General features: G+C 37.3%; 1 protein-coding gene, 2 long non-coding RNA genes and 3 pseudogenes across 37 annotated transcripts, besides 9 other annotated features; 2 read left to right on the top strand and 4 right to left on the bottom strand.

Annotated features, from left to right (window-relative positions):
* Positions 1 to 6,778: 6,778 nt before the first annotated feature.
* Positions 6,779 to 66,554, bottom strand: LOC124902059 (uncharacterized). Its single transcript, XR_007061172.1, has 2 exons — positions 66,298 to 66,554; positions 6,779 to 6,983 (listed from the first exon to the last, which is right to left on the bottom strand). It is a non-coding gene; the product is annotated as an uncharacterized LOC124902059 (long non-coding RNA).
* Positions 38,694 to 473,597, top strand: TUSC3 (tumor suppressor candidate 3). Of its 35 annotated transcripts, none has more exons than NR_182196.1 (12): positions 161,769 to 162,074; positions 244,586 to 244,755; positions 272,203 to 272,320; positions 281,013 to 281,153; positions 283,662 to 283,802; positions 295,253 to 295,342; positions 352,172 to 352,235; positions 365,044 to 365,118; positions 369,881 to 369,971; positions 373,503 to 373,632; positions 379,297 to 379,361; positions 385,709 to 389,058. NR_182196.1 is itself a non-coding variant. In NM_001413670.1 (11 exons), exons 2-11 carry the CDS (start codon positions 44,349 to 44,351, stop codon positions 385,722 to 385,724), a joined length of 984 nt encoding a protein of 327 aa, NP_001400599.1. In that variant the 5' UTR covers positions 38,694 to 38,811; positions 44,334 to 44,348; the 3' UTR covers positions 385,725 to 389,058. The 35 variants fall into 35 exon arrangements, 30 of the variants coding, with proteins under 30 accessions (NP_001400599.1, NP_001400601.1, NP_001400600.1 ...); NR_182199.1 differs by lacking the exon at positions 373,503 to 373,632 and adding an exon at positions 381,662 to 381,714; NM_001413670.1 differs by lacking the exons at positions 161,769 to 162,074; positions 373,503 to 373,632; positions 379,297 to 379,361 and adding exons at positions 38,694 to 38,811; positions 44,334 to 44,426.
* LOC124902060 (uncharacterized) lies at positions 95,162 to 128,135 on the bottom strand. Its single transcript, XR_007061173.1, has 3 exons — positions 128,050 to 128,135; positions 101,192 to 101,308; positions 95,162 to 96,010 (listed from the first exon to the last, which is right to left on the bottom strand). It is a non-coding gene; the product is annotated as an uncharacterized LOC124902060 (long non-coding RNA).
* Positions 105,222 to 105,413: a silencer, noted in NCBI's record as "fragment chr8:15341225-15341416 (GRCh37/hg19 assembly coordinates)". NCBI's record gives its function as "represses an EF-1alpha promoter that drives an FKBP-Casp9 reporter gene in an ReSE screen in K562 erythroleukemia cells {active_cell/tissue: K562}" and the evidence as "EXISTENCE:reporter gene assay evidence [ECO:0000049][PMID:32094911]".
* Positions 155,283 to 155,496: a silencer, noted in NCBI's record as "fragment chr8:15391286-15391499 (GRCh37/hg19 assembly coordinates)". NCBI's record gives its function as "represses an EF-1alpha promoter that drives an FKBP-Casp9 reporter gene in an ReSE screen in HepG2 liver carcinoma cells {active_cell/tissue: HepG2}" and the evidence as "EXISTENCE:reporter gene assay evidence [ECO:0000049][PMID:32094911]".
* Positions 183,293 to 183,880: an enhancer, noted in NCBI's record as "H3K27ac-H3K4me1 hESC enhancer chr8:15419296-15419883 (GRCh37/hg19 assembly coordinates)". NCBI's record gives its function as "activates a minimal SCP1, AML or CMV promoter by ChIP-STARR-seq in naive H9 embryonic stem cells {active_cell/tissue: H9 hESC(naive)}" and the evidence as "EXISTENCE:reporter gene assay evidence [ECO:0000049][PMID:30033119]".
* Positions 191,978 to 192,520: an enhancer, noted in NCBI's record as "NANOG hESC enhancer chr8:15427981-15428523 (GRCh37/hg19 assembly coordinates)". NCBI's record gives its function as "activates a minimal SCP1, AML or CMV promoter by ChIP-STARR-seq in naive H9 embryonic stem cells {active_cell/tissue: H9 hESC(naive)}" and the evidence as "EXISTENCE:reporter gene assay evidence [ECO:0000049][PMID:30033119]".
* Positions 237,837 to 238,337: an enhancer, noted in NCBI's record as "H3K4me1 hESC enhancer chr8:15473840-15474340 (GRCh37/hg19 assembly coordinates)". NCBI's record gives its function as "activates a minimal SCP1, AML or CMV promoter by ChIP-STARR-seq in primed H9 embryonic stem cells {active_cell/tissue: H9 hESC(primed)}" and the evidence as "EXISTENCE:reporter gene assay evidence [ECO:0000049][PMID:30033119]".
* Positions 247,784 to 248,469: an enhancer, noted in NCBI's record as "H3K27ac-H3K4me1 hESC enhancer chr8:15483787-15484472 (GRCh37/hg19 assembly coordinates)". NCBI's record gives its function as "activates a minimal SCP1, AML or CMV promoter by ChIP-STARR-seq in primed H9 embryonic stem cells {active_cell/tissue: H9 hESC(primed)}" and the evidence as "EXISTENCE:reporter gene assay evidence [ECO:0000049][PMID:30033119]".
* Positions 248,631 to 249,194: an enhancer, noted in NCBI's record as "H3K27ac-H3K4me1 hESC enhancer chr8:15484634-15485197 (GRCh37/hg19 assembly coordinates)". NCBI's record gives its function as "activates a minimal SCP1, AML or CMV promoter by ChIP-STARR-seq in naive H9 embryonic stem cells {active_cell/tissue: H9 hESC(naive)}" and the evidence as "EXISTENCE:reporter gene assay evidence [ECO:0000049][PMID:30033119]".
* Positions 310,139 to 311,144, bottom strand: LOC100431174 (clathrin light chain A pseudogene; annotated as a pseudogene).
* PPM1AP1 (protein phosphatase, Mg2+/Mn2+ dependent 1A pseudogene 1) lies at positions 427,843 to 428,837 on the bottom strand (annotated as a pseudogene).
* Positions 478,772 to 478,988: a silencer, noted in NCBI's record as "fragment chr8:15714775-15714991 (GRCh37/hg19 assembly coordinates)". NCBI's record gives its function as "represses an EF-1alpha promoter that drives an FKBP-Casp9 reporter gene in an ReSE screen in K562 erythroleukemia cells {active_cell/tissue: K562}" and the evidence as "EXISTENCE:reporter gene assay evidence [ECO:0000049][PMID:32094911]".
* Positions 510,613 to 510,813: a silencer, noted in NCBI's record as "peak6918 fragment used in MPRA reporter construct". NCBI's record gives its function as "represses an SCP1 promoter by STARR-seq MPRAs in K562 erythroleukemia cells {active_cell/tissue: K562}" and the evidence as "EXISTENCE:reporter gene assay evidence [ECO:0000049][PMID:32103011]".
* On the top strand, positions 564,574 to 565,038 carry RPL32P19 (ribosomal protein L32 pseudogene 19; annotated as a pseudogene).

Genomic DNA, 576,716 nt, shown 5'->3' on the forward strand with positions numbered 1-576,716 from the left:
AGGACCACAAGCGAACAGCTTAGCTTAAGTGGAAAGAAAAAAAGCAAGAATTAATTTCAAAATACTAAATGTGTTAAATAAATTTCATAACTTTAATATTTTATGTTAAATTACTAAATGTTATTTTTCAAAAATTCTATTACAATGGTCATTTTAGCAGGAAAAAAATATGGTACTTTTCACAAAAGCGGGCCTACACCATTCCCTATTTTGCTTGTTTTTCAGTTACCAGAAGGGGGCGCCCAGCATAGTTTCTGAAACAGTAAATACAACAGTCAAAAAGTATTTGTTGAATGATTGAATGAATGAATGGGAGCCACCACACCCAAGAAGATATTAATTGAAATATTTTTTATGTCACAAGATTATTTATTTAGGGCACAATTTGAATACAAAACATTGACTAATTGGTTAATTTCTACTATTACAGTGGTCCATAGACTCATTTGAAGCAAATTCATGAAAGGAATATTGCCGTAAATTCGATGGGATTTCATCAATATCTTAAAACTGTACAATACTTTGGAATGATTACAAGATTTTTATGCAATAAAAATGGTGGAAATTTGTGAAATTATATGATTACGGTGTCAATTTAAATATGTACGTGCCCAAACACCTTTAGACAGAATACTGTTGACTCCATTATAAACTTATGAATTTAAGATTACTATAAACTATGGCAGAAATCGAAAACTATCTGGCATAAGTGAATCTAGACCTTTAAAAAAAAATAAATGGTAAGGCTGGTTCTTCGAATAAGAACAAGATCAATAATTCTTCTTGAAGCACCACAAATTTGTAACCCTGGCTCCTAACATAGGGCCTAGCGTAGCGCAGACGCTCAAGTAGATATTGAGCTATTTGAATTTACTTTAGATATTATAAGTGAATGTTTAATATAAGTAATATGTGGAAAAATATTTGTATGCCCTTTCCCCCAATAGAATATGAAAGCTTACTGAAAGCAAATATATATATATATATTAGTTTGTTTTATATACATAGCCATCTGTTTAGTGCTAGTAAACAATAGGCATTTAATAATGATTATAATTTACAGTTGATGAATGGAGATGACAAAATATTTTAAGAAGTAAATATAAAGACTGCCATTAATATGGGTCTAGAGGAAATAATAAACTTGCTTTTGGATATAGAATACTGTCATTTTTCTAGAAATTTATCACTTCTCGTAAAGGTGTGATAAATGAAGACTGAGACTTTGTTTGATCAAGGTCATGTGACCAGGGAGACTCCAGACTCAGGCCCACATCTGCCTGTAATCCTCCCTCCTCTTCATCTCTGGTCTGTATCCCACACAACACAGTCCCCAGTGACACCTCTATACAGCAGTTGTAGCCTGCACTAAATTCCACAAGTTCACCTTCTTATACGAATATCTGTTTTCATCTTCCTAGCTTCTCTTAGAAAGCAAATATGTGCTGGAAAGAACTGGTAAACTTTAGGATAGGTATTGTATGGGCAAGCCTTGCAGCAATAAGTCACAGTAAACTTTCTTATTTTATAAATAAAGAATTTCGGCCGGACACGGTGGCTCATGCCTGTCATCCCAGCACTTAGGGAGGCCGAGGTGGGTGGATCACGAGGTCAAGAGATCAAGACCATCCTGGCCAAGATGGTGAAACCCCATCTCCAATAGCAATACAAGAATTAGCTGGGTGTGGTGGCACGTGCCTGTAATCCCAGCTACTCCGGAGGCTGAGGCAGGAGAATAGCTTGAACTCTGGAGGCGGAAGTTTTGGTGAGCCAAGATCATGCCACTGCCCTCCAGTCTGGTTACAGAGCAATACTCCATCTCAAAAATAAATAAATAAATGAATAAATAATTTCATCTCCTTTTCTACAAACTACAATGTAAAGTCGCAATGTATTGTTTTAAAAGTGCCTAGAAAAGACAATAGATGTACTAGTCAATTCAAACAACTAGAGTTCTGGACCAAACTGTGTCTCCCCCAAAATTAATTTGTTCAAGTCCTAACCCCTAACACCTCAGCATGGAGATAGGGCCTTTAAATGCGGTCTAAAGGGTGAGACCCTAATCCAATATGACTGGTGTCCCTATAGGAAGGCAAAAGACACATGATATACTTTTGCACAGAGGAAAGGCCATGAAGGACACAGCCAGAAGGTGTCCATCTGCAAGCTAAGGATAGAGGTCTTAAGAGAAACCAAACCTGCTTAAACCTTAACCTTGGACTTCCAGCCTCCAGAATTGTGAGAAAATAGATGTACTTAAGCCTCCCCTCCCAGCCTGTAGTATTTATTATGGCAGCTTTAGCAAACTTATCCCACAAGGGAAATTATGATTTCAGCAGAATCTGTGGCTTTTGGTTATACAAGTGAAGCAAAGTGTGTGTGTGTGTGTGTGTGTGTGTGTGTGTGTGTGTGTGTGTGTGTGTACGCATCTGGTGGCATGTGGTGTTGATTGGGTGGTTGGTTGGTTGTTTTATTTCTATTGAGTCTTTAGAAAAATACTGATATGGTTAGTATTGATTTCCATGATTTGCTTGTCCTTTACTTATTAAAAAATCTGAGAATAACTCACATTAATTTTATTACAGCTTGCTATAAATGAAACCCTTAAAGATTCAGGAATGTTTTTACAAAACTGTCATCAACTGTGAGGTATATGACGGTTTCATAAAATGTATCTGCTAGTGATTTGTTGGTCTGTTTCTTGGCAACTGAATGGCTTCTGGGATATCAAATTATTAGGTAGAAGAAAAATAAGGTTTTATTAAACTGCAATGCGAGCTGAATCTGTATTATGGGAAAATATGCATTTATAATTTCTTATTTAGAAGCTCCAGACAAAATTCTGCCAACCTAGGTCATGCTACAAAACTTAACCTCTCCCTTTTGAGCACCAGCACATCATTTGAAATGCTTTGGTTGAAATTTTATATTTTAAGAACTTTTCATACAGATTCTTGTATGTCAGTATGCTTGAGGTGAGCTGCAGGTCTCTAGGCCAAGATAAGACTGTCTTCCCCTAAACTCAATCACCTTCTCGCTCCCAGTGTATATTATAATTCTGTGCACACTGCAGATTCTTAGTAAATACTGGAGGCATTTGCGTGATGAAAGTGTTTTGAAATTAAACTTCAGTTATGTAGACAAGTCCTATGGATTTAGATAAAATGGGCTGAGAAAATTAAGCAATTTTCAAATAAAATGATAAAGGAAGTGTGACAGGGGACATCAGGTGGGGAGAAATCAAGTTTTCTTGGAAAAGTAGAGTCTTGGAGCTTTCATGACCTACACTGAGGTAGGGGAAAGTCCCCTTAATTCCAGCATGTATACAAAGCTTAAAAACTGTAAAAACGTACACTAGATTGATGGTTTTCTTTTTGCATCCTGATGCAAATGTGCTCATTCCCGTATTACAATTGGTGTGAAGGGCATACACTGTAACTACTGTCATTGGATGAAAGTGGAAAATAATTAATATGATTCACAAACGGTATCCTGGCATTCACCAAGAGTGGGTAGGAAATTGTTTTTAGCTTAAGCCCCAAGTAAAAATTGGTCTTCCTGTTCAAATGGAGCCAAAGAAAACCTCCTTTTTTGGAAAAAAAGAAAAAAGAACAAAAGAACTAGAATAAGCAGCAAACTATCAAAATGTAGCAGATAAAATATAGAGAGAAATTAAGTACTCAGATTAGAAAGTGCTGCAGAGTCAAACAAAAATAAAAGGGCAATAGGTAGAGCAAGCAGCAAGCATCTTTGCTGAGCATTGCTGGAAGAGAACTGGTTGATTTAAACTCAGAACCAGTTTTCATTGCATCCACCAGTGGTTGTTATATTCCCAGAATAAACTACAAAAGACTAGCTAGAATGCTTTATTAATAATATGACAAGCCCCAATGTCGTTTAAATAGTATTGCTCTGGCGAAAATATTATGCAAACTTTAACCTGAGGTGCATCTCCTCTTGTGACGTATTTTTATGTAAGTGTCTTTGTAAATTGGGGGTTTTCTCAGATGAAGGATTACCTGCAGTAGCTCCTCTGGCTTGTCTTAGAACACTGTTTCCCTCACCTACCCCTTAACAGCTGCCTTTTAATAGTATCCCATTGAGAGTTCTATGCTGCTGTTGCTTTTATACTAACTACGCTACCAAGAAATAGTTACAAGTTCAGCAATGCCCTTGGTCAAGTTCTACCTCGCCATTTCAACACAGCCAGGCTTTCAAAAAAAGAATTTTTTTTTCTGGGACAGACTGGAGTTGTCACGCTTCAGAGGCAAAACCTCAATGTGTTGCATTCTTTTGAAGTAGTTCTCTCCCTGAGATCTCTCTGATACACGTGTCTAAAGTCAGAGTCCACTTCTCTTTTGATCCGCTAACACTAGTGCGAGCTGTAGAAGTCTTTCTCCAAGCTGCCCTTTATCATATCAAAGGTTCATGGTGAGTTTATTCTGCCTGGCTGGGGTCAAATCAGTCATTCATTCAACCAGCATCTGAGAGCTCACTATCTGCAGAACACCCCAGTGAGAAACATACGAAGATGATATCTTATACATTTGGAATTTGGGATTTAAAATTTAGAATTTAGAGACACCCCAGTAAGTGGTTAATTCTGCCTGCAGAATCCAAGTCATGCTTTGTGGAGTGCTTGATTCTTACTCTGGGTCTTAACAGATGAAAGAGATGTTTAAAGCTAATTCTGGCTTTTAAACTAATGAGGAGGATGAAGTGGGGTGAAGGAGCAACTGGTGTCATGGAAGCAATGGCTTGTTGTATATTCATTGGAATTAGGCTCAGCTGTGAATAATAGACTCCAAGAAACAGGACTAAAATGGATGTGCAGTCCTGGGCTGGTGAAGCAATTTGGTCCTTCACAGTCCTCAGGGACTTGGGCTTGGTCTGTCAGTTGCTTTGCTTTAAACAGATGCCATTACCAAGGTCACCTCAAGGTCCAACCAAGATGGATCTTTCAAACCCAGAAATATGTTCACATTCCAGCTAGAAGAAGGGGCATTTTCAATATATGCCCTTCACTTTCTTGAACTGCCCCGTTCCAGTAACCACATCCTTCCTTCTTCCCCAAACACTCATTCACACACTGATGCTCATACTCAGGACCTTGTCATTACAGATACGTGCGACCACTCCATAATCTCAGTGGCATCCCACCCGCTGGCCTCCACTGCCTCCCTCCTCCCCCTCATGCATCACCAGTACTTCCAGCCCTCTAATCTCACCAGTTACCTCAATTCTCCCAAGTCCCCATTAAGCTCCTGACTCAGCTCAAAATTCACTCTCAGACATTATAATCACCCCTTGCATATATAGTGTGAGTATCCCGTATCCAAAATGCTTGGGACTAGGTGTGTTTCAGATTTTGTATTTTGTATTTTTTATTTTGGAGTATTTGCATACTCATAATGAGGTATCCTGGAGATGGGACCCAAGTCTAAACACAAAATTCATTTATGTTTCATGTACACCCTATACACATAGCCTGAAGGAAATTTCATAAACTGCTTTAAATAATTTTGTGCATTAAAGTTCTGACTGTGTTTTGATGGCAACCTATCACATGAGGTCAGGTTTGGGATTTTCCATTAGTGACAGCATGTTGGCACTCAAAAAGTTTTTCATTTTGGAGCATTTCAGATTTCAGCTTCTGGGATTAGGGATGCTTGACTTACACTCCCAGCTGGCTTACCTCTTTCTCAATTTATCATACTTCCTTAGCATAACCACAACCTTGGTTAAATTCAACTTTCTGCCTTCTCTGTGCCTGTGCCTATAGAATTGAATATAATTGAAGAAAACAACTATATCAGCTCTCCTTATTTGCAATAAATAACACATTGGAAGCAGGCCTCGCAGAGCCCAACAGTTACACTGGAGGTCCCTATCTCATTTCTTCCCCCCATATCCTAGATGTATTTTACACCTTGTTTTATGTCTTTGAGCCTCCAACACTTCCTGATCCATCCTCTCTCTCCACTGGTGGCCGATTGCTGCTCATCTGTTTCTGCACCTGTGCACTGTGTTGGCATTCCTGACTGTTCCATCTCCTAGGACTGGTCCTTATCAACTAGGCCCCATTGCTCCCTTTCCTCTATCTCCTATGTCATCAGTTTTTCCTTTTACCCTGGTTCATCCCCAAAAGTACTTTCCTGATCCCAGTTTTCCCATGAGCTACTGATTTTATCTCTCTGCTACTCCATAAAAATCCCTGCCTCCCTCATGCTCCTTGCATATAGTAGGCATGATTCTACATTGATATTGGCTTGTTACTCTGTCTGAAATTCTCCACCTGCAGGTATCTTCCTACTAACTCCTTCATCTCCTTTAAGGGTTTGTTTAATCACCCTGTAAGAGAAGCCCTTTCTAACTGCCCTGTTTCAAGAAGGGAAGCCCTTTCTAACTGCCCTGTTTCAACTTGTTTTCAGAACTCGTTCCCACTCTGCCTCCATGGTTTCTTGTCTCCTTATTCTGCTCAAAAATTTTCCTTAGCATTTATCACCTTGTAAGATACATTAGAATTTACTTATTATGATTTTGTCTTATTGGCTCTCTGTCCCAGCTAAAATGTAGGTTTCAAAAGGACAGAGATTTATTTTTTCTCATCCCATCTACCTAGGGATACTGCCTGGAACGTATTTGAAGCTCACTAATATTTGTTAAACACAGTGTATTTACTTTCAATTTCCCAAAGCCTTGTGTTCAGATAGAATAATGTGTTTATGCCAAGCAGGACTCTTGATTTTAAATGACAGAAGCCCACTTCCAACCAACATGAGTAAGAATGTTCTGTTTATTTATTCTGTTGTGGTTTCCTTCTAGTTTGGTCTAGATTTATGTTAGAAGATAACCCAGGATTTGCACTTTTCTTCAACCACAGTTGAATGCAGGTACCCCCAGATGGCCAACAAAACTTGATCTCTAGCTCTTGACTCTGTTCTCCTCCCTTCTGGCTTGGTTCTCCAGGAGGATCTCTCCACCTGGAAGAGGCATGAACACAAGCAACTTTAGGTTAATATGATCTTTAAGTTCCAGAGATCACAGAGGCACCTCAAAAGCTCCAGACGGGACTCTGTGTGACTCTATTAATGAAGCAGGGAGGTGGGAAGGTATGTCACTCTGTTTAAGCCAGGTTTAGATCACAGTTGCCTCCCTCAGAGCCAGGGTGGGAGTGAGGCACAACTGAACGCTGAAGTCCTGTGGACTGCACAGGCTAGCTCTAGAAAGGGCAAGAGGTGGTTTCCCTAAAATGGAATCCTGGACAGACAAATTTATATCTACTCTATAACTAAAGAAGACCTTAGTAACTTACATTTTTTATTTTTTTACTTTTTAGTGTTTTGTTTGTTTTGGCAGGCGGAAGGGGGAGCTGACATGACATTCAATCCCTGGAAAATCTAACATTTTTTTTTTTTTTTTTGTGACGGAGTCTCGCTCTATCGCGCAGGCTGGAGTGCAGTGGCACGATCTCGGCTCACTGCAAGCTCCGCCTCCCGGGTTCACGCCATTCTCCTGCCTCAGCCTCCTGAGTAGCTGGGACTACAGGCGCCCGCCACCATGCCTGGCTAATTTTTTTGCATTTTTAGTAGAGACGGGGTTTCACCGTGTTAGCCAGGATGGTCTCGATCTCCTGACGTGATCCGCCAGCCTTGGCTTCCCAAAGTGCTAGGATTACAGGCGTGAGCCACCGCGTCTGGCGGAAAATCTAACATTTTTAAAAACTATTCTTATGTGAGTAATACCATTTTCAAATTGGCAACATGCCCATCAGAAACATTTCCAAAATTTCTTAAACCAAAAAATAATATTTTAAAATACATTTTCTTTCAGTTTTAGGGGGTAAAAAAAGCTAAGCATAGACACATATTAAGCAAAAGATGTAGTTTTTTTCGTGGAAAGCAAATTTAACAAAATCACATCTAAATTTTTAGTAACATTCCATTATTATAAAATGTAATTAGCTTTGCGTATGACTTAGTATGATATCAAGTCCTAGATATGCTAGCGGTATTTTTCACTTCCATATGTTTTCTTGTCTGCATGTAATGTAGTTTGGATATTTGTTCCCTCCAAATCTCATGTTGAAATTTGATTCCCAACATTGGAGGTGGGGTCTGGTGGGAGGTGTTTCGTCAAGGGAGGTGAATCCCTCCTGATGGGGGCTTGGTGCTGTCCTTGCAGTGATAAGTGAGGTCTTGCCCTGTTGGTTTTAGCCAAAGCCAATTGTTGAAAACAACCTGGCACTTCCCTTCCCTCTCCTTTCCTTCCTTTCCATGTGATGTCGTCTCCTCTTCACCTTCTGCCATGAGTAGAAACTTCCTGAGGCCCTTACCAGGAGCAGATGCCAGCGCACTGCTTCTTATACGGTCTGCAGAACCATGAGCCAAATAAACCTCTTTTCTTTATAAATTATCCAGCCTCAGGTATTCTTTTATAAGAACATAAATAGGGTAGGACAGCATGTAAGTAGCTAAAATTTAAGGAAGCACATTACTAAATAAGATAATGTTTTGGAGAGCTCAAAAATAATGATTCGGTTTAAAATTACTTAAAATGTGTCTGAATTTCAACAAGTTTTAAAATCAGTTACTCTTTGTATATAATCATTATATGATATAGACAGTACCATCATAATTTTTTAAAATAGTACATAATCCAAAGAATCACAGTTTATCTTCTTATTAGGAATCATAAATGTGTATAATTATTTACATAGCATCACATTATTAAACACATTCAAAAGCACTAATTACTTGTATGTACGTGAATTTTATCACTAATTAATCAAAATATTTATTTTAAACACTTTCAAATTCATTATTTCCGAACATATATAACCACTATAACATAGTAAAAACCATAATTTACTTTGTGTAGGGTTAGCCTACTGATTAATATTTTACGGCAAAAATATAATTATAACTTCAGAATAACTAAATAAGTTTATGTGCCGTAAAGGCTAAATACAAATTATAATTGAATGTAAGTAAAATGATTATGGGAAGAAATCTAATATTATGTAGATATACCTCACTCTGTGCAACAAGTACTTTCCTGGAAAGTTGTATGTTAGTTTAACTATATTTGAACTATATTTTAAAAGATATTTAAGGAATACTGCCAATTGCTATCTTTATAAAATGATTTCTTTAAGTTTGCAGTGTCTTAGAAGAATGAAGAAGTCTTAATTTCTTCTTTTAAATGTCTGAATTTTCTTTTTAAAAGACGCATATGAAGTAGTCTCCTCTCTAAATCACTGAGCTCACAGACTGAAGTTGTATACACCAAGCTCAAAGAGAACAGATGGATTAATCCTGCCTAGGAGATGTGGTTGGCATTTGTAAGTAAGTAGCATGATATTGTCAGATTCTAAAAGAATTACCGATCCACCACACTCCTGATATTTTCAGGTCACTTGTCTAGCTGTCCCTAATATGTGATAACTTGGAAGACCATCCTTAGCATACAGATTTCTGTAAAAATTGACTATAAAGATATGGCATAAGATTCCACATATTTTTTACTATATTTATCTCTTCAACAAAATATGTACTTATCCTCTTCTAACATAGAAATGACATTATTGTAATGGAACAACATGAAGATTATTATGTTGAAATTTCTAAAATTTCTAATTCAAATTAATGAGTTTCATACAGTTAATTCTTAAAGTATACATGTAAGCTTATTAACACTAATTTGTACTCCATGTAATCTTTCTTAATATTTCACCCATTTAAACTGAAACTGCTCTTTAGAAATTCTTGATTTGGATTAAATATATATTTGGATATCTGTAATGTAAATTGTAATGTTACTAATTTTTAAAAGTCAATTTAAATAATTAATTATAAAAATATAAGATTTGGCTGTGTGTGCTGGCTCACATCTGTAATTCTAGCACTTTTGGGAGGCCAAGACAGGCATATCACTTGAGGTCAGGAGTTTGAGACCAGCCTGGCCAACATGGTGAAACCCCATCTCTACTAAAAATACAAAAATTAGCTGGGTATGGTGGCACGGGCCTGTAATTCCAGCTACTCAAGAGGCTGAGGCAGGAGAATAGCTTGAACCCAGGAGGTGGAGGTTGCAGTGAGCCGAGATTTGGCCACTGCACTCCAGCCTGGGTGACAGTGAGAAAAAAAAAAATACAAGATTTACCATTAACACCCTTTTACTTCAAAGAGTTGCCTATTAGCTATGTGATAATTTTTTTTGTCTTTTTTTTGAGATGGAGTCTCGCTCTGTCGCCCAGGCTGGAGTGCAGTGGCGCAATCTCGGCTCACTGCAAGCTCTGCCTCCCGGGTTCCCGCCATTCTCCTGCCTCAGCCTCCCCAGTAGCTGGGACTACAGGCGCCCACCACCTGAAAATAAGAGTCTTGTGATCATTTATGGTTTTGGGATAAAACTGTTCCACCTCAGATCATCAGGCATTAGTTAGATTCTCATAAGGAACGCGCAGCCTAGATTATTTGCATGCATAGTTTACAGTGGGGTTCATGCTCCTATGGGAATCTAATGCCGCTGTGGATCTGACTGGAGGTGGAGCTCAGGCGGTCATGCTGGCTGCCTGTAGCTCACCTCCTACTGTGCGGCCCTTTTCTAACAGGCCAAGGACCCCTGTCAGTCTGCAGCCTGAGGGCTGGGGGAGTCTTGTGCTATGCAGAAGCTCCAAAAGAGTGATAAAGAAAAGTTCCCAACATTGATTGCTAAGAATTTCTTCTTTCTTATTTTTTGTTTTTGTTTTTGTTTTTACGTGTTTGAAAAATACTTGTGGACCTATGTTTCTCCAAATGATCTTTAGGGAAGGGATCATGGCCTGTAATAGCAACATTTTGGCTCAGTAAAATTTCACTGTCTAACACACCAGAAAGGGTACAGCAAGATTCCAGAGAACCCCACTGCCTCCAGCAGCAACCTGCAGACTGTTTTCAGATAGTGCTTGATTTTGATGCAGGAACTACTTAACTATTCTTAAAATTTGGATCCCTTGATTCTGCCCTTCTTTTGGAATTTTTCTCCTCATTTTTGTACGATTGGATGTAATAGTGCCTGGTATATGGTATAGGGTAAAGAGATACTTGCTTAATGAATAACCTTAGTTTGAGTCTCAATCAGGTACTTACCATGTATGTGGTCTTGGACACTTTGTCTAATCCCTTTAAATCTCAGATTATTCATATGTATAATGAAAAGACTAATAGTACTTCGAGGTCTGCTAGCAGCTGCCCCAACAAAATAAGTCTGCAATAATTGCCATAATGAAATACCACAGACTGGGTGGCTTCAAAAACAGAAATTTATTTTTTCACAGATTTGGGATCTCAACATCCAAGATCAAAGTGTCGGCAGGTAAAGAGTTTTTGCACAGCAAAAGGAGATTTCAACAGGGTAAACAGACAACATGCAGGATGACAGAAAATATTTACAAACTATGCATCCAACAAAGGCCTAACATCCTGAGTCTATAAGGAACTTATCAAGTCAACAAGCAAAAAAATAGTAATGGCCGGGCATGGTGGCTCACGCCTGTAATCCCAGCACTTCAGGAGGCTGAGGCGGGCGGATCATGAGGTCAGAAGATTGAAACCATCCTGGCTAACACGGTGAAACCCCGTCTCCACTAAAAATACAAAAAAATTAGCCAAGCCTGGTGGCAGACGCCTGTAGTCCCCGCTACTGGGGAGGCTGAGGCAGGAGAATGGCCTGAACCCGGGAGGTGGAGCTTGCAGTGAGCCGGAGAGCACGCCACTGCACTCCAGCCTGGGTGACAGAGCGAGACTCTGTCTCAAAAAAAAAAGCGAAAAGAAAAAAAAAGAAAAAAATAGTAATAATGATAACCCCATTAAAAAATCAACAAAGGACATGAACAGACACTTCTCAAAAGAAGACATGCAAGAGTCCAACGAATATATGAAAAATTGCACAAAATCACTAATCATCAGAGAAATGCAAATCAAAACCACAATGAGATACCATCTCACACCAGTCAGGATAGTTAACATTAAAAAGTCAAAAAATGACAGGTTGGCAAAACTGAGGAGGAAAGGGAATGCTTATGTACGGTTGGTGGGAATATAAATTAGTTCAGCCATTGTGGAAAGCAGTTGGGAGATTTCTCAAAGAACTAAAATAGAACTACCGTTCAACCTAGCAATCTCATTACTGCATATATACCCAGAGGAAATAAACTGTTCCACCAAAAAGTCAGCTGCACTTGTATGTTTACCACAACACTATTCGCAATAGAAAAGACGTGGAATCAGTGTTGGTGCCCATTAACAGTGGACTGGATTAAAAAAAAAAGTTGTATATATACACCATGGAATACTATACAGCCATAAAAAATGAATCATGTCCTTTGCAGCAACATGGATGCAGCTGGAGGCTATTATCCTAAGAGAATTAACACAGAAACAGAGAACCAAATACCATATGTTCTCGCTTGTAATTTGGAGCTAAACTTTGGGTAAATATGGACATAAAAATGGGAGTAATATATACTAGGGACTCCAAAAAGAGGGAGGGAAGGGGGCAAGGGTTGAAAAACTTCTTATTAGTTACTATGTTCACTATCTGGGTTGACAGGACAATAGAAGGCCAAACCTCAGTGTCATACAATGTCATATAGTACACCCTTGTAACCTGTACATGTACCCCCGAATCTAAAATTAAAATTTTTTTGAAGTGTCAGCAGGTTGGTTTCATTATGAGGCCTCTCTGCTTGGCTTGTGATAGCTATATTTTCCCTTTCTCTTCAAATGGTCATCTTTCTGTCTGTGTGTGTGTCTGTGTTTTAATTTCTTCTTCTTATAAGGACACCCATCATATTGGATTAGGATTCACCCATGAGACCTCATTTTTCCTTAATTCTCTGTTTAAAAGCTCTATCTCTAAATAGAGTCACATTCTGAGGTACTGGGTGTCAGGACTCCAAAATATGCTTTGGTAGGACACACGATTCAACCTGTGAAAGTGGCAGACACCAGAATGAAGTCACTCTTGTCAGACGCAGATAAAATTGGTTAAGAAAAGCATAAGGGAGGAGGTTCATACTTGTATCTCTGAGATAAGAACTGTTTCCAAGAACTTTCTAAAACCCCACAAGAAATCCCTTCATATCATTCATGCATCTCCTGCTTTGCAAGACTTTCACGTTTCATACCCATATATGCATTTCTATGAGAAGGTTTTTTGATTTTTTTTTCCTGAGACAGAGTCTCACTGTGTTGCCCAGGCTGGAGTGCGGTGGCACGATCTCAGCTCACTGCAACCTCTACCTCTCAGGTTCAAGCGATTCTCCTGCCTCAGCTTCCCAAGTAGCTGACATTACAGGCATGCACCACCACTCCCAGCTAATTTTTTGTATTTTTAGTAGAGACGGGGTTTCACCATGTTGGCCAAGCTGGTCTCCAACTTCTGACCTCAAATGATCCACCCACCTCAGCCTCCCAAAGTGCTGGGATTACAGCCATTAGCCACCACTCCTGGCTAAGAAGGTTTATCACTAGACACTCTTTAGCACCACAGTAATTCAGAATAAGATGCTTTGGAAACAACACTTGCCCAGTAATAGTACCTTCACCAATGAACTGTTGTCAGCTCTAGCTCTGAGCCACCAGAACCAATGAACTCTGTTTCCAAGCAGCTTACATTGACTTCTCCTTTTTTGCCAATAAAGCTTCTACTTACTCTTCCCTTACCAGATACATGTGTGGCTTGCCATAATTCATTCTGGATTATAACCCTCTTTTCCTGTTCCCCAATAAATTCAAAATATTTGGAGATAATTTTCTCCACTATCTTTGTTTTTTGGTTGATAAATCCATAGCAAGTTTCTACCTCATTGGCTTGCCACGTAGATTAAATAACACTTGCACAAATTTTAGCACAAGGTCCAGAATGTAGCAAGGACATATTAAAGGTTAATGAGTTTTATTTCTACTGACCTGGAATGTCTCTATCTGAAAATGTAATGTTCTAAGATTTTCAAGTCAAATTCAAGTATCTGGGAAAATAAACTGTAGAAAAACATAAGAAATAATACAATTTTGACCCTGAAGAGATAGATATTGAGAAAAAAAAAATCACAAGCTTACCAAATTGGCAATCTTGAGGTTATACAGAAAAATCACATTCACTTTTATATTTTAGCTACAGCATATTCTTATAAGCAATTTGTAAAAGGTGCAGTGTCTAAACACAGTAGATAGTATAATCTGTATACAAAAGTCATTTTGGGTGGATAATCACTGGAATTATATGCTCATTTTGGCCCACATTCTTCCAGCTTTCAGTCTCCTATTATAATCAATGGAAGCATCCAACAAAACAAGAGATTCAACTAACAAAATCAGGATCTTTGAAAAGCAGGTAGTGAATTTACTCTCTGAATGTTAATATCACTTTAAGTGGAAAAGTGTAAATACCAACGAATAAAGAGAAATTTTTTAAGATACAGAAAGAAAGTTGAAGCAGATCCAGTAGCAAGAGGTGAAAGGTGAATGAGCATAAACTGAAGATGTCAAACTTTTAACCTAAAAACATAGAATTTGTCATTCTACTTAGAAATGGGCTAATCACAGTTTAAGTTTTACCAGTTTCAAACACTTTTATGTTTCTATGGCTTCCAATTTCATAACAGGTGGTGACTAAGTTGTATATTTAGCCACAGAGAAATAAATATTTGTTAACAAGACAAAACAACAAGTCCACCAAGAGCCAAGAGACAGGGCTGCCCTCGAAAACAGGTTTTATTCATACCAGCAATAGCTGCCAACCAGACAAATTAATTTCTAAAACAGATGTAAAGAACAACTATACCCATACTCAGATGAATAACAACAGAATCTATATTTTTAATTTGAATACAAACAATTACATATTGTGATTAATTAAACTGGTAAGGCAGAATCAATGTCCATTTCCCAGTTCACAATGGGCTGGTCATTACTACTCACAGGCTCTAACGCAAGTCTATATTCTCCAGTCATTTAAGCCCAAAATCCATTCTCCCACCACCTAGCTGCCTGATGTTTGCTAACCACAGTGCTTGGTCCTCTTGCGTATCCTGTGGTTCTAAGGTACATCCAACAGGCCCTCTTAGTCTTTTCTATTTGTTTTGCTCTGCACAGCTGTATAATTCCCACAATTCAGGATGTGAGATCAAATAGGATCAGAGATGGGCTACTGAAAGTTTAACAACCGACTGTTGGAGAAGATACTGATTTGTAGATTTGCAAATCTCTGTGGTATATTCTGGCCGATTTCTAGCTATTACCATGGTGTCAATTGGCCCTCTAAACTGCTGGAGATTTAATAATTCACTCTCACCAGTTTGTGTGAGCTGGCTCTGCTATCTTACCAATAAAGGGCAAAATTAGACTTTCCCCCATTTCTCTAGCTGAAATTATTGAGGTACTAAAGAATATTCTAGAAGCTTAGAACTAAAAGGGTCTTTGAAGGTCACTGCCCTACATCTCTTATTTTACAGGTGAAGAAACTGCTGTCCACAGGGGTTAATTGTTACCTTTCCTTAACCTGTATTTTTATGACTGCTGCCTTTGTGGCAATGTGACATAACAGACTGGAGTGGGTCAAATGTTCATTCTTCACAAGACTGGATTAAAGATCAGCCTTTGATTTGCAGCTACTGACACTGTTTGCTGAGTTTTTGCTGTTTATCACTTAAAATAATAAAATTATAAAGTCTTACGCCCTCTTAGGTATGTAATCACTTCATTACTAAGTGACCCTAACTCTAAAAAAGTTATTTTGAAATAGAAGACAGGTAGTGATAACCCAATTTTATAAAAGAGATAGCAGAGGAGAATTCAATAAGCCTAAGTCCAAAAAAAAAAAAAAAAGCCAGTAATATAACTAGAATTAGAACCCTGAATATAAATCTAAGCCTGTAATCTTTTTCCTCCACCATGTAATACCTCATTCTTTCTGCATATGATTTGGCAAAGGTAAGGCAGGAATTGTGCTGTGTAGATTGATTCTACAAAATTGATAACGTTTTTAAAGTACAAGGCAGTTTTCTAGCCACTTTTTTGTTTGTTTGTTTGTTTGGTTAACTGCAATATGCCAACAGAAACCTATCTAGGTGCCATGCAACACCTAGGTAAAAGGGCTCTTCAAGAATTTACAATCTGTTTGGAGAAATGACAAATATATATGAAAAGATAATGATGGCAAAAGACTATAAATAATAAATGTCTATGAATAATACAGATGCAAATGTTAGTGGAGGTCCAAGGAAAAAAAATGATCTTGAGCTTGATGGATGACAAAAGAGCCCAGAAGGTTTGGAATTAGACCCTTGGCAATCTGATCTCCACCTGATTTTCCAGAAAATGATGGGTTTTTTTTTTACCTTCCTCCACAAATAGCTTGAACCAAAGTTATTATCACATTGAAATACCTGGCATTCTCCTTCCTCTGGGTGCATGCTTACTCCATTTCTAACTCTAGAAATGCATTTCCTACTATTCTGCACTGTGGCTATCCTAGCAATTTTCAAAGCTCAGTTTTATCCCTATCTCCTTATAGTTACCCTCCTTATTTAACCATACCAGGGGAAGTCACCTCCAAACCTCTGAAATGCTATGGCTTCATAAGCTTTTCAGGATAATTTTCTTTTCAACGAAACATCAACATTTGCATATGCAAATGTGTACTTTTCTTCAAAGTAAAACCTAGGGAGTATCTACATGTTTATTGCAATGAGGTTACCATTGCTTAAAACTTTATTTTTAATTTTACTTTGAAATTGCCCTCAAAGCAAGTTTTAAAATCTAAAACAAAAGATTACACCTTATTATTTTACCATGAATTGTCATTTGGTTTTTGGTTGTTTCTTAATCCATCATTATTTATGCTTCTATCATTACTTTAGGACTACAGTAGACTACAGTCTTACTGGATTTAACTTTATAATTTCAACTATTGTGGGTAACATAATTTGTGAGTTATATGATATGCAATTTTTCTAAGGCAAAAATTTGAGTAGTAGATGATGTGAGATTATGGCGTGGAAGCAAATTACCCACCTAACTGCCCCACATCCATAGGTCAATGCAGATTTTTGTTATTCCTTGCTCATCACCCTATATATATAAACTCCTGTGAAGTGACTTTTTTTAAATGATTATGAAAATAAACCCAATTATTTATGCTAGCGTAACCAGAATATAGACCTTTGGATTTTTTAATGGAATGCTGAAATTGATGTGAGTCAAATCAGTGACATGAATGAGTATACCATCTATTTTGTATGGAACCAGAAAAGACTTGTGAATCTGTTACAGTCAATGCTCCAACTAGAACAGAATCTATGCAACAAATGACAAATAAAACTTGAAAGAAAGTTGAAATGGTGAGCTATTTCACTTGGACATAGTATTATTCAATAGAAAATTCTAATATTAGTTATTTAGATTTATTTAGATTCATAGTTACATATTCACTGAGGGAAGGAAAAGTCATTTTCTATATTTTATCAAAGAAATTATATATCCATTTCAGTAGTTCTCAACTCCTTTGAGGTAAAGAAAACTTTGGAGAATTGATGAAAGAGGGTTCATACAAGAAAAATATGTCTATATACAGAAAAATCTTAGCATACAATTTTAGGGATTTTATAGATTCGTAAGGATCACTCCAGGACCCCGGATAAATGCACCAGTTATCTCTAAGTTTGGACTTTATATAGAACACAGAGGAAATGCATCAGAAATATCAGCGGGTACTTTATCGTTCCCATCATGGTTAGCACATTGTTTTGTATACCATTATCTGTGTTCAGGAAAACTAACAATTTTCAACCACAATATCTTCTGTATCTAATCAACAAAGATCTACAGGTAATTTTCAGTAAATATTATTCTTTATATTTAGCTAACATACAAAGTGTGATTCTATTAAATTTGATCATTATCCACATAATTACAAGTGGGTAATCCATTATTTCCTTCTCTTTCAAATGCTGATAACCTCTAACCTGAATTCATGACTGTAAGATTAAGTCAGACAGACCCCATAAGAGGTGATTAGCAGCATGCTGTTGTATATTAAATGGTCTTCATCGTTGTTTTATCTACTTGACATGCAGCAACAACACATCAAAGTTATTAAGATTAATGGCCTAATGATGAAAGCTAGAATACACAATTCAGCCTGTGAAGAACACTGCAGTGAAGCATGTGGAAAATATCTGAAACATAAATTCACTAGTGTAGCACTGACCCTCCTGAAAAGATATCTAGTACAAAGTTAATATACATGTGAGATCATGTATATGAAAGTAATGTACACTGTAACTTGCAATGTTAAATTAGGGATTTTTGTCATTGCTTTCTTGCCAATTTAGGAGTTTGTGCTAAATCGTGTGAGTGACAAAATGGAATTCAAACAAGGTGAAATAAATTCTTTAAGTATGAAATGGAACAGGTTCATTTAGGAGCTAACTTCAACAATATTACTCTGCTATACAAACGAAAATATGATCTGGTTAGAAGCCCACGATGATAGTAAATTACAGGTCCTGGTCTGTAGATAGCTTTCCCATTATAGTTGTCAGGTAAAGATAGAATCAGAGAACAAACATGTAACACTTGCTCAGCTGGTAAGTGTTATTAGAAAGTTCTTTCATGTCTCATCTATAAAAATTCTTCAGAGAGAAAATGACTAAGTTTTAAATTCTACAGGAATTTATTTTAATCCACAAAGTATTAGTAATCATGCCCGTTGGTCTTCTGAAACAGTTGAAGTTATAGCATCACGTCACACCCAGGTCAAAAAGCTCGGATATAGATTAAGATAAATTGGTAAGAAACCACTTTAAAACATGGAGGCCATGAAACAGATTTACATTTCTCTCCAAATAGTCTGGAAAGAATAATTGGAATTCACTAAGGGAGACTGTATCACTAGCAAACCCAAAGTCCAAATGTATCTTTGCATTGTAAATATTTCACTGGCTTAAGGATGAAGTAAGCTTCCTTCTGAAAAAAACACAAGGTAACAATGAAATAACCTTTCCTATAACTGCTGTCTTAAGTCTCATAATCAGTAATGAGATCCTGGCAGTATGCTTTTATCATTCTCAATCTGTATAGGATAGACATTTTAACTTGGCATTAGAGTGAATATGATTTTTTAAAAAAGAAATTAGAAGTGGTAAAAACTGTATTTATATTCTTATGTAAGTACACTCTAAAAGACCTATGCCTAGATAAGCCTCTCAACCCTTTCTTTTATTTGAAACAGGAAATCATTTGAGGTTTATCCCTGTAGGCTTGAGGATAACTTTTACCTTGAAGAACTCATCTAAACTCACAGATCTTTTTGAAGACAGTTATTCAGTTACTGCTGCTGATGGAATACAAAAGAAAAGTAAGAGCTCTGAGTAACAGGCTTTCTATATAAAAATAAATAACTCACCTCCAAAAATATTACAGACATATTCTTGATTAATATTCTACACTATTCATATTTCTGCAATTGGAAGGAGATTAAGAGAAAGCAAATTTTCCATTGTTGTAAATACCAGTGCCCTCTGAGAAACCTACTAAATATCCACTGTACAGTAACTGATGGTAATTTGAGTTTCTCATCCTGAAGCTGTTTTGGGATGAAGGGACTGAGGCCAGCTCACAGTGGGCATAAACCCTTCATCTGAGTTCCAGTTCAGTAGCTTCAAGTGCCCACTGAGTCTTCATTTCCTGGCATGAACTATCAACCCCATATCAACACTATCAACCCCATATCATTATTTCTAAAAAAAAACGCAGTCATCTTTCAAGAAGCAACAGTGGGCTGGGCATGGTAACTCACACCTGTAATCCCAGCACTTTGGAAGGCCGAGGCAGGCAGATCACTTGAGGTCAGGAGTTCAAGACCAACCTGGCCACAGCAAAACCCCATCTCTATTAAGAATACAAGAATTAGCTGGGTGTGGTGGCACATGCCTGTAATCCTAGCTGCTGAAGAGGCTGAGGCAGGAGAACTGCTCGAACTGAGGAGGTGGAGGAGGTTGCAGTGAGCTGAGACTGTGCCAATGGACTCCAGCCTTAGCAGCAGAGTGAGACTCTGTCTCAAAAAAAAAAAAAAAAAAAAAAAAAAAAAAAGCACCAGCAGAAGCGACATCTTACCCAGGGAGCTTTTACTGCCCCTACTATCCAGTTTGATTTAATAACTCACTTGTTACGTATCCTATAGTCATTATAAAACCATTTTGCCATTATTTGCTAAAATTTTTGTTTCTTTTATATAACCATGAACTTCTTGAGAATGGCTAATATATCTTACTCAAGGTACTCAAGTTCTTATTTTAGTACCTGTTAGAGCACTTCAAAAACATTGGTTAAAAGAATGAATTGAGTAAATAAGTTGTTGAATGAGGGAGGAGGTGAGGATGACAGTAAGCCAGTGAATGACTTGTCAGTATTTGAAATAATATCTTACCAAAATATCCACTGCAGATTTTATTTTATGGGATTTCAATTGAACAATGATATAGTTTGGCTTTTTCCCCACCCAAACCTCATCTTTAATTGTAACTCCTGAAGTTCCCATGTGTTGTGGGAGGAGTTCGGTGGGAGGCGATTGAATTATGGGGGTGGGTCTTTCCCATGCTGTTCTCCTGATACTGAATGAGTCTCACGAGATCTGATGGTTTTAAAAATTAATGTTTCCCTGCACAAGCTCTCTCTTTGCCTGCTGCCATCCCCGTAAGATGTGACTTGCTCCTCCTTGCCTTCCACCATGATTGTGAGGCCTCCCCAGCCATGCGGAACTACAAGTCAAATAAACCTCTTTTATAAATTGTCCATTGTCGGGTATATCTTTATCAACAATGAGAAAATGGACTAATACAAATTGTAAATATCCCCTTAATTCAGGACTATTAAGCTCACAATTCTGTCTTCATTCTCTCCCCAGTTTTTTTCTCCCATCTGCCAGTCTGGCATAATTACAGTTTCTACCTCAGGGTAGTGAAAATTAATTGGCTTGTAAATAATGATAAATTAGTCAATGTTCATAAATTGCTCTCAAGATGAAAAGCACTCCATCACCTCTAAGCATTTTTATTTATTAGAAAATAAATTGATGCATTATCGGTATCTGGACCATACTTGTGATTTATGCTATAAACATAATTAAGCTTTTTCTCTAGTTCTGAAATCTAGTTCTGCCTTTCATTCTGGGATGTAGACCCTTATATCACTGTCAATGTGCTAAGATGGATGATGAAATTCAATGCCACATACTAAGCCTGAATCAATGTTGTGGATTTTAGAATTTAGAGCAGTTGGCATAGCCAGGGTCTCATTCTGACAGTCTGGTCTAAGTTTTACCCTCTATCTTGGAAGGCCTAGTGCTGATTGAGCTAAGGCAGAGTTTTGTTGAAGGCTGGTTCTGGAAGTATGTTACTTTGAGCTCAGGATGCCTCTGGAGATATTCATATCCAAGGATCTTGCAAAACCAAAACATCATGCCCAGAAGCAAATGCAGGATTTGCAGAAGGTCCTTTATCTAAGGGGGATCAGACACCTGTTTCAAAGGAGACCACATCTAAAGGATATATAACAATATAAAGCTAGATGTGGAGACATATGCCAGAGAGTGAGAGATGTATAAAGTTCCCAATTTTTTCCTTGATAAATGCAGTTGTATATTCTATGTGTTTGATGATAAACTGTAATTTCTCTCATGGAATTGAGGCACTAGATAAACTTACTTGGCAAACCTTTGTTGCTTTCCCTCCTCCCATTATTTTGTGTTATTTTAGTGATTCACTAAATCTCGAAGTCTTGGGAAACAACACAATACTTCATCTGATATTCACAACTATGATTCTGTCCACTTTGCGGATGAAGAAACAATCTTTGAGAGACTTTTAAAGATCTATGTCAAAATGGAGGCATTTAGTCCATAGCAGAGCTGGGTCTGAAAACCATGAATGGCTTAAATCAATATTCCTGCTCATAACTACTATGTTACATAACTACTATGTATCTCTTTATGACAGTAATAAAAGGCCAGGCATAATAAGCATCAAAGGCCAAGATTGAGTGGAACAGGGATTCTCAATACAACTTATAAAAATCTTTAAACATGTTCCTACTCCAGTTTCCTTAAACTCATTTTGGAGTTATAAAGAGACTGCAATTAAAGAGATTAAAAATGTGGACTCTACATCAGTGGTCTAGCATTGGTAAAGCAGCTTTCGTAGCTTCTGGGGGGGTACTTTGTAGACAGACATCAGCTACCTAGCAGATCCCATGTGGTCAACACAAACAGAAGCAGTAATGGAGCCACCTTTAATGAGCACCAGCCGAAGCAATATTGTCTTTGCAGGGCATCTTTGAAGTGTGGCTTCAAAGCAACCTCTTTGGGCTCCAAGATGAGACTGGAGATAAGGGGGAAATGTCTAACACTATGGCAAAGCCAAGAGGACTTTTTCACAAAATATATATGAGGTAAACCCTAAAATTACTTGACAAGAATTTTTTTTGGATATCAGTGTTCTCATAAAATGAATTATTATGTCTGAGCTAGGAAATTATGACATTTGTGTCATGACTGTAGTTACTACAACTATTCTAGTTTTTATTATTTTTAAAGTTTCTTCCAGATCTTATACTCTGCAATTTTTGGATATAATATTTTATATTATTAGTTCCTTCTACTCAAAATAATCACATTGAGTTGGAATCTCCAAGTCAAGAAAAGCAGACATCATGACAATGTTAGTGTACAAGGAGTTCAAAAAATAAAGGAATAACCACGTTTGAATTTTTTTAAGTACTGATACTAAACAATAAACTGAAACGTGAGTTACCAACAGCTTCTTGTTGTTTTCCACTCTGAAAGACTAAGAAACTTTAGAATGCTTAATTGCTTCCTATGTATTAAAAGTTATGTAATTTCACATCTAGAATCATTCTATGTGAAGTCTAAGATGATCAAGAATAGGTATTAAAGCCATTTGATGACCCAACCAGCCCATGATTTTATCATTTTTTTCTCAAGAAGTGTGATGTATGCAGCTCTGTGTGGCTTCTAAGGGCAAGCTGATACCCAAAAGAAAATTACCTTTGCTGATCCTATGTCTTTCAACCACTTTTAAACCAATTTTATCATTGGCTTATAGCCAGTAAAATTAATCATCTTCATTATAACCCCGTATATAAAATGCAACTCTCTAAGCCTTTCCACTTGATGCACTTGATCCTACTCTTTCATTCCTGCTCAGTTCCTATATCAGCCTGCTTTTACAGATCAGTTCTTCCAGGCAAAAGAGTCTGAGGTGGCGAATTGCATGCAGGAGGTTTATAAGGTGGAGCTCTTCAGAGAAAGGTGAAAGAGAAGCAGAATGGAGTGGAGGGAGAGGTTGAACTATAGTACTGTTGCAATGGAGTTCTCAGCAGATCTTATTGGGATCTATGGAATTAGAAGGGCTCTTCAGAGTTGTCCTGAATCAAAGTAAGGGGTCTGTAATCTTGTACCCTGCATTGACTAGTCATTGGGTGCAAGGGTGCTACCATACTAAAGCAGCATCCTTCAGTGAGGACAATTTCAGGAGAGAAATTCAGCTCTGAGTAGTCAGTAGACAACACTCCTGGAAGCTGGGGAAATAAGAGGCCTGGTCCTGAAGGGGAACCCTGGACAGCACATCACAGCATCCCCTACAACCTGGCTTCTAAGCTTCCTGCCTTTGTGTCCAGTGGTCAAGCCTCTCCTTCTTCTTGGTTTCCTCATTGCGATCTGATGTACTGTCTTAGACACTGCTTTGGTCTCATCCTCTGGTTCTTCTTTTTCTTCTTTTTTTTTTTTTTTTTTTTTGTTGCTATTCTAGATTGCAGAATGTACCTGCTATATTCAAAGATAAGCTAGAACAATATGACTGGGGCTTAAAAAGTTAAGGCAGAGTTGCCAATCCTCCTGCAGAGTAATTCCTCTACATTCCACTTCAAGGATTATGCATAATTAAATTGAAGGCGTTTGACTTTTCTGCCTTTATGTAACTGCCTTTCTACCTCCCTTCACTACCTCTTTACTGCAACGAAAGAAGCATTTCTGCCTCCAGGTCTTGGCTCAAGTTTTTACTTTCACGGTGATGTCCTTGTCCTATATTTTTGTCTAAGTATATTGCCACAGTTGAGACATTCCTCTGCCTTTAACATTTCTCCAACTTTCTTGCCTCCTTCAGACTCTTTTAGCACACAACATCTCTGTCACTCATTACACATTTAATAATATACCTTTGACTTTACCTTTTTATGCTAACTGTTCTTCATGTTAATAGCCATGAATTTCTTACGCTTAAAAAAAAGTACTCAATGCCAAACACAGCATCTTTCCTATTGCAGGTTTTAGTGGGGGCTGTTCATCTCTCACTTTATTTAGTTTCCTTGACTCTTATTTATATTTTTGCTCAAATATTACCTTTCATAAAGAGACATTCTCTGACCACCTAATGAAAGTAATTCCAATCATACTCTGCTGTTCCACCATAACTCTCTACCTCCTTATGATGACACCTTTTTCTTCATAGCCTCTCGTCTCCTCACTATAGTCCTCCCAGTGCCAAGAAGTATACATAGTATGAGATAAATGCAATAAATATTTATTAATGAAATCACTTATTAACTGATATTTATTAACTACTCTGTGTGTGACACAGTGTTTACTAAGTGAAAAGTAAAGAGTACAATAGTTATGTTTCCTGCCCTCAGGTAGGATATAGTCCAGTTATTGAAACAAGCATTAATCAAAAAATAGTTTATATTTTCAAGTAACTAGAAGAGAGGATATCGAATGTTCCCAACACAAAGAAATGATAAATGTTTGAGGTGATGGATATGCTAATTACCCAGCTCTGATTACTGTACTGTTTATGTACAGAAACATTACTGTGCACCCCATAAGTATGTATAATCATTATGTATCAATTCAAAAATAAATTTTAAAGTCACACAAATAAATATATAAAGCCAATACTTTATTTTGGATGTTCCAACCGACATCTAGATGATACTTCTGTGCAACCCTTCAGATTCCTGGTGGAACACGATCCAACTCCAATGAGTCCAAAGACTTTAAAGCAAAGAATACTTCCAGAGGCATGGAAAGTGCTAAGGTAATATACAAAGAACTTGAGATGCTTGGAGACCACCAAGAGCAGAAAGCCATTGCTACCCTTAAGGGTAAAGGGTTAAGGGGAAGAAATAGCATTATTGGAACCCTCTGAGTACTCAAGCCATGGCAAAGGGCCACACAGCAGGTGCAGTAATCAAGAAGAGATGGTGGCCACTGCAACAAAACAGCTGAACAGGAAGTCAGGAAGATGTTTCTCAGCCTCCCTCTCTTACCCTCCTCCGTTCTACTGCTAGGGCATCCCACTGGTCAAATCCAACTGGAACCCAGGTGGCATGAGAGTATGGATAATTATCTTAGTCTGTTCAGCTACTATAACACAATTCCATAGACTGGGTAATTTATAAACAACAGAAATTTCTCACAGTTCTAGAGGCTGGGAAGTTCAAGATCAAGGCGCCAGCAGGTTCTGTGTCTGCGAAGAACCTGTTTCTCTTTACAGCACCTTCTTGCTATGTCTTCACATGGTGGAAGGGGAAGCAAGCCCCCTCCAACCCCTTTTAAAAGGGTGCTAATCCCATTCATAAGAACAGAGTTCTCATTACCTAATCACCTCCCAAAGGCCCACCTCTTAATACTATTGTATTGAGGATTAAGTTTCAACATATGAATTTGGGGGGGACACCATTATTCAGACCATAGCAGTGATGAAGTCCCTAGGTGTCCATGTCCTAGGATGCACAACAGGGTACAGGAAGGTGGAGATTGGATTTGAGTGTGTGTGTGGAATGGTGGGGGGGTGGGAGGAGGCCTGGAACAGAAAATATCCAGGAAGACTTGGAAGGGCTGAAAAATATAGTACTAGAAATTGATATGCCCCCCTCCCAATCCTATCACTCAGGAGTACAATGTTAGCACCTTGACAAATACCCTATAAAAGACAAACTCGAGTCACTTGTTTCACACAGTTTTAATGTTTAATTGCGTAAGTTTTATTCTCATAATTTGAGTACTTATTCATGATCCTGAAATGTTCTACTAATAAGCGTTTTCTGACCAGAAGGAAAAGGTTTTTGTTTGTTTGTTTGTTTGATTTTTTTTTTTTTTTTTTTTTTTTGAAATAGAGTCTTGCTCTGTCACCCAGGCTAGAGTGCAGTGGCACGATCAAGGCTCCCTGCGACCTCCGCCTCCCAGGTTGAAGCAATTCTCCTGTCTTGGGTTTCCAAGTAGCTGGGATAACAGGCACATGCCACCACGCCCAGTTAATTTTTTTTTTTTAATTTTTAGTAGAGATAGGGTTTCACCATATTGGCCAGGCTGATCTCAAACTCCTGACTTCAGATGATCCACTCACCTCGGCCTCCCAAAGTGCTGGGATTACAGGTGTGAGCCACCACATCTGGGTGTATTTTCTCTTAAATCTAGAAAATTCTTTTTCCCCCAGAGAATTTCATGGTGAAATAATTGACTGATTATGATTCTGTGGAAAGAATAAAAAACTAGTCCCAAAATAATCATTATGTAGAAACTTCTATGTTAAAAACAGCAAATATTAAAGGTGATATTGTACTGAATAATTTAAATAAGGGTTATTATGTTACATATATTTTTCCAAGTCTCTGTGTTATTTCTGACAGTTTATTGGAACAGGAGGTTTCATTCTTCCTCTAAGTCCCTGTGTCAGTTATTAAGCCATTGTCTCTGAGCTCTGTACCTACCCATTTGTATTCTGCTTTGCAATGCTCAGGCTGGAAATTCTTCAAGCTACACTTTTTCTTTAAAGTTGTTAAACTCTGCCATTAGGATGAAGATGAAAAGGCAGATAAAGGGAGAGAGACCCATTAGCGCTTCCTGTCTCTATCAGCATCATCCCAGCAGTCACAGATCATTCCAGTAGCAGTCGGTTCCAGTTTTCACCCTTTTGCTCACTCCAAGACCAGCATCCTTGTAACTCTTAAGAGATACCAGCACCAATCAAACAGCATAATCTCCCTGGAGAGGTGAGTCTCAGATTCAGAAAGCCCCTCCTCTAAGCTTCTAGATTCCAGTAACTCCAACTTCTTCCCTCTGTTTCCAACCCTGAGAATGGCAGTTGCCACCCGTATTTGCTATTGCTATGGTTTGAAATGTTTGTTTTTCTTTCTTTTTTTTTTTTTTTTGAGACAGAGTCTCACTCTGCCACCCAGGCTGGAGTGCAATGCAGTGGCACCATCTCGGCTCACTGCAAGCTCCGCCTCCTGGGTTCACGCCATTCTCCTGCCTCAGCCTCCCGGGTAGCTGGGACTACAGGCATCCGCCACCACGCCCGGCTAGTTTTTTGTATTTTTAGTAGAGACGGGGTTTCACCGTGTTAGCCAGGATGATCTGCATCTCCTGACCTCGTGATCCGCCCACCTCGGCCTCCCAAAGTGCTGGGATTACAGGCGTGAGCCACTGCGCCGGGCCTGAAATGTTTGTTTTTCAGTGCCGTAAAGAAATAGCACTTGAACATTAATTTATTTAGTAAGGCCATTTTTACTTCCTGCAGAAAGGGTACACTTGCCAGCAGTTTTGCCAGCAGACTACACGGAACAAAGGAGACAGGGTCATTTATAACCTGACGCGTCCACCCTGTGCTGTGTCCGGTTTCCATTGGCTGGAATGGGACCTCACATTCTGTATTTGTCCCTATTGGCTAGCAACTTAGAACTTTTTAAAAGAGGCAAAGGTAGAGGAGAACAAAGGAAGGAGGAAGTAACTTGTGGAATGCTGAGAGAGGTAAAAACACTTTTAAATAAGGAAGAGGAACAGGCTATGATCTAATGCTTCCTTGGATCAGTATAAGCAAATATTTAGGCTAAATTGTGGGAGCTAAGAACATAAAGTATATTGATTTCTTTATTACGGCTAGCACATATTTAAGAATGTTAGCACAGGTCTTTGAATAAATTTTGCTTCTAAGAGAAGTTACTATTTATTCCTAATTAGACAGGAAGGAAAGTCTTTGAAGAGGAACCTCTACTTTACTTTTTACACTATGCTACCTTATTGCTCCCTTTTCACTTCTTCAGTTCCTCATAGATGGTTAACCAATTCCCTGTATTAAATCCTTTCTTAAAATAACTTGTGTGATTTGTGTTTTCCTAACTGGACTTAACTAGACAGATGTGTGAAAGGAAAATATTTGGCGTTCCCCAAAATCACTAAGCTAAATGGAAAATTCAAGCTGGGAACTGCTCAGGGCAAATCTGTCTCCTATTGTATTCAAAGTCATCCCTCTGCTCAATGAGATGGATGCATATTCTGATTGCCTCCTTTGGAAAGGTGTATCAGAAGGTCAAGAGAATGCAACCATTTGTCTCTCACCCACCTGTGACCTGGAAGCCCCCTCCCTGCTTTGAGTTGTAATTCTTATAGCTATTGATTGAAGTCTCATGTCTCCCTAAAATATATAAAACCAAGCTGTGCCCCAACCACCTCGGGCACATGTCATCAGGACTTCCTCATGCTGTGTCACGGGCGTGTCCTTAACCTTGGCAAAATAAACTTTCTAAATTAACTGAGACCTGTCTCAAATTTTGGGGGTTCACAGATGCAATCGTCACTGTGCCATTACCCTCATCTCCCTTCCCTAACTCAACCCAACCCATATTTTTTAAGACGGGAGCAGTAATTGTTATAGCTATAAATGTACCATTTCATATAGCTTGAGAATCCCAAAGAAATCCAGAAACCAAGTTTATTTGTGCATTGTCTATGTGTCAGGTGTTGTCCTCAGTGTGATAGGAAGTATCTGTGTCATCACAAACCCACAATCTTGTAGGGAAGGCAAATTTTAAAAGTGTTGTGGGGGTGTGGAATAAGCTACCATGAAATGCAAAGTCACGTATATCCATGACATGTGATATTGAAGAAAGAAGTGCTTCATGCAGGAGGCAGGGCTTGACCTTTCTCAATGGATGCAAGAAGGTAATCAAAAGATTGAAAAACCAGAGGGTATTATGAGCAGAAGAACAATTTGAGACAAAAGGTGGAAGCAATACTTAAAATGGAAATAACATTTTTATTAATTCATTTGCTCCATTGATTCATCTACTCATTTATCTCACACATTTTTATGTACCTTTTCTATGCGAGGCCTCTGAGATTAATGCGAGGCCCTGAGATACACTGGTGAACCAAAACAGATATACCTCTGCCCCTGTGAGGTTCATATTCCAGTAGGAGAAACAAAGTTAATCAAATAATCATGTTCACAAACGTGTAATTGTCATTGTGCTGTGTCCCATAAAGAAAGGTTTATAGAGATATGGGAAGTTGGAATTGATGTAATGAAGCAAAAAGGAGAGGGAATAGTCTTCCAGGTCAAGCACTTGGCATGTGTGAAGAGGCATGGGGAGAAGGAGAAGCAGCTACAAGAGCCTGGAAGAGAAGCTGATGCCTGGATGGAGTGGGGAGCAGGGATCCTTAGGTGCTATGGAATGACTTCCATTGTTATCTTACTATGCTCATATTGCAGTTTTGCCATTTAAAGTAATTGCAAAAGCTGCAATTACTTTTGCGCCAACCTAATAATTGGAAGCACTGGAACTCAATGGATACAGGAAACCAATGAAAAACAGGAAGTAGCCCTTGGTCAGGGTTTCAGCCCCAGAAAATAATATTCCAGGCCACAAGCTGAGAAAGCAGAGAAGATGACTCCCAACCCCTGTGTGCTATGGGGGAATGTTGCTCACTAATGATTCCACAGGGGAGAAAGAAACAGAAGCAGAATTTGCTGTGGAAAGGAGGGACTACCTCTCTCCAGCAGGACTTTTTAATTTCACGCACAGAGTAAAGCCATGCTCGACTCCTTTGCTGACGTATCCTGTTGGATTCCAAAATACATGAATTTATGAAGTAAATTCATATAACAGATGAGTTAGTTATAGAAAATGGTTTGAGCATTTGGCATAATTAGTGTAAATATTGCATGCAATATAAAAATAATCTTATACCTTCTTTATTTAAAACAGGTTTAATTAATGTCAAGTGCTGTAACAAGTGGTAATCTCTGCTCCTTGCTTCTCTCCTCACACTGTGTGGAAATGCTCCCTGCTGTCTTGTTTACCTGCAGACTTTAGAGTCTAAATGCACAGGAGGGAGTTTATATTTTATTTCAAAACCTTTCTCTTTTCTTTCCTTCAGAGATGGCTTATTTCTTTCAGCAAGAGAAACTATTCCCAAAGCCCCTTGAAAATTCCTTTCTTGTAGACAAGTTCTGCGTCTTGCACTCCTTGCAATGACCTACACGGACCCACTCCAGGTTGACGGGCCTAACCATCAGGAGCAGGAATGTAGGTCATCTTTCTTGGCCACTACTTAACAACTGGACTCCTTTCTCCTCTCATTCTGCCTTTAGATTGACTCCACAGGGATCCTAAACAAGATAAGAAACTGGTCGGGGTGTCAAAAGCAAATGTCAAGAAAACAGAGAGAATTGTATTAGGCTTACAAAATAGCCAGGAGGGATTCTTCTGTGAGCTGCCTGCCTTCCTTCTGAATGAAAAGGCATACCTATTTGGCATCCTCAGCTTTACATGGGCAAAGGGGCTAAAATTATGGAGGAAAGTGTCTCTCTGTCTGTTAAACATTGATATCATATTTTATATTTTCTAAAACAGTACATTCATTTTCTTAGTGATCTGCAATACAGTATTTTAAGACAGATAATGGAGAAGTTTTCAGAGTCGCTCTTCAAATAAAATTCACTTTATCTCTTGGCTGGTGGTTGAATACCGTCACAGAAAGTAATGTGTTATATTCCAGTTTCTTGTAGTATTCAGGAAAATAGTTAACGTATTTACCAGGTAATAGGGCATTAACAGCATGAATGATTGACTGGGAAAGGCCAGTTACTTAACATTGCCGTACCAAAGATTTAGAGAAGTGTTATCTGCCTGGTTTTTCTATCTTGTTTAACAGTTTTGTTAAATGAAAAATTTAGGACAAATTAAATTTAACAGCATTTAATTGATCAAAGAACAATTCACAAATACACCAGCCCCTAGAACCAAAATAGGTTCAGGGCAACTCCAGGGCTGCCACATGGTCAGATAATAGTTACAGACAGAAAAAGGAAAGTCATATACAGAAAATAGAAGTAAGGTACAGAAACAGCTGGGTTGGTTACAGCACACCATTTGTCTTATTTTAACTCGGTTGGAACAGTTAGCTGCCTGTGATTGGACAAAACTCTGTGATTGGCACAAGAGTAGGTTACAGTCGGCTTCTACCTCCAGTTAACTCACAATTCACTATGTTTGCAGAAATCTTTAGGCCAAATCTAAAATATTTAACAAGGCATCTTTAGGCTAAAGTTAATTTAACAGTTTCAAACTACAGTCTTCACAAATCAGAAAGATCCAGACAAACACGAAAATCCGTTTAGATCAGAGAATTTCAATTCCAGGGTCCTTAATTTTATGAGATTATTTCTGAGCGTTATAAATCTGAAATGACTGGATGGTTTCTTTGGGAGTAATGTTAGTACTTCAAGGGTTACCTGCTGTTTCAAAAATCTATTTTCCTTTTTATTTAAACATGAAGAAAAATATTGGCATCAAAAAGTACTTTTCTTATAGTGAAGTTTCATGTTAGTACAAAATACTTTGATTTGCTTAAAAATCATTTAATAATTCCAAATTAAAATATATTCATAATTTATGGGGACTTTTTTTAACTTACACACTGCAGCTAATCCTGATTTGTCCTAAATATAATTTATGGACATTTAGACTTTAAAATGTGTATTTGGGGTTGTGAAATTTGCTTACTATTTTTATAGAGAACTCAAGTGTCTGATTTAAAACCAAAATACTGCAAAGGAGTGAATCAAAGCTGAAGATGCTTTTAATTGCTTCTATGAAAAGCTCCCTGGGCTCGGTTAAAAAAAAAAAAAAGATAATAAAAAATGCATTCATGGTTAATTCTCTGTAACGTTAAAGCTTTCACAAATGAAGCAGGAATCCAGATGTCTGTGCCCTGAAACTACAGGGAACCACAGCAGGGAAAAGGAATGGTCCTTACTGTGGACACCTCAATTCTCCCACCATGTGTCAGCCTTAGGAAACTGGAAAATTTTGGGCTGGCCACAGTGGCTCACGCCTGTAATCCCAGCACTTTGGGAGGCCAGGTGGGTGGACCACCGGAGGTCAGGAGTTGGAGACCAGCCTGACCAACATAGTGAAACCCCCTCTTTACTAAAAATACAAAATTAGACAGGCATGGTGGTGGGTTCCTGTAATCCCAGCTACTAGGGAGGCTAAGGCAATAGAATCCTTTGAACCCAGGGGGCAGAGATTTCAGTGAGCCAAGATCGCGCCATTGCACTCCACCCTAGGCGCAAGAGCAAAACTCCGTTAAAAAAAAAAAGGCAATATGTTCCCTATAGCTTCTCCTTTTACCTTTTGGCTTTTGCTATCTTCCTGCTGATTAACCGCCATCCACTCCTGAGGCCCCCACAATGCCTTCAGTCATTCAAAGACTACCTTCTGAAGCAAAGGGAGTTTTTTGTTTGTTTGTTTACTCGATAACTACTTCATGATTGGAACTTCACTTCCTCACCTTCTGTTCCGTCTGGGCTGTATACTACTGAAGCAATGAATGAATACTCACACAATAGCATTTCTCCTGTGGTAGTTTGCCAATCTTTTAGGTCACCCATTTACCAGTTAAAATTCGGTATCTCTCAAAACTCATTAAGTGACACTAATGCTAACCATTCCAGGCCCTTTGGTAGACTTCTGGGACAGATAGTCCTTGGACCACAGAGGCAGCTACCTTGCCAGCTCTGTGTAATGCATTTTCCCTCCCTTTTATATACCTTTCCCCACCGCAACACCACCACCTATGAACAAACCTACAGAGAATTTTCTCCACAGATTTATGACAAGCCCTTCTCTGATGAAAAGGTCAAGAATCAGTTAATCAGCAAGTTAACAGCACCAATATGTTCCCTAAAATGTACTAGGCACCTTGGGGATATTAAAAAAAAGTGAAACTATGGTTATAGGCAAGAATCCTAATCCCCTTTGGTAGCTAGAGAATAAGCTGACAGCAGGCTCTCGTGGGGGCACTTGTAATAAATGTTGAAGGAGTTAGAAGAGAGAAGAGGCTGCAGATGTATATGTATTCTATAGTGGCTTCAGTGCTTGCCCGAATGTCAGAGGAGATGCGACTTGCTCAAAGCCTCAAAAGGTGAAATTATTTGGATGGATAGTTAGTAAGTGGCCACACCAGAAGGTGCATAGACATGAAATGTGTGATTTTTTTTTAAGCCAGTGAAGTAGCCAAAAACAGTCACAGTAAAAATACTGTGAGCCAGTCATTCTGGAATCACTGATGTTGGCACTCCTTGGAAGCACAGGTGCACAGTGAATAAAAACTCCAATAGTCCTGGGAGAATGGTCTAAATAAGACGTGGGTTTTGAGAATTTTTTAAAAGCTGTGCCGTACTTAGAGAGGTGGTCACACAGAAAAAAAGATCAAATGGTGTCTCTAGTTCTGGCGGGCTTCAGACATTGCTACCATGCCCAGGACAGCTCTCCTGGGGCTAGTCCCACCCATTACTCAATTCTAAACCCACCTCCACAAACTGGATGGCTTAAAACAACAGAAATTTATTCTGTCACAATTCTGGAGGGTAGAAATCTGAAATTAAAGTGTCCACAGGGCCGGTTCCTTCTGAGGGATCTAAGGGATAATCTGTTATATGCCTCTTTCCTAGTAGGATTTTGGCAGCAATCTTTGGCGTTCCCTGGCTTGTAGATGAAACAGTCCAATCTCTGCCTCTGCCATCTCATGGTCATCTTCTCCCTGCATTTCTGTATGTCTTCACGTCGCATTCTCCTGTGTCTATCTCTTCTTATAAGGACATCATTTGCCTTAGTTCAGGCTGCTGTAACAAAAATACCAGTGACTGGGTGGCTTAAACAGCAAATATTTATTTCTCGTAGTTCTGAAAGTGGAAAGTGTGAGATCAGGGTGCCAATATGGTTGGGTTCTTGGTGAAGTCCCTCTTACTGGTTCTGGTTTACAGAGCTCTCTTTTTGTATCCCAACATAATGGAGCGAGCAAGCGAGCGAGCGAGAATATATTCTCCCATGTCTCCTCTTAATAAGGGCACTATCCCATTCATGAGGACTCTACCCTTATGATCAAATCACCTCCCAAAGGCCCCACCCCCTAATATCATTACATTGGAGGTTGGGATTTTAACATATGAGCGGAGGACCATTCAGTCTATAGCTCCAGTCATATTGAATTAAGTTTCCACCATACTACAGTATTACCTCTTCTTAACTAACAGCATCTGTAATGACCCTATTTTCAAATAAGGCCACATTCTGGGCTACTGAGGGCTGGCACTTCAATATATCTTTTGAGGTACGCAAGACCCATAACCGTCTGCCCTCTCTGTCCCTGCACCCCAAATTCCTGTCCTTCTTGGAAGCAAAATACATTCACTTCCATCCCAACATCTTCAAAAGCCTTAACCTATTCCAGCATCAATTCTAAGTCCAAAACCTCATCTAAATATAGCCAACTAAAAAAGTACTAGCTCTCATGATCTAAATCATCCAAACTCTACCCATATACAAGTCAGATTCTAGATAGGCTCCATCTTGTGGCAAAATTCCTCTCTCCATCTGTGGACCCGTGAAACCAAACAAGTTATGTGCTTCCAAAATGCAATGGTGGAACAGCCATAGAATAGATATTCCCATTCCAAAAGGGAGAAATTGGAAGGAATAAAGGAGTCACCAGTCTAAGGCAAGTTTGCAACCCCGCAGGACAAATTCCATTGGGTTCCGAGGCGTAAGACTAATTTACTGAGGCTTGATGTTCTGTCTTCTGGGACCACTAGGGCAGCACCATCCCCTCAGCTCTGGGTGGCAGCCGCATTTTCTGGAATTAAGGAGGCAGGAGCCCTGTCCCCTGGTACTCTTTCTGGCCTCTGCATTCATAGCTGTGCCCCCTGAGTCATTCTTCCTTCATTTTATTCCATCTCTGTCCCTTTCAGTCCAGGCTGGCTGTGTTTCTGCTAGTATAAAAATCTCAAAAATTTGGTCTTTGACCCTATTGGTTGTTCTCCTGTAGATGTTGGTGTCATAAGAGATCCACACCATTAGATACAAAGACTCTCCACAGATATTTCCTGGATAACAGCATCTCTGTTCCTAGCATCTGCTGAGATGGTTGATTGGATACAAGAGTCACACACCTAATCTCTGTAGCAAACTTTTGTCTAGGCACATCCTTGACCGTTAATAGAATACGCTACCTGGATACACTAAAGTTTTTTCCAAAATATCAAGTTCTGGCTCCTTTTTGCTTACCACTTAATTCTACAATGTATCCATTTCTTCTAGTAGTTTATAATAGGCACCAAAGACAAACCAGGCTTCACCTTCCATATTTTTCTTGGAAATCTCCCCAGCTAAATATCCAAGTTCATTACTTGCACATTCTACTTCTCACTGCTGAACAGCAGAACACAATTCAGCCAAGTTCTCGGCCACTTAATAACAAGAGCTGTGTTTCCTCCATTTTACAAAAACATGCTCCTCAGATCTGCTTGCAACCTCACCAGAGGCAGCTTTACCCTTCCTATTTTTAGTAACATTCTGTTTGTGTATTCTCTAAGATGATAGGAGCTTTCTCTGCAGCCCTCCTCACTTCTTTTTGAGCCCCAGAACTGCCTTTAATGTTCATATTTCTGCCAAGAGTCTCTTCAAGGCAATCTAGGCTTTTCTATCATGCACCTCAAAATTCAGCCTCTATCCATTGCCCAAGTTCAAAGCCACTTGCACAGTTTTAGGTATTTGTTACAGCAACACCCCTCTTCTTGGAACAAAAATCTGTATCAGTTTCCTAAGGCTGCTATAACAAAGTACCACAAACTGGTGCCTGAAGACAAGAGAAACTCATTGTCTCACAGTTCCAGAGTCTAGAAACCTGAAGTCAAGGTGTTGGCAGGGTTAGTTGTTTTTTTTTTTTTTTTTTTTTTTGAGGGTTCTAAGGGAGAATCTGTTCCATGCATCTCTTCCAGCTGCTGACATTTATCAGCAATCCTTAGCATTCCTTGGCTTGTAGACACATCACTCCAATCTCTGCCTCTGTCATTTGATGGTCTTCTTTCCCCGCATTTCTCTGCTCCTTCAGATTCTTCTCTCCACGTGTTTCTCTCCTCTTATAAGGATGCCAGTCACGTTGAGTTTCTTCCTACTCCCTTGTGACTTCATCATAACCAATTTCATTTGCAACTCATTTTCAAATAAGATCACATGCTGAAGTACTGAGGGTTAGTACTTCCACAGATCTTTTGGAGGGACACAATTCAACTCACAATAGTGTGTAACTTGAAAAATGCAATAACTCAGAACTCCTGGGTATGATGTCCCCTCAATTAAGCATGATAATGGTAAATTACCTTTCCAAAAAGAACCAGATAAAGGCGGCAGCTGGCACAGAGAAATGTCTGTATACCTATAGTTCACACATGAGGTTCAGGGACAGATCCATGATATGGCAAGGGGTGGGAGATTCTTCATACCCCTGTAACCCTCATCTTTACCCAGAAAGACTTAATTGTTAATAGGGATGCTCATGTGTTATTAGTGGGCCTCTGGTCATCTCCATTAGATCATCATCTGCTTAATCAGAATTAGTCCAACCTCCGTTACCTTCTGTATTTAAAGTGGTAGTAACTGAAAAAAATCTTTAACATAAAGGTGCTAGTCACTTTGACTTGGAACCTAACTCTCAGTGATTAGCGACTCTAGTGTGGCATATTGATTCTATTAGTGGACCAAATTTCTCATGTCTTTCTGTATCTATGCCCTTTGGTATACACTCTGATTCTGAGCTTGGCCAAGCCATTCGCTTTGGCCAATGGAATAGTAGTAACTTTGATTCAAGCAAAGGCTGCTTGAAAAATCCCTTGCATATTTCTGCTCTTCCTCTCTCCATTTTTCTCCTCTGCCTTTGACTTGAGAACATGCCAGTATGGCCAGGCTAGATGACTGGAAGATGAGACACAATATGCACAGTCTAGGCAGGTATCCCAGGTGAAACCCTAGACACCTGAGCATGCCCTGCCAGTGTCAGCAAAGCCACCTAGTCAATCCACAGCTAACCACAGCCACAAGAGTAAGCCCCACCATGCCCAGCTCAGCAGAACCAACTTGCCTATTAGTTTGAGAGAAATAGTCAGTAGGTTTTTTTAATCTACTAAGATTTTAGGGTATTTTCTATGTACTAGTATTATGGTAACAGATTACTGAATCATACAACAACCAATGCCATTCTATCACCCATATTTCTACTGCAGCAACAGAATATGGCCAACATGTGTGCTTCAAATAAAACTCAGGACAGTTTGACGCAAGTGTTCATAACAGAAAGAGTACATTTTGTGAGGGGATAGATTGTATTTCTGCATTTCTTATGGAGAGCAGTCTTCTTCCTGTAACTCAAGCCCATTGCCAAGTCCCTAAAACAAATCAGATTCTTAATAAATATTTTTAAATTAATGAATGAATGATTTTTTCATGAAGCATCTCATAAGTAAATGGAAACTGCAAAAAAAAATGATGTGTTACACTTCTTATATTTCCCAATTTTGTAATTACAGTGCTGACCGTGTAGTAAGAACTCAATAAACAGTACTTGCTAATTTGTTAATTGATTGATGAGACTCAGCCACTATCAATTACCACTGAGGAATGAACCAAGAAGCAGAATTAAACTTCATTAAGAAAGATTTCATTAGGCTCATAAGACTTTTGTGACTTTCAATGTTCCTAACTACCAGAAAAGGATATTTTATTGCCTGTCTGGGGAACTAAAGCCTCTTATATGTTTTGCAAAGTAAACTTTCATATGGGATGTGTAATGTCTTCCACAGTCATGTCATGGATTAATTATTGTTCATTTTTTTTATTCTATGTTCATTCTATGCTCACATGTCAACTACAAGTTCTTATATAAGACAAAAAGGGTGCCTTAAATTATGTGCTATTTTGGTCCATAAAATATTTAAAGAAAAAATTTATTTCAGATATGAGAGTAGTATTTTATGAAATAATATCAAAATGAAAACACTGGCAAGAGCTACACATTCATTAAGTATTGATGGAACATCCACAATGTACAAGGCAAAATGTTTGGGGCTGGACAAGGTACAAACTCTAATTTCCACCCCTGAGGAAGAAGAAACGGGCAAATAACTGACTATGACAATTATGATGTTATCGGGGCATATATATGGTAAGAGGAAATAATTAACTGCGTGGAAAAAAGGGAAAGATTTCATGAGGGCTTCAAGATGTGAGCTGAAAATAAGCGAAAATTAGCCAAGTAGAAAAGGAGAGGAAGACTGATATGGTTTGAATGTGTGTTCCCTCCGATATCTCATGTAGAATTGTAATTTCCAGTTTGGAGAAAAGGCCTGGTGGGAGGTGAATTGGTCACGGGGGCAGATTTCCCCTTGCTGTTCTCAGGATAGTGAGTGCGTTCTCGCGAGATCTGTTTGTTTAAAAGTGTGTAGCACCTCCCTCTTCACTATCTTCCTCCTGCTCTGGCTGTGTGAAGATCTGCCTCCTTCCTCTTCGGCTTCATGCATGATCGTAAGTTTCCTGAGGCCTCCTCAGCCATGCTTCCTGCATAGCCTGCAGAAATGTGAGTCAATTAAACCTCTTTTCTTTATAAATTACACAGTCTCAGGTATTTCTTTATAAAAGCACAAGAACAGACTGATACAGAGAATATCTAGGCAAAGATAAACTCTGCAAAGTCACAGTGAGTAGCTCAGTCTGATGATTCATGGACTAAATGAGATCAGGTGTCAAGAGAGGAGGCTGGAGCATAGACTTGGATCCTGACCTGTAAAACCACAGATGTCCAGCTAAGAGGTCATATGACGGCAAGTCACTGAAGGCTTTCAATTTCATTTGCAATTTAAACGCTTACTCTAGGGAACGTTGTAAAGAAGGAGTTAGGGTAAATATATACTAGAGAGAAAATATTGCTGCATATTCACATGTGAAGATGCTGAGCACTCATCACTGGCAGGCTGTGCTTCAGGACTTCAAAGAGATAGTATGCACAGCTGGTAGGATATTCTGTGGCTAGCCAGCTGTAATCATTTACAGTTAATGTTCCTGATTGGCGTTGGCTTATGGTTAAGCTGTTGTGCTGTTGAATAAGACTGCGGCCTTTCTCTTTCACTCTCAGTATGGAGCTGTCTTAATTAAGTCAAGGAAAGGAAGGAAGGTACAGGAGCCTGCCGATATTAATGAGATGTGGGAAAGTTCTTTGCAACATTACAGAAACAATTATTAAAACTCTACATGCCTGGGAAACTCTGACACTTTATAACACTTGAAAACAAAAGCTTCCCAGGTTCCGTTAGATAGACAGTTACGAGAATTTCATACTCAATAAAAAAGGAGAAAACTACTATTTTATGTCAAGGAAACCAAGAATTAGTAACAAGCACAATAAATCAGCTCATCAACAACAGTCATTGAGCACCTACTATGTAATTCATCATTAAATGTGTTTGGGGCTTTTGTGGGTTGGTCAGCTCCTATAGTAGCCTATTAGTAAAATGCACAGTTTATCTGCCCTGTTATAACAATAGGTGGTATTCGTAACTGCACACAATGAGTAACGTAAACAAAAGGTCCTTTTTAAAATATATGTTTTCCCAACATAGATGACGCATTTTTTTTCAAACAAAATCATTTTTTATCTGCCAGAAACTCTGAAAGTTTTAGGTCTTTACAAGTATTTACTTCAAACAGTATTTCTCAAACTACTGCTACTTGTGAAACGTTTATTTTACAAAACTGTCATTAATCCCACAGGGCTGTCAAGAAAAACTATTAATAGCTAGAGAGCGAAAAAATTAGAAGTTGAAAGATTTTATATCAGAAAACAAAAGTTATAAAATCGGCAGCAAAAGACAAGGAGGAAGAATGTGAAATAGGAGGAGAGTAATCGGTCAGATGAAATTGAAGTCAACAAGGTTAAGACGAAGAGCTCAATGCTGTTTTTGTCAATACCTAAGAGTTAAAATTAAGAATTAAAGATTAGGCCAGGCACAGTGGCTCATGCCTGTAACCTCAGCATTTTGGGAGGCCAAGGCAGGAGGATTGCTTGAAGTCAGCAGTTCAAGACCAGCCTGGGCAACATAGCCACACCTTATCTTTACAAAAAATTTAAAACTTAGCTGGGCATGGTGGCACATGCCTGTAGTCCTAGCTACTTCAGAAGCTGAGATAGGAGGATCACATGAGCCCTGGAGGTTGAGGCTGCAGTGAGCCATGATCAAACACTGCACTCCAGCCTGAGCAACAGTGCAAGACCCTCTCTCTTAAGGAAAAAAGAAAAAAAGAATTAAAGGTTAAAAGTATCTTGCAGCCAAATTTCATGTGGGCACCATATTACAATGATACATTTCCCTCTCTCCAAGTAACCCCTTTGACCTTGCTGTGTAAAGAAGTCCATTTTGTCTCATCTCTGCGAATAAAGAACCTGAATGTAACTGTGAGAAGGGAGAAAAAAGTCTTCTGTTCCACGATAAAAGATTTGGCAAGAATAGAGATTAAAAATACTTTCACCAATTGTCAAGTGTCACAGTGTTTTAATTAGAGAGAAAAACAGGTGACAGGAAAGAATGAGCTATTGCAGTACTTCAGCTGTTGCATAACTTTCCGTGCAATCAATGTCTAGAAAGACATTTGAGTTCAGTATATCTTATTGCTGAAGTCAGTTATCTTCTGATTTTTAGTCTTTGCTTCTTTGAGGCGCCAGCAATCATAATATTTTAGAATGTTTATTCATAAATTTAGCAAACATTTGTGGAACACATGTGCCAAATTTGATGTGGCAAGTTTAAGAAAAACAGCAATAAAATTCCTCCTTTTAAAAAGTTTTCAGTCTACGGTTATACGTGTGTGAAAAAAACACTAAGCAAGCAGTGAATTCAATTAAATAATGCAAACACAAATGTCAAAGGTGTTCATCCCTTACATTTAAAATTTAACTGAGAGTTTTAGAAAGAAGACAAGAGTATCTCTATGACTTTATACAGCTTGTCTTTGGCATAAACTAAGTCTCAGTTTCCTAATTTGTAAAATAAGGGTAGGTGTTTAATATTAGCTATTTCTCAGCCCATTGTATGGTAAGAACAGTGGGGGTAAAGATTACTTCATACAATGCATTATAAACATATTGAGAACATCTGTATTTTTCTGAGTATTTGAATTGTCTTTTATAAATCTTTATTCTTAGATTCCCCAAAGCATTCCACATATTTAATTGAAATCAGTGAGTAAAGGACAATATATTTCAATGAATTCATTCATTGAATGAATTTTTGATCCCATTATATGTATCTGTGGATAGCAGGAAATAAATATATTATTTTTGATGTAATGATGCCAAAAACACTATAACAAAGCTTATGCATACACACTTTATGGAGTATTGTGGTGGCCTTTGAGAATTCACCTTTAGAGAGTTATATTTTGGTGACATATCATTGGCTTTTATAAAGGTCACATTAAATAAGAGTTCTATGTGGCCAGGTACGATGGTTCATGCCTGTAATCCCAGCACTTTGGGAGGCCAAGGCAGGCAGATCACTTGAGGTCAGAAGCTGGAGACCAGCCTGGCCAACATGGGGAAACCTCGTCTCTACTAAAAATAAAAAAAAATTAGCCGGGCATGGTGGCAGGCACCTGTAGTCTCAGCTACTTGGAGGCTGAGGCAGGAAAATCACTTGAACCTGGGAAGTGGAGGTTACAGTGAGCCGAGATCATGCCACTGCACTCCAGCCTGGGTGACAGAGTGAGACTCTGTCTCATAAAGAAAAAAAAAAAGTTGTGTGGAATCTGCTTCTGTATGAAACAAAACTTGTGAAGTCATTTCCCCTAACAGTACCATTTTTGTCTGCCTCCAGTTTCTGCAAAAATTCCTCTGAAGATTATTATTTTCCTCTTTACCTGAATTCCTCCCTTCTCTCTCAAACCATCTTTAATCATGATTCTCTTTCCCACTCCTACAAAGTACCTCTCTGGAGGTTACCAGCAGCTTCTTGTAACGGCACAGTTTCACAGTGGTGTTCCCTGTCTCTTCAGTGATGCACTTTCTTCACTTGGCCTCACCCCACGCTCCTTTGTCTTAGCTCATAGGTCACTTGTTCTCAGTCTTTTATGTTGATTCGCTTCTCCCTAGACTCCTAACTTTAAAGTGACCTGTCTCAGTCTTTAATCTTCTACTCTTTAACAACACACAATTCCTTGGTGATTTAATCTAGTGTCTTTGATTTAACACCCTTTATATGCAAGTGACACTAATTTTTTATCTCTTCCCAAGACTTCTGTCTTGAACTCTGCACTTATATATCCAACTGCCTACTCACTACCTCTGCTAGAATGTAACATAGTCATGTCCAAATTAATACATCCAAAACTGAGCTACTGATTCTGCAGTTCTTCCCCAGAGTATTCCATTCATATTCTTCCTTATAGTTAACTTCCTTATAGTTAACTTCCTTAAAGTTAGATCTTGTAACCCCTCTGCCCCTGCAACATCCCCCTCATCTCATTCAAAGTAAAAGCCAAACTCCTCACCATGGCCTACCAGGCCCTATCACATCCGACTCTATTACCTTTCTAATTGAATTTCTACTACTCTGAATTTATTCTGCCAAGAACACAGGAGACACTACCTTTGAGCCCTTACGGTAGTAACTCTCTCTTGCTGCAACACTCCTTCAGACACCTTCATTTGCCAACCTCTTCACTCATCAAGTCTTTGTTCAAAAAGGCAACACCATCTTATTAAAGACACTAAACTGCATTCCTAGTCTAGTCCCCTTTGCCCCATTCTACCTTTTTATCACTTATTGCCATCTGAAACACTGTAAAATTTATTTGTTTTAGTTATTTGTTATTGTCTCTATTTCCCAGCTAGAATGAAAGCCCCAAACAGAAGGGAATTTTTGCGTTTTGTCCACTAATGGGACAGTGGGAAAAAATATATAACAGATACTGAATGTTAAAGGTGCCTATTCATGCATGAATGAAATAGAGCTGAAAGAGAAAGAAAATGAGGTCTCCACGTCATCTGAGACCCTGGATCATAGACCTAATGTGGCATATATGGTATAGGATGACACGTGCCTAGTCATGTTGTAAAAAAATTCAATTTAAACTAGTCTGATTTTATGTTTTCTTAAAATGGAATGTAATAATTATTTGTTGAATGCATCTTGAATTCAATTGTTTTCTTTTAAAAAATCACTGCCACTGTCTTCTCTAGGAGCCAGTGTCTTCTCTGGGAGCATCATAATGTACTAATTATACTTATTGTTCCTTTCCTTTCTTGAGTTCCAAACTACATTGCACTTTAACTGTCTCTAGATTCTTTTCTTTACCCATCTTTCTGATACTCTTATACCCCCACTCTGCCCAAAATAGCTCTTTTCTAAATTTTGCAAATAAATTCAAATTATAATCAATGAAAAGTTTACAGATACTATGGTTTTTTATGTACTGACTAAATTAATCTCATGTTACTATTCTTGTGTGAGTTTATGATATGAAGTAGTAAGTAAACAAATTTCTCAGCACTTCTGTTGGTTTATTCTGTTTTATCCTATTCTATTACATTATGTTCCATTCTGTTGTTTAACCTAATACCACATGGTATCCATTTCTATCACTTTATAACACGTCTTCTTACCTACTAGAGAGATTACTCCTTGTTCTTCAAGAATGGGGACCGGCAGAGTAGGTGGCAGGGTAATGGAAGAGATGGTCAAAGGATGCAAAATATTAGTTAGAAGATATAAGTTCAAGAGCTCTAGTGTACAATAAGGTGACTATAGTTGATAACAATGTGTTATATTCATAACATTTGCTAAGACGGTAGATTTTAACTGCCTTCACCACAAAAACAACAATAAAAAAGTATAGTAATGCATCTAGTTTTTGGTTGATTGGTTGATTGGTTGGTTGGTTGGTTGATTTTGTGACAGGGTCTCACTCTGTCACCCAGGCTGGGGTACAGTGATATGATCAAAGGTCACTGTAGCTTCAATTCCCCCAGGCGCCCCACCTCAGCCTCCCAGGTAATTAAGACTACAGGCACCCACCACCAAACCCAGCTAATTTTTGTATTTTTTGTAGAGATGGGGTTTTGCCATGTTGTACAGGCTGGTCACAAACTCCTGGGCTCTAGTGATCCACCCAACTCGGCCTCCCAAAGTGCTGGGATTACAGGTATGAGCCACTGCGTCCACCCAGTATTAATTCACTTAATTTACCTATGCCACAGTGTATTTATATTTCAAAACTGCATGTTGTAAATGATAAATATATACAATTTTTATTTCTTGACTTAGTAAATATATAGAAATTTCTATCAAAACATGAGGTGGAAATGTTAAAAGTTTTTTTTAAGAAAAAAGTGTTTCTTAGTTTCTTATAATGTTGGACCTTTCCATTTTCACTACATTTTAGAATCTGTTCATTTGCACATGTACAAGCACAGGTTCAGTGCATACATGGTACAGACACACATAGATCCATATGCGGGATTTGATTTGCTAATATTTCTGCATCTATGATAATGAGAGCTGTTTCTCTGTATCCTTTTTTGAAGTGTCTTTGTAGGATTTGGTTTGATCAATTTAAAGTGAGTTGGACTATGTACCCTCATTCTGAATGTCAAGGTCAACCTTACTTTTCGGATACTGTCTCCTAGATTTTTCTACCTAGTGCGTTCCATAAGTCTGTCGTAAGTTCAGCCTCTTTGGGAATCAGGAAATGCACCCAGGGGAACAGCATCTTTAAGTTCAAAATTGTATTCTTTCGATTTCCGTCTTCTGGATTTGGCCCAGTAATTTTTCAATTTCTTGTTAGCTGCCAGTTTGATTTAATTCTTACTCGATTTTTCTAGTTGTCCTTAGCAGATGAGGAGGTTTGAAATACCTGCTCACCATTACTAGAAGTGCACATCCTTGCCCTGGTTCTCTCTTGATCCTCCTAAAGCGGGGAGAGTGGGCTTTCTCCAAGTGAAGGACAAGTCAGAGGTTTACCTTTACTCTCATTCTGAAGAAGTAAGTCTGAGGTAAATGGAAATTGTCCTGATATCCATAAACCTGTCTCGCTGTCTGGAGCCCTCATAATACAGGAAGGACTAGAAGGCTCAGTTTGTTTCTCTATTGAGAGAAGGCGGGATTACCCCTGTTGTGTGGGGCTTATTGACCAGGATGTTTCCAGGAAAGTCTTCGTTTTTTCTCTTACAGCATTCATACTGTTTTGCTTTGTTTTTTTTTTTTTTTTTTTTTTTTTTTTTTTTTTTTTTGAGAAGGAGTTTTGCTCTTGTTGCCCATGCTGGAGTGCACTGGTGCTATCTTGGCTCACTGCAACCTCTACCTCCTGGGTTCAAACGATTCTCCTGCCTCAGCCTTCCAAGTAGCTGGGACTACAGGCACACGCCACCACTCAGCAAAGTTTTGTATTTTTAGTATAGAGGGGGTTTCACCATGTTAGCCAGGATAGTGTCTATCTCTTGACCTTGTGATCTGCCCCCTTGGCCTCCCAAAGTGGCATTCATACTTTATACAATCAGAGAAGGTGGTCCCTGGCTGTCTCAGGAGTGTATCACCGCCCCTCAGCAACTCTAGAACAACCTGGAGCGTTGTTATTCCCCTCCCAGTATTTATCCATCTCAAAATAGGACATGACTAACAAAATCTGGACTATGTCTAGAGGGAGGGAGGAAAAAATAGGACACACTGACTAATAACTCACAAAACTAATAGGAAAAGGGATAGATGTGGTTTCTGAGATTAACGTTTCTGGGCAAACAAAAATGACATCTGCCCACCGCAGCAGACCCAGAACTACCATCATGAGCCTTACGGATGTTAAAGTTGATTAAAAAATCGTTAGTGGCTGGATGCGGTGGCTTACGCCTGTAATCCCAGCACTCTGGGAGGCCGAGGTGGATGGATCACGAGGTCAGGAGATCGAGACTATCCTGGCTAACACGGTGAAACCCCGTCTCTACTAAAAATACAAAAAATTAGCCAGGCGTGGTGGCACATGCCTGTGGGCCCGGCTACTTGGGAGGCTGAGGGAGAAGAATCACTTGAACCGGGAGGCAGAGGTTGCAGTGAGCCGAGGTAGCACCACTGTATTCCAGCCTGGGTGACAGAGCGAGACTCTGTCTCAAAAAAAAAAAAAGAAAACTCGTTAGTGCCCTCCACAATTGCTAGCATTAGGGAATGGGCAGACATGTACAAAAGAATTATATCGGTGATGGCATTGTATATTACAAAGGTCTTTAAAATGTGCTATTTGCATAAGGATGGAAGTGCTCAACTCTGCTTATGAAGGTCAGGAAGAATCCTAGGAATGAGATAAAAACTGACATCTCTTTAGGATTGAGTAAGCTTTGCAGAGGTAGGCAAAGGAAAAGTGTGATTACAATGAAAGGTAATGTCTTGCAAGCAAGGGGATGGGAGATTAAATGAAGTAGTCAAGTTTTCCATTTTCAATAAGAAATGTTAAAAGGAAACAGTGGAAAAAATGACAAAGCACTATTCAGGGCCCAGTTGAAGTTGGAAACTATAAATTGGTTGTGTTGCCAACCTCCACAGTTGTGTGATTCTTTTTCGCCCTTAAGAATGCTTTGGCAGACTGTTTCGTATTGATAGAGACAGATGGATATGCAACAAAGTGACATTTCCTCCTGAAAGAAGTGCCATAATCCTATGATGAAAATTAAGGGAAGACTTCTGGACCGAGAGAGAGAAAGATTTCTTTATTGGGGTATAAGAAGATGCAGAAGGCAAGAGAGATGGTTTTTCAAGTACAATATGTATGTTGCCTGAAAAACCCTTTGTTCTGGCACTGTGGGAAAGCTTTGGGAAACAGAAGTTTGTATGTAAGTTCAAAGTGTGGCCGAGTCTGAGCCACCAGGGCATGAAGTTAGAGAGGCAGTATGCCGAGGACCAATGGACCAGAGCCAAAGATTATATTATTCTCTACGTTTTATTAACAAATCTCTCATGGCTTTGATCTCATGGCTAGAAATTTCTGCACTAGTTAACCATCCCTGTGAAAAACAGGGGTTATTCCAAGCGGCCTGATGACTTAGACCCTACCACAAATATAATCAATGTATCCTATGTCAAACTCATAATTAAAATAGAAAAATAGGACAAGTGTGGTAGCTCATGCCTATAATCTCAACACTTTGGGAGGCCAAGGTGAGAGGATCGCTTGAGCCCAGGAGTTCAAGGCTGCAGTGAGCCATTATTGTGCCATTGTACTCAAGCCTGGACAACAGATTGAGGCTCTGCCTCTAAAAAATAATAAAATGAAAATAAAAGATCAAATAAAATAGTAAAATATATTCCTTTATTTTTAACAGCTGTATTTAGGTGTAATTGACAGAGAGCTGCATATATTTAAAGTGTACATTTGATGAGTTTGATATGCAAACATTTGTTATCCCATCATCACAATCAAGGTAACAGTCATGTCCACAACCTCTCAGTTTCCTTGTATTCGTTTGTTTTTGTTCTTGTTTCTCTGTGAAAAGAACACCTAACATAAAATCTACCCTCTTAACAAATTTTGAAGTCCAAAATACCATATTGTTAACTATAGGCACTACGTTAGACAGCTGATTTCTAGAACTTATTCATCTAGCATAAGTGAAACTTGATGCCCATTAAAAATTCCCCAGTTTCCCCAAATCCCATTATTGTATTCTTTATTGTATTCTTTGCTTCCATGAGTTTGACTGTTATAGATACCTCATGTAAGTGGAAGTCTACTATATTTGTCCTTCTGTGACTGGCTTATTTCACTAAGCATAATGTCCTCCAGGTTCATACACCTTGTCACAAAGGACAGGATTTCTTTCTTTTTCAAGACTGAATAATAAATACTGCATTATATGTTATTTCCCCATTCTTCTGTCAATGGACACTTGGGTTGTTTCCATAACTTAGCTTCATGAATGTTGTAATGAACATGGGTGAAGCTATCTCTCCAAGATCCTGATTTTAATTCTTTTGGACATATACTCAGAAGTGGGATTGCTAGATAATAAGGTAGTTCTATTTTATTTTTACCTTTTGAGGAACTTCTGTACTGTATGCCATAGCTACTACACCATCATATATTCCCACCAGCATTGTACAAGGGTTCCACATTTTCTACATCCTTTCAAATACACTATTAGCCATCCTAACAGGTGTGAGGGAAAAGATAATTGTAGCTTTCATTTGCATTTCCCTGAGCATTAGTGATGTTGAGGGTATTTTCATATACCTGGTTGGCATTTGTACGTCTACATTGAAGAAATGTTTAAGTCTTTTACCCATTTTTAAATTAGTTTTTGTTTGTTGTTTGGTGTTTGTTTTTTTTTTGCCATTGATTTGTAAGAGTTTCTTACATACTTTGGAAATTAACCCCTTATGAGATACATAGTTTACAAATACTTTATTTCATTCTACAGATTATATTTTCATTCTGTTGAATATTGTCTAACGGTGCAGAAGGTTTTTCCTTTTTTTTTTTTTTAGTTTAGTTTAATATAATCCTGTTACAGGAGGTAGCTGGTCAGGTATGAGCAGGGCAGGAGAGGGCTCCCACACACGCACACACCAGGAGTGTCAGGCAGCCATCAGGTGATGGACAAGCAGCTGTTAACTGCCTCTCTAGAATAATAAATGGTCATAGCTGGCACCAGGGAAAGGCAGTCTCCAATAGAAAACACCAGAAACTGGTAATGAGCAGCATCCCAGTAAGATCTCAGGGGTGTAGAGAGCTAACACCAGATGCCAGAAGTATGCCAACGTATAAAACCCCAACTTGACAGGTCAAGCCACGCACTTGGTCTCTCAAGTCGCCTGGTTGGCCTTCTTCCAAATGTACTTTCCTTCCTTTCATTCCCGCTGTAAAGATTTTTAATAAACTTTCACTTCTTCTCTAAAACTTGCCTTGGTCTCACCTTATGCCCCTCAGTCAAATTCTTTGTTCTGAGGAGGCAAGAATTGAGGTTGCTGCAGCCTCATATGGGTAACTACCACTGCTAACAGCCACACTTGTGTATTGTTACTTTTGTTGCCTGTGCTTTGTTGTCATACTCAAAAAATCTTTGACAACACCAATGTCAAGAAGCTTTTCCCCTGTTTTCTTCTGGTAGTTGTACAGTTTCAAGTTTTCCATTTAAGTCTTTATTCCATTGTGAGTTGATTTTTGCATACAGTATGAGATAAGGATGCAATTTTATTCTTTTTTTAAATTTTTTTTTTATTATTATACTTTTAAGTTTTAGGGTACATGTGCACAACGTGCTGGTTTGTTACATATGTATACATGTGCCATGTTGGTGTGCTGCACCCATTAACTCGTCATTTAGCATTAGGTATATCCCCTAATGCTATCCCGCCCCCCTCCCCCCACCCCACAACAGTCGCCAGTGTGTGATCGTCCCCTTCCTGTGTCCATGTGTTCTCATTGTTCAATTCCCACCTATGAGTGAGAACATGTGGTGTTTGGTTTTTTGTCCTCACGATACTTCGCTGAGAATGATGGGTTCCAGCTTCATCGATGTCCCTACAAAGGACATGAACTCATCCTTTTTTATGGCTGCATAGTATTCCATGGTGCATATGTGCCACATTTTCTTAATCCAGTCTATCATTGTTGGACATTTGGGTTGGTTCCAAGTCTTTGCTATTGTGAATAGTGCCGCAATAAACATACGTGTGCATGTGTCTTTATAGCAGCATGATTTATAGTCCTTTGGGTATATACCCAGTAATGGGATGGCTGGGTCAAATGGTATTTCTAGTTCTAGATCCCTGAGGAATCGCCACACCGACTTCCACAATGGCTGAACTAGTTTACAATCCCACCAACAGTGTAAAAGTGTTCCTATTTCTCCACATCATCTCCAGCACCTGTTGTTTCCTGACTTTGTAATGATCGCCATTCTAACTGGTGTGAGATGATATCTCATTGTGGTTTTGATTTGCATTTCTGTGATGGCCAGTGATGATGAGCATTTTTTCATGTGTCTTTTGGCTGCATAAATGTCGTCTTTTGAGAAGTGTCTGTTCATATCCTTTGCCCACTTTTTGATGGGGTTGTTTGTTTTTTTCTTGTAAATTTGTTTGAGTTCATTGTAGATTCTGGATATTAGCCCTTTGTCAGATGAGTAGGTTGCAAAAAATTTCTCCCATTCTGTAGGTTGCCTGTTCACTCTGATGGTGGTTGCTTTTGCTGTGCAGAAGCTCTTTAGTTTAATTACATCCCATTTGTCAATTTTGACTTCTGTTGCCATTGCTTTGGTGTTGTAGACATGAAGTCCTTGCCCATGCCTATGTCCTGAATGGTAATGCCTAGGTTTTCTTCTAGGGTTTTTATGGCTTTAGGTCTAACATGTAAGTCTTTAATCCATGTTGAATTAATTTTTGTATAAGGTGTAAGGAAGGGATCCAGTTTCAGCTTTCTACATATGGCTAGCCAGTTTTCCCAGCACCATTTATTAAATAGGGAATCCTTTCCCCATTTCTTCTTTTTGTCAGGTGTGTCAAAGATCAGATAGTTGCAGATATGCAGCATTATTTCTGAGGGCTCTGTTCTGTTCCATTGATCTATATCTCTGTTTTGGTACCAGTACCATGCTGTTTTGGTTACTGTAGCCTTGTAGTATAGTTTGAAGTCAGGTAATGTGATGCCTCCAGCTTTGTTCTTTTGGCTTAGGATTGACTTGGCAATGCGGGCTCTTTTTTGGTTCCATATGAACTTCAAAGTAGTTTTTTCCAATTCTGTGAAGAAAGTCACTGGTAGCTTGATGGGGATGGCATTGAATCTATAAATTACCTTGTGCAGTATGGCCATTTTTTTTTCATGATATTGATTCTTCCTACCCATGAACATGGACTGTTCTTCCATTTGTTTGTATCCTCTTTTATTTCATTGAGCAGTGGTTTGTAGTTCTCCTTGAAGAGGTCCTTCACATCCCTTGTAAGGTGGATTCTTAGGTATTTTATTCTCTTTGAAGGAATTGTGAATGGGAGAAAAGAGAGAAGAATCAAATAGATGCAATAAAAAATGACAAAGGGGATATCACCACCGATCCCACAGAAATACAAACTACCATCAGAGAATACTATAAACACCTCTATGCAAATAAACTAGAAAATCTAGAAGAAATGGATAAATTCCTGGACACATACACCGTCCCAAGACTAAACCAGGAAGAAGTTGAATCTCTGAATAGACCAATAACAGCCTCTGAAATTGAGGCAATAATAGCCCACCAACCAAAAAAAATCCAGGACCAGATGGATTCACAGCCGAATTCTACTGGAGGTACAAGGAGGAGCTGGTACCTTTCCTTCTGAAACTATTCCAATCAATAGAAAAAGAGGGAATCCTCCCTAATTCATTTTATGAGGCCAGCATCATCCTGGTACCAAAGCCTGGCAGAGACACAACAAAAAAAAGAGAATTTTAGACCAATACCCTTGATGAACATTGATGCAAAAATCCTCAATAAAATACTGGCAAACGGAATCCAGCAGCACATCAAAAAGCTTATCCACCATGATCAAGTGGGCTTCATCCCTGAGAGGCAAGGCTGGTTCAACATAAACAAATCAATAAACGTAATCCAGCGTATAAACAGAACCAAAGACAAAAACTACATGATTATCTCAATAGATGCAGAAAAGGCCTTTGACAAAGTTCAACAACCCTTCATGTTAAAAACTCTCAATAAATTAAGTATTGATGGGATGTATCTCAAAATAATAAGAGCTGTCTATGACAGACCCACAGCCAATATCGTACTGAATGGGCAAAAACTGGAAGCATTCCCTTTGCAAACTGGCACAAGACAGGGATGCCCTCTCTCACCACTCCTATTCAACATAGTGTTGGAAGTTCTGGCCAGGGCAATCAGGCAGGAGAAGGAAATAAAGGGCATTCAATTAGGAAAAGAGGCAGTCAAATTGTCCCTGTTTGCAGATGACATGCTTGTATATCTAGAAAACCCCATTGTCTCAGCCCAAAATCTCCTTAAGCTGATAAGCAACTTCAGCAAAATCTCAGGCTACAAAACCAATGTGCAAAAATCACAAGCATTCTTATACACCAATAACAGACAAACAGAGAGCCAATTTTATTCTTTTTGCATCTGATTATCCAGATTTTTGTACACCAGTTACTAAAGAGACTGTCCTTTCCCCATTGTAATTATTGTTGACTGTCCTTTCCCCATTGTAATTATTGTAATCTTTGGTTAAAGGTGAAGTGATACATGTCTAAGAATATTTCTGGGCTCTTTATTTTACTCCACTGGTATATGTATCAGTCTTTGTGCCAGAACCGTATTGTTTTAATTACTGTGGCTTTGTAATATATTTTTGAAATCAGGATGTGTGATGGCTCCAGATTTGTTTATTTCTCAAGATCACTTTGGCTATTCTTGGTCTATTGTGGTTCCCTATGAATTTTGGAATTGTTTTTTCTATTTCTTTTTTTAATCACATTTTTTAAGTCATTAGAATTTGATAGGGATAGCATTGTCTCTATAGATCACTTTGATTAGTATGGATATTTTACCTATATTCTTCCAATCCATGAACACATATATCTATCTATTTGTGTCTTCAATTTATTTGATCATTGTTCTTTAGTTTTCATTGTACAAGTCTCACTTCCGTGTTTAAATTTATTTTTATTTTATTCTTTCGAATGCTCTTTAAATGGCGTTGTTTTCATAATTTCCTTTACAAATTGTTTGTTGTTAGTGTATAGAAACACATCTGATTTTCATATATTGGTTGTGTATCCTGCAGTTTTGCTAAAGTCATGGATTAGATTTAACAGTGCTTGGCAAACTCTTTAGAGGTTTCTATATATAGGATTATGTCTTGTACAAACAGAAATAACTTTGCTTCTTCCTTTCTGATTTGGATTCCATTTTTTCTTGACTAATTTCTCTGGCAAGGACTTCCAGTATGTTGAATAGAACTGGTAAGACTGGGCAACTTTGTCTTCCTCCTAATATTACAGGAAATGATTTCAGTTTTTTACCATTGACTATTATGTTAGCTGTGGGCTTGTCATATATGGACCTTATTATGTTGAGGTACTTGCCTTCTCTACCTATTATGTTCAGCCACTGTTAAGAAAGTCTTGAATTTTGTTCAAATGCCATTTCTGTGTCTATTAGAAATTACATTATCACATTTATTTATGTTGCACTATCTTTGCATTCCAGGCATGAATCTCACTTAATTGTGGCGTGTGATTCTTTTAATGTTCAATGGCATTTGATTTGCTAGTGTTGAGGATTTTTGTATCTGTGTTCATCAGGGATATTGGCTTGTAATTTTCTTACATTGTTCTTGTCTGGCTTTGGTATCAGAGTAAAACTGGTCTCATAAAATGAGTATGGAAGTGTTCCTCCTCCTCAATCATCTGGAAGAGTTGAGAAAGTGTGGCATTCATTCTTCTATAACTGTTTGGTAGAATTCACCAGGAAGCCATCTGGTTTTAGGCTTTTTGTTGTTGTTGTTGAGAGGTTTTTGATTACTGATTCAATCTCCTTACTCCTTATTCATCTGTGTATATTTTCCATGTCTTCATGTTTTTTATCTGTAGCATTTATTTTTTGCTACTTTCTTAAAATGTCCATTTCCTTGCTTACTTACATTTCCCATCTGTTTTCACATTCTGTCTACTTTATCCATTAGAGCACTTATATTATTCATAGTTGTCTTAATTTTAAGTGTCATAATTTCAGCATTCTCTGCCAAGTCTGGTTCTGATGCTTGCTCTCTCTGTTCTCAAACTGTTTTTTGCCTTTCAAAATGTCTTATAATTTTTTCTTGATAATGAGACATGGTGTACTGATAAAAGAAAGTGCTATAAAGAAGCCTTTATTATCATGGTGGTAAGGTCAGGGAGAGGGACTGCTCTGTAGTGCTATGGTTATGTCTCAATCTTTTAATGAGTATGCACCTCCGAACTGTGAACTTAATGTGCATCTCGGATCCCCTCACCCCGCCCCCACACCCCACTTAGGTGAGGCAGGATAGCTAGAGCGGGTTAAAGTTCTGTTTTTTGCTTCCCCCACATGGAAAACTACAGAAGGCTGCTTTTGTGTATTTCCTCTCTCCCAGGTCAGTTAGGGGCTGATAAAACCCCGGTAGGTTAGCCTCTGGCTAAATCGTTCTCCTAAGGGCAGACCTTGTTAAGAAGAACAGAATGCTTTGCTATATTTCAAAATGGTTTCTTTTTCCCTTCCCCTGCCAGGAGTACAAGGGGATTCTTCTGCAATTCCCTTAGAAACTGAAGGGAGTTGATAGGGGAATCCAGTCTCATGACCCAATCTCCAAATAAACAAATTTTACTCTGTCCCTGCATTTGCTAGTCCTTTTTGCATTTATATTGTTTCAGATTTTTATTATAATTTTTTAAAGATGATATTTTGGTACCCAAGTAACTTCTTTCATTCTGGAGAAAAGTTCTTTTCCATTGTGGAAATGTATTCCCCCATATATTTAAAAAAACAACATAGTTCACGTGTAGACTGGAACATGGTCAGATTGAGGCCACACCAATGAAGTCAAATTTGGTGTCAGTGAGTGTCAATATGTCTCTTAATTTTTTAAAAATTTTTCTTCTTAAAATAATGTTTCAGATATAACTTACATAAAATGGAACACAGACCTTTTATTAGTTTGAGTTTTGACAAATGTATGTCATGGATAACCACTCAACCAAACTATAGAAAATTGCCATTATTCCTCAAATTTCCCTTTATTCCTGTTCTCATTCAAAATAGCTCCCCACTCCCCCACCCATATAACAGCCCCTTCACACGTATACACACACATACACACACCACCACCGCCACCACCACATGCCAGGGCTTAAGCGTTCCTCTGATCTTTACTCTGCCACTCTAGATTAATTTGTCACTTGCAGAATTTAACTAAATGGAGCCATACAGCACATACTCACTTTGCCTGCCTTTGTTTGCTTGAGTGTTTTTGATGTTAATTCACGTTGTGTGTTTTAGTTATTTATTCCTTTTTATTGGCTGAGTAGAAATATACGTTATATGGATACATCAACACATACTCTGTATTTGGATTTTTTCCAGTTGGGGGTCATTATTACAGAAATCAAGCTATAAATATTTTATATACACATAAAAACATAAAGCTAGGAATATTTTGTACAGAGCTTTCTGTGGATATGTGTTTTTATTTTTGGACGGTAAACAAATAAAAGTGTAATTACTGTGTCATATACTAAGTATATATTTAACTTCATGAGAAACTAAACAGTTCCTCAAGGTGACCTTTCCGTTTTGTAGTCTCAATAGCAACGTGAGAGAATTCCATTTGCTCCATATCTTTGCTAATCCTTAGTATTATCAAACTTAAACTTTAGCCATTCTAGTGGTGTGTAATGGTACTTCATGGTAGCTGTAATTTTTATTACCCTAATTAATAATAATCATTTTATGTATTTGCCATTTGTACACTGTTTTTTTGTGAAGTGTCTGTTAAAGCCTTTGACTGGTATTAACTGGCTGTTTGTCTTTTCATTATTTGAGCAGTAAAACTTCTTTAAGTAGTTTGGATACAAATTCTTTGTCAGATACATGTGTTCTGAATATTTTCTTGCAACGCAAATTGTACTTCTTCAAAATCTTCCAGATTGTGACTTTTCTTTTTTTTAGTAATGTCTTTCAAAGATGAAATCTTGTTTAATGGGACTAGTTGTTTTATTCACTAACCTGAAATATTCTATGTGCTCAAATTATAAAGCCATTCCTTTTTTTTTTTTTTTTATACTTTAAGTTTTAGGGTACCTGTGCACAACATGGTGGTTTGTTACATATGTATACATGTGCCATGCTGGTGTGCTGCACCCATTAACTCGTCATTTAGCATTAGGTATATCTCCTAATGCTATCCCTCCCCCACGACTTCCCCCACCCCACAACAGGCCCCGGTGTGTGATATTCCCCTTGCTGTGTCCGTGTGTTCTCATTGTTCAGTTCCCACCTGTGAGTGAGAACATGTGGTGTTTGGTTTTTTGTGCTTGCAATAGTTTGCTGAGAATAATGGTTTCCAACTTCATCCATGTCCCTACAAAGGACATGAACTCATCATTTTTTATGGCTGCATAGTATTCCATGGTGTATATGTGCCACATTTTCTTAATCCAGTCTATCATTGTTGAACATTTGGGTTGGTTCCAAGTCTTTGCTGTTGTGAATAGTGCCGCAGTAAACATACGTGTGCATGTGTCTTTATAGCAGCATGATTTATAATCCTTTGGGTATATACCCAGTAATGGGATGGCTGGGTCAAATGGTATTTCTAGTTCTAGATCCCTGAGGAATCGCCACACCGACTTCCACAATGGTTGAACTAGTTTACAGTCCCACCAACATTGTAAAAGTGTTCCTATTTCTCCACATCCTCTCCAGCACCTGTTGTTTCCTGACTTTTTAATGATCGCCATTCTAACTGGTGTGAGATGGTATCTCATTGTGGTTTTGATTTGCATTTCTCTGGTGGCCAGTGATGATGAGCATTTTTTCATGTGTCTTTTGGCTGCATAAATGCAACAAGTGGGCGAAGGATATGAACAGACACTTCTCAAAACTCATTCCTTATATATTAATGGAAAGGGCTTGAAAATTTTTTTGATTTTAATACATAAACTTAAGGAATATAGTGAAGTACTCAAATGTCTACAGAAAATATTTCAATAACATTGATGATGCATGCATATTTCAAATAGCATATTATATAAAACAAAATACTAATATAGAAGTACTGGACTGTTTCCAATTTCCAACATCATGAAACAATTATATTGAAACTCTTTAGAGGTACCTGGTGCCTAAAACATATGCAAGATTTTATTAAAATGTATGTATAAATTGACTCCCTCTTTTTAGCAGGTTGACTTAGAGGAATAAAAATCTCACCTTACATTTGAGCATATAAAGTGAGAAATAAGGATTTTTAAGGAATTTAACTTGGCCTACATTGCTCTTGGAATCTGGATAGGCATAGCGTTGCAATTTCCATATAGAGTTTAATGAACAACTTGAACAATGGTTCTTTTTTTTCTTAATGTATTTTCTATCTTTGTAACAGATTACCTCCAAAGCTTAGTGGCTTAAACAGTATTTTTATTTCACATTGCTTCTGTTGGTTAGGGTTTTGGAGAAGCTTTGTCTGGGGAGTCTTTTCTGAAGCAGAATCTCTGATGCCATCACAGACGTATGTTGACTGGGGCTGCAGTTATCTGAAGCCTTGACTGAGGCTGGAATACCCTTTTTCAAGATCGCTCATTCACATACCTGGTACTTTGAAGTTAGCCATGGACTGGGGTCCTCAGTTCTTCTCATAGGGTTTCCTGACTATCCTCATGGAATGCTGGCTTCCCTCAAAGAGAGTGGTCTGAGAGACAGAACATGGCAGAAGCCACGTTGCCTAAGAATGTAGCCATAGAAGTCATACAGTCACATCTGCTGCCTGGTATTGGTTTTGACGGTTATCAAAAGGAAAGGAAGTAGATCCCTGCCTCGTGGACTTACATCAATGGCAGTTTGTAATGAGAGCATGTGGGATGGAATGTCTATTGGCCAGTTATCTTTTTAAATGTAACCTGCCATAGTTCTAAATTTTAGATTCGACCAACAGTGAGGATCTACCATGTTAGACCTCCGCTTTGCTGTTTTGTTTAGACTAACTTGATCTTCAGCATAACCTTGTGAGCTAGTTTGTACTTTTTCATTTTATGCCGAAGAAATAGAGGTTAAGAACAACTAATGTTTCTGAAGTCTTCATATAAACCGTATGGAGTACAGAGCATGATTTTTTATGTTAATCATGGGTTCAGATTGTGATTGCATTACTTATTGACTATGTATATAAAAGAACAATAAGTAATTACCTGCAAAAAACCCAGAACTTTCACAAAAAAAATACACATTTCATAAGAAAATGACCAATTTCTATAGGTGTTTCATAGTGTGCAAGTGTCACTCACCTCATTCACAGCTGTAAGACTGTCTTACAGATTAAAAATACAGAGGTTAACTCATAAGCCTGTGTATAGGAAGAGGCACAGTCTGAAGTATAACCCAGGTATTTTGACTTTTAGGGCAGTGCATATTTTTTATTGTTTACATCTTGTTGATAATTCAGATCAATCTTTTCCTATTAAGCAAATTAGAATTTATAGCGATTCTCACAATAGTACACAACTGGCTATTTAAAATTGATGCATGAACACAGGAAATGGGAACAATTTTCTCAAAAATTGTTTTCCATTACTTAAAAGTTTAAAGGAAATTAGTCTTTTGAGTCAAATTAAGATATCTCTAAAACTGCAGAGACCTGAAAAGTTCTGTTTCCCCTAAAATATAACTAATCATGCACTAATCATTAGTCCCATAGTAATTGTATTAATTGTATTACATGAACAAAGAATAGGAGATAATTGCAAAGTTTAATGGGCAAAACTTTTCCAGCAATTCACATGTACCATTTATTTCATCAGATAAAAGCAAAAGGGGTTATAAACTTGAGGCTGTTTAGTCTAGACCTACATATCTCTGTTTACTACATTTCTAAGCAGCTTTTATTTTTCCTAATGTTTCTGAAATGTTTCTTAATTTTTTATGGCTTATGTCATCCAGAAAGAGATTCGTGATTTTATTCTGTGGCTGTTATAAGTGCTTAGAGCTTCTACTATTAATATTTGGTTTGAATTTGAAGGATGCAGCAATGAAAAGAATTTTTAACTTTCTCTTGTACTATTTTAGAACTTCAAAAGCATTAAGAAACTGTAGTGCAGATGAGATACATTAAGACAATCATCTCCTATTAAGATCTGAAGCTTTGCCTAAGTTATAAAAAGGTATATGTATAACTAAAAGTAGGACTCGCTTTGAAATAACAGAGGCAACACTTGGCCCTGTATCCTTCCAGCTGCACCCTTTGGAAGCACTGGAAAGTAGAAATATTGTTTGCTCATGGAAACCAGGATCTATACCTCGAGTTTCAGATTTTCTCCTACAGTCATGCCTTAAGGACTCAGAACACCTGCACTGAGATACTCATCTATTAAATTCACCTCTGCTCGTGTATAAAATGAATGCACCCTGTTGAGATAACAGGATAACTCCAACTTGAAAACATTATCCCAAAGTGGTCGTATGAGAAGCAGGCAGAATAAAAGCTTTGGAACTGTACAGACATTTGTTATAAGGTCTTTCTACTTCTTACCAGCAGGTTGTTAAATATTTCTGAATATCAGTTTCCTCACCTGTGAAATGAGGTTGTTGTGTTTTTTTAGCTTTGTTGTCGATGTGTGTTTTGTTGGGTTTTTTGAGACGGAGTTTCACTCGTTACCCAGGCTGGAGTGCAATGGCACAGTCTCGGCTCCCTGCAATCTCCGTCTCCTGGGTTCAACTGAATCTCCTGCCTCAGCCTCCCAAGCAGCTAGGATTACAGGCATGCGCCACCACGCCCAGCTAATTTTTGTACTTTTTAGTAGAGACAGGGTTTCTCCATGTTGGTCAGGCTAGTCTCAAACTCCAGACCTCAGGTGGTCCGCCTGCCTCGGCCCCCCAAAGTGCTGGGATTACAGGCGTGAGCCACCGCGCCCAGCCAGGGGTTGTTGTGTTATAGGAGATGCTGCATATAAAGTATGTGCATGGTGCCTGGTATAGTCCTGGAACCTTAATAATTGGAGGTGTTATTGTTTCTGCTGAGAATTTCAGAAACTTGAGGTAGACTCGTGGGTGAGAGATTTTTGGTGCTCCTGTGAAACACTGAAAGGCCAATCTACTAATACTATTCATGGGACCACCTTTGCTCAGCAAAGATGGTTTCATCTGTAATACACTCAGTAAATTGAATACTTTACATCAGCAAACTGAATGCTGACCTTGTGCCAGGCATAATGTTCTGTAGAATAACAGTCCTTGCTCTTATATAGGACTTCATTTAGTGCAATTCTCAAATTGCACTGAAAAATATATTGGGTAAATTTCTCCTGACAATCCTAGGAGCTAGGCAGAGCAGATATTATCCCCATCTCAAAGATGATGAGTGAATATGCAGAGCCCTGGTGGGAAACACACAGTACATTCAATTTAGGTAATTTGAGGAGAGTTTAATAAGCACCCAATTTAAAATGGTGTGGTCGCAAGGAGAGGAATCTACAAAACACAGTGCAGTAGCCAATTGCTGTTACTCAGGCGTTGGTCGAGGCAATCTATACCCTCTGACCGGAAGGAGCAAGGATTGAACCCAGAGAGAGAGGGCTATTTGACGGCACTGTGACCTTAGTCTGGGAATGCAACTCGTCCATATACATCCATCAGGGATGAAGCCAGGAGAAGAAGGGCTGACCTTCACCCATTTCCCTCTGACCTATCACAATTGCTTTCACAAACCAGACTGAAGTGGTAGCCAGCGACCCAGGAAACCCAGTGATGCAGTCCATAGTAATCAGCCAACTAAATTACAGAGCAAGATGGTGAAGGACAAAAAAATGCCAGGCACAGTGGCTCATGCTTGTAATCCCAGCACTTTAGGAAGCTGAGGTGGGAGGATTGTTTGAGCCCAGGAGTTTGAGACCAGCCTGGGCAACACAGTGAGTCCTTATTTCTACAAACAATAGCTGAGTGTTGTAGGATGTTCCTGTAGTTCCAGCTACTCAGGAGGCTGAGATGGGAGGATCACTTGAGCCTAGGAGGTTGAGGCTGAAGTGAACCGTGGTTACACCACTGCCCTCCAGCCTGGGTGACAGAGCAAGACCCTGTCTCAAAATGAAAACAAAAACAAAAACAGAAAAACATGAAAGGGCAAATGGAAGTCATACACAACACTGTGTTTTAACAAAGTTAGATTCTTTTGTTTATACAAATTTGGGAGTGAGGACTAGATCTCAAGTGCTTTAAATTACAGAGTAGTTCTTTTTTATTTTTTAGACATACTGTGTTATCTCTTTTATCTTAATAAGTATTTCCCTCCAGTGTTTGATCCTTCTATATAGTCTTTATTCATTTCTGCCTTGCACTAGTCTGTCACCATACAAATCTGTCTACTCCAAGTACATTCAGTCTCTTGGTTCATTAGTAACAAAAATCTTCCTTTTGAATCATTGCATCATTTTGCTTCTTACAAGTAATGCAACAGATACTAGTTAAATTATTTCATCCATTCATTTAACAATTATATAGTGAGTGTCCACTCTATACCAGGCACAGGGATAAGTAAAGGCAAACCTGGCCCCTACTCTCATGGCATTTTGAGATAGGCTTTCATCAAATTATCCCACTTACGCATGTGTAACTACAAGCTGAGATAATTGCCCTGAAAGAAGGAACATTTCTATGATTTTGGGCTGGGATTTAAACTGCTTCCCGAGGAAATGAGGCTTCAGCTGAGGGCTGAAAGGTGAACAGAAGTTAACAAACCAAAGAGAGGAGTAGAGCTGAGAACTTTACGGGCAGTGGAAACAACACATGCAAAGTCCCTGTGGCCATTGGGAGTATGACAGATCCAACAAATAAAGCCAATATGGGATGGGCTTGGAGAAAGGGAAGGAGAGGTGGGAGGTGGGCCCAAGTAGAAACCCAGAATGATTAGACAGTGTCTTGAGGATCTATGCAGAATTTTGGTATTTTTCACAAGAGCAATGGGAAACGATTGAAGGATTTAAAGCAGAGAATAACAGAACTAATTTTTATTGTAACAAATCTCACTGATGTTGCCGTGTGAAGGATGAGTTGGGAGGGGCCAGAGGAGAATCAAACAGACTAGTTAGAAGTCTGTTAAAGAAATTGAGGCATAGCATCTTACAGGATGGAATATTAGAATTGACTTAAGCATTCTTTTATTGATTGCATTTTTCCTCTATTTTAAACAATGCTACAAAAAATATATTTCCATGTGCGAGCTGGTTTGTGCATGTCAGTGTGAACTTCTCTAGAATAGACACTATGATATTCTTCAGGAAACTATGTCTTCTTCATTCCAAAGATTGTTCAGGAACTACTGGGAAGAGAGAGACTACTTTTGATAGGGATGTTAATACATACCAGCTTTAGGTTGGAGATGCTAGCAACTGCCTCCCCAGATAGAGAGCTTGCTTGAGGATAACTCTAACAAAGAGGAAACCATTGCCAAGTTATGTTGATGGACCAATTTCTAGTAAGTTTTGCGGGTTCATAGATGTAGAGGTGCTGGAGGCAAGTACTATTTCTGGAATTGCATTGCCTAATAGATTCTCCATTTTTGTTTAAGCTAATTTAAGTTTGGTTTCTTTCATTTGCAACTAAAACTGCCCTAATAATTAAATTAATACTAAATTAAAAATCAAGTAAGTGATGGCCAGGCACAGTGGCTCACGCCTGTAATCCCAGCACTTTGGGAGGCTGAGACAGGTGGATCGCCACAGGTCAGAAGTTCAAAACCAGTCTTGTCAACATGACGAAACCCCGTCTCTACTGAAAATACAAAAATTAGTCGGGCATGGTGGCACGTGGCTGTAATCCCAGCTACTCAGGAGGCTGAGGCAGGAGAATTGCTTGAGCCCAGGAGGTGGAGTTTTCAGTGAGCCGAGATCGCGTCACTGCACTCCAGGCTGGGTGAGACAGCGAGACTCTCTCAAAAAAATTAAGTAAGTAAATGAGATCTGTCATTATATTCCTATAAAAATAATATTTATTAAATTCAAAAAGATTGTTTAGCCCCAAACAATATCAGTGATATTCTTGGAACATAGATACTTGAATGGAAAGAAAATATGCTCATAGACATGGAGAATTGTTAGAATGCATAATAGGCTATGCTGAGAATTAACAAAAGGACAACTGTTCTCTTATCAATATTAGGGACATTTCTCATTCCTTAATAAGCACGTCTACCAACAGAAATTATTCAATTATTCAGTTGTGAAGAAGTGTAAAAAATACTTGAATATTATTACAGAGAACAGGGGGTATGTATTGAAGCAGTGATGAAAGCTGACATGAGGTGTCCTGAGTGTTCCAGACTGGATGACCCAGCAGGTGGGATGATATAGAGCTTTTTGATTATGCTTCTCTAAGCACAATGTCAACCAAACAAGTGATTTTACTAGATACCAGCTATATGAATGGATCTTGTATTCATTTTAATGATCTGAAAGCAAGTCCCCAGGAGAAACTCCTATCCGGTCTCATTCCCCCAAAATAGCTATTTGTTTCCCGATAAGTTGGTTTGTTCTTATCATATAGGGACTCTTAAATCATATAACTGACTGGGCTTCCTTTTTTTAAATGGCTTTCAGAAAACATTTAGTATTAACACTGACTCCAAACTATTAGGATTTGAATGTGTTTAACTCTTTTATGGATTTAGGGATTTTTTTTCTTCATTCTTATTACTTCTTTGTCAAATATAGTATATATACGATTTTTGTCAATTACCTGTTGCAATTTATACTACCTATACTATTCATACCAATCATGTATTTTATTTATAATTTTAAGTTACATTATTTCTCTAAGAAAGTAATCTGAAAAATCTCTAAAAGTGACTTGAGGAAGTATTTTTTTTAAAGGTAAAGGTTTTATTTATTTGATAAATAATAGGAAAGAATAAAGAGTAGAAAAAAGGTAAAGTTATTAGAAGGGCTAATTTTAAATCCCCATGAAAGAAAGTGCTCATTTGTTGCTTTCTAACAAAACTAATAAAGTTTTATTTAAAAAGGTGATCTGATTAGCTGTTCCCAGTGGATTGTTTACTTTCTTACTAAAATACACATAAAAACATGGTACAGGAGGAACATGCACAATATTAAAAAGTAAGACTGATAAATGCCTTACTCCTGATGTTTCTCTTAGTAATTTTCCATCCACAGACACCTCCCCCAACCCCTTTGTTATTAATGACATTCATTCCTTCTAGATTCTGTCATCAGGATAGGAAGACAGAATCATCCTGATGAAAGAATATAGGAGGAATGAATGTCATTGATAACAAAGACTTCCTCCTTGACCAAACTTTAGTCAGGCTCCTCTGAGTCCTCTTCCCTACTAGACCTCAGCCTTGGTCTTCTGTATCCATGGTGCATGGAGCCCAGTTGTAGACAAGAATCTTCCCACCCTTCATATCTGATCAAGTTTCTCTCCCCCGACTCTTATTATCTAACTCCTCAATCTGCCTTTAGTTGGTTAAGCTAGTTATGCAAGAATCCTCTTTAAGCTTGATGTTTCCCTTTTATAATTTTCTGTCCAGTAACCCCTTCACTCCACTGTGGGCTATAAATCCTCAGCTGTTTTTGCTATCTTCAGAGTTCAGCTCAGTTGTATACTGAAGTCTCTCTCCCCTACTGTAGTAGTTTAAATAAAATCTGACATTTTTTTCTTTTTTCTTCCTTCCTTCCTTCCTTCCTTTCTTTTTTTTAGAAGGCATCTCACACTGTCACCCAGGCTGGAGTGCTGGAGTGCAGTGGTGTGATCACAGCTCACTGCAGTCTCGAGCTCCTGGACTGATCCTTCCACCTCAGCCTATGAAATAGCTGGGACTACAGGTATACAACACCACACCCACCTAATTGTGTGTGTGTGTGTGTGTGTGTGTGTGTGTGTGTGTGTGTGTGTAAAGATGGGGTTTCACCATGTTGCCTAGGGTGGTCTTGAACTTCTGGGCTCGAGTGATCTGCCTGCCTCAGCTTCCCAAAGTGCTAGGATTACAAGAGTGGTGAAACCACCTTTGAAAATTATGACTGAGACAGTGAAAGAGATCTAAATTAACCGAATCCATCTTGCTTCTAACCTTTAAGCTGTTCTTATTCCTTCCTGGGTGTAGGCTGAACTAGCTTTGGGAGGAACTTAATTTATAGTTTAAAACAAAGATGATAACAGCCCTTTCCCAAAACAAAGCTGCTTCTTGCCTGGAGACTAGACTGCCTTTGTAGGACTAACAAACTAGCCACAAGATGAGAAATTATGGTTTAGGAGTCACGCAGCTGGGCGCTACAAGATTCTCACCCTCCCTAAGCTGCTCCAGGATTAGTGCTTAAGATACTTTGCAGACCCTGCAGTTGATGGATTAGCTGGCACCACCCAGACGGATAAACTGGCTCACCTGATCTTGTGGCCCCCACCCGGGAACTGACTCAGCCCAAGAGGACAACTTCAATTCTGCCTAACCAATCAGCACTCCTGGCTCACTGGCTTCCCCCACCCCACCAAGCTGTCCTTAAAAACTCTGACCCCTGAATGCTCGGGGAAACTGATTTAAGTAGTAATAAAACCCTGGTCTCCCACAGAACCAGTTCTGTATGAATTACTCCTTCTCTATTGCGATTCCCCTGTCTAGTGTCCAGTGCTAATTTTTGTATTATATTCATAAGCAATTAATTGACACAAACATAAAGTACTCCAGCTGCAGTATATGACACACTGCATCTTTGCTTCATGAAATAGACTACCTGAAAAGTAAGACGAGCCTTCATGCTGTTAAAGACAAGACTCTTCATGACACTTGTTGAAGCAGACTCTATTCAAGGAGACGGTCATGATAGGTGTAGGGACTACTGCAATGAGCTTTTGCAGTAGGGGTTACAGACTGGACTCAACTTCAATACAAGGAAAAGTGGGAATTTATAGCCAAGGAGTGAGTCAGGGGAGATAGCAGTAGATGGAAAATAACTAAGAGGAAATATCAGGCATAAGGTTAAAGCAACCTAACAGGATTCTTGCTGTAGGCAGACCAGGGTAATGAGACATTACCTGGGGATGGTGGAAGATGACGAACCTGATCAGATAGGGAGAGTGGGGAATTATGGCTAAATTGACTTAGCAAGATTCTTGCTTAAAATTAGACAAATGCAGAGATGAACACAGAAGCCCCAAATCAGAGCCCATTTTAGAAGAGTGTACAGCAGAGGCTGACTAGAATTTGGTCAAGGAGAGAATCTTTGTCAGTATCTCCCAAGTATCGGTTCTCTAACTCAGAAATGTAGCATTTCTTATATGTATAGAAAAAAAAATAAAATGTCTTCTTACCCTCTTAAAATGGTGACCAGTGAGGCAAGTGGATACTATTTCTTCTTTCCCTCATCTTTCCATTTGTTGGTTTTCTTCATCCTGGGAGAAATGTCAAAGTCCCGGCAAACTCCTGGAAGGGAGGTAAGAGCAGAGCGCTGGTGCTGTGCACTCTACGAACTTCAGATGCAGGAGAAGGACAAGCTGGGAAACTCATTTTTCCTGTGCTATGTCAGTTTAGGTACCAGAGAACTAGGCAATGGAGGAAAAAAAGCAGATTAATGGAGAAAATTCTTATTAGAAACAAAAAATTTGACAGGAAGCTGTGAACATAGCCCTTCAACTGCAAATACATGGGTAGAAAGCAGGAAAAAGGAAAATTCAATGACCGTGGGTCTGGATGGGATCTCCTTGGATTAGGGATGACTAAGAATGACAGCCAAGTTTAGGCTATTCAATAGTTTGAGAATAAGGAGAAAACTATCATCTCTTCTGGGTCTCCAGGAAAAAGTAAAACTCTAAAACTGATCTATCCCAGGATTTTATTTTTTTTTTTTTTAGTATTTATTGATCATTATTGGGTGTTTCTCAGAGAGGGGGATTTGGCAGGGTCATAGGACAATAGTGGTGGGAAGGTTAGCAGATAAACATGTGAACAAGGATCTCTGGTTTTCCTAGGCAGAGGACCCTGCGGCCTTCCGCAGTGTTTGTGTCCCTGGGTACTTGAGATTAGGGAGTGGTGATGACTCTTAACGAGCATGCTGCCTTCAAGCATCTGTTTAACAAAGCACATCTTGCACCGCCCTTAATCCATTTAACCCTGAGTGGACACAGCACATGTTTCAGAGAGCACTGGGTTGGGGGTAAGGTTATAGATTAACAGCATCCCAAGGCAGAGGAATTTTTCTTAGTACAAAACAAAATGGAGTCTCCTATGTCTACTTCTTTCTACACAGACACAGTAACAATCTGATCTCTGTTTCTTTTTACCACATTTCCCCCTTTTCTATTCGACAAAACCACCATCGTCATCATGGCCTGTTCTCAATGAGCTGTTGGGTACACCTCCCAGATGGTAGACGGGGTGGCGGCCGGGCAGAGGGGCTCCTCACTTCCCAGACGGGGCGGCCGGGCGGAGGCGCCCCCCACCTTCCGGACGGGGCGGCTGGCCGGACGGGGGCTGCCCCCCACCTCGCGGATGGGGCAGCTGCCCGGCGGAGACGCTCCTCACTTCCCAGACGGGCCGGCTGCCGGGCGGAGGGGCTCCTCACTTCTCAGAAGGGGTGGTGGGGCAGAGACGCTCCTCACCTCCCAGACGGGGTGGCGGTTGGGCAGAGACACTCCTCAGATCCCAGACGGGGTCGCGGCCGGGCAGAGGCGCTCCTCACATCCCAGACGGGGCATCGGGGCAGAGGCGCTCCCCACATCTCAGACGTTGGGTGGCCGGGCAGAGAGGCTCCTCACTTCCTAGATGGGATGGCGGCCGGGAAGAGGCGCTCCTCACTTCCCAGACTGGGCAGCCAGGCAGAGATGCTCCTTACTTCCCAGACGGGGTGGCGGCCGGGCAGAGGCTGCAATCTCGGCACTTTGGGAGGCCAAGGCAGGTGGCTGGGAGGTGGAGGTTGTAGCGAGTCGAGATCACGCCACTGCACTCCAGCCTGGGCAACATTGAGCACTGAGTGAGCGAGACTCCGTCTGCAATCCCGGCACCTCAGGAGGCCCAGGCGGGCAGATCACTCATGGTCAGGAGCTGGAGACCAGCCCGGCCAACACGGCGAAACCCCGTCTCCACCAAAAAATACAAAAACGAGTCAGGCGTGGCGGCGGGCGCCTGCAATCCCAGGCGCTCGGCAGGCTGAGGCAGGAGAATCAGGCAGGGAGGTTGCAGTGAGCCGAGATGGTGGCAGTCTAGTCCAGCCTCGGCTCGGCATCAGAGGGAGACCGTGGAAAGTGGGAGACAGGAGAGGGGGAGGGAGGGGGGAGGGGGAGGGAGAGCTATTTTTTTTTAACTCTTTAAGAATAATTTACAGATTAAATAAAGACATGGCCTCTTTAAAGGAGAGGCAGAAGTTCATGTGGAGAGAAAAAAAATGGAGATGAAAGTGAACAAAAAGGATGAGTAGGTAACAGAAAAAAAAACAAAGGAGGTAAAATTAATACAGACTTAAAAATGCAATATTAAAATGGAAATTCACACACCCAATGAAGAATGGAAAAGCTTTTGAAGAATAATCAAATGTTGACATGGAGAGTAACTTCAATACTGTTTCCCAAATGCAGAAGAAAAAAAAAATAGGATAAGATAATGAGAAAAGATGACAAGATGACAATATAGGATGTTCATATGCATAATAAGTATACCTAAATTTAGCTAAAGACAAATTATAAAGAAAAATATCAAGAATAGTTATTCAGGAAAACCAGGTTTCCAAAAATCCCAGAAACAACTACTATCATATTTGAATAAAGCAACCTCAAAATCCAGAAGTCAGTCGAGCAAGATCTAAGGAGTTTTGAAGGGAAAAACGTTATAACTCAATTAATTTATATGCATGTTAGTACTTCAGCTGTCAGAAAACTAAAGACAAAAATTAAAAATAAATGAAAGCACATGAATGAGGAAGATGTGACATTAATGGAGATTAAAGACACAAGTTTAAATTACTTCATTATGAAACTAAAAATGAATGTTAAAAAGTTTCCTAGGAAGAAATTTTAAATGTCATCAAATATTTCTAAATGGAAACACTCAAAACCGAAAACGTTGGCTATGAAGCAATGAAAAAAGCAATAAAAATGTACAAATTCATGTTTAAAATAGATTTGACACAAAGATTCTGTCACTTTTGACTTTCTTGATACTAACATGTTTCAGAACTATAGGCTAATGATTACCTTTGAAAAGCATGAACATAATTATGTCTTTTTTTTTTTTTTACTTACTTTTATTTTTCTTATTTAGGGAAGGTTACCGCCACCTCTCTGTAGGAAATCAAGTGTACATGATGTAAAATGTCAGAAAACTATTACAAATAAATGAGATGGTAAGTGATACCATGCGAGAACCCATAAAAACAGAGACTCCCTCATCGTATTTATATATCACAACGTATTGTCAAAAAAATTAAAGGATATAAAGTTACATTGTTCAACATGGTAGCTACATGTGGGTATGTACATTACAGTTAATTTAAATGAAAAGTTCAGTTCTACAGTCACACTAGCAATATTTTAAGTAATCAATAGCCAGGCATAATTAGTGGCTACCGTATCACACAGCACAGATATAAAGCATTCCTGTCAGGGCAGAAAATTCAACTGTATGGTAGTGTATATACATATATATATATTTATTTATTTATTTTTTAGATGGAGTCTTGCTCTGTCATCCAGGCTAGAGTGCAGTGGCACGATCTCAGCTCACTGCAACCTCTGCCTCCTGGGTTCAAGCAATTCTCATGCCTCACCCTCTCAAGTAGCTGAGATCACAGATGTGTGCAACCACACCCTGCTATTTTTTGTATTTTTAGTAGAGATGAGGTTTCACCACATTGGCAAGGCTGGTCTCAAACTCCCAGCCTCAGGCAATCCACCCGCCTTGGCCTCCCAAAGTGCTGGGATTACAGACATGTGCCACCATGCCCAGCCTAAAGTATAAATTTATACTGATAAAAGGTGAAATGCATGTATCAGCATAACTTTTGGAGATTTTACCCTTTCACAGATGTCCCTCCCAACTCCCTAGTCTTTCAAATGTTCTACTCTTAAGAAAATAGTAGAGCAGATGTAAAAAGTGTATGATGTAGAAGATTATTATATTAATAGTGTTTATAATATTGAGGTGTTAGAAGCAATGTTTTAGCCAATAATATTGCAGGATTGGCTAAATAAATAATGTGTCTAACACGTAAATTATTAGACAAGTGTTAAAATTTGGATTATGAAACTAAAAATGTTTTAATTGCAGCAAAAAGATATTTATGCATTGTAAACAAAAAAGAGTACTGCTAAAATAGGTATGGGACACAGCTTTCCATACAGTTATGCATTTTGGTCAACAGACTCTATATATGATGGTGATCTCATAAGATCATAGTAGAGGTGAAAAATTTCTATCACCTAGTGACGTAGCCATTATAACATCATAGTGCTTTTACTTTATTTTTTTTAATAAATTTAGCATAGACTAATTGTAGAGTGTTTAGAAAATGTATAGTAGTGTCTAGTAATGTCCCAGGCCTTCACATTCATTTACCACTGTTAACTGAAGAATGAGGACATCTATAAATTTAGAAAGGAGAGCTTTATTTCTCATAAAGCGTTGTAGCCTGTATATGGTCATTCTGACAAGCTGGGAAGTGAAGCCTCTGGCCAGAAGCTGAAAACAGGTATTTCCAGAGTGGGAAGAATAGGACAGGGATTTATGCTGAAGGAAGCGGCCAAATATACATATTCAGTAAGCTATAGGAGGAATCATGAATATTTATGAAAGAAGGAATGGGCACATGTGCAATTAAGCTTCATGCCTTTTCTTCGGTCTCATGTTCAAAAAATGGCCGTGTTAGCATGGCTCAAGCGTGGAGTTTTTTGACCCTCTGATGTCAAAAGGTGAAGCAGAGGACACGGAAATGTTAACTGCACATCCTCCATAGAGTGGTCAGAACCACCCCGCCATGGCTGGTGGTCTCTTACCAGGAAGGAATGCTGGTCAGATACTGCCTCAAGTTAGCAAAAGGGAGGGGCAGCTTCAGGCAGTTGGTTAAAATCAGTGGTGGAGGACTTTTGAAACTGCTGGTTTCTCTTTAGCCCTTAGGGGAAAAAGCCTAATGGAGGTTATTGAGGGAGGGAGTATAATGAGGCGTCTTACCTCCCATCCCACAGGAATTCAGCCTCCACCTTTTCTCTGGTGTCCCTTTGATCGCAAGGAGTCCTTTCAGTCTGCTGGGGGCTTAGAAATTAATTTTTATTTTTCATCACTCACTCACTGACTTAGGCAGAGCAGCTTTCAGTCCTGCAAATTCCATTCATGGTAAGTGCCCTATGTAGGTGACCGTTTTTTTAATCTCTTACACTTTATTTTTTTACTGTACCTTTTTTATGTCTAGATACATAAATATCTACCATTGTGTTACGATTGCCTGTGGTATTCAGTGTAGTCATGCTGTACAGCTTTGTAGCCTAGGAGCGATAGGCTAGGCTATACCACATAGCCTAGGTGTGCAGGAGGCTATCCCTCTAGGTTTTTCTAAGTTCCCTCTGTGATCTTAGCACAACAACAAAATTGCCTAACAATGCATTTCTCAGAACGTATTCTTGTCATTGAGTGACACATGACGACTGTATGTTTATCTTTATAAACATGTATAAAAAAAGTGTGAGAGGCTTTACTACTAACATTATTTGTTTCTGGATACATTTTAAAGTATATGTGTGTTTATCTGTTTATCATTTTTCTTTTCTTTTTTCTTTTAGAAGAATCAGGTTTTACTTGTATAACAAGCTTTAAAAAGTATTAATAAATAATGATTCAGAAAACTGCCCCTTTATACATATTTGGTGCAAACATTTTTTGGTAAATTGAGTTTTTAGGGCTGACTTTTCCCACTCAAGGTGCTATTTAAAAGTATACAGTTGGCTGGGCGTGGCGGCTAACACCTGTAATCCCAGCACTTGGGGAGACCAAGGCAGGCAGATCACAAGGTCAGGAGTTCAAGCCCAGCCTGACCAAGATGGTGAAACCCCATCTCTAGTAAAAATACAAAAATTCACCCCACCTGTAATCCTAGCTTTTCAGGAGGCTGAGGCAGGAGAATAGCTTGAACCCGGGCGGCAGAGGTTACGGTGAGCCAAGATTGCAACATTGCATTCCAGTCTGGGAGACAGAGTGAGACTCGGTCTCAAAAATAAATAAGTAAAAATAATAAAAGTATACAGTTAACACAGGCTTTTGGAGAAAGCCTTAGTAACACAGAAGTTCTACTAATCAGAGATCTGAATTGAATGTAAACAGAAACAGATGTTGGCTTACTGTTTTCAGCAGAAAAGAAACTTATTAAAAGGGGAATTCATAGAACCTCCAGAGGACTTGAGAAGTAGGCTTAAAACCTCCACAGGCAGAAACAATGCCTGAAACATGCCGCTGCTGAGTTCTGGTCTGAGCAGCTTGCCTAGCTGACCCTTCTGGCAGTGAACTTGACCCCATGACTAACACCATGGTCAATCCTGCCTGAGAACTGCAGCTTCCAGAAAGGAAACTTCACAAACCTTTTTCCTGAACATCACTAGCTTTGGGTTCAAAATCTAATCCATAATGCTGGGTCATGACCCTGCATCCTAGCTACAGAGGGAAGCTAGAGGATCAAGTATGTGGTTGTGATATCATGATATAATAAGATATAAGACACATATATATGTCTTATTTCTTGTATCACAGTATAATGTTACTTATATCTATATTTGGTCTTTCTCTTAGTTTCCTGGCATACAGCTCCTGAAACCCTGGAATCCCTTTAGTAATAAGTGTGTTTCTGTATGCTAATGAGGTGATTGTGGCTGGGGCCTCCTGGGTAGCTCAGATCAACCAAGCAATTAGAGAGTTGGAACTTTCAGCCCCCTGACCTTCTCAGAGGGGAGAGGGGCTGAAGGGCGAGTTGATCACCAATGGCCAATGATTTAACCAATCATGGCTACATAATGAAGCCTCCATAAAAAGCCAAAAGGATAGGATTGGAGACTCTGCAGGTTGCTTAACACTTGGAGGTGCTGGGACAGTGGCACAGCGGGAGAGTGCATAGAAGCTCCACACCCCTTTCCCTATACCTTGCCAAATGCATCTCTTCCATCTAGTTGTTCCTTAGTTGTATCCTCTTAGAATAAAAGAGTAATAGTAATTGAACCTGAGGAAGGGATAGTGGGAACCTTTAGGACAAAAGCACAGGTGAGAACCTGGGCTTGCAATCGATGGGGGCAATATTGTGTGACTGAGTCCTTCACCTGTGGGGTCTGATGCTCTCTCCAGAAAGATAGTGTCTGAGTTGAGTTAAATGGTAGGATGGTGTCTAAGGAAAGTAGAAAATTGCTTTGTGTGGGGGAAAAAAATCCCCACACATTTTGGTGACCAGAAGTGTTGTGAGAGTATAGAAGAGGAAAAACAGTTTTTTTGCTATACAGTAGCATTTTCAGTTTTTATAATGTGAGGCCTTTCCACATAAAAGGCAGCCAAAAGAGTGATGATGTCTTACAAGAGTAATTAAAGTAAAACATGAAACCACTCAGCACCATCCCCACTGCCTGGCTCCCTCCAACTCCTTCATGTGACTCTAGCAACTGAATTTAATGGTAATAGTGTTTTACATGACGTTAACCGTGAAGTTATTGAGTGTTATGTGTGAGAAAAACATGTTAAAGTGCTTTAACTATAATTTCACATTTAATTTCTACAAACAACCATATTCTTAAGTTATGAAAAATTTTCGCTGACTTTCTTCTCACTTCCTCCTCTTTCTAAACCTGTTGAATGTGTTGAGTTCTAGGTATAAATGCTGAATTTCTCAAGATCAAACACAAAATTTGGATGAATTTGTAAATTAAATAGCAAAAGATCAAATGAGGGCAAAGAACAACTGATTACTCACGCCTTTAATTAAATTCATATGGAATTTACCTTTTTTCTTCCAGAATAACAATTTATCAGTTATAGATGATATCTCCTTAGTTTCTGCAACTTTCTCAAACTTTAAAAGGTAAAACATATTAGTACTGTGGAGCCCTAATTAGGGAAGAGGAGCCAAGCTAGTGGGAGGAGGGGAAAGCAAAAAGAGAAAGCAGATAAGCTATAAGGCAGACTTACGTCTGCCTTGCTTTGTAGTCCAGGACACGTAGCTCTCCTGCACAAATAGTCTTTGCTTTGTGTGTCACAATCTTCCTGTCCCCAGCTATCACCAGACCCTGGGCTGATAAATTCAAGTTGGCTCACTGCAGCCTTGACATTACCAGTACTGCATGTAGCACTCTGCAGCCCAAGAACCATCCTATAAAATCTCCAGGAAGCTTTTGTTTCCTTACAGTAAGCTCCTCTTGTGCTGGTCTGCCCATTGCCTTCTTGCAATATAATTTCATACTTTTTTTTAATACATCTGCCTTTCTTTACCTACAATTGTCTTGGTAAGTTCTTTTATCCCTGCACCACCAGACCAGATAGCGACCACTCCCCCGTCACAAGTACCACTTTTAATAAGAGGACTCTAGTACCCTGAGGAACTGCATAACTAGAAACAGTATCTAGGATTAAACGCAATATATAGATAGGTTTGAGATTTTGGTATCTAGACTTGAGAGCTAGTTTCATCCATGGTGCTTTTTGTAAAGGCCAACACACAGCTTATACATGTGATTGCTCAGAAACTGCCAACTGGGAGTGTTTCTGAAGAATGTCTGTCCATATGACTTCACATTAGCGTGGTAATGATTATTACTTGCCATAATTATTTTCAAATTTTAACCATGTCTGCAAACCATGAAAGCAATAAACTCTTCTTCCTAAATTACTAAATAAAATGAATAAGTATATATACTTATTCAATGTTCATTTACTGTAGATGGCATTGCCTGCTTACTTTTATGGCACCACTAAAAAAGCAAGTAGCTCCTAGCCCCTTTTCTTGTCAGCATCTTTAAATAAAAAACGGTGATTTCTCTATCAGGCTTTTGAGTCTTGTCAACTTGTGCAAATTGACTTAATGCAACTGCTATGAAGCATTTATCAAATCACTTTCTTCTCCCATCTAGCTGCAGTTTCATTAGCGATGACTGCCTCATTTTCAACAAATGCATAAATGCATGAATTTGCTGACTAGCCAAGACACAGACAAACACAACTTAAATATATTTATGGAATATTTTACTTACATTAATCACTTGGGACTTAGTATAATTACACAGAGAATTATTCTTGTTACAGTGGGCAGGTAGTCAGACAGAGCAGGGCGGGAGAGGGCTCCCCCTACCCACAACCAGGAATGTCAGGCGACCACTAGGTGGTGTCATGTGGTTAACTGTCTCTCTAAAATAATTGGTTGCAACCAGCACCAGGGAAAGGCAGTCTCTCTATAGATAGAAACACCTGAAACTGGTGATCACCAGCTTCCCATTAAGATCTCAGGAGTTGGGCAAGTGGGCTCAAGCATGTACACTAAGAGGCAAAATGGCAGAGATTAACTGGTATATTACCTCCTAGGGACATTTGATTGGTAAGGGAGGAATGCCTCAAATTAGCATGTGTACACCTCCAGTAAATGCACTATGCATGCTCCCCTCCCAAGTGCTGGCAGGCCACTGCACATGTGGACAGCCCACCCCAAGGGAAGAATCAAGGGAGAAGGGACACAAGACCCCGGAAGCATGACAGCATATAAAATCCCAAGTCAAAAAGTCAAACCACACACTTGATCTCTCAAGTCACCCCCTTGGCCCTCTTCCAAGTGTACTTTACTCCATTTTATTCCTGATCTAAAGCTTCTTAATAAACTTTCACTCCTACTGTAAAACCTGCCCTGCTTCAGCCTTATGCCCCTCAGTTGAATTCTTTCCTTTGAGGAGGCAAGCATCGAGGTTGCTGCAGAAGTGTATAAATTTGCTGCCACCAACATTCTCAGGAATAGAGTGACTGTTAACAGACGTAGACCAATAGGTTATGCACAGATTTGATTTAGCTAAAGGAATCTATTTTGCTTTGCCAGGGTTTCTGTCACGTATTAATGTTCCAACTAGTTTCCAGCTCGCTATTTGTTTCAATTCTGTCTTCCATCAGGAACAGAAGTTTCTCTGGCTAGCTGCTGCTCATTTTCTATTTTATAGTTCCCCTTGACTTGTGAAATCCGTCAAATATTACTGACTCAGATGGAGCCCTTACTATGTAGGTATTATGTAACTGAAATCATTTTAATCAGGACCTAATAAACTGGACTGCACAAGTCTTGCAGCAAAGTAGGTAAAGTGTGGAAGCTTATATAGTAAACTTGCTGGGATATGATTTAATCAATGATTTATATAAACATGTCCATTTCCTTGCATGTATATTTTATTCTGAATATTACCTTTTGAGGCATAATTTCCAAGTTCACGTAAAGTATATCAGTTTAAAATTTTATAATACATATCTAGCAGATGTAACAGGCTCTCCCCTCCAAAATGAATTCTAGAGGAATTAGAGGCAAAAGACCAAGAAAACCATGGGGAATCTTAGGGGTTGGAGGGTACAAGATGTTTTGAGATCTTTGGGGAAGATGATGACTTTGACCTGGGCCAGGAGCCAGCCTCAAAGGGCAGGATAGTAGCAAAGGCACTATTAAAGTTTGCTTATCCCTACCATTGCATTGAGTAGACACTTGGGTATGGAGATCCTAGAAAAGTAAACACATACCAAGTGACCTCTGGCATTTGTCCTCCTATTCCTCCTCCCCCAAAACCCCAGGACTGGTGGATCATAATCTAGGAAGCTTCTAATGTGGTTTTGTTTCGGGAGGCAAGAGAAAAGCCCTAACATGTAGATTGGTTTTATAGATTGAGGAGCTATGGTTGGTTTTCTGGTGCTCCATCATGTATATGTATGTATATGTGTGTGTATATTTATGTATATATACACATACACACCTATGTATACACGTATATGTATACACACCTATGTATACACACCTATGTATACATGTATATATGTGTACATACCTATAGACATGTATATATGTGTATATACATAACATACAGAGGCACACATATATATGCATTTGTGTATATGTATACATATACTTTTTTTTAACTATTTGCAATGTAAAAACCATTCTTAGCCTCTGGCTATAAAAAATAGGCTTCTAGCCAATGAGACCACCTTTGCAAAAATTCTATCAGTGAGAAAATTACATCAGTTTAGGAGATCTGATCCAGCCAAACCCTCTCTTGCTTTTGGCCTTCAAGCTGCCCTTAATTATTCCTGGCCTTAGGCCAAGGTAACTACGGGAGATACTTACGTTTTAAATGATAAAAGCCCTTCCCCAAAACTCAGCCATTTTCATAAAGCTAATGAGAGACCACCAGGCTAGGAGGATAGAGGAGACTGAATTCTGCTAAAGTGTAGCTTCCCCATTTATTCCTGCAGATAACATCCACTACTGTAGAAGATAACACTGACCTTCTGAAAGACCTTTGCAGATTTTTTGCTTGTCTAATGACCAATGACTCCACCAGGACCTACCAACCACTCCGGTGGCCCTACCCAGAATAATTCAATGTGTAGGAGGATCATTTCCCACACCCCATGATTGTACCCCCAACCAATCAGCAGCAAGCAGCAATCATTGCCTAGCCATCCTCACTCCTTTCCTCACACTAGCTTTGAAAAACCTCTAACTTCACAGCCTTCAATGAGATTGATTTGAGTAATAAATCTGTATCCCTCCTGGCATGACTGGCCTCATGTGACTTAAACCCTTTCTTTACTGCAATGCTGTGGTCTCTGTGAATTGATTTTGTTTGTGCAATGGGCAGGCGGAACCTGTTGAGAAAGTTTTACACCAATTTGGCCTTTAGTTTCTGAACCTCTTGACTGGAAGGAAAAATAAAAGCAAATTAAATAGAAAAAATAAAAGACCAATTTAAAATGTATTTGGAAACGTAAAGAGATAATAATAGCCAAGACACTATGGAAGAATAAGAAAAGAGAGGAGGGCTTCCACGATCAGTGACTAGGAGCTGTTACGAAGTTAAACTAATTAATAAAGAGTGATATTAGGGTAGAAAAAAAATTATTCGTGAGCTAGAAAGCCTAGAAATATTCATTCACTTATGGAACTTTGATGTAGACAGAGGTAGGGAAAAAAGGACTTTTTATTAAATGAAAATTCAATAAATGAAAAAGAGTAGTCATTCATATGGATAAAGACAAAATCAGATTCCTATCCCACCACATTAAAAATAATTTTGGATGGATTAGATTAAGACAAATTCAAACAGAGAAGGAGAAGAGGAGGAGGAAAAAAACTCAACGACAACTTGAAAACGCTTTAAAACATTTTGTTGTATATAGTTCAGATCTTGTAATAGAGAACTATTTCTTAAATAAAATACCAAAAGCATTGACTTGAATAAAAAAATATTAAGAACACTTATTCATCAAAGGGCACCTTTATGAAAATAAAGACAATTCCAAGTGTACAGAAGATACTCATGTTACAGAAACTAGCAAATGAACTCTATAAATTATCAAGAAAAGCAGAAACCATCATTCTCAGCAAACTATCGCAAGGATAAAAAACCAAACACTGCGTGTTCTCACTCATAGGTGGGAATTGAACAATGAGAACACATGGACACAGGAAGGGGAAGATCACACACTGGGGCCTGTTGTGAGGTGGGGGGAGGGGGGAGGGTTAGCATTAGGAGATACACCTAAAGTAAATGACGAGTTAATGGGTGCAGCACACCAACATGGCACGTGTATACATATGTAACAAACCTGAACGTTGTGCACAAGTACCCTAGAACTTAAAGTATAATAAAAATATATATATATTTAAAAAAACAAAAACAAATAGAAAAGTAGACTTTTCTGAAGAGAAAAACATATGGCCAATAATCATATGTGATTGGTAAAATACAAATCAAGACCATGATGCAAAACTATTTCATAACACTTTCATAGTGAAAAGTTAAAAAGTCATAACCATACCAAGTTTTGGAAATAGTATGGATTCACATTTATATACTGTATGAACCAGTAATTACGCAATCATGAGAACTTTTCTGCACATACGCTACGAGAAAAATGTATTACAGTGTTCATAGCAGTGTTCATAATAGCAAAAACCTGGTAATAATTCAAAAGCCTATCCATAGGAAAATTAATATATAAACAGCATTGCATTCACAAAATAAAATAATTTATTAGATAAATAATAATCTAATAAAATAAAATATCTAATAATTTAAAATAAAATAGATAAATTAGATAATCTAATAAATTAGATTATCTAATCTAAAATAAAATAATTTATTAGATAATTAATTATTAATAAATTAGATTAATTATCTAATAATTATCTAATAAATTAATTAGATAATTACTAATTAATTAATTAGATAATTACTAATTGAATAATAATTAGTACTCCAATGATGAATGAATCTTAATACAATATTGAATATTTTTAAAGTTTCAGATAAACACATGCAACATAATGTACTTTGTATAAAGTTAAAAAGGCCAAATAATTCAAAACATACTCTTTAGGAACACATCTAGATGCGTTAACATTATATCAACAGGAAAGCAATGAAATGAGGAAATGAAGGAATTTAGGATGATGGTTATGTCTAGTGAGAGGAAGGAAGGTGACGAGATGGGTTAAAGTCATATAAGAAAATGTAGGTTAAAGGTCAAGGCCCTAACTTTAGTTTATAAAGTGCTTACATATGCTTCTTTCTTTTTTTTCTTTTTAAGACAAGGTCTTACTCTGTGGCCCATGCTGAGGTACAGTGACGTGCTCACAGCTCACTGCACCCTCGACCTCTCAGGCTCAAACAATCCTCCCACCTCAGTCTCCCGAATAGCTGCGACTACAGGAGCATGCTACCACACTTGGATAATTGTTGTACTTTTTGTAGAGATGAGGTTTCACCATGTTGCGCAGGCTGGTCTCAAACTCCTGAGCTCAAGTGATCCACCCACCTCGGCCTCCCAAAGTGCTGGCCATACAGGTGGAAGCCACTGAGCCCAGCCAGTGCTTATTTCATTATTATAAAAAACGTGTTAAATAAAAGCAGGCTATGTATGGACCAACGATGAATGTGTTATGTACCAATGATTAAGATGAATCTATAATCTGATTCTTCCACCTGAGATCCAATTTTAAAAGTTCGAGTGCATGCTCCTCCTCCCGACTTTTCAAGATAAATGAACTAATTTTTCATAGAGTTCAGAATGATGAGTAACTGGGGACTAAAAACCAATCTTCACTAGGGAAGAACCATCAGTTTATCTTTGCAAGGACAAAAGGCCAGTTCTTTCTAAGTTATATTGAAAAAGCTGTCTTGGATTTTAGCTTTACAGGTGGCAAAGTATTAATATGTAAGCTCCTCTACTTTTGAAAGGCCATTCTAAATCCACTAGTTCCCTAAGACCAAGAAGACTAAAAGAGGTTTAAGTTAATCTTTTCACCAAATAGACCAGGTTCATTTTTATTAAAGACCTGTTGAGATAGTTAACCCCCTTTTATGATCTCCCCAAATGTTCTGAATTTGACAGTCCTTTAGCAGTTAAAGTATCTATACTCCTAGCCTTATGACCCAAGTTTATGCCTTGATTTTTTTAAAGTCCTGCAAATATGACAAAAGTGACATGACAAAGCTTCATCACTATGATATTTACTGGACTTAGCATTAAACTATCAACAAATTTTTCACTGAATTAATATTAGTTTATATCCAATAATGGTGTTGACTGTCTAGTTCAGGAAGTTTTTGTCTTCTAAAGTGACAATAGAAGTTGTTTTGGATGCTTTCATTCCTGTTCATAACTGTCAGTATTCTTGCTTAACTGTGATTTGAAGAAACTCTTCTTTTTTTTTGACATTAATTTTTTTTACACTTTAACCAATAAAATAAAGCAATAATTAGAAAAATAAAGCAAGAATCCTGCTTTATTTGATAATATTTTTTATTTTTCCGTAGGTTATTAGGGTACAGGTGGTGTTTGGTTATGTGAGTACATTCTTTAGTGGTGATTTGTGAGATTTTGGTGCAGCCATCGCCCAAGCAGTATACACTGCACCCTATTTGTAGTCTTTTTTTCCTCGCCACCCTCCCACCCTTCTCTGCGAGTCTCCAAAATCCATTGTATCATTTTTATGTCTTTGGTGTCCTCATAGTTTAGCTTTCACATATCAGTGAGAAGATATGATGTTTGATTTTTCCATTCCTAAATTACCTCACTTAGAATAATAATCTCCAATCTCATCCCGGTCAATGCGAGTGCCATTAATTCATTCCCTTTTATGGCTAAGTAGTATTCCATTTGTGTGTGTGTGTGTGTGTGTGTATGTGTGTGTGTGTGTGTGTATACATACATACATACATACATACATACACACATACCACAGTTTCTTTATCCACTCATTGATTGATGGGCATTTGGGTTGGTTCCAGAATTTTGCAATTGCTAATTGTGCAGCTATAAACATGCATGTGCAAGTATCTTTTTCATGTAATAACTTATTTTCCTCTGAGTAGATACCCATTAGTGGGACTGCTGGATCAAATGGTAGTTCTACTTTTAGGTCTTTAAGGAATCTCCACACTGTTTTCCACAGTGGCTGTACTAGTTTACATTCCCAACAGGAGTGTAGAAGTGTTCCCTGATCTCTGCATCCACACCAACATCTACTGCTTTTTGATTTTTTTGATTATGGCCATTCTTGTGGAGTAAGTTGGTATCGCATTGTCGTTTTGATTTGCAGTTCCCTGATTGTTAGTGATGTTGAGCATTTTTTTCGTATATTTGTTGGCCATTTGTAAATCTTCTTTTGAGAATTACCTATTCATGTTATTAGCCCAGTTTTCTATGGGATTGCTTGTTTTTTTATCGCTGATTTAAGTTTGTTGTAGATTCTGGACATGGTCCTTTGTCATATGTATAGATTGTGAAGATTTTCTCCCACTCTGTGGGTTGTCTGTCTACTCTGCTGACTGTTCCTTTTGCCGTGCAAAACTCTTTAATTATGTCCCAGCTATTTATCTCTGGTTTTATTCCATTTGCTTTTGGGTTCTTGGTCATAAAATCCTTGACTAAGCCAATGTCTAGAAGGGTTTTTCCAATATTATTTTCTAGAGTTGTTATAGCTTCAGGTCTTAGATTTAAGTCCGTAATCCATCTTGAGTTGATTTTTGTGTAAGATGAGAGATGAGGATCCAGTTTCATTCTCCTACATGTGGTTAGACAATTATCCCAGCACCATTTGTTGAAAAGGGTGTCGTTTCCCCCACTTTGTTTTTGTTTGCTTTGTCAAAGATCAGTTGGCTGTAAGTATTTGGGTTTATTTCTGGGTTCTCTATTCTGTTCCATTGGTCTATGTGCCTGTTTTTATACCAGCATCACCCTGTTTTGGTGAGTATGGCCTTATAGTATAGTTTGAAATCAGGTAGTGTGATGCCTCCAGATTTATTCTTTTTGCTTAGTTTTGCTTTGGCTGTGCAGGATCTTTTTAACTTCCATATGAATTTTAGAATTGTGTTTTCTAATTCTGTGAAGAATGATGGTGGTATTTTGATGGGGATTGCATTGAATGTGTAGATTGCCTTTGGCAGTATGGTCATTTTCACAGTACTGACTCTACCCATCCGTGAGCATGGGATGTGTTTCCCTTTGTGTTGTCTGTGATTTCTTTCAGCATTGTTTTGTAGTTTTTCTTGTAGAGGTCTTTCGCCTCCTTGTTTAGGTATATTCCTAAGTGTTTTGTTTGTTTGTTTGTTTGTTTTTGCAGCTATTGTAAAAATGGTTAAGTTCTTGACTTGATTCTCTGCTTGGTCACTGTTGGTGTATAGGAGAGTTAATTTGTGTACATTAATTTTGTATCCAGAAACTTTACTGAATTCTTTTATCAGTTCTAGGGGCTTTCTGGTGGAGTCTTTAGGTTTTTGAAGTGAGCGATCATATCATCAGCAAACAGTGAGGGTTTGACTTCCTCTTAAACAATTTGGATGCCTTTTATTTCTTTGTCTTGTCTGATTTCTCCGGCTAGGACTTCCAGTACTATATTAAAGAGGAGTGGTGAGAGTGGGCATCCTTGTCTTTTTCCAGTCCTCAGAGGGAATACGTTCTACTTTTCCCCATTCAGTATTACGTTAGCTGTGAGTTTGTCATAGATGGCTTTTATTACATTGAGTTACGTCCCTTGTGTGCCAATTTTGCTAAGAGTTTTAATCATAAAGGAAAAAAAAAGAAAAAAAAGAAAAAATGAAGACATTCAATGTATATCAAATTAAAAGATAGCAAAAATAAAAGATTTGTATATATAATCAAATTAAAACATTAAAATAATATACAATTTTATTTTAAAATTTACTAAACTACGTATAAAAAAATACTGTATGAAACTATAGTATGGATATGTGGTGATTATAGCAAAGTTGTGAAGATGAAAAATAAGTGCTTCTGGTGATGGAACAGGCATCACATCTTATAATTGTTTTCTTTCTTTACTTACTTTTGAGCAAGTCATAAGACCCCTGGATTCTGTGAAATATCAATCATTCTTTAATGGACAAAAATTGTTTAGCAGCCAGGAGAGAAGCATTTAATAGCTTTTAGGTTGCTAAGAGAACCTGGTCCAAGCTTCATAATAATAACTTTAGCATGTACCATATACCAAGCCTACTTCTGAGCACTTTGCAGGTCATAAATCATGTAATCATCACCATTCTATGTGGCAGAGAATTTTGACGAATTATTTGACGAGTGACTTTTATCTAGAATATATAAACAACTATTACAACTCAATAATAAAGAAACAGATAACTATAAAAATTGGGCAAAGTATCTGAAAAGACATTTCTCCAAAGAATATATACAAATGGCCAACTGCTATTTTCATTGCAGAGATAGGTAAACTGACACTCATAGACTAAAGGAATTGCCCATGGTGGCAGAGTCAGGTTTTGAAACTATGCAGACTAGATCATAGCCTCTACACAACGACTGCCTGTTAATGTTATCTCCCTACGATATTAAATTCATTTTCAGAATTTGGGAAGCTTTCCTGCCTTAAAGTGCACTATTTTGCAAAGAAGCTAACTCTATGTTTAAACCAAGATGGTAGATCTTGTATAGACATGGCAAAAAGTTGGTTCGCAGGCATTTAATTCTTAAAATTTAGTCTATTATACTCCTATGTGGTGGTACTGATATCTGTTTTCCAGTCTGACAATTTACTTTTGCACCAGTACAGAGCTGTTAAAGCTTTTGCTTCAGAAATAACTTCCAACAGTGAGCAGAAAGGATGCTATTCTCTTAATAATAATTCTGAGCCACCAATTCCCTTGGCCAGAGAAGCCAAGGGAAAGAGAATTTACTCTTTTATAGCAAGTGTAGAACAAGTTCAAAACCAATTTTTCAGGTGTAAACTGTTAGTAAAGGGAGAAAATAAAAAGAATGTATTTGGGCAATGGCTTCAATTCTTTATTTTGTTCTCTTCTCTTTATTTTCTGTTTCTCCTCCTCCTCATCTTCCTCCCCTTTTCCTCTTCCTCTACCTTCTCCTTTTTTTCTTCTTTTGCCTCTCTGTGTCTCTCTCTCTGTTTTTCTGGTTTACAGACATTTAGAAGACTCCTGTTTTGATCCGTAAAAACATAAGTTTGCAACTGAGTAATTGCAGAGTAAAATTTTCCATCAGGAGACTGATTTACTACAAATTACTTAGCATGAATTTTAAATAACTTTATACGTATTGGGAAGAATAAAAATATATGCTGTTATTTTAGCTAGGCTAAATTAGAGGAGTCCGTCATCACTATGAATCACATCATAAATTAAAATCAGAGGAATTTTTTCTAGTGGCATAGAATAGTCTCAACATAAACATGGGAAAATTATTATGTTGTGGTCAAAATTATTTTTAAAAGATAATGTTTATTACCGGTGTCATAATTGGACCTAATAAACTCACCTGATTGTGCAGTTTATGCTATTCTCATTTTATGTGCTCTTAATGAGAAAGCATCTGGCAAATGAATACCTGAGTGGCAGGAAGGTAATAGAATGGTCTAGTGGCTCTTCATATTGTTTAATGGGCTGTACTGAAACAACTTTTTCAGATCATGAAGCCTTTTGATTATTACCAAATAATTAGTGCTGCAAGGCACCATTAAGTTAAATTATCTTTTTCATTCACCTGCATTAAAGAGAATATAAAGGGAAAACTCATACAGCTTGGCTTACCTTCTGTCATCAGTTCGTCGCTTCTCTACAACCAGGATGATTACACTACTATAGCCAAGCAATTTATACTCATTTCTGAGTACCCCAGAATATGCTGTAACATCACATCTTTCCAAAACCATACATATAATGTTCTTATTTCCTTCCCATAGAGGTTTACTTGCCTATTTGATCATTAGTGCGCTTGCACATTTCTTTAGCAGCATTCCTTGACTACAGTTTTACAGATGAAGAAACTTTTGGACTTAGGAAAAAGATTCCTAAAGTGCCTGTAAGATGTTATTTAGTAAGAGTCTATCAAACTGTACTCTAACAGCCTCAGACTTAATCAAGCCATAGTGAGTCTAGTCAACTGGAGCATGGCAAATTAGCCAAAATGGTTTACTGGTTACCATGATAACTGATTCTTCCAGGTAAGATCCAGAGTCTGTTTAACTAGAGTGTGTTTCAATAGAGCAAATAGCGAGTGACTAATGACTGCCAGCTGGATGGTTCTGCTTACTGGTTGGTAGTCTTATTAAATTACTCCAAGAATGAAACAAGGATGAATCCAAGCCCTGAGCACTTGATAATTCAGGAATAACCATATGGTTATACACATATAAATAGCTGTGCATGACTGGATGCAACTCCATTCATTCATGGATTCAACAAATATTTCTTGGATCCCTATTATGTGCCAAGCAATGTTGTGAATCTAGGCATAATAGGAAACAGTGCAGAGAAAAACCTTTGCTTTCATGATGCTTTCTATCTAGTGATCTGTTTGACACCTGAAACAAATATATGTGTTAAAATAAAGTTATTCAATATTTAGATATGTTGTATCATCCTAATATATCAGTCTTTTATATCTAATAAACTTTAAGTTACCTCAGTATATCAGTTAGCTTTAATTTTTCAGTTGGAGATATGGGACTTTAATTTTTAACCAAAATGTATGATACTGTTAAAACTTTTACTGTCTGTAAAGCAAATTGATGTATCATTTATTTACAGCCAGTGTCTAATGCCTGAGAGACCACACCTTTGTGAGGCACATAATGGCTCTTCTTTCCTGTCCAAAACATGGTCATGACTGATAACTTCTTGGAATCCTTGAAGACTTTTTTTTTGTTTGAGATGGAGTCTTGCTCTGTCTCCCAGGCTGGAGTGCAATGGTGTGATCTTGGCTCACTGCAACCTCTTCCTCCCAGGTTCAAGCGATTCTCTTGCCTCAGCCTCCCAAGTAGGTGGGATTACAGGCACCTGCCACCATGCCCAGCTAATTTTTGTATTTTTAGTAGAGACAGAGTTTCACTATGTTGGCCAGGATGGTCTTGAACTCCTGACCTCGTGATCCACCTGCCTTGGCTCCCAAATTGCTGGGATTACAGGCATGAGCCACTGTGCCTGGTCAAAGACTTCTAATACAAATGTCTGCTTTAGAGAGAATTTAAGAAATTTTCCATTGCCAAATGTATCATTATTTTGTGTAACTCTCTAAAAGCAAAAATGCCCAACATGGGACACAATAAGACTACACTCTTAGTGTAAGGATAGAAGTAAATGTAACTGCCATGTGGAAAACAGCAGGGAAACTTACATGTCTCAAATTTAGCACAAAGTAGGGAGAGGTTAAAAAAGATTTTGAACCACCAGCAGATTTGTATTCTGAATTCAAACCACCAATGTGGTCCACAATCTCATGAAGAAATTTTCACTTAAAATGATCTCAGTCTATACCAACAATGATCAACAAACATTATTGATTTTAAAAAATGCAAATTGATTTGAGATGTTAAAATGCTTTTTAAAAATACACCTTATATTTAATAAAATGTGATCAAAGTTTTGCTCCATAAAACTGCATTTACTATTTCCCATACTGAATTATAAAAGGCTTAATTTTCAGATGAGGAAGACAAGTTCCTGTAAAACTTTTATCTGCAAACACCTTTCATCAAAAGATGCTTAAAATAACCCATAGCATTTTGGAATTAAACATCAAACATAAAGGTACTTTATGAATTAGTTACTTCTCTGCAGTGCAACCCTATCTTTTTCTCTTAAATGACTTAGTTGCTGACTTGGTTGATTTTTCTCTCGAGTCTACTTTAGGTTCAAGGTGTCTTCAAAGTCAACAGGCATTTCCTCATTTTCTGTCACAATCAACTTAGCGGTCCCTAGTTCATCGTGATATACTCAGGGAATAAACATTGAAATTAATTTAATCCAAGTGTTTGAAACTCAAATTCAAATGTTAAAACTCAAATTCAACATTTTTGTCTGAGGGAACTTCCGAATTTTTAAACTCAATATATCCCGCTTTTTCTTCCTGGGAACAATGCTTTATGTTATAAGTAGTCAGATTGTGCTAGATTATTTTTACTGAAACAAACTGTAATGACCTCACTATTATTTTGAAACATGTATGTTAAAGGTTGTTTTTCTCCTAAAGGCAGCATCTTTTCTGCCAGGGCCTAACTGTAGCAGACACATTTCTTTGGAACAATTTCAATACATCTAAGAATTCTACATCAAGAGGAAATCACTGGAAAATTACCTTGTGAATTTCTTTGGCACTGAAGCAGTTATTTTTTAATTATTGCACAGAACCTTAATACTCAAAGCAATTACATGACTTTCTATACCTTAGAACCTAATGTAAGTTAATCTGGTATTTTGAAATTGTAAAAACCTAATTTTAAAGTCAAAGATGAGTGCCCAATGTAGGAAAAAAATGCTTATATAAAATTAGAAATAGTTCTTAGCTTATTTTTAAAGTTAAATTTAATAAAGCATTTATAATTAAGCTTGTAAGGATCTTAAAATGGTTTTTATCCTTAATATTTGAGTTAGGAGACATTCAGTCTTGTCTTAAGTCATATAGTAGCTATCCAACTTAGAGAATGTCTCAAATAATCTTTTGCATTTGTCTGAACAGTAGATTAAGGAAAAGGTTCTTTGAGATTTTCTTTAATTCCTGTTTTTGTTGTTGCTATTGTTTTGCTTTTAAAAATCAAGTCATCTTAGTATAATTCAGTTTTTTCTTTTTCTGATTTTCCTCCATGGGCATGTACATCTCCATGTTGTGATGGAGAGTATGATTGTCAGTTGTTCCACTGTTAATTGCTCACTCAGAGGGCCATTGATAATTGAATATTGTTTCTTTCGTCCTTTTATGTAAAAGATTTCTTTCCTTTAGCATAATGGAATTAGTTCCTGAGTACAGTATTTAAATTCATGACTTTACCCTTCTTTTGATGTCATTTCACTGATATTTGAGAGTTGATCTCATTGCATATAGCTAAGGACAAATCGAGATAAGTGTACAGTCTTCGCTTACAGTTTAAGAGCTTGGCCTATTTGGGAAGGATTCAGAAAGGAGGCATAAATGTTATTAAAATTACTAAAACCTGTGATTAAAAGACAACACTGTTAGGGTGTTTTAAGGGTAGTCAACAAGTACGTGCACTACGGTGCTATTCTACTTGGGGTTCATTATCTACTGTCATTCAGTGGTATTAAATAGGAAAGTTCTTTAGCCAAAAAAAAAAAAAAAAAAAGTGTGTCTGAGCTTTTCTCTATCTTCTCTCACAATAATCCTCCTACATCTTGAACTCACTAAGTCAAAAACTATATCTGAAACATGGTGTGTGGGAATTTGAGTGAAAAGATTATAAACAGAATCAATTGCAGTAAATTATACATACTGCCTTAGAGTATAATTCTGCTGTGGGCTAGGACACTTCTAATTTCTAAGCCTTGTGATTGTAGTTATTTGCACTAATTGATCTTATTCTGAACTGCCAGTTTCATTGGGAGATGACAATAATATTAGTCCTGAAAGAGTAAAGCCTTTTCTCATTTGCGCCTTGGGAAAACACTGATTTGGTTTCTATTGGAAACTGCTGTCCATGTGGCAAACTCCACCAAAATCAGTAAGTGACTTTTTGCCTTTGAATGTATTCCTTCTTAAAGTCTTTGACCATCTAATGTTCTTGGATATGTAATCAGTCATCTTGAATTACGTTTGTTCTCTGTCTTTCTTTTTATTTATCTCTCTGCTTTTAAGGACACAATATCTTTTCTACGTATGCTTCTAACCTAAAGTTTTTTATCCACAATACCTTTCTCTAATATTCTACTTAGAATTCAACAATATAACTCTCCCATAAAATAAGCATTTAACTTTATGTTATACAAATTTTAAAAACTAGTTAAAATCTGGATTTATTGGCAAGATGGTAGTGTCAGCAAAGGAATGTACTATGAAATAGAAAACAATATATAAATAGGTAAAATACTGATTAGTAATTAAAAAGAGAATGAGTATCAGGTACATCTTAGAGCTCTAAAGTATTTCTGCTAAATGTATTCTTGATGAGTCTCTCCTGAAAAGCAGAATTGAAGAGTATCATATAATTATCATCCTGAGAGAAACGGAATTTCGTTTGGTTGGTTGGTTTTGGTTTTTTCCTGAAGCAAAGAGGACAGATGCCCTGGTGGAATCCCACAGACAGCTGCTTAATGTGAGAGGAAAAAATTGCGTTTTCTAAGAAATAGAAGCCCACTGGGTGTTGAACGGCTAGTCAAGAGTGTTCATTTCACTACTCCAGTCCTCTTTGGACAAGAACACTGAGGCAGATGGATGAAGTGTGAATGGCTTCATGATGGACACATTCAACATAGCCATGAGCCTCTCCCTAAGGGTACCATCTCTGCTTATGCAGAGACATGATTCCTGATCATGGGTCTACCAGTGATTAGATGTCTGTTTCCCTCTTCACTCTGTCAAATTAGCATGAGTTATACATTACTAGATATTCTTTGTTTTTTACCCTTAAATTTAGATCTGATGCCCCCCTCTAATAAACATTTGGGGCTTTAGTAATAATCATCTTGGTTTTAACTCATTCAATTCTTGCCAGACTATAAAACCTTTCTAGGCCAGGCTAGAGACTTCTAGAAAGGAATACAGAAGCAGAGAAAAATCACAACAGATATGAAAACATTCTTTATATTAGAAGTGATGCTTTCAGGAGATTCAAGGGATTCCTCTCTGTCTTGAATATATAAATTAAGAAATATTTACCAAATATCTTTCTGTTTTAGAAATATATTAAAATATTTTCCATGAGACTCTAATAAAAAGGAATAATCTGAGTTAAGAGTGCAGACAGATTAAAAAAAAAAACCCAGGTGCTGACTTAAAAATAATGAGGGAGGCAGATGAAGAGAAGATTTGACCCTGAAGAGAATTAATGAAGGTAAAGGCATGCCACACAAATTCTCTCAGAACGCAGAGGGGAAAGTCAGAATAAAAACGAGAAGGCTGGTAATAAAATTCCCTGGAGATAATGAGCTTCTCAAGCGATAATGAAGCAATTTGAACCACCAAAGCATGATTTATGAAAGAAATCATTGATAAGCTGGATTTCATTAAAATTAAACTTCTTCTCTGTGAAAGACACTGTCTAGAGAATGAGAAGACAAGTCACTGACTAGGAAAAATATTTGCAAAAGACACATCTGATAAAGGACTGTTATCCAAAATATACAAAGAACTCTTTAATTTCAACAATAAGAAATCAAATCCATTAAAAATGGGCCGAAGATCTGAATGGACACATCACCGAAGATATACAGATGGCAAATAAACGTATGAAAATAGGTTCTATATCACATGTCATCATGAAAAATGCAAATTAAGACAAAAGATGCCACTGCAAAGCCATTAGAATGGCCAAAATCCAAATCACTAACACTAAATGCTGGAGAGTATGGAACAACAGAAGTTCTTTCATTGCTGGTGGGAATACAAAAATGGTGCAGGTAATTTGGAGAACTGTTTGGCAGTTTCTTTTAAAATTAAACATATTCTTACCATGTGATTCAACAGTTATGCTCCTTGGTATTTACCCAAATGAATTGAAAACTTACGTCCATAGAAAAACCTGCACACAGATGTTTATAGCAACTGTATTCACAATTTCCAATACTTGGAAGAACCAAGATGTCCTTCAGTGGATGAATGGATAAACTGTGGTACATCCAGATAATGGAATATTTCACAGTGTTAAAAATAAATGAGCTATGAAGCCATGAAAAGACAGGGAAGAAACATAAGTGTATGTTACTAAGTGAAAGAAGCCAGTCTGAAAAGACTCTACACTATATGATTCCAACTATATGACATTCTAGAAAAGGAAAAATTATGAAGACAGTAAAGAGATCAGTGGAGGCTGGGTGAGGTGGCTTACGCCTGTAATCCCAGTACTTTGGAAGGCTAAGGAAGGAAGATCGCTTGAGCCCAGCAGTTCAAGACCAGCCTGGGAAACATAGGAAAACCTCGTCCCTACAAAAAAAATTAACAAAAAAAAAAAGCTAAAAATTAGCCTAGGCATGGTAGTGCGTGCCTGTAGTCCCAGTTACTTGGGAATCTGAGGTGAAAAGATTGCTTGAGCCCAGGAGGCAGAGGTTGCACCACTACACTCCAGCCTGGGCAACAGAGAAAGACCCTGTCTCAAAAAAAAAAAAAAAAAGCATTGGTTGCCAAGGGTTCAAGGAGGGAAAGATGAATAGGTGGAACAAAGAGGTTTTTAGGGCAATACAACTAACGTTCATGATATAATAGTGGATGCCTTCCTTATACATTGTCATTAAGTCCATTAAAAATGTGGGTTAGTAATGTAACCCTAATATAAATTATGGGCTTTGGTTGATAATGACATGTCAATGTAGGCTCATGGATTATAACATATGTACCATTCTGATGTGTGATGTTGATAGTAGAGAAGTTTGAGTATGTGTCGGGACAGGAGGTATATGGGAATTCTTGTACTTTCTGCCCAATTTTTCTATAAACCATGAAGAATAAAGTGTATTTTAAAAGTAGTACACAGCAGGTCCCCAAATAAATTCCTTCCATTCAAAGTCCTTTCATTAAAACAGATGAGAAAAACAATCCCTTCCTGCCAAAGCCACTGTCTCAGTGGAGTTGGCATTTTCTCCCACTGTCTAGGTGGATTTTCTCCAGTTCCTCTGGTTTTCTGTCATGTCCCAAAGATTCAGGAAATTGCTGTGTCTACATGGTCCCAGTGAGTGTGGGTGTGAGTGGCTCTGTGATAGGACGGTGGCCTGGCCAGGGCTGGTTCCTGCCTTGTGCCCTGAGCTGAGGGGACAGGCTGCAGCCACCCTCAACCCTGCAATAAGTGAGTGGGAAAATGAATGAATGAATGAATGAATGAATAAAAATTATGGTCAAAATTTCATCAAGTAGATGATAATCATAAAAATGCAAGACAATAAAGGATGCAGTAAAAAAGTGCTCTGCAAACTCCCTTCTTTGTAATTACCTGTTTACTAACTGTGTGGTCAGAGGAGGTGCAAACATTTCTTTGATTTAATTCCCCAGCACTACAACCTCTGCTCATTGATTCACCAAAACTTGGTAAATCATCGTCTTACTTCCTTTGATTTATCTTTCTTAAATGTCTGTATAGCTCATGTTTATTTCAGTGTTTAGTAGTGGAAGTGATTTCATCTTAAGAAATTTGGTGATGTTCTTGTGACCAGAAATATGCCTTAGAAACTTCACTCTTGTTAATATAAATTATTTTTTGTAAAATTGGTTTTGTTATACATCTTTTCACTTAGAGCTGCAGTCTCCAAGGACCTATTGAGGATGTTAAGTGAAGATTTATTCTATTAATTGTTCTTGGAAGAAGTAAATATCTTAATACTAATAAAACTTTTTCTTCATCTCTAAAATGAGATTTCTTAAATTAACTTAAATTTTTAGGAAGAGAATGAACATTCACATGAAAGACTTTATGAATCATAGTGTTATAAATTTACTTATAACGGAAATTTCTTTCCAGTTCTGATTTTTTTTTTTTTTTGAGATGGAGTTTCGCTGTTTTCACCCAGGCTGGAGAACAATCGTGTGATCTCAGCTCACTGCAACCTCCGCCCTCCAGGTTAAAGCTATTCTCCCGCCTCACCCTCCCAAGTAGCTGGGATTGCAGGTGCTCACCAACACGTCCAGCTAATTTTTGTATTTTAAGTAGAGACAGGGTTTTGCCACGTTGGCCAGGCTGGTCTCGAACTCCTGACCTCAGGTGATCCACCGACCCCTGCCTCCCAAAGTGCTAGGATTACAGGCATGAGCTGCCACACCTGGCCCCCAGTTCTAATGATTTAACATCATAGTTGAATAACATAATTGATGAATTTCAGTGCTTCACCTGGTTATGTGCACAAGAAAAAAAATGATTAAAATAGGCTAAACTGTGTAAGTAACATAACCAAAATATTTCTAATTTTTCAAAAATATATGTGACATAAATAATCCTTAGCTTTGAGAAAACTTTTTAGGTATATTTTGTAATGGGAATATCTGACAGGAATTTTCCAACCTGGAATTGACCTGTTTCAAATATATAGAGAAAGTAAAATACAAGTCTTAACTTAATGCCTAAAACTTAATAAATTTCCCTTTCTATGGTGAGCTTCCAAAATGTCTGTCTCAAATAATTTCTGTAATTTAAAAGCCTGAGAGATTCTGGCAGACTTTCAGACTAGACAGTGGACCACAGAAATGAACATAAAAGAAATTTCTGAAACTTTTCTATCTAGAAAGTTAAAGTAAAATTTCTATATTATAATTAGATAATTTATGCCATTGCTATAAGTAAATCATTTTGCAGGTGACTTTTGAAGGTCTGAGTTTTATCTCTGGCCGTTTCTTCCATTAGAGGGAAAATTATGTTCAAAGCAGTTTAAAAACCTCTCTGGTCACCTCAATTTCTTCTGTAAGTATTCACCAAATCCAAGCTTTTAGTTCAGAGTGGGACATCAAAGTGGGTAAGTTTTTCTTCTGAAACACAGCTCATTTCACTATGTTGAGGATGGTATTAGGGCCATTATAAGAACATAGTTTGCCCAAGACTCCCCAGTCTTGCACTAGAAACCAGGTTAATTATAAATGTTTTATTTCATATGGTGCCGATAATTTACATTTTACTTGTGACAAGATCAAATCCATTATGGTGTAGAAATATTTTCAAATATTTTATGCCATTAAATGGCAAATGCTTTGTGGACATAAAGAGAATGACTATGTTTATGGTGGAATATACTGACTGATCATCTCCACAGCTCCACATACAGAAGTTGATAATATCTTGGTCATTTTACAGCTAAGTAAATAGACTCTCAGTGAGGTTATGCACCCTGCCTAAAGTTTTCTAACCAGCAAATTATAGAAGTAGGATTCAAAGCCTAACCCAGAATCCTTAACAATATATGCTGCCTTCATGAAGTTGGATGGAAAATATCTCAACTTGGGCCTGTGTTTCTCATTCTTTTTAGTTTCCCCAAATAAGTGCTAATATAGTATGTGCTCAGCAAAAGAATATTAACTTATTTCTGACTTAGCACCCATTTTCACCATGGTGAGTTGTCAATATTATATTTGGAAGATGTGGTATTTGCAAGCTTTCTAGCATAACTGGTAAATAATTAAAGTATTATATGATTATTATAAGGGGTACAACCTTGTGTGTTTACAACACTGCAACAAAAAAATTTCAATTCTTCTGAAAGGAAATGTTTCATCCCATACCCTGTCCTTGCTAGTAGAATACATGTCACTTTCCTATGAAATACTATAGAAAAAACTTGGCTTTATCTGAATTTGCTCTTCAACTTGAAGTCTTGTTCCATTGTCACTCAAAGCATTGGTTTGCAGTTACATGTTCATAAAGTATTGGGGGAACCCACCCCCACTATTTCAACGTAGGTTCTATTTTCCATAAGTGTCGGCTGGCTGAGAAATGAAGAGAAAGAGTACAAAGAGAGGAATTTTACAGCTGGGACTCCGGGGGTGACATCATATATCGGCAGGACCGTGCTACCCACCTGAGCCGCAAAACCAGCAAGTTTTATTAAGGACTTCAAAATGGGAGGGGGTGCAAGTACAGGGAGTGGGTCACAAGATCACATGCTTCAAAGGGCAAAAAGCAGAACAAAGATCACATGCTTCTGAGGAAACAGGACAAGGCAAAACAGAACTACTGATAAGGGTCTGTGTTCAGCTGTGCACATATTGTCTTGATAAACATCTTAAACAACAGAAAACAGGGTTTGAGAGCAGAGAACCAATCTGATGTCAAATTTACCAGGGCGAGGTTTTTCTCCAACCTAGTAAGCCTGAGGGTACTGCAGGAGACCAGGGCGTATTTTGGTCCTTATCTCAACCACTTAAGACCGGCACTCCCAGAGCAACTGTTTATAGACCTCCCGCCAGGAATGCATTCTTCCCCACGGTATTAATTATTAATACTCCTTGCTAGGAAAAGAATTTATCAATATCTTCCCTACTTACACGTCCATTTATAGGCTGTCTGCACGAAGAAAAATATGGCTCTGTTTTGCCCGACCTCACAGGCAGTCAGACCTTATGGTTGTCTTCCCTTGTTCCCTGAAAATCGCTGTTATTCTGTTCTTTTTCAAGGTGAACTGATTTCATATTGTTCAAACACACATGTTTTACAATCAATTTGTACAGTTAACACAATTATCACAGTGGTCCTGAGGTGATGTACATCCTCAGCTTACAAAGATAACAGGATTAAGAGATTAAATTAAGACAGGTGTAAGAAATTATAAGAGTATTATTTGGAAACTGGTGAATGTCCATGAAATCTTCACAATTTATGTTCCTCTGCTGCAGCTCCAGTTGGTCCCTCCGTTCAGAGTCCCTGACTTCCTGCAACAATAAAGTAGATTGCTGACACAGTAATTAAATCTCACTAGGTGTAGCAAATGGAATGGGTATAAGAAAAGCCACATGCATCCTGGAATTTACATTATTGAGAAAATTCAGTAAAGACAATGCATCATTTTACAGTTGGGGGATTTGGATCACACTTTTTAACAAGTTAATACGTATATTTGTTTTCTCTTAAAAAAACTTAAATTTGAATGTCCAAAGAAATAAAAGAATACATTACAAAAATAAGTGAAATAGCCAGGAAATATTGAAAGTTTAGAAGTTGGTGTTTATTTCACAGTCCCACTTCTCACATTGCTCCTTCATATCCACACACAACCCATCCCAACCCTGACCGTCTGTACTAGCCTCCTAACAACCAGCATTATCATAGTATTTAAATTACTTGGCTAATTAAAGCAATTTCTTATTTATATTGAAGTCATGTCCCTTCTGTGACACTTGCAGATGAAAAGATTCATTTCCTTTTTTTTGATATTACCTTTCCAAATGTTTTGACGATGGCCAATTGCTATAATTCAACTACAATATTTATAGGCGCCCCCTTTATACACAGTTTGCTGCTACATGATAATAACAGCTAATATTATTGAGCAGTTATTATGCTCTGAGGCACCATGCTACACCTAAAGTCTTAAACTATCCTATTTAGTCGTCAACATTCCAAAGAGGTATATATGGTTATTAAATCCATTTTTTTGATGATCCTAGAGACATAGAGAAACTTGCCTGAAGTTATAGAAGTGGCAAAGGACAGAGATAACACCAGAGCCCAAATTAGCCTGTCTCAGGGATAGTGTTAATTTTCTACACTGCATCCCTATCCCCTTTGTGTGATGCTTATACAGTTAGGGCAGTATTAGAGATCTTTTTAAGTAGTCTCATTTTTAGATCCAGCTAATTATTACCAGTATTATTCTTCCCATCTTTCAGTTTTCTGTTTATCTCTCAGTCTCTTAGCCAAATTTCCAAAGAGATTTTTAAATTCCCCTAGATAAACATTGAGATCAGAAATTGTTTAACCCTGTACAGATGCTGTCACTTCTATAGAGTTGAAAGAAAAAGTATAAGTAAATCAACTGGAAAACTGGAGCTCTAGAATAGTTTGGGATATATGCCATTACAGTAGCTGTTTTTTACATAATCATTTTGGTTTTACATGAAGATTATTGGCTTAAGTGTGTTGTTGTCTTAGTTTAAATTGTACACATTAACATAAATACAGAGTAAAGGGAAGGAACTAGTTTGCATTTTATAAAAGTACTTGGCATTAATAGGATGTAGGCACTCTGAAAGTCTAGATGATATAGTTGCACTAATTCTCTTCCTCTGATAGATTTAAGTGATTCCAGAATATATTTCTTTCAAATTAGATTGTTCCAACAAGAATAACTCAGTATGATGTACATTTAGAGCTCAATAGAACAGGACTTCTGGAATTTTAACAACATAATGAGGGTCTTCTTTTTGGCTTTCTGTACATCAAGCTTTGAAAGATATCTTTAAAATTATTCCTTGTTTGCTCCTACTTAGAAATTTCATTCTGAATAACGTGAACTTTTTTAACCAATAAAGTGCAGCCTGTACCCAAAGAATAACTAATTGTGTAATATTTTCAAATAGGTTTTATGCTGTTATGTAAGAGAAGAATCCGTTTAAAGAATTTTTAAAACCAAGTAATGTCTAATCCAATGTGAACCCTGAGTAGGATGAAAAAATAGCTACACGAATTCATCATAAATACATTTAATCACCCAGTATGTATGTCTTTTTTCTTAATGTGTTCTATTCCTCTGCGTTCTATTATACTTTATCCTTTTTGTATAGTTCAGAGGTTTAAAGGATGTGCTGACTTTAACATACTTTTGGTCTTTTTATTTATCAACTAATGTAATTTTTTCTAAGAACATAGTAGCTACATTACCAAAGTCAGTAAATTCTCAGATATTAAGGTTTAAGAGAGGGCTCACTTATATTTCTTAAACGTGATTTACAAAGGAATTTATTCTACATCGTGCTCAAGAATTAGAATATTTCAATTCTGTTACCAGGGGTGGGTGTCCAGCTTCTTGGTGTTTTGAACAAAGAATTGGACCAAATGCACAAACAAAGCTGGGAAAGAATGAAGCAACAAAAGCAGAGATTTATTGAAAACAAAAGTACCCTCCACAGGGTGGGAGCAGGCCCGAGCATAGGGGCTCAAGAGCCTGGTTACAGAATTTTCTGGGGTTTAAATACCCTCTAGAGGTTTCCTATTGGCCACTTGGTGTACACCCCATGCAAATGAAGTAGTGGCCCACCATCAGTCTGATTGTTGGCAGAAAGTTTTTCACAACCAATGACAGGCTGAAGTGAAGTTACAAAGGTTACACCCTATGCAAACATCTGATTTGTTGTGGAAGGCAGCCAATCAGAGGCTAAAGTGAAGTTACAAAGTTACACTTCTATGCACACGAAGAGTTGGATTGCAATCAATGTGATTGGTTGTGGAAAGCAACCCATCAGAGGTACTTACGATTTTCCATCTGACACTCATCAAAAGAAAGGGTGGGTTGCAAAGGAAGTAGTCTTCAGTCCTTTTGTTACTTAGGTGTGGAAAGTTGGGGAGTTTCTTTTGATTTAGTTCTGGGAAGTCAGCATGAATCGACCTTAGGTTCCCTGACTCCAGACCCTATTCTCCTGCCTCAATTCCATTGACCAAATTCCATTTAGTTGTCTATGAGGTTAAATGGTGTACCTTTATGTCCATTTCTTTTTTACAGTTTTCTAGGATAGAGTCTCAAGAAACTTTGCCTATAACCTAATATCAAACACTTAGTGTAGAGATAGTTAATACTGCTAATAATTACTTGCAATCAACTAACTAGGATAATTGCCTCACTTTTCACATTGTACAGGTATAGGTTATAAAATATAATTATAGTGTGCTCACGCCTGTAATCCCAGCACTTTGGGAGGCTGAGGCAGGCAGATCACGAGGTCAGGAGATTGAGACCATCCTGGCTAACATGGTGAAATCCCGTCTCTACTAAAAATACAAAAAATTAGCCAAGTGAGGTGGCGGGTGGCTGTAGTCCCAGCTACTTGGGAGGCTGAGGTAGGAGAATGGCGTGAACCAGGGAGGCAGAGCTTTCAGTGAGCCAAGATTGTGTACTGCACTCCAGCCTGGGCAACAGAGTGAGACTCTGTCTCAAAAAACAAATAATAATAATTATAGTGAGAAATATATTTGTGTATACACATATAGTGTTTTCATATAAGCTGTCAAAGAATTCTACATGTGATGGTATTGAATAGATTATGTCCTTGCTTTCCTGCTGTTTTTTTCTTGCTTTCCTCTTTCTTGACTATTTTCCAACTAGGCTCCATAACACTACACAAACCAGTAAAAGATCTATAGAAATTTTCTTTTTTAAAAATTTAATTTAATTAAGTAATTTTATGTTTTTGACACAGTCTCGTTCTGTTGCCCAGGCTAGAGTGCAGTGGCACGATCTTGGCTCACTGCAAACTCTGCCTCCCAGGTTCAAGCGATTCTCCTGCCTCAGCCTCTTGATTAGCTGGATTACAGACATGCACCACCATGCCCAGCTAACTTTTGTATTTTTAGTAGAGACGGGGTTTCTACTAAAAGACCATGTGGGCCAGGCTGGTCTCAAAGTCCGGGCCTCAAGTCATACACCTGCCTCAGCCTCCCAAAGTGCTGGGATGACAGGGGTGAGTTACCATGCCTGGCCTTTTTAAAATTTTATTCTTTTTTAAGTTCTGGGATACATGTACAGGATGTGCAGGGTTTTTACATAAGTATACGTGTGCCATGGTAGTTTGCTGCCCCATCAGCCCATCATCTAGCTACTAAGGCTCACATGCATTAGCTATTTATCCTGGTGCTCTCTCTCCCCCAACTCCCGCCAAGAGGCCCCAATGTGTGTTGTTCGCCTCTGTGTGTTCATGTGTTCTCATTGTTGAACTCCCACTCATAAGTGAGAACATGCAATGTTTGGTTTTCTGTTCCTGTGTTAGTTTGCTGAGGACAATGGCTTCCAGCACCATCCATGTCCCTGAAAAGGACATGATCTCATTCCTTTTTATGGCTGCATAGTATTCCATGATATATATATCCCTACCACATTTTCTTTATCCAGGCTATTACAGATGGGTATTTGTGTTGGTTCTATGTCTTTGCTATTGTGAATAGTGCTGCAAAGAACATATGTGTGCATGTATCTTTATAACAGAATGATTTATACTCCTTTGGGTATATACCTAGTAATGGGATTCATGGGTAAAATGGTATTTCTGTTTCTAGGTCTTTGAGGAATTGCCACACTGTCTTCCACAGTGGTAGAACTAATTTACATTCCCACCGATAGTGTAAAAGCATTCCTATTTCTCCACAGCCTCGCCAGCAACTGTTGTTTCTTGACTTTTTAATAACCATCATTGTGACTGGCATGAGATGCTATCTCATTTTGGTTTTGATTTGCATTTCTCTAATAATTAGTGATGTTGAACTTTTGTTCATATGTTTGTTGGCCTCATAAATGTCTTCTTCTGAGAAGTATGTGTTCATGTCCTTTGCCTGCTTTTTAATGGGGTTGTTTGATTTTTTTCTTGTATATTTGTTTAAGTTCTTTGTAGATTTTGGGTATTAGACCTTTGTCAGATGGGTAGATTGCAAAAATTTTCTCCCATTCTGTAGGTTGTCTGTTTACTCTGATGATAGTTTCTTTTGCTGTGAAGAAGCTCTCTAGTTTAATTAGATCCCATTTGTCAATTTTTGCTTTTGTTGTAATTGCTTTTGATGTTTTTGTCATGATATTTTTGCCCGTGCCTATGTTCCAAATGGTATTGCCTAGATTTTCTTCTAGGGTTTTTATAGTTTTGGGTTTTACATTTCAGCTTTTAATCCATCTTGAGTTAATTTTTGTGTAAGATGAAAGGAAGGGTTTGAGTTTCAATTTTCTGTATATGGCTAGCCAGTTTTCACAGCACCATATATTAGTTAAGGAATCCTTTTCCCGTTGCTTATTTTTGTAAGGTTTGTCAAAGATCAGATGGTTGTAGATATGTGTTCTTATTTCTCAGATGTCTATTCTGTTCCATTGGTCTCTGTGTCTGTTTTGTACCAGTACCATGCTGTTTTGGTTACTATACCTTGTAGTATAATTTGAAGTCAGACAGCATAATGCCTCCAGCTTTGTTCTTTTTGCTTAGGATCATCTTGGCTATATTGGCTCTTTTTCAACATAGTTTTGGAAGTTCTGGCCAGGCCTATCATGCAAGAGAAAGAAATAAAGCGTATTCAAATAAGAAGAGAGGAAGTCAAACTGTCTCTGTTTGCAGATGATATGGTCCTATATGTGGAAAACACCATAGTCTCAGCCTAAAAGCTTCTAAAGCTGATGAGCAACTTCAGCAAAGTCTCAGGATACAAAATCAGTGCCCAGAAATCACAAGCATTCCATACACTAGCAATAGACAAGCAGAGAGCCAAATCATGAATGAATGCCCATTTACAATTGCTACAAAGAGAATACAATACCTAGGAATACAGCTAACAAGGAAAGTGAAGGACCTCTTCAAAGAGAACTAGGAAAGTAAAGGACCTATTCAAGGAGAACTACACGCCACTGCTCAAGGAAATAGAAGAGGACACAAAGAAATAGAAAAACTTGCCATGCTCAAGGATAGGAAGAATCAACAACATAAAAATGCCCATATTGCCCAAAGTAATTTGTAGATCATATGCTATTCCCATTTAACTACCACTGACATTCTTCACATAATTAGAAAAACCTACTCTGAAATCCACATGGAACCATAAACATTTTCATGAACATATGCTATACTTGACTTTTCCTGGTTGGCTAGGATTGCCATGAAAAAATACCATAGATTTAGTGGTTTAAACAACAGATATGTACTTTCTCACAGGCCAGAAGTCCTACATCAAGTACAACTTCTAGTTGAGTAGAAATGTTAATAGCAGGAACTCTTGCCTCATGTCTGATTTGATTCTTTCTTAATTTGTGATTTTTTATTGTAAAAATTATATAGCCATGCCATGGACATGTGAAATAAAATTTCTACTTGAGGCTTCCCTCCTTGGCTTGCAGATGGCTGCCTCTTGTTTCCTCTTCACAGTCCCTCCCTGCACCTGCATCCTTGGTGTCTCTCTGAATGTCCTAACCTCCTCCTCTTAAAAGGACACTGGTCAGATCAGATGAGAGCTATTAATATAACCTCATTTAACCTATTACCTATTTAAGTCTCTATCTCCAAATATAATTACATTCTAAGGTACTGGGAGCTAAGACTTCAATATACGAATTTTGAGGTGATACAATTCAGTCTATGGTATGATTGGAATGTGTTCCCCAAATAGCATGGATTGGAAACTTAATCACCTTTGCAACAGTATTAAGAAGTGGGGCCTTCAGGCAAGGTGGCTCACGCCTGTAATTCCAGCACTTTGGGAGGCCAAGGTGGGCAGATCATTTGAGGTCAGGAGTTCGAGACCAGCCTGACCAACGTGGAGAAACCCTGTCTCTACTAAAAAATACAAAAATATCCCAGTGTGGTGGTGCATGACTGTAATCCCAGCTACTTGGGAGGCTGAGGCAGGAGAACTGCTTGAACCTGGAAGCAGAGGCTGTGGTGAGCCGAGATGGCACCATTGCACTACAACCTGAGCAGCAAGAGTGAAACTCCATCTCAAAAAAAAAAAAAAAAAAAAAGTGGGGTCTTTAAGAGGTGATTAGGCCATGAAGGCTCTGCCGTCATCAATGGATTAATGCCATTATTGAGGAGGTGGATTCATTATTGAGGTAGCAGCTTCCTTATTAAAGGACAAGTTCAGACCCCTCTTGTTCCCTCTTTTGCTCTTTCTTGGCTTTTCCTTCATGGGATGATGTGTCACAAGAAGGCCCTCACCAAATGCCAGTTCCTCAATCTTGCACCTCTCAGCCTCAAGAACCATGATCCAATAAATTTCTGTTCATTTTCTCAGCATTCCACAGAGGTATTGCAGGTTTTGTTCCAGACCACCGCAATAAAGCAGGTATCACAGTAAAGCAGGTCACATGAAGCTTTTGGTTTCCAGTGCATAAAAAAGTTAAGTTACAATGTACTTTAGTCTGTTAAGTGTGCAATAGCATTATGGCTGAAAAACAATGTACATACCTTAATTTTAAAACACTTTATTACTAAAAAAAAATGCTAACAATTACGTGAGCCTTCAGCAAATCATAATCTTTTTGCCGGCGGAGGGTCTGGCCTTGATGTTAATGGATGCTGACTGATCAGGGTAGTGGTTGCTAAAACTTGGGGTGGCTGTGGCAAATTCTGAAAATGACACAACAATGAAGTTTGCTCCATTGATTGACTCTCATGAAAGACTTCTCCACAGCATGTGATGCTATTTGATACCATTTTACCACTTTGAAAATCGGAGTCAATCTTCTCCAATCCAGCTGCTTCTTTATTAACTAAGTTTATGTATACTTGAAATCATTTGTTGTCATCTCAACAATGTTCATAGCTTCTTCACCAGGAGTATATTCCATCTTAAGAAATCACTTTCTTTGTTCATCCCTCGGAAACAACTCCTTATCTGTTTAAGTTTTACCATGAGATTGCAGCAACTCAGTCACATCTCAGGCTCCACTTCTAGTTCTAGTTTTCTTGCTATTTCCACCACAATTCCAGTTAAACTTCCTCCACTGAAGTCTTGAGCCCCTCAATGTCATGTGTGAGGGTTGGAATCAACTTCTTTCAAACTCCTGTTAATACTATTGTGATTTCCTTTCATGAATCACAAAGTTCTCGTGGCAGAGAATGGTGAGTCTCTCCTAGAAGGTTTTCAATATACTTTGCTCAGATCCATCAAGGCAGCTATAGCGTTATGAATGATAGCACACCTGTTTAAAGTATGGTTTACTGAATATTTTAAGGTCACTGTTGAGACCTGCTGCTTAGAAAAGAAAGATTCCTTTCAAAATGTTAATGCTCATTGACAATGTACTCAATCATATAAAAGCTCTGATGAAGATGTATAAGAAGATTAATGTTGTTTTCATGCCTGCAAACACAACATCCATTCTGCAGGCCATAGATCAAAGAGTAATTTCAAAGTTCAAGTCTTACTGTGTTAGAAATACATACATGAAATAAATGCTATGGTAAAGGAAAACATGATTAAAAATGTATGTACAGAATAATAGCAAATCTGTATATACAGAAATTCCTATGAATGGGAAAAAATAGGAAAAATCCAGTAAACATACAATATTAATTGCAAGGTCTTTGTATGATAGAATACATGACTTTCTTCACCTTTTTACATTTTCTCATGTGTCCCAGAATTAGTATATTTATTACACATTACTTTAAGCGGTGTGTTTTAATAAATTAAAATAAGACCTGTATAAAACACTGGTAATTAAGCTGTAGAAAAATATCAAGTCAAAAGAATGATAATTTAACAGTCACAGACTAAAAGCCAACTTTAATATTTGCAGAACATCATAGAAAATATTCCTCTATTCATACACATTGAACAGGAAAAGAGAAACGGGAAGAAAAGAATAATTTGAGAGGAAAGTGTTAACAGCATATAAGCTCTTTTAAGTTAAATTCTATTAAATTTTTTATATTTTGCAAAAGAAAAAGAAATGGGAGTAAATAGGAATATACTTCTAATTTTCAGGCAAATATTCTTAAGCAACATGGGTTATTAGTTTTTTTAAAAATCCTCTAAGATGAAGAATAAAGAAAAAGCACTGTTTTTGTTGTTGTTGTTGTTGTTTTGTTTTGTTTTGTTTTTTTGAGACGGAGTTTCACTGTCATTGCCCAGGCTGGAGTACAATGGCACCATCTCGACTCACCACAACCTCTGCCTCCCGGGTTCAAGCGAGTCTCCTGCCTCAGTCTCCCAAGTAGCTGGGATTACAGGTATGCACCACCACACCCGGCTAATTTTGTATTTTCAGTAGAGACGGTGTTTCTCCACGTTGATCAGGCTGTCTTGAACTCCCGGCCTCAGGTGATCTGCCCACCTTGGCCTCCCAAAGTGCTGGGATTACAGGCGTGAGCCGTCGTGCCCAGCCTAGCACTGTGATTTTTTTTTTTTTTTTTTTTTTTTGAGACTAAGTTTCGCTCTGTTGCCCATGCTGGAGTGCAGTGGTGCCATCTCGGCTCACTGCAAACTCCGCCTCCCGAGTTCATGCCATTCTCCTGCCTCAGCCTCCCGAGTAGCTGGGACTACAGGCGCCAGCCACAATGCCCGGCTAATTTTTTTTGTATTTTTAGTAGAGACGGGGTTTCACTGTGTTAGCCAGGGTGGTCTCGATCTCCTGACCTCGTGATCCACCCACCTTGGCCTCCCAAAGTGCTGGGATTACAGGCGTGAGCCACCGCGCCTGGCCTGTGATTTTTAACTATGTTGACTGGCCCTCTCTATAAATGTTGAGGTAATTGACATTGCTATGTGTTCTCTTTTTCTCTCCCACCGTATTAGTATGTATGTTATATTAGGTCTATTTGTAGTGAGATTTTTAATATTTACATGCACTTATGCAACCATAAATTTTCTAATTGTTTTCTAAATCCTTCTCATGATTCACCTCTTAAATTAGGTCTATTTTTAGTGAGATTTTTAATATTTACATGCACTTATGCAACCATAAATTTGCTAATTGTTTTCTAAATCCTTCTCATGATTCATCTCTTAACTCAAATGTCCACTCTGCTCTAGCACAATTTCCCAGGAAGCCTTGTGTTATCACATTAATCTCTCCTTATCAGAAATGAATATAATATAGTACTTAATTGTTTTCTAGTTGCTTCATTTGTGCTCATTTCGATTTATGGTTATTTTTATAAAGGTACTGAAGTAAATAAACGCTTTTGTTTTCTTTACATGTGCCAGCACAGTGTAGGACATAGAGCAAGTACGAAATAATCCCATAAAAAATATTTTTGTGAGATACATCTAAGTATTCAGAAAATTATCCAACATGTCTATCTCTTTCTCATTCCGGTGTAGGGCATAGATAAAAAGTAAAATTAATCTTGAGTACCTTGCTCTTCACAAAATACAATTTGGCAATATGTTGTATTATTCTAGGTACACAGAAATCAGATTAACATAGGCAATTCTTGCTTTGCACAGTGGCGCAGAGTCAGAAAACTGAATTTAAGCTGAAACTGCGCAAAGCAATTTTAATATTCAGAGGGGACAAATGTGACAGTTCCATCACTTTTAAAATGTTCATCCAAATAGTAAAAATTCTTACTATCATTTAAAATATATAGAGAAATGGAAAACTTCATAAGACTACTATGTATTTTTACATTCTCATTTAAAACAGGAAATTGAGAAAACTATTTCTTTGTAAAAACTTATTGAGTAACTTGAACTTTGGTTATTTTCTTCTCACAGTATGGCGTATGGTATGGTGTGAGCATCTTTTCTATGTATCAGTGAATTGTCATCCTCTGCCCTAAGTGTGTCTCAGGTCATTCATTTTTCATTTGCACTTTCAGTCAAGAAATATTTCTGAGTTCCTTGAAAGTGAAGTTTTTTTGCCAGCATTGATTCCTCTAGGACACCATTATCTTTTTTGTCATAGCCATATTCCTCATTTGTATCTATAAGGACACCCTCACCAAGTTCCTCTGGCTGCACTTCTAGTTTTTCAGACATCGGCAGTGCAGCATTCTCATTATCAGCTACTTCTTCTATAATTCCACCTGTGTTCTATTAGAATTTCACTTCCAGGGTTCATCACCAGGTTTTGTTTCTTTGCTGCATTTTTATCTTTATTGGCCATTGACTATTTTTGATCACGTGTTTTTGTAAAATATGACATGGGTTTTGTAAAATATAACATGGGTTTATCACAGGGAAGCAATGTCATTATACTCTGTTGTCTTTTTTTTTTTGTTTTTTGTGACACAGAGTTCTTGTCACCCAGGCTGGAGTGCAGGGCCACTTGCATTCTCTGCTCCTCCTCATTGGGCCTACAAACACGAGCTAAACAAAGAGACAGATACCTAATCATGGGTACTTTCCCAAGGAGAAATTTCTCTCTTCTATCTCTACTCCAAAACCACATGCGTCAGTGCAGGGAAGAGTATGTGTTGGGAATGAAGAGTAGGAGGGGAAAGAAGAGAGCAGACCAAGGACAGAGCTTTGCTTTGTATTTTATTGTTTATTTATTTGAGAACTTTGCTTTGAATATGAGTTTGAGTTTTTTGTTTGTTTGTTTGTTTTTTTGAGGCAGAGTTTCACTCTTGTTGCCCAGGCTGGAGTGCAATGGTGCGATGTCACCTCACTGCAACCTCTGCCTCCTGGGTTCAAGTGATTCCTGCCTCAGCCTCCTGAGCAGCTGGGATTACAGGTGCCCACCACCAAGCCCGGCTTATTTTTTTTGTATATTTAGTAGAGTCGGGGTTTCGCCATGTTGGGCAGGCTGGTCTCAAACTCCTGACCTTAAGTGATCCATCCACCTTGGCCTCCCATGGTGCCTGATTACAGACATGAGCCACCTTGCCCAGCTTACTCTGTTGTCTTTAAGTGAATTGAATAACAGATGCACAGTGACCAATTAGCTACAGACTTTGAAAGAAGTGACGTGATTGGTCATTGCTCATGGTGTGTTTGTTATTTATGCAGCTATTTGTCAACTGTAAAGCCGGCTATAATAAGTCTGTACTTTAGGCAGTTATTCACAGTTAATATAGAGTAATCATTAAGACTTGAAGCATGGTTTTCAGGGATAAGTGGTAATTAAAATGTGGTAACTGAAATTTGTGCATATCTGGACTATGCAAAATGACTGCTGGTACTTGGTTTTAATATTATTTTGGTTTGATCATTCTATAATTCTCAAGAATAATCTCTTTACTCTCCTACAATTTTCTTCTTTTTCCATGGAGTCTTGCCCTTTTGCCCAGGTTGGAGTACAGTGGTGCTGTCTCGCCTCACTGCAACCTCCGCCTCCCAGGTTCAAATGATTATTCTGCCTCAGCCTCCCAAGTAGCTGGGATTACAGGCGCCCGCCACCATGCCCTGCTAATTTTTGTATTTTTAGTAGAGATGGGGTTTCACCATCTTGGCCAGGCTGGTTTTGAGCTCCTGACCTCGTGATTCACCTGCCTCCGCCTCCCAAAGTGCTGGGATTACAGGCACAAGCCACCGCGCCTGGCCTCCTCTCCCACAATTTTCTAAGGTAAGCCTATATTTTCCTTTTACTGGTGTTCAGGAATGTATTCTATATTCCTTTCTCATTGAAGCTAGTAGCACTGCAAATATATCTTTAGGTCCATAAATAAGCCTGCATATGCAGTAATAGCAATATATCCAGGGACTGTATTTATTTTTCTAATCACTTAAATCTTGCATCTTTTTAATATAACCGTTAGTTGATTCAGCCAGTCATCTAACACACTATCTTATTTGAAGAAGCAGAAATGTGTGCACTGAAAAGCTTCAGTTTTTATACCAGCATATATTATTAGCTTCCCTTCTTCTATGACAAACCGATAAAATACTATCTAGTCATTCTTCATTGCCTATTAAATTTGAGGAATATTTTCCTGTTTGTTTGTTTAGTTTTATTGTGTTTTAATGATTTTAGTTCTTTATATTTTTCTTCTTTCAATGATCTGACCGTATTTCTACTACTTTGAATTTTTTCTCTACTTAATCTGAAAATATTAACTTTAAACATGCCATGGTGTTGGGTTTTCAAAGCTTCTGAGTATCTTGAGAGCAAGATTTGTCTCGTGATTTATTTCCTCCTTCTGCTGTGTTCATCAGTGTTCATATTAAAGTCTAAATACCTGATTATTTTCTGCCTCAATCAGTTTCTTTTCTAGCATCCAATTCCGTAGCCACAGTCACTGACAGTGGCCAAAGTCTATCTTAAAAGTTTTTAGATGAGTTGAACAAAGCACAATTAATTTATCCATTTGTATTATTATAAGGGCTAGTTTATCCTGGTAGGCTTATGTCTTGTTACTGAGATACTAAACATTTAGAGAAAATATTGATACACAAGATAACACCAGGTCTGTTTTTAGATTCTCAATCTTTCTTTTAGCTGAGCATTCAAATTATAAGTGCTGTACCACCTAATCTGTTACTCCAATATCAGCACATCTTTCTTTATATGCTAAAGTATTTATTTGCAAACGAAACATCCAATTAGCCTATTATTTTTCTAAATTCTATCTCCCATGTTAGATGTTTCCAAGGATCACTTCATTTGACATCGTTGTTTTAAAATTTCAAAAGCAAACTATATCTAATTTATTATCTCGTTTTACTTTAGTGTTTTCATTACTAGAATAGTGTGCTGGCAATTTTTTTTTTTTTTTTTTTACTGAAAAGAAGAGTAGCAGCATATTATTGAAAACACTCTCGTCTGAAATTCAGGTGATCTGAACTCTATTCCTTAATCTAATATAGGCAGTGTGGTCTCCAAAAAGTCAATTTTCTAAGCATCAGTTTCATTATCTATAAAATGATATGCATTTGAGAAGGGAAGGAAGATTTAAAGTAGAAAATGTCACGATTCTTTGACTCTAAGTCCCCTCTTTATTGAAGTTTCCTTTTCCTGAGTAACCTAAAATTCTTCTTCACTATCCACTTTGAATACACTTATTTATCTCTAAAGTGTTTTTGTTGGCTGTGTGTGGTGGCTCAGACCTATAATCCTAGCAATTTGGGAATCCAAATTGCTTGAGCTCAGGAGCCCAGGACCAGCCTGAACAACATAGACCCCATCTCTACCAAAAAAAAAAAAATTAAAATAAATAGCTGGGTGTAGTGGCTCGCACCTGTAGTCCTGGCTACTTAGGAGACTGAGGCTGGAGGATTGCTTGAGCCCAGGAGGCCAAGGCTGCAGTAAGCCATCATTGCACCACTGCACTCCAGCCTGGGTGTCAGAGTAAGACCCTCTCTCAAAAATAAACTGTTTTTTTGTCATCTTGGTAATAAAATAGACAATGTTGTGTCCCCACCAAATTTATAAGCCCTAATCACCAGTGTGTTGTTTATTTGGAGGTAGGTCCTTTGGGAGCTCATTAGTTTTAGATGACGTCATGAGGGTAGAGTCCCTATGATGAGATTAGTGTCTTTATAAGGAAAGAAAGATGTCATAGCTCATTTTCTTTCTCTCCCATATGAAGATGTGGCAAGAAAGTGCAGACTGTAAGCCAGGAAGGGGTCCTTACCAGACACCAAATCTGACGGTGCCTTGATCTTAGACTTCCCAGCTATGAAACTATGAGAAATAAATGTTAGTTGCATAAGCCACTCAGTCTATAGTATTTGTTATAGCATCCCAAATTGACTAAAACAGTCATCTTCTTTCTGTCAAATGGGAATATGAATAAGTATGCTGACTTTGACCTTCCCCAGTAATCTCAGTCTCTTGGCTATTCAGGATAGAGTGTGTTGATGAAAAAGAGAGAAACTGTAAAATATTTATAGAGACTTACTCTGAGTCAAATATGAGTGACCAAGACTGAGGGCAGAGTCTCAAGAGGTCCTGAAAACATGTGTCCAACATGGTTGGGTTACAGCTTGATTTTATACATTTTAGAGGGACAGAAGCTCCAGGTATGCATCAGTCAATACCTGTAAGGTCTACATTGGTTCAGTCGGGAAAGGCAGGACAACTTGAAGTAGGGGTTTCTGGGTCATATGCAAATTCAAAGATTTTCTAATTGGCAATTGACTGGAGGAATTAAGTTGTTATTTAAAGACCTGGAATCAATAGAAAGGACTGTCCAAGTTAAGGGGTTGTGGAAACCAAGGTTCTTATTATGCAGATGAAGTCTCACAGATGGCCACCCTTAGAGAAAATAGATGGCAGCTGTTTTCTATTCAGACCTTTAGAAGTTGCTGGACTCTCAGCTAATCTCTTCAGGATCAGAAAAACACCTGGAAAGGGAAGAGGTTTCTCTGCAGAATATGAATTTCCTCTACAAGAGAAAGCTTTGAGGGGCCATTTCAAAATATGTCAAAGAGTTACGTTTTGGGGTGAGATATTTCATTTCTTTCAGGATCTGCTGTCATGTGATGCTATACTACAGTTACATTGGAATTTGGTATCTCACTGCCACAAAGAGTCTGTTTTGTCAGTCTTAAGATTTCTGTTTTAATGTGAATGTTGGCCAGTTGCGCATGAATTCAAAAGGGAGAAAAGTATAATGAGGCATGTCTGACCCTCTCTTCCCATCGTGGCCTAAAATAGTTTTTCAGGTTTACTTTGGAATCCCCTTGGCCAACAGATGGGGTCCATTCAGTCCCTTGGGCTTAGAATTCATAATATATTCTATTCTGAAACAAATCAGATACATAAGATAAAAGATTAATTCTGATATGGCTAGAAAATCCTATATTGTAAAGTTTTGTAATTCTGTTGGTGCTGAAATAGTCAAAATAAGAAATTTATCTCCTTTTGTGTTGTTTTACTAGGACATTCTAGCAGTGAGGCTTTAATCAAGAACATGGTGTCCTTAAGTATGTAAAACAGAAGGAATTTGTTAGAATTTTTTGTTTGTTAGTTTGATTTGGTTTTATTTACTATTTTTTACATGGATATTGGAAAAGCTAGAACAACAAACAAGTGATGGTGAGTAATCCTAAACATTAGGACCAATCTGAAGCCATCACCATCTCTAGACAGGAGAAACAAAGAGAAGAGACACTGTTACCAGAGGGCAGGAGACAGAGTCACATCCAAATGCAGGTGGAATTCTGGCAGGATTGTCTTTTGGGAGCTGAGTCTAAAGAATTCATGACTTCTATCAGAGTTGCTCAAGACGGAGGAGGAGGAGAAACACCCTAACTTTCTCCTCTCCTGTTTCCCCACCACCACCACTACCATCATCACCACCCTGCAATTTTCCAGCAGCCCCTCCCATTGGGTGCACTCAACTGAAGGCCTGCTGACGTTGAGGTTTGGGAAATGCAGCCTGCAGAGGCCAGCACTGAAGGAGAACAGCAGAGAGGGGATTTGGGAGCTCCCAAGCCCAGCTCAGACACAAAGTGTGCAGCTGCCAGGTGTGCTGGGTCTTCATCCTATAAAACATGATACATTTGCCCTAAAAGAGATGCTGATTTATGTGTGACAAACAAATCATTTCCTTCTGCAATAAAGGGTGCACTCATCAAAAATAATACTTTGTTTTATACTATTTAACAAAATGAAAGAAAGTCACCAAAACAATCTGTTACAGGAGATATTTTTCTCATAACTTCACAAGCTAGATTTGTGTTGTAAATCAAAGAAAATCACTGAGGCAGGTCTAGTCATTCTTAGAAGTTTATTTTTCCAAGGTTAAGGACACACCTAGGAAAAAAGGAACACAAAACTATCAGAAAAAATTACAGTGCTCCATGCTTTCTTCCAAAGAGGGTCTGGGGCCCCCCCAATCTTTAAAGAGAAAAGAGAGGACATACGGTTGCTTCCTTTTGAGTTTCTGATCAGCGTTCACTGAACACACATTTTACATATGAGAAGGGGGTAGAGGAATAGTCACAGATGCATTTGTCTCGTGCTCAGTGAATCTGCATTTTTATATAAGATAAAATAAAGATAGGATAGAGAAAGCAGTCAGACCTGCCTTTGTCTCAGTAGAGTGAAGGGATGACTTTGAGTTCTGTCCTTTGTCCCGTACCTATGAGGATAAGCTATCAATTTACACTGTCCCTGTGAAATTTGATAGAACTGTGTGTTAGGGTAAAGATCTTGGGGCCCACAAGGAATTTCCCTGTGAGTAATACGTGAGGGAGGTATGTAGCTATCTAGGAACAAAATGGGAGGCAGGTTTGTGTGACCCAGTCCCCAGCTTGACTTTTCCCTTTGGCTTAGTGAGTTCAGGATCCCAATTTTTTTTTTTCCTTTCAGTGTTACAAATCAGAGTGAGTCTTGTAAATCTACCCAAAGGTTTAGGTAACTAAGGCATGAAGAAATTTCTAGTCAAGAGATAGAGTTAAAAACCTATTCTTTAATCACTGAATTTTTATCTTTTTGCTTACATACACTGTGACAAATAGGGCTAATTGTTTTGGGAAGTGATTCTCTAACCCTTCTGTGCAATATTCTTTCTCCAGCTGATTTACAAGGAAGAGGCTGGAGAAACTAAGGCTAAGCACCATCTGGGAACCTTGTACGATTTTTGTCTACTACCGGCCAACGCAGAGACATTTGCTGAAGAAAACAGGCTGAACACAGCCTGAATTCCTCAACAAGTTCTATCACTAACAATAAGTTAATAGCTAACATTTGATGACAACATTCCATATGTTAGACTCTCTCCTAAGTAGTTTTTAATGCATTCGCTGTTCCACATAATTTAATTTACTTTATATATTTACAACTTTAATACTCTTTACCGTGGCTACTTCCATCTAACTACTTATAGTTACCTCAAATCTCTGAGCAGTCTCATACCTCCAGGTTTTTGCATGTGGCTCCTGCTTCCTGAAATGCCTTTACTCCTCATATTCCTGGCTATGTCTTACTCACTGACTTATTTGTAAACCATTTGTTGAGTACTTACCATATGGCAGTCTTTTTGGCTGCCATCTTGGAGTTAGTTGACCAGGCTATAGATATGTGCAGGGGGTTGTGGAGCACAGAGGAGAAGAATCTGAATCTTACTTGGGTACGTTAATAATATGAAGAGCGATGGGAGTTAGCACGAACTCAAGAAGAGCCTGTTCTTTAAAGTCTTTCCTGACTGACCACCCTCAGATCAATAACATTTAATATTAAAGTCACAGTTAACATTAACCTCTTGGTATTAATATCATTCCCACTTTATTATTTAAAAAACTTATATGCAATACAGGCTTGTCTGCACAGTTCTAGAAGGCAAGATTAAAGTCAGTAGGGGGAAAGTCACAAATATCCTCATTTGTTTTCACTTTAAACATGAAATATTCTGACTTTAAGACTGCCCCAAGACTGAAGACTTGAGGTGGTAAGAGACCTATTTCTGGAAGTGTTTAAACAAAAACTGGATGACATGGGAGATTTGACTTGGTGACCACTCAGATAACTTCAGACACAAATTAAATAATTTTTAAAATGTCACGTAACAGGCTGGGCACAGTGGCTCACACCTGTAATCCCAGCTCTTAGGGAGGCAGAGGTGGGAGGATAGCTTGAGCCCAGGAGTTTGAGACCTGCCTGGGCAATATAGTGAGATCCCGTTCTCCATAAAAAGGAAAAAAAAAAAAAGTGTAATAATATGTCATTTAACAATATCCATATGAGTTTTTATCTTTGCATATATAGAATATGCAAAATATTATAATTAGGTAGTTGATTATCTAGTGATAATTATCTCTTCAACAAGTCCTAAAACATCATGAAAAAAAGACAAAACTGTTGCCACTGCACTCCAGCCTGTGTAACAGAGAAAGACCCTGTCTCAACAAATAAATACATAGACAAAACTGATAATAGTGGCTACCACTTATTAAACCTCTACTGTGTTCTATGAACAGTGCTAGGTTTTATAATCTTTAATACACAAAAAAAATCCTGCAAGGTAGATATTATTAACAGAATAAGGATGAGTGTTATTGAGTAACTTATCCAAAGTGACAAAGTGAATGAAAGAACCAAAAATTCCACCCTGGTCTCTGATGTTTCTGTATTATTTGACTCTATTGTATGAGTCCAACTTTCAGACATCAACTTTTTTTTTCTTTAGAGACAGGAGACAGGGTCTCTCTCTGTTGCCCAGGCTAGAGTGCAGTGGCTCAATCATAGCTCACAGCAGGGTCAAACTCCTGGGCTCAAGTGATCCTCCTGCCACAGCCTCCTGAGTAGTTGGGGTTATACAGGCATGCCCCATCATGCCTGGCTACTTTTTGTATTTTTTGCATAGACAAGATCTTGCTATGTTGCCCAAGCCGGTCTCGAACTCCTGGCCTTAAGCGATCCTCCCATCCCTGCCTCCCAAAGTGCTGGGATTACAGGTGTGAGCTACTGAGCCCAGCACAGATATCAACTTAATAAAAAGAATTAGCAAATATTTGCCAAACATTTGGTACTGGAACTATACTAGGGAGGTGCAATGAAATTAACAAATAAACATAAAACATAGTTGCTGCCCTTAGGGAATGAACTATCCAATTAGAAAAAGAAGACACTGCATATTGAAAAGCTAACTTAAGAATCAAGTTCAAAAAGTGAGCCCCCAAAATAAAACTTACATTAAGTGTACGTCTGGAATGACCAAGTAGCCAATTATAACCTTTCCGATTGAGTTTGGAAACTGAAATATCAAAATGTCTAAATATCACCCTTCTTCATAGCTGAAGGAGTATCCTGATGATTTCCACTAAAAAGACCAATAAATATGCTGTAACCTCTTCAGTGACTTCTGGACGTACAGTTTGCCCTTTGATTTACAAGGCCAGCTGGTATTTACACAACATGGTATTATTTGCACTTCTTTCTCTTACACTCGTGGCATGCTTGAGATCTTTGTTCAAAAATAACCCCACCATACCAGCCTGCTGCTATACCAGCTGCTCTGCTGTCTGCTGCTGCTATTGTCCTCACAGTCTTTATTTGGCTGTTTCGAGTTGTCTTTCCATTGTCAGATACAGTCGATGAAATATGGATCTGAATTCCTTCATAGTCCGTGGATGTCGTATGGCGTTTATTATCTAAATGGTGTGAGTGACATGTAGCAATATTTTTTACTGATGTCTCAGGCCCCTGAATCTCCATAGGGCTTATCTCTCATCTTCTTTTTTTTTTTTTTTGAGACAGAGTCTCGCTCTGTCGCCCAGGCTGGAGTGCAGTGGCGCGATCTCGGCTCACTGCAGCCTCTGCCTCCCAGGTTCAAGTGATTCTGCTGCCTCAGCCTCCGGAGTAGCTGGGACTACAGGCGCATGCCACCATGCCCAGCTGATTTTTTGTATTTTTATTAGAGACGGGGTTTCACTGTGTTAGCCAGGATGGTCTCAATCTCTTGACGTCGTGATCTGCACGCCTCAGCTTCCCAAAGTGCTGGGATTAGAGGCGTGAGCCACCGCACCTGGCCTCTCATTTTCTTATCAAGATTTCCAGCACACTAACCACCTTTGCACGTCCTATTTAAACAATGTTATGTCAATACCTGTAATGGAACAGTGTGGCATCACACAGAATATCCAGACAGAACGGACTTTTCTGGACTGTATTATGACAAAGGGTGAAATAGACAATGCAGCCCTGCAACAAAAACTGGAATTAGGGAGTTTTCTTTTCTTGTGTAACTGCAAGCTCTTTCTGTTTCTCCTTTTTGATAGGAATGATAAAGAGCTCATTCACCAAATCTATAGCTGCATATTATCTACCTGGGGCCATTTTTAAACTTTTCTCTTAATAGCAAAAACATTGTGTCCATGTGTACTCAATGTTTAGCTCCCACTTATAAGGAACATGCAGTATTTGGTTTGCTGTTTCTGCATGAGTTTGCCTAGGATAATAGCCTCCAGCTCCATCTTTGCTGCTGCAAAATACAGGATCTCATTCTTTTTTATGATGGCATAGTATTCCCTGGTGTATATGTACCATATTTTCTTCATCCACTCAACCGCTGATGAGCATTTAGGTTGATTTACGTATCTTCCACCCTTTAGATAATAAAGAGTGGCCTCAATTTTTGCCATCCCTCTCTGGGATAAAATATTTGTTTTGATTTCAGTCTTGGCTGGAGTAGAAAGGAGCAGTTTCAGAGGCTTCTACTTTGTCTCCCCAAATGTGATAGATCACACCTGACAAAGAACCCAATGTTGGTGTTTTGTCAAATGCCAATTATTTATCTTCCTAGTATATAGTTTAAAACCGTGGAAATGACCTTCAGGTGAGTTCACATACCCAGTGAACCCACTGTGCCTGAACCTCCAGCAGGACTCCATTTATTATCTGTTCTACATATGTCCTACCTCTAGCAAGGCCCCAAGAGGATGCTTTTGGTTTCCAGGTATTAGTGACTACTCATATTCTTTGTCTAGCAGCCCTTGAAATGTTTGTGTATTCCCCTCCCCTAATGCACAATTCTACCCAAGAAAATAAGCACAGCTCCCTTTGGGGGGCAGTATGGGAGCCTCCACCAAGTATACCTGCCATGATCTTGCTGGGTTACTCTTCCAGGGAAAATGGACTCTTCCTGGAGTCAGTGGGCTCCATGTCCAAAAACTGGCAAAGGTATAGAAATTGAGAAAGAGATCATAGGCTTATATTGGAGAAATTGCACTCAGACTTATAACCATCCACTTTTAGTTTCTTTTGATAGTACAAATGGAGTAGTATCCTTGTTTACTACTCATTTATTTTGCCTCCAGGGTCACTATACACTATTTAAATTTGCAGGCCCCTACCTGACCCTTCTACCTTGCATTTAATAAAAATATTGCACCTACCTGATTTATGACAGTGAATCTAACCAAGTGGCCTCTACTGTTCCAGAATCCCATCACCCTTATTTTATTTTTGAGCCTAACTGTCTAATAGACTCAACTTTGTCCTGTAGAGGAAAGCCACGACCACTAAAATTAGTGATGCTCATGCCCCTCTCAATACCATGTTCTATACGTCCTTGATAAATGATGTACTCTCTGGGTCTCACTGTAGCACAAAATCATCTGCTACATTTTCTAGCTTCACACAGCATATCCATTCCAGCATATTCATTTCTCTGTGCCTTTTAACATATGTTCTGCCCTCTGCTAAAGCAATATCTGGCACTCCAGTTTCACTTAGTGTAGGCTATTAATTATTCCACGCCTCTAGGGGCCATCCTAACTGTGAATTTGTGCTGTCTCCTAGGGTCCTTGTCAGAGTGTTCAATCCAATATTCTGGAATAGTGATCTCAAATTAGTCATTTTCACTTATCCAACCTTAAATATTGGCCATCTTGATCAAACACCCTCTGAGTTCAACCCCTTGTATGCTGTCCTAGCTTCTGATACATGCCGACAAGGTCTTACTTTTGGGAGAGAGTGATTTTTCTCCCTTACCAGGCTCAGCACATTTCCAGCTGGGCTATTCTGTGCCTTGACCCTAGATACAGGCCCAGTGGTTAAGTGGGGAGTAGGAACAGACCCTGAGAAACGCATATGCTGTCTTGGATGGAAGAAGCATCTACATCACCTCTAAGCAAAGGAGTGTGGGTCATTTTAACAGGGAGAGCTGGGTCGTTTTAGCACGGTCATTACACTTACTATTTCCCCCATATTTCTCACACTCACGATACATCACACCAACTAATTCATTCCTTTCCATTGGCATACCATAACAGAGTTAGAAGAAGCTGGTAGTAGAAATTTAGGAAAAATAAAAAGATGAATTTATTCATTCATTGCACGAATATTGATAACTTACTACCTGCCAGAACCTGTTTTAGATATTAGGAATACATCAGTGAACAAAACAGAAAAAAATCCTCTATCTCTAAAAAGATAGGGGAAGCAGATGATGAGAAATAAACATAGTAAATAAGGAAATGACAAAATACGGAAAATACGGTAAGTGCTATCAGGAAAAATGGAGCAAAGTAAGAGGAATAAAAGGTATGGTGGTTGTCGTTTCAAATTAATGGCGTATTCTTGGTAAGCATCTCTGAGAAGTTTAAGTTTGAGCAGGGACTTGGTAGATAAATGAACCATGGGCATTTAGAGTGTTAGCGTCTGCTTCCAAGTCCCAATTCCCACCGGGTGATTTAAAGAGGGCCCAGTGATGTGTAGAAAGCAGTGGGACACAATAGAAGAGACATATCCTCAAGCTTAGGGTACCCAAATCTTTTATAATGAGCAGTAAGCCTGCCTCGCTCTTGCCCTGAAGGAGACACTATCCAAGGATGTTTGCTAAACGAACATGTTAAAATTAGATTCCAGAACTAAGGGAGCTAGTGCCTTTTCTTAGAAAACTTACACAAACGCTATAGACCCATGAAGAATTGTCTCCTTTGACGAGGGCAATTCTTCGGAGGGGTGGCATTTAAAGCTAATTGAAGTGAGTTCTGGAGGGAATGAGAGGAGAGGATTTAGAGAATACGAATATAGACAATTATGTTGTGGAGTTTTGCTATGAAGGAGGACAGGTAGATTGTGTAATAGCTGGAAGGAAAATGCACGCAAGAGAAGTTTTCTTTTTTCTTTCTTTTTCTTTGTTTCTTCTTCTTTTTTTTTTCTTTTTCTTTTTTTGAGACAAAGTCTCGCTCTGTCTCCCAGGCTGGAGTGCAATGGTGTGATCTCAGCTCACTGCAACCTCCGCCTCCCGGGTTCAAGTGATTCTCCTGCCTCAGCCTCCTGAGTAGTTGGGATTCTGTAATCTCTCCTGCCACCATGCCCAGCTAATTTTTATATTTTTACTAGAGATGGGGTTTCACCATGTTTGCCAGGCTGGTCTCAAACTCCTGACCTAAAATGATCCGCCCCCCTTCGGCCTTCCAAAGTGCTAGGATTACAGGCACGAGCCACTGTGCCCGGCTCTGTTTTTGTTTTTTAAGATGGAAGAGACAAAAGTAGGTTTGTATGCTGATGATGACCTATCAAAAAGGAAAAATGGATAATTTAGGATAAGAGATGTAAAATTGCTGGGATAGTTACCTTTGAGTGGAGAAAAACAGATGAGTTTATTTAGGAATGTAGGTTTTAACCTTAAGATTGTACCTTCCAGTGGATAAAGATCATAAGAACACAGATTGAGTAGACTAATAGATGCAGTGGAGTTTCTGGAAGCTCTCATTTGATTGCTTCAATTTGCTCAGCGATGTAGGAAGCAAGTGCAAAAGCTGAAAGTGAAAATAAGAGAGAAGGTGTTGGAGATGTGAATAGAAGAATAGATGTATTAATAAAATAGTACTGTAGGAGAACCGGAGCAGGGAAGCACCGGAAAACTACAGTTTAAGAGCCATGAAAATGACCTTCAGGTGAGTTGCCAAGGAATCCACCCAAGGATCCTAGCGATGAATTTGAAGTTGAATCGCTCTACATGGTTTTGTCTATTTCTAACCTTGATTAATTGCACAAGTGCAGATGTGAATTAGGTGGAGAGTTGGAAATAACCTATGTTTTAGATTTTCCCCTCTTCTGCCAGTTGCCTTCTTAGTCAAGCTCAGAAACAATGAAAATGATGCTGATTCTGGTTTGTTCGAATGCATTCCAGTTTTGTTTGTTTCCTTTCCTTGAAATAAGGGTTTTCTTCCTTCCTGCTGACCCAGTTGACATGTAGAGACTTTCAGCCACCACCAGAGGCAGAGAGATAACTTTCCCCAGCTCCTTCACCAATTCCTACAATTGTGTATAGTCTAATCAGTACAATGAATTCTTATATCCCATATTACTTATAGTGTTCCTGTTTACCGGATTGAATTCTCAACTGATACAGGTGCCTTTTATTTTTTCTCATAGACCTTATGGAACTAGTCCTGAGAGTAGGTAGTTATTTTTTTCTTTTTTTTTCTCCTGTGGGTTCCAAATTATTCTCTCCATTCTTCTCCAACTTGCCCCAACTCTTGCCATCAGACTCCATCACCCACTACTTTTCATGGTTACTATCATCCTGATGCTTTAATTTCTGGTTCACTGTGCCTCTTGTTAATGCCAAGCCCCACTAGCCTCTCTCTCTCTTTCTATGTTTTACTCTCTATCCTTCTGCCTCTCTCTTACCTGAAATTATTTAAACATTTTATTTGCATTTCTATGTTTTCCTTATCAACATTTACTTTTCAAACCATAAAAGGCACAGGTCAAAGTGTGCTTTTAAATCAGTTTTGTCATATGTATACACCCATGTTAACATCATCAAATCAAATCTAGAACTTTTGCATTATCTCAGAAAATTCTATCATATCCATTTCCAGTCACACTCCACGCCTCTGACCTCAGCAATCAGGTAATAATTCTTCTGATATCTATCACTACAGAGCAGCTTTGCCTATATTTGAAGTTCATGTCAATGGACTTATAATGAGATAAATGGCCTCTCTTTTGTGTCTGCATTCTGTCATTCAACATAATTTATAATCCAATGCTCATTCTTGGTATGATGGTTAATTTTATGTGTCAACTTCACTGGTCCACGGGGTGCTTAGATATTTAGTTAAACATTATTCTGGGTGTGTCTGTGAGGGTGTTTCTGGATGAAATTAGCATTTGAATTGGTAGACTGAGCTTTCTGCCTATCTTTGAGCTGAGACATCAGTCTTCTCCCTACACCATTAATGTTCTTTTTCCTCCCTGCAGCTTGTCAACTGTAGATTCTAAGACTTCTCAGCTTCCATAAGTGTATGAGCCAAATCCTCATTTTACATACATACATACGTACACACACACACATTCTGTATTCTGTTTCTCTGTAGAACCCAGATGAATACACTTGGCAATTTCAATACCAATATAGATCATATTTCCAGCACTCTATATTTTAAACTCCATTCCTTCAATAATTTTATTTTCTAACCCATCTTAGCCATTTATTGTCTTGGTTCAATTGTCTGGCCATCATCATAACCATCATTTTCATATATCCTCTATTACCTTGACTGTCTTTCATTGTTGCCAACATTGACAAAGCAGGTGACCTGCAAAAGCAGCTAGAGTCTTTCTCTACGGAGCTGTACACGTATCTGGTGGTGGCCTCTGGTGGTGGCTGAAAGTCTCTGTATGTCAACTGGGTATTCTATCAAGAATCTTGACAGAAGTTAGTAGATCAAAGGAAATCAGTTTTGTTTTGTTCCGTATCTAATGCAAGTTTATTGTTTTCAAAAGCCATTATTTTATGTTACTTGTTTTCAACCTAAATTACCACCAAAGGTCCCATAGACTATTTTCCCTCTATAGTCATCACATTTTTAAAAAATCACCATTGGGATTTTTTAGTCAATCGGAGATCTAACTGCCAATCATAATTTTAGATCATTGAGAACTAGTCACTGTTAACACACAAAAAAGGAAACCAGCATTTCAGTTGATCTAAGACAGTTTACAAAGAATGATTGTCTCTTATTTGCTTAGCTTTTAAAAATATTGAAAATGATGTAGGCACCAGTTGAACCTGGTAGATGAATCAAATCTTTTTTAAATTCCCCTTTTAAAACAAACCCTAAAACACTCAGTAAAAACAGCAAATCATTTATAAGTTATTAATCTACAAAGAGAAAGAGAATGTGACAGGAAACATCAGTAGATAAATCATTTAGCAAAGTTTCGGAACTTGAAAAGTCCCATGATTTATTTTCTGTTCATGAATATTAAGCCTTCAGCACCTGTCAAAATGAAAGAATCTCAGTTTTCTTTCTTTCAACTGGTCACTAGCCTTGGCCTTTTTAACCTTTTTCAAGAGCAACCAAACATAATAACTTTAAATTCTTACAAGGTATAACATAATAACTTTAAATTCTTATAAGGTACAGAAAGTAACTCTTTCTGTATAGCTATAATACCAAATAACAGTTTTCCTTTGTATTCTTGCTATCTTCCTTGACCCACCCAAGTCTAAGACAGACAGTTTATAAAAACTTAGGACACTGTAAACATTTGGCCCCTAGCATCTCCTTACATCACTTTTGGTATTTCTACACTCCTTCATCCTGACCTTTAACCACAAAAGACTGCAAGGTTTCTCTAACATGTTTTTCCCTTTTGAGGATTTGCTAACCAATTTTCTCTCTCTGGACTTTCCTTCTCTTTACTTCATAATTTTATCTATGAAAACACTCTCTAGGCTTAAATAAAATGCATCCCTTTTCCATGAATCCTTCTTGGAACCCAAAGTTTGGATCAATTGTCCTGTCTTTGATGCACACATGGTACTTTCGCTATACTTCACTTTGGCAATGAGCAAAACTTGACACATGTTGATTACAACAGGAGGTCTTAAGTTACTGGAAAATAAGACAATGCCATATTCATCTTAAATCACTAGTGCCTAAACTACTGTAGCTGCATAGTAAATGTTTATTGAATCTGGAATCATGGTAGGTTTTCTTTTCATCTTTTCAAATTGGTCACAATGTTTTGGGAATGGGAAAGAAGAAGCTACAATGGTTTATGGCAATGGGCTTAACCTGACTCCCACAGGTACTCAAGCAGTTTCGTCAGAGGCTACATATTACTCTCTTCCTGTCCTTCCATCTTTCTTCTCCAACAAATGGCAATAGTAATAGTGATAGATAACACTTACTGAGTGCTTAATGTATATCTAACAGGATGCTGATTGCCTTACTTATTTGTTTTCAGTGCTCTTTCAGAAAGTTTTTACCAAAGTCATACTGGTAGACAGTTAAAAATCAAATTGTATTTGAAAAAGTATTTAATAACACAGTCTCTTATCCTACCTGTGTCCACCTTAGTTCAGTCTTGATCTCTGGAAGTAACGACTGATAACTTTTAATCTATTCCTTCTGACGTTTACCTTTATGTTTCTAAGTAATATGCTCATTATGTTTTGATTCATATATTTTAATCATCTATTGGTTTCCTTTATACAACCATCACTTATGTGTTATCACCATCTATCTATTCAATATACTTATGCTATAACTTTTAGTTGAAGCAGCAGAGTTTAAATTGTGTTGACAGTGTAAACACTGTTCACGTGTAAGTCAAATTGCAAACTATGATTTTTGTCTTTCTTTGCGCAAGTTTTTGCTGAAGTCTACAAACTGCTTATTTCTTCACTTGCTTAGTTTCGTGTATATATTCTTATTTTTTCCCAAATGCCCAATTAAATTGTTAAATATCTAAGCAATATTTTTTTGAAGTTCAATTATATCATAGTCCATCTGTTCTATTCACCTTTTTCAGCCCTCAGACTGCTTTTCAGAATGCCATCCTTCTGCAACCATCAGGACTAGATTGACACTTCTTTTTATTAGAGCTCCTATGTCGGATTATCATTTCCCGGATCCAATATATATATTTTCTTGTTTGTTTGTTTGTTTGTTTGAGACGGAGTCTCGCTCTGTCGCCTGGGCTGGAGTGCAGTGGCGCGATCTCCGCTCACTGCAAGCTCCACCTCCTGGGTTCACACCATTGTCCTGTCTCAGCCTCCCAAGTAGCTGGGACTACAGGAACCCACCACCACACCTGGCTACTTTTTTTGTATTTTTAGTAGAGTCAGGGTTTCACCGTGTTAGCCAGGATGGTCTTGATCTCCTGACCTCGTGATCCCCCTGCCTTGGCCTCCCAAAGTGCTGGGATTACAGGCATGAGCTACCACAGCAGGTCCCTTAGATCCCATATTTTTATCAATCTTTTCTTTATCCTACATTTTGCAGAAGCTCATCTTTGAGTGCCTTCCCAAAAAGAATGCCAGTGAGTTACTCATTTTACTCCTTACATGTTTGACGAAGTCTTTATTCTATTTTTTATTTGATCAGTAATTTGGCTGAACTTAGAAACCTTATGATTTTAAAGGTATTTTACTTACAGGGTTAGAGAAATTTAAACCATTCTGAGACCCATCCTTGTGTGAAACCAGTTACGGGTTTATGTCCACTTTCCCGCCATTTATATGCTGAAGTCTTAAATCCCCAGAACCTCGGAATGTGAGTGTATTTGGAGGGTTGGGTCTTCAAAGAGGTAATTATATTAAAATGAGATTATTACGGTGGGCCTTAATCTAACATGACAGATGTGGACACAAATACATACAGAGGAAAGACAGTGGGAAGACACAAGGACAATATGGCCATCTACAAGCCAAGGAGAGAGGCCTCAGAAGAAACTAACCCTGCCGCCTCCTGTATCTTAGACTTGTAGGCTTCAGAACTGTGAGAAAATAAATTCTTGTTTGAGCCACCCCGTCTGTGGCACTGTGCTATGGCAGCCCTGGAAAACTAATACTTGACATACTTTTTTTTTCTGGATACTTCTAGGACCTTCTTCTTCTGCCCTATGATCTGAAATTTCTCAATAATATGTATTTTCAATTTAAGTAGGCTTTGCTTCCTTCAACTTAATGAGACCCTATCTCTAGAAAAAATTAAAAATTAGCCAGACATGGTGGCTCACACCTGTAGCCCCAGCTACTCACAAGGCTAAGAAGGGGGGATTGCTTGAGCCCAGGAATTCGAGGTTGCAGTAAGCTACGTTCGTACCACTCCACTCCAGCCTGGGTAACAGAGTGAAATCTTGTGTCTTAAACAAAAAAATATCGGCCAGCCACAATGGCTCATGCCTGTAATTCCGGCACTTTGGGATCCTGAGGCGGGTGAATCACTTGAGGCCAGGAGTTTGAGACTAGCCTGGGCAGCATGGCAAAACCCATCTCTACTAAAAATACAAAAATGGTAATGGCTCCACAGCTGGGTGTGGTGGTGCACACCTGTAATCCTAGCTACTTGGGAGGCTGAGGCACAAGAATTGCTTGAACAGGGGAGGTGGAGTTGCAGCAAGCGGAGATCGCACCACTGCTCTCCAGCCTGGGCAACAGAGTGAGACTCTGTCTCAAAAAAAAAAAAAAAAAAAATTCTGTAGAAAAGAACACACCGTTTATTTATCCTATCCACTGCTCGCTTCAGACTAGAGTCAAATGAGGCACACATGCTTCCAGCAAAAGAAAGCCATGAATACAATAGGGTAGAGGTTAATAGTGTAGGCCTCAGAGCCAGACTGCCTGGGTTCAAATGCTGGTTCTGTCACTTGCCAGCTGAGTAATTTTGAGAGCCTCCGTTTCCTCAGTTACAAAATAAAGATCGCTGGAGATCCTACCTCATAGACATTGACAGTGCAGTTTAACTTATTGACATAGACTTCTAAAACCTCATAGAGGTTTTGTGAGATTTTAATAAATTAGTCCATTAAACTACTGAGTGTAATGCCTAGCACAAAATAGGCGTAAACACCCAACAAGGGAAAGTTGTTGTTAGTATTAGTTACCATCATTATCATTAACATCAGTTCATTAAGAAACATATTTCTACTACTGCCATATTAGTTATTGCCCTTCCTTTAGGTTGCCAAACAGAATTCCTATTTTGTTCTATTTTAATCCTATTAAAGGCAACTTTCAGGATATATATATATATATATATATATATATATATATATATATATATTTTTTTTTTTTTTTTTTTTTAAGTGGGTTTTTTTTTGTGTGTTTTTTTCGAGATGGAGTCTCGCTGTGTCCCCAGGCTGGAGTGCAGTGGTGCGATCTTGGCTCACTGCAACCTCTGCCTCCTGGGTTCAAGCGATTCTCCTGCCTCAGCCTCCCTAGTAGCCGGAACTACAGGTGCCTGCCACCATGCCCAGCTAATTTTTTGTATTTTCAGTAGAGATAGGGTTTCACCGTGTTAGCCAGGATGGTCTCCATCTCCTAACATTGTGATTCGCCCACTTCAGCCTCCCAAAGTGCCGGGATTACAGGCAATTTTGCGTCTTTCTTTCCGTAATTCATGTATTTTCTATTTCAAATGAGGTGCGGGCTTCCTAAACAATACTGTATCAACATCTATTAAACATTAACCAAAATAATAAAAATATTGCTGCCAAATGGCAGGAATCTAGAAATTCCACCTCCCACATTGTAAAAATATGACAGATTGCCCTCCATCCGCCACTTGGAATAAATCATCTGTCATCCATATGAGAACTGGCTTTACTTCATGACTGTTTTCACAGATGACTCAGGTTATTTGCCGCAGCAACTTCTGGATGATCAAATATTTTAGGAATGATCCTTCCAAACAAGAAGGCTTTGTCAATAAGTTAAACTGCACTGTCAATTGTCAAAAAGAAAAAAACCCAGAATGCTGTTCTGATGGCCAGACTTTTCATGTGTTATAATGGCATTGTGCCAAGTCTTGTCATTTTTCAGGTTTGTACTTAATGTACTATGTCTATTCCTTTTTCAGTTAATTTGAGTGTTAATTGCTGTTGCATAACCTTAGCACCATTTTTATTCCTGTTGGTAAAATCTCCAGCAGGGAACATCTGTACGTTTTTTATTGTGTTTTCTGTTGCCATACTAGTTGAATCTTCCGATTCCATAGTTTCCTTTACTACAGTATGTCCCAAGCTTGTCTGTCCTAAGAATCACCAACTGAAAATAGAAATACCCAGGCTTCTCCCTGGAGAATCTGATTCAGCAGGTCTGAAGTGGGGTCAGAGAAACTGCATTTTTAACTGATGAATACTATAATCAGGCAGAATGGGAGCACTACTTTATAATTGTAAAGTTAAAATGTATTTTTTTTCTGTTTTTTTTAGTTTTAAACCCTACAGAGTAAGCGACAATTCCTAGTGAATACATGAAAAAATTCAATAGTCTTCCATAGTTGAGAGAATATTTCTTTCCCTGTACTTGGATACAGAATCTCTGTAAAATCCTAAGGAACATATTCTTGCCCAATCTGGTCATACAAACATACAATAGGATACAGTGATTAGGCTAAAAGCAATTTTTAAAAATCTATTTTACTGACTCTTGATCCCTGTTCACAGCACCCTGGTGTGCTAGTGTTTGTTTGCAGTAGTTTCTAGATGAGAGATTTTGCATCAGTGATTGTAAACCTGCCTTGACGGGAGACTATTATAAGAGAGGATGAAAAAGAGAGTGACTTCCACATCATACCAGAACACACAGTATATTATCTGCTGGGGCTTAGAAAACAGTACCCCAAAATAAAGGCCTCCAAAGCAGCCTCTGAAGCAAAAGTTTTTCTCTGAGCTTCCCCTGCCCTCCTCTCTCTCAGTCCCACTCTCCCCTGAGGCTAGTTCTAGAAACTAAATCCCTCTTTACCAAGGTGGATCATAGAAACCAGAATCCCTTTTCCCCAAAGTCAGCCATAAAACCTGAAAACATTACTGTAACTTTCACTCCACATTTCTGTGTAAAAACGGACCTTCTAAAGGAATTATCTGACCTAACTTGTTTGACTGTACATCATATGACCCCTTGTATTAGCTCATTTTCATGCTGTTATGAAGAAATACCAAGACTGGGTAATTTGTAAAGAAAAGGAGGTTTAATGGACTCACAGTTCCACATGGCTGGGGAGGCCTCACAATCATGGCAGGAGGCAAGGGAGGAGCAAAGACACGCCTTACATGGTGGCAGGCAAGAGAATGTGTGCAGGGGAAGTGCCTTTATAAAATCATCGGATCTTGTGAGACTTATTCACTATCACGAGAACAGCGCAGGAAAAACCCGTCCCCATGATTCAGTTACCTCCCACCAAGTCCCTCCCACAACACGTGAGGATTATAGGAGCTACATTTCAAGATGAGATTTCGGTGGGTCAAACCAAATCACAGCCATTCCAGAAAGGGCCCTGCCCCTTACCCGGAAGGAAGGAATGCATGCTCAGAGAAGCCAGGAAGAATGTAGACAGACAGGCCTTGCTGCATTTCCTGTCTTGGTCGGCTAGGCTTAGATCATGCCCTTTTTGTCTGGTCATATTTCTAGATGGCTGTTTATGCTTTGTTTAACTTAAACATGAAAATGGACAATTTCCTCTGTATCTTTGGGTCTTCATTTTGAAGGCTCCCATGTATACATATGAAATAACTTTGTATGTTTTTTCTCCAATTAACTTGCCTTCTGTAAGTTGATTTTTTTGGCCAGCCTTCAGAGGGCCAAGGGGAGCTCCCCCTTGCCCTCCATAGTCCAAACTATAGAGGAACTTGGCTCTGCATTCATTAAAAGAAACAAAGTGACATTGTTCCTGTATTTTACATTTAAAAACATGGTTTGTCCTGTTGCATATTTTAATTCCTTGGCCTCAGGGTCCTTTTTAATTAGAGGAAGAGGAAAGTTACTTATTATTATTTTTTCAGCTATCTCTCATATATACAACTTTGATCCCTTTATAGTTCATGCCTTATCAAAATCCTCTTAATAAAGAACTGCACAGTTGAAAGTGGAATATTTGCTAAAAGGCAGATAGTTAACTGGAAAAATACATGGAAAAGCATCTTTTTTTGTATTTTTCAGATTCTAGCTAATTTCTATAATTAAGGAAAATCAGGAGTCTCTCCCTTTTTTGAGTTTTATCAATTTTTAAATGTTAATTAAAGGTCTTCTAAAGTCAAAAGAATCTATAAAGATGTAAATCAGGATGATTTCGGAAACCTCCCATATACAAAATATGTTATACAAAATACAAAATACAAAAATATGTTATGAGCACTAAGTATTGAGAACTTGATAGGTATTGGAAATTCAACTAATAGAAGTCTTTGTACTCTTTAACAGTCTACTTGGGAAAAGAGAGAGAGAGGATGATGTAAGGAAAAAACTATAGTTAAATAAAAAAAAGGCAAAGTGAACAAAAAAAGATTAATGGCCTCCCCAAGAGGTACAGTCAGATGGAAAGGAGTGAAGGTGGGCACATTTAAATAGAGGAGGTAAAACTTGAGCCAAAATAACGAAAGATGAGTCAAAACTTGCTCTGAGGCCAGATGCAGTAGCTCAGGCCTGTAATCCCAGCACTTTGGGAGGCCGAAGTGGGTGGATCACTTGAAGCCAGGAGTTCACGGCCAGCCTGGTCAACATGGGGAAACCCGTCTCTACTAAAAATACAAAAATTAGCCAGGTGTGGTGGTGTGCCTATAGTCCCAGCTACTCAGGAACGTGAGGCAGGAGAATCTGCATGAATCCGGGAGGCAGAGGTTGCAGTGAGCCGATTTCACGCCACTGCATTCTGGCCTGGGTGATAGGGTGGGACTCTGTCTAACAACAATGACAACAAAAACAAAAAACAAAACAAAACCTTGCTCTGGACAAATTATGGGTAATAAAAAATTTTGTTGGATGTGATATCCTATTAACTGAGGTGAAGAACAAGAGAAATGAATGACAAGATCTCAGGGAGGGAGAAAGGACATTGGATTTAGAGAGATTATAGATAAATGTCTAGGTAACTTTGAGGTAGTTTAGGAATCGAAGCTTCCTTTTTTTTTTTTTTTTTTTTTTTGAGAAGGAGTCTCTCTTGTTGCCCAGGCTGGAGTGCAGTGGCGCCATCTCGGCTCAGTGCAAGCTCCGCCTCCCGGGTTCGTGCCATTCTCCTGCCTCAGCCTCCCGAGTAGCTGGGACTACAGGCGCCTGCCACCATGCCCGGCTAATTTTTTGTATTTTTAGTAGAGACCAGGTTTCACCGTGTTAGCCAGGATGGTCTCAGTCTCCTGACCTTGTGATTCACCCGCCTGGGCGTCCCAAAGTGCTGGGATTACAGGCGTAAGCCACCGCACCTGTCCTGAAGCTTCCTTTTTAAGTGGAATAGGAAAAAAAGTAGGCATTAATAAAGATAACAAAAACCAAAGTGTATTGAGCTTACTCTGCTACTCACTCTGTCAACAGCTTGTAATATATTACCTTAATTCTTCCATGTAGGGTTGGCATTATTACTGTCTCCAGTTTACCAAATAGGAATTTGAAAGTTTAGAAAGTTATATAACTGTCTCAGGTTCCAGAAGTTGCGCCTGGTAGAGTTATAATTCAAGATAAGATCTTCAGCTCAGAATGAGAGGGAAGTGTTGAAGGGTGTGAATGAACTGCTTTGAGGAATGAGAGAAGAAGCTGAGGGGGAGAGAGAAAAAAGAATAGCTGAGGAACAGTAAGGACCCAAGTAAGGATGCAGTCTTTTGCTCTGCTAAGAATCCACATTGTTTTCCAACAACAGAGTACAGAAGAGCAAATATTGGAGATGATAGTCTTTTCTTCTTTCTTGATGCTCTTGTCAATAAATTAAACCACAGCCATCTAAGTTAGTTTCCTTAACTTTTTTAACTGAATGCTACGTGAAATTCAAAATCATAATAAAGGCCAGACGTGATGGCTCATGCCTGTAATCCGAACGCTTTGGGAGGCCAAGGCAGGCAAATTGCTTGAGGTCAAGTGTTCGAAACCAGCCTGGCCAACATGGTGACATCCCATCTCTACTAAAATATAAAAATTAGCTAGGTGAGGTGGCAGGCGCCTGTAATCCCAGCTACTCGGGAGGCTGAGGCAGGAGAGTCACTTGAATCCCAGAGGCTGAGGTTGCAGTGAGCCGAGATTGTGCCACTGCACTCAAACCTGGGAGACAGAGTGAGACACCATCTCAAAAAAAAAAATCATAATAAAATAGCACAGAAACATTGGATTAAGTATTAGCGTGACAAATTTGTAGTCTTAACTGTAGCTTTGTACTTCTTAATATTTTGGACTTTACCTATTCATCTCTAAATGCAGATGATTTTGAAGCTCATATTACATCCCTATCCATTAACTGGCCTAATACAATAATCTGTAAGTGAGATGAATGTGAATCTATGAGGAGACTGTTTTCTTGCATATTAGTTGACCAAAATATGTATTTTTGAAATTTTAATAAGTTATTTCCCCAGTTATCTAATGCTTACCAGGAGAATCCAGAAAGCTTTGGTTGGCCTAGGCAGGAGTATTGCTTGGGGCCAAGAGTTTGAGAGCAGCCTGAGCCACATAGCAAGACCTCATCTCTACAAAAAATAAAAAGAAAAATAGCGAGCCATGGAGGTGCACAACTGTAGTCCTAGCTCCCTGGGAGGCTGAGGGGGAAGAATTGTTTGAGCCCAAGAGTTCAAGGTTACAGTGAGCTATGATCACACCACTGAAGAAAGATCTAAAATCAGTGCCTTTAGATTAATACATTTGCAAATCTTGAAAATGAAAAGCAAATTAAAGCCAAAAGAAGGAGAAAAATAGATACAATCAAAGTGGAAACCAATGCAATAGAAAACCTAAAAGAAAAAAGGGAAAAAGAAAAGAATTGGTAAAACCAGAAGCTGGTTCTTTATGAGATCAATACAATTGATAAAGTTCTAAAAAGACTGATCAGGGAAAGAAGAGAGGGTACAATTACCAATATCAGACATGAGAGCAATGACATCACTACAGAAATTACAGGTGCTAAAGTGATAATGAGGAAATATTATATATAAATGCATGCAGTAAATTCACAACTTATGTGAAATACACAAATACATAAAAGATAATTACGGGAGCTCACCCAGGAAGAATCAGACAACCCCAACACTATATATATTTTTTTAAATATCAGTTTGTAGTTAAAAACCTTCCCACACAGAAAACTCCAGGCCCAGATGGCTCTCTTGATAAATCTGATCAAACATTTGAGGAGGAGATGACACCAATTTTACACAAACTGTTCCTGAAAATTTAAGAGCGGGGAATGCTTTCTTATTCCATGAAGTCAGTGTTACTCTCATTACAAAACCAAGATACTATTTAAAAAAAAACAGAAAGACAAATATCCCTCATGACTATGGACACAAACATTCGAAACAAAATGTTAGCAAATTTAATTTAACAGTGTATGGAATCACTTTAAAATTGGCAGAGGGCTCATGTGTAGAATGCAAGATTGGTTTACTTGTTGAAAAATCAGTGAATGCCATTTACCTTATTAGCAAACTAAAAAGGAAAACCATTTATTGATTTCCATACAAGCAGAAAAATGTTTTGGAAAATTCAAGATCCACTGCGGATAAAACATTTGGCAAGCTAGGAATAGAAGATAACGTCCTCTACCCGATAAAGGACACCCCCCAAAAAACAAAACCCAAAACTTAAAACTAATACCAAACTTAATGGTGAAAACATGAATGCTTTCTCCCATAAGTTCAAATACAGGTCAAGAAGGTTCACTCTTACTACTCCTATTCAGTATAGTGCTGGAATGAATTTCTCTCCAGTAGAAGGAGGGAGGAAGGGAAGAAAGGAAGGAGGAAGGAAGGGAGGGAGGGAGGTGAGGAAAGGAAATCCAGATTGGAATAGAAGAAAGAGAAAGCAAAACTGTAGTTTTGGTAGATGATATGATTATGCATATAAATAGAAAATGTGATGGAATATACAAAATAGTTACTAGAAATATGTGAATTTAGCAAGGTTGAAGAACTCAAAGTCAATATACAAAAATGTATTGTATTTCTCTATATTAGCAATGAACAGTCAGAACCTTAAATTTTAAACACAATACCACCAATTATAATAGCACCAAAAATACTAAATACAGATAAATTTGATAAAAGGTGTATAAGAAAGGACTGGGTGCAGTAGCTCACGCCTGTAATTCCAGCACTTTGGGAGGCCAAGATGGGCAGATCACTTGAGGTCAGGAGTTTGAGAGCAGCCTGGCCAATATGGTAAAACCCCAACTCTTCTAAAAATAAAAGAATTAGCCGGGCGTGGTGGTGGGTGCCTATAATCCCAGATACTTGGGAGGCTGAGGAAGGAAGAACTGATTGAACCTGGGAGGCGAACATTGCAGTGAGCCAAGATTGCGCCACTGTACTCCAGCCTGGGCGACAGAGCAAGACAGTCTCAAAAAAAAAAGAAGTACTAAATGAATGGAGCATGGATCAGTAGACTCAATATTACAAAGATATCAATTGATCCTAAATTTATCTATAGATTCAATACAATCCCCATCCAAGTTCCAGTAAGCGTGTTTAGAAATTGACAAGCTGATTCTAAAGTTCATATGGAAATGCAAAGAACCTAGAAGATCCAGAACACCTTTGAAAAAGAGGAACAATGTTGGAAGACTTGTACTACGTAATTTCAAAACTTACTATAAAGCTATAATAATTGAAACTGTGATATTTGTAAAAAGTTAGAGAAATAGATTAATGAAACAGGAGAGCGATACTCTAGATATTTCTGTGAATGTGTTTTTTAGATGAGATTAACAATTAAATTGGTGGACTTTGAGTAAAGCAGGTTACTCACCATAACGAGGGTGGGCCTCACCCATTCCATTGAAGGTTTTAACAGAAGAAAAACTGACCTCCCCTGAACAAGAAGGAATTCTGCCAGCTGACTGCCTTTGGGCCAGAACTGCACCTCTTCCTGAGTCTCCTGTCTGCTAGTCTACTCCATCAGATTTTGGACTGCCCAACCCTCCACAAACATGTGAACTAATTCTTTAACAATAAATGTTTCTCTGGCTGGGCACGGTGGCTCACACCTGTAATCCCAGCACTTTGGGAAGCTGAGGTGGGCAGATCACTTGAGGTCAGCAGTTTGAGACCAGCCTGGGCAACATGGGAAAACCCCGTCTCTACTAAAAATACAAAAATTAGCTTGGCATGGTGGTACACACCTATAATTCCAGCTAGATGGGAGGCTGAGGCAGGAGAGTTGCTTGAACCCGGGAGGGAGAGGTTGCAGTGAGCTGAGATTGCAGCACTGCATTACAGCCTGGGCAACAGAACAAGACTCTGTTTCAGTCAACCAATCAATCAATCAATCAATAAATCCCATTCTGTCTTGGGGTGTGTGTGTGTGTGTATATATATTTGTGTGTGTGTGTATATATATGTGTGTGTATATATATATATACACACAATTCTCTCGGTGTATATATATGTATCTATATATATAATCATATATATATATATATATATATATATATGATTCTTTTTCTCTGGAAAATTCTCACTCATACATAAGTCAAATTTTTTTCCCAGATTGCATGCTGCACGTTTAACCCCATATATTCAAGAAGTTAGGAATTACAATTGTAACGTTACCAAAATTATTACTCGAAAAATTAATCTAGCCACCTAAACAGTAAATGAAAATAACTCACAAATGAGTGTGACATCATATACAAAAAATTGATTATGATAAATATCTCTAAAACATAAGATTAAGGCTAACCAACTTGGTAGCTACAAATGTAGTATAATTGCTGTAATTCATAAAAGAAACCACACAGTAGATAAGCAACTTGACTATAGTCATGGGTAAAAAAAACTTACTCATAAAAAATAATTTTTTAAATGACCATTAATGAGGAGATGGAAGTTGCTGGTTGGAAGTAAATTTTTCATTTTATCTTTCCTAGGGATATTTGCTGGATATAAATTGAGAACTGCAGACTGTAATTTAAAAACATGAAGGCAAAATCTAATCTAATTTAATACAAGATTATATTCAAAGTTTTCAGGAACTGCTTGTAAAACTGAGTCAAGAGGCAAAGAAAAAATATAACTAAACTTAGGTCCTTTTTAGACTCAAGAACGTAATTGAGAATCTTGATGCTGTCTTAGTGACGGTAGATTTAATGGTGGTCAAGTGCTTTGTTTTAGGAAAAAAACTCATCTTAGATAAATGAGTTACAGTCGTTTTGGGTAAAGTCTGGTGTGTTACCTGGGTCTACACACATTTTCGCTTCCAGTCATAAGCAGCAGGTTGGCTCTGGGGACAGAGGAGGCGTCTCAGGTACGTGACAAAACTCTCATAGGAGCCAACTGCACTTATATCTCACCAGAGTCAATGAGCAAGCTCCTTCTCTTTTCAGTCTAACTTTTACTTGCTCCCAAATTTTTCCACCTTTAGTCTGTCCTCCATCTCCTTTGCCTCATGCCTCAGCTTCTCTTCCTCTCCCTTCTTCCTCTTCCCACCTTCATGCTCTCAGCTCCCTTCCCCTTCTTCTTTACATACAATAAAGCCCCTCTTACAGCCTAAAGGAACATAACCAGTACTTTTCATCCTAGGAACGTCAAGGTCCCTTCTATGCGCCACCACTTCCCAAATATGCATTAACAAAGAGAGGTGCTTTCTGTTAGTGTAAAGTCTAGCTGGATTTAATGTAATGTCATTTACGCCGCATTATTTAAGGGAGTGTTGTGCTCTAGTAATTACGTAGATACCCAGATCTGGTTTGTTTGTGTGTATTATGAGTGAATGATGAAAGCATCATTAGGTCTAAGCTGACAAAATAGATGTTTTATTTCAAAATAGAATTTAGATTTGTGGTAGTAATTTATTTTTATATTTTAGGTATGTTTTCATAACATTGTGCAAAGAATGAAGTTGAGCAAGAAAATTAATAGGGATACAGAAACTTGCTCATGATTACAAAGCATATAAAATAAAATATATTTCTTTGGATGCTGTAATACTTTAAAAAATTTGAAGTATAAAAACCAAAAATAGAAGTTTGTGAAATCTGAACTGTAGACTTACCTTACAATCATGCTGAAAACGGAACTCCGCTTCTTCACAGCCCAGAGTTTCATGCCTCGTGCATATTCTAGATGCATAATTGCAATGTCTTGTGTTGTTTTGGTTTGGCTTTTGATATGGAAGAGCCTACTACATTTGTTAATGAAACTATCTTTACAATTATGTTTTAGTGTTAGTATGTTTTAATATTCACTTTATTTATTTTATGAAGACACATCAAAGTAATCACAGAAGATGGTGCTCATGAGCCCTTTGGAATTAGTCTGTGGCATCAGGTGGACCTCAGTTCAGAATTATGACTCAGCCACTCGCTAGGCTGATTGATTTCAACTCTCTCAGCCTCAGATTCCTTATCAATAAAATGGGTATAATACAAACTATATTTTATAGTTGTGGTTAAGATGGGAAGAAAATACACAAATACTGTAGGTTCAATGCCTGACATATAGAGAATACTCCATAAATGACAATAGTGTTTAATTTTGGTTGGAGAATCTATCAATACATGTTTTTGTTTTTTTCTGGATTCTCACTTCTTTTCCACCGATGGAAAAGAATTGGCTATCTCTAAGCCAAGACCACACTGTCTTGATTTTGTGAAAAGTTTTGAAATCAGAAAATGGGAGTCTTCTGACTTTCTCCTTCTTTTTCAAGATTGTTTTGGCTACTTGGGAGTTGAATTTTAGGATGAGCTTGTCGCTTTCTACTTTGATGTTTTTCCAAGGACAACTAAAAAATGAAAAAATGAACATCTAGCTCTGTCAGCTGCCAAGATTCAGTGACACAACAATACTACCAAAATTAAATATTCTCAGATTTTTTACTAACATGGTCCACTGAAGAATGAAGACAAGAGTCCTGAATGATGAACTTACAGAAGATTCCCTGATAATCTAGCTGTGCATTTTACTCACATTTTTCTCCTTTATTTATAGTATGAACAGTCATTCAGCATCTTTCTGACTCTAGCAAATGACTGACGGTAGCAAATTTTCCTTGGTTCATTAATAGGTATAGATTAGAAACCAGATTTGAAGACTGTCAACACCAGCCTAGAGCAAAATATCATTGGAGTTTTTATTAATCAAGTTTTTCTGATGGAAATATTTATACAGTATATTATATGATACAAAATATATATATATGTATGTATATACATATTTTTTTGAGACGGAGTCTCACTCTGTCACCCAGACTGGAGGGCAGTCATGCAATCTCGGCCCACTGCAACCTCTCCCTCCCAGGTTCAAGTAACTCTCCTGCCTCAGCTTCCCAAGTAGCTGGGACTACAGTCTCTCGCCACCACACCCGGCTATTTTTTTTTGTATTTTTAGTAGAAACGGAGTTTCACCATATTGGCCAGGCTGGTCTTGAATTCCTGACCTTGTGATCCACCTTCCTTGGCCTCCTAAAGTGCTGGGATTAGAGGCATGAGCCACCATGCCGGGCCCCAAAATTATATTCTGTAAAAATTGTTTACTATGTCCTTAGCATTTTCTCAGAATTTTCTATTGTGTGAAATTATCCTCAACAAGTTTTAGAGGACTTCAGAAGAATGTATAAAGCAGTAAGATTAGTCTAGATTTTTATAGTTACTCATTGTTAATGACTTTCATGGTTGAGTCAACTGAATTTGACTCACCCTCATCTATTGTATCAGAGATACTTCACTGATCTTAGAATTGACATATCTTATATTCTGTCCTTGATATATTCAGTGTATAGTTAGTATTAAAACAATTACAGAGGAATGCATTAATTTGTGGTTTATTTCAAGTTTTTAAAGCAAGTTATTTAAGTGTTCTCATTTACCTTAATTACCGATAATTTCATTTTATGTACTAGCTGACTTCTTGCAGACCACTTCTCATTTTGATTACTTCAGGGCGTTATTCAATTACCAAGCATTACACTTGGGATCTCTGATATTTCTCTTGATACATACATAGGTTCTTGATGCTATGGCAGGTGATATTTTTCCCCCTGAAAATGGTGCAGATTTCCTTTACCATTGAGATTACTCTTCTTAATTAATGTAGGTAAGTTTATAAATTGGAACTGAAAGCATTTGGCCCCTCCTCGAAATGCTTGTTTTGCCATTCTTTACTTGAAGTGTTCTCTCTCACATTCACACTACTATTAACCAGAGGGCAAAAATCTTTCACTTTTGGCAGGCCATATTTAGACAAATTAATCCTATGAAATATAAAAGGTCATTTACTACTCCTGTAATGTTTGTTGAAGAATAAAAATGAAGAGTAATAGATATTCAAACAAAATATAAAAATGGGGACTATCCATTATAAAGATTATATTTCCAAATGAGTCTATGATTTTTACAGTAGTATAAATATTAGAATGTTCATATTATTTCCGTGTAATTTTAAGGAGTGAGATTAATAAGTTCATGCTCTTGAAATTAGTTGAATTGAATACTGTGTAAAAATTTTAATTAAATGTGATAGAATTTTAGAAATAAGAAGTTCCTCAAAGATCATCTAGTCCATGGTACCAGGGCTTAGATCCTTTTGTGCCTTTATACCCATGACCGACGTCACTAATCAATAGCTGCATTTTCAATGGGAGCTTTGCCAAGTTTCTGAACAAAGTACTCCAGGGATTCTCTAGCAATAGCTCAGTTGTCACTTGAGATTACACCAATTTGCCATAATTTATCTTAGCCCAATTTTTAAAAAATGTTATAGATGGAGAAACTGAAGAACAAATAATTGATTTGTGTAGTGTTGTAAAAATTTACGCCCATAGCTAAAATGAAAACTCAAGTCTCGTTTCTAGCAGTGCTCTATTCTTCGTACCTCATCACGCTGAATTACACCCCGATCTTTGCTATTGTATTGCCAATCCCAATTACACACACAGACTTACAAAGTCAGACATGGAAAATGGATATATTTATATACATCTATACACCTACTAGGGAGATGGTAAATAATGACTGAAAATCTAAATGCTTGTGAGAGCTTCCTAACATTTAGCGTGAGGCAAAAAAAAAAAAAAAAAAAAAAAAAAAAAAAAAAGCCCACAACATTCACATTTACAGTTTACACAGCTGTTGGATGAGTGTACTTCCTGGAAAACTTACAAAATTTACGAATGTATACCTCAAAAGGAGACTTGTCTTGTATTTCAAGTTATACTGCACACGAAACAATTGCTAATCATCAGCTGTATTATATAAATAGTTCACTTCAATTACATATTTCTGGGCTTCATGCTTTTTAAATTTCTTTACCTAAGAAATTTGCAAGTTTCTACCAATGTTATCATAAATAATGCATATGTGTTTTTAAATTTATTATCATTTTTTCTTCTGATATAATTCACATACCACAAAATTTCCCTTTTAAATTGTACAATTCAGTGGTTTTTACTATGTTTGTAAAGCTTTGGTACTATCGCAACTATTTACATTTGAAAACATCCTTACAACCCTCAAGAACAAACAAAAAAAAACCCCCATACACATTCGCACCTGTTCCTACCTCCTCCTTACCCCTTTTGCCAGCCTCCGGTAACCAACTATTCCACTTTCAGTCTCTGTATATTTACTTAGCCTGTAGATTTCATATAAATCTACATAATTCCATGTGGGCTTTTGTACTTGGCTTGTTTCATTTAGCACAGTTTTTGGGCTTATCTCTTGAAATCCTCCTTTCTAGTTTTATGATTAGCTTAGTACTTCTTTGTGGTCAATATTACCTTTTCTCATGTAAAATACCGTATCTTTTCATCAAAATGCCATGTGTTTTTAATTTGCTGGCTCTTTTATTTGCTATAATCTCAAATTATACATGTTACAGTTTTATCCATATAGTGTGTGATATTGGGAAAAAAGTTGAATATTAAATGGAAAATAGAAAAATAGTAGGAAAAATAGAAAATGTTATCAAGGCCTTCTCAAATCTGTATTTCTTCTCTGTATTAAAGGAACTATATATGGGATATTATATTTATTATAACAGAAAAGTGTTTATTTTAACTAGTTGGGTTGGATTAGTGTCTCAAGTCACTTCTCCTTATGAAAATACAATCTCAGCTTTTATAATATTTATATCCTTTCCTTTTTTTCCATAGGATTATAGACATTAAATGAACTGCATATTTGCAGGAATGCCTACCAGTCTTAGCAGCAAATCTGAACTTTGATGAAAAATATAGGGTTAAAGCAGCTTACTGTCATTAATGGTTTATGTAGGGGTACATTTAGTATGTACTTAAAGGAGCATTTAAAGTTAGCAATGCTAATAATCCCTCTTGTTTTTATAGAATTAAACACAAATTGTATGCTCAAATTCCCATCTAAATATGAAAATATAATCCCATTTTAAAATAAAAATGGAATCAATCTAAATTATACTGTTCTTTCTTCTCTATTTGAAAATGTTCAGTGAACTTTGCCCATGATTCTACAAGTCTAAACTAAAATCGAATCAATATATTAAATCTCTGTATGCAAATAAAACATGAAATAGCATCTGCTTATACAACAAAAACATTATTACAACAGTGTTGTGTGGTCCTGGATTTTGGCTCATTGATTTGGCTTCTTGCTCACTCTGATATACACATCTACTGACATTAAGATTTATTACTCATTTTTTAATTAAATTGTTGAAGGATGATGGAGAAGTCATGATTTTGAGAATAATGATCATGTTTTATTCTCTTATTTGGCTAATTTCAGGATAGTTTAAAAATTTTTTAGAGATAAAATCCTAATTGAAACTTACTAAAGTTGTAAAGACATTTATATCTTTTTATATTAATCCCAGAAGTATATTTCATATAATCAGCATTTTTTATAGCTTTTCTTTGTTACAGCTATATAGGCTTTCAACAAGCTTATTACTCATAAATTACAGTCACTTGAAGCTGTAACAGATTAAGTCAGGGGTCCTCAGTCCCTCAGCCACAGACCAGTACCAGTCCTTGGCCTATTAGGAACCAGGCCACACAGCAGGAGGTGAGTGACAAGCCAGCATTATGACCTGGGCTCCTCCTCCTAGATTCTCATAGGAGCAAGAATCCTATTGTGAACTGTGCACCTGAGGGATCTAGGTTGTGTACTCCTTATGAGAATCTAATGCCTGATGATCTGAGGTGCAACAGTTTCATCCTGAAACCATCCTCCTGCATCCCCACCATCCGTGGGAAAATTGTCTTCCATGAAACAAGTCCCATCGTGCCAAAAAGCACTGGATTAAGGGGACCACTGGATTAAGTAATTATATAATTGTAGAAAGGTCTATATTTACTATCAAAGGCAACTAGGTGCCTGTTCTATGTTAAAATACTTTAATGCATGAAAATTCTCAAGCTCATTTAATGATGTGTTCATATGGAATAATAGTCTTGCCATATTGTCATAGCTACTATAACTCTCAATATACCTAAATGGAGAGATTGGAGGGACCTATGGATAAAAGAATTAGCAATCTCTTTGCTCACTGTTGGCTCTTAAAAACTGCCACTTCACTGATGTTGTCCTTGGAGCCCCCAGTGTGTACCTAATAAGATTCAGACTCTGAGATTTCATTCTTCCAATTCCCCTTTCATCCTGTTATCCTTTCCTGTTCTAATTCTTCTGTAGTCACACAATCTCTTTGTCATCCAAATTCAGTAAGCACCCCTTTTCTGCAAGGCATTATGAAACACTGAGAAAGAGGAAAAAAGAGTGAGACATGGTCTCTGTCAATAGGGATTCCTGATTTTTTAAGGATATAGATATGTTTAAATATCTTTAACATCTTGAAGACAAATGAATACTATCATACAACTGGATTTTCCTTCCAGCTGTGCTACTTAATGACATTGTAACCTTGAGTAAGATATCCAACCTCTGAAAGCCTTCATCTCCTCATTTGTAAATGGGATAATTTATTACGCAAACAGCTTAGTCCAGGGCTTAACAGGATTCTACAAATTGTTGGTCATGGTTAGCTTCTGTTATTTAAATGGCATTTATCTATATTTCTATGAAATCAAAAGAGTCCTATAACATGCCTTGAAACATTCCTGCCTCTGTGTTGTATTAAACCTCTGCACTGTGTGATAACCAATATTTGTATTGCATGTACCTGGAAATACAGAAACATATAAATGATAGAGGAGATTCACAGGTTTAACTCCTCCATAGTTTTCCTCATGCATTCATATTTCTCTCTACCTATGCAATTCCGTTCTCCACCTTGTTATTGCCTTTACCCACAAGAAATTTCCTACAAACACCATAAAGTATTCAACAAACATACAGTAAGGTTTTTCTGTGTTCTAGTTCAAGGGGATGCAGAAATGAGTAAATTGAAGTTCCTGTCCTTATAGTCTCAGCGGGAGAAATAGAAGCAAACCACCCTTAACAATGAAATGACAAAGCTGTCAGCCAAAGTGGAGCCTGAAATAAAGGCTATGCACAGTTATTTTACTTGGAGATTGTTACAAGAAAAGCTTGGGACTGTACCACTCCCTCCCCAAACTGGGAAAGTGCCAAGGGACCAAACATTGAGTCCAGCTTGACGAGTAGATGAGTTTATTAGGACTTACATACAGGGCATTCCTGGATGGCAGCAGGACAGTGCTAGAGATCCATGCCACCTCTCACTTCTAAGCTGCCTTTAAGCTAATTTTCTGGCTCTTTGCCTGCCGTTTATGTATAATGGAACTGTTTTCCTTGGTATGTTTCCAGATAGCCTCTGGGATGCTTGAGTTCTTAGGGACGCTTGATCCTCGGCTGGGTAGCATGGCCTTGGCTTACCACTGACCTTCAGGGTTCATGCAGTGACAATATACCCTTAACTAACCTGGTGGGGGACCTGTCACACTACCAGAATGATTATAGGGAAGGAGTGAGGGGCAGCAGGAATGAAACAGAGAAAAGGCACATCCTTTACAAGGATGTTTGTAAATCTACAACCAACCAGCCATAATAGCAGTTTCATTCAGTTGGTCTCAACTATTGGAGACTGGCACATGATCCCATCCAGGGTGACCAATCTTTGGGCTTCCCCATACCACATTGAAAGAAGAATTCTCTTGAGCCACACATAAAATACAGTAACACAAACGATAGGTAATTACCCCCCCCAAAAAAAGGTACGTGCATAAACTTTAAGAAAGTTTACGAATTTATGTTGGGCTGCATTCAAAATTGATGCAGCCTGCGGGCCACTGGTTACACAAGCTTTCATTAGGCCTTCTGAGGCACTTTATGAAATGTGTCTCAGAACTGATACCTCCATTTGGCCATTGGCTCCTCTTTCTTATTGGTCCTTTTCACTATTGGTCAAGGGTAGACCCAAGGCCTTAACTGCTCTGCTCTTTAAGGTTGTACATGGTTGAGTGACTAGCTATTAGGTTGGTGCAAAAGTTATTGTGGTTTCTGCAATTAAAGTAATAGCAAAAACCACAATTACTTTTGCAGCAAACGAATAGCTGCTCTTCTAGGTAACTCAAACTACTGGGGTTAGAAATGAGAAGCATGTTACAATATTCCAACCTCCCTTGCCTCTGATTCTTTCCTCAATGCTATGGCAAGGCATTTCTGAAATCTTCATCTCATTTACAGTAGACTATTGTTGTGTCCAAGCTTCAGGGAATCAGGTCAAGAGTTTTTATACCAGGTCCAGGTAGCTTTACCAAGCTGTTCCACCACAAGTCATGGGTAAGTGCTAGTAAGTCAATAAATAGTATTCAGCCCTTTGTTTTTTTTTTTTCTTTGAGACAGTCTTGCTCTATCGCCCATGCTGGAGTGCAGTGGTGCTATCTTGGCTCACTGCAACCTCTGCCTCCCGGGTTCAAGCAATTCTTGTGCCTAAGCCTCCCAGGTAGCTGGCATTACAGGCCTGCGCCAGCACACATGTCTAAATTTTATATTTTTTGTAGAGAAAGGGTTTCGCCATGTTGGCCAGGTTGGTCTTGAACTCCCGAACTCAGGTGATCCACCCGCCTTGGCCTCCCAAAGTGCTGAGATCACCGGTATGAGCCACCATGCCCAGCCTATTCAGCCTTTTTTTTTTTTTTCACCTTGAGACAGTAGTCACGATCCACTCCCACATGTGTTCCACTGACCAGATTGAGAATACTTTGGTGGGTAAGCTATTCCTCCCAAGATAGGGGCTGTTTCCCTACTCCATCTCTACAGAAATCCAATCCAGGAGACAGGATAGGAGGCAGTGAGGAGGAAAAGCATCATCTTGTGAAGCTCTGGCTTCACTCAGGGCTTTTGTGATATCTCCAGGCAAAAGGAAGCTCCTTTTCTCTAGTGAGGAATTTACCTCTGACAGGCTCAAGAATTTTGATGGTATAAATTCTCAAGCTTGTCTACACAAATGTGCTATGTCAGTCCTTAAGTGCAGATGGTTTATTTGAGAAGTGATTTCAAGGAGCAGAGAGAGGCGCAGTGGGAGTAAAAAGGGAGAAATTGAAAACCAATGCGAAGATGCATCGTTAAGTAAGGTGTCACAGGAGACTGATGCTCAATCCTGTAAGACTGAGAACTATACCAGCTCCAGCACCTTTTCCAGGCTGTTCCATCACAAGTCATGGGTAAGTGCTACTAAGTCAATAAAGCATCTGCCAGCATGATGCCGTAGGAAAGTTTCTTTCCATTTGTTCTCCTCTCCTAATGGTCAATGGTTGCATGATGGCATTAATCCACTGCACCAGTGAGTGAGATCGTCTGAGTTGAGGTATTGCCCAATGCATCTGTGTAAAGCCTGAAGGAAGTGGTCACCAAAAATATGGCTGAAGAAAGGCAGGGGAGTGAGGGTGTAAGATGAGAAGCGGCACAGGGATCTCTGAGAGCGCTATAATGGAGGTATATACCATTTCCCACTATGTGATGTACATTTTGCAGTATCCTTTGTGTTTTTACTTTCTCCTTACATGGTTTTCATAGGAGTTTGATTTGTCTTCCAAAAATGCATAACCTCTTTGAGGACCAACACTATTTATTCTGCTTATTCCAAATTCTAAGATCACCCATCAAGGTATTGTGTTTTCTAATAATAGCATGTTAAATAATTTTTGCTTAAATAATAAATGCCTTGCCGACTTTCCAAATATTTCACTTCCCAAATAATTGGCTTAAAAATCCTTTAAAAACATATATATATATATATATATATATATGTGTGTGTGTGTGTGTGTGTGTGTGTGTGTGTGTGTGTGTGTGTATATATATATATATATAAAGTAGTTCTTAGGAGAGGAAATGAGATAAATTAGAAAGTAAAAATAGAGGCAGGGCGCGGAGGCTTACGCCTGTAATCCCAGCACTTTGAAAGGCCGAGGCAGGCAGATCATGAGGTCAAGAAATCGAGACCATCCTCGCCAACATGGTGAAACCCCGTGTCTACTAGCAATACAAAAATTAGCTGGGGGTGGTGGCGCGCACCTGTAGTCCCATCTACTCGGGAGGCTGAGGCAGGAGAATCACTTGAACCCAGAAGGTGCAGGTTGCAGTGACCTGAGATTGCGCCACTGCACTCCAGCTTGGCAACAGACAGAGTGACTCCGTCTCAAAAAAAAAAAAAAATAGAAATCAGAATGTGTTTGGTTTGCATTTGATTTAGATGCATTTTTTTATACTAAACTAGCCCACAATCCTAATACTGTTTTTTTGCATATGTTAACGGTTGTGATCATACTGCATATTTTGTTGTGAATTCTTAAAAATACAAATATTAAATAGGAGTTAATTTGCAGTTTTTAAAAATAATAAGCCTATTTATATAATATATTTCAATATATCTACAAACCAACCAGCCATAATAGCAGTGAATAATTTGGGATAATTCATAGACTTAATTTTCACTCACCATGTCTAATGGAAAGGAATTGTGATGTAAATAATTCCTAAATTCATTTACCTTTGAGTTTGGAATAGTGTGAACTTATAACAGTAATAACGTCTTACATTTCCATAAACTCAGAGGCTTTGCGTAAATTGATATTAAAGCCTATATTTTTTTCTTAAATAAATAATAGACCATGTGGAAATGATATCCAATATTAATATTTGGAGGAAGTTTATTTGAGATTTAAAGTCTCAAAGAGCGTAATTGGTGCTTGGATAATTGTGACCATGTGTGACTTCCTTGTTCCTTTTATATTTTGCAGGTAGCTAAAGATAAAAAAAGACCCAATGGAGAACCTATTTTTAGACACCCAAACCTAAAGTTCATGCTCTGGTAAAACTCTTTTCACTGTCGTTCTCTCATGAGCGCATAGTGAAGTTTTGCAGACACCCTATAATATGTGATATTACAACAGATTAAATATAGAAAGAGATCCCAGAATACAGTTGTCTTTTATTAAGCCAGACATTGGCAAAAATGTAAAACACTGTCACTCTTCTGTAACAGTGAAATGGTAAAAGACTAACACAGTTAACTAAATTTTAGACTAAAAGGGGGCCTCTGGCCTCTGCTCATGCTTGCCCAGACGTTAGAATAATTTTAGAACACTGAAAGATAACAAAGGAACAAAAGCCTGCAACTGTTGAGACTAACTCTCAAGGTAAAAGGGAAAGTATGTATACTAGGTTTTCTTAAAGATGTAAAGGTACAAGGAGACCATTAACCAGAAACAAAGAGATTTCACAACTTTTCCTATACTCCCTGCTGGTGCCCACGTATATATGCCTTTCTTGGCCACTTCTTGATCTCTATCCCCTTCTTTTCCTCTATACCTAAGTAAAACTGTACAAAGCCTACAAACACTATGATAGTACTTCAGGATGCTAGTGCCATCTTTCTGGTTTGCTGGCTCTCTGAGACAAAGTTTCTTTTCTTGCTCCAGCTCCTTGTTTCTTGACTTTATTGGCTGTGGTAAGGTGAGTAGAACAAGTTTGGATTCTGTTAAATTCTAACAAGCTTGTTTTAAATAAAAATGTTACTTATGTTAAGCAATAGTCCTACTATTATTTTTAAATAAGTTGCTTCAATGTTCTCAGTTTTAATGTATAATATGGCAAATACTGATAGGTATGTCTCACATAAACAAAAGCTCTTTGGCTCCTCATTAATTTTCAAGAGTGTAAAGTGGTCCTGAGAACAAAAAAGTTTGAGAACTGCTGTAGTAGATCACTCATTTTCCCGTGACAGGGCTAGGCAGATAATCCAGAAAGACAGAGCTCATGGTGGTTGGAGGATTCTTTGAAGACTTTTGGAGAAACAGAGACTTGCTCTGGGTCTCCAGTGATAAAGGGGATGTTAGCAATGTAGAATGGAAATGACCTCTAAGTCAGGAAGCCAGCAACAGCAGAGACACAGGTGCAAAAGTGTGTGCTGGGGTAAAGAGCCTGATCGGTTAGGCCGTAATGGGGGAAAAAGTAGTCACAAAGTACGTAGGAAAAGAAACAAGAGGCAGGCTGGGAAGACAAAAACTGGGAAGCAGAACTGGTGTTTAAATTTAATTATTTTGGCTGTAGGGAGACAGTGAGGGTTTTCAAGCAGGTGGTAGTAGGGTGATATAAATGTAATTCCACTTGTGGGAGATTCATCTTTTTTTTTTGAGACAGGGTCTCCCTTTGTCGTCCAGGCTGGAGTGCAGTGGCACCATCTCGGCTCACTGCAAGCTCCGCCTCCAGGGTTCCCGCCATTCTTCTGCCTCAGCCTCCCGAGTAGCTGTGACTACAGGCGCCCGCCATCACGGCCGGCTAATTTTTTGTATTTTTTAGTAGAGACGGGGTTTTATCATGTTAGCCAGGGTGGTCTCGATCTCCTGACCTCGTGATCTGCCCGCCTCGGCCTCCCAAAGTGCTGGATTACAGGCGTGAGCCACCGCGCCTGGCTAGGGAAATTCATCTTGATAATGATTACATTCTATACAGAGGGAAACTAGTAAAGATTTTCTCGTAGGAGTGTGATATGATTTTGCTGTGTTCCTACCCAAATCGCATCTTGAACTGTAGCTCCAACAATTCCCACACATTGTGGGAGGGACCCAGTGGGAGATAATTGAATGGTGGGGGCAGGTTTCCCCCATACTGTTCTCCTGGTGGTGAATAAGTCTCAGGAGATCTTATCGTTTTATAATGGGTTTCCCCTTTCTCTTGGCTCTCATTCTCTCGTCTGCCGCCATGTAAAATGTGCCTTTCGCCTTCTGCCATGATTGTGAGGCCTCTCCAGTTACGTGGAACTGTGAGTCCATTGAACCTCTTTTTCTTTATAAGTTACCCAGTCTCAGGTATGTGTTCATCAGCAGCATGATAACAGACTAATACAGAGTCCACATATAAAATGATAAGGACCGGTACTAAAGTTGCTTCGTTTGAAGTCTCAGTGTTGAGGGAGACTAGGGGTGGCTTTCAGAAAAACAGCCCCCTGCAAGGATTAGAAGAAAAGATAAAGTACCCATAATGATTAGAAATCACCATTTGATGTTGAAGAGGTTTCTAGATCATAAATACTAAAGGATAAAGGATTAAGTGTATTTTTTGTCATATTCAAATTTTGTTGTGAATTCATAGCAAAGTACATGAAAAATAGAAAAGTTTGAATAATTGATTAATCAGAATTCTTCGTTTTCAACCATGCCAGGTAACAAAATGTTTACTATAATTTGCATATTGGCGTGCACTGCTTAGCTGTCCCACTTAAAAGAAAACAATAGTTCTTGTTGATTTAAATTGTTACTTCACACATTATGAATTCTTTTCTATGTGCAGCTTGAATGCTTATTTATTTATTTATTTAGAGACAGAGTCTCACTCTGTCACCCAGGCTGGAGTATAGTGGAACAATCTTGGCTCACTACAACCTCCGCCTCCCAGGTTTAAGTGATTCTTCTTCCTCCACCTCCCTAGTAGCTGGGATTACAGGTGCCCGGCACCACACCCAGCTAATTTTTATATTTTTAGTAGAGATGGGGTTTTGCTATGCTGTCCAGGCTGGTCTCAAACTCCTGACCGTACGTGATCCACCTGCCCCGGCCTCCCAAAGTGCTGGGATTACAGATGTGAGTCACTGTGCCCGGCCTTGAATATTTCTTTTTAAAAAATATTTTTGTATTTATAAAATTAATTTGAACTTTGATTTTTATTTTTTTGAGAGCTATGGTCTTACTGTGTTGACCAGGCTGTTCTGAAATGCCTGGCCTCAAGGGAACCTCCCATGTTGGCCTCCCAAAGTCCTAGGATTATAGGAGTGAGCCACTGCACCAGGCCTACAGCTCGAATACTTCTGAAGCTCACTTTATTTTCAGTGGGAAAGGCACTGTATACAGTAACTAAGCACTAGTTACTGATTATCAATAGACAAAATAAGCTCTTCACTTAAAATGCTTTTTCTGTCATTTTTAAACATTCCGTATACATTCTCCTCTTCCTCTAGCCATATTCACTTATATACACTTTTTAATGAGTAAAACAATTTTCTTTTAGTAATAAAACCAATATAGATGAAATTCCATTAGCTAATAATTTGGTGTACTTTAAATAGAGCTTCTTGGTAAGTCCTGGTTTTAGCACAGATAAATATTCTTTGACATATTTCCTTATAAAGAATTTAGTCCCTGAAATAGATGATGAACTCTTACAGGAAACCAGCTGGATTTGTTGTAATCCTTTACCAATAAAACATAATGATTAATTATAATTTCAATTAAGCACAATTTTGGTACTATAAAAAATACTCAGCTCAGCATTTGTGGTGTTTGAAAAAAAAACTTTCCATCATTTCTTTCCTTGGAAATGACAAGGTTAAAATTAAAATGAACATTTGTTCAGTGAAACAAAATTACTGGCATGCAAGTGATTACCTCATTTGATGAGTTCAGGAAATGAATTAGGAAGAAAGCTGTGTATTTGAAGATTCAGTATATAGTTTACTCATTAATTTTAAAAGTTCGATATAAACTTTTTATATAATTCAAAAGAGAATAATTGAAAGGAAGCCAAGTAAGTTGAATCGGTCAATTGTACCCTAACAAATTACAGCATTTTTAAACCATGAGAACCACAACTTCAAATATACTGTGAAGTATTCTGCAGCAAACTCATATCTGTCCAAGTTCACACAATTTGTTTGACCTAACAAGGATAGCAAAATTATCTCTGCTTTTCACCTGGCTTCACGGCTACCTTTCCAGTGTTTTCCTGGCTTCTGTAGAACACTTCTTCACTTGTTTCCAGAATCTCAGAGATACTCCCTGCATACTCCTGTGACCCTCTTGGATTCTTTCTTTAATTTTTTTTAAATTGCTACAGATTGCCTGAATTAAATAGCTTCAAACATTTGTCCATATCCCTACCTTCCCTCTGTATAATTTCATTAAGATACCTTGAATTTTCTTAGTGAGTCTAGGAAAACTCTGAATGCATTATGCCAAAAAGCAGTCAGACTTTGAACTTTGACCTCAGAGCATCTGATATATCAGAATTTAGACAATAATGACCTTTACCTTACTCTTTCATTACTCCTTTGTCACCGCAGTTAATAACCAATGAACAGTTCTTTGAAATTTTATTTCTTAGCCCTACCACCTACTCCACTGACCTTTCCTGATACATAGAACATGCTACACAAGTAAGTGACATACTGTTTGCTTGAGATAACCAAATGTTCAATATAACCAAATCATATGCTGTTTTTTTCTTTAAATATCCGAAGCACAAACACAAGTTCTAAAATGCAATCGCACAGGTGCATGCTGTTCAGTACCATAATTCCATTTAGTAAATCTTTTACTAAGCAATTCCCTAATACTGTGTTTCAGATATAAATTTACATTGGCTTTGATAGAAATTCTAGGGCAGAAATCAAACAATAATGAAAAGATCATATGCAAAGGCTTTTGATAAATGCTATTAAATTATATGAAAAAAGGGCAAAGTTTTTAATATGGAAAATGGCATTAAGTTGAGGTTTATCAATATTATTACAATACTTTAATTACTGTTGATTACATAGACATAGCAATTTGAAATTTCACTGAAGATACAGTTTAAAAATAATTGAATGAAATGTATCGTAATATACAAAATCAGTTTCACTTTAGAATATTTTTAGAAAACAGTCATTATAGAAAATTTGCTTTAAATAGCCAACTGTTTGAAAAATACTAACATTACTTAGATGTACTATCTAACGTATCAATATGTTTAGAAAAATGGCTAGGATTAAATATAAATGCCTAATATTTCCAGCCATTGGTTTTCAAACTGTGTTATTGGAGCATTTAGGGATTTTCCTCTTATAATGTCTTCTGTAGAATACAGGTTGCCATATGTATAGTAATTCTGTGAAAAAGTTTTTTTTTTTTTTTTTTTTGAGACGGAGTCTCGCTCTGTTGCCCAGGCCGGACTGCGGACTGCAATGGCGCAATCTCGGCTCACTGCAAGCTCCGCTTCCTGGGTTCACGCCATTCTCCTGCCTCAGCCTCCCGAGTAGCTGGGACTACAGGCGCCCGGCTAATTTTTTGTATTTTTAGTAGAGACGGGGTTTCACCTTGTTAGCCAGGATGGTCTCGATCTCCTGACCTCGTGATCCACCCGCCTCGGCCTCCCAAAGTGCTGGGATTACAGGCGTGAGCCACCGCGCCCGGCCGAAAAAGTTTTTTACACTCCTGTATTACATCATATACAGTACCTGGAATATGGGGCTGAAGTCTCTGCTTACATCTTTGCTCTCTGGTAGTCTGTTGTCCACACAGCAGCTATAAGGACAGTTTGACAAGTCACTGATCTGCTTGCTTCTCTAAAGGAAACACACTGAATATCTGTGCATTTTCTCAGATGAGGACTTTGCCTATCATTTCTTTCTTGCCCCTACTCCTGTGTTTACCCTAGTGTCTGGCATAGTGGATAAGTTGATGTGTGAAATTTGGTTAAATATTTCTAGAAAAGCTACTATCATAATGGGAGTTAATATGTAGTATTTATAATGTGTTAGATGCTAAAGACTTCGCATGTATTCACTTGTTTCATCTTCATGGTACCATTATTATCCTCATTTTACAAATAAAGAAACTGAGCACAGAGATGTGAAATAATCTGCCTGAGGTCACACAGCTAGTAAGAGACAGAGCAAGGAATGCAGCTCCAGGGCTCATGCTTCTAAACAGTCTAATGATTAGAGTAGGGATTAAAAAGACAAGTAAATCATAGTTCCTCTATTCAAAGTGTTTATCATTCACCAGGACGGAAACAAACATATTTTCAATGTAATAGTAAATGCTCATAATAACACTAGCACATATTAAGTGTGTATCTATTCTGAGGTTTGTAATAAGTTTTTTATATGTATTGTTTTATTTCATCCTCACAAGAGTCTTCTGACTTTTTAAAATTAGTAAATAAAGATGGTTATGCCCAATGTGAGAAAGAACTGAGCAGCTCCTGACCGTAAACTCAGTCCTTGTGTGTCTGTGTCCTTAATCTTCTTGGCATGTGATGACGAACCTCGGGTGTCACCCCAGAAAACACTGCTTCAGTATGACCTTCTGGGGGCATTCCACTGGAAAAGGGAAGAAAGCCTCAGGTCCGCATGTGTATAACTCCAGTAAACACACTGTGTGTGCTCACCTGCTAGGCACTAGTAGGCCGCTGTGCATGCGGGCAGCTTACCCTAAGGGAAGAATCAAGGGAAAGGAGCTCAAGTTGCCAGAAGTAGGCCAACAAATAAAATCCCAGGTTCAAAGTCAAAGGGGGATTTGACCTCCAAGCTGCCTGCCTGGGCCTCTCCCAGGTGTACTTTCCTTTGCTTTCATTCCTGCTCTAAAGCTATTTATTTATTTATTTAGAGACACAGTCTTGCTCTGTCTCCCAGGCTGGAGTACAATGGTGGTCATTGCAACCTCCATCTCCTGGGTTAAAGCGATTCTCCTGCCTCAGCCTCCCGCATAGCTGGGATTACAGGCACCCGCCACAGTGCCTGGCTAATTTTTGTATTTTTAGTAGAGACAGGGTTTCGCCACGTTGGCCAGGCTGGTCTCGAACTCCTGACCTCAGGTGATCCACCTGCCTCGGCCTCCCAAAGTGCTGGGATTACAGGCGTGAGCCTCTGTGCCCAGCCTAAAGCTTTTTAATAAACGTTCACTCCTGCCTTAAAACTTGCCTTGGTCTCTTCTTCTGCCTTATGCCCCTCAGTTGAATGCCCCTCATCCTTTCTTCTGAGAAGGCAAGAATTGAAGTTGTTGCAGACCTGTATGAATTTGCCACAGGTAACTCAGATAACTTCCACTGTTAATGTATTTTGCTGCTATGTAACTTGGATACCTTCTGCCTGTAACATTTCCTCCATGTTTTCTCAATTATACGGTATACTTACCTTCTGACTGGTGATATTTCCTAGAGATAATCTGGAATTGTACTGACTACTTGGGGAAACTTTGACATTAGAAAGATGTTCATTTGATAGTTACCATCAAAGAAAAAGGAAAGAAACTGTCATGAAATTGTCTTGTCTATAAAAGAAATTATTTTATTTCAGGTAGAAGATGCCACTTCCATTTTGCTTCAGGGTTCAATAATCCCTGGCTTCTTAATTATATGGCTTGATAAAATTGTCAGTGACTTACTCTTTTTTGTGTGTATATATGTCAAATGCACCTAAGTTTTTTTTCTTTTCCTTGCAGATAGGAGATAACTAGCTTAGTATACTGATAATTTAATATTTATCTGAACTTGGCTCCTTTTTACTTACTTTTGCTGTTTCTGTTCCTCTGCCTTTCTTTTTCTGGGACTTGGGAAATTTTAAAGAATAACAGATCAAAAAATTCATTTTCTTGATATACATGAACACTGGGAATAACTAGCATAAACATTCAAATTGTTTAAAAAAAGAAAAATGGTGTGTTTCATTTACTTTACATTTGTGGAGGCTGAGAAGTACCTTATGTAAATCAAAGAAAATGAGGCAAGTCTCAATCATTTTAGGAGGTTTATTTGCCAAAAGTTAAGATAAGCCCTGGAAAGACCATAGATCCACAGGAAAAACTATGGTCCGTGTTTTTCTGAAGACGGTCTGGGATCCTCAATATTTAAAGTAAAAAGGGCAGGTACTGGGGAGAGAGTAAGAAGTTTAAAAAGGGTGTGGGCAGATAAGAGACAAAAGTTTGTATTCTTCTGAGTCTTTGATTAGCTTTTCACAATTTACATGTGAGGGGGTGATATGGTTTGGTTCTGTGTCCCCACCCAAATCTCATCTGTAGCTCCCATAATTACCATTTGTTGTGGGTGGGACCCAGTGGGAGAAAACTGATTCACGGGGGCAGGTCTTTCCTGTGCTGTTCTCATGATAATGAATAAGTCTTATGAGATCTGATGGTTTTTAGAGACAGTTTCGCTCTTGTTGCCCAGGCTGGAGTGCAATGGCACGATCTCCGCTCACTGCAACCTCCACCTCCCAGGTTCTAGAGATTCTCCTGCCTCCACTTCTTGAGTAGCCGGGATTACAGGTGCCTGTCACCATGCCCAGCTAATTTTTGTATTTTTAGTAGAGACAAGGTTTTGCCATGCTGCCCAGGCTGGTCTTGAACTCCTGACCTTGGTGTTCCCCTGCCTTGGCCTCCCAGAGTGCTGGGATTACAGGTATGAGCCACCACGCCCAGACCGATTTGATAGTTTTAAAAATGGGAGTTTCCCTGTACCAGTTCTCTTTCTTTACGTGCCACCATCCACGTAAGATGTGACTTGCTCCTCCTTCTGCCATAATTGTGAGGCCTCCGCAGCCACATGGAACTGTAAGTCCATTAAACCTCTTTTTCTTCCCGGTCTTGGGTATATCTTTATCAGCAGCATGAAAATTGATTAATACAGAGGGGTAGAGGAATAGTCACTTATGCTGTTGTCTAGCTAAGTAAATCTGCATTTTTACATAACCTAAATATAGGGCAGAGGAAGCAATCAGATATCCATTTGTCTCAGGTGAACAGAGGGATGACTTTGAGTTCTGTCCTTTGTCTAATACCTGTGAAGATAGACTATCAATTTATATTGCTAGGGTGAAATTCAACCGAACTGTTTTAGGGTAAAGATCTTAAGGTCTACAAGGAATTTCCCTGTGGACACCTTGTGAGGGAGGTATGTAGCTTTTTATCTTTGTTGCTGTCTTATTTTGGAACTGTAAGAGTTAAAGAAGAGAGAAACATAAAAAGCAGTTCAACAGTAAAAGGTAGGTTGATTTTGGAGAAAAAACCTGAGAGGGGCTTCTGGCCAGCTTCAGTCAGGAGCACTGTCTCTTACAGGCTAAGAGTATTTAAGGTTTCAGGGCGAGAGAAGGCTCTGAATGTTTCTGTGTTGAGAAGTTTACTGAGGGGTTGAAATGTCTCTGGCCAGATGGGAGGTTATCTTGGGGCTGACATCTCTCCAGTCAGTGGGGAGGTTTCTTGGGGCTGGCATGTCTGTGGTCAGGGAGGGGTTTATCTCATGGTTGGAAAGTTTCTGGTTGGAGGTGTCATTTGTGGTTTATGGTGATGGCTGACATTAGCCATTACGCAGATGGCCTTTGGGTTGGATTTAGGCGGTTTTTGATCAAGGGAAACTTTAGAATGGCAGTGCTTGTCCAAGATAGTGATGTTCTTGCTTTGTCAGGATCAACATGAGTGGCAGGTGTGTGACCTAGTTCCCAGTTTGACTTTTCCCTTTGGTTTAGTGAGTTTGGGGCCTCAAGATTTATTTTCCATTCACAGCCTTATTACTATAATTATGAGATAAAATGAAAAGATCTTAGTTGCAAGATAAAATAATAACTTTTGGCATTATTTAAAGAGTCCGTAGAATTTACTTTCATACTATAGAAATAATATCAGCACAATATTTAGGTTTATACAAAACTAGGGTTAAATTTCTCATGGTTAAAATATCTGATAAAAACTTTAGCCGGGCTGGGCGCGGTGACGCACACCTGTAATCCCAGCACTTTGGGAGGCCGAGGCGGGCAGATCACAAGGTCAGAAGATCGAGACCATCCAAACTAACACGGTGAAACCCCGTCTGTACTAAAAATACAAAAAATTAGCCGGGCTTGGTGGTGGGCTCCTGTAGTCCCAGCTACTCGGGAGGCTGAGGCAGGAGAATGGCATGAACCTGGGAGGCGGAGCTTGCCAGTGGCCGAGATCGCGCCACTGCACTCCAGCCTAGGTGACAGAGCGAGACTCGGTCTTTAAAAAAAAAAAAAAAAAAACTTCAGCCAAATTAAATTTAAAGGAGTTTAATTGAGCAATGAACGATTCGTGAATCCAGCAGCCTCCAGAATCACAGCAGATTGACAGAGACCTCAGGGGTGCCTCATGGTCAGAACAAATGTATAGACAAAAAAGGTAAAGTGACGTACAGGAATCAGAAGTGAGGTACATAAACAGTGATTGGTTACAGCTCAGTGTTTGGCTTACTTGAACGCAGTTTGAACATTCAGCAGTCTGTGAGTGGTTGAAGTATGGCCGCTGGGATTGGCCAATACTCAGCTGTTGTTACAGGCATACTATTAAGTTAGGTTTTCAATTTTGTCTATTAAGCTAGGTTACAGTTCATCCACAAGGACTCAAATATAGGAGTATGGAGTCCTTCTCAGGCCATATTATTTTGCTTTAACATTTCTGAAATTGGTTTCATGTGTTAAGTAAATTATCACTGTTTGTATGATAACTTTTTAAAAATATAAAAGCATATTCAAATAAATAGAATGATATATAGCAGGTTAGATTCTGGAAATTAATTCTTGTAAAACCATTGAGACTATATAGTTCTTGGAAGGTCTTTGTGCACTCCAGTTTGAAGGCTTATGTTTTAAAGCAAGGATAAAGAATTTGGGTTAGTCGTAAATCTCTTTCAAGAGTTTGGACCTCCTTTTGAACCTAGTAGAGTGTCACTGACAATCTTTGGAGTAAGGAGAATGACATGATTAGTGCTGTGCTTTAGGGAATAAACAGAATGGGTGGATTCATCTACTCATTCAACAAGTGCTGTATTCTGGATAGTGTGGACTAAAAGGTGCAGAAAACAAAGTTTCTACCGTCCTAGAGCTTACATTCTAATGGGAAAAGACAAACAATTATAGGGCAGAGGAAGCAATCAGATATGCATTTGTGTCAGGTGAACAGGGGGATGACTTTGAGTCAGCTAGTGATGGATGCTATTGAAAAGATAAAGCAAGCGCTATTCTAGACAGTATGAATACATACCCTCTGTCCCATGGAGTTTGCATCCTAACGGGGAAAGACTAGAAATAAATGAAACAATAGCATGTCAGGAAGTGATAGTAGCAGTACTATAAAAAGTTAAGGAGTGTGTGTGTCAAGGGTAAGGAGTTTTAAGAAGGGGAGGTTTGGGAAACTAGGAGATGACGTGTTGGGAGATCAGAGCCTTGACCTGAATAAAGTGATGAAATACACCTCGTGAACATCTATCATGGTCAAACTTGTCCAACTCGTGGCCTGCGGGTTGCATGTAACCCAGGACGGCCTTGAATGCAGCCCAATACAAATTCATAAACTTTTTGAAAACATGAGTTTTTTTGCAACTTTTTTAAAGCTCATCAGCTATCATTAGTGTTTGTAACTGTATTTTATATGTGGCCCACAACACTTCTCCTTCCAGTGTGCCCCAGGGAATACAAAAGATTGGACACCACTGATCTAGGCAAAAAGGGTTCCAACAAAGGGAACAGCAGTACAAAGTGTAGAGACAGAGTCTGCACGGCATATTTGGGAAAGCAAGACAGCTAGCCTTGCTGGAGCAGCATGAGAAAGCAGAGGAAAAATAGGAAATGATGTTAGGAAAGGTTGCCAGGTAGAAGGTAATGTAAAGTCCTGAGGGCATGGAAGATTTTGCATTTGCTGGTGAGGACAGAGATAATACTTTACACTGATTTATGTATTAAAAGGATCACTCCAGACACTTTACCAAGAAAAGAATGCAAGAGGACTGGGCGCAGTGGCTCACGCCTGTAATCCCAGCACTTTGGGATGCCGAGGTGGGTGGATCACCTGAGGTCAGTAGTACGAGACCAGCCTGGACAACATGGTGAAACCCTATCTGTACTGAAAACACAAAAATTAGCCGGGCGTGGTGGCGGGTGCCTATACTCCCAGCTACTCGGGAGGCTGAGGCAGGAGAAGAGCTTGAACCTGGGAGGCGGAGGTTGCAGTGAGCTGAGATTGTGCCACTGCACGCCAGCCTGGGTGACAGAGCAAGATTCCGTCTCAAAAAAAAAAAAAAAAAAAAAAAAAAAAAAAAAAAAAAAAAAAGAATGCAGGAAGGCAGGATTAAGGAGTCTTGCATTATGCCTGTATGGGAGGTTGGTGAGATTTTAAGTGAGGACTAAGCTCTGATTTTCTATCTTGCCCAAATTCCTTCTAAGGTGTCTGGGGAGTCATGCCCTACAAACCATAAATTCTCATCAGATGGATTTTATTTGACCCTGTATATCATGACTTACTTTTCATTCTGACTCTGGCATAATAGTATGAGACAAGGAAAAAAAAATATATCCTTGCCATACCTTGAAATTGCCCTGCAAAGTCTCTTGTGGGAAAAATCCACATTCTATACAGAATCCCCTTTCCCCTTTGTTTTTCTTCCTTTCTTTGCAGATCCAGTAAGATAATCAACTAAGAGCCAGGCACCCTTTTAGGTCTCTTAAGAAACATGTTACAACCTGCTCTCTCTCTCTCTGAAGTCTGTCTGAGAGATTGCTCTGCACAATAAAACTTGGTCTCCATAATCCTTTACCTTAACCTAAACATTCCTTTCCACTGATCCCAGGTTTTCAGATAAACTCCACCAATCGTCAGTCAGAAAATGTTTAATTTTATCCATAGCCTGGAAGCTCCCCTCCACCCCACTTTAAGTCGTCCTGCCTTTCTGAACGAAACCAATGCATTTCTTAAATGTATTTGATTGATGTCTCATGCCTCTCTAAAATATATAAAACCAAGCTGCACCCCGACCACCTCGGGCACATGTTCTCAGGACCTCCTGAGGCTGTGTCACTGGCCAAGGTCACTCATATTTGGCTCAGAATAAATCTCTTCAAACATTTTACAGAGTTTGACTCTTGTCATCAACCTAAGTCAGGGAAGGAGGGTCAACTGATAATGACATCTCATGTGTTTCTAATGAATGCTAGAGTTACAAAATGGGAGACAGAAAACAAATCCCTAGGACCCTGTGGAGGGAGCGTAACTTGGAAACTGAATATAAAGGCAGCATGTTTGGGGAGGATGGGAAAATGGAAGACAGCTTTGAGGCTCTGAAAATTGGTAATTAGAAGGATTGAAGTACCATTGCTTACAATAAAGAAATTACCACAAGTTGGGGAGAGAAAGGGAAAGATGATGAGTTGTGATTATGTTGAGTATATCTAGATGTCAATATTTTACTGATAAAGATAATAAATTTACTTGTCTCCAAACAGACAAAAGTTGAGGCTATTTTTATGTCTCAAGGAAACAGCCAGGAGCCATTGTTTAGGAGTGTTAAAGCAAAAATACGCAAGAGGCAATTAGCCTGGGGTGGTTGTGTAAGTGGAGCTCTTATGTACGCACATAGGAGCTTATCTTGGAAACAGTTCTTGTAACTGACTTATTAAAACCCACCAGCCGCAGGCAATCACAAACAGCCAACAGGATGACTGGTTATACAACTAGGGACCTCCCATCAGACCACAGCCATATAGGTAAATGCCTTATTACACCATGACCAAATAAGGCAAACGTAGCTGTAGCCAATTAGGTAATTTCCTTACTTTGTTTTTATGTTTAGTCTATTGAAGCTTGCTCTCAGGCCACTGGAGCTGAGCTTTCTGAACACTTCTGGTTCAGAGTGCTGCAGATTTATGAATTGTTGTTTGCTGAAATAAGGTGTAAAGTTTATTTTGTCTAAAGTTTTTAACAGGAGTGATAATTCAGGCAAAATGTTCACATAATAGTGGGAAATCAAAAGCTTGCGATACAGAAAAGTGATATATATTTGTAAACTCCTTTAACAAAGGCATCGTAGCATAAGCATGACTGTAGAGCCAGACTGTCAATGTTCAAATTTTTTCTGGGCCTTAATTTCTTTATCTGAAAATCGTTAACAGTGGAACCTAGTTGATAGGGTTGTTGTGGAGCAAGCGTTCTTAATCTGGAGTCCATGAAATTTCAGCATCTGTGAACTTTGTATTGAAAAAATCGTAACTTTATGTCTATTAACCTCACAACAGTTTCGTTTCTTTGAATTATAAAGGCAGGCAACAAACCACAGTAGTATTATCAGTACCTACAACTTTGTTTCCTACAGAAATTATTTTCATACTCAGTAAGTTGTTGCAGATATCTTGAACAATTATACGTATATATTCCTTAAGTATTATATATATAATATTTTTATATTCTGTATATATTTTTGGAGACAGGGTTTTGCTCTGTCTCCCAGGCTGGAGTGCTGTAGCATGATCGGAACTCACTGTAACCTCAAACTCCTGGGCTCTAGTGATCCTTCCAGCCTCAGTCTTGGAATAGCTAGGACTACAAGTACTCCCCACCATACCCAGCTGTTAATTTTTTTTTTTTTCGTAAAGACAAGGTCTCACTATCTTGCCCAGGCTGCTCTCCAACTCTTGGACACAAGCCTCCTGCATAGGTCTCCCAAAGCATTGGGTTTACAGGTGTGAGCCACCGTGCCTGGCTAATACTATGTATTTAATTTCATGCGTTTAGAAATATGTGCTATTTTAAGAAGGCGTCTACAGGTTTTATCACATTACCAAAGGTGTTCATGGCACAAGTGAAGAAATCTCTAGATACTAGAGTAATAAAAACCATGATGCATTAGAACGGATCAGGCCCATATCAAACGTTCAACATACAGTCTGCTGCTATGGTTCTTTTTTTTTTTTTTTTTTTTTTTTTGAGACAGAGTCTCATTCTGTCTCCCAGGCTGGAGTGCAGTGGAGTGATCTCGGCTCACTGCAACCTCTGCCTCCCGGGTTTATGCCATTCTCCTGCCTCAGCCTCCCAAGTAGAGGAACTGCAAGGCGCTCCACCATGCCCGGCTACTTTTTGTATTTTTAGTAGAAATGGGGTTTCCCCATGTTACGGCAGGCTGGTCTTGAACTCCTGACCTCAGGTGAGCCACCTGCCTCAGCCTCCCAAAGTGCTGGGATTACAGGCATGAGCCACCATGTCCAGTCTGCTATGGTTCTTAAAATATTCATAGAATAGAAATTGAAGTAAGTCTATTCGTTTTTATATTAAAAGTAGCTAGTACGGTGCTCTGTACTTATGCACTCCATGGATGCTGAATGAGTCATTGAATGAAGTGGAGTCTAGGTTGTGCCTCAGGCCTTCCAGTGGGGCTGGAAGGAACAGTTGTGAAGTTGTGGGGCGGCTTCTGTGCATCGGGGGACTCTGGAGTTAGATGGTTTCCCAGGGCTCTGAAGGAGAAGAGCTGTGTTCCTAATAATGATCTCAATGGGAATAGAGATTGCTGGGGACCGCAGGGGCCAGGTTGTCATTCCCCAAAGCTTCCCCTTCATCATCCAAGAAGGCATTCAGGTCTTTCTGTGCTAGGCCCCAGGTAAAGTGCTGGACTACCCAGTAATTGGGTTCAGTAGCAGGATGGCCTCAGATTGAGGTCCCAGGGCCAAAGGACCACTCCTCTCCTCAGCGCTGGTCCGGGAAAGGCAAGCTCCGGGCGGGAGCGCACGCCGCGCCCCCGAAGCCTGGCTCCCTCGCCACGCCCACTTCCTGCCCCCATCCCGCGCCTTTCCAGGTCTTCTCCCGGTGAACCGGATGCTCTGTCAGTCTCCTCCTCTGCGTCCTCGGCCGCGGCCCGGGTCCCTCGCAAAGCCGCTGCCATCCCGGAGGGCCCAGCCAGCGGGCTCCCGGAGGCTGGCCGGGCAGGCGTGGTGCGCGGTAGGAGCTGGGCGCGCACGGCTACCGCGCGTGGAGGAGACACTGCCCTGCCGCGATGGGGGCCCGGGGCGCTCCTTCACGCCGTAGGCAAGCGGGGCGGCGGCTGCGGTACCTGCCCACCGGGAGCTTTCCCTTCCTTCTCCTGCTGCTGCTGCTCTGCATCCAGCTCGGGGGAGGACAGAAGAAAAAGGAGGTAGAATGGATCCCCTTGGCCTTCCCCTGTGGGCGGGGGCGGGCCAGGGTGGGCCGCGTTGCCAGGCAGCCCTGCCGTGTTGCTAGGCAGCCTGGTCGCCGGCGTGGGCGATGCCGGCGCTGGGGCGGGAGCCGCGAGGGTGGGAGGCCCTGGGGCGTTTCCGGGACGTGGAGTTAGCAGGGTTCTGACTTGAAAAACGACGGCAAAGCGTGTTCTTGACTGCTTCTGAGCACCTCACACCTTTCAGACCCAGGGCGCCTTTATTCCCAGCTGGAAGCCCAGCTTAGAGCAATGGTGCCACTAAAAGGGGTGTGTTGGATGTGAAAATACCCTTTGGAAGTATTTATAAGCCTGCAGGAAATATGTTTTCCTTATTTTCTTACTCTGCTCCCTTCATTACCCATTTCAAGAAGCAACAGAACCTGTGCAGAGTGTGTTTTAAGTTACACTGTATGTTTATTTTTGTTTATGTTGAACTCGGTGTATACTTGTGAGAATAAGCTTGCATTTTTTATTTTGTGCAAGTACAACAGAACATATTGAGAGTGTGTTTTAAGTTATCCTGTATGTTTACTTTACGTTGAACTCAGTGTATACTTGTGAAAATAACCTGCCATTTATTTTATGTGGATTTATTTCTGAAGTTCATTCAATCTGATTTCAATCTTAATCCACCATTAACTTTGAAAAGGTTGAGATTTGAAGTGACTGGTTGTATTTAAAGTAGGTGGAGTGTTTGTAAGTTCTAATTATCCATCATGGATAGTTGATCTAGCTGCTTCAGCAAAAATAGTTATTTCGGGAATGTGACTAGGGTTTCTAATTGTGGACCATTTTGGTGAGAGTTATCTGCTTACATAATTGAAGATAGTTTTTCCTGGTTAAGTTGTACACCTACACAGGGCTCAAAATCTGAATTGGGTTTAAGATATTAACAAAATTTTAATAGCTGGGTAGAGACAGTGAAAAAATACCCTCATATGCAGAGTGATTGTTTCCCTTTCTCTTTATTCTTAGTCTGAAACAAATATTGTGTGTTCAATTTTAACTAATGTACCTCTCTTCAGCTTTTAAATTTTAACATGAAAGTAGGTCATATGAAATTATTGGTGAAGTTCTGCTAAGGGATTTAGAGAACCACTGTTAAACTGAAATTGTATTTACAAATATAAATTAATGATTTTTTTTAGCACTTGGTATTTGTATACCATATTCCAAGAGTTTTAGATTTAGGAGTTCACGAGAAAGGTAGAAGAGTGAAGAAAAAGTAGACAGTTTTTTTTGTGGATTACCAAAGCAAAGGGCAATAAAAGATGATGAAGAACTCCATGGAAATTGTGATGTTTTATCTCCTAGGACGATCCCTAGGACCACGCCAATTTTCATTTGAAGGGTGTGAACCCCAAAGTATTTTAAGACTGACCTTAATCAATTTTTTTTTTTTTGCCAGTGTTAAGGATGCACTGGTGACACAGCCTCTGGAGGTCCTGATGGCAGGTGCCCAAGGTGGTCAGGGTACAGCTGGCTTTTATACATTTTAGAGAGACATAATACATTGATCAATACATGTAAGGTCTACATTGGTTTGATCTGGAAGGGTGGGACAACTCAAAGGGGGAGGGGCATCCAGGTCATAGGTAGATTTAAAAATTTTCTGATTGGCAATTGGTTGAAAGAATTGTTATTAATAGAAAGGAATGTGGAGACCATGGTTTTATTAGCCAGATGAAGCCTCCAGGTGGCAGACTTCAGAGAGAATAGATTGTAAATGTTTCTTATCAGACCTAAGGTCTGTGTTGATGTTAATGCTGGTTGGCTTTTCCAGAATTCCAAGAAGAAGGAGGGTATAATGAGCATGTCTGGCTCACTTTTCCCATCGTCGCCTGAAGTGGTTTTTCAGGTTAGCTTTGGGATATGCCCTCGGTGGAGAAGAGGGGCCCTTTCAGATGGCTGGGGCAGAGGTCGGAGGGTGCTTACATTTTTGTTTTTCGTTTACAAGGGGAAAAAAAAAATCTAAAAAGTGTACATGTTTACAGCATCTGAGTATCTCCAATAATAAGATGACTTTAATATGTGAAAACATTTGTGGATTTAGTATAATTAAATCTAAATTACAGCAACATGTTTCTATTAAAATTTTTTCTCGAAATATATTTTTGAAATGAAAAATTAGGGAGAACATTGTTGAGGATTAAAAAAGTTTTTCTTGCAAATTAGTTTTATTTCTCCTAAGTAGGAGCACTTGATTTCACTGTATGACAGTATTACAGTGTATGTATATTTTACTGAAGAAAAGAAGAGCAAAATAAGAGCTTAAATAGTTGATGTTTTCAAGACTGTACTTTCAGGGATCATTTCTATAGTTTGTTAAATACTTGGTGTTCTGATACTTTACTCAATAAGCATGCGTATCTCTGAAATACAGGCCATTCCGTATCTGGTACTCACTAAGTTCACAAACTGTGATCTCTTCCAATATTGGAAGGGAAACACGCTATATTGGAAAGTGTGGTCACCAATGTGGTATTTTCCTAGTGATAGCCCAGGGTTATTTTGACAGTATGTGGTCTCTTTCTGTCTAGCTGACTTTAAAACCTGATGCCTATGATAAGATTTGGCACAATGGAACCTGGAAGTGTAGCAGTTGAAAGTTAATTTACTATTAATATAATAAATATTATTGACATATGTACCAGAGTAGTTGATTTAGCATGAACAGTGTTTTTCTTCCTTCTAGAGGGGAAGCCAAACTGAAGTCTTAAGTTGAGCCTGCAATCAGGAAAGGACATTAGTTGATTTAAAGGAAGTAATATTTAGTAGTTATGACAGTAATACCACCATGGATGGATTTTTAAGTCAGACAGATAGATGGTCAAGTTACAATTCAGCCTCTAATTTTATGACATCAGGCAAACGACAAACTCTCTGCATTTTAGTTTGCTTGCTTTAAAATATAAATATAATACCCATATCTCAGGTATTATGTATACATGTATGTAACATGTAAAATATATAACTATATGTATATAAAGACTGTATATAAAATGCTTAGTGCAATGCGTAGGATATAATAAATGGTCACTAAGTGGTAGCTGTTACTATGTATTCCTCATTTAAATGAAAGCATTAGTGTAATGAGATCCTGAAATGCGGTAAGATTTTTTTGAATTGGTTTTTTTTTTTTGCTAAAGAAACTAACTTTATAATAATAAATTATATGGTCTGTGGAATAGTCTATTGCTTATCATGAAACACCGAGAATTCCAAATTCTCTTACGTTGTTTGAAAATTTCCCAGGAAGAGATTTGGTATCATAGAAGACTTGGTGATATCCCATGGATTTGTGTGTGTGTGTGTGTGTGTGTGTATGTATTATGTATATGTTTGTACACATACACATATGCTTCTTCGTGAAGACATTTTCATTCATTAAAAACAATGTTTTGTTATATTCCCTGTTGGAGAATGTGGTTGAGAGAGTTAAGTGAATAGGCAAAGAAGATTGGAAATTTGTATAGTCACTTTTCTTAATTACATTGAATATAGTCATTAAAAACTGATTTTTGAATCCTCACTGATGTTAAGTGATGTGAGTTTCTGGGAGACTTTGGCTTTTTAGTAGTGTATCATTTGCCTATCTAGTGCATCTTGTGTTTCTTTTATTTTGACAGTTTCTCTCTTTCTAACTTCATTAACACTTATCAGTTAATCAGCTTCATTTAGAATTGTTTTAATTTATAATGACCTCTTCTGATAATGTGAAAAGAGCTCCAATTCTGTAATTATTTCCAGTACACTTATTGACTTTGCCATCATCAAAAGCAGCTGTTATAATAATTAATTTATCTTATCTGCAATGAATGTGAGTAGCTAATAGGCCATGATATGTAGGTAATAATGAATATGCAATATGAAAAATTGAAGAGCTCATGTTTTCTAAGCGATCAATTGTTTGACTAAATAAAACATATTTCAATTGCCTTTGACATAACTTCTATATGTCATTAATGTTTTTAAGTACATTTTATATTGGGATGTATAATATCCAGTTAGTTTTCGTGGCACAGCTGTGAAACAGAGACTTTACTATCTTAGCAAATGATAAAAGGGGAGAGGAGGGAGGTAAGCAATGGATGTTACCTTTAAGCAGAGAACTTAAGTGGAAGAAAAAGTTTGCAGTGATAACACAGGAAATCATGGTAGTTATGCATTGATATGTACGCATATATGCACAGAATATATAGGTGCAGGCAATGTGATTTCACTTAGGTTAGATTGTATGTATGACCACCCCTTGAAGCGTGATTGGAAATAGCCAAAGCTGCTTGTCAGGAATGCCATAGTGTCATGGATGATGGCAGAAGACATGGGATTCTTGTGTCACAGATGAAGGATAGTTTATTATAGCAATAGAATGGTCTTTATGTACATATGGTTCTATATTTTACATGTTACATACGTATTATGTGTTACACACATGTATACATAATACCTAAGATGTAGGTGTTATATTTTAAAACAAGGAAATTAAAATTCAGAGAGTTTGTCATATGCCTGATGTCGTACAGTTAGAGGCTGAGTTATAACTGGACCATCTATCTTGGTGGTCAGTATTACTGTCATAACTATTAAATATTTCTTCCTTGAAAGCAACTAATGTCCACAGCAATAGATAGTTTATTACCCAGCATTTGTACTGGTTCCTTGAGCTTCAGTTCACATTGAGCAACATGAGGGGGTCTAGGTGATGCCCACTCATGTAGTGAATTACACTGCAGGAGAGGAACCTTGCATTTAAGAAACCAAGGTCTTTAAAAATGGGCAGTACACTTCTTTGACCTCTTCTCTAAAGGGAGACATTATCTTTATTAAACTCAAAAGTAAACACTCATTTTTCTGGAGGGGGACTCTGTCTTCTTTGACTATGTGCTATATGCAAATATCCTTGAAAAGATGGTCCAGAACAAGTCAGTCAGTCCCTGCATTAGCAAGTTGTGTTAGAAACCCATGAGGAATTGTCTGTCCACGTAAGAGATAGGAGCTTGGTCAAAAGAGAACATTTTCAGGGTATTTTTCTCCACATGCACCACCAGCATGTTTAGTCCCATATATGTGCCCTCTTCCACACATAGGGCACAGAGAAGGGGAAAGAGTGGAAACATAACTCAAGCTAAAGAGTAATCAACTCTTAACCTTTTGCTGCATTTACTTTTTCATTATTTCCCTCTTTAGCCCTACATATTCATCGATTTTAGATGTGAGTGTGGTCTGTTATGCCTGTGACTGCTGTAGATTATTTCAGTGATCTTCAGCGTTTATTTGGCATGTCAGACTATCTCAGACTATCAGATATCTCTGATATTTGGCATATCAGACTATAAATTGCTCATCTCCATAAGAATTCCTCCTGGAGTATCATGCTAATCCTACCAGGATAGAAAATTTACTTTTGGTTAAGTGTAGGAATAATGTGTTCCCCAGCTGGAAAACAAGTACATAAACAAAGGTTTATTTGTTATATAACAGTGTGTGTATGCACATATTTGCATGTGTGTATGTGTGTAACAAATGGATATTTCTCCTGGTCTCTATCCAGTCTTTATTTCTATCTTTTGGGCAAGATTTCTGCAGCTTCTCAAACTGAGCATGTCTGAAAGGGAACTCTTGATCCTTCCTTCGCCACATCTGGCCCATGTGTTTTCTCATTGCTGTTTTATGGAAAACAAATTTTAACATTCTGGCACATCAGTTTTTATCTAATCACTTGCCGGTATAATACAGCTTTGTAGTTCTTACCCTGTATTTTGCAGATAGTACACAGGGATGCTGGCTTCACATAATTTCTTGGGGAGTTGTACATGGACTATTTTACAAGAAGTATTACTGTTTTTTTTACATAGATAAGTAAGACATATATAAATAGATTGAATATTAAGGCTTCAAAGATGTTATTCAGAAGAATAATTTTTTCTTTTTTCTTTTGGGAGACAGAGTTTTGCTCTTGTTGCCCAGGCTGGAGTGCAATGGCGCAAACTTGGCTCACTGCAACCTCTGCCTCCTGGGTTCAAGCAATCCCCCTGCCTCAGCCTCCCGAGTAGCTGGGATTACAGGCATACGCCACCATGCCTGGCTAATTTCGTATTTTTAGTAGAGACAGGGTTTCTCCATGTTGGTCAGGCTGGTCTGTAACTCCCGACCTCAGGTGATCTGCCCGTCTCGGCCTCCCCAAAGTGCTGGGATTACAGGCATGAGCCACTGCACCTGGCCTAGAAGAATAATTTTTTTCATGGTAGTTGGTATCTGTTTGCCTGCCTGCCTGCCTGCCTCCCAGTTGGCCTGTCTCTATTTCTTTTTAATGTTGGAAGGCACAAGGTCAACAGTAAGTTTAGAGAGTGATTTGAAATCTGTTATAAAAGTCTAAGATAGAATAGCATCTTGTTGTCATTTAATGAACAGAAAAAAGTTAAAAATATAGTGAATTATTTATGGTATATTTATTATTATTAAAATTTTGGTTAATCATGTAAAGATACCTACCAAGTTTGATATTTGAAGGTGAAAAATAAATTTTCTTTCCCCTTGATGTTACCATGAGAACTCAAGTACCTATAATGTAATGGAAAGGGCACTTTAGTACAGGTTAAATAAGTTGTAGCACTGATTTTATTTAATGGAAATATTTGTGATTTTAGAAGTATAATTTTTAGAAATGGCATAACATGGTTGTCATTGTGATTTGACTCAACTTTTGGAAATATTTTGGTACGGAGTTTTCTCTGCTTGGAAACAGCAAACCATTGCCAAGTTAGTTTCTAGGAGTTTTACAGTAAAACTAAAGGTCATAAATTGTGAAATCTTTTTGCTATTCATATTAAATACTAAATTGAATGAAATACCTTAGTATAACTTACTGAATTTAATGAACTTGGTGGTCGATAATAAGGCTTAAATTATATCAGGAAAATAAAAATAAAACAAGCAACAAGCAGACAGGATACTAGGCATTTGACTTAGTTAGATTGTTGTCGTAGATTGAATGTTTATGTTCCCACAAAATTTATAGGTTGAAATCCTAACTTTGAGTGAGAAAGTATTAGGAGGTGGGGCCTTTGGGAAGTGATAGGTCCTCAGGGGTGCCGCCCTCATGAATTAGATTAGTGCCCTTATAAATAGGACCCCAGAGAGCTCTCTGGTCCTCGTTCTCCCAAGTGAGGAAGTGCCCTTTCCATTGCATTATGGGTACTTGAGTTCTCATGGTAACATGAAGGGGAAAGAAAATTTATTTTTCACTTTCAAATATCAAACTTGGTAGGTATCTTTACACGATTAACCAACATTTTCATAATAATAAATATACCAGTAAATAATTCACTTTATTTTTAACTTTTTTCTGTTATTTTTAACTTTATTTTATTTTTTATTTATTTTTAATTGTTTTTTCTTCTGTGAGAAGATAGCAATGTGAGCAATCTGCAGTCCAGAAGGGAGCTTTCACCAGAACCCGACCATGCTGGAACTCTGATCTTGGACTTCCAGCACCCAGACCTGTGAGAAATAAATTTCCGTTGCCCCCTAGTTTATGGTAATTTGTTATAGCAGCCCAAACGAACGAAGACAATTGTATATAATTTTCACAATATCTTTGCCTGATGGTTGTGACAAACTATTTGTCTAACTTTTGTCTTTACTGACAGTAGATTGGTTTGGTTTAAGTATTGAGAGAAGCTGGGACACTTGCCAGCCCTAAGCAATAATTTCTATCAGTTAAAGATCATCATTATTTCAGCATCTTGCAAATTATTGTTTTAGAAGTGAGTATATGATACAGTTGTACATGGCTTTGGGAAAGTTTCCTTCTTCTTTACAGAGGGCACACAAGGACGGGAAATTTTCTCATCCTGTCTTTGGAGTGTGTGTATGAGAATGTGATGCTTTGGTTGCTGAAACCATCTTATTACCTCGAAAGTACACGCCTGAGGGCAAAAAACAGCATAGAAAAATGGGAAGAACTGGGTACTTGATGACATGTCTTAGCCTTGTAATTGCTCTCTCAACTCCTTGCTTTGTGAGTTAATAACCTTCCTTATTGTTTAGCACATTTCAAATTGGATTTCTGATATTTTGTATCTAAAATCATTCTACTAAGGGAGGTATTGTTGAATTAAGCATTTTGCCCATGACTGTACAACTTGTATGTTTACAGTTTTACTCCAGAATTCTCCTTCTACCCTATGTTTTAATAACTAGCTATACAACGCTATTTGTCAATTACATATTAAATATCAGTAGGAGATTGTTGAGGTACATGTAGCCCTCCCTGATCCTTGAATCTCAGTGATCACTATTAAAAAGCATCTGTGCATGTTTGGAAGAGAATTTTCCATGTGTTTCTTTTAGTGAAATAAGTGTTTTTATTGAGTGGATTGAAGCTCTGTGTTAAATAATGTGTGAATCAAAAAAATTGTAGGAAAAAGATTGGAAATAAATTTAATATGTACCTTAAAAATTGTTAGTCCAAGGAATGGGTAGAAGAATAATTTATACCTCAGGTATATTTGCTGCATACAATGTGTTTTCTATATGAATGCTTTTTAAAAGTACTTATTTATTTTATTTTATTTTTTGAGACGGAGTCTTGCTCTGTCGCCCAGGCTGGAGTGCAGTGGGCTATCTCTGCTCATTGCAACCCCTGCCTCCCGGATTCAAGTGATTCTCCTGCCTCAGCCACCTGAGGAGCTGGGATTACAGGCGCACGCCACCACATCTGGCTGATTTTTGTATTTTTAGTAGAGGCTGGGTTTCACCATGTTGATCAGGCTGGTCTCAAACTCCTGACCTCGTGATCTGCCCGCCTCGGCCTCCCAAAGTGCTGGGATTACAGGCGTGAGCCACCATGCTCGGCCTAATGTACTTACTTATTTTTTTGTGTGTGCCTATAATTGATTGGTAGGTGTTTTCATTTTAAAGGCATACCAAATGAAATACAAAGAGTCATTTAACTTTTATTTTTAGAATATTATATTTTAATAATATTCTTTTGGTTAACATGTGAGTTAAGTTGAAGGAAAAGAAAACGGGGCCTCCCTTAAGGAAGGGAGAATGCTGATTGGTCCATGTTTTTTAGAATTTTCAAGGGGAGTAAAAGTTTTTCTCGTACTCATAATAGTGGAGTGGTTGTGCTGTTTTTTGCCATTGTTTCCTGTACATTTTTCCTCTTGAAGCATTTATGAGGAAGGATGGCTGAATCAAGGTTGAATACTACCATGATGGTGTAGCAGGACGAGCCGCAGACAAGAACCCCTCAGACACTGAATTGTAGAAGGAAAGGGCTTCATTCAGCTGGGAGCATCAGCAGACTCACATCTCCAAAAACCGAGCTCCCCGAGTGGGCAATTCCTGTCACCTTTAAGGGCTTACAACTCTAAGGGGATCCATGTGAGAGGGTCATGATCGATTGAGCAAGCACGGGGTACGTGACTGGGGGCTGCTCACACCTGCACCAGTAATTAGAATGGAACAGAACAGGACAGGGATTTTCACAATGCTTTTCCATACAATGTCTGTAATCATAGCCGATTAGGTCAGGGGTCGTTCTTTAACTACCAGGCCCAGGGTGTGGCACCGGGCTGTCTGTCTGTGGATTTCATTTCTGCCTTTTAGTTTTTATTTCTGTTTTCTTTGGAGGCAGAAATTTGGCATAAGACAATATGATGGGTGGTCTCCTCCCTTAATGGCACTTGAATTCAGCTTGGCTTTCCATTGACAGCCACATGAGTTGCATGCTTAGATGTTGGACATAGTGTAAATCATAAGAGAATAGTAACTGTAGAATGTGATTTTACAAAATATTGCATTATAGAATGTTAGAGCAGGAAAGTCAGGTTTCAGGCTAAATAACAAAGCTGGGACTAAAAACAAGGTTTCCTCATACCAGAGTTTGTGTTATTGTATTCTCATGCTCCATTATCAAGAATTTATGCTGTCAGGGTCTTACCCTCCTACCCTGCCCCCATCCCCTGTCCTTTCGCCACTTTCATACTGTTTCATTACTATCATGATTCTTTCCTCTGTCTTTTTGTAGCTGATCTTTTTTTAATTAGTTAGTTAATTATTTTTTTTTAAAGATAGTGTCTCTCACTGTCACCCAGGTTGGAGTGCAGTGGCATGGTCTCATCTCACTGCAACCTCTGCCTCCCGGGTTCAAGTGATTCTCGTGCCTCAGCCTCCCGAGTAGCTGGGATTACAAGCGTGCACCACAACACTTGGCTAATTTTTGTATTTTTAGTAGAGACGGGGTTTCATCATGTTCGCCATGCTGGCCTTAAATTCCTAACCTCGGGTGATCTGCCCGCCTCGGCCTCCCAAGTGCTGGGATTACAGGGGTGAAATAAAATGGTAACTTACAAAGTGTTAAGGACCTTGTAAAAATTCTAGATAAATAAATGTGGATTCTAGTTCCTTTGATTTAAACTCTGTGTTCTTGGGAAAGTCACTTAACCGTTTGGAGCAGCAGTTGTCCTCAAATGTAAAATGAGAGGGTTGAACAAGATCAGGATTTCTGAACATGGTAAATGCAGAAAAAGTTTCCCATTAGTTCTCTGAAATTACATACATTTTCATTTATGGAATAAATGTGTTTTTCTGGCATATCTTTAATTTTTATTAGGTTCTAAAAATGCCTAGAAACTACTAGAGTAGACTTTTAGATCCTTTCTAGATTTTTAAGATTATATAAAATATGGTAATAGAATGATTTATGGTAGTTTCTCTATATATCAAAGCTAATTTTATGTTTTAGAAGTTGACTCATGATAACAGTCTTGCTTTGATTTGATTAAAACTTTCTTATAAAGAAGCCTAAATAACGTTAATTTTCAACAATTTAATTGAGTTATATGATTCGTGGGGGGTAACAAAAACTAATTGTGGCTGAGCTGTGTAAGTTCTTTTATTTGACTGTCAAATAGCAATTAAATTTACACTCATTATTTTTGCCTGTTTCAAATACCTAATCTACAAAGCCATAAATTAAATCAGTAAGCTACTTTTGTTCATTGCTGTAGTTTTCAAAGAACTTCATAGGTGTTATATACCACAGTAACTCAGGAGAAACAACTTAAGAAGTTATTTGTCTTAGTCATTACTGCCGGTCTCTTGTGTTCAAGGTACGTGTTATAAGGGTAAGAAACAAAATATTCTGCAAGGTTTTAAAAAGGAATGGGAGGGTACTGGTTGTATTACTTCCCTTTTCTCTGTATCCCTTTTCCTTCAAAAGTTACTTCTGTTGAGTTAGCGTCATAGCATTTGTATACATAGTTCATAATCTTTGTTTTTGGATTTTCACAGGGTTCCATCATGACACAGTAAATAGATGATTCCAGGGAACTTTATACTGTGTTTTACCGATTTCTTAGTAAAATAGAAACTTCTTGAGTATGGAGACTTCTTTGATTTGATGTCTATGCCATTTTAATTATGGCAGAAGCCCAAAGTAGACAAGCCTTATATGTTTGATTCCTGTTTGGGTGTTGATTTCTTAAGTATGTTGTAAATGTTTTTCATATTATGTACCTTTTGATGATTTTACGTAGAAATACTATTATTGATGTAAGCAATACAAAATAAATATATTGGAGTATCATCATCCTAAAATATGGCACATGTTACTGAACAAAGTGCCAAGTTATTGAAGTTTCTCCAATATGTGATCTGTCATTTTTTGTCAACAAATATTTATTGGTGAATACTACATGTTAGGTAGGTACAGTGCTGGATTTTGAAGGTAGAGTGATGAATAAGACAGCCATTGTCCCGGATATATCCTACTGCTCATAGTTCAGTGGGAGATTCAGACAGAAAATCAGGCAGTTATAATGTAATATAAGAAGTCAATAAACTGGGAAATAATGGGCGCTATACTAGCATATTGGGGTGAGCTGAAAACTAAAGAGCTAATCATAGGAAATAACCCAGTGAAGAGGGCGAGTGCTAAACAGCACTGGTAAAGGTCCAGCATATGAAAAAACACAGCAAATTCAGAGAACTCAAAGCTTGGTATGGCTAAGTTTAGAATACACAGGGTGGGGGAATAGTGGATTGAGGCCAGAGTGGAAGTGAGGATCAAATCTTGAAGACTCTTCTTAAGCCATGTTAAAGAATCTGGATCTGAACTTGATCCTGAAATCGGTGGGGAGAATTGAAGGGTTTTATCTTGGGAGTGACAAAGTGAGGTTTATATTTAGAAGGATTGCTATGGCTATGCTGTGGAGAATAGCTTAGGTGGGGATGCAAGACTGGAGAAGAGGCTTCTGCAGATGTCAAAGTGAGAGGTAATGATGACTTGAAATTAGTTGTGGCAGTGAGAATGAAGAAAAATACTTGGATTCCAGAGTTGTTTAGGAGCCAGACTAGACAGTACTCGGTAATTGGTTGTGTGCGGAATGAGAGAAAAGGAGACAAGGGTGATGACTACATTTCTTGATAAAAGGGAAATTCTATTTATTGAAATAGGAAACAGGAGAAGAAAGATTTTCGAAGGAAGATAACATGTTCGTGTTTGAGAATGTATGAGATGCCTGTGTGATATCTAAACTGAGATGTTTGAGAAGCAGAATATATGGAAATGAAGCTTCGATCTGGGCTGATGATAAAATAGACTTGAAAATCATTCGCCTAAATGGGAATTGAATTCATGGTGGTGGATAAAAATCACCCAGCCAGAGCACTTACAGTAAAAAATAGAGGACCTGTTGCAAACCCCTCAAAGATACCAATATTTTGGTGTGCTGCAAAAGCGATGCTTGCAAAAGATCCTTGGACTTCGTTGCTGGAGGAGCTTAGAAGGAAATGCAGCAGAATTTTGGATGTCACAGGAGGAGAATGTTCCAAGGAGAGGTCAACAGTGATAAGTTTGGACTTTGCTGCTGGAGGAGCTTACAAGGAAACACAGCAGAATTTTGGATGTCACAGGAGGAGAATGTTCCAAGGAGAGGTCAAAAGTGATAAATGTTGACCACTGAGAGGTTAAATAACAACTGAACAGTTCTTCGGATTTAGCAAGAACGGCTTCATTGCAGTGTTACAGTGAACACTAGAATGTGGTAGGTTAATTAATGAGTGGGTTGTGAGGAAGTGGAGGCAGCCAACACTTCTTCTCAAACAATTTGCTGTGAATGGGAAGAGAGAGTTAAGTGGTGGTAGCTGGAGAAGAAGCTGAAATGAAAATAAAGAATGTTATGTCAGGTGACTGAGAAGGTAGGAGGAAGGAATGGGAAGTGGAGAACAGCTGACAGCATTAGCCTTATATGGAAATATGGTAGTTGTTACGGTTGTTCGTAGATACTTTGTTTTCCCCCATGCATATGGTAGTGTCAGGCTGTTCAGACTGCCATAACCATCAGATGGGCAGCATATACACCATACAAATTTTTTTCTCACAGTTATGGGAGCTGGGAAGTCCAAGATCAAGGTGACCTCAGATCCGTGTCTGGTGAGGCCCACTTTCTCGGAGATGGCACTTCTCTGTCTTCACATGATTCAAGGGACAAACGAGCTCCCTTGGACCTATGGATTTTTGATTTTGTCATCTCTTCAAACCCCACCTTCCTTGTATCATCACAATGGTGATAAGGTTTCAACATAAGAATTTTGTGGGGATACAAACATGCAGACCTAGCAGGTAGGATTTAACTTTCCTAATATTTTGAACTCAGCATGGCCACATGACTAACTTTAGCCTGTGAAATGCAAGGAGATGTGTGTCATTGCTAGGCAGAAGCTTGCAGCACCATTGCATGCTTTGCTGTATTCTTTTTTCCTGTCTTGTGCTGACTGGGAATGTTTGAGATGGTAGATGCTTTATCAGCCAGGGTCTCTGAATGACCAGGGTGAGCAGCCTCCCTGACAACTCACAATGAAGAAATGTACTTTTATTTATTTATTTTTAAATACTGAGATTTGGAGCTCTTAGTGCACTATAGTCTAACCTATTTGGATTGTTTCAAGGACTGTTGACTTTTGCATTTTACTATAATTTTTTTTTTTTTTTTTTTTGAGATGGAGTCTCACTCTGTCGCCCAGGCTGGAGTGCAGTGGCGTGATTTCAGCTCACTGCAAGCTCTGCCTCCCAGGTTCACACCATTCTCCTGCCTCAGCCTCCCGAGTAGCTGGGACCACAGGCGCCCTCACCACGCCCGGCTAATTTTTTTTTTGTATTTTTAGTAGAGACGGGGTTTCACCGTGTTAGCCAGGATGGTGTCGATCTCCTGACCTCGTGATCCACCTGCCTCAACCTCCCAAAGTGCTGGGATTACAAGCGTGAGCCACCGCACCCGGCCAACATTTTATTATAATTTTAAATAGCTACTGTGGAAATAGGTAAATTGACTCAGAAAGCAATGAAGCGCTGCTAAATCGTGTGAAGGGCTATTTAAGTTTGGGGTTTTGGCAAGGAGATTGAAGGAACACACATTATAGATATAGAGAATGTAAGGAATTGGTTGTTATTTTGAAAAATTTACATAAGATTTCTCCTTGATTAGGTACGTAGGTGACAATATTATAATAGCAGTCTTTTTTTTTTTTTTTTTTTTTTTGGGGGGGACGAGATCTTACTCTGTTGTCCAGGGTGGAGTGTAGTGGTGTGATCTTGGCTTACTGCAACCTCTGCCTCCTTGGCCCTTGGTTCATGTGCCACCATGCCAGGCTAATTTTTTTTTTTTTTTTTTTTTTTTTTTTTTTTTTTAAAGACATGGTCTTGCTCTGTTGCCCAGGCTGGAGTGCAGTGCTGGGGGATCACAGTTCACTGTGGCCTTGACCTCCTGGGCTCAAGTGATCCTCCCACCTCAGCCTCCCCAGTAGCTGGGACCACAGGCACTTGCCACCATGCCTAGCTAGTTTTTTTGTATTGTAGAGACGAAGTCTCCCTGTGTTGTACAGGATGGCCTTGAACTCTTGGGCTCAAGTGATCCCCCTGCCTTGGCCTCCCAGAGTGCTGGGATTACAGTATTACAGTCTTAAAATGAGAAATTGTTAGGCAGTTAATGGTAACCTTCATTTCTCTCATATTTTACTTCGAAGGTCTCAAACCAATTTCCTGATGTTTTGATATTTTTATGAATCAGATAAGCCCTTTCATGTTTGTAATATTTCATAACTGTTGGAATATTGCATGTATCTAAAGAATCTTGTAGAAGTTTAGCAACATTTGATCATTTATTCTAAGGAGGCTTTTGTTTAGAAGTATTAACTTTAGGTAAATTTCTTACGGACTCTTTCAGCTGTGGGTCATTTTATGAAATATAAGCCAATGTTGATTTATAATAATTTATAGTTCTCTGATAAAAATATATCAATAATGTATGCTTTCTGGATATAAATGATCAAAACCATTAGAAAATAGAGGTAAAAATCAATTTTATTTTTTATTTTTTTATTTTTTATTTTTTTTTTATTATACTTTAAGTTTTAGGGTACATGTGCACATTGTGCAGGTTAGTTACATATGTATACATGTGCCAAGCTGGTGCACTGCACCCACTAACTCGTCATCTAGCATTAGGTAAATCTCCCAGTGCTATCCCTCCCCCCTCCCCCCACCCCACAACAGTCCCCAGAGTGTGATATTCCCCTTCCTGTGTCCATGTGATCTCATTGTTCAGTCCCCACCTATGAGTGAGAATATGCGGTGTTTGGTTTTTTGTTCTTGAGATAGTTTACTGAGAATGTTTTCCAATTTCATCCATGTCCCTACAAAGGACATGAACTCATCATTTTTTATGGCTGCATAGTATTCCATGGTGTATATGTGCCACATTTTCTTAATCCAGTCTATCATTGTTGGACATTTGGGTTGGTTCCAAGTCTTTGCTGTTGTGAATAATGCCACAGTAAACATACGTGTGCATGTGTCCTTATAGCAATACGATTTATAGTCCTTTGGGTATATACCCAGTAATGGGATGGCTGGGTCAAATGGTATTTCCAGTTCTAGATCCCTGAGGAATCGCCACACTGACTTCCACAATGGTTGAACTAGTTTACAGTCCCACCAACAGTGTAAAAGTGTTCCTCTTTCTCCACATCCTCTCCAGCACCTGTTGTTTCCTGACTTTTTAATGATTGCCACTCTAACTGGTGTGAGATGGTATCTCATTGTGGTTTTGATTTGCATTTCTCTGATGGCCAGTGATGATGAGCATTTTTTCATGTGTTTTTTGGCTGCATAAATGTCTTCTTTTGAGAAGTGTCTGTTCATGTCCTTTGCCCACTTTTTGATGGGGTTGTTTGTTTTTTTCTTGTAAATTTGTTTGAGTTCATTGTAGATTCTGGATATTAGCCCTTTGTCAGATGAGTAGGTTGTGAAAATTTTCTCCCATTTTGTAGGTTGCCTGTACACTCTGATGGTAATTTCTTTTGCTGTGCAGAAGCTCTTTAGTTTAATTAGATCCCATTTGTCAATTTTGGCTTTTGTTGCCATTGCTTTTGGTGTTTTAGACATGAAGTCCTTGCCCATGCCTATGTCCTGAATGGTAATGCCTAGGTTTTCTTCTAGGGTTTTTATGGTTTTAGGTCTAACGTTTAAGTCTTTAATCCATCTTGAATTGATTTTTGTATAAGGTGTAAGGAAGGGATCCAGTTTCAGCTTTCTACATATGGCTAGCCAGTTTTCCCAGCACCATTTATTAAATAGGGAATCCTTTCCCCATTGCTTGTTTTTCTCAGGTTGTCAAAGATCAGATAGTTGTAGATATGCGGTGTTATTTCTGAGGGCTCTGTTCTGTTCCATTGATCTATATCTCTGTTTTGGTACCAGTACCATGCTGTTTTGGTTACTGTAGCCTTGTAGTATAGTTTGAAGTCAGGTAGTGTGATGCCTCCAGCTTTGTTCTTTTGGCTTAGGATTGACTTGGCGATGCGGGCTCTTTTTTGGTTCCATATGAACTTTAAAGTAGTTTTTTCCAATTCTGTGAAGAAAGGCATTGGTAGCTTGATGGGGATGGCATTGAATCTATAAATTACCTTGGGCAGTACGGCCATTTTCATGATATTGATTCTTCCTACCCATGAGCATGGAATGTTCTTCCATTTGTTTGTATCCTCTTTTATTTCCTTGAGCAGTGGTTGGTAGTTCTCCTTGAAGAGGTCCTTCACATCCCTTGTAAGTTGGATTCCTAGATATTTTCTTCTCTTTGAAGCAGTTGTGAATGGGAGTTCACTCATGATTTGGCTCTCCGTTTGTCTGTTGTTGGTGTATAAGAATGCTTGTGATTTTTGTACATTGATTTTGTATCCTGAGACTTTGCTGAAGTTGCTTATCAGCTTAAGGAGATTTTGGGCTGAGACAATGGGGTTTTCTAGATATACAATCATGTCGTCTGCAAACAGGGACAATTTGACTTCCTCTTTTCCTAATTGAATACCCTTTGTTTCCTTCTCCTGCCTAATTGCCCTGGCCAGCACTTCCAACACTATGTTGAATAGGAGTGGTGAGAGAGGGCATCCCTGTCTTGTGCCAGTTTTCAAAGGGAATGCTTCCAGTTTTTGCCCATTCAGTATGATATTGGCTGTGGGTTTGTCATAGATAGCTCTTATTATTTTGAGATATGTCCCATCAATACCTAATTTATTGAGAGTTTTTAGCATGAAGGGTTGTTGAATTTTGTCAAAGGCTTTTTCTGCATCTCTTGAGATAATCATGTGGTTTTTGTCTTTGGCTCTGTTTATATGCTGGATTACATTTATTGATTTGCGTATATTGAACCAGCCTTGCCGTCCCAGGGATGAAGCCCACTTGATCATGGTGGATAAGCTTTTTGATGTGCTGCTGGATTCGTTTTGCCAGTATTTTATTGAGGATTTTTGCATCAATGTTCATCAAGGATATTGGTCTAAAATTCTCTTTTTTTGTTGTGTCTCTGCCTGGCTTTGGTATCAGAATGATGCTGGCCTCATAAAATGAGTTAGGGAGGATTCCCTCTTTTTCTATTGATTGGAATAGTTTCAGAAGGAATGGTACCAGTTCCTCCTTGTATCTCTGGTAGAATTCAGCTGTGAATCCATCTGGTGCTGGACTCTTTTTGGTTGGTAAGCTATTGATTATTGCCACAATTTCAGCTCCTGTTATTGGTCTATTCAGAGATTCAACTTCTTCCTGGTTTAGTCTTGGGAGAGTGTATGTGTCGAGGAATTTATCCATTTCTTCTAGATTTTCTAGTTTATTTGCATAGAGGTGTTTGTAGTATTCTCTGATGGTAGTTTGTATTTCTGTGGGATCGGTGGTGATATCCCCTTTATCATTTTTTATTGCGTCTGTTCGATTCTTCTCTTTTTCTTTATTAGTCTTGCTAGCGGTCTATCAATCTTGTTGGTCCTTTCAAAAAACCAGCTCCTGGATTCATTAATTTTTTGAAGGGTTTTTTGTGTCTCTATTTCCTTCAGTTCTGCTCTGATTTTAGTTATTTCTTGCTTTCTGCTAGCTTTTGAATGTGTTTGCTCTTGCTTTTCTAGTTCTTTTAATTGTGATGTTAGGGTGTCAATTTTGGATCTTTCCTGCTTTCTCTTGTGGGCATTTAGTGCTATAAATTTCCCTCTACACACTGCTTTGAATGCGTCCCAGAGATTCTGGTATGTTGTGTCTTTGTTCTCGTTGGTTTCAAAGAACATCTTTATTTCTGCCTTCATTTTGTTATGTACCCAGTAGTCATTCAGGAGCAGGTTGTTCAGTTTCCATGTAGTTGAGCAGTTTTGAGTGAGATTCTTAACCCTGAGTTCTAGTTTGATTGCACTGTGGTCTGACAGACAGTTTGTTATAATTTCTGTTCTTTTACATTTGCTGAGGAGAGCTTTACTTCCAAGTATGTGGTCAATTTTGGAATAGGTGTGGTGTGGTGCTGACAAAAATGTATATTCTGTTGATTTGGGGTGGAGAGTTCTGTAGATGTCTGTTAGGTCCGCTTGGTGCAGAGCTGAGTTCTATTCCTGGGTATCCTTGTTGACTTTCTGTCTCGTTGATCTGTCTAATGTTGACGGTGGGGTGCTAAAGTCTCCCATTATTAATGTGTGGGAGTCTAATTCTCTTTGTAGGTCACTCAGGACTTGCTTTATGAATCTTGGTGCTCCTGTATTGGGTGCATATATATTTAGGATAGTTAGCTCTTCTTGTTGAATTGATCCCTTTACCATTATGTAATGGCCTTCTTTGTCTCTTTTGATCTTTGTTGGTTTAAAGTCTGTTTTATCAGAGACTAGGATTGCAACCCCTGCCTTTTTTTGTTTTCCATTTGCTTGGTAGATCTTCCTCCATCCTTTTATTTTGAGTCTATGTGTGTCTCTGCACGTGAGATGGGTTTCCTGAATACAGCACACTGATGGGTCTTGACTCTTTATCCAATTTGCCAGTCTGTGTCTTTTAATTGGAGCATTTAGTCCATTTACATTTAAAGTTAATATTGTTATGTGTGAATTTGATCCTGTCATGATGATGTTAGCTGGTGATTTTGCTCGTTAGTTGATGCAGTTTCTTCCTAGTCTCGATGGTCTTTACATTTTGGCATGATTTTGCAGCGGCTGGTACCGGTTGTTCCTTTCCATGTTTAGTGCTTCCTTCAGGAGCTCTTTTAGGGCAGGCCTGGTGGTGACAAAATCTCTCAGCATTTGCTTGTCTGTTAAGTATTTTATTTCTCCTTCACTTATGAAGCTTAGTTTGGCTGGATATGAAATTCTGGGTTGAAATTTCTTGTCTTTAAGAATGTTGAATATTGGCCCCCACTCTCTTCTGGCTTGTAGGGTTTCTGCTGAGAGATCCGCTGTTAGTCTGATGGGCTTCCCTTTGAGGGTAACCCGACCTTTCTCTCTGGCTGCCCTTAACATTTTTTCCTTCATTTCAACTTTGGTGAATCTGACCATTATGTGTCTTGGAGTTGCTCTTCTCGAGAAGTATCTTTGTGGCATTCTCTGTGTTTCCTGAATCTGAACGTTGGCCTGCCTTGCTAGATTGGGGAAGTTCTCCTGGATAATATCCTGCAGAGTGTTTTCCAACTTGGTTCCATTCTCCCCATCACTTTCAGGTACACCAATCAGACGTAGATTTGGTCTTTTCACATAGTCCCATATTTCTTGGAGGCTTTGCTCATTTCTTTTTATTCTTTTTTCTCTAAACTTCCCTTCTCGCTTCATTTCATTCATTTCATCTTCCATCGCTGATACCCTCTCTTCCAGTTGATCGCATCGGCTCCTGAGGCTTCTGCATTCTTCACGTAGTTCTCGAGCCTTGGTTTTCAGCTCCATCAGCTCCTTTAAGCACTTCTCTGTATTGGTTATTCTAGTTATACATTCTTCTAAATTTTTTTCAAAGTTTTCAACTTCTTTGCCTTTGGTTTGAATGTCCTCCTGTAGCTGAGAGTAATTTGATCGTCTGAAGCCTTCTTCTCTCAGCTCGTCAAAGTCATTCTCCATCCAGCTTTGTTCCGTTGTTGGTGAGGAACTGCGTTCCTTTGGAGGAGGAGAGGCGCTCTGCGTTTTAGAGTTTCCAGTTTTTCTGTTCTGTTTTTTCCCCATCTTTGTGGTTTTATGTACTTTTGGTCTTTGATGATGGTGATGTACAGATGGGTTTTTGGTGTGGATGTCCTTTCTGTTTGTTAGTTTTCCTTCTAACAGACAGGACCCTCAGCTGCAGGTCTGTTGGAATACCCTGCAGTGTGAGGTGTCAGTGTGCCCCTGCTGGGGGGTGCCTCCCAGTTCGGCTGCTAGGAGGTCAGGGGTCAGGGACCCACTTGAGGAGGCAGTCTGCCAGTTCTCAGATCTCCAGCTGCGTGCTGGGAGAACCACTGCTCTCTTAAAAGCTGTCAGACAGGGACATTTAAGTCTGCAGAGGTTACTGCTGTCCTTTTGTTTGTCTGTGCCCTGCCCCCAGAGGTGGAGCCTACAGAGGCAGGCAGGCCTCCTTGAGCTGTGGTGGGCTCCACCCAGTTCGAGCTTCCTGGCTGCTTTGTTTACCTAATCAAGCCTGGGCAATGGCGGGTGCCCCTCCCCCAGCCTCACTGCCGCCTTGCAGTTTGATCTCAGACTGCAGTGCTAGCAATGAGCGAGACTCCGTGGGTGTAGGACCCTCCGAGCCAGGTGCGGGATATAATCTTGTGGTGCGCCGTTTTTTAAGCCCGTCGGAAAAGCGCAGTATTCGGGTATGAGTGACCCGATTTTCCAGGTGCCGTCCGTCACCCCTTTCTTTGACTCGGAAAGGGAACTCCCTGACCCCTTGCGCTTCCCAAGTGAGGCAATGCCTCGCCCTGTTTCGGCTGGCGCACGGTGTGCGCACCCACTCTCCTGCACCCACTGTCTGGCACTCCCTAGTGAGATGAACCCGGTACCTCAGATGGAAATGCAGAAATCACCATCTTCTGCGTTGCTCAGGCTGGGAGCTGTAGACAGGAGCTGTTCCTATTCGGCCATCTTGGCTCCTCTCTTCAAAAATCAATTTTTAAGTAGGCCTTCATAGCTAAGATGGAAATGGAAAAACAGCAGCAGTAAGAACAGCTATGCAGGAGTCTAGCTTCAGAGATCTTGGAGATAAGAACTTCCCGGCATTTTCTTATAACCTAGTTGGGGTATCACTACACAATTACTGCGTGAGGTTGAGTACTGTAGTGATTTACCAACACTGTTATCTTACGGTTTTCTTCTGAGATGTTATCATTCGTGGATGGTATATAAGATATCCTGTTCTAAAAAATCTTATTTCTTAGTGTGGCATAGCTAATAAAACCGCTTCGCAATTTATCTTTCCATCCGTCTTATCTCCTCTCCCTTAAGATGAGTAATCCACTTTAAGCGTTAAGAAATAGGATGTAAAGTGTAAGGGTGGTTTGTGGGTATATTAGTTTTATATTGATGCATAAAAAATTGCCACAATTTAGTGGCTTAAAATAACACCCATTTCTTATCTCCTAGTTTCTAGATGTCAGAAGTCTGGGCATGGTGTAGCTGGATTCTGTCTCTGTTAAGGGTCTTAGGAGGCCAAAATTAAGGTGAGACCGGGTTGCGTTCTTTTCTGAATCTCTGGGTCCTCTTCTCAACTCATTCAAGTTGTAGGCAGAATTCAGCTTTTGGTAGTTGTAGGAAGGAGTTTCTTGTTTTCTTCCTGCTTGTGTTGCTCTCAGTTCTTTGCTGCCAACCCCAGGTTCCAGCCATGGAGCACCATCTATAGGCAGTTCACAGCATGGCTATTTGCTTTATTCCAGATCACTAGGATCACTTTTGTGACACTTCTTTTAAAATGTTTTCCTGATTAGGTGAGGCTAATCCAGGATAATCTCTCATTTAAATAACTCAGAGTTAATAGATTAGAGACCTTATGTTTGCAAATATTTGCCATATAAGGTAACATAATTGTGGGAGCGCTGTTCTGCTATATCACAGGTCTTGTCCATGCCCAGGGGAGGCAGTTACGTTACAGTGGTTCATTGGGGATTATTTCATTTATGCCTACTAAAGTGGGCAAGCCTGCACTTTTAGATTTTATGTAGTTTTAAATGGTGGCTTATAAAACCCATATAAACAGGCATGACAGTCAATGTATGGGACAGTATTATTTAATATAAGACATTTACCAATGACTATAAAATTAAAGTGATGATAACTTTATCATCACTTCATAAATAACTTCATGTGTGTCAGTCAGGGTTCAGTCACAGATGCAGGACCACTAGAAGGTGAATCTCTATGTCTCTCGATTTATTTGCAATGGTGTGAACCTGTTAAGTAGTCTCTGAAAGGCTACTGTTTGCATGGTGATGTTGGAGATTGTGGTCTGAGGGCAGGCCGTTGGGAAGATTGCTGTAAGGTAAGGAAGATTCAAGAACAAGCTGGAATCCCAGCATTTTGGGAGGCTGAGGTGGGCGGATCACAAGGTCAGGAGTTTGAGAACAGCCTGGCCAATATGGTGAAACCCTGTCTCTGCTAAAAATACAAAAATTAGCTGGTTGTGGTGGCGCATGCCTGTAATACCAGCTACTCAGGAGGCTGAGGCAGAAGAATTGCTTGAACCGGGGAGGCAGAGGATTCAGTGAGCCCGGATTGTGCCATAGCACTCCAGCCTGAGTGACAGAGTGAGCCTCCATCTCAAAAAAAAAAAAAAAAAAAAGAACAACCTGGAACCTACAAAGGTGGACTGAAACCATCCTCAGAGTAGTTTTAAAGCTCATAGTTCTTAAATTGCATGATACTGAGAAAATAGTTATTCATAAAAGTAAGCACTTGTAAATAAGAATTATTTCAAGTAATTCACGTATCTTGTAGTCTCAGAATACCTATTAAACTGGTCTGGAAGTCTGGAAGATTGATAGGCATTTTCCTTTTCATGAGGATATGAACAATTAAAATTCAAAGTTAAATTTTCATTGAGTCTGAAACAATTGTTTGGTGGGACATACTTTTAAAATGGATTTTAATATATTAAATGCTTTAAAGAAATGTTTCCCTCTTCCTCTCCATTATAGGAGAAACCATTATTATTCTGTCAGATAATTACTTGAAGTTTCAAAATTTTTAAAAAGTGTCTTTTAAAGTATTAGTTTAGATTTTTTTTCTAATTTTTGTGACTGGCACTTCAAAAATCATTAGAAACTTCGTAACAATGGGGATGGAATTTTCAAATCGAGGTTATTAATATTATGGAGAATAGTAGATAACTAAGTTTGGGCAGCCATGTTGTTTTTGAGTTAACATTTCTCTAACAGCTAAAATAAAAAATAAAAAAGTGATTTCTTGTCTCATTTGAAATATTCATATACAAATCTTAACGTCATCCAGCTGTCAACAGAGTAGTATTATAAAAAAGAAAATTGTGGAATCCACTGTCTACCGTATATTATTACTGAATATTATTGAAAGATACTTAACATCTTTTTAATACCCCCTTTTGTTTGTGAATATGTGCAGTGTCTATTTGAACACATTTGTCAACAGCTTTAGAGCTACTTATGTCATTTTCCTTCTGTGTCTTTCATTCTTTTATTAGATTTTATTATATTTCTTTTACATCCGTTGATGGTGTGCCAGACCTGTTTACCGTATGAGTTTTCTCTTCTTCACAGACACAAGCTAGATGACATTTCCCAGTGTCCCATGTTTAGATAGGACATTGTGACAGAGTTCTAGGCGATGGAGTGTAAACAGAGGTGATCTGTGTCGTCTGCAGCTTGACCCATCAAGATTTCCCCACGCTTGTGCTGGAGTGTCCACTCCCACCCTGTTCTAAGGACTCATCTTGTTTGCATCACAAGCTTCCCCGTGTGGTTCTGTGTTAGTGTGTCCCTGAGATTTGGAAGATAGAAGAGAAGGAGAGAGGCCACTGTTCTTTACAGAGAGCTGAGGCAGATTCATGGGCAGATATGAGGTTTGAAGCATTGTTCAGGGAAGTCCAGGATGACCATTGTATGCATTTTGTATTGTTGCTGTAACAAATTATCACAAATTTAGAGGCTTAAAACAACAGCAATCGATTATCTTACAGTTCTGGAGGTGGGATGTCCAAGTCAGTCTCACTGGGCTAAAGTCAAGGTGTCTGCAGGTTTGTTTCCTGCTGGAAGCGTTGAGGGGAGCCTTTTTTTTTTTTTGTCTTTTGCAGTTTCTAGAGGCTGCTGGCATTCCTCATTATTTCTTACTTGGCATCATTCCAGTCTCTGACTTCCATTCCCACATCTGAAAAACTGACTCTGATTTTCTTGCCTTCCTGTTACAGAGACCCTTACTATTTTGGATCTACCTGGCTAATATAGGATAATCTCTTCCCATTTCAGGATCATTTGTTTAGTCACATCTTGTGTCAGGTAAGGTAACAATTAACCTGTTTCTTGGAATTAGAACATGGACATCTTTGGTGGGTTGGGAAGGTCCCACTTTTCAGACTCCCACAGCTACCTGCTTAGCTGTTGCAGACCAAGATAGTTGGTGGAAGCTTTCAAGACATTCATACACTCCAGGTGTAGAAATTCACCAGGCTCTTGAGAATCTTCTGCTTTGGAGCTATAGGCAGAGATTGTATCTGTTTTCTTTAACTTTGTTTCTTTTGTCCTTCCCCAGTGGTGTTTTAAGCTTCATCTGATTCTCTGTATTAAATACTTTCATGCTTGGAACACATGCAGTGGTTTCTGTTTTCCTGACTGAAGTCTGATACAAAGCTCTTTCCCTATAACTAGGTTGAGAATGTAAAGAGGGACCTGGAAAGCCATGTGTTGCGGATGGCAGAGCAGCCATCAGCCTAGGTGTGGATGACTGTGTGGTACAGTCTCCTTAATCTCCTGAATTTGGCTCTGTACTATTATATGGATGTAAGCCACTAAAATTTTGGGGTCTGTCTGGTACTACAAAACTTTCTATAGCTTAATTCATTCTTACTAATAAAGATGACTTATTAAAAACTAAATACCAAAACAAATATCATCGCTTATGATGTATTTAAACACACCTGATTCAGAGTAGTACATTTTCCTTGTTTTTTCTGTCCATCGTTTGTTAACAAAGCCACTCAGCCCCTGAACTAACTTACTGGTATGCATTCTCAGTGTCTTCTCTAGACAACGTTATCAGAAGATGCTACAGTTTCCATATTTACAGCAGTGATTCATGTAATATATCTTTTGCCATGACTAGACTAAAACATAGAATTCAGAAGCCATTCTTTAGTAGTATGTTCCCTCTTATATAAGATGCAGCAGTTTTATTGTCAGTGTATGTTCATCATCAGCTTTATTAATTTTTTCCTGGAGCTCAGAAACGGATTTTAGTGGTTGGCGTTTTGAGGAAAACAACTTTAAATCATTTTATTATTCCTCATAGGATTATTTTGAACATGTGCTATTGTTACCATTTTAAGATGAGGGGGCCTAAGTTTAAAGATTTTTGTCACATGGTAACAGCTGCTAAAGGAAAGAGCTGGACCACAACAACTGATAAGGAAAAAAGTTTACCACTTTTTTCATCATATATTCCTCAGAGGAGGTATATGTACTTGTTTATCCGACTTCACAGAAGACACATTTTTTTGTTGTTGTTGTTGTTGTTGTTTTTTTTTTGAGACAGGGTCTTGCTCTGTTGCTCAGACTGGAGTACACTGGCACAATCACAGCTCACGACAGCCACAACCAACCTCCTAGGCTCAAGCAATCCTCCCGCGTTAGTCTCCTAAGTAGCTGGGATTATAGGCACGTGTCATCATGACTGGTTAATTTGTGTGTATGTGTTTGTGTTTGTAGAGACAGGATTTTACCATGTTTCCCAGGCTGCTCTTAAATTTCTGGGATCCAGTTATCCTGCGGCTTCGGCCTCCCAAACCATTGGGATTGTAGGTTTGCCCGGCCAACACATATTCTTACAGGTTGTAACATGAGTCATATTTTGGTCTTCACTTAGTGATAACCACCAGGAGGGGCTTTTATACTATGTGCTCTTGGCTAAGATAATGGCAAATTGGGAATGTGCAACAAATTCTAGTCATGGCTCTTTTAACTTAGTGATCTTGGTTAAGCCACCATATCTTTCTGGGTCACAGTACTTTCGGCAGTTAAGAATTAGACTTGAGCCAGATCCAAGATTCTTTGAACTCTGACATTTTATCATTCCTTTTAATGAAGGAACTGAAAAACATTTCGGGGCAGTGGGGAAGTGGAAGCATTATTTTCAGAAGAACACTGAAGTTAGTATTTTTTCAATTAACAAAAAGTTCTTCCTAACTTACTGTTTCTTTACTTAGCCACCAAACATTAATCACTGTCTTGGTTCTAGCACAGTAGTTTAAAACGTTTTCTCATCAAATATTAGCATAAGATCCTTTGCATTATATATCTTCAAATCATCCATGGAAACTTGCCCAGAGTAGGTACTTACTTATTTAACATTTAAAATAGTAGCAAACATTTTCACATACTTAAGATTCCTCTTAAATAGTTAAGTATCATAATCCTGACAGGTCTTCAATTGTCAATGGCTTTGCATATAAACCTGAGTAGCTCTCTTGTATCGCTTTTTAAATATCAACTTGATGAAATCCTTTGTCATATGTAAGATTGCAGTCAAGCATGAGAGTGAGCAAAAAATAATGTGACATGATGGGTTGGGATAGATACTAGGGTGAAATGAGGATGGATGTCTACATAGGGACAACTTTTGTAAGTGGTTGGAATGTAACAAATGGTTTTTGCCTCTCTACAAAATTTTGTGGTTATTGTGTGCACATTTTGAATACTTAGCTAAGGACTATCTCCTGTGGCATATGCCGAACTAAAAAGCACTAAAAAATTACTAAGATGAATGCCATGTTTGCATTTGGGTTGTTGGTAATGAAAGACACATTGAGTAATGTGTGGTACTCCTTATTTTTGTCCTCTGTAGGCCTCCACTCCTTTTTCTCCTCTTTGTTTTCATGTTAACAACCCCCTTTTCTATGGCCACATTGGTAGCATATTATCAGGCAAGGCTACACATATTACTCATTCCTCTTGTCACGATTGGCACAAGGTTGGGAAAGTGACTAGAGCCATTCTCTGAGATTTGTCCAAATGGAACTAGCAGAATGATTACCTTGCTCATTGGCCTGTGAAATTGGAAGGATGTGCTTTTCGTTTGTCTCTCACTTGGGCACGAAAAAGTGTGGTGTGCAGATGCTAAGCAAAAAACACAAAGAGAAGAGGCATTCATTTATTCCATAAAGATTTAAGCACTAGCTCTGTGCCAGTCCTTGTTCTGGGTGCCATCAATGCAGAAATAAACAAAATGTATAAAAATTGTTGCCCTCAGGGAGCTTCTATAGCTAGAGGGAGTACTGACAATACCAGTTAAGTTCTCATATCTGGTCATTCCTGAAACCAAATTTATCTTCATACCTTATTACTATATGAACTTATAAAGTCCATTTTGCCTAAACTAGATTGAATTAGGCTTATGTCATTTGTGATTTAAGATGTTTTGATAAACATGAAAGACATTTATAACTTCTTTCAGCTTTCATTAAGAAGATAATACAGAAATTAAAAATACACAAATTCTTTTTTTTTTTTTTTCCTGTGGAGTCTTGCTTTATCGCCTAGGCTGCAGTGCAGTGGTATAATCTTAGCGCACTGCAACTTCCATCTGCCAGGTTCAACTGATTCTCCTGCCTCAGCCTCCCAAGTAGCTGGGATTAAGGTGCCTGCCACCACACATGGCTAATTTTTGTAAAAAAAAAATGTAAATTCTTATTGGTATATTTGTGTAAAACTTTGTCATGTATTTTCACACTTTTTTCCATTTTTGGTACTTGGAGATTACATTATCATTTATTTTTTTTTCCTCATATTTCATTCTAAGCTTTAACCTCATGGTTTTCTGGCAAGGCACATTGGTTGACTACTTTCTTTAGTCATTCAGGAGGAAATAACTATTTTGTTTAGTAAATATTGCCAAGTAGACCTGATTTACATTAGATAGTTTTGCTAAGTCATTATTGTGCGGCTTGTTATATATTAAATGATCAAATTTTGAAAATTATAAAAAATCAGTAACAGTTTCCTTTATTACTGTATGATTAAGAGTACCATGCGAAATGTTTATTTATAGTCTTATAATTGTTGAAATGTTTTTGTCCCATCTGCTTCTGCATTTGGCATACCAAGTACTGTAAGATAGATAAGCTACTAAATTCTTTTAGTCATTCTTCCATTGCACTGTTCTGCGTCTATATCTCTATATAGTTTTTCTTGCTACTTGCTGGAAAATACATGGGCAGTTTATTTTCATGGAAAATATATACTCCATAAATATAGATGAATTGAGGTGATAATCAGAGAGTTTCCTCGTGAATTTGAGATAAAAAATTACAGCATCATGATAATGAAACTATATACACACACAAAGTTTATTTAACTTGCCTTGGAATATATGTGTAATTATCCTGACATCTGGATCTGGGCAAAGATAATAGCTTATGGCCAGAAGGAGCCAGGTATTTAGAAGGAGCGTGAGTAAATAATTTATGATTCAAACCAGGACATGTGGGAGAGAAATAAAGTGCAATTAATAATTTTGCTGAGATGACAGGAGTAAACTGGGACTTTCCCTGGGCTAACGGGGACATCTCGTTACGTGAGTTAGAGGTAGGGTAGACGGTTTGAAAATGGATACATAGTGTTTGATGCATTTTTGTTGATTAGCATAATTTTTAGGAATCTCAGTTGAAAATTTTTCTTCCTTGTCTGTTTGTATTCAAATACCGTGTCACACTCTTGTGTATGATTTGTAATCCATTTAGTGCGGACCAAAGGTTTAACATGTTGCTTTGGTGGCTTTAGTGCTGCTTATTTCTCTAATTTTTAAATTCAGCATTTAAAATTTTGTCATACTGCTTCAGTCACTTCATCGCTTAAGAGGCAATTCATTTTCTTTAAAAATAAATAGGTTTATTTGTATCCATTATAAATAATTTTGGATCCTATATATATTGATGGAAAATTTTGCTCAAATAAAACCTTCAGGTTTATAAAAGATTCCCACATTATTACTACTCTTGGTTATAGCTTGTCCATCGCATTATAAATTCTTGACTACTTTCTCATTGTAGGGAAGTTCTGATTTTGCATGTTATATGTCATCTGTGCAGAGTAATTTATTTCACAAAACACTCCACATCTTTTTCCAGTGTTAAAGCAACCTTGTTTTATAATGTATTTTACACACACACACACACACACACACACACACACACACACTCTTACTGAAACACATCTAATTGAATGTTGACTAAGTTTTCTAATGTTGCTTGCTGGAAATTGGTTGAAAGATTGTATTCTTTGGTTTGAAATAAGTTGCAACTGTATTTATAGCATATGAAGCTACATAAATTCAGATAGAGGCCTATGTCATTTTTTTCCCTGTGTGAATCAAAAGAGCTTGGAAGAAGAAATTGGAAATGACTTTAAAAACATGTGATTGTTTGGATTTAATTAAGCGGATGCTACGATTTATATTTTGTTGTTACATTTCAATGTAGTTGAACTAATGATAACTACCATTTATTTAATATTTGCTAACTATTTTACATGTATTATTTCATTTAAGCATCATCACAAGCTTAGCATGATTTTATTGTATAGGTGAACTTCAAGAGTTGAAGTAATTTGCCTGGAATCATGCAACTTGTAATTGGGCCAGTATTCAAATGCAGAACTGACTTCAAAGCTGTTCTTCTGATTTAAGTACTCTTTTATCAGTGCTTCTCATACTGAAAGAAGAGAGTGAATGCATACCTCTGGGGATGTGGAAGTGCAGCATGAAGCTGCCGGATTGTTCAAAATATATATTTGATCTTATATATATTAAAACATTTTGCAAACTTTGCTTTCTATTCCATTGCCTATTAGTTTTTTTTTTTTTTTTTTTTGAGATTGAGTCTTGCTGTGTCACCCAGGCTGAAGTGCAGTGATATGATCTTGGCTCACTGCAACCTCTACCTCCTAGGTTCAAGGGATTCTCCTGCCCCAGCCAGAGTAGCTGGGATTATAGGTGCCTGCCACCACACCTGACTAGTTTTTGTATTTTTAGTAGAGATGGGGTTTCACCCTGTTGGCCAGGCTGGTCTCGAACTCCTGACTTCAGGGGATCCACCTGCCTCGGCCTCCCAAAGTGTTGGGATTACAGGCGTGAGCCGCTGCTACCCACCGCTATTAATTTTTTTTAATGAAATTGTTTTATACTTTCAATTGAATACAGGTGTAACTTTGAGACATGGGCTTGGTGCCAGACCACTATAATAAAGCAAATATTACAATAAAGAGTTAGCAAGTTTTTTGGTTTCTCAGTGCATTTAGAAGTTAGGTTTACACTGTATTGTTGTCTATTAAATGTGCAATAGCACTCTGTCTAAAAGAAAAGTATATATACCTTAATTTAAAAATGCTATATTGCTTAAAAAATATGATCTTCTGAGCCTTCAGTGAGTTATAATCCTTTTGCTGGTGGAGGGTTTTGCTTCTTGTTGATGGCTACTGACCAATAAGGGTACTGGCTGCTGATGGTGGGAGCAGCTGGCAACTTCTTAAGAAATTAAGTTGGCCACATTGATTCCCTCTTTATTTCATGAAAGATTCCTCTGTTGCATGGAATGCTGTTTGATAGAATTTTACCCATAGTCTGACTTTTTGCAAAATTGGAGTCTGTCCTCTCAAACCCTGCCACTGCTCTATCAACTAAGTTTATGCAGCGTTCTTTCTCCATCAGAGCTTTTGAGTGACCAGGTGCTTTGGCTGTGAGCTGTAATATATTGAGAGGAATCTTTTTTTTCTGAGCAGTAGGTCTTAATACTGGGCTTCAAATATTCAGTAAACTGTGCTTTAAACATAGGTGCTGTTTTTCATCCAGGCTTTCTTGTTCCATTTATAGAGCACAGGCACAATAGATTTAGCTTAATTGCGCTGGACCTTAGGCTTTTCGGAATGGTAAATGAACGTTGGCTTCAACTTTAAGTCACCAGCTGCATTAGCCCCTACCAAGAGATTCAGCCTGTCCTTTCAAACCAGGCATCGACTTCTCTCTAGCCATGGCATCGCCTTCCAGTAGAAGGATGTTTAGTCTACTCTGAACATCCGTTGTTTAGTATACCCGTCTCCATCAATTATGCTAGCTAAATCTGGGTAATTTGCTGCAGCTTCTTGCAGCATAAACACTTGCTGCTTCATCTTGGACTTTTATGTTATGGAAATGGCTTCTTTCTTTAAACCTCATGAACCAACCTCTGCCAGCTTTAAATTTTTCTTCTGTAGCTTCCTTTCCTGTTTCAGCCTTCATTGGATTGAAGAGACTTAGGGCCTTGTTCTGAATTAGGCTTGGTTTAAGGGGATGTTGTTACTGATTTGATCTATCCAAACTATTTAAACTTTCTCTGTATCAGCAATAAGGCTGTTTTGCTTTCTTACCATTGATGTGTTCACTGGAGTAGCACTTTAAATTTCCTTGAAAACATTGCATTTGCATTAACAACTTGTCTAACTGTTCGGTGCAAGAGGTGTAGCTTTTGGCCTATCTGAGCTTTCCACATGCCTTCCTCACTAAGTTTAATCATTTTTAGCTTTTGATTTAAAGTGAGAGACATGTGACTCTGCATTTCACTTGAACACCTAGAGGTCATTGTTGGGTTATTCATTGGCCTAATTTCAATGTTTTTATGCTTTAGGCAATAGGAACGTGTGAGAAGAGTGGAGGTGGGGAATGGGTGGTTGGTGGAGCAGTCTGAATACACATGACATTTATCGATTAAATTTGCCATGTTTTACGGGCACCATTTGTGGTGCCCCAAAACAATCACAAAAGTGACATCAAAGATCACTGGTCACAGATTTCCATAACAAATAATAATAATGAAGAAGTTTGAAATATTGGGAGAGTTACCAGAATGTGACATAGACACTGACTGAGCACATGCTGTGGGAAAAATGACACCCATAGAGTTGCTTAATGGAGAGTTGCCATCAACCTTCAATTTGTAAAAAATGCCTTATCTGTGAAGCGCAGTTAAGCAAAGCACAATAAAAGGAAGTATGTTTGCTTAACTATTGCTTCAGTATAGTGTTCTCTCTCTTTCTCTCTCTCTCTCTCTCTCTCTCTCTCTCTCTCTATATATATATATATATATATATATATAAAAGTTTTTTTTTTTTTGGGCATACCATCAAGTCACTCCTGGGAGGCCTAGGATTATTCTGTTTGAGAAAGGGAGTCAGAGCTGCCTTCCAATCCACATCCAGGGTAATTACCAGTTTTAACCTTACTGGGCTTGTTTGTGTCAGGCAGTTAAGCTGTTCCTACACAATAGCGTGGCGGTGGGAATGGCTAGGTTGGCTTGCCACACTTCCGTAGATTGTGCTGCTGAAGATAGAAGGAGCCCAGTGGGTTTATATTTCAGAGCACAGTAGTTAGCTGAACCTGAACCTAGCTGGCTTGGGTTCAGATGGTCTCTCCTTCCCCCCTCATCCCTTGAGGGCAATGCAGAGGGAGCCGCTGGTGGATGCTTTAACTCAGTGGGTTGGTGTCACAGCTGAGGAAGTTGTTTATGAACCCTCAGACTTTTAAAGGGGCTGCTAGCAAACCTCTAATTTTGCCCTGCAGGAGATACAGCTTTATTATTCTGGTGAGGAAACAAAACAAATCTGTCTTCTGCCTCAGGGAAGCCCTGCTTCTGAAGGCTGATTTTTTTTAATGCTAACATCATCTAAACATACTTTGGAAGAAAACTGTGCAGAAATGTCATGGAGAATTGTTTCGTCAGAACATGTCATATTGCAACTTTCCTGACAGTTCCAAATATGGGGGGTGATAGGAGGGGGAGAGAATATTATCTTCTTCCCAGTAGATGGTAGAGAATGAAGAAGCTGACTAAACCAGTCCTTTTCTTAGGTAATTTTAGGCACTTCCATACCATTTTTTGGTGATGTTTTGTTCCTGGAAGTTATTCCAGACTTTTTTGTTTGAATCCTTTATTGTCTTGGATGGACCTAACAAGAGAAGTTCAGCATTCACCGTCAAGGGAAGCTCACTGGCATTCAATTGTCAATCCATTTCACAGTCACCTGTTAGTGTTTTGTGCACAGTGAGTGCCCTCAGTAATTTATAGTATCTCCCTAATTCCTTACTCCCACCCTTCCTCTTGCGTTTCTCCTTCTCTCTCTTTGTCTTAATCTATAGAGACTCCACCTTTTGCATTCTTCATCGTTGCTACCAAAAATATACAATTATAAATAAATATGATGAGTATGGGTAAGTTGTACAGATTATGGAGTTGTCAAGAGGCATTATATTTTAGTGGTCAACTTACATTCTTATTACATGTTTTGTTGTCATTCTGCTCTCATTTATTCCCTAAAACAGTGTTCCTCAGACTCTCTCTTTTGCTTAGGCCCTTTCCTGTAACTGGAAGATTGTTTTCTATTTTTAATCGTTAGGTTAGGGTGGGTCTGGACAATAGATATTATTTAGTAAAGCATTCAGCTGCCTCTTCACCCCTTGAGAGTAATTTATAAGTTGGTAATTTTTCTGATAACTGTCTCACAAAGCTTACTTTTAGGGTTTTGACCCATAGTTGCTTCCATGAGAGCTAGCTTTTATTTGATAGCTAACATTTTTTCATTTTCTTTTGAGAATTTGAGAGAAATTTTCTCTACAGAGAAATGGATCAATGAAACATTATTTTAAGCTAGATGTTACTCTTTATGTTCAAATGGGTTTTTATCCAGGTGTAAATCACTTGGAAAACATTTAGAGCAATCAGCCAGTTAGAACCTAATAAACATATTCAACTTTATACTTTCAATTATAAGGAGTGTCTCCTGCTGTGAAACTAACTATTCTAGTGTTATTGTATTTTAAGGTTATTTTGAAGGAGAATAGAGAGTTTAACTTTGGGGTGGTTCTTTTTCTGCTGTGCTTCATTTTTATTTCTTGAAGTATTTAGAAAATTTTTATACTGACTATAAACTTATCCGTAGCAATTAATGGTTTAAAAAATATTATTAGATTGTCATGTAAAATGCACATTTTATGGGACATTATGAACTGAATAATTTTGCGATAGATGTATTTTTTTTGCATATAAACCTATACTACTTTATGTTTGGAATTAATAGGAATTAAAGTGGATTTTGTGTACTTGATTTTTAACACTTTGTTTTAAAAGGACTAAGACTGCTTTGTCATGTAGCCAATGTGTTGTATTAAGATTCCTCAGTGAGAATTATTTGATTTTATTTTGCAATGATATTCAAATATATTTTTCAAGTCAAATGGAATTTTTATGTGGCAACTAATTTAAATATTAAACTAAATATCTAACATATGTGTGTACATTCATTGCTTCATTGTAAGAGGATAATATATATTTTATTTCAAAAATTCTTCTGAGGGCTGGGTATGGTGGCTCACGCCTGTAATCCCAGCACATTGGGAGGCCGAGGTTAGGCAGATCACCTGAGGTCAGGAGTTTGAGATCAGCCTGGCCAACATGGTGAAAACCCGTCTCTATTTAAAATAAAAAAATTAATTGAGAATGGTGGCGGGCATCTATAATGCCAGGTACTCCGGAAGCTGAGGCAGGAGAATCACTTGAACCCAGGAGGTGGAGGTTGCAGTCAGCTGAGATTGTTCCACTGCACTCCAGCTTGGGTGACAGAGTGAGACTCTGCCTTAAAATAAATAAATAAATTCTTCTGAGATGTACTTTTGCAAATATTATACATAGTTTATATCATTTTTTTGTGGAAATTATACATGTTTAGGCTTTAAAAATTGCTTCCATGCCCAAGATTGAAATGAATTTTACATTGGGGAAAGTGTTATAAAGGTATAATCAAATTTATGGTTTATATATTCAATAATATATTGTGAATTGATATAATAACTGAGTAATATAACTGTTTCACATTTTGAAACTGATTTCAGCTTTTTCCTTTTGAAATTTAGAAGTTATGATGAAATTTCTTAATTTGAACCTATTACTAAAGTTTCCATTTTAATTTTTCTAATTAATGATCTCTTGTTAAAGCAATGAATCAGAGTTTTTGAATGATGTGTGCAGAATTCTTGCTTGTTTATGAGAGACTGAATTATTAGTTCACTAGTTGATGAACTGGTTTTCTTTTGGTAGGTAATTAAGAATCCTCTGCTTTTTCTTTCTTTTTTTTTTTTTCTTGGTCCTCTTGTTTTTTTTTTTTATTTTTTTATTTTTTTATTTATTTATTTTTTATTATACTTTAAGTTTTAGGGTACATGTGCACATTGTGCAGGTTAGTTACATATGTATACATGTGCCATGCTGGTGCGCTGCACCCACTAACTAGTCATCTAGCATTAGGTATATCTCCCAATGCTATCCCTCCCCCCCTCCCCCCACCCCACCACAGTCCCCAGAGTGTGATATTCCCCTTCCTGTGTCCATGTGATCTCATTGTTCAGTCCCCACCTATGAGTGAGAATATGCCGTGATTGGTTTTTTGTTCTTGTGATAGTTTACTGAGAATGATGATTTCCAGTTTCATCCATGTCCCTACAAAGGACACGAACTCATCATTTTTTATGGCTGCATAGTATTCCATGGTGTATATGTGCCACATTTTCTTAATCCAGTCTATCATTGTTGGACATTTGGGTTGGTTCCAAGTCTTTGCTATTGTGAATAATGCCGCAATAAACATACGTGTGCATGTGTCTTTATAGCAGCACGATTTATAGTCATTTGGGTATATACCCAGTAATGGGATGGCTGGGTCAAATGGTATTTCTAGTTCTAGATCCCTGAGGAATCGCCACACTGACTTCCACAATGGTTGAACTAGTTTACAGTCCCACCAACAGTGTAAAAGTGTTCCTGTTTCTCCACATCCTCTCCAGCACCTGTTGTTTCCTGACTTTTTAATGATTGCCATTCTAACTGGTGTGAGATGGTATCTCATTGTGGTTTTGATTTGCATTTCTCTGATGGCCAGTGATGATGAGCATTTTTTCATGTGTTTCTTGGCTGCATAAATGTCTTCTTTTGAGAAGTGTCTGTTCATGTCCTTTGCCCACTTTTTGATGGGGTTGTTTGTTTTTTTCTTGTAAATTTGTTTGAGTTCATTGTAGATTCTGGATATTAGCCCTTTGTCAGATGAGTAGCTTGCGAAAATTTTCTCCCATTTTGTAGGTTGCCTGTTCACTCTGATGGTAGTTTCTTTTGCTGTGCAGAAGCTCTTGAGTTTAATGAGATCCCATTTGTCAATTTTGGCTTTTGTTGCCATTGCTTTTGGTGTTTTGGACATGAAGTCCTTGCCCATGCCTATGTCCTGAATGGTAAATGCCTAGGTTTTCTTCTAGGGTTTTTATGGTTTTAGCTCTAATGTTTAAATCTTTAATCCATCTTGAATTGTTTTTTGTATAAGGTGTAAGGAAGGGATCCAGTTTCAGCTTTCTACATATGGCTAGCCAGTTTTCCCAGCACCATTTATTAAATAGGGAATCCTTTCCCCATTGCTTGTTTTTCTCAGGTTTGTCAAAGATCAGATAGTTGTAGATATGCGGTGTTATTTCTGAGGGCTCTGTTCTGTTCCATTGATCTATATCTCTGTTTTGGTACCAGTACCATGCTGTTTTGGTTACTGTAGCCTTGTAGTATAGTTTGAAGTCAGGTAGTGTGATGCCTCCAGCTTTGTTCTTTTGGCTTAGGATTGACTTGGCGATGCGGGCTCTTTTTTGGTTCCATATGAACTTTAAAGTAGTTTTTTCCAATTCTGTGAGGAAAGTCATTGGTAGCTTGATGGGGATGGCATTGAATCTGTAAATTACCTTGGGCAGTACGGCCATTTTTATGATACTGATTCTTCCTACCCATGAGCATGGAATGTTCTTCCATTTGTTTGTATCCTCTTTTATTTCCTTGAGCAGTGGTTTGTAGTTCTCCTTGAAGAGGTCCTTCACATCCCTTGTAAGTTGGATTCCTAGGTATTTTCTTCTCTTTGAAGCAATTGTGAATGGGAGTTCACTCATGATTTGGCTCTCCGTTTGTCTGTTGTTGGTGTATAAGAATGCTTGTGATTTTTGTACATTGATTTTGTATCCTGAGACTTTGCTGAAGTTGCTTATCAGCTTAAGGAGATTTTGGGCTGAGACAATGGGGTTTTCTAGATATACAATCATGTCGTCTGCAAACAGGGACAATTTGACTTCCTCTTTTCCTAATTGAATACCCTTTGTTTCCTTCTCCTGCCTAATTGCCCTGGCCAGCACTTCCAACACTATGTTGAATAGGAGTGGTGAGAGAGGGCATCCCTGTCTTGTGCCAGTTTTCAAAGGGAATGCTTCCAGTTTTTGCCCATTCAGTATGATATTGGCTGTGGGTTTGTCATAGATAGCTCTTATTATTTTGAGATATGTCCCATCAATACCTAATTTATTGAGAGTTTTTAGCATGAAGGGTTGTTGAATTTTGTCAAAGGCTTTTTCTGCATCTCTTGAGATAATCATGTGGTTTTTGTCTTTGGCTCTGTTTATATGCTGGATTACATTTATTGATTTGCGTATATTGAACCAGCCTTGTGTCCCAGGGATGAAGCCCACTTGATCATGGTGGATAAGCTTTTTGAAGTGCTGCTGGATTCGTTTTGCCAGTATTTTATTGAGGATTTTTGCATCAATGTTCATCAAGGATATTGGTCTAAAATTCTCTTTTTTTGTTGTGTCTCTGCCTGGCTTTGGTATCAGAATGATGCTGGCCCTCATAAAATGAGTTAGGGAGGATTCCCTCTTTTTCTATTGATTGGAATAGTTTCAGAAGGAATGGTACCAGTTCCTCCTTGTACCTCTGGTAGAATTCAGCTGTGAATCCATCTGGTCCTGGACTCTTTTTGGCTGGTAAGCTATTGATTATTGCCACAATTTCAGCTCCTGTTATTGGTCTATTCAGAGATTCAACTTCTTCCTGGTTTAGTCTTGGGAGAGTGTATGTGTTGAGGAATTTATCCATTTCTTCTAGATTTTCTAGTTTATTTGCGTAGAGGTGTTTGTAGTATTCTCTGATATTAGTTTGTATTTCTGTGGGATTGGTGGTGATATCCCCTTTATCATTTTTTATTGTGTCTATTTGATTCTTCTCTCTTTTTTTCTTTATTAGTCTTGCTAGTGGTCTATCAATTTTGTTGATCCTTTCAAAAAACCAGCTCCTGGATTCATTGATTTTTTGAAGGGTTTTTTGTGTCTCTATTTCCTTCAGTTCTGCTCTGATTTTAGTTATTTCTTGCCTTCTGCTATCTTTTGAATGTGTTTGCTCTTGCTTTTCTAGTTCTTTTAATTGTGATGTTAGGGTGTCAATTTTGGATCTTTCCTGCTTTCTCTTGTGGGCATTTAGTGCTATAAATTTCCCTCTACACACTGCTTTGAATGCGTCCCAGAGATTCTGGTATGTTGTGTCTTTGTTCTCGTTGGTTTCAAAGAACATCTTTATTTCTGCCTTCATTTTGTTATGTACCCAGTAGTCATTCAGGAGCAGGTTGTTCAGTTTCCATGTAGTTGAGCGGCTTTGAGTGAGATTCTTAATCCTGAGTTCTAGTTTGATTGCACTGTGGTCTGAGAGATAGTTTGTTATAATTTCTGTTCTTTTACATTTGCTGAGGAGAGCTTTACTTCCAAGTATGTGGTCAATTTTGGAATAGGTGTGGTGTGGTGCTGAAAAAAATGTATATTCTGTTGATTTGGGGTGGAGAGTTCTGTAGATGTCTATTAGGTCCACTTGGTGCAGAGCTGAGTTCAATTCCTGGGTATCCTTGTTGACTTTCTGTCTCGTTGATTTGTCTAATGTTGACAGTGGGGTGTTAAAGTCTCCCATTATTAATGTGTGGGAGTCTAAGTCTCTTTGTAGGTCACTCAGGACTTGCTTTATGAATCTTGGTGCTCCTGTATTGGGTGCATATATATTTAGGATAGTTAGCTCTTCTTGTTGAATTGATCCCTTTACCATTATGTAATGGCCTTCTTTGTCTCTTTTGATCTTTGTTGGTTTAAAGTCTGTTTTATCAGAGACTAGGATTGCAACCCCTGCCTTTTTTTGTTTTCCATTTGCTTGGTAGATCTTCCTCCATCCTTTTATTTTGAGTCTATGTGTGTCTCTGCACGTGAGATGGGTTTCCTGAATACAGCACACTGATGGGTCTTGACTCTTTATCCAATTTGCCAGTCTGTGTCTTTTAATTGGAGCATTTAGTCCATTTACATTTAAAGTTAATATTGTTATGTGTGAATTTGATCCTGTCATGATGATGTTAGCTGGTGATTTTGCTCGTTAGTTGATGCAGTTTCTTCCTAGTCTCGATGGTCTTTACATTTTGGCATGATTTTGCAGCGGCTGGTACCGGTTGTTCCTTTCCATGTTTAGTGCTTCCTTCAGGAGCTCTTTTAGGGCAGGCCTGGTGGTGACAAAATCTCTCAGCATTTGCTTGTCTGTAAAGTATTTTATTTCTCCTTCACTTATGAAGCTTAGTTTGGCTGGATATGAAATTCTGGGTTGAAAATTCTTTTCTTTAAGAATGTTGAATATTGGCCCCCACTCTCTTCTGGCTTGTAGGGTTTCTGCTGAGAGATCCGCTGTTAGTCTGATGGGCTTCCCTTTGAGGGTAACCCGACCTTTCTCTCTGGCTGCCCTTAACATTTTTTCCTTCATTTCAACTTTGGTGAATCTGACAATTATGTGTCTTGGAGTTGCTCTTCTCGAGGAGTATCTTTGTGGCATTCCCTGTATTTCCTTAATCTGAACGTTGGCCTGCCTTGCTAGATTGGGGAAGTTCTCCTGGATAATATCCTGCAGAGTGTTTTCCAACTTGGTTCCATTCTCCCCATCACTTTCAGGTACACCAATCAGACGTAGATTTGGTCTTTTCACATAGTCCCATATTTCTTGGAGGCTTTGCTCATTTCTTTTTATTCTTTTTTCTCTAAACTTCCCTTCTCGCTTCATTTCATTCATTTCATCTTCCATCGCTGATACCCTCTCTTCCAGTTGATCGCATCGGCTCCTGAGGCTTCTGCATTCTTCACGTAGTTCTCGAGCCTTGGTTTTCAGCTCCATCAGCTCCTTTAAGCACTTCTCTGTATTGGTTATTCTAGTTATACATTCTTCTAAATTTTTTTCAAAGTTTTCAACTTCTTTGCCTTTGGTTTGAATGTCCTCCCGTAGCTGAGAGTAATTTGATCGTCTGAAGCCTTCTTCTCTCAGCTCGTCAAAGTCATTCTCCATCCAGCTTTGTTCCGTTGCTGGTGAGGAACTGCGTTCCTTTGGAGGAGGAGAGGCGCTCTGCATTTTAGAGTTTCCAGTTTTTCAGTTCTGTTTTTTCCCCATCTTTGTGGTTTTATCTACTTTTGGTCTTTGATGATGGTGATGTACAGATGGGTTTTTGGTGTGGATGTCCTTTCTGTTTGTTAGTTTTCCTTCTAACAGACAGGACCCTCAGCTGCAGGTCTGTTGGAATACCCTGCAGTGTGAGGTGTCAGTGTGCCCCTGCTGCGGGGTGCCTCCCAGTTAGGCTGCTTGGGGGTCAGGGGTCAGGGACCCACTTGAGGAGGCAGTCTGCCCGTTCTCAGATCTCCAGCTGCGTGCTGGGAGAACCACTGCTCTCTTCAAAGCTGTCAGACAGGGACCCTTAAGTCTGCAGAGGTTACTGCTGTCTTTTTGTTTGTCTGTGCCCTGCCCCCAGAGGTGGAGCCTACAGAGGCAGGCAGGCCTCCTTGAGCTGTGGTGGGCTCCACCCAGTTGGAGCTTCCCGTTTACCTAATCAAGCCTGGGCAATGGCGGGCGCCCCTCCCCCAGCCTCGCTGCCGCCTTGCAGTTTGATCTCAGACTGCTGTGCTAGCAGTCAGCGAGATTCCGTGGGCGTAGGACCCTCTGAGCCAGGTGTGGGATATAATCTTGTGGTGCGCCGCTTTTTAAGCCGGTCTGAAAAGCGCAATATTCGGGTGGCAGTGACCCGATTTTCCAGGTGCGTCTGTCACCCCTTTCTTTGACTCGGAAAGGGAACTCCCTGACCCCTTGCGCTTCCCAAGTGAGGCAATGCCTCGCCCTGCTTCGGCTCGCGCATGGTGCGCGCACCCACTGGCCTGCGCCCACTGTCTGGCACTCCCTAGTGAGAGAAACCTGGTACCTCAGATGGAAATGCAGAAATCACCCGTCTTCTGGGTCGCTCACGCTGGGAGCTGTAGACCGGAGCTGTTCCTGTTCAGCCATCTTCCTCTGCTTTTTCTGTGAAGGTGTAAACAGTGAGGTACTTGAAGGATGAGACTTAAACCAATCTTTTATGAATTTGTTTTTTACTGTTATTGGAAATGGAAGATACGTACCTTCATGCTATAATGAAGGACATTTTGACCACTTTGAATATCAACACTTAATAAGTTTCTAAAAATTTATGTTTATATTTTAAATGGCAGTTAAAAATTAAAGCTCAAAGAGACTAAACATTAAAGGTCCTATAAATAACATTGTGAAAGTTGATCATACAAATTGGGTCAATCTTGGCACACCCAGCTAAAACAGAGTCAAGAGGCTAGGGGGATAAAGCACTGGTCACATGACATTGCTCTGAGAATGTAATTCTCTGCAAGCCTGCTGCTGAAACTGCCTGGTGTAACCTGAAACCAGTTTTATCTAATAGCTGCTGGAACAACCTGCCTCAACTCGAAGATTAGTCTTAATCAGTTACAGTCACTCACCACCTCCCCAGAACTTTACTAGAGCCAGTGACCTTTCTTTAAATATGATATGTAACACTTCTCCTTTTTAGAAGACCTACAACCTTCTCTTTGTTCTTCAGACATACTGAAGACCACTCAGTCTGTATATACCTCAAATTGCAATTCTTGCTTCCCAAATCAAATCTTACATTTAGAGATCTGTCTGTACATTTTTATTTTGATTTCAACAACATGTAAAGATACATGTAGCTAGGTGACCATGAAGTTGATCAATATGACTGGAATACAAATGAGAATGAAAGGAGAGGCTAGTAAAAATTACCCCATGGCAATAAGAATAAACTAGAACTGTTCTAAACAAATCTAATGCAAACAGGGTGAGATTTTATGTCGTCAAAATGAAATTAAATAGTATACTTTAGAAATCTTTTTAAAGCCATGTAAGACATTAAACATTTAATATTTGATCACAGTGATTATAGAATTCAGAATTATGTTCAATTCTTTTTTGGTTTAAGTTCATAGTCATTTTGTAATAAAATGCGGAACTAATAAAACTCACTTTAGATTTGAAAGCTAGAGCTAGCGCAGAGAAGATTGACGGTGATGGTAAAAGTGAAAATCCTGCTACATGAGGATTACTGGAAGTAATTTGCCAAGTTTAGCTTGGAAAATGAAAAATAATAGGCTTATTATTGTTCCCTTTGAATTATAAAAATGTGTTCTATGGTTAAGGCTTTTTCTTTGTAGCTCCAGAGAGCAAAACTAGATCCCGTGGATGGTAAATATATGCATTCAATGTAAGAAAGAAGAATTTTGAAATATCATTGTTTTGAAGTGCAATTGGCTGCTTAGTGGGATAGCAGGATAGCAAGCTAATTTGTACTGGAAGTGTTCACCTTTAGTGCTCAGCTGTCAAGACTGTACATGCCATATTTTGTGGGAGGTTTAATTAAATTTAATTAAAATGGATTTTTTTTCTTAAGCAAGTATTGGAAGAGTACATTAAAAGAAGTATAAGCCATTTATGTATATCCTAAAACCAGAAAAAAACCACAAACCCTTATTTTATTAGAGATCTTTCTTAAAATGAGGATGTAGTTTTTGGAAGGAAAAATCAGGAAAGGAAATAAGAGGAGTAGCACCTTAGTAAGCAGATGTGCTGAATTAAATCTCATGATAGATAGTGTCAGTTGTTTGTCCTCTGTATTGCAGGGGCAGTATTTTGTGAGAATATGTTGTTTAAACAGGTACTTAAAGGCAGTGTAATCAAACACAGCAGCTTAACTGTTTTAATATTTCTGTGGGAATTTGAAATATTTAGATGTTTAATTGATGTTAAACTTGTTAAAGATTTCCTTAAGATTCTTAATTGTCAACGTCATAAAAGTATTTTTATGGTTAATTTGAGTAATTAGAGAACCAATGTGTTGGCGTGTAGTTAGTTATAAAATTATCAGTCTCAGCACAACATTGACTTAAAGGCAGGGTGATCCAGAAGGATAGGGGTGTTTGTTTTGTTGTTTCTTCCCCCGCTTTTTTGTATTATAAAAGCGAGAAAAGATTCTGCTTACATGTAGGAATTGTCTTACAATTCTCTTATCTGTTTTGATTAATTTGGTCATTGATCATGCATTAAATGAGTGCTAGCACTCTTACATGTTCAGGGGAATCTAAAGGTAAAGAAAGTACATCCTTTTCAGAGACTCTTTAGTGAGGGAGACAGGAAAACTAACAAGAGCAATATAAGTGCTATGATAGAGCCACTTTATGAGCTAATAAGAAGTCTGTATCTCTGAATGGTAAGAAATGGTAAAGGCTTCCTAGGTAATTGAGTCAATACAGTTTTGACAAATGAGGAAGAGTGTGACATGATGGAGGCTGCCCGTTGGATCTGGAATATGTGTGTATGGGTGGGGGTGGTGAAGGAGGAGGGTGAATGGAAAATCCCAGGTAGTGAGAACAGGATTCATTGACACAGGCAATCTGAAAGTATAGTGAGTTTAGGGAATTTCAAATAGTGGGATCTTTTATATGTACAGGGTTCTATTGGGATTTATGAAGTGAGTCTGGAAAGATATAATTGGAGGTAAAGCTTTGAGAGATCTGAAATACTATTTGGAGTGTTTGTAGTTTATATTGTAGGAGACATAAAGACATTGAACGATGATATACAGATATATATTACATATCTGCTTATTAAAAAGATAACCTTTACATTAGTGTAGAAGGAATTTTGTGTTAGAAATACTCTAAAATAAGATTCTTGAAATCATGGTTATGAAAGTATTACATCGGAAGAGATGATGAAAGGCTACTGCTACTATGTTAGAAATGAAGAGAAGGGGATAGAGTAAAAAATTCATCAGTTGCCTAACTGGCGTTAGGAATAGAGTGGCATTAGGAATACAGATGTGGGAGCTATATAGGGGGACAGAGTTCACTTTTAGATCCATGGCATTTGAAGTCCTTGGCAATTTCATTCAATAAAGGTTCAAGAGAGAGGTACAGATTTGAGATGGATAATGTTACAGTCTCACCAATGCACCACAATGTAGCAGTTTCTTATTCTGAGGTATCACCTGGAGTTCTTTTTCTCATGACCTAGAGAAGTAAGAAACGTGGACACAAAGGGTGAGGTTGGAGCGAAAGTTTAATAAGCGAAAGATAAAAAGCTGTCTGCTGTGAAGAGGGGACCTGGGAGAGGGTTGTGTTTTTTTACAGTTGAATGCAAAGGCTTTTATAGGAAACTGATGAGGGCTGGGCATCTCATTTGCATAAAGCGTGAATTTCTTGTAGCTCCACCCTGTCTTCCTAATGTGCCTGTGGGCCCTTAGCCTAGAATCAATCACTCCCTATTGGTTTGTTCCCCTTACTGTGGATGTTTTAGGGGATGGAATTTTCCATTGTGGGACTATCTGGGCAAGTCACCTGTGTAGCCTTTTTTACCTGTTCGACTGTCGGAATGTCTTAGTCAAGCCCCTCAGTGTCTGTGCCTGCAGACTGTTCTTTTGTTTGAAAAGATTCAACGGAGGACCCACCCTAACTGCCTGCGTGAGCGTGACCGGGTTTTTTTGTTTCTCCTCTCTCAATAATAGCTGCCATAATGTGTAAGTAGAGAGTTAAAGCCATGAAAGTAGATGGGATCACCCATAGAATTCCTACGGAATAAAGAGAGAAGATGGCTGAAGGAAATGGAATTCTGAAGAAAATCAGTGAAGAAGGTTGAGGAGTAGTCAGGGAGTTATGAGGGGAACTAGGAGAGTATGGTATGTCAGAAACCAGGAAAAATATTTTAAAGATGGAATGATTAACAGTGCTAAATAATTATGTTCATATAAGGTCAAGTCAGAGAAGTATCCATATATTTGCCTGTTAAAAGGTCATTTTTAGTTGGCCAGAAACAATTTAAGTCAGTAGTGACTGTGAAGGACTGAATGTTGTGAGTTAAGAAGTGAATTCAAGGTGAAAACAAACAGCTTACCTTTGAGAGAAGCTTGTATAAGTCATTAGTGGGGAAAAACACCGTTGTAGTGGGGTGGGGAACAACACCGTTAACTTGAAGTAAATGCATATTCAAAAGAGGAGTTGGTTCTTGGGTGGGGTGGGATGGAGAGACCACTTTGCTTTTATAGGAAAACAGCAGAAGGAGTCAGTAAAGTAAGATAGGAGAGTGGGATAGAAGAGGGCTAAATGATTGATCAAGGTCTGGGAATAATTGGTTTCCTGGAACACAAGTAAAGAGGGTCGCATTACCTCAGGCCCAGCCAGGACACACACTTCTATCTAGATCAGGAGCGCTAGAGGTAAATACTGTGAATGCAAATCATTTGGAGTGAGAAACTGAGGAGATTAATGCAACATGGTTTTAATTTTCTCTATGAAGTAGGAGTCAGGAGAACTGAATGCTATTGAAATAGCTGTCACTCATAGCTGAGCATACCTATTGTGTGGAGCCAGGGTTGATACCGACAAGCATTTGGGGAGCAGGATCAGTAGGTGTTTAAGGGATAACAGCATTAGTTTAATCCAGTAGTTTTCATTGTAGTTCTTAGACCACCACCTTTGGCGTTATTGGGAACTTCCTGGAATTAAAATTCTTGGGCCCCACTGACCTCCTGATTTTGAAATTCTTAATTTTGTAAAAATAAGCCATCCTAGTGATTCTGATGAATGCTAAAGTTTGAGAACTGCTGGTTGGGGGATTACACTTTGAAAACCACTGCTTTTCTTAATATGTTAATAGCCAGTTTTTCTTACTCCCTTCGACATGCCTAACATTTTTTCTTCTATTAAGGAAGCTCTGTTTTATTTTGTCCTGAAACAAATTATTTAATAGTAATTTCATAATTAACTTGCTGTGCTATTGGATTATACTACTTATAACTTGGATTTCTTCTAAATATGGCACAGAACTGAAACTAATGAAATTGTTAGTGGACCTTATTCCTTACACTGCTCTCCCTGTATCCATCCTGATCTTGAGTTTATTTTTTTAAAAAACTTCTTTCTGGATTTGTTAGCATTCCAGAAATGTACCTTTTGCACTTAAGGCAGCATTATAACATTATGTTTTGTTACTGCTTCTGTCTTTTACATTAAAAAAGCATCCACTGTCTTTTCACTCCATTCATATTTTTAAATCTTTTAGTTGACATGTAATAACTGTATATATTTATGGAGTACGGAGTGATATTTCCATGTATGTATCCAATGTGCAATGATCAAATCAGGGTAATTAGCATATCCAGCACCCCAAATATTTATCATGTCTTTGTATTGGGAGCATCCAGAATCCTCTCTTCTAGGTCTTTGAACATATACAGTAATTTATTGTTAACTGTATTTACCTTACAGTGCTATAGAACACTAGAACTTATTCCTCCTATCTGGCTGTAATTTTGTATGTATTAACCAACCTCACCCTATCCTCTCCTTCCCCCTACATTTCACAGCCTCTAATAACCATAATTCTACTCTCTACTAGTATGAACTCATTTTTTTCCACATATGATTGAGAACATATATGATTTATCTTTCTGTGCTTGAGTTTTTAAAATTTAAGATAATATTCTCTGGGCTCATCCATATTGCTTCTAATGACAGGATTTCATCTTTAATAGCTAAATAATATTCTATTATATATATATGCTACATTTTCTTTATCCGTTTATCTGTTGGTAGACATTTAGATTGGTATCTTGGCAATTGTGAATAGCATTGCAGTAAACATGGGGCTGCAGGTATCTTTTTAATATACTGACTTCCTTTCCTTTGGATAAATACTCAGTAGTGGGATTGATTGCTGGATCATTTGGTAGTTCTGTTTTTAGTTTTTTGAGGGACCTCCATGCTGTTAACCATAATGGGGGTAATAATTTACATTTCCACCAGCAGTGTATAAGAGTTCTGTTTTCTCCACATCCTCATCAGTATTTCTTATTTTTTGTCATTTGATACTTGTCATTCTGGGATTAGATGTTATCTCACAGTGGTTTTGATTTGCTTTTCCCTGATGATCAGTGATGTTGCACATTTTTTCAGATACTTGTTGGCCATTTGTGTATCTTCTTTTTCGAAATGTCTATTCAGATCTTTTGCTCATTTTAGTACTAGATTATTTGTTTATTTGCTCTTGAGGTGTTCGAGTTCTTGTATATTCTGGATATTCGTTCCTTGTTGGATGAATAGTTTGCAAGTATTTTCTCCCATTCTATGGGCTGTCTCTTCACTCTGTTGTTTCCTTTGCTGTTCAGAAGCTTTTTAGTTTTATGTAGTCCAATTTGTCTATTTTTGTTTTTGTTGTCTGTGCTTTTGAAGTCTTATCAACAAAATCTTTGCTCAGAACAAAGTCCTGAAACATTTTCTCAGTGTTTTCTTCTAGTAGTTTTATAGTTTTGGGTCTTACACTTAAGTCATTATATTTTGAGTTAATTTTTGTATATGGTGAGAGACAGGGTCCAGTTCACTTTCTGCATATGGATGGATAGTCAGTTTTCCCCGCACTATTTATTGAAGAGGGTGTCCTTTCCCCCAGTGTTTGTTTTTGGCAGTTTTGTTGCATATCAGTTGGCTGTGAATATGTGGATTTATTTCTGGATTGTCTATTCTGTTCCATTGGCCTTTGTGTCTGTGTTTGTACTAGCACCATGCTGTTTTGGTTATTGTAGCCTTATTGCATTGTTTGAAGTTGGGTAATGTGATGCTTCCAGCTTTGTTCTTTTTGCTTAGGATTGTTTTGGTTATTCGGAGTGCAGTTTATCATTATGCAACGACTTTCTTTGTCTCTTCTTATTTTCTTACTAAATTTAAAGTCTGTTTGTCAGATACAAATATAGCTACTCCTACACCCTTTTGGTTTCCATTTACGTGGGATATATTTTTGCATACCTTTACTTTGAGCCTATATGTGTCTTTACAGGTGACACAAGTTTTTTGTAGGCAGCATACGTCCAGATCTTGTGTTTTTAATCCATTTATCCAGTCTGTAACTTTTAATTGGGGAATTTAAAACTATTTACATTTTGATTCAGACTCTGCATCTTAACAAGATCCTGAAATGATCCATACGCATGTTAAAGTTGGAGAAGCACTGTTGTAGACAATAGCATAGGTTAAGATTAGCATGTGGAGCAATTTTGGTAAATTGATCAATTCGAAACATAAAGATGGAAGTTTTAGGAAGGAAAAGTATAGTATAAAGAGGGGTTTAACATGAGGTTAATAGTAGCTAATTACAATTTAAATTTTAAATTAATGTTAAATTTGCCTTGAGATAGACAATTAGCTTGCTGCCACATTGGAATTTATAAGTAATGTACTAGATCTTTAAGCTAATGCTATTATAACCTATATTAATTAGGTTCTTAAAGTTTTTAAAACATCTTTACAGTATAAAGAAAAAAATGCATGTCTGATTATTTTGTTTTTTGTACATCATTTATAACCATTATCATCTTACAAATAAGCATACAGCCTTAGACAACTTAAGTAATATAGTCAGTGTCCTACCAAAAGTGAGTTAATGGTTGAGCCAAGCCATGAACAAAATTCTGATTCTAGAACTTCTTTTGGAAAAGTTCGAAATAAGTATAAATTCTCACTATCCCTAGTGAGGATAGAGTAGGAAAGAACGGATCAACTTCAGCTTAACTTAATGTAGACTTGATCTTTTTGGTAGGCGTAGATTTCACTTTATAATGTTTGTCTGTAATTTCATAATGCTTCTCTGAAAATTCCATTTAAATTTGGAGTTAGGCCCCACTCTATTAATATTCTGTTAAAAGCATCTGACTTAGTATTTAGGAGGTCACAAATTGTATTGTAACAGAGGTGATAGATGACATTTATGGATATTTTAAAATTATCTTAGATAATTCCAATGTACAGCCTGCTAATGCTTTACACAGGAGTTTCTGATTGGACTTTTCACTCTGCTCTGGTTTCAGGCCTTTATGTCTTTAAGTCTTTAATTTTGCAGATGAGGAATTCCAGAGTATCTCCAGAGAAGTTTTATAGCCAGTTAATGGCAAAGACAGTTTATGGCAAAGTCAAACCCAGGCTTCTTCTTATACAAAACCCAAGCTTTAGGCCATCATGCCTAGTGAGAGACGTCATGAGTGAACATTAGCTTTTGTTTTCTTTCTCCTCCGGCTTCTAACTTTCTTCTCTCTCCCAGCATCTAAGAAAATAAATTCTTTCTTGCCAATTCCCCCATTAACATTTAATTTTTGTTTTGAATTTTATTTACTATTTTTAGAGGTTCTAGAATAGAAGGAATTTCCCTGAACACCACTCTGCCATGTTGCTCTATGTGGGGGATTCTTCAAAGTATTTATAAATATTTATTTTTATTTATTTATTTATTATTATTATTGGTTTTTGTTTGTTTGTTGCTTTTCTGAGACAGGGTTTTGCTCTGTTGCCCAGGCTGGAGTGCTGTGGTGCAATCTTGGCTCATTGTTGCCTCTACCTCCTGGGCTCAGGCAGTCCTCTCACCACAGCCACCCAAGTAGCTGGCACAACAGGTGCACACCACTGTGCCTGGCTAATTTTTTTGTATTTTTTGAGGAGACGGAGTTTTGCTATGTTGCCCAGGCTGGTGTCAAACTCCTGGACTCAAGCAGTCTGTGTGCCTTGGCCTCCCAGAGTGCTTGAATTATAGGCTTGAGGCACTGCAACCAGCCTATAATTTGTTTTGCCAGATCTGATATAAAGAAGTAGGAGAAATCTTTGCCATGCTGAGTTCTTTAAAGTACTTTTAAGAAAGTGTGATGCTTGGCATATAGGAGGTGGTGAACAAATGGTAGTTGTTTTTATTTTTGGCATCATTAGGTCCTTTTTTTGGTTATTTCAGAAAAAATATTTGAAGATTTAAAAGTTGCCAAAAATGAACAGATCATTCCTGGGTGTTTTTCAGCTTAATCATTTGGGGTTTTAATTAAATTAGTTATTTAAATAACTTTTTATTAAAATAGTTTTTCAATTTTTAAAGGTTTGGATAAATTGAGGGTTTATTATGTCTACATTTATGTATTTAAAAAGTTATCCTCACTTAGGCTTTCTCCTATAAAACATGTCATATAGAATAGGTTTTTGGACAAAGTTTAATCTATTCATTTATTAATTTCTGTACCAAAATATCTGTTGGGTAGTTACTATGCAACAGGCAATGTACAAAACTCTGGAGAAATATTATGAGCAAGATGTGAATATTTCTTGTCAATGGTAATTCTAGTAGAAGACAGAAGTATCAAGCGAGTAAGCATACAGTTAAATGTATAAATATTATTTGTCATAAAGTGCTGTTAAAGGAAAATAATAGATTGTTGTGAGGGAGTGATTGGGAAAAGCTTTATTTTTGACTTGTGGAGTCCACATTTCAGTGCAGATCTGACTTTTAAGTAAGAATCTTCTAGACACAAAAGTTCTGTGTAGGGGAGGAATATTCTAGTTATAATGCAGAGTGAGCCAAGGGGAAAGTGGTTATAATAAGATTGGAGTGGTAGGCAGAGGCCAGAACATTGTAGCGCCTTCTTAGTAATGTTAAGAAGTTTACTTTTTATTTTAAGTGCCAAGAGTAGATGGTCAAAAGTTTAAATCAAGGAGGTGACATGATCTCTTTTACATTTTAAAGTAATTACTCTTCCACTAATGCAGAGGAAGAATGGGAGAAAACAAGTGGAAATGGGGAAAGCCTTCAGGAGGCAGCTATAGTAGTCTAGGTAAGAGATATTGATGGCTTGACTAGGCAGCTAATAGTGTAGACTGGAAGAAGAGAAGGAAAGTTATTCATTGGACTTGGAGATGTAGAAGATGAGGAAGGAAGGTAATGGCAGATACTTCCTAGATTCTTGACTTGAATAGTTGTTTTCCACTTAGTAAAATGCGAAAAAGTGGAGGAAGAATAGGTTTTGAAAAGAAGTCAGAAATTCAGTTTGGATCTGTAAATTTTCCTATTCATTTAACAGTGTAGCTCTCAAGGCAGACAATTGCATACTATAATAGCAGTAACATCTAATGCTTATTAAGCTTTTTCTGTGTGAATAGCACTTGATACGGTTTGGATATTTGTCCGCTCCAAATCTCATGTCAAAATGTGATCCCAATGTTGGAGGTGGCACCTGGTGGGAGGTGTTTGGGTCATGGTGGTGGATCCCTCATGAATGACATAGTGCCCTCCTTGTGGTAATAAGTGAGTTCTCATTGTTGGTTCATGTGAGAGCTGGTTGTTTAAAGGAGCCTGCCACCTCCTCCTAACTCTCTTTTGCTCGCTCTCACCATGTGATACATTGGCTCCCCCTTTGTCTTCTATCATGATTGTGAGCTTCCTGAGGCCTCATCAGAAGCCAAGCGGATGCTGACACCATGCTTGTACAGCTTGCAGAACTGCTAGCCAAATAAACATATTTTCTTTATAAATTATCAAATTTTAGATATTCCTTTATAGCAATGCAAAATGGACCAAAACAGTACTGTTCTGAGTTCTTGTAAATGTAGTAACTCAAGCCTTACAACAAACATGTGATACAGGTACCCTTAATCCTCATTTTAAAGATGAGGAAAACGAGGCAGGATGAATTATTTTACTTAAGCTAGCCAGCCAGTAGTGTTGTCATCAGGACTCAAACTCAGGCGTTTTGGTTCTTGAGCCCATGCACTTCAAACCACTTAGCTATAGTGCTTATGAATTTTGAGTGTGAGGAAAGGTCAGGTTTGGGGGTATGAACATTTTTGGATTCATTAGCCTATAGATAATATTTAACATAAACTCTTTATTATATATTAATGTGCTTTTTAAAAAAAAATTTTTTTTTGAGACGGAGTCTCACTCTGTTGCCCAGGGTGGAGTGCAGTGGTGTGATCTTGGCTCACTGCAGCCTCCGCCTTCTGGGTTCAAGCGATTCTTCTGCCTCAGCCTCCTGAGTAGCTGGGATTATTGGCTCGTGCCACCACACCTGGCTAATTTTTGTAGTTTTAGTAGAGACAGGGTTTCACCATGTTTACCAGGTTGGTCTCGAACTCCTGACCTCAGGTGATCCGCCCGCTTCGGCCTCCCAAAGTGCTGGGATTACAGGCCTGAGCCACCACACCCGGTCAGTATATTAGTGTGCTTTTAAACAATGTTTATCACTTACTAAAATAATATGGCCTGTGTTTTCACCATGATTAGAGCATTATTATATACTTCCACTGAGATATCCAAGTGAGCCATTAATAATTATGTATACATCATCTACATTCTGAGTTCATTGTTATTTTTTAAACTTTGTTTAAAGTTGAAACCATTTGAGTTATTTGCCATGTATTGTCACAAAGATTAATTTAATAATACAATTGTAATCCGCATAGCCATAATTTTTCCCTCATAAGTCTGTTATCTGTGCCTTCATTTCTTGTAGTCTTTCCTCATTTCTACCATTATATTGAAATTATTTTGCTAATTTTCAGTTTTTCCCTTTCTACATCCAAGATCCTTTTCTTTGATTCTTTATGCTCTGTGCACTGTTGTTTACCATCGTCCAGTCCCTCCTTTCATATTCTCTTCCTTGCATTTTAACTGCTGCCATCTCCTTTTTTTCTTCTTCACCAATCAGAATGTTAATTGTGAGGATCTGCTATAAGCATTAATCTACTCTATAAAGTTTTCCCTGATCATTAAAATCACTCTATGTCCCTGTCACTCTTTCTGCATAACTAACTTTGGCATGTACTAACGATACTATATTATGAGATATTTTATGTATCCTTTCTCCCCAACTTGTATACTACTTGTATACCCTTTCTCCCAGACTTGTATATTACTGTAATTACACATTTAATAGGCCACTTAAAGTTGTCCCATAGTTCGCTGCAATTTTAAATTTGTCTTTTTTATTTTAGATTCTTTTTTTGGAATGGCTTCAGTTTAATCTTTTCATCTGCTGTTAATTCCTTCTGCTGTATTTTTTATTTCACGTGTTGTAGTTTTCATCTTTAGAAGTTTGGCTCTTTTTTATATCTGTATACTTAATGTCTTGAGCATGTAGATTACAGCTTAATGTGCTTGTCTGGTAATTTTAACATCAGTGTCAGTTCTGGGTTGGTTTTGATCGATTGATTTTTTTTCCTATCATGGAATGTATTTTCCTGCTTTTTTGCATGCCTCAAAATGTTTAATTGGATCATAGGCATTGTGCATTTTGTTGGATACTGGATAATTTTGTCTTCCTGTGACTATCATTGAGGTTTGTTCTGGCTGTGATGCAAGCAAGTATTTTGATCCTTTAAGTTCTTGATTATAAGATTTGTTAGGCAGGATTGGAGCAACATTCAGTGTAGGGATAATTATTCCCTACTATTGCCAGAGCATCTGAATACTCTACATAATGTCTTATGAGATTTTTCAATTTGGCTGGTGGGAACAGGCACTATTACTGGTCCTCTGTGAGTGCTGGATACTACTCTTATGAATCAGGTTCGCTGCACACTAGTTATCAACTTGAGTTTGGTGAGATGGAATGTCTTTTTATGCAACAAGTTACATAAGACAGATTCATGACTTACAGGCAGGCAGCAAAGGACCACAGAAGCCTAGGATTCATTGCTGGTTGCCCACGGCTCACGGAAACTTCATGGGACAGATGGAGTTTTGACTGGATGCGCGTCATCTTCACTGCAATTGAGGGACCCTGGAAAGTTGTCTACCCTAGGTTTTATACTTCGGGGCAATATGATACTCTGGGCTAAAGCTCTGAAGGACATCCTGTTTCTAAGGGGGACTGGAACAGAACTTGGGCTATTCCCACCAGTCCCTCCCTTTCTCAGAATATTGCATTCCCATCACTTTGTTATTCTCAAACTGCAAGTGAGAAAAATACGGAAAGCTGGGCTCTTAAGGCCGTTTGGAGAACTGTCCTGTAGTTCTCATTATACTTTCAGATAGATACTTTTCCCAGCCTCTGGTAATTTCTTTACACATAGGATTTGATCAGCACTCAGCTGAATATTCAAGGGGAATCTCTAGATTTCCAGGCTTCTCTTTGTGTAAATCTTTCCTCTTTAGTACTCTGCCCTGTGATTCTAGGTGCCTTGGTTACCTGGACTTTCCGCTCTGTTTCCATAGCTCAGGAGTCAGCTGGTCTCTGCCTGTACTCTCCCTCTCTGTGCTGTAGGCTTGAATCTCTCAAGGGAGTAGGGTGGAACAGACATAGGGCTCACTTTGTTCCCTGTCTCTTAGGCATCAGCGTCTTTTATATCCTGATGACCAGCGTCCTGAAAACTGTTACATATGTTTTGTTTCCTTTTGTTTGTTTGTTTGTTTCAGGCGGGTGGGCAAATCAGTCGCTTTTGCTGTATCTTGGCCAGAAATGGAAGGAGTATATTTGCTGTTGCTATTTCAAAAGCATCCAGAGATTGATAAGAGAAATGGGAGGAAGTCATTTTTAAGCCTAGTGTAATACAATGTAGCACTTATTTTAGCTTTCTACTTCTGTAAGATTTTCTCAAAAATTCAAGAAGTAAAATTCTACTATGTGTGTGGAAATAAAAATAGACTTAAGATAATTTTTTGTCTTACAAGTTGTACTTCTGCTATCTTTACTGTAAGATTTAAAGTGACAGTCTTCATAAGGTCCAGGTATGCCATAGGAACTTAGTGATTTGACCAATTGAATAGTAATGGTCCCAAAGGTATATCTTTAACATATTTCTTCAGGACTTCAGAATTAAGGTTGTGGGTAAAATAGGTCCAAGGTTATAGCCAGTATTCTTACATGTAGTTTGAAAGTTTTCTAGTCTCTCATCTAAAGTGATGTAACATTTATTTTCTCAGAATGAGTTTACAAGAGGCGTTAACAAATTTAAGTATTCTTTCCTATTTTATAGTCGCAAGTTCTAATTGGGAACATATATCCATCTATAATAATGATATGACGTTTTTGAAATGGTTGTCTTTTTAAAAGTTTACTTTATTTGAATAATTGCTCAGAGAAAGAAAAATATGCCATGTTTTTAGGGGTGTTTTAGTAAAAAATTATTTGGAACTTCAGTTAACATGCCGTGTAAGAGTAGTACAGTACATGGGTTTGAACTGCACACATCCACTTTTACACAGAATTTTTCTCAACCGAATGCAGCTAAAGACCCTGTGTTCCTGGATGCAAAACCTTTGCATACAGAGTGCCAACTTTTCTTATATGCATGTTCCGCAAGACCAACTGCAGGGCTTGAGTATATGCGGATTTTGGCGTGTGGGGTGTCCTAGAACCAATACCCTGTGCATACTGAGGAATGACTATAATTTTCAGATACTGTGGGGCACACTGTAAGTTGTAACCTTAATTTTTAACACTATTATTATGTTAATGTCTTCGTATATTAATTACAGTTATATTTTTCTTTAATTGATTTTATTTAATTGATTTATAAAGAGGTGTTGAGAGTGGGAGATGTGGTGTGGGTATTCAGAGAATTTATGTTGCTGAACTGATTGGATATAATGTTTTGGTTGGGGTTGAATATAGTGTTACTGATAACTCTTTTTCTCCCTTCCCTAAATGTTTTATGAAATATAAATGTTCTAATTGTACTTAATTATTATTTCAAATAATAGACGATCTTTCTTAATTTAACATAGTTGACTGCAGGCTGTGATAGATACTGTGTAGCAGGTGACAAGGTTAATAGTCCAATTTAAACCTTGGTTAGGTAGCACCAGTTGAAAGTTAATAATTAGTTGTGGAAGGCTAAAGAAAAGCTGGGTCAGTTCAGCAGAAGTCAGACTTGTTGTCTGAGAATGTCAGCAGGGGTGGTACAGTAGGAAGAGGTCAGAGATACAGTGATAAATAGAATATGGAGATGAGGTAGCACCTTGTCCAAGGTCAGAATCATGACAGTAGAAAGAGAGGCTAACTTGATGATAGAGATTTGCTGCAGATTTTAATGGAGGTGATTTAAATTTCTCTCAGTCCAACTCAGGATCTGTCTACACTGATTTTGAAGCCTGTGGCCCTTAGATCTTAAGAGATCTAAACCAGTATCATTTGGTTTATCAGAGTGTAATCTGGGACAGTTTTCCTCAAGGTAAATTTGATATTCTTCTTGAGCCAGTTGGACACTGCATTCTTAAATATTAGTTGCTAGTATATGTATGTCTTTCGGTTATGCTTTGCTAATTTATTGAGAACATTGATGTATTTTTTCTTTGTCTTTCTTTAAATTATTGCCTTTGGCACAGTGAGCTTTAAGTTAAATAAAATTCTTTGCAAATCATTTTTTAAGAGAATCAAGCCTATAAAATATGAATAACATCTAAAATACTAACAACATCTAAAATACTAGTTGTATAAGCTTTGAGCATTGGATATGTATAGTAAGCTAAATACACATTGATATTAGATTGACAGTAGTTAGGAAAACAAAACCTTCATGAGTTTGTTCTTTGAAAATGACCAGATATCTGACACTGGAATTAAGACATATACTTGAAAGCATATGGCTAAGTCTTAATTTCTTGACCTCTAATGATTCCGTACTTTATCATTGGTCAGAAATGAGTATGGCCTACATTTTTAAGGCATTTGGAATTCTAAGTTGGTAATGGGGAAAAACATTAGTTAATATTGTCCTTTAATTTTAGATAATAGTATATAGTAAATGTTTATTGATCAGCATTTATATCTGTATATTTACACGCATGCACACACAACACTTATTCTGTGTCCTAGCGTTGATATTTTCAAATTGCTTTTCACGTAAATTTGTTGTTTCTAGATTCAACGTAAATAAATGCTTTGAGAATCAAGTTATTTCTTTAAGAGTTTCCAGTTGAGTAAATCTGGTTGAAAGCAGAGTTTGCAGAGCATAATACCAGTTGGGGTTTTATGTGATCTTTGTCATTATCTAGAACCTTATCTCTTCCCTGTCCTTGCACTCCATCCAAATGTTTATCAATTAGTACATTGAAAGTTTTTCTTCTGGCTTTTTTCTTGTTCTAGACGTATTTTGCATGATACTTTACCATTAAAAATAAAATACCTTTTTGTTTGCAGTAGATTTAGATTCACAGCAAAGTTGAGAGGAAAGTACAGAGTTTTTTAATATATCTCTTGCCTCCACACATGCGTCATCTCCATCATTATCAGTATTCCTACCAATGTGGTACATTTGTTAAAATTCATGAACCTACATAGATACATCATAATTACCCAAAGTCTGTACTTTGTATTAGGGTTCATTCTTGGTGTTGTATATTCTGTGGGTTAGGGTAAATGTTTAATGAAATGTATCCATCATTATAATGGATAATGCCCTAAAACTCGTCATACTTCCTCCTTCTCCAGTCTCCACCCTCTGGCAACCACTGATCTTTTTACTGTCTTCATAGTTTTGCCTTTTTCAGAATGTCATAAAGTTGGAATCATACAGTATATAGCCTTTTCAGATTGGCCTCTTTCACTTAGTAATGTACATTTAAGTTTTCTCTATGTTTTTTCATGGTTTGATAGCTCATTTTTTTTTATAGCACTGAATAATCTATTGTCTGGATGTACCAGTTTATTTACCCATTCACTTACCAGAGGATGTCTTGGTTGCTTCTGAGTTTTGGTAATTATGAATAAAGGTGTTATCAACACCTCTTTACAGGTTTTTGTGTGGACCTAAGTGTTCAATTCCTTTTGAGTAGATCCCAAGGAATGCATTTGCTGGATCAAGTGGTTAAAATTATGGTAATTTTATAAGAAACTGCCAAACCATCTTGCAAAGTGCCTGTACCATTTTGTATTCCTACCAGCAATGAATGAGAATTCCTGCTGCTACACATCCTCTCTAGCAGTTGATGTTGTCAGTGCTCTGGATTTTGGTCATTCTAATAGGTTTATAATTGTCTTAATTTGCATTTCCCGATGACATGTAATGTGGAGGATCTTTTTATGTGCTAGTTTGCTATTTGTATATCTTCTTTGGTGAGATGTCTCTTAAGGTCTTTGGCCCATTTTAAAATTGGGTTGTTTTGTTCTTATTGATGAGTTTTAAGAGGTCTTTGTATATTTTTGTAACAGTTCTTTATCAGATGTCTCTTTGGCAAATATTTTCTCCCAGTTTGTGAGTCGTCTTCTTATTTCGTTCACCATTTCTTTTGGAGAGCAGAAGTTTTAAATTTTAGTGAATTTTAATGAAGTCTAGCTTATTATTTCTCTCATGGATCCTGCCTTTGGTATATCTAAAAAGTCATCGCCATACCCAGTTACCTAGGTTTTCTTTTATGCTCTCTTATAGTAGTTTTATAGTTTTGCATTTCACATTAGGTCTGATTCATACAGAGTTAACTTTTGTGAGGGGTGTAAAGTCTAGATTCATTTTTTTGCATGTAGATATCTAGCTGTTCTAGCATCATTTGTTGAGATTCTCTTTGCTCCGTTATATTGCTTGTGGTTTTTTTTTTTTTTTGTCAAAGATCAGTTGATTATGTCAGTCTGTTTCTTAGCCCTCTATTCTGTACTATTGATCTGTTATTTTGCCAGTACCCCACTGTCTTTATTATTGTAACTTTGTAGTGTATGTTGAGGTTGGAGGTTGGGAAGTATCCTCCAAGTCTGTTCTCCTTAAATGTTGGTTGGCTATAATGGCTCTTTTACTTCTCCAAATAAACTTTGTCTATCATCACTTATTAGTTCCAATAGGTTTCTTGTCGATTCTTTTGAATTTTCTGCAAGACAGTCAACGCCATCTGCAAACAAAGACAGTTTTATTTCTTCTTTAGTAATCTGTGTACCTTTTATTTCATTTTCTTGTCTTACTGCATTAGGCGGGACTTCTAGTATGATGTTGAAAACAAGTGGTAGAGGGGACATGGACAATGCTTTTTAAAACAAAACAATTATTTTATAAGCATTTGTTTGTCCTATAAAATTCTAATTCATTTTCCAAATATGTTTTCTATTAGAAAACTGTAGTCTGTGGAAGACCATTTGACAGTAGGGAGAATTATGGCCTTTGTAATGACAGCAAGATAAAATAATGTTGTGGTAGTAATGGCAATTAAGAAAAATGTTGAATACTGAATTAGAATAAAAAATAGAGATGCTTCATCTAAGGACAAACAGGTTTGATTAGGATGTCAGTAGGCTTAGAGAATATGAACATAATCCTAACCCACTTAAAGGAAAATTAGAATTGGGTAGTGATTCTTAGTTTATTTTGTATGTAAATTTCTCTTCCTTGGTACATTTTTATCATTATTGTGACCGTTAAATTTGTTAGGCAAATAGAAGATGCTGTTTTATTCTTGTTTGCTTTGTCTTAGTGGGTTACAGATTAAAATAAATTGGATGGGAGATAGGGGAGAGGGATAAACATACACGAACATTTGAGGAGGTAACTCAGTAATGGTTATAAGATACAAAGTATGAGGTACTGTTTTGCCATGTAAGTTAAGAATTAAAATCACTTTCTCTTCTTGCACCCTCTCAACAACTAGTTAAGCTACTAGCTGTAGATTCTAAACTTTTTAATGTTTATTTTGTTAGCATTATTGATCTTGCTTATAAAGGAATTTTATTCTTTGTAGATTGGTTAAATGTGCTATCAGTGTAAAATTGCTTAATAACGATAGAAATGGTGAACCCAAATTGCATAATAATAATTGTACATATGGAGAGCCAATGTGTTCAGATACTGTGCTAAATACTTTGTATTTAGTTAAAATAATATTTTTTTTCTCAGAAGAAATACACAGGTTCACTGAAATCAAGAGTACAAGTAATTCAGAGTGCAAGCTATAACACTAGAGAACTGTAAAATATGAATTAACTTTGTTAAAGGTCAGCAGATTTGTTACAGTATCCATAGGTAGCAAGCTTAAGGTTAGTCTGTTACCTAAATGATTCTAGTAGGAGGAGTTTTAAACTCATTTCCAAAGAGTATTATTTTGACAGGCAGTATTTGAATTTACTTATTATCATGGCTGGGTAATTTATGTTTGAATTTGTCAGTCTATAAAATGCATTGTTTCCCCCCCGTTGCCTATAAAAAACCATTTCCTCAAACTGTTCTGTGACCAGTATGCACCTGTAGTAGAAATGGAAGGCCCAAGTGTCTAAAGCAACGGGTTTATAGTTTGAATGGATCTAGGGAGAGATCCAGGCACACTGAACAAGAAATAATTTATTAGTGACTCCCTTCTAGTGGCAAAGGCTGGCAACCCAAAACATGACAGCAAAACTGAGATGCTTTCTTTGGAGAATTTTTGGTTGTTTTAGAAGTTAATAAGCTGGAGGCCACACAGCTGATCAGGGGTAGAAACTGGGTTACTTCCATAATTATTTATATTTAAATTTGTTACCTTTTTCTTAAGTTTATTACCTATTTATAAAATCTATTCTGTAGCAATAGGGCCATTGGTTTATTATTAGGTTCAAGGCAAATCTTAGGAGGCTGGGAAGGAAGTAAAGAAATGTACAGTGGTATTATGTATAGTAACAATGGTTCTAATGTAATGAATGGTATTAAGAGCTTTCCTGAGTTTCTGAAGTAATTATGGGTTTTGAGATTTTGTGGCTTGCTTTCTACCAGTTTTTTATGGATATATTTGTATCGTGTGTACATATTATATAAGAATATATTCATATAATATTGTGGTTATTTATGTATTTTTTTTTAGTTTCCAGAATTAACTGACACGCAGAACTAGCATTTATTTGTACATTATAATTTGTATCAATTGAGCATCCCTGATCTAAAAATACGATGTCTACCTGAAATCTGACCCTAAACCCAAAACTTTGTGAGCACTGACATGATGCTCAAAGGAAATGCTAACTGAAGCATTTTGGATTTCAGATGTTAAGAATAAGGATGCTCAGTCAGTAGCCATCCTGAAAACATTCCAAAGTCTGAAAAAAGTCTGAAGTCCAAAATGCTTCTCTTCCCGAGCATTTTGGATGAGGGATACTCAGCCTATATATAGGCCTTCCTTTTTGAATAAATCTATTTTCTTATTGCCTGTTGTTCATGCAGAACTATTTAGCTTTTGTGGATTCTAGCGCAGAATACATGATTAAAGTTTGATTTGTCTGGACAAACTTCCATCATGAATTTTAATACAGTTATGAGGAAAAATACTAAATAAGTTTTATTTCCCCACAGTTTATCAAATGGGTTGTACTTTTTACATCTTACATTTTACATCAACTTGTAAAAAGTATTGTGTTTATTTAGAGGTGATTTCTCTTGGTGGAAGGAGGAAGTAATGCAGAGCTGTGAGGTAAGTAACATGGGGTTTGCAGTCAGACAGGCACAAGTACCTGTCTTTGTGATACTGTGCAAATTGCCTAATCTTGTTGAATGGAGTTGTAATAGGTGCTCTCTCTTTGGGGTTGTGAAGATTAAAATATTTATATGTGTGTGTGTGTGTGTGTGTGTGTGTGTGTATATATGTGTATGTATACGTGTGTATACATATGTACACAAAATATGGGTTGTATGGAACCTAATATGTAGTATGAGTTTAACTTAGATTAGCGATTTTTATTATCACATGTTATTAATTGTATTCCTTTTATACAAAGAAAAAAGGAACTGAAAGTGATCCATGGAAAAGTAAAAGTAGATTATTACCTTGTAACATAAATAAAAAATAAAAACCTAAGTATTAATAACACTTTAATGTTAGTAGATATTTTACGATATCAAGGTAGGGAAGGTCTTTTGAAATAAGACTGAGAGAAGTACAAGTTATAAATAAATGGATTCAATTGGACCACAGTAAAAAAAGAAAAGTCTGTGTGACAAAGGAGACCATAAGTAAATTGATATGTCAAGTCCTAGACAGAAGATATCATAGTTGCCACACATGTAGTTAATTACTAATACATGACTAGTTAATTACCACTAAAGAACTACTACAAATTAATAAGAAAAGAGAACCCAATTGAAAAATAGATAATCTGATCAGAGTTTATCACTGGAACCTGAGTTGTTAATAAACAATATATGTATAATGTCATTAAACATCATGGATATGAAAATTAGAGGAATATTGAGATGCTATTTGTTACTTTTCATCCTGGCAACAGAATGCAAAAAGTCTGACAGTGTTAGTGTTGATAAGTATGTGGGAAAATGGGAACCCACATGTTGCTGGTAGGAGTTAGTTTGGAAAAACAGTTTGGCAATATCTTGTAATTGGTTAGTAAGTTTTTGTATTCTGTGGGCGTATTTGACAGTCTGGTGAATGAAGCCTGTGTACTTCTTTGCAGAAAAATTTTTTAAGTACAATATATAGGATTATAAAAGATAGTCATATTGAAATATCATTATTACAATATAAAAATATGATATGGTAATATTTTTATGAAGAAATTTTATAACAAGAATTTAGTGACAGGTCTGATAGCCATTACAAGTTCAAAATGATGATGAACATGAACTGTGTCTTGAGATATCAGCAATGAATGGAATGGAATAGGAAAGTACCTGCGATTCCTATGGTTTACCAAGTCACAGGGACTGCTAATTCTATTTTTTTTTTGCCTCCACTTATAACTGAAATGTTAAATTTTACAGACTTATGTAAATGAAGATGTTTTTCCCCTTTTTCAAGTTTATCACCTCCTTGAGTTAGAATCATAGAACTTACAGATGCCAGTTTAAGAACCCTTTTAGAGTGACTTTTACTCATGAATAATGATAATGATTCTATTATTGCTTATTAGAAAAATGAGAAAGCCTATGTGACCATTATTAAGAGAAATGGAAAAATGTAATATATTAATATGATGGGGTGCCCTACAGCAATGCAGATAAATGACTTACCTATAAGCGTCAATATGCAGAGGTTTCTAAAACAAAAGTTTGAATTAAAAGTTTCAGTATGATATTGAGATAGAGTATTATGCAAATTAAAGACATATGTAACATTTTATTGTATGGTTTTTGATTTTATGTACCTGTTTATGGGTGCGTCTTTATACACATAAAGATAGATTTGAGAAAAACAGTGTTTTTAGTTTAGTGGAAAAGAGGGGGAAAGTAAGATGGGATAAAGGAATTCAGAGGTACCTGTAGTATTTTAATTATTTATGTTAGGAAATAAACCAAATAGATTGCAAACTAACAGACCTTATTCGATGATAATTGTCATTGATGAGTACGTGGGTTTTTGTTTTATTATTATTTGTGCTTTTCTGCATTAAAATAGTTCCCCAAATTCTCAAAATAGTAGTTATTAACAAGAAAATATTTTCTTATAATTATTGTAAATATTTTAATAAAAATACAAGTGGCACCAAGATAGATTATCAGTTGCAAAGGGGATTAACTTTTGTCATTTGCTTCAGGTACATATGGGTTACTGAATAATTACCGAATTAATTGTTTTCTAGTTAATGCCAAGTGTTTCTTGCCTTTTGGTTTTCTATTTAGAATGTCAAAGTAAGCCTTTGAACAGTCATTGATATTTATGGTAGCAGAATGTTAACTCTCTGAATATGGTTAGGACTGTGGTATTCTGCAGTAACTTAATAGCCCTACATTTTTTCTATATTTGGCATTTTTATTACCAGAGAATCTCCAAACTTTATCTTACAAGACCCAGGAAAATGGTTTTATTTGTTGGGCTTATATTGGTTTCTTGTATCTGTTTTTCTCTAATGGTTCACTAAATTAGTTTTGAAATATCTGGGATTGCTTTCTTCAGTTTTTTGGTAAAGAGATACATAAAACTCTGGTTATTGTAGAGAAGTTCTGATACTCCAGGCCATTTTTACTGAAATGAACTAAGGTGTTAGTCAGTAAAGATGAATGTAGTAGTGACTGTGGAAGTTAGAATATAATGAAACATCCTCATTTTCTCAAATAGCAGCCTGACCCCAAGCGTGAAGTGAGCATCGCTTCCAAAAGAGTAGAATCAATCAATAGATGGGAAGATTAGTATAGGAACAGCAAAGAAGCACAGAGTAACTCATGCCGCTACCTGGCTTTGTTTCATATCTTTTCCTAGAGGAATCAAAATTACTTGTCTTTTAGTCACTCTTTTTTTGCATGTCTCTTAAACTGTCTCTAACTGGCAATAACTGTTGTTTTATTGTTTATAAAGCACCACAGGTAAAAATTTCAAATCACATGATTCATAAAGTAAAAATAAACATAACCATTTATCTTCTCCTGTAGAAGGAAGCCATTATTGATTTGCTACACAGTTGACCCTTGAACAACATGGGTATGAATTGCGTGGGTCTATTTATACATAGATTTTTTTCAAATCAATATATTGGAAAATTTTTTTAAGATATGTGACAATTTGAAAGCATTCTAAGATGGACTGCATTGCCTTACAAATACCAAAAAAAATGGAGAAAAAAGTCTGTCAAGAGGGCATAAAATGTATATACATACTAGTCTATTTTCATCGTTTAGTACCATAAGATATACACAAATCTATTATAAAAAGGTCAAAACTTGTTAAAACTTAGACACACAGTTACAAATCACACATGACACCACTTGCAGTTGAGGGAAATGTAAACAAACATAAGGTTGCCATATTAAATCACAACTGCATAAAATTAACTGTAGTACGTTATAGGCTACTGTCATAACTTCGTAGCTGCATTCCGTTGCTATTAGGGTGAGCTTAAGTGTTGCAGTAGCCACTTAAAATGCCTTATGACACTGATCATCTCCATGTGAGCCCTTCATCTCTCCAGTGAGTTGCATATTGCAGTAAACAGTGATCACCCGAGGTTCTCCTGTATTTTTCATTCTGTTTAATGTAATAGTGTAAACCTTGAATAACACCATGGGACGCAAACAAAATGCCACTAGGGATGCTGGAGGTGCTCCCAAGAAGCAGACAAGCCATGACATTACAAGAAAAAGTTGAGTTGCTTGATAGATACCATAGATTGAGATCTGTACCTGTGGTTGCTCCCATTTTAAACAGATGATTCATCTTGTAAACAGGTGACAGAAACTTATAGTATGAGTAAATACAATACAGTACTATAAATGTATTTTGTCCTATGATTTCTAAATAACATTTTCTTTAGCTCACTTTATTGTAAGAATATTGCATATAATACATGTACAAAATCTGTGTTAATTGACTATGTTATTGGTAAGGCTTCTGGTCAGCAGTAAGCTTTTAGTAGTCAATTTTTGGGGAGTGAACACTTAACACGTGATTTTTGACTGTGTGGGTGCCCCTAACCTTCCCATTGTTCTATATTATTTCAAATATTTAGCATGTATGTAAAAAAGTTAATGAGTGAATAGGCACACACAAATTGTGGATATTCTTGTAGGTAAGTCTGTTTCATCTTGTTAAATAACTATAATACTGTCTTGTTTCATACCATGTTATGATGTAATCAGATTCCTCTCTGTAGGCATAAATATTATATCCAAATACTTGGAATTATGAACAGTGCTTCAGTGAATATCCTTTTATATTTACGTGTGTACTTTGTCTGATTATTTCTTTAGGATAAATTCCTAGAAATGGCATTGATGAACTAAAGGAAACACACATTTAAAGCTTCGTATGTATTATAAATGTGACTTCTTGAAAGATGTTACCAATGCATAGCCATATTGTATCCCTTGGTACAGTTTTAACTTACGTTTTCCAGTGGTATTTTTAATAAAACATTGTGTGTGTGTGTGTGTGTATGTGTATATGTGTATATATATACTTATAAAACAAAGTACAATGTTTTATAATATTTTAATCCAGTTAATATTAGCATTCAACATGGATGGTATCTTATGTACAGACTACCCGCAAGTTTCAGTAGTAAGCTTTTACCCTGTGCTGTTCTCTCTGATCATAATCCCAAATGTTTTAAAAAGGGCATTTCTCCTGCCACAAATGGTTGGGGGAGAGCGTCTGAACCAAGGAAACGTGTGGACCAGAAAAGAGCTGTGTTAATTCTATTTCTGTATTTTCAGTACATTTTTTTCATTACTTAATTAGTTACACAAATATTTATTTAATGAGGCAGGCACCGGCCTGGTCACTGGGCATACAGTGATGGTAGAGACAGTTCTAGGCTCTCAAGAATTTATAATTTAGTGATAGAAACTTTTAAGTGGCTCAAAACAGTCAACTCCTTTACAAACTACAGTTATAATACATTTGTAAAGTGTGTGTATAGTTTACATACATTTGTAAAATAATTTAGTGTAACAAAGCAAAATAGAAATAAAGATGAGAAAAAATTTTATTGAAACATGTCACCACCTACAAACAATTGTCATTAAGTAAAATTTACTTCTCCTCTAACATTTCATTATGAACTTCTAAAACATAAAGGTAAGCTGAGAGAATTTACACTGAATACCCAGATATCGACTACCTAGATTCCACAATTAACAATTGACTGTGCTTGCTTTATCGCAACTCCATCTTATGTATCAGCAATCATTCTGTCTTTTTAAATGCATTTTAGAGTAAGCTGGAGAAAAGTGTCCTTCCTTCAATATGCATAACATGAACTATTGTTTTAAGCAGCACTGTGTTTCAGTTAAATCTGTATTGATTGACTATATGCTATTAAAAATGTAGAAATTTTGTACTTTTACATTTCCTCCCTAATTCTCTTCCCTGTCAGCAAATATTTGATAAATTACTTTGTCTAGTTATGGAACGTAATGAAGTGTCATATCTTGAATGCCCATATAATTTACCTGAACTGGAATATTTTTGATAAGCATGCAGTGATACAGCAAGTGCAGTTTGGGGTTTCCTTAGCAAACCAGAATGGTGAGAATGTCTATAACAATAAATGCCAGAGTAGTTTATTCTTGGTTTTACATTTAAATGTATTTGCATTTAATTAGCACTATATTCACATTTGGCTTTTACCATAGCTTATTTCCTGAGTTCTTGATTTTGATTCACCTCTTGGCTGAATTTTATCCATAGCTTCTCTTTTCCTGAGTTCCTTATTTTGATTGAGTTCTTGGTTATATTTTATCCTCAAGAGGTTCCTCTCTTTTCCATGAGTGTTTAATGTGTACTGAATTCCTTAGTTTTTTTTTGCTTGCTTTGTTACTTTATATTGGTGCTTTTTGTAAACAATAAATTCCAATATAAAATAGTTGTTTGTCTTATAGGGATAAATTGAACAATAGTAGGGACATCCTAGGGCTAGGGGTGAGCCTAGAATCTTATCTCTAATATTACTCAGTCTTCCACATGAAGTGTGATGTAAGAAGTTTCTTCGGAGATTTTTACCTTTGTATATTGATATGGTTTGGCTCTGTGTCCCCATCCAAATCTCATCTTCATTTGTAATTCCCATGTGTCACGGGAGGAACCTGATGGGAGGTGATTGGATTATGGGGGTGGTTTCCCCCATGTTGTTCTTGTGATAGTGCGTGAGTCTCGTGAGATCCGATGGTTTTAAAAGTGGCAGTTTTTCCTTTGCTTTCACTTCACTTCTCTTGCCTGCCACCATGTAAGATGTGCCAGCTTCCCCTTCCACCATGATTGTAAGTTTCCTGAGGCTCTCCAGCCATGCGTAACTGTCAGTCAATTAAACCTCTTTCCTTTATAAATTACCCAGTCTTGGATATTTCTTTATAGCAGTGCAAAAACTGACTAATACATATACCTTTGTACAAAATAACCAAAAGAAATCTTTGATTCTACTCCCAAAAAACTTGACTTGCTCTTGCCATTTGGAAGAAACTTGGTAGAATTAAACACTGTTTAAGTTGATGAAAAACAAGCGTTGGAAATTTTTTAAAGTACATTTAAAACTTTGCTCTTGGCTGATTTTCTGTTGGATTCTATTGAATTTTTCTTTGTTTTGACGATGTAAGCGTTACATATTTTAGTGACTGATTTGTGTGAATCAAGAATAAAGTCACTGAAAAAATTAACTCAATTTTACAATTTATGAGTATAGTTACGGTTTTGTTTTGCCACATTCTGTTAGTAAAAGTTTTTTTCAGCTGTGACACATAATATGTGGCCATTAATAGTGAAGAGTTACACACAATGACTTCTAAAGCAGTGCAAGATAATTTTATGATATAATGTATTACTACAATAGAGTACCTGCTATACTCATTTACACTGGTAATAGTCATCTTGTCTGGATCTGTATTCCCAAGAGAGGCAGGCCAGATGGCTGTGTACAGCTGGAAGTAGATTTTCTTCTAAGCTTTTAACAGCTGCTCTCATTTCTTATATCTGGTACTTGTTTTAAAATGAGATATTTATTTATAAATGAATGTCCAACAGAAGGATATGAAAGAGTTCAAGAAAAATGGTGACAGAAGCTAATGCAGTGGTGGAAAAAAAAATGGGAAGCTCATTTGACCCATTTGATGACTGTCCCTGATTAAAATGACTTCATATTTTGAGTCTTCAGAGAAAGTATCATGATTCCCATTATAATGATACTGTCTCTTGATAGTAGGGTATTGTACTTAAGCAATTTTTTAGTGAAAAATTGTCAGGAGGACAACAAACATTTAAAAAAAAACATGTTTTCACTGTACATTAAAAATAAAACAGAGTAACTCCCAAAACCAAAAAAAGGCCATTTTCAACTATTTACATGACTTTATGACCTATCTTTATCAATAAACATACACTTTTGTGATACTAATATATTACTATGAATATATTACCTTCTATCTTTCCACTTACTGTTATGATATAATTTTCTTACTAGTCACCACATTTCATTTTAGTCTCTGGTATTTTATTGTATTATTATGCTCTTTATTTCCTAGCTGTTTTTATTTTTGTTGCTGTTGATCACATAACTATGTTTATATGGTTTAACTATTTTTCTTTTGGAAATTTTTAAGGTATATTAAGAAAGGTATGATGAATAAATTATAATCAGTTTAATGTATTTTGTATCGTTGTTTTTATGAGGGGCTTTGCGTTTTAGGCACTGGATTTATTTCATAGCATACTTTGAAATCCATAAAATTCCATACATTCATTGATCCGATTTTGTTATTACCACAAGTATCAAATGCAAAATATTTCAGTATACTGCATGATGTTTTCGCTGATAAAATTAAGGTATAGCAACATCTAACATTAGAATTCTTAAAATTATTGCTGCAAGGGAGTAGTTAAGTTTCTCATGGAGAAACATTTCTGGTATTTTCAATGTAGAATTTAATGTTGATGTGTTTCTGTGAATTCACTGCTTCCTTTATTAATTTTTATGAATAAGGAAATACTAGCAAACTTGATTTATTTTAAATCTTTGGAATATTAATTTAACATCTGGCAACAGCAATTCTTAAGTTCTTATTGTTATACTGATTTTATATATAAGTGAGATACATATGCAAGTTTCGGAAACAGTTGTTACTTCGAAATATTCTTTTTTGCCTTTGAACCAGAGAATAAATAGAGCAAAGAGACTGGCAAATTGAAGTAAACCCCTTTAAAAAAGTGACATTTGAATAGGGCTACTGTGTTAGCAATTCCTATATTAGAGCGTAAAAGTTTTACAAATTTTCCATTCATTCAGTAGAGGTATAGGGAGGGCTTGAGGGCCTCTCAGGAGCCACCAGTGTTCAGGATGCTCTCCGGGGTACAAAGATGGTCAAAATGTGGATCTCTCCTCAGGGAAAATTTCTGAGGAGAGTTCAGGTTGATAGACACATAACTAAAAGAGTGTTACTGGACTTATTTTTAATATGTCTCTAGAAAAAGTTCACTTAATTGAATATTGTAGTACCGTCCACTGAAAGCTTCTTTTTCAAAAAAAGTGTGATATTAGAATAACTTAATTTCTCTATTTCTCATTAGATAACTTTACACAAACAAAAGGTCTTTAGGATCTTCCCAGAGGTGGAATTGGTTTGGGATTTTACAGTATTTCTTTCTTTAATTTTTATAGTGTTCTGTATCAAATATTTCAAAGAACTTTTTTGTTGTTGCTGTTGTTGTTTTTTTGAGACAGAGTCTTGCCCTGTCTCCCAGTCTGGAGGGCAATGGCGTGATCTCGGCTCACTGCAAATCCCGCCTCCCAGGTTGAAACGATTCTCCTGCCTCAGCCTCCCAAGTAGCTGAGATTACAGGCACCTGCCACACATCCAGCTAATTTTTGTATTTTTAGTAGAGATGAGGAGGTTTCACCATGTTGGCTAGGGTGGTCTCAAACTCCTGACCTCGTGATCTGCCCGCACCGGCCTCCCAAAGTGCTGGGATTACAGGCGTGAGCCATCGTACCTGGCTACCTTTTTGCTTTTGAATGTAATGATAATTGTTTTCTGATGGATTGCTGATTACATTATCTCTAGAGAGACCATGATTTGCTGAGTTCTTAACTGATTAACCTCTTGGAATTTTTGCTTTCTTTATGGCGTGTGTGCTGTATGCATTTTATATTTCTGATAAAAATGGTGTATTTGTTTAATTTACTGTATAGCTCATTGTGGTCTTCTGAGTGCCTTTAAAGGTAGTGGTGGTCTTTACTGAACTATCAGTTTGTAATGTAGATGAGGTGGTATAGTGCTTAATCTCTGATTTTTTGGTTCCTAGAAGCATTAATTGCCCTTTATATATTTTTAAATCTGTTAAGTATGACATAATATTAAGAAATATGAATACAGATTTTTAAGATCGAATTTCCAACATGGAAGATAACTTTTCTACTAAATGCAAAACGATATGCATCTGGCTGCTCATGTTTGGTTTATCGTTGGGTTTTCATTGAACTCCTTAAATATTAGAGTCTTGAAAAGTAAAGGCTTCTTGTTCTCTTAGAGACTCCTTTAAAAATATAAGAAGAACAGAAGGGGTCATGATATTGTTTCTGTGGGTTAGCAGTTGATACCTTCAACATGTACGTCTTGTTCTCATTCCAGATCTGCATGCTGTGAATTACTATAAGCAAGTTTTATTATGGCTATTTTGATGAGTACCTGCTATTCAGATAGCAGGTACCTGAATAAGTACTGTATATGTGACTGGTAAACAAACACGTGAATAGCTGCCCCCCTGGCAGAGGCATCTTGGTTAAAGACATGAGACCACATATCTTTTTGCCTTGGTACATCTGGTCATGTTCCTAGGGATAAAATGTTGAAACAAACAAACAAACAAGAAAGAGTAAAAAATATGAGATTAGTGAGCTCTTATTCTATTTAAGCTTCACTTTGGAATGAACCATTGTATTACGTATTGTTTAATGCAATGTACTATTTCTTGTATTTTTGGTTATAAATTGGTTATTGTAGTAAAATGTGAATTGAGAAAAAATGGAGTGGTGTCATAATTTGGAGACTGGTATATAGATTATGCCAGCTTGTTTATTATACTGAGTTGCTATAAAGTTAAGCCTTCATAAAATGTTAAGATAAAAATACAAGAAGGAAAAAATATAAGAAAGAGGAATGGGCATCTGAACGTATTATGACTGATTCTATTAACTTCATTCATAGATGTGACCTTCTAACCTTTGTTTTTTATAAAGTAACAAGGATGGGGCTTTTTTGTTTTGTTTTGTTTTTGAAGATTCTAAGTTACAGATTTCTTTTTCCTTTTCTGATGTGACAGATTTATGGCATCTTGGACTGTATGTCCCATCTTGTATCAGTAAGAGACAAAGCCAACCGATCACCCACTCTTCACTGATCGGACCAGTCTAGACTTCAGAATCTTCTGCAGTGAATTTAAAGGAGCCACAATATCAGTTAATGTTCACAGAAACAATATATTCTTTACCATCCCTTCCTGAGTTGGCACTAAGCCGTTTACTTAAGAGCAGAGCTACAGCCATCGCATATCAATATAAGCCATATTATATATATGATATATATATATATATCATATATATGTATTTTATATGTGTTTGTGTGTGTGTACACATGGACACTTTTTAGTGCTAGAGTTTATTTGCCTTAAGGGCTTGAGAGTAGGATCTGTCTTATTTGTGCCAAATTTGGGGACAATGGGATTCATGTAACATGTCTTACAGTGCTTTTTTTTTTTAAGTAAATTTAGCACAGTGCTTTTCTTGTAATACTCAGAAACATTAGGTAACTCTGAGATTGAAGGTATTAATGAGATTTAAAAAATTCCCACTGCAGATAATTCTTTTAGCAATGTGATCTGTGTTGTTGTTAGATCATGACCTGAAGAAAAGGAAAAGAAATTTGAGTGTCTTAGCATTTGTAAGATGCAGTGCTAAGAGTTTTCCATGCATTGGCCCATGCAGTTTTACAAACATCAAGTCTCATGAGATGTGATGGTTTTATGAAGGGGAAGTTCCCTGTACATGCTGTCTCTTGCCTGCTGCCATGTTAAGATGTCCCTTTGCTGTTCTTCGTCTTCTGCCATGATTGTGAGGCCTCCCCAGCCATGTGGAACTGTGAGTCCATTGAACCTCTTTCCTTTATAAATTACCCAGTCTCGGGTATGTCTTTATTAGCAGTGTGAAAACAGACTAATACAAATACATATAGCATTATCTCAGGTTTTGTAAGAGTTGTATTATATTCCATCTTATAGATATTTCTGTTCTCCTTTAACTTTAACATTCCCTTTAAGCATGGACTTTTTTGACCCAACTTTCATTCTTCACTGGGAATAGGGAGCTGAGATTCATGAGCATAATTTTCTTCAGAAGACCAAAAGGGACACCCAAACAGAGAAGTTTGAATTAGGCCTTTGAGATCTAATTTAGAGATTCACTCATTTTCCCTGTGTTATCTCCCATGTGTACAGGAAGTATACATTTGTGAAGCTTCTGGTGTTTTGTTATTTTTTTTTTTTTTTCGGTGGGGGTCTGAGTTAAGAACTCCATGAAGGATAGAAGAGAAAATTATTTTTTTCTCCCCTAAAGACTTGAGAATTCTCAGATTATTTAGTACCAAAATTGTGTTTCTGAGAGAACTAAGTATTTTCTCTGCATTAGCCATAACACATATTATTTTAATTAAGGTTTCTGTTTTTTTAATCACCTCATGGAAACACTGAGTCTAGGCTGAGATGGGGGTCTTTAGTATTGGATGAGGCTCACTTATGCCCACTAGCCTTTATGTAGGTATGTTTTACATTTCTTAACATGCACTCATTTAAGTGTATGATTAAATGACTTTCAGTAACTTTAGTGAGTGGTACAACCATCACTAGAAATCAGTTTTAGAACATTTTATCTCTTCAGTAAGATATTTGTGACTGTTTACAGTTAATCCCTGTTCTTACCTTGAGGCCCAGACAACTGCTTATCTACTTCTTGTCTTTATAAATTTGCCTTTCTAGACTTTTTATATAAATGGGAGAATAAAATGTGTGGTCTGTTATGTCTGGCTTCTTTCAGTGAATATAATGTTCCTGAGGCTTATCCATGTCGTGGCAGTTACAAGTTGGCTTCTTTTTATTTCCTAGCAGTATTCCATTGTGTGGACCTACCATATTTTGTCTATCCATTCAACAGTTGATGAAAATTTAAGTTTTCATGACATTTAAATTTAAAGTCATGCTTGTACAAATTTGTAAATTGCCTTGGACATAGTAATCTGTGAAATGCCGGATTATTATTCTTTTTTGCTAAGGATATAGTTACATAATAATTTATATATGAAACAGACTCCTTGGGTTAGAATTGAAATTTCCAATTTACTTTTTATATATAGTGAAAGTATACAAGTACAGCTATTCAGGCTGTTATTAAAAAGACCAAAAAAAAAAAAAAAAACCACCCCAAAATTCGGAAAAGGACGCGTAGTAAAGGGAACTCTTGTACACTCATCGTGGGAATGTGAATTAGTACAGCCATTATGGAAAACAGTATAGAGATTTCTTTAAAAACCAGAAATACAACAACCATAATATTCAGCAATCTCAATGATGGTTATTTATCCAAAGGAAAGGAAATCAGTGTATCAAAGAGATACCTGTCCTCTCATGTTTATTGAAGCATTATTCACAATACCCCTGATGTGGAATCAACCTAAGTGTCCATCAATAGATGAATGGATAACAAAAGTGTTGTATATACACAATGGAATGTTATTCAGCTGTAAGAAGAAATGAAATCTTGCCATTCACAGCAACATGGATGAGTCCAGAGGACATTGTGTTAAATGAAGTAAGTCAGGCACAAAAAGACAAACATCACATGTTCTCACTCATATGGGAGTTAAAAAGAAACCAAAAACCAGATTGAGCTCATAGAAGTAGAGAGTAGAATTACAATTATTAGAGGATGGGAAAAGTAGGCAGGAGGGGAGGATAGGAAGAGGTTATTTAGCCACAAAATTACAGATAAGAGTAATAAGTTCTAATGTTCTATAAGCAGTGTAGGGTGAATATAGTTTACACTAATATACTATATATTTTCCAAATCTAGAAGAGAGGATTTCAGATGTTCACAGCACAAGGAAATGATAAATGTTTGAGGTGATACATATTCTAATTACCCTGATTTAAATCATTACATATTGTATAGTATGTAGAAATATCCCTCTCTACCATAAATATGTATAATTATTGCCTGTCAACTGAAAAGGAAAAAAGAAAATACAGGACGTTTATACACTAAAATACTACAAAAATGAGTTAAACCCATAAGTACTGAAATGAAAAAATGAAGAGAGGCTGGTTAAAGGATATAAACATGTAGTTAGATAGAAGGAATAAGTTCCACAGTTCCGTGGCTTGAACTTGTGGACTCAAGTGATCCTCTGGACTCAGCCTCTTGAGTAGCTAGGACCACGTGAACACACCATGAAGACTGGCTCATTTAAAAAAAAATTTTGTGGAGTTGGGGCCTCACTGTGCTGCAGTCCAGGCTGGTGTAGGAATAAGTTCTAATGGTCGATAACAGAGTAGGAAGGTATAATAAAAGTAGATAATTTAGTGTGGTATAGGAATAGGTTCAGAAATGAAGACTCTTAAAGAATAAAAGTAGAGATCTTGATTTTTTTGCTTTTTTTCAATAGGGACTAATTTCTGTTTTAGAAGTTTATAGTGACATGTATTTTTATACAAAATTTACTCCTAGAAATTTGCATATTATATATGTGTTTCAGAATATCAGGCCAGGTGTGGTGGCTCACGCCAGTAATCCCAGCACTTTGGGAGGCCATGGCGGGTGGATCACCTGAGGTCAGGAGTTGGAGACCAGCCTGGCCAACATGGCAAAACTCCGTTTTTACTAAAAATACAAAAATTAGCCCGTCGTGGTGGCTCACGCCTGTAATCAGTCTACTCGGGAAGCTGAGGCTGGAGAATCGTTTGAACCTGGGAGGTGGAGGTTGTAATTTGCGGAGATAGCACCACTGCCCTCCAGCCTGTGTGACAGAGTGAGAGTTCATCTTAAAATAAAATTAATCTGTTTTATTGATTTTAAAATAAATTCAAATATGTTAAAACTATCAAGCTCAATTGGAAATATTTTTCATTCATTCTGGCTGTGCTGTGGGTGGCAGGAAGGAGAGAGCGCTACAACAGTCCTTGGGGGCTCTGACCTCGAGACTCCCTGAGCAAGAGCCCTAACACCCCTTGGTGCTCTGCCGTTGCTGGCATCTCTGAGTTTTTGGGTGCCGCTGCGTTCCCCTCATCCAGATGTCGATTTCCAAGTCAGAAGCAGGTCGCCGCATGCCTGGCCCAGCCACAGGCCAAGCATAGAACTGCAGTTGGCACAGAATCTGGGCCAGTAGCATGAGACCAGCATGGCCGAGTGGGCAGAATGAGCCCAGCAAAGCCTGATCAGAGGCGCTGCTTGCTGGCCACAGAGATTTCCGGCTAGCGAAGTGGCTTTGAAAGAATCCTGTGTAATCAGCAGACAGAGGGAGGAAATAGATGTACACTAATCCACTCACTCATACAAGTCTATATTTGTTTCTGTATCTATCTGTAAAATGTGTGTGTGTGTATATATTTTTTTTTTTTTTTTTTTGAGACAGAGTCTTGCTCTGTCGCCCAGGTTGCAGTGCAGTGGTGTGATCTCCGCTCACTGCAAGCTCCGCCTCCCAGGTTCAAGTGATTCTCCTGCTTCAGCCTCCTGAGTAGCTGGGACTGCAGGTTCGTGCCACCACGCCTGGCTTATTTTTGTATTTTTAGTAGAGACAGGGTTTCACCATATTGGCCGGGGTGGTCTCGAACTCCTGACCTCTTGATCTGCCCGCCTAGGCTTCCCAAAGTGCTAGGATTACAGGCGTGAGCCACCGCGCCTGGCCTGTATTCCTGTTTAAAAAGCCACACATTAATATGGATGCCTCCAACTCCTGTCCAACGTCACAATATGCATTCTGGCCCTCCCCCTTTCCTTATTTGTGAGTTCTTCTCTGACAGTGATACAAAGCCAGATGTATATTTACTTACTTGTTCAACTATGGTGTACTCATTAAGTACAGAAGTGGTAATACATACCTCTGTGAGAAACAAAAATAACTTGAGTATGTTATTTGTGTACAGCTTCTTTTTCTCTTTGGCTTTAAGAATATCCAGTCAAATACTGTTTTCCAAAGTTATGTTTACGTTAGTAATGCAGTCAAGTTCAGTTGTTAAAGTTTGGTTTTTATTTTGAAACCATCCTCCCAACCCTGGCTGATCATTTAAAAATATGTAAGGCAGAAACCATTTTTGTGTTGTCTACTGTTGTGTTATTTAAAGACAAAAGTATGCTCACCGAAACCTAGATGGTATAGTCTACTACACACCCAGGCTGTGTGGTATAGCTCCTAGGGTACAAAGCTGTACACAATAGTACTCTACTAAATATTGTAGGCAGTCGTAACACAATAAGAAGTATTTATGTATCTAACCACGTCTAAATTTAGAAATGGTACAGCAAAGATATGGTATAAAAGGTAAAAAAAATGGTCCACCTGTCTAGGACACTCTCCATGAATGGAGCTTTCAGGCCTGGAGGTTGCTCTGGGTGAATAAGTCAGTAGCGGTGAGTGAGTGTGAAGGCCTGGGACGTTACTGTACACTACTGTAGACTCTATAAACACTGCACGCTTAGGCTTTATCGAAAGATTTTTCTTTGATAATAAATTAACTTTACCCTACTAGAACTTTTTTTAAAAGTTTTTAATTTTTTTTAACTTTTTGACTCTTGTAATAACAGTTAGCTTAAAATACAAACACATTTTACAGCTGTACAAAAATATTTTCTTTATATCCTTATTCTGTAAGCTTTTTTCTGATTTTTTAAGAAGTTTTTATACTTTATTGTTGAAAACTAAGACACACATACATTAGCCTAGGCCTGCACATGGTCAGGATTATCAATATCACTATCTTCCACCTCCACATCTTGTCCCACTGGGGGGTCTTCAGGTGCAATAACAGTTATGGAACTGTCATCTCCTAGGATAACATTCTCTTCTGGACACCTCGTAAAGGACCTGCCTGAGGCTGTTGTACAGTTAACTTTAGAAAACAAATAAGCAGAAGGAGTACAGTCTAAAGATAAAAAGTATAGTAAATACATAAAACCAGTAACAAAGTTGTTTATCGTTATCAAGTATTATATACTATACGTAATTGCATGTGCTGTGTTTTCATATGTCTGGCAGCCAGTAGCTTTGTTTACACCAGCATCACCACAAGCACAGGAGTAAAACGGTGTGCTGCAGTGTTACCACGGCTGCCCTTCAGTATTAGGCGGTAAGAATTTTTCAGCCCCATTATAATCTTATGGGACCGTCTTTGTGTATGGAGTCTGTTGTTAAGTGATTAACATCACTGCGACACATGACTGTATTTCTGTGGGTTTTGGCAAATGCAGTCATGGCTCTACCACTAGTCACAAGTCGGAACACTTCCATTACCTTATATGCTGTGTTTTGGAAGAAATTATTAAAAGTAGTTTGATACTTAAAATTCAAAGAAAAATCGTTTTGTGGATTTTACTGGTATTTTAGCCTAGTTTAAGTGAGAAATGTGTTTCTCCCTTAAGGCAGTTGGGATACTAAGAATAGGCGAGATTTCAGTTCTTATTTTCACTATGATTTGATATTTATTGTTATTCCAGAACATGGATTTGTGTTTCCAGCTTTTAAATAATTGATATTTTTCATATAATAGATTGAGACTTTTAAAAGAAAAATAATTCACAAAATGTAATCAAATATAATACATGCTTTTAAAGTGCTACTTTTCTCATTTATAATTGCTCTCTGCTCTTCCTCGTTTACCCTATAAGCAGAAAGAAAACAATTTAGAAGTGACAAAATTTTATCCTAGTTTTAACATTGATTAGTCTGGAAAGAGTTTTATTCCATATATTTTTTTTTTTTTCCAGTCGAAGTCTGTCTCTGTCGCCCAGGCTGGAGTGCAGTGGCACGATCTCGGCTTACTGCAAGCTCCACTTCCTGGGTTCACGCCATTCTCCTGCCTCAGCCTCTGGAGTAGCTGGGATTACAGGTGCCCGCCACCACGCCTGGCTAATTTTTTGTATTTTTTTGTTTGTTTGTTTGTTTTAGTAGAGATGGGGTTCCACTGTGTTAGCCAGGATGGTCTCCATCTCCTGACCTTGTGAGCTGCCTGCCTCGGCCTCCCAAAGTGCTGGGATTACAGGCGTGAGCCACCGTGCCCGGCCTATTCCATATACTTTTTAATCTCTTGTATAGGACAGATTATATTTATGAATAGATCAAGGATAATGGACATGAGTTTTAATTAGTAAGAAAGAGAGAGCATTCAGAATTGTGAAAAAATGACTCAATTTTGCCAGAAATAACAGTGCAAGGCTGAGGCATGAGAATCCCTTGAACCCTGGAGGTGGAGGTTGCGATTTGCTGAGATTGCACCATTGCACTCCAGCCTGGGTAACAGAGGGAGACTGTGTCAGAAACAAACAAACAAACTGCAAATTAAAATAAGATACCATTGTCGATTAACTTGGAAGTGTGTGTGCATATGTGTACACCATAAAGAGATAGAAGATGAATAAGAATGAATACTCTAATCTGTTGAGGGTATAGTGAATCTCACACTCTAATATATTAATACATTGCAGATAGCGTTAGACTTTCACACTGATATAGTGTTTGTAAGGAAGTGTAGTCATGGTAATGAAAAATACCAGTTTGTCAAGATTGATGCAAAATGATGGGACTAACAGGCATTTTGTTTAAAAGATTTTTTCCAGAATATTTGTAATGGGAAAATTACATATAGTTAGAATTCTACATTTTTCAAGATGTGATTGTGTAGAAATTATATTTTACATTGATTTTTTTTAGTATTAAACATGACTGTGTACCCTGAAATCTGTAGCACAGTGGTTCTCAATATTTAGAAAAATGACGTATATATATTTGCCTAATTCTGAAGGAATATAGTAATTGTATGATAACTAGAAGTGTACTACAAAAAGGAATTCAGTTAAACCAAGTTAAGAGTATGCATTCTTGTGTTTTGCTTGGTTTTTGAAGGCACTTGTAACTTACCTAGTCCTTTGTTACTTAAATAAGAACTATTCCTCTGTGAGGAATTTTCGTTTGTGATCAGGCTATTAAATGAGTTTCGTATTACCTTGAAGATGGGAAGCATGGGAAATAGGAGTACCAGACTCAGGAGTCTCATTCCTTTCAGCATCCGTGAAACTGGGGCTGGCTTCTTTGATTATTTAAAAGTAAAGTGAAATCTTTGACCTTTTACAGTTACTTACTGTTTTCATAGATACATATTTGGTATAAATGGGATTTTTAAATGAGAAAAACAGTAAGATTATTGTAGAAATTCAAAGAGTATTAAAAGATTGTGTGTGGTGTGTGTCTGTGTGTGAGTGTGTGTTGTGCATGTGTGTAATGAGAAAAGCATAAAATACTGAGGTAACTCATACGTAAGTAACTTTCTTAGACCAGTTCTCTTCTGCCCTCATTAGTGGATTACCCTGCTTGATTTCCACTCTTTCCATAGAGGGTCACAGTCTCTAAATACTTAAAAAATAAATATTTATATAGTTTTTATCTTATTATTTTAAAATGTTTTCAAGGCTCAAAAGAATTTATATAGTAAGTTGGTTCATTGTGTGTATTGGTAAATACTGGAGACTTTAAAACTTATTAAATATATAACAGTTTTCTGTAAGGCAAAAACTATTAAATGGTGCTTAACATGGAAAATAACCTCACTTCGCTTCTCAAAATTGAAACTAAGAACAATTAGGAGAAGTCCTTCTATGTCACTTTCTACTGTTCTGGGTATATTGATGAGGCAGAGAGATAAGTTATCATTTTCAGTTTAATAAGGTTATTTTACTTTGGAAATATATATCTATAAAATACACATAAATATATGTAAAATATATATATATATATAAAGTATATTTCCAAAGTTATATATATATATTTAACTCAGACTGCAAATATATATATGGATTTATATATATAAATTATACATAAATATTATATATAGATAAATCTATATAGATAAATCTATAGCTATATATTTTTATATATAAATCTATATATGTAAATCTAACTAAATGCAAGTAATTTGTTTGTTTTGAGGTTAAGATCAATTTCAGTTGATGCCCTTTGGTTGTGGCAAAATTGGGTCTTTTAAAAAAAAAACACAGCCGAGTCATTAGCTGTGATTTTTCTTTTTCATACAGTTAGCATGCATGCATGTCTGAATGTTCTCTCTCTGCAGGTTACTATGCTCTTTGGCCAGCTTACTTTCCTTCCCTTCCTCCCTTCCATTTCTTTCCATTTATCTTTTTTCCTGTTCAAGTGGGTGCAAAGCACTGCAACAAGTCTTTTACCTTAACTCAGGATAAGATGTCTGCCTTCCCTTCTCTCTTCTTGATGTATATGCACCCAGTCTCTGTGAGCCACTTTTCCTTTTTCACCTGAGAGGAGAGGGGAAAGAGATTACTTTTCTCTCTGATTTCTAGAGTAGAGCTTGGTTAAATGGCACATTTCAAGCCTCCCTCTCCTGACCGCTTATACTTGCTTGGTTTTAAAATGGCAGGCAGTTTCTTTGTCTTGTAGGAATACAGTGTTGTAGAGTTGTTAACTTCTCAGGCTTGTTCAAGTAAGATGAATGTTCTAAAGATAAGAGCCTTTTTTTTTCCTTCCTTTCTTTCTTTTTTTTTAGAGACAGTGTCTTACTGTGTTGCCTAAGCTTATCTTGAACTCCTTGGGCTCAAGTGATCCTCCCACCTTGGTCTCCCAAAGTGCTAGGATTACAGGTGTGAGCCACCATTCCCAGCCTATAAGAGCCTTCTATACAGAAGCTACAGTGCTGTCTCCTCCCAAACCTCCCTAGGAACAGAATATTACTAATAGCCCAGTTCCACCTGTGCTGTCTACCAGTCACTGTGCCTCCCAGACTAGCCACCATAATGACTTTTAGCACAGTACATCAGTTTTTCCTATTTTTGACTTTAAGTAGAATCATACAACACTCTTTTGTGTATAGTTGCAGCTTTGTGTTTGTGGGGGTGGTTGTGAGGTTGTAGTTTTTGTTGTTGTTTTGTTTTCCTTTTGCTGTGATGTTTGGCTAGACTAGAGTAGAGCAGTTATTATTTTTACTGGGCTTCCCCTTTCTTTGTCCTTTGGATAGCAAGAGCTTACTTTTCTTGAGCCTTCTTTTTTTTTATGTCAACCCCCATTGGCATTCTTGGATTGCTGACTTCTCTAGCAAGTGGTCTGGGATATATAAGGCCAAGAGAAAACCCAACATTATAAAAATATATGTCCTTTCTATCTTTCTAGGAGCAGAAATATGGTCTTTTATCTTTTCTATAAACTTGGATATCATTAGGAAAAAGAAAATAAAACATTTTATGCATTTATATGAAATTCAAACAAAAGGACTTTGACTCTTTGTAAATGTTAATTTCTGTGTTTAATTGCAGAATCTTTTAGCTGAAAAAGTAGAGCAGCTGATGGAATGGAGTTCCAGACGCTCAATCTTCCGAATGAATGGTGATAAATTCCGAAAATTTATAAAGGCACCACCTCGAAACTATTCCATGATTGTTATGTTCACTGCTCTTCAGCCTCAGCGGCAGTGTTCTGTGTGCAGGTAATTTATGTAATTAAAAAATATTAAAAACTATTATTCTTGGTTTACATATATATTTTTATGTTCATTTTAAGATAAATATATGTAAGATAAACAGTTGTTTAATAGTCAAATATAACTGTGCATTTAAAAATAAGCTGAAAAATCAGTGTATTTTAGAAATATAGGCTAATATTCTTTTATTGGGGGCATGTAAAATATTCATTGACCAGTTGCACATATAATCATAAAACCGTTTTATCATCTTGATATCCTGCAGATTGCCTTGTAGGTCACTCAGTTATAGCTATGGTTAATGAAGTAGCCCCCTTAAATATAATCAATTTTTAATTTTTAATAGAGAGGACTCACTTTTATCTAGTGTAGCCCATTTAATTTTTGATACCGCCAATGATTAGAAATTTCTGTGCTGTAGAAGTAAACAGTTTTAAATGAATGAAATGTTTGTCTGGAGGAATAAATTAAAGAAAACTTTGGACAAGTATAAATACTTGTCCAAAAGTATACAACAAACACTTTTTTAAATTGAAATTTTTATTTTGAAATAATTGTAGGTACACATCTTTTACCCAGTTTCCTCCAGTGGTAACCTGTTGTAAAACTATAGTACAAATTCACAAGTAGGGTACTGGCATCGATACAGACAAATGCGGAACAGCTCTATTACTGCAGGGACACTTCTTGCCCTTTAAAGTCACCCGCACTCTCCATTGTACTTCTTACCTGTCGAACTTGACCTCTGACCTCTGGCAATCACTAGTCTGTTCTCCATTTCTATAATTTTGTCATTTCAAGAATCTTAGGTAAATGGAATTGTATGGTACGTGACCTTTTGGGTTTGGCTTTTAAAAATCAGCCGTAATTCCCTAAAAAAATACGTCCAAGTTGTTATATTTATCAATAATTATTTTTTTAAATTACTGAATAATGTTCCATTATATGGATGTACTGCTGTTTATTTAACCATTTATTTGTTAAAGGAATCGGGGTCGTTTCTAGGTTTTGGCTATTGCAAATAAATGTGGTATGAGCATTTTTCTGCAGGTTTTTATGTGAACTTACCGTTTTTCTGGGAAGAATGCCACAGAGTGTGGTGGTTAGGTTGTGTGGTAGTTTCTATTTAGTTATATAAGAAACAGCCAAAATGTTTTCTAGAATGGCTGTATCATTTCACATTCCAGCCATCAGTGTGTTTAGTTGCTGCTTATCCTTACCAGCATTTGCTGTTGTGACTATTTTATTTTAGCCATTCTGATAGATACTGTAGTAATACCTCATTGTGATTTAATTTTGCATTTCCCTATGACTAATTGTGTTGAACATCTTTTCATGTGCTTATTCGTCATCTATGTATCATCTTTAATGAAGTATCTGTTCATAGTCTTCTGCCCCTTTCTAATTGGATTCTTTAAATGAGTTTTGAGGGTTCTTCATATATTTAGATACTAGTCCTTCGTCAGATACTTGGTTTTCAAATATTTTCTCCCAGTTTGTGACTTGTATTTTCCTCCTCATTACAGGTCTTTTGCAGGTTTTAATTTTGATGAAGTTCAGTTTATTAGCTTATCCATTTAAAATTATTTCTTTTGTTGTCAAATTAAAGAACTCTTTCCTTAGCCCTAGATCCCAAAGATCTTCTCCTGTTTTTTTTTCTGAAAATTTTCTAGTTTGATGTTTTACAGTTTGATCTGCTCTTTGAAAGAAAGCACTCAATCTGTCATCAAGTATGATATTAGCTGTAGGTTTTTTATAGGTGGTATTTATCAAGTTGAGGAAGTTGCTCTATATTCCTAGTTTGCTGACAGTTTTTATCATGAATGAGGTGCTGCATTAAAAAAATTTTTTTTGTTGTCACTTTATGTAGTTTTTCTTGCCTATGGATATAATCAGTTACATTGATTGATTTTCAAATGTTGAACTGGTCTTGCATACAGGAATGGATACTATTTAATTGTGTCATATTATTTTATTATGTGTTGCTGGATTCAGTTTGCTAATTTTTTTTTGAAGAAGTTTGATCTAAGTTAATGATAGACACTGGTCTGTAGTTTTTATTGTTTATAGTGTCTTTGTTTAGTTTTGGTATCAGGGTAATATTGTACTCATAAAATGAGTTGGGGAATGTTACCTATTTTAATTTTTGGGAAATATTGTATAAAATTAGTGTTAACTCTTCTTTAAGTGTTTGGTAGCATTTTCCAGTAAAATCATCTGGGTCTGGAGATATCTTCCAGAAACTTATAAATTACATAATCCATTTCCTCGATGGTTAAGCACAGCACAGTTTGTTTATATCTTCTTGGCTGAACACATGTTCAAGAGCAAACACATTTTGTACTATAACTGCATGTGCCAGCATTGTCCATGTTGTATATTCATTGTAGACTTGGTTTAGGCTTCTAAATCATTTTGAGCTGTAGTGGAGACTGAAGTTATTAGTAACTTGGGTCAATGTAAAAAATCAGTTTTACTCAGGTTAGGTGGTAGAAAGGGAATGAGAGTGTTCTAAAATTTCTAAGAAGCATCTTATCACAACCTAATAATGAGTGTATGTTGGGGCATGGTTAAAAGTGAGTAGAGAACATGGTGAGCAAAATATTTTGAAAAACAGCACGTTAGGTGATTTTGAATTCTATTACTATCAAATTTGAGGACCAGTACTTGAGAGTGTATAAACACTATTGTCAGAATTGGGCTAGCACATAAGGATAGAGTATATATACCTTAACGATGGCAGCAGCGGGCCATCCGAAGAGGCCACTGCTATAGTTCCAGCTGTGGCGAGGGAGGCTGGGTGGTAGTGGTGGGAGTGGTTGCAGGAGCAGCAGTGGCAGTGGGGAGACCCGTGTGCACCGTGCCCCCTGTGCCCTGTGTCCCCAAGGTAGCTGACTGTGCCACCCCCACCCTCCTGAGCCTAGGCAGGACCCACTCCCAGGCCTGGAGCCTCTGCCACTCCAGACCCTGTCCCTGGTCACTGCTGTCACCTGCCACTTCTACGGGGAATAGGGAGAAGCCAGACAGTCCCTGAAGCTATGGGGGCCACTGCAGTGGGGCCAGGCCAAGTCACCTGCTGGTGGGAGAGCAGGGCAGTCAGGTATGGAGGGGTGGGCAGAGAGGGGACCCCAAGGCGGAACTGGGTCTGGGGCAGTGCTGTGCTCCATAGAGCCAGTGGGAGCGGGGAGCAGACAGTAGCCCTACCCTGCCGAGCATGGTTGTAGCCTTCCAAGTCATGGCTGTGGACCAGTATATCCGTGTGCTCTTTGGGGCAGGAAGCAGGCAGCAACCTTGCCCTCCTGGGCGCAGCTGCAACTGTCCACCTGCGACTGCGGACTCAGGCATCTCTCTGCACTCTCAGTGGCCCAGGAAGGCCCCCCTTACCCCTGCAGGCTTGGAGATGTCTGCTTCCACTGCCTGGTCTCTCCCTGCTCTTGGTGGCTGCTCCAGTCTTGGAGCAAGGATTGGGCACTGTTGGAGCTTGGCCAGGTGTGTGCATGCTCAGGGTAGAGCTGACATGCCAGCCCCCTGCTGCCTCAGTCCCCTCTGGACTTTCGGCATAAACGAGCATGGGAGAGTGGCTGAGGGGGGCCCTGAGGGAAGTCTGGTTTTGGCCTGCAGGTGCCCCTTGGCAAGAACAACCTGGGCACCATGAATGGCTGCAGGAGGCAGACAGGCTCCAGGGTGGAAGGGTCCTGATGAAACCCCACCTTCAAGCTTGGGAGGGCCTGAAGCCTGGGGGGCTGGGCTGCCGGTCCCGTTGAACAGAGTGGGAAAGTGTGGTACTTTTTCCTACTCTCACCCATGCACCAGTCAGCGCACACTATATCTGGCCCATAAAAACCTCAGACTCAGCCAGACTTGAGAAGAGGATGGAGAGATGATGAGACAAAGAGATGGCTAGCTGCAGAGAGAAGCTGCCCACCCCAGGGTCTCCTCTCTGCTGAGAGCTGAGGAGACAATGGTAGGACCAGATGCAGAGAGGTGCTGCTCTTTCTGCTGAGAGCTGAAGAGACTATAGGACAGCCTGCCTGGCAGAAAGGAGGTACCCTCCCTACTGAGAGCTGAAGACTTGTCAGGACATCCTGGCTATGGAGAGGAGCTGCCCACTGCAGGTTCCCTCTGAGCTGTTCTTTTGCTCACTAAAGCTCCTCTTTGTCTTACTCACCCTCCGGTTGTTTGTGTGCTTCTTTCTTCCTGGATGCTGGACAAGAACTTGGGACCTGCCAAATGGCAAGGCTAAAAGAGCTGTAATACAAAGAGGGCTGGAACATGCCCCTCGCTTGCCATGTTGTGGATGAAGAGAAGAAGAGAATAGCTGTGGCCCTTTGGGGAGCCCAGACCTGGGAGCTTCCTGAGCCAGGGCTGTGACTCCCTTTTTGGGGCCCTGTGGTTTCTGGTGTCTCCAAGCTTCCGGTGCCACTGCATTCCCCAGTGCTGGCCGGGGAAGCTGCTTGCAGTCCACCTGCAGCCTCACAGGGAGCTGGTGTCTCTTCCAGTTCCTGGAGCTGCACGCCCTGCTCTAGCCAGCATGCCTGGCTGTGTGCAGTGGCCAGACCCCATGCTCACTCACACACTTCTTGTTGCTCTGTTCCTGGTGTACCGTTGGCAGGCATGGGATCCTGGCCGGTAGCGGGAGCTGAGTGGAGACTGCCAGTCTGAGTGGACAAAACGAATCCAGTGGGCCAGAGTGAACCTCAGGCAAAGGTGCCACTGGCCACAGAGGTTTCCATCTGGCGAAGCGACACCCCAAGGATCCCGTAACATTAAGGGATGCTATAAAGCCCTACTCAGACAAAATACCTTAGTTGCCATTTTGGTATATCAGTTCGTTTTCCCCTAAAAATAAAACATTTCAGGCATTTAAAAAATACTGTAAATATTTTAAGAAAATCTTTTTTTGTTCCTAAAAACTGAATGTATTGATTTCCTAAAATCACTAGTATAGTGAAGAAATATTTAATCATTATATTTTTATAACAATCTAGAAATATTTTATTATCTAAGTATTTATTTCACTGTTACATATAATTATATGTACTGTAATAACATAAACCATAACATACTGTTAAATGGTGCATTCTTTGGATAGTATTTTACTTAATGCATTTTGGTGTTAAATCATTTGTTAAATACAGACCCTTAATTTTTTAATGACATCTAGCCTATAACAACTTTTTTCATTTATTTGCTTTTTATTTGTTCATTATAGCCTATTTTAAGAAACTTAGCATTTTAAAAGAGTTTTGGATTTATAAGAGAAAGAGATTGAAGTTCTTGGAAAATTTAATGGGTCAGTGTCGGGGTAGGATAGTTAGAGAAGAAAGAACAGGTTAAAGTTAAAATCTATTGTGCAAAGCAGTATAGAGAAAGGGAAGGTGAGGAGCAGGTTCATGACTTGTAGCTTTTGTATTTTATTCACTGAGAAGCAATGGAAATGGAAAGGCTTAACTAATTGGATAACCATGTAGCATTGAGATACCGTTTTTGAAACTAGAATACCTACCTTCTTAGTGAAGAGTCTGTAGAATTAAATGATGTTCTTTCCTAGTACTGAGCAATTTAGTAGCAAGAACCATGCTCCTTTGGAATGGTCCTGTTTTCTTCATGGTGTGAAGTGGATTAGGAGAATGAGTAGAAAGTGCGGGTGAGAGAATATGGGAAATATGTAGCTATGGTTGCAAAGTTGGATGAGGGTCAGAGGAAGCTAGGGAAAGTTGACAAACTGGTTGTGATACAGTTAAGCTAGATTTCCACAAGGGTGAAGAACAGGTTTTGTGTAGAAGTAGGATAGGGTTGAAAATTAGCAAGTTGTCATAAAGGGTTTATTTAATAAGTAACTTGCTGAAGTGTGATATACATGATTTTCGATGGTATAAAGAAGCTTGAACTGTGAGACTGTGGTAATATCTAGATTATAAAATTAGATGTTGATATTAGGATGGTATGGTAACTGAAGAGGAAAAAAGTGAGATTATAGAGGGATGCCTTGGAGTTTGTAGATGAGGATGAAAATTTATATTATAGGATGATATGAATTTCAAAGGGGCGTCTGTTAAGTAATTGTGGTAGAGAAGTGGTCTTGAGGTCTATTGTTATTGAGCCAGGAGAGCTCTGTAATCCATATGATAGTGGGCAGAGTGGACCAAAGAGATTTCAAGGTGACAACTAAGATGAAAAGGTGAAGAGGAGTTTCTACAAATATTTTTCAAGAAAAATTATTCAAATTATATTTCTGAGTAATAAATGAAGCATCAGAGGGAGTTGTAGATGCACTGAGAAAGGGACCCTGTCATTTGCGGCCATCTTGTTTTTTTTTTTTTTTTTCACGTGAATTACTCCTCCTGGGTCCTTCTGTGTCAGTGTACTTTTGGACCACTTCTGTAACACTGCCGTAATCTTTATAATTGTTTAGGATCTTTGAAAAGTTCATAGTTAGAATTTAAAAATCGTAGTACTTTCCTTTGTGAGACTTGCCTTTTTTCTTTTCTTTAAAAAAAAAAAAAGCGAAATTTTCTTCTAGAGTTAACTTGCATTTAGATTCTTCAGTTGATTTTCCTTGCTTAAAGGCTGGTGAATGAGCTTTTGGCTTCCTTGTAAGCCCTTTTAGCAGATAATTCTGCTCTTCCTTCACACAGTCAGTTTATTCACAAATTTTGGAATTCAATTCTCACCTCCCTCAGTGCTAACATCAAACTCCTCGGCCAAATAAAGTTGTTAATTAAGACTACTCTATATAATTCTCACCTCCCTTAAGTGTTAGCTCCAAACTTTTTTTTTAAATCAAATTATACTGTGGGGAATATTCTTCATAATTGCTAACTCTTTTAGATGTATTCTCCTACAAAGTTACTCATCTCTTCCAGGGTTTATTACAAAATCTAAGTACGAAATATCCTCATGGAAGGATGTTACTATGGATCAGTAGATTTAAGAAGAAAATTCAGTTGAAGGGAAATAAAGAACTTATGTAGAATCAAGCAGGTTGCCTGTATAACCAAAGTTTTGGTGATGTGTTGGAGATTAATATATAATTGGACTCCGGTTAAATGAAGAATTGATAAATTACAAAATACTTTGAGAAGAATAAATAACATTACATTGATACATTACATATTAACTAACATTTATTCTCTCCCAACAAAATAAAATTTTTGTTTATTATGTGTAAACTATTGGGGACGCTATGTTAAGTCCTTTATATATACAGTATATATATTATGTCATGTGATTCTCATTATTGTGAAAGTTAGATATGAACAAAACTCGTTTTATAAATGAGAATATTAAAGCTGAGAGGTTATAATTTTTTCAAAGTCACACAGCTAGTAACTGTTCAGGGTTGCGATTTGTGACTCCAGAGCTATTAGAATTTAATGCTTTCCTTAAGTGCACATATTCATTATTGTCTCTATTCTGTAAACTGTAATTGTGTCTTGCTTTTGTGTTCCTAACCAAGATTATTAGTGTCTTAGGGCAGTGATCTCTCCGCCAGCATATCCTAAACTTGTATGATCATGAAAAGCTTTTATTCAGGAATGTGTCTCATAATGGGGACTGGTGAATTGAATACAGCTGGCTAAAATCACGTGGAAAAGAGCCTATCACCCTTTTGTTTCCTTACAGAGAGGTCACACCTCTCATGGGTTTAGAGTGTGAAATTAACAAATAAGGTAAACTTGGGTCCCTTGTACATCACTTAAAGCACTTGTAAGTATATTACTTTTTTGGGGTTTGGTACTACAACCCTTATCATTTCCTCTTACCTTTGATAATATTTCTTCATAGCCCTTAATTTTTAAGTTTCCTTAAATTTCTTGGCTACCTGAACAAGGTATTTCACCTCTTTGCAAGACTGGGGAAGTGTCATGCCTTTTACATGTTCTTTTTCTGGTTTGGCTAACGTGAGACATTTTTCAGGCTTGAGTGAATCCATGACCAGTTTGGTATAAATGATGCCCTCAAGTTACTGCTGAGCTATGTAGTTTAATTTTCTTATTTTTTACATTGAAGGCATATGACGTAACTTTAGTGTGTTAACTTTCTTCCTAGGTGTCTCTTCCTCAGATAGGATAATCCCACCATTTTTACTGTTTACAGCAAACGTTCATTATATATGTGACATTGTAGCATTCCTTGAATTCTTTTCTATATTCTATAATTTTTCCTTTAAAGTCCAGCTATAGTCTCTTCATCTTTTTAATTTCAAGCTTACAGAAAATTGAAACTAGTACAGTGGACACCTGTGCTACCCTTTACCAAAATTCACTAATTAGTAATGTTTTGCCACTTTGCATTTTGCTCTCTTTTAAGTATAGGTAAAAGAAATCAGTCAAATATTAGCAAAAAACTACCTATGAGTTACATACATCATGAATATTGTCCCTAAATACTTCAGTAATACATCTCTTGAGTTTAAGGCTGTTGTGTGTGTGTGTGTGTGTGTGTGTGTGTGTGTGTGTGTGTTTTGTTTTGTTTTTAAGACACAGTCTTGCTGTGTCACCCAGGCTGGAGTGCAGTGGCGCGATCATGGCTCACTACAACCTCTGCCTCACGGGTTCAAGCGATTCTCCTGCCTCAGCCTCTCAGGTATCTGGGACTACAGGCACCTGCCGCCATGCCTGGCTAAATTTTTTTGTATTTTTAGTAGAGATGGGGTTTCAGCGTGTTGGCCAGGCTGGTCTTGAACTCCTGACCTCCTGATCCGCCTGCCTTGGCCTCCCAAAGTGCTGGGATTACAGGTGTGAGCCACCGTACCCGGCCAAGGCTATTCTTATATAATTAGAACACCATTATAACTTTTAAGTAAATTAATATTAGTTCAGTGATATAATCTTACTATATAATTCATATTTAAATTTTGCATTTGTCTCCAAAATGTCTTTTATTTCACTCCCGCACCCCCATGCCATGTGAGATCCATTTGAGGTTCATCTGTTACATTTGTTACACCTCTTTCTTTTAATCTATAACGTTTCCACACTTAAACAAGAAAGTATTTGTTTTAATGATGGTGACTTTTTTTTTCCCTGAGGAATCCAAGCAACTTGCCTTTTATAGTGTCCCATGCTCTGGATTTGTCTGATTGTTTCTTCCTGATTATATTCAAGGGAAGAGTACTATAGCAGTTAGTTGGAATACTTCTTATTGTATATTATCAGGAGGCCCATAATATTAGCTTGTTCATATACCAGTGCTGAGATTAATCACTTGATTAGGGTGATGGTTGTCAGATCTCTCCATTGTACAGGGAAATTTTTTTTGCTTTTATTAAGTATTTGGGGAGATAAGTGGCTTGGGAGGAAGGAAACAGGGAGATCAATTGAATATCCTGTTTCTCAGTAATTTTTTACCCAGCACTTGTAGTATTAATTTATAATGTTTGTCTGAACTTGATATTACATTAGTGATTGTGAAATGGAGATTTTCAAATTAAGTGATTTCTTCTACATTAATTAGTTGTCATTCTTCTGTAAAGGCAAGGTTTGCCAACCTCACTTACCTTTTGTTTTGAGTATTCCAACTCAAAGATTCTTTTCATTCCCTAATCCATTACTAGGATTATTCTTCTTCATGTTCAGATTGTCCTAAATTTGACCTGTGGGAACCAACTCCTATATCATAGTGTATCTCCTTTAGTCTACTTTCTGGTACAAGATATTCTAAGCTTACGTTGTATGTTCTCTGCCGTGGAACTGTAATCAGCACTTTTTTCAAGGAGCCCTGGTTCCTCTTCGTAGGAAATGATATTTAGAAAGCAAAAACTTAGCTAGGTGTACGCTTTACTGCTGAGGTAGTATTATTGCTTTGAGGCCTTTTTAGTAGAGCTAAGGGATATGGTTCTGTGGGGATGTGTGTGTGTATATAGATGTGTATACGTATTTTAAAATTATGACTTCAGTTAGATACGTATTATTGTAGCAGAGCATTACGTGTTTTCTTCTCTCTTTCCCTCATTCCATACTTTTATCTCTTTGGCCTGAGACATTAATACAGGTATAGCAGGATCTGTCTTGGTCCACAAAGAAGTCGTCTAGGGTAGTTCTCTCATCCATAGCAACTCAGTGAGTTGAAGCTGATGTGAATGCCTCAGTGAGTTGAGGCTGAAGTGGTATTATTGATCACTTCGGTGAAAGTTAGTGATAAATTTCTTACCTCCTGTTATATGTGGAATTGTTTCTTTCCAAAAAGGTATTCTGCATTCTTAACCCCCAGGTAGCCCAGACTGTGGCCTCATTTGGAAATAGGATAGTTGTAGATGTAATTAGTTAAGATGAGGTGATACTCAGGCAGGGCAGGCCTTTAATCCAATATGACCGATGCCATATCAGCAAAAGAGGGCAATTTTTTTACTAAATTCTATTTTATTGCATTGTTACAGACACACAGGGAGATTGCCTTTTGATGGCAGAGGTGGGGAAATGGAATAATTTAGCTGGAAGCCAGGGAATGTCAGGTATTGACAGCCATCATCAGAAGCTAGGAAGAGGCAAGGAAAGATTCTCCCCTTCAGTTTTAAGAGGGAGCATGGCCCTACTCATACCTTGATTTTAGACTTCTAGCCTCCAGAACTATGAGGTTTTTTTTGTTTTGTTTAAGCCATCCAGTTTGTGATACTTTGTTATGGCCACCCAGAGAAACTGATACACCACCTTTTACCTACTGGATGATTCTCACCATAAACAAAACATCCCACAAGGGATGCATAAACACAAGTCAAATATCCCTCTGGGTCAGCTCCCCCAGGTATCTGAAGGCTAGCCTCATTTCAGAGAGATCTCTACTGTGATCCGAGGGCTGTATACTTCCATAAACACTTGAAGGTCTCTTACAACCCATTCCTGGTATAGTTCATCATACCTAATGTGGTATTGGAGCAAAGACAAGATGGTATTAAACTTTTGCATGAGAAGTCCAGCCCTGGGGAGTGTATGTAGTGCCCCTGTGAAGTTTTGCTTACAATTATTGAGGTCTTCCAAATGGGACCTTCATCATTAAGAAACCCAGGTTGGCAGTGCCTTCAGTGTAGCCTCTTGGCTGGCTGGTAGACTTTGGTTCCTCCAACTCAGTTTGATGAATACATTGTGTCCACGATTCTAGACAGACCCGCAGGGAGTAGTTAGTTACTCCAATCTGTTTTATTGACTATGCCACTAGCAGGCCATCCCTTGTTCTCTCCTAAGAAAGACTGAGCTATGGCCACAGGAGTGGGGCTGAGAGAAACATGAGAGAAAGGGCAATTGATATTTTGCATGAAAGCTGGGGTCTTCCATTAACACTTCCATAAATTCCGTCTTAAGATTAAGAAGAATGACAAAGTTTGTTCAGACCCCACTGGTTGAAGATGGCAGATCCAGCAGTTGATGGTTTCAGAGAGCTGCACCAGTGTGTTTTTTCATGTGAGGAAGTCTTCAAAGGTGGTTCTCAAAGACAAAAGATTTTACTGTCTCTCCCTCTCTACCTCCTAGGATCTGTATTTTCATCTTCACATACTAGAATTTTTGCTTACCCTCATAAAATCATTGTCTCCATCTGAGTATCTGTAACTTCACCTTTTCTCCAGTTATCCCGTACTAACACCCAGATTATCAGATGTTCGTCTGGAGAGTTTTAGTATGAGAGATATAAGGGCATTTCAATGAAATTTATAGAGACTGATTACATCCTTCACTTTGGCCTCCGTAGGCCACTGCAGGAGGGCTTAGTGTGAAGTACACTCAGCCAAGTGGTCATTATCCTTATTAACTAAGACCATGTCAGTAAAACAAGAGAACTCAGTGACTGAACCCAGATTAAATCTGAATTTCCTAAGCCTTTTTTTTTTCCCCCCAAAGGTAGGCTGCCACCCAGGGGATATATTGGTTGAGTTTCCTCAAGGTAACTGTCAAGGAAGGAAAGGAAGCATTATGCCCGGGAATGGTCAGGACAGAATCTTAAATTTTTCAAAATAGATCTGAATAATGCCCACATCTCTTGTATTGATCATTTCTTAGGAAGCAGCCAAGAAGAGATGAACTCTTTCTTGGGATAGATGTGTTTAGTCACCAAACTGCCGTGTGAAGGTGTGTGGACAAAAAGAGGAGAGGAAGTCGAGTCACACATATTTTCATGTTAATTTTTGAGGTGGCTCAAATGCATGTCACAATGCTGGATGCTAGCAGATGTTAGGGCACATGGAATGACTGCTGAATGCCTTACCTATTGGCTTATGTTTTGGTGGCTTTTGTGGCAAAAGGCACAGTATTATTAGACTGTAATATAGTCCAGAGAGCCAGAAATAATGACATATTTTAATTTAAAAATTCACAATGGAATGGCTACAGTTAACTAGCACAATGTACTCTAACACACTGTACTCTCACAGTGAGAGTCGTAATAGTAGTAAGGTGCCAGTGGTAGCCCCGACAAAAGAACAAAGGCTCATTAAAGTCAGTTTGCTAAGAACAGATGCGTATGATGCCTTGACTAGCATGGCTGCTGCCCTGCAAGGTAAACAGGCCAATGTTTGATAAGAGTCTCAAGTCTAGTATTCATTGTAGCTTCTGCATGAACTTACAGTAATGGAGCCAGGTAGCAATGGTGGTGATCTGGTAAGTGTAGGTTTAATTAGCAGCTTGATTCCAGATGGTTTGTCAGATTATGGGTCCTCACTGTGGGCGACTACGTTAAGTGACCTCTTGGTGACTAGTTCGCATGTGTGATTTGTTGTTCAAAAGATAGATGTTTCAAAGAGCGGTGTCTTTATCTCTTAGTCTGTAGTCTTCCAAGTGGCAGATGATATGGTTAGGCCAGTGGCAACAGTCAGTACAAATGTGGGAAGATTTGTCAAAGTGGGTCTTGGTCAGGACTATGAGGACTGCCTTGAGTTCTGCCCACTGAGCAGAACAACCACGCCTGTTTTTGGTATTACACAGCTGTTTCTGAGGGGAAGCAGCCACAGCAGCCCGTTAAGCACAATCGGATTTCAACTTAGCAGAATCATCAGTTACTCAGGCCTGGGCATTTAGGGAACCTCTGTGAATTGAGGGCTCCACTGGGCCATTAACTTTGAGTTGGGTGGCAGAGTTAGGGATAAAGTTTGCTACAAGAGATAGCTGCTGTTTTTTTAATGTAAAACTGATGGGTGGCCAGGGTCAGCTGCACTCTTAAATATACCATTTCCACAAGGAAAGCCTGGTGGACGCTTAATACCTTAGTCATCAGATCCAAGTAGACCAACCCCAGAATAGAGATATTAGGCATTTGTTTGTACTTGGTGGTCTTGTGAGGCAGTTGCCATCCAGAAATCAAACTGGCGTTGGTACATGGAAGACAACTCATGTTGCCGTAGGCATTAGTCAGCAGAATTCTCAGTCATGGAGACTGTAGTTGGAAGCAGTCATTAGGTTTGTGTGTCCCCAAAGATACGGGGTGTGGTTTGCTGAACATTTGCAGTGCAGCCTGTTGCATTGTTTCCTTTTCAGAGGACACTGGTTTGTGGGCTAGTCTATATAAATGATGAAGACGAATGTTCCAGTGGGAGATTAACTTATTTCAGTGCCTAAAGAGTTCATTAAGGTGTTGGGCCTCCTTTTTGGGGTCAAGTCTGAAGAGATAGCAGTTTTTCTTTCACTGCTGGGGAAATTGAGTGTTTGTAGTCTGTTCACATAGTCCCAAGAAATTTTATTTGGTGCTGGTGAGATACTGATGCCGATCCAGTTTTCTTACTTTGAATGTGATTTGTTTTTTTGCCTTGTGGGCCAAAGTATATTTTAAATTTTTTCACTGAAGTCTGATAATTCTGCTATACTATGTCTTACAGTTGACTATTCTAGGTTGCCTTTTTCAGGCACACAAAGAACTCTTCAATATGTATATAGGGACTTTATTTTTAGAAATGTTATTATATCGTAGTTTAAAATACCAGTTCTATTTCATTGTTTTGTTTTTCTACTTCAGGGACTCTAATTCTCCATATGTTTAATATTTTAAAATCCACCCCATTCCCTCTTAAACTTTTATTTTGTTTTTGTTCTCTTACCTGCTTTTAATCCTATTCTTAATGTCCTTTATTTATTTTCAGTCAACTCCATTTTTCTTTGAAGACTTTGTAATACAGACTTCATTTCTGCGTGGATTCTGTCTGTTTTGCTTTTTTGAAACATACTGGTTTCCTGAGTCTTACTAACTGTGATATATCGTCTTTTGTTTTTTATTTCTATTTCTAGTTGTTTAATTTCTGATTTGAGATTTTCTGTCTTCAACTGCTTGTTTAATGATATTTACTTTAGGTTGGAGTATTTTGTTTCAGTTTTCTCTTCATGATTTTGTTTTTAGGGAAATTTTTTATCAGTTGAAGAATTTTTATTCTTTCTGATTTATTTTTGTAGTAGCCTTGTACAGATGCTGTTGATCATTTGCTGCTTCTTAAAACTTTTTTTTTACCCCTTTCCTATACCAGACCAGAAACCATAGTTTATATGTGGGGTGGGGATGGCTAGACTTTTGAGTGGCCTACTGATTTCTTAATTCAAGTACCCTTTCTGCTCATAACGTGAAATAGGTCGAGTTCAGCAAGCTTATTTTTCTCCCCCGCTCACTTCTTCCTCCCTCCTATTTCTTCCTCTCTCCTCCTTCTTGCAGTGGCATATTCTGATTCTGAAATAATTTATGTTTCCACAGGTCCCTTAATTTTCATGACCTGCTTCTCTGTTTCACTCTATCACCAACCCACTAATGCATGTCTGCTTCTTCTAAGTTGTTTCCCACTCCCCACAAAGTGGTGCATTCTTAAGACTGCCATGTTTGTTCCTGTGTACTTCCAAGCCCCTTTCTTTATGTTCCACAGTAGCCACTGTTCTTGCCCACCATGTTATAGACCTGTTCTCAGTGTTTTCAAATTCAGCTGAGATTCTGTCTTTCTTGGGGTGATTCCCACCCCCGCCGCCCCCCGTATTTCGCCTCTGCTAGGATCCCTCGTACCCCTTTTTCCCTGTACAGTCTCCACCTTCCTGTTCTTGCATGGATTACTGAAGTTATAAATGTTAATTTCCTCACTTCCATTTACATTTATATTCTGTAGGATTCTTTTTATCCCAGTTACTGTACTGGCATTAGTAGTTTTGATTATGCTTTTTGGAGAACTACATGGTTTTTGGAGTTCTTTGTTGGTTATCATTATCCTACAGGAACTCAGTAATTGTCGCGTATAGTTTTAATCTTTGTAGGAGAAATTGGAATCTGACCACACAGAAGGAAGTTCTTTGAAGACAAACTTTTTTTTTCTTTTTTTCTTTTTTTTTTTTTTTTTTTTTTTTGGAGACAAGAGTCTCACTCTGTTGCCCATGCTGGAGTGCAGTGGCATGATCTCTGCTCACTGCAACCTCTCCGCCTCCTGGGTTCAAGTGATTCCCCTGCTGCAGCCTCCTTAGTAGCTGGGATTACAGACATGTGGTACCACGCCTGGCTAATTTTTGTATTTTTAATAGAGACAGGGTTTCACCATGTTGGCCAGGCTGGTCTCAACCTCCCAACCTCAAGTGATCCACCTGCCTTGGCCTCCCAAAGTGCTGGGATTACAGGCTTGAGCCACTGTACCTGGCTGAGGACAAATACTAGCATTACACTGATGATTATGATCATGTGTTGATGCTAGATCACGTGATGTTCAGGGCTTCAGTGATGATGATCATGTGTTGATGCTAGATCACGTGATGTTCAGAGCTTCAGTGATGATGATCATGTGTCGATGCTAGATCACGTGATGTTCAAGGCTTCAGTGATGATGATCATGTGTCGATGCTAGATCACGTGATGTTCAGGGCTCCAGTGATGATCATGTGCTGATGCTCGATCACGTGATGTTCAGGGCTTCAGTGATGATGATCATGTGTCGATGCTAGATCACGTGATGTTCAGGGCTTCAGTGATGATCATGTGTCGATGCTAGATCACGTGATGTTCAGGGCTTCAGTGATGATGATCATGTGTTGATGCTAGATCACGTGATGTTCAGCGCTTCAGTGATGATCATGTGTCGATGCTAGATCACATGATGTTCAGAGCTTCAGTGATGATGATCATGTGTTGATGCTAGATCACGTGATGTTCAGGGCTTTGGACTTTCTGTGTGCTTAGTGGGATTTTATTGAATGAAATGAATGAGAATTTTTTCATATTGATGAAAAACTCATTGAAAAGTTTCTTGATAGACAGCTACAGGAGTAAAGATCATACAAAACGGTGCTTTATTTCTCTAAAAATGCTTTATTTATATAGGTTATAACTGAAATAAATGAAAAAATGACTTTTAAAACTCTAATCTTGATAGCTGCTTTTAAGCATTTAAAGATAAAACTTTCTGCATTTTTATATCTAAAGCTGCAACTATTATATAAAGTCATAAATTACAATTCATCTTTGTATTATTTTTAAGCATTTATTCTTGGTTTCAATGATTTTAGTTTATGTTAGTCATTTAACATATTAAATGAGATTTACTAATTTTCATGGTCTCAGACCTTAGTCCTCAAATAATTTCTCTTAGATGCATAAGAGTCGTTTTTTTTTTTTTTGGACCCATGAGGATGACTTAGTACAGTCAGTCAATATGAGTAAAACCACTTCAGATATAGTCCTTTCTTGTGATAGGTTGTTGTCTTTGTCACCATAATACAGTGAACAAAATAATATTCTTTTTATTTATCAGAAGACAGTGATTATCATGTGCCCATGCAGAAGAGAGTTAACATAGCAGGCCTGAGATTGTTATCGTTAGAAAGGGGAGCTCCCAAGTGTGGCCCTTGCTTGCCATATGGGAACTTGGATTTTGGGAATTTTTCCACCATTACTTAGCTGAGAAGGGTGGTTCACTGTCCCTGAACTGTTTACAAACAATGTGGTTAATGCTGAACACCTGCTTTTTTTGTGTAAGTTTGGAATTTTGCCACCTACCATGCAGAGGGCATCTACATGACCAACCTTCTTGGGCACTGAATCTGTAATGAACCTCCCTGGTAGAAACACTTTACACGTGTCACAACGGAATTGATCCTGTGTGACCTGACAGGGAGTCACTGTTGGAAACTTATCTGGTTCACTTCAGACTGCACCGTGTGCCTTTTCCCTCTGCTGATTTTGCTTTGTGTCCTTTCTCTGTAGTAAATCTCAACCATGAATGTGACCATGTGCTGATTCCTCTGAGTCTTCTTAGTGAATCACCAAACGTGGTGATGGTACTGGGGACGCCCAACACACAACCTTTTAATAATTCTGAAATGTTTTCTCCTGGTCTTGGCAAGAAGTTATATATTTAATATTCATTTTAGTTTTTATTTAGTTTTTCAGATCTGTAGAATAAGCCTCCCCTGCCCCTAAAGAATCTTAAATAGAACTAGGGACAAAAAGAAACCTCATTTTATAAATTTGTGGCTTTTTGTCGTGGAACTGGATACTAGTATGGTGCTATTATATTGATACTGGCATATATTTTTGAACCAATTTTTATTGAATGGTCACTGTGTATAAATTCTCTCCTGGATCCAAGGGGAGATGATGGTGAACAAACTGACCTGGCTGCTGCTCTCATTATCTCAGAGTCTAGTTCGTAAATGTCATGAAGGAAAAGCACAGAGATTTATGAGAGGATCCTGGTTTTTCCTGTTAATCTGTGTGTTCAAAAAGGTTTATTTAAGGGAGTGATAAATTGCAGTGTTAAGTTATACACGAAGACTAGGAATTCATGAGGCATGTTTATCTGCTCCCATGTACTAGACATACCTCTTTGCCATGTATACTGAGTGTGTTATATGTATTGTGTGCCATGTGTGCTCTGTAGCTATAGAAAAGCTAGGTTGAGGCCGGGCGCGGTGGCTCACACCTGTAATCCCAGCACTTTGGGAGGCCGAGGTGGGCAGATCATTAGGTCAAGAGATCGAGACCATCCTGGCCAACATGGTGAAACCCCTGTCTCTACCAGAAATAGAGAAAATTAGCTGGGCGCGGTGGCACTCGCCTGTAGTCCCACCTACTCGGGAGGCTGAGGCAGGAGAATCACTTGAACCAGGGAGGTGGAGGTTGCAGTGAGCCAAGATTGTGCCACTGCACTCCGGCCTGGCGACAGAGAGAGAGACTCCGTCTCAAAAAAAAAAAAAAAAAAGAAAAGTTGCATTGAGAAGAAGGAAGGAATTTCACAGAAATCCTATATCAAGAGTAAGCCTAGTTTATCAAAGGAAATTAAAATTTGGGTCTGGTGCAGAGAGTGAGAGGGGAAGACACTAGAAGTAAGGTCTGAAAATGCAAATAGTCAATGAATTTTAAGCTAGATGGTGGGTACCCCAAGGTTTGCATACTCCTTTGCCATTTACTAGAGACTTCGTTATGCCTCATGTTTTTAACCTCATGACAACTGTTGAGAGAGAAATTACTAGTATTGTCATGCTAAAAAGGGGAAAATAAAGTATTTGTGGCTTTCTCAAGTTTATACATTACAAAGTTGAAAGCCAGTCCACAAGTACAGATTTTCAAAATTCATGTGTTACCTATGTTCTTTCTACTTGGCCACATCATAATAATAGGTGTAGTGTTACATTGTTTGGAAGTCATGATAAAAGTATTATGGTTATTTTATATGTATCTAAAGGCCTTGCCAAAAATGAAAACCAGACAAAAAGAGACGCAAGGAAACTTTTGGAAGTGATGGAAATGTTTATTAACTTGACTGTGGTGGTGGTAACATGAATGTGTACATATGTCTACACTCACCAAATTGTACCCATTATATACATTAATCGTGTGGGCTTTTTAATATACCAGTTATACCTCATTGAAGCTGGGGGAAAAGAATAGTCCAAGAACATTTCTTCAGTGTTTAGCATAAGATATTCCTATGGTAGTCTGCCAGTTCATTAACAAAATTAGAGATGTTTGGAACAATATTACTGGGTAGAATAGTTGCTTGTCATGGAATTTTGTAGTATCACAAGATAGATCTCTCTCTATACAATATATAATGCATATACTCAGATAGTTAACTGGTTAATCAGTAGTTCAAGAATTATTTAAGAATAGTATGTGAATCTCTATGCTTTTTATTCAATTTTGTTGAGAATCTAAAACTCCTCTAAAAATAGTCTATTAAAAATAAGTTTGATGAGAAAAGTTAAAAAAATGAAGATAAATATGAATAAATATACGAAAGGGTTCCTGGCATACACTAAATCTCCATGAATGTTTCTTGTGACGGCAATACTATCAGTTGACTAGAAAAGACATAATCTCCATCTCTTGGGACACAGTTTCTGTAATCTTGTGTCTACCTTTTTGATTCATTACAATAAAGGTCTTTAAAGTCTGCGTATATTCTGTTCTTTACCACATGAAGCTGAAGAATAGACTTACTGGGAAATCCTGCAGGATTTAAGATGTGAGTTAACGCTTTCCTCATTTTGACTTCTCAGGTTTTGCAATATATATATATGAATTTACTTAACAGATATTTTTTGAGTATCATGATAGTTCCTGGGCATGTTATCATAAACAAGGTTTACATTGCTTTGTTGTTTTGTTTTTATTATTTAAGATTATAAGTGTTATAATGGATTGAAGTATCTTGAGGCAGTGGCCTGTATGTCTTACCTCTTCCAAACATTGAATTAATTCACCCATTTATTCATTTATTTGCTAATTCTTTATTATTAGTTGCACAAATATTAAATACATATTATAATCATATGTAGTAGGTAAATGATACGGCTTGACTGTGTCCCCACACAAATGTCACTTTGAATTGTTCCCATAATCCCTATGTGTTTTGGGAGGGACCCATGTTGTTCTGATGATAGTGAGTGAGTCCTCACATGACCTGATGGCTTTATAAGGGGCTTTTCCGCCTTTGCTTGGCACTCCTTCTTCCTGCCGCCTTGTGAAGAAGGTGCCTTGCTTCCCTTTTGCCTTCCGCCATGATCATGTTTACTGAGGCCTCCCCAGCTGTGCTGAACTGTGAGTCAGTTAAACCTCTTTCTTTGTAAATTACGCTGTCTTGGGTATGTCTTTATTAGCAGCATGAGAATGGACTAATACAGTAAGAAAACTTGTTAAACGAACAATGCGTTAAATGATTTCCTTACTACATTGTGTGACATTCTTCTTGGCATACCACATTTAAGCATTAATATGTTACTGTTAGTTGTTTTTTTTTTTTTAAGGAGAACCAAAATTTCTTTGACTTTCAAAAACTGAGTGCTAACTCTGCGTATTGTATACACTTCAACATATTTTATGTTCATATACAGTTTTGCTTTAAAATATGTATTTGGATCACATATGTTAGAATTGTTTTCCAAGGAAAGATCTACTTAGGTCTGATGAAGAAAATGGATGCACAGGGAACAGCTTTAAGAAACACAACCTCTTTATCTTACATCTAGTGAATTATTCAGTCAATTACAATATGGTAGTGAACTGTTGATTTCTCAGCTCTTCAGAGGCCTTAGGTCTACTTAATATATTTCAGTGAATTCAGCTGGGCCCTGATATGTATAGCGCAACCAGAGGAGCAACTGTGTTAGAAGTCTTTGTGCAGGGTGTTGTTTATCAGTTGTTTTTTTCTTCTCGAGGACCAGAACCTTAAGTAATAGGTGAGTGTGCTCGCTCCAGATCTTTGTGTATCACTGTCTATAGAATTTTTTTATTTGGGGTTTTATTATGGCATAAGTACAATTCATTTTACGTATATAACTGTAAAGACATACAATGGTATTTTCATACGAATCTGCTATAAGAAGTTTGATTAACATTAAAAAGAGAAGCTATACTTCTTAAAACATCTCTTTAAAAATTATATTCATCATGGGAAATAAATATGTAGAACTGTAGATGATATAATTCTTTTTAGTTTTACATAACCTTTTAAAAAGCATTATAACATAAAAGATTGTAGCATTTAGATTAAGTGATTTTTTTCCCCATAATAAAATATGGAGAAGATTTACTATAACACATTTAACAGAACAGTGCCCTGCAGTTATTGCCTAAGCCTTCCTGGATCCTTTTGACGCAGCGTGACTGCCCTCTTCAGGCTGCATAAGTATATATTAGAATTTATGGCGTTCACTACATTCATGAAGTTAGGCCTTTACTATTACTATGAACTACTACAACAAAATATTTTTCAGTTAATAGTGTTGGAAATGTAGTCATTTTAGTTAAGTGCTTGGAGTATTTGTGGATTTTAACTTGCCATTTCAGATGGTAGTGAGGTCAGAAGTGTGCTAATAAGCTTTCGTAATGTCTCATTTTGCTCATCAGTCCAAGCTGACAGAAACATATTCAAGGATCCTCTGAATTTCTTTATCTGTCATTAGTTAGGTTTTCTCTGTCCCCTATTAAACGTTAAGAAGTTGGGATATGGAGGGCGCATAAGGGATAATGGGGGTAAGTATGCATAGGGTCTTTGTTATTGGGGCACATTTTTTTTTTCTAATGAATCTTTTGTACTCTGAAGAGATATCATTAATATTAAAATACGTATTCCTCGGGCTCATTTATTTATTTTTAATGATATACAGATCTGTTTACTGACCCTGTTTCTACTGAATTACACTCAGCAGAAAAAAGCCCCCATTTGCCTTGTCATTATTAAATTTTCCCCAAGTATTGTATTTGAGTCAAGAAAATGTGATTTGCTTTAGCTTCTGTGGAATTCTTTATTCTAGCCAGAGCTATCCCTAAGTATATTGTCTACAAAATTTTGCTGGATGTTATGGCTTGCCAGGTTGCAATGGAGAATTTATGTGAAATAGGTCACATCTTCATTTACATAATATTTTAATAGTCTCATATGTTTTCCCAGCCAGACCATTAGAGTAACATTGAAAGTGGGTTCCAAACCTTCATTTTCTTCTCCTCCAATATATCATGCATATTGTTGTGAGATACAGCATTCTCAAATAGTATTTTGCATAATCTACTTACTTCAGAAACACTTGTTTACTATTTACACAATAAAAGCTGGGTCCTATTTATGTTTCTACCACTTCCAGAGTTTATTTTCTACCCTGAAGCTTACATTCTATTACTTGAACACAGAATACACATTCCAGACAGGGTAGTCTTTGTTTATACTGTTTCTATTACCTTACTTTTCTCTCCCTGTCCTTGCTTGTTGTAAGTGCAGTCCTTCCAGACATACCACCATTATTTTCCAATTTTTTTTTACATTCATACTTTGTCGAACTGTTCCAGCTCACTATTATCTCATCCTCTGTATGCTGTATAGCACCTACAGTCTACATTCCTCTTTAAAATATGTATACCTTATTTATGTACTAGAGTGCTTATCTATTCTTTAACCTCTTAAAAGTGGAGACTGTGAGGTATACTTCTTTATTATTGCAGTACATATGAAAATGTTGAGTATAAATTTCACTGATGATTAAGATCTGGATTCAACATTTGTTATGAAATTGTCATTACTAATAGGATATCACATGATGATTTAGTCATTGTAACCTTTGAGTCATGAACACTATTCCTTTGACAAACAGCATATGTTTGTGATAGTACACAGATGTAAAATTTCATTTTTTCTTCCCCTCAACACCATAACTAAAGTAAAGGAAATCTGCCTTAAAAGAGACATTATCCAGTGACATAAATCTGACTAAATGAGTTGTAGACTCTCTAGAATTCAGAAATTCTAATGTGGTAAACTTAGCTTAAGGGTATTTATGATATAGTGGCTGGCTATGAAACTATATTATTCATCATCAGTATCATTATACCTTTATTAAATGCCACTTCTGTACTAGATCCTAGCCATTGGACAATCAATATGTAATAAGAACAGCTATGCATAAAATCAGTAGTGCTACACAGTCGCTGAGAATTTCTGTTTCAGACATTTCCATCAGCAAGCATTGTAAGTATAGTGATTTGAAGTGACTTCCTAAAGAGAGGCAGTTTTTGAGCAAGCTTCTGAAAGAAGGGAGGACATTCTAAGTGAAGTATTTCATGCACGTGGTTAAGAATGGACATAGTATGTTCGTGAAACACAGACTATTTGAGTGTGGTATTTTTATAAAGACATAGATTATGTAAGTTGTGGCCAAGTTATGGAGGTTTTTGACTTTTATTCTTCCCATTATCTTCATTATGTACGTAGTGGGGAACATTTTTGGACTTTAGAATAGAGGCTAGAATCTACAAATTGGTTATTGGGACATTAAATCTGAAAAAGTAGAGTAATATGGAATACAGAGTTTGAAGGCAAATTGAATTCATGCTCTTTGACTCCCCATTACTTTATCACTTTTTATTTTTTAATTTTTTTAAATTACATTTTAGTATTCAATACTTGTATTATGTTAAAAGTTTTTAGATTATAGTACTGTTCATATTTAACCCTCTTAAAACATAATATTTTAATCAAAACAATGTTATGTGCTTCTTGTTTATAAAAAAGAACTGCAGAAGAGGCCCTTGCACTCATCTGATTTGCACACAGGTAGGCTAGGCCAGAGATGATCCTACCAGAGAATGTTTCTGCTTTGTAATTTTTTTCTTCTGTTGTTTTTAAAAAATAGCTGTAAATGTTATTCTTGTAACAACATTTTATACAGTAAACTTATCTTTACATTCTTGTTATGATAGGTATAGATTTAACTCATCTCACCTTTCATTGCTTTTTGTTTATTCTTTTGTTTATCACTGTAACACTAAATAACATCTTTGTGTTTTTTGTTCATTACCTATGGCTGATGTTTTTTGATTCCCGCATTGTGATATGAAGATGAGCAGACATCTTCTTCCCCATCACCTCTTCTTCTTCTCTTTTACATACCAAATTCTGTTGGCTATCGTTCTATATTGTCATAGTTCATAATATGTACATTCCATACTGTAACCATAATTATTACATTTGAGTTCTGTTTATAGGTTGATTTAGAAAGTTAAAAGGGAATAAACAGCATTTACATTATTATTTCTGCATAAGTAGCATCAATGGCAAAGTAGTAGGTTATCATTATGATTCCTTTTCTACAGTGCCATTGTTGATAACCCCTGACCCGCTCAAAAGAATATATTTAAATAATCTTTCTAATCACCAGTTCATCAAAATTATGATACATTTTAATAAGCTGCATATTTGAACCTTGTCTCTTATGTTCATTTTTTTGTTTTTATTTTTCCTGTTGGAATAAATACGGTTTTCTTACTATAGATTTAATATGTTCTAGCTGTTTCTGATTTTAATGATTACTTAGAATCTATTCTTTTCATCTCGAAGTCTAAAATTCCTGTTCTAGTTTGTATTGGTTGCATCATAGCTTCACAGACTACAGCTTCTTTACGTCTTCTCTCCGTGCTACCTCACTCACTGCATTTCTAGTTGCCTTTTTTCCTCTCTTACAGTGCTCTATCATAGTCTTAAGTTTTCTTAGTTTTTCATTCACACTACCTTTTCTATCAGTTATATTTTAAGGTAATTTTCTGAGAATTTGGGGTCTAATTTCAGATTCCTTACATTTCCATGAACATGTTTATTTCAAACTTGATTATTTGTCTCAACGTGCAATTTTAAATAGAAAATAATATTCTGAAGGAATTCTTCTATTTGTCGGTATCTAGTGTTGCTAATGATCAGTCCATTCCCAATCTCATTGATTGCACTTGTTTAGGAAACTTTTTTCTCTGAGAACTTTTAGGATCTTCTTTTTATCCATAGTGTTTTGATATATCCCAGTATCTCTCCAGGTTGTTCTTTTCTCATTCCTCTTATTCAGAACTGGGAAATGATTTTAATTTGAAGACTTAATCTCCTTTAATTGTATTGTTTACAGAAATACCATTTTCTCTGTTTCACCTCTCCTCTATTTCTGTGATGCCTGTTTGAAAAAGGACTTACTGGACTCTAGGTCCTTCTCATTCTGTCATACATTCCACCTATGTTGTTTTTGTTCTGTGAATTTTATTCGACTCTGTCTTCTAACATTGGTGTTTTATTTGGGCAGTCATATTCGAAATCTATATAAGTGCTCTCTCTTTTACTATCTTTATTCCTTTTTTATATGATATTGTTTTTGTTTTTTCCTTCCGTGAATACCCATGAACAAAGCAGTCTGCATGTTCTCACTGGGTATGTCGAGAATACAAAGGCCTGACTAGACGCGGGCAGACTCTGAGGGTTGTATGTGCAGTGACAAGCCTTAAAGAATAAGACGTTGGCTGGGCGCAGTGGCTCACGCCTGTAATCCCAGCACTTTGAGAGGCTGAGGCGGGCGGATCACGAGGTCAGGAGATCGAGACCATCCTGGCTAAGACGGTGAAACCCTGTTTCTACTAAAAATACAAAAAATTATCTGGGCGAGGTGGCACACGCCTGTAGTCCCAGCTACTCGGGAGGCTGAGGCAGGAGAATGGCGTCAACCCAGGAGGCGGAGCTTGCAGTGAGCCGAGATCGCGCCGTTGCACTCCAGCCTGGGTGACAGAGCAAGACTCTGTGTCAAAAAAAAAAAAAAAAAAAAAAAAAAAAAAAGACATCTCCTGTTGAACAAAGCATCATCTTGTTATCACGTACCATAAAAACAATAATTCCTTTAAACCCGGTGTTTCTCTCCTGTAACAGTCACCTGTATGTGCAGGAGTCCATGAAGAGCCCTTTGTGTTACCGTGTGAGACTTGGGGGATAGAGAACTAATGAAAATGAAAATGAACTAATAAAGTCCCTTTTCTCTGACCCAGGAGTCTCATGTCTTCTGCCAGCATCCATGAAACAGTAACAGGCTAGGTCGTTAGCTTGCATTATATATGTGGTAAAATCTCAGATCCTGCACAGTTCTTGATAAATACAATATCTTTTCTGACAGAATTTTTATAAGTATGTTAGTTACAGTTACACTTCCATTTTCATGTTTTCTGATCGTTCTTTTAGAGTCTGTTTGTTTTGGGAAGTTTTTAAGAAATCACATAAGGTTTTCCTCAAATACATGTTTTTTTTCGTTGCGGTGGGGATGAAGGCTAACATTGGGACTGGTTCGGGAGGGTGCAGAAGTTTGGTCTACTATTGAGTATTAAGAAGTTTAGCCGGGCGCGGTGGCTCACGCCTGTAATCCCAGCACTTTGGGAGGCCGAGGCGGGCAGATCACGAGGTCAGGAGATCGAGACCATCCTGGCTAACACGGTGAAACCCCGTCTCTACTAAAAATAGAAAAAATTAGCCGGGCTTGGTGGCGGGCGCCTGTAGTCCCAGCTGCTTGGGAGGCTGAGGCAGGAGAATGGCATGATCCTGGGAGGCGGAGCTTGCAGTGAGCCGAGATCGCGCCACTGCACTCCAGCCTGGGCGACAGAGCAAGACTCCGTCTCAAAAGAAAAAAAAAAAAAAAAGTTTAATTATGACATCTGTTTTTAGCTTCATGTTTTTTTTAAATCTCCAGCCTCTGCTGCTTCTGAATCTAATGTTTTTCTAGCTTCTTATTGCACTGCAATCTCCTTTGAGAGTCTAACTTCCTCTCAAAACTTTTCACCAGCTTTCTGTTTTTCAGATATTTGTGGAACTCTTTCTGCTGCTGACTCTGCTCCAAGTCCTTTTGTTATTGTTAGGTTGTACCTTTTTATTTCTTTATTTTCATTTTGGGGAGAGGGGGGAGATAAACTCTAGAGAACAGTCAACCATACTGAAGAAGCAATTTTATTTTTTAAAAATGTTTTAGCAATAACTTGTTGCTTCTTATTTCTATTACTGCATTTACATCCTCCTATAAATGCCATTTTTCTGTTTCTTCTCTGTTCCTACATAAAGTTTTATCATCTGGAAAATTAGCAAAATATCTAATAAAAATGTGTTCAAAGTAGAAACAAATATCATCTTAGAGAAGGAATGTTTGTGGCATCTGGTTTAGCTACAAAGAGAAATCTTTGCTTACTGTTGGTTTGAATGTAAATGCATTTTGAGATAAATGGAATGAATAAGGTGGAGTATAAGTATTTAAAATTTTAAAACTATTAATTTTGTTTTTCTGTTAAACTAAGTTGCAAATATTCTTAAAAATTGGTCTTTGCATTTTACTAAACATTATTGGAATATTTAATTTATGTGTATAGGGAATGCTGCAAAATGTTTTTATTCCCTAGAGTAAGAGTTGGCAAAATTTTTATTTAAAGGGCTAGGCTTTGTGATACATGTAGTTGCTGTCTTGTTGTTACAACTTTGCCCTTATAGCACATAAGCAATATGTAAATGAATAAATGTGGCTGTGTCGCAATAAAACTGTAGTTATGAACATCAGAATTTGAATTTTATGTAATTTTCATGTCAGAGAATCCTTTTTTTAAAAAAAAATATTTTAAAAACTATGCTTTTCTTACAGTCTGTACAAAAACTGGCCAGTGCTTGTCCTAGGGTTGTCTGTTTTAATAACTGCTTTGTAGATGCTTCAGTACTGATGTGTTTCTACTATGGCCCATTATTCTTATCAGGCAAGCTAATGAAGAATATCAAATACTGGCGAACTCCTGGCGCTATTCATCTGCTTTTTGTAACAAGCTCTTCTTCAGTATGGTGGACTATGATGAGGGGACAGACGTTTTTCAGCAGGTAAAGAGTTATATCGTATTCATATATTTAACATAGTTGTTTGTGGTCGATACATTTTTGTTTGTCACATAAAAATACAATTCATTCATCGTCTGAACCTGGGAGGCGGAGGTTGCAGTGAGCCGAGATTGTGCCACTGCATTCCAGGTGGAGGACAGAGCAAGACTTTTACACACACACACACACACACACACACACACACACACACAAATACAATTCATTCAATAGGTTAGTAAATACAATAAGTAGTTATAATACATTTTGTGATGTGATTAACATAATTATGGCTAAACTTATTTTTATCATTGTACAGGTTTTTGCCATTATGATAAATTCATTTTAACTTTTGCAACATAGAGGAAATGTGTTTTTTCAGCATGCAGTCGCAGTTTACATGCATTGGTCTTATTCTGGCATTTAATTATAGGTGGTAGTGTATTATAGATAGTATTTTGCACAGATTTGTGACATTTTATATAAAATTTATTGCAAGTTTTACTTAACTGTTATTTTTTCCAATGTGGCAGATAGTATTTTACATATAGAGGATTAAATATTTATTGACAAGTATTTTCTCTCTGTTTATGGACTGAATTGTATTTCCCCAAATTCATAAGTTGAAGCCATAGCTTCTGGCGTGACTGTATTTGAAGATAGGGCCTTGAAGGAAGTAATTAAGGTTAAATGAGGCCATAAAGGTGGAACCCTAGTCCAAAGGGACTGATGTCCATATAAGACGAGGAATCGGGAGCAGGAGTGCATGTGCAGAGAGAAAAGGGGCATGTTAGAACACAGCGAGAAGATGGTCACAGGCCAGGAAGAGGAGCCTCACCCGAAACCAACTCTGCCGGCACCTTCCTCTTGGACTTTGAGTCTTCAGAACTGTGAAAAATAAATTTCTGTTGGTTAGGTCACCTACTCTGGAATTTTCTGTTCTAGCAACTCAAGCAAACTAATAAGCTTATTTACCCAGTATTCTCTATAGAGCAAGGTATTAGACTTGCGATTGGAACACTCATTATCATCGATGTTGTCATGGTTGTATCATCATCATTGTTGACATCGAGAGCTTATGTCCAGGCACTGTTCAACTTATGTATTATTTCATCTAGCTTCACAGTGAGAGAAATGTTGTTACTGGCTCCATTTCATAGGTGAGGAAATAAGGAATGCAGAAATTGTTGCTTGTCCAAGGTCACAAAGTTAGTGTAATGTGTAACTAGAATTTGAACTCAACTGTGTGGCTCCCAGAGCCCTAGCCTTAATCATGCTGTTACCCTGCAGTTCATTATTATTTTTTAAAATGTTTTTACTATGTGATCAATCTATTTAAAATGCAAAACTTAGTGCAGTTCCGGGGTTGATCTTTTCGGGTATCTTGGTCTATCTCACATGTGATACTCTTTGGTATAATGCTTACCAGGTCATGGAAAAGCATGCAGTTCTGTAAAGAATCTAGCCTACTAATTGTATATCACCATTAGTGAACATTTTTACTTATTTGCATCCAGATTATTTCTTCTTGCCAGTTTCTAGTTAAATAAATTCTCTCTTTTTGCCTTCAACATTCTTTTTCTGTTAGTGTTCTTCACTTATTTCCTCCAAATTTATTTTGCCTTTTTAGGATATTTCTTTATATTCATCTATTCAGCAAATAGTTTTGCTCCTATGGTACCTATTCTATAGGAGCAATAAATTTGGCAAGAAAAACATACATAGTTCTCCTCTATAAGCAGCTTACAGATTAGGGAGCTAATGATAATAGTAATAATAGTATCATAATAAAACATATAAATATGTAATTTCAAATAACCTAATAAAGGAAAATTAGAGTACTGTAAGAACCAAATATTATTTCATATAAGTAATAGATCTCTATAGAATCTCAGGATAATTGGCCTTAGAGATCATCAGATAGAAGTGCTATTCAATGTATACTTGAATCCTCTCTATCATATTGGCAAACAGTCTTCTAGATCCAACAAGACTGCTAGAGCACAGTCTTGAGGCCCAAATATCTTACATGACTAGACTTGTGGACTAAATGAAGACAGGGAGTTGGGTTAGTTTAGTTTCATTGTATCTTTGTTATGCTGTTTTTGTTGATAATACATTATCTGTTTTGTTACGATACCTGATGTACTAAGTACATACTTAGTGTATTAAACATCTTATTTACTTTTACAAATATGCCTTCTCCTATTTTTATTAAAACAATGCCTTTCTTGGTATGTCTTTTTAAAAATCCTTAACAGAAACACTCATTTTTCACTTTTTCAAAATACTTTTATTTCTTTACTACTGTAAGAAACAAAATTGCCAGAACACCATGCATCTGATCCTTGGTGTCATTGTTGAGGAAGCAGTATGGTGTGGGTGGGGACTACAGCAGATTGGAGAGAGGATTTGCTTGACCTCAGTGGGAGAGGCGCAGCTCAGCATCAGCTCTGTAGAAGAAATGTAGGCCACATGTAGCTAGATCTCTCTCAAGAAAAGACCTAAATAAAAATTTTTATATGAAATTTCTCTCTTTAAAATGTTGGCAGTTAATTCATATTTTTTTTTAAAATCTTCTGTGATATTATTATCTTTGTGTTGAGTACTGAATGTAGGCTGCTGGTATATAATCATATAAATAAATGGTTACATATAATCATTAAATTCTTTTGTATGCTTTAGACATAATTATTCTAAAGTTTGGCGTATAAGAGTTGAAGTCAGTTGTTTTTAATTGAAACATTTTCTCAGGTTAATTTTGATTCAGCAGGAATCCTGGTGTAGAACTGCCTTGTCTTTCCCAAAATCTAGTCCTTGGCTTAGCAACAAGAGTTTTCATTTTAAAATGCAGAAATGTGTAAAAGTTATAGCAGTTAATGAGTTTTATGAGGAATTTTAATCTACAGAAGTGGAGAAGTATATGTTTTGCTTCACTTGAGAAACACTAAAAGGTTTTTAATGCTTATTTTTTAACTGACTATTAAATCATATTTTGCTGAAGTACTGTCTCTGAATTGATGTTTTAAAGCACTGTTAGCAGTAATGTGGTGTCTGAAGATAATATTAATAACAAGTGCAGAAACTTGGTAATTTCTAGCTTGTTGGGGACTCACTGGGGAAGTAACTTCAATTATATGTGATTCCCATAGGAATGGCTGAGGCTAGGTATCTGATGATAGGCTAGTGGGTTAATGAATATGGTGTGTTAGAAGGAGCTCTCATCCAGGAAACAGGTCTATGTTGTGCTCTGCTGTGGGTAGCCCTGGGGAATTGGGCATTTTAATTAAGAAAAAAGACTGAATTCTATGAGTTTTTAAGAACCTCTAAAGTTTTAGAACATTAGGTCTTAGTATGGATTTTCCTATAGTTTTCATGTGGGGAGTGAGGAAGATGGGGACTTTCAGCTTTATAATTTTGTATTTACATGGTTGCTATAGACGTCTCTCATATATCCATGAGAGAAACAAACATGAACAAAGTATGGAATGGGAGAAGCACAGGGAAGAAAGGAACTGGTAACTGTGTGCTTTGTTCAGTTTAAGGAACGTTGCTAAATGTCCATTACATGGAAGCCCACTGCTGGGAGAATGGAATAAGATAGACTCCTGATGTACAGGGCCATATCACACTTATTAGATACATTAGAGATATATTTTTTATATATGTTATATATACATGTTGTATGTTATAATCTGTATGATGTTTACACTGCATTGCAGGAGCTTGTGTTTACAAATCAGTCTTCTAATGAACTTATTAAAAAAGGTTTATGAAAATAATATTGTTAAAGCCCTGCAAACGTGGTGAAACCCCCATCTCTACTAAAAATACAAAAATTAGCCAGGTGTGATGGCACATGTCTGTAATCCCAGCTACTGGGGAGGCTGAGGCAGGAGAATTGCTTGAACCCAGGATATTGAGGTTGCAGTGAGCCGAGATCGTGCCATTGCCCTCCAGCCTGGGTGACACAGCAAGACTCCATCTCAAAAAAAATAATAATAAATAAAATAGTTTTCATTAAATGGAGATAGAGTTCAGAAGGTATTATGATATCCTGGTAATGAAGTGTCTAGAGTCAGAAAACCTGAGTTCATCTTCCATCTTTACTTCTTCATTGCTGTGTGACCTTTGGTAAATCACTTTATTTTTATATGCCTCTACTCATCTGTAAGAGAGGGAAAATAATAGTACCTTTCTCATAAAACTGTTGGGAAGATTAAAATAAGATGTTAGCTTTAGAGTAGGTAGCTATGCAGACATGAGCAGGGCAGGAGAGGGTCCCTCACCCCAGGATGTCAGGTGACCATCATGTGATGATCAGGTGGTTGTTAAACTGTCTTGCTAAAATAATAATTGGTTGCAGCTGGCTGCTAGGAAAGGCAGTCTCCCAGTAAATAGAAAACACCTGAAGATGGTGATTAGCAGCTTCCTGCTAAGATCTTAGGACTTAAGTGAGTAGGCTCAAGCATGCGCACCAAGAGACAAAATGGCGGTGTTTAACTGTAATATGACCTTCCTCGCGGAACACTCCACTAGTAAGGGAAAAATGCCTCAAATGAGCATGTGCACAACTTCAGTAAACACACTGTGCATACGGCCCCTCCCAAGTGCTGGCAAGCCACTGTGCAGGCACATAGCCCACCCAAAGGGAAAAATCAAGGGGGAAGAGACAAACCCTGGGGTCATGCCAGTGTATGAAACTCCAAGTCAAAGTCCGAACAGTGCACTTTGATGTCTCGAAGTTGCCCACCTGGCCTTCCTCCAAGTGCACTTCCTTCTATTCCTGCTCCAAAACTTTTAAATAAACGTCACTCCTGCTCTAAAACTTGCCTCAGTCTCTAACTCTGCTTTATAACCCTCAGATGAATTCTTTCCTTTGAGGAGCCAAGAATCAAGTTGCTGCAGACCTCCAGGGATTCACCACTGCTAACACTAATATATGTAGCTGTTTAGCTCTATTCCTGATGGATAAATATATGCTAAATAGTTCTTATTACTATTACATAACATTAGCAGTAATACTGGTGTGTAGCCTTCCTTCTTCCCCAAACCACCTTATTTTTGCATAAGTTGGTTAAATCTAAATTCTGTAGAAATAATTAAAAGTTGTGGTAAAGGAATGAAGAGAAAGGAAAGAAACGATGAAAAGATTACCTAGGAATCCCTTTGGAAGGGCTAACTGCTTAACCATTGTCTTAGTTCATTTTGTTCTGCTACAACAGAATACCTGAGACTGGCTAATTTATTCAACAGGAGTTTGTGGGGTGGGCAGAGGCAGAATATGATGGTTTGAATATTTTGCATTCAAACAATGAGTAAAAAACATTCAAACCATCATATTCTGCCCCTAACCCTACCAAACTCATGTCTTTCTCACACTCAGAATACATTCATTTTGTCCCAATACTGCCAAAAGTCTGAACTCATTCTAGTACCAACTCAAAATTCCAAAGTCCAAAGTCTTAACAAAATCAGATATAGATGAGACTCAGGACATGATTCATCCTGAGGCAAATTCCCCTCCAGCTGTGTATCTGAAATCAAACAAATTAACTACTTCTAAAATAAAATGGTAGAACAGGCATTGAATAGACATTCCCTTCCAAAAGGGAGAAATAGGCAAGAAAAGAAAAAGGGGTAACTGGCTCCAAGTAAGTCCAAAAACTGACTGGGAAAACAGTATTACATCTGAAAGCTGGAGATTATTTTTTTTCATTCCACGTCCCATCATCTGGGCACACTGGGGCAAAGGTTGAACCCTCAAGGCCTTGGGCAGCCCCACCCACCTCTATAGCTTTGCCAGGCCCAAGCCCACGCAACAGCTCTCCCAGGCCCAAGCCCACGCAACAGCTCTCCCAGGCTGGTGTTGCATGCTGTTGGCTCTGTAGTTTGGGATTTCAGCAGAGGCCCTGCTGCTGTAGATCCACTAAGGGGGATTCTTTACAATGGCTCTGCCTCTGCAACAAGTCTTTATCAGGACTCTTGGGCTCTCCACAAAGTCATTTGAAATTTAGGTGAAGGAAGACATACCTCCTCAGCTCTTACATTCTGGGCACGTGCAGAGCTAGTGCCCAGAATGCTGCCAAGGCTCATGGCTTGCACCCTCCAGAGTAGTGGGTTGAGCAACACTTGAGCCTACTTGATCCTTGGTGAGGGCAGCTGAGGAGCACTACAGCAGTATGCAGGGAGTGGACACCCCAAGTGGCTCTGAACAGTGAGCTTTGACGTCCCATAGATACCCCAGGTTTTCCCCCAAAGAGCTCTGAAATGCCTTCAGGGTCTTTCTCCCATTTTCTTGATGAGTAATACCTGGCTTCCTTTCCATCTCTGCTAATCTCCTTATAAATAGTCCTTAGGCCACATTCTTCATATTCTCTCCTGAACATGTTTTTTATTGTTTACATAGCCAGGCTGAGAGTTTTCCAAATCTTTATGTTTTGCTTCCCTTTTAATTATAAATTGTGTCTTTAAATCATTTTTTGTCTTCTATTTTATTATATGCATTTAAAGTAAGCCATACTGCATCCAGAATGTTTTGCTGCTTAGATATCTCTTCTGCCAGATATCCTCGTTGATTGCTTTTAAGTTCTGCATTCTATAAAGTCCTAGGACACAGACACACTTCAGCTAAGTTCTTTGCAGTTTGTAAGAAGGATGGTCTTTTTTTCCAGATTTCAATACCTGTTTCTCATTTCCGTCTGAGACCTCATCAGAATGGCTTTTACTGTCCATATTTCTTACCAGCATTCTGATCATAACCACTTAAATAAGAAGTTGTAGACTTTCCTTGCACCTCCCCTCTTCTTCTGAGCCCTCTCTAGAATCACCCTCAGTGCTCCGTTTATGGCAATCTAGGCTTTTTCTAGTATGCTCTTCCAGATTCTTTCAGTCTCTACCCATTATCTGGTTCCAAAACCATTTCACCTTTCCAGGTATTTGTTGTAGCAGCACCCAGTGCCTCTGAGACCAGTGTTTGTCTTAGTCCATTTTGGGCTGCTGTAACGGAATACCTGAGACTGGATAAGTATAATGAACAGATATTTGTTTCCCATAGTGCTAGAGGCTGAAAGTCCAATATTTAAATATTTACCTGCCGGCGTCTTGCCAGGCACTTCTTGCTGCATCATCACATGGCATGAGGGGACAGTGTGAGAGAGAATCAAGAGCAGGCTCAACTTGCACTTTTATAATAGCACTCATCCCACCCATGAGAGTGGAGCCCTCATAGCCTAATCACCTCCTAAAGCTTCCACGTCTTAATATTGCTACAGTGGCAATTAGATTTTCAACATGAGTTTTGGCGGGGACAAACATTCAAACCATAGCAAACATGGACCAACTCTTAATCTTTAGCAGTAGTGTTTGAAGAGCACTAATGTAGATAACATGGAGGTAAATAATGGAAATTTGATTGCATTTGCAGTACTAAAAATGAGAAATTTTTGATATAGAGCCATTTCTTTTGGGTATTCAGCTTGTTTGTGCTAAGTTGTGTGAAGCTCTGTAAAATGATTTGGAGCTGTCTTGTAAATAATGACTGCTGTAGTCAGAGTTCATTTGTAGGGCAAGACCTGTTTTGGTCTTGACTGTACTTGGTTATTAAACTTTGTTGTTATGGGCAGCTAAGCTTTTACTGTTGTATCGTTTGCTTGATATCAACTGTGATCTAATGTATATTTATATATTGATTTTTGTTTTCATTATTAGAAAATACTGAACTGTACTGCAAGTCAAGGGCTGAAAAATCTCTTGGCCTTTCATTTTAAAACTTTTTTTTATAATTCCTGGGCAACAGAAATTTAATTCGTGTATATATACACATATATATACACACACACACACACACACAAATACAATATATATACACATACAATATATATACACATACAATATATATACACATATATACAAATATATATATTTGTAGTTTATTGCTTACTGCAAATTAACCTAATATATGTTTTTAGATATTGTTAAATAAGCACCGTTTATACGAGGGTAGTGTTCTGTTTAGTATACTTTTCAAATGGAAATTACCTGTAGAAAATATTTCTGAAATATAATCAATTTAACACAGTTGAGTTAATAGAGCAGTTGAGCAGAAAAAGTGTTATTTGAGGATTTCTTCTTCATTCTCTGGTAAATTTAACTTGTTAAGAGCAGAAATGTTGGTTTCTCTTTCATAGTCTTCATCATTACAAAAAAGTAAAGTCTTTACATTTGTAATAGGGAATTCAATCTACTTATAACTTGTTGGAAATTAATTCCATAATATGCTTATTTTTTAAAAACAAATTCCAGTACTTTTTAAAAATAACTGCTTAAGAAGTAAAATAATTCATGTACTGCCAAACTGCTATATTTCTACTTTGCACTTTCAGTCACTTTTTTTTACCCTAATTATAGAATTCAAGAAAGAAAAAGAACGAAATGACTTACAAAATATACAGAACATAATGCATAATTTGAATGATGTATGTTAAATGTGAAGATTCAGATAACTTAGTCAGATTTACATGTTCTTTTTCATCCAGTAGTGAATTAAGACAAATAAAAACAGAAATTTACCTCTGGAAAACCACTTGGATTTTCATAATAAATGCTGTTTTCCCCGAATTTCTACAGAAAAAGTGTAAAATATTGGATTAATGATAAGATGATCCTATATTTAGTATTTTTTTCTCATGTTTTACAGCTCAACATGAACTCTGCTCCTACATTCATGCATTTTCCTCCAAAAGGCAGACCTAAGAGAGCTGATACTTTTGACCTCCAAAGAATTGGATTTGCAGCTGAGCAACTAGCAAAGTGGATTGCTGACAGAACGGATGTTCATGTATGTTTTTATTCCTCACAGTTTTAATAATAGGCTGGTTAGTTTGTTTTTATGGAGCATTTTAATAAGGCCACAGTAATACTTTTTAATTTCTCTATGGTTGTTTCTCCTTGCATAGAGAAAACTGTTCGATTACTGCAAATGATAAGTTGGACTATTAGCTGAATTCAGATGCTTTTTAAAATAGTGGTTCACTGATATTTTAAAAGCCATTAAAAATACAGGAGTTAAGCACAAGGTAATTTCAGAGGCTAAAAAACGTTTAAAACGTTTCAGTGGTAGTAATCAAGGAAATTCTAATTAAAAAGCAAGATATATAATTTTTAATCTATCTTTTGGTCAAACAGAAAAGGTTAATACCCACCTTAAAGCTACGTGGAAAAATGTCTACTCAGATTTACTGCTTTTGGGACTATAAATTGGTGTAACCATACTAATAGCATGTGTCATGTCTGTATGTAATTTAACTTAACAATTCCGCTTCTAGGAATTTAACCTAAGGATGCAATCAAGGATGATTTAAATTTTTATCCATAGAAATTTTGAAAATAATATTCATTTTATTGGGAAAAATTGAATATAAATCAAATGTCTAAAAATAAGAAAAAGTAAATATACTATGGCATAGCCAAAAAATGATTTACAAGAATATTTTACCTAGAATGAAGCTCAAGATGTAAAACATTTCAAAGTAGGTTAGAAAAATAGTATTAATTAATAGTATGATCTATTAGTTTTTTATAAAGTACAAATATGAGTATAGATTGACATAGACAATTTATTATGGAAGGAAATGAACCTAAATGGTGATGGTAGTTCATACTTACTTGGAGATTTTATGACCATTTTTTCTCTATTCTCACAACTACTTTTGACAGTAAACAATTGGAGCCAGTTATTTTAAAAGTACGTTCGTGCAGGCAGTAATACAGAAGCATTAATTTTTACTATAAGATATAAACACATTTGTTCTGAGTCAAGGTGGTAATTGCCCACATGGTACCACTGTCATTGTAAAATTATATCATTGGTTTTAATGACATTTTGGTGACTAAACTTATTTCCTAATTCTTATCATTTTTTAATGTTTTGGCAAATATTTTGTTATGCAATGTATCATTTAGTTGGTGCAAGACATTAAGAGTAATATTGAAAGGGTACTATTGTTTCCTTATAAGAAATACTAAATTTTAATCAGAACTTATTCTAACCTGTCTCCCTAGCAGACTTTACGCATTTAGTCGATAAACTTTTGTTAAAAAAAAAAAAAAAAACCCATAAAACTATATGTGGAAACAATTTCTAAAATGTTTTAGAAATGAAAACAGTACAAATAATGCCAATGTATACCCTTTATTTAGGTTCACCTATTGTTAACATTTTATTCCATCTGCTTTGTGATTATCATTCTCCCTGCTACCCCCATGTCTCTTTACCTCTCTCCACACATGCAGACACATATGCACAATTTTTTCTTTCTGAAAAAAATTAGGGTGAATTGCATTTTGAAAGAAATAAGCAAAGCAGTTATCAACTTCATAGGTTTACATTTACATAATACTTTTATTTGAGCTACCACTACCCATATTACAATTTTGTCAAGTAACCTAATACCCTTTACATTGTCCACCTTCAGTACAAGATTTGGTCTAGAGTTAGATATTTCATTTAATTGTCATGTCTTGTAAGCTTCTTTTAATCCGGAATATTTCTGTAGCCTGTCTTTTCTCTTTAAAAACATTGACACTTTGAAGAATATAGTCCTTTGCTACTTTTTAAATAGAGTGATCCTCATTTGATCTGCCTCATCTTTGTTCATGATTGACTTCTGCTCATGCATCCTTGAGTATAATATTACATAGGTCCTGTTTTGTTTTAATCACCTCTATAGGCACGTAATGTCCATCTGTCCTTCACTGGTGATACGAATTTCAAATATCTGATCAAGATGTTTCCCATTTTTTCATGGTATAATTACTGATTTTTGGTCCTCCTTTGTAATTAATAAGCTGTCTATGTGGATATAGTAAGTAGTAAAAGCTATACTATACTACAGTCTTCGTGTTTTAAAGGATACCGTCAAAAAAGTAGCACACAGAATGGGGGAAAATATTTGCAAATAATTTTTCTATAAGATACTTACAGCTAGTTTGTCTATATATATATATATACATGAGTCTTACAACTTAAAAAGAGAAAACCCAATTCAAAATGGGCAAAGGATCTGAATGGGCATTTCTTCATGGAAAATATAAAAATAGCTGATAAGCACATGAAAAGATGCTCAGCATTGTTAGTCATCAGGGAAGTGCAAAGTCGTTTTACATAGCCATTATGTCTTAAGGCATATATCTTATGGCAGAATGAAAGTAGTGCTAGTGTCACGTATGAAAAGTTGGGTGGCATGTTTCTGAGTTCTTTGCGTTGAAAATTATGAGGACTAGAATATGATCAAAAGAAAAATTTTATTTTTCTTTCATTTTTGAAATTTCTATTGCATTTTTGCAGATTCGGGTTTTCAGACCACCCAACTACTCTGGTACCATTGCTTTGGCCCTGTTAGTGTCGCTTGTTGGAGGTTTGCTTTATTTGAGAAGGAACAACTTGGAGTTCATCTATAACAAGACTGGTTGGGCCATGGTGTCTCTGGTATGTTAATACATTGTGCTTTTTTTATTTCCTGTTCTTTGTGTAATAATATAAGTTGTATAATATTAACAAAATGAGCCAGATATAACTATAATAGAACTTAAGTCTGAATGAGAAGTAACTTTTTAGAACTTGGATAATTTAGTTTGAGTTTTCTGTCAATCAAAACTGTGCTATCTTCCTTCAACTTTTCACTGCATGTACTGTCCCTCTGTACTTGGCACAAGTGCTAGATAAATACATGTTGAATACATCTAGAAATATGGTAAGACTTGATCAGAATTAATAGCTCAGAATAATTTGCAAATGGTTTGGAAATTCAGCTATTTCTGAATTTCTCATTCAGCTATTTCTTTTCTGACAACTGTTTCTTGTGTATCTTCTATGTGACTGATATATGTTAGATACTGGCGATATAAAGTTAAGAAATACACTCTGCCTGTGAGAAATGCATTGTGGGGATACAGAGTAATCAACAAATGGAGTGTAAGGTTATGTGTGCTATGACGGCAGTAAGTAACAGAGTATTACAGGAATGCACAGGAGAGAAACCTAACCTAGAGTAAAGGGAATCATGACAAGCTTCCCAGATTGTGACATGAGCTGAATTCTGTAGAAGAAAATGAAATTCTAAAGTCGTTAAGGCCAAGTATTCAACATAAGTGAAGCCTGGGATATTCAGAGAACTACAGTTGTGTGGGGCTACAGCAGTGATGGCAAGGTAGGAGGGGAAAGAGATGACAGTAGAGTTCAGCAGTTCCCAGCTCACAGCCAATAGCCGAAACTCATTAGGATTTTATACACAAAACAATTCAGTTATAATTGAAAATAAAATCTCTTTCACAATAGGAAGGGAAAATATAAGGTACTTAAAAATAAATCTAACAGAAAATGTATGAAATATTTATAAATAGAATGTTGAAATTGAGACTAGATACATATACATATATCTAGATAAATACATTATATATCTGTATATCTTATAGATAAGTATTGTCTGTAATATAATAAAAATGTTATTATATTAAAGATATAACTACATACAATGTATTATATCTGTAAAACATAACAGATTGTTTACAGCTAATTGTCAGTTTGTTTCTTTTGCTTTCTTGCAGTAGCCCTTCATCCTTCCCATTTTATTTTTACCAAAAAATTAGGGGTCTTGATGACTAAGTTGGAAGTGATAGGACAGACTGAGAAGCAGCCCAGGCAAGAGTCACCTTGAAGCAATTTCATTTTCTGCAGTAATACCTAGAGCTTAGAAATTCAGACAGAACCTCTGTGGCTTTCTAGTACATAGTCAAAATACAAATTAGATGTTTGGCCTTTTAAGAGCAAGGAAGATAAGATTTTTTTAAAGAAAGTTTCTTAATATTGTTTTCTCACTTTTGATGAATGAGTTAAAATGGATTAATTAATTGTACTGTATTTAAAGTTATTGGACACTATGGATGATCTTAATTACCTTAGTCATTAAGTTCAAAAGTGTTTTGGCTTTTTTCCATGCTAGTTTTCAAGTTGCTTAATTCAGTAAAGCTACCCAGGTTTCCTGGTAAAAATGCAGTACTTTCACTGTGTTGTTGCAAAATCAAAACTTCTTTGGTATTTAAGAGTTAATGTCATATCAAATCTTGTCACTATTTTAGTCTACCAAAAATTGATGTAGTCTCATCTCTGAATTACATTCAAATAACATTAACATCCTTACATTATTCTTATTCCTCAAGAAGAGCCCAGAATTATTGCATTGTAAGCTAGTAATAGTTGGCATTACTCTTTACTGATCTCTTTTTTCTTTGGGGTATGCTTCATAACTGTGCAAAGGAATTTATATTGTCCTCATTTATAAACAAGGAAACAAAGATTCAGTAATCTCAACTTGTAGAAGCTTACAAAGCTAGAATGTGATTGAACTGAGATTTGATCTCATTGATCTGATTGCAAGTTCTGTATTGTTTACACAAAGCTGGGCTTCTTTAAATCTGGACATGTGTCTTATATGTTGGTGATTCAACCCAGTAGATACAGTGAGCCCTTATGACTACAAATAAATTCATAGAAGAACTTTATATGATGTATAGATGTTAAATACTTCAGTTGATCAGTTTTCTTGAAAACCTCTGCTATGTTATACAGATTTATTATTATTATTATTATTATTATTATTATTATTATTATTATTTTGCTCTTTTACTGTGAATCTTGGAAAGCGAATTAACTTGGCATGGCAGAAGATAAATTCTAAGATACCTTGGCAGGTATGCCTGCTCCCCAATCACAGCCTTTTAGAAGTCAATAAAAGGCTGCAGAGAACAGACATGTTTTCAAACAGTGAGTTTGAAAACACTACACTGATAATATAATGTTAAATTCAACAACGTTTGTAATACTTTTCTGCATCTCTTGCAGTTTTTCTCATTAATACAGAGATACTTATGTTTGATGGCCTTTGGCAACTCCTTAAATCATTTAAAAAATGAGATTAAATATATAATATATAATTTACATTATATGTTTTATGTAAATAATTTGTATATATAATTTATGTTACACATATGTATATATAAATATATAAATTGGGTCTTCTTTATCATTTCTGCCTGATACCACCACCATTACCATCACCACCAAACTTGATTGTTGCTTATAAATTGAAAAACTGAATTTGTTCATATGTAATTTTTCGTATCCTACTTTTGAGATTTCCTTAGAAAGTTAAGAGACTGTCCAAAATGCTGACCTATTCATTCAGATTCTCAAACATTTGTCTGTTTAAAATAACTAATATCTCATTTTTCCTTGGAAGTAAGGAAAAAAATGTATATTTTTAAATTTGCCAAAATATTGTCATCTGACTTACACAAACTCTGATGAAAGCCTTTGACTGGACAGTAAAAGGAAAGCTCTTAAAATAAAACAGTAATGAACCTTGTAAGAGTAGACAACTTCCATAGAACAAAAAAATGTATACAAAGGGAGGAAAATGAATGAGAGAAATGTCTGGTACAGAATCTCTGGCCCCATGCTGACTTTTTAGTAAAGGACAAGTCTAGGTACAATTAGCAGTTGTGTCTTTTTATCACTGAACCTATACAAAAGTACTTCCAAGGAGAATTATTTAGTGTTGTGAACACTTAGTCCTGGGTAGACTGTATTTTAAGGCTCATATTTTTTTTGTCTTTTTTTTACTGTGTTATTTTATTGTATATGACTTAAAGGTAGGGTAAGAGAAGTGTATGCTGAGGGAGTGGAAGTTATATGTTTTAGGGTGTAGGATGGAGATAGAAAGGTTGCAATTTCCTGACATAGGAAATTAGTATATGTAAATATTAATATGTGGAAGTAATATATGCAAATATATTACTTTGCAATATATTTAAACAGTGAGATTAAATTTGCAGTATATTGCAATATATTGCAAAGTAATATATGTAAATATTAAAACATACATATACGTTAGAATTTCCTGGTTCTTAGTTTTAAAAAAGAGCTAAAGATATTCATAAGTAAATCTTCCTGGTCTCATGCTTTCTAAGGGGGAAAAATTTTTGTTAACTACTATTTATAGATACTGATGATTGTTCATGGAATAGAATATGTATCATTGATTGGTTCTGGTTCTGGTTTCACTCCCTTCTGTCTTCCCTCACCCCCTAAACACGGAGGATGGTGGACAATAAGCATATACATTACTTGCTTTATGATGAATTTAAAGTAGAATGATGGAGTAAAATATTGAAATACACTAGTACATAATTTCAAAAAGTGTAGCATAGATACGTAGTTTATGGTCTTGAGAAAACAATATTGACTTGGAACCAAAATGAGTTAAAATTGTATGTTTTGTAGCACATAATGAAGATCTTCATGGCAACCTAAAGGTCCTCATAGGTGACTGTCATTTCAAGCCAGAAAATATTAGTAGGATAAGCAATAACATTCATTTCAAATACAGGAAAATATCCTAAGGATATGCACTTAAAAGCATGAAAGATAAAGCATCATTAAAATAATGTAATAACCCAACCTTATTATCACAGTAAATCACCGTAGGATAGAAGCTGTTTTCTGCCTTTTAATACTGTGTATTGTAGGATGATTCATACACCTTCATGTTTCTTTTGCCCCAAATAAATTATGTCATTTTAATTAAATTTTTTGAAAATCTTCAACATTGGAGATTAGTATATGTCATTATACAGTATTTACATTCATGAAAGGTACTTTGGCATGTACACATTGTGATTTATCAGTAGAAATTTATTTCTTGTGACCATTCAAAGTTACAGATGGCTTTGAGTTCAAATGGGGGTAGAAAAGGGTCTTTTTTCATCCACATTTATTTGAATAAAATTATATAACTTTTAGTATATACATATAATCTTTATTTTTTTCTCTTTAAAAATGAGAAGCAAGTAATTTCTGATAATATTTTTTTCAATGAAATAATGTTGTTTTTGGATGGCCCCAGACAGTTCTGCTCATCAGGCAACTATGTCATTTGGCCATTTGGAGTTAGTTATGGTTTTTGCAAACAGGTATTTCTATGTATAGCCATTTGTGTAAAGAGTTAGGAAAACAGAAAATAAAATGAATTCGTATATTTTTAGGATATACTTAATATATCTAATTCTTAATTTTCTGTAGTAGGAGTAAGCAGTGGCCTCAAAAACTCAAAGTACATTTTAAAACTACTCATATATGGATAGATTTTAGCATTTGAATGTTCTTGGCTGAGTTTTTGCTTATCTTATTATAAAGTCACAATTGAATAAGACTCACTGTGAAGTTCCATACATGGATCTACTACACTTCATGCACGGCTCATCTCCTTAATCCAACTCAATAGTGGTTATAAATACTTGTTGAAATTGTTATCCTCAATGCATAATTTCCTTTCCATGGAATTAAAGACTTAGTCTTAAGCTTTTTGTTGTTGCTGTTGCTGAAATGACTGTAAAGATACGTCTTACCTTTCCTTTTTTTTGTAACTAAAGCAGTATATAGATTGAGTATAAATGAAAGAAATAATGATAGTATTTCTGTATAACACTGAAACCAAGTTTTAAAAAATGAACAATAAATAATTCACTTGTGAATAGTAGAAATGCAGTGTATAAATTCACTGATATGCATGTCTGCTGTTACTCTGCTGATTTATACCACCTGTTTATTAAGTAATGTCATTAAATTACTTATAACTTGAAAACATTTTTATATTTTAAAAACATGGAATATACAAAGGATTGTATAAAATGTGTATAGAATATTACATATTTTCTGCATAGTTAGCATTAAAATTTTCACTTTCACTAGCAGCTTATTTTCATATTCAGCTGATTAAGATACCTTCAAATTAACTCGTGGTCTTAATTAAATTTTGTTTTCAAAGCTGTATCAACTGCATAGTGGAAATCTATGAAATAATTATGAACCCAAAGTGTTGAAAGCATGTAATAGTTATTTTTCTTTTTTTAAATACAATGTGAAATGTTTTCCCCAAACCAAATCGCTTATGAAAGTTCGTTGTATAGAATAGTTAAAAGCAAAGTTGCTGTAGTTACAGTGGGCGTGAACATCTTGACCCTTTGGAAAACTATAGGATCTGAGCAGTTTGTTTTGAAAAACAAGGAAAATAGACGGTTAAAGGAGGATGCCTTGAGCCAATGGTGTTCTCAGCTCACCACAGGGCTATGGCAACCTCTAGATGTGAGAAAGATAACATGTGGTTATGTTCAGTTGTGTTTATTGAATGCTTGCCTGCTATATAAATGCTGAAAGTAAGTGTTCTCCCACTGCAGTGAGGTGGAAGGATTGGTATCTGTTTTGTACATGTAGCCACAGCATTTAGAATTGTGCCTGGCATGTAGAAAGTGTTTAGTAAATATTTGTTGAGTGAGTGAAAGTTACATGAATAAATAGGTTTAAGGACATTTTAAGACATGGTTGTTTTTTTTCACTGTTACTTATAGCATTGTAGGTCATGGCTGGGACTAGTACATTTTTTTTCTAGAAATCTTAACTTACATATTCACATATTGATCAGTCTTAGAATAGTGATTCTTTGTTTCAGTGCATTTACCTTTTCTATGTTTGTTCATGTTTATTCATTTGTTGACCATTCAACAAGAGTTTGAAAGCTACGTGTATCAAAATCTATGAAGAACCATGTGGAGATACAAAGATAAGACAAGTGAAAAAGACTAGCACGTGAGCCCTGCCCACAGGGACCTTACATGTGTAGTGAGGAAGGTAAATCAGATATGTATATCAGTAACATACAAATGCTTTGATGAACATATGTCCAAAATCTTGGTGTCCCAAGATGGTATTATTTGTGACTCTCAAAGAAAACACAAATGTCCAAAACAAAATACTTCCAAAAGGACTAGCTTTGAGGGTGTTCTTTGAATTAACTGCAACAAATATCTGAGTAGCTGTTTTATTCTTACTCTTTTCAGGATTATTGTCTAGTGTCACTTTTGTCCTGAAGCCAGAGTTCAAAAAGAACCATTTATGATGCTGTATGAAACTTTAGATACCTGAGTGTCTGGTTCTCTGGAGAAACAAAAAAATAAGCAGAGTTTTTGGTTAGAAACTTCACAAGTCTCGAGTCTCGGGATGTATGCTGGTGGTAAATGGATAAGTTTCCCAAGTGGAAAGCTTCTAAAAAGCAGAGTAGAGTATTTTGCAATCTTGTGAATTAGAAGTTACAATTTGGGACCCACTGGACTCTTATTGGAAAACCTTCAGTGGTTGAGATCAAATGTAGACAGAGCTTTGCCAGGGCCATATCCAGCCATGGCTCAGTACATTCCCCAATTAGATTAGGGTGATAACACATCACTATTAAGGTTGACAATATCAAGGAAGTTGAACAACTTTAAACCAGCAAACAAAACCAACACAAGAAGAATGAGAAAGTCTTCATACTCCAGTATGGATTGAATCCATTGCTGAAACAATTGAATCCAACATTGCTAAAACTTTCATTCCATGATGACTAACTCTTCTAAACAATTGAGACGGAATAATACTCACCTTAGGTAAACTTTTCTGTGAATAAAAAAAGAGGAAGTGCCTCTATTGTCTGAAGCAAGACTAACTTTGATTCTAAAATCTGACGGGGACATTTAAAAATAGAAAACTGATAGGCCAGTCTTTCTCATGGATATAGATGCATTTATTCTAAACAAAAAAATTACAGACAGTAATAAATAAAAATGGTAATACATTGTCAAGTTATTTCACTAATACAAGAATGGTTTACCATGTGAAAATTATCAGTGTAATTCTCTGTGCTAATAAACAAAAAAATATGATCATCTTTGATACATGCATATCAGCACTTAATAGGTTCAGTGTTTATGTGGGAATAAGAGAAAAAACAAAATAGAAGGGAATTTCCTTAATCTGATTAAAAAACATACAGTAAACATCATATTTGGCAACTTCCTAAAATTCCTGAGATAAGGAATAATACAAGATGCCTGCTCTTGAGTATTTTACTGGGACCCTGAGCATTGCATTAAGACCAAAACAAAAAACCCACACACATCCCGGTAAAAATAAAATTGCCCTCCTTAGCAGATGATTTGATTTTGTACATAGAAAAAAAAATTAGACCTAATTCGTAAATTGGGTAAGGTTAATGAATACATAGTAAATAATGATGATTCATGTCATAATGCATCATAAAAAAAGGAAGTTTTAAAAAAATCTATTGTCATAGCATCACAAAAAGTTTTGAATCAATCTAATAAAAGATATGCACACTGAAAACTGAAAAATCTATTCAAATAAATTTTTTAAAAACTTAAATGGCAGGTAAACCTGATAATGGATTGGTAGACTCAACGTTGTAAAGATACTCGTCTTGATCTTGAGTAGAATTTGTGCAGATTTTTTTCTGTGGAAATTGACAATGAGATTTTAGCAGAGGGTAATGAATAGAATAGTTGAGACAATATGAAGGAAGAATAATGCTGGAGAACTTACACTTACAGATATCAACATTTATTATAGATCTTTAATATTTATTCATTTCACATAAAGCCATCTGGAACAGAATCTATAGTCCAGAAACATACTCACACTTATAAAATCACTTGATTTGTAACGAAAGTGGCCTTGCAGTGCAGTGAGTAAGTATGGCATTTTTGATAAATATTGCCGAGCCAACTGGATATCCATATGGGAAAAAGATGAATTTCAACTTTTACCTCCCACCATACACAAGAGGAATCGTGAATCTAAAAGTAAAATGCGAACATTAGCACTTTTAGAAGAAAGCATGGATATGTATCTCCATAATTGGTGGGTGGGCAAAGATTTCTTAAAACAGAACATAAGAAGTGGTAACCATAATAGAAGAAATAATTGATAAACTGAACTACATTAAAATTAAGAACTTCTGTTTGTCAAAAACACCATTAATAAAATGAAAAGAAAGACAAGCCTCATGTTTGGTGAGGACTATTTGCCATGTGTATATTTAACAAAGAACTGGTACCCAGAAATATAAAGAATCTTGACAAAACAAGAATAAGACAGTGAAATTTTAAAAGAGGTAAATGACTTGCTGGGTACTTCACAAAAATGTCCAAATTTCAATTAATATATGAAAAGGTATTCAACCTTATTAATCAGGGAAATGCAAATAAAATGACAGTGTGACACTATCATACCTCTGCCAGAAGATCCAGAATGAACACACAGAGGCTCACAGCTAATACCAATAATTGGTAAAGATGGATATCAAGTGGATCTCTCGTGTACTGTTATTTGGAATATAAATTTTGTTCAACCTCCTGAGAAATGTGTTTGGTTTTATCTGCTAAAGCTGAGTATTTACATACTCTGTGATACAGAATTTTCAAGAAAATGTTTCTTACCTTGGGCAGGTTATGTAGATTATGATTAGGAAGAGACACAAGAGAGCTCCTGTCTTTCTGTTAGTGTGTTTTGTGAAAATTAATCTAGCTGTAACTATGAATCATGCCCTTTTTTGTATGAATATAGTTAAATAAAAATATTTTAGTCAAATTGATTGCAAAATTAAAACTTCCAGATTGCTGAAAGTAATGAAATGGTGACATATCAGTTGTTAACAACCAAAAAAGGATGCATCAGTTATGAGAATTTTGATAAACTGAAACCTAGGCTATTTTGCATTTTAGAAGTGCATGTTACTCAGTGTTTTGTTGTTTCTTATGAAAAGTGCCAGCGCTATGTGAGTAAATACATTTGCCACTACTTCAGATGATTCTGTGTATTATTCCAGGTTTGAACCTGGTTTTGTTTTATTAAACCATTTCCTGGAATCTTGATTAATTATGTATTAAGATGATTTTTTAAACTGGTGACATACCGTAAATAGTATTGTTGCTGCTATTGCCTCTTTTCCTCCATGTAGAATGTAAGCTTCCTAATGACAGTTTTCTGTCTCATGTTTTTGTTCATCGCTTTATCCTCAGCTTCTAAATTAGTTCTTAAATATATAGTAAGCTCTTGGTGAATAAACCTTGTATGAATAAATGATACTTTTTTTTATGTCAGGGGACATGTCACTTATTCAGGATTTCTAGCTGAGGATGGCAAGCCTCTTTATCTTATTCATTCTTACATCTCTAGAGTCCAGTAACATACCTGTTATACAATAGTGCCTCCAGTAAGTAATTGTCAAATGAGTAAAATAAACTGGAAAGGTTCCATGGAGAACCATTTATGGGCCATGAGTTAACCCTGTTTTAGAGATTGACTGGGTTGACATAGCATGAACAAGATGTGGATGCAGGCATTACCATCATGGATGCAGGGGGAAGCAAGAAGAGTGGCCTGAATGGAGCATGCAGTGCCAGTTAAGGAGCGGTAGGACATGGAGCTATTTAAGGAGTATGGGAGCAAATTGTGGGGGGATTTGGAATAATAATATTTATTGAGCTTGTGTATTGTGTGCAATTTTTAAATGCTCTACATGGATTAACCTACTTAAAACCCCTGCGGTTTAGAAAGATTGATACCAATATTATCCTCATGCTATAGACAGGAAACTGAGGCCCAAAGCAATGGACTTGCTCAATGTTTAAATGCTCTACATGGATTAACCTACTTAAAACCCTTGCAGTTTAGAAAGATTGCTACCAATATTATCCTCATGCTATAGATAGGAAACTGAGGCCCAAAGCAATGGACTTGCTCAAGGTTGCACAGGTGCTGAAGATACATCTGCAACTCGAGTATTATAATTTATAAGCCTCCATTCCCAAGTATTATGATAAAATTCTAGGCAAGGTACTTTAAACATACCAGTGGTAGGTCTTAAGAGCACAGAAGGTTCTTGGGTAGATACTCCTGTTTGTGAATATCTTAGTTGGTTACATATTTTTATAGCCAAAAAAAGTGAGACTTCTTAGATTCTCTCTAATTTCTGGGTTTAGATATCGTTTTTTATTTGCCCCATCTTCTTCCCTTTTGTATCCTTGTTTTCTCCTTTAAAAAATTGTGCAAACTAGAATATTTAGACTCCCAGTCGTGCATTGCTCGTTCTTGTCTTTGGTGTTTTTGGTGTTTTTATTGTTATTTTTGGTACAAATGCCTATCAGAGCCAGGAAGCTGAAGTAAGGAGTGATTGGGCAAGTTATAGGATAGCAGGAAGTACAGGTACTGTTTTAACCTAGAGAACACATTTAGTCTAAAGGAGTCCCAGTTCATTAACTTTAAAATATTTTGTGATTTAAACAAAACATGCTGACACCTCAGTTATACTGATTGAACTGTGACTTCTGGTTTATGCATTCTCTCCCCACCCTCTCTGCAATACCTTGGATCTTCAATATTAGTTTTCCAACTACAGCTTTGTCTGATATATTCAGCAGGTATATAATCTTTGCGAGTTATTCCTGGCTATGTCTTTTTGTGATTTCTTCCATCTCTAAACATCTTCTGAATTTACTGTGTCGTAAACTTTGCTGAAAGTATTTAGGTACTTACGGAGATTTAAGTACCGTAATCCAAGAATGTAGGGTTTTGGTTATCCAAACTAATAGAAGAATGATGTTTAGAGGATATAGAAGATGATTATCATGTCCTTTAAAATATCACTAGAACATCAAGTGTCTCATCTGTGCTTCTGACTGGCTCAGGTGAGCACATAGTATCAGATTGCCTGTCACCAGGCCAGATGCTTTACATATGTTATCCGATGTAATTATTAACATATTTCTTTAACAGAGCTGGCATACCAATTTTATAGATACGGAATCTGAGATGCAGGGAGAATAAGTAACTTACTCAAAGTCCCATAGTTAATAAGTGAAATTTTTTAAAATGTGTGAGCTGATACATGATTTTTAAAAGATACTTTCATGATGACCATTGTCTTTTAGAAATGCATTATTCTGGTATTCTCTGGTTTACATATTGAAACACTGCACCCTGTTTTTCAGTGTATAGTCTTTGCTATGACTTCTGGCCAGATGTGGAACCATATCCGTGGACCTCCATATGCTCATAAGAACCCACACAATGGACAAGTGGTAAGTGTAATTTATAAGCATGAATATTCTGAAGTTTAATCCAGCTTAATTTAGGAATAAGAAATTATGTTTAGTATTTAGTAGGAAAAGATTCTGTTTGTCAGTCAAAATATATATTCTTTCTCATTTACTACCTGTGTCACCTATATACACATGTGCATACACACACACACACAATATTACTTTTGTTAGGATGAGGGCTGCTTTAGTGTTGATTTAAAAAATTAATATCTACCATATCAAATATACATGCATTCACTATTTTTTCAAGTTTATCTGCTGCTATGGCGATAACATGTAACCCCACTAGAGGAAATCGGAATAGTTTATAGCCAATGTCCCTCCCATCCATGGTAAATTTAATTTTCTTCAGAAGGGATTAAGACATTATTAAGAACCCGGGTGGTCATTGTATTAGAATGTTAGGAACTCTTTGCCACAGAATTAAAAGTGAAATTGATATGTTGTTACATTAGTAGCAGAGTTTACGTTAGTAACTGCCACCGAATTCACATAACTGAGTTTGTTGCCTTCTCTTTACGTTTGGTGAATAGGAAATACTGTGATAAATCAACATAGAAACATACTGTCTTTGAGACAGTATTAGGATAGTGAAGATGAACAGTTTTTCGTTTTTTCTCTAACCTTTTCTGCTTTTTCTTTTGGAAAAGATACGTATTTTGAGAATAATATAATGGCATGGCTTCTTGTACCCATCACTAGACTTTTTCAGCTCTCATCTCATAACTATTCTTGTTTCATCTTTCTTTCTGTCCACCTGCTAATAATAAAATAATTATTATTACTATATAATAATCAATTTGGGCCCATATTTTTGGGAACATTTTCAGATTTCTGTAGTGGAAGACAAGGATATGGAGTTAAAGCTAGCCTCTTTGAATAATTGGTTGCCATAATAAGTTAGACATAGTTTTTGCTATATTTATATGTTTTTAAAATCTGGCATTATTTAGAAGAGTAATTTCAGAAAGTCTTCAATATTCAAAATTCAGTTATACAAAGAAAAATAATTGGAAGCAATTTTAGAGCAATAAATTATTCCCTTACCTTTAATTTTTCACACAAATGCTGGCTTCCCAACAAGATCCTTCCTGACGACACTATTTAAAGTTAGCCCTTTCCTCTCTTCCTCCTCCCTGGTCCCTATACTCTGTCTCCCTCTCCTGTTTTATTTTTTCTCCACAGTACTTGTCACCTTACAGTATGCTACATAATTTATCGAATGTGTTATTTTGTCCGTTTGCCTTTTGCCATGACCCTAGTAATAGATAAGCTTCTGAAAGAATGGATTTTATCAGGTTTTGTCACTGATACATTTCTGTTACATAAAGAAGGGCCTGATGCAAAGATCTGATCGCTGTCGTGTTAATGACACTTAACGTTGTAAATTTAGGAAATCTTATAAATTTTTGTTACTGCCTTTTAGTATTCTTCTAAGAGTATTCTTTAGGTATAAAACATATTAAGGCATTGCTTTTCATTATTGTTTATGGTTTGTTAAAGTATACGAAAAGTTATTCAACATTCTTATGAAATGTTTTAACATATTGTATTCTTTTTTTTTGGGAGGGTTTCAGACTTTTTTTTTTCTTTGGTTGTTAGAACTTTTATTTTAGGTTAGGGGATACCTGTGCAGGTTAGTTACATTGGTACATTGCATAATACTAAGGATTGGGGTATGAATGATCTTGTCACCGAAGTACTGAGTATAGTACCAAATAGGTAGTTTTTCAGCCCCTTCCTCCTCTACCCTCTAATAGGCTGCAGTGTCTGCTCCCATCTTTGTGTCCATGTTTATCCAATGTTTAGCTCCTACTTATAAGAACGTGCAGTACTTGATTTTCTTTTTCTGTTAATTTGCTTAGGATAATGGCCTCCAGCTGCATCCATATTGCTGCAAAGGACATGAGTTCATTCTTTTTTATGGCTGTATAGTATTCCCTGTTGTATATGTACCACATTTTCTTTATCCACACTGTGGATGGACACCTCAGTTGCTTCCATATCTTTGGTATTGAGAATAATGCTGCAATGAACATACAAGTGTATGTGTCTTTTTTGTAGAACAATTTATTTTCCTTTGGGTATATACCAGCAATGGATCGCTGGGTCGAACGGTAGTTCTATCTTAAGTTCTTTGAGACATCTCCATGTTGTTTTCCATTATAATTGTACTAATTTACATTCCCACCAGCAGTGTATGTGTTCCGTTTTCTACACAGCCTTGCCAGCATCTATTATGTTTTGACTTTTAAAAAACAGCCATTCTGACTGGTGTGAAATGATATCTCATTGTGATTTTAATTTGCATTTCTCTGATGATTAGAAATTAAATGTATGTAATTAAATTATTAGAAATTAAATGTATGATGTGTGGAGCATCTTTGCATATATTTGTTGCCCGCTTATCTGTCTTCTTTTCAGAAGTGTCTGTTCATGTCTTTGCCTGCTTTTTAATGGGGTTATTTATTTTCTGATTGTTGATTTAAGTTGCTTATAGATTCTGGATATTAGACCTTTGTCAGGTACATAGTTTGTAAATGTTTTCTCCTATTCTGTAGGGTGTCTTTTTAGTCTGTTGATAGTTTCTTTTGCTGTGCCAAAGCCTTTTAGTTTAATTAGGTCCCACTTGACTATTTTTTATTTTGTTTAGATTGCTTTTGAGGTCTTATCCATAAATGCTTTGCCAAGGCCAGTGTCCAGAATGGTATTTCCTGGGTTGTTCCAGGGGACATTTTCCAGCGGACATTTGGTAGTGTCTGGATACATTTTAGATTGTCTCAACTTTCAGGGCAACTACCGACTACTGGCAGTTAGTGGTAGAGGCCAGGAATGCTGCTAAACACCTAAAATACAAAGGACAGCCTCCTATACCCAATTAAGAAAATCATCCAGCTCCAAATATCAGAGTATTGAAAGTGAGAAGCCTAGAGAAACTTAGATGTAATTTTGACTTCCTGCATATTTTGCAGCTAAGAAAACTAATCCATCTAGCATATAACCCCAAAGAAGGATTTTCTTTTTCTGCAAAAAGGAGAAAATTTGAAAAACTGAAATAGCTAGAGCTTAGGATCATGGTGACCTACATTTAATGTTTAGGATGGTTGTATATATTGAAAGTCATCAGTAAATATGATTGGTTTGTAAATGTTTATTTTTTTAATTTTTTAAAATTTTATTTTATAGAGTTAGGGTCTCACTCTGTCACCTTGGTGCAGTGGTACGATCATAGCTCACCGCAGCCTTGAACTCCTGGCTCAAGTGATCCTCCTGCCTCAGTGCCCTAAGTACCTCGGACACTGTGCCTGGCCTTTGTTTTTCCCCAAGAAATAGGGTCTCACTGTGTTGTCCAGGGTGGTCTTGAACTCCTGGACTCAAGCAGCTCTCCTGCATTGGCCTCCCTGAGTTCTCGGATTACAGGCCTGAGCCACTGTGCCCATCTGTAAATGGGTTTTCTTTTACTATGCGTTAGTAAATATGATTTAATCTGTGACATTTTATATGCTTACAAAGAGATTTTGATAAGAGAAAGTAAAGACTCTGGCTCACAGAGACATTTTTATGCCTTTGTCCTGAAGTGTGCAGGCAAAGAGAAACAGAAAGAAAACAGAGCAGGGTTCTTTTCCAAACTCTGACTCTTACCAGGTCTGTCTTTTTTGGGGAAGTTACTTATTCTCTCTGTTCTTCTTCTGTAAAATGAGTTGAATTCTGCTTTTCTTAGTTTGTAGTTTTTGGTAGATAAAATCTGATAATAAATACAGGGCTGAGAATGGCTCTGTCCATGCCCATATCAGCACAAAACTGGTAGATAGCAGTGCCATAAGGCAAAGAGGGAAGGTGGTGTCAGACAGAGCCAGGTTCTATGACACATAGCTACCAGGGCCAAGCCAGCAGTAGGCTTAGTGCAGGGGCAGGAAAGGTGGGGAGTAGTAAGATAGGCAGATGCTGGAGGCACTAAGAAGGGTGCCATGGGTGGGAGGAACAGAAAGAGAAAGACAGAGACATCCACTGGTTGGAGAGGCCTCGTCTGCATAAGCACTTTTAAAAGTTGAAAACACACGTGTCTTATTTTGAAGTCCTTTCAGAACAGATCCAAAGACAGTGATTTAAGTGAAAGAAGTTCATATTGGAGGTTAAGGAAACATGGGAGAAGAGAGGGAAACTGAGTCTAGGAAGGAAAGCAGTCAAAAAACATGTTTATCCAGTCAGTATTGTGAGCCACTGAACCTTATTTCTGCTATGAGATCTCTGGGAGCCTGTGTAGGGCATGTATGTCAACTTTCCTACTACAGTGGTAAGGGAGCTGAGGTATATATACGCCAGATCTCATCAGCCATTTGCTGAGTGCTGTTCTCTTGGCAAAGTTATTACTTCTCCAGCACTGGTGGACTTTGTCTGTCAAAGAAAGCCATCTAGTCAAAGAAATGCAGGTGCTGGTGGTGGAAGTCAGGCTGGAACACACTAAGGCATTAAGGGCAAAGAAATATGGGTAGTATACTACTCATAGACTGTATTTACTACAATTTATATCAGTTTATTTTTTTTTAGTAGATTCCAAAGGAGAGGAAAAAAATAATGAAAAAACCACATTGGGTATTGGTTTTATTTCGAGATATGCCCTGGAAAAAAAGCAACAAATAAAAGTCTCATCAATTAAATATAGTTTTATTTTTAAGCCAATATCATATGTCTTGTAAACAATCCTTCAGAATAAAGTAGAAAAATGTACGCATATTTAAGAACATCTATCTCTATAGGAAATTTTGTCTTTATTTCACATTTTAACAAGTCTTTTTAAAAATTTTAAATTGATGGAGTACATGTGCAGGTTGTTACAAGAGTATATTGTGTGATGCTGAGGACTGGGCATTACTGAGGCCATCACACAGATAGGAATTTTTTCAGCTTTTGGCCTCCTTCCCTCACTCCCTCTTTTTGGAGTCCGTAGCATCTGTTGTTCTAATGTATATGTTCGTATGCACCCAAGGTTTAGCTCCCACTTGTGAGAACATAAAATATTTGGTTTTCTGTTTCTGTGTGAATTTGCACCTCTAGCTGCATTCATGTTGATTTGGAGGACATGATTTTATTGTGCTGCATAGTATTCCTTGGTGTATATGTACCGTATTTTCTTTATTTAATTCACCGTGGATGAGCACCTAGGTTGATTTAATGTCTTTGCTATTGTGAATAACGCTACAGTGAACATACAAGTACATGTGTCTTTTTGGTAGAACTGTTTATTTTCTTTTATGTATATACCCAGTAACGAGATTGCTAGGTAGAATGGCAGTTCTAATTTTAGTTCCTTGAAAAATCTCCAAAGTACTTTCCACAGTGGCTGAACTAATTTACATTCCCAGCAGTGGTGTATAAGCATTCCCTTTTCTCCACAGCCTTGGAAGCATCTTTTTTTTTTGACTTTTCTGTAATAGCCGTTCTGACTTGTGGGAAATGGTGTCTCATTGTAGTTTTGATTGGCGTTTCTCTGATGATTAGTGTTGATGAGCATTTTTTCATGTTTATTGACCACTTGCATGTTTTCTTTTGACACGTATCAGTTCATATCCTTTGCCCACTTTTTAATGGGGTTATTTTTTGCTTAAGTTTTTTAAGTTCCTTATAGATTCTGGATATTAGTCCTTTATCAGATACATAGTTTGTATTTTCTCCTGTTGTGTAGGTTGTCAATTTACTCAATTGATAGTTCCTTTTGCTGTGTAGAAGCTCTTCAGTATAATTAGGTTCCACTTGTCAATTTTTGTTTTATTTGCAGTTGCTTTTGAAGACTTAGTCATAAAATGTTTGCCTATGCCAGTGTCCAAAAGGATATTTCTTAGGTTTTCATCTAGGGTTTTTATAGTTTTAGGTATTTTTAAGTCTTTAATCCATCTTGAGTTAATTTTGTATATATGGAAAGCTAGGGATCGAGTTTCATTCTTTTGCATATGGCTAGCCAGTTACTCCAGCACCATTTATTGAATAGGTGTTTATTCCCCATTGTTTGTGTAGACTTTGTCAAAGATCAGGTGGTTGTAGATGTGTAACTTTACTTCTGGGTCGTCTATTGTGTTCCATTGGTCTGCATGTCTATTTTTGTACCAATACCATGCTGTTTTGGTTACTGTTGCTTTGTAGTATAGTTTGATGTTGGGTAATATCCCTCCAGCTTTGTTATTTTTGCTTAGGATTACCTTGGCTATTTGTTCTCTGTTTGGGTTCCACATGAATTTTAGAATAGCTTTTTTTTTTCTAGTTCTGTGAAAAATCATGATAAATTGAGAGGAATAGTACTGAACCCGTAGATTGCTTTGGGCAGAATGGCGATTTTAATGATAGTGAGCCTTCCAATCCATGAGCATGGGTTGGTTTTCCATTTATTTGTGTCATCTATGATTTATTTCAGCAGTGTTTTGTAGTTGTCCTTATAGAGATCTTTCACCTCTTTGGTTACATGTGTGCCTAGGTAATTTGTGTGTGTATGTGTGTGTGTATGTTTGTGGCAGTTGTGAATAAGAATGTGTTCTTGATTTGGTTCTTGACTTGAACGTTATTGGTGTTTTAGAAATGCTACTAATTTTCATAGATTGATTCCTGAAACTTTACTGAAATCGTTTATAAAGCCTTTTGGTAGAGTATTTAGGGTTTTCTAGATACAGAATCATATAGTCTGCAAAGAGAGATACTTTGACTTATTCTTTTCCTATTTGGATGTCTTCTGTTTCTTTTTCTTGCCTTGTTGCTCTCATGAAGACTTCCAGTACTATGCTGAATAGTAGTAGAGAGTGGACATCCTTGTCTTGTTCCAGTTCTCAGGGAGAATGGTTCCAGCTTTTGCCTCCTGTTGAGTATGATGTTGCCTGTGGGTTTGTCATAGATGACTCTTACTATTTTGAAGTATATTCCTTTGATGTGTTTGAGGATTTTTATCATGAACAGATGCTGGACATTATTGAAAGCTTTTTCTGTGCCTATTGTGATGATATGGTTTTGTTTTTAATTATGTTTATGTGGTGTATTACATTTATTGATTTGTGTATGTTGAACCAACTTGGCATCCCAGAAATGAAACCTCCTTGATTATAGTGAATTAAACCTTTGAATGTGCTGTTGGATTCAATTTGCTATAATAATATTTTGTTGAGGATTTTTACATCTATGTTCCTTAGTGATATTGGTGTGTAAATTTTTGTTGTTGTGTCTTTGCCAGGTTTTGATATCGGTGCTGCTGGCTACATAGAACGTGTTAGGGAGGATTCCTTCATCCTTGATTTTTTTTTTTTTTTGGAATAGTTTCAGTAAAATTGATGTCAGCTCTTCTTTATTATCCATCTTGAATTCATCTGAGGATTCCGTCCTCCTTTTTTTTTGGAATAGTTTCAGTAGGATTGGTACCAGTTCTTCTTTATATATTTTATGGAATTCATCTGAATACATCTGGTCCAGGGCTTTTTTTGGTTAGTAGGTTTTTTATTACTGATTCAATTTCAGAAGTCAGTATTTGTCTGTTCAGGGTTTCAGTTTCTTCCTGATTCAGTCTTGGAAGAGTGTATGTTTCCAGGAATTCATCCATTTACTCTAGATTTTCTAGTTTTTGTGCAACAAGGTATTAATATAGTGCCGAGTATCTTTTTTATTTCTGTGGCATCAGTTGTAATGTCACCTTTGTCATTTCCGATTGTGCTTATTTGGATCTTTTCTCTTTTTTTTTTTCTTTATTAGCCAGTAGTCTTTCGATCTTGTTTATCCTTTCAAAGAACCAACTTTTGGTTTCATTGATTCTTTATATGGATTTCTGGGCTTCAATTTCATTCAATTATGCTCTGATTTTAGTTATTTATTTTTGTCTGCTACCTTTTGGGCTAGTTTTTTCTTGTTTTTCTGATTTCTCTAGCTTTGATGTTAGACTGTTGAGATTTTTGTCTTCTTGATCTAGGTATTTAACACTATAAACATTTCTCTTAATATTGCTTTTACTGTATCCCAAAGATTTTGGTATGTTGTATCTTTGCTGTCATTTGATTCAAAGAATTTTTTGTTTTCTGTCTTAATTTGCTATTTACCCAAAAATCATTCAGGAGCAAGTTGTTTAGTTACTATGTAATTTTGTGTTTTTGAGATTTCCTCTTGATATTAATTTCTATTTTTATTCCACTGTGATCTGAGAATATGCTTGGTATGATTTTGATTGTTTTGAATTTATTAAGATTTACTTTGTGACCAAGGATGTGATTGATCTTCGAGTATGTTTCATGTTCAGATGAGAAGAATGTTTATTCTGCAGTTGTTGTGTGGAGTATTCTGTAGATGTCAGTTAGGTCCATTGCATTGAATTTAAGTTCAGAATTTCTTTGTTAATTTTCTGCCTCAGTTATCTGTCTAATGCTGTGAGTGGGGTCTCGACATTCCCCACTATTATTGTGTGCCTGTCCAAGTCTTTTTGTAAGTCTAGAATTTTTTTATGAATGTTTTATGAATCTGGGTGCTCTAATTTTGGATTCATATATATTTAAGATACTTAAGTCTTCTGGATGAATCGAACTCTTTATCATTATGTAATTACCTTCTTTGTCCTTTTTTAACTGTTGTCGTTTTAAAGTCACTTTTATCTCGTGTAAGTACAACCTCTGCTCTGTTTGGTTTTTCATTTGAGTGTTAGATCGTTTTCCATTACTTTGAGCCTGTGAGTATTGTTACATGTGAAATGGATCTATTGGAGACGGAACATATTTTAATGCAGTTTTCCCCTGTGTGTCTATTAAGTGGAGCATTTAGACTGTTTACATTCAACGTTAATATTGATATGTGAAGTTTTCTTCCTATCGTGGTGGTGTTAGCTGGGTTAACTTTTATTCTTGATTGTGTACTTGCTTTATAGAGTCTCTGGGCCATGTGCTTATGTGTGTTTCTGTGGTGGCAGCTGTTGTTCTTTTGTTTCCATGTCTAGAACTTTCTTTTTTTTTTTTTGTAGCTGTTGTAAGGCCAGTCTTGTGGTAATGAATTCTCTTAGTGATTGATTCTCTGGGAAAGGCGTTATTTTTTCACTTACCAGCTTAGTTTGGCATGAGATGCAATTCTTGGTTGGAATTTTGTTTCTTGAAGAATTCTAAAAGCAGGCCCCATTCTCTTCTGGCTTGTATGTTTTCTGATAGGAAGTACTATGTTAGCCTGATGAGGTTCCCTTCAGAGGTGATATGACCCTTTTCTCTAGCTGCCTTTAAGATTTTTTCTTTTGCGTTGACCTTGGAAAGGCTGATGACTATTTGCCTTGGGGATGGTCAACTTGGGTAGTTTCTTGCAGGGAATCTCTGCATTTCTTGTATTTGCACTTTCATTTCTCTAGCGAGATTGGGAAAATATTTGTGGGTTATATCCTCAAATATGTTTTCCATGTTTTCTGCTTTCTCTTAAGAACGCACAATGAATCATAGATTTGGTTGTTTTACACAATCTCTTATTTCTCAGAGGCTTTGTTCATTTCTTAAAATTATTTTTTCTTTATTTTTATCTGACTGGGTTGATTTGAAGGAGTGATGTTCAGGCTCTGAAATTGTTTCTTCTGCTTGATCTAGTCTATTGTTAAGACTTCCAACTGTAATTTGAAATTCCTATGGTGGATTTCTCAATTCCAGAAGTTTAGTTTGTTTCTTTCTTACTATATCTTTGTTGTATTTCAAATTTTGGATTGCTTTTCTGACTTCCTTGGATTGGAGTTCAGCTTCCTCTTGTATCTCATTGAGCTTCTTTGCCGTCCAGGTTCTGAATTTATATCTTTAATTTCAGACATTTCATCCTGGTTAGGATCGATTGTTAGGGAGCTAGTGCAATCCTTTGGATATTACAAAACACTGACTTTTTCAATTCTTGTACTTCCTGCACTGATTCCTTCTCAGAAGGAACTGGTGCTTCTTTTTCTTTTTGAATTTGCTGTTGTTTTGTTGGGGCTTTTTATTTTTATGTTCTTTTTTCCTTGAAGGTTTGACTATGGTATATGGTGTGTATAGTCAGCTGGCTTCGTTTCTGAGTACTTTCATATGGCCAAGACTTTGTATGGTTTCTTTGGTTGTAAATAGGTTCCTGTGGTGGGTTTCACAGGCTCTGAGTGCTGAAGCAATGTGGTTTTGTTTGGTGGTGTAATTCAGAGTGCAGTCCACCAGCTGACACTTAAGAGATAAGGGCCTGAAAATAGGATCTTAGTCGTGCTCTCCACTTTAGTATTTCACTGCATTCACCGTAGTGCTCTGGGGAGGGAAGGCGGGGGCCATATATGACTGCCTCTCTGGTTTCTGAGATTTGGTGGTAACCCATTCAACTACTGGTGCCTTTCCAATGTTTACCTTGCCCCAGGGGTGGGTGGGGGGCAGGCTCTAATGGGCTGTGCTTCTGCCTCCCATAGAGCAGTCCAAGAGAGTCACAACTCCTTGGGAACCCACTGTTCCTCTGTATTTGCCAGAGTCAGAGTGAGTTGTGGAGTGTGTTCACTGGTGGTCTGGTGATGCAGTAGAGGAAGGGCAGAGGATCCTGACCAGGGCAGTGGCACCGTGTGTACAACTGGTATATTTTCAGCCTGGCAGCCCAAGAGGCTTGAGTTCTCCTGACCTGGTGGGTCTCCCGCCAGTGTCTGCACCAGGAGCAGGCCCAACCGGCTAAGCTTGTCGTAAGCCTTCTGCACCTAGATCACTGTTCTAGGCATTTGATGCCTTGGGACTCCCTGGGGAAGAAGCTGCAGCTGGCTGTCAGGCTGCGTTCCTCCCGGACTGGTCTTATGAAAGGAGGGATGCCCAGCTCTGATGTCAGCACATGAGCCCATGCCACAGTCTTCTCTGTGTTCTGAGATTGAGGGCTGCTTCCCCACTCAAGCTAAGGCCACAGATCTGCAGCTTGGTATCCCTGGGTGGTGTGGTCAAGTCCTGGGGAGTTGGGACCAGATCCAGGGGTTTGTTCTCTAGCCCCTGGATGTAAAGCAGCAGCTGTGCTGCAGGAGAGCAGACTGCTCCTAGACCTCCAGCAAAACACTCAGATGGGGCAATGGAGGCTGTGCTGTGGGCACACTTCTGCAAGATCGTTCAGGCAGGCAGGCTTAGGAGGGGCCACGGGGTTACATGGATCAGATGCACCCCAGTCCTGTGGCAATGGTGGCCCTGCTCTCTTGCAGCCTAGCAGACAGCAGTAGCTACAGCCACTCAGTACAGCATGGCACACCTCGGGGCGTGAACACCTTTGGTCACATTTTGCTGGAGCTGCACTGCGTAGTGAAACATTTGGGGGTGCATGCAAGTTTGAGCTGTGCTTCTGCCTATTCTCTGAGTGGCTTCCCTGCCGGTTCAGAGGTCTTTGGGGGTCTTGGGAAACCTGTAGCTGGGATCCCAGAGGTATGTGGTGGGAGTGTGCTGCCGAAATTCCTTCACTCACCGCTTCCTCAGGTCTGGTTCAGTACAGGAGGCCGGTCCTAGTGCCCAGCGACTCTGAGTGGCTTCCTGGCTTCCTCCCTCTTTAATCACAGTGTCCATCTCTTCTCTATTGACTTGATGCTTTCTCACAAAATCTTTATTCAGAGTGTGATGGTTTATTTGATATTTTGGTTCCTCTTGGTGGACAGTTCCCGGCTGTTTCTAGACATCTTGAAGATTTTAAAAATTCTTAAACAGTTGGATAGATAATTTGTTCCCTTAACAGAAAGTTTATTATTGATGCTCTGTCAACAGGGCCTGTGTTTTGAATTGTATTTTTCAAAAGTGGTATTCACTGCAGTCCTCTGGGCTATTTATTTCTACTACACATTGACCTTAACATCAACAGTGTACACTTGGGGGAAACACTGTTTAGAATGGCGCATAGTTTGTGGCAGTCAACAGAATCAATATATAACAGACCTATATGAGCTCTGAAATTCTGATTCTATCTTTAATAGCTTAATTTTCCAACTGCATTGAGCAAATTGGGCCTGACAAGCTTAGTAAAAGACAGGAGTATTTTGTTGGGTATTCATTTAGTTCTTAGGTTTTTTTTTTTTTGAAAAATTAGTGGTATTTGTAAGGCTAGTGACTCTGCTCATATTAATTGTGAAATCAAACATGTCTAGGAAAACCTGAAGATATTGACAAAGTGTTTCTTCATTGAGCTTAAATGTAAATGAATACAGAGAATATAAAGAAAATTAATAGTGCAGGCAGTGTGATGCGGTGCTGCTTTGCAAGTTTATTTGTTTGTCACTATTAAGATACTATGTAATGGCACAAGTCAAGTACTAATGGTCCACTTAACAGCATGAAAATCAACACAAAAGCAGTCATTATTGTGTAGCTAAAGGGAAACTATACAAACATATGGTTACATAGGACATAAAAACAATTTTTGTTGTTAAAAAAGCAATAATCTTTAACAATATGCATTTAATGAAATAAAGCTTATGCGTAGGCTGTAACTCCCACCGTGAACAAATGCGTTATTTTCAAGATTTGGATTTTAGCTACTGCTTGAGGATTGCTATGGGTTTGCCAGATATAGTCCAAAAATTTTCACTGCATTACAATTCAGTTGTGAGTAAAACTAAGCGTTATATTCTGCATGCACATGCAGAACATTTTATTGCAAAATGACCTGCTGATTTAGTCTAAAATTTATCATCGAGGCATTTTTTTTTTCTATTTCTTAGGCAGCCATACCATATTGTACTTTATCCAACTTTCTTCACTTTCATGCCTCAGGGATTTTGCACATGCTAGGTCTTTGAGAGTCATTAAGGATGCTATCATCCCATTTTTTAAAAAACTTAAAAATCATATAGACTGATTTAGATTAAATATAATTATTATATTTTCAACAGAAATATTTACAAAGGGCATTCAGTAGCTTTATTACAGTCTTCATACCACCAGCAAAGAGAATGTTAACATTATCCTGAAATTTTTAAACAAAAAAACCCAGCTGGCCGGGCGTGGTGGCTCAAGCCTGTAATCCCAGCACTTTAGGAGGCCGAGTTTGGCGGATCACAAGGTCAGGAGATCGAGACCATCCTGGCTAACACAGTGAAACCCCGTCTCTACTAAAAATACAAAAAATTAGCCGGGCATGGTGGCAGGCGCCTGTAGTCCGGTCCCAGCTACTCGGGAGGCTGAGGCAGGAGAATGGCCTGAACCCGGGAGGCGGAGCTTGCAGTGAGCCGAGATCGTGCCACTGCACTGCAGCCTGGGTGACAGAGCAAGACTCCGTCTCAAAAAAAACAAAAAACAAAAAAATGGTAAGACAAGAGTAATTGACATACATTAAGGATATACAGAAATCTTGATGTTAGTATTTGGAATTGAGATTCTTCCCTCTTATTTATTTATGCCTTTATTTTTCCATCTGATTAACATATTTGTTAGGTACTCTGTTTCCAGTAGTAGTACAGATACATCATGCAGCTCATCATCTAGTGGGGATACATAATATGATATCGGTTAGCCTCAAGTCTCAGTCTTCAGAGCCTCGCTTCTTATTGAGTTACATGATATTTGAGGCTGCAATTGTTTTAGAATTTTGCCTCAGCACCATGGTCATTTTATGGCTGTGACACTGCATCTGATGTCTTTCAAACTCTGCCTTAATCTTTATATTCCTTTTTATTTTTTCATATTTGTGTCTGTCTAGTTAGCTTTGGTAGAACTCCATCTTCAGCATCTGTTGTTGCCGCTCATTCCTTCTTTCCACCTGGTTTTAATTTTTAGTGTCACCATTTAAACTACATGCATTCTTGATCCTAACGTCTGACTGAATCTTGATTGCCAGCCCAGACTGCTCTTACACTTCCCTTCAACTGTTGCTGCCTATCTATGATCCTGCCAATTAATTACAACGAAGAACCTTGTGATTTGTACCCTTACTTCATGACAAAGCACTTCACACGTGGCAGATACTAAATAAATGATACTGCATAGATAAATAAATCTTTCTTTGCAAATAGGAACTCAGATTGTATCTTTAGCCTTTCAAAATGTTAAGTATATCAGAAAAAAATTGTTTTCCCTGCTAACATTTGTTTGTAATTAAAACCACATGCACAGAGGGATTATGGAACTGCATAATGAGAATGTGTTTTAATATGTCAAACTTCATCTAATACAGTTAATTATTCTCTGAGTATCAAGAAGAAATATTACATCAGAGGAGAAAGGATAAGAACAAAAAGAGAAGAATCAGTCCTCCCACAGAGAAAGGGATAAACTACCTGTTAACTTTTTCATATTCTTTAATTTTTTTCCTATTAGGAAAATTGTGTAGTACATTGGAAAGAGTCCTGTGGTCTTAAAAAAACCAAAGATATTATTTTCATCGTATCAATAAAGTTGAGTACAATTATATTAAAGATACTCATAATTATATACATTCAGGATTGAAAAAAGCGTTTCTCATTTATAACTCTACAATTTCAGAATAAGATGTACATTTCAGTAACTCAGAAAAATTGTTTTCAATGCATGTTTATCAAGCATCATTAGGTTTTGACTCCACATAATGCTAGTCTCTGACTTTAGTAAGTTTTTCGTAACCTTACATAAAATAAACATTCAAAAACTAACACTTCAGTATTCTTTTTTTTTTTTTTTTTAACTTTTAGGTTCAAGGGTACTTGTGCAGATCTGTTATATAGTTAAATTGTGTGTCACAGGGGTTTGATGTACAGATTATTTCATTGCCCAGGTAATCAGCATAGTACCCGATGGGTAGTTTTATGATCCTCACCCTCAAGTATACCCTAGTATCTGTTGTTTCTGTCTTTGGTCTTTTGTTTTTGTTTGAAATAGAAATTTATTCTCAGAATAACGCACAAAAGCACACGTTGAGGCTGCTGTTAGGAGATTTCCCTCCCTTCCATTTCCTCCTTCTCCTCTCCTCTCTGTATGCCAGGGAGGACACAGTTGAAGGAAACGTGCAATCACAAACAATGATCAGCTCTAAACACAAAAAAGTTTGGTCCAAAAGAACTCAGCGTAATTAATCCAGTTACTTTGTAGAATTTCACTAGGTAGGATTAAGATACTGCAGATGTAGTGTTTCCAGGAGCGGTTTGTCAGTGCACCAGGGGTCGCCTGCTTGAGGGAGTTGAGGACTGAGTGCATACAGGAGACCTCTTTGCCCTGCTTGCTGACTTGGGGTTACAGTCAAACAACCGGGCCACCTGTTACCACCCAGTGCAGGGGGATGACTCGTCAATGTCATTTACAAAATCTTCTGCCCTGTAGTTTGCCTTTCTTTTCTGTAGCTGCTCGTCTTGTCTTGCACGCCATTCTTCTAGCTCATTTATCGCTTTTTCTTTCCACTCTGCTTCTTGCTTCGGAGAATAAGCAGCAAGGGCTGCTAAGCATTCCATTTTCTCTTCTTTGCATCTGCATATATTTTCAGGCTGGATGGGAATCGATCCACTTGTGAAATAGCTGCATAATTGTCTCTTGGACCATTACTTTCCTGGTAGTAGTCACCATCATCACTCCGTCAACAGCATCTGGACTCCCAGCTGTTCACCTTGTGGCTGGGGCCTGGGGGTGACACCATCCAGGATGTCGAAGGCGACCTTGTTGTTCTTGATACCCATAGTCTTGCTCTCTTGCAGTGCCAAGAAGGCCGCAGCTGGGTCTTCTTCACTGGCGCCAGCCACTCCGTTCCCCAGGACAGGATCCCCAGGGGTGCCAGCAGGGACACCGAAGGGATGTTGCTCAGCCATGTCGTGCAATTTAACGACACAGACACCAACCCACCAACACCATGCCTGGCAATCGTGGCTGTGGTAGTGTCTGGGAGATGTTGTTCCTTTCTTTGTGTCTATATGTACTCAGTGTTTACCACCCACTTGTAAGTGAGAACATGGCTCTATTTGGTTTTCTCTTCCTGTGTTAGTTTGCTTAGGATAATGGCATCCAACTCCATTCATGTTTCTGCAAAGCACATGATCTCATTCTTTTTTATGGCTGCTTAATAGTCCATGGTGTGTGTGTGTGTGTGTGTGTGTGTGTGTGTGTGTGTGTGTATAAATATATATATATATGCATGCCACATTTTCTATATCTGTTCTACCATTGATGGACATTTAGGTTAATTCCATTTCTTTGCTCCTGTGAATAGTGCTATGATGCACATACACGTCTGTGTGTCTTTATGGTAGAACAATTTATATTTTTTGGGGTGTATACACAATAATGGGATGGCTGGGTCAAATGGTAATTAATTCTGTTTTAAGCTCTTTGAGAAATCGCCAGACTGCCTTCCACATTGGCAGAACTAATTTACACTCCTACTGGCAGTGTATAAACTTTCTTCTCTTCCACAATCTCGCCAAAATCTATTATTTTATGTCTTTTTAATAGGCATTCTGATTGGTGTGAGGTAGCATCTTGTGGTTTTGATTTGCATTTCTGTAATGATTAACGCTGTTGAGCATTTCTTCTTATGCTGTGGGCCACATGTATGTCTGCTTTTGAAAAGTGTCGGTTCATGTCCTTTGCCCACTTTTAAAGGGAGTTTTTTTTTTTGCTTATTTAAGTTTCTTACAAATTCTGAATATTAGACCTTTGTCAAATGTATAATTTGCAGCCACTTTCTCCTGTTCTGTAGGTTGTCTGTTTATGCTGTTGATAACTTCTTCTGGTGTGCAGAAACTCTTTAGTTTAATTATGTCCCATTTGCCAATTTTTCTTTTTCTTGGAGTTGCTTTGAGTGTCTTCATCATGAAATCTTTGCCAGATCCCATCTCCAGAATGGTATTTCCTGTGTTATCTTCTAGGAGTTTTATCGTTTTGTTTTTACATTTAAGTATTTCATCCATCTTGAGTTGATTTTTATGTATAGTGTAAGGAAGGGATCCAGTTTCAGTCATCTGCATATGGCTAGCAAGTTATCCCAGCACCCCTTACTGAATAGGGAATCCTTTCCCCATTGTTTGTTTTTGTCAGGTTTGTCAAAGATCAGAGAGTTGTAGGTGTGCAGCATTACTTCTGTGCTCCTTATTCTGTTCCATTGGTCTGTGTGTCTATATTTGTACCGGTACAATGGTGTTGTGGTTACTGTAGCATTGCAGTATAGTTTGAAGTCTGGTAATGCCAAATGCCTCCAGCTTTGCCCATTTTGCTTAGGATTGCCTTGGCTATTCAGGCTATTTTTTGGTTCCATATGAATTTTAAAATAGTTTTTTTCCTAATTCTGTGAAGAATGTCCTTGGTAGTTTGATAGAAATATCACTGAATTTGTGGATTGCTTTGGGCAGTGTGGCCATTTTAGCTATAGTGATTCTTCCTAATCATGAACATGAAATGTTTTTCCATTTGTTTGTATCATCTCTGATTTCTTTGAACAACATTTTATAATTATGAAATATTTCAGAGGTCTTTTACCTCCCTGATAACCTGTATTCTTAAGTATTTTATTCTTTTTGTGGCAGTTGTGAATGGGATTTCATTCTTAATTTGGCTTTCACCTTGGATGTTTTTGGTGTATAGGAATGCTATTGATTTTTCTGCATTGATTTACTAGCCTAAAACTTTGCTGAAGTTGTTTAGCAGATCAAGAAGCTTTTGGACAGAGACTATGGGGTTTTCTAGGTGGAGAGTTAAATTGTCTGCAAACATAGATAGTTTGACTTCCTCTCTTTTTATTTTGATGCCTTTTATTTCATTCTCTTGCTGGATTTCTCTGGCTAGGACTTAACAGTACCATGTTGCATTGGAGTGGTAAGAGAAGGCATCTTTATCTTGTTCCAGCTTTCAAGGGGAATGTTTCCAGCTTTGCCCATTCACTATGATGTTGGCAGTGGGTTTTTCATAGAGGGCTGTTATTTTTTTGAAATATGTTCCTTCAGTGTCTAGTTTGTTGAGGGTTTTTAACATGAAGGAATATTGAATTTTTTTTTGAAAGCCTTTCCTGTATGAAGATGATCAGGTGGTTTTTGTTTTTGTTTGGTTTTTGTTTTGAGACAGTCTCGCTCTGTTGCCTAGGCTGGAGTTTAGTGGTGTAATCTTGGCTCTTTGCAACCTCTGCCTCTTGGGTTCAAACAATTCTCTTGCCTCAGCCTCACCCAAGTAACTGGGATTACAGGTGCTTGCCACCATGCCTGGCTAATTTTTGTATTTTTAGTAGAGACAGGGTCTCACCATGTTGGCCAGGCTGGTCTTGAATTCTTGGCCTCAAGTGATCCACCCACCACGGCTTCCCAAAGTGCTGGGATTTCAATCGTGAGCCACCACGCCTGGCACATGTGGTTTGTTTTATTAGTTCTGTTATGTTGTGCATCACATTTATTGATCTGTGTATGTTGAACCAACATTGCATACCAGGGATAAAGACTACTTGATCATGGTGGATTAACTTTTTGATGTACTGCTGGATTTAGTTTGCTAGTATTTTGTTGAGGATTTTTGGATCCATGTTCATAAAAAAATATTGGCCTACTGTTTTCTTGTTTTGTTGTTTCTCTGTTAGTTTTTGGTATCAGGATGATGCTAGCCTCATAGAATGAGTTTGGGAGGAGACCCCCCCCCCCCCCTTTGTTTTTTTTTTTTTTTTTTTTTTTTGCAATAGTTTCAGTGGGAATGGTACCAGCTCTTCTTTATACATCTGGTAGAATTTGGCTTTGAATCCAGCTGGTCCTGGGCTTTTTCTTGTTGTTAGGCTTTTTATTACTTATTCAATTTCAAAACTTATTATTGGTCAGTTCAGGGATTCACTTTCTTCCTGGTTCAGTCATGGGAGGTTGTATGTTTCCAGGAATTTATCTGTTTCTTCTAGGTTTTCTAGCTTGTGTGCATAGAGGTATTTGTAGTAGTTTCTGAGGGCTTTTTTTTTTTTCTATTTCCATGGAGTCAGTCGTAGCACCCCCTTTGTCATTTCTGATTGAGTTTATTTGGATATTGTCTCTTATTTTAGTAGTCTAGCTAGTGGTCAATTTACTAGTTTTCCACTATTGGACTGTGTGGTTATGTCAGTCTCTTCATAGGTCTCTAAGAACATGTGTTCCTCTATTGGGTGCATATATATTTAAGATAGTTAGATCCTCTCGTTGAATTGAGCCCTTTACCACTATGTAAAGGGCTTGTCTTTCTTGATCTTTGTTGCTTTAAAGAATGTTTTGTCTGAAATTGGAATACCAAACTCTGCTTTCTTCTGTTTTCCATTTGCTTGGTAGATTTTCCTCCATCTCTTCACATTGAGCCTATGGATGTCACTGCATGTGAGATGGATCTGTTGAAGACAGCTTACCATTGGTTCTTGATTCTTTATGCAACTTGCTTCTTTGTGCCTTTTAATTGGGGCATTTAGCCTGTTTACATTCAAGGTTGATACTGATATGTATGGATTTGATCCTGTCATCCTACTGTTAGCTGGTTATTACGTAGACTTGTTTGTGTGGTTGCTTTACAGTGTCACTGGTGTATGTATTTAAGTATATTTTTATAGTGGCCAGTAACAGTCTTTTCTTTCCACATTTAGTACTCCCTTCAGAACCTCTATTGAGGTGGTTCTGGTGGTCATGAATTCCCTTTCAGAAAAGGATGTCTTACTTATTTGCTTATGAAGCTGAAGTTGGCTGGATATAAAACTCTTGGTTGGAAGTTCTTTTTTTTTTTTTTTTTTTTTTTTAAAGAATGCTGAATATAGGTTGAATCTCTCCTGGCTTGTAGGGTTTCTGCTGTTTTAAGCCTTATTGGGGGTTTCCTTTATAGGTGATCTGGCCCTTTTCTCTAGCTGCCTTAGCTTTTTTTTCCTTTCATTTTGACCTTAGAGAATCTCATGTGTCTTGGGATGGTCATCTTGTATAGCATTTCACAGGGGTTCTCTGCATTTCCTGACTCTGAATGTTGGCCTCTCTGGCAAGCTTGGGGAAATTTTCACGGATGATATTCTGAAATACACTTTCGAGGTTGCTTGCTTTCTCTCCCTTACAGGGACACCAGTGAGTCGTAGATTTGGTTCCCTTTACATAGTCCCATATTTTACATAGGTTCTGTTCATTCTTTATTGTTTTTTCTTCATTTCTGAATGAGTTATTTCAAAGAGCCAGTCTTTGACCTCTGAGATTCCGTCCTCAGCTTGCTCATTTGTGCTGTTGATACTTGCGATTGTATTCTGAAATTCTCTGAGTTTTTCAGCTCTATCAGCTCAGTTTAGTTCTTTGTTGAAATAGCCATTTTGTCTTTCATCTCCTGTATAGTTTTATTGTATTCCTTAGAATCCTTGCACTGGGTTTCAACTTTCTCTTGAATCCTAGTGATCTTCGTTTTTATCCATATTCCATATTGTATTTCTGTTATTGTAGCCTGGTTAAGAACCATGTTGGCCGGGCACAGTGGCTCATGCCTGTAATTCTAGCACTTTGGGAGGATGAGGCGGGCAGATCGCCTGAGGTCAGGAGTTTCATACCAGCCTAGCCAACATGGTGAAACCCTGTCTCTACTGAAAATACAAAATTAGCCAAGCATGGTGGCGTGCGCCGTTAATCCCAGCCACTCAGGAGTCTGAGACAGGAAAATCACTTGAACCTGGGAGGCTGCAATAAGCCGAGATCACGCCATTGCACTCCAGCGTGAGCAACAAGACGGAAACTCCATCCAAAAAAAAAAAAAAAAAAAAAAAAAGATTGTTGGGGAACTAGTGTGGCCATTTGGAGGTAAGAAGACACTCTGGCTTTTTGAATTGCCAGAGTTCTTGCACTGGATGTTTTTATCTTCGTGGGCTGATGTCCCTTCAGTCTTAGAAGTTGTCATCCTTTGGATGAGTTTTTTGTTCTTTTATCCGCTTTGATATCCTTGGGGCCTTGATTATGGTATAAGGTGGGCATGGTTGACTGGCTTTGATTCTGGAAGATTTTGGGGGGCCATGGCTTAGCTCAGGACTCCCGAGCTGCATGCCCTAACTCTGGGGGGCTGGTTTCAGGCCCTAGCTTTGTTCTCTGGTCCCTCCTGATTACTGGAGGGGGTGAGTTGTTCCCAGATTGCTGGTCACAACACTCCCATGAGTGGTGTCAGCCAAAATGCTTCATAGGAAGGTGGCAGTGAGATTCGTGCTGGTTCACTTACGCCAGCAGCAGCAGCAGTCTGGCAGGGTGCATGCTCGTTGCCCAAGCTGAGGTATTGGGTGTGCTGGTGTGGTGGCATCCAAGCATGTGTTTGCACCATTGCCGGTGTCATAGCAGGGGCAGAGATCTTTTGGGCATGTGCCCTCCATTCACACTGACAGCAGTGGCAGCGCAGCGTTTGCGGAGAGGCCACTAGTGTCAGTGCAGTGGTGGTGTCAGTGGAAAGATCGGGTACAGGAAGGCATGCAGTTAGCACCATCTGATATGGTTTGGTTGTGTCCCCACCTAAATCTCATCTTGAATTTTAACTCCCACGGTTCCCACATGTCATGGGAGGGACCCAGTGGGAGGTAATTGAATCATGGGGGTAGGTCTTTATCATGCTTATTCTCATGATAGTGAATAAGTCTTATGAGATCTGATGGTTTTATAAACAGGAGTTCCCCTGCATTAACTCTCTCTTGCCACCATCCATGTAAAACATGACTTGTTCCTCCTTGTCTTCTGCCATGATTGTGAGGCCTTGCCAGTCACATGGAACTGTAAGTCCATTAAACCTCTTTTTCTTCCCAGGCTTGGGTGTGTCTTTATCAGCAGTGTGAAAACGGACTAATACAGTAAATTGGTACTGGTGGAGTGGGGCGATGCTGAAAAGCTACCCAAAAATGTGGAAGTGACTTTGGAACTTGGTAACAGGCAGAGTCTGGAAAAGTTTGGGGGCTTTAGAAGAAGACAGGAAAATGTGGGAAAGTTTGTAACTCCCTAGAGACTTGTTGAATGGCTTTGATCAAAACGCTGATAATGATATGAACAATGAAATCCAGACTAAGGTGGTCTCAGATGGAGATGAGGAACATGTTGGAAACTGGAGCAAAGGCGACTCTTGTTACGTTTTAGCAGAGACAGGTGGCATTTTGCCCCTGCCCTAGAGATTTGTGGAACTTTGAACTCAAGAGAGATGATTTAGGGTATGTGGTGGAAGAAATTTCTCAGCAGCAAAGCATTCAAGAAGTGAGGTGGGTGCTGTTAAACGCATTCAGTTTTATAAGGGAAGCAGAGCATAAAAGTTCAGAAAATTTGCAGCCTGACAAGGAGATAGAAGAGAAAAACCCATTTTCTGAGGAGAAATTCAAGCCAGCTGTGGAAATTTGCATAAGTAATGAGGAGCTGAATGTTAATCCCCAAGACAATGGGGAAAATGTCTCCAGGGAATGTTAAAGGTCTTCAGGGCAGCCTTTCCCATCACAGGCCCAGAGGCCTAGGAGGCAAAAATAGTTTCGTGGGCTGGGCTCAGGGTCCTCGTGCTGTGTGCAGCCTAGGGACTTGGTGCCTTGCATCCTTGCTGCTCCAGCTGAGACTAGAACGGGCCAAGGTACAGCTCGGGATGTGGATTCCGAGGGCACAAGCTCCAAGCCTTGGCAGCTTCCATGTGGTTCCTGTGAGTACACAGCAGTCAAGAATTGAGGTTTGGGAACCTCTGTATAGATTTCAGAGGATGTATGGAAACACCTGGATGTCAAAGCAGAAGTTTGATGCAGGGGTGGGGCACTCAAGAACCTCTGCTAGAGCACTGTGGAAGGGAAATGTGGGGTCAAAGCGCTCACACAGAGTCCCTGCTGGGACACCGCCTCGTAGAGATGTGAGAAGAGGGCCACCGTCCTCCAGACCCCAGAATGGTAGATACAGTCACAGCTTACACTGTGTGCCTGGATCCCTGCATCCCTGGTGTGAAACCCACTTGATCATCTGTTCAGGTGGATTATCTGTTTGATACGTTGTTGGGTTCAGTTAGCTAGCATCTTGTTAAGGATTTTAGCACCTATGCTCATCAGGGATATCTGTCTGTAGTTTTCTTTTTTGGTTATGTCTTTTCCTGGTTTTGGTATTAGGGTGATACTGGCTTCATGGAATGATTTAGGGAGGGTTCCTTCTTTCTCTGTCTTGTGGTATAGTGTCAGTAGAATTGGCACCAATTCTTCTTTGAATGTCTGGTAGAATTCTGCTGTGAATCTAGCTGGTCCTGGACTTTTTTTTGTTGGTAATTTTTAAATTACCATTTCATTCTTGCTCCTTGTTATTGGTCTGCTCAGGGTATCAAATAAGCTAGGAGGGTTGCATCTTGCCAGGAACTTAACCATCTCTCTAGGTTTTCTAGTTTAGGCACTTAAAGGTGTTCATAGTAGCCTTGAATGATCTTTTGTATTTCAGTGGTGTCAGCTGTAATATGTCCCTTTTCATTTCTTATTGAGCTTGTTTGGATTTTGTCTCTATTTTTCTTGGTTAATCTTGCTAATGGTCTATCAGTTTTATTTATATTTTCAAAGAACCAGCTTTTTGTTTCATTTATCTTTTGTATTTTGTTTTTGTTTCAATTTCATTTAGTTCTGCTCTGATCTTGGTTATTTCCTTTCTTCTGCTGAGTTTGGGTTTGGTTTGTTCTTGTTTCTCTAGTTCCTTGAGCTGTGACCTTAGATGGTCTGTTTATGCTCATTCAGACTTTTTGATGTAGGCATTTAGGGCTATGAACTTTCCTCCTTGCACAGCCTTTGCTGTATTTCAGAGGTTTTGATAGGTTTTGGCTGTCTTTGTGAGGGTGCCAAGTGCTGGGGGGTCTAGTTCGCTATCTTGCTACAACTTTCTCAAATGCAAATATCTTGACCACAGAATCAGAATTGTATTCATCTTTATAATCCTCTCTATAAGGCTGCACATACCTGTTGAATGAGTGAATGAATGAGCCAAAGGAAGTGCATAGAAAATGACCAGACCTAATGGGTTATGTACATTTTATTATCTGTTTAGGTCATAATGCTGCCTGTGTTTTCCTATGTATTTGTAAAATGTAAAGGATTTCGTTTTTGTTGTCCTGTTTTTGGAGTAACCTGAGAAATTGTTTTAGATTTGTTTTGATTTACGTAGTAACTAGCAGACTTAGCTATATACAATGCAAAGATTATTATTTGTGAAATTATTTCTAGCCATCTAACAATATCAGTATTTAGTCTAGTTAATAAATTACCTTATACAGATTATATCAGAGTTTAATATCTTTGAAAAGTTTTGGACTTATCCAAAATATATTTAATTTGGTTTACCCCAAACTGTGTGTTGAAATACAAAGTTAATATACACCATACAAATTTAAAAACAATTTAAAATATTGCTGTTCTTTACTATAACTTATACTCTTTTATTTTATCCCTTAAAATGAATCTTAAAAAATACTATTGAAGTTTATAATATTCAAAGTAAGCCCTGTTCCTAAAATGAATTTTATAATAGATGTCTAGCAAAGCTGCTGTGTTAATAATGCAAAAATGCTGTAATTCTCTCCCAAAGAAGCAATTACTGTGAAAATCAACATTTTATTTCTGCCAAGAAAAAAAATTATTGTGTTCTACATCAAATTCTGCAAGAATCAGTTAAAAACTCTGTAAGTTAGGACTTTACAATTTCTTTCAGTAAACTTATGAAAACAATTATGAAATAAGTATTAACTATATATTGTGTTTGAGACTTGATTTTCAGTTTATATACTTACTAAATCCTTAAGTTATAATTTTAGGTTCAAAGTATAAACTCAACTTCAACCTCAGGAATGCTTTTCCCATTATATGAGACTGCCTCAAACCTCATTTATGGTTCAGAAATGTCTTTATTATGTTACCGAGGTAATCTCTACAGCACCTAAATTGTTTATACTATTACATCTCAGAATATTTGCTATTAGGTAATTAGAGTATCTGACAATATTAGATATTTAGGATATTTTTTCTGTGCCATTCTCTCATTACTAGGTGAAAATGAAATGTTTTTTACATATTTGACTTTGATACATCTTCATTATGCTCTTTTATTGCTTATAAATAGAAATCATTATTTTTCTCCAGTTTGCTTATCAATAAGTTAACATATGAAGTTCTGAAAGCATGGACCATTCTCTTTTTTTCATTTTTTTTTTTTGAGACAGGGTCTTCTCCTGTGGCCCAGGCTGGAGTTCAGTGGCGTGATCACAGCCTACTTTTAACTTCAAAATCCTAGGCTCAAGCCATCCTCCCACCTCAGCCTCCTTAGTAGCTGGGACTACAGGTGCATGCCACTGCACCCAACTAATTTTTAAAATTTTTTGTAGAGACAGGGTCTTGCTATGTCATCTAGGCTGGTCTTGGACTCCTAGCCTCAAGTGATACTCCAGCACTGGCCTGCCAAAGTACCAGGATTACAGAGGTGAGCCAACCATGTGCAGCCATCTTCAGCCTATTTTAAATGAACAATTTTTTAAAAATACACTGTAAATATAACTAGCAATCATTTAACTGTAACAACTATTCAGTGAATTGTAATGTATATTTTATTACTGGTAATTAATTAATTCATTAATAAAGGCATTCTCATTTTAGAAAAAGTGTTTTTCATTTTCTCCTAGCACTTTCATTCACCATAGTTCTCAAAACTTGCAAACTTTTAGACTGCACTCTCTCACCACTGTTTCTTGCTCTGTCTGTACTGTTTCACTGATGGTAGTGAAACAGACTACTTGGATTTTAGTGTCCACCTGTCAGTATTCAAAATCTAACATAAAACCTAGCATTAACAATGGTAATATGATCTGATGTAATTGATGTGACTTTTAAAAAATGCTGTTTGCTCCAGGAAAAAGATTATATGCAGAAACTTATTTCCTTATTAAATAATACTTGTATTTTCAAATGAACTTTATATCCTGATAGCACATGACATTTTCCCTTTAATATGAGTTTGAAAGATGAGGAAGTTGTATAACAAGAGTGAAAAGCCATTGGAATACTTTGTTGCTTGTTAGATTTAGTGCCCTTTACAAAGAGTATGGACTTTTTTTAAGCGTTGTACAGGAAAAGTCTAATTTAATGTTTTATAAAGCACTTAGAGGTTAAATAGAACTTTTAAAATGGATTTCTTTTGACCAAGTGATTATCCTTTCAACAAGTGCTATAGAAGGAAGAATTATATAAGCATCAGCAAAAGCCTCTATATAATGTCTTGCTAGCCCATTTTTTATAAACGGGACTTGAGTCAGCAGAAAGGGCATTCCAATATTGCAACATTAGAATCTTTTTATAATCTTTTTATTATCTACATTTGAATAGAATCTATTATTATAGAGATTAAATACCCTGTCCTGTGTGTGTTCCTTAGATTGAAAACAGGACAAGATTACAGTGAAGGCATCAGCTTAGGGTATGAAATTCTGAATCCAAATACATTTCAACTCCAAATAATCTCTGGGTCCAGAAAGCCAGTTGCACTGACTCAGAAAAAAGTTTATCATGCTTTTCCACCAGACAGACTCACACTTCAAGTCATTTATTTAATTCAATTCAATGAATAACTACGGTATGCTTTTCCCTCTGTGTAGCTCTGGGGGTGTAACAGTATTCTGGGCTGAATTCCTGTATTTGTGAAGTTCATAATTTATTCAGGGCTGCAGGTGATTCTACAGTTAATTTCTGATAGAATATGAGACTAGCTATAATCATAATATAAGCAAAGTGCTGTGTGAACAGAGTAAGTAGGAGTGAAAGAGCCTTTTCCTTAGGCTGGATATTGTAGGAAAAAAATTAAATTTCTTCAGTTAATGGACAAGTGGAAAATAGGACAGAATGAAGAAAGGCCATATGCCTTGTTGAGGGAACAGAGAGTAATTTGATGTGGTTAGTGCCTGTGAGTGTTGAGAAATGAGGCTAGAAAGATAATTTGTTACTAGATTATGAGGGACCTTGAAAGCTTTGTGGTAATTTGCTCCTAATCATCTGAGCAGTAGGAAATCATGGAATGATTTGAAGAAAGAGTGGTGTTGGGTACCTAAGAAACTGTTTGTTTAAAGAGACAGATGTCTCTTTCAGTGTTTGTCTGAAAAAGAATGTTTGTTGTCCCTTTTCTGGTCCTTTCACTAGAGGGAATGGCTGGAGCTTTTTTTTTTTTTTTTTTGCTTTGCCTGTTGGTGTTTCTGGGTTGCCCACTTCTCCAGTATCATCCAGTCCAGGATATGTGAAGTGAAAATCATTGTGTTAGTCCGGAGGTCCCTATTCTGTGTGCTTTCTTCTCTCTACCTTTCAGAATCTTCTTATGTTTGTTTTATATGTGATGTCCAGGGTGTTTGGCAGTATTTAACTAGAGGGACAAACACAAGTACATCCATCTTGTCTGGAATTAGAAATCTTAAATGGACTTTAAAAAAATGTTACAGAAGTAAAATGTACAAATAGCGTAATACACAGATCTTAAATGCCTATTTTAATAAGTGTATATTTCCCTGTAATAATCAATGTAAAACCTTTTTATTCCCCCACAAAATTTCCTCAGGGCCTCTTGCATGTATATCTGCCATTCCTCATAGGAAGCCACTGTTATGATTTTTATCACCATAGATTACCTTGCCTATGCTTGAAGTTCCCATAAAATGAATCACATAGTATGTGTCTGGATAGTTTTACTTAACATATTTTTGAAATTGAAGATGATTTGTAAAATACTGTGTATGTGTGTATTTTTTACTTTAAACATTTTTAAGCCATAGAATAATATTACCAGAATAGTGTTTCAGGAAGGAAGTTAATTTTGTAGTCGATATAGTAGCTGTTTTGGGTTTGGGGGTTGTTTGATGGTTCATTATAGAAGTAGATGCATAGAGATGTTGAATTACCCACAATGTCATCAATCTGTTAATAAAACAAAGCCAAATGTATTAGAATTTAACTGCAGTAAGAAAAACTTTGCAGTGTTTCAGAAGGAAGAAGTAGAAGAAGGATATTTATAGGGCTTTGGGATCTGTGCTGAAATGGTTTAAGGTGGGCTTTTTAAGACAGGCAGCTTATGTGGATTAGGCAAATTCTGTGATGGAACAGTTTAGGTTTGTTGGACACTGAGGCAAGAGTCTTAAAGTAAGCTGTTTATCCAAGTTGTATGGACTGTTGTCTCTGATAAATTGGTCTGTGAGAATTTCTTGAAGCAAACAGTAGGTTATTTTTTTGGTTTACAGTCTTATCCTTTGCCAGGCAAAGATTTCCTTGAATAAACTACTAAGTCATGTTGACACAGATGGTCTCAGTTCTCAGAGATAAGAGGTTGTTGATGAATTTGAGGTTTTTAAGGCCACTACCAAGGTAATGGAAATGGGACGAGAATGGAAGAGCCATTATGTAAGAGACCAGTCACGGCTGTGTGGAGAACGAAATCAAGAGAGCCTATTTTCTTGGCCTGATGGGGCTTCCTTTTGTAGACTCTTTTTGTTTACTCTGGCATTTACTCTTAAAAGACTTTTCATAGGTACTTCAGATGGAAGAGACTCTAATGTTACCAAAGCCAGAATCTTCTGTTTGAGTAAGAAACCCTTTTGTAAACATTGGTATTAAATAATAGTTGTTGAGCCACTTCTTAAACAATTTAGATAGGGAACTTGCTTTCTCATGAGACAGCCAATTTTAGCTTTAGAATGCTTTATTTGTTGAGAAAGTGTTTCATATATGGAGCTGAAAACTGTTTCTTTGAAATGCTTAATAGTGCTTTCTTTCCTCCCTCTGGAATCTCATGGTATAAATACCTTCCAAGGTTCTCATATCAGCTGAACAAATATTTGAGGTGGGTGTTCACACTGTACTCTCTTTCTAGGCAACCTGTTTCCAGCTCTTTCAGCAGTCATCATGCCACAGATTGGTAGTGTCTCCCTATCCTGGTTTCTGTTCTCTGCTTTGCTCTCCAGTTTGTCGGTGTCACCATTAATACCTGCAGCGTTCAAGTTGAATACTATTCTCCAGATGCATTCTGAACAGGGAGGAGTGGAAGTATTACCTTTTTTTCTGTGTACCAGACTTATATTACTTAAAATAACAAATTGAAACAAACAAACAACATCAACAACAAAAAATACAACTAACTTCTCTTTAGCTTTTCTAATAGCTTCATCAGACTAGAAACTCATGGTCCACTTGGTTTCAGCATTGCTAGGCATAGTTGACAGTGATTGAGAGTTTCAGAAAGATGAGCTGAAATTGTTTACGTGCATGATGCCAAGAAGTATACTGTCCCAGTTTACTAATTAAACAAACAAAAAACACCACACAGTCGTGCAATGGAGGTAGTAGTGAGGCTATCTTCTTATTGTTTGTTTAACTTAGACTCTGCTGTAGGGAAAAACTGCTGAGATTCTTTCATGTTGATTCCCCAAATGATTACAGAATCTCATTTTAGTTGCATAGCTTGCTATTATTAGGGAAGAAAGTATCTTTCTAAACTCTTTATGAATTCAAGAATGTTATAGAGAAAGTATCAGGGGACATTAGTATAGGTATAAACTTTAAAGAGATATGTAACTTGAGCCTAATTAATTATAGATTATAATATTATGGAAATAGAGGTAAAACAAATAACATATTCCAGCTACTCTATACTTTCAATTTCCTTTTCTGAACCCTTCTAAGTGGGAATTTTTTCTTCAAATTTAATGTACTTTGGGTTGCAGTTGAGTTGGAGAATTTGAAGTTTGTCTTGTTTTTAACATTTTTTAAACATTCATTAGTGATATTGAAAATAACAGCTTTGGGCAGCCTTGTTGTCTTTGGCCATTTGGGTTGTTATAAAGGAATACCTGAGACTAGGTGATTTATAAAGAAAAGAGTTTTATTTGGGTCACCATTCTGCAGGCAGTACAAGAAGCATGGCGCCAGCATCTGCTTCTGGTGAGTGCCTCAAGCTGCTTCCACTCATAGCCAAAGTTATGGGGAGCCAGCATGTGTAGCAATCAAATGGCGAGTGAGAGGAGTGACGTACCAGATTCTCTTAAATCATGGAAACTAATAGCGGGAGAACTCATTCATTACTGGGAGGGTGGCACCAAGTCCCCCATGATCCAAACTCCTCCTCTCAAGCCCCACCTCCAACAAATGGGGATCACATTTCAACATGAGATTTGGAGGGGACAAACATACAAACCATAGCACTGTATTCATTAGCTCATTCGCTCAGCAAAAGTTTACAGAGTGTCTGCTCTATGCTGTCTTAAGCAGTCTGGCTTGGCGCACTGCAAAATAAGTGACGAACAAAATAGATAAAGCTTATAACCTCAAAAAGCTTTTATTTTAGCCAGGGGACACAGACAGTGAAAAAGCAAATATGTCAGGTGGTAGTAAATACTTTGAGAAAAGTAAAGCAGAGTGATAGAAGGTTGAGGAGAATGCTTTTTTATACAGGGTTCTGAGAAGGCCTATCTGAAAAGAAGTCATTTAAGCAGAGACCTGAAGGAAATGAGAGAGTGATTTATATAGTATCGGAAGATGGAACAGCAAGTGCAAAGGCCCCAAAATGGAAACATTCTTAATGGTTTTTTTTTTTTTTTTTGGAATAGCAAGGAAGCCAGTATGATTGTAGTAATGAGAGTGAGGAAGAGAGTGGTAGATATGATTAGAGTGACACGGTGCTGTGCTGTGGGGCAGGGGCAAGAGCACAAGTTGACATGTGTTCTATATAAGCCTTGTAAACTCTGTTAGGGACCTTGAATTTTAATCTAAGTGATGTGGAAGCCATTTGAAGGATATCAAGCCAAGGAGTGAGATAATCTGACATTTTAAAAATCACTTATTTTTGAGAAAGATAGCTACATAACTTTATTGGTTCTTTGTTCTCGTTCGGTTTATGACAACTACTAAACTAGACTGTAACGCTGGTTCTCCACAGAACACATAAATACCAACTAAAGGAAACTCTTTTTTTTCCTTTTCTTTTTCTCTTTCCTAACCCACTGCCCCTGTGTCTGTCTGTACATCCAATCCTATCCCTCTTTTTCCTTTCTGCAGCAGATATATGATGCTTGGGATGTAAAAAGAATGAGCATTGTTTGCTCCTATATTGACCCTGACGAGTTTTGGAATAGGAAGGATCGTTACTTCTTACGTTTGATTTTTTAGATAAACTGGGAATCAAAAGGGTTAAGTGATTTGCCCAAAAGCACATAACAAGTTAATCACAAAACAGTTAGAACCCATGCTGGCTTCTTTGTTAATCCTGTATTCTTTAAAAAAAAAAAAATAGTCCTTATTATTTGGAACACTTGTTATATAACTTACTAGGTTTTTCTCTGTGGCATCTCATATTTTATACCTTTATTTTATTAGGGTATTATTATTTATGTCTTTGTATTTTCATGACCCATTTCTTCAAAGATAATGTAAAATGCCCTGGGTGCATGATTTTTTTTTTCTCGGACCTTCTTAACGGCAGGAATTAGAGCCATAGTTACCAAAACAATTATTCTAAAGAAAGAGTACAGAGACATTGATTTGATGATGAAAGGAAGCACTGCTGGAATGTTTTCTTGGCTTCTTATGATGAGTGGAGTTTCACAGTGGTATATTTGTTTAAAATAAAAAAGATTTACTTTGAACAAAAACTATTTAAACAAGAAGACTGCTCAAATTATTGTTATGGAAAACCACTCCAGAATCTATTCATTTTTATGAAACCATTTGTAGAAATCAGAATGAATATAGTATTCTATTAAATTAGATTGATCACCTAACAGTAACGTGTAGTGTATATAAATAAAAATTTATATAAACTCTGAATAAAATATTTTCTTGTATATAACCAATTTTGGTGGGTAATATGTCAGAGCTACAAGACTTACCTTTAAAATGATTCTTCACAAAGCGCTGATAGCTTGCTCTGATAAAAGTTTCTCAGAAGGCTGAATTCCAACATCCTTGAGCATGGCCCTATGTGATAGAGTGGAAGAAAGAAGGTCTTTGTGCATCTCTTCATCTCTTCAATATTTAGTGGTCTTTGTGCCTCTCTCCTGCATAGTACTGCTTCAGCCCAATGATGATGGCAGGTGGGTCATCTTCAGTCTGTCAGAGTTTGTAGGTATTACAGAAATAGCTTCTCTTTTGGTTCTCATCCCCTCCTTCATGCTTTACAACTTACATATTATCAGATAAAACTGTGCCGCCTTTCCTGCTAGTGTACCTTGAATCTCTGTGCTGTGACGTAACAGAGGCATCCATTTTACATACTTGTTTTCTTACATTTTAGAAGTTTGGATTTTAGATTCCAGTTAAGTACTCTTTAAAGATACTCATATTATACATGGTTGGATCTCTCAAATTTTAGCTGTGAGTCTGACAAAAACAGTTACCCTTTGTACCTAATTAAACCAGATTGTAATCTAGAGACAGGGGTGTTAACTCCTATTGTCTCAGTACTTCTGATGTATTATAATATTGCATACTGTTTCCCTAAATTTTCAGTAAATAATAAATTACTATTATTGCATATATATGGTATATTTTGGTATATATTTATGTGTTTGCTGTTTATTTTCATTTGAGAGTCTAATAGTGTTAATTCTTTGTATTTATGTTGTCAATAAGTCAATTAAGGAAGCAAAGGAAAAGAAAGTGTTATCTTTTCAAGAGCAGCATTCTATTTTGCAGTGCTTTCCTCAGGAAATGAAAGAAAGATTTCTCATAATCTAACAAGAACATCCAATTCCATGTTAAAATATTGGTTTTAAGTAAGCCAATTAAGAAAGAACCCTTCAAACTTTTCACATGACTTTGCTATTATCATTCAGACAGATGTCAGAGTCATAATATGAATACTTAAAAAGGGTTTGAAGTGTTAATAGAAGAAGCTTCCACTCTGAAATTCTATTTGCAGGAGTAGAGAAAAGATAACAGTATTATCAATTTCGTGTAGCTCATACTGAAATGTGGATTTTAATACAAGATGTTAATATACGAATAAATATTTCATAACTTGAAAATAAAATAATTACGCCTTCTGTATGGGTGAAACAAACTGCATTGAACTCTTGATTGTGCAAATATGATCACGAGCATTTTCTAAGCACTCTTCCATTGTACAATGACACTTTAATAAAGTACTTGTAGAGAAGCATGTATTTCAGCTATCAACTTTATTCTTTTACTATTTTGTCCTTTTAAATTTGGGAAGTTAAGTTGTAGGGCGCAAGAAGTTCATTCAGCCACCCAGAGCAACATAAAAAACTGATAATTAGGAAAATGCTACTTTTGATCATTGAATCATATTATAAGTCATCATTTGTTGCTATAAAAGTATACTTTATGGGTTTTGGACTCCATGTTTTTACCTGACTGCTTTTTTTGAGTTACTATGTCTCAAAGCTTTATCACCATGGGTTAGTAGTTTACTAAAAGTCTGTGAAACTAACCTAATTTTATATCAGATGGTATATTTGAGAGTTAGTCACTTTCATAATGCCTACATAAAGTAATTGAACTGGTAATGTAAATGCATATACAGCTAAAAATGCTTATGCCAAGCTATTCTCAGTAAGCTTTAAAATTTACATTTAAGAAATCTGAAATGTGGTTATGTTGGACTTTTGTTTCCTGTCCTGAACTTCTGCAATAAGCATTGTAATAAGAGTCACATCATATAGTCTGTCTTTTCAGTGATTGAATACAAGAGAAGAATGTCTAAGTTTTGTGCCCTATGTTTTTTAAACCTATATTTTTTATGTTTTAGCAAGACATTTTTGATCATATATTGTGGCAAACACCACCACTAAATACCAGAAATCAAAGCACAAGTCATTTTTCTCTCTTGATGTTTTCCCAGGCCTGTAGGGGAAATGATATGTAAGTAGACAACAGCCATGCAGCTTGGTAACAATCAAATATAATGTTGAATATATTTCTGCGAGAGCAAAGATGGAACAGCAGCTTATTGCCTAGATGACTCTATAGGAGATGTGGAATGGGAAATGGAAAAGCTCAGATGTTTACATTGAAGTGGGAATTTGACATGTGCATCCCTGGGTGTGTGAATTTTCTAGGGCTGTCACAACAAAATGCCACAAACCGGGTAACTTTAAAACAACACAAATTTGTTCTCTCACAGTTCAGGAGGCTGAAGTACAAAATCAAAAGATTAGCGGGGTTGGTTTTTTTGGAGGTTCTAAGGAAAGAACCATCCCATGCCTCTTTCTTAGGTTCTAGTAGTTGCTGGCAATTGCTAGCGTTCCTTGGCTTGTATTAATAGATGCCCCACTCCAGTCTTTGCCTCCATCTTCACATCCCCTTCTTCTGTGCTTCTCTTTGTATCCTTTTCTGTCTCTTATAAAGTTATAAAGATACTCTCATTGGATTTTGGGCCCTCCTAAATCCTGAACTAATTAAATCTGTTTCCAAATAAGGTCACAGTCCAAGTTAATTTTTGGAGGAGGACATCATTCAACCTCACTACACTGGGCAGAGTAGCATAAGAAAGTAAAGAAAATACCCAAAGGCCTAGAGGTATGTAAAGTTATTGGTAGATTCAGGATAATAAATGTAGAGGAAATGGAATAAATGGAGTGTGGAGGAATACTGAGAAAGTTGATTGGGAATAGATTAGGAAAAACCTTGTGTGTCACAGGAAGATGTTTAGACTCTGCTGTAGGCATTTGGGTACCAGAAGCCTGTAAACCTTTGAGGTGCATGAGCAGATTTGTATTTTAGAAAAGTGACACACAAAACTGAAAGACTTAAAAGACTAGTCTGAAGACAGAAGTAACATATAATGGCTTCCTAAATGAAAGTGTGGTAGTGATTTAAAAGTGATGATTATTAAACTTCATCTGTGGTTCAGTGAGCAGTGTATAGAGAGGGTTGAAATGATTTTGAGAATGCTTTGGGAGGCAAGTTGATAACATATGCCATAACTAAGAATTTTGGTGGAGAAGAAAGATAAAACATTCAGTTTTTAAACAGAGAATTGGGTTAAACAGTCAATCAACGTTTATTTAATAATGCTTTCTGTCTAGCATTAGTCTAGATACTTTGGAGATTATAATCATGGCTTCTATTTCAAGATCTTTACAAGATACGTGGAGTCATGATACTGATAAAAGTGAAACAGAAAACAGTCCAAATCCGTGTGTAAACTTGATGATTCTGACTGATAAATACATCAGAATTTCAGATTAGGAAAAGATCTGTGTGGAGTTAGGTGCCATAAAAAGGGTTTCCTGAGTCTTATGTAAAGTAAATTAACAACTTTTGATCTAAATTGACAAAGTAGTACTTAATTTAGATTTGATAAATTATATTTGAATTGGTTCAAAAGAAGATAGAACTCCAACTAATAGTTGATCATTAAGCTTGGAAGGCAGATATAAAAATGGTGTTTTTGTACAGGAAAGATAGCCTGACTAGAAGAGAGAGGATAGCCAAATGTTAGATTATATTATGTTTGGGAAGGTATACTGCATCCAACATAATCTGTCTTGGAAGATCAGGTAGGTAAATTTGTATTCACTGCACAAATAATTAGTTACTGTTGGAAAAAAGTTTTTATGTTAGTAATATTAGCTCAACAGTAATATGTAGTTCTGTTATTTTTTAGAAAATAAAAAAGATTGGAGGAATGCCAATCTGAAAGCTTTTACCCCAATCCAAGTATGAGATAAGTCCTGTTAGAGAAATTAGATTTTGTATATTTTGACTACACGTATTTCCTCGTTCTCCTTTGGCTGATTGAACTAGCTCTAGTTAATCCATATTCTTATATGTATTTTATGCCTTCTTCATTTTTGCTCCTCTGACTTACTCATTATTCCCAGCCAGAATTTAGCTCCAGATGAAGCTCCCATTGAGCCATTTATATACTCCATATCTAAGAGCACGGGGAAAGCTTGAATGATGTGAAAATGTGGATGATGAGGAGGAGGATGATGATGATGATGATAAATTACCTTTAATGTGTTAGGAGCTGTATGTGTTATCTCCTTTAGTCCTTATAGTATCCTTATATGAAATTGCCACTATTATCTCCCAATTAGGTAAGGAAAGTATGGCTTAGAGAGGTTAAGTAGCTTGATTTAAATAGGGTTCCACTGCAACTAGACCTGTCTAACTGCGTAGTCCAGATTCCTCATCACTTTAATATAGCATACTGGCTCACCTACATCTTTTCCTTGTTGCAGTCCATTACATTATGGCACTCAAATTCAGCTTCCTAAATTGACCTACAGTCACATTTCCTTTCTATTCAAAAGTCTTCTGTGACTTCCTTATACTTAACAAAATTCATTATTTCTCCCCTATTCCAGGATCCCTCCAAATGTAGTGACAGCCTCTTCCCTCCTGGTGGACTTATCTACAGTCTATACTGTTTTTTACCTTAGTGCGCTCCCCTCCCTGCCCTTTTCGGAGTCCTACCTCCTTTTTCTTCTATTTGCTGAAATGTTACTTTAGGTTTTGTCTGGAGGCTAGAATCATCCTATGATGATCTCTCCCAAGAAACTTTGTCTGTTTCTCCACCCTTCCTCTTAATTTAATAATGCTTTATTTGCTACCACTTATGCTACCTAATTTTTTGCTTGGTTTGTAGTTTAGATAATATATAGTTATTTAAACTGGAATGTAAACTTAAATTTCTTAAAGTCAGAAATGATTGTTTCCTCATTTTTGTGTCTTCTAGTATAGGGCCTCGTGCTATTTAAGCCTAGATGAAATAAAGAGTGAGAGTGGAAATGAGTTCTGACCGAACAAGGGCCTTCATTCTACAGTGAGTAATCAATCTGCAGTTTAAAATAAGCAGATTCATTGAATGGGCCACAAATTCCTATGGCAGGAAAACATAGCTGACATGAAAAAGGAAACACTTGTTTACCTCTCCACTGTCATTTTTCCAGTTATGTTCCAGAGGTTGGCTGAGCAAACCCCCAGGCTACTTATTAAAATGCAGATTGCAGAAAATGGGACCTAGAAATGCACCTTTGTAGCAAGATTCCCAGGTTATTTGAGTGAAATTTCTACAGAAACATATATAGGCATAAAAATGCACAAATCATAAATGTGCAGCTTAGTAATTTGCATGAAGTGAATATATATATTTATAAATATATATATTTGCATGAAGTGAATTTATAAATATATATATATTCACTTCATGCAAATTACTAAGCTGCATTATATATATAATATAAAATATATATATATAAAACCAGCACCAAATCAAGAAGTGGAATTTTGCCTGCATTCCAGAATTTCACTTAACTTTGCAGTCAGTTAACTAATCTGCCACCCAAGTCACCCCTCAAGGGTTTCCTGAGTCTTATGTATAGTAAATTAAGAACTTCTCATCTAAATTCAGGCTTGTCTCTGATAATGTAGACATTAAAACAGTAGTCCCCAAACTACTACCTCCGTTTTCTTCGCTTTCCCTTTTTTTTCTTGTCCTCTCCTCTCACTACCAGCATTTTCCTTGGCAATAAAAAGTAATGAAACACTTCTTCTGAAAAATTCCTGTAAGTCTCTCCTCGATGTTGATCTACTTAAGCTGAGGCAGTATTTTAAGGGTTCTCTCCCTTCTTTTGTAGGATTCCTAGAATTTCTTCATTAGGCATAGAAGATTCTGCTCTTTTTTTCAAATATTATTTAGAAGATTGAAAGGATAAACATAATTTCAAAGGATCTGTGCCATTGATAATTTAGTTTACTTTTTCTAAACCAAAAACTTATCTCAGAAAAGAGGTTACCAGGTTTTAGAAAAACAAAAAGGTACGTGTGTGTGTGTGTGTGTGTGTGTGTGTGTGTATTTAATATGTGTGTATATATATATATTTAATATATGTATATATATTTGTTTAAATCGCATTAATGCCTTAAGCATTAAGATTCTTAACTTTGGAATTTGTGATAGTTTAGCATCATCTTTAGAGAATTTACCATTGCACTGTGTAGGCATGGTTTGCTAAGCAAATTAAGGATATAACCTGTTTTGTCTGATTTGCTCAAGAAAATAACTTCTTGTGAACAATAGTATCTTGATTGTTTATATCCATAAAGATAATGCTATAATTGCAAATATATTTTACCTGTATATTTAAGCTTTCCACTTGAGAATTTTAATTGACAATTAGAATTACTCTATAGTTTCAGAGTATATTTTAAAATATATAGCTTCCTCCTCCCTGCCACCCCCAGTTTGATCGTCACGTTTTTACTATAGTTTCAGGAACTGAAAGGAAATAATAACCAAGACACAAACTTTATGAACTTCATGAATATTATTGTTGTGATTTGTTCAGACCTTGATTTTTAATCTTTTCCTTCCAAGAAGAAAACATACTAAATTGCTGTGCACAGTTTCGTCACATAATAATTTTTATTTTCTAGGATTGAATATATCTTATTAATAGTATTTTCAGAAAGTACAATCTTATTTTACAAGTATTGTAAAATATTTCAAATAAGTAATAGCTTATTTGAAAAATAAGATTAGAGGCTCTTAGAGGACTTTTAAAGATTATCTAATTCATTCTTCGTCTTCAGACATGATATAAATTTCCTTGTTTTAATGCTTTTGTTCAGAGTACTCATGCTGTTGATTCTTTTAGCAAACTATCTTTGTATTATCATTTTTCTGTTTAACTTCTGTCACTACCTGTTCATTCCACTTAACCTGCTCTTTTCAGAACTATTTGAAACCTCATGAAAACATGTAACAGTTCCAAAACCAAGATCTTCAACTTGAAATTCACATCGAGTTTAACTTCAGTTTCTCCCCTTCTCTTATTCCTGCTTATTTCGATCTTTATTCCTTAACCGTTTTATTAGATCTCTTTTATGTTCCTATTTCCATCACCCCTTTTAAAAAGGATTTACGTGGTCTCCAAAGGACACTAAGATTTCCTTCTCTAGAATCTCAGTCCTCTTTCTTTTCAACCGTCTATCTTCTTGCCAATCCCCAATCCTTTTAAGCTTTACTGCCTACTTTGCTGCTGCTTGTAAAATACTGTAGAAAGTCAGAAATAACGTTTTGATTTAATACATTCCACAGTGTTTGCTCCTAAAGTTTCTCACCTGCACACCTTTATTCTAGTCTTCACAGGTCACAGTAAGGGTCACTTTAGATGACCTTATTTCCTATGTAAACTAAACTACTACAAGAGTTATCTGTGTCCATTAAGTTTCTTCATTTCTGGTTCACTCCTCGGTACAGTTCAGTCTGGCTCCTTTATGCGTAGCTCCATTGATAATTACACTCTCTAAGGTCACCAGTTATTTCCATGCTGTTAAATCAGTTGGATGTCCACAGCATTTATAAGTAATTCTTATTTTTCTAGAATATTGTAAACTTGATGGCAACAGTAAATATTTTTGCTTTTCTTTAAAGAACATGTTGATCCCAAATAATCCACAAATACGTTTTTGTAAAAGTCGTAAAAGGTTGAAATAATACATAACTATATAAAAGAAAACATAAAAGCCTCCCTTTCATTATTCTCTTCCGAATTTATCATACTCATTCCAAAGGTAACAGTGGTTTACAGTTTTATGTGGTTTCTTCTCATTTATTTTCTGTGCTTTTCCACACATATTTACACTTGTAAGTATATATAATACATGTGTTTAATTTACATGCTTGTAAGCATTTCCAATTAAAATTACATTTTTAAAAGTAAAATCTAAGCATAGTGTTACTGTCATTGTTCAAAAGAAAGCTGACAATAAACATAAGGCATTAGTGGCATCGATTAAAAGATCTTAAGAAAACTAGCAGAATTTTTGTCAGTTGTAATAGATATATTAGTTTGCTAGGGCTGCCATAACAAAGTACCACTCACTGGATGGTTCCAACAACAGAAAATGTATTTGCTCAGGATTACGAAGCCTACACACATCCGAGACCCAGGAGTCAGCAGGGCGAGTTTGAGGTCTTTCCTCTTGGATTGTAGATGGCTGCCTTCTCCTCCCTCACTCTTCCCATGGTCTTTACTCAGTGCATGTCTGTGTCTTGATCTTTTTTTTATAAAGATGCCAATTATATTGGATTAGGGCCCATCCTAGTGACCTCATTTAATGACCTCTTTAAAGACCCTCTCACCAAAGAGTCATATTCTGAGGTACTGGGGGTTTTGGACTTAGGCATTTTTGGGAGGGACTCAATTCAGCCTCTAACAGAGCAATAATACTCAGTTGACATTTGTTAAACATATTTCTCATGAAAATAATTGGTCACTTATTCACAACCGTGGCCTCATTTGAAAAGTACTTAAGCAAATACCACTTGCTTGTTAATGGCTTACTGATTAAGTTTTATTTTAGTGAAAGTGCGCCTTGAAGGATATTACCTCTTCATTGAAGCTACAGACGTCTTACACAATTAAGAACAACTTATAGTAACATCTACCTCTTTACTCAGCATGAGATGTGTTATTGGTGGTACAAAGCATTTTGAAGACAGTCTGTATAAATTGCATTATATAACTTAAAATGCTCTGTTATTGGAATATGAGGATAGAATTTTGTAACACTTTACCTCAAGCACACTTATAAAGGATTTGAATGATTAATCCGTAAAGTAAATCTGTGTAAATAACAAGTGTAGCAGTATATATGTTGTTTTTAAATTTTGATTTTTGAACCCCAATTTTGTTGAAGTTATTATGCCATCATCAAAAGATAGAGGATTGAAAAAAATGACATCTCATCGCTATTTCCAGCCAGAAAGTGTTTGAATTATCACAAATTTTTACATTACAATAAAGGCACTACATTTTATATAGTTGTTATATTTGGTAGTTTGTAACTGCTGGAAGTGGTTATTAAAGAGAAACTTTAGAGGTGATACCAACATGGTTCTGAAATACTTGTACTAATGAAGAATTGTGAGCTATCTTAAAACATCTGGTATTAATCCAGATATTTCAGTACTACATAATTTCCAAGGTTATACTTCTTTCTTAGTAGGAATGTTAAATATACAATTTCTTGTCCTCTGTCTGCTAGTTTAAGGTTTCTTTCAGTTTGTTCAGTTTGATAAAGAATCAGTAAACTTAATTGAGAAGATGAATGTTCAAAAGAAAGATGTATATTAAACCCAGAGAATGTCTGAAGTGAGAGCTACATAACCAATTCTGGTAGATGTTAGTTTTATATTTTCAGATACTCAGAACTGAATTTTACATTTTATTATTAATAGCTCTCTTGGTAGGATTTCTTCCTCTTTATAACTCTTTATAATTTTAAACTGGATTATTTTGGAATCTATGATACAACGGTAACAGCATGAAATTGCATATTATACAACGTTGCATTTGAATGCAGGTGTCCCTTGACACTTCTTGATTAAACAAGTTACTTAACCTTTTCTGTAAAATGGAAGAATCTGTACACCTCAAGGTTTCTTTTTTTTCCTGTTCTGATAATTAAATTAAATAATCTTTATACAGTCCACCCTAATCCAAGACCATCATTCAGTGCTTGAAATCTCAGATAGTACCAAACTCTATATATATTGTGTTTTTTCCTAAACATGCATACCAGGATGAAGTTTAATTTATAAATTAGGCACAGTAAGAGATGAACAGCAATAATTAATAGTGAAATAGAACAATTATAACAATATTCTGTAATAAATTATGTTACGTGGATGTGGTCTGTGGTCTGTCTCTCCTTTAAAATACCTTATTGTACTATACCCACTCTTCTTCTTCCTGTGATCTGTCAACCTGATAACTGAGCAACCCACTAAGTGACTAATGGGAAGGTAGCATGTACAGTGTGGATATGCTCTACGAAGGCATGATTCGCAGCCCAAGGAGGACACAGCAGGATGGCATGAGATTTCATCACACTACTCGGAACAGCCTGCAACTTAAAGCATATGAATTGTTTACTTCTGGAATTTTCCATTGAATATTTTTGGACTGTAGTTGACAGCAGGTAACCGATACCACAGAAAGTAAAACCAAAGATAAGGGGGGACTACTATGCATTTCCTGATGTAAAACAGAAAAAAAAAAATTATTTCACATTTTTCTAGCGGTGGTCTCTATTTTAGAAAAAAAAATGCTTCCAGATCATAAATGCAAAACTCGTGGGCATACTTTTCTGTGGATATGATGGAACGATTCTCATTTGTTTTTCCTAAGGTTTTCCAAATAATATTTCCATGAAAACGTATCTTTTTTTAGTATTGAGGTATGATTTATATACAAAAAAATGCAAAGATCTTAAATATGCAACGTAAAATGAGTTTTGACTGTGCTTACATATTCTAATGGAAGGGTTGGGTGTGGTGGCACTCGCTTGTAATCCCAGCACTTTTGGAGGCCACGGCAGGCGGTTCACTTGAGATAAGGAGTTCAAGACCAGGCTGGCCAACATGGTGAAACCCCGCCTCTACTAAAAATACAAAAATTAGCTTGGCATGATGGTACACATCTGTAGTCCCAGTTACTCGGGAGGCTGAGGCAGGAGAATCACTTGAGCCCAGTAGGTGGAGGTTGCAGCAAGCCAAGGTTGTGCCACTGCACTCCAGCCTGGGCGACAGAGTGAGACTCTTTCTCCAGAAGAAAAAAACAAAAATTCTAATTGAAGTTTTGTGAATGTTCTTGTTTTCATTAATACATATTTCTGATTAAGGACAAATCTGAGGGATTTCGTATGAATTAACCAGCTTAAAAAAAAAAGCCAGTTTAAAGAAAAGTTGTTCAGTAAGTATGATTTTGGTGTTTGCAAGTCAGTGTAACATTTTTGAAATCTATAAAGAAAAAGAGTTGTGAAAAATGGAAGTATATTTGATAAAACCAATTTATGGGTAAAAAATTGAGTAAGTGTGTATAAGTATGTGTAAGTGCTCCCTTGTAATACACTGATACACGTGTGATACATTAATTACTAATGACGAAATATACTTTGAAATCTCTGGAGAAATATTTTAATTATATGCTAATAATATGTACTAACTACGAAATATCAATATTTATTTGTTAAGAAACTTCATTTACAAAAAACTGCTTACCGAAAAAGAAAATCATTTTTTAATGAGCTCAGTGTAAATACGAAATGAGTAACTGGTTTTATTAATTTTAAAGAACATTTACTATATAGTTATTTAAATCATCACTTTTTCTCTACTATTTATACGATTTTTTTGAGTTTAAGTGTTCTTCATACCCTTTTGAGGACTTTAGTAATAGCTTCATTTGAGAAATTAAAAAAATAGAGAATTGTAATTAGATGCTCTGAATTAAAATCCCTGAATATTTTACTGTAGGGTTTAAATGTATTGTATATTTAGTTGTTTTAAAATATATTGAAGGATGTATTTGAAACCAGTTCTCTTTTATGGTCCTCTGTAACTAATATCATTTTCCCTACAATAGACAGAATTCTGGACTTACGACTTGAAAACAACGCTATGACATTATAAATACGTATGTTTAAAATACAGGTCAAATGTTATAGATAGTAAGTATTGGAATAGTTTAATAGCAATAAATATTATCCTGAGGCAGAATTTTAGAAAAAAACTTCATTAAAGGAGGTGGAATTTGAATTGGCCTTAAAATCAAGGTGAATTTTGGTTTATCAGTAAGACGAAACATCATTTTTTGAGATGAATCAGGAAAAGAGATGGAACAGCCTTAAGAACCTGTATAGAGGTCAAAATGGGGATAAGATTGTTTGAGAGTAACGAAGAGACTGCTTTTACTGAAATATGTGATTTTGTTCATAGAAATGTAAAGAAAATTGTACATAATCTGGTATCCCAATCATATCTATCTCCAGACTCCTTCCCAGTAAGATCAGATAAACAGTTTTGCTTTCCATCCTCTATTAATTTCCTTGTCACACTGTACCTGTTTGAAATCCTGTTGCAGTATTACGTACTTATCTCAATATAATCTACATTAAAATATTCTGTTTATAGTTAACCATCTTTGGAGTCTTTCCATGTCAGCCTACTGTAATTTCAACTTTTTATTTCTCTAGCACTCATTTGGACATATAGCTAAATTGGCCACCAAAATTCTATTCTTCATTTTGTACCATGTAACTTAATTGCCAATTTTATTAATTTGTGATCTGCTGAATCCTATAGCACCTCTCAAGAAGAAAAATACTTTTATCCCTAGTTACAAAGGAGGTTAACTCAAGCGCAGATTCACATCATATTCTGCTAAATCTTGAGTGTTAAACAAAATACTTAAAAGAGAATGAAGATTCTATTTTGCCTTGCATGATTAGACATTTTTAAGTATATATACTATGTTTCCTTTTGAGCCAAGACACTATGTTTTGTATTGTGTTTTGCATTTTATGAAACAGAATATCTAAGTACTAGATATTGATTGATTGATTGATTCAAAGATGTTTGACATAGATTGCCAAGGGTTTTGAATTACCTCTAAACAATTTTAAGTTTTCAAATGTTTGTGAGTAATAGATTGATGAAAGTAGTGATTTTGGAAGATTTAACTAGAAGTGAGGAATTGGAAAGTAAAGATTAGTGATAATCCAAGCGTGATACATTAAACATTCAGACAGAATCAGTTGGGTCAAAGTAATAGAAAAGTGGCAGTAGAGAATAGGAAATGCCCGTTGGCTTTGTGATGGATTGTAAGGTAGAGGTGCCGAAGTTGAAGCTTAGGTCATTAGAAGAATGGTTGTAATATTGATAGATGCATAGAGTGCTGGAAAGATAAATTTGTTTGCATGGAGAATATTGACATTTATGTGTACAGTTTTGATTTTAGAGTGTTAGGACATTCAAATGGGATATCAAGTCAAAATGTAGTCAACCAGTAGTTACATCATAAGATGTGAAAATATAGACCTGGCTGGGATGGGATCTTTCATGTAAAAGAGCTGTTGAATTTAACGATACACATCTTCTAAAGGAGAGAAATATAAAAAGAGAATAGAACTTCATGGACAAATAATGTCATGTATTTTTCTTATAATTAACATACAATTTACCATTTTGGTGACCTCTTTAATTTTCATAAACTTAGATATATAACTTATGTTGATTTTATTTGAAGTTCATATATCCTCAGTTGAACTTAAATGGTCTATATTTGTATTACTACAAATACTCAAATATGTGTTTACTGTGAATTTGGACATTAAAATAACTAAATCTTTACTATACATCCTATCAGTTTTAATGTTGTTGCCTTTTGTATAAAAACACACAGTAAACAAGAAATCTTGTCGTTCTTCCTTCAAATATGTACATATATATGTATATATTTTTTCCTTTAAAATATATTCAGGATCAGATCACTTCTTACCACCTGCTCCAGGATAAGATCACTTCTTACCACCTGCTGTCAAACTGCTTTACGTCATCAGCATCTTTTGTCTGGATTACTGTAGTAAACTTTCCCTGGTCTCCTTGCTTCTATGCTTGCTTCGTTATAGTCTGTTCTTGACATAGTTCATGTCACTCTTCTTACAGTCTTGCTTTTATGACTCACCATGTAATTCAGAATAACATCTAAGTCTTCACCAGCACATTGACCCTCTTACATTTCCTTGAACATGTTTCTATCTTAAGGCCTTCATGCTGGCCATTATTCCATCTCTCTTATATGTGCTTCCCCCAGAATCCATGTGACTAACTGCCTTGCCTTGTTCACAACTGTGCTCAGATGCCAAAGATGTCTCTGTGGTGTTTATCCTGACCTTCTTCCTATTTAAATTGCAACCTGCTCCCCATTGTCAATACTTCTGACTCCCTTACTTTTTTCTGCTTTTCCTTTTCTTACAGCACTTTGCACTTATAGTATACAGTTCATCACACACACACACACACACACCACACACACACACACACACACACACACACACAGCCCCATGAGACTAGAGATCATTGCTTTGTTCACTATTTTATCTCACCTGCCTAGGAATGTAACTTGCCATGTATTAGACACTCAATAAATATTTGTAGAATAAATAAACTAACATACAACAACAGTAGCTAACACTGAAGGCTTATGTCACACTTTTCTAAAAACTTTAACTTATTATAACTACCTTAATGAAGTAGAGATCCTTCCATCCCCATTTCACATGCCAGGAAACTGCGCCATATGTTGCCTAAATAAAAAGCTCAATTCTACACAGAATTCAAGCCTCGCAGCCTGGTATGGAGCCAGAGATCCAAATCATTTGTGTATGAGATTTCTGTTAAACATGAGTATTGTGTTTAGTGCTATAAAGGTTTGTGTTTGTTTTTGTAGAGACAAGCTCTTACTCTTGCCCAAGCTAGAATGCAGTGGCATGGTCACAGCTAACTATAACATCAAACTCCTGGGCTTAAGTGATCCTCCTGCCTCAGCATGTTGAGTAGCTGGGACTAGAGGCACTTGCCACCACACTCAAGTAATTATTTTTTGTAGAGACAGTGAGTGTCTCAAAGTGTTGCCCAGGCTGAGTGCCAAAAAGTATTTATAGTAGAAGCAGAAGTGATATATCATTGTTAAATATAGTGTATATATATATACACACACACACACACACACACACACACACACAGAGAGAACATTTCTCATATACCTTGATTCACACTGATAGTTTACCGATTAAATATAAAGATGAATTTTGTTCATCTGTAGCCTTCAAATAGCAAGCTTAAAGAAATATAAAATTACCTCAAAATTTAAGTCTCATTGGGCAGCCTCAACCAGTAACACTCATTATTAGTTAAACCCAGTCTGAAGGCCTGCAAAGCAAAGCCATGGTACTGTCAACCATGTTATATAGGCCTAATGTCTGAATCCTTACCAGTGCCATTTTTATTTCTTAGACACGTTTCATTTATCATACTGTTGTGCTATATTTCACATCAGATGTCAAGATAAAGTCTCTGATGTCAAAGATTTAGAAGCAGTGACTTTCCAGATTTGCTCATCAGAATGCAGTGGTCCTGGACATACAGAGCAAATGGATGACATTAGATTTCTAAAGCTGCTGGCATTAGGTGAACTTTAGGGGAAATGTCATTCTTGAGACCATATAAGAGAAGTTTCAAGAATGTAAATTAAAGCTATCTGAAGTACTGGACATTTTAGCATGATATAATGGCACTAAGAGATTTTGCTTATATTGCGATTGAGGCAGTGACCACAAATAAATACAAATCCAGATAATGATCGAAGGGCAATATAACAAATATGTTAAAAGGTTCCTTATTAAAGAGTAATTCCCTGGCCACCCAGGGTTCTTGTCATCCATGTTCATGTGCTGACAGAATTATGAAAGCATTTTCATGTGAATACTGAAGAGTATTATGGACATTCGTATTCATAGGTACATCAAAAAAAGAAAATGTAAGAGATAGACTATGCTTCGAAGAAGACAATGATTCTTACCTATTTTTTGTTTAAACACATGTTATAGACTTTGCTTGATAATAACATCTTTTTTTATCTCCTAATCACCCCATAAGTAAGAAAAAATGATCTGTACTTAGAAAATGAATTACAGAGTGGTTACATAGCTTTCCTGGGGAAATCATTCAATTTATTAGCAAATCTGGATTAGGGCACAGAGAACCTGTTCCTAATTCATTTCTTAGACAATCACAAGTGCAAAATATTTGGTGATATGAAATGAGTAACTTCATCCTTAATGCAGAATTATGTAAATTTTAAGCCATAAAAGTTTTTTTTGTTTTGCATTTTGGATTTACATTTATAATAATGATATGAGAATATTAATGTTCCTTGATCAAGTTGCTTTTTTTCCCCCAGGATAAAAATTAAAATGGACACACACACAGAGATTATACTTTTCATATATACGTGATGTGACAGCTACAAAAGTAATTACAGCATAGATTTATGTATTTTCTGTATTCACATTAAAAGCTATTCAGTTGAATTTTAAAATGCTGAAGGATGTAATACTTTTTCATTTTGAACTTTTAATTGCATTTAGTTAAACACAAGAAAATTCTATGAAAGTAATTATACATTTCAGTTTTTCTTTGTTACTGAACAAAATGAAATCTGTAAGTCTAGAAATATGTTATCAATAAAACACAAATTACTAAAATTACTTAAGCAGTTCAGTCACAGGACAGACTTTTTAAAGTTTATGTTTAGAAGAAACTTCATCTAGGTTATATTTTTGTTGTCTCAACATTTATTTGGAAAATATAGTAGAATGAGAAGCTCTCTAATTGGTATAGTATTTTTGTATATATATACAAATATATAGTATAGTATACTACTATCCTAATAGTATAGTATTATATTTTTGTTGTCTCAACATTTATTTGGAAAATATAGTAGAATGAGAAGCTCTCCTTTTAACAGTTTTGATCACAAAGTATAAAGTGTTTGCTGAAACACAATTGATTCCCATTAGCTGTCTCACTAGTGTCTGGGGCTTAGGGTTGTTTTACGTTATCCTAGGATCCTGGGAGTTTTCCATACCTGCAGTCTATGTTTTTGTTGGCTGACTTTCTACGGAGGGGCAGCTATCGTGAATTATTTCAGCATAGTCTGCTTAGGGTTTCCTTAGTATTGATGGGTTTTGTTTCTTTCTTTTTTTTTTTTTTCCTTTACCTACAACACCTAGACTACCAGTCTTATTGACAGGGTAATAAAGGTAAAGCTCATCAGGAGAGCTATTTCTCCATTTTACTATCAGGACAGATAACTTTTTATGAAGAAGGGACTGAATAAGACCAAGCATGGGGTCACAGTTAACCAAAAATCTGTGGACTGAATCTAGTCTCTGGTTAGGAGCTGCTAGCCCACCATTTGGTTCTTCCATCTCCAAAAGGCTCAGTTTCTCTCTTCCTATAATATTTACCATGCCTCTTATAGTATTCTAGAGACTCTCTGAGAATACTAGACAGGATGACTGCAATTTGAATTTTTAGAACTATGTCGTTTGTTATGTGGTGTTGTTTACCTGCCTGATTCACTTCATGTATACAGAATCTTCTGTTGCTTGGGTGCAACTTGCCACAGCTCTCTATATGACTTCTGTCTGTAGAGCTCTGGACTCCCACTGTTCCAATGGAAAATTTTTGTTAAAAAACAAACAAATCATCTTACACTGGTAAGATATTTTATCTGAATGTGTAGCAGTTCATTTGTTATTAAAAAAACTGTTTAAATAAAAAAAAACCCTTCTTACTTGTGAGAAGTTTTCCCTGAATATATAGCCTTTCTGAAAGCTTTCACAATATTACACATTGCTCCTTCCCATACAGCCTCCCACAAAATGTAGTTATTTAGTGTTATTTAGTCATAGCTTATAGCTCATTAGTAGTACAAATTTCTCGTCCTACCACAGACCTATTGTGTAGGAGTTTCCATATATAGAGCCTGAAAATCTGTTTTTTAAACAAATATCTCTGGTCAGTTTCATGCACACACTATTTTGAAATTCTTTTGAGAACCACTGACTTAGGTTAAGTATCAACCTTTTTGATCCTCAAATAGGAAAATAAAATTCTAAGATGACTTTTTGGAGTATGCCTGGGCCAGGTAAGAATTTCATACTCCACAACAGATCGTGCAGTAAGTTCAGCAGAGACATTGCTAAACGATGTCCTGCAACTTCCAGTGAAAAGAGAATGGTGGCTTATTGCTGACACCTCACAGAGACAAAATTCTTTGAGTGGCAAGTAATCAAGATTTGTCACTGTTTTCATAAAGAACTGTTTTATTTCTCTGTTGTAATCATTTTTTAGTTGAAGCCAAATATTTAATGAAGTGCTTAGGAATTTCAAGCACAAGATATGTGCAGCCTCTGGGGAAATCCAACAAGTGGCATTTTTTGTCACCTGGATGTAGATAATACCTCTTTATATCTCTTCTTTCAGGCAAATCCAGAAAGACTTGGCCTGAGAATTTTATCATCTATATCACATCTGCCATTTGGTGTAGAGCCTAGTAAGAACTAATGCTGCCTCAAAGAAGGCCCCAAGGATAGGACTACAAACATGTAACTAGTAGGAAACAGAGGAATCTTTTATTAAAATGTTAGAGTGGGATTTAAGCTTATTTTGTGCAATGACAGTGATGACCCAAGATACTTCCTATCTTAAGAGTTCAAAAGTATCCTTTCCTGGACATTAGTATCCTAAAAAAGAAACTGAAAAGAAAATAATTCTTAGTATTTTAGCACACAAAGGAGACTCAGGACTAGTATCATGACTACATTCCCACTAGCTGATAGGTTTTGAAGTGCTATCTTATTCACTTAGAATTACTGAGAGGTATGAACTGAATTCTTTCCCTCTAAAAGTCAGATGTTGAAGCCTTAACCCCGCAGTGTGACTGTTTGGACGTGGGTCTTTAGCAGGCAATTAACTGTAAATAAGCTCATGAGAGAAGGTCCCTAATCTGATTGGATTGGTGGCCTTATAAGTAGAGGAAAGTATAGAGACGCCTACCTATCTCTGTCTGCTCACAAAGAAGAGGTCATGTGAGCACACAGTGAGAAGCTGGCTGTCTTCTGCCCAAGGGGATCCCTCACCAGACACCAATCCCATTGGCACCTTCATCTTGGACTTTGAACCTCTTGAACTGTGAGAAAATAATTTCTGTTGTTTAAGCCATCCAGTCTATGGTATTTTGTTAGGGCAACCAAGCAGACTAAGACACGCAGTAAAAATAAACTGAATCTGTCATGCACAGAAAAGCAGATCTGTCATTTTATATAGACATTGATCAGGAAAACTAGGGCTCTTCTACTGGAAAATCTTAAATAGTTAAGATGAATTTCAGAGATAGGTTCGTTTAAAAACAGCAAGGCAACCCTTTGACTTCTTAGAAGTGTTGTCAAGGAAAATACAAGATTTTTTCCCTCTGTTTCGTTTTTAGGTTGACAGTAAATTATCATGTTTTCTTCCTTCTTTTTGCTTTGGCAATAATTTTTGTATTCATAAAGAGTACTGAATCAGATGCTAAACAGTTGAGAGATTATCACTTAAAAGATTTTCTTAGATTTTGCATGTCCATTGCCCTTGTTCTGGCAGGTAGTGAATAAAGGACTGAAACAGGCTGAAAGGATTTACACTAGTACTTTTTCATGATGTTTTCAAGGAGGGTGAAAGAAAATAGATGGGAAAAGTTTGCATGTCATTTCATACTGATTTGCATAAAACTGCATGACAAAATTGGACTGAAAGAATTCATATAGTTAGTGAGAGATAATCACCCATGTTTCCTCTAGCTGCGGACAAGCTCTTGGTTTATTTTGCAATCATGTATTTTAAAATGCAAGAAGAAGGGACCAAAAAGAGTTTTTGTGGATTTGACCCAAACTGAGACAAATCATCATTTGGGTATCATCCAACACTGTCAAATCTTAGTTTCATTTGTCATTTACTTAATGTTATAAATGGTTCTTTTTAAAATAAGTTATAATTTTAAAAATGATCAAAATTCCAAAATTTCATGGGATTGATGGAAGCATTTTTAATTTTTTTTAGTAAGGATTATATGCCAAAGCAGAGACGCCAGCACTGCTTTATCAGTGAATAAAAGAGAAATAATTAATTTTAACCCTGTGTATTATTGTCTTCAAAATAGCTATTTTCTGGCATATATGTATTACTGAACAACTTTTTGCACTCTGCTTATATTATAATTTACTTTTGATCCCAAGCCCATTTAACTAAAGCAGTCATTGTTAGGGTTAATCAAACACGTTTGTTAGTATCTTTTGCTCTCAAGGCTGATAATATCAGGTTGGGTATATAAGGGACTTGCATAAATTTACAAAAACAAATTACTCACTGGCAAGAGAATTTAACTCAGATATAGTTTGCTATTACTGAATTAACAGTGGGCATCAACCAGTGGAGATTAATTTTACCATCTGTGAGTCATATGACCTAAGACATTAAAATTTGGAATCTCGTTTGAATCTTAGATGACTGATGATGATGATGATGATGATGACGGTAGATTACATTTATTGGCTTCCTGCTGTGTTTCAGGCATTAGGCCATTTTACATGTATTATCAATTCACTTCTCACATTTTATTATTTTGATCAAAGAGCTTAACAATTTGAAGTTTAGAGTAATTTGCTAAAGGTCTTACTCATGAAACCCAGGACAGAGAATTGACTTCAGGGAATATGACTAAAATCGATTTTATAAAGTACTGCACTACATTGTTTCCTTCATGCTGTCAGTTTCCAATTTGCAGATTAGGAAACTGAGGCCCAAATTACTGAACTGATTAAGTAACAACTACTTCATTAAATTGAATGGCTATTATTAACACTGGAAACTGACTTCTAAGTTTAGTTTGCTTTTTGTTACCCTAGCTCTCTTTTCAAGTAACCTTTTGGTCCACCATAGCCATTCTTATTTTCGGAACATTACGTGTTTAAAAGGACTCCTCAAGGAGTATTTACCACTAGCACAATTTAAAAATGTTGAAAAACCAGAACGTACTGACTGGTGTCATCTTCCCAAGAATTCAGTAATAACTTAAGTAAAATCAGGTTTATTTCACATACTGATATATAGTATATTTAGCTTAATTTCCATTTTACTTTTATTCATTCTTGATATTGCCATATAAGAGGTATAGAAACACTAATATTAAACAAAATATATAATTTTTTATTTTCAAGTATGTTACTTGAAATTAAGAACATAGTATCATTCATATATATTGTTTTTTCATATTATGCTATGCTATTTGTCTTCTGCATAAAATTGGGCTTTAAGTAAGTCATGAGTCATGGTAATGAATTTTGTTATAACCTTATTTTTATGAACCTTTTTTTATTGAATCACTTTTTATTTTATGTTGGTTCATATGCTCTATGAAATATTCAATGGGGCCAGGTGCGGTGGCTCACGCCTGTAATCCCAGCACTTTGGGAGGCCAAACTGGCCGGATCACTTGAGGTCAGGAGTTTGAGACCAGCCTGGCCAACGTGGTGAAACCCTATCTCTACTAAAAATACAAAAATTAGCCAGGCATGGTGGTGCACACCTGTAATCCCAGCTACTCTCGAGGCTGAGGCAGGATAATCGTTTGAACCCAGGAGGCGGAGGTTGCAGTGAGCCGAGATCATGCCACTGCAGTCCAGCCTGGGTGAAAAGCGTGAAACTTTGTCTCAAAAACAAAAGAAAAAGAAAAGAAATATTCAATGGATTAGACAACTAAAAAACATTTATATTAATGGTTTCTCAAAATATTTGTTCCTTTGGAAGAATTGATCGGTATCCATTATCAAAGCCTGCACACATTTTTTTCTTGACTATTCACCTGATCTGAAAATGCATTGCCCTTAGTTAAATATATATTTTAGAATAAATTATCCTGAGTTACTGATACGTCCCTCACTCATGAGAATTAGTAAAATATCAGAGAGGAAAATAAATAAATGAACATCATGCTTTAGCTTTCAGGGAATTCATTAGTCAATATTCCCTCTTTCAAAGGATTTTGAAAGTATATGCATCTGTTAGATACAAATTTTTAAGACCAGCTTAAAATCGCAGACCTAAGGTTAATTTTAGGTGAATTAAGTCATTGCTGCAGGGGCCCCATAAATGAAAGCTAACTATCTAAGGTCAATCCTTAAGACTTTTGCAATACTTACTCATTGGTATTCTTGTGCTTACTCTTATAGCTTTTGGTGTGTGCCAGTAATCTCTTTGTTGCACATTAGTAGACAAAATGTATTCTTGTAATTTGTGTAGCTGTAATTTGTGTAATTTGTAAGCTGCTTGAGAATATAGGTATTTTTTCCTATAACTGCTGGATTTCTGTTGCCTGAATTGGTGCCTGATACATACTAATTGATCAATTAAAAATTTGCAAACAAATTCAAGCTAAGTAAATCCTGAAGGCTCGTAGGGTATCTGGTTTTGATGTGATTTTGAAGACACACACAAAAAAAGAAGTACAAAAGTCAAATGTTAGTATACCTTCCTGAATATTATATTTTAAAACTATCAGTTCAGCACACTAAGTTCACTTGTGAAAAGGAAATGAATTTCTGAATGCTGTTTGTTTAGAAGATAGAAACAGCTTCTCGGCCTTTTGGCTAAGATCAAGTGAACAAGATACAAAGTTTGTTGAAGTGGAAACTATGAAATGATTTGTTTGATTACATTTGATCACTTACACTATTGTATATCATACTATCTTACTTGATTTTTAGTAAAGTATCTTGAGGAATATCCTCTTAATCCTATTTTAAAAATAATTGAGGTTAAGTAGTTTGTTCATAATAACACAGTTAGTAGATGGCAAATTCAGGACTGTCTCTAAAGCCTTTCCTCTCTCCTGCCTTATGTATACAAGAAATAAGCTACAAGTGTTATAGATCAGTTTCATGAAATAAGTCTCTAAGGACAAAGTGTGATTTATTTTAACCTGGCTGCATTTTTAAATTGAAAAGAAATACATAGGTTTCTTGTTATTGTGACTGGAAATACAAAATGCATTACATGATATGATGTTTTTCTCACACATCTGAGAAAGCATTGAAGGGTTCTGAGCAAAGTAATGATAGGATAGTTTTGACAGTATTCATCTGAATGACAGATCAACTCTAGGGTAGAGTCAGGGAGAATAAAGGAGGCTATTGCAATCATCTAGGCAAGAGATGATGAGTGGCTGGATCAGACAAATCTTTGGGCCTTATATTTTAGCCTCCTTTCCTAGTTCTTCCTGGTAGCGGTGAAAAGTGGTTGAATTTGGAATGGATTTTGAAAGTAGAGCCAACAGTATTTTCTGAATGATTGGATGTGTGGAGAGGGAGGGAGGGAGGGAGGGAGGAGAGAAGGAGGGAATAAAGGCAAGGAAAAGAGTGAAAGAAAAGTAAGGACAGAGACACAAAGGTGATTCCAGGATTTTTGCCTAAACAACTGGAAAAATTAAGTTACTCTCCTGAGTTAGGGGAGAATGGGACAGAAGCAGGTGCTGGGATAGAAAGGGATATCAGGAGTTTCGTTTTAGCTGTTATCAGACTTCCAGTATATCAGATTAGATACTAATGTGAGAATCAATATAGACATAATTAAAGCCATGAAACTGGATGACAACACCTGGGAAGGCTGAGTAGAGAGAAGAGGCCTAAGCCTGTTGAGCTCTGAGATACTCCAGAGTCTAGAAAGAAGGAAAGGAACAGCCTTCTCCTTCCGGAGGAGGAGGAGCCAATGAGGTAGACTCATCCTCAAGATTGGGGTCCTGGAAGTCAAGTGAAGAAAATATTAAAGAGAATGAGTGGTCAGATGAAGCAGATTTTTCAGGTAGATTAAGGCCAGGAACATTGAGATATGACCATAGGATTTGGTAATGGGGGAGTCCATTGATGACCTTGACAAAAGATTGATCAGAGAAGATACTGTTACTGAAAATAAACAGAAGAGATTATAAATCACTCACCTAGAAGACGTCTGAAGTTATTCTCTAAATTTGTGATCTTCAGAGAGGCAAACTATTTTGCAGTTGTTACGTAAATTTGGCCATATTATCCTGTACTGTTAAACTCAGATATGTTAGTCAGTGATGTAAATATTGATGTTAATTACTTTAACTGTCAACATTTAATTAAAGTTTTTACAAAGTTTTACTTGACGTTCCTCCTCTGTTTTGGTAAGTTGTTACTATGTGGTGGAAAGGGCATACATACCTATACAAACAGTCCTAGGTTTCAGTCCAAACTTCATCAGTTACTAGTTGTGCAATCTTGAACAAGTTAGGTAAATTTTTCTAAGTCTCAGTTTCCTCATTTGGAAGATGACAGGTAATAACTACTTTATGTGATTGTCAATCAACAGTGGACTGGATTAAAAAAATGTGGTACATATACACCATGGAATAGTACACAGCCATAGAAAATGAAATGATGTCCTTTGTAGCAACATGAATGCAGCAAGAGGGCATTATCCTAAGCAAATTAATGCAGTAACAGAAAACCAAGTACCACATCTTAACTTGTAAGTAGTAGCTAAACATTGAGTACACATGGACAGAGAGGGGAACAGTAGACCCTGGGGCTTACTTGAGGTTGGAGGGTGGGAGGAAAGTGAGGATTGAAAAACTACCTATCAGGTACTTTACTCACTACCTGGGAGACAAAATCATTTGTACATCAAATTCCGGCGACATGCAATTTCCCATGTAACAAATCTGCACATGTACCCCCTGAAAAAGTTTGAAGACGAGAAAAAAAAAAGATACCTTCAGAAAACTATCTGAAGCATGTGATACAATTATACATCATAAATGATGTAAAAGTTGAGGCATTGATTTATACTCCAAGGTGTTATTTTTTTTCTCCAGTTTTTTTATATAAATAGAAAATAGGACATTTATTTAAAACAACTGCACAGTCACTGATATTCGTAAGAGAGATTATCAGCAGAAATAATCATGGGAATCAATTTAGAAGCCAAATAATCTAGATGGAGATTTGTGTTGGATTTTCTATAATCAACTGTTATCAACTATATACTACTCAGTAGGGTGAAAACAATTTTAATAATTTTGTTTTGAAAAAATTTAAATGCTATAATGAATTATGTGCATTTATAAAGCTGACTCCGTATTTTAAAAACTTTGATAATGTGGAAAGGAGTGATTAGACATTTGGTCATTTCTAACTTATTTTAAAGGATGAAAAATCATAAAAATGTTTTGCTATATTTTGTACTTTTGCAATACCTCTACAGGAATCATATTTTATGTGTGTATGTTTGTGATAAATCCTTTAACAAGTTATATTAAGTTTGCTTTTGATACTTAGTTGCCACCTAGAGTTTACAATAGTATCATCAACCAACATTGTCATCTATTTGCATTTAACTAATAATCATTTAAAATAATTGGAACTTAGTAGAAAGTAATAAAAAATTAGTAAAAATCGAATTAGATTTTTCCATTGTTTATCTTCATGACTTAAAACTACAAAATAATTATGAGGCTTTCTCAGACTGTAATTTCTGTTTGTCTTCTTTTATAGAGCTACATTCATGGGAGCAGCCAGGCTCAGTTTGTGGCAGAATCACACATTATTCTGGTACTGAGTATCCTTTTAAGATACCGACGAATTGAAAAGGGCAAACTAAAGCTACATGTTTTTAAATTGACATTTTTCCTGGCAGTAAATATCAAGACTTTTAAGAGACATTAAATTTTAGGCTGTACTATATGACTAATTTTTATTTTTTATGCTAATTATTTCCTATTACGGTATAATTTGTTGCTATTCCGTATCATTAACAGATCATAATTTTTTTTTACTGAGTGTTGAATTTCAGAGTATTACTTTTACTCTACATTGATGATCTCTGGCTAGATTTTTTCAAGTGTATATGGCTTTTCCGTATAGCATCCTAATGGCAAGAAAAAAGTGCCTTATGATATAAATAGCAGCTTAAAAAAGGTATTTTCGTACTGCTCCCCTTAAATATATGGTATGTCAGAAGAAGGAGATTTAGAGTGGTTCAACATGCCTTTTTGGAACATATCAGAGTGAGTCAGACTAAGTGTTGTGAATCAGATCATACAATGTAATTTATGATTTGGAGTTAGAAGGATGAAGAATGTAACAGGATAAAAAATAGTAGCAGGGTAAGAAAAAGGTAAGGTTAAGCATCTAATGTGAATATTCTTAGAATGAAATAAAATTAGTTTGGACACTGTTTTGGGGGAACATTGATTCTCATTATGAGAATGTAACGTGTGCCTCTAGTATCCTTTATAAAATTTGATTACTAATATCCTGGTTACTAAGATTCATATTCAAATGTGTAGTCTAGACCAAATTGTCCAGTACTGTATATAACCAAAGGTGTAAATCTTTAACTATCTTTGAATTCATCTAGGCCAAACCTCATTTTATATGTAGGAACACTAGAGCCCACAAAGGGCTTATGTTAGGGAAGCCCACTTGAGCTAGAATTAGAATTCAGTTGTCTTTTTCATGGTCTATCCTGTGTTCAAGTACTTCAGTTTTATGTACAATACTTTATTATGGTGTGTGACATATCATTTCACCAATGAATGTTAGTCATGCCTATTATTTTTAATCTGGAGGAAAAATACTATCTTTTTAACAACATTGAAGTTTTTGGATTTTATTACTTTGTTGTGTCATAACAATGCATTTTTAAAAATCTACTGGCAAAGACTTATTTGACCCCTTCAGTTTATTCAAGCAACCTATTTTATTTGCTTACTGTGTTTTAGGCACTGCATCAAGTGGTGGTATATAGTGATTACGGTATGGTGGGGAAAAGGGATGGAAAATGTTTGAAGCACTTGGAATTCTCAAGAAACTCAAAGACTTCCTCGTTTGTAAAATCAGGATTAGCAATACTGACCACACGGGATTTCTGTGTGAAGAAATGAGATAGCACACATTAAGCATCCAATAATCACAAAAGGCTAGTTGGTGTATTCCTCTGTTTTCCCTTCTTTCTTACTCTGAACTTTGGTGGCCACAGATAATAAGCATAAATACGTATATATGGGTTGATTCCTTAGTGATATGGTTTGGCTCTGTGTCCCTACCTAAATCTCACCTTGAATTGTAATAATCCCCACTTGTCATGGGAGGGATCCAGTGGGAGGTAATTGAATTTTGGGGGTGGGTTTTTCCCATGATGTTCTCATGATAATGAGTAAGTCTCATGAGATCTGATGGTATTATAAAGGGGCATTCCCCTGCACATGCTGTCTCTTTCCTGCTTCCATCTAAGATGTGCCTTTCACCATGATTGTGAGGCTTCCACAGCCATATGGAACTGTGAGTCCGTTAAACCTTTGTTTCTTTATAAATTACCCAAGCTCATGTATATCTTTATTAGCAGCGTGAGAACAAATACACCTAGCTTTTGACAAAGGTGTAGATGACCAGGAAAAAAAAAATCATCTTCTAATAAAATTTATCAAAATTCTAAAACTTGAAATGTAAACATTGAAATGACTTAATTTTTCTAGAGCAACATTTTTGAACCCGTTAAATTGTATAACTTATAAGGTAATACAAAGGCATTGTTTTTCAAGCTTTAATGAAAACGAAGGAATGAAGTTGAGAAGAACAAGATTACAAATCGCGTTTATATTGCAGGAGAACGAAAAGATACCTTTCTGAAACTCATTGAACACCACTGACCATCTTCTTCCTGTGTCTGTCTCCATTCTCAACATTTTTATTTCTCCCACCCTTGATGATGCATGCTTGGATACATACGTGAAATTGGGCACATCTGCAGCCCATTTCTTGCTTACATTTACTTACTTGCCTGTATGCTTTATGGTTTCAAAATTAAGAAACTACTGTGAGGAGTACTTGTTTGGCTCTAGTTTGTCTCATAGACTGGAACTGGAAATACAAATTTTGTTGTATTTTTCAACAAATGCTCAGTTTCTGCACACCTGCTTTAATATGGTAAGAGATTAATGCTTTCTGCACATCAGAGGTGCCTTCGGTGAGAAAAGGAAGTCTTTGTGTATATGTTTATAGACATATCTACTCCTCTCTATTAAAAAATAAGGGCAAAGCTGTATTTACTCTCGACTTACTATTTAAAGATATTCAGGAAGCAAAACATGTTAACATTAAAGCAAATGGATAGAAACATAAAGCATTTGTTGCAGGTAAGTTTTTAACTCATTTATTTAAATATTATAGCTTCTTTTTGTTTTTTTTTTTTTCCTAACTTGTTTCAATCCATGATGTAGCATCTTAGCAGTATACTTTATCTGGATAAAGTGATGACTATCGAAACACATCAGGAATACCGAGCTGAAGGATGAAAAGCTGTGTTGAGATCATCCTTTTATTGTATGGCAGGAATTCTCCAAGGTTTAATTTCATGGATCATTGACATCAAGCTGAGATTTAGGATTCAAATAAATTTCACAAGCAGTGTGAATGTTTTCATATAGATCTTAGCAGTGATACATAAAAGAATTAAAAGTCTGTATTCTCTTTATGCTAATAGTCATTATTTGTTGCTTCATTTTTCCTGTGTTTTTTATTTTAGACATATCTATTACTAAGAAAGAGAAAAATTCTTTTAAAATGGTGGACTCATTATCAGTGAAACTTTAAAAGAAGTCCAGGCACAGTGGTTCATGCCTGCAATCCCAGCACTTTCACAGGCTGATCATTTTAGTTGAGGAGTTTGAGACCAGCCTGGGCAACAGTAGGGGGAATCCTGTCTCTACAAAAAATTACAAAATTAGCCAGATGTGATGGCATACACCTGTGGTTCTAGCTACTTGGGAGGCGGAGGCAGGAGGATCACTTGAGCCCGGGAGGTCAAGGCTGCAGTGAGCTGTGCTCACACACTACACTTGAATCTGGGCGATAGAGTGAGACCCCGTCTCCAAAAAAGAAGTTATTTTTCAATAATTTCTGATTCTAGTTTCATTTGACAGTCTACTGCTACTTTTTGAACAATCCATATTTTCTTTGTAATTTGTGTATTTTGTTTTCTTCTGGCAAAAAATTACAAATACCAGATGATTACTTTTCATTTATCTGTAGAGAGAACATTTCTATCTTTTGGATTTCTTGTCCCAATTTAGTAAGTCAGATTATCAGATGCAGTTGCTATATACAAAGTTTTGCTGAAAAAATCATAAGAGAAAACAGATGGAGCATTTTGTATCATAGGTTATAGATTTATATTTACTAAGAATAAAAATATCTCCATATCAGTAGTGTTTTATTTTTTCAGTATCTTATTTAAGAAAACAATCCTAAGTAGTCTTTGAGAGAAAACTATATGAAAAAATAAGAAACATTATATTTTAATATGGAATATAAACCATCTAAAAATAACTTACATAGGGCTTTATATTTTTGCAAGTAAAAATTCATTTTTATTTCATTTATTTTTCCTTTTGTTAATGCTTTCACCATCTAATGCAAATGTGAATGAGATACTTGCTGTTTACAGAAAGGTAGGATGACAGAAAAATACTTATAATACAGTGAGACAAATGTATGCGAAGGCAAAGGAAGTAGCAAGAGAGGAACTAACTCCCTGTCTAGAGAATTGGCACTGACTTTTCAGCTGGATATTGAAGTATAAAAAGTTTCAGAGACAGAGAAATGGGTAAGGAGGCTATATTGGTAGAAGATACAACAGGTACACAATCAAAATGACAGCAAATATTCTTTATTGCAGGAAGATAAATTCATCAAGGCTGGAATACAAATTTTGAGGAGATTGGTGAAAGTTAGGTTAGGCTGGATAATGAAGACCTTGCTGAGAAATTTGAATCTTAGCTACACGTAGTAGATGCAGTGCAATTAATATGCCAATTTTATATATTTGGCATTGGGTAACTTACGAATTCTTTTTGAAGTATTATGAGGTTGAGCCCCGCATGTCTTCTTGATAAATTTGGCTGTGGAAAGGGAAATAGTAGCGTCATGCCTGTTTAGGGAACAGAAAGCCAATGGAGGCTTGCTCCTGTAATAATATTAAGGATAGGGTAGAGAAGGTAGAGCAAAGGAAGCAGGAGTCGCTGGCAGTCGTTCTGGCTGCTGGCAATGGTTCATCCTCCAGCATGAACCTAAGTAAGGGAATGGAGAGTGACTCAGCTGCTGTTTTAGAGGAAGAAGAAACAAAATTGATAATAAATGTCACAAGTAAGGTTCAAGAACAGGAATCAGAGATGATTCTGAAGTTCAGCTATGTGTTGTAGGATAGAAATATGGAGGAGAACAAGGTTTGGAGGGCAATGTTTAGCCCAAAAAAGTTCCTAAGATTGATTAGGCCTCATAATTGGTTGATGAGAAAGGGATTAATTTGTTTAAATTGCTTAAGATCATAAAGCCAATCAGTTGAAGAGTCAAGAACTTAAAACTTTTAACCCATTGTTTTTCTACTTAGTAATATTTTGCCAATAAATCAAAACCTCTGTGGTGAATAGGCCAGTAATGTTCTCACCAAATTATATATTGTGTTTATTTGTTGTAAATATCTGAAAAGATCATCATAATAAAGATACAGTGGATATGTTGATTTATTTTTTATTTTTATTTTTTGAGACGGAGTCTCACTTCTTGGTCGCCCAGGCTGGAGTGCAGTGGCGTGATCTCCGCTCACTGCAAGCTCTGCCTTCCGGGTTCACGCCATTCTCCTGCCTCAGCCTCCCAAGTAGCTGGGACTACAGGTGCACGCTGCCACACCCGGCTAATGGGTTTTTTTTTTTTGTTTTTTTGGTTTTTTTTTGTATTTTTAGTAGAGACGGGGTTTCACTGTGTTAGCCAGGATGGTCTCGATCTCCTGACCTCGTGATCCGCCCACCTTGGCCTCCCAAAGTGCTGGGATTACAGGCATGAGCCACCACGCCCGGCGATATTTCTTTAGTTATTCTATCGTATTTTTGTACAGAAGACAATATCCTCTAGCAGTATAAAAACAAATGTGTGTGGGGATATGTAAACATAAATACACACATACACGCAGGTGCATGTGCTTTGTGCTGAGATACAAGAGTCACAAAACCTGACAAGATGTCTGATGGTGTGGCATTTACAGTCTAAAGGAAGAGGAAGACACACAACAAATGACAGTGCAAATAATTCTTCATTTACAATTATGTTCTTAAAAAGTTTTCAAATGTCCAAAATTCAGTAGACTCAGGCTTGAGGCACATGGATCTTAAGTGGAATATCATGAAGTGAAAATATGCAGTTTTTGAAACCATAATTGGAAGAATTAGTATGCATATGAAATATATAAAATTGTGTTTAAAACTCTTTATATAATTTCCCAGAGTAGAGAATTTGAACTGTGGTATCAAATGATAAAATTAAGGTAGGGTATGTTTTTGATTATAGAATGTTCTTAAAATTCAAAACCTCATGTATGATTTTAATGAGATAATCTTAAATCTGCTTTTCTTACTAAATACACTTATAAATATGGCACAATAAAACAGACATGTAATTACAAGTAGTGGTTTTCTAAAATAAAAAGGCATCTTCATTTCACATTTAGAGAAATGTTTGCAGATATGTATGATTTTACTGTCCTAACTAATCTGCCTTTTTTTCTATCAATCAGTAGTCAGTCCAGGAGGGGCAGAACTATGTCATTTAAAATTTTATTTAAAATTTCAACCAGATCAAATTAGTTTCCGTAGACAGTAATGTTCCCACTGAATTCACCAAGATATGGTCTCTCTGTATGAGTGGATATAGAACACGTGAGTTCTAGGATAAGCTTTAGTGTCAACTATATAATCTCTGACCTAAGTTAGAAGATCTCAAGAAAATGACATGAAATAAATATTAGTTAGAAGTAAAATTATTTATATAAAAGTAAAGGTTATACTAGCAATTTAAAATTTTTATTCTTATAAAGATAACATTGCATTTTCTGTGAGCAAAACATTTTTTCCATTTATTATGAAAGAATATGATTTTATTCGCATCTGTTTCTAGTCTATTATAGAGAGCAAACATTCCTTTTAATGTGTTATATCCAAGGAGAAACATACTATAGAAAAAAATTAATGATAGATGCAGTTGAAAATTTTAGATTTAGAATTCTTTAAGTAAGTCTTCTATAATGTGCTAACATTTTTTTCAACGTCTATTTACATTTATCTATCTTTAAATTGAAAACATCTTGATTCCATTCCTAGTAGCAACAGTAAACTTAGCATATGCAATTGAGAAGGGATTATAATGTTTTGTAAATATATTCGTTACTAATTCTGTAGAATGCTCAGTGCCTCTGGGTATTGTATGTAATTTACACAAATAGCAGCTTTTTTATGTGGGATCATGTCAGTATTTTGACTAAGCAGTAGGAAAATGATCAACAGGATCAGCAAAGAAACTGGAGTGTGCACAGTAGTTTAAATATATATTGCCATGATATTAATCAATAAAAATGTGCAAAGTAATACAAAAACTAGGCCAAAGTATGTGTGTATAGGATAAAGGGTAGAGGTCCATCTGTTATTTTCTTTTAATGCTGGGATATTCCAATAAGGCAAAGCTAGACGGCTACACCCATCAATTTAATGACCAAAAAAGAACGTAACATTCTTTTTGGTCAGACGTAGAATCTTTTCAGATTTGGAGGGTCTTTCATTAATCATTCAGCCTTCCACTCAGTGAAAGAAATGCCACGTAAGAACAGTGAGAGATGATCATCTAGCTTCTTCCTGCATATAAAAATTAAGATTTTTATGTTACAAATGTAATTTTCCCCAAATGGTAAGTATTATTCAGTCTCTTTTTCAGCCAAAAATGTTTCAGTTAATACAATGAAATTTAAGCTAAACGATTCTCAACTCAACTCCTAAAGGCCTTGAGTTAAAAAATGTATCTTTAAATAATAGGGAGGGTTAGCGAGCTTAAAGCCATTTTAGTATAATTCATATGTCTTAATTACACCCATCAGGTTTTTAAACGGCTCACTGCTCTTTTCTTGTTAAAGCTTAGAAAACTCACTTTTGCAAGAAACATTCTGAGAAAGAGATCATACTTACTTACTGACCCCGCTGATTTCTAACAAAACATTTTATCTTGAGGTTGTATATAACCTATGTCTAGTAATCCCTTTGCTTTAAAATTCCCACTTTAAGGTTGTGTGCACAAATGTTTACTAAATTCTTGCATTTTAAAAAATTGTCAAGTAAGAATAAAGCTAAATTCCAGTGAGACATAATGGTATACAGTTTTTTTGACATCACCTTAAAATCTTTACAGCAGGGTTTGGCAAACTAGGACCAGTTCAGGCCCAATCCAACCTGCCTGCTATTTTTGTAAATAAAGTTTTATTGGAACACAGAAACACCCATTCATTTACGTATTGCCTGTGACTACTTTTGCACTACAACAAGTTGAGTAATAGCAACAGACTCCATATGACTTGCATAGCTGGAAAATACGTGTGACTCTTTCCTGAAAAAGTATGGCAATTTCTGCTCTATAGGCTGTGGTCAATAAAGAACACAAAAATCCACACTTTTATTAACTCACCCGTGAACAGTTACTGTTTTTATCTTTCATTCCCTGCAATCATTTCTTTGCATTTGTTTTAAAGGAGTCAGGTTTTATATATACTTTTATACATATTATACAAACATATACATCTTTTCACTTGGTATGGTGACAAAATTACTATTAATATATCTTGCTTTTTTTTTTTTTTTTTTTTTTTGAGAGGGAGTCTCACTCTGTTGCCCAGGCTGGAGTGCAGTGGTGCAATCTCGGCTCACTGCAACCTCTGCCTCCCAAGTTCAAGCAACTCCTCTGCCTCAGCCTCCTGAGCAGCTGGCACCACAGGCACGCGCCACCATGCCTGGCTAATTTTTGTATTCTTAATAGAGACGGGATTTCACCATATTGGCCAGGCTGGTCTTGAACTCCTGACCTTGTGATCCGCCTGCCTCAGCTTCCCAAAATGCTGGGATTACAGGCGTGAGCCACTGCGCCTGGCCTCTTGCTTTGTTATTAAGAATTTTTGTCAATTTCATTTTATATGGCTAGTTAACCTGTCACAAAAATATCTCATATGTTATAGTTGGACATTTACATTTTAATTTTTCACTATATAAATTATTCTAAAATAGATTTTTGTATGTATATTAAGTTTTTTCAGTATTTTATGTTTTGCCTTATTTATTTGGGAATAGCTTTATAGGAGTGTAGTTCATGAGCATACTTCTGGCACATATAATTAATGATAATTGATGATTTGCTGAGGTTTTTGACATGCTGAAATCTTAAAATTTTCATGTTGACTTGGGGTTTCTGTTCCATTTCTGCCCTGTTAATAGGGAGTCTGCATATTTTTTTAACTCATATAATTTGAAAAATGCTATATTGTTACTGCATTTGCTCCCAACAAAAATAGTAAATTATAAAAATGATTTAAAGCAGCGTGAAACATAAGTGATATAAAGGTAAATTCATAGACATCTTTAAAATGGCAATTTTGTGAGTTATTGCAAACTTATTTGTAAAATCTGGAATATGTTTATGGAGTAGTAAAATGTATTTGAATGCTCTGTGCTTTATGAAGAAGATTTTTATTCTTAGCCTAAAGATATTTCATGCTGAAACTGGGCTAGCAATTATGTTCTTTGCCCAATGCTTGTTATCATTTTCATCTAATCCTGATATCATCTTACTTCATTACTTTTGTGCTTTTTTGCTTTGCATCTTTCACTCTTTAGTTTTGTGACTTTGAGCAAGTTGTTTAAACTTCTCTGGGCTTCAGTTTCCTTGTTTGTAAACAGATGGTAATGTCTACATCAGAGAGTTATTGGTACTGGGTAAGATAGTGAATAAAACAAAGTTCTTGCCCTTTTGGAGCTAAAATTGTAGTGCTGGAACAAAGACAATAAGTACATTGTAAAACGTATACAATCTGAAATTTCTTTCAAAAACAATTTTATAATAAAAAAAAATCAGAGTAAAGGTGAGAGGAGGCTTCTCTGACAAGATTGAATTTGAACAGAGACCCAGTGGAAGTGAGGGAGTAAATTACATGGCCATCCCAGGGAAAAGTACCTCAGGCAGTGGGAATAACAAGTTCAAAGATCTCCTTATTACCTGACTTGCTTTGAAGGTATTAGGAGAAAAGGCTAGAAACCTAGAAGGAGGATTTAATTTCTAAAGCAGGAAACAACCACCAAAACTCATAAAGGAAAAGATGCATAAATTTGGCCACATTAAAATTAAAGTTTTCTACATGACAGAATAATTTAAAATACAAATATAAAGGAGAATCTGAACGCAATACTTCAGTCAATTCGTATCTGGAAAAAAAAATGTTGTCCTCCAAGTTAAGAAAAAGCAACTGTGCTTTTGGAAAAACGGGAGGAAAAAAAAAGAACAAGCAGTGTGCCAAAGATTAAACCCAAAAAAGAGGAATGAACATATCAAAAGATGCTCAGAACCAAGTGGTGAGCTATTCGTACAACTCTTTTCCTTATCAGTTTGATAAAATCAATAATTGGGTAGTATTGTGTTAGTGAAATGTAAGAAAACTTGAACTAACATTGCTCATTTTAGAGAGCAGTATGATTGTACGTAGCGAATTTGAAAATACACTTACCAAACCTCTCAAAAATTCCACTTATGGTTATAGACCGTGGAGAAAATATTGCACATGTACACTAGGAGACCTGTGAAAATATATTCTTTGCAGGAATGTTTATAGTAGCAAGCATTTGGAAACAAATGCCATCAGTAAGATAAAGCAATAAAATATGGTATACTCTTACGAAAATGTACGTAATTTTCTGTTACCACATTGTTTGAATTTAAGCAATTCAAATGAGAAACATGTTACTCATAGTTTTCAACATTGTAACAATACAGAGGGAGAGTAGTAAAAATGATATGAAGATACATTTATAGGGATATGTTATACTTGGGTGACCATAATTAATGCCCTGTAAAATATACTTTTCCCTGAGTTCATGGCTTTGTGTGTGTATAAACCGATAACATGTTTGTGTACATGTGCATTTATATGTGTATAAAATTTGACCCTAAGAACATACTAATATATTGCTTTACTCCCATTAAAACTGTCATACATTTTATTTTGTAGGCTTTATTTTCCCCAGTAATAGAAATACTGCCATTTCCCCCATGATTCATTAATCGAATTGAGGAAGCTGCTTATTAGATGAATCATAAAATGAATGTATGTTTTACTTTTAATGTCTACATAAATTCATCTTAAATGCCATTTATGTTTTGAATATTTAAAAATGTCATAGTAGCTGGGCGCGGTGGCTCACAACTGTAATCCCAGCACTTTGGGAGACCGAGGCAGGCAGACCACTTGAGGCCAGCATGGCGAAACCCCAACTCTACTAAAATACTAAAGTTGTCCGGGCATGGCGGTGCACTCCTGTGATCTTCCAGCCACTCGAGACACTGAGGCATGAGAACCGCTTGAACCTGGGAGGCAGAGGTTGCAGTGAATCAAGATCGTGCCACTGCACTGCAGCCTGGGCTACAAAGTGAAACTGTGTCTCTAAAAATTAAAAAAAAAAAATTAAAAAGTCATAGTAAAATAATCTGCAATTCTATTTGAATTATTAGTTTAAATATGTGTATTTAAATGTGTAGATAAAAATTTATACATGCATATAAAAGATATTGCAGAAAAAATGATTAAAGGGGAAACTTAGTAACTCCTTGTTAAGGATCCATATCAGTCACATCTATCTGCTCTAGAAAACTGAGTTTTAAGCAGTAGAAATCTCCTACATATGAACAGTTTTAGTGAAACAAGTTTTTAATTTTTATCATGTTGTTATTAACAATGTCCCATGTCTGTGGATTCGGGGTAATGTATACAAGTAGATGGTCCAAAACACTTTAAGAATAATGGATTTAATTTAAAGTCTACAGACTACCATACTGATGATACAAAACAGTCATTCTCTTAGAATATTCTTTTCAGGCTACTGCCTACATGATTGAAAGGCAGGAATTTCATAGAAATTTCAGTGTTTTTCAAGCTGTGTAGCATGGATCTCTAAAAGTTTAGTGCTAGTCTATGGTATGTGTATGGTGGGAGGGGCTTTTCTCTTGTATATGTTAGGCTCCCAAACATAGGTTTTTCTTTATTTTCCTTTTTTCTAGAAAGGGTTCCAAAGCTAAAACAAATACAATAGTTTGAAAAACCGTTTGTATAGAGAGGTCATGGAAGCATAAATGCCTTACTAGAGAAGTCAGGCATTTATCCTTATCCAGAAGTTGGATAATATGGTCATGAAGACAGATTCAAATATGAACATTATAATTTATTACTAATTAGAATTTCAATAATATGGTTATAAAAACAAGACTCAGAGAGGAAATGTTCTGTGCAGAATTTTCTCTGACCTCCTCCACTTGCTGGTATATTGCCCAATACTGTCCTTTGAGCTTTTGTTGATAGAGACATCCTGCACAGGAGATTCATTGATGCTGTTTATACACAAATAGCAGTAGAAAGAAACACAAGGGAATCATAATGAAATTAAGCAAATTGAGGAGGTTCTGGGCTAGAATTGCTTCATTTTTCTCTTCAATTTTTAGTCCATTAATCGCTTGGGCGAAATACATATTTTCAGAATTGATGAGTTCTAAAATCTTAAGAGTCGACAATGTGAAAAATGTTGTAATGACATGGCAAAGAATGTTTTTATGAAGATGAAAATTTCCCATTTTCTTAATTCTGGCATTATTCAACATAGCATGAATATATCCATCCTGTTGCAAGCAGGTGTTAAAAACAAGTAATTTTGTGATCTCATTCTTAAGGTATCAGTTAGCTGACTAGCTCAGGGTCCTGCTAGATTCATTAAATTGTTTTATTATAATATGCTTGTCTGCTTTTGTAAGATTGTTAATTGTATAACCCCAGATTTTCAAGTGACATGATACCGGACCTTCATAAAGATTTCAACTAAACAAAATCTATGAAAAAATGCTTTTAGAAGAAAAAGCTGTGTACACACACGTTATGAAAATGAAATGTGTCAATGACATGTGTCATGTCTATAAGCAGTGCATATCTTTATGTATAATGTGAAATGTGGTAACTGGTTTTGAGAGTCCATATAGTTTATATGTGCTGTGAAAATCCTGGAATTTAAGAACCTTTGGAATTAGCCTCTCAATATATCACAAATTGAAGTTTCAGGTTATAAATTTTTAAAGTTAAGGCATATTTGCTCACAAAGAATGGTAATTTTATGTTATATAAAGGTAATTGATTGTATTTACCTCTGTGTGCATTTGTAGTTTAACCATTCTGGAACATTGTGTTCAGAGCCAGAAAAATTAATAGATTTTATTCACATCTATGTCTACGGCTTCCTTGACAACTACTGCAGATGCCGCTATCACCATGGGGATGGTTCTTCTAAATGAAGCAGCAACTTCGAAAGGCGATGTTGGAAAAAGACGGAGTAAGTCTCTGTGTTGCCATTTTTGTAATTTCGTTTTAGTCTTAAGATTCATTTAAGTCAAATGGGAAATACATAAAAGCCCTTTGTAAACAAACTTCTAAAGAAATGTTCTGGTTTGAAGAAGATTTTAACTTTTTTCTATTGCTGGGATGTGTTCATATACTTGAAAATATATTTCTTCCAAAGGGGACTGGGTCGTTTTCTGTTGATTTGCTTATAAAGTGGAGCTGTCCTTCACCCTTGTCAGGGTGCTCTAATCCATCCCTGCTGAAGCCATAGTCTTGGTTGTAATTCCACCCGGCACAGAGAGATGGAAAATTTTGAGGGCAGAGTCTTCAGAGATTTTATTGGCATGTAACATATTCCCTCTGCTACAAGAATCAGGGGTGCGCTCAAAGCGTGACTTAGATGAAGCTTCTGCATAGGTATTGTACAGTGAGATACTCTTATTACCTTTCTATTCGTTCCAAAGCTTCCTTTAACATTTTTTAAAAGGCATCTATTGATACTATCTTTTCCAGGGTCTTTGCCTTTTCCATTGATATACCAAGATTTACAACTCCCTCAAGTTCTCCGGCATTATGTTTTTAAGCAAGTTAATTCTGTGGCTTTTCTTTGATGGGACCATTTCTCTCAGAGTTGTAGAAAAACATATATGAGGTTTTTGAGAAGTAAAGAGTTTTCTAGCAAAAAGAGAAGAACACACAGGGAAAATGTGCTCTGAGGAGCAAAGGACAGTCGATTGTTTCCTGCCACAGACCTTTTTATAGTTAATATCAAGTCCCTATATGATTTGATATGTCCACAGACCTGTTATTTTTTTCTTTCTTTGCATTTCTGAACTCTCTTTAAAACCCAAAATTTATGTATGAGCAGTATAGGTATCTGAAAAAGAGTATTTATTAAGATATTTAAAATAAAAATCCAGACTTCATGGGTTTTTAGCTAGGGTGACATGTGTGTAAACAAATCATAGTGCTTTCTAAATACTTAAAAGTCTTAGGGGTAGAAATGTTTTTGATGTAATACACAGTTTAGACTGCCCTCTTTTCCTATGGTATCATCTATTGTATTAAAGAAACTACAAAAGAAAGGAGATTACTTTATCATGTTGAATTTTATTTATTTATCTTTTGAATAAACACCATGTCCTTAGGATTGACAAATTATGCCTATGAGGACATACTATTTTTTTAATAATTTATTTTAGATTTGGGGGTTTATGTATAAGTTTGTCCCATGGGTATTTTGGATGATACTGAGGTTTAGGTAAGGATCTCATCACCCAATAATGAGCTTAGTACCAAACAGGTGATTTTTCAACCTACACGCTCCTCACTCCATCCCCACTCTAGTCGTGTCTGTTCTCATCTTTATGTTCATATGTACACAATGTTTAGCTCCCACTTACAAGTGAGAACATGAGGTATTTGGTTTTCTGTTTCTGTGTTAATTCACTTAGGATAATGGCCTCCAGCTGAATTCCTATTGATGTAAAGGAGATGATTTTGTTCTTTTTGGCTGCATAGTATTCCATGGTGCATACATACCACATTTTCTTTATCTAGTCCGTCATTGATGTGGTATATATGTACCATGGAATCAACCTGGGTTGATTTCATTTTTTTGCTGATGTGCATAGGGCTGTAGTAAACATAAGAGTGCATGGGTCTTTTTGGTGGAGTGATTTATTTTTCTTTGGGTGTATACCCAGTAAGGGGGTTGCTGGGCCAAAGGTAGCACTGTGTTAAGTTTTTTGAGAAATCTCGAAACTGTTTTCCACAGTAGCTGCTCTAATTTACATTCCCGACAACAGTGCATAAGCATTCCCTTTTCCCCACGACCTCACCGGTATGTGCTTTTTGACTCTAATCATAGCCATTCTGACTGGAGTGAGATGGTATCTCATTGTGGTTTTGATTTGCATTTCTCTGCTGAGTAATGATAATGAACATTTTTTCATATGTTTACTGGCCACTTGTCTGTCTTTTAAGAAATACCTGTTCATATCCTTTTTCTACTTTTTAATGGGGTTGTTTTTTGCTTGTGGATTTAAGTTCCGTGTAGATTCTGGATACTAGATGTTTGTCAGATGCATAGCTAGCAAAAATTTTCTCCCATTCTGTAGGTTGTCTGTTTACTCTGTCTTGTTGTTTTGCGGTGCAGAGGCTCATTAATCAGTCCCACTTGCCAGTTTTTATTTGCAATTGCCTTTGGAGACTTAGTAAAAAAAATTCTTTGCCAAGGCCAATGTTGAGACAGGCATTTCCTAGGTTTTCTTCTAGGATTTTTAAAGTTTTAGGTGTTACATTTACTTTTCATCTATATGGTGAAGGGTAGGGGCCAAGTTTCATTCTTGTGCATATGGCTAGCCAGTTATCCCAGCAACATTTATTGGATAGAGAGTCCTCTCCCCATTGCTTGTTTTTGTCAACTTTGTTGAAGATCAGATGGTTGAGAGTGTGCAGCTTTATTTCTGCGATTTCTATTCTGTTCCATTGGTCTGTGTGGAGGAGATACTGTTAATTATGTGTTTATTGTATATCCTGTCTTAAGGTAAATAAGAAATTTGTAGTAAATTTTTAAATCTTACAATATTTATTGTAGCAATATGATACTCAATTTATTAAATCACCGTTTTCAACTCCTCTCTTGGTAGATGTTTGTTTCTCTAACTCCAGCTCCCAGCCACCCCCAAATTAATTATTCATGTTGTGTATGTGCTTGTGTGTGTATGAAAGTGAGCTGGAAAACATATTTTAAAACTTTCAAATTATTCCTTTTTGATGTGATTTTTATTTTTGATGTGGCACAACTACTATGATTAATATTTCCCAGGTCAGAATGCATCTGCCTCATTATGGCATTTTATTTTCACAGGTGTAGTATCTCATGTGGCTGCCGTGGTTCCTTTAATAATTATTAACCCCTCCCTGCACTGAGTTCCTCTGCCTTCCCATATACAAGTACTTGAGTAGCATTATTTTGTTCCACTGCATAGGATCAAGTAATTATCTTCTGTCTTACTTGATCACACATTTCAAGCCTCATTTCTGATAGAGCACAACCCAATGGGGCTACTAAAAAGGAGCAAAGGGAATGAAAAGAGTGCTTTATTCTTCTGAAAAATAAAAAAGGAGATGGAAGGAAAAGAAAAGAAAGACGTGTTAGATAAAATGACAGATTTGGGAAGTATAGAGTAAATAATTTTGTAATTAATTATAGGTTTTTATAAACAAAGTTGTTACTATGCTGTATCTGGGTCCTGGTATGTGTCATACAGGGATATTCTATAATTTTCAAAAATGTTTTTTTTATTTTATGATACTCACAGACTCATTTTTTGCTTTATTTTCTCCCAATATTCATTTGAAGTTCAGCTGCATGAGTGTTGTCTGAAATGAAATGTCAGAGGCTACACTTGGATGCTATTAAATGTTTGTGTTGTTTCACAATTCATATTCAAAACTTAGAAGATATTCCTGTAGAGTTGCATAAAAATTGACACATTTGCAGACCATATTTTGACAAAGCCGTACCTTATGTACTCCATGATTGCCAGAATTGCAGTTAAACTTGGTTTGGTTTATATATTGGAAAAAATTTTAAAAATCATAGTTCCTTATTATAGAATCATATAGATCTGTTTGATTTTCCTTATTTTCTTCTGCTTTAATCTTTCTCTATTTTACAAATAACTTCAAATATTTTTCAAATTGTTTAGAATTCTCTGAAGTGAATAAAAGGTGTATTGTGCAAATTATGTGTTCTTAAAAGATGTTTAGATATTTCTTAAGAGATTAACACTAATTTCTACTTATATATTTAAATAAATTTTATTTAAATATCTTTGTCTTTTATTCTAAACGTACTTTAATTGGCTCAGATTAAGTATTTAAATTTTATAAGCATGTTTAGATTGTACTAACTGCAGTGAATCTTGTTTAAATATCCAAAATACTATATGCAAAAGAAACATATTTTATTATGCATCTGCTTTAGAGTAAAATCTTCTCAATCATACTAAAAAGGAAATGAGAAAATAAAGTACTGCTCGTATTTTCAGCTTTCCTGGGACAGAGGAATATTGAAAACCTAGACCGCAGCACATTCGACTATAACATATGTCCTCAGTTTCTTTGTAAGACAAACAGTAACAATATTTTGACACTACTACCTGCCATGGAGGGAGTTTTCTCCCCTCTGGTTTTCACTTAGACCATATTTTCTCTCTCCAAGCTTTTATTCCTTGCTTTCTATAACATGCTCTTACTGAGGCAATACTAACCAAAAACCTAAAATTATTGCATAGCATCGGAAAAGATCAAAATTATATTAAGCATTCTAACAATGCAAATGTTCCTGCTAATATAGCCAATGCTTCATAACGCAAGAGGCAATAATCTTGTTTGTGGTTTATAACATGTTTTGTTTTGATCACTCTGGGGCATGTTAGTACTTGTAAGAACTCTATAAAAGAAGAAAACCTCCAGAAGACTTAGATCAGTCAATTTTGTTGTTTTCATACCACAAATAGTACATTTTCATTGAGAAGACACAAATAGTACATTTTCATTGAGAAGAATGTGGAAAATAATGAACACATTGGATACCTGTATCCAAATACCTGTTTGTTGTACCTGTATGTACCATGAACTGTTAAATGTAAGTATACTGTAATTGAATGCATTTAAAAATATAAACAATTGGGGTTTCATTTGCATATTTTTAGACACTAATGGTATTTTCTGTCTGTTTCTAGTAATTTGCCTAGTGGGATTGGGCCTGGTGGTCTTCTTCTTCAGTTTTCTACTTTCAATATTTCGTTCCAAGTACCACGGCTATCCTTATAGGTAATATCTTTATACTAACATGAATGTTTTTATTTTTAACTAATAGAACAGAGTTTCAGTGGTTAATATATAATTAAGGATGAATGTAAAGTTGCTGTGTGGTTTTTTTAAATTCAGTTAAGCAAGTTTTTGAGCACCTGCCATGTGTTCAGCATAGTGAAGTACACAAAGGAGATATAAGGCATGGTTCTTGTTCCCTGACAGCATGTAGTTTCTTTCTAGACATACATATTTTTATATAACAAATGAGGTTTAAGCTCATTTTGAGGACTTGAAAATTTTTATCTTCCCTTAGTTTGTCGTGATTTCGACTTCATTTGCAAGATTGTTTTCTCATATAATTCACTGTTCATTGTCTAATAAACTTTGTATTATCTTTTGAATTCTACAAAATTTTAACTTTTCAAAATAAGAGCCAACATGAAAGGGAAAAGTTAAGTAATAAAATAATTTCTGGTCATTATAAATCATCATAACGAGTATCTCATAAGATTTTCACCAACAAATATATTGAAAATTCAAAGGCCGCATTATTATTACCAAACTATAGTTTCAGTAAAGCACACTACAGAAGAGGTGCCCGATTACAGTTGTTCAGCTTATGAATTAGGCATATATTCATTCTTGAGCTTTTTCCTCCTTCAAGTTTTCTTAAATAACTTAACATTTTTTTCTTTCTCTAAGGAGTCCTTCTTTTAGGTTAGCTCATTTCTAATGAGTAAAAGCTCAGTATTTCCTTTTTCAGAGATTTTGAAGACTCTGGTTAGGTAGTAGAACCAGTGATATGTTGATAGAAAATAAAAGCTCCTCAAAGCCTACATTTCTTCCACCTGTGAGCAGTGGACATTTTTAGAACGTTTCCACACAGATCATAGCAGCAATATATAGCTTTATCAGGGAAAAAACTAATCCCATAAAAGGGAGATCTGACTTTGGGATTATAATACAAGAATAAGACCCTTCAGCCCCACCCCCTCTATTTTCATATGTGGCCAGAGGTACATTTCCAATTCTCTTCTTCCCACACCCATTAAAAATAAATATACCAAGGGAATGGAAGAAATGTGGGTATCAGATTTTCTGACACCCTGCCTGCAGTGTAAATTTTTAAAAATATCTGTTCTGAGGGCAGCAAGGGTTATGAGAGAGGCAAGCAGAGTCTTCAGGTTTTTCATTTTACTCTTGACTTTAGAGAGCCAGCCAATTTTGGTTTTGATGATGTGAAATAATCAAATCCAAGATTAAGTAATATCCAAGAAAGATGAAGTTTTTTTTTTTTTTCTTTTGCCCTGCTCTAGGATTGAGAATCATGTTTTTGTATGATTGGTACTTAGTTTGGCCTGTGTTCTATAATGGAAACTGTAAATTAAGAAAAATAGAAATCCTCTGTATTTTATCTAGGATGCCAAAAACACTTGAAAATTAATCCATTTTCATCTATAGCACTTATAGTTTCAAAGGAAATGTTGTATCTCTTTTTATGAAAAGATAAACTATACAGTAAGTGATACTGTGAGATTTTTTTTTTTTTTGAAACGGAGTCTTGCTCTGTTGCCCAGGCTGGAGTGCAGTGGCTTGATCTCGGCTCACTGCAAGCTCCGCCTCCCAGGTTCACTCCATTCTCCTGCCTCAGCCTCCCGAGTAGCTGGGACTACGGGTGCCCGCCACCATGCCTGGCTAATTTTTTGTATTTTTAGTAGACGCAGAGTTTCACTGTGTTAGCCAGGATGGTCTCGATCTCCTGACCTCATGGTCCACCCACCTCGGCCTCCCAAAGTGCTGGGATTACAGGCGTGAGCCACCACGCCCAGCTGAGATTCTTAAGCCCTATTTAGTTGACAGGAAGTAGGGAAGGGTAAAGGGCAAATTCTAACTTTCCTTGTATATCAGAGCATGTAATGATACTAAAATATCATTCCCTATCTAGATTATTATCTGACAGCAATATAATGACTAGGAAAAGTGGAGAAAAAAATATTTTACTAGTTTTTTATAATGTTGCACTTGACAGCCCTATTTTTGTTACGATAGGAAGAGTTTAAGTTTGTACTTCTTTTAGTTTGTACTTTTTTTTTCAAGTAGTAGTTGTCATTTAGTATAATAACTCTCTACTGCTCTGGGGTTATGTTGTTGTTGTTTTTAACGGAGGCTGGACATAGAAACTACCCAGAAAGCTTTGGAAAATACATATCCTTGGCCTCACCATAGATATAAATAGTAAGCACATCTGAACCAGCATACATGCCACTTACGTTATTTCTGTGTGAATGTGGCATTTGAACAGTCTTCTTATGTAACCAGCCCCACACTCCTGTCAGCTCCCCACCAGCCTAACAGGAGATAGATTTGCCTTCAGCAGGCCTCATAATGCTAGAAATATAGATGAAACTCTTGTAAGAAGTCAGAGATGGAAATTATTTTTTAGAGTGGTTTGTGAATATGAAATTTGACATAGTTTAGATGAAAACCCTAAGGAGGAGCTGCCAAGAAACAGAATCAGAAGAGAGCCTATCAAAGAAGCTTGGGACACCAGGTGTGCTAAACAGTGTGACCTGCTGTGTAGAGAAATGGCAGGCAGGCCTCTGGCTGCTATAACAGCTCTTCACAGTGCTCCATCATCTCCTGTGCTATTGTGTGGGTTTACGAGATTGACTTAGGCAAGCTAAATAGAGTTTGGGTTGCTCTGTTAGGCAACTTTAGATTCAACTAGCCAAAAGGCAATCAGGGTATTTTAGGTAATGGGAGGTTTATTGGAGAGAGATATGGAGAAGCAAGGAAGACAATTAAAAAAAAACCTAATTGCCACATAGCTAGGTGTCTCAGATGTTGGAAAAAGTTCAGAAAGTAGGTCATTCAACAACAGAAATCCATTGCTTCAGAGGTAACTCAAATGGCTAATCTCTTGCTCCAATCCTTCCACTATTATTACTGAGTAATGTCTTTATACTGTTCTCTTCAGCTGATTAGAGCCTTCTATGTCCCTTTGGCTCCCACCTATATATACTACCGGTTCTCACTCTCTCAACATGATTTTGTGAATTTTCTAGGAGGAAGTGATTGGCTAAGTTTTTCATCCCCCAGTATAGGGGCGTCTGATTTAAGTAGAACTTTGAAGCCAGTCTACCCTTTGGACTCCTTGGAGGTGTTCAAAGAGCTCACTGAATGTAAATTAATTGTCTGTTTCTTAGGCACATCCAAAAGAAGCCAAATACAATGACAAGTACCTATAAAAGTTAACACCACCAAATATGTGACCAGAGTAGTATTTAATTCAGTTCATGTATTTGGGAAAAAGGTGTGCAGGATAGATCTTTGATCCTAAGAGATCGTTCTCAAAACTCTGTGGCTTCTTATTCCTACACCATGCACAGCTGAGTCAGAATCTCCAAGTGTGGGTTTTAAGAATCAGGTGAATAGTTACCCAGGTAAATCTGATATAACCATTTTATGAGCCTGTCTTAGGGAACTAAGTGATAAAGGATTTCACAATTGCCTCTCAGTTTTAAATTTGAGTTGTTAAATGCTTTATAGACATGCCGTGGTGCTTACTGTGAAATCTTCTGTTTGGAGAAAATACATACATCCATGAACCGGGGAATAACAATATAAAGTGTCACAAGCTAAGTGGCTGGCAGATCTGTTGTATGGAAATAATTTACAGGTGAGAAAGATCACTGTGGGTCTGAGAAAGGAAGACTCCAGAAGAAGGCTTGAATTAGGCTAAAATTCAACACAGCATTTAGACAAAGGAGAGAGGAGGGGCTGAGGGTATTTCATGAGCCGAAAGTCATAATTTGTGTACAAAGGAATGGGAAGAGAAATATGTTCATGGTATATTCTGAGGATTATGAGTATACTGCTATGGTGTGACAGCCTTAATATGTACTACTCAATAGTGAACGTTTCTGGTTTAAAATACATTAATTAGACAGAAAGAAATATATGAAAAGGAAGATATATACACAAAAGGAAATATTCTTAACCAATTTGGGTGAATTTTATGACAGTTCTCTAATTCAAATTCTAGATGTTTGCAAAACTAATAATTATTTTTCCAGATGAGTTTTTGGGATTTTTTCCAGAACATCATAGTGTTCTGGTATTTTAGTACTGCAAAGGATCATGGAGATCATATCACTGAAATTCATTTTATAGATGAGACCAAGAGAGTATCTTTATTTTATGACAGAAGCAGAAAATCTGACTCTGCTTACTTGTCTCTCCTGTGCCATGTTTTGTGTAGAAAAACGTGATTCGTATATTCCTATAAGTAGAAAATTATCCCAGAATCAAAGTTGAAAATAACATGAGGTCAAATGTATAATGACCTCAATAATCTGATAGCCAAAGCCTCTAAGAAAAATGTTGACAATTAGATAAATGTTCAGCACCAAGATAATAACTTACTTTGGCCTCTTCAATTCTTGTGAGCTCCAGAAGTTCAAGAGATGACGATTTTACTCAAGGAAAAACTTCCTTATTCTTGAACTTGGTACAAATATATGCAATGAAACAAAAGGAAATCTACATAAAAACTAAGGGACACTGACAAAATCTACTTATTAAACAAATTTAAGTAATTTTTATATCTTATTCTTTACTAATGAAAGCTGCTATAGTTTACATAGATGTGATTCCCTTTTTATGTTTTTTCTAATCCTATAATGTTCTCTTCATGTATCCTCAGATCATTTCTGAGATTTGTTCTTTCTTATCTGAATTTCATGACTTAGTTATCCAGCTATTCTACTGTCCAATTTAAAAAATCCCTCTAATTATATCTTCCCAGATCACATTAAAGCCTTCTAATATGTCCGTTCAGCTCTTTTGAGAACTGTCATTTAATCGTTTTCCTACATTCTATGGATATACTGTAAATTGTTCAGCAAGCTTTCATAAATCCTTATGGTGCTCACAGATAACCCTTCTTGTGATCATTCATACGTGAATTATTTTGCTCTCTCAGGTTTATATAGTATAACTGTTCCCTTCATGACATTTACAGTATCCTCCTAAACCAACAAAATACAGTGGACATGGGAGCATTATGAACAAAAAACCAGTTTTCCATTTAAAAAGTTTTAATCCCTTTTGTTAGTCTAGCACATGTATATGTGCTAAAGTTAACTTAGTAATAATATATTTTACTTGGAGTCATCTTTTTATTCCATTGCATTAGTTTCCTTCTTAAATAAGCTTTCGTTTTCTTCTCAGTTATTTTATCAACTCTCTTGTGAATGATGATGATAACTGCCTGACAAACATCGAAAACAAATGTGACTAAAAGACTGCAGAGATATATAGCAGAGATTTGGACACACCCTGAGCCAAATTACAAAAACCTGACAGTACAGGGAAAGCAAATATATATCTATTCAATTAGTTAACTAAAGAAAGAGCAAATGTGATGGCAAAAGCAAGTGTCAAAGAGGGAACAAATAGAGGGAACAAATGAAGGAGAAGAAGAAATAATTCTGATAGTAGTTGAAAGGTGAGATACTGATAAAGAAGAGAAAGACCTTTTCCCATCGAATTATCCTGTGGTGAACATAGCACCACGTTGTTAAAGAATATTTTGGTATTCCTGGAAGCATTTACCTGTGGCACCAGCATTATATGACATGTTTTAAAAACTACTCACATCAGATAAAGGCAGTCTGTAGAAAACGAGAGAATGAAATGCAGGAAAGAATTATTCTAGAAAGAGGAAAACGCACAACACATACTCCCGAAGGTATTTCCTGGCCTTTAGTACTTCTGCAAAGACATTTGTAGATGTCCATTTTCTAAGAACATTAGGCTGTACAATAGTAAATCATAAACTCTAGGGACCAAGAGCTGAACCACTCCAACCATCCAAGACAGAAATAAATACATTGAAGTAGGCTGACAAGAGGAGAAAAATAGTTTCTCAACCAAGACTCTATCCTTGACTTCCCCAATTTTAACATGAATACATGTTGCAGAGATCAACTGCTAGTACAGACACACATTCTTCTTCACAGTAGCTCTTGGAAAGCTTCCTACTTCTACTTTGGATCATACCTGTACTTGGGATAAGACACTTAAGTTACCCTTTAGTGAAAATGCACATTTGAACATAACACCTTCTACTTTTTTTCCTTTTCTTAAGAAAAGCACCTTTAGTAATGGCCTTTAGGCTCCAATGCCAAAGTACTTGCTTGGGTGTTATGCCTCCGCCTTTTAGCCCTCAGTGTCTTCGTTTTGCATTTTTGTGAATTATAAACTGTTGTACCACTGATATACAGGACTGTATCCATAATTATCTTTATGTACAGAACCGTGATCATAATTGTCTTTAAACTAATTTTTTTTACATTTTTTCCTCACAATTTTGAATTTTATTTAAAATACAGTCCTTAAGTTCTTCTATCTGAAGTGATCCTGTTCGGCTTATTCATTTTTATTTTAATCTTAAGCCTTACAAAACCTTAAACATCTATGCCCTTCATCATATTTTTTCAGTACTTCATAGTACTTTCAAAATTGTTGTTTTCTTTGCTGACACAGGTACCTGCTAAAGGATAAAAATCTACTTTAAATATTTATCCTATAGTCTTAAATCTTCCCCTAAAGTTTACCCTTAACAGTTTACGTATGAATCTGTCTCATGCCATTACTAAATTCTCTCAGATTGTCTTTTAAATTTAATAGGCAAACTTCCCTGATTGGAATACCCAGCCTGCTCGTTACTAGCTGTGTGACCTTGGGCAAGTTACTTAACTTTTGTCAAGCTAAGTTCTCATTTATAAATGGAGATGATTTGTCATATGTCGTTCAACTATTAGAAAGATTACATGAGAGAATGCTTGGAAATCACTTAGCACATTGCCTGGTACATAGTACTGATTACTCAATAAATGTTTGATGCTAATTATCATTAATTCTGATATAAATATTTAAATTCATTTTTATTTAATCTTCTGCTAAAAAGTTTTTCTTTACGCTAAAGATTAAGTAGTTTTGTCTCATAGTTGCATGATTCAGTTGAATGAAGAAAAGATTTTCCCTGAACCTTTTGATGAGCTTAGTTGGGCTCCTGGGTCTCTTGAAATTGTCAGTGAAATAGTAGGGTTACTATGAATTTGATCTAATTACCATCTGAGCCAGCAATTATAAACAACAGTTTATAATTCACAAAAATGCAAAATGAAGACATTGAGGGCTAAAAGGCAGAGGCATAACACCCAAGCAACTACTTTGGCACTGGAGCCTAAAGGCCATTACTAAAGGTGATTTTCTTAAAAAAAGAAAAAAAAAAGTAGAAGGTGTTATGTTCAGAAAGGAAGAAATATGATTTCAGTAGTAGCAATGAATTCATTTTATATATTACATGAACTTTAGTGCTTGCCCCATTTTCTAAGAAGAGCAAAGTGCTAGCAAGGACATCATATTCTTCACATATGGGTAACTACCTTATCAATATTTTTCACTGGCACTCTGTGCTCACAAAAGTTTCCTTTAGAAGATGTCTGTAGTAACATCTAAGATACATCAAGTCTCTGCTTTTGAGACATGAGACATTTCTAGTAATTCTGTCACTTTGCTTCCTAACTGTTCATTAGACTCTGTCTTAGGGAGGTCGTATGATATAATGGAAAAATAACAGTAATTAGGAGAAGACCCGAGCTCAAGGTTGGGGTTTAATTCTGTGTATTAGCTAGAGCTCTAGCTCTGCATTTAGACAAATCCAGGTTTGAATTTTGGTTCCTCTTAACTAACTTTGGGGCTTAAAGTTAGTTACTTAACTTCCAAGTCTCATTTTTCTGCAGCTCTAGTTACCTCTCTCTCTATATTTAACTTGGTTAAGCCTGTTTCTTAATCTGTAAACTTGGTATGATAAAACCTACCTCAGAATTTTATGGGGATAAATTATATAATCAGTTCGTAGTCCCTGAAATGTAGTAGGTTCTCAATAAAAAGTACTCACTTTCACTTACCTCCTCTTCAGCTATACTAGCCATTTCAGCAACTGATTATTCAGTAGTACTTTGTCGCATTATGTTTTTCATTAAGTATTCATTTACAGTTGTTTCATGTGTTTGTCTTTTTTTTCTAGATTATAAGGTATTTGTGTCTTTGATAAAAACCTTTTATATATCTCCAAAGTGCTAAGCACATAGTAGGTGCTCATCATATACTTGTTAGTTGAATCTGTTTACTTGAAAATTTTATTCCTTGTCTACTTCCATTAAATGCAACTGGAACCATTAAAATACAAATACAGTGAGGCTTATTGGCTTGCCACAGCTCCAGAAGATGCAGTCCATACCAAATGACACCCCCTGGAGTTGTCAGGTTGTTCTTCATAGTTGAAGGTGTGTGGAAAAATAGTTAGTTATTCCCCAAACTCGAGCTCTAAAGCTAACTATCATGGCTGGGCGTGGTACCTCAGGCCTCACGCCTAGCACATTGGGAGGCTGAGGCAGGAGAATTTCCTGAGGCCAAGAATTTGAGACCAGTCTGAGCAAGATGGTGTCTCTACAAAAAATTTAAAAAATTAGCCTGGCATGGTGGCACACGCCTGTAGTCCCAGCTACTGGGGAAGCTGAGGTGGAAATATCACTCGAGCCCAGGAGTTTGAGGCTGCAAGTGAGCTATGATTGTGCCACTGCACTCCAGCCTGTGCCACAGACTGAGAATCTGTCTCTAAAAAAACTCGTTCTTAAAAAAGAGGTATCGCAGTTCCAATTCTAAGCTGGGTGATAACAAGTGAAAAACAGAATATATAAATTAAGCTTACAGTGGACACAGAAAGTGGCTTCCATTGTCTTAAAACGAAACTGATAGTTTCTAATGTCGTTGGTTACCTTGAGATGAAAATGGAATGATATTCAGTAAGGAAATGTACAGAATAACAGCTAAAAATGAAAGGCATTCATACCAATTTTGAAAAAAGTATGATAGTGAACAAGTACAGCAAGGCAAAAATTCCAGCATGTAGAGGGTATAGCAATTTTGCATTGATTTGTACATCTTAACAACCTTAAGCTGTACAAATAGAACAATAATATCTAAATGGTGTGATGATCAGCCCACAGTACACATCATTGATGAGAATTTCACTGGTCTCAACCTTTCTCATGCTGAGTCCTGGCTTTGTAAAATGACTTATAAAGGTCCAAGGATTTAGAGATGATTAAGAGATAAGCTGGCATTCTGTAAAGGCACCATCGTCTATCCCCTGTCTTATCTAGATAAAGAATGTAGTGCTAAATCTTGTAATAATATTGTACAAATGGAAATTCAATCTTAAGGATTATTTTTTCCATATTGTTGTATTTCATTGTGGTGTATTGGAAAGTGATCTGGACTTTGAGTGAGAAGATGTGATTTGGACCATGGCACTTAAAAACTCTATAACCTCAGGCAAGTCTTTTAATCTTCTCTGAGCCTCAGTTTTCCTCATTTTTCAAATATAGAGAGTATAACATTTATCTCATAAGACAAGTTGTAGTAAATTACTGTTTTACAAATGTAAGATAACTTTTAACTGTGAGATTCCATATTCCAGTCTTACATTATTATGTTTATCTGCCACAGGGAGAAGTCCTCAGATAAAAATGTCTACCAAAAGACTGACACGTGGAGTTAATCATTTGACAGATGCAATGCTTCCACCCCCAACAAATATACTTTCTTAACTTCTGTTTGTTATCACTTAGGGAAAAAAGGCAGTCAACAAATATATTTCATTCTATCTAGGAAAAATGTAGCCAAATCTTTTTTCCCATTAACAAATAATGTAAGCCTTAATATTCAAGGGTAATAAAAAATACAAGTCTTCCAAACAGTTAACTTACTGAAAACTTTTTTAAAATCAACATTTGCTAAATTCAGAAACAGATAGTAGGTACTTTATTTATATATATATAAAATTACTGTCAATTTTATATATATATAATTTTACATAAAAATATAATTTTATATGTATGTAAAATTGACAGTAATTTTTTGCAGAAAATTCACAATCCAGTTTTTTGATTCCACACTGCACATCCCACCCCCTCAAGACCAGAGAACACAGGGTCTAGGCTAACACATCAAAAGCAGCTCTGGAGACTTAATTCCATTGTGGTAATACAGCCTTCTTACTCTGGCAGAAGCTCCATACCGTTCAGCAACCCACTGAACGTAGGGAAGGAATGGGAAGCTCCTGTGTTCCAAAAGAGTTCTGAACTGGCTCTTCATCTGTCCCTTAGCCCCTGCATTCTAGTTTTATTGTTCTTCTCCCCCCAGATTGACTATCCATGTTCTGGTCATTCCTCATTGTTAAATGTGGTTAACACTTTACATAGGCCTCTCTGTGGAGGCTGTGTAGAAAATTGGCCTGAGCACTAGGAGACTGGACTGCTGTTGCCCCATGAAATGACAGATCTAAAAAGCTTCCATTCCCAGAGATGTTTTCCTACTCTCAATAAAGGCCTAGATTTCTTTAGGCCTTTTTAGAAGACCACTTGTTTTAGACTCAAAGACTTTTCTGGGTTTAGCAATCTTCTATTACAGAGAAGAGAGCCCCAGGACTTTTGGCTAAAGAATTCTAGCTAAGGGCCACAATGTACTTCTCGCTAGCATTCTCATAGAACACATGTGAATGTAGAGTAGAGATTAAAAAGAATGACTCAGTGAGTTACACTACCCACAAGGTCAATGGGCCGGAATGAAAATTCAACCACTGGCCTATCTGTGCTTAGTGAACAACCCAGACCTTTTTTCCCGTTTGCACCTTTTTTGGATACCAAATGAAATCTGAGCAGCTGCCCCTTACCCACCCACATAAGTGATGTGAGACAGGTGACATTATGTAACCACTGGGTCTTCCTGACTTCCTCTCCAGTTTAAGAACAGGAAGAGCAGTGCACAAATATGTTCTGTCGAGCTGAGGATATCGGAACTTAACCGGCTTCCACTTGGACAGAATACATTTGTTCCAGAACACTGTGTACATTCTGGGTTTTCCAAATATGAGAAACAGATGGAGTCATTAATTCAAGATAAATAAAAAAAACAAAACAAACAGCAAGCCATTATTTGCTACCTGTTCAGATATTTCACAGGAAGGGAAAAGGAACAAACAAGCTTTTGATATACCCTCGGTCTCCAGTAACCACCAGTGACCAAATCCAAAGTTCTCTTCATGTGACCTTTCTAGCATTTTAGTTGACAAGCCCCTCTTGGAAACTTCATACCCTGGATTTTGTAACATGGCATTCTTACACCTTCCTTTTTTCTCTTAGATTATTTCTCAGTCCTGAATATACATTATCAAGTCCTGACCTTTCTCATGACATCCAGAACCAGACCTGAATACCACATTAACAGTTCACCTCACTACGTTAAAAAATCATTATCATCTGCCTCCAAATCTCTTTCTCCACCCCTTTTCCCCGACACTGTCATTGTCACAGTCACACAAGATGGAAATCTTGAAGTCATTTTGTCCTCATCCTCATCCTTCTTTATGTTATTTGGCCTACATTACTTTTCTGTTCCCACAGTTGCTGTCTTGAGTACCTTGTGTCTTTTTCTGACTATAACCGAGCCTCTTAAATTGTCTCCCGGTATCTAGTCATTATCCCCCATAATACATCACTTATTGTAGGGTAGTGTCAGAATTATTTTAAGATATGCGCTGATCATGTTGCTTCTTCATTAAAATTCATTAATAGCTAATAACAAAGAGGAAGGCAAAGTTAATACATGTTCCTTCTAGAAGATACAGGTAAGCAAAATGAAGAAAATATATTCATAAATCCCAACACCCAGGTCATCAAATGTCATCAGTTTAGCCTGTACATATTTTGAACCTTGGGAATTATGTAATACATATTTTGTAAGCTGCTTATTTTTCTTTTATACATCATGAGCATATTCCTATGCAGTTAACTACATTCTACAATATATATGATTTTACACCTATGTAGTAATATCAATGTATGAATTGCCACAACTATTTTAAGTTTTATGCCATCCAGCTTTTTATGGTGTATCTTTCAGTACACCCTGTGGTTTAATACAAGACTAAGTAACTGCTGTCTGTGTTAGTTTATCCTACAAACTAAGAATGGCTTCTACAGTTCTAAATCATTGGGGGGTGGGACGTCAACAAAGAATATTTTGTGACATGAAAATTATGAAATTCAGATATCAGTGCCTATGAATAAAGTTTCATTGAAACGCAGCCAGGTTTGTTTTATGTGTTGGCTGCTTTTGCACTACGACAGTTCAGCTGAGTGGTTTCAGCAAAGACCCATGGCCCACAAAGTTTAAAATACTTAACCTTCTGGCTCTTTACAGAAAATGTGCTAACTCCCGGTTTAGCCATGCTGAACACAGCACTGAATATGTTCCCATACTTTCATACCTTTCCTCATCCAGTTTCTTCGGTCGAGGCTGCTGTCCCTGCATCTTACTTGTTCTCAGAGTTTTGCTTTTTCAGTTCTTGTAACACCGTCATCATCTCAAATATGTCACTGTATCATACTTAATCACACCCAGGTCTTTCCTTTAGCTAAAAGAAATGTAAGGGCCATGACTTTCAGTCATTTCATTTTCTGCAACATGCTTCTATGCACAGAATCTAGTACACAATGGTTGTTAAATGCTGATTGAAACAGACTTTTGGGGGCCCTGAGATTAAGAAAATAGCTAACACTTGCGTGTTTCTCTAGAAAAATCTTTTGAATTTCAAGTAATAAACTTGCTAATAAACCTATGGAATATTAATCCTTAGCAAATCAAAGACAGCATTTTCATCTAAATTGTGGTTTTCTACCATGAGGGAGTGCTGAGGAGAGAGCCAGCCTTAAGGAGAGAAACGGTTTGAAGTTTCTTCTTTGTGTAAACAGTCTCTCTGCATCCCTGATGGACTTTAAGCAAAAATAAAGTGACACAGACTAGAAAGGAATGGTTGCTTCTCTTAGGCTAGGGGAAGTGGGAGCTTCTGGGGGCACATTTGTGCTAGTCCTAGCCTTCTATCTATCTTATCCCTTGTGTGCGATTTGCTACTCTTGCCAATTAGCTTCCATTTTCTATTACTATCTCAGTTACAGTTGACCATGCATATATTCTCTTCAGAATACGCGAATAAGCCAGTCACAGCAATCAGTGCTATGCACATGCAGACTACTACTATGGATAACTACAGTGCGATTCGTTCATGACTGAGCGTGGAGCAGAGTCCACACAGAAGTTGATCGTGGTACCCAAGGCTGCTTCTCACTCATTCTGGAAGCAGACCGCAAAAGTGAAAAGCACACATCAGGGGAATACATTCAGTTTTCATTATTGACAGTTGTTTTTAAAAAAGTATGATACGAAGGCATTTATACATTTTTGTGATAGGCATTATTAGAAAAAACAATATCCAGGCACTCCTGAACCATAAGTTTGTGAGAACTATTATACTGTTAGATTAAGAAGCAAAAGTATTTATTAGACAGATAAATGTGAAAAGGGAAAAAAATACGTGTCAGATCTTGTTTAGAAATGAGAGACTAATTCCTTGAGTGATAATATCAATATAAAACATTCATACTGGAACATACTTTGGAAATTTAATATTTATAATTTAATATTTATATAATGAAAATAAAAGTGAAACCTGAAATACTGATTAGAGAACAGCAGTTCATACTTTTCTCAGAAACGTTTTAACCAGTCAAAACATTTTTGACATTTTTGTGCTTCAAGTGTTTCCAGTGTCTTGAACAAATAAAGAAATTTTTATAACTATTTAAAATGAAAATGATAGTTTTGAAAATGATAGAAGCATAGGAAGTACTCTAATTGTCCTACAATAAAGGATACATCTAACTAACAAGTAATCAGTTTCAGATTAAATATATATTTATCATTTCATAATGATATAAACAACTGATTGTTACACCAGGTTAAGAAAATTACTAAATGAAAAAAACAGTAGCATAACTAAAGATAACATTAATAAAGTACTCACAGAGATCCTTTTACTGTGAATATACCTAAGTATCATAAAACTGCTAAAAAGTTAGAAGGTATAAAATTACCAGTATGGATCAGATTAGTATTTTTGCTTTTACAGGGGTAATATCGTTAGCAGCAATAAAGATTACCTTTAGTGCTCCGTAACTTGAAATCTGCAGAGCCTTTAAACACTAAACAACAAAAAGCTACAAATCCCTAGTTTTAAGTATCAGTTCATTTTATGATTAAGGTTTCTTTTTTCATTAACCCTCATTCTTCAGTTAGCTTCATCTTCAGAGCAAGCTGATGATGGCTTGTGTGTGCTAGCAGGATGAACGCTATCTTTTCAAAACATAATGCCACAGTTCATGTACAGCTGGCACATCTATCTGCTTTACCAGCAGTGTTTTTAAGGATCATGCGGATTGAACAGCAACTACAGCTTAAGGCCCTGACAAGGTTTACTGCTGACATTCTTCATGGAGATGGTCACCCTTATCGTACGCTTTATTCGTTACTTATTATCTTGAAAGTAGAGGCGACGTCTCATTGCATCCTGATATCACCACATCATTTTTATCTTCTAATTTAACAATTTCTCAGAAACAGCTAACAAGAGTAATTTTTCTAGTTTGTATTGTACTGTGACTTTATTTACATTTTAATTGATGTTATATAATATACACTGTATATTATATAATTTAAATATATATTTCATGTTTTATACTAAAATGTTACATTTTAAAATACATATTTATTCTTGCACATAGTATCACCAGAATCCTAAAATATTAGCACGAAAAGAACTTCGGGAATCATCCAAAACAAACGTTCTTTTCACTAATGAGGAAACCGAGGTTCAGAAAGACGAAACAATTTATGCCTAGGATGATATGATTTAAACATCCAAATATAAAACTTACCTACTTTGGACATTTTTCCAGCTACATGTTTTTTTTTTGATGTTGTTGTTTTTTGTTTTCTTTTTTTAAGTACAAGAACTATTAATTTCATTTTTGCTTTTATATTTAATTAAAAATTGGTTTGTCTCTGGTTGCCTTGCAAAGTTGTCTTGTGTTGTCAAGACTCAAAAAGAACATGCCACGTGTTAGCAGAAAGGTACAGATGTAAACAAAAGCTTCATAAATGTTATTTAAATTGATTTACCATCTTACAAAATTAAATTTTGTTTCATAAATTAAAGCTTTGCTTAGGGAAGTTTAAAAAAATAACATAGTTATCTTTTACTTTTATATGTACAAGTATCTCTGCTGATGTTTCATCAGAAATTTTATGATTCATGATTTGTGTATACTCTTTTTGGTTGTTCAATATGATGAAATTGTAAATTAACAAAAGACCAAGTGATTAAATTATACGGTTAGAGAAAAAATATTTTTAGGACATTCAAATGACCCACTTCACGCATTTGTTTCAGTCCATTCCCTTGTATTTCCCCTACATTACCATTTTAAATGCTGATTTAACTGCTGTTCTAGCCAGCAATGAAAGGAATGTCTATGTAAATTTAAACCACAAATTAAAGCTTTCAGCATCTTCTCTCACCCTGACCCTGTTCCCAACCTAAGCCTCATCTGGTTAAAGGCACTAGTTTAGAAAAATTGCCCTGATGTAAAAATTACAATTAGTTGAATACAATTATGACATTTTAATGTTATATTTACATGTGCTAATTTAGAATGGAATAACAAACATATTGTATTTTCCTTATGTTCTATGTTCAGCACATAATAATTTTCTTTCTTTTTCAGCTTTTTAATTAAATGAAGCCAAGTGGGATTTGCATAAAGTGAATGTTTACCATGAAGATAAACTGTTCCTGACTTTATACTATTTTGAATTCATTCATTTCATTGTGATCAGCTAGCTTATTCTTGTGTACTTTTTTTAAACTGTGGGTTTTCCTAGTAAATTTAATTTACAGAAATCAATGGTAGCATTTAGTAATCTACAAAGGAAATATCAAAGTGTTTTTCAAGCCTGTTATATTCAGTGTGTGCCACAGGATTGAAATAAATGACAATGTAATTATGAATTCATGTTTTAGAGCTGTTTACTCATTAGTAAAGGACCGCAATGTTAGTAAAGAAAACCTATGAAATGTATGTTAAAGATTCTTAGTATTGTACAGGGATAAAGCAAATGCATGAAAATATGTCATGTACTGAAAATTAAACTTACTTCAGTTTCAGTTATAAAGGACGTGCACTGTTACGAATAGTGTTTTGTTATTAATTATAACTAGATAAAGGTATATAGGACAGGGAACTGGATGAATGGTACCTACAATTTGGATGCCTAACCAAGGACTAGAGCTCCTTCTTGAGATCTAAATCTAAAGTAAATGTGCATTAAAGCAGTGTGCTTCAAAGGCATCAGACGATGAAAGCAACATACCACAACTAGGAGTTATTTCTCAAACTTAAATGTCCTCTGGGAATCCAGACTTAAAAATAAGAGCAAACTTAACACACTATCCATTTTCGAGCAAACCTAACCCACTATATCCATTTTGCTCATGTGTTTTATGCAACCAGCTTTCCATCAAATCCTCAATCTTTGAATCCAGGTAAAAGGTTAATTATCCTAGGATTAGTGAATGATTCAATGAAGCTTTCTTGAAAACAAACATAGGAGTGTAATGTACTATTATGTTTGTATCCTGTTTTAGTTTATAAAGCACTTTCACATACATTATGGTATTTCTTCCTCACAATAACCTTGTAAATTAGTCAGGAAATGTAAATTTTATCTGACTCATAGAACTAATGGAAGCTGAAAGCCAAAAATAAAGTTTATAACCAGGCCTTCAAACTCTCAAACATGGATTTTTATATTCTGTGGAGTTATCCAAATTAATTAGGGTTTAGGAAAGCAGTTCTTCTTGAGTCAGTTCAATAAGTGTTTGCTTTTTGTTTTTAAGGTTTGTTATCTAATTTTCATTAAGATTTGAGTAACAGACCATGGAGAATTGTTTTCATTGGGAGTTCCAGCTATATAGCCTCAAACAAGAAACGGGTGTACAACCATTGAGTTTACTTACTTAAATCTGTGAATTTCAATGAAGAATGGGAATATAAAGGCCTACTGGGGCATGTTTATCAAGTTATATCCCAGGGCAATGTGTATGCTAGCAGGATGAATGCTATCTTTTCAAAACATAATATTCAGTGAAAATTACGTAATAATTGTAAGTTTATAATCATACTCCCAAATCTGTTACTAAAAATAACATAAATTCTCCTAGTTCATGTACTTAGATGAATAAATTTAGTTTTGGAATGACGTTTATGGAAAAGCAATAGATGAACTTAATCATTTGATCACTGCCTATCACTAGGCAGAACTTGACCTGTAATTCTTAATCCATTGTAGATTTTTTACATTTTACTCAAAACTTCATACATAGAGACTCTCAGGTCAAATTTTACAAGTATTAAACATTTGTTAATTATAATCACTTTTGTTTGTATCCTTAAATCTCAGAATTATCTTGCAGTTAATATGCAGCTGATTAAATGATATTACAAATTATCTCTAATCTCACTGTAAATCTTTTAATCATATCAAAGTCAGGTCATCCTCAGACACTATAACTAAGATAGATAAGGAGTACTTTACTATACCATATTAGTAAAGGTTTTCTAGCTCTTATTTTCTAATTTCCTCTGAGCATTTAAAATTACATCCAGTGATAAAAACAATATTTTTTTTTCAGAATTTCATGCTTTAAAAAGCTGTGGCTTCTCTATAGACAACTGTTACATTAGGGAAGTGATTCTAGAGCAAAATATACTGCCTCAACATAAGTCGTTACTGACTGGAAAATGCTATAGGCAGAATTGCAAAGAGTGGCTCAAACATATAGTTTGCTTGCAGAATGTAACGTGCAAAATCACATACATGCGATGTATTTACCTTTGCTAGACAATGAGAATTGAATAATTGATTTGTACCTGGTATGTTATATCCTCCAGTGTCACTTTTTAACCAGATTCACTGTGCGTTCCAAACTGTCATAAAAATTGATTATATGTTTAACAATTGTTTTTCTACTACAGTGGAGAGAAAAATCCCAATTATAAAATTCCACCTAAAGGAGTTTCATTTTGTAATAACATCTGATTAATAACTTGTTGCATTTTGCTTAACATACTGTTCCTGGCATTAGATATTCACATGAGTAAGCCCAGTAGCATTTTGTGCTTACTGCAGTTTTCTTTTACACACGAAGTAACATCCCTTGTCAATTACAATTCAGCAGGCATGGTGATTTGGGGAGACGACTAGATGTTGCTGTAACCGTAGAGCGTGGCAAGTATTCCCTTTCTTGCTATCACCTAAGCAAACCTCCCTAAGGGTACGTGAAGGGAGTGGTTATTCTAAATAAGGCATGACAAATTACTTTTCAACCAGTGACATTAAACATTGTGTTTTAAAAAGGACTGGTCACTGGGGCGAACACATTAGCTGGAGCATGTAGGGACAAAATACTTGAATTGACGCTTGAAGACTCAATGTTCTCAAAGTCCACAGAGCTCATTAAGTTTAAAATAGTAAAACAAGGTCTTCTTCATACTCCAGCAATATGCTATATTGGATCAGACCAATATATGTAATAATGTTTTCTCTAATAGTAGGAAAAGGATGAGCATTGTAGCTAGTCACACTCAAAGGGTACAAGTATGCATTCATTAGCTCCTAAATTCCCTGATGATATAATTCACGAGCATCTGCCATTTATGAATTTTCGATATTCCTCTATGTCTGAAATACATGCATATATTTATATCATATACCAAGGGTCCAACTACTATACAAAGATTTAACAAAGCATCTCACCTTCCGGCCATAATAGGAAAATCATGTCACATTTACCCAAATGTGGATACATCTATCTATTTCCATTAAAAATTATGCATAGATGTCAGGAAAAATGACAGCAAGGAATTCCAGGGACATACCTGTCCTTAGAAAAACAGGAAAAAAAAAAAACACTGTCACATTCCATTTTATTGGAAATTTGTTTTAAAAAAAAAAGTTTACCAAACCACTGTTTAAAACAAGAAAATGCTTAAATTAAAAAAGCAACTGAAACTCAGCTGGATAGCTTAATGGTATTTTATCTTAATTCACCCTCTTTCCTCCCCAGTCAGGAATGGTCTTGAAGACTGCAGCCTGCATTCCTTATGTGGGTTCCTGGCTTTGGAGGGAGCAGAATAGACCTCATTCTTAAGAAATGGTGTTTGCTTTGACCTATCTAGGGTCTTGCCTTCGGTTGACGTAACTCAGAAGTCTCTCAGGTGAAAAAGTAGCTGTGCTGAGAATGGTTTCTTGAAAGCATTGAAAGTAAATGAAGAAGCCACTGCTGCCTGGAGAAAAGATTGAAGTTGGGACAAATAGACATACACTGAAAGCCTGGAAGGAAAAGCTGGATAGTGAAATACTTTGGAGAATAAGGAATTGGAAACAATGCTACATGTAACAGGGACTCTAGAAGGACATACACATACCCAGGGCAGGATCCATGTTCAGAAAAGTCCTGAGAAGATTCTAAGCTTTCACATCTTGCTGATATTAATATTTACACCCAGACCAAACAGGAAGTGAAGACTAAAACAGTGGTAAACAGCCCAGATAAGTGTTGAAAGAGTTCCCCAATAGAGAACCTGTCTGTAAAGTGGGGAGAGTATTTTTCTTTTTATCTTTTTTTTTTCTTTTGTCTCCAGGCATTTAAGGAAAGTTCTGTCAAACTACTGACTGACCACTAGGCTAATGGAATAAATACACAGACAACATGTGACAGTTTAGAAAAGTCACTAAACAAATCACTGCTACATAAACTGCAATTCACAACAAGCCGTGATAACAAAACTTGGGGAGAGGGCAGAATCTAGTTTCCAGAGTTGCCACATTATAATGTTCAGGCTATCCACTTTATAAAAATTTAAAACATGAGGCATATGAAGAGACAAGAAAGTCATCTTATTCACAAGAAAGAAATTAACAGAAACTGACCCTGAGGCAGCACAGGCATTGGACTTGCTAGACGAGGACATTAATGTCTTCAACCTACTCAAAGAGCTAACAGAAACCATGGACAAACAACTAAAGGAAACAGAGAATGATTTATCATTAAATAAAGAATATCAGTAAAGAGATAAAAATTATAAAAAGGATAGGAACAGAGGAAATCAAATTGTCTGTTTGTAGATGACATGGTTGTACATTTAGAATACCCCATCATCTCAGCCCCAAATCCCCTTAAGCTGATAAGCAACTTCAGAAAAGTCTCAGGATACAAAATCAATGTGCGAAAACCACAAGAATTTCTATATCCCAATAACAGCCAAATCATGAGTGAACTCCCATTCACAATTGCTACAAAAAGAATAAAATACCTAGGAGTACAAGTTACAAGGGATGCGAAGGACCTCTTCAAGGAGAACTACAAACCACTGCACAAGGAAATAAGAGAGGACACAAATGGAAACACATTCCATGCTCATGGATAGGACAGATGAATATCGTGAAAATGGCCGTACCGCCAAAAGTAACTTATAGATTAAATGCTATCCATCAACCTGCCATTGACTTTCTTTATAGAATTAGAAAGAAACTACTTTAAATTTCATGTGGAACCAAAAAAAAGCCTGCATAACCAAGACAATCTTAAGCAAAAAAAGAACAAAGCTGAAGGCATCACTCTACCTGACTTCAAACTATACTACAAAGCTACAGTAACCAAAACAGCATGGTACTGGTATGAAAACAGATATATAGACCAATGGAACGGAACAGAACAGAGGCCTCAGAAATAATACCACACGTCTACAACCATCTGATCTTTCACAAACTTGACAAAAACAATGGGGAAAGGATTCCCTATTTAATAAATGGTGATGGGAAAACTGGCTAGCTATATGCAGAAAACTGAAACTGGACCCCTCCCTTACACCGTACACAAAAATTAACTCAAGATGGATTAAAGACTTAAATGTTAAGACCTAAAACCTTAAAAACCCTAGAAGAAAACCTAGGCAATACCATTCAGGACACAGGCATGGACAAAGACTTCATGACTAAAACACCAAAATCAATGGCAACAAATGCCAAAATTGATACATGGGATCTAATTAAACTAAAGAGCTTCTGCACGGCAAAAGAAACTATGATTAGAGCAAACAGACAACCTACAGAATGGGAAAAAATTTGTGCAATCTATCCATCTGACAAAGGGCTAATAATCCAGAATCTACAAAGAACTGAAATTTATAAGAGAAAACCCCATCAAAAAGTGGGCAAAGGATATGAACAGACACTTTTCAAAAGAAGACATTTATGTGGCCCACAAACGTTAAAGAAAGCTCATCATCACTGGGCATTAGAGAGATGCAAATTAAAACCACAGTGAGATACCATCTCTCGCCAGTTAGAATGGCGATCATTGAAAAGGAAACAACAGGTGCTAGAGAGGATGTGGAGAAATAGGAATGCTTTTACACTGTTGGTGGGAGTGTAAATTAGTTCAACCATTGTGGAAGACAGTGTGGTGATTCCTCAAGGTTCTAGAATCAGAAATACCATTTGACCCAGCAATCCCATTACTGGGTATATACACAAAGGATTATAAATCAATCTACTTTAGATACATGCACATGTATGTTTGTTGCAGCACTGTTCATAATAGCAAAGACTTGGAACCAACCCAAATGTCCATCAATGATAGACTGGATAAAGAAAATGTGGCACATATGCACCATGGAATGCTATCCAGCCATAAAAAAGGGTGAGTTCATATCCTTTGCAGGGACATGGATGAAGCTGGAAACCATCCTCAGCAAACTAACACAGGAACAGAAAACCAAACACCGCGTGTTCTCACTCATAAGTGAGAGTTGGACAGTGAGAACGCATGGACACACGGAGGGGAACATCACACACCGAGGCCTGTCAGGGGATCAGGGGCTGGGGAGAGATAGCATTAGGAGAAATACCCAATGTAGATGATGGGTTGATGGATGCAGCAAACCACCATGGCATGTGTATACCTCTGTAACCTGCATGTTTTGCACATGTATCCCAGAACTTAAAGTATAATTTTTAAAAATTATGAAAAGGAGTCAAATATAAATTCCGATGTTGAAAAATATGATCTTAAAATGAATCAGTTGAAATTATAATAATATAGTAATAATTGGAAAAGTCATTAGGCTTGACAGGAGAATAGGCAGATAAAACAATCAGTGAACTTGAAGCTAGGTCAGTTGTTGAAATGATCCAGTCTGAGGAGGAGACAAGGAAATATGAACACAGACCAAAAGACTGTTAGACACTATCAAGCATATTAAGTATAAATACGAGTCCCAGAAGAGAGAGGAAAGGACAGAAAAGAGTACCCGAAGAAATAATGTTCAAACTTACCAAATCTGAAAAAAGACATGAAGCCAATATCCAAGAAGTTCCAACAAATTCCACATAGTATACACATTCAAAGAGATCCATACCAAGACACATTAAAATAAAACTGTCAAGAGATCAGGAAAGAATCTTGAAAGCAGCAAGAGAGACGTGATTCAACATGTAGAAGAAATCCTCAGTAAGATTAATAGCCAGTTGCTCATTAGAGGCCATTAAGGCAGAAAGGCATTTTACAGTGCTAAAAGAAACCATCGGCCAAGAATTCTGTACCTGGCAAAGTTATCCTTTTAAAATGAAGGATAAAGTAGTACCTTCCCAGAAAAAAGAGTCTGTTCTACATAGACCTATACCATAAAACATGCTTCAGCATGTTGGAAAATACTCCTCAAATGGAAATACTCCTCAAAATGACCTACAAATTCAATTTCCTATTATAATCCCGTGGGCTTTTTGCAAAAATAAGAAAGCTGATTCATATGGAAATGCATGGGATCCTGAATAGCCAAAGGATTATTGAAAAAGAACCAAGTTGAAGAGTCCTTCAAGCTGAAAGGACAACTGAGAGTCATACAAAGAAATGAAAAACATTATTAAAAGAAATAACTGCATAGATTAAATATAAAGGCATTATTTTTGGTTTGTAACTTTGTTTCATGTAATTTAAAAGATTGCATAATACAGTAACTAAATCTTGTGAACCTCTAAATTAAAAACTCTACAGTGTATAAATAAACTGGAAAACTAACAAATATGTGGAAAATAAATAATATAAAACAACCAGTGGATCACAGAAGAAGTCATAATGGAAATTAGAAAACACCTGAAGACAAATGAAAACAAAAATTCTACATACCAACATTTATGAGATACACAAAAAGGAATGTTCAGAGGGGGATTTGTAGCTGGAAATGTCTGTATTAAAAAAAAGAAGAAAGGCCGGGCACGGTGGCTCACGCCTGTAATCCCAGCACTTTGGGAGGCCGAGACAGGCGGATCACAAGGTCAGGAGGTCGAGACCATCCTGGCTAACACGGTGAAACCCCATCTCTACTAAAAAATACAAAAAATTAGCCAGGTGTGGTAGAGGGCGCCTGTAGTCCCAGCTACCTGGGAGGCTGAGGCAGGAGAATGGCGTGAACCCAGGAGGCGGAGCTTGCAGTGAGCCAGGATCGCGCCACTGCACTCTAGCCTGGGCCACAGAGCAAGACTCCGTCTCAAAAAGAAAAAAAAGAAAAAGAAAGATCTTGAATTAATATCCCAAGTACACTTTAAAGAATTGGAAAAAGAAAAACAAACCCAAAACAAGCAGATGTATAGAAATAAAGATCAGAGCAGAGCTAAACAAAATAGAGAAAAGAAAAACAATAAAGTCAATGAAACCGAAAGTTGGTTCTTTGAAATATCAAAAAAATTGGCCAACCTTTAGCTGTGCTAAGAAAAAGATACAAATTACTAATATCAGAAATGGAAGTGGGAACATTAATACCCACCTTGCGGAAATAAAAAGGATTATAAGAGAATAACTGTATACCAAAAGTTAAATAACCTAAATGATATGGACATATTCCTAGAAACAACCAAACTATGAAAATTTACTCAACAAAAACAAAATATGGACAGACCTCTTAACAAGAGATTGAACTGGTTATTAAAAACCTCCCAATAAAGGAAAACCCAAGACCAGATGACTTCACTGGTGAGTTACACCAAATATTTAAAGAATGAACACAATCTTTCTCAACTAGTTCAAAACATAGAAGAGAAAGTAACACTTCCTAATTCTGTGGCAACTATTAACCTTGACACCACACCAAATACACTAAGAAAATTATCTCCTATGTAATTAATTATCTCTTATGACAGTGCATGTAAAAATCCAACAAAATACTAGCAAACAATCCAGCAGGATACTAAAAGTTTTATACAGCATGACCAAGTGGGAATTATTCCAGAAATGCGAAGGTGGTTCAACATATGAGAAAGAAAATCAGTGTAACACACCACATGAACAGAATGAAGAGGGAAAGCTTACATAATGATGTAGTTGATGCAGAAAAAGCATTTAACCAGATCTAATACCCATCCATCATTTAAAAGTGAACACAAACACTCAACATTATCAGGATGAGTATTTGTGAAAAACCAGCAGCTAACATAACATTCAATGGTTAAAAACAAAACTTTCCCCCTGAAATCAGGGACATGGCAAGAATGCCTACTTTCGCCACCTCTATTCAGCATTATTCTGTGTGTTCTAGGTAGGACAATTAGGTAAGGACACAAAAAGACAACCAAATTGGAAAGGAAGACATAATGCTTACTTCCTTTCACAGATGGCATGATATACATAAAGTAAAACGAAGAATTTTTTAAATGATTAAAAATAAATTCACCAGAGTTGCAGGATACATGGTTAACATGCAAAATCCAATTGTATTTCTATATACTAGCAATGAAGAGTCTGAAAAAGGAAATTAAGACAATTTCATTTATAATAGAACCAAATAATAAAATACTTTTGGACAGATTTAACCAAGGAACTAAAAATACAAAACATTGCTGAAAGAAGTTAAAAAAAGACCTAAACAAATAGAAATACATCAAGTTCATACGTTGAAAAACATAATACTGTTAAGATGGAAATACTTCTCAAAATGATCTACAAATTCAATTTCCTATTATAATCCAGTGGCCTTTTTGCAAAAATAAGAAAGCTGATTCATATGAAAATGCATGGGGTCCTGAATAGCCAAAGCATTTATTGAAAAAGAACCAAGTTGAAAGACTCACACTTTGAAAACTTAATACAATTCTACAATAATGGAAACACAACTACCAGGTACCAAACATAGGCACTAGTGTAAGGATAAACATATAGATTAATAGAATGGAATTGGGAATCCAAAAACATACCCATAACCTCTCTATTGATTTTCAACAAGAGTGCCAAAACCATCAGCTGGATTTCCACATGCAAAACTAGGATAAAGTTGGACCCTTGCCTCACACTGTATACATAAAAGTAACTCAAAATGGATCAACGATGTAAACTTAAGGGCTAAAATTATAACACTTTTAGAAACATAGGTGTGAACTCTTTTGACCTAGGGTTTGGCAACAGTTTCTTGGATATGACTTCAAAAGCACAAGCAACAAAATAAAAATATAACTTAGACCTCAAAATTAAAAACTTTTGTGCATTAAAAGCACTATGGAGAGCAATTACCCATGGTAATAGAGAGAATATTTGCAAATCATATATCTGATAAGGACCTAGTATCCAAAATATATAACGAATTCTTACAAATCAATAGCCAAAAGACAAAATCTCAATTAAAAATGGAGTTTAAGCGTCAAATTTTGTCTCCTCAAAAAAGATAAGTTGAAGTCCTGATCCGAGTACTTCAGAGTACATCCTTACTTGGAAATAGAGTCACTGCAAATGTAATTAGTTAAGATGAGGTCATACTGGAATAAGAATGCTCCTAATCCAGTATTACTGGTGCCCTTGTAAGAAGGAAGCCATGTATGGACAGATACAGGGAGAAAACCATATAAAGATGGATGATTCGCCTGACTACAAGCCAGCAAGTGCCACAGATTGCCAGCAAACCAATAGCTAGGAAGAGGCAAGGAAGGATTCCCATAAAGGTCTCACAAGTAGCATGACTTTGCCAAGACCTTGATTTTTTACTTTTAGTCTCCAGAACATTAAGATCGTAAATTTCTGTTCTTTTAACCCATCCATTTTGTGGTACTTTGTTACAGCAGCTCTAGGAAACTAATACAATGAGCCAAGGTCTTGAGTAAACATCAGAGTAAAATATACAAATGTCAACAATCACATAAGGTGCTCAATGTCATCAGTTACTCCGAAAATGCAAATCAAAATCAAAATGACATATCACTCTGATGTGTGACTTCACACCCATCAGAATGTATTTTTTTTTTAAAGGAAAATGTTGGTGCAGATGTGAAGAAAATGAAGCTCTCATACGTTGTGGGAATTTAAAATGAATTGGCCACTTTGGAAACAAATTAGTAGTTCTTTAATGAATTAAACGGACTTACCATATGACACTGCAGTTCCACTTAGGTATATATCCAAAATAAGGGAAAATAGGTGTTTAAACAAAACTTGCACAAATGTTCATATCACTATTCACAATTGCCAACAGGGAAGACAACCCAGATGTTCATCAGCTGAGGAGTGGATAAACAAAATTGATATATCCATGCATTAGAATGTTATTTACCCATAAAAAAGTTATGAAGTACTGTTACATCCTGCAGCATGAGTGAACTTTGAAAACAAGTGAAAGATGCCAGATACGAAAAGCCACATAGTATATCATTCCTTTTATATGAAATGCCCAGAACAGAAAAACTCCTACACAAAAAGCAGATGCGTGGTTGCCAGGGGTTGGATGAGGGGTAGGATGGGGAGTGACTATTTAGTGGCTTGAGGGTTATTTTAGGGGTGATGAAAATATTCTGGAGAGTGATGATGATTGCATAATATTGTGAATGTACTTCATGCTACTCAATTATACGTATTAAGTTTAAAATGATTAATTTTATGCTACCTGCATTTTATCACCACCACAATACAAATTGTGCATACAGCTATATAAAGGTATTTTAACAACCTACTAATGCTATTCAAGAAGACATGGTTCTCTTATCCGGACTTCAGTGTCCCAGTTAGCCTTGTCATGACCAAAAATATTTACATGTATGTACATATATATATACAGACACATATATATATATATATACACACACATATACATATATACACACATAAATACATATGTACACACACACATATATACATATATATACACACACAAACATATATAACTATATATTACACTATATATATATATATATATATATATATATCTTCCGTAATAAAAAGGCACCATTTAATTCTTTTAAGAGAAGGAGCCATTGCACCTGAATGGATTCTTTTTCCTGTTGTGCCTTTATATAGGAGCAAGATGCTTATTAGTGTGGAAAGCAAGAGAAAATGGACAGAGAACAAGATATTCAAACCAATGCAGAAAAAGGAAACATTTAATATTTAAATAATGGGGATGAGGTTAATAATTTCTCAATTCCTAAATTTTACTGTATAGTTTGACTGTAGAAAAGATGTGTTCATCTAATTCACTATTCTCCAAATACAGAATAGTTTCTCTATGATAAAGCACTGGCATCTTATCATGACGGAGAGGGTAGTAGCCTTGAATGATGTTTTAACTGGTAATTGCTTTTATATCAAACACTTTTCAGCTGATTATGAACAAGATTCAGCCTAATTTTAAAGCTAAAATTAAAAATACGTGGGGCCTCAGTTTTACCTATAAACATGTAATGAAAAGGTGTTTTTATTTTTTTCCTGTGGCCTCTCAAGGAAGAAATGATTCTATCTTTAACACGTTTTTATTTATTTTATGAATGGGCAAATATCCTAACAAAAAGAAACACACGTCTTACCATTCATCTTGGGAGAGAAGGCTATTGCTTGATAACTAAGGAATACTATTTTTGAAGCACCTTTACAGTACTTGACATGTCAGTTATGTTTTCAATGTTCAGCCCTATGTCAGCCTGCAGGAATTTCTCATCTGCCCATGTCTGTCTATTCATATTGGTAAGTTTCAGCACAGCCCTCTTTAAAACTTCATTGTGTTACTAATATTTAATTTTTAAGTTTTAAAATCTAGCACTTCTGTGCTAGATCCTCGAATCAATTTTTACATTCTTTTGAAATTTATAGTAATATTTTTGCCTCATCCCTATACTCAATAATTGGCAGTGAGCTATATTATCACTTAAGTAACTTTATTACCAATTGTGCTATATTCTACCATCACAAAGTATTCTTTTAAGGCATTCTTCAGATACTGTCATTTTCATTGGTGTCTTCCAGAACGATTCTATAAAAACTCTGTAAGATTAGCCCTTTTACTGTTATGTGAAAGAAACAGGGTAACATGATGGGCAAAAAACTTGAGACTGAAATTTTACGTGTAACACTGTCATGTGTTCATTCAAAAAAAAAATAATTTAACTTCTGTGTGTTGCTATCTCTGCCTTTAAAATACAGTAGTGGTGCCGTATCTCATGTAGACAGGTTGTGAAATCCAAAAAATGTATTTTACATGTTCTCGGTTTTTAAGTCTTACAAGGTTCTTTTCCAGCTAGAATCTTCTTTGAAGAACAGGAAACAAAGAAGACTTTTCCTGGCCTCCTCTTAGACTCTGGAGTAGGGTAACTAAAAGATAAATCAGCTACTTCTTAAAATTTCCAACTTCCAATCATATCAAGAATAACATTTCAAACAAAGCATACCAATGAAAATTCAAGGTATCTTGTAACTTCCCCCCCACCTTTTCGGGAGCTGGGAGGGGTTACCAAGCTGTTCCCAAAGCTGAAGGAAAAGAAGGCATAGTGTGCCTCAGCAACTTTCCTGAGCTCCGTATTTCCTTGACTGCAGTTTGTGTTACCTATAAAGGGAGATTTATCATATCTTGGTGCCAAAGCTCAAAAATTACTGGGTAAAATATATACATCCCCATGTATGCTGCTTAAATACACACATGAACATATAATTCAAATTTTCACTGTGCTATATTTAAGTAGGTAAGACAAGAAAGACAAAATCTCTGAATTGAAGCAGATATGAAGCATATAAATGATAGTACTTCCTTTTTATTTAGTGCCTTTACTTTTTGAAATTTTTGCACGTAATTTTATTTCATCCTGACAACTTTAAATAGTTCATAAGACAAGTATACACTTTATAAATGTCTAAGACACAGAGAGGCAAAGGTAAATGCTTAAAGGTTGTTGGACTATAATGGCAATTAGCTAACTTCCTGAATTATCTCCTTTACAGGAATTCCCTTTTAAAATATTATATACAGATATATACAGACACACACAAGAAGTATATATTCATAAATATTCTTAAAAATTAAGGTTATCAATATGAAGTGTGTCAGTCCCTTGGAGGAATTAGTTTAACTTCGTTGTAGATGGACCAGATTTGAAATGAGCAAAAAGTCTATGCCTAAATTTTTCAAATAAAAAGAGCATTGAAAAACATCTTGATTTCCCTCTCCTTGCCCCCTACCAATCCTAGTAGGATTGTGCTTTCAATCAGAGACTCTGCCTTCAATCTGAGTGACATCAGACTCAGAGCCCACACTTTAAGGCAAAAAAAAAAAACAAAAAACCAAAAAACAAACCACCACCGGCTAATATCACCCTTGTTTCCAACTAATTAGGAATTACTTCTTAAGTACCAAAGTTGCCTCTCCCACCTGATTTCCATAAAGACCTGATTTACTACACTTATTCTGAAAACTGCAATTCATACTAACGTAATCTGACTGATGAGGTGAGAGTATTACCAGTACTGAAAAACATTTTCCCAATTACAGTTTACTTTTAGGGTCCTGGGAAAAACAGACAAGGAGACAAAACAGAAATCTCTGGGCTCTTAATATTAGTTGTTATTGACTAATCAGCATCTGCTATGCCTGGGGACTAAATTCAAGCCTGACTCACAGAAGAAAACTATTAATGATTTTTTTTTTAATACAAGCATCTTTTCTCTTTTAGCTGCTTCCCACATTTATCATCACCATGCGAACACAATATAAAAGCAGCCAGTATTATTAGGTAACACAGTAAGTTTTCTCACCCCTTTCTCTTCCAAGTAGGCAGGGCCATAATTCATGATTCTTTATGTATCACTTAGAATCCCTGTTTACCTAGATTTTTATGCCAAATAGGGAAAGTGTAAATTTCCAAATCTGCTTTTCCCAAAAACATACCTTTTCCTTAGAGAAAGGGCCCTATTACTGGCCACAAAAGGAATTTCCTCCAAAATTAACATCCTTAGGCTACTGTGACTATCTGGGAATGAAAGTTACACCAAGAAACTCTTTATGCAAATCATTCAGACTTGAGTTAGATACAGAACAATGACTACAGATGAGGCACTTAGAGTTTTCTGTCCTTCTGAGTTTACGTTAATTATATTTGAACATGAAACCCAAAAGGCTATTTAATTCACAATAATATCACTTCTACACAAGCTTTACTTTAGTAATTCCTCAGCACTAGGACTGGAGTTGGAATAGTCTATTTCAGTTACGTTCACATACATCCTGGGTAAGTACTAGAAGCAGGCCACCCTCGAATGTTTTCTTTTTTTTTTTTTTTTTTTTCCACGTTACTTCTAGTAAAAGAGTAAGTATATTCCACTTTAGGTTATCCAGAGAGAAATACTGTCGCCAGTAGTATCGGGGAAACCCCATGTATCTCCAACAAGGGAAACCAGGACCTTGGATAGAAACTATATGATTGGGGTCTCGCTTTGTTGCCCAGGCTAGTCTTGAACTCCTACCATGTAGCAGTCCTCCCACCTGGGCTTCCCATAGTGCTGATATTACAAGCATGAGCCACTGTGCCCAGCCCACATATGCACTTTTATAAAAAATAAAAATTATCCAAAAATATCCTTTAACCATGTGATTAATCAAACATGAGAACTCAGGAAACAAAAAAGTACAAAAGCTGAAGGAGTATTGACACCACTGTAATATGGAAGCTGTCTAAACGTCGTCACACTGCTAATTAAGACAACATAATTTAAAATTTCAGTAAGTACTTTAAAAACTTCAGTAATTACAATATTAATATGTTCTTACAATTTACATCGATAATTACTGAAAAGAGGAAGAGTAAAAATGTAACATATGCCTAGCATTTGATTAAAAGAGTATCAAAAGTTAGTCTTTTTAATTGCGTGTTTTTAAAAAGATCAGCTATTTTTGGTAAGCATAAAAGTCATCATTATATGTTTTACCATAATCTGTAAATCCAGATTCCTAGAGGAAACTCAACATCTACCTCTGATTGTAACTCTCACCAAACTAGGCAGAAGGGAACTAATAAAGGGCAACTACAGAAACGCTATAGTCTGTGTCATACTTAATGGTGAAAGCCTTAATGCTTGCGTTCCTGCTAAGATCAGAAACAAAACGAGCGGTCTTTCTCACCATTTATATTCAACACTGTACTGAAGATTCTGGAAAGTGAAACATAATTTGAATTCTGTTTTCTTCATCCTCTTGCCTTACACCAAACTAGCAATGTGTTATGCCATTCAGAAAATGAATAATATGGTGATGTCAGCAACATGGTAAAATAGGAGGCTCCTGACTTCACTCACACAGATGCACCAAATAAACATATGTTCATGAGTCAGTTCCCTTTCAGAGAAAATCAGGAATTCAAAGATTCTGATGAACTGGGCAACTAAGAATATCAACCTTAAATGGGTAGGCAAAGCTGAGGCACACTTGGGCATGGACCCCACCCCAGGTACTGCACAATACAGTTGGAAAGGAATTCCTAACATACAGCTGTTCCCTGAGGGGAGGAGAGTTTGGGCCACACATACAGTGTCCTAACTCAAAGGTTCCCCATGGTTTGGCTCTTGATTCATCAACTTGGAACAAAGGGGACTAGGCATACACAAGAGTCTCTAGACCACAGAAAAAAAAGTGCAGTTTTGTATGGACACACAAACACTTGCAGGGGCTTCATTCCTGGGAATAGGGCAGAGAAAACTCAAATATTCCCAGTTGTTCTGGAAGGCACTTGCCAGCATACTCTGCCGCCTGTTGCTGCTGACCATTAGCTTCTGACTAGTCTGCATCAGAGAGCTAATGTGGCCAACTAGCCTTAGACTTCCAGCAGCCCGAGTAGGACCTGGGCACTTTCTCATCCCTCTTCCCTGGCTCACCCCAGCAATAACTTCAGGTCTACTGTTTCCTCCTGGAAGAAGTTTGTGTGGGCAATGAGCACCCCAGCTTTTTACAGCTACCACCTGAGGGGCTAGCTGCATGCTAAATCTCCTAGCTCTAGGAGCAGGGGAAACTGAGAATATGTAAGTTTCCCTAAGTGAGAAAGTGAAAAGATAGAGGGTATGCAACCATTTCCAAAGGCTGTATCCTTGGGAATAGAATAGAGAAGAGGCTAAAGAGCAAAGCTCCTTGTTTTACCCCAGTAGGGAGTTAAAGCACAGTCTTCCTGTGGCTACTTAATGGCCTGGCTTCTAACTAACTTGTATCAGGTAGTTAAAGGGACAGACAAACAGAAGCCCTCCAGCAGCCTGAGCAGGAGCTTAGCACTTCCTGAGTGTTCTTTCCCAGGTTGCCCCAGCGATGTAGATCCAGGTCTGCCCATTTTTCCTGGAAGGAAGGGTGCTGTCTGAGCACAGGTGCAGGCATATGCCACAGTTCCTCTCCCAAGCTGGGTGCAGAGAGAATGGAAATAAATCACTCACTCTCGGCTTCATGATGGGGATACAAGGAAGTGGAACCCCAACCTTTCCAAATGCATCCAATAGGTCTGGCTCTTACCTTACCTGTCTCATTGTACTGAGAGTATATGGTATATCCTAATCTTCTGGGGCCCACGTAAAACAAACACAGCAGTTTGGACAAACAATGAAGAGACCCACACTGAGATATAACACAATTAAACTGTCAAAAGGTAAAGAGGGAACTTTGAAGGCAGCAAGGGAAAAGCAACTTGTTACATACAAGACAGTCAATAAGACCATCAGTGGCTTTTTCAACAGAAACCTTGCAGGCCAGAAGGAAGTGGGATGATAAAAGAAAAAAATTCAGAAAGAAAAAAAGAAAATGGAATCAGAATAGACCAATAATGAGCCAAGAGATTGAAATAGTAATAAAAAGTCTTCCATCACAGAAAAGCCCAACACAAGATAGCTTCACTGGTGAATTCCATGAAACGTTCAAAGAATTAATACCAACCCTTCTAAACTTCCAAAAAACTGAAGAGGAAATAATGCTTCCAAACTCATCTTATGAGGCCAGAATCACTCTGATACCAAAGCCAAACAAAGCTACTATAAGAAAAGAAAACTGGATGGGCACGGTGGCTCATGTCTGTAATCCAAGCACTTCAGGAGGCCAGGGCAGGTGCATTACCAGAGGTCAGGAGTTCCAGACCACCCTAGCCAAGATGGCAAAAGCCAGTCTCTACTAAAAAATACAAAAATTAGCTGGATGTGGTGGCAGGTGCCTATAAATCCCAGCTACTTGGGAGGCTGAGGCAGGATAATCGCTTGAACTCAGGAGGCAGAGGTGACAGTGAGCCGAGATCGTGCCACTGCACTCCAGCCTGGGCGACAGAGCAAGGCTCCATCTCAAAAAAAGAAAAACTACAAACCAATATCCCTGATAAACATGGATGCAAAGTCCTCAGCAAAATATGAGTAAACTGGCCCTGTAGTCCCAGCACTTTGGGATGCCAAGGCAGGAGAATTGCTTGAGGCTGGGAGTTCAAGACCAGCCTCGGTGACATAGCAAGACTCCATCTGTACAAAAAAAAATTTTTTTTTAAGTAGCCAGGCATAGTGTCATGTGCCTGTAGTCATAGCTACTTGTAAGGGTGAGGCAGGAGAATCAGTTGGGCTCAGGAATTTGAAGCTGCAGTGAGCTATAAATGCACCACTGCACTCGAGCCTTGGTGACACAGTGAGACCCTGTCTCAAGAATAAAAGAAAATACTAGCAAAGTGAATATACTCATATATTAAACATTATTCACCATCAAGTGGGATTTACTTCTGGGATGCAATGATGGCTCAACAACATGCACAAATCCATAAATATAATTCACCATATTAACAGAACAAAGGAAAACAATAATTTGATTAATCTCAATAGATGTACTAAAACCATTTGACAGAATTCAACATCCTGTCATGATAAAAACTCTCATCAAATTACTTACAGAAAGAATGTTCCTCAACAAAATAAAAGCCATGTATGACAAGCCAAAAGCTAACATCTGAATGGTGAAAAGTTCAAAGCTTTTTCTCTAAGAAACAAGACCAAGATGTCTACTCTCACCACGTGTATTCAACATAATCCTGGAAGTTCTAGCCAGAGTAATGAGTCAAAATAAACAAAAGATGTTCAAATTGAAAAGGAAGAGCGAATTGTGTCTCTGGTAACATGATGTGATAAAAAAAATACTAAAGACTCCACCAAAAAAACCGTTATAACTAATAAATTTTGTGAAGTTGTAGGATATATATCAATATACAAAAATCACCATTTCCATACACTAACAATGAACTATCTGAAAAAGATTAAGAGAACAATTCCACTTACAATAGCATTTAAAAAGTATAATACTTAGGAGTAAATTTAACCAATGTGGTGAAAGATCTGTTTACTGAAAACTATAAAATATTAGTGAAAAAAATGAAAGTAGCCCAAATAAATAGAAATGTATCCCATGTTCATGGATTGGAAGAATGTGGTTAAAATGTTCATACTGTCCAAAGTGTGACATTTTTTAATGTGCTATCCACTAACAGATTTGACGCAATCCCTATCAAAATTCCAGTGTCATTTTTCACAGAAATAGAAAAACAAATCCTAAAATGTATATGGAAGCACAGAAAATCCTAAATAGCTGAAGCAATCATGAGCAAAAAGAACAAAGCTGGAGGCATCACACTACATCATTTCAAAATATATTACAAAGCTATGGTATTCAAAACAACATGGTACTGGCATAAAAACAGACACATTGACCAATGGAATAGGATACAGACTCTAGAAAAAAACCCAAGTTATCTATGGTCAATTGATTTTTGACAAAAGTGTCAAGAACACACAATAGAGAAAGGACAATCTTTTTAATAAATGGTGTTGGGGAAACTATAGAGGAATGAATTTGAAGTTGTATTTCATTCCTTATGCAAAAATCAATTCAAAATGGATTAAACATAAGACCAGAAGCTGTAGAACTACAAGAAGAAAACAAAGGAGAAAAAGCTTCATGGCATTGGTCTGGGCAGTAATTTCTTGGATATAACTCCAACAGGACAGGCAACAAAAGCAAAAATCTGCAAATGGGATTACGTGAAACAAAATCTTCTGCATAGCAAAAGAAGCAGTGGAATGAAGAGAACGCACAGATGGGGAGAAAATGTTAGCAAATTATGCATCAGATAAAGTGCTAACAGACAAAATATATAAGTAACTCAAACTACTCAATAATAAGAAAATAAATAACACTATTTTAAAAATGGGCAATGGACCCGAGTAGACATTTCACAAAAGAATACATATAAAAGGCCAGATATATGAAAAAATGCTCGACAACACTAATAATCATGGATGTACAAATTAAAACCATGAGATACGACCTCACAACCATTAGATTGCCTATGATTTTTAAACAATGAAAAAGTAAGTGATGGTGAGGATGTGGAGAAAAGGGAACTCTTGTACAGTATCTGCTGAGAATGTACATCAGTACAGCCATTTTAGAAAACAATGTGAAGGTTCCTCAAAACACTAAAAATAGATTATCCAGCACTCCTACTTGTGAGATTGAAAATAAAATGTGGAAAAACAGGATGTCCAACAAATTTGAAACTGTGTATTAAATGACTGCACTCCCATGTTCATTGCAGCATTATTCACAATAGCCAAGATATGAAAAAATTGAAGTGCCCATCATGAATGAATGGATTCGAAAAATGTTATGTGTATGTGTGTGTGTGTGTGTGCATATATATATATACATATGTGTGTGTGTATGCACACACACACACCGTGGAATACCATTTAGCCTTTAAAAAGTAGGAAATTCTATCATTTGCAACAACAGAGATGAATCTAGAGGACATTATGCTAAGTGAAATTAGCCAGGCAGAGAAAGACAAATACTGCATGATTTCACTTACATGTGAAATACAGAAGAGTCAAACCCATCGAAGCAGAGAATGGAATGATGGCTACCAGAGGCTGAGGAGAGGAGAGGCAAAGGAGAGATGATAGTCAAAGGGGACAGTTTTAGTTAGGAAAAGTAAGTTCTGGTTACCTATTGCACAGCAACTACAGTCAATAACAATGTATTGTGTATTTTTAAAATTTGCTAAAAGAGTAGATTTTAAATATTCTCATTACAAAGAAATAAGTATGTGAGATGATGGATGTATTAGGCCAGTTTGATCATGCCACAATACATACATGTACAGAAACATGACATTGTACCTAATATATATATATATATACACACAATTATTTTTCAATTAAAAATGCATTTTTTTAAAAGAAGAAAAAAGGATAATGTGTTAATCCACTAAAGAATGAATTTCTAACATATTAGGTACAGTGCACACTGCTTGGGTGATGGGTACACTAAAATCTCAGAAATCACCACTGAAGATATCCATGTAACCAGTACGACCCGTACCTCCACAACTACTGAAATTTTAAAAAGAAGATCTGTTACCTATATAGAAAGAAACTGTAAATTAAGAGACTAATAAAAATCTTCTTCACTTTTGTAACTCACCCACATATTGGTACAACCAATACATTGCTAAGTCAAGATAGAAATGATAAGGTTCCTTTGCTTTTAGGTCTTAGCCTAGATATCTTTAAAATATAAGCATTATCATATTAAAAGTACATTAATTATTGTGGACACTTTTTTCATTCCTTTTTTTTTTTTTCTATTCAGTCACCATTTAACCTTTCTTGAACTACCATCCTGACCTTCTTTGGAAAACAGCCCTCTGAGACTCTCAGGACAGGGGGGAGTTGGGGGACGTTATTCCTTGTTTTAGAGATAAGTAAATTGAAAACTGCGCAATCTGAGCACTGCAACACCTCTCCACTCCCTTACCTCCAACCATGCCCCTGCCTCCTACACACACACTGATTATTTAAAGAGATGGACAATAAGGTTATTAATGGGCCTCACGTGGAGCTCTGCAATCTAGAACGCCTGGTAGTACAGAATAGATGCCTAACATATCACGAAGCATTCTAGCTACCATAATGAGCTAACGTGCCAGGAAATGAAAAGAGCCAAATTCAGTCCTGATCATCTAACTTATCCTCCTGGATAGAGACATTTCAGAAGTTCTATGCTGCATGGTCCAATTGCTTGTTTGAAAAAAAAGAAAAAAAGAATTTCCAACACTATTAGCTAAAATATTTAAATGTATTATATGAAAGGCAATTTAACTTAAATAGGAATTGAGTGTTAATTCTTTATACATTCTTGAGATGTTTTAAAAATTATGTATTGTTTGTATAGTTACTCTGCCCAAAGCTAATAAATTTTGTATACAATAGAATTTTAAACCTTTTAAATGTAAAAGATTTTTAAATCTATACTATACTCCAGTTTAAGATGGCAGACTAAGCACAAATGTTTCTCACACCTCTAAAGAGACCACTGCAACTTCATTACATACAAGCTTGTCCCTGATAAAAGTTGAAAACAAATTGACAACTTAAACCATCTGACACTATCTCAATGAAGTAGTAAGTTATTAAATATTATCCTGAAAATTTATGTGAATTGAAAACATTCATCTAAAGGTACAGTCTGTCTCTATATAGACTACTTTTAAGGGGAAAATATTTTAATGTGTCTTTAAAATGAAAGATAAAATAATGTGGAAGCTATAAAAGAGAGAAAGTACTCAAAGGACAGTAAGAAAATTGAGAATTCTTGTTTTTCAGAAGGATTTTCAATAGCAATCATTTCTTCTCTTTTAATCTAGAACTGATCAAGGATGCAGAATAGAGAAAAAGATTGCCTGGTGCATTTCTAGTTCCCTTAGTCTTCATACAAACACGCATGCAGGTAGGCACACTTGAAATATACAGAAAACTCATTAAAGATAGACTAGGGTGGGCCAGGCATGGTGTCTCACGCCTGTAATCCCAGCACTTTGGGTGGCCGAGGCGGTGGATCACGAGGTCAGGAGTTCAAGATCAGTATGGCCAAGGTGGTGAAACCCTGTCTCTGCTAAAAATTAAAAAAAAATAGCTGGGTGTGGTGGTGGGCGCCTGTAATCTTAGCTACTTGGGAGGCTGAGGCAGGAAAATGGCGTGAACCCAGGAGGCAGAGGTTGCAGTGAGCCGAGATCGTGCCACTGCACTCCAGCCTGGGCAACAGAGGGAGACTCCATCAAAAAAAAAAAAAAAAAAAAAAAAGACTAGAGTGGCATAAGATGAGATTTGAAGGTAGTAGGGAAGTCATGAACTTAATGACTTTGGGTCTGTGGTTTGCTATATTCAATGCTTTTTATGTCTTTTTAAATTTTACCCACCCTACCACACTGCTTCTGTGAGTTAATTTATAATTTTCCTCTGGGTAAAATCAGGCTGCCAATTACATCATTTTCAGAAAAATATTATTTCGTTGTGTTGTTTTGTATAGAGTGTGTTAAATTCTTAGATTTCTTTCAACTTAGTTTCAAAAATAATTCCTACATGTAAACAAGCTATTTTTACAATCAGCATCATGCACACTAATTAAAGAATGAAAATATTAATATGCTGATTAATGTTAGGTTAGAATCAATCCTTGACAATAAGACTAGGCATGGAATATAAAATGCAATGAAAATCCAAAGTACATGATGATTTGGTCTGCATGAAATCCCGTCAACAGATTATATATTTATTCTTGATTATTGTATTTCCTGGAGTGTATGTGCATCAGTCTATTAAAAAATTTGTCAGGAAAATATATTATTTGAGGGATTTTATGATGTCAATGAAAACCTTAGAATAATAAGACCAGTACCAGTGACTTCTGTATATTTTCTCACAACAACCGATCACTTCTTATTTCTATGATATATGGTTCCAAAAGATGAGAATTTGATGCTTTCACCACATAGGAGCTATTTCCTAGATCAAATCTTAATATGCAACAAAAATCAATCTGACCACAGGGTATCTACTGTTAGACAACTTATTCCTCTTTATTCTAGATTGAAAGTGTCCGTGACAATATAACCTGCTTCCCAGAGGTGATATTAAGACCGTTCACGTAATTTCTTCCCATTCTTCAAAGAATTAACATGTGCCAGGTTGAACTTTAATCACAAGCCCAGTATTTATTAAGAAATGTCATCATTTACTACTTGGAGAGATGAATGAGGTTATGTAGTCATAACAGGTAAATTATTATTCCTCAAATATTCCTATTCTCTCTTATTTATAAAGGATAATTCTGAAGAAGTACATAACTTTCAGGGGAACATTTTCAAACTCCCTGAATGGTCTGACCTGCCCCCTGTCCCTCTGTAGTCCTTCCTTTCATGGGGATGATGAGGGCTTTAACAGACTATGGCTGTGAGGACTTTTGAAAACCAGACAAGAATATATGGGAGAAAATTCTTACTTGAAAAACATGTTTAGACCTTGACCACTAATTAAACTAAATACTGGTTGTTTTACATTAGAATACAAGCATTCTTCCATTCTTGTGGGGGAGGTAAGTACTTATTTAAGAGTTAAATTTTATCTGTAATCCCAGCACTTGAAGAGGCCAAGGCAGGAGGATCACTTAAGGTCAGGAGTTTCAGACCAGCCTGGCCAACATGGGGAAACCCCCTCTCTACTAAAAATAAACAAATTAGCCGGGCTTGGTGGCAGGCACCTGTGATCGCAGCTACTTGGGAGGCTGAGGCAGGAGAATCTCCTGAACCCAGGAGGCGGAGGTTGCAGTGAGCCGAGATTGTGCCACTGCACTCCAGCCTGGGTGACAGAGTGAGACTCTATCTCAAAAAAAAAAAAAAAAAAGGAAGTTAAATTTCAAAGCTGTTTACAACAAAACTGAAGAAAATCAGATCCTCATCCAGACTGCCTACCCCGGGGCTGATGGAAACATAAAGGAAGAGTACTATCAGGTGAAAGGTTAATTTCTCTCTGCAGCCTTTTATTTCATCAGTCTCTTAGTTCAAACAGAATGTGCCAAGAATGCTGTAGGTTCTCAGGAAACAGGGCTTAATGGCACTGAGAGATGCTAACATCCTCATCATTTCACACTAAGTAGGTAAGTTGCAAAGCCACTCTCTTAGTAATGAGGGCGAGGGGCTTGAAAGAAGTTATTGCTGGTGTTTCTGCAATTCTCAGACATTTGGGGTACAAGATGAGTCTCATTGGCAGGTGTTAGATTATTAGGAAAATTAAGCAGATGGCATTGGCAAGCTACGCCTCCCCTTTCCTCAGCTGCCAGCAATTCTTACCCTCAGGCTTAGCTTCACATATGCTTGTTTAAAAGCTCTTGCCATTTCAAGGAAACAGAATCCGTGTCGTCATTCAAGCATGCCCATGACTATGAACAAATAGCATTATCCACATTTTCCCAGAGTGTTAGGTAAAAACCTTTCTGTTTTCTGTATGTCACCCATAACCTGCCACAGTGCATTCCACCGAGGCGGCTCATGTCACTGACTCAGAGGAACAAAGTGAGTGTATCTCAGCAGTTGCTTGCAATGTTCAGTGTACCGTAATATGGATCTGATATCCTATGTGATCACATGATCAAGAGCAGCCAAGCCTCCAGTCTTTACAGAATGAAATCATAGAAAATAGCATTTTCAACAATGGTGTTTCATATCATCTCAACCCAGCCACTTTGGAACATTATTTTTGTTTTTTTAATTGTAGGTTCATTTATCAGCCAGTCTTAAGAGACAGCTCACAAGATTGACAGAGGATGTCATACAGATGCCTAATTAAGGCCATTAGCATAATGAAGCCATGAAATCTTATGAATTAAAAGCATTCTGAACATTCAAATCATTCTAACAAAAAATAAACAAAATCATACAACCTGTGACTGTGTCAATTATATATTTGTGTATGCAGATATATATATATATAGTCAAACTACAATTCTAAATCTATTGCAATGAACAAAACTTAAAAGATGTATGAAACATTTGCCAGGAGCCAAGAACTATGAAATGCATTGGGGCTGCAATAAGAAACAGGACAGATATAGACCCTGCTCTCAATGACCTTAAAAGTAACAAGGAAAAAGAAAAGCAGATGACAATGAAAAACGGTACGGAAAGAAGACACCCAACTGATGCAGGGCAGACACGCCCCTAAATTGGGGTTTAGGCTGTCAGGGTTCTTGACTCTGCCCAGGAAAGAATTAAAAGTGAGCTGGTGGTGGTAGACAGCAATGTTTATTGAACCAGAGCTGCTCCTTGCAGACCAGGGCTAACTCCTAGGCAGTGAACCCAGAGCCAGAAGCATGTGGGCTGTTGGCAGCCGTATTTATACTCACTTTTAATTATTTGCAAGTTAAGGGACAGGTTATTCCGAAATCTCTAGAAAAGGGGTAGTAACGTCCTGGTTGTTGCCATGAATAAGGAGTGGTAACTAACAGGTCATTGTTAAGGCCTTTTTTTTTTTTTTTTTTTTTTTTTGAGATGGAGTCTTGCTCTGTCACCAGGCTGGAGTGCAGTGGCGTGATTTTGGCTCGCTGCAACCTCCGCCTCCCAGGTTCAAGCGATTCTCCTGCCTCAGCCTCCCAAGTAGCTGGGACTACAGGCACATGCCACCACTCTCAGCTAATTTTTTACTTTTAGTAGAGATAGGGTTTCACCATGTTGGCCGGGATGGTCTCCATGTCTTAACCTCATGATCCACTTGCCTTGGCCTCCCAAAGTGCTGGGATTACAGGCATGAGCCACCATGCCCGGCCTCACCATGGCATTTGTAAACTGTCATGGTGCCGATGGGAGTGTCTTGTACTAATGGGCATTGAGGGTAACTAGAGGTTGCCGTCAGTGCCACCTATTGTTTCTGGCCAGTTTCTTCACTTCATCCTGTTTGACCCAGGAAGTAAGCCCTGCCAGTCTCCTACCTCACAACCTCTACCTAGAAGGGTAGAGGTACCGGTGCAATGTTTAGTGATAGTTGAAGGATGGTAGCAGCTTGCCAGGAAAGCACACAAATGATAGAACTGGTAAAAACTCAAACTTGAGAATCAAGGTGTATTTGAGGATATGAAATTAATTCAATATGGCTGAGATGTCACAAGTGAGGAGAGGAGGGGGCCATAGAGGTGACTGGAAACAACTGTGGGGTTCGTATCCTGAAGGAGCCTGAAGACTTCTCAAGGAGTAGATACTGACCCCATCAACAAGTCACTGAAGTTTTTAAGCAGGAGAGAGGCATGGTTCAATTTGCATTTCAAAAATGGCACTTACACTACCGTATGGGGCAAGTATAGAAGAGATTGCAGTACTCAAGGCCAAAAAGTGAATGAACTAAACCCAGGGTAATGGAAATGGGGATGGAGAGAATAGAGATTTTATCTTAGAAAAAAATTCACAATATTCCCCCACCCAAATAGTTTATGGCTGAATTACCTTCGCCAATTTGTCTGCCCTATTGTTTACCTATTTGTTAATATAGTTGCTGATGTAATGATGAAAAAGAACCAAAGGCAAAGATAATAGGCAAACTGGGCAACCAGCCTCTTAGCGCCCCCCCCAACCCACGCACAAACACACACACACACAGGCATCTTGAAATACGATTATCCATAGTGGAATATGATTATCCATAGTGGTAAAAAGTAGTAATCCTATCATGCACAAGATTAGTAGAGGCCCTATGAGTTGTTTTCACAGTATGTTAATTTATATGCATAGCTCTGCTCATCTGAATGTGTGGTTTACATTGCATTGTAAACTGGATTAGAAATCATCTAATCCAGTTTCTGCTTGGATGACAAGACTGGGGAGACCACTGTTTCGAGAGATACTGCTCCATCATTGGCCAGCTCTGTTAGAACTTCTCTTTTATATTAGGCCTGATTTTCTCCCGGTAAGTTTCACATCATTGCCAATGCTCAAATACAAAACCATTTCCTTTCTTCTTGTCTCACACATAAGAAAAAATAATTGAAGGTGAGAAATTAAGAAACTTCATTTAAGCTCTGCCTTTTACGTTGTAAAAAAATTACTGCTTTGACCTACTGGTAAGGTCATAGGTCTTCTGTTGATTATGTTTTTGTATCTTCATAAAATAAGTACACGCTCTTTCACCACTCCAGCTCATCAACTGGGCTTCAAACAAGTGGTAATCTCTCAGGTCATCCAAGAGGCCAACCTGCATCATCTCTCTTCCAGTGTGAAAACTCAACCGGTGACAAAGAATTACTGAACTGTTTCTTAGTATTTAAAGGAGCGTTCAAGACATTCCTTTTTCTTTCTAACATAAAAAAAAGCCACAGACATGTAGGAGAGTGTTGTGGTTCATGGGTTGGATGTCTGTTTGCCAGCTTGAATTTGTATTTGGAAAACAAATGAATCTCTGATTAGCCAACCTCTAACACACACACACACACACACACACACCCTCTACCCACCTTTAATGGAAGTAATAATTTATTTAATATTATTGAACATCAAATATATACCAAGCAATGTTTTAAAACTTAACAGTGAATGAGGTAGAAATAGGTTGGCTCTCATATTTCCATGTTAGAAACAGGTAACATCAAAGACAACTAAGTCAACAAGAAACATGCATAGTGGTGTTTGTAAGGCAAAGAATTAAATCAGGCTGATGTTACTGAGTGGCCACTTTCGAGTGGCAAAAAGATTTATCTGAAGAGATCATTTTTGAGATACAAACAGTGACTAGCTTACTTCTCACCTATACTGACAGTTGAATTTAGCCTAGAGTAAAAACACACAGCCATAATGAGAAGTCTCATATGAAATTCATGATCGGGGACCTCTAGAGGACACTTGACACTGCTGACAATCATACTGCATTTTTCTAGTCCCTTGTATACCTACTATTTCTTTTTTTCTTTTCGTTTTTTTGTTTGTTTCTTTTTGAGACAGAGCCCTGCTCTGTCACCCAGGCTGGAGTGCAGTGGTGCGATCTCAACCCACTGCAACCTCTGCCTCCTGGGTTCAAGTGATTATGGTGCCTCAGCTCCTCGAGTAGCTGGGATTACAGGTGTGCATCACCACCACAACCAGGTAATTTTTGTAGTTTTAGTAGAAACAGGGTTTTGCCACGTTGCCCAAGCTGGTCTCAAACTCCTAGTCTCAAGTTACCCACCTGCCTCGGCCTCCCAAAGTGATGGGATTACAGGCGTGAGTCACCATGCCCGACCACCTACTATTTCTGCAAAGCCCCAATATCTCCTTTTCTCACCCTCTGTAAGGCGCCTACCTCCTGTTTCTCTGGGGGAAAACAAAAATAGAACCAATGAGAAGAGATGTTTCTCTTCTCCCAACAACCAATTCTACCCATTTTTGCTGCCTTCTCCTGCTGATCTGGAGGAAGAACTTCCTGTGCTTCTATGTAAGGTCCCTCTTTCCACTTTTGCACTAGATTGTTTGCTCTGTGACTTACTCTGACATATGCTCTCCTGTCTCTCTCATAGTTCTTTCTCTCCTCAGTCAATCCAATCATCCATCATTTCAGCCCACCTAACTATGGAAACTCTGCTGCTTCTCACACAGCAGCAGCCAAGTCCCTACAATAACTACAAGACTCGACATGATTCAGCCTCAGTATTTGCATGACCTTAGCTCCTCCTCCTTCTCCACTCCTTTTCCCCTGTACTCCAGCCTTGCACACAGCATAGCACACTTCCACCTCAGGGCCTTTGCACTTCTTATTTCTTCTGCTCTGACCTATCTTCCCCCAGTTATCTACACAGCTCACCACTGACCTCTCTTCTTTGTTCCCATGTTGCTTGTGTGATGTTCCCTACACCCTGTGTAAAATCCCCACTGTTATTCTGCCATTCACTCTCTCTCTTGCCAGCTTATTTTTCTGTACAGCATTTGCCATTATTTGAAACAGCACTTTGTTTATTTATTTACATAATGTATAGTCTGTGCTCCTACACCCTACTAGAATATAAGTTCCATGAGGGCAGGATTTTTTATTAATGCATAGCTTCTTTTGGGGTTTTATTATTGTTTTATCCCCAAAATGTGGAACAACACCTGGCACATATAGGAGCACATATAGGGTCTCACTAACTGCTGAATGAACTGAATGCATGCAAGCATAACTAGTCTTGTTAGAATCATGGGAAGGAACATTTCAGGCAGATGTCATAGGTCATAAAGTATCTCCATAATGGGGAAAGGCTTAGTGTGTTTGAGGAAACCAAAGGTCAGTGTGGCTAGAGCAAAGTGGGAAAAGAGAAGAGCGCTCCAAGATTCTGCCTCCTAAAGAAGAAAGAGTCAGATGACAAGTACCTTTCCTTGCCCCAAGTGTTGCCTGCCATATCCTGATGCTTTTCTCCCTCTGATGGATGAATGAACTGTACATTTCAATTGCAGCACTTCTAAAACACAATACATTCTACTATGTAATGCAGTAGAGAATTAAACTTAGGGAATCTGCTCAGGACCTCAGCATCATTTGGGCCTTTGAGAAACACTCTCTTCTTGGTCGTTTTTTGACTCTGACTCATCCCGTTTTTTTGAGGATCCAGCTTTTTTTGAGGATAAGTCTTTCCACAATAACACAGCCACTCTTATTTTCTCTAGTAAACTTCACCCTAGAGGGGTGACTGTTGGGCCTTCCATGTTTCTAACTGGAAAATCAGAGTGCATTTTTACATACAAAATTGATGATTCCTCCCAAATAGAGGGATAAGTCTAACATAATTTGAATGCACTGGAACTTATTGTCAAGTACTATAAATGGTTTGAGATTCTTTCCTACTTGCAATCCGGCAACTTAGCTGGCCACCATTTCAGGAAGGTAGGTAAAAGCCATTAGATTCCTTGTTAGAGATAAAGGATGGTTTATTACTTAAAGCAATAGCATAGCCAGAATAACAGGATTTTTTTTCTGGTTTCATAAATGCCAGTTCTTAGGCAGCAACACAAAGAGGGCCCAATGACACCTGCATGTGAGTGTGCTGCATTATAGGAGAGGAAGCCTAATAATGCTTTGGGAACCCAAATTTTTTATAATTGATAGTAAGCACATTTGCCCTTTGATCCACAGGGGGGAAAATACCTTTATTATACGAGACAGCAAATACGTCTCTCCTTTGCTCTAGAGAGACGAACTATCTTCCATGGCTATTTTCTGGACAAACATCCTCTAAAAGACAATCCAAAACAAAGAAAGTCACAAGATATGGATAAATGTGAGAATCCTGTGATGGGTTATCTCCCAACATCTGCCCCTTGCTTCTCTACCATCCTGGATTCTGATGAATTTTCCATGAGTATGCCACTCTAATAACTACTGTAATTAATCTGACGGAAAGAGGTTGGAACACATTCTTTCAATTTGTCTTGTGTAGTATTTAATTGAGGCTATTACCAACAAGATTCCAAGCAGCAGTAGTGACCTCAATCATGGCTCCTGGGATCCCAGGCCTAACCAGCTAAACAAATCCCATAAACCATCAGTTTCTGTATCGACCTTTTCACTTCACCCAAGGCATTAATCCAAGTATAGCAGGATGCATTAGCATTTGCAAAGACCCTGCCTTGGCTTGCAAGCAGAAAATGTAGGACAATTGTATAATCCATAACAACCCTGGCCAGTGAGCTGAAACTGATTTTATTGTCTTCCAGGGCAAAGTTGGCACCACTGATCACTTCAGCTAAAATCAGGGACAAATTTTGTATCACCATTTCTAATTGGAGGACTTCCAATGCACAGATAACTGCCCACACGTTGCACATTAAAAAATGTGTCACTTACCCCTCCAGGAGACTCTTTGGATAAACTAATGAGAGCCTCATTTTGGAGGGATCTTTGAGGTCATCTGTGAACTTTCTTATGACCACCAGAAGGTATGAGTCACCGTGTTTTCAAGAAGAGAGTAAAAAATGCGTGGCTACACACAAGAAGCACAGTTCTCACGAGGACACAGAGTCCCTGGAAAGAAGGCATTGTTTACATTCGTTGGAGTGCCCCAGGTAGTACCCACATCAGTTTTTGGGCAAAAGTCCCGGGGCCTCCAGTGTGGCTGCCCAAACGGCTGGTAAGCCCTGGCATTTCCAGATCAGTTTGAGTAATGCAGTCAATCCTTATTTTGGAGGGACTGCATGAGGTCAGCCAGTCCAATCTGTCCTTTATATTCATGGAGAGCATTTGTCTACCCCCCAGAATGCCACAGGGTCAGATGATCAAACTCAAACAGCCACAGCGGAACCTAAATTAAATCAAGAGTGGTGAAGGACCACCACCACCTGACTGCTTAGTGTAGGCTTCCAAGAATGTGTTTGTGCCATACCCCAAACAATGTGGCCTTACCCTCAGGTAAGCTGTTTGTTCAGCTTCTGGCAGGAGTCCCAGGTCTGGCTTGCATGGTGGCCTCTGCATCAGAAATACAGGGTCCTTTCCTTTGTATCCAGTCTATGTCGGTGGATATGTTAGCATGCCTGATACAATGATGGATTCAGGCAGCCAAGGTAACAATCTGGGTGGTGCAAGCTGAGTCAGCTGCTTACTTCCAGCTGGTCTTACCAGAAAACAGACTCATGTGGTGTATCTAGGTGAGTGGTCCACGTGTTTTGATTAGCAGCTGTGAATTACTTTCACAGTTCTTGATCCCAAAGAGGACATATGGAATCTGTCAGTCTGTGGTTTTCCAAGTGGCATGCCAAACACCTAGGCCACTGGGAACAGCCTAAGAGTCAATAAAAATGTAACAAAGTTCACCAAGGACTATACTGGCCAGATCAGTGAGAATGGCCTTGAGCTGTGCCCACATACTTGAGAGAACCACATTCATTTTCTGCATAGCTGCCACTGAGATTCAACAGCCCCAGCAGCCTTGCTGATATTGTTGTAATTCAACTCAGCCAAACCATCAGTGAACCAGCCATAGGCATTTAGGGGACCACTGTGGACTGAAGGCTCCACTGAGGTAGCAGCTTAGCCTCAGGTGACAGAAAGGGAGACAAAGTTTCTACCAAAAAGATAGTTACCATGTTGTATGTAAAGTTGCTACCAGGATGCTAAGATACTGCTCAGGCCAGCCTGGATGCATTCATAAATATGCTGCTTCCTTTTGCCAGCCAAGGCTCGGTGGGCCCTTCCCAACTTGTCATTGATTCCAAACAGACCCGCCCGCTGCCCAATGTGGATATCAGACCAGCAAGTCACAAGGCCTCAGTAGGTCATGTTTTTTATGTCAGAAGCTGCTTTATAAAGGGCGTTATAATTTGCTACTTGGAGCCTCTGGTAGAGAAGCTGTCTGCATTCACCGTTCCCATTGGGGTCAGGACTTACCCTCTCCCTAACTGCATCGTCTGTCTCAAGAAGAGGACAAGTCCAGACCCTAATGGGCACCTCCGAATGGAGGCAGCTTCTCTTTATCAGAGGCACAAAGTAGCAAATCACTGGTCACTCAAGATGGAGTTAAGCCTGTGAGTTCCCAAAATGGAAAGCGTATTTCAGTTCGCTGAACAGCTTTCAGTGGAGACTGTTGGTTTGGGCCCTATGCAAATTATGATTTTTGGATAAGCCAATATAAAGGACAAGTGGAATGCCCAAGAGAGGTACATTCTGTCTCCAATTCCTAAAGAGTCCAGCAATGTGGCATCTTTTTCTTTTTTTCTTTTTTTTGGCTTTGAGGTCTGATGAGACAGCAGTCTTCCTTGATGCCAGAGGGACTTAGCACTGTGAATCCACCCACATGGTTCCATAAAAAACTTTACTTGGCAAGCAGTTCTTTTGCATTTTTTCAGGATTTATCAGTTACTTTTGCTAGAGGAAGTGTGATAATGCCACAGTCAGGGCCACTGAGGATGAACATTCTGACTTGGCAACATGACACAGATAGGAAAAACATTGGAAATTAAAGAACAGAAGCACTCGTGCTAAATCCTGACCTGCTCCTTGTGGCAAATGGCAGGGAAGTTTAGGCAACAGTCGGGGAGTACAGCAACCATACATTGGAGACCTTACCACATGAATGAGAACTATTCTAGATGCCTTGGTGCTGGGCCTATGTCAAAATGGGTTTCAGCAGTGTCTAAGACAACACAGCAAGTGCTATCAATCTGTGTAATGAATTCAATCACCTTTGCAACATCCGCAACGGCTGACGTGTTGGGAGCAATAACTGAATTCAAGTTGATGACTCCTGTGAAAATCCAGTCCTGTTAGGTTTTTTTTTCCACCGACTATATAAGGCTGTTGTATTGGGCTAATGCATCTCTTACTATTCTTTCTACCTTTAAGTCCTTCAACAGGCTATGATCTTCCTTTCCCTAAGATGCTATACTATGTCCGATAGAACACCTAGGAGAGGAAAGAAACATAAGGTACGGAGCTATTTCTATGTCCCACTAGGGGTTCTCTACATGTGGCTCTTCTCAGTCAAAAACATTGCCTCTGGCAATATGGGACAAAGAAGTACAATCATATAACACATCAGTGTCTACCGTACATTCATATGTGGAAGCATCAACAACAGAACATTGAATAGACCCTTAAGGTCATGTTAACCTTCTTTTCGCACAGTGAACACTTCCCCAACCTCATGAGCTGAATCTAGACCCATTTTCTTTCACGGGTCTGCATAGGCTAGTTCCCTAAGTGCCCATATCCAAAAAGCCATAAAAGTTTGAATCCTTCCCCTTTTCAAAATTCCCAAACTTATTCCAGTAGGTGGATATAACCTTTGATTCCACCTTAGAAACAGACTCAACCCCACCTCTAATCTTCTGTCTCCATAAAGTCGCTGAGATCGGGGTAGAGAAAGAGTGAAGGATAGTACAGAGAAAGAGGGAAGCTCTGTGTAAGCGACTTCACATTTACCTTCAGTTTTGAGCAGCGTGGCGGCAGCTTTGGTTCAACCAAAGGAACTGCAAATTTGTTCATCCCAGTCAGTACTCTCCTGGGTGTGTGGGGGGGGTCCTCTTATTTACACCATAAGAACCCTATAACTCATCAGCAGTCACACTGCTTTCCAGCCGGGACCACTAGGTTTGCATCCTCGGGCCAACTAAGGCTTGACTGGCTCTTACAGGGACAACATTTTAAAGGAGTTCACTTTAATGTGGGACACCTGCAACTCTATTTCCATGCTAGTATCACTTAAGCTCTTGCCTTATTTCCATATAAAGACTAGGGAAATTTTCCATGGTGATGCTGCTGCCCGCAGGAATTTATCTAAATTTCATTGGGTCAATATCTCATTCTCCAGTGGGTCTCCTATATCAACATTGTAAATCCAATCAGGAGCAGTAAGACCAGAATACTAGTCAATGTCTCTTCTATGGTTTCTCCAAGAGTTTAACTATATCAAGAAATCTCCTTGACAAGGCTAATGCTCCCTTATAGCAGCCAGGATGCACTGCAAAACAAACAACAACAAAACCCAAAACAAAAACCAACCACTCTAAGTCCGTGTAGGGTTGTCTTAAGTGGATCCACAATTAGCCTGATGGACTGCAGGAGGCATTGAGCTGTAAGATGGCCCAGCTGCTACCATTCCTCCTTAGCACATGTCTCAAGGGAACCAGCCAGCGCTCTAACAATTATCCTAGTTCTGCCCAGAATAATGGTCCCAAAGTTTCCTCCTTTCACACTCAGTATAGACATTCAGCTATAAAACTGTTGTCAGAAAGGGGTGGACATTTTTGCTGGCCTAGGATGAATCTTAGTACAAGTTGCTATAATTCAGTGCACCGGATTGACCACCAGTTTCTCAAGGAAGTTCCTCTGCCTGGAGGAGTTGACAACAATGACATACTATTTGTTAGATGTTTTGAACCTGCTTCCTGGTATTGTCAGCTGTGACCCCCTTCCCAGTTTTTCCTCGTCAGTGGGCAGTGGTGAAGTACTATTTATTGTCCAGCTAACCATACAATTTGGTCAACATATTTACTACCTATTCCCATGGACTTTTCTCAAATCTTGTCCATCAGCCCATAAAGTCCTCATTCTTTCTCTTCTAGAAAGGCATGACTTTTTCAGCATCCCACACTTAATGCCAGAACTGTCAAGGACTATGAAGGGTCTGAAATCTTACTCTAGTTGCAAGCTAACAAGTGTGCCTGCCCCAGTTTCATGGATGTCGATAGACCTCATAAGACCCCAGGTCATAGATGAAAGACAATTCATCAAACAACAGCAGCAGCCAGAACATGTGCATGTTTGTGCCAGTTTCCTGAGCTCCAAGTCCCACAGGGCAACACAAAGAGGGTCAGATGGCCCCTGCACATTCAGTAGGTTGCACTACAGGAGAGGACCCTGAGAGCTTTGGGAACCCCAATTGTTTATAACGGGCAGCAAGCATGTCCAAGGGGACATAACTCCTCTATCTTCCAAAGTTGTAAGCAAACTTATCCTTTGTTACAGGGGAGACACTACCTCTATATCCATAGCTGCTCCTTGAATGGATAGTCCAGAACACAGGGCAATCAGTGCCACGCTCACAAAACATAGAGAAACTTACATAAAAGATTCATGCCAAATTTGCTCTTTGTAGCTTTCTTCTGATACCACCACTTGACAACATCATAGATGACATTTTCTCTCAGGCTGGGCATGGTAGCTCTTGCCTGTAATCCCAGCACTAAGGCTGGGAGGCTAAGGTGGGCAGATTGCTTGAGTCCAGGAGTTTGAGACCAGCCTGCGCAACATAGTGAAAACCCGTATCTACAAAAAATACACAAATTAGCCGGGCATGGTGGCTCATGCCTATAGTCTCAGCTACTTGGGGGGCTGAGGTGGGAGGATCACTTGAGCCTGGGCTGCTGAGGCTGCAGTGAGCTGAGATCATGCCACTGCACTCCAGCCTGGATTTTGGGAGTGAGACCCTGTCTTTAAAAAAAAAAAAAAGAAAGAAAGAAAAACATTTTCTCCTAGGGATGAGCAGATTTCAGAGCAATACTGATTTTATGACTACTTATCCCTGGTCTGTGCTATCTGCTCACCTGTCAGCCTGCTCTGCAGAATGTAGAAATATAAAAAGTGCCTTCTTAGTATTTTATGCATACTGAGACGTTCATGGCACAGCTATAGTAACACCCTTTTTCAAACACAAGAAATATGCAACATGTTCTTAACTTGCCACAGTTTTCATTGTCTTCTATTGGTCTCCCTCCACACCCTAAGGTTCTATAACATGCTTGTTCTGAAAACTCCAAGCAATATGGCTAGATGCTTTTCTGGTCACTTAATCATCTATACAACAAATATTTATTGAGCTCTTATTACATGCCTGCACTATTTTAGCTGTTACAAGAAAGGGGTCCCGATCCAGATCCCCAGAGAGGGTTCTGGATCTCACCCAAGAAAGAATTCAGGGTGAGTTTGTAAAGTGAAAGCAAGTTTATTAAGAAAGTAAAAGAATAAAAGAATGGCTACTCCATAGACAGAGCACCCACAAGGGTTGCTGGTTGCCCATTTTTAATGGTTATTTCTTGATTATATGCTAAACAAGGGGTGGATTACGCACGCCTCTCCTTTTTAGACCATATACGGTAATTTCCTGACGCTGCCATGGCATTTGTAATGGATACATTTTTACTATTTTCTTAGAGCTTAAATCCTGAGAGCATTTTTGGGAGATTAGTGGTATGGAGTTGAGGGGCTGTAACAGGAACAGTTTAAAGAATGCATCAATGTGTGGGGTGGCTGAGAGCATGTCTGCTGAAGCTGTCATATTTGTGTGATGAATGAGTTTCACAAACTGTTTGGAGAATTCATTGGGCTCCATTGCTATTTTTGTTAAAACTTTTTAATTAGTAGCCTTGAGAAAAAAAAAGAGAGAAATACAAAGTGACATGTCCATTTTTGTATCTTGTGTTTTTTCGTAAATGTGATGGCTCAGTGTCTGTGGATGGCTGGGTAAATTGGAGGCAGTATATGGCAGGCAACTTGATCAAAAACCCAGAGAAGCATAAGGATGAAAGCACCATGAGGGTTGTGAGAGCTGTATGGGGCTGGGTGTGGCAGTCCATGTAGAACGTACCCTTGCTGGGCTCAGAGGGGTTCTAGAGCTGCAAGAGAACCTCCTGATACCATGGGATGAGTTTTCTCTCATTTGGATGCTCTTGTAGCCGGGTATAAATAGGCAATGCTGTTCAAGAAATTGAATCAACAAGGATCCTGAAGGCTATCGTGGGGATTTTGAAATGGGAGAGAGGATTCAGAAATCCTGGTGAAAAGGCATGAATAGCTGCAATTAGATTTGCTTTTAGTCTCTTAGCTTTTCCTATCAGGTCCTTTGGGACCTTCACTTCTGACCAGCTGTTCTTCGAGAAGAATCTTGGCCAATATTTAAATGGGAGAGGGTGTGGAGCTGGGAAGCTGCCGTGCTGTTACACGTGACTCTTGTTCCGTTCATGCGCCTGTGAAGACACACCACGTAAGAGTAGAAAGAGGGATGCCCGAGACTTTGGTTTTGGAAGATGATTCATTAAACATATTTTAATCTGCAATAGAGAGTCGTGCTGTAAGAGTCACTGGGTGAAATCCCACCCACATTATGGGCATGAAGAGCCCTAAATAATTATCAGGAAATTAACATGCCTTCTTTCTTGTCAAAACATGAGCTCTTAATAAATGTTTTGCTTGTGCATGGTGCTTAAGTAAATTACACTGAGATTGAGCTACTCCTCAAAGATTAATTATGAAAATTGTATATAGGAAGAAATATAAATAATTGCAAAATTTCTTTTCTTTTTTTGAGACAGAGTCTTGCACTGTCGCCAGGCTGGAGTGCAGCGGCGTGATCCCAGCTCACTGCAACCTCTGCCTCCCGGGTTCAAGTGATTCTCCTGCCTCAGCCTCCCAACTAGCTAGGATTACAGGTGCACGCCACCGTGCCCAGCTAATTTTTTGTATCCTCATTTTTCCTCAAGAGGGGCATGGCTATAATTCATCTATTGAATAAGCAAACACAGGATTAATTACTTTTTTTTTTTTGCCAGAAATATGCCCCTACTGGTCATATAGTCCATCTGTGACCAGTCTAAGGAACATTAATCAGATAAAAGAAAAAATTCATAGGTAACTCAAATGAAGCATATCTTCTCAAAAGCAAAGCCATTTGTGTAATCAAGTACCCAGAACGTGGCTAAATGTAGCAGAAAATCACTAACTGCGTTCATACTCGGTGGTCATTCCAGCAGAAAAGTTTTCTTAAAAAAATCAAGAGGCATATACAATTAGTAGGTGTATACTATGTCACCTGCAATAACTGCGGCATAAAAAGGATTTATTTTAGGTAAACGTGTGATTCAGTAAACAACTTATGGTAATATTGGCTCAAAGAAGACAGAGAATTAAATATAAGACCAAGGTCAGTGTTGATGTTCACTCCTCTCTTCTAAAAGTTTACCTTCATGAGGTTAGTTACCTTCATAATGTTGGTCATCATAACCAGTGCACGAAGTGAACAGTGAGGGGTGAGTCATTTCCAAATTGCCTAAAACGTGCTTTATTAAAACAAATAGAATTTATCTTTCCGGCAATGCAATTTTGTGGCAATTTTTCATCATTCTTTCCCAGGAAAAAAAATTAAAGCCTAATATTGCATTGAAATGCACACATATCTTAGTAAATTTAGTACTATCATCCTAATTAGACAGATAAGCATACATATGATGACAAAAATCAGTAACTTCTTTCAACATGCGCTATAATTTCTGAAATCAAAACATTTCCAATTGAAGATGAGAAAGGTCACATTAAGCAAGAACTAAAGAATTTAATATGACAACAAAATATATTTTTCTTATGTAAGGTTGAAATACAAGCAGAAAATTTCAGTAGCATAAAAGGTTAAATAGATTCATTTTTATATTTTACCTTAAGTTCTGGGATACACGTGCTGAACGTGCAGGTTTGTTACATGGGTATACACCTGCCATGGTGGTTTGCTGTACCTATCAACCTGTCATGTAGGTTTTAAGCCCTGCATGCATTAGGTATTTGTTCTAATGCTCTCCTCCTCTTTTGCCTCACCCCCTGGCAGGCCCCAGTGGTGTTCCCCTCCCTGTGTCTGTGTTGTTCAACTCCTGCTTATGAGTGAGAACATGGGGTGTTTGGTTTTCTGTCCCTGTGTTAATTTTATGAGAATGATGGTTTCCAGCTTCATCCATGTCCCTGCAAAGGACATGAACTCATTCTTTTTTATGTCTGCATAGTATTCCATGGTGTATATGTGCCACATTTTCTTTATCCAGTCTATCATCGATGGGCATTTGGGTTGCTTCCAAGTCTTTGCTATTGTAATTAATGCTGCAATAAACATACGTGTGCATGTGTCTTTATAGTAGAATGATTTATAATCCTTTGGGTATATATTCAGTAACGGGATTGCTGGGTCAAATGGTATTTCTGGTTCTAGATCCTTCAGGAATCACCAGACTATCTTCCACAACGGTTGAACTAATTTATACTCCCACCAACAGTGTAAAAGTGTTCCTATTTCTCCACATCCTCTCCAGCATCTGTTGTTTCCTGACTTTTTAATGATCACCATTCTAACTGGTGTGAGATGGTTAAATAGATTTTTAAAAAGTTTACACTCTTTACTCTGTTTATAGTTTGTTTTGCTGTGCAGAAGCTCTTTAATTATGTCCTACTTGTCAATTTTTGTTTTATTTACAATTGCTTTTGAGAACTGAGTCATAAATTATTTCTTAAGGCTGATGTCCTGACTGGTGTTTTTTAGGTTTTCTTCTAGGATTTTCATAGTTTGAGGTCTTACATTTACATTTTTCATTCATCTTGAGGTAAGTTTTGTATGTGGTGAGAGGTTGCGGTTATTCTTCTGCATATGGCTAGCCAGCTATTCCAACACCATTTATTGAATAGGGAGTACTTTCCTCACAGCTTATTTTTGCTGATTCTGTCAAAGATAAGATGGCTATAGGTGCACACCTTTATTACTGAGTTCTTTATTCTGTTCCATTGGTCTATGTGTCTGCTTTTGTACCAGTACCATGTGGTTTTGATTATTATCACCTCAGAGTATACTTTGAAGTTGGGTATTGTGATGCCTCCTCCAACTTTGCTCTTTTTGCTTAGGATTGTTTTGGCTATGTTGATTCTCCTTTGGTTCTATGTGAATTTTGAACTAGTTTTTTTTCTTCTAATTCTGTGAAGAATGAAATTGGTAGTTTGATAGGAATGGCACTGAATTTGTAGATTGCTTTGGGCAGTATGGCCATTTTAACAATATTGATTCTTCCAGTCCATGAGCATGGAATTTTTTTATTTGTTTGTGTCATCTGTATTTTCTTTCGACAGTGTTTTGTAGTTGTTCTTGCAGAAATCTTTCACTTCCTCGGTTAGATGTATTCCTAGGTATTTTATTTTTGTGTGTGTGGCAACTGTAAATGAGAACGTGTTCCTGATTTGGTTCTGGGCTTGAACGTTATTGGTGTATGGAAATGCTACTGATTTTCGTACAAAGATTTTGTATCTGAAACTTTACTGAAGTTGTTTATCAGGATCCAGGAGTCTTTCGGTGGAGTCTTTAGGGTTTTCTAGGTATATAATCATTAAGTCTGCAAAGAGAGATAATTTGACTTCTCCTTTCCTATTTGGGTGCCTTGAATTTCTTTATCTTGCCTGATTACTCTGGCAAAGACTTCCAGTACTATGTTGAATAAAAGTGGTTGAGAGTGGGCATCTTTGTCTTGCTGTAGATCTTAGGGAAATGCATTCAGCTTTTGCCTGTTTAGTATGATGTTGGCTCTGGGTTTGTCATAGATGGATCTTATTATTTTGATGTATGTTCCTTTGATGCCTAGTTTGTTGATGGTTTATTATGAAAGGATGTTGGATTTTATTAAGAGCCTTTTCTATGCCTATTGAGATGATCACGTGATTTTTGTTTTCAGTTCTGTTTATGTGACGAATTTACTGATTTGCATATGTTGAACCAATTTTGCATCCCAGGAGTGAAGCCTACTTGATCATGGTAAATTAACTTTCTGATGTGCTACTGGATTCAGTTTGCTAGGATTTTTACATCTATTTTCATCATAGATATTGGCCTGTGGTTTTCCTTTTTTGTTGTGTCCTGTGAGGTTTTTGTTTCAGGGTGAAGCTGGCTTGATAGAATGAGTTAGGGAGGAGTCCCTCCTCCTAGATTTTTTTGGAATAGTTTCAGTAGAATTAGTACCACCTGGTACTACCTAGAGGATCAAGGTATGTTTGAATTATGGTTTGAAATCATGTTTACTTAAGTGTCAAATTTACAAAAACAAAAAATCAGTTATGAGCCAGAAGTTGTACTGCTGAAGTTCTCTGGTGTGATCATTCTTACCCATGTCATATCCCCTTCCTTAAAGTTGAGGACGGATGTTAAAAGGTTCAACAAAGCTGAGCTGTACTCAGCTTTGGAGGTGAAGGTAAACTCCATGGCTAGATGAGCAGTTTTAGCACATAGCATCAGTTGATGTGGAGTCACTGTCATCATTTTTATAAAGATTCCGTCTTTTATAAATGGCTTCAATAACATTTTGCTTGTTTGCCAATTCACCTCCAGGTGGCAGTCTGGGGATGTTCTCATTGGCTAATGTGTACACCACATGGACTAAGTCAGGGACACCTTCCCCCTGCTTCTTTATGATTTCTTCTACTCTGCATTCCAGGTACTTGCCCAACTCTGCCTCCTTCTTCGCTGCTTCTGGTGATACTTTGGGTGCATTTGGAAACCAGAGAAAAAAATCACACACATGTTGTCTTGACTTCCCTTATGCAAACAGGTGTCGACTATTTCATTGTAAACTTTCTCAGGGTCATCAGTGACTTCAAGCCTGGATCTTACAAAATCACAGAGCTCTTCATTTCCCATAACATCCCAGATACTATCACATGCAAGGATAATGAAGTGATCATCTTCTTCAGATCTTTCAGTGTCATGGACTTCAGGCTCTGGTGAGACAAGCTGCCCAGTAGGACCTTTCCCATGGATACATTTGTAATCAAAATCCCCAAGGGCTTTGGATACAGCCAGAGAGGCTTTCACATGCTAAAGCATTACAGAGCCACCTGCATTCTGAATTCATTCTTTTTCTAGCGGATTTGCAATTTGTGAAGAAATGAACTTTCCTGTTCCTACAAAGTAAACGTCTAGAGTCTTCATAGTTAATGAAATAATTATGTTGGGGAGAAAGTAAGACGCTTACATCTGTTGACCCACTTCTATCTGCACCATGTTTCTTCTCTGACATAACTCTCGTGTTCATCAATCTCCAGGAAACCTGTTCTGATTCCATTCTTTACATTTTCCAAAGAAGGTGCTCCTGCAGACCCTGTAAATCCTGGTTATCGGCGATGTGATCTAACAAATGCTCACAGCAGTATTTGGCAACCTGAGAACCAGGATGCCCGTTATACACAGCAAAGAATGACCACCTTTCAAGTCCACTTGGCAAAGCAATCACAGCCGTATGTGCATCCTCCATTTCAATACGTCAACCTTGCATGCTGCGTAGCTCGTATCGCAACTAATTACCCCACCCCCAGGCATTATGCTCTTCCATCTTTGCTTGTCTAAAGATGGTCCCATTATGTCATAATCCTGTAGGTCTCTATTAAAAGTCAAAAATCATCAACAAAACCAAAACAAGTCAACAACCACAACAACAACAACAAAACAAGGCTGTGGAGAGAAGGCAATGCTTATACACTGTTGGTGGGAATGTAAATGGATTCAGCCACTGTGGAAAGCAAAGAAATTAAAGCTTTTAATGTCTCAAAGAATGTAAAACAGAACTACCGTTCGACCCAGAAATCCCACTACTGAGTATATATCCAAAGGAAAATAAATCGTTCTCCCAAAAAGACATATACTTTTATGTTCATAACAGTGCTGTTTACTATAGCACAGTAATTAACCTGGGTGCCCATCCGTGGTGGATTGGATAAAGAAAATGTGGTACATATGCATGTTGGACTACTAAACACCATACAAAAGAACAAAAGCATGTCCTTTGCAGCAATGTGGATGCAGCTGGAGGCCATTATCCCAAACAAATTAACACAGGAACAGAAAAACAAATACTGCATGTTCTCATTTATAAGTGGGAGCTAAACATTGAGAACTCATGAACATAAATATGGCAACAATAGACACTGGGGACTCACAGAATGCGGATGAAGGAAGGAAAGCAAGAGTTGCAAACCTAACTTTTGGGTACTACATTCTATATCTGGGGGACAGAGCATTTGCATCCCCAACCTTAGCATCGTGTGATATAACCATGTCACATACCTGTATATGTACCTCTATTGAATCTAAAATGAAAGTTGAAATTATTTTTAAAAACTTTATGCTAGTATAATTTTAAAGCATCCTACATATACTAGCTTTTGAACATATTATTACAGTACTCATATCATTTTATTGTAGAGATTAGGGAAGCTTTGTTTTCTGACCAGTATTAGAAAAGATTTGAGTAACAATTACCTGCAATCTTTAAGCAAACTTCTTTCACCTGGTATAATGTGTTCCTTAAGAAACTTAAGAATTTTTCAAAGACTTTTTGTTTCAAATATTGGTTATTATTTTAATACTAAATGTTATTTTAATATATTAAACATAAAAAGAATATAATTGTTTAAAAAATGCTCTCTCCAGAGCACTAGGAGATAAAATGATACATTTACTTATGTAACACTTTCTTAATATTCCTTTGCATTTTATTACTATCAGTGAGAGTTTTTGATATTGGACAAAGAAAGCTTAAGGGGTTAGAAAAGTTCTCTCAATATATATCTCTTGTTGGCCAATTCTGCTTCCAGCCTTTTAATGAGACTGTCCAGAATTATTCTCTTACCGAACATCTTTTCCTACTCTCAGACCTGCCATCGTTACATCTTCCACGAAGGTAAGAACATGGAAGACAGAAGCAGCCCAAGCATAAGTCTTTTATAGTTCCCAGGAGTAAGAGTGCCAGACATGTAGCAGGCAATTTGCCCAGTGGCTTCTCCATTTTTGACAATTTCTAAGCTCAGCTGTCAGTCAGTGTTAGCTTTGGCCTGCTGCCACCCTAGAAATTCTGCCTCATTCTGAGCTCTTGGTCACCTGGATTGCTAATTGTGCTTCCAGGGATTCTGAAGCTCCTCAACCTACACAGGTTGTCTTTTTTTAAAAAAAGATAACATGTATTTATAGAGTACAAACAAATTATACACACACACATATAATTAAGATATATATATAATTATAGCTATTTTGTATAGTATGTACAGTAGTACCCCTGTAACTAAACCCAAGTTTGGCTCCTCACTGCTTGAAAGGCCAAACTCAAGAGACAAGGGTTGGTGGGAGGAAAAGCACGTTTATTCAGAAAGCCAGCAAACCCAGATGATGGCACACTATCATGCTAAAGTACCATCTTAAGTCATTCCAAATTTTTGGCTCTTTTTATGTCAACGGCAGGAGGAAGATGGAGGGCTCAGGGCAAGAGGTAACTGATGACTGCAGATATCTGGGCACCAGTGAGGGTGTGAGGATGTTGGGAACTTCTTTTCCCTGGTCAGGTCACAGTATTTCCATAAATCTTTAACAAAACATAGTTACTTGTCCTTTAAACTCAGAGTTCTTTCTGAAAAACTACATGATTGCTGTTTTTGTGTATGATCTCACTGCTCTATAATTATCCTTGCCTATCTGTGGGAATAGGTAAAGGTCCCTTAAACAAAAATGAAGTTAGTTATGTTAGTTTTTTGCTGCTTTGGTGTTACACCTATTTGAGGTGGATACATTCCAAGACCCCCCCTGTAGATGCCTGAAACTGTAGATTGTATCTAGTCCTATATATGTTGTTTTTCCTATACATATATACTTAAAAGAAAGTCTAGTTTATCAATTAGGCACAGTAAGAGATCAGCAGCAACAATAATAAAACAGAATAATTATAACAATATGCTGTAATAAAAGTTTTATGAATGTAGTTTCTCTCTCTGTCTCAAAATATCTGATTGTACTGTATTCACCTATTTTCAGTGACCAAGGGTAACCAAAACTGTAGCAAGTGCAACCACGGATAAAAGAACGACTGTAATTATATTACTTAACAGTTCTCAACATTTGGCTTTCTTTACACTTGGCAATGCCAGACTTCTCCTTGCCTTAAGGAAAACATTCAGTCCTACATCCCTCCTATTTTTTAAAATCCTAATGCTTTTCAAACTCTAATATGCATACAAATTACCTGGAGAATGCACCTTGTTAAACCTCCTAGTTAAAATGCAAGTTCCAGTTAAATAGTTCTGAGACAGACAGAGATTCTGAATTTCTTACATGCTGTTGGATAATGTCTGTGCTGCTGGTTCAGGGATCACGCTTTTGGTAGCAAGCCGTAAACAATGGTTCTCATAGTGTGTCCTTGGACCAGCAGCAGAAGTATCACCTGCAGACTTGGGGGAAACGTAAATTCTCAGGTCCCACTCCAGAACAACTGAATCAGAAATTTGGGGGTGGGGCTCAGAAATCCATGATTTAATAGGTCGTTCAGGTGATTCTGCTGCCCTTTGTAGCTAAAGAACCCCTGGCTTAGAGTACTGCATGTTAAAATATTTCCTCCTTGCCAATTCACTATATATGAGATGTTGAATACTCTGGGGAAGAAAATCAAGGCCAGGAATGGTGGCGTATGTCTATAATCTCTGCACTTTGGGAAGCTAAGGTGGGAGGATCACTTGAGCCCAGGAGTTTGAGAGCAGCCTGGGCAACATAGGGAGATGTACTCTCTACAGATAATTAAAAACTTAGCTGGGTGTGGTGGCACACGCCTGTGGTCCCAGCTACTTGGGAGGCTGAGGTGGGAGGATCACTTGAGCCCAGGAGGTCAAGGCTGCAATGAGCCATGATGGCACTACTGCACTCTAGGCTGGGTAACAGAGCAAGATCCTATCTTGTGGCCAAGGAGGGGGGGCGGGAAAGAAAATCAAAATATTTTATCCCCAAATATATTTCTTTGACAAATTTTGAGACGGCTGCCACATGGCCAGCAGATTGAAGTCGCCCTGCAAAGTTGTCTTTTGTAGGGGAGATTTGCATCTGTAGAGAATCTCCGTTAAGGTCTTCCATTGTCCAAATACAGGAAAGAAGAGCTGAGAGTCTGACGTAAAGATCCGCAACATTTACCAGTATATACACCTACAGAGTCATCTTAGACAGGACCGCTGACACCAGGGAAGCAGGGCCCATCCAGGCAGATGCTGGGTGAGTAAGGAGACATGATCGTGTGGAGCTTATAGACATTCTCCTTAGATTACTTCCAGTTTCTGAGTTAAATAAGAAGCAAGCTCATCAGCAGAGAGTGAGGAAAGGAAAGAAAAGGGGGAAGCGTATGAGAAAATCATTTAGGAGACAAGGAGTGTGAACATGCTTGGGAAATGTCGCGTGGTTGTCTTGTAGCATTGAAGGACCCATTCTTGGTGTTAATTCTATTGATTAGGGTAAGCAAATGAAGCTAACAAGCAGCTCCCAAATCTCAGAGACATAACAAAGTGAAGGCTTTTGTTTTCCTCTCTGTTGTCACATTCCAAAGAGGTTTAGGGGTAGCAGTCGCTCTTCACATCGTCAATTGTCCACATCAAGTGTCTATAACTACATCCCCTCCACACCCTACTCCTAACCTCGAAGTCCACCAAAATTCCTTCACGATCATAAGAGAAAGACCCAGACAGTTTCACAGATGTTTAGGGGTCAAGCCCGGGGGTAGTTGCCACCTTTTCTGCCGACATTTCACTGACCAGAAATCAGTCCCAGGGCTTCAGCCAGCTGTCAAGGAGACTGGGAAAAGTAGTCAAGCTGTATTTGCAGAGAGCTGGATCCAACCAGAACTGGGGGTTTGCAGAACAGGCACAAAGAAGCAAGTGAAAGGCAAAGAATTAGTGAATGTGAGCGAACAGGTGAATATCAAAATTGACCTATGAATTCAATTTGGAAAAGGCAAATGAGGAGAGGGGTGAAGGAAGTGAATAGGTGGCAGGATAAATTGACTTTTTAAATTTTAAAGCTTATAGTGCTTTGATAATATAGTAAAGGTTAAAAGAACCATCTGGGGCTTAATTACATTTTTAAGTTTCCTTGAGGGCTGTCACATTTGTCTGAGTAGCAAAAGCCTGTATAAAATAGCCGAGCCAGTTCTCCAGGCACTGATTCTTGCAAGATTAAAAATAGAAAAGAAAAAAAAACAGTAATAAGTATTTGAAGAACGGAGGATTTTATGTTCTCTTTGATGACGATCAATTAAAATATTTTGCCCATGGTTTGTCATTGAATTAATCTGCATTCCTTTTATTCTCCAAAGAAATAGGACACACGATGCAAGACTACTTTTATTGGTTTTCTTGTCAAGGTTTTTGGGACATCCAACTTAGATGAGACGTTTTAATTGTATTGTCAGCAGGCATTAAAGTGCATCTTAAGTTGAAATGTATTTGCTGCCTTGACTATAAATCCTATAAACAAATAAGTACTCAATGTAAAAATATCTGTTTCTACAGCTAGAGGATTGTAGACTGAAAGGTTCAAAAGAATCACAAACAGAAAACATTTAGAAAGTGTTAGAGAAGGTAACATTCAGGAGGTTGTCTGTGTACGTTCTAACTATTTCTATGGGAGTCAAAATATGAAAGTGCACATATTGATAAAACTACCAGGACCATAATTTTGAGAAAATGGTTTTGATTTCAATATATCTATTTTCCTGTGAAGGAAATAGTCTCAGACATAGCAATAGGTAGATATACACTTGTTACTGCTGTAAAAATATGGCCGTGGTTGCAACCAATTAGGTCACAGGTTTCATCTACCTTAATTAATTTCTCACTGAGCAAATACATATACTCCTGGCCGTCTGAACTCAACGGCTGCCACTTGTCCCAAAAAAGGCAGCTTACTGGGGATGGAGGACAGTGGGTGTCTGGAAAACTCCCTATAGTGGAAAATGAACAGAAACCTATTGCTAATAGTACATGAGTGTAGATCTTTTCAACATGATATGCCTTATTCCATTGATTCCAATAGCTCACGGAATGTAACATATACCATGATTTTATATCATATGAAGAAAGAAAAAAATGGGCTGGGTGTGTTGGTTCACGCCTGTAATCCCAGCACTTTGGGAGGCCAAGGAGGGCAGATCACAAGGTCAAGAGTTCAAGACCAGCCTGGCCAATATGGCGAAACCCCATCTCTACTAAAAATATAAAAATTAGCTGGGCGTGGTGGCATGTGACTGTAGTCCCAGCTACTCAGGAGGCTGAGGCACAAGAATCGCTTGAACCTGGGAAGCAGAGGATGCAGTGAGCTGAGATCGCGCCACTGCACTGCGGCCTGGACAACAGAGTAAGACCACGTCTCAAAAAAAGACAAAAAAAATAAGAAAGGAAAAAATGCTGCCATTGATCCAGGACACAATGCTTTTGTATCATTGGGGATTTACATTTTATATTTGCTGGAGAATTTCACTTAGATGTAGACACTGTGTAATCAGCCAAGTAAAATGCAGTGTGGAACTAGACTGATTAAAATGTTTCTGAAAGTTCTTCCAATTGGAAGTCTGACTCCCCTGAAATAACTTTCAACTCAAGGCAGCTGAGTCCTCTGTACCATTAAGAGTATTGGTGATGTAGCATTTCTGAAACAAACAAACAAACAAAAAAAAAAACAGGCACACCTGTCTCTGCCATCTCTGGGGTTTTCTTCTAAGCTTGTAATACCATCCTGTAAGTTCTGATACTGGTTCTTTCCTGAGCTTACTAGAAAGTACGAGGTAATCATAACCACCTTACAACTTGATGACAGCAATGGGAAGATACTGTAAATTTTAAGGCACATTTTATTCTAGAATAAAAATGATAAGAAATGTTAAGAATGTATATGATTCTAAGAAATGTGTCATTTTTATATATTAATCTATAAAATATAATGTGGGGAAATGTAATCATTTTAACTCAACAAGTTTGCATTGAGCTCCTTCTGTCTTTACACTCTTGGGATGGATCAAGATAGCTTATTAACCCTCATGTGAAAGAGGTTTTTTTTTTAGCCATTCAGTGTCATTCTTCAATCATTCAGTCTTAGTGCTAACCATCGAAGTATTACGTTGAGGCAGTGGGATGAAGTGGTGAAGATCACAGTCTTCACAGCCAGTCTGCTTGAGTCTAACATCTAGCTCCACCGTTACTAAGTTTGCGACATTGAGCAAGTCACTTAACCTCTGTGTGTCTGTTTCTTCAAAATGATAGCATCTACCTCACTGGGTAATTGTGAGGACTAAACAAGCTAATAGCCATTAAATACTTAGAACACTGCCTGGATGTAGAGTACTTCTGTATTATTTATCTGTATCTTGGAAACTTCATTTAAATAATTTACACATTGTTGTGACATAGTCTCACATAGCATCAGCAGGTTTCTCTTACCAGAATGAAGAGATTAAGAACTCAATTTAATGTTTGACTTACCTGTAGTTATATTCAGTCTTTCTGTGATTGAGTGTATGTGTGTGTGTGTGGTCTTCCTACTAAGTTCCATGATAAAACAGTAACAATATCTTTTTTCTAGAAGGAGGAAGACATAAGCGCACCAAAATAAATTTATATTTTTGCATTACCTGACTTCTTGCAGGAAAAAAATCATATTTGAATATGAGTCACTAATAGAGAAGTGAAGGAGATGCAGTTTTCAATCTACTAAGATGTAAACATAGATGCCTGATTTTAAGCTACTCCAACGCAATGCGTTGCCAATATGTATACATTTGATTCAACAATTAGTACATTTTCTAGGAATTTTGTGCTACTGCACTTTAGGTGATTGAATTTGCTTAAGTTCACAAATGTCTCTTTGCTCAGGAGTTGAATGAAAAATATATATTTATGTTCACACACAAATACCCGCATAATATTAGTCTTTTATATTTGTTTCTATTATCTAAAGAGTTGCCTTACCCAGAGTTTTTCTTTTGCGCAAATGAAAAACTTCAGCTGACCTGTGGACTTAGAGATTTACCAATATTAAATATTTTTGAAGTGTGGAATCTTGTGAAATAACCTACTGCACAAAAATATTCATGAATATCTTGCCATAGGCTGAAAACCAGGTGATCCAGGATTCAAGTATATAAATGTTGATTGCCTACTGTATACTTCATAGTAAAGTTCCTTGCATGCTAAATGTTGCTGAGTACGGGAGAAATATAAAACATGTTGGCTACAACAAATTGTTTGTTGTTTAGTTGATAGGAAAATACAACATGAAACAAGATACACACAGACACAAATTAAATGTTTTTAAAGGATATAAGTAACGAGATATAAGTAATGAGACAATGTAGTATATAAGTAATGAGATATAAGTAATGAGACAATGTAGTGTAATAAAATGTATTAATTGAATAATAAACTGCTAGTAAATACTTGTACATAAAAATGTTAGAAGGCAAGTGACTGCAAGACTTCAAGGAAGGTATTGCACGAGGTGGATATGAAAGATAGATAGACTATTAATAGAGAGATCGAAGGGAATTCTAATGGGAAGAGCAGGAACAAATCTATAGACATAATCATGGAAGGTTCTTGGGGGGCAGGATAGGGAAAGATAGTAGGAAATCAGCATCCTGAGTCAGCTGGAGTCCCTGGGGAATATAATAAGTGATATTTAGTCTTAAAAATTGAGTCAGATTTTACAGACTCTTAAGAAGTAGATGTGCTTTCATTGAATACAGGAGACTATTAGGAGTTATTAAAACTTCTCCAGTGGGCCAGGAATAGGATAAAGCTCAAGCCAAAACAATATGTAGGAGAAATTCATGCAGAGAAAGGAGAGACAGAGGAAGAGTAATTAGACCTGGAAACAGAAGCATCTGTCAGCGATCTCTGCAGCGCAATCTTTACCTATTCCCAGGGCAAACGTTAGACAGAGCTCTGACTTTCTAATGTTCAGCAATTCCCATCTCTTATGGCATTCTGTCTCTTCTTTTCTTGTCCTTTGAACAATGAGTTCAAATCTCTTGATTCAGATAAATTACATTTTAGTCCCTTATTAGAGAACTTGCAGACAGTATCACTAAATGTTTTCTAAAGGTGAGAGCTACAAACTACAGAATTGCAAAGTTGGCATTGTTTCCAGGGAAAATTCCAGAATAAATTATCATACAGAACAATTAATACAGTAGAAGTTCTCTGTAAGTGCCAACGAGGGCCCATAAGTAGCAATTAATGGGACAAACCTAATTGCTTTTTCTGGCAGGGTTGTCAGAAGAAGGAGGAAGAGGTACTAGATATATTAAATCCAAATTTCAGTGAGGCAGTTTACCCAGTGTATTGTGTGAGCATTCAACATGAATGGCAGTTAAGATGGATGACCCTCTTTCCCCAGTTAGCAACTGTCTTTGGACAAATGTAACCTGGAGGGAGGTTTAGGAGCTTCTATAAGGCTCTGTCTTTGGCTGTCTTTATTAATGAGTCAGATTCCTAAATTATCTCAAGAGATTTAGATAATGAAGAGAACTGGAGATGGGTTTGCAGAGGGGATAGTGGAAAGGCTCATTCTTTGAGTTGGGCCATCCATTGCATGAGTATAATCTGTGAGTATTAAAATACTGAGGAAATAATGGAAGGGGTGGCAATGTAGGCATTTTCACTATTCTCCTGAGAACAAATTCCCAATTTAGGCCATTTATTAATAATTCTGATAGTAAAACTCTTGACAATACATTAAGAAAAAAGATATTATGGGACAAGAAAGATATTTGAAGCATCCTGGCATAGGTGACTGCCAGCAATGAGTAGTGGAAAGGGTGACTCTTCTATCCCTGGGAATTTCTGGACTTTATTGGGTCAACCTATTCGAAGACTTAATTCGTAAGACGATGTTGCCCAAACTACCAGTTCATTCATTACAAGCTTTTAGGGCAAGGTTTTTAACTACGTTTTTGTTTTTAGTACCTAGAACAAAAGACATTCACATGCTCTCAAATTACACCTTTTCCAATAACCAAACAGCCCTCACAGAGAAACGGCATGTTTTTACACCTAGCACATAATTCAACGTCATACAAATGATACAATGTAAGTAACTTCCAATAACAGTTTAAACCAAGTATGTGCTGATAGCAGCATTGGAGTTCATAGCGCCTAGCAGAACCAGCTCCCCAATGTTTCTCATGAAAGAGAAAAAGTAAATTCATTATTTCTATTTTTGCCACTCCAAAATGTCCTTCCTTTATTTTGTTGCAGGATAAAATATAAGATGTGAAGGCCAGAAACTGAAGTTACTGATTAGTAATTTGGAACTTGCTTTTTAAAAAAAAATCATGTTAACTCCAGCAGTAATTTCCGTACAGTCTGGTCGTTATCTAAAAGGGACCATCAGTCACTGCAGACTACTCCTATTAATGAAGGCACCAATGATGTTTCTCTTTTTTAAAAACTCAGGTAGGTTTTTCTCTGTTATTTGAAAGCACAACGTAGTGAAATAAATAAGCACAGCTGTGAAACTATCAATCCATATTTAGGTTCTTCATGGTATGTGGTGGCTGTCCCACTTACTCTCTCCACCACCTTAGAACTTTGATTTCTGAACAACCAGAGAAGAAAGAAATTAAGACTTGAAAAAAAAAAGAAGGCTTGAAATGCACATGCTCAAAGGGTAACTATGTGGTACACTTAAGCAAACATATAAAACAAATGTGGTTTGGCTTGGTCTCCACCTAAATCTCATCCTGAATTGTAGTTCCTGTAATCCCCATGTGTTGTGGAGGGACCTCGTGGGAGGTAATTGAATCATGGGGGTGGTTACCTCCATGCTGTTCCCGTGACAGTGAGTTCTCATGAGATCTGATGGTTTTATAAGGTGGTTTCCCCTCCACCTCTGCTCTGCACTTCTTGCTGCCATCATGTGAAGAAGGACATGTTTGCTTCCCCTTCCACCATGATTATAAGTTGCCCAAGGCCTCCCAAGCCCTGTAGAACTGTGAGTCAATTAAACCCCTTTCCTTTATAAATTACCCAGTCTTGGGTATGTCTTTATTAGCAGTGTGACAGCAGACTAATACACAAGTGTTGGTCCTAGTAAAGATCTTGTCCCCAAACTATGTGTCACGATATGCTTCTAAGGAACTCCACCTTTGAGTGCTAAAGTGAATTGGGGCAAGATAAGAGGAAGAGAAATCCCACAGACTTCAATGATCCCAGAGTCAGGTCAAAAGCCCCTGACTTATACCGGTGACTCTAGGAATGGAAAAAAGGAGGAAGCTGGAGAGACTGTGATGAAGGAGAGAAAGGAAGAACAAGTAGCAGTCAAGATGAAAATAAAATTTCAGGTTTAAATTCTAGGACCTTGGAGAAGAGCAGAGATAAGATTAGACAAGTTGAATCTGAAGTGGAAATACTGAGATTATTAGGATATTCTGTCAGGGGATGATGTCAAGACAAACTTTTTAAAAGTTTTCCATTCTCAGTCGTTACATTAAGAAAAAATTGACACATGATAGTCATCATTCTTTTTTTAGTGATGGAGAGAGCGTGTATTCAGAAGCAAATACCATGTAAAGATTTCACATAACATTGTGGGACTTCAATAGAAATCCTTTTCAAACAGCTTTTCAGCTTTTTCCTTAGAGCTGACTTTTCTGTATAAATTATTATTGTACTTTCATTTGCCTCTTTTAAGACGCCTTCAAATGTACTCTATTTTTAATTTTCACAGAATGGGCAAAATTGAGTGTTCTTAGATCTGTTGATTGTACAGCTTGAATTTTGTCATTTCACTCATTCTTTCCACTCAGCCACTGCATTAGACAGGTGATTAAAAATGCACTTCTAAAGAGTAGAGAAATCTTTTATTTCTCAAATCCTCTGTGACTGACACGGAGGATCAGAACAGGGTTTTTAAGCATAATGGTATAAATGACACTATTTCACTTTTTAAATTTTTACAAATGAAGGACAATCATAATTATGTCCTATGACTGGGAGGTATGCTTCAAATGACTTATTCTTTTAAGAACTAAATACTCATGTACTTGCTTCTGTTACAAATATGAACTAGATTGCTGCTGCCCCTACTCAGGAAAATCATACATTAGTCATTCTGGTTTTTGTTTCGTTGCTAATTTAATGGTGAAGGCTGTATTGAAATATTTGCAATGTTCACCTTGTCCTTGTAATAAGACAAGTCAATATTGACAAATTCATTCCTTGTGGGTCTCGTGCAGTGGTTCACACCTATACTCCTGGTGCCTTGGGAGGCTGAGGCAGGAGGATCACTTGAGGCCAGGAGTTTGAGACCAGCCTGGGCAACAGAGTGAGACCCCTGTCTCTACAAGAAAAAAAAAATTATTTTATCTGGAGAAAATTCACAGCATTCTTGATTCTAGTGCTTATTTTTTCATTCTCCATCACCACGAGTCATAGATGGTTTTCTGGATGTTTACGTTTGCATGTGATTTAGCATTTTTCTAGATGTAATGGTAGTAGACTGCACATCAACTATCACCTTTAATTAATCTCAAACCCTGTCTCCATTGTGCACCATTTAACATATTTGTTACTTCTTGTTCTTATACTTTAATTTTACAGAATTAAAATACTAATGAAATATTTCACTCTTCCAACTCTGCCTACTCTTCCAATCATCTTGGTTTTATTGAATTTTCTATACTACTTTCTCTCCATCACCTCATCCTTCTCCACCATTACCTCTATGCAGATCATTCCTAATTTATATTTACATCTGAAAATTTCCTGAGTTTCAGACCTCATTTTTAACTGTCACAGTCATGTCTACTAGACTGTCCCCCTGACTTCTCACAATCTGGTGACTCCATCAACTCCTTTGTTTTCATACTAGCAAATAATCTCTTGTAATATGGTGGTGAAGTTTCTTATACTTGTAAGTCTTTTGATGCCTTGCAAAGTATATAGAATTAAAAGTTAATGAAACTTTCATTCACTGAGTGCGACTTGACTTAGTAATGTTACAATATCTCTTGTAGAAAGATGATGCAAAATGGTTACAGAAGCTACTGTGATGCTCTTCAAATTCAGAACTCACAATGTGGGCATTCTAGAAAGGCTGAAATTTTCTAGAACTTGGGCGTATTTATGATAAAAGACAGAAGTGGGATCTTCCCTTCTTGTCCTATTGTTTTTTCATTTATTATATGTTTTTCAAACATTCTTGTTAGTCATATGGTCTAATCTCAGGCATATCCCCAGATTAAAGGCAGTTATTATGTTGTCAATTATTATGCTGACTACATGTTTTTCTTATACGTACTTTATCAATTTGAACTGTTCCTAGTTTGCTGAGATTTTTGTTATGAATTGCTGTTCAATATTATCAAATGCTTTTTCTGCATCTACTGAAATGATCATATCCCACTTCTTTATTCTGTTAATATGTTAAAGTACCTTCATAAATTCTGATTGACTGATAAATGAACCTTGCATTCTTTAAACACTACTTATTCATAATGTATTATGCTTCTTATATATTGTTGGATTCAACTTGGTAATATTTTGTTAAGAATTTCTGCCTGTATATTCATGAAAGATATTGATCTGTAATTCTTTTTTTTTTTTTTTTTTTTGAGACAGATTCTTGCTCTGTCGCCAAGCTGGAGTGCAGTGGCGCGATCTTGGCTCACTGCAACCTCCACTTACCAGGTTCAAGCGATCAAGCGATTCTCCTGCCTCAGCCTCCTGATAAGCTGGAACTACAGGTGCACACCACCACGCCCAGCTAATTTTTGTATTTTTAGTAGAGATGGGGTTTCACCATCTTGGCCAGGATGGTCTCGATCTCTTGACCTCATGATCGGCCCACCTCAGCCTCCCAACGTGCTGGGATTACAGGCGTGAGCCACGGCAGCCAGCCTCTGTAATTATTTTACCATGACATCACTTTCTGATTTCGGTATTGGCATTATGCTGGCCTTTCAAAAGGAGTTAAGTAGTAATTGCACTCTTCCTATTTTCTGAAAAATTTTCTGTGAGATTAGTGTTATTTCTTCTTTGATTATTGAAACTAGCTACCTTGGAATTTTATTTTGGAAAGGCTTTAGATAACAAATTCAACTTTTCCCTCTTATGTTTTTTAAAATATGTATGCCTCTTTAAAATCAAAATCATAACATTACCTTGTGAGGTTGCAATGTATGTAGATGTAATAGATAATGTAAGTATAATATAAAGAGGTAAAAATTGAGTTTTAGGTGTGCCCAGCTATTTGCCACTTTTGTTACTCTTAACAAAACATTTCTGTTTCCAGATTTCTCTCTGACATTATTTCTCTTCAACTTGAAAATTTTCTTTAGCATTTTTTGTAGAGTAAATCTGCTAGTGAAGAAGTCTCTTAGTTTTCCCTCATCTTAAAATAACTTTATTTTGCCTTCATATCTGAAAAATGTTTATGATGTATATATAATTCTGGGTTGACAGTTATTTTCTTACTGTAGTTTAAAGGTGTTCACTGTTTTCTGGCCTTCATGATTGCAGATGAGAAATTCTAGTCATTTAAATCATTGTTTCCCTGTTTGTAATATGTCTCTTTTTGCTAGTAGCATTTGAGATTATTTTATCTCTGGATTTTAGCAGATTGATTTTAATGTATCTAGGCATTTTTTTTTTTTTTTTGGATTGGGGAGTAGTCCTGTTTGTGGTTTGCTGATGTGTAAATTTATGTCTTTCCGATGATTTGGAAGTTTACTGCTATGATTTCTTCAAGATTTTTTTCTTTCCAATCTCAGCCTTATACTGATTCCTACACAGAATTAAGCTAGCCTTTCTTCTGCTTTTTTACCCCACTATAAGATTTCCCCCTTACTCTCCCAAAAAGATGAGGGTTTTTTTTTTTAGGAGTTTTATCTACCAATGCTGATGTTCTCCTCTGTGACTAAAACCTCTCATTGAGTCAAAAACCATAAAAGCAAACACCCTAAGCCAGGTTCCTTCTCTAAGTTTTGACTTTCCTTCACAATCTGCCCCCTTTTATTTGCCTTAGAGAGCCCACAGATATGGGTAATTTCCTTTTATATACTTGTTTGTTTGTGTTTTGTTCACAAATTTTTATTGTAATTAGCAAAAGGATTGGATTTTGTGGACTAACACCATCAAAGTGCAACTAAATTCCCAAATTCTGTTTTAAAACCACCATTCTAGTTGCTCTGTTGAAATTAGACTATAGACAGGTAAAGAGGGTGACCTCTTGGGATGCCGTTGCACATCTCCAGGTAAAAGATGATGATGATTTGATAAGGCTGGTAGCACTGCGAGTAATAAGATGTAGCCATTTTCTAGATGCCCTTAAAATCCAGCAGAAGTTTCTGGTGAATCAGATACTGAGTAGGAAAGAAAGTGAGATACCAATATAATGCTAAAATTTTGGCTTGAGCAATAGGAAGGAAGGTTTAGTCATTAACTGAAATTGAAAACGCTACAAATAGAAAAAAACGGGTGAACTGTCAAAACTTTAGCTTTGACATGTAATGGTTGAAATGCTTATTGACTATTCAAGTGGAGAGATCAAATTAGCAGAAGATATAAAAATGTAGACTTCATAAGGAAGAGACTAGGCTACATATTTTAAAAAAATAGAGTTTGCACTTTACAGATGGTATTATTAATAGTTTAGACTCCATAAGGTCCCCTAGGGAGATGGCTTTCAAACTTTAATATTCGAGAGAATTACCTGCAGTGTTTGTTAAAACTGATTGTTGAGCACTTATCCCAGAGTTTCTGATTAATTAGGTCTTTGGAGGGATGTGAAAATTTGTATTTCTTGCAAGTTTCCAGGTCTTGCTGATGCTGCTGGTCTGAGGACCACACTTTTAGAATTACTGCCCTAAGGTGTGAATGAAGATATAGAAGAGAAGGCTTCCAAGGATTGAGCTTTGGGGAATTCATGTTAAGATGGCCTAGAAAAGATAAGGAACCAGCAAAGGGGACAGAGAAGGAGCATCCTGTGAGGTATGAAAAGCAGGAAAATGGTGTCCTGGAAAAGACTTTCAAGGAGGAAGGATTATCAGCTCTCATCTGCTGCTGATAGGTCAAGTGATAAAATAAGAACTGAGAACTGAACATTGCATACACCAATAAGAAGATTCTTAGTGACCTTCGCAGTATCAGTTTTGTTGGAGATTTGGGGGCAAAAGCTTGTTTGCAGTGGATTGAAGTCATATCTGTATAACATAGTCAAGTTCACTGACAGGTTCATTGGCCCTCGTAACTCAATAATACCGACCACTAAAATCCTCTTAACAATACTGTCCCCATCAAAGATTTTTTTCTTTTCTAAAGGAAGAGGACAAGCAGATCAACCAGTGTGATTTTCCTGTTTGCCTTAAAGTTAAAAATACTTAATTCAAATGAACATATTGACTTTTTGCTTATGGTATCAGTCTTTTAAAAGTTAGTTTAACCTGTACCAGTTCCTCTGATCCTGTTTAATGCTAGCTCTGTCAACAGAATGAGTTTTCCGGAGCGCTACCCAAAAGCCTGAATAGTGGAGGCTCTATCATAGTCCTACTTTTCTGGTGAAGTCCAAATTTGTCGTTTTCATTATTTCTTTTTATTAAGCAGCCATAACCTCAGTTTTGTCTTATGTGAATTAAAGACTGTGGACTGCCTCATTTCAAAACTCACACTCATCTTTAAACTTCCATGATTCTATGACTTTACATTAAGATAAAAATGGTAAAGCCGTCAAGCAACATTTCTTTCTCTAAGTTTCCCTAAATTTCCTCCAAGATATTGAAGTCAGTATTTAGGAATGTCTTATTTATTCATTATTGTAGATTCTTCCAAATAAAAGATACCATAATGTATTTGAAGTATTTGATTTATAAAAATCTGAGTTTAAATAATTTTAAGAAAATATCTAGAGTATAAAATAAGTCTTTGACAAAGTTTCTCCATATAAAATGTTTGTACATAATTGCAAACTTGATATAAACACCCCTGTTATTTACAAAGGAGTTATCAATTGGAACTAAAATATCAGTGTTGAAATCATGTTCTTAATCCTGCAACTAAATCAAACAGAGACTGGCAAGTTCAGTGAGTTAACGATAACACCTGTCTTATTGGTATATGAGCAGTAAATAACAAGAATTTTTCTGCTACAAATCTCTTCCGTAAAGCATTATTTATTAGTGTAGTTTCCGCTAACGGATAGTATGATCTGAAATGGAATATGATGCCTTTCCTAAATTGAATAAAGCATTGAGAAAACATATGCAAGAAGCAGTGTCTTCTATCATTTAAAAAGGTTTTGGTTCTCAAAAAATTTTTTAAATTTTTAAGCAAGAAAATGTTTTAGCAATCAACTACAGCTAAGCTGCATTTTAGAAGGAGGAAGAAGATGAGGCCCAGTAAGTGCAGAGTGGCCCTTATTCACGGCAGAACTAAACTGAGAATCACTGCATTGTATCATAGAACTAACTAGTCACAGAAGTGGAAGATATCTTGTTATTGATTATTAATATCCGATTATTACCTGATGCATGAATCACTCCACAGTCTTCCCAGTAGGATACTTTCAATGTCTATTTATACATAGAATGCAAATAAACCAAACACTCAGGGATGTTTTCCTAAAACAGGCAACTCCATTGGCAAGGTATGAATATCAACTGATGGGCTTAATATATACAAACTTGGTGCTAGGACTCTTAAAAATCTATAAAGATGGTTTCCAGCTTCATCCATGTCCCCACAAAGGACATGAACTCATCATTTTTTATGGCTGCTCAGCAAACTATCGCAAGGACAAAAAACCAAACACTGCATGTTCTCACTCATAGGTGGGAACTGAACAATGAGAACACATGGACACAGGAAGGGGAACATCACACACTGGGGCCTGTTGTGGGGTGGGGGGAAGGGGGACGGATAGCATTAGGAGATATACCTAATGTTAAATGACGAGTTAATGGGTGCAGCACACCAACATGTACACATATGTAACTAACCTGCACGTTGTGCACATGTACCCTAAAACTTAAAGTGTAATAAAAAAAACCTATGAAGATGTTCACTGTCCTATGTCTTTTTTATATAACTATCACAGAATTCCCATCACAAATTTAAGCCAACCTGTCAGTTCTCCCAAGGTATAGCATTTCCTGCCTCTTTTTAATTGGACTGAAAAGTTTCAGTATCTGTTGGTGAAATTCAGTTACAGTGCTTTCCTCCCTTCATTGACCATAAGATTGACTCTCTATATAAACTAGACACTTGAGACAAAAGTCAACCTCTTTATTGTTGATTCATTTAAATTTTCAAAGGTTATATATATCAGAGTAGTAACTCAGCTTTGAACCATCTCCTATGACCATGCTATTATGTCCTTTCAGGTGCTCCTGATATTTACTGCCAGAAATTATGGTCAGTGCCAAGGGTGGGAAGTAATGGCCAATGACAATTTTATTCACCCATTCTGCATTTATTAAGTACCTACTATGTTTTAGGCTGTGTGTTAGTTCTCATGCTGCTGATAAAGACATACCTGAGGCTGGGTAATTTATAAAGAAAAAGAGGTTTACTGGACTTACAGTTCCACATGGCTGGGGAGACCTCACAATCATGGTGGAAGGCAAAGGAGGAGTAAGGCACGTCTTACATGGTGGCAGGCAAGAGGACGTGTGCAGGGGAACTCTCCTTTAGAAAACCATCATATTTTTGTGAGACTTATTCATTGTCACAAGAACAGCATTGTGGAAAGACCTGTCCCAATGATTCAATTACCTCCCACCAGGTCCCTCCCACAACATGAAGGAATTATGGGAGCTACAATTTGTGATGAGATTTGGGTGAGGAACAGCCAAACTATATCAGACTGGCAACAAGATGCTGAGATACTCAGGCTAAGACTCTATTAAAGACACTGCTCTTATTCTTAAGGAAATTAAGGTCCATTAGAGGAAAACAGAACATACATACAAATAAGTGCCTTGAAGTGTTACGTATAATGTGAAATATATGCACATTGAGATTACAAAGCAGAGATTACCTCCTATGCATTTTTTTGCCCAGGTATTTTGTTGTTAAGGCCTTGGCTATTTTACCTTAAGTTAATTCTCTTAACTGTATGGTAATTCTGGTGAAATAATTGATAGTGACCAATTACGGAATCAACAGTTGTTTCTTTTTTTTTTTTTTTTTTTTTAACTCTTCAAACAAGAAGCAATACACCTAAAGAAATTTGCCTAGGGAAATTCATGTACAGACTTGAACACATTAAAATAAAAATGTGCTGATGTGAGCCAGTTTTTAGCTGCTACTGAAGTGTTATCAGTATGTCATTTTCCATGTTACTTTGTATTTCTAGGGTGAGGTATGTTGTGTCTGAACTGAGCTCAGAGTTTCCAGTGCATAAATATGATGCATGATTCTGACTAGTTTAAATATAGAGTTCATGCATTCTTTCTAAAATTTTAGGGCTTACTTAAGAATGTAATTCTAGGAGATGGCATATTTGGCTGCAGTGGGAATTTTGAAATTTATGGTACTACTCTGGGTCATTTGGTTTATTTAAGTACGAATGGGATTTGGCCTGCCACACCTCAACTATAATCATCCTTCATCTTCCAGACAGCGAATAAATAACAAGTAAAGATTAATTAGCACCCTCTATGCTTTCAATAGCTTTAATTGCCTTTTCAGTATGTTCTTTGCGGAACACATAGAAAAATAAGATTCTTCTGGTTTAGTGATATCGCACATTATATTAATATATTGCAACTATTTAGAGAAAACACTACTCACCTATATAGGGGAGCTGTGTTTTGCTGCACTCAAGAGTAAATGGTTCCAGGCTTGGATTTTTATCTGAGCTATTTTCTCCTGCTTTTAAGGTAAAGTGCTGCTACCTTTTCTGGAAATAAATGAAGATAACCCAAATGAGAAGAAGCGAATGCTATTTATTTCAAGCATGCTGTCACATAGGAGTCAGCCACCATCACCTGCATAGAACAGAGATTCAAAGGCAGGAAGAGGAATGGGGAGGCTTTATGGTGAGGGAAAAAAAAGAGAACTCTTCAGATATCCTCTGACTGAAATTTGTTGATATGGAGAAGCCGGAGATGGCAACTAGGAGGGGGCATCTTATGTGTTTGTTGTGAGGAGTATATCCAGCCTTACCTGATTGGAGCTGGGTTGGGAACAGGGATAAAAATAGGGAAGCTCTCAATCCTTGATTAAATTCTGACTAAATTCTGACTGAATTTGATTGCTGCAGAGGTTGCAGGTCAGAGTTCTGTTATAATATATGGTCTGCTCATTGTCCAGCTGGATATTCAAACTCTCCCTTTGAATTCCCTTCCACATTTCTGACATTAGCATCCTATTTCTAGTCTCTTGACTCCGAAGCTTTTCTTACCGATATGGAGGCAATTTAGAGACTATAAGTACATCCCTCTCCATGATCCTACGTAACTGATGGGGTACGCTGGATTTCAGCATAAGCATTTGTAAAAAGGAGCATGTGATCTATTAGGGAGCACTAACATTATTTGATTCTAACTCATGTAAGACTGAAAACAAACCAGTTACGGAGCAGTAACGGCTGAAGACATTAAAAAATATTTCTCAAATTATGTTCTACTGAACACTAGTGTCATATATGATATTCATGAATATTCTTTTAAAAAGTGGAATGTTTTCTGTATAAGTAATCTGTAATGGGATTCAATGGGTAGTGTTCAGTTTACATTGGGTTTTGCTGTGTGATAGACAGATTGAAAATTTCTCATTATTATACAAATGAAACCTTATGGTTAGCTTAATGGAAGTAAAAATGGCTTCAGAAAACTCTAAGATGATAGGCTTTCACCTCTAGATTTTAGGCTTGAAATTGTTTCTAAGGACTCATGATTTTAAGAATAATTTTTACCCTCAGATTTTGCTAATGTGTACATTTGATCTTTGGACACAGATGTTTTATAAACCAGATTATCTTCATAAATTTTATTGGTAAACTGAACCATTTGCCCCAGAAAAAGCCATACCCTGAGTCTCACTGATAACTGATTTGGATAATTTAGATGAAGAGATTTAGAACTTCAAGTTGATGATATTTAGATGAGAGTTGATGCCGGAATGTTGAAGGCTGTTTGGGATGTTGGGATAGGGTGAATATATGCAGGACCCAAATTTTGCGGGGCCAGAGGTGAACTGTTATGGATTCAATTGTGTATATCTCAAAATATATACTGAAGTCCTAACACCCCAGAAAACTAATGCAGAATTTGGTATCTTTTTTTTTTTTTTTTTGACACGGAGTTTCACACTTGTTGCCCAGGCTGGAGTGCAGTGGCACGATCTTGGCTCACTGCAACCTCCACCTCCCGGGTTCAAGCAACTCTCCTGCCTCAGCCACTCAAATAGCTGGGATTACAGGCATGCACCACCACACCTGGCTAATTTTTGTATTTTTAGTAGATACTGGATTTCTCCATGTTGGTCAGGCTGGTCGCGAACTCCCCACCTCCTGTGATCCACCCGCCTTGGCCTCCCGAAGTGCTGGGATTATAGGCATGAGCCACCGCACCCAGCCAATATAATTTTTTTAATCTACAGTTTGTAGATTGGTTTTATAAACCTAGTTTTATATCAACATCTGTAGGTGACCATAAACTCTTAGACATTTTATCTACTGTCTTAGTTTCTGTTACCATTGAACAGAGCACTATTTGATTTAAGAGATGCCAGCTTGGTCTTTTTTATTTTCTACAAGCCACTCTTACAACTTCTCTAGTAGTTGAAGTGTGCTACCAACTGTTTATTTTAGAAAGTAGTAAACAAATGGGAATTTTGGTTTGTTCATATCTTTACCAGATCAACTGAATTACAAAGGCATGCATCTATTGCTTTTGGATCAAGAAAGAATAAGGTGTTAGCAAACAGGAAATGATATTTTCCTTACAAAAATACAGTAAAACACATTGTAAATAATATCTAATATTCGACTTCTCTGTGATACCACAGACAGCTGAAATAATCCTTTGCCACATATTTATATCTTGGTGGAATCCATGCTATAAGCTGGCTATCTAACAAACTCTCTAAGGCTGAAAACAGTCTGTTTTTCTTTCTTTGTGTGTCAAACCTTATTGTGCCATTTGTTTCGTCACTGGAGGAGGAAGGGAAGCCAAGCAAACAAATGTTGGAGTGAAAGAAAATACATGAATCCATTAAATATTTAAATGGCACTTTCCTCTGTTGACAAAAAACATGAATTGGAAAAAGTATCCAATTCTAGCAGAGTTCCTGCCAATCTCCCCACTCATGCTGTTTTATCTATTTTCTCCAAATTTTCACTTATGTTTTCTTCTCATACTTACCCACTTCTCTTTTTCTTTTTTCATATTTTATTATTCTATGTCGTTCTATGGTATGTGCACTACAATTGCATGGTGTATGTACTGCAACTTATTTAACCAGTTCCCCATTAAATTACATTTGTTTCTAATCATTTGCTATTAGAAAAAAATGTTGCAAAGAATCAACTTCACTCATGTCAATTTATCTTTTTGAGCATAAACGTTTGATAAAGTTTTTGAAGTGAAAGTGCCAGACTGCGATTATGTATACTTTTAGTTTTGAAACATACTGTCAAATTGCCTTGCAAAGTGGCTGAATGACAGGGGCCATTTTTTTTACCCTTCCTTACCTAAACATGTATTATCAAACTTTTCAATCTTTGCCAATCTGATAAGGGTTAATTTATCTCAGAGCAGTTTCGTTGCATTACTCTTATTAGGTACAGTTCAACATAAATGAGTCCTTTGTGATATAAGTTGCAAAGGTCTCTCTCAATTTTCCATTTACCCTGTTTTTGACTATAGTAGATTTTGCTATGCAAAATTTTAATTTTTTATTAGTTTATCAATCTTTTCTTTTATACTCCTGAGTTTTGTGTCATATTTAAAATATCTTTAATTCTGAGATTATGAAACATTTTCCAGTGAGTTTTTCTAATTTTCTCTAGTTCTGTTTTCTTAAAACTATTTAATATTTAATTAATTTAGAAGTTGTTTTAGATATAATTATTTCTTTTCCTTTGGGTAGATACCCAGTAGTGGGGAGGCTGGGTCTAATAGTTTTAATTTTAGTTCTTTGAGAAATCTCAATATTGTTTTGCAGACATTGTATTAATTTATATTCCCACCAGCAGTGTGTAAGTATTCCCTTTTCTCTGCACACTCAACCAATATCTATTTTTTTCTGGCTTTTTAATAATAGCCATTCTGGCTGGTGTGAGATGGTGTCTCACTGTGGTTTTAATTTGCATTTCTCTTATGATTAGTGATGTGGAGCATTTTTTAATGTTTGTTGGCTGCTCGTATGTCTTCTTTTGAGAAATGTCTGTTCATGTCCTCTGCCCACTTTGTAAAGAGGTTGTTAGGTTTTTTTTTTCCTGTTGTTAGAGTTCTTCGCAGATTCTGGATATTACTCCTTTGTTAAATGCATAGTTTGTAAATATTTTCCCCCATTCTGTAGGTTGTCTGCTTATTCTGTTGATCATTTCTTTGCTCCACATAATCTCTTTAAGTCTCATTTTTCTATGCTTGTTTTTGCTGCATTTACTTTTGAGGCCTTATTCATAAATCCTTTGCATCAGCCAATGTCCAGAAGAGGATTTCCTAGGTTTTCTTCTGGGAATTTTTATAGTTTCAGATCTTACATTTATGTCTTTAATCCAAAAAGACACCTGCACTTGTATATTTATTGCAGCACTATTCACAGTAGCAAGGTCATGTAATCAATCTAGGTGTTTATCGATGGATGACTGCATTAAAAAATGTGATGTGTATATACCATGGAATACTATGCAGCCATAGAAAAGAATGAAATTCTGTCTTATGTAGCAACACAGGTAGAGGTGGAGGCCCTTATCCTAAGTGAAATAACTTAAAAACAGAAAATTAAATACTGCATACTCTAACTTATAAATGAGAGCTCAATAATGGGTACACAAGACATACAGAGGGAAATAATACACAAGGGGGACTCCAAAGGGAGGAAGGTGGAAGGGGGATCAGGGTTGAAAAATTATTGAGTATGATATTTACTATTCAGGTGATGGGTACACTAGAAGCTTAAACCTCACCATTAGGCAATATAGCCATATAACAAACCTGTGCATGTACCACCTCAATTTATAAAAATTAAAACAATTAAAAATTAAAAAGGAAGCCAAGTGTGCACCTTGCCACGCTGTCACTGCCACCACTGCTGGCATGTGCAAGCAAGGATGGATTCCGCTGCTATCGTACTATGAAATGCTTTGCTGTCACCACCCATCAGTGTGGAAACCAGCAGTCCAGGATTACCTCAGCCCCAACCCAGCACATTGTATTCCTAACCTTGAGGAGCTAGAGAACAAAGATGGAGCGCAAAACAAGTCCCCCAGAATTAGGGCATGCAGCCCAGGAGTTGGGAGCTGAGCGTTGACCCCCTAAAATCTTCCAGAAGTGAAGCCAGTCAGCTAAACCCACCTTATACTACAATCAAACCCTGAAGGTCAACAAATAGGATAAAAGAAAAGAAAAAACATCCAAAGGTCATCAACTTCAAACAATGAAGAAACATAAGCCCACAAAGATGAGAAAGAACCACTGCAAGAACTCTGACAATTCCAAAAGCCAGAGTACCTTCTTTCCTCCAAACAACCATACTACATTTCCAAAAAGGTTCTGAACTCGGCTGAGATGGGTGAAATGACAGAAATAGCAACCAGAATATGGATAGAAAAAAAGATCGTTGAGATGCAGGAGTACATTGAAACTCAATCTAGAAAGCAAAGAATTACAACAAAATGATATGGGAACAGACAGACAAAATAGCCAGTATAGAAAAGAACCTGATAACAACCTGATAGAGCTGAAAAACACACTGCAAGAATTTCATAATATAATCACAAGTGTTAATATCAGAATAGACCAAGCTCAGGAAAGAATTTCAGGCTTTCTGAAATAAGACAGTCAGACAAGAGAATAGAGAAAAAAGAATGAAAAGGGACAAACAAAATCTACAAGAAATGTGGAATTATGTAAAGAGATCAAATATATGATTCATTGGTGTCTCTGAAAGAGATGGAGAGAGTGTGAGCAACTTGGAAAACATACTGCAGGATATTATCCATGAGAACGTCCCCAACCTAGCTAGACAGGCCAACATTCAAATTCAGGAAATGGAGAGAACTCCAGTAAGATACTTCAAAGAAGATTATGCCCAAGACACATAGTCATCAGATTCTCCAAGGTCAAAATGAAAAAACAGTATGTTGAAGGGAGCTAGAGAGAAAGGTCAAGTCACCTACAAACGGAAGCCCATCAGACTAACAGTGGATTGCTCAGCAGAAAACCCACAAGGCAGAAGAGATTGAGGGCCAGCACTGAACATTCTTAAATAAAAGAAATTCCAACCAAGAATTCACATCTGGCCAAATTAAGCTTCATAAGCAAAGGAGGAACAAGATCCTTTCTAGGCAAGCAAATACTGAGGGAATTCATTCCCACAAGACCCACCTTACCCACCTGAAGGAAACACTGAATATGGAAAGACTGTTACCAAAAACAACAAAAATACACTGAAGTACACAGACCTGTGACACTACACATCAGCCACACAAACAAGTCTGCATATAACCAGCTAACATCATGATGACAGGATCAAATCCACATATAACAATCCTAACCTTGAAGGTAAATGGGCTAAATGTCCCAATCAAAAGACACAGAGTGGCAAGCTGGATAAAGAACTATGACCCATTGGCATGCTGTCTTCAAGAGACCCATCTCACATGCAATGACACCAACAGGCTCAAAATAAAGATCTGGAGGAAAATCTACCAAGCAAATGGAGAACAGAAAAAAGCAAAGGTTGCAATCTTAATTTCAGACAAAACAGACTTTAAACCAACAAAGACCAAAGAAGGCAAAGAAGGGCCTTACATAAGGGTAAAGGGTTCAATTCAACAAGACCTAACTATACTAAATATATATATGCACCCAACACAGGAGCACCCACATTCCTAAAGCAAGTTCTTAGAGACCTTTAAAGAGACTTTTACTCCCACACAATAATAGTGAGAGACTTCAACACCCCAATGACAGTATTAGATAGATCATCAAACCAAAAATTAACAAAGATATCCCAGATTGGAACTCATCACTGGATTAAATGGATGTGATAGATATCTACAAACTCTCCATTCAAAAACAGCAGAATATACATTGTTCTCATCATGACATGGCACTTACTCTAAAATTGATCACATAATCGGAAGTAAAAAAACAGGGAATGGACATGAACAGACGCTTTTCAAAAGAAGATATACATGTGACCAACAAGCATATAAGTAAAAGCTCAACATCACTGATCATTAGAAAAATGCAAATCAAAACCACAATGAGATACTATCTCACACCAGTCAGAATGGCTCTTGCTAAAAAGTCAAAAAATAACAGGTGCTGGCAAGGTTGCGGAGAAAAAGGAACATTTATACGCTGTTGATGGGAGTGTAAATTAGTTCAACCATTGTGGAAAACAATGTGGCAATTCCTCAAAGACCTAAAGACAGAAATACCATTTGACCAGCAATCTCATTACTGGGTATATACCAAAAGGAATATAAATCATTTTAACATGAAGACACATACACACATACGTTTATTCCAGCACTATTCACATTAACAAAGACAAGGAATTAACCTAAATGCCCAGCAACGGTAGACTGGATGAAGAAAATGTGGTAGTCCACGGAATACTATGCAGCCATAAAAAATAATGCAGGAAGATGGACGGAGCTGGAGGCCATTATCCTTAGCCAATCAATGCAGGAACAGAAAACCAAATACCACACAGTCTCATTTGTAAGTGGAGCTAAATTATGAGAACACATGGACACAGAGAGGTAGAACAAGAGACACTAGGACCTAACAAAAGGTAGAGGGTGGGAGGAGAGAAATGACCACAGAAAATAACTAATGGGTACTAGGCTTAATACCCGGGTGACAAAACAATCTGTACAACAAACCCCGTTGTTACAAGTTTACCTATATAACAAACATGCACATGTACCCCTGAACTTAAAAGTTAAAAAAAAAAAAGGTGTTTTAAAGTGTGAGATATAAACTCAATTTTTTCCTAGATGACTACCATTAATATAGAGAACGTTTACTGATCAGTTCATTTTTTCCACTGTAGTCTGAAAATCATATTTATCAAAGTATATGTGCATTCAAATTTATTTCTACACATTCTTTTCAGTTCAATTTGTCTATCATACTATTTATGAGTATCACAATGAATTAGCTTTTATGGTTTTATATTTTTCTTATAGTACTCTTCCCGACTCTCCTCATTACTTTCTTTTTCACGTTGTCTAATTCCAGGTAAAAGTTGAAATCTTACCGATATTAAAACTTCTTGTCAGAGCACATTACATAAGTTTTCATTTTTTCAATTCTTCATTTTTATTTATTAATAAAATTACTTTCTTCATATTGACCTTGCACTTTCATACTAAATTTATTCCTAGGTTTTCCAAACAAAATTAATAATCAGTACACTCTTTCTTTTTAGTTACTGTGTCATCAATTTCTTTCTCTTGTCTCATTGTGTTGAATAGTTCTGCCAGAACAAATCTGTAGTGACCATAGCGGATACCTTTGTTCTCTTTCTGCCTCCGTGGGAAGGTGTCTTTCATTTCTCAGTTAAGAACAATACTGTTTTTTAGACTGAAACAGGTATGTTTCAACATTATCTATTGCAAGGTAAGTGCCTATTTATTCCTTTTTAACAAGTTTTCATTAAGAATAACAATACATTTTATTATATGCCTTTTTAGCAGCTGGGTAATCATTGAATTTTCTTTTTTCTATGGATATGGCATATTTCATATATTTCCTATCATTGAAACAACTTTTCATTCCTAGTCTTATTGAGTTAATTCATTCAGTATTCTGTTGGCCTGTTTTTCTGGTAATTTATTTATACAACCTACTTTAATGATTAAGGTCATTTCCTTTTCTTTGTATGCTACCATTTACATAGTACAGTTTACCCTTGAACAACAAGGGTTTTTACAGTAAGGTTTATTTATAAGCAGATTTTTATACAGTATTCATGAGATGTTAAACTTGCATATACAGAGAACTGACTTTTCATGTGCACAGGTTCCCCAGGACTGGTTGTGGGACTTAAGTATGCACAGGTTAGGACATGCAAGGGTCATGTAACCAATCCCCCAAGTATAGGGAAGCATGACTGTAAGCTGGACTTTATGTCTCATTTACAACATTGTTACTTTCCTTTCATAAACAATTTTTTGGGGGATAATTTTCATCTTTCATGCTACTCTTCAGTAACTTTTAATTTTTCTTTTATGGTAACTCATCTTTTTAGACTTATCCTTTTTGAAATCACTTTCATAAGTGATATTTTTAAAGAAAATCATCCTTTACATTCAGGTTTGTAAACTTATTTACGTAGAGTTGAAAAAGTCATTTTCTATGATTCTTAGAATATCTTCTATGTCTCTGTTATTTTTCCTGTAGCAATTACTATTTTAGAATTTATGCTTTTTCTCCTTTTATTAATTTATATGAGGATTCAACTGTTTTGCTGATTTTTTTAATGGAAGAATTGGAATATATCATTAGTTCACACTTTTTCTCTTTTCTATTTCATTGATTCCTGCCTTTATGTTTATTTGCTAGTTTGGTTTTTTAATCTTGTTACTAACTTCTTGAGTGGGTTTTCTAGTAATTTTAATTTCTTTGAAGATTATAACTTTTTCTGAGCATTGTTTTATACATTCCCCTCATATCTTGTTGATAAGTTCAAGTTTTATTTTATTGTAACCAGACAATGTTGTTTTAAATAATTATAATTTATGGAATTTTTTGTACCTAATATGGTAAAATATTTTTGGAATGCTCTGTGCAGCTAGGAGAGAAGATACAGTCTCTACTTTCAGTGTGTATGGGGGATGTATGTGTGCGTTGTGGGGTTTGGAGAAGAGTGTCAATGTGTTCCACTTTATTAATTATGTGTTTAGGTTTTATAAATCACTTATTTTTTATTTACTTCATCTATCATGGACTGAAAGAATTATAATTTTCTGATATTGATGTATTTTTGCATATTTCTTCTTCTTACATTCAAAGATTTTGCTTTTTGATAGTTTACAGTGTATTTATTTAGTGTATGTAAGTTCCAAACTGTTCTACAGTCATTGCAAATTCCACTCTTTAGCTATATAAAGTAACTTTATTTCAGTTTTTTTCTGACTTGAACTTAACTTGGTCTTATATTATGATCAAAAGCTTTGTTTTCTTTCTGTTTGCATTTGCTTCATTTATTCTCATACTATTGTTTAATTTCATTATAAAATTATTTTTTTTTGTTTTCAAAATGGTATAATCACAAAGTTTAAAAGTAACACAGCTGGGCATGGTAGTACATGCCTGTAATCCCAGCACTTTGGGAGGCTAAGGTGGGTGGAATGCTTGAGGTCAGGAGTTCAAGACAAGCCTGACCATTGTGGTGAAACTCTGCCTCTACTAAAAATACTTAAAAAAAAAAAAATTGCGCTGGCGGGTGCCTGTAATCCCAGCTACTCGGATGCTGAGGCAGCAGAATCCCTTGAATCTGGGAGGTGGAGGTTGCAGTGAGCTGGGATCACACCACCGCACTCCAGCCTGGGCAACAGAGTGAGACTCCATCTCAAAAAAAAAAAAAAAATTAATATAAGATTGGTACTAGACATATATAAAATACATGGTTCTCTGTCTTACCCTTTTCCACTCCCTGTAGTCTAAATACGTTCTTTAAAATTTTAAATACTTTTTTGGTTGACTTCTTAGGACTGTAAACCTTTACAATTCTTTTGCGTGACTTCCTATTATATATTAATCTATCTATCTTCCTTCCACTTACACCATTTAAATAATCAAATTTTAGTTCATTTATATTGCCAATTAAATACATGTTTATTGTCACATATACTTTCACCTCTGTCACTTAATTTCTAACTTTAAATGATATGCTTTTAATTTTAGCTGTTAAAAATGGATAAACTTGCAGTTTTATACTTCTACTTTTCCTCTCCCTTCCCTCCCTCACTTTTTTGGGCTATATCATTTCTTGATTGTAAAGGTTTATAAGATATGAACACTGTTATATAACTGCAATTCCCACATTTATTGAAATCTTCACACTGAATTTAATAATAACTAGTTTTTTTTCTATGTTAAATAAGGTAGGTCTGATTTTTCATTCTTTTATCACTGTTTGTCTGACTGTAAGATTCTTAAGTCACTGCTTATTTCCTTGAGAAATGTTTAAAAGCTATTGTTCTACTGTCTGCTGGCAGTGTATGCTGTAGTGGATAAATCTGAGGCTGAAGGTAATTATTTTAAATCAAACGATAATTTGATTTTTTTCTCACATTTGAAAAGGGATTATGTCTTTTTTTTTAAAAAATCACGTAACTTATTAAGATAACTGAAATCATTCAGTTTTTTCTTATGGCATATGTGCTTTTCCAAACTGTAAATTGAAGCATTTATTTATTTCTCAAGAGCTTTATTGTACTACACATTTAAATGTATTGGATTATGTATTAGTTTTTATTGTCATTGTTTCTTTTTGTCAGACTAATTATACGTACATTGGATCTCATCTGCCTTTCTTCTGTATCTATCATTTTCTTTTATTCTTTTAAATTCTTTATCAAATTCCATTTCACTTTCCTGATTTTCGTCTTTCCCCCATGTTCCTTACTGTTTAGCAATATTAATCATCATTTGTGTTGCTTCTAATTTGTCCCGAAGTTCTGTGATTTTTCCCCTTCCATTTTCTGAGATCTGCCAGCCGAACTCACATTTAATCTTTTTCTGTTGTCTTGTTATCACTCACCTGACTTTCTCTGTCTTTGTTTAGTGTTCTAGCTTCAGAGTCAAATTGACTAAATTTTTTTAATTCATGGAAGGCATTTTATAATAACTTTTGTCTGGCCTGTAACAACCATTTTCTGGTGAGTATTCTTTGTCTGCCATTTATTTTTGCTTTTTCAAACCCCATCTCTTCCTGTAGTATCTTGGTTTAGAAGTTATTTTGACTTCTTTTAAAATTATTTATCAGTTTTTAAAATCAGTTTTTCTTTAAACAAATCTTTACCAGGAGTTTGCATGAAAGAAGAGTCTAAGGTTGTATTCCAGACTGGCAGGAACTGCAATCATGACTTACTATTTATTCTCTTATGCTTTACTTCTTTGCTAGTGGATGGAGATAGCCAATTCTATAGTTGTTCATAATGTAAAGTCTCTCTCTCCCTCCAGTTGTATCAATAGACCACCTCCTGCGAATATCACTTGTCTAAAAGAGCCTTTGTCTGTGCCCTGAAAATATCTTCCTAGCCTGTGCACAGATTTTGTTATTGTAAGCAAGAAATTTTGGTTTAGCACCTCCGGATATATCATTTACCTTTGAGACTTATACTTTGCATTTATGGGGATATTCACCCAATGTGAACTTTCTTGGATTCATTTTGCACCCCATACCAGTGCTTGGAAACCATCCCAAATACTTTGTCATTCAGAGTTTTAGAAGGCTTCTATTTTAATAAAGTCATAACTATAATGCCAGGATAGCTCAGTTTCCAGATTCAACTATATATCATGACTGTGACCCACCTTCTACCATTACCCCTCTTTTCAGAGTTTTGAGTGATAAAGTCTCCACGTTCAAATCCAAATGTTGGCCCACTTTCAGCTCCAGGAAGTTGACCTTTCAATGGAAACCTTTACTTTAAAAAAACTCAGGAGCTAGCCAGTTTTCGCAGCACCATTTATTAAATAGGGAATCCTTTCCCCATTTCTTGTTTTTGTCAGGTTTGTCAAAGATCAGATGGTTGTAGATGTGTGGTATTATTTCTGAGGGCCCTGTTCTGTTCCATTGGTCTATATCTCTGTTTTGGTACCAGTACCATGCTGTTTTGTTTACTGTAGCCTTGTAGTATAGTTTGAAATCAGGTAGCGTGATGACTCCAGCTTTGTTCTTTTGGCTTAGGATTGTCTTGGCAATGCAGGCTCTTTTTTGGTTCCATATGAACTTTAAAGTAGTTTTTTTCCAATTCTGTGAGGAAAGTCATTGGTAGCTCAATGGGGATGGCATTGAATCTATAAATTACCTTGGGCAGTATGGCCATTTTCACGATATTGATTCTTCCTACCCATGAACATGGAATGTTCTTCCACTTGTTTGTATCCTCTTTTATTTCACTGAGCAGTGGTTTGTAGTTCTCCTTGAAGAGGTCCTTCACATCCCTTGTAAGTTGGATTCCTAGGTATTTTCTTCTCTTTGAAGCAATTGTGAATGGGAGTTCACTCATGATTTGGCTCTCTGTTTGTCTGTTATTGGTGTATAGGAATGCTTGTGATTTTTGCACATTGATTTTATATCCTGAGACTTTGGTGAAGTTCCTTATCAGCTTAAGGAGATTTTGGGCTGAGATGATGGGGTTTTCTAAATATACAATCATGTCATCTGCAAACAGGGACAATTTGACTTCCTCTTTTCCTAATGGAATACCCTTTATTTCTTTCTCCTGCCTGATTGCCCTGGCCAGAACTCCAACACTATGTTGGATAGAAGTGGTGAGTGAGGGCATCCCTGAGTGAACAGGCAACCCACAGAATGGGAGAAAATTTTTGCAATCTACTCATCTGACAAAGGGCTAATATCCAGAATCTACAAAGAACTCAAACAAATTTACAAGAAAAAAAACAAACGACCCCATCAACAAGTGGGTGAAGGATATGAACAGACATTTCTCAAAAAAAGACATTTATGCAGCCAACAGATACATGACAAAATGCTCATCATCACTGGCCATCAGAGAAATGCAAATCAAAACCACAATGAGATACCATCTCACACCAGTTAGAATGGTGATCATTAAAAAGTCAGGAAACAACAGGTGCTGGAGAGGATGTGGAGAAATAGGAACACTTTTACACTGTTGGTAGGAATGTAAACTAGTTCAACCATTGTGGAAGACAGTGTGGCGATTCCTCAGGGATCTAGAACTAGAAATACCATTTGACCCAGCCATCCCATTACTGGGTATATACCCAAAGGGTTATAAATCGTGCTGCTATAAAGGCACATGCACACATACGTTTACTGTGGCACTACTCACAATAGCAAAGACTTGGAACCAACCCAAATGTCCATCAATGATAGACTGGATTAAGAAAATGTGGCACATATACACCATGGAATACTATGCAGCCATAAAAAATGATGAGTTCATGTCCTTTGTAGGGACATGGATGAAGCTGGAAACCATCATTCTCAGCAAACTATCGCAAGACCAAAAAAACAAACACCGCATACTCTCACTCATAGGTGGGAACTGAACAATGAGAACACTTGGACACAGGAAGGGGAACATCACACACTGGGACTTGTTGTGGGGTGGGGGAAGGAGGGAGGGAAAGCATTAGGAGACATGCCTAATGTAAGTGATGAGTTAATGGGTGCAGCACACCAACATGGCACATGTATACATATGTAACAAACCTGCACGTTGTACACATGTACCCTAGAACTTAAAGTATAATTTAAAAAAATAAATCAATAAATAACCACACACACACACAAAAACTCAGGAGCAGAAGCAAAGAATGAAAAGTCTTTGAGATATGTAGCAAGAAACTAACTCCAAGTCTAGGAGTAAAGAGCCTAGAAAGTTCAAAGATGAAATTATTTTAAAATGTCAATTTAGTGAAAGAATAAGATGCTATTAGGGCATGGAAGAGAAAAAAGGATGGTAGGTTTCTAATTTCTGAAGTTTCTTAATTCCTAGTTAAAAATCAATAGTTTTATAATCTGGTATGAAAAAAATAGGTCCTGCTCAGAAAGTCTCAGAATAAATAGAAAAACACTTTTAGCCTGTTTTTCTAGAGAAAATTCCATTGTGCTTATAATTTTTATCCTTTGAAAGAAACAATAATGGCTGTCTCTAAATTTATCATCTATCCACTTGGATGCCAACGCCAAAGTGAGAAATAAAAATTTATGCAGTCCCTAAGCCTAAGTTAATGACATAAACAAGAAGTAAAGTCAGTAATTTAATGGCAAATGCAGTGCTCATATAGGAATTAAGGTTGAAGTAAAAAATTCTTTTTGGTCCACTGTTGTATTGAAAGTGGTTGCTAGAGGACATGTATTTTGTGTGTTTCAAAATCCGTTATTAATGGGACTAGGAGTCCCTTTAGTCCAATTAAAACCTGTGTTTATATTTTCCATTAGTGGAAGTTGTTCCCTAGTTTGGCATTAATTATCACAGCCACGTAGCCAGTATCCAAATTTATTGTTCATATGTTCTTTGGTTGCAAACAGCTATATGTTTTATATATATATATATACACACACACATATATACATCAATCTGCTTCAGTTTCTGTATGTCCAGATACATAGTTCTAACTCTATATTCTAAAGGTTGAGTAGACTAGGAATTGGATTATATATTTTAACACAATTCATTGTGGTAATTAATACATTTCATGGAAATATGAAGTAAATAAATTTACTAGCTAAGGTCAAGTCCTCCTTCCTTTCTATTTGTATGCAGATTTTATTCATGTACATTTTATTCTAATATAATCAGCCAAACTGAACTACATTTTATTACTTTCTTAGAAATCTGTTATACTAATTATAATGCAAAGAATTAATCTTTCCTCTGTTATGAGACAAAATTTTTTTTTTTTTAGATGGCATCTTGCTTTGTCTCCCAGGCTAGCGTGCAGTGGCAGGATCTCGGCTCACTGCAACCCCTGCCTCCCGGGTTCAAGCGATTCTCCTACCCCAGTGTCCTGAGTAGCTAGGATTACAGGCACATGCCCCCACACCCAGCTAATATTTGTATTTTTAGTAGAGACGGGGTTTTGCCATGTTGGCAAGGCTGGTCTTGAACTCCTGACCTCAGGCGATTTGACCGCCTTGGCCTCCCAAAGTGCTGCGATTACAGCTGTGAGCCACCACACCGGGCCTAAAAATGTTATTTGTTTAATGTGTAACTACAAATGTACTTCTTTCACTCCATTTAGAATGAATTCAGCTTAAATACAAGCCATATATACCAAATCTAAGTGCTATCTATGACTTATTTTAAGGTTCTAAGTATTTCCCTGATGTGTTCTTTAAAAATTTTAGAAGACTACATGGTTGAATTAAACATAACCTATATAATGGCAATTTTAGTGACTTGCTAACTGGAATTTAGTTCCCAAGAATGTTACCCACGTTTCTTATTCCTCAGAATAATAAAATAATCAGTCAACACATGTTTTTTGAGCACTTACTGAACACAAAACCTTCTTCTTGGCATTGGGGATACATCAATGAACAAAACAGATAGAATCACTCCTTGTAAGAAGCTACATCCTAAGAGAACGAGTATGAATCCTTCCGACTTGGGTTAGAAGTGCATCCCGACTGATTATGAGCAGTGTGAACCTGGGTTGACTGGTCACTTAGCAGTTCTGACCGCCAGCCTCATCATCTATAAATCAGTCTTAATACTTACCTCATATGCTCACACTGTGAAGATTAAACTTGATATTGTACACAAAGCTCTTAGCACAGTACCTGGAATGTAATAAAGCCTTGACATGTTTTTCATGTCTCTATTTATTTATTTTATCCTGACAGTTAACAAAGGTTTCTGGATCAGAAGCAGACTGATTACTTATTGCTGATCTTAGCATCAGTTTCCCATCCGCAGTCCTCCATGGAGCAAAATGATGAGGGCAGATATTTCCTGTGCATGCAAAGCAAGATTTGTACACAGGAGAGAAAGAAGGCTTGCAATTACGAACCTCAGAGCTTATGTAGGAGCTAAACAGCTACCGTTCCTGCTTCCTAAGAAAAACAGAAAAATTTTTGGTCTGTGATGTAAACAAGTCTTCTCTGAGACAAACGCGAGAAGGTCCTTTGGTATTGACAATTCTTTGAAACATGAACACGTGGCACCAAAATAGAGGAAACCTGTACATCTCCCCAGGATATTTCACTGTTTTAGCTTTCACGGTTTTTACCATTCACTTATCCTTTCAGCCATGTTGCCAATAATTTTTGCTCAGAAAGTCATGACCATGCAGAACCATAAAAGTGTTCACATTGTTTTTTGACAGTGCTCAATAACCATGAATGATTATTGTTGTTATAGTAATTTGTAGCAACCACAGCCTGAGAACATGAGTATATTTCATGCTCCAGTCTCCCAAGGAAAGGAAGAGGAGCGAGGGCTTTGAGGAAATAACACATTCACTGCAAAATAACAGAATTTACTCTTATGATCTCTTCCTTTTCTTTCCTTTTATTTTAAGTACCTTCTCAAGAGTTTCTCTATACAGTAAGGCTCCCTAAACTTTATTTATGGCAAACACACTACAATACATTAGTTAATTGTATTCATTGCTAATGGGTGATCTGTACAACAGTATTCAAAAAATATGTTTTCTGATAAAAGTTTTTGGGTCAGATACGTTTGGAAAAGCTGGTGGAATATATCTTCCCTCTTGGATATTGTGTCACAAGACACAATACCATGCTACATGTTTTAAGAAATTCTGCAGAATGTTATTTAACTCTTCGATTTTTAAAAACTCCAAGTACTAGAAGAAAAACTTAAAGAGATGAATTTATAGCAATGGGTGTCTCAGATTCTTAGGCAGTTGGATAGAAGAGATAAAGTTGATGGTAGAATTTTCTACCATCTCAAAAATGACTTTACACAGGTGAACACCAATATAACACAACTTGATGTACATATATATATATATATATATATATATATACACGCACATACACATATATACATCTATATCTACATGATGTTTATAATTATCTATATCTATATGGTGTATATCTATATCTAAATATAAGATGTATATGTATGTGTGTGTTTGTGTATGATGTATATAAAACACCTGTGTTCCAGATTATATACTTAGTACTGGGGATACAAAGATGTCTTATGAAACATAGCTTTGTCCTTGAATATCTCATGTGTCAGTAAGATCTGTCCTGAACTGTTAATCCAACCTCTGATAAATAATGATGAAGTCTCAGGACAATTCTACCTTAAGCTGTATTTGTAGCATTTGTGTTTGGAAACTCAGTCTCTTTGGTTTATTGGGAGATAGAAGGAAAATCTAATTTCTACCAAATCTTTCAGAATTCCCTTCTCAAATATCCTAATCAATTTCAGCGAATCTGTAAGTTTATGACCTTGTCAATCTCTTCTACCTCTGAAGGAACAATGGTCCTGTCCCCTTGTTTCATTTTTGTTTTCTGGTGTAGCAGAATGCACCATGACAAACAATTTTAATGAAGGGATGGCAAAAAAAATATCTCTTTGTTGTAGTTTTTATTAAAGTTTTTCTGTGATTGTTTGGTTATGTCTTCAGTTAATGGAGTATGCAGAAAATTAATATAATTTACTTCCCTTAGTTATTAATTCAACAGATATTTATCCAGCATTTAGTATGCGTTGGGCACTGGGCTAGTTACTGTGCTTTCAAAGTATCAAAGGACAGAGCCTCAGTGATTAATAAGCTAAGAGTCTATTTGAGGAGACAGAAAAATAAACAAATAATATGTGGCCTAATAAATCAATGATAGGACTATTTTCAAGGCACAAACGGAGAACAAAAGAGTTATGATGAACCCAACTGCTGGCTGAGAAGAGAAAAATGAGATTAGAAAAAGATCACATGTCCATAACTCAGATTTATGTTACTTTTTTCCTGCCATTGGTGTTGCTAAAATGAAAAGACAATGGCTGTATATTAGTATATTAAAAATCTCCATTATTGCAATGGTAAAAGCATTGTAACCTCCAGTCACCTGCTGGTCCTAGGACAGTCATTCTTTAAATCTCTGTATTGAGATTAGCATGCCTACCTCATCAGAAAACCTGACAATATCTACTTTAGATTACCAACCTGTGACTTTTGATAGAACTGATACTGCCTCCGATATTTTAAAGCCTATCTACTCTAGAATCTCATTTTACATTAAAGCAATTTAATGTGGCAGCATGAATATGTGATACTCTGAGGACTATCCCTGAGATGATCGTGAGTGGTCTTAAAATATTTTCTACCACCTCTTAAAGAGATATATTACCTTGGCATTTCAAAATAATAAGAAAACTTAAAAAAATACAATAGAAACAGCAGAACAGAAAATGCAGTTAATCAAATGGAAATAGTACCACCTAATTAAAAAATCTCTTTTAGTTCAAGCCTATCTAAAAAGTTACTAATGGAGCTAGAGAAGGCAAAATCATAAGTTAGAACAAGAAGAAACCTCATCATTAACTTTAGGAGGTGATTTTAAGTCCCTCGGATAAAGCGTTGCTGTAGTTTGAGTGGTAAGTCTAATCAGATGTGGGCTAAGTATTGCCTTATGTTCTGCTCCAACCAGGTAGCCATGTGACCCTGCGCAAGGCACGTGAATTCTGCAAAGTGAGGAGTTTTGATTTAAGTGAGGGTTTCATGAGCTCTGGAATTCTTAATCTGGCAATAAGGAGTTTCAGAAAATCCTGAACTCCCTAGAATTGTATGAAAATTTGTATTAACATGCATATGTGCATGTTTTTCAGGGAGAGAGTGACCAAATTACATTAGATTATTTCCGTTCCCCAAAAGATTAACAATCACTGAACGAGATGATCTCTAACATTGTCTTGAGTCTAAAACATTTTAAGGTTCTGTGATTTTTACAGTTTAATATTTTGGTCACATTATCTCAGGGCACAGAAAGTATTTGGAGTGAATTGGGACCCCTGAAACAACTGACCCTTTTGTAGCCCTGAGTTGTCATTTATTTGCAGGGTGGGGGCAGTATTCAGTATTTTGTTCTGTTTGCTCTAGGGGTTTGGAAAAGTGAACACAATAGCCACAAGCCCTCTACTCATTTCCACTGTGCTTATTTCACTATAGCTACGTGTATGTTCAAACATTATAGGCCAGTGTTGTTAGTACTCATCTGTAACAGAATTACAAAACTGCTGTACTGGTCCATTTTATGCTGCTCATGAAGACATACCTGAGACTGGAAAGAAAAAGATGTTTAATTGGACTTACAGTTCCATATGGCTGGGGAGGCCTCAGAATCATGGCAGGAGGGGAAAGGCACTTCTTACATCATGGCAGCAAGAGAAAATGAGGAAGAAGCAAAAGCGGAAATCTCAGATAAACCCATGAGATCTCGTGAGACTTATTCACTATCACAAGAATAGCACAGGAAAGACTGGCTTCCATGATTCAATTACCTCCCCCTGAGTCCCTCCCACAACATGTGGGAATTCTGGGAGATATAATTCCAGTTGAGATTTGAATGGGGACACAGCCAAACCATATCAACTCCGAGGGCAATTCTACTTTTTCATTACTGTTGTTTTATATATAAACACTGAGATTCTTGCATTTACATATTCAACACAAGTTCACATGCCTCAGTTTTTCAAAAGGCTGCCTCACTTAAGAATGGTAAACACCAGTAATGCGATTATAGTAGAACCCATTACTGCTACTGAATATATACCCAAAGGATTGTAAATCATTCTACTATAAAGACACATGCACACATATGTTTATTGCAGCACTATTCACAATACCAAAGACTTAGAACCATCAATGATAGACTGGATGAAGAAAATGTTGCAAATATACACCAAGGAATACTATGCAGCCATAAAAAAGGATGAGTTCACGTCCTTTGCAGGGACATGGATGAAGCTGGAAACCATCATTTTCAGCAAACTAACATAAGAACAGAAAACCAAACACCACACGTTCTCACTCACTCATAAGTGGGAATTGAGGAGTTGAACAATGAGAACACATGGACACAGGGAGGGGAACATCACACATCAGGGCCTGTGGTGGGGTGAAGGGCTAGGGGAGGAATAGCGTTAGGAGAATTACCTAATGTAGATGACGGGTTGATGGGTGCAGCAAACCACCATGGCACATGCATACCCATGTAACAAACCTGCATGTTCTGCACATATATCCCAGAACTTAAAGTATAATGATAATTTGAAAAAAAAAAAAACACACACACAATTTAAGCCAAAGGGGGGAATAAATGATTCATAATAGGTGTTTCTTGTTTTCCACACTCCACAGGCATGCCTAACTCTCAGACTCACAAGCATCCTGATTTCAAAAGGAGTCTCTGGGCTACTTCAGCATAACGCCCTAGTCCATAACAGCACAGAATAGGGCCATGACTTTTGAAATTAGATATATCCGCAGTCCTCCACTCTGTCCATGGATTTCAAAGAGACTTCTGGGCAGGTCTGCATGTATTGCAGGGACTGGAAGCAGGGAGAGGCAGGGGAAGGACTTTGAACCCCTGGGTTGTAGCACATATGTGAGGGTGTGTATGAGACAGAAGAAAGAACAGGGAAGAGAATGTGATTTTATATGAATTCTGCATTAAAGAAAAATGATCTTGGCTGCACTTGGTTAATTTCTCTTTAATTGCTTTTGGTCTCCTAGACACGGTACATGATTCCTCTCATAGCCTCTTGTGATTTTGCAAACTTCTCTGTTGTGCAAAATCTCTCATTCACTCGAAATGTTTGGGTTTAAATCCATTTAAATAGCTGTCTCCTGTTGCCTCTTCCACTGTGCTTGACTGGGCTCCTGTTCTTCTTAGCAGCATTTCCTCACGCAAATACGTTCTACCTAGGTGACATCATTTTCTCTGCCCCCCTCTCAAATGGCAGGCTGTGATTTGTAATGGAAAGGGTAGGGATTTTAAAGTACTTTTAAAAAGCTCTTGTTTGGAAAGCTAACTTGTCCATTTTTAAGCTTTGTGATCTTCACAATATTTTTTAACTACTCTGAGTTCATGGTAGTAAAACTCCGAGGCAGAGTTTATATACAAATTATGGATCTCAATTTTCAATATATCTGCTTTTCTCATAGAGTAGCAATGGGGGCCATCTTTGTACCCCTGTATCTAACACAAGACCTGGAACCCAACAGGCTGTGAGTGAACGTTTGCTGACTGAGCGAATAAGCCTTAATTTTTTTTAAGCTAGGAATAATCATACCTGTGAGGTTATTGTGAGAAATAAATGAAATCATTCTTTCTTTCAGAAAATATTAATTGCTGCATATAAATCACCAATCAGTAGGCCTAGGACACAGTGGACATGCAATACATATTTATTCTCTTTTTCCTTTCTTTCTGCTTTTCAGGACTCACTATAGGAGGGTACTGGATGCATCCTCTTCCTTCCCCGTGCCAATACTGGCCTATTAGACTGTCCCCCTCCTTCCCCCCGAGTGAAGTAAGCATATATCGTCTGTGGTCAACCACAAGCATGCAACTTACCTGGCACCTCAGCTGTCATGGATCAACGACCTGCTTTCATCCTTCCCTGTGTAGGACAGTTCCCCAGGTGGCCTTGGACTGATCCAGTTCTCCCCTCTTTCTCACTTGTAGTTCTCAAGAATAACTGTAGAATGTGCTGACAATACAGCACCCTGTGATAACAGAGGAGCTGGTTGGAACAGGCTCTGTTCCAGCCCCTCACATCAGAAAACAGGATGTCTTTCCATGCTTTAGACCAGGGTGTCCTGCTTTGTGAAAAACCCAGGGCAGGCTGCTTTGTGGGATGCCTCAGCTGTGGTGCAAGTGGAGCATGTACAGAACAGACCCCATCTATCCCAGGCAGCTTTCTTGAGCTGGGGAACTGTTCCCTGCTGCCTGTCAGTAATAAACCCACTTCTACATGGTGAAACTCAAACTTAAACATTCTTGGCTCTGTGTGGGTGATCTGTCTTATGGACTCAGACAAAGTGGTAACCACTGTCCAGTGACAGTCAACCAGCTTCACACCTGCTGCTGTTACAGCAACCCAACAGTGAGACTGGAGTCCAGAATCTTCAACTTGGAGTCAGGGCACCTTGGTTTGAGTTGGTTTCTGTAATTCTATGAAAATAACTTCTTTGGGACCAACTTTTACATTCCTTAAAACAAGGAGGTTGAATTAGTTGATTTCTCAGGTGCTTCCTCTTTTAAATTGTAGAACTAATCTAGTGCTTAATCGCATAAACTACCTTTGTAGTACTTGCTTTTATTACAAGTATTACTTCTTTACCTCAATGGAAAACTTTTTACAGGCAGAAATTCTGACACGTATTTCTATATCCCTCACATGCCCAGAATACTTTTAATAAAGTAAGAGCTCAAATTCTTTTTCATTCATTAGCAAAATGACTAAGAACTTTTCAGATTTGTGTAATACCATATAGGGCTTAAAAAATCAAAGATACTACATTCGATCAAAATTCAAACATTCCATTTGGGGCATTTAAAACATTATAATGTAACGTATTCCACTTCGTGACGTATTCCATATCTAATGCCACATAATCTTTGGAAGCAGGTGTAACGTATTCCACCTCTAAAAATATTTAGAGGTAGTGATATTATATTTATGTCATTTTATACCTAAAACCAAACATTTAGAGTCACATTTACTTCCCAGTGGGGAGTTGCACAGACACAAACTTGATCACCCTGGAATTCATTTTCTGAAAGACATATGCCTTTCTTATAAAGATCTATCAGTTTTCAAGCAACGAAGTTTCCACATGGTGAAACTGAAAGTTAAGCTCTGGGGAAAAGTATTGTGTAAAATCTGTAGAAGATAAACTGAAATAAAATAAAAGACAAAGAAAGCCCAACTTAAAGAAAGCCACCAGGAGTTACAATCTCCCCTGCAACAAAGTGTGATTTCAACTGGGCATCCTTGGGCAAAGTCGACATGTTTCAGCCTCCCTCTCACACTAGCAAATCCTGTAAGAATGCCTACAGGGTAAAAATAAAGCTGGCTGTGATGAACCTGGGCTTTGCAGAGACCAGGGTAGTGCCTATCAACTCAGTGACAATGCTTTCTGCCCAAGCACAATGAACTGTTCCGATTTTATGGCCTTCTGTTAGGTTGAAGCCTACAAAAAAAAAAAGCAAAGCATCTTGAAATGAGACTTTGTGTGGCTCACTCCAGTGCTGAGCTCCAGTGATCCGGAGCATCACTCTCAAAGTGGCGAAGGAAAATAAAGACAAGGGAAGTTGCAATAAAGAAACCTGAGTGCTTAGAGCATTCTGTCCAAGTTGTTTTCCACTAAAGGTAACATTTGATACCATTCATCTTCGACTTCCTCTGTCTCCTCGGGGGCCCCTATTTCTACACCTGCTATCTTGGTCCAATTGTAGCTCTGACAGTGATTTATCAAACTCTTAGATCTTGTTTATCCTTTTTTTTTTTTTGCCATAGCTTGTTTTTCAAACATTAACTCTCTGAAATGTCCAGTATAACCTGCCTTTCCCAATAAGGTTTATGGTGCTCTAAGACTATGAACATAGATACTAAATCACTTAGTATTATGTAACATTAGTATCCATATAAAAGGTGTTATTTCATTCAGAAATGTTGTGGCAGCATCTTTAACCTCAAAGTATTTGTTCTCAGTAAATCTTCCCATTTTAGGTTTGTTCTCCCATAGTTGATTATATAAATGGCTATTCCAATTTAGTTATATTATTCACTATACAATAAATTTGACTTGCTGACATTTATATAATTATTTTCTGGTTATTTAACTCACAAGTACTATCTTCCTCCTAACACATTTATTGCTGAAATACTGTTTTGATTCGCTTCTCATATATTCAGTCCTATCACTTTGTGCAAATGTTCTCTCTTCTCATCTCTTTCCCCTATTTGTATTCAGTAGGCTATAAGTTACTGTTGGCTTTTGAAAGGTTCTATTTGTCCACCCTAAATTGTCACTCAACATTAATTAAAAGAATAAAATGAAACAATTTAGAAAGGAATGGGTGAGGTGATGATGACCAACTAATTTTAACACGAAGATGCCATAAAAAGAATTTTAAACAAAAATCTTAAAACGACATTGAAACCAAAAAAATGAGTGTGCTATATATTGTGAACAACATAAAAGGCCACATAATCTTTGGAAGCAGATCACTTTCATTTCTAGCTTCTATGAGTTGAAACCTCCTTCGAATTCCTGTTCTCTGTGTCTCTATTATTATCAAATAGTGCTCCCCTACACTGAGGAAGCTCTTTCCTTTCTGAGTACTGAGAGCTGGTGAGCATATTCTTCACTATACTCTAGGTCTTCATTTTAGTGGGAATGGTAGGTTTGCTGATTGGTTCTAGTGAACAGGTGTAACGTGTCTAAGTCAATGGACGACGCGACGCTTTTCGGAAGGTAACACCTTAATGGGAGCTCAACATTAATGATCTAAAAATATGTTTCATCCTCTGGCCTTCAAAATAGTTTCACTTTTGACTTGTCTAGTTTGACCAAAGCCTTGTTATTTTTCCAGTTCCCATTGTGAAAATAATAACAATAATTTATTCAACACATTATTTATTGAGCATCTTTTATAGGTGCCAGGGATACATCAATGAAAAAAGCAGACAAAAGTCCCTGGTCTTAAGGATCTTACATTCTAGAGAAAAAGGGACAATGTACAATAGGTAATTATTTTCCATAAAGTATAACGATGCGATGATAACAAATATTTATTGAGCAACTTACCATAAAATTACAGTGAATTATTTATATGCATTACATTGTTTAATCCTCACACATATAGAGAAAACTGCAAGGTGTGAACTGTTATTCTCATTTTACAGATGAAGAAACTCTGATTAGAGAGGTTTAAATAACTTGACCAAGACATGGGACACGTGAGCGTCATGGCGAGGGACTGAACCTTGATTGCTCTGACTTCAACTCCTGAGATTCTAACGATGGTCCTCCACCGCTGCTCAGATCAAGGTTAATGACATCTTCATTTCTACATTTCTCTGACATGTTGTATTGACTCTTCTTCATTTTGCTGTTAGCATTCCAGTATAAGCTTTCTGGTTGCTTCCTCACTGCATGCTGATATGATTTGGCTGTATCTTCACCCACATCTCATTTTGTATTGTAGCTCCCATAATTCCCACGTGTTGTAGGAGGGACCCAGTGGGAGATAACTGAATCATTGGGGAGGATTCCCCCATACTGTTCTCGTGGTAGTGGGTAAGTCTCCTGAGACCTGATAGTTTTATAAGGGGAAATCCCTTTTGCTTGGATCTCATTTTTTCTCTTGTCTCCCGCCATGTGAGATGTGCCTTTTGCCTTCCACCATGATTATGAGGCCTCCCCAGCCACGTGGAACTGTGAGTCCATTAAACCTCTTTTTCGTTATAAATTACACAGTCTCGGGTATGTCTTTATCAGCAGCATGAAAATGGACTAATACACATGCATTTCTAGCATCTCCTGCATCTGATGTAGTCACTTTATTACAATGAGAAGTGATATTCTCTTTGAGAATACAATGAGATAAATTTATAATTTCTGCATATTTCATTAGCTTTCCACTGTACACACATTTCTTTTGAAACCTTCATCTTGGCATTCAAAGGTCTCTTCAATGTCACATCAATCTACTTTTCCAATCTCATCTTTAAAAATCACCAATTCAGAATTTTCATTCAAGATTTACCATTTTCAGTCCTCTAACACAGAGCATGAAAACCCTAACTCTTGGGTCTGTTTTGCATAGATACAATTCCTTTATTTAAAACCTAGTTTACCACCGCTCCATAAGAACGTTTTTGACTATTCTGGTTCATGTTGACTTTTGCAGTCTCTGTTGTCCTGAAGTTTATCATGTAACTCATTTTATATTGTGATGTGTTTTGCAAGATGTCATTTTAAGAATACTAATTTCCAAAATTTTATGTCAGGAATAATAATTCCCAAAACTTTGTAAAATTTTAGGCACAACATGCATGTATGCAAGGCCAGCCTGAATAGCAGACAGCCGTAGGGTTGCCCTCTTTGCTCATCAGCACAACCACTCTTCAAATATCTTGACAGTGCTCCCTTCTTACCTCTCTACCTCCATTTTCTTTTAAATATGTGATAATTTATGCTTCCACTTCATCTCTGCCTTACTTTCCCTTGGATCCGCCTACCTAACGTTCTCATTTCTCATCTCGCTCCAGCACTGGTCCAAGGAAGGTGTGCTCTGGCAGTGCAGGTGGTGATAAGGGATAACGGAGGGGAAAATCCAAGCCTTTATCGAGCTCTTCCTTATCCTACACCTCTGTCACTGATTCTTTATTTCCAGGAATTATTCCGGCTTTGCCCTGTCTGCTTTGCCTCTTTCTCCTGACACAACACTCAATAATGCACTCTGGTCTACCACACCAAACTTGACAGTACTCTAGCCCAAATTTTACCTTTTTTTTTTTTTTTTTTTTTTTTTTTTTGCCGTTTAAGAGAACAGTGAAAATTTATCTTTAAGAATCCATGTGTAACCTCGTTTTTATCTACTGTGTCAATGGAGAGATCAACATTTCTTTCGGTATTGATTGAAATGGTGAGATGGAAAGGTGATAACGTGTACTAAATGCTAACAATACGCCAGGCAATATTTTAGGCATTGTATAGGTATTGGCTCGATAATCACTATAATCTGAGGAGATGGGTGTTGTAGTTACTTGTATTGTACAGATGTAGAACCTGAGGCATAGAATTAAGAAACTTGTCCCAAATTATACAAATATTAAGCAACAGGATAAAATATCAGACGATCTGGCCCCAAAGCCAGTTCTCCGATCCTCTGTGTTATGGCTTTATGTGCTACAACTTCCAACAGAAAGGAAGGAAGCACAAGTTCCCTAGAACTTTATGAGTAAAGAAATGATGTATCTAGGAGGCTGTCTAGGATAAGCAGTAACCCCAGGTGTTTATACAACATTTTACCCTTTGACTCTCTGAGGAGTTCATCTTTGCTCTTCACCCTGCTGGAGTCCTTGCCTCAGGCCAGAAGAGTTATCATCAGAGCCACGCAGGAGACAGTTAGCCCTTCTGTGTTGAAAAAATTGCTCTCTAGCCAGGCATGGTGGCTCATGCTTGCAATTCCACACTTTGGGAGAATGAGGCAGGAGGATCGTTTGAGGCCAGGAGTTTGAGACCAGCCTGAACAACAAAGACAGACTAGGTCACTACAAAAAAAAAAAATGTTAAAAAATTACCTGGGCATGGTGACACATACCTGTAGTCCCAGCTACTCAGGAGGCTGAAGTGGGAGAACTGCTTAAGCCCAGGACTTTGAGGATGCAGTGAGCTATGATCATGCCACTACACTTCAGACTGGGAGACAGAGCAAGACCCTGACTCTAAAAAAATTCTTTAAATGCCCCCATGTGTTACCCATGTTAGATTGTGTTTCTAGGACTCTTTGTCTACACACTTTATTTCAGGTAATTTACGGACCAACAAAATTTATTGTTTTGTTACAAGTCAGTGGGAAATTCCTTTGCATTCTAACCAAATGTTTAAAAGATAAAGTCAGCAATGCCTATGTTTCTTCCATCACATTACATAACTCTAAACATAGCAGATGTTGGGAGAAACTTGCTGGGTGCCTACTGGATTCGACTGACAGATACCTCGTGATTTAAGTTCACTTTCCTCTGCCCCCTTACCTCAACCACCATTTCACAAACAGATGCCACCACTTACTAAGTAGTCAAGAGGGAGGCTGCTCTCACCATCCCAAGAAAAATGAACAATAAATATGTGTATTTGAGATTCTGAATTCTTCCTTAAGCTGCTGCACAGAAAACACTCCTTACTGGTGAGGTTTCATTCAAGCTGATGTATTCCAGTCTCCTTTCATTTAGTGCCTAAGACTTTCATTTAGTGTCCAAGACTGAATGAGACTGCCCTGTTGGGCAGGAGAAGTGGAAGAACAACAACAGAACAAGTAAAAACCAGCCTTCTCTTTGCACAACTCTAATTGTTCGGCCCTTTATTTTAGGATGTAAAAGTATAAATTTACTTAAACTATTTTCATGACCTTTTGCTCAAGTAGTTAACAAACGATTAAATAGTAATCTAAAAACAAATGTTTTAGTAAGAAAATAAAAAGATGCAATGAAGGACCTTGAAACAAACAATAAGGTAGCCATTCCTGTTTTTTAGAAAGGAAAAACAAAACACTTTTATTCATACACATTCATAACTGCCTAAATGATTACTTTTTCATAAATGTAACAGTGAGAATGAGAAAACATCAAATTACTTTTCCTGAAACTTGCATAAGCAAAAGAAAAGATGTATAATGCAGTTCTACTCCTGAGCAAAATGTCCCTCATTAATAGAGTAATAGATCGTATTAATTCTACTTTTATAAAGAGAAATGGACATGGACAAATTTAGCACAAATTTTCCTAATGAATAAAAAAGGCAAATAGTAGTATACATAGTCATATTTTTCCATTTATTGCTACACATGATCTTCATTTCAAGTAATCACACCATTATAATTGTGTAAGGATTGCACAAATATCACCTTAGAATAAATGAGATGGTTTTAAACGTCAACATGGGAACAGCTTGCGCACTCCCCTTCTTGGTTGTAAGGTCTAATACAAATTTTTGTGGCATTTTTAGATAGATCAGAAGAAAATTTAATCTGGTATTTACACTGACCTTACATTGACTCTCTACATAGTCTGCATTCACGGGGTGGAAAGATGAATTTGTGATGTAAAAGTCCCTGCCTGCTCCTCCTGCCTTGGTCCAAGAGAGAAAAGATGTACCCAACACTCTCATCCTTGGTTCTTGGATCCCACTGAATGGAACTGGCTCAAAGAAATCCTTCCGATTTAGCTTAAAATATAAATTATTTGAAAAGGACTGATGCTATTGAACCGCTTCAGTTTCCCTAACGTTATATGAGAACCCAAAGACAAGAATTGTTCAGCAGGGACCACAGATTGATTTATGTGCAAGATTTATTTTCCTGCTTTGACTTGAAGAGGACTTCCAAGCAGGCTGCAAGCCAGAGAACAACCAGGTGCGAGAGAAGCTCACATTCTTTTACTTGACAGACTACTTCATCAGTAAACATAGGAAACAATTGTTCCTACCAAATCTCCTTGAATCTGAATAAGCTGCTTCATGGATCAAAATGTCCCTTTCCTCTGTCTCTCTGAATCCCAGACTTTTAACCTTTGAATTTGCTTTGTGAGCTTTGAATCTGTGGTTTCCACCTAAGTTGGTGATTAAAACAAAAGAATACCAACATTCCCCTCATGATAAACTAAAAATCATTATTAAGAAAGAAAAAATTAAAGGATTATTCAAAACGACTTGCAAATGTATTTGCCATTAGCAGTTCTATTATTTTTCATAACTGCCTTAAGTATGGATTTGTAGAGTTTTTGCTGTAACGAGGGAGTGTAATACAGTGGAAAGAAAATACTTTGAAATCTAACATTTTCTGGGTTCTGTTGTTTAGTAGCTACCAATAGCTATATAGTCTTGAACAAGGTGCTTAATCTTTCCAATCCTTATCTAAATCACCTGAAAGCATATAGCAACACATTGCTCCTCATTAGACAACAAAGGTATATTGGCTTCAGACACTCAAGGTGGTGTTGATTTTTATATACTCACGCATGGTCCTTTGGTTTTATTATGACAGATGTGTGCCACTGGAATCAAGTCTATTCAGCAGAGATTTTCTCTCTTTTTTTTTTAGAAGAGTACATAGAAACTTAGAAGGCTGGTGATGGGATTGACAAAGGACAATTTATTTATCATCAGACTTTACAGATTCACTGCTGTCTTGGTGTCTTCACACGTGGGTTTCACTGCTGCTTTGGAGAAAATATGGTGCCAAGGTCCTGGGAAGAGGCTTTCAGTCAGACTTCCCTGCTTTCAATTCTAGTTATGCCCTTGCCATTTATTTAATCTCTGTCACTTTCAAATTATTTTTGTGCTTAAATGATGCTTTTCTCTCTGTAGCATTGTGAGAGATAAAAGCGCATTTACATGGACACCGTGGGGTTTAAAACTGATGATGTATATGCAGTGTTTGTTTCTGTCACACTTCTCCTTTTCCTTTCCAGTTTTCTGATGGCCAGGAGAAAGCTGTATCTGTGATGAAAGTCACTGCATTGAAAAATCTCCCTTCTGGCTACAACTGGCACATTTCAGCATGTTCTGGGCCATGCCCTCAGCAGATATTCTGAGACCTCCCAACTGAGCGGCTTTGTGTAAACCTGCCCTGCTCACTGATCATTAGAACACCTAATAAAATCCAGAAGGCTGGAGGAATTAGCCAGTCATAGCATTTCTTGGTCTAAGAATTTTGGGGGAAACTGCAGCAATTATCTCAAAAACCCCCAGAGATCTAAACACTGTTCCTAAAATATGGTAACTTACAATTTATTATATCTAGAATATCTTTGTAGTAATTTGGCTTTCAGAAAGGGCACTCACATTAGAAGGCAGCTAGAATTAGATGCCAAAAACAAAATAACAAAACAGGATTTTACGAAGGTAGAATTTTCTCACATGTCCTCACCCCTAACCCAGGAGGAAGAAGCGCCTTTACCCTGCGTATTCCACGTATCAACAGGGCCCTGCTCAGTGTGTGCTACTCGTACCACGCACTGGTTTTGTTTGCGTGCCTGCTACTTGCAAGCTGCTTGACGTCACTGCCATATTCACTTCTGTATTCCCACAGCCTAGCATATAAACAGTTTTTACAGACCAGGTATGGTGGCTCACATCTGTCCTTCCAACACCTTGGGAGACTGAGGAAGGACTATCACTTGAGGCCAGGAGTTCAAAACCAGCCCTGGCAATCTAACGAGACTCCATCTCTACAAAAAAAAAAAAAAAAAAAAAAAAAAAATTAAAAAAAAAATAAGTTTTTACAACAAAATGAATGGATGGATAACCATAAAGGCTGCAAATTTGAAAGGCATTATTTAGGCCATTCTTGCTACCATTTAGGACATTGATACCAGTGTATTAAAAGTCAAGAAGACAGAAAGTATACTGTTTCAAATAGTACTTCTCAGGACAACAAAGTTTTCTCTTTCAGACTCTTTCAGAAACTAAAATTATATGACATGGGTATTTCTGGGTTTCACTTCATTTCTCCCTGGGTGGTCTTATTAACTGAAGAGTGATCAGGAATCAGTTTTGCTTTCTCTGTCATTGGCCCTTATCTGCTGTCTCCTGTGTTCCTCTCCCTGCTCACATCCAACATGAAGACTTGCCCGTAACTGACATCCTTGTCAAGACTCTTTGTCAATCATTTTACTCCTTTCTGTGGGTAAAACTCAGACCTCTTTGCAAGAATAGATTTTTGTCCCCAAGGGTTCTTTTGTGTAAGAACTCAGGGTTGTTAGTTACTGGCAAAGTGAACATATCTCACAAAACAAGTGTTTTTATTTTTTATTTTTTTGCTTGTTTGAGACAAACAGCCTAAAGTGAGATTTAATAAAGAATATTTTCTTTGTTAGTTTAGTTTGGACCCAGTTCTTAAGAAAACAAACAAACAAAAACAAAAAACAACTATCCTGCATCTCCCCTGCCCTCGTGCCTCCCCTTCCATTATCACATAGCAAAGTATTTGATTTTCATCCTGTTTCATCAAAACCCTTGCACTTGATCACACGAGGTATTCATAGGAGTCAACTCCTGGCTTAATTATTTTGATTCACCGTGTTAGAAAGGGAAGTTAGAGTAGGCGTAGGGGCTGAGCACATTAGAAGGTACAGAGGCGGAGCATATTTCAAGAATCCCCCCTCCCACAATAATGATAGGCTTTTTCAAGCAGTGGGATTTGAGCCTTTTACAAATTAACATTGTCCATTTATTTAACAACTATCATAGTAAATCCAAATAATATGCCTAAAATGTGCTGCTTTGACTTTTGTTAATCATGGAAAATTGTTCTCTTATTAAATTAGATCTCTTTTGCTCCTCCCCTGCTCTTCAGCACTCATATTTCAATTACTTCAATCATTATTTTGTACAGAAATAGAATCTACTCATCAAAAGCTGGACTTAACTTATTTGTGACTCTCACTCATTCTTTTTTTTTTTTTTTTGAGACAGAGTCTCGCTCTGTCGCCCAGGCTGGAGTGCAGTGGCGCAATCTCAGCTCACTGCAAGCTCCGCCTCCCGGGTTCACGCCATTCTCCTGCCTCAGCCTCCTGAGTAGCTGGGGCTACAGGCGCCCGCCACCGCGCCTAATTTTTTTTTTTTGTATTTTTAGTAGAGACGGGGTTTCACTGTGTTAGCCAGGATGGTCTCGATCTTCTGACCTCGTGATCCGCCCGCCTCGGCCTTCCAAAGTGCTGGGATTACAGGCGTGAGCCACCGCGCCCGGCCTACTCTCACTCATTACTTTTATAAGGGCACAGATGACACCCTATTTCAAGAGCTGTTTGATTTTTATGAAAATGATTAATTCATATTTAATCAAGTTAGTATATTAGTATTTTAAAACTATGAAATTGTCTACTGTCAGATTAGAGTGAACTAGCTGTTCAAACAAACAGCTCCCAAAACTTTAGTGTGTTAGGCACGAGGTTTATTTCTAGTTCACATACAACTGAACATAAGCAAGCAAAATCCAAAAGGGAAAAAATGTAAAGATCTTTTAGGCTACAATATATTTGACCAGGAAAGAAAGCTTGTCTTCTATTCAACATTTGGTTAATAGTTATTTACATAGTTTTTTTTTTTGCTATAGTAGAATAAATAATCAGGCTCAACCTGAATAATAAAAACTTACTAATGTCTTACAAATACTAGATCAAGATGAAAATTATACCTATCCTTACATATTATTCCACCTTCTACTTTATTATCAGAAGAGAATTAATTGGTAGCTAGTGTTCTCCTCTTACAGACAAATATAGCATCTATTTTTCATGCTTCTTTCTTGAGGACATAACTTAAAATTTGAAACTGAACATTTGGTCTGTGCAAACTTTATTTGTAGAAATATTTCCATGGTCAAAATGAAATTTTCAACTTTAAGAAGCTGAGGCAGGAAGATCACTTAAGCCCAGGAGTTTGAGACCAGCCTGGGCAACATAGTGAGACCCTATGTCTACAAAAAAACGTAAAAAACAGTTTGGGTGGTGGCATGTGCCTGCATTCCCAGCTACTAAGGAGGCTGAGATGGGAGGATTGCTTGAGCCCAGGAGATCAATTCTGCAGTGAGCCATGATCACACTGCTGTACTCCAGAGAGGGTGACAGAGAAAACCTTGTCTCCAATTAAGTGAATAAATAAATTTTTTGTATTTACTGTCAGAGTAGATGAAAATCTCACATTTCTATTCTCTCAAATTTAAGGATGAGAATGTGTCTTATCTGGAAGGCTATTTAGTATAGTCAATGAGTTTTTCTTGGCAATGTATCGGTTGACAATTTTTCCACTCAAATGGTAACAGTAAGGGGACGGGATGTTGGCAGAAGAAATATACTATTACAAATGTGCTCACAGAATAAAATACAGTTGTGAAAACGTGGATGGAAAAACAGTGACTGCCTATTACTGATCTTTATACTCAAAGCAGAAACCACTGTGTTGATAGAAATTTGGAATGGGCTTCAATTTTCTATTTCAAAGGATCCCATGGTTGGGTTTAAGTTTACCAGGCTATTTATTTTCTGTTTGTCTCATCTGCTCCTTTTCTCATTTATTCTTCCTTTCCTAACTTCTTGTAGATTAAACAAGTATTTTATAGTATTCTTGGATTTTTTTCTTAGCCATTCCTCTTTGTTTCTGTTTTACATTTTTGATAGTTTTAGTGCTTAAAGTATGCCTCCTCAATTTATTATAATCCACTGTAAAAACTTTACCACAGGCTGGGCGCAGTGGCTCTTGCCTATAATCCCAGCACTTTGGGAGGCTGAGGTGGGCAGATCCTTGAGGTCAGGAGTTTGAGACCAGCCTCTCCAACGTGGTGAAACCCCGTCTGTACTAAAAATACAAAAATTAGCCAGGCATGTTGGTGGGCGCCTGTAATCTCAGCTACTCATGAGGCTGAGGCAGGAGAATCGCTTGAACCTGGGGGGCAGAGGTTGCAGTGAGCTAGATGGCGCCACTGCACTCTGGCCTGGGCGACAGAGCAAGACTCCGTCTCAAAAAACAAAACAAAACAAAAAAACACTTTACCACAGTATAATTTTATTTACTCCTTTTTTGTTTGTCCTATTTAGTATTTAATTTCAATCTATAGTATAAACCTTGTTATTATTTTTTCCTTCAAACAGTTAATAATAGTCTTTTAAAGAAGCATACACACACACACATTTTACATTTATCAACATATTTGCGACTTCTGGTGCTCTTCATTTCTTCCTGAAGATACAGACTTCCATCATCATTTATCTTTAGCCTGAAGAGTTTTCTTTATTATTATGCGAGAAATTCTTCTGTCACAAATTCTGTCAGCTTTTGTTTTATTTCAGAAGTTTTTGTTTAGTTTCAAATAATAATTTTGCTGGACATAGAAATCTAAGTTAATAGTTTTTTTAGCACATTAAAAATGGTGCCTTATTGTGTTTTTTGGTTTCTATTTTTTTTATGAGAATTAAGAAGTCAGCTTTTATTTTTAATATTTTCACTTGAATTTAGCAATGTGACTTTATTCTCTGGCTGCTTTTAACATTTTCTCTTAACTTTTAAAATTTTTTGTTTCAACAGGTTGACTCTGATATACCTAGATATGATTTTCATTGTATTTGTCCTGCATCAAGTTCACTGGACTTTTGGAATCTGTAGATTGATGCCAGTATTAACTTTGTAAAAAAACAAACAACAACAACAAAAAAAACTCAATCATTGCCTTTTGTCTATTCCTTTTGTTCCATTCTTTATCTCTTCTCCTAGGATTCCCATGTTAATCTACATATATTATCCCACGGGTCTCTGATGCTCTGTTCTATTCATTATTTTTTCTCTCTTGTTTAGATAGTTTCAATTCCCTGATCCTTTCTTTTACTATGTTTAATCTCCTCCTACAGAAGGCTGATTAACTTTATTTAATTTCAATAAACTTTATATTTCAAAAATTGAAATTTTCAGTTCTATTATCATTTAGTTCTTTATAAATGTCCTTTTTCCTGAACAATTCCACAACTACTGATCATTTTATGTATCTTTTCTTCTAAACTTATTAATGTATTTTGATAGTGTTTTTAAAGCCCTAGTTTGGGACTTTGGGATGTAAGCACCACTATATCCCCCTCTGCCTCTTAGCTCCCTCCCTAGTCAGTCATGGTTTATTTAACAAAATATGCTCTGTGGGAGATTTGCAAAGTTGGGATGATGAATTTTGCATTTGGGGATATTTCAGATTTTAATTCCTCCTGATAAACCACATGTTCATTAAAAATACAATTGTGTTATCTTTGTGCTAACAAAGCCTTCCTGCCTTTGACAAGATTGCTTTTCTGCCTTCCCATAAACAAACAAGGCTGTGGCCCCCACAAATGTGAGCAACTGCTTGTTCTCTTATTTAACAAGGCCTCATTCCTCTCTGAAATTTAGTTCATTTTGAACTTCTTTTCATCTACAGCTTTTAGATAGCTTTAGCGGAAAACAACACGATTTAGTTTACCCAGTGTTTTCTTGTTACATAAAGAACAACCATGTTTCATTGCTTTCTACATTCTTACCGGAAATGGAACACAGTCATTAAGGTTTTCAAGACATTAAATCTCTTTGAACTTACTCTAAATTGTTTTCAAGATAAGCCTGTTAAAGGTCTATTTTTCAACCCTGCCTGAGAATTTTCAAAAATATCAGGAATAGCAAATATTCTTTCTTAAGATTGAGTCTGTACTTTTTCAGAAAGTTGGAAGCAGGTAGAGCCCTTCTGAATTTTTCAGAGATGAAGGAGCCTATATGTGGGCATGAGGCCTGTCCTTAAATCATGTAAAACCCTCCAAATTTTCACATTATCTCAAGAGATTGACAGACTTCAGGCAGTTTAATACACAGCCAAGAAAAACATTTTGTGTTCCTTTTCAAGACCCACGTAGGCAAAACTATTTCCATTGCATACTTAAGTTGGCTAAAACATTGGGAAGATAAAAGATTTTTTGGCAGTGAGTAACTATGGGATATTGTAGAATTGTTTCCTTCAGAACTCTTTCAAATTGATAGTGGGATGGTTTGATTTTTGAAAGATTAATATTGCCATTCTTCAGGTAATAAAATCTCAATTATTACTGCTTAGCTTCTCAGCAACCAGTTTCTATTTTTTTCTACCTGTTTCATTTGTTTTAATTTATTTTATCCTTTAAATATTCCATGGGGTAGGGTGGAGGTGAGGAAAGGTAGGGAATCTATTTAAAACAATATTTTATTTTTAGTGTGCTAATACAAATATTTCCCAAGATTAGACTATGTGAATGATTTTTGAAGACTTGATAAGTAAATTAAAATACAAATGAGTAGATACATTTTTCAGAGCCTCAAATGTAAGTAAATTTTTAAAAATGTAAGATACATTTTTAAAAGCCTCAAAAGTCAAACGTTATAAAAGTTCTTGTGGATAACATTATATTTGTTTTTTATTACTTAGTAGAAGAAATTAAATTGATTATAGCAGACAGAAGAAACTCATCACAAATACACCAGAAATGTATATGTGTGTTATCAAATTAACCAGTCCACAGACTACAAAATAATAAAGCAGCTGGAAGTAGATTAAGGAAAAAAGAACATCACCTAGAAATTACAGACTCCGAGAAAAATTCTTCAATGACATCTCTTCTGGATATAGTAAATGAATGACCTTTCATTGCCTTTCATTGGTGGGAGCTGTGTGTTTGCATTTGTATGTAGGAGAGGTGAATCACGATAAATGAGTTTGGAATCACATGTGTGAAAAGAAAAGCCTATCTGTTTTGAACATCTAAGAAGTAAACCATACAAGATAATATTTAGGATTGCCCATTCAGCTCACAATTCTCTGAAAATTATATCCCCTCCCCCCAACCTGAGGAGCAGGTACCAATAGATATGCTTGTGCTATCTAACTGATAATTTCTCAGATAATACTTTTTGTGACTGAAGTAGACACAAGGTGAATTAATCAGATCCTTTCAAAAGGAAGTTTGAATGGAGACGCATAGAAATTCAGAACAATGAATCATGTTAATAGCAGAACAATAAAGTGAACCTAGGTTTCTGCCCCTGAGATTCCAGACAGTATATCGTCAATAAAATATATTTTTGTTTGTTTAAGCTAGATTGATGTGGTTTTCTGTTATACAACCAAGAGAACCAAGCCAAAGATCCCCAGCTTAAAATCAGTTTGAAATCCTCTTGAGTATCTCTTCCATTTTTTAGACTAGTAAACTTAGACTTGAAGAGTTTTATGCAATTGCACAAAGTTACAAAACTATGTGAAGGGCAGATATCTGACTTGAAGCTTGTTATAATACCCATAATACATTTTCAAGTTAATATCTTTAGATGGTGACAGAAAAAATAAAGCACATTTGTTTTATGATAGGGCCTAAAAGTAATTGAGGCATTAAATGATTTAATGCCACCTGGAAAAGAAATTAACAGTGGTTAGACACTTATTATGTATTATATCCATGAAGCTCAAAGGTCCTCAAATAGATTCAAGCCAAAAAGGTCCTCTCTGGGGCACATTATAATCAAACTGTCAAAAGTCAGAGGCAAAGAATTGTAAAAGCAGCAAGAAAAAAACATCGGGTCATATATAAGGAAGCCCACATTAGACTACCAAAAGATTTCCCAGTAGGAATCTTGCAGGCCTAGAGAGAATGGGATGATATTTTCAAGGTGCTGAAAGAAAAAATATTCTAGCAAAGAATACTATGCCTAGCAAAGCTATTCTTCAGAAAGGAAGGAATGATAAAGTCCTGCTCATACAAGCGAAATCTGAGGGAATTCATCACCACTAGACTGGTCTTCCAAGAGATGTTTAAGAGGGCATTACAACTGGAAGTGAAAAGATAATCACTATCATGCTAACATATGAAAGTATAAAACTTGCTAGTAGAGAAAAATTCATAATGAAACTCAGGATGCTCCAGTACTGTAATGGTGCAACTTATATCTTTCAAATCTCTAGTATGAAAGTTAAAAGTCAAAATGTCAAAAATAACACAGCTATAATTAGATAGTTAAGGAATACATAATATACAAAGACGTAAATTAAGGCAGAAGAATATAAATTGTGAGGCAAAGGAAGGAAAATAGTCCAGAGTACCTTTACAGGAGCACAGCTAAATTGTTATTGGCCTAAAATATTAAAATAGTCTATTATAACTACAACTTTTTTATTATTATTTTGAGATGGAGTCTTGTTCTGTCACCCAGGCTGGAGTGCAGTGGTGCAATCTCAGCTCACTGCAAACTCCACCTCCTGGATTCAAACGATTCTCCTGCCTCAGCCTCCAGAGTAGCTGGGACTACTGGTGCATGCCACTATTCCTGGCTGATGTTGGCCAGGCTGGTCTTGAGCTCCTGACCTCGGGTGATCCGCCCACCTTGGCTTTCCAAAGTGCTCGGATTACAGGCATGAGCCATTGCACCTGGCTATTATAACTGCAAGATTCTTTATGTTAGCCCCACGGTAACCACAAGAAATAAACTGCAGCAGACACACAAAAAGAAAGAGAAAGGAGTCAAAACTTAGTACCACAGAAAATCATCAAACCACAAAGGTAAACAACAAGAGAGGAAGAAAGGAACAAAGAGTCCACCAAACAGTCAGAAAATGACTAATAAAGTGGCAGGAATAATAACCTTGAATGTAAATGTATTAAATTATCAAATTAAAAGCTACAGAATGGCTGAATGGATAGAAACAAAAACAAGACCTAACTAAATGCTATCTACAAGAGACTCATTTCACCTATAAGAACACATATAAACTTAAAATGAAGAAATGGTAAAAGATAGTCCATGCTAATGGAAACAAAAAATGAGCAGGAGTAGCTATGCTTATATCCGCAAAAACGGATTTTAAGTCAAAAACTGTAAAAAGAGATAAAAAGGGTCATTAATTATGAAAGCATTTATTCAGCATGAGAATGCAACAATTGTAAATATATATGCACCCAACACTGAAGCACTCAAATATATAAAGCAAATAGCAGTAGATCTAAAGGGAGAGATAGAGTCCAATACAACAATACTCCTAAATAACCAATGGGTTAATGCAGAAATTAAAAGGAAAATTTTAAAATTTCAGACTTGATCCAGCAATCCCACTACTGGGTATCTACATAGAGGGAAAGAAGTTATTATATGAAAAAGATACCTGCACATGCATGTTTGTAGCAGCACAATTTGCAACTGCAAAAATGTGGAACCAACTCAAATGCCCATCAATCAACAAGTGAATAAAGACACTGTGGTATATCTGTATACAATAGAATACTACTCAGCCATAAAAAGGAATGAATTAATGACATTCACAGCAACCTGGATGAGATTGCAGACTATTATTCTAAGTGAGATTAACTCAGGAATGGAAAACCAAACATCATATGTTCTCATTCATAAGTGGGAGTTAAGCTATGAGAACGCAAAGGCATAAGAATGACACAATGGACTTAGGGAACCCAGGGGAAAGGGTGGGAAGGGGCTGAGGGATAAAAGACTGTAAATAGGTTACAGTGTAAACTGCTTGGGTGACTAGTGCACCACAGTCTCACAAATCACCACTAGAGAACTTACTCATGTAACCAAACTCCCCCTGTTCCCCAATAACCTATGGAAATAAAAAATTTAAAATAAATAGGAATAAAAAAAGAAATGAAAATGGAAGCTCAACATACTAAAACCTATGGAATATAGTAAAATAATTTCTAAGAGAGGAGTATATAGAAATAAATTACTATATCAAAAAGGTAGAATGATCTCAAACAGCATAATGTGAGATCCAAGACTATGAAACTACTAGAAGTTAAAATAGAGGAAATGCTTCATGACACTGGACTGGGCAACATATTTTTGGACAAGACCTCAAAGGCAAAGATGACAAAAGCAAAGATTGACAAGTGGGATTACATAAAATGAAAAAGCTCCTGTACACCAAAGGAAATAATTAACAGTGAAGACACAATTTAAAGAGTGGCAAAAATATTTGCAAACTATTTAACGGATTAGGGGTTAACAGCCAGAATATTTAAGGAACTCGAACAACTCCATAAAAATATCCGATTAAAAACAGGCAAAATATCTTAATAGGTATTTCTTAAGAGAATACATAAAAATGGCCAACAGGTATAAGGAAAAATATTCAACATCACTAATTATCAAGGAAGTGAAAATCAAAAACACAATGAGATATCATTTCACTTTAGCTAGAATGATTATTTCCAAAAGACAAAAGATAACTAGTGTTGGTAGGAATGTAAATTAGTACAGCTATTATGGAAAATAGTATGAAAGTTCTTCAAAAAACTTAAAGTAGAACTACCATATTATCCAGCAATTCTACTACCAGCTATACATCCAAAGGAAAGGAAATCTGTATGTTGTAGACATATGTGCACTTGCATGTTTAAGGCAACAGTATTGACAATAGCCAAGCTAAATGTCCAGCAATGAATAAAGAAAATGTGGTATATACACACAGTGGAATACTATTCAGCCATAAAAAAGAATAAAATTATATCATTTGTCCATGGATGTACCTGAAAGACATTATGTTAAGTGAAATAAGCCAGATACAGAAAAGCAAATAGTGTATGTTCTCACTCATATGTAAAATCTTAAAAAATTCATCTCATAGAAGCAGTGAATAGAAAAGTGGCTACCAAAGACTGGGGGAGATAAGGAGGAGGACGGGGATGAGGGAGGTTGGTCAATGGGTGCGAAGTCACAATTATAAAGGAAGTGTAAGTTCTGGTGTCTTATTGCATGGTAGGATGACTAAAGTAGATGATAAGGTACTATATATTTCAAAATAGCTAGAAGAGAGGATTTTGAATTTTCCCACCACAAAAAAATGACAAATGTTTTAGGTGATGGATATGCTAATTACCCAGATTTGAACATTACTCAATATATACATGTATCAAAACATGACATTATATCATCTAAATATGTACAATTATTATGTACCAATTAAAATTAAAAAAATAAATAAAAGCAGTAAGAACAGCCACAAACATTATGAAAATCAACCTTCTTAGAACTTTGGAAATTAATGAAAACTTTGTAGCTAGTCATAGAGCATTTATACAAGAAATGAAGTTGAATTGCAGTAAGAACATAGTGTTTTAACTTGGCGTGCTCCCATTCCTCTCTTCTCAGCTCGGACGCTGGGGAAACCACCAGCCTTGAAACAATGGTAGCTGTGAAACCAGGAGCCTGCTAGCCACTGACTGGGATGGAATAGGTTTGGAGCTCCCCAAAATGCCCATGTGCAAAAATTTGTTATAATTTTCCCTGTGGCAGCTCTCTGGAGAGGCTCAAACTCTTATTTGATCAGACTCAGAGCTCACTCTGTGTGAAAAGTTCTATCTTGAGAGCATTTGTTAGAAAAAGTAGCAATCGTTTATTTCATATTATAGCTGCGTGAGGCAGTGATATCAATTGCAGTTAACAAGAGACTGACCAAAAAGAGAAAACTCAGGAATGATATTTTCATAGGGACTTTGAGAAGCTCTGACTTATTGTTAAGAATATGTCAACACATACCCAAAACACACACACACACACACACACACAAATGCTGTGGGCCATGGCAAAGCCTGGAGGAAGGTTTACCAATTCGGAGCACTTAAGTAAATCTCTGTCTGATCATCATTAGCTAAATCCCAAGCTAACTGACCAGAGATTTCAGTAACTGTATACAAAAAATGTAGACTTTACAGACTTATTCCAGGAAAGTCACCAAGCAAATAAACAGCAGCAATGACAACAACAAAACATGATGGGGAGAAGTAGGATTCTGATTTCTGGTTATCTTATTTTAAATGTCCAGTTCTCTACAGAAAAATATGAGGCACACAAGGAAACAGAAAACTATGGCTCATAAATAGAAAGAAAATAGCAGTCAATATAACTTTTTTCTGAGCAACCAAAGACATTGCATTTACTACATAACGACTTTAACAGCTATTATTCAGAGCTAAACTTAACTGTGTTAACTTCAGAGAACCAAACAACTGTGATGGTTAATACTGAGTGTCAACTTGACTGGATTGAAGAATACAAAGTATTGATGCCAGGTGTGTCTGTGAGAGTGTGGCCAAAGGGGATTAACATTTGAGTCTCTGGTCTGGGAAAGACAGACCCACCCTTAATATGGGTGGGCACAATCTAATCAGCTGCCAGTGTGGCTAGAATGTAAGCAGGCATAAAAGTGTGAAAAGAGAGACTGGTCTAGCCTCCCAGCCTACATCTTTCTCCCATACTGGATGCTTCCTGCCCTTGAACATTGGACTCCAAGTTCTTCAGTTTTGCGACTCGGACTGGCTCTCCTTGCTCCTCAGCCTGCAAACGGCCTGTTGTGGGACTTTGTAATCATGTGAGTTAATATTTAATAGACTTCCCTTTATACATACCTATTCCATTAGTTCTGCCCCTCTAGAGAACCCTAATATGTTAACTGTGCCTAAAAATACGAGAATCATGTCCCACCAAGAAGAGCATAGCAATAAAGAGATAGAAATTATATATATTAATAAAAACAAAATATAAATTCTGGAGTTGAAAAGGATAATAACAGAAATTTTTAAAAATCACTAGAAGGTCTTATTATGGATTAAACTATGCCCTCCACCAAATTCATATGTTACAGTCCTTAACCCTGATATCTCAGAATACGACTTTCTTTGGAGACAGAGTCTTTACAAAGGTATCAAGTTAAACAAAGGTTATTCAGGTAAGCCTTAATCCAATAGGACTAATGTTTTTATAAAAAGTGGAAATGTAGAGACAGACACACACATAGACAACACATGGGAATATAAAAGCAGATATCAGGGTGGTATGTACATAAGCTAAGAAACACTCAAGATTGCTGATAAACCACTGGAAAAGAGAGGCATAGAACAGACTCTTTCTAACAGCCCTCAGAAAGAACTAACCACTCTGCCAACATCTTGATTTCAGACTCTTGGTCTCCAGAATTGTGAGACAATAAATATTTGTTGTCTAAGCCACCCAGTTTATGGTACTTTGTAATGGCAGTCCTAGGAAGCTCATACAGGGCTCAACAGCAGATCTGAGCAAGCCGAAGAAATATTCAGCTAACTTGAAGTTCAGCTGAAATTACCTAGTCTGAGAAACAATACGAAATAAAGAATAAAGAAAACATAAACAAGACTTTACAGTCCTGTGGGTCACCATCAAGCATACCAAAATATACACAATGGAGTTTAAAAAGGGAAGAACAGAAAGAAAAAGACGAAAAACAGTATTTCAAGAATTAATGGCCTCAAACTCCCTAAATTTAATAAGCAATCTTTATACATTAATGAAGCTCAATGAAATCTAAGGAGGAGAAACTCGAAGATATCTACAAAAAGATAGAAAGTCATGCTGTCCAAAGGCAAAGATATAATCATACAATCAGCAAGAGAAAAGTGACTCGCCATATAAAAGAGATCCTCAATAAGATTTATAACTGACCATCCATCAGAAACTATAGAGGCTAAAAGGAATTGGGAAAATATACTCAAAGAAACACTGGGAAATAATTGGGAAATATACTGAAAGAAAATGAATGTCAACTGACAGTTCTATATGCAGCAAAACTATGCTTCACAAATGGGAAAAATTAAGATTCCCAAATAAATGAAAGCTTAGAGAGTTTGTTCCCATTAGAACTGTGCCACAAGAAATATGAAGGGAGTCATTTAGGCTAAAAGGAAAGGACATTGGACAGTAACTCAAATTCACAAAAAGAAATAAAGAACACTGTTAAAGATGATTGCATATGTAAATATAAAAGTCAGTACAAATATATTTTGGTTTTTAATTCTTTTTTTCTCTTACATAATGTAATTGACAACTGCATGAAACAGTAATTATAAAATTGTGCTGATGAGCTTATAGTGTATAAAGATGTAATTTGACAATAATAACAAAAAGGGTGGAAAGAATTGAGCTATATAGAGGCAGTTTTCATGTGTTTTTAAAATTAAGTTGTAATTTGAACTAGATTGTTTTGAATTAAGATATTAAGATATTAATTGTAATTCCCAGAAAAAGGATTAAAAAAACTTCAAAACTTCTTGTAAAGTAAGAGAATTATAATAGTTTACTAAAAGTATTTATTTAACACAAAACATTAAGTACTTGAAGAATAGATGACAAAATAAGAAATATGTCATAGAAAAGAGCAACATAATAGATGGAAATCCTACTTTATTAGAAATTATATTAAGTATAAATAGACCAAATACTCCAATCCAAAGACAGAGATTAGCAGAATGGATAAAAATCATGAACTCACCGTCTACTGTCTGTAAGAGATACACTTTAGATTCAAATAAGTTGGATGCAACTTTTTATTTGTTCAATAAAAAGTTTAATATCCAAATAAAAGGATGCAAAATTTTATTTAAAAAAAAGAGCTTGAGTGGCTACGACAGCAGAAAAAAAATAGACTGTTGGACAAAATTTGTTCCTTGAGGCAATGAAGGATATTTTTCATGATAAGTCAATTCACCAGAATGATATTAAAAATGATAAATACATATGCCCTCCAAAACAGAACTCTAAAATACAAGTAAAAACTAACAGGATTGGTGGTCAAAACAGACAATTAGAGAATAATTATTAGTAACTTTTAATAACCCACTTTTGGTAATGGAAAGAACCAGGCAGAAGATCAACAATGAAAAAGAAGACTTAACACTATAAATCAACTAGCGATAATGACATCTATAAAACCCCACCAAAAAACAACAGAATATATATTCTTTTCAAAAGCACATGAAATATTTTGCAGGACAGAATATGTTATGCCATAAAGCAAGTCTCAGTGAATTTACAGTAATTGAAGTTATACAAAGAATGTTGTCTAAATACAATGGAATTAGAAATTAGTAACAAAAGAAAGTTTAGGAAATTCACCCATATATGAAAATCTAAAACCAGAAGTCTACATAACTAGTGTATCAAAGAAAAAATCATAGATAAATTAAAAAATCATTTGAGACTAATAAAAACAAAAACAAAAACAGAACATACCAAAAGTAATGGGATCCAGCAAAACAATGCTTACAGAGAAATTTATAGGTTTAAATGCTTATATATTTTTTAAGAAGCTCAATTCAGTTACCTAACTTTTCCCTTAAAAAACCACAACAATAAAAGCAAACCAAACCTAAGCAAAAAGAAAGAAGGAAAAAAAAACAGAAAAAAAGAAATGGAGAATGAAAAGACAAGGGAGTAAATCAACAAAATCGAAAGTTGGTTTTTTAAAAAGTTTAACAAAAATAAAAAACTTTATCTAGATTGACCAAACACACACACACACACACACACACACACACACACACACACACACACACACATACAGAATTTAAATACCTTAAATACTAATATCAGAAACGAGAGGGGTTCATACTGACCTTACAGAAATAGAAAGATTATAGGAAAACACTATTAATAATTGCGTGCCAAATATTAGATAATCTAGATAATATGGACTAATTTCTGGAAAGACTCAAACTGCTCAAACTGACTGAACAACAAACAAAAAATGGAATAAACCTAAAACAAAGTGAATTAGTAGTCCAAAAAACTTCTGCCAAAGAAAAGCTCACACCCTGATGGCTTCAGTGTAGAATTTTAACAAATGTTTGAAGAAGTATTAAGAACGGTTTGTCACAAACTTTTCCAGCACTGTCCTACTTATTTCGTGAGCATAGTATTTTTCTCATACCAAAAGCAGGCAAAGATATCACGTGAATATAGAGGCAAAAATCCTCAATAAAATACTAGCAAACAAACTCAGCAATCAATAAAAAGGATTATATTCTACGACCAAGGGAGATTCATTCCAAGAATGAAAGTTAGTTGAATATATGAAAATCAATAATTGGAATACAGCTTATTAGCAGAATACAGGAAAGAAACCTCACGTTATCACCTCAATAGACAAAAAAAAATTATTTGATAAAATACAACCAAAACACTCAACAAACCCTTCAAAAACACTCAATTCAGAATAGAAAATTATTAAATCTGATAGGAGTTACCTAAACCAGATTCTTGAAATTCATTAAGAATTCTGAAATTCTGAAATCTGATAACCATATCAGATTCTGAAATTTGATAAGGGCATCTGTGAAAAACTCACAGCTAACATCATACTTATTCTTAATGGTAAGACACTAAATGTTTTCTACTTTAGGTGAGCAATAAAATAAAGATGTCCTCTGTCACCACATATATTCAACATTGTATTGAAAGCTGTAGCCAAGACAATTAGGCAATAAATAAATAAATAAATAAATAAATAAATAAATAAATAAAAGTCATCCCAATTGAAAAGAAAGAAAACTATCTCTATTCAAAGATGAAATAGTCTTGTACATAGAAAAATTTAAAGAAATAGGAAAAAATCCAAACCAGAATAAATGAAGTCAGCCAGGTCCCTGGATGTAACATCAATATGTAAAAATTAATTATATTTCTATACACATGAAATGAGCATTCCAAGAAAAGGAAAAAATCCTGAAATAAAATCATCAAAAAGTTATTACAAGTTAATAAAAGGATTGAAAAATTCATACACTAAATCTCCAAAGCTTTATTGAAAGAAATTAAGGAATATCCAAATTAACAGAAGACATTTTATATTTATGGAACGGAAGAGCTAATATTGTTAAGAAGTCAATACTTTCTAAACTGATGTACAGATTCAATGCAATGTTTGCCAATATTTTAGTTTTTGCAGAGACTGATACGCTTATCCTAAAATTCATATGGAAATTCAAAGGAGCCCATGCAATCTTTAAAAAGAAAAAAGCTGATGGGCTATACTTCCCAGTTTCAAAATTTTCTATAAAGCTACAATAAAAAAAAAAAATCAACCAAAGTGTGGTTGTACTCACACAAAGGTAAATATAGAGATCAGTGGAAAAGAATTAAGACTTCAGAAACAAACTCCTTCCTTCCCCCCTTCTCCCTCCCCCTTCCCCCTTCCTACCCTTCCTACCCTTCCTTCCTTCCTTCCTCCCTCCCCACTCCCCTTCCCTTCCCCCCTCCCTCCCTGCCTCCCTCCTTCTCCTTCCTTCCTTCCCCTTCCTTTCCTCTCTTCCTCCCTTCCTTTCCTTTCCCTTCCCTTCCCTTCCTTCCTTTCCCTTCCTCTCTTCCTCCCTTCCTTTGTCCCTCACTCCCTCCCTCCCTCCCTTCTCTTCCCCCCAGCCTCCCTCCTTCTCCTTCCTACCTTCCTTTTCCTTCCTTTCCTCTCTTCCTCCCTTCCTTTCCTTTCTCCCTCTCTCCCTCTCTCCCTCCCTCCCTCCCTTCTTCCCTTCCCCTCCCTTCCTCCCTTCCTCCCTTCCATTTTTGAGACAGGGTCTTGCTCTGTCACCTAGGCTGGAGTGCAGTGGTATGATTTCAGCCTCAGACTTCTGCGTTCAAGCGATCCTCTTACCTCAGCCTCCCAAAGTGCTGGGATTATAGGTGTGAGCCACCATGCTCCACCAACTCTTACATTTTCAGTTTTTATTTTGACAAAGGCTCCAAAACAATTCAATGGGCAAAAGAATAGTCTTTTCAACAAGTGGTCTTGGGAAAACTGAATATCCACATGCTGAAAAATGAAAAATTTGACTCCTATCTCATATTATATATAAAAATTAGCTCAAATGAATTATGAAGCTAAATATAAGACCTCGAAGTATAAAACTCTTAGAAGAAAAGAGTAAGTTTCTCTGTGGGCCAGGTGTGGTGACTCATGCCTGTAATCTTAGCACTTTTGGAGGCTAAGGCAGGCAGATCACCTGAGGCAAGGGTTCGAGACCAGCCTGGCCAACATAGTAAAACCCTGTCTCTACAAAAAATACAAAAATTAGCCAGGTGTGGTGGTGTGCACCTGTAATCCCAGCTACTATGGAGGCTGAGGCATGAAAATTGCTTAAATATGAGAGGCGGAGGTTGAAATTGTAGTAAGCTGAGATTGCACCACTGCAATCCAGCCTGGGTGACAGAGTGAGAGTGTGTCTCAAAAAAAAAAAAAAAAAAAAAAAAAGAAAAAGAAAAATTCTCTGTGACCTTGGATTAGACAATGGCTTATTAGATATTACACCAAAGAAAAATAACAAAATAAAACATAGACAATGAATTTTATCACTTTATGAAAAGTTTTTTTTAAAAAAAATGTGTGCTTCAATGGACATTAATTGAAAAGAAAACCCATAAAATGGGAGAAAAGAATTGCAAATCACATATTTGATAAGGGATTTGTATCCAGAATATATGAAGATCTCTTACAACTCAACAATAAAAACATCAATAACCCAGTTTAAAAATGGGCAAAGGATCTGAATAGACATTCCGCCAAGAAAGATATGTAAATAGAGAATAAGCACATGAAAAGATGGCCACATTAGTCATTAGGGAAATGCACACCGAAACTACAGTGAGTACCACTTCACACTCACTTGGTAACTAGAATAAGAAAGATAGGCAATAAAAAGCTGGTAAGGATTTGGAGAAACTGGATCCCTCAGACATTGCTGCTGGGATTCTAAAATGTATCATTCCTTTGGAAACAGTTTTGCAGTTTCTCAAAATGTTAAATACAAGGTTGCTATATAACCCAGGAACTCCACTTCAAGGTATATTTTTACCCAATTTCCTTGGGAATTGAGAACATCTCTTCACACAAAAACTTGTACATGAATGCTCATAACATTATTCATAATAGCCAATATTGGGAGTGAGTCAAACATCCATCAACCAATATTAGATAAACAAATGTGATATATTAATACAATGTTATGCAGCAACAAAACGGAATAAAGTGCTGATACTTGCTGCAGTAAGGGGGAACCTTGGGAAACATTAAGTGACGAAGCCAGACACAAAAGACTATATATTGTATGATCCCATTTATGCAAAATGTCAATTAAATAAAATATATAAAGACAGAAAATAGATTACCTATTGCCTGAGGATTGTATTTGAAGATAGAGGATTTAGCTCTTTGGTTGCAAATGTCTAGGTATAATAAATGTTAGTGTATAGTCAATAAAGTATCTTTTTTCTGTTTTAACAATTTCTTTTTTGTACTTGTACATTTAGTTTTCCAGGGGAAAATTTTTAAAAGCATATCAAGATTCATCCCACCAAAAATTATCTCATTGAGATTTGTGCTAACATTACATTTTATTTTCAAATTCATATGAAGAACGTTAAAATATTGATGATATTACATATTTTTATCCATCCATCCAAATGGAGGACATCTCTCCATTTAGTAAATGTTAAAACTGCATATCTCTATAGGAAAAAAAAACCAACCCAACTATTATACTAAAAAAGAAGAAAAAAAGAGAAAGCAGCAAAGAGTCATTAAAAAACACCAACATTTAAAATACAGTTACAGAAATTGGACTTAACATTTCAGTAATAACAATCCACATGAAAAGGCATGCTTATTAAATATTAAATAACAAAGGCTCTTAGACGTGATTGAAAAGTTCGCCTATGTATTATTTGAAGAAATACTCATGAAATAAGACTAAAAATAAAGGTATCTGTAAATACATAACAGAAAATCATACAGTAAACTAAGAATTGTTTGAATAATAATAGAAATAAAATAGATTTGGGGACCAAAAGCACTGTAAAAGAGGTATGTTAGTATTGGTAAAATCTGCTATAGACAATAAAGATAAAGCAGTCACAAATATTTATGTATTAAAAGAGAGATCACGAGGTCAGGAGATCGAGACCATCCCTGCTAAAACGGTGAAACCCCATCTCTACTAAAAATACAAAAAAAATTAGCCGGGCGTAGTGGCGGGCGCCTGTAGTCCCAGCTACTTGGGAGGCTGAGGCAGGAGAATGGCGTGAACCCGGGAGGCGGAGCTTGCAGTGAGCCGAGATCCCGCCACTGCACTCCAGCCTGGGCGACAGAGCGAGACTCCGTCTCAAAAAAAAAAAAAAAAGAGAAAGCATCAAAACATATAAAACAAATAAGCATTTGCTCAGTAACTTCTTAGTCTCTGAAAATAAATGCAGCTGTATAAAATAGATAAAATTATTCATAAACCGATATTATAAAAATACATTGAATGTTCTATAGTATAAACAGGGCATAGTGAATTCTTGTAATTTTATGTTGCTTCAGCATCCATGTTGAAGATAGTTTTAACTTGCTTATGCTAGAAGCAGGGCTTAGTCACTCTTGACTAAGCAGTTTGCAGTTCTTCCGTGTGGCAAACCATTTATCTGCCTTATACAATTACCTCCTGGTGACCACTTCTCTATGGAACAGCTAAAAACAACCTACTCGACCCACCCAACTGATCTCCACCCGCCACCACCCCACATGGACTATGCAGCAGATATGATGTAGTGACCACCTGTCAGTCACAGCATGACTCTGGGGAACTCGTATCTGTTTGCTCCAAACTGGACCATTACACCGGCTTGGGTAACACCCTGGACCCCAGTGAAGGATTTGGCTGGCAAGCGTCTCTCTCTCTACCTTCCCATCAGCAGTTTGAGCACACATGTCCTGAATGGCTCCCAACTTACAGCTGGCCCTGCAAAGTAGGCCCTGACTACCTCTCTGAGATCTGTAAGTAATAAACTGTCTCTGCTATTTCAAATGTTTTGAGTCACTGCCTATGTGTCTCAGCCAACTGACACACCTGGACCTAAATTCTTTCCCAATGGGGGCTCTCCTAGAGAGTGGCTATATTAGTGGGAATAAACTAAGTATAGGTCAGACAAGAGCCACAGGGACATCCACCAGAATCAACTAGTTTCCTGTGACAAGGATACCAGGTCACAGATCGGACAGTTAGGTATTAGGCTGCCCACCAGGATAAAGTAGCATCCTGTGAAAGGGAGACTGTAAACATCTAGTACGAAACCCCTGGAACCCTGTAAAGGCAAGGCTCCAGCTTATAGCCACTCTCCAGGGAGAGAGAGACCTCAAGACCAAATTAGGAAAAAAAAAAAAAATACAGCCTGGGGAATGTGCATTTTTTCCAAATGTTGGAAGAAGATTTCCTAGCAAAAATAAATACTCAGCCATTTAAACATTTTAAAATATTCTCCTAATAATGATACAAAGAAGAATTTAAAACTGCAATTACAGATTATTTAGAAATTGAGGCCAACCTAACAGTAGAAACCTAGAAACAGCTTGAATGGTCATCAGTTGTAGAACATATCAGTAAGTTATGGTACAAAGAATAAATGTAAATTGTATGTTTTGTGTTACTGATTACTTTGAAGTTATTTGTTAAAATAAGGCGATATCTATGATGGATTGGAAAGCAAATGACATTATATATTAATCAAAAAATTAATACAGAAAAATATATGCTTGATCTAATTTTTGGAAAAAATCTGTATGTGTACATGTTCTTTTTTTTTTTTTTTTTTTTTTTTTTTTCTTTTTGAGACAGAGTCTCGCTCTGTCACCCAGGTTGGAGTGCAGGAGCATGATCTCGGCTCACTGCAAGCGCCGCCTCCTGGGTTCACACCATTCTCCTGCCTCAGCCTCCTGAGTAGCTGGGACTACAGGCACCCACCACCACGCCCAGGTAATTTTTTTTTTTTTTTTTGGCATTTTTAGTAGAGATGGAGTTTCACTGTGTTAGCCAGGATGGTCTCGATCTCCTGACCTCATGATCCACCCGTCTCGGCCTCCCAAAGTGCTGGGATTACAGGCATGAGCCACTGCGCCTGGCCTATTCTTTCAAACAAAGGGTATCATGGATCAATACCCACCAAATCACTATAAATAGATACATTGAGGAGGGAGGAGAACTCATAAATTTTGTTATGGAAATTTCTATATTGGTTGGACTGTTTTATTAAATATTGCTTTTGTGTTTCTAATTATTGAATGGAAAATAATTTCAAAGAGAAGGACTGAGGAGTGTGAGAATGCCTATCAAACTATATAGCCAAAGATTATTTCCTGGCTCTAAATGTTTTAAATTATTACATAAGAATAAATGTGGGGAGAAATAGGAACGCTTTTACACTGTTGGTGGCAGTGTAAATTAGTTCAACCATTGTGGAAGGCAGTGTGGCGATTCCTCAAGGATCTAGACCTAGACATACCATTTGACCCAGTCATCCCACTACTTGGTATATACCCAAAGGATTATAAATCATGCTACTATAAAGATACATGCACACGTATGTTTATTGCGGCACTATTCACAAAAGCAAAGACTTGGAGCCAACCCAAATGTCCATCAGTGATAGACTGGATTAAGAAAATGTGGCACATACACACCGTGGAATACTATGCAGCCAAAAAAAGGGTGAGTTCATGTCCTTTGCAGGGACATGGATGAAGCTGGAAACCATCATTCTAAGCAAACTATCACAAGGACAGAAAACCAAACGCCGCATGTTCTCACTCATAGGTGGGAGGTGAACAATGACAACAAATGGACACAGGGCAGGAAACATCACACAGCGGGGCCTGTCAGGGTTTGGGGGGCTGGGGGAAGGACAGCATTAGGAGAAATACCTAATGTAAATGAGCAGTTGATGGGTGCAGCAAACCAACATCACACATGTATACCTATGTAACAAACCTGCACGTTGTGCACATGTACCATAGAACTTAAAGTATAATAATAAAAATAATAAATGACGTCAAATTAAGCCTTTGACTCAACAATCTAGAAAAAGAACAGAAAATATTTCTAAAGATAGCAAGATGCTGGAAGTAAAAACAGAAGCTAGATATAATTAGAAAAATATCATGTTATTATTTGTCTAGACTTTGGTGTTTTGCTTTTTTTCTTGAGACAGTCTTGCTCTGTCACCCAGCCTGGAGTGCAGTGGTGCAACCATGGCTCACTGCAGCCTCAACTTCCCAGGCTCAAAGGAACCTCCCACCTCAGCCTCCCTGAGTAGCAGGAACTACAGGCATGCACCACCATCCCTGGATAATTAATTTTTTCCTTTTTGTAGAGATGGGCGTCTCATTATATTGCCCAGTCTGATCTTGAACTCCTGACCTCAAGTAATCCTCCCACCTTGGCCTCCCAAAGTGCTGGGATTACAGGTCTGAGCCATTGTGCTCGGTCGACTTTGCTTTTTATGTTTAAAAAATGCCTTTGTCTCGATTTCAACATTAAAGCTAAAAACCAAAATCGATTCTCCCTATGATGAATGGGAAATTTAGCAATCTTTCGTGTTTTCATTCCTTCTCAATTTCTTAGTTTTTATTTAAATAATCTGAGTTTTAAGATCCAGTTTATTATTAATGTTCACGCTATTTACTTTTTCTTTTAAGATTATTCTTGATACTTGCATTCAGTTCTATAAGCTATTATGGAAAATGTTATGACTTACATTGTAGTTTTTAGTGTGATTTAGTTCTTAAACTATTTTGTTTAAATCATATATTTCCTACTTTCAGTATCACTGATATTGACATATATTAACATTTCTTTTCAAGAAGAATAAATGAATAGTATATTTTTAAATCCTTGCAAGTCTAATAATGCTATTGTTTCCACCCAATATTTTGACTGGCTGTTTCTGGCAATATGAATTCAAACTGAAAATTTGATTCATCATTGGGCAGATATACTAACATAGGAAATGCATCTCATACATCAGTTTTGTTTTTCTTGGATACAACAGCTGAAGCGGTTTATGTTTAATTATTTCACATGCATACCATATGTGTTATATAATACAGCATATGGTCTGTATGTGGAATAATTAAACATGTGTTTTATTAGAACACGTACGGTATGTATATGAAATAATTAAACATAAAGCCCTTAAGCTTTATGTTTATCAATGTATGTAACATAAATGTATTTGACATAAAATGCCATTTGATATACGCTGGCATTAGTGAATTTAATTCCTTAAGAGAAGGAAATATTTATGCTTTATTTATGTAAGAGGAAGAAATGTTTATATCTATTAATTAAACATTGGTTTATAATAATATAGGTCATGAAATGTCTAGTTTAAATTTTTTATCAGCTAATAAAAGGAAGATAACATTGAATAAATAAAATTACCATTTGATCATGCCTTTAATCATTACCGCACTATTTATTATACCATCCAGGTGCCTAGAACTGCTTAAAACACTGGAAATATCATTCTTTCAATTATTGATATTTCTAAGATATGCCACCACTAATTCAAATGATCTTTCAGAGAAGGAAAAGAAAATCACAGTGTAATGGTACCACAATTTGCTCTAAGCTATCTATTTTGGGGTCATCTCTTAATGCAAATGTATGACGTTTGACTGACTATATGTTCAGAAATCTTTCATCCAGCACAATTTTTTTTTTGCAGTGACTACAACTGTAGTTCAAATTCAGAAAAAAATAAGTAGCAACTGTCTTTACTGGTTTACTTGTTTTAAGATCATTTGCCAACTATTTTCAGATTCTTTGCCTAGTATTTTAAAATTACCAGCCTTGTTATTCTACAATAAACCAAGCACACATTGTGCTAGGTTCTATAGCATGTAAGATTAAGAAGACCATTTCTGTTTATAGAGCGCTTACAACTGAGATAAAGAAGACTGCTATTTATACACAAATAACTATATTTAAAGTTATGACTTTTAATAATCATAAAAGAAAAAAGTATGTCATAGTATTAAGAAAACAAAAATAATTTTATAATATTCTACTAAAACACTTCAATGGCCTCCCATAGGAAGAAATTACAACTACTTAGCTGACAATAAATTTCTTTCACATATGTTCCTAACTTGCCATCCCCATCTCTTGCTCTAGTTTCCTATATTAATTATATACCTTAGTAAAACCAATCTTTTATTGAACCCCAAGTACATTTTGTTTTTTTCTGCCTTTATGTTTTTGTCCCTCTTAAACTGTCTCTCTCAAAGGCCCAGTAAAAATCTTACTTCCCGCACTAATTCTCACCATTTACCTCTGAGAAGTGCTAGTAAAGCATATTTATTTCACAATAAAATAGAATGATTAAATTTTGGCTTCTGTTTGCTGGTTATGTGTGCACACACATACACAAATACACCCTCACACATGTGTAGTGTTTCCTATTCATTAGCATTTAGATTAGTGCTTTATAAAGAACAGGTTTAAGTACTTAATAAATATTTAATTTCTTGATTGGCATATGTTTTCCTTGACAAGTTTTTCTGGATTTTTCTGATAAATTTATTTTAAAAAATAAATATTGTATTGCTATGTCCTTTCATCTTTCATTATTACCCACAGTTTATGATCCCAACCTGGCTGTGATGGAGAGTGTCTTCAGGCAAGCTCCATTAACTTCAACATTTCTATTTCTGTTCTTCAATGACTCTTTTATTCCCTTTCTTTTCGCCAAAATGAAATCAGCTTACACTTCACATTTTTTATGATTATATTCATTTGCATTTGGCATTCGGTAGTCATTCCTTCTGACTCAGTTGGCACTTAAAAGATCTGCCTTCAATGTGAGAAGCCTGCCATGAGCCTACTTTACAAGTGAAAATGCTAACCATTTATTTCTTTTCATGCATGTTTTCATTAGAACATTAATTTCTTTAATATATAGTACTTCATCGGGATAAAACCTAGCATTTGCTTTACCCATACATGAACAAGCCTCACTATTATTCATCTACGGTAAAGAAGATTTGTTTGTTTTCATTGAAATTTTAGCTAATCGACTGTACACTTTCCTACAAATGGCTGCATTATTTTCACTTCATTATTCCCACTCAATCTCCCACTCCCAAATGCTCCATCAAAATATATAGACCCATTCAACTATGTAGCTTTTTCGTTAATCATTCATGTGGGTGGTTGTGTATGTTTACTATAGCTCCCTTACAGAAAAGTTTAAAAACAAAAATGCATAGCTCAGTAGTTTACTACAATCGGAGGTTAGAAAAGAGGATATTGTCAGCATCAAATAAACTTCCTGCCTGTGCCCTCTCAATCACAATTCACTTCCCCCCACAAAGGTAACCATAATGCTAATTTTCTTACTTTCCTTTATAGTTTTATCTCCCAGGCAGGTATCCCTAAATGCTATAGTTTAAATGCAATCATATGATATGTGATATTTTGTAGCGGGCTTCATTTCCTCAACAGTATGATTGTGAGATCTATTCACGTTGTCGAGTGTAGCACTAATTCATTCACATGCAATCTTCTTCAATAGTTTTCTGCTGATAAACATAACGCAACATATTAATCCATTCCACTGCTAAGGAACATCTTGTTTTTTTCCTAGTTTTAGTTTACAAATACTATTGTTATAAAATTTTTTACCATGCTTCTTCAGACACATAAAATTTGTTGGGTCTATACCTAGGAATAGAACTGCTAGATTATAAATTGTTACACATTTGTTCAGCATTTGCAGATACTGACAAACAATTTTGCAAAATATTAGTACCAATTTATATAATTTCACCAACCCTGTAGGGAATTCCATTTGTCCCAGATCCTTGTAAACCTTTGGAGTTGTCATTCTTTTCATATTTAGCAAGTCTGGGTGTAGGTATCTCTCTGTGATGGTATCTCATTGAACTTTTAATATACATTTATTTGGTGACACACAAAATTGAATATTTATTCACATACATGCTGTTGGCATACTCACTTTTGTTTACTGTCTGGATCTTTTGCCCACTATTCCACTGGTTTGTCTATCTTTTCCTTGATTTGCAATTGTTTTTGTTTATTGTGGACATACATCATTTTTCAGTTATATGAAGCTTGTCCTTTAACTTTTTCTTCTAACAGAAAGTCTTAATTTTAATGTGTCAAATCTAACAATCCTCTCAATTCTGCTTAGTAATTTTTATGTTCCTTTTGAGAAGGAACATGCTGACTTCACATAGATACTCTCTTTATGATTTATTTTTCATTTAGATAAAAAATTCACCTGAAATTTTCAGGTATGGTGATGGATTCACATTGATTTTCAAAATTTCCTGCTTATCAGTATCCATTTACCCCTAGGATAATTTATTTAAAAGTTCACCCATACCCTAAGACTATTGAGCATTGCTACCTTTATGATAAATTGCTAATACATGCATGGGTCTGTTTCTGATCACTGTTAAATTGATCTAATTGTCTATCCTTCCTACAATCTATTCCTGTAACTTAACTTTGTTTTTACGTCTAGTAGAACAAATCTTTACATTTTCTATTCTTTTTAAAGTGTGTCTTAGTTTTATTGCCATTTGCCTTTCCATATATTTTTTAGAATTACTAATAGAATCACTTTTCATAAAGATTCCTTTAGAAATTTGCTTAGAAGTACAATAAATGTATTTTGAGAACAGATATCATTAAATACTGTACTTCTAATGGATAAGTATGACTCTCCCTCTGTCTGAGTTTTCTTCAAATTCTCTCATTGTTTTACAGTTTTTGCAAAGAGGTATGGCACATCTTTCTTTATATTTATTGACAGTTATTTGATGTATCAGATACTATTTTAAATGGTCTCTCTTTGAAGTTTGTTTCTAGTTACTTAAAAATCCAGTTAATTTTTGTCTATCAGCCTTATATCCAACATCTTCATGAAACTCTTCTAACAGTTGATTTGTAGATTTTCTATATACACAGTATAATCTACAAATAAAGACAGCTTCATTCCTTGCCTTCTAATCTTTATGTTTTTTATCGCCTCTGCTTTTCTTACTTTACTGACTAGAACTGCCAGTATCAGGTTGAATAAAATTGATTGTAATGACCACCTTTGTTTCACTTCCAACGTAAAAGGAAGTATTTTAGAATTTCACCATTAAAATGCAGCGTCTGTCAACTGTATCACAGTAAGAAAATTTAAACTCGGTACTGAACGACTAGGATCTAGCCTGCAGAACTAGAGCACAGAATTTTTAAAAGTTAATCATAGAATGCAGAAGATTCAGAACATGAATTAAGGCCAAAATTGCAATGAAAAACCCTTATAAGGTAGTGGCAGACACTTTACAGGAAAGACGTTGCATGTAAGAGTAACTCTAAAAGGGTTTTCTTCTTGTCTTCTACCATAGTTGAATTGAGGGGTGGAGGTGGAAAAAACAACAGAAGTCCTGTGCTTGCAAATCAGAGGGTAAAAGGCACTTTTGGACGGGTGCAGTGGCTCATGCCTGTAATCCCAGCACTTTGGCAGGCCGAAGCAGGTGGATCAGGAGGTTAGGAGATCGAGACCATCCTGACTAAGACGGTGAAACCCCGTCTCTACTAAAAATACAAATTAGCCGGGCGTGGAGGCGGGCGCCTGTAGTCCCAGCTACTGGGGAGGCTGAGGCAGGAGAATGGCGTGAACCCGGGAGGCGAAGCTTGCAGTGAGCTGAGACGGCGCCACTGCACTCCAGCCTGGGCCACAGAGCGAGACTCCATCTCAAAAAAAAAAAAAAAGACACTTTTGCCTCACGTTCCTGGCAATTTCCATGGTGCCCTCAATCCATGGCATCACTTCAAGCGAGCAAAACTGGTTCCAGTGGAGCTCCCATAGAAAGAAGCCATGGGATAACCTCTTTTTTCCAACTGGGCTCTCCAGATTCAGGGTAGGAAAAGCTCCAATAAAGGTGCTGGACTCCTTGAACGGGGTGGAGACACTGGCTAAGAATTAAGAGTCGGCCGGGCGCGGTGGCTCACGCCTGTAATCCCAGCACTTTGGGAAGCCGAGGCAGGAGGATCATGAAGACAGGAGATCGAGGTCATCCTGGTTAACACGGTGAAAACCCGTCTCTACTTAAAAAAAAAAAAAAAAAAAAAGAAAGAAAAAAAAGAGAAAAAAAAATTAGCCGGGCGTAGTGGCGGGAGCCTGTAGTCCCAGCAACTCAGGAGGCTAAGGCAGGAGAATGGCGTGAACCCGGGAATCGGAGCTTGCAGTGAGCCGAGATCGCGCTACTGCACTCCAACCTGGGCGACAGAGCGAGACTCTGTATCACCAAAAAAATAAATAAATAAATAAATAAATTAAGCAGCAATGTTTCTCCCAGATGAGGATAGCAGCATGGAGCTACAGGCCCTAAAATGAGTCAAAGGAGACCACTGAAAGCCAGAGCTAGATGTATGGTATTGCTGAGTGATAGGGTCATACAAGCATTAAGAGATCAAAGGGGCTGAGCTGCTTGAAAGCAATCACCATAATTCCCAAGAGACAATAATGACTCGCATTAGGAGTGGAAAACAAGAACGAACGAGACATCACCATGATAGTCAGAGGAAAGCAGGAGGACCACAGGTCCTGTTTCCCTCTCATGTGTTACATCAGCTTCCACTTTGTACCCAAATACTGCCCTGGAGAGAGGTAGAATACTGGGCTGGAAGAATATATAAGCACTTCTGGTTGGGAACTCAACTTCGAAAAAAATATTTAGGGAAAACAACTTAAAGGACAAAAAACTAATGTGTTTTCCCAAACAGTCTGGACAAGTGGCGCTAACTGACAAAGCCTGTGTTAAATTATCTTTGCTGACCTATGCTTTTGTATGATGTCATCCACGCTATTCAAAGATCCTCTAATAAAAGTTCTAAGAAATTAATCTCTTTTTTCCTTTTTCTTCTTTGAGATGGAGAGGTGCTCTGTTGCCCAGGCTGGAGAGCAGCGGCACGATCTCGGCTAACTGCAACCTCTGCCTCCCAGGTTCAAGCGATTCTCCTACCTCAGCCTCATGAGTAGCTGGGATTACAGGTGTGCCCGGCTAGTTATTTTTAGTAGAGAAGGGTTTCCACCATGTTGGCTAGGCTGGTCTCAAACTCTTGACCTCAGGTGATTCGCGCCCCTCAGCCTCCCAAAGTGCTGGGATTACAGACATGAGCCACCACACCCGGCCAGAAATTCATCATTGTTTCTGAGGTGGTTGCGGACATCCTTATTTTGTTATTACATTCTCCAATGTTCCCATTATGAGAACCCTTAAGAAACACTCCTGTCTTATTTTAAAACAAAAAGCAACTTTTGAAAATTTTCTCTTTCCCTTTTTTATATTGCCATTTTGGATTCTGTAATTGACAATGGGGCGCTCCTTTCAGAAGTGATCCAAGGTTGCTTTCATGCTTGGCAGAGCAGCAGGAGGAGGAAAAAAAATACCACTGTAGATGGGGTTAAAAAGAAATCAGCTGATGACAACATTTGTTAAAGGCTGAGTGTGACCTGGCTTGAGAGTTTAGAATCCCGAGAAGCCCCCGCCAAAAAGAATGACGCTCACCTGTCCACTCTTTCTCAGGGTTCTTCATCAAGTGCTCACACAGAGGACTGGAGGTACACCAGAACTGAGAGAAATTGTCCCAGGCATGAGTCAGAGGTTGTCACAGCTGTTGGAAGAGAAGGAACGCTGAGAGCGTCCCCTCTGAACCACTTTGGGCCCTTAGAAGGCTGGAGTGGAGGAGCCTGAGACAATCCCTTCAGGCCTTGCTGAGTCTAGAGAATGAGGAAGTGAGAGCTAACAGACAGCCCCCTTATATCCTGGACTTGCAGCAGGCTGAGGGAGGGGCAAAAGAACTGAGAAGAGATCGCTGGCCAATCAGATTTCAAGCCCTGCTGAAGGGACGTTTCTGATCCTGCCCACCTACCATCAGCAGCCAACCTGACACTGAATCTAACTAAAGCAATGATAAGGCCCATTCCCAGTTCAAGAACAGAAGATGCTGGCTCAGCTAAGACCACACCCTTCTTCCTCCCCTCCCCCAGCAGCTTCGCAGGAGAGGAGTGTCTTTTTCTGAGTGTCTTTTTGACTTCAGTTTTTACTATTTTATACACAATGTCTGACATACAAGAAAACATTATGAAACACCACAGAAAAGCAATAAAATTAGACCCATCATCGAGAGGGTCTATAAAATCAGACCTGGGATGGCTCAAATGGAACTATCAGACAGGGGCTTTAAAAAGAAAAACAGATTAAATAAAGAGGTGGAGAGTGTGCATGAACAGATGTGCAATTTTGGCAAAGATCAAAATTATTTTTTAAAAAGCCAAAAGGAAATGCTACAAGTAAAAAATGTAATGTCAGAGAAAATGGAGGGAGGGAGGAGGAGAGAGAGAGAGAGTGAGAGACAGAGAGAGACAGAAGAGAACATAGGCAAGGAAACCATTATCATGCTAAAAACATTGACAATCGTTCCTTAATAGCATCAAATATCCAGTCAAACATTCAAATGTCCTATCAGATTTTTTTTTACAGGTTGTTAAAGTAAGTTTTATAAGTTTTATAAAGTATATTGAAATTGCTTAGTTTGGTTTTTAAGGCTCTTTTATAGTTTTCTTTCCATTTTTTTCCCCTTCAGAAATTTCCAAGCTGAAGAAGCTCGGCCAGACAGTGTCCCCCACAGTTTGGGTTTTGCTCATTCATCTCTGTGCTATCATTTAACACGTGTCTCTGTGCTTTGTATTTCCTGTAACCTGGCAGTTAGATCTAGATACCTGATCAGATTCAATTTCAATTTTTTTGAAGATAGTGCTTTATAGGCAGTGATGTGTACTTCCTTCGTGATTCTCTGAAAAAAATTTTTTTTTTTGGGAGAATATTTTGCATTTCTTTATTAGCTCATGTGTATATGTCCCTAGCAAAATGAATTGAAAAGTTACCTATTTGAGTCAATCAATTTCAATTTGTGGGTGTTTAAATTTGCTTTTAAAGTTTTCATGCTAGATAATGTTTTGATTTTTTTTCGATTTTCTCTGAATTAGTGAGTTTGACTCACTAATTCGTGGCTTTTTCACTGTGTTAATTTCTGTTTAACTTTTCTTTTGGGATTATAGCTCCATTCTCCTTTAAATTTACCATTGCATTTGACAGAGAAATGATCAATCAATCACTTTCACAAGCTAGACCTCCTTTGGAGTGAACAGTCACTTTGGACTCTGCTGTCTTGAAGTTCAGTGACTCTGTCGAGGGTGGGATGGAAGCTTCAGGACGTGCCCCTCTGCAGTCCTGCTTCCATCTAGGCAGCTCTGGTTTCACTATGAACCTGGAGGGCAGAGCCCTCCTTCCCTTGCTCAAGGTGGAAACTGTGTGCCTTGGAGACCTCTCACAGACAAGAACAGACTCTAAGATGGCAGTAGGACTAGGAAATGACATTCCTCTCCTTTAGTCTCAGGAAAAAAAAAAAACCAGAAAACTTATTTCAGCTGTGGAAAAAAGAAATCTGTTCATAAGTATCCCTGCTGCATTGAATACATACTTCAGTTAAATTTGTGATCCTGAATATTGGCAATTCAAGATATTTTGATTAATCTTTATGTGCATCTGAGCACTAGAAACTACATATATAGTAATGTATAGCATAGATGGCAACTCTTTTCCAGCAGACTTGCATTTAGATGAGACTGCAAATTTCTAATCTAGTAGGATTAGCAGAGGAGAGAGAAGGGAGATAAAACAGCAACCTATTTACAGTGATTCCTGTTACTGATAAAGCCTCAGAATAATTTATCTGACCCAATGGTATTAATACTAAATCTTCACTAAGTTGCACTTGCTGGCCATCCAGTACATTCAGGCTTTGCAGCACTTTCAGATCCTCAGTCCTGATACGACTTAGGTGCAAATCCTCCTGTTCTATGGGCCAATAACCTTTTAAAATTCCTTCTGAAGCCTCATATACATCAAGGCTTTTTGGCTGTCATTTCTACTTGCTTGGAATAAAAATGTCAGAGCAGGGGAATACCAATAAAAAGGACGTACACAAAGGTAGGAACTGGGGAAAATCAAGTAGCATAAACATCAAGCAAGTTGAATTTTTGATGACTGCATTTTCTGTGTCTCACTAGAAATTCCATGTAGGCTGTATGTATAACATGCAGATGTATTTGTAATATATAATGGAGTATAATATACTGAACTCAACTTAGTGATTTCTTCAGAGCTGTATGTATAACATGCAGATGTATTTGTAATATATAATGGAATATAATATACTGAATTCAACTTAGTGATTTCTTCAGAGATGCCTTTTTAAAAAACTGCTCTGTTTCACCAAGAGCTTATTTTATTTATATCACCTGTGTATACATTCCGAATCAGGGAGGCAGTGCGTAAGAGTGGCTCTCAATGCAGGTTCTAAAGTTAGACTTTCAGAATCAGAATCTGGCTCTACCACATTAGCAGTACGAATTTCGGCAGCCATTAAATCGTGCAGATTTCCTCCTCCAAAAATAAAGATGATATGAAATACACCTACTTTCTAAGGCTGAGAAAATCAAATTGGTATAAATGAATATATTGACTATCATCCTAATTTTAGGATACGGGAGCACCCACAAGGGTTTAATAGCGGCCCAAGTTTATAATTCATATAATTCAGAATTAGCTGCAAAATTATGAATTGAATTATCTAGAATGAACTAGAACATGCAACCAGCTGTGTAGAATCCTATGGTGATAGATAAAATGTAATTCATTGGAATTCCGAAAGGGCTGCATGTCCGAATTATTATAAAAACTACGGCCAGGCGCAGTGGCTCATGCCTGTAGTCCTCACACTTTGGGAGGCTGAGGGTGGCAGATCACGAGGTCAGGAGTTCAAGACCAGCCTGATCAACATGGTGAAACCCTGTCTCTACTAAAAATACAAAAATTAGCCAGGCGTGGTGGTGTGTGCCTGTAATCCCAGCTACTCGGGAGGCTGAGGCAGGAGAATCGCTTGAACCTGGGAGGCAGAGGTTGCAGTGAGCCGAGATTACACAACACTGCACTCCAGCCTGGTCAACAGAGTGAGACTCCGTCTCAAAACAACAACTACAAAAAAAAAAACTACATCCTGTAATCTGACAGGGTCTCAGTTTCCCCCATTTGTAGAATGGGGATAATATTTCCTTTTATAGAAAGTTGTGAATATTAACTGTAATAGTTTATAAATTTCCCGTGATACAGGAGGTACTTAATTAGTACCTCTTTCTGATCTCCTTTTCTAATTGTTAATGAATTGGCAATACAAAAACATTAAAATTTTTTTATTTCAATAGGTTTTGGGGAACAGGTGGTGTTCGTTTACGTGAATGAGTTCTTATAGTGGTGATTTCTGAGATTTTGGTACATCCATCGCCCGAGGAGTGTACACTGTACCCAATGTGTAGTCATTTATTCTTTGCCACCCACTAGCCTTTCCACCAAGTCCCCAAAGTCCAATGTTATGATACTTATGCCTTTGCCTCCTCATAGCTTAGATCCCACATGAGTGAGAACATACGATGGAAAAACATTTTTGTCATAGAAACGTTCGCTATAATATAGCAGCAATCGCAAAACTTTAAAAACTGAAGCTAGCAGCTTTGACTATGCACCCTGAAATTCTACCCTTGCCTTCAGTTTTCTATGTGTATTTAATTTTTACAAAGGAAACTGGAGATCATATTGTTTTGATAGTGAATAGGAAGTGTCTTCTCCTTCTATAAAGCACATTGTGTCTTTCCTTATCCATAGTGCTGCCTAAAACCTTGGCTTTTCTGCTACTGGAATCTTGAATTTTTTCTTCTTTCAAGTGAATTTTTCCTATGATCATAACAGTTCCTTTCCGTAAAGATTTCATATCTCTTCAGCCATTTGCCTTGCTATGGAGATCCAAATTTAAGAGAAGCACTTTAACCATTTTTGAATGTAAAGTAAAGGGAACTGAATGCATATTATGGTTTTTAAATAGTTCAAAAGAACTATTACAACCTAAAATAAGTTTAAAATGTCTCTGACTAAAACTTGTAGTTTATACGTTTATTCTTTAAGGATGTGATTCTCTGAAACAAATTAAATAAATCTAAGTTTTGCATGAAATTATCATTTCAAAATGCCAAAGAGTAATTTGCTTAGAATCTTAGTACAAATTTCAACTGCAAACTTGTTCTACTCCACTGGAAGAGCACTACATTTTATGAATATTGACTTAAATACATTGGACCATACCTGGTCCATACATGGACCATAATCTCTGTTTTAAAACTAGTCTGTTTCAAGGTGTCAGATAGGCTTATGGCTGGGCACAGTGGCTCATGCCTGTAATCCCAGCATTTTGGGTGGCCCAAGCAGAAGATTGCTTGAGCCCAGGAGTTCAAGATCAGCCTGGACAACATAGGGGGACCTTGTGTCTATAAAAATTTTTTTTTATTAGCTGGGCATCGTGTAGTGTGTCTGTAGTCCCAGCTACGTGGGAGGATGAGGCAAGAGGATCGCTTGAGGCCAGGAGTTTGAGGCTACAGGAAGCTAGAGTCATTCCACTGTGCTCCAGCCCGAATGACAGAGCAAGATCCTGCCTGAAAAAAAAAGGTCTTTTTTATTCAAGTCTCTATAGTTAAAAAAAAATTGTCACAAACACTGATGCATATGTACATATACAAGTCTATCTAGGAAAAAATAAACTATGACAAACTTCATCAGTTTCTATCTAGGAAAAAATAAAATATGACAAACTTTATCATTAAACTGATTTGAAAAGGGTTTCTGAGAACATTCTGGTGCACTACATAATCCTTATGTAGGAAAGCTAGGATGCCAGATGTTTATGTGTTCCATCCTCATTCTCATTAAAGGTTCCATTGTTTTTTTTTTTTTTTTTTTTTTTTTTTTTTTTTTTTTTTTTACCACCAACTTTAATTGCAACCAATTCACTAGGCTGCCTTAATTATAACATTTTAGATTAGGAAAAGACTTAGAAATCATCTAGTGTTTGTCAAACCAAAATGATCATCTGAATCACCTACGATGCTTTAAAAAAAATTAAAAAACCACTTACTTTCCCATTCCTGGAGATCCTGGTACTGTAGATGTATGTAAAAACCAAGGATCTGTCATTTAAAAAATGTCCTAAGGTGATTCCAGCAGATGAGCCAGATTTGACAACTCTGTGTTGTAGAATTGAATCTTCTCTATAACATCTTTGCCAAATTGCTATTTGGCTGTGATTGATTACCTTGGGTCCTAAAGAACTTTATCTCTCCAAGCAATGATTTTCCTTTTTGGACATCTCTGTTGCAATAGTTTTTACTGTATTTGATGAAATCTACTTCTTTGTTGCTTCTGCCTACTGATCTCAGTTATCCTTTGTGACAAAAACAAGTCTATTCTTGTTCCACATGACTTCTCTGAATGTTTGAAGGTGACTTGGATGTCTTCCTGAGTCTCTTCTGGGATAAACAATCCAAATTCAAGCATGTTTTGTCTCTCATGATTTTCAAATGTTGATCTCATTGGTAGTTCTCCTCAGGACACCTTCCCATCTGTCTCCCTGTTTTCAAGCGTATTTCTCCAGGCAGTGTAAAGAGAGGTGTGTTTTAAATACCATAGTTCTTTGAAGCTTCTAAAGTTACATAAGTTTAAAATAGTCTTTTTAATTCATGTGGTTCTTATTTTCAACTAAAAGTATTATGTTTTCCTGAATGTGCTAGTACTAATTCATATCTTCTACATTTAATTAATGTGATTTATTTAAAAAATTCAAGTGCTAAGTTTTTGTACTCTTGTATAAAGTACGTCTTGCTGGATTTAACCTATTAGGGAAAAAGTAAAATGGTATTACAATTTGGGTGTGGTTTCTCCCTGCCCAAACTTATGTTGGAATTTAATTGCATTTAATTGCCAATGTAGCAGTGTTAGGAGGTGGTACCTTTAAAACGTGCTTAGGTCCTAAAGATGGATTTCTCAGAAGACTGTGTTAGTTCTCTGGGAATGGATTTGTTCCCATATGTGTAGGGTGTTATAAAATGGGGTTGCCTCTTATCTTTTGTCTCTCTGCACATGCCTACTTCTCCTTCCTTCTGCTTTCTGCCATGAGTTGAAACAGCACGAGGTCTCACCAGATTGGCGGCCTGAACTTGGACTTCCCAGTGTGCAGAACCGTAGCTAAATAAACGTATTTGCTTTATAAATTACCCAGTCTTGGGTATTCTGATATAGCAACACAAAATCAACCAAGACAAAGGGTAGTCTCAGACCTTGATCTTCAAATGTATTTGCTATTCTCCCTGGCATTTTGCAATTCTAGAATTGATGAACCTACTCTGTATGTCTTTATTCAATTGTAAAGATATGAGGCTGAGAACAAAGATTCTCACCTGAGATTTTCACCTTTTTTAGGTCTATGCTAATTGACGTTACTCCAAGGATCAGAGCCCCATGAATGTAGTTATGCTTCTCAATGCTTCTGGACAAACCTTTATTAATCTACCTTGTTTCCAGGAAAATAAAGAGAAACCTTATCAAAACCTTGCTGAAGTCCAGATACTTCCTTAATCTGCCAGACTAGTAAAATAAATGGGTTGGCTATGACATCGACTGTTCTTTCATTCTATGCTTTCTTTTCCAGATTCTTCCAATCCACTTTTCATCTTGCATTCCAGATTTTGAACAGTTGTCATTGATGAGGTCTCAGGTTGGTAAAAACCACTTTTTCTTCCTAGTTTGTAAAATTGGAGCAAAATTTGCTAATGTGCAGCCTCCTAGCACTTCTCTTATTTGCCAAGATTTCTCAAAAATTAATGACAGTGGTTCCATGATCTCAGAGTAGCTCCAAGTTCTCTGTGACAACAGCTACTTTTCCAAATCCCTCTAGGTGGTTTTTAACTTCCTTTGTGGCAACAAGAGAGGAAAAATTTAAAGTAGCAAGCTGTCATATCGGTAAGTAACTCAAGTTTGTTATCCGAAGCTTTTAGGAAAATGAGCTCTACCACTTTTCATACAGTACACATCAAGAAGGTCAGGGAGAGGTAATAGTGACCGATAAAGACCTGGCTTACTGGTACTAACTCTGACCATGCTTGCAGATTTATAACACTTCAGTTGTTTCTGAAGGCATAGGCTCAGTAAACTCCTTTTTATTGAAAATCCATTGTCATTTATTCCTGAGGCCATATTTTGTCCACTAAATAAACCTCTCCCAAACCTTTCCCGTAAATTTCTGACATAGTGCAATTAACTGCAACATGCATTACTCAAGCCCACATTACTTAGTATCCACTGCTTTTCTCCTCTCTGCATGAGAGAGAGTCCCATTGCCACGGCAACTTTGAGGAAGTTCTAACAGGCATAGGCACAATCAGATGAACTCCAGCCAATTCAGTCTCATTCTCATAAGCATAATCCATTCTATTTAACTTGTCTTTTTTCCTCAAGATCATCCCTAATTTATGGACTTAAAATATTCCATTTCTATGGACCAAATAGGATTCATTTTCCTACTCATATACAATAGAATGCCTTCCAATCAATATTATTCTGAGTCCTGGGATGGAACACTTGATCTCATCTGAAGAGTCCCCTCTCTCTCTCAGCCCAGGTTATGTTTGCACCTTTTCAATGTTTATTCTACCCGTTCTGGTGCAAAGATCAGTCTCCTTCACTGAAAAACAGAGACAAGATTTGGGCAATTTTTTTTTTTCCTAATTCCCCACAAATATCCATCTCTCAGTTTCATGGATACTTGGACTTTTCCATCCCCTCTCTTTCCCCTTCCCTCCTTTTTCTCTTCCCTTCCCCTTTTCTTCCTTTCTTGCCTATGGCTAACATCTTTCTCTCTCTCTCTTTTTTTTTTAGGTCGCAAAAATAGTTTGTGTGTGACATTTAGCCTTCCTTAGGCAATTCTTTTTATTTATTTATTTTTTTAGACAGTGTCTTGCTGCTCTGTTGCCCAGGTTGGACTGCAGCCTCAACCTCTCGAGTTCAAGTGATCCTCCCACCTCAGTCTCCAGAGTAGCTGGGACTATAGACACACGTTACCATGCCCAACTAATTTCATTTTTTTTTTTTTTTTAGTAGCAATGAGTTCTCACTATGTCGCTCAGGCTTGCGTGGAATTCCTGGGCTCAGGAGATCCTCCTAGTCTCCCAAAATGCTGGGATTACAGGCTGAGCCACCTTGGTTGGCTCTCAGGCAATTCTTACGTTTTGTGTCACCCTCTTGTATTTGGCTTTGGTTATAATCCCATATTTTCATTTTTAAAAATTATTTATGGTTAATTCCAAGTTTAAAAACAATGTAGATCCCTATAGAACATTTCTTAGACAGAAAAAGAATCACCCACTCCTACGTATATCATGATTCCACCAAGCAGAAGTAAGCACAATATGTTTTATGTTTTCCTAGTCATCGTTATTGTTGCTTTTGCCTTTAAACTTTTTTTTAAGATGGAGTCTCACTCTGTCGCAAGGCAGAAGTTCAGTGGCACGATCTGAGCTCACTGCAACCTTCACCTCCTGGATTCAAGCTATTCTCCTGCCTCAGCCTCCCAAGTAGCTGGGACTACAGGTGCATGCCATAACACCCGGCTAATTTTTTGTCTTTTTAGTAGAGACGGAGTTTCACCGTGTTAGCCAGGATGGTCTCGATCTCCTGACCTCGTGATCTGCCCACCTCCGCGTCTCAAAGTGCTGGGATTACAGGCGAGAGCCACCGCACCCAACCAAACATTTTTTAATATTTAAAAAATCTGAGATGACCAGGGAGTTTTTATTTAATCACATTTTAGATATCTAATTTTTTCTTCCTTCATCAATCAGATTATTTGCATTTTTAGTCCAAATTGAATTTTTGAAAGTTTCCAAATCTTCCTTGGTTTTCATTTCAGAGGATTTATAGCCTTTATTCTCTTCTAATTCTTGAGATCTTCACATGCCTGAGGTAGAAGAAAATATTTAAATTTAAAAAAATCAAATTTTTGAGATCAACCTTCCCAAATTACAGTCTGATAGCCAGATCCCATTCTTTGCTTTTACAAACTGAAAAGTGGCATGATCGCTTTTCTTCATGGTTTCTGTGAAAGTTCAAAAACCACTTTCTTCTTGTGGGTCACAATTAGGCTCAGAGTTGCTGCTAGGTCCCCTGGTTATTGAGGAATTGCTACCATCACAACTCCTTTTCCTGTGATTTTTTTTTTCCGTTTCAAATTTTCATTTGTTTTTAGCCTAAAACAAATAAACAACTAAAACTCTAAAATTTTTAGTTGTTGCTTGATAAATAAGAAACAAAATAATACAATCTCTGGGTCCTTGGTGAAAACTGTATTTCTCGCTGAAGAAACTGCACCTTTTTACTGGTTTCAGAAAAAATGAGACCTCTTTTTCATTAGCATTTATCAACAGTACAAGTTTCTTTTCATTTTTATTGCCATTGGAATTGTATTCATTACTTCCAATCAATATTCTTTCTGGTATATTGATATGCTAGCAGTCTAGCATAAAACTATTATTTAAAATCTAGTTTTGTATTAAATACATTTGTCTTTGAAATGAAGAAAATAGAATATGGATTTTTAGGGACAGGTGTATACTATGCACTATGACAAAAACTAAGGAAAATACTTAGTAAAATTATAATTTCTATATTAATGTTGCAAACTAAAGGGACATGTACAAAATTAGAAAATTTTCTGAATAAAGAGCTCTACAATTATATTATAATTGCTGAGTATTGAAAATTACTTTGCATAGTTATATTTCAACTTTGGTAAGGCTTTTATGTGATACATATCACAATCATATATGTTACATATAACATAGTACACAGCACTATCATTGGAAATGCTTGTATGTTGTAATGCTATATACAAACTTTAATAGCAAGGATTTAACAGAAGTTTGTCAGTGATAACAGTGATAGTGACTTACGATGGAATGTCTCATAATAGCAGACTTCTGGGAACAATTGAATCCACAAAATAATGTATCCACTTCTAGTTAAACGGTTTGATGTAAAAAGTTTTGACTGAATTAAATCCATGCATGTCTTAGTTATGTCTAAGATGAGGAATCTTTCCCAGAGTTAAATCCCTGAGACCATTTTTCTACTCCTAATCTGAATGGAGTTCCTGAAACTCATAGTTTGTCCTATTCTAACCGTGGCTTCTTTGACAAATCTGTGTCTAGAAGTCAAGAGAGAAATTACAGTTAGAAGCTGTTAAAAATAAACTCAGCTCATTTCAGCATCTTCTCCAGTGGTATTATCTATCTGCTCAACCTCCTTTTCTCTCTAGTGTGAGTCCAATCTTCTCTCTGGCACTAGAAGACAGTTCAGAAGTAAACGAGCAAAGCACGTCACTAGCGTTCAACATCATTTACTTGATCACAGAGTATCTGGTGAGTAATGGTGCTAGAAGTATGAGTAAAGGGCATTGACTGGTAGCTCCATTTATTTAAAGATAACATGCTTTACATTTCCTTGACCTTTAGGTCTAATCCAAATGACATGTCATTTAGAATAATGACAAATTTGGCTATTTTGAATATGAAATGAAAACAGCTCCTGTAGTTGGATTACTTTGATGTAACCTCATTTTGGTGTAAAGATGTTAGCATTTAGTTTATCTTATTTCGTTTCATGAAAACAAATGGAAATATATATTATTTTCAGTACAAAATGTATGAAATAATTTTGCGGGTAGAAATATTTTCAAGGCTTGTGCCTGAAGAAAATTTTAACCCAAATAGTCTCAGGGACGTCTCATAAAATAGAACATCCAATAAAAATACAGACTTGAGAGTAATGGAACTCTAACTTCAGAGAAACCTGAAGATTTTCATATAATGTGGGTGAAGTATAGGAATGTAGGGATTAGGAGTTCAAGCCTTACAGTCAAGATGCCTGGATTTGTTTCTCTGCTTTTCATTTTAGCAGCTGTCAGAACTCAGTGTGTTTTAAATCAACTTTCTGTCTCAATTATCTTTATGTCAAAATTGAGCTCACTTCTCTGGTAAGGGTGAAATGTGAATAATATATTTTATTTTATTTATTTAACTTATTTTTTTGAAGACAGACTCTTGCTGTGTCGCCAGGCTGGAGTGCAGTGGCATGATCTCAGCTCACTGCAACCTCCACCTCCTGGGTTCAAGCGATTCTCCCACCTCAGCCTCCTGAGTAGCTGGGATTACAGGTGTGTGTCACCACACCCAGCTAATTTTTGTATTTTCAGTAAAGGCAGGGTTTTGCCGTGTTGGCCAGGCTGGTATCATACTCCTGGCCTCAAACAATCCACCCGCATCAGCCTCCCAAAGTGCTGGGATTCCAGGGGTGGGCCACCACACCCAGCCAGATAATGTATTTTTAAAGTGTGCCGTAGTAATTGGCATCGGGTAATCATTCAGTAAATTGTGGCTATTATTGTTAGGCAAGTTTTCAAACTTTGGGCCATGTGGCCCACTGCAGATTACACGGGCTCCGAGAGAGTCAGACAGGCAACAGTGGGTGTGACCAGTTGAGTAACTGGGGGTGAAGTAAGCTTAGTTCATGGCTACACTGATCAACCCTACTTCTCCATCATCTCGCCCACGTGCCTCCTCTTTCTCCGGACTATTGTGTTTTTGGTCCTCCATTCATTCTGCTTCCTCTAAAACTCATACTTCCACGTCCCAATCAGAATAAGCAGTCAATTTGATTGAAAATAAGTAAAGCAACAAAAGGGAAACGATGTCATTATCAACCTTTCCTGCAGCCTCCGCCCAGCTCAATAGATATTCCAGCTACTGCTGTGGTTGTATAATGTGATTCAGGATGTGGAGGTTGTAGAGTGAAAAAAATAAAATTAAATTCTGTAAAGTCAGCAAGTTAGCAGTACTTTGGGATATCTTGGTTGCTCTTCTAAAACACTCTCCCCACACACTTACGTGTTCTGTCCAAAGTTTATTAATGAGCAAGGAAGTTTAGGGGGAGAGCTGGGCCTAACACAGGATTAAGAACCCAAGTGGCTCAGGAAGGGGCCATTCACAGCTTTGTGCTCCATCGCCCAGAGAGAATAGGCTAAGATGGTGGGGAGAGGGAGGGAGACGATATAAAAAATGTTTCTATTTCCCAGCCCAAGTCTGTCATCTTCTGTCTCCTGGGCACTGGGATAGAATTTCTTATGGCCCAAACCTCACTAAATTCCAAACGAAAACAACCCATTGAACTACTATTCACTTTGCTTCTCGTTGTCTCTCTCTCCATCTCTCTGTCTCTCTCCTTCTCTCTCTCAGACTGTGGTGCCTGGAGGTATTTGGATATTATTTGGAATGTCACATTTTAAGTAGACACTTGCTTTCTCACAGATGTTCTAATGTCTACAGCTACCAAACCAAACTTACATGATATTCATTATATATTGCTGTGTAACACAATTTACCACCACTGAATGTAGTGGATTAAAACAACACATCTGTTTGTGTGACTCCGGAGTCCAGGCAGAGCTTCCTTGGGTCCTATGATTAGGATCTTTCAGAGCAGCAGTCAAGGTATCATCTGGAGTTGGTTCTCATCCATAGGCTTGTCTAAGGACGCATCCACTTTCCTGTTTCCATGTTGGCAGCATCCAGTTCTGTACAGCTGTAGGATTTGTGGTTGCTTGCTTCTTCAAAGTAAAAAAGAAAATAAAATGAGAGAGGGATCAGGCAGAGTCTGCTAGCAAGAGGATGCAACATAATAATGCAAATGACATCACATCTCTTTGGCCATTTTCCAGTGGCTAAAGACAAGTCCCAGGTCTTGCCCATACTCAGGGGCAGTAATTACATGAAGTGTGAACACCAGGAGGTGGAACACACGGCAGTCACTTTTGGAGCCTATCAACCACACTCTCCTCCTTGGCAGAAACATCCTATTTGACTTATTCCAGTCAAGCCTCCTATTTGGGATCTTCAAGACATATTAAAAATTCCATCTGTTGTTATCCACCTTGATAATGTTTAAAAGAGTTTTTATAGACATTGTTCTTGATAGACTGGTATTCTTTAGTGTTAAATTTCTTAAGCTTAGCAGTCCTTTTGCTTTATTTCATTAAAAAGATTCAAGAAAGATAAAGTAATTTTTCTATATTTGCATTGCTATTTTTATATTTGATATCTTGTTGCTATATTTCAATACTGTAAGGTGCAATGGAATGAACAAGTTTATGTAATCATTAAAAACCTCTCAAAATTTTATAATCGTTTATGACAATGTAATTCCTTCATAATTTTCATCAGCTTTATTTCCTTCAGAATGGGTTAGTGACCTCATCTCTCATATATTGCTTCTTGCCTGATGATTCTTAGTCAACATATTCCTTCTGGTTTTAAAAATCATTGTTACTTTCTTGGGTTTGTGAGGCAGCACATGATGAAAAATGGATTTATTATTTTATTTGTATTTTTTGCATGGACCACCAATAATACTGCTAGCTCTATGTTTTGCTTTGGTTCCGGCAACCTAAAGCAGAAGAAATGTTTTCACATTATTTCTTCCTTCACTTACCAAATCAATCACTGAGATGGTACAAGACACATTATACTATGGCGGCTCTTCAGAAGCCTTGGAAGTAGGTTTGACGACATTTGGTCTCATCAATTCCACAGGAAAGGCAAAGGATACTTCCTCTGTTCAGGAAAGCGCATGAGCTTTGAAATAAACATCCAGGTATAATTTAAAATAACAAACTGTAATCTATATAACTACATAAAACCTTTAAAAATAATCACCCTTGAAAACAAATGTATTATTTCTATTCTGGCCATGCCGGAATTCCTGGATACTTGTAATCAGAGGTAATGCTGTATCCCTACGATGATATCAGGAAGTACAGGTGTTCTACTCTGTATTCCCTGACAGAAAATGTATATTTCCATGGTATCCCAGGATCGCCCACACAGAAATATGGAGGGTACCACATACAGTTTGTTGAGTACATTACTGACAGGTTTAATGAATAAGCAAATATTCTAATTTCTGCATATATATTTAATGTCGGTTGGTATCTAAATACAAATATTTAAGCACAAAGTTATTCTTTATTATTTAACCTTGGGCAGATTTTGTTGGATTTGGCTTTTAAAGACTGTAACTGGATACATTGATGGGCAAGACGCTTTTTAACAGGTACTGGAAATAAACAATCAGACATTGTCACAGGCATAGTTGTGGCTTTTTCCTAGAGTAAGAATTTCAGAAGAGTAATCTCAAAAAGAATGAAATTTGTAGATAGATACATTTCACCATTAAAATTAATTATATTGTGTTCTATAATTTAATGTTTTTAGTATGTATTAAGTAAGCCATCTGTTATCAGAATGACAGTATTGACCAGTAGAATGCATTCCAGACTTGGAGTGAAAAGGATTAACTTTGAATTCTGACTCCATCCCTAGAATGGAAATTTCTCTTCTACTCACCACCATCACCTGTGAAGTGGGGGTAATAAGAGCATTCTTTCCTGCTTCCCAGGGCTGCCATGCATGTCAAAACACATGTGATAGCGCTTTCGTAAACTCTAAAGCAACTGTAAGCTTTTATTAGAAGTTAGCTTCTGTAAATATACATTGTTCTGGGAATGCAATCACACACAAAACTACAGCATTAAAACTCATGATGCAGCAATACAAAGCATGCAGAGGGAGGCTTTAAAAAGTTAATGAGATATGAGACCAGTAAATACCTAAGTGGAAAATAATTATTTTCTACTTGCTCGACACTGTAAAGATAACAGTATGTCCAAAATTCAGGAAAAGTTTTTTATCTGGTCATGTTGCCATCTATGGCTCCTTGTACGGGGAGGCAGGAATGAATGGCAGGTCAGAGGAGGCAGATATGCTGTCAGAAATATCATTTGGATTATAAATGAAAGTATTAGGAAGCTTCCTTGGAGAGGGCTGAGTTGTAAGAAACTGAAAATGGGAAACATTTGCCCAAGAGACAAATTCTTCACACAATATTTAGTTTGCTTCCTTAGAGACTATTCCTTTCAATTTTAGAACAATACTGCTCACTGAGATTGAGAATTTAAATAACTTTTCTGTAGCCAATTGTGGACTCTATTCTAAAAAAAAGAGCAAAAGAAGCAAAAACATTGGTAGAAAGAGAAAAATACTGCCCAGCTTGAAGTGTTTCTCTTGGTGTATATATTGTAGGCATAAAGTACGCTTAGTGTATAGTGTACTTAGTCTATTTTAACACGTATTGTAAGCCCTACTTAAATTTGCCAACTTGCCGAAATGGCATCAATTCATATTTCTGGACTGTTACCAGGAAACTTCTGTGGATTTCTTAGATATGACAAAAAAGGCAAACATTGATAGTGAGAATACCAGTCATTTAAAAGACAAAACAAACAGACTACTTTAAATGGAAAGAGTAACCAATCCCATCCTCAAAAAACAGTACACCTTTAAGCATATATATACGCACATACTTAAATATACACACACGATGGAAGGCTGATACCTTCACAACCTAGTGTAATGGAAATAAAGTCCTCATGAAATATATTTTCCCTCTCACACAAGCTGTAAAGTCACAGCAGACTAGATTATATTCCATAGCCAGAAGCACTACCTTTTATTCATACAGTAGATGGGGTAAATCATCAGAATTATATAGCAGGGACATGTTTCCCCACAACTTCAGCTAGTGAAAACTTCAAAAGGTAGAAAAAAAATCTCTCTAATATTGGATCACATTACTGATTTGCGGTATTTTCCAAATCATGGTAATAAATTCAGTACAAAATCCTTTTAGTAGACTTCATGGCAGAGCACAACAGTGAGTCGAAAGAAATGTAAAGGACTGAAGTAATCAAAGAAAGAGTGGGACAGCTTAGGCTTGTTTGGTGAGTACATAGCCTTTTTTTCCTTTCATACCTATGTTTATGCATATCTCACAATAACAGTAATTATAATTATTTTGTTGTTAACCATAGAGCTTTCCTTTTATAAGAGAGAAGATCCATCAAGAGTTATTGAGGAACTCTGCAGTTAATGTTCCAAACCGTTTTTTACAGACCTGGAAGGTATATGTTCAAAAGTATTCCAAATATATTTTAAAAAAAGTTGTGTGCTGGTTTTATCAAATGAGTCTGCTAAAATTAAAAATGAAGCAAGTAAACCCCCCCATAGACTATTTATAGCTGAAATCAATAACTCATCTAAAACAGCATGCATATCTAGAAATACACTTGCTAATAGGTTCACTTGACCTATTTCTAGTAACGATAATGTTTATTTTACTTTCCTGTGAACTGAATATATTGCTTAACAATGACATTTGTAAGCAGATACATGAATCTTTGAGAGAAAATTTGAGGAACCAAAAAATGTCACAGGAAACTATTACCTTGGAGAAGGTAATAGTTTCCATCATTCCGTCTATTCTATTGAGAGGAAGGTGAAGGTACAAATTCCGTATCTTTAAATATACAGGTAACGAGTTTTCAGTGATAGGTAGATGGACACCCACCCCACACGAATCTGCTTCGGTTTATCCTTCCCTCAAAAGTGTGTATTTACAAAAATAAGGAGTTAATTCCCAAAGTTCTGAGTTAGAATCAACATGTTAACTTTTCTCTTAATGGAAAACCTTCCCTGAAAACAAGTGTCGCTAGCTCTGGTCAATTAGGATTACCTGCTAAGAGATATTAATGTGTGTATAGTGCCCATGGTCTTATGGTTGTCTTGTGATCGTATATTTTAAAAACCAGTTATATCCTCACTGAATACTAAAAATTTGATCATTATTGGCTGGGAAATTCAGTTTTCTTGCAGGTATGAGTCATACCTTTGAATAAGCCTTACTTTGATGAGTTATTATTGAAGTCTTTGCTCAAATGTCATCTGTTCATTGAGGGCTTTCTTCACCACCCTATTAAAATTGTAATCCCAGGCCGGGTGCTGTGGCTCATGCCTGTAATCCCAGAGCTTTGGGAGGCCAAGGCAGGAGGATCATTTGAGGCCAGGAGTTTGAAGCTATAGTGAACTATGACTGTGCCACTGCACTCCAGCTTGGGTGACACAGTGAGACCTCCTCTCTATATATATACTGATATATATACACACATACTTATATACTTTCTCCACCCTGCAGTTGATGCCACTTAATGGCCCCCCTTTTTCTTTTTTTCTGTAGCACTATTCACCTTCTAAAATGTTAAATGGTTGACTTATATGTATTGTTTATTGTATTAAGCCATTCTTGCAAGGCTATAAAAAGTATCTGAGACTCCTTAGTTTATAAAGAAAACAGGTTTAATTGGCTCACGTTTCTGCAGGTTTTACAGGACGCATGATGGTGACAACTGCTTGGCTTCTAGAAGGCCTCAGGAAGGTTACAATCATGGCAGAAGGTAAAGGGAGAACAGGCACTTCACATGGTGAAAGTAGGAGCAAGAGAGAGAGTGAGGAGCGGGAAGGTGTCACATACTTTTTATTTTTTATTATGTATTTTATTATACTTTAAGTTCTAGGGTACATGTGCACAACGTGCAGGTTTGATACGTATGTATACATGTGCCATGTTGGTGTGCTGCACCCATTAACTCGTCATTTACATTAGACATAACTCCTAATGCTATCCCTCCCTGCTCCCCCGACCCCATGACAGGCCCCGGTGTGTGATGTTCCCCACCCTGTGTCCAAGTGTTCTAATTGTTCAATTTCCACCTATGAGTGAGAACATGCGGGGTTTGGTTTTCTGTCCTTGCCATAGTTTGCTCAGAATGATGGTTTCCAGCTTCATCCATGTCCCTGCGAAGGACACGAACTCATCATTTTTTATGGCTGCATAGTATTCCACGGTGTGTATCTGCCACATTTTCTTAATCCAGTCTATCATTGATGGACATTTGAGTTGGTTCCAAGTCTCTGCTATTGTGAATAGTGCCGCATTAAACATACGTGTGCATGTGTCTTTATAGTAGCATGATTTATAATCCTTTTGGTATATACCCAGTAACGGGATGGCTGGGTCAAATGGCATTGCTAGTTCTAGATCCTTGAGGAATTGCCACACTGTCTTTCACAATGGTTGAACTAGTTTACAGTCCCACCAACAGTGTAAAAGTATTCCTATTTCTCCTGTTGTTTCCTGACTTTTTAATGATGGCCTTTCTAACTGGTGTGAGATGGTATCTCATTGTGGTTTTGATTTGCATTTCTCTGATGGCCAGTGATGATGAGCATTTTTTCCTGTGTCTGTTGGCTGCATAAATGTCTTCTTTTGAGAAGTGTCTGTTCATATCCTTCACCCACATTTTGATGGGGTTGTTTGATTTTTTCTTGTAAATTTGTTTAAGTGCACAGCAAAAGAAACTACCATCAGAGTGAACAGGCAACCTACAGAATGGGAGAAAATTTTTACAATCTACCTATCTGACAAAGGGCTAATATCCAGAATCTACAAAGAACACATACTTTTTAAATGACCAGATCTCACTAGAGCTTACTACCACAAAGACAGCATCAAGCCATGAGAGGTCCTTCCCCGTGATCCAAACACCTCCCACCAGGCCCACCCCCAGCACTGGGGATTACAATTCAACATGCGTTTTGGGCAGGGACAGATATCCAAATTTTATTATTTATTATTTATCTTTCTAGCTAAAATGTATGGTTGTCACAGATGTGTTTGTGAGTTGAGTAAGGTAGAAAATGACTAAAGGATGTTTCATTCTACCACCAACACAAAGCAAAATGAAAAACGAACCAAAAATTCAGCCCTGGTTTTGACTAACACCTACCTGAGAAGTGCTCCTTGGACCCAGGGCCCCAAAACCTAGACTTCCAGTGTAGGTATTTGCAAGAAGGTGAAGTGTTGTGAAGTGGGAATCAAGGTGGGGTCTGGAGAAAGAAGGCAGGCCTGAACACTCTGGCAGACAGCAGGGGTGTCTCGTCTCTGTGTTCTATTCAGAAATCATTGGATCCTTTCATTGCAGTCTTGGAGCTCAGAATAAAGACAGAGAGAAAGAGGTGACCTGTTCACTGGAGCCAGGAAACATAAGATGTTTGTGTTGGTTCTGTGAGAACTGAATATTTAAAATATTCTTAAGTTTGAAGGTTTTTCTAGATATTACAATAACAGAAATTCACAGATATTGATAAACAACACTCACTTTGAGAGAGAATACATACTGTATATCTTAGGGCAGAGCACTGGGATATATAAATACTTCTGAATCTTAAGAAACAGTCATTTTAAATGAAGTGGCATTAAATGGTTTTATTTCTCCCATCATGCCATGTTAGCATTTAATAACTTGAAGAGTCAGATTCTGTCTTTAGTAATTTATACTCAAAGTAAAAGCAATTATGAAGTATTTTTTGATAATGAGGGTTATCATGAAATTTTCTTTGCAATTTCTAAACTGTATATGCTGCTGAAAGTTTAGCTAGCATTATCCTATGAATATATGTGGTCGGAAGTATAACACATGAGTTAAAGTGGCCTATAATGATGCCCACAAGAGAAAACTTAAAAAAAAAAAAGAGACAGAACTCATACAAAACACAAGTAAACTTGTATTTTAAAGAATCATATAATTAATATGTTTCTTTTTAATTTCTATAAACTGGTACATGAAAAAAATCCCAAGGAATGCAATACACTATATTACATTTTGAATTCCACAGAATTCTCTTCTTATCCGGGCGTATTTGGATTACATAGGGAGAATTCATGGGCAAATGTTTTTTTTCACTTCTTGGTTGTACAGATTCAGGTGTTGGGGGAAAAAGGGTTGGCAAACCTAAGTTTAGGTGAATACATTTGCACCAGTGTAGGGAGGGCTGTAGTGACAGCCCCGGTATGTGCACAATTGTATTCCAATATTCTGTAGCTATGAGGGATTGAATGGGTGTTAAACTAATTTGTTCACCTTCTTGCAAACATCTTCTTTGCTCTTATGAACATTGTATCCTGTATCTGCAATCAGACCACCAGATGTGACAAAAAATGGTCAGACCTAATACGTTTAAAACTTGGAAAAAAATACCCTTAGGAAAATGAGCCCATTTTCCTTAATAAATACCGGGCACAAGCATGGGTGTAAAGTTTACAGAAAAAGGAACAAGCTCTTATGCGTTATGAGAGAGTAGAACTTTGAGCAATGTGAAAAGTTTTATTTAAGAACCTGACTTCAAATACAATCCACCCCATTCTATAGTGAGACAGAGCGACGCTTCAAATGTAAAAGTTAGATCACTCCTGACACATTTGGGCCAGGTGTGAAATTAGAGTATTTACACTCTCAGGGACTCTTCCCAATTGTTAAAAAGTCATCCTACCTTCTGGTGTAAGGAGGAGCTCCTCGCCATTTAATTTGCTGGGTACAGCTTAAGTCAGCAGTTTACAATACTCTTTTCTAGAATGTAATGAAGATTTATTCATTTTACCTTCCTCCTAATTTGCTCACTTATGACCAAAAGGAAAACAGGATCTGGCTTTCACATGGAGGAAAAGGACCATCCACACGATGGGACAGCTGCAAATATTATTTCTGTGCTGATGGCTTGAAACTAACTAATCATTACATTTCAACAGGGATGAGAAGATTTAGCAAGAGAGAATGTTTCTCAGTTCTCTAATTAAAATAACAGATTTTGAAAGCAGAAATACAGCCTATTACTTTTATAAAAGAAGAAAAATTATTCAGCTCGGAGAAAAATAGTAAGAACCTCCTATTTCCCAGCTTTTATGTAACTGTGTATATTACAGCAGCATCACCATCCCCCACAGGGTCATTTCAGGTCAAGATGTTACTTTATGTGACTTTCATTTGGTCACTATGTCAAAGATGAAGGCTATTTTGTGGTTTTTGATAAATTGGAAACTTTGGGTGTGTTTCTAAGAGCTACCCCTAAAGGGCTTCCGTAGGTAGGAATTTGGTTCAAAACTTGTTCATTCTCTTTACACTTCAGATAAGCAATGAACAAACTGCTATGGTTCTCGATGTCCTTTTTGAACACAGAATTTAAAGAAAGTGCTATTTGTGACCATCTGGCAAGCTGTCATTCACTAACTGCTGATGAAACACGCCTGAGAAAAGATCCACTATGCTGGCTGTTGCCGGCAATTGCAATGTAGGTAGGAACCAGATTCACGACTCAAAGAGATTAATATCAAATTCTACAACTAGAGGCAGACATACTTCAGGCATGCTTAGGAAAAAATATACTTTCTGTGAGATAATGCTTTATTCTCCCTCAGTTTTTTACTTTCTTGAGCATAAAAAAAATAAGGGAAACTTCAAACGGTTATTGCCTTTTATTTTTCTAAAGAGAAGAACTAATCTGTAGAAGGTCACAGATTATGTTCAAAAAGAACAAACCTGGCTTTCTTAATCCCCCAGGCAAGGAAAGACTGCTTTTTTTTTTTTTTTTTCTGTCCTTGGGAGTAGCTATGTCGAAAAAGATCAAAGGGATTTTTGGCTAAATATGATGTAATGCCAGATGAGTCATTTCCTCGGGTGCAGGTAGTGAGAAATAAATGCTTATTTTTGTTCACAAAGAAGAAGTTAAAACTTTCGTATTTTCTAATAAGAATTGAAGATACATCTACCTTTTGCTATTATGCAGGTCGTTTGGTGAATAAAAGGGAGTGCCGGTGAGGTGATTACAGGAATTTCGTTTTGTCCTCACCAGGTCCTTCTCTCATGACAAGTAGCAAGCCCGTGCAGTGACAAAAGTCTTAGAATATTTATAAAAAGGAGTTCTAAACAGCATAAGAAAAATATGTTTAACAAAGTAATTTTGAGCTTTTCTAATGAGAGTTATCTATAACGATTACTTAGCACGGTTCCTGACTAGTAGAAATGGTTACAAAAATAGGGTAGAAATAAATAGCATCTATTCTTAGTAATACCTCCTGTTCCAGAATAAACGTATATATACACCAATTTCATCTTCTTACAAACTTAAATCAGTAGGATGACTCACCAGGACCAAAAGTGCCTATGGGAAGAAAGAGTATATCTATTGAGAAGTTCAAAAGAGGCAGTTGTGTACTAGAAAGAAGAAAAGGCATTAATATTTAAAGGCCCCTACCATAAGTCAGTCTCTAGGCTGGATCTCACATACGTCTATCATGTAATGGGGAACTGAAAAGCAAAAATTCTCCAAAATGTCTTTTTTCTTTTTCTTTTTTTTGATACAGGGTCTCACTCGGTTGTTTAAGCTGGCGTGCAGTGGTGCAATCTCAGCTCACTGCAACCTCTGCCTCCTGGGCTCATGTGATTCTCATGCCTCAGCCTCCCAAGTAGCTGGGATTACAGGCATGTGCCACCATGCCCAGCTAATTTTTAAAAAATGTATTTTTAGTAGAGATGGGGTTTCACCACGTTGCCCAGGCTGGTCTTGAACTCCTGAGCTCAAGTGATCCACCTGCCTTTGCTTCTCAAAGTGCTGGGATTATAGGCATGAGCCACCACGCCTGGCCCAAAATATCTTCTAAGACTGCATCTATGCAGCAATATAATATCATGGATGAATTCAAGACTCCTGAAACACATTGCCTCTCCCTGAAGCTTGACACCTGCTTTCTGAGTGACCCTGGGCAAGTTACATAATCTCTGGATGCCTCAGGTTGCTCAGGCATATAATGAAGATGACAAGCAGATTTATCACCTGAGGCTTCCATGGCATTACCTGGGATAATGAATATAAACACCTAGAGCAGTGTCTAGAATATAATATGTGCTCAACAAATATTAGCTGTTATTATTCAGTAATAATTTTGATATTTTAAATACCAAGAGTCAAAGTATATCCATGTGTTGTATCTTATTTTCTCTTTCTGCCTCTTTTACACACACACTTTTGCTGACACCTGCTCACACATGGTCACCCATGCATTTGTCAATGGGTCATATAAGCTATGACTATCATTCTCCGCTCTGTGAGGTCTAGTTTTGCGTGGCTTACCAAGCATGGGGAATATGTGGGCCAGAGTCAGTATTTTGATTCCTACTCCAGTGCTCTTTCCACTATAACATTCTGCCTTTGGAATCACCTGACTGATCAACAATTTAGATAATACAGCCAGCCAATCTAGATAAGACTGACCTAATTCTTTAGTTAAATAAGAGGCTTAATTTATGTCTTAAAGAGAATAGGGTTCAATATAACTTAAACAGGAGAATATATTCCTTTATTAGAGATGAAAATGTAATGAGAGAAAATGATCTGGTGGGCTTACAAAAGTGCTTGTGACTGTTATATCAGATAACTTGTCAAACCATGGAAACGCACAGACTTCTAGAATGGGAGATAAGAATGAATAATCAGTGTGTTCCCTTTGGTGATCTTCTCATGCAGCTTTATGTTAATCTTTTCACATTCTCTATAAAGTACATTTACTTCAACTGGGAACTGAGTCTTTTATTTGTTATATATTCAGCCAAATGATGAAGAAGTAATTCTTTAATTATGTTATCAACGCAGCATGCTATAAAATTTCAGATGAAGACTACTCATTCATTCATCTAAATGAAGATTTAGTGAGCTGTCACTATATACCAAGTATTTTGAGGATACTTGGGGAATAAGACAGACACTTTTCCTTCCTTCATTAAGCTTCCACTTTACTTAGGGAGACAGAAAATTAAAAGTAGAGAAATAATTAAGTGTTATAAATTCAGGTTGTATTAAGTGTCATGAAGAAAAACAAAGTCAGATAAAGAAATTAAAAGTGATGGTTAGTGGTACAAGGAGAAGAACGATGATTCATGAATGGGTAAATTAGGAGCAGCCTCTTTGAGGAGAAAAGATTGGAGCAGAGACCTCGACATGGGGAGTAAAGAGCTGGATGAGGAACATTCCAAGCAATGGAGACGAATGTAAATCTCCATGGCGGAGATAAGGTTGGATGCCAGGATAGCTGGGGTGGGTTAAGGAGAAGCTAGAATGACAAGACGGATGTTTGGACACCTGGCCGGGACAATTAGAGTCCTGCTGTCCTTGGTCAGGAGTTTATAGACTTTATCTGACCTAGACAGATACAGACTGGTGTTTGAAAAGGATGATTCTACCTGCTATGTGGTGAATAGGCTGTAAGGGATTGAGCTAGAGTGAAAGGAGGGCAGTCATGACCACACACACACACACACACACACACACACACACACACAGGCGTGCGCGCGCGCGCACACACACACACAGTCATGCGCTACATTATGATGTTTCAGTTAGTGATGGACTGTATATGTTAATACAATGATGGTGCCATAAGATTCTAATGGAGCTTAAAAATTCCTATCACCTAGTGATGTCCAGATTGCTTCAACCCTGTATAGTCCTAGGCTGATGCATGTACTCTTTCTTTGTTTTTAACAAAAAGAGTTGAAAATGTTAAAAAAAAGTTTAAATAGAAAAATATTAATAGAAGTATAAAGAAAGAAAATATTTCTGTATAGCTGTATAACATTTGTACTGTTATAAAAGCTAAAAAAATTAAAATTAAAAGTTTATAAATTAAAAAGTTACAGTAAGCTATGGTTAATTTATTATTGAAGAAAAATATTTGTTTATAAATTTTGTGTAGCCTAAGTGTAAAATATTAGGCTAGTGAAAAAGTAATTGTGGCTTTTGCCATTACTTTTAATGGTAAAAACAGCAATTAGATTTGCACCAACCTACTATTTATAAAATCTGCAGTAGAGTACAGGAATGTCCAGGCTTTCACATTCACTCACCGGTCGCTCACCCTCACCCAGCACACCCTCCAGTCCAGCAAGCTCCATTCATGGGATCTGCCTTATACAGTTGTGCCATTTAAACAAAATCTTTTATATCATATTTTTACTTTACCTTTCCTAGGTCTATATGTTTGATACACAAATACTTACCATTGTGTTACAATTACCTACAGTATTCAGTACAGTAACATGTCGTGTAGGTCTGTAGCCTGGGATCAATAGGCTCGAACACACAGCTTGCATGTGTAGCAGGCTATGCCATCTAGGTTTGTGTAAGCGCACTCCGTGATATTCACACAATGATGAAATCGCCTAACAATGCATTTCTTCAAATGGGGACATTTCTCTGAATCGATCTCCTTTGTTAAGTGATGCATGACTCTGTGAGAGAGAGAGAGAGAGACGGAGAGAGAGAGAGAGAGGTTATATGTGTGTGTGTGTGTGTGTGTGTGTGTGTGTGTGTGTGTGTGTGTGTATGAGGAGAGAGACCGAGGGCTGGGGAGGGAGGGGGGTGGATTTTAAGAAATTTGGCCATGCGTGAATGTGGTGGCTAGCATATCCAAAATTCTAAGGACAAGCCAGGAGGCTGAATATTCAGGTAGGAACTGATGTAGTTTTGGATCAAAATTTCGCATGGCAGACCAGGCTGGCTGGAAACTCAGGCAGGGTATCTATGCTACAGTCTTGATGCAGAATTGCTTCTTCTCTGGGAGACCTCAGTCTTTGCTCTCAAGCTTCAAATGCTTGGATGAGGCCTGCCCACATCACAGAGGGTAATTAGCTTCACTCAGAGTGAGGTGATTGAAAATGTTAATCACATTGAAGAAACACCTTCAGAGTGATGATCTAGATTGGTGCTTGAACAAACAGCTGGCACTGTAACCTGGCCACACTGTCACATAACACTAACCATCCCAAGTGGCTAGGGCTGGAGCAGGAGCAGTGGAAATGCTGGAAGATTATTGGTGTCTAGGTATGTTTTCAAGGTAGAGCCAATGGGACATCTAAGTCCCTTGCCCTGAATAACCAAATAATGATACTCCCCCTCACCAATAGGAGTTGTGGGGTGAATTCTCCGGAGACATTGAAATGGAGAGACTCTAAGGGACACCAGCCTCAGGGGGAATACTGGGGGTGTAAAGGTGAGTAAAACCACAGCAACAACAAAAAACAACATTAGCATGGTTACTTTTTCCTCCTGTTCTACTCAGTACATGTGGTTTAATAGATTTGCTAGTTTGAGCATGTCTACTTTCATTCAATAAGTGTTTACAGAGTACTTATTATGTACCCATCATTATATTTGACATCATGAACACTGAGTTGAAAATCAACGCCTCTGATCTCAAGAAATGATATGTCTATCAGGAGATAGAGAATTAAAAAAAATAATGAATGTGATGTTATAAATGTGCACAGAATGCTATGAAAGAGCATGGAATGTCACCTGATGTTGCTGCAGGGGTCAGTGAGGTAGATATTGAGGTGAATCTCTATTTTGTCAGATGAAAAGAGGAAGGATAGAACACCAAAGAAAACAACATGAGTAAAATATGTGAACGAATAACAGCATGATCTCTTGGGGCTGGTAGGAAGTCTGGTGTCACTTGACAATGTGCGTGTGTGTGTGTGTGTGTGTGCACGTGTGTCTAAAGGGGGACTGGGGTAGGCTTGAGAAAGAGGAATGAAGGAATGCGAAGTGATGTGTGGCCTGAGATATGTGTAGTCAGACTAGATCATGAGTAGCTTTGTATGCCAGCTTTTATCCTTAATACATTATAGTACACTTGAGAGAATGTGATCACATCAGATTCATGGTTCAGAAAAGTTACAATAACAGAAGAGTGAAGCATTGAATAGAAGCGATGAAACTGGAAGTGAAGAGGGAGGAGGGAAAGACACTAATATTTCTCAAAAATCAAAGCATGGATAAAGCGGTGGTAGCAATGAGAATGCAGATATACTTTTGAAGATTATTTAGAAAGTTGGAAGAACTGATTAGATTTGGGAGAGAAGTAAAAGGGATCATAAGAGAAAGGCAGAAACCAAAATTAACCTCAGGTTTGGTTTTTGTTCTCTTTCTTTCAGTGTATCAGCATATAAAACTCACTGTGATAAAGAATTTAGGAAAAACGTTGTGGAGGAGCTTTAAGGGATGATAATGAATTCATAGAGAAGTTGAATTTCAGATGTTGTGGTTCATCTAAGAGTGTGTGATTTTTAGAAAGAAAATAGATACATGTTCTAGAATTCAGGAAAACCTTGTTGGCTGTGGAAGTCACAAGCAGAGAGTGACAGGATGAGATCCTACCAGGAGACACAGTGGAATGAGAATAGGGCCAAGAATGGGACACCCGGGGCCACCAACACTTGAAGGTCAGAAAGAATAAGAGAAGCCTGAACATGAGACTGGGAAGGAGTGGACAGGGGCACAGGAAGAAAGCCAGGACATTATGGTGTTACGATTCCAAGAGGGGAAAGGACATGAAGAGGGTAAGAATGATCAGCAATGCCAAATATGGTGGACAGTTTGAGCAAAAAAAGGCTGAAATTGTACATTGAGTTTGGCCACTACGAAATCTCTGATGATAATGGAAAAAAACACAACTAAAACCAAAACCAAAACCAACCAATCAAATAAAAAACAACAACAAAAATATCCCAACCAACCAACAAACCAAATTTCCAGTAGTTACTCGAGGAGTAAGAAGCAGGTGAGAAAATAGGAGCAAGAATATTACCTACTCTTGCAAGACAGGAAAGAAAGGGTAAATATAATATGAGCAAAGTAAAAGGAGAGACATTAAAAAGGAAAAGATCTGAGCAAAGTACATGCTTAAGAGGAGTCATTACATTGAAGTTACATATGTTTCTTACTCCATATAAATATATGAGATAAAGGAACATTGATGGGTCTGGCTGAGAAACAAGAAAGGATGAAGTACAAAGAATAAAGAAAAGAATTACCTATAAACCACAAGGAGGAAAGCTGTCTTATCCTCTGGTTAGAAGAAGTGATAACTGAGGCAGAGCTATGTGTAGGTGGCAGATAAGTCATCAGATCAGGCAGTTGAATGATTCATCCATTTGCCCTTTCATTCGTTTTTTTAACAATACTTTGTATGTGCCAAGCTCCTTGCTTAGAGCAAGGTATACAACAAGAAACGAAATAGCAGTCTATCCTCTCAGGCCAGTGGAGGAGATGGAAAAGTAGCAAATGAGTTATAATACTGTACTATATACAATCAATGAAGTGTTTAATGGGACTTCAAACTTTCTGAAGTTGGAGAATTGCTATTTTAAAGTTGCTTAGCAATTCTTTTATCCCTGAAAGTGGAAAAATCACTGGAGCAAACTCGTTTTGATAAAATTACAAGAAAGTATCCTTTAGTTATATAAGTGTAACACAAGATTCTACCCATTATTCTTAGAAAACTATGAAACCACCAATGAAAAAAAGCAGATACTTCTGACTGACTGAGAAGTTAAATACGAATTGAATGGGATTGTAACTAGGAGCCTCTTGTAACAGGTTAGAGCCTTGTAGAGTCGGAAATGTTTCTCTCCTTCGGTATGGATTTAGATGTGACTGTTCCTGAAAATTACTTGTTTTTAGTGGAGTGAGTGTGTCTTTTGTTCAAATATTTACTCACAGTACAGGACAAGATGGCAACCATGTCTTAAAAGATGTAGATGACCCTTGCTGGAGGAAGAAATATAAAAATGAGTTGGGCTGAGCTTGATTCAATGCAGCTGGTTACTCATACATTAATTTATTTCTGATTGGATAAACAAAACACTCTTGGAAGTTTTATAAATGTACTATCAACCACCCTTATTGCCTTATCTCGATGATGGAGAATATATGAAATTTTAATCATATTAGGGTGGAAATGGGTTGACTCTGGCTTAGAAAGAGATGAACATTCTTTTCTCTTTGGAGCTGGAGAATTCAAGACCTGGACCCAGAGGTGGGAAAATCAGAGAGATCCTAGGTGGTGATATTTGAGCTGTAATCTTCCACATAGGAGCGGCAGCAGGCTCAAGAGAATCTCTGGATTTGAATCTGGGCTTGTGTGCCCTCAGGATAACTAGAAGCAATGTAACATGCTAACTGGACATTTATTTCATTTCCAAAAATTTCGTAAAGTTTGTGAAACATAGTAAGTTGTTTTTGACTTCATTCTCAAGGAGTCAAGTAGGTGGGTTTTTTCTATCCTTACAGCATCTTGAAGAAGCTGGGTAGAAGAAAACAAGAGTTGCTTTGGTTTGGAAAAAGGATTTCTGGCAGAAGTGAGAGGCAGTCACCAAGACTGCAACTAGAACAGTTGAACTGCCCACGGGGATTCTTGAAAGTTACCTGGGGCGGGAAATATAAAGTAAAGATGGATAATTTGGCACAGGAAAACTTGGAGAATTGCATATTGTATATTAAAAGAAATACGCACTTTAAAAAAAACATGGTAGGATATGGTGCAATAAAGCAGACATCCAATTCAGCTTCGGGAGGTCAGAGAAGTCTTCCTGAAAGAGGTAGGATTTGAATGAAATCCTAAATAATGGGCATTTGATTAGGCCAATTTGTTCTCATTTCTTACAGGCAGAGGAAGTGGCATGCTCAATGGCTGGAAGGCAAATTAAAAGAAAGAAAGAAAGAAAAAAAGAGATGGCATATCTGGGAACTGCAGGTAGCTTGGAGAATTTCTTACATTTATGGAAACTTGGATTTTATCCCAATAACAGTGGGGAATCACTGAACAGTTTTATATCAGTTCTCACTTAGATTTTAGAACTAGTAAGATTGAAAAGAAGCAGTAGGACCAGTTAGAACTTTTTTGTACTACAGATGAAAAAGGACCATTGTCTATGCCAAGCAAGGGCATTGGGTATAATGAGAAACAGACGAAATCAGGTCATTTCTAGAAGATATCAATAGGCTAAGGTGATAACTTGAATATGATAGTAGGGGAATGAAGACTCAGAGATAACTTCAGATTTCCTGGCTTGGGCAAACTTAAGTTTTCTGGGTGGATGCTGGCGTCTTTCCATAAAAAAAAAAAAAAATAGAAGTCACAGCTATTCTGGGGGTGGGTAGAAAATTAAGACTTTAATTTTGGCGACTAAGCTCTCTGTATAATAAAAAATATTCAGTAAACCTTTGACTAGATTGGTCTGAAAGTCACAGAAATGTCTGACTTGAAGGCACAGAAAAGGGGATGTAAATGTCACATCAATGTTAACTAAACACATAACAGTGGAATGCAAAACTCAACTAGAATGCCGAAGTGGGAATATTAGAGGACAGGAGGTATATCTCTGATGCACACACCTACACACACACACACACACACACACATTCAAAGCATATGTGGAAAAAGAAGCACTGGAAAATCAGACTGACTGAAGATTGACCCAGGATACAAAAGGAAAATGAGAAAAGTGTGGATTTATAGAAGCAAAATAAAGAATTGTAAGAAAGAGTTGAACAACGAAGTGGAATGATAAAAAGAGATCAGAAAGAAAAGTGCTGAAAGGTTTTCATTGGATTTCAAGGGTTTTGTAACAAGGTAATCAATGGAGTTTCTCTGTCAAGGGAAATTTTATCACAAGGGTGGATGCAAAAGAGTGAGTGCACGGGAGGCGAGGACATATACGGAATGAAACAGTGTCACTGAAGAGGGAAGGGAAAGAAGTAAACATACCTGACGTGTGCATTAGGTCACAGACGTGTGTTTTAAGACAAGAAAGGCGTGAGGATATCTGGGAAAGAGGCAATAATCAGGGGTATTTTAAAGATGTAGGAGAAAGTGGCCGGGCGCAGACGCTCACGCCTGTAATCCCAGCACTTTGGGAGGCCGAGGCGGGCAGATCACGAAGTCAGGAGATCGAGACCATCCTGGCTAACACGATGAAAAACCGTCTCTACTAAAAATACAAAAAATTAGCCAGGCATGGCGGCGGGCGCCTGTAGTCCCAGCTACTTGGGAGGCTGAGGCAGGAGAATGGTGTGAACCCGGGAGGCGGAGCTTGCAGTGAGCCGAGATCCCACCACTGCACTCCAGCCTGGGCGACAGAGCGAGACTCCATCTCAAAAAAAAAAAAAAAAAAAAATTTGTAGGAGGAAGTATAACTGAATGAATGACTTATCTGAGGATGTAGTGAAGGATGCAATACAGAACACAGGAGCATGAACTAGTATGTTTCTTCCAATTCTTCCATACTGACCACAGGGAAAGAGAAAAGAAACCAATGGATGTGAGTAACTGGATGAGAAAGGGAGGAAGTAAAAGGCGAGACTCTACGGCGAGAATAAAGTAGTACTGGTAGGAGTGGAGTGCCTGAGAAAAAGAGATGTTTTGAAATAGCTGCTTTTGGAGAGAGAGTTGGGCAGCGAAATACAGAAGGATTGCCAGATAGTGTGTAACGCTTGTTGAAAATTTAAGTTGTTGGCTTTAATGGCACCAAATATGCGACTGTACAATGTTTTTCAGCAGGGCTCAAGAGACCAGGTACAAGTGCATGGAAGGGGGTTGAGACTGATTTGTGGTGGGAGTGTTTTTCTGAGCAGGTTTTTATGAAGGCAGCAGAAAACAAGGGAAATCAAGACACTGGGAAGGGTGTAGTTAAGGTTATGAATCAAAGGGTTTAGAAAGAAAGTGAAAGATACAAGGAAAATAATACATAAAAGGGAAATGAAAATGGGAGTGTCAAGAAATTACAAGTCTAATTAAAGTGGAGAAATAGCTGCAATCAGCTGGAAAAATTGGAGAGTGGGATACTGGAGTTTGGAGAGTCTTTTTTTCGGAGATGACAAGGCTTAAGATGTGGCTGTTAATTTAGGTTTCTGGAATGGAGTCAAGTACTCTTATTGTTAAAGGAGGCATGGAACTAGTAACCAATAAAAACATGAAGCAGCATGATTTTCATTATGCCAAAAATATCTTGTCTTAATTAGAGAACAAAATAATATTACTATATTATTTTAAATGTGCTTTTATATAAACACTGCTCTGTTTAAAACTTTTATTAATATTAGAAATAAACACTCCCTAGAAAGGCTACCTAAAACTTATTTTTAAATAACTGAAATTTATTTTTCATGAGGTTAATCAGATTTTTCCTCCTTTGTCTTCTAGTGTAAGAATTAATATTGTGTATTAGTCCATTTTCACACTGCTATAAAGAATACCACCTGAGACTGGGTAATTTATAAAGAAAAAAGGTTTTTGACTCACAGTTCTGCATGGCTGGGGAGGCCTCAGGAAACTTAACAATCATGGCAGAACACAAAGGAGAAGCAAGGCACGTCTTACATGGTGGCAGGTGAGAGAGAAGAGCCATGAAGGGGAAACTTCCAAACACTTTTAAAACCATCAGCTCACAGCCAGGCGCGGTGTCTCATGCCTGTAATCCCAGCACTTTGGGAGGCTGAGGCGGGCGGATCATGAGGTCAGGAGATCGAGACCATTCTGGCTAACATGGTGAAACTCCATCTCTACTAAAAATACAGAAAAATTAGCCAGGTGTGGTGGTGGGCGCCTGTAGTCCCATCTACTCGGGAGGCTGAGGCAGGAGAATGGCGTGAACCCGGGAGGCGGAGCTTGCAGTGAACTGAGATTGCACCACTGCACTCCAGCCTGGGTGACAGAGCGAGACTCCATCTCAAAACAAAAACAAAAACAAAAACAAACAAACAAACAAAAAAACATCGTCTCTTGTGAGAACTTCCTCACTATCATGAGAATAGCACGGGGGAAACTGCCCCCATGATCCAATCACCTCCCACCAGGTCCCTCCCTTGACATGTGGGGATTACAATTCAAGATGAGATTTGGGTGGCAAGAGGCCAAACCATATCAAATTGATAGTCTGGAATAATAACAAATGCCCTGGTTCTGTCTTCTCTCCCTGCATTAAACTTCTGAGGAGAGCCAGAGGTTTTGTACCCTTTAATGTATTACTTTGTCTGAGCAATCTCACTTCTCCTATGAGAAGCTTCTTTTGATGAAAAACTTATAGCCCCTGGGATATCTCTGCTACATATACTTTAGCCAGCAACCCAAGTCAGGCCTGAAAGGCAGCAAACATTGGTCTAAATTGATCTTCATCTATATATGGTCTTATATTTGTTCAATCATTCTGTTTTCACTGACCATATGGCCAAGATGAGAAAAATAGGAAAAATAAATATCAATTTGTGGTTAGTATCATCTAACTTTGAAAATAGTAGTCATAGCAACATGTTATTTCTTAAAAACCACCTCATTGTTTTTATTACCTCATACATAATTTGAAATTGAACACTTATTAAATATTGTTGATTACTATAAGATGAGCCTACAGACAGTAATTACAGTGTTGTCTTCAGGCACAGCTGAGAAAGAGCTATGTATAAACAATAATGTTGCATTTTGTCTCTGTGGTACAAAAATATAATGAGTCAATTACTGTAAACTTGGCTTTTAAACTAAGAATGCTCACGGAAAACAGCTCAGTAGGAAAGAGGAAGACAAACCATTTGTAAACTATATGGAACTTACATTTTTAAGCTATTTAAATAAGAGGAAAACATGAGTGATGAGAATATACTGGTTTTAAAATTCTACATATATCATTAGTGATTATACTAAATGAATCCACAGATGCAGAACATTAAAAATATTATGTCTGTGAGTATACAGTGGCAACTCAGTTGACATGATAATTCAAGAAAGAGGAGACAACACTGGACGGGTTTGCTAAATAGGTCTAATTCCTCAAACTCCAGTATCTTGATTTTATTCTCCGTCATATTAACAACTAGAAATATTCCCATTTACAAAGAATGAAATGTGTATTAGTTAGGGTTCTCCAGAGAAGGAGAACCAAATGGATATCTACAAAAAAGAGAGAGATATATATATCGAAAGAAGTAGAGCTGCATCAAAGAGGATTTATCAGGGGAATTGGCTCAATTGATTATGGAGGCTGAGAAGTCTCACAGTATGGCATCTGCAAGCTGGAGAACCAGGGAAGCTGGTGCTGCTTAGTCCTAGTCTGAAGTCCTGTGAATCAGGGAAGCTGATGGTGTGACTCAGTCCAAGGCCTAAGAGCTGAAAATCTAGATGTTTGCTGGTCCAAGTCCCAGAGTCCAAAGCTGGAGAATTTGGAGTTCTGATGTCCAAGGGTAGGAGGAAAAAGGTGTCCAAGGAAGAGGGAAAGGGAGAGGGAGAAAATGAGAATAAATGAATCTGTCTTCCTTCCTTCCTTCCCTCTCTCTGCCTTTTTATTCTATTTAGGCCTCCAGCTGATTCTATGCTGCCTGTTCACATAGAGTTTACACAGAGTGAGGGTGGAGCTTCCTTACTCAATACTGATTCAATACCAATCTCCCTCATAGACATACCCCAAAATAATGCATTACTAGCTATTTGTGTATCCCTTAGTCAGTCAAGGTGACACCTAAAATTAGCCATCACAGAATGTAATCCAATGATTACAGCATATCTGAAGAGCAAGGTCAACACCAAACCCTCATTACTGGAAGTTGAGCATGAGATGTCAAATCTATTTTCATATTAGAATAGAAATATGTATAAATCTATTTAACTAGCCTTGATTTTATATTATATTGTTTCTGTGAGGGACACACCTCTTTTTTAAGTTTTTTATTATTATTTTTTTTATTATACTTTAAGTTCTAGGGTACATATACCCAACGTCCAGGTTTGTTTACATAGGTATACGTGTGTCATGTTGGTTTGCTGCATCCATCAACTTGTCATTTACATTAGTAATTTCTCCTAATGCTATCCCATCCCCAGCCACCCAACCCCCCGACAAGCCCCAGTGTGTAATGTTCCCCGCCCTGTGTCCAAGTGTTCTCATTGTTCAATTCCTACCTATGAGGGAGAACATGCAGAGTGTGGTTTCCCGTCCTTGTGATAGTTTGCTGAGAATGATGGTTTCCAGCTTCATCCATGTCCCTGCGAAGGACATGAACTTATTCTTTTTTATGGCTGCATAGTATTCCTTGCAGTATATGTGTCACATTTTCTTAATCCAGTCTAACATAGATGGATATTTGGGTTGGTTCCAAGTCTTTGCTATTGTGAGTAGTGCCACATGAAACATACGTGTGCATGTGTCTTTATAGTAGCATGATTTATAATCCTTCGGGTATATACCCAGTAATGGGATTGCTGGGTCAAATAGTATTTCTAGTTCTAGATCCTTGAAGAATCACCACACTGTCTTCCACAGTGGTTGAACTAATTTACACTCCCACCAACAGTGTTAAAGTGTTTCTATTTCTCCACATCCTCTCCGGCATCTGTTGTTTCCTGACTTTTTAATGATTGCCATTCTAACTGGTGTGAGATGGTATCTCATTGTGGTTTTGATTTGCATTTCTCTGATGACCGGTGAGGATGAGCATTTTTTCATGTGTCTGTTGGCTGCATAAATGTCTTCCTCTGAGAAGTGTCTGTTCCTATCCTTTGCCCATTTTTTGATGAGGTTGTTTTTTCTTGTAAATTTGTTTAAGTTCTTTGCAGATTCTGGATATTAACCTTTTGTCAGATGGGTAGATTGCAACAATTTTCTCCCATTCTATAGGTTGCCTGTTCACTCTGATGGTAGTTTCTTTTGCCATGGAGAAGCTCTTTAGTTTAGTTAATTCCCATTTGTCTATTTTGGCTTTTGTTACCATGGCTTTTCACCTTTTTTACTGGAACTACTCTTAGCGGCCCAACTGGGACCTCAAGGAAATTAAGGGTGATGGGCTGTCCTGGCTTGCAAAACTGTAGGTGATTTTCTTCTTGACATAATGCCTAATTGGCAGCCCTGGGAAAAGGGCACGTATCTCTATTCTTTAGTTCAGAAGTATATCATATTATCAAGGAAAAGGAAAAAGAAAACTTTATGCATTGTAACATTTTATAATCACCTCTTAGAATTTGGCTCCTTCTGTCACGTAAATCTGATTTCTAAAACTGATAAAGACTACACATAAAATGGATGTAGACACATTTCACTTGTGAATATTGATCCAAAAGTCCTAAATAAATTTTTAGCAAACAAAATTCAACAGTACCTAAAAATATAAACCACCATGCACACGCAGTAGGTCATGCATGGGAAGCTGAGGCAGAAGGATTGTTCGAGACCAGGATTTTGAGACCAGCCTGGGCCATATAGTGAGACCTATCTCTCCAAAAAAAAAAAAAAAAAAAAAAAAAAAAAAACAAACAAACAAAAAAAACACATTAGCTATGTACGATAACACACACCTGTAGTCCTAGCTACTTGGGAGGCTCAGGACCTGAAGCCTGCCGTGCCTGAGTCCACCCGCCGTGGGCTCTCATGCAGCCTGAGCCTCCTGAACGGGCGCTGCCCCCTGCTCTGTGGCGCCCGGTCCCATTGACCGCACAAGGACTGAGGAGTGCAGGCGCGCCCTCGCGCCACGTGGGACTGGCGGGCAGCTCCACCCAAGGCCCCAGGGACGGATCCACTAGGCGAAGCCAGCTGGGCTCCTGAGTCAGGTTGGTACTTGGAGAACTTTTATGTCTGGCTGGAGGATTGTATATGCGCCAATCAGCACTCTGTGCCTTGCTCAAGGTTGGTAAACGCACCAATCATTGCTCTGTGTCTAGCTAATCTAGTGGGGACTTGGAGAACTTTTACCTCTAGTTAGAGGATTGTAAATGCACCAATCAGCACTCTGTGTCTAGCTAAAGGCTTGTAAACACACCAATCAGTGCTCTGTGTCTAGCTAATCTGGTGGGGACTTGGAGAACTTTTATGTCTAGCTGGAGGACTGTAAATGCACCTATCAGCACTCTTTGGGTAGCTCAAGGTTTCTAAACACACTAATCAGTACCCTGTGTCTAGCTCAAGTTATGTAAATGCACCAATTAGTGCTCTGTGTCTAGCTAATATAGTGGGGACTTTGAGAACTTTCGTGTCTAGCTGAGGAATTGTAAATGCACCAATCAGCACTCTGTGTCTAGCTCAAGGTTGGTAAATGCACCAATCAGCACCCTGTCAAAACGGAGCAATCAGCTCTCTGTAAAAGGTACCAATCAGCAGGATGTGGGTGGGGTCAGATAAGGGAGTAAAAGCAGGCTGCCCCAGCCAGCCTTGGCAACCAGCTTGGATCCCCTTCCATGCTGTGGAAGCTTTGTTCTTTTGCTCTTTGCAATAAATCTTGCTGCTGCTCACTCTTTGGGTGTGCACTGCCTTTCTGAGCTTTAACACTCACTGCAAAAGTCTGCAGCTTCACTCCTGAGGCCAGCGAGACCACGAACCCACCCGGAGGAATGAACATCTCCAGACAGGAGGAACGAACAACTCCAGATGTACCGTTTTAAGAGCTGTAACACTCACTGCAAAGGTCTGCAGCTTCACTCCTGAAGCCAGCGAGAACACGAACCCACCAGAAGGAAGAAACTCCAAACATGTCCGAACATCAGAAGGAACAAACTCCGGACACACCATCTTTAAGAACTGTAACACTCACCGCGAGGGTCCTTGGCTTCATTCTTGAAATCATTGAGACCAAGAACCCACCAATTCTGGACACGTTATGATTTCTATTTTAACGCTAATGCTGGGCAGTTGTGTCTGAACTCCCAAAGGAATGGGGTATAAGGAGTCATCTGTTTGACCTCCTTTCTTTTCCCATCATGGCTGGGAATTCAGTTTCTTTTTTTTTTTTTTTTTTGAAAAGGCGTCTTGCTCTGTCCCCCAGGCTGGAGTGCAGTGGCGTGATCTTGGCTCACTGCAAGCTCCGCCTCCTGAGTTCACGCCATTCTCCTGTCTCAGCCTCCCGAGTAGCGGGACTACAGGCGTCCGCCGCCATGCGTGGCTAATTTTTTGTATTTTTAGTAGAGACGGGGTTTCACCGTGTTTGCCAGGATGGTCTCGATCTCCTGACCTCATGATCCGCCCCTCTCGGCCTCCCAAAGTGCTGGGATTACAGGCATGAGCCACCGCGCCCGGCCCGGAAATTCAGTTTTCCAGGTTTGTTTGGGTCCACTTGTCACAGAGAGGGTTTGTTCAGTTGGTTGATGGGGGTTAAGGATTTTAGTTTTAGTTTACAGGTAGTTGAAAATAGATATTTTTCCCCTTTTTCATTTAAATTCTTGTTTCACAGATATATTATAAAGTGGATAACTTAGGGCAAGGGCCAGCATTATGACCTACAGTGTTTTTGTGTAAGGCTTCAGAACTAAAGAATAGCTTTCATAGTTTTTAATGGTTGAAAGAAAAAATGCAAAGAATAATATTTAGTGACGTGAAAATTACATGAAATTCAAATTTCAGTTCATAAAGTTTTTTTTAAATTGCAGCCTCATTCATTCATTTACCTATTGTATATGGCTGTTTTCACACAACAACAGAATTGAGTAGTTGTGACAAAGACAGTGTCACACACATAGTCTGCAAAGCCTAAAATATTTACTATATTGCTCTTAAGGAGAAAGTTTGCCTAGCCTTCGTCTAGGGACACATTTGTTTCACAGGGACAGTCAGACTTGAATACTGGAAAGAAAATGGACAGAAGTTAGTTATTGTGCAGTTGTCACTTTATTTAAAGTCATCCTACCTTAAGATGAAAGTGCTTTAGCTTTCTTTGAATATAGGTATATCATGTGTGTATAAGCGTGAGGTCCTCTGAACGGGCTACACCATGGTCGAGCCATTGTGACCCCTGTGGCCCATACGTACAGGCCTCCTGGAGTCACAAAGCCTGGAGCAACAGGAAAACCACTAAAGAAGGAGAAACAGCTAGTTCCTGCCTTAACTGATTAGCCGACCTTCCAACATTCCACCATTGTGATATGTTCCTGCCCTACCCAAAGTAATCCATTGACCTTGTGATACTGTGCCTTGTGACCTCCCCCCACCTTGTGACTATGCACCTTGTGACATTATTCCCCTGCTGGAAAAAACGGCCCCTAACTGTAACTTTCCATTGTTTACCCCTTACCTATGAAACTAACTCCAATCCCACCACCCTCCGCTGACTCTCTTTTCGGACTCAGCCCGCTCGTACCTGAGTGAATAAACAGCCTTGTTGCTCACACTTAGCCTGTTCAGGGTGTCTCTTCAATTCGATGCGTGCAGAACAGTAAGTACATGATGTCATATGACAGACAAATTCCATACTCCATAACGGATTTCCACAGTAGATGCTGATTTTTTTTTTTTTTTCTTCCTGATCGGGCTATGGGAATCATGACATTCAGGTTTTTCACCTTTCCAGGCTTCCTTGTAGCTAGGGCTGGCAATATGACCTAATTTTGGCCAGTGAAACATAGGTTGGGGAATGTAAGTTTTAAGACCTGGAAAACTTTTGCTTTCCTGATAAATAGGTTTAAAAGTTTCCAAGTTACTCCAGTTTTCTAAAGTTTCCCAATTACTCCACTTTTCTAAGTGTACTCACTGGTTCTTCCAGCTTTGAATGCAGAAGCGATAGCTAAAGCTGTAGCCGCCATGCCATGGCCATGAGCCAAAGTCAAGGGAATAAGAGACGTCAACCATGACATCTTTGAACTGCTGAGCAAGAAGGACCCTCAGAAAAAGAGTACTAGAATTAGCTCCAGTAAGTATAGGTCCCATATCATCTGAGACTGCACAAACTTCCTGAAAACAACAAGGTTTATCCACTCTCTTCCTGAAACGACTAAGCATTAATTCAATGGCATCAATCTCCTGGCATCATACAAGTATATTTATTCACATATAGACTAATACTGAAAGTGAAAAGCTAGACGTAGACTAGCCTTAGAGGTATTGTCTACAATCTTTTCTCATGCCTTCTTTCTCCTTATGCCTTCTGAGGCTTTAAGTACCTTTGTCTAAGCCCTACTCTTTGATTGTTTTATTTTTTCATTCACTTTAAGCGCTACGTTTTGAATCTATTTCCTTTTCTCCTTGTGCCAATGCTAATTCTTTCTTTTCTGCTTAATTAATATGTAGCAACTTTTTATTAACAGCAACCAATATACTGTTGGCAAATTGCGCATTGTAGTGTCAGAATGATGCAGGCAACATTCTTTTACACTAACTCCAAATCTCTGCCAATCTATCCTTTTGGTAATTTTCATCCCATGTTATAAGCAATAGTTTCAAGGTCTTTCTCTCCCCTAGGAAAAGAGGTTCACAATGAAGTGCTTGTTCCTTAGGGATGTAAAACAACATTTAAGGAAAAGTCTTACTTTTGGAAATAATACAACAAACCTGTGGCACATGGATTATTTTAGTACCTGAGTATTTCCTGATTAATATTTTAACCTATTTCCAATTTCTCAGAGGACTTTCGGCATGTAGAGATAGCTATTAGCCCAATTTAATATTTTCTCTACTTCCCGAAAGCCCGTCAAGAAAGTAAAGAAACAATAAATTTTATATTAAAAAGCTGCCAAATTTACAACTACAGAGTTCATATCCAGAAAGTTCTATGAGATCATGACAAGAGGCTCATGAAATCTTCACATAAAACCTGGGTTCTTAATCATTCACAGCAGTCCAAAGGCAGGTGGATTGCTGACTATTATTTCTGATTATAGTACCTAATGGAACCACCATATTATGCACCTAATATTATTTCCTAGCTATTTTTGTTATGGTCCCAGAGTTGTTCAAACAAAACACTAACAGACAACACAAAACATTGCAGCCATTTCGGTTTCAGTGAAAATGCACTCATTTTTGAATGGCATAAAATATGCTATACATATGTGCTATAGGAAACCAATTGTATTATTTGCATAACCATTCAAGAAATTAAACATGCAACCATCTAGCTTTAAGGGCACAAAATAATTTAATGCGCCAGTGATACAATTAACAATATCCGGTAGGAAAATTTCAAAATTGGGAAGAATTAAATTCCCCAATACAAACATGCCATTTCTTTAAAAAAAATTGTATTTTTTTGACAAACAATAAGCCAAATGAAATGAGCTAGTTCACAGTATTTGAGAAACTTCCCTACTTGCCTCTTTAAAACTTTAGTTGTTGTAATCTGGGTTTTGGTGGACTTATAACCTGCCTTAATTTTTAAATATACCTGAGGGGGAAAAAAAAATCTCCCAGAGACAAATTCCCACAAAATCAAGCCAATTCCCATAAATGGGTGAACTCCCACTGAGACAGTACGGCGTTGTTTCTTTTAGTCTTATGCAAGGACAGATAAAGTAACAATAAACAAGCATCTTTGAAACCAAGTATTCTAAAGAAAGGTCTTCTCTGCTGTTGATTTTGGGCAGGCAGCAGGGACCTGTATCAATGCAGCTCTCCTGCAGACCCTCACCTATAAAGTGCAGGAGGTTTTTCCCAATTTAGAAAAGAAAAACATCAAGTAAACAAAAAAAGATTTAACCACAGTAAATTACTCCCTTAGAAAGAAAAAATGTATATATATTTTTTAATGTATAAAGCAAGCTGACAAGTACTTTGTGTTACTCGGGGTAATTTGGTTGTCTGTGAGAGGATATGCAACTTGAGCAAGTTAAGCAAACTGAGAATTTAGTGGGTTATATTGGTAACCAGAAACCAAGCCACAGAAAAAGCAGGGAGACATCTGGAGATAGGAAGCCCTGTATCCAAGGACTCGAACAACTGAAGGGCTTTCTCCATGTTTCCTACACCTGCTGGTTCTGCAGCTTCATTATGTCAGTTTGGCTTCTTTACGTCTTCATAAGTACATGGTCTTGAAATCAATGAGGTTATTCTTAGCACATAAGAAGGGAGGTCAGAAGTTTGAGACCAGCCTGGGCAATATGGTGAAACGCTGTCTCTACTAAAAATACAAAATTAGCTGGATGTGGTGGTGTGCGCCTGTAGTCCCAGCTACTTGGGAGGCTAAGGCAGGAGAATTGCTTGAACCCCAGAGACGGAGGTTGCGGTGAGCTGATATCATACCATTGTACTACAGCCTGGGTGACAAGAGTGACACTCTGTCTCAATAAATAAATAAATAAATGAAAGAAGGCAAGGCAAGGATGAGGACTGTCTTTCCCTGGGATGCGTCTCTCTTTGAACCATTTCCCATAGCCAAATAGATGGAGTAATAGGATGGGAGTCACTTGTATCTGATCCTTGTGACCACTATGGTAAAATACTGCCATTGGCAACCTCCATCAGAGCACTGTCAGAATAAGAATGCAGGAGTTGGCTGGGTGCGGTGACTCACGCCTGTAATCCCAGCACTTTGGGAGGCTGAGGCGGGTGGATCACGAGGTCAGGAGAATGAGATTTTCCTGGCTAACATGGCAAAACCCCGTCTCTGCTAAAAACACAAAAAATTAGCCAGTCGTGGTGGCATGCACCTGTAGTCCTAGCTACTCGGGAGGCTGAGGCAGGAGAATCGCTTGAACCCAGGTGGCTCGCTTGCAGTGAGCCAAGATCACGCCACTGCACTCCAGCCTGGGTGACAGAGCGAGACTCCATCTCAGAAAAGAAAAAAAAAAAAATTGCAGGAGTCACCTAAAAGAAATTGAAGTTCAATATGTATCAAACTATTTATACACATATATTAACATCCATTAAAATTTATACAATTTGTGCTTTTTGTAATAGAGCCATATTTGTTCAAAGCAATGTTTTCTTGTGTGTGTGTATGTTTTTTTTCTTTTTTTGGAGATGGAGCCTCTCTCTGTCACCCAGACTGGAGTGCAGTGGTAAAATCTTGGCTCATTGCAATCTCCACCTCCTGGGTTCAAGCGATTCTCCTTCCTCAGCCTTCGAGTAGCTGGGATTACAGACACACACAGCTACATCTGGCTAATTTTTTGTATTTTAGTAGAGACAGGGTTTCACCATGTTGCCCAGGCTGGTCTCAAACTCCTGAGCTCAGGCAATCTGCCCACCTGAGCCTCCCAAAGTGCTGGGATTACAGGCATGAGCCAATGAGCCCAGCCAAAAGCAGTATTTCCTTAAAGAAATGAAGTATTCAAAAATCTCCTTGGTCTACGTTTCAAGCAAACCATGATGACTAATTTTCAGGCTGTACACATTGTGCTGGTTTTTAAGGTTATTCCTCAAGTTATAAAGGAAGAGAGAAACACATTTGGAGAAATAGATTTGAGGAAAATTGTAAGATATGAGTCTGAAGTCTAGTGAGATCTCAAGGGCATTTTCTGTGTTCCTAAAGTAACTGATCCTCTGTTCATATACCATCTCATAGGCCATGCCAACCTTGCAGTGGCCTTACCTCTGGCCTTGCATTTCAAATTTTCAACATAGCCACTATTCGCAGCCCTTCCCAGATAAGCTGAGACTGCCAAAAAAAAAGCACTTGCCCTTTTTAACTACCTCAGACTAAAGGTGAGTTAATTAAAAATAGGATAGTTTTCCCCTCTTCCAATTTTCCTGCCCTTTTAGACAACTCAGGCAAAAACTACATTAATTAAAAGAAGGTGGTTTCCACTCTTCTGATTTTCCTAGAGGTTAGAGAACTCCTTGTTACTCTATGTGACACTAACGAGGAAAGTTGTTTCTTCACCTATTACTTCTTCCCGGTTGTACTAGGAGACAGAAATTTGTCCCTCCCCTATCGCACAAATTGCAATTCATCCACACCCTGAAAGATCCTGTTATATGTCCTAAGCACTCCTGACCCAGGATGAAAACTTGCAGGGATTCCAGCTTACCCTTGGCTCTTCCATAGGCATACTGTGTGGTTTATCACAAAAAATAATCACAATTTTTTCCCCTTCCTATTTGCTCCCATTGGTAGTGACATTCGTACTGTTTGAGCTATCTTCAATGACTTGCTTTAGCAAATGGTATATTAGGAAATGTGACAGGAAGGGAGCCTTAAAAAGCTTTGTGCACTGGGGCTTTCTCTTGGTGTCCTGTGCCACTGGGAAGAGCCCAGGCTGCTCTTCTGGATGATGAAAGGTACGTGGCCCAGTCATGCCAATCACCCCAACTCATAGCCAGGCCCATCCCAGAAGCAGAGAGGCTGGGGTGACTACAGTCACATGTGTGAGCCCAGCTGAGCAGCCTAAATTGCCAACACCCAGAATCATAAAATAAATGGTGGTCATCTTAAGTTTCTAAGTTTTGATGTGGTTTTTGCACTTATGTAACTGATACAAAACGCTGTCACTGGATGTTGGCAGATGGAGCACTAGAGTCATGTGACTCAGGCTACCCAGCAGTTTGTGATGCCTCCCTTTAGCTGCTTTAAGTCTCTGCAGTGGCCGTGACCAGCTGAGGCACTGCTAGCTTATTTCTCCTCTTTGGAGTACTGTCCAACCCTCTTGTGACCCCTCCTCCTCACTAAGAAGAGAAACTATAAAACAAAGACTATGAATAGACAAGTTGGGACCGCAAAATGAACCATAACTACAGAAATGAGAGTAGCCATATGGAAACTGGAAACAAATATGAAAACTTAAAGGAGCATAATGATTCCAGACCACTGGTCCATTTAACTTAAAAAAAAAGATGATTCTGATGGTGGTTGAATTGTCTAATCATAAAAAAAGATGGGTATCTCTCCAGTTAATTGTAAAATCTTAGAGTAACAGCAAAATCATAATCAATAAAATATAGACTTTTAAAATAATTATACTTTACATTGCAATTGTTGATCAAATATTACCAAGTAGAATCCTGCAATGTATAAAATGATGGTTGCGTCAGTTTCCAAGGACTACCATAACAAAGTACCACAAACTACATAGCTTTATTTAACAAAAATTTGTTCTTTCTGAATTGGAAGCCAGAAGTCTGAAATCAAAGTGTCAGCTTTGTGAAGCTATAGGGGAGAATCTGTTGCATGTCTTTCTCTCATCATCTGGTATTTCTGTCAGTCCTTGTCATTACTTGGATTATAGATGCATCATTCCAATCTCTGCCTGTCTTCACATGGTGTTCTCTCTGTGTGTCTATCTCTCCTATTTATTTCATAAGGACATCAGTCAAATGGGATTAGGGCCCACACTGATGATCTCATCTTAACTTGGTTATGTCTGCAACCCTATTTCTAAACAATGGCAAATTAACAGGTACTTGGGTTTGAACTTTAATATGTCTTTTAGAGGGACACAATTCAACCCATGAAAATGGTATTAGAGCTAAAAGGTTTAATTCAGCAGTGGAAAGGTAGTTCAGTATTAGAAAATATAACCAAAAGTTCTTATAACAAAATTAAGATTATTTGGTAATGTAAATAAATGCTGAAAGAGTATATAAACCAAAAAGTATCTGAGACAAGTCTCAATCAATTTAGAAGTTTATTTTGCCAAGGTTAAGGACATGTCTGTGGCCCAGCCTCAGGAAGTTCTGATGATATATACTCAAGGTGGTCGGGCTTGGTTTTATAGTTTTTTTTTTTTTTTTTTTTTCCAGACAGAGTCTCACTTTGTTGCCCAGGCTGGAGTGTAGTGGTGTGATCTCAGCTCACTGCAACCTCTGCCTCCCAGGTTCAAGTGATTCTCGTGCCTCGGGGATTACAGGTGTGCACCCCTACACCCAGCTAATTTTTGTATTTTTAGTAGAGATGGGGTTTCACCATGTTGGCCAGGCTGGTCTCGAACTTTTGACCTCAAGTGATCTGCCCACCTCAGCCTCCCAAGATGTTGGGATTACAGGTGTGAGCCACTGTGCCTGTTCAAGGAGACATAAGACATGAATCAATACATACGAGATGAACAGTGGTTTGGTCTGGAAAGATGGGACAACTCAAAGCAGGGGTGGGGCTTCCACATCATAGGTGGATTCAAAGATTTTCTGATTGGCAACTGGGTGAAAGAGTTTACTTAAAGACCTGGAATCCATAAAAGGGAGTGTCTGGGTTAGGATAAGGGGTTGTGGAGACCAAGGTTCTTATTATGCAGATGAAGCCTCCAGACAGCAGGCTTCAGGGAGAACAGACTGTAAATGTTTCTTACCATACTTAAAAAGGTGCCAGAGTCTTAGTTAATTCTCTCTTGGGTCAGGGAAAAGACCTAGAAAGGAAAAGGGATTCTCTAGGGAATACAAATTTTTTTCCCACAAGAGACAGCTTTGCCAGGCCGTTTCAAAATATATCAAAGAAATACATTTTTGGCAAAATATTTCAATTTATTTAAGGGCCTGCTGTCGAGTGATGCTATACTAGAGTTGCACTGGAATTTGATGTCTTATTGCTACATCAAGTCTTAAGATCTCTATTTTAATGTGAATGCTGGTCAGTTGTGCCTGAATTCCAAAGGGAGGAGGATAAAATGAGGCATGTCCAACCACTCGTTCCCATCATGGCGTGAACTAGATTTTTAGGTTAACTTTGGAATGCCCTTGGCCTAGAGGCAAGGTCCATTCATATGGTTGGGGGGTGAGTGTGAGGGGGCTTAGAAATTTACTTTTAGTTCACAAGTAATTATTATAAATAAGAATATTTCTTATAAAATCTCTCAGAAAAACAAGAGGAGCAAGTTGCTAAAGTATGCTAAAAATATTTTTACTATGTTAACCACAGATGATATTCGAAATAATGTAACACTAAAAGTATTTCACTAAAATCACAGTGCAGAAAGCAGTGGCCTCCAACACTGTTAACATTTATTTAAAATGATCATGAAGGTACCAGTGGATTTAGCATGAGAAAAAAAATGAAGAGTTGGAATAAGTATTGTAAAAGAAGAGAGAGAGAGATTTTTTTTTGTTGTTGATGATATGTTTGCATATCTAGAGACCACATCCAATTTTAAAACAAAAAGACAAAAGGACAAAACCTAAAATAAAAGAGATTTTGATAAGCCACCTCCCTGAAGCAGAGCCTCCTGGGTGACTGAAGTAATGTATGAGCACAGCTGAGTCCAGCAGAAGAACCACTCGATTAAGCCCAGTCTAATTAATATACAATATTATACTGTACAATATACAAATATCAATACATTTTGTTCAAACTAATAATAAGTACTTGGAGACGGAGATGAAAGAAAACCCCATTTCATTCACAACAGTTATAGGGATTTACATTGAAAAACTATAAAATAACACTGAAGTACATAAACAAGGTTTGAAGGAACTAGAAAGATATATATGTTCTCATAGCAGAAGTGTTATAGTGTGTTATTTCTCCTAAAATTTATAATGCAATTCCAATTAGAATTCCTCAAAATGATTCTTTTTGGCATGAGACAAATTATTTTATAGTTCATATACTAAAAGGGTAAATGCTCAACCATAGTAGATGAAAAGAAAGAACAGTAGAAAAGACTTTCATTACTAGATATATGAAAAAATAATCCACTTTAATAAAATCAATGCATTATTAGCATTAAAATAGATACTAGATCAACAGAACAGACAATTCAATCTCTCTCTATATATATGTATGTAATATATAACAATAGCATTACATTGTTTCAAAGAGAAAAAATTTGATATACAATGATGATACTGGCACTACTAGATCTCCATTTAGAAGAAAATAAAGGTAGTTTCCTATCATGTTTAAATATATGAATGTAGGAAGAGGATAAGAAAAAATAACTAATGGTTACTGGGCTTAATATCTGGATAATTAAATTATCTGTGCAATAAGCCCCCATGACAGGAGTTTACCTATGTAACAAACCTGCACTTGTACCCCTAAAATTAAAAAAGTTAAAAAAGATACAAATATAAAATATAAAACAACAATAACAAAAATACCTCTAGTAAAAAATCTTGGAACTCTATTTCTACTATCTAGAGGAGAGGATCTTTGTTAATTAAGTCGAAAATCCAGAAGTTCTAAAAGATGAATAACTATAAACAACTGAAGTATAACATTTGTATTGAAAAAGATGCCATGTTTCTATAAACAAATGGAATTTTCCTACATACAATGAAATGAAAGTTTGTATGGATAAAAATTAAGTTTGTATGAAGAATAAAATAAAAACAGAAAAACAAATGTAGACAAATATTTGTTTAAAAATTATTAAAATAGATAATTAAAAATTAAAATATTTAATTAAAATTTAAAATACTATATAGCACATTTGACATGCGAAGCAGTATTCTAAGCTCTCTACCTGTATTATATCATTTATTCTTACAACAATCCTTTTAGGAAATTATTAATTGTCTTAGTTTGGGCTGTTGTAACAGAATATTATAGATTGGGTGGCTTACAAATAACACAAATTTATTTCTCACAGTTCTGGGGGCTAGAAGTCTGAGATTGGGGTACTAGCATGGTTGGGTTCTGGTAGGGCTGTCTTCTGGGTTGCAGACTGTCAATTTCTCCCTGTGGTCCTCACTTGGAGGAGAAGGGCTGGCTAGCTGTCTTGCTTCTTCTTATAAAGAAAGGCACTAGGCCAGGCGTGGTGGCTCACACCTTTAATCCCAGCACTTTGGGAAGCTGAGGCAGGCAGATCACCTGAGGCTGGGAGTTCAAGACCAGCCTGACCAACATGGAAAAATCCCATCTCGACTAAAAATACAAAAAATTAGCTGGGCGTGGTGGTGCATGCCTGTAATCCCAGCTACTCGGGAGGCTGAGGCAGGAGAATCGCTTGAACCCAGGAGGCGGAGGTTGCGGTTTGCTGAGATCACATGCCGTTGCACTCCAGCCTGGGCAACAAGAGTGAAACTCCATCTCAAAACAAACAAACAAACAAACAAAGAAACAGAAAGGCACTAATCCCATTCATGAGGGCTCCACCCTCATGACCTAATCACCTCCCAAAGGCCCCACCTCCTAACACCATCAAATTGGGATTAGCATTTCAACATAAGATTTTTGTGAGAAAGATTTTTGGGGGAGACATGGGGGCAAAAACATTCAGTACATTGCAATAATCCTTTTAAAGCCACTTACAATATTACTCCTCTAATCACAAAACTTCAATGACTGATGTGGCTCTCCACTCCTCCACAATGAAATGTAAAGTTATGCTAAAATTCAAAGCACTTTACAATGACCCAGTTTCCCTTTGTGGTCTTGTCTCCAACTATTCCCTTCCATGAACTGACTAGGAGGTTTCCCGTCTTTATGTCCTTACTTCCGTGGTAAATTCTGCTTGGGATATTTTCTTTTCTAACTTGAAATCAGATGGTTTTCTCCAGCTCCACTTTCTCCTTGTCATCTTTCCTGATCTCAGATCAGATGTAATCTCCCCTATATTCAACCCCTTTAGGACTATTTTGATGCTTTTCCGTGTACACATAGCAAATTCCCTACTGCTCTTTGATAACAGAAAATATATTTTACTTATCTCTGAAGTGAAGCAAAAATATATATATTTTAATATTTTATCTTGTATAATTATAAAATAATAATTATAATATATTATAATTATAAATTATAAAATAATAATTATAATATATTATAATTATAAATTATAAAATATAATTATAATAATTAGAAAATTATAAAAATAATTATAAAATAATATAATTATAATAATTATAAAAATTATAAAAAATAATTATAAAATAATAAAAGTTACATAAAGGAAGTATTTAAAATACATGTTACCAATATTCCTAAGGATATTAGGAATCAGGAGCCTATCATTCTATGTCACATATCTGCTTGTGTGGATTTTGTCAAGATATTAAACAGGTTTAGGTCGTTTTCTCCATCTGTGAATGGAATAAAAATCTGAGCACTGTCTTTGCTATATACAGTGCTACTGTAACACTTCGTGACTCTGCTTTGTAAATGGAGAGTGATTTGAAAATACAAACATTTTATGATAGATAAGACTAGCTGTTTTCTAAGACTTAGTATTCTGCAAGATGTTAATGTTACTTTATTTAAATAAAAGGCGAATAACTTGCTCATCTACATTTGATAAATGCCAAATTTCATTTCTGGAAAATCACAATCCATTATACTTTATTAAAGAGTGTAAATTTTTTCATTAAAAAGACCTGCCTAACTTTTTGTAATATTGTGTTTACCAAACTTATTTAACAAAGAGATGCCTCTCATCTTTTTTTTTGAAACAGTAGTATCCATTAATCCTTGGAAGAATTAATGTTACCCCATAACCTACAGTGAGCAATTTGGAACGAGACACTAAAAACTTAATCTTTCGTGTAAATCAAAATAAAAAACTATCAAGCCCTTACTGTCTAATAGAATGTTTAAAAATGGCCAAGTGTGGTGGTTCACACCTGTAATCCCAGCACTGTGGGAAGCTGAGGCGGGCAGATCACCGGAGGTCAGGAGCTCATGGTCAGCCTGGCCAAAATGGTGAAACCTTATCTCTACTAAAAAAATACAAAAATTAGCCCAGCATAGTGGCACACGCCTGTAATCTCCGCTACTCCAAAGGCTGAGGCAGGAGAATTGCTTAAGCCCGAGAGATGAAGGTTGCAGTGAGCCGAGATCTTGCCACTGCACTCCAGCCTGGGTGACAGAGAGAGACTCTGTCTAAAAAAAAAAAAAAAAAAAAAGTTCAAAAATGCAAATCGTCAGCCGGGCGCAGTTGCTCACACCTGCAATCCTAGCACTTTGGGAGGCCCAGGCAGGCAGATCACAATGTCAGGAGATCGATACCATCCTGGCTAACACAATGAAACCCCGTCTCTACCAAAAATAAAAAAAGTTAGCCAGGCATGGTGGTGCATGCCTTTAATCCCAGCTACTCGGGAGGCTGAGGCAGAAGAATCGCTTGAACCCGGCAGGCGGAGGTTGCAGTGAGCCGAGATCGCACCACTACACTCTGGCCTGGGCAACAGAGCAAGACTGTGTCTCCAAAGAAAAAAAAAAAGCAAATTTTCCGTATAAATCACTACTGGGGAGTTAATTTCATAAACTGGGAGATATTCTACCTTTTCTTGACCCGCATGGTGCTACATACTATGCTGGAGCGGTAATTTCCTCAATGTTACCCCTGTGGCCACAAGGAGTCAATACTTCGCTCAACATAGTTAATTCACCCCCTGAATGTAATTTACACAATGGGGTAATATAGGTGAATATATAGTTCTTTCTGGCTTTACTTAAATTTATAAAACTAAATGATTCACAAAGGACAAATTATCAAGCTGTATAAGCTAGCAATCATCCATTTAGTGCAGAGTTCTTTTAAAAACAATTTTTGACGGTAAATAGTATTACAGCTTTTTGAAGCACACATAAAAATATGATCTTATAAGACTTCTGAATTACTTTTTAAAAATCCCATTATTTTTATTCTGTACATTGGACCCATCTTAATGATATTTAAACCTTAGGATTCGATCGGCTTCTTCCAATTCACATGTGGGAAGGACATTAGAAACCTATTTGTTTACATGGAGTTGGATAGATGGATGGTTTAAGTTTTCTTCTGTACCTAAGGGTATGGCAAAGATATAAACATGGGAGAAAAGTATATTTATGTGAAAAAAAAAAATCATACAATGGAGCTTTTTGTTTTATTTCACCTTCCACTGTACCAAAATATAAACTTCAAATATCTCATTTTTTTTCAGTTTTCTTAAAAGGAGTGGTAATCACTGTTTCGTCGTATTCAGGAATACTCTTTTAACAGTGTGTTTTTTCACTCTTTTTCTGCCTCATCTCTGTGGAGGCATACTCAGACTCCCAGCATTAAAAGTCATTGATTAGTGTGGAGATTTCAGACACAAACCTGAATGCTCTTTATTGAAGCTTATCCAAATACTGAGGGAAGCCTAAGGAGCTGGAGAAAGCCTCACTGCTGATTCTCATTTGCCTGCTGGAAGTTTGAGCTCCTCCTTAGGGCATTTGATACACTGCCACTGTGGAAAATCACAGCTTAAAAGAAGAGTGTCTCTCTGTGGGAATGGTGCTCAATACATATTCATTGAATGCATAAATGATGTTCTGCTTAATCACATATCACTGCTTTCCTATCCTATTTCAAAACAACAACCACAAAACACCTTCACTCTCTGTCCTGCTTGGTGTTAGGACAAGTCAGATGTCCTTAGACTATCATGAAAGGTCTTTCTTAATGTGGATTTTTGATATTTTGGCCATATGATGGAGAAGAGAGGAGGAAGGAAGGGATGGCACATTAAGCAGAGTTATCTAAAAGTGACCTTGTAAGTTCATGCAGGGTTTCCTGGATAATAAGGTGGTTAAGACCCGAGCTGTCTCTTTTCCTAGAGCAAAAGGGCTAAATCCAAGCAACTCAGTCCCCACAAACCTTCACCTCCAGGAGCAGGAGCTTCCTCTCTGTATATTTTGCCCCCAGCAGAGAGGACTGGTATACCAAGGAATGCAAGCTCTCCAAGAACAGGGCAGTAGGTGATTCCAGAAAACTCTTACCAATAGCTTGCCTGGCACAACGCAGCCTGTTTGTTTCTTCATTGTCGTGACTCCTTTCCTTAGAAGAGAGATCCATGGTGGGAGGATTCTTGTGATGCATTAGAATCCTTTGTTTGTCTCTCAGAAATTATGGCTCTGGCAAGCCTCTCCAACTGATGATAGAGAGGTCAAGAAATCAAGTATATTTCTGCCCTGACTCTGGCCTTCTGAATGATCTCTCCCCCTAATGAAACTCATTTCTCACCCATGTATTGTGATACTGTGGAGAAACCCAGAAAGGACTTCAATCCATAACAAACAAAATTCAAATCATGAATAAAAATCCACATGGACTGACTAAAACACCAAAAGCAATGGCAACAAAAGCCAAAATTGACACATGGGATCTAATTAAACTAAAGAGCTTCTGCACAGCAAAACAAACTATCATCAGAGTGAACAGGCAACCTACAGAATGGGAGAAAATTTTTGCAATCTATCCATCTGACAAAGGGCTAATATCCAGAATCTACGAGGAACAAATTTACAAGAAAAAAACAAAAAACCCCATCAAAAAGTGGGCAAAGGATATGAACAGACACTTCTCAAAAGAAGACATTTATGCAGCCAACAAACATATGAAAGAAAGCTAATCATCACTGGTCATTAGCGAAATACAAATAAAAACCGCAATGAGATACCATCTCACACCAGTCAGAATGGGTATTATTAAAAAGTCAAAAAATAACAGAGGCTGGCAAGGTTTTGGAGAAAACTGAAGGTTTTAACACTGTTGGTGAGAGTGTAAATTAGTTCAACCATTGTGGAAGACAGTGTGGCAATTCTTCAAGGATCTAGAGCTAGAAATACCATTTGACCCAGCAATCCCATTACTGGATATATAGCTAAAGGATTATAAATCATTCTACTATAAAGACACATGTACATGTATGTTTATTGCAGCACTATTCACAATAGCAAAGACTTGGAACCAGCCCAAACACTCATCAATAATAGACTGGATAAAGAAAACGTGACACATATACATCATGGAATACTATGCAGGCATAAACAAGGATGATTTCATGTCCTTTGCAGGGACATGGATGCAGGTGGAAACCATTATTCTTAGCAAACTACCACAAGAAAAGAAAACCAAACACCGCATGTTTTCACTCATAAGTGGGAATTGAGCAATGAGAACACATGGACACAGGGAGGGGAATATCACACACTGGGGCCGGTCGGGGGCTGAGGAGCTGGGGAGGGATAGCATCAGGAGAAATAGCTAACGTAAATGACGGATTGATGGGTGCAGCAAACCACCATGGCACGCATATAGCTATGTAACAAACCTGCACATTCTGCACACGTATCCCATAACTTAAAGTATAATAATAAAAAATTTTAAAAATTCCACTTGAAATTTATGTGTGGAATAAAGGTATAATTCAGAGCAAACTCTAGAATAAAAGAAAATAAGAGTTGGATAAACAAAATTTCAGAAATAAGAGGCACAGCTAAGTACAGAACTTTGTAGACACAATGGAAGAGGCTGGCTCCAACTGAAAAGGAGATATAGATAATCCATCTAAATTCTCACAGAGGAACAGGCAGAACAGGCGAGACATGGATAGGAGAGATCTGAGGAGTCTGTCTGTCTTTGGTTAGGAAGACCTGAAATTTAAAATCCGATGAAGCAGTAGAAGTCTTCTTGAGAGAAACCCTGGGAAAAGTTTTGCTTCCCCTTCTTCAAGCCCAATAGCAAAAATATGCCTTCACTCAAACCATCCTAACACAATTATGTAAGCTAACTAAATTAATAACAATACCACATTCTTATGGGACAGGGTTTTTATCGGCAGTGAGGTCCACAAAGAAAGAATTAGTAGCACCAACATCCTGTCTCCTCGGTCTCTGAGTCTTTTCCCTGAGTTGGGATTCAAGATTTATGCCCTTAGGTTGATTACGACTGTTGATGATAACATTGGTGGTAACCCCTTTCGAACCCATACTGATGTGTTCTTTGGGTGCTTTTTAAATGGGGAAACAAGAAGTCCAGCTAGGTTTCAGAAGCTCGTAGATAAAAGCAGGATATGCATTGCCTATGACTAAAGTCTAATCTATAACTTCTCCATTCTTCCTATCATCGGAAACTATCGTTTTCTTTTCCCTGCTAATTTGTCCCAAGAGTACTATATCAGAAACAGGGCCTGAACTTTTAATGGATCAGTTGCTTTTATATTTTCTTAATTACAGAAAAATTGAATACTAGAAAACAAAATGTATTGTTTAAAAATGCTCATATATACTGTTGCTATCTCTGTTATCTTAAAAGCCGTATATTAATTTAAAAAACAACAGGATACATTATTTATACTCTCTCTCTCTCTAGCATAGTAGGGAGGAAATATTTGGAACCAGTTCACTTAGGAGTTTAGAAAATGTTGCATCAACACTTTCATCCTTGGTCTTGGGTCTAGATTTCACCCACTTCTGAAGTGCTTGACATTGGAAGATACAAAAAGGGAATGAGGTGAGAAAAATCCTCCCCCATGTAAGGGAGGGGGAGTTTTCAAAAGAAAGAAGTAGGAAACAGTGGAGTAGGAGCTTTGAAAGAGGTGACTGAGTGGTTAGGAAGGGCGATAGGTATAAGGCTTCTCCCATCAGGCACCAGGCAACCATTTCAAATGGTTTCTGACATACTTTCTTGGATTTTCGGAATTAGAAAGCTGAAGAAAAAAATCTACTTCTGAGATATCCTCATTGGTAAGGTCCTGTAGGTAATTTAATCATGTGAATTTCACGAATGGAGTTATAGGGAGTAAGAGAAAAGATGTGAAGTGTCCCTTAAGCTAGAGGGAAATGCTTTTGGAGCCAAGAGTCATTGTAGAAACCTGATGATGTGGCTGGTCATTGCCTGCTTTGGCTGTGATTTGATCACGGCAATAGGTGATATCATTCTAGACCTAGCACCTGTGCTGGAAGTGAGCTTGCAAGTGAGCCCTTTTCCAGTTGAGCTTTGAGATGAATGCAGCCCCAGGCAAGACCTCAATTGCAGCCTTGTGATCCTAAAGCAGTGGATTGTGCTAAACTTACAGAAACGGTGAGATAACAAATGTTCCTGTTTTAAGCTTCTAAATCTAGGGGTAATTTATTACACAGTAATAAATAACTGAAACATTTCCTCTCTCAGCTTCTGGCCCTGCAAGATGGATGGCCACCAAAAGATAGGGAAGACCTAGATCTCTGCATCACTGTTTAGACAAAAGCTATCAGGCCAGGAACACCTATTTTGGACTTATAGTTGACTGAGGATTTACTTTTAATTGTTTAAGCCACTGACATTTTGGGGTGGATAAATTGAACAGATAGAATTAATTGCCTTAATAATACAATCTACTTTCCCTTAGTTATTATTTCCTCGGTTTTTCAAAGGGGTTCATTTTAATGTTTTCCATTTTTTTATTCTCTACTGTTTTGCAAGTTTGACATTCCACTTCTCTTTTTCTTAGTGCTTGTTCTTAACTTTTTAACATGCATATGTGATGGGTCATTGAATAAGCAGGAATCAGAAATCAACTTTATATTTGTCTTTTCTGCCAATTAAACATTGATGAGCTCTCTTCCCTGGTGCTGCCAACCGAGGTGCAAGCCATCTCCTACTTGGCATCAGACCAAATGTAGATTCCTCCTAAAGCCCAAGATAGTAAAAAAGAGGACCAAGAAATTCATCTGGCACCAGTCAGACGGACAGGTCCAAGTTAAGTGTAACTGGTGGAGACCAAGAGGTATTGATGACAAGGTGCAGAGAAGATTTAAGGGCCAGATGTTGATGCCCAACTTTGGTTATGGAGGCAACAAGAAAACAAAACACATGCTGCCTAGTGCCTTCCGGAAGTTCCTGGTCCACACTGTCAAGGAGCCACAAGTGCTGCTGATGTGTAGCAAATCTTGCTGCACTGACATTGTTCACCATGTCTCTTCCAAGAACTCCAAAACTGTCTTGGAAAGAGCAGCCCATCTGGCCATCAGGGTAAACAATCCCAATGCCAGGCTGTGCAGCAAAGAAAATGAATAGACAGCTTATGTGCATGTCTTTTTATGCTTCAAAATCAAACCATAAAAACTGCTGATATGGTTTGTGTGTGTGTTCCTGCCCAAATCTCATATTGAAATGTAATTCTCAATTTTGGAGGCATGGCCTGGTGGGAGGTGATTGGATCATGGGGGCAGTTTTCTCATGAATGGTTTAGCACCATCCTCCTTGGTACTATCCTAGTGATAGTGATATAGAAGATAGAAAGAAATTATTTAGGCAGATAGTGAGGGCAAAAGAGTCCGCGGCAAAACTTCCCTTTTAACAAAAAGCAGCCCTAGAAATCATTTTTTGTTTCTAACAAAGAGCAGCTGGAAAGATCAAGCTGCAAACGTAGATAAGGAAGCTGGAAGCTTGCACAGGGGAATGACGGCAGCTGTGCCAATAGAAAAGGGCTACCGGGGGCCAGGCATGTCCACCATGGAAGTTGCATCCTTCTTTTTTTTTGTTAGCATGTGCAGAGTAAGAAGGAACTCAGCAACATGGAGAAACTCAGGCAGGTAATCTACCTGCATAATAAAAGATTGGGGTGGGGGCTGACAGAGATTTGCACCCTATACAGATGGCACACCTAGTCCTAACCAGTTTATCATGCATTATGTAGATCAGACAACAACCACCCCCCCAACTAGCTCATCTATAACCCCTGCCCTGCATTTCACTGCACATTGGCAACCCGTTTTTCTGGGACCCCTCTCTGTAGCAGAGAGCTATTCTCTTTCCTTCACCTATTAAGCAGCTTAGCCTCACGCTTTTTGTGTCCACGTCCTTGATCTCTGTGCCGTGAGACAATAAACCTTGGGTGTCACCCCAGACAAGGAGGCTGCATCAATAGTGAGTGAGTTCTTGTCAGAGCTGGTCATGTAAAAGTGTGTGACATCTCTCACCTTGCTCTCTTGCTCCTGCTTTTGCCATGGGATGTGCCTGCTCCCCTTTTGCCTTTGGCCATTATTGGAAACTTCCTGAGGCCCCCCCAGAAGCAGATGCCACTATACTTCCTGTACTACCTGCAGAATCATGAGCCAATTATCTCTTATAAATTACCCAGTCCCAGGTATTTTCTTTATATCAATGTGAGAACAGCCTACTATGACTGCCCCCACCCCAACAAAAAAATGATGACATGAGCAAAGTTCACCCTTAGTACTAGATAAGAGTGCAGGCAATTCATGACGTGTCTGGTAACTCTTAGATAATATGATGTCTTATACCTACTTTAAAGTAAAACAGAACAAAAATAGGAAAGGGCCTGGCATGTGTACCTTTACCAAGCTCCCCAGATGACTCTAATTCACCCAGAGTTTGGGAACTACACAAAACATAGTCTTGATTTAGAAATTAGAATGTTCAATTCAATATGTTAATTTCCATTTTCATCATCATTTAAAGAGAAAGTCCCTCCAGTATCTTCTGAGATGAGCTGCCCTCTGCTAGAAAAGCAGTGTGGTACTTGCCCTCCCTTCAGAAGCATCCCTCCTACTCCTTGTTAACAAGTTTCTGACCCAACCAAGATCGAAGTCATATGGGAGGAGGGCAAGGAAGTGCTGGGTAGAGAAGGGCAGGGTCCTGGCGAGAGCTCCACCCTTGGGCCTGTGCCATGGACCTAAGAGAGAACAGGCATTCCTGTTTATGTGCCCAAATGTTGCATTTTCCAAGACCACTATGGTCTGTTACACCTTCTGTTCTGTGCCCATATAAGCCCAAGACCTTAGTGGGCACAAACACAAGTGGCTAGACATTGAGAGGAGCAGAGGAACACACCAGCAGACACAAGCTGACTAACAATGGTGGAACAACGTGGATGCCGAGGGGAGTCTGGCAGTGGGGAGTTGGAGGAGAGTCTGGCCATTGGGCAGCCTGTCTCCTGGGGAAGACCACTTTCTCATTCCATCCCCCTTCTAGCTCCCCATCCATCTCACTGAGAGCCACTTCCACCACTCAATAAAACCTTGCACTCATCCTCCAAGCCCACATGTGATCTAATTTTTCCGGTACACTGGACAAGAACTCAGGATACAGAAAGTCCTCTGCCCTTGCAATAAGGCAGAGGGTCTAATTGAGCTATTAACACAAGTTGCCTGTAGATGGCAAAACTGAAAGAGCACACTGTAACACATGCCCATTTGGACTCTGGGAGTCATAAACACTCACCCTTAGATGCTACCATGGGGTCAGAGCCCAAAAGTGCTCCCCATGACCTCTGCACCTGCTCGTCTACATGCTTCCCCTAGGGATTGAGCAGCTGGGCACCAAAGAAGTGAGCCACACCCCTACTGCATGCCCAGTGAAGGGGATAATGGAAGTCTCCCATTTCAAAATCAGGAGGGGGAAAGACTGAAAAGGAGCAGAAAATCTCTTATTTAAATGCCATCTTTAAAATGTTGACAAGCATACATTGCTAATACAATATTAAGCAGTACTTTCCTGAAGGATATAAGAATCTTAGAATGCTTTAGCTCTCATTATCCTATCCAATCATACATGTTACTGTTGTTTAGGATTTTCACTCATCCTTAATCTTTTAATCAAATTAGTAGTTGTTATTGTTATCATTATCATTTTGTACAGTCAAGGTTTACTTGTTGAGGTTTACTCCTGTTTCCCAATGCTTTCGTTTAGTTTTACCATTTGCATGTTATTGCACTTCAGAGGTTTTTCTTGTATCCTGTCATTAGCCCTTCCCTCTTTCCTATATATAATTCCTCTCCTATATTCTCATTTGAGAGATTACTTTTGCCTGTTTCTCCCTCCCTCTTGATGGATACTGTCATTGCCTACAGAATTTTAGATTGTCATTAATTTCTCTCCGTCTGTTGAAGAGATAGTAGGCATTGGGATTTGTACCTAATCTAGTATCCACTTTTGCATTTTCTCTTGCTGAGAGAATCCTAAAGCCAAGAACCTGCTAAATATCTCCATTTTCAGACTTCATTGCTGCTAGGAGTGGAGTGGTCCTTAATGTAATTCTTGCTGGTAAAATGTCAGTGAAACTCTACTGGTCATTTCTGGGAAATATTTTACTTTCATGACAAAAGACGACACACTGCTGAGAAACTCCTTCACTAATTCTTTCCACTGCAGAGGTTATGAGACTTCTGTGGCTGCAGCAGTCATCTTGTGACTTTGAAATTACAAGCATGAAGAACCAACAGAATTTTAGAGATGAAACTCTGACATTGTTGAGCCACTTAATGCCAGAAACCACTCACCTGAATTTTTTTTTTTTTTAGACAGAGTCTCCCTCTGTCGCCCAGGCTGGAGCGGTGCAGTGGTGTGATCTCGGCTCACTGCAACTTTTGCCTCCTAGGTTCAAGTGATTCTCTTGCCTCAGCCTCATGAGTAGCTGGGACTACAGGTGTGTACCACCACACCCGACTATTTTTGTACTTCTGGTAGAGATGGGGTTTCACCATATTGGTAAGGCTGGTCTTGAACTCCTGACCTCATGTGGTTGCCCGCCTTGGCCTCCCAAAGTGCTGGAATTACAGGTATGAGCCGCCGCACCCAGCTGATTTTATATTTACAAATCTTATATTCTGCACAGTGTTATATAGGATGCACCATGTACATTTGCGTCTTTGCACCTTTGTGCTGGCTCTTGTCTGCTACTCCTACCTCCCATGCTTCTTGTCTTTTACTCTTTAACTCCCACATCACAATTTACTCCTTTTGTGAATATATCCTTGACTCCCTTAGGCAAAACAATTGACCCTTTCATCTGTGTTCTAGGAACAATTTGTACGTGTTTATATTGACATTGACCACATTTTATTGTAATTCATATTATGAGTCTGTCACTCTCACCAGATTGTTCTTCAAAAACAGGTGTCATTCTTTCTATAGATTTTATCACAAAATTAGGGTTCAGTAAATATTTATTTAATGAATTAATCTATGGCCAATGGTTTGGCTGCCATGTCCAAATACAAAAATTATTAATTTTTTTTTCCTTTGGCTCTCTTTTTCTGTGGATGTTGTCTTTAGTCACTCTTTCTGACAAACGAATTCAGAGCTCCTTTTGGGTACAAATAATTCCTCCAAAAACCTCCTCAGAAATCACGTGTGGAGCTGCTTAATATGTTCTTAATGAGCTTTCTGTTTCTAGAATAGTATGTAGAATGTTATTGTTAAGTAACATTTTAGTGTTCTTTCTTTCCTTTCCCCAAAATGCTATTGTTTCCCTAAAGTGTTGATAGTGGAAATATAAGGTTTGCTTCAAGTGAAGAAATACTATTTTAACATCTGTTAGGCTAGAAGAATAATTTTCATTATTCATAGGAGACTTAAAGAATAAAAACCAAGATAATGTTAAATAAGATTGTCTAGGAGCAGAGTGATTTTACCATTTCAAAATGATCTTACTGTTTTAGTATTGTGGCTAACTAGACTGGAGAATATTTGTCTTTTTTTTTTTATGGATTTCAATAAGTGTTCTGACCAGGATTTACTTCAATGTTTGTTGGTTACTTTCTCCTCTGGGACATTGTTTGTGGTTTAAAAAACTCTTTGTATTTATTAACAATTTAACCAGATTCAGATGATCAGAGAACTTACCGTGAAGCCAGAGGCATCTTACTATAACAGATTCATAACTGAAGGATGAAGGTAAGATAGATGAAGACACAATTTAATCAAACTAAAATAATTTAAAACTTGGCAGAGTAAAACTGTATTTAGAAAATGATACCTTGATACTACTAGACTGGAGTAAATTAAACCTATCATGACTTTAGACTGGACATGGATAAAATATTTTAGTCCTTGCAAGAGAAATGTTTGAGAGATTGTTAAATTCTCCTTGAGTTGTCATTCTGACATAGTATATATTCAAACTACAAATCTTCGAACTATGTTTGGTTTACTAGTTACTCATATTTATTACTTTTTATTTTCTACTACCAAAAGTACTTTCATTCTTCTATATAAATATTGTCCTCAATATTGTATTTCTTTTTTGCTCTACTCCAATCCTTCTGTTTACTAGCTTTAATTAAAACAAACAAATAAACAAATGAAAAACTTCAATTCTCTATGTTGCTTCCATTTAGGAAGAAGTTCTGCTCGAGATGGTAAAGCCCTATTGGAGATCAGCAGAAAATATAAATGAAGGCATAGACCAAGTGCAGACGACCGGGGAGTGGGTTTATGGGGACTTTTGGGTCCAGAGAACACATATCCTATCTAAAGTGGGTAGCTGCTACTCTTGCTCATTTTTAGTGGATTAATTTTTTTCTAAAAAGGTCATGCATGCAGATATTCCTGTTAAATCTTCATCTGAAAAACATGTTGCCGCATCTAGACATTGAGCATCAATGATTAACACAACAAAAAGTGGGATGATGAATGTATCACTGCCCATAAAGCAGTATTGTAATAAAATTGGAATATGAACACAATGTAACTTCTGGATCCAACTCTCAATTTACAGCAATCCAGAGAACACAGGAAGTCGTTAAACTACACCACGGGGATGCAATCAGCGCAGACCAGACTGTAGGGGACAACAGGACCAACAACAGCTTCTTCAACATATAATTGAAAGGAAAGAAAAGAGGTGGAGGGTAAATTTATAGGTCAAAAGAGGTTTAAGAGATACATTAACCAATTACAATTGCACAGATTTTCAACTGCACAGCGGTCAAAACCCCAATCCCCATATTGTTTAATGCTACCCTATATATGCAACTAATTTTCAATTCTTGCTTCTCATTCTCATAAAAAACTAGAACATGTTAATTATACTTTAGAGAAATAAAGATATATAGACTACAATTTTCACTTGGAGAGTAAGAGACATAGAAATCAAACCTTAAAGAACAATGTGATATCACCCTCTTGCTCAGTGTTTCAATATTTAAACTGTATACATGTATTTCTCATTGTTAGACTGTTTGAATATTTCCTCAGATTTTCAGTCTTGCAATACAATGCTTCTGAGTAACAACAGATTCAAATTAGTAAATGGCAGCTCCAAAGTGTATTTCTGAGGAAATCATCCCCAGGGCCTGCCAATCAAAGACCATGATATATTCAGAGTACTTATTGCTATTATACAACACTTTGCAAAAGAAGGCCATTTGGAGACCAATAATACCTTTATCCCGTGTCCCTGGGGACAACTTAGGTCATTCATTGTTAGAATCACTGACTGCTAATTCCCTAAATCCTACTTGAGGGAATTAAAGATTGCAGAGATGTGATTGCTGGAGACCTTCTTGAGCCCCATTGCATGAAAAGTGGCCAGTACGGCGACTACACTTACATAGTGCTTGGTAAAGGCTGACTCCCTTCCCTCCACCCTGTCCATTGCTTAATGAAGCTCGTCTAATGGATAAGCAAAATGATTTAACACAGTGCCTCCCAGTCTCGTGATGGGGGGTTAAGGATGGAAGTAGAGAACACATATTAAGCTTGTCTAGGGAAATTGTTTTAGGGTCTACAACCTTTCCCTGTAGGTGAATCAGAATTTGAGAACTGAAATCTGAAAACCTCCACAGATGGTTCTAGTGTCATCTCTCCAGAGATACCCATACTCCTGCCCTGCACACCAACAAAATCCCTGTTTGAAAACCACTGCTCTAACAAAATGAATCTCAGAATCTTAAATGAGAGAACTTGAAATGTTGCTATTCTGTTATAATCCATCATTTACCTTAGGAGATCTGTCATTCTGTCGATTACTTATGCATATCAAATTTAAAAGTAAATCTTAACATCACTACAATTATATTCGAATGGTCTCTGTTAAACAGGACTTCTATTTTATGCCACAAATGTTAGAATTATCTCTACGTTTAACATTGCTATGATTATTAGAAAAATAAAATAAAATACTTGCAGCCAGTTCAAGGAATACTTTCCTATGAAACAGCATAGTTACAGTTCAGGTGTAAAATAACTCACACAGAAATACAGGAGAAGGGAAGAAAAGACTGTTTATCCATTATTAACTAGGGAATTATTTAAATAAGGAACAAGAAAGCAGAAATTGGTATAAGCAAATAAATAGAGGCTTTATATGCAGATACAATAGTGCTAGTATAGTTTATATATGGGAATAGCTTAATAGTGGGGTGGCGTGGAAGTGAATGATCCCTGATGGACAATTAATCAAATCTACCAGAGTTAATTCTGCCTCCTGTTGGATGCTTCCATGGTCTGCGGTTAGTGCCTTCCACTTACGGTTCTTCTAACTTTGGTATTTTTCTTTTGAAACATCTTGAGAAGGCTATGTAATCCACTCTGCAGTTTTCCTATCAGACTGATGATTTGTAAAGCAGAAAACAAATTAACATCGATTTTTTGGCTTTCCCTTTGGAGGCTGATAGTCAAGATAAGAAAGATTTGAATATTCTCAAAATTCCTGCAAAACCTCTGCTGTTTCTATCCTCTTTTTCTTCATGCTCCTCCCACCTCCTTCTCAACATGCTCTCCTTTCCTTAGTCCAGCAGCTTGCAAAGCGACAGGCTGACCCGGTTTCATCCCCGCTGTGCAAGAGTGGCAGGAAGTCTTCCAGATTGGCTTGGGGATTCCGAATTTGGCAGCACAAGGTGCCTGGGCTGTATAATCTTTTTGTGAGAGGTGTATATGTAACTACATTGGGTTCATGATTTCTTATTTCTACCAAAAATAAATTTTAAGGGTCCTAGCACAGTTTCTTTCTTTCTTTTTTGAATGAGAGTATTAAGGTAAAGAGACTACTTTTAAAACATTGGTGATCTCTGTGGTGTTCCTCTTTAAAAGGAAAAGAGAACACCTACAAGCAAAAATTTACTTGATGATCATAGATATACAAAGTACAGATCTCAGTTTAAACCTCAGATGTGAGAAAGCTCCAATTTATTTTTCTATAACACATCTCAATAACTAATATGCACCCCGAATGTTGTATGAGGTGGCAATTTGGGGTTCCTACTCCCTTTCTCTACAGTTGTGTCTAAAGTCTGAGACTTTAGTTGTCCAGGCCTGTGACACCGAGAGAACTTGATCCCAGTTCACTTTTGAACATGTTGACATCACACCTGGATCCCAACTGTCAGCACATACAGGTTGTGGCTGTGTCATTTCTCATTCCTATCAGAAAAATCCTGTTGTCCTCTTCTCAGCAAGAGATTCATCTACCACTTCTGCACCATGCCGAGTGACATAATTGTATGTGCAGTAGTTTTCGAGTGTCTTCTAACCCCTCACCATTCTCAAGGCAGGGGACAATTCTGCTGCTTACAAGCCAAGCCATGCTGGGCATGTCAACTTCTGTGGCTCTGCCAAGGCCTTCTGACTAGCCTTGGCCTTGGGGATCTTGCCTCTATGGTGCTGTACCAAAGCAAGGCTCAGTATGCCAGAAAAATAGCTTCCTTCTACTGCAGCACTTGGTCTGGCATGGGCTGACTCTCCTCTTCCTTTTCTTCTTTTTCTCTTCTTTTTTTTTTTTTTTTTTTTTTTGAGGCGGAATCTCACTCTGTCACCCAGGCTGGTGTGCAGCGACACAATCTTGGTTCACTACAACCTCCGCCTCCTGGGTTCAAGCGATTCTCCTGCCTCAGCCTCCCAAGTAGCTGGGATTACAGGCACCCACCACCAAGCTGGCTAATTTTTTGTATTTTTAGTAGAGATGCGGTTCCACCATGTTGGCCAGGCTGGTCTCGAACTCCTGACTTCAAGTGACCCACCACCTCGGCCTCCCAAAGTACTGGGTTTACAGGCATGAGCCGCAGCGCCCAGCCTTCTTTTCCTCCTTTAAATCAACTTTATTGTGATATAATTTGTGCACAATAAAATGCACTACTGGAAATATTAAATTCAGTAAGTTTTGTCCAATGTTCATACCCACACAGCCTTCATCACAATCAGGAGGCAATACATTTCCATCACTTTGCCTCATGCCCTTTGCAATCAACATCTCTGATTCCAGAACCAGCCAATCACAGATCTGCTTTTTGTTACTATAGATTAATTTAGCCTACCCTAGAATTTTATAAAAATGAAATCCTGTGTTACGTACTCTTTCGTTTTTGACTTTCATTCTCATGATTTTGAAATTCCTACATGCTGTTCGTAGTAGCAGTATTTCATTCCTTGGTATCACTAATAGTATTCTGTTGTATGAATATACTAAAATTTGCTTATCCACTCACCTGATGATGGACATTTGTGTTGTTTTGTTGAATGATAAGAGCTTGATTAATGTTATAGGGAAATGTCAAATTGGTTTTCAAGGTGGTTGTATCATTTTACATTTCCTTCAGCAATGTATTATAAAGCCAGTTCCTCCACATCCTTGCCAGGCTCCTTCATTTTAGCCATTCTAATGGGTCTGTAATGGTTTCTCATTTTAGCATTAATTTGCATTTCCCTGATAATAAATGATAATAAGCATCTCCCCATATGCTTAGTAGCCATTTGTATATTTTTCTTTGTGAAGTGTCTGTTCAAATATTTTGCCAATTTTATCAATGGATTATTGTCTTGTAAAAGTTATCTATGTGTTGTAGATACAAATTCTTTGTCAGATCTATGTATTTTAAACATTTTCTCCCCATCCATAGCTTGCATTTTCATTTTAATAATAGTATTGTTCAAAGAGAAAAAGGTTTTAATTTTAATGAGGTCAAATTTATTATTTTTTCTTTCATTATTTGTGTCCTAAGAAACGATTGCCTACCTCAAAGTTGCAAACATCTTCTGTTTTATTCTAATATTTCTGTAATTTTAATTTTTACAATATATCTTATTTTAAATTAATTTTGGGGTACAATGATGTTAATGGCAAGGCTCATTTTTTTTCATATGGATATCTAATTACTTCAGCATCGTTTATTGAAAAGATTATTGTATCCTCACTGAATTATCTTGAATCTTTCATTGTTTGGTTTTGAGGCAGGGTCTCACTCTGTCACTGCTCTGGAGTGCGGTGGCAAAATGTTGGCTCACTGCAGCCTCAACTTCCTAGGCTCAAGCAATCCTCCCACCTAAGCCTCCCAAGTACTAAGACTACAGGTGTTTGCCACCATGCCTGACTCATTTTTATTTTTTGATTTTTCTGTAGAGATGGGTCTTGCTACGTTGCTCAGGCTGTTTTCAAATGCCTGGGCTCAAGCGATCCTCACCCCTTGGCTTCCAAAGCATTGGGATTGCAGGCATGAGCCACCACACCCAGCCTTGAATCTTTGTTGAAAATCAGCTAATATTATATGTGTGGATTATTTCTGGACTCTATTTTGTTGATTTATATTTTATTATGATTCAAATAGCACACCCTCTTAATTTTTTACAGATTTATATTAAGCCTTAAAACATTTTTTCTTTTTTCTAAGCATTTGCATTTTCAGGCAAGTTTTAGAATTTGTTTATTAAGTTCTACATTACTGCTCGCTGGGATTTTAACTGGGATTGCATTGAATCTCCTGATATATTTGTGGAGAACTGAGATCCCAATAAGGTTTAGTCTTCCAGTCCATGAAATTCCTATCTCTCCATTTATTTATCTTCTTTTATTTCTCTCAGCAATGTTTGACAGTTTTCTGGGTAAGGTCTTGCTCACACCTTGCTAAATTTATTTTCGAACATTTCATGCTTTTAGATGTGACTGCAGGTGGTATTATTTTTATTTTAAATTTAATTTTCAATTATTTGTTGCTGGTATATAAAAATATACTGAATTATGTATCCTGACTTTTCATCCTGTGAGTTTGCTAAATTCTATTATTTCTAGCAATTTTACTTTTGTAGATTCCTTAGGATTTTCTACACATTCATCTTGTCTGTGAATAGATGATAATCTATTTCTACTCTGTATCCCTTTTCTTTTCAATCTGTATGCCTTTTATTTCTCTTTTATGTATCATTGTACTGGCTAGGACCTCAAATACAAGGAGAATAAGAGTTTTTGTAGCCTTAAAAATAGTTCATGAAATAATTTTTGTTGTTTCGAGGATGAGGGAGAGAGTTGTATATTACACGGCTTTTAGATTCTAAAATCAGAAGAGACGTAAATTATTGATTCAAATCCCCTGTTGACGTCTGCTAAATCACCTTTTAAACATAACATTATAAAAAATATGGTAATGCCTATATTTATACCTTTTTTTTTGTCCAGTGTATGAATGTTTAAAAATATATACCTTACAGACCTTCTTTCATTTAATTCTTGTAATAGTCCTGGTATTATCTTTAATTAATAAAAGAAGAATCTAAATCTCAAATGTGATATAACGTATACAATATAAAATATTTACTTTTTTTCATTACAAAAAGTATTATGAAATACTTAGCATTTGGAGAGGAAAAAAGTATTGGTAAAAAAATGGAAACAACTGATAAAAATCAACTTCATTATAAACTAAAATATCTACAAAATCCAGAACAATAACATTTTGGGTTTTTTTTCTAAGAAAACGTAATGTATTGTCATGTCTGAGTTTATCATATTTGGGATTAACTATCCAAATATTTTGATTATTATTTGCACAGCTCTCTATAAAATCTTTCATTTAAACATAGTATCTAAAGCTTCAGTTTTAAAAATTTTATAAAATATCACAACTCAAATAACTTATAATAAACATTTTTCTGAGTGAAGATCTTATGCCTCCTACTTGATGTTTATTGAATAATATTTTTTGCATGTTTATGAACATTGTCATAGAGATGGTTCCTATAGA

The sequence above is a fragment of the Homo sapiens genome, chromosome 8 (genome assembly GCF_000001405.40).
Source record: "Homo sapiens chromosome 8, GRCh38.p14 Primary Assembly".
NCBI classification, from domain to species: Eukaryota; Metazoa; Chordata; class Mammalia; order Primates; family Hominidae; genus Homo; species Homo sapiens.

Excerpts from the sequence above, each read along its gene's own strand:
- TUSC3 (NM_001413679.1), top strand. The coding sequence starts at position 161,937 with ATGGGGGCCCGGGGCGCTCCTTCACGCCGTAGGCAAGCGGGGCGGCGG. Across the intron at positions 162,075-244,585 it reads GAGGACAGAAGAAAAAGGAG|AATCTTTTAGCTGAAAAAGT; the intron begins GTAGAATGGATC and ends GTTTAATTGCAG. Across the intron at positions 244,756-272,202 it reads CGGCAGTGTTCTGTGTGCAG|GCAAGCTAATGAAGAATATC; the intron begins GTAATTTATGTA and ends TATTCTTATCAG.